This window comes from Vanellus vanellus, assembly GCF_965231255.1.
Source record: "Vanellus vanellus genome assembly, chromosome: 7".
Classification (NCBI taxonomy): Eukaryota; Metazoa; Chordata; class Aves; order Charadriiformes; family Charadriidae; genus Vanellus; species Vanellus vanellus.
The window spans coordinates 117,946-694,661 of NC_138912.1; the positions used below are offsets into that span (position 1 = coordinate 117,946).

The 576,716-nt window shown below is 47.5% G+C and overlaps 6 protein-coding genes across 7 annotated transcripts in view; 2 read left to right on the forward strand and 4 right to left on the reverse strand.

Annotated features, from left to right (window-relative positions):
• Positions 1-9,500, reverse strand: part of TCTN3 (tectonic family member 3) — a gene marked incomplete at its 5' end in the record, with an annotated part of 14,742 nt that extends 5,242 nt beyond the window's left edge. Inside the window, 10 exons of the mRNA XM_082486653.1 lie at positions 301-398; positions 671-766; positions 1,805-1,930; positions 2,026-2,100; positions 2,499-2,534; positions 3,653-3,771; positions 3,842-3,950; positions 4,274-4,404; positions 8,541-8,659; positions 9,175-9,500. Of these exons, the coding sequence (XP_082342779.1) occupies positions 301-398; positions 671-766; positions 1,805-1,930; positions 2,026-2,100; positions 2,499-2,534; positions 3,653-3,771; positions 3,842-3,950; positions 4,274-4,404; positions 8,541-8,659; positions 9,175-9,500 (1,235 nt within the window). The remainder of the gene's footprint in view (positions 1-300; positions 399-670; positions 767-1,804; positions 1,931-2,025; positions 2,101-2,498; positions 2,535-3,652; positions 3,772-3,841; positions 3,951-4,273; positions 4,405-8,540; positions 8,660-9,174) is intronic.
• A 6,167-nt stretch (positions 9,501-15,667) lies between these two features.
• CFAP46 (cilia and flagella associated protein 46) lies at positions 15,668-97,931 on the forward strand (the record flags this gene model as incomplete). The annotated part of the gene is made up of 56 exons (XM_082486377.1): positions 15,668-15,716; positions 16,271-16,395; positions 17,364-17,495; positions 19,965-20,029; positions 20,548-20,712; positions 22,931-23,054; positions 24,456-24,550; positions 26,489-26,588; positions 29,336-29,434; positions 30,777-30,967; positions 33,003-33,231; positions 35,359-35,479; positions 37,890-38,013; positions 38,934-39,064; positions 41,843-41,988; positions 42,533-42,666; positions 44,224-44,436; positions 45,689-45,902; positions 46,240-46,389; positions 47,120-47,227; positions 48,852-49,033; positions 52,177-52,308; positions 54,595-54,760; positions 58,969-59,053; positions 59,165-59,303; positions 59,830-60,013; positions 60,451-60,610; positions 63,552-63,775; positions 65,787-65,912; positions 66,297-66,464; positions 66,856-67,004; positions 68,437-68,535; positions 68,797-68,926; positions 69,842-69,988; positions 71,351-71,551; positions 73,009-73,115; positions 74,932-75,067; positions 75,922-76,110; positions 76,814-77,002; positions 77,725-77,859; positions 78,799-78,978; positions 80,391-80,555; positions 84,609-84,706; positions 85,233-85,248; positions 85,983-86,027; positions 87,845-87,966; positions 88,386-88,468; positions 89,584-89,748; positions 90,196-90,218; positions 92,139-92,199; positions 92,291-92,326; positions 93,444-93,546; positions 94,728-94,840; positions 97,215-97,296; positions 97,590-97,726; positions 97,924-97,931. 56 exons carry the CDS (start codon positions 15,668-15,670, stop codon positions 97,929-97,931), a joined length of 7,200 nt encoding a protein of 2,399 aa, XP_082342503.1.
• Positions 97,932-117,983: 20,052 nt separating this feature from the next.
• Positions 117,984-127,480, reverse strand: LOC309674082 (opsin-VA-like; the record flags this gene model as incomplete). The annotated part of the gene is made up of 5 exons (XM_082486019.1): positions 117,984-118,279; positions 119,429-119,668; positions 124,681-124,798; positions 125,390-125,600; positions 127,120-127,480. The coding sequence occupies 5 exons, from the start codon at positions 127,478-127,480 to the stop codon at positions 118,049-118,051; spliced, it is 1,161 nt and encodes a 386-aa protein (XP_082342145.1). The 3' UTR covers positions 117,984-118,048.
• Positions 127,481-167,208: 39,728 nt separating this feature from the next.
• Positions 167,209-169,129, forward strand: NKX6-2 (NK6 homeobox 2; the record flags this gene model as incomplete). Its single annotated transcript, XM_082486139.1, has 3 exons — positions 167,209-167,623; positions 167,942-168,114; positions 168,881-169,129. 3 exons carry the CDS (start codon positions 167,209-167,211, stop codon positions 169,127-169,129), a joined length of 837 nt encoding a protein of 278 aa, XP_082342265.1.
• Positions 169,130-173,434: 4,305 nt separating this feature from the next.
• Positions 173,435-422,812, reverse strand: INPP5A (inositol polyphosphate-5-phosphatase A; the record flags this gene model as incomplete). The annotated part of the gene is made up of 16 exons (XM_082486228.1): positions 173,435-173,636; positions 173,730-173,817; positions 175,132-175,200; positions 179,435-179,546; positions 198,563-198,636; positions 212,490-212,564; positions 212,899-212,994; positions 248,817-248,901; positions 265,008-265,127; positions 271,767-271,819; positions 281,848-281,951; positions 287,689-287,752; positions 339,542-339,629; positions 341,613-341,713; positions 358,651-358,692; positions 422,738-422,812. The coding sequence occupies 15 exons, from the start codon at positions 422,810-422,812 to the stop codon at positions 173,737-173,739; spliced, it is 1,239 nt and encodes a 412-aa protein (XP_082342354.1). The 3' UTR covers positions 173,435-173,636; positions 173,730-173,736.
• A 99,355-nt stretch (positions 422,813-522,167) lies between these two features.
• The window catches only part of PWWP2B (PWWP domain containing 2B), a gene marked incomplete at its 5' end in the record, with an annotated part of 67,205 nt that continues 12,656 nt past the window's right edge, over positions 522,168-576,716 (reverse strand). Inside the window, one exon of one of the 2 annotated variants that reach the window (XM_082486337.1) lies at positions 522,168-522,726. Of the gene's footprint in view, positions 522,727-566,262; positions 566,801-576,716 lie in introns of those variants that run through there. The other variant, XM_082486336.1, reaches the window with a different exon arrangement.

Below are 576,716 nucleotides of genomic sequence, written 5' to 3' on the forward strand. Positions count from 1 at the left end.
AGGTTCCATTATAATTCACTCCTCAAATACTAACTCTACTGTTGCCCAAGACATTGTTAGACTACAGCCTCAAAATGTCCCAGAAGATTTTCACAATGTTCAGGTTGTTCTAAAGGTCCACCTTCTCTGATATTTAAGTCCTCTTAGGAGTATATGAAAGATCTGTAGAGATCCATTGGGGACCTCGGGGAAGGACCTAGGCTCCACAGCACTTCTGTGGAGAGACTATGGAAAAATGTACTAAGTGAGTCCACACCTTCCAAATGCGTCAGGAAGGGTGACTGCAGAGAGTGTTGTTACCTGAGCTTGCAGCCTGTCCTCATATTTCTTCCAAATTGTACTGTGTGTCTGAGGAACTGTGAGCAACTTCCATCACCTTCACTCCGTAAAATGCTCATCTGACAGACTGTATGTCAAGAAGCCAAACAAAAGTATAAACAGACAATATAGGACACCCAACTTGTATTTAACAATCCTTTCACCCCACATTCCTCCTTATCCTTATCACAGGACTACAATTCAATTGTGACCGAAAGGCCTGCTGATGGCTGCAATGTAATACTGACGTATGCCCTCACAGGTAAAGGCAGAATCTCTGAAGTCCGGAGAGTAGAGTACCAGAAGTCAATAAACCTAGCGATGAATAAAACCTGATAGCAGAAAAGGATACATGCTGCATGGCACCACTGTTTGCAATCAACAGTGGTGCTCCAGTGATATAGCCAGGATTTCCACTTCTAGGCAACATATGAGAAAGAGTCCTGGTCTACAAAGAGGCAAAGGGAAGACAGAAAGGAAGAGGAAAACATTAGCACCAATAAGATCCATTCACCTCAGAAGATCAAATTCACATTCTCAAAAATGTAAATGTAACCCATTTTTTGAATGCCTGAATATTATGCACCACTAAAACCTCCATTATTTGTTTCCAAATCCTCTTTTTTACCTGTCAAGTTCATCTGCAGGCCAGGAGGTAAAAAACGAAAAGTCAGTACCCTGAAATGTGGATACTACCAGAACGGTTCTTGAGACAACACATTCCTATTGCTCAGCATTTGTCTCTAAGGAAGTAAACATATCAGTCTGGGCAATTCTACAGATGATCTGCAGAACAAACCCTGCCTTGACCCTGATTCCGAGTGGCAGATTCCACTTCTAAATTGTTTTATGGGGAAGAGCCTCTGGGATAACTTCAGCAAGTTTGCACTGCACACTTATCAACCCCTGAGGTCACCACTTATTCCACTTTACATTGCCTCTATGGGACAAGGTTGTATGAACTCCAGCACACCTTAGTACTTCCCAGATTTCCACCCCCTCCATAGTAACTCTTTTTCCTGCTGCATGGGCAAAGTTAAATAAGTACCTGGAATAAATTTAGCAACTTTGTTCACAAAGACTGAACACCTCAGATACAGCACCAGCTTCAACCCTTTCCTTCACAACACTTTGCTGGTGACCCTGATGTCATCCTCTCCCCTCCTTCCCCTACCAAAAAAAACCCCACAAACCCCAAACCAAATCAAAACAACAGCAAAAAATAGTCAGAAAAAATAATCATCCCCTTCAAACTTGAGCAGTGCAAGACTACATGCTTGCACTGAGCCTGGATTTTTCTACTAACATGGTCTACTTGAGCCCACAGCAGTGTCCCCTCCTTCTTTTGACCATCAGCTATATCACAGGGTACTACCACACCAGGGTGACACTGCTCTAATCTTTTCACATCTCATCTGTACAAAACTGGGTCATGAAGTACAGACAACAAGCTTGGTAAGAGCCCAGGGAGGATGGGAGCACTGACCCAGAAGTGCAAAGTGAAACGCTGCTGCAGAGAGGATCCTGAGTTCCCGGAGATGTTGCTCACTTTGAACTGGACAGAAACACTCTGAATCCCATGTGTGCCGCTGAATTCTATCTCATATATCACCTGAAGGTCCAATTCAGAGAAGAATCAGAGACAGTTAATAGGGCAATGACTTTAATCTAGCACTGAGCTGCTCAAAGGAAAGAAGACTCAGATACCTCGGAAACAGCGTTCTTACACGTGTTGTCTTTCATGTGGGGAGCTCCAGGCGGGGCAACTGCGGTGACCCTTACCTGCAGACAGTAAGCATATTAACAATTAGCAACTGTTTAAAAGGAGCGTGCCTTTCTTACTCTTTTCCACTGCTTTTCCATTCAAGTCAGATTTACCTTCCTGCTGTAGCTGTGATCAGTGGACACATCACCCTGTTCCAGATGCCAAATTTTTTCTAAGAAAACAAGCTACCTCCCTGACTCCAGCCTTGTCTATGCCCATTCACTTAAAAGTACATCTTCCCTTAAATCCCTATTTTTTTTCTATAATGTCATGCTTTTGTTGAACAAATCTTGTCTCAGACACAGAACATTCCCATTCCTTCAAGTTCCCAAACCATAGGTATTACTATGCATGCCTAAGATTCCAGATATCTTATTTCAGAAGCAGATATTATTTCCATTAGCAATAGACTGACCTTCATGGACTGCACAATGATGTCATTGACTGGGACCTGGGAAAAAAAACAAAACAACAAACCAACATACAACATCAAAAAAACAACCGATTTTCTGGGTTTGCAAGCGCCTAAAGTCATGAAATCATCACTAAATAGAGCTTACATATTATATTGAAAAAAATTACTTTGTTTATTCCAGATTTGTAAAACTTGTCATCAATTTGTGATCTAGAAATCACAGACATAATCCACAGAAAGCATTTTTAGAACATCAGAAGACAAATTTTATTCTTAGCCCTGCTAATGACCTGCAGAATGCAGACACTTCAAAATATCGGCATTTTTGATTCATTCCTGGAGCTCCCCCTTCTGGAATCAAGTAATTACTTCAGCTTCCATTTAAGGAAAAATTAAATTTTGGCCACAGTGACAAAGAAAGCCCTGAAAACATGAGTTAAATTTGATCAACAGAAGACTCTCTACTACAGTTATGCAGATTTAGATTTCCAATATAAGTGTAAACTGACTCACTAGCCTTAATAAGGTGTTAATATTTACACTGTCGTTTTATCTTGGAATGCCAGAGAAACTCTGTAAGGTGAGAGAGATATTTTCATGTTAACATCATTCAGTAACGCCAGCAGGCTGAACCCAGAACAGTAAACTGGTTATTTTGAAATTATTTTCAGGATAAGTAATGGAGAAATTTATATGGAATTCAATTTATGAATGTAAATAAAGCTAATATTGATAACTGGCCATCAGTATGATTGTAGAGATAAAACATTACGTAAAATAAATCCTCATTCTTTACTAAGAACATGCATTGCTTGGTTGATCAAGTTGATGGAACAGATATGTATACTTTGATAAACAGTCTGTTTAAAATATGAGAGACTTCTAGTTAAACCATAAAAATTACAAAGTATCAATGAAGTATCTGTTAAATGCATTAGGAATTTGCTAATAACTGAGATTTATTGGAAAGTAGTTTCAATTGAGGGCTTATCACCGACCATGACATTTTTAACAGGATTTCCAGCAAGAAGGCCTTCACAATCGGGAGATGAGGGATGACAGACCAGATAACCTTTAGTTTCCAGTTAGCTGAAGTTGCAATGGAAAGTCAAGCAAATAAGATGTTGAGCAAAAGAAAGAAATATGACATGCACCTTTAGCACAGCGAAGTCACGGTAGTAGGAGGCAGCATCTAGGGCAGGGTCAGTAACGCAGCTCTTGCTCAAATTCGCAAAAATCCGAGTACAGCTTGTGCTTTTACTGTCCAGGAAGCCTGAGTTAAGACAGGACAACAGATAAAACAGAAGCAAACCTCCCTAAAACATTCTTCCCCCTTTACTAACCAGCAGAATTGCCATCGACACAAAGTCCGCTGGCTCCCATATTCACTGGCTGTCTAAATGTGCTCAGCACAGACGATGAATCAAAGTAGACTAGGATTGGATCACCAGCCTGAAAAGACAATTTGGAGAAATCACAATGTAATGGTGGAATACTAAGGCCATGTGCAAGGTGATGACATCATCAGGGCACAGAGGCAAATTTATACTTCTCCTTAGTGTACACCCAGTTTTGTCTAAAGGGTTGTCCGAACTTTTAAATACAAGAAAACTCATCGGAAAATTTTTACACAACAGGAATGAAAAGAACTGAGAGATAATATGGACTATATGTAGAAAACCAAGAATCTTTCAATCTCTTCTCATTCAATCGCATTACAGACAGCTTTAGTAAAAACGTATCTGCAAACTGTTTGCTATTTTATTTCAACTCACCCTGTAAAAGGCAGCGAATGATGGCTGGACTTGTGATGGTGCTAAGAAAGAGTGTCTGCCATACTTGTCTAAGAACGTCAAAAAATCAGATTCTTTGATATCCTGTGGCTGTTGGAAATAGTTCAGCTTTGCTAAAGGTTGAAAAGAGAAAAAAGAAATCCTCCAATATCAAATTACTAGAAAAGATAGATCTAAGTAAATATTGTGCCAATATTTTTAAAAGGAACAACTACGAACAGGACGATACCATGAGTACTAGTTTGTACTGTTTCAGAAAGCCAACGGCATCCTGGCTTGTATTAGAAATAGCGTGGCCAGCAGAAGTAGGGAGGTGATTGTGCCCCTGTACTCAGCACTGGTGAGGCCACACCTCGAGTATTGTGTCCAGTTTTGAGCACCTCAATACAAGAGAGATATGGAGGTGCTGGAGCGAGTGCAGAGGAGGGCAACGAAGCTGGTGAAGGGCCTAGCAGACAAATCATATGAAGAGCGGTTGAAGGAGCTGGGACTGTTTAGTTTGAGGAGGAGGAGGCTGAGGGGAGGCCTCATCACTCTCTACAACTATTTAAAAGGGCACTGTAGAGAGGTTGGTGCTGGTCTCTTCTCACAGGTAATTAATGACAGAACAAGAAGGAATGGCTTCAAGCTCCAACAGGGCAGATTTAGACTGAACATTAGGAAAGAATTTTTCACAGAAAGAGTGGTCGGGCATTGGAATAGACTGCCCAGGGAGGTGGTTGAGTCACCATCCCTGGATGTGTTTAAGAGATATTTAGATGTGGTGTTGGGGGATATGGTGTAGGGGAGAACTTTGTAGCGTAGGGTAGATGGTTGGACTCTACGATCCCAAGGGTCTCTTCCAACCTAGACAATTCTATGATTCTATGATTCATGGGAAACAGCTGTTAATACACAAATGTGACTTTCCAAAAAGTATGAAAACTGCTGAAGACGACTATCTTAATACGTGCTCTAATTTCTGTAAGATGCCCAAATTGGACATACATGACATTTTAATGACAAAACACTACCAATATGTGAGCTCACTAAAAGCTACATAAAATGGATTCAAAATAATTAAGGTTGGTAAAACTCAAAGTAAGTATGAAAAGGGAATAGGCACCTTAAAAAGCCCAAACTTCCTATTGGTATCCCACAGTGATGCCCTCCTGACCCAGCAGTATTCAGTAGGGTTACAATGTTATAACATATTAAATTATTACTACTAAAACACTAAGTCATAACACAGAAAATTATCAAGGACATACTGTGTAGACTCGTCCTAACGGACTTATTAGAACAATAAACTTTTTAATACATGCAAATAAATTGTCTTACAAGGTTTGACGACTACAGATCATACCAACAACGGGAGTGAGTGGCAGTATCCTCAATTACAGTAGTACCAAAAAGAATTTAGGTAGTCTAGTGGGCGTGGGGGGGAAGAGGGGAAAAAACTTAAGCTCTCAGTGTAATTCTGCTGTTCAAGGGCAGAGCAGATCCTCAGATGTACAGAGCAGCAAGCACAAATAAAAGCTTTTTATATCTGAATACAGCGTTAGTCAAGCAGTCAACTAAATCTTTTAAGGAGATAAAGGCTGAAGGAGTATCAAGCTCCTACAAGGTTCACAAAAACAGGTGCTCAGAGCAGCTTTCTTATTATTCACTTGAGGGTATATTCTTTAGACTGAAAAAGAAAGCATTGGTAGTTGTGCTACTCACAAGCGTTTCTTTTCTTTGGAATGCAGTTCTTGATGCCCTCTTCTGTTGTCAAAGCTGAATATTTGCTAACAGATTAACAACATTACATAATGCAAAATATACCTGAAAACTGGAAGGAAAGGCCTTCTGCAGCAACACTCAACATATTCAAACTGCTTAAGTTTTCAGAGAAAAGACATATAATTTTTTCATAGTGTAGCTTGCTCAAGAAAGCATGCTAGCTACTAAAGGTTATCGAATCTTGTAGAAAAAGGCAAAAAATAATTTCAGACAATTTAATTTGTCTGAAACCAGACAAAGGTTAAAAAAAAAACCAACAAAACAGGAGTCAGGCTCATGGATAATGATTCTTGTAACTTTAAAATGCACTCATACTAGTTCTTCCACTGATTTAGAAGCTGAAATAGCAGCAATATTCTTCTAGCACCTGCAAAGACTAAAGACAAAGTTATCTGAAGAGCTAGTACGTGAAACAGTAATGCTTTTAAAAGTACTTTAAGTATTTTGAAAATATCCAATATTTCCAACTGTGCCCCCAAATTGATCTCTTCCTCTTAATGAATTAATTGTCAATTGGATTAGGAAGACTGCCTGACTCGGTCAGCTACACCATCATTAGACAGAAGGACCTGTTAGGGATGTGGTGAGCAGTCCATGTGAAACTCTACCCTTAGCACAAGACAGTGAAAAGGCAGTACTGGGGAAAATTGCAAAAGGAAGAAAGGGCCACAGAGGGCACAAAAGATTGGGTTTCATGAGCTACCAAGGTTAGAGGTACACCAGGGTTGTGAACAGCTGTCAGATGGAGAACAACGGTATGAAACAGTAGAAAAATAAAGCAATTGAAGGATGGCAATAGTCAGAAAAATAAGCAAGAAACGTGACTGGGTGAAGCAAAGGCTGTTTTACACTTCAGGAAAGGCAGCTGAAATAGAGTACTACACTCAAGAAAGAATGAGGACAGTCATAGAAAGAGCCATTCAGTGACAAGCAGAGGAAGAAAAAACCTGCATCTTCTAGAAGTATCATAAAGAAGTATTAGTAAAACTCGAACGCTGCTGTGGTATCTGCTAGCAATGGTTTCAATGAGGTGAAGTCCACTTGTGCATGACAATCTCTTTGTTACCAGCCACGATAATTCACTAGGTTCAGCGCCTGTTCTCACTTGGCCTTTCCCAGGAGGCCTGCTAGAGCTGGCTTGATTATACTTCTGGCAGTGGTATCTCACGTCACCATCCATCCTGGAAAGCCTTCTTCCACAATCAGTTGGTGAGAACATATGTGTTTCTATGTTTCCTTGGGGAAGGCTGTTTCTACCAGAAAACTGTATTATCCTTCAGATGATCTCAAATAAAGTCTTTCCCAGATGTTCTTGCAACAACAAGCACAGAAAAGGAGAAGGCCATGTGAGCAGTGAATTCTGTTGTTCCCAGGTGTGCTACACCTAACATATGTGCAATCAAATGTCTACGGCTTGTTCAGTGGGCCCAATCATGTGATAGATGTGGGGCCCAAATATTAAATGGCCAGAAAAATCTGGTGCCATCAATGTGGACATAGGTGATCCTCCCTTTGGATGAGATTACAAATTCAGAATCCTTCTAATCCTATTTTTATGATACTATGGGTGGTGTAGGAAAAGGATAAAATTTAGCTACTTCCAAGTTACAGGCTGGAATACCCAGGAGCCTGATGGCACTTTCAGCTGTGGCTAAACCCTCATTGAAATTCATCTTTACTCTGAGACCTACTGAAAATTGGAATGGGTGAAGTTCTAGCACTACTGCTTATCGTACTATGAGGTTCTCCTTGTTTCTTTGCTCTTCCCTGTATGCAAAACATTCAGGCAACATCTGTGAAGAGATGAAAGCAGGACTAGCTAATAGGAAGCTAACCCTGTTTTGACTAGTTGTTGCGCCAGTTAACCTCCTGAGCCCCTCCCAACCTAAAATGTTCTATGATTTAGGTGAGAAGTAGATGGGACTGTGGGTCAAAACTCCCAGGCAAAAGACTCAAAAGAGAAAATGGTAAGTGTTCAAATGTGAGATCCTAGTGAATTGCAATGAATGCCAGAGAGTTGGACATCAAATCAGTCAAATGAAGTACAACGTGGAAAGCAGAAAGAGAAAAATGTGTTAATGGCATGCCCTATAAGGGTATATGATTACTGGAAAAAATCATGTATGCAAATAAGCATATGAAATAATCCAAGACATAAGAAAACACTTTCTGAAAAGGGTAATAGTGGCATACTTCAAGCAATGACCTTTGTTTACTGCTCTAAGTGTAACAAACTAAGTGAGGTATCTCAGATGCAGAAGCAATCCATAAAGACTGGTTTGTGTTTAGCCAGAGACCTAACCCTTAAACTGAGTGCAGTGATTTTTTTTTGGTCTTTGGTAATGGGACCCTGATTCACTATGGTTCCTCTGGAACTATAACAGGCCAAGTAATTATTAACAATCATAATATGGAAGTTTAAAAAAAAGATTCCCTGAGCAGAGGCAATCTATGAATAAAATGTGTGGAAGGAAAGGTTACTTACAGTCATCCAGCTGCACACAGAACAGATCATGCCCACCAGGGACAGTAATAGTATCAGTAGGATAAGGGGTGTTACTTCTGAACACAAGTGAGTTTTCCACACACACTTGACTCACAGACCTGCAAAGAGGAGTGCCCCCCCGCCCCGAAAACTGTTAAAGAGGCTATTCTTGCCTAATTTCATATTTTATGCTACTAAATGCCAACACAGAACACTAAAGTATTACTTTTCATCAGCTTACATGAGTTATGTACAATTTGCATCGATAATCAAGTACAGAAAGCCTCTCTCATCATCGTAGTAACTTTGTGGATACCCTCTATTTGTATATTTAGGAATCACTCTGAAATTCCCAGGAACAAAAAGTGGTAAAGAAATCCAGCGTCTGCGTATGACAGCTCCTCCTCACAACCACAACCCGCAAGGCAGGCTTCGCCCACAGACCCCTCTCCCCATAGCTGAAACTGCCGTCCTCGCCGACAGCGCCTCGCAGTCTATACCCGCTTTGCAGTCTCCCAATCACGCATTAAAGCTCTTTTTTCCTGCTTCCCACCACCCCCGGCCTCACCAGGGCCTCCAGACCCTGCCCTGCCCTGCCCCGGCCCATCACAACGCCGGCCCGTCCCCTGCCCACCTGCTGCCGCCGGAGAGGCGGGACGAGCCGCCGGGCCCGCGCAGGCCGCAGGCGGCGAACGGCGAGCGGCGGGCGGGGCGGGCCGCCCGCGGGGCGCGGCGGCGGAGCGGGGGAGCGGGGCCGCGGCGGCGGGGCCCGGCGGCGGAGAGCCGGGCGTCGGCCCGGACGGCGAGGGCTCGGTGCGAGGCCACTTCCTCGCCGCGGGGAGCGGCCCTAAGCGCGGCCCCCGCGGCGGGCTCTGTAGCAGCAGCGGCGGGCCGGGGCGGGGTGCCGGGGGTGGCGGCGGTCAGCAGCAGGGCCAGCAGGAGACCCCGAGCCCCGCGCATGGCGTCACCGCGTCGCTAAGAAACGCGTCCCGCCGGCGAGCGCGGAGGCGCTGCGCACGCGCGGGGGCGGCCGGCGGGGAGCCGGCGGAAGGGCCTGAGGCCGCGGCGCCCGCGGGAGCGGCGGGGAGGGGCGAGGAGGGACGGGGAGGGGAAGGGAGGGGAGGGGCGGGGCGGGGAGGGGAGGGGAGGGGAGGGGCGGGGCGGGGAGGGGAGGGGCGGGGCGGGGAGGGGAGAGGCGGGGAGGGGAGGGGGGGGCGGGGCGGGGCGGCGGGGCGGGGCGGGGCGGCGGGGCGGGGCGGGGCGGCGGGGGGCGGGGCGGGGCGGGGCGGGGCGGGCGTCCCGCCGGGCAGCGGGCTGCCGCTCCCGGAGCTGGGCGGGCGCGGCCCGGGAACTCCTCCTCATCCTCACGCGGGAGGCCTGGAGACTCGGCTGCTGTTTCCCCTTGCGCTCGCTGTGGAGCGGCTGGCAGCCACGGCAGCTCGCCGCTGCGCCCGGCGGCCGAGCATCTGTCCCAGGGAATCCGGCGGTTGGTGTCGGGTGTTCCGGGCGCAGGAGGAGCCCCTCGCCGGGGTGTCTCCAAGGCGGCGGGCGGGCCCGCTCCCGCCCCGCGCTGGCGGCGGCTCCGCGCCGGCAGGCGCGATGGGAACGGGGCGCGCGGCGGTACCCGCCTGTGGCGCGGGCCGGCGGCACTGCTCACTGTGCGCTTCACGTCTGAAAGATGTTGTTCCATAGCAAATCTTGGTATGTTATGTCTATGGTAGAATTAAATATTCCGCTATAGTTATACAGTGCTTAATTTGTTGGGTTTTGTTTTTCTAAAGTAGCGTGTGTTTTTAAAAGAGTTACCTTCGGGTAACTGTTGATACTATATGTTAAAAGGTACTCGAAATTATCAAATGTATTCACGTTGTGGCATAATGATTGCCTTAGAGCAGTTCTGTGCATTGTTCAACGTGAGATATGCTATTGCACTGTCATTTATGTGATATAAATGAAGTCACTAAGTGACTAATGCCTTTTTGCAGTGCATCATACGGTCTGCAGAGCTGCCTAGAGAGAAACGTGGTATTTCAGCAATTCTAGAATTTCATTACAGGCATTTCTGTATGGTTGTTCAGATGGGAGAAGGATTCTTAATTTTGATATCATGAACATTCTTCTGAAACAAATACCAGAGCTTAGTTAAAAGCACACGCAGCTAACTCCTGGTAGAATTTGGCTTGTAAAGTTACTCTTTTTTTAATTTAAAATATTCTTGGAGGTACTTTTTGTGAGTTTCTTTTTCATGCAATATTTAGTTAAAGTTGTAAATGCACTGGCACAATGTAATATTGATAACAAAAGTCTGCATGTGTTCAAAGAGTCAAATAAGGCAAATTCATGACAGAAAGCATGTCATAGATTATTAAAAACACAGGTACTGTCTCAGGGCCAGATCCTCAAGGTTGCTGGTCCTGAGCTTTTGGAAGCTTAGGGGATTCCTTACTGAGGAGATAATGCAATACCCTGTTCTAAATTCTTAGCCTTCTGCTGTTCATCTCTGTCAAAGGAAAGCCAACTGGCCAGAGCTTTGATCTGATCTAGTTAGGCTCTTATGCTGTTCAGGAAGTACTAGATTTTCATTAGGAGCAGAGATGGAGAAGAGACGTTAAGCTGTTATTTTTTTGGCAATATGTAATGACAGCACAACCAAGAGATCCATTCTGTCACTGGATATTTCTTTATCATCTGCTGCCCCCTGCTCTCCCTAAAATACTTACTTTCATTCCTCAGTAGATTTACTGCTCCAGTGATTTGGTTATGAGTGCTTTCTAGGAACGTATAATAAAAATTTAAATCCAAATAGATTGATTTAAACTCTTATTCAGAGAATTGAGAATGGAAATTAATTTAATGTAAGTTATCTGTTCACGATCGATTTCTGAACAAGAAGAGTAAGATGCACGGTGTCTATAGATAATACTTCCAGTTTGTCTAAATCCCTTTGCTGCCTAGAAATTTTGTCTCTCCCCTTTGTTGCTCTTTATGTGCATTCACGGCTTTATGTTAGTGTGCAGCTTGGGGATAACCAGAATGTATGTGCGTAGTCTCCTCAGAGTCATACGTGAATTCTGGGGTGCACCATGAGATGGGACAGCATCTGCAGTACAGAGTGCAGTAGGCCTTCAGCTCCCCTGAGATACTTAGTGCGGAGCAGAAGGAAAGGAGCAACAGGTGAGAAAATATTACAGAAAACAATTTTTGTTCTCTCGTACATGTTAAGAAACCCCACTACAGAAAAGACCTTTGAGAAGGACAAACTTGTAACATGTGAAATTAAATGTTTGAAGCTGCAAACCAGAGCATGACAGACGGGAAGCAATTACAATAAAAAAGTTAGTGCGTACGGAGCAAACCAATGGTTCATTTGAGGTCTGTACTATTCTTATTAGAGAGCATTAGGTCTGTACTGTTTCTCCTTGCCTGTGGAAGGACTGGAATCGGGCGGGTTATCCAGTTAAAGTTAAAGAATTCCTATAAAAGGCAACTGGAGTGTAAAGTAACCTCCCTGATGCCCTTTCTTTTGGCCATTTTTACAGGAGACGTTCTATTTTTACATTTTAATTATGTTGGTTAATATAACTTCTGTAGTCTCTTTATTTGGACAAACAGATGTGACTACAGGACCAGTAAAGGGTACACTAAGATCCGTTAGTAAAACCTATCAGCGATTAGCCACAAAGCAAACCAGGAATCCTTTGTTTCTATCAGGAGCTCATGACTCTTGCTGAGTGACGGCTGGGAGGATGAATACCTATTTCTTAATTTCCAGATTTGAGTACCACAGTCATTCTGCATTGGATTACAATTTAAGAAAAGTCAGAAAGCTTAGCTAAGTAAAATCTGACCATCCCACAGCTCTACACTTTTTTTTTCCCATGAATTCTTTGATTTAATTCCTTTCAGTTTGTTTCCAAATTAATTTAAATAGGTGATTTTAATTTGGTCTTTTTGTTTCTGTATTTTCCTGGTCATTTTACTACAACATAACTAGTAGATTTTTATACTCACTTTTATATCACAAACTATGTCACCACTTTCATTACGTAGCAGTCAGTAATTTTTAATTAAATTTGGGGATAGTACAGCCAGACACTTAGCGTAGATATTTCATGATGGAATATTTTGAGCCCTTTCTATTATTGTGGTGCCATTTTGGCTATTATCTACATTTCAGGAGTGCTTCCTCCTGAGCCAGTATGTGTAGAGCTTCCACATCTTGATTTTTGTGTCAGGAGACACTAGTCCTACCTGTCTGGGATTGTGCCAAAGGACATCAAGAAGAAGTGGCTGGACTGTAGCTGCATCAGGCACTAAGATGTGCCAAGTTTGGGTACCAATGTTGTAAGCATATCACGGTAAGTCACAGTGAGATGTTGCCATAACTACCTAACGTAATGACACAAGGCCAATATGTTGCTTTCTGGTTCAGAAATCGCCACAGGTTTGCTGTAGGGTTTTCTGTCCTTGCCCACCTAAAGTTTTCAGATGAGTTTTATTTCCGTTTATTACCATTCATAGGCGCAAGAGAGTTACTTCAGTTCAATGGACTGCGTGGACAGTAGTAGGCAGGAGAATGGGTAGAGAATAGGAGGGAGTCTACTGCTGAATTCTTTACAGGTCATTGTATATGTTTGTAATGTTATCAATGCTCCATAAACTGAAGGATCTTCTACTGTTCTGCAATATACCGTATGTGTGACTTACTCAGTAGCTGGGCCTGCAGCATAAGAATTTGTTGCAGTTGCCATTTGCATTGTTTGTCACCCTTATGGCCGCTCCGAACGCTCGTCTGTCGTTCAGCCAAGGGTGACTGCAAGAAATGTCTTTGGAAAATCACCACTGCAATGCACAATGCTGCACTTCAGAATGGTGTTGTCTCCATCAGAATTGGAACACTCTACCGGTACAGAATTTCAATTTACCTCAAAGCGCGAAGGGCTTAGGTTTAAAGGTCCAATTTATATATGTAAGCGTTTATATTGTCTTAATGACTATGGTGATTTACCTCATAGACTCCACCATGACTAAGCTGTTGGGGGGAAATCACGAAGGCCTAAATACTTCGTCTGGTATGTCTTGATGTCAGCGTGGTCAGGGGGCTTCCAGGTTTTTTTGACTGTATCTCTTTTCCGAACTGTTGTTCTCTGAAGGTTTATTTTTTTTATCATAAAATTGTGCCTGGTGACATACAGTGAAATGTGTCTCAAAGGATAATTGTTCATACCCTCGCTTGTGGCTTCTTTCTGTGTGGGCAAACACCATCCGAACATCCTTTGGCATTTTGTCCTGCTTGAGCCCAAACTTCAGTCACAGAATCACAGAATCACAGAATTTTCAGAGTTGGAAGGGACCTCTAGAGATCATCTAGTCCAACTCCCCTGCTAAAGCAGGATTGCCCGGAGCACATTACTCAGGACTGCATCCAGGCGGGTCTTGAAAACCTCCAGAGAAGGTGACTCCACCACCTCCCTGGGCAGCCTGTGCCCGTTCTCTGTCACCTGAACCGTAAAGAAGTTTTTTCTGTGTATTTGAAAGGAACTTCCTGTGTTCTAACTTGTGCCCATTGCTCCTCGTCCTGTCACTTGGAACCATTGAAAAGAGCCTGGCTCCATCCTCCTTCAGCCCACCCTTGAGATACTTGTACGCCATAATAAGGTCTCCCCTCAGCCTTCTCTTCTCCAGGCTAAAGAGTCCCAGCTGTCTCAGCCTTTCCTCATAAGGCAGATGCTCCAATCCCTTCATCATCTTAGTTGCCCTTCGCTGGACTCACTCCAGCAGTTCCCTGTCCCTCTTGAACTGGGGAGCCCCAAACTGGACACAGTATTCCAGTTGTGGCCTCACCAGTGCAGAGTAGAGGGGGAGAATGACCTCCCTCGACCTACTGGCCACACTCTTCCCTATGCAGCCCAGGATTCCATTGGCCTTTTTGGCGACAAGGGCACATTGCTGGGCCATGGATAATTTACTGTCTACCACAACCCCCAGATCCTTCTCCTCTGAGCTACTTCCCAGCAGGTCCGCCCCTAACCTGTCCTGGTGCCCAGCATTCTTCCTCCCCAGGTGCAGGACCTTGCACTTGTGTCACTGGTGGTGTGTGCTTTATTGCAGCGGGTTTCACCTTAGAAGCTCTCCAGGGACAAAAATTACTGGTGACAGCAGTTCTTAGCAGTGCTTTTATCTACAGAAAGTTGTCAGTCACTGCCTGTGTTAACCCGTGGCTGTCTGAGAAGCAATTTTATCCAGTGTATGCTCAATAATGGAAATGTGCATTACGTGTGTAAATGCACTGATTTTTAGGGGCAGTAAGAGATCTGTGCCGTGGTGTAGACCTGGAGTACGTCCGGAGAAGGGCAGCGGAGCTGTGAGGGGTCTGGAGCACACGTCTGATGAGGAGCGGCTGAGGGCCCTGGGGGGGTTCAGCCTGGAGGAGGCTGAGGGGAGACCTTCTCGCTCTCTACAGCGCCCTGACAGGAGGGGGCAGCGAGGGGAGGTCGGGCTCTGCCCCGATGGGACAGGAGGGAACGGCCTCAAGTTGCGCCAGGGGAGGTTTAGGGTGGATATTAGGAACAATTTCTTCACCGAAAGGGTTGTCGAGCACTGGCACAGGTTGCCTAGGGACGTGGTGAAGTCGCCGTCCCCGGAAGCGTTCAGACGTGGTGCTGAGGGACAGGGTTGGTGGTTGGCGGGGCGGGGCTCGGTAACGGTTGGACTCGACGGTCTTAAGGGTCTTTTCCAACTAAAACGATTCCACGGTTCTGTAAGCGGCAGCAGTAACACTGCCAGAAAGCAGCAGCCGTCCTTCCCGGAGGAAGACGTTCTTACCCTCTCTCACACACAGCCTGTGGCACTGGCGGCCCCCCCCGCTCCGGGCCCTGATGGCGGCGCCCCCGCGCCTGGGGCGGGGCGGGCGCCGCGGGGGCCGTTGGTTCCCTCGGGCGGGGCGGTGTTGTGGGACCGCTGCCGGGAGACGCGCGGCGGCGAGGGAGGAGGAGAAGAAGAAGAAGGAGGAGGGTCGGGCGGCGGCAGCGGCGGGCGGACACCCTTTGGTGCCGTCGGTTGCTGGGGAAAACCTCGGAAGGTGCCGCCGGAGAGCGTCCCCCGCAGCCTTCGCGGAGCCGCCCCGCATGGAGGTGGCCGTCAGGCAGCGTCTGTTGGCCGCGGGGAGCCGCCGCGGTAAGGGGGTGCCGGGCGGCCGCGGAGTGCTGCCCCTCACGGAAAATAAATATAATAAATTGCGCGTTGAGCGCGGAAACTGCTTGGTCTTAATCTGTTTTGTTTCTGAGTATATGGAAAACGCATTCTTTCTCTGAACGCTTTAAATGTGCTTCTTAGCTATGAAAAGAGGTAACTGCTACGGTGTTCTTAATTTAGGTTCTTCCAGTCAAGTTTACCTCATATAAAAGCTTTAAGGATCGAATCTCGACTTTCTGCGTCAGCAGAGAGTGCTGTTGAGTTCAGGGAATTGGGAATTGGGCCTCGGAAGGAGTTCACCGTCTCGTGCACCAACGTCGGGGGTTTAAATGGCAAAAGGGTTGTTAATGCTTCATTTTACAGCTGTGGCTGATGGAATAATGTTTGTTTGACGTTATTTTTCCTAAACATTAGTTTATTTCGGTCTAGGAGAAACAGAGTGCCATGTAGTTGACTTGAAATAACGCAATCACGTCTGTCAGTCCACCTTGAAGCATAAATTATCTGTTACATTCTTTACTCCTTTTTAATTTCAGATGTTCAGGCCTTGAGGAACGCTTATGAGCTGATCAAATCAGCCTGCCAAGGAAGAGCTGCACTTGACTCATCAGATCACTTCAGCACCGACTTATATGTTTTATGTGCCGAACAAGCATTTCAGGTTTGTAACTCAGGCAGTTTATCTGTATTGAATAAAAACATTTATATGGCACGTTGTATTTACAGTTGTTAAAGTTACTACTTAAAAATATTCCTAGAGTACCTGTGAAAAATATTACACTTATGTTTTTGAGAGCAATTATTTAAACATGCATTTTTGGTTAAAACTTGGCCTCTAAATTGTCACTTATTTATAATTAGTCAGCAAACTGTGCTTTGTGAAGTTTGTAATTAGACCAAAATGGGCAAGGTATACCATAATAATATAAAATAGTTTGCCATGCCTGTTTTTTCTTGTTATGGAAAACTAACATTAGGAATTTGGTTGTGACTGAAGAAGATGTGTTTCTGAACAGTCCCTACTAGGCAAAAGTGACATTCTAATTACTGACTTCTATGAGATGTGGTAGAGGTTCTTAATTTTGAAGTATTTTTTAGTTTTCAATCTATTGATGCAAGTGATTTGGTTTCAAGCAGACAGAGTTTCTAAGAAAACAATTTTTTATTTCCAAGCTGCAAGCCACTCAAATTCTATCTGTTGTCTGAAAATTGAGGTGCAGCACTGACATCCATACAAAATCCTGCAGGCTAATATCTGTCCTTTTAAAAAGAAATTCTACTAAGAATTTTGCCTTTATGTTAGCAATTGTTAAGTTAATGGCTGTTAAGAAAGGAAACATTTTTTTTTATACTGTAAGGGGTTCTATGGCTGAGTGACTCGGGAGTTTTGTTAAATAAAGGAGCTATTTGTCTATGCATTTGGAATGACAAAAGTCTAGCTTTAAATTTTAATAAGTCTTAATGGGTTTGTACCAGATCTGATATGCAGCTTTATGGAGTATTGTTTGCATGCTGGTATACATTTAGATGTTAGACTTGGAGCAGGCATGCATTTTTAAAAACTAACAATTCTTAATTAAGTATTTGTTGCATTTTTTAAATATCAAAATGCTTTTTTTTTGGTCTTAGTTGGGATATCGGGAAATGAGCAGTGACTGTCTACAGATGTATTTTAAAGGAAGATTTCCTGTAAACCAGTTTCTTGGCAGAGCATATTTGTGCCAAGGCCAGTTGCACACTCCACTCTCCACAGATAATTTGGTGAGAAATTATGAAGGTTGAATTATATTGAACCAGTTCTTAAGAGTGTTTCTTCCTAGGTTTTTATATGTTGCTTTCAGTCATTTAAAATACACAAGGGTAGTCAGGACTATGGGAAAAAATAAAGGAAAATAATATTAATGAGTAGTTTGGGAGTAAACAAAACATACCAGCCGAATTAGATTAATGTTGCAAATACTTTGGGGAGCAAAAAAAAAAAAGAGTGCTTGCAAAGCTTTTCAGATGGTTGATTGTTTTAAAGCCCACCTTTTTACTTTTTACATCAATACGATACTTTCAGACCAAATTTAACTGTAACTGGTAAAACAGTTACCACTTTTATTCAGGATCACACTAGGCATTTCACAGAATCATGGGGAATGGAGGACTAAAGGGGCCCTCAGAGAGGCTGTACAGTTCATTTCTCTTCTGTGGTAGAGTGCTTCCACCACTGCTCAGTTACCTTTCCATCTACTGCATTGGATGCGGCTTTTTGAAATGAGAGATGAAGCTTTCTGGTAGCGACTCAGCAGGATACTTCTGCTTCTAAAAGCTTCTGTGTGTTACTAGTTGGTGATAACCATGTCCATACACAATGAGCAGTTTTTACCTCCTGCTGAATTTGAAATGGAATAGGTTATGTTTTCTGTCTTTAGTATTTCACTTATCCTTGTACTGTGATCAGTCATCTTTGACAATTTGTCAATGATATCTGACCCCCTAAAATGGCTTTAATGTTTGTGTTGCTGTTTGATGTTTGTGTTATTTGTGTTCACAAATTTCCCTTGCGGATGTTGCTGTAGTTTCTTTGAGTAATGTGTTTGAATTAACTTTCAAGCTAGCATCCTTTCCCTATTAAGCTATCTGTAATTTCTCTGCCTTCTCTTAGCATATATGCAGAACAACTGATCAGTGGTCCCTTTAAAACTTTGTACACATTTGAAAAGTATTTCCTAATGTCCAGTTAGCCTTTTATGTTTCTAAATTAAACAAACTATTTGGCAGTGTTTTCTAAATCTCAGCCAAATTTTGCTGTTTTCTTCTTGACTCTTGCTAACTTGTTAGAAGTTAAGAATCATCCCAGTGTGTGCAATCCTAACTTGGTTTCCTTGTGCTGTGTGTTGTAATGCGCTTTTTAGGATACACTTTGTATCACTTGTAAGGTTTTTTCACTGCTGTGTTCCTAGGTCATTTATGACAATTGGAATTGCACATCATCTCATGATTGATGACTAGTAATCATCATTCACTTAAACATAAATTTGCCCTTATTTTGGTTTGCATCCTAAGGAATCCTTGTTAGCTGATTAAGATGCTTATGGGCCAAGTGCAACTTTTCTACTCTAGTATCTAATACCTCTTGGGATCTCAATCCTAGTTTTCCCTTTATCTAGGCAGTTCCCACTTATTGCTCAGTAGCCTTCTTATGCTAGTCCCAGAGCCCAGTAAATCAGTCATGGCTGTCTTGAAGTTTTCAGTTATTCTGTCACTGTATGGAGCCATCTGGTACCATCCCCTTCCTGCCCATCCAGTTCCACTGCATCTTTCTCTTAGGCTTTCAATAAACCCTTTTTATGACCCATCCATCTGCTTTACACCCTCCCTTCAGGTATTTGTACATACTGATGAGATTCCCCCCTAAGCTGCCTTCTCCAGGCTGAACAGTCCCGCTCTCTGAGCCCCTCCTCATACAAGAGATGCTTCAGTCCCTTCATCATCTTTGTGGACCTTCGCTGGGCTCTCTCCACAGTGTCCATGTCTCTCTTGTACTGGGGAGCCCAGAACTGTGTTCAGTTCTCACCAATGCTGAGTGGAGGGGAAGGATCACCTCTCTCCACCTGCTGGCAGCGCTCCTCCTACGGCAGCCCAGGACACCATTAGCCGCCTTTGCGGCAGGGACATGCTGCTGGCTTGTGCTCAGTTCGGTGTCCACCAGGACCCCCAGGTCCTCCTCTGAGAGCTGCTTCCCAGCTGCTTTAATGACAAAAAAAGAGCAAGCCTGGCACACCATTCAGTTGACAGATTCTTGTTGGATCTTTTCTGAAGAAAATAATACCTTATGTATTTTGATGGGGACAAATCAATATTATTCTCTGCTGCACTTCCTCCTCACTCCCCCCTCCCCCCCCCAGCTTTGCTCTTGGATGTTTCTGAGCTTTCTTTGCTGAATACACAGCTTTGCAGTTTTGGCACATTTCAGTCCCGATAATTAAAGTTTGGCAGAAATGGAGGAACTTGAAAATATAATCTTAAAATTTGAAATCAGGAAAACGTAGTAATAGGCAATGCTACTGATTTTTGCTTATCTGTTTCTGTGGCAGCAACTTATTATGGCAGTATGTTTTATTTGAGATTGGTCTGAAAATAAAAGTTATGAGATATGAACATACTGAAATAGGAAAAATGTACTGATTTATAAAAGCCATGTTCAAATTGCGTTAGCGTTTTTTTTTTTTTTTTCTGTTGTAGGACGAGTTTGAAAAATTTGTGCTGTTTTTTATGAAGGCAATAGATTTTGCCACCCAAGATCAAAGGTGGGTCCTACTGAAAGGATTAACTCTTTACATCTCAGGAAATGTTACTGAGTTAGATCTTCATAGTAGTTTGTCTCAGATAAACACAAAATTACAGAGTATTGTAAGACACTTCTAAGAAGCAAAAATTGGAACTTTTCCTATGTGTTTAGACAAGAACCAATCCTGACTAAGAACTGAGAACACAGGTACCGCACAAGAATACAATAACTCTTGCAACTACACTGTACCCAGTAATTAACCACTTAAAATAAGCTAACATGGTGCTCTCCTTCTACTAAGCCTAAATATAAGAGGGGAAGAAATGCCCAGAGGTATCTACCATCCTTAAATAGGTTGATTCATCCCATCTGTTTAAGACTGTTCAGTATTCTTATATTGTTGCAGGACAGAAGTGCAGTAACAAAATGGAAGGAAAATCCACAAAAGCAAAAAAAACACCCAAACAACACAACTCCAGACTACCTAGTAAAAATCTAAGTTCATGAAATAAGAAATTCTTGATTCTTGTTTTTCAGATATTATTTTTTGGTATATAATGCCTCAGTTCTTTATTGGCAACTTGTGAGGCCATATCTTAAGCCTGGATTCTGCTATTGGCTTATTCCCAGCCTTTCTCAGATTGTTAAAGCGTTAAACCAAACTGAAGAGCAAGACAATGAATGGAGAGCAGAACTCATGATGTAAGTTTCATTGTATTTTTTCATATGGACATTCTGTAGTCCTCTTGTACATGTGGTTGCCACCTGCGGTAGTCTTTAATAATGTATATTTCATGGGTATTATTGTAGATAGATTTGTTGTGGAAAGCTTAATTCATAACTTTGTGAAGATATATGAATGTACGCTTAACATACAAAGTGCTTCATTTTAATATTCGCTTTGAGGTTAAAATTTTAGTGGTGGAGGCAGTTAGGCCCTAGGTCTGATCTGAAGTGTCACAGTCGTTTTGGATGTAGTGTTTCAGCCATTGCTTACATGCAGTCCTTTTAAGCAAGGAGAAAGACAAACTCCCTTTTTCTTTAAGAGCTATTTTCTTCAGGTAAAGAAACATAACCTATTCTGTCTGGAGATATAGCATATGCCTTAGGATTGCAAGGCAATTTGGGTGGGAAGGGACCTCATGAGATGGGCAACCCAGCCTCCTGCTCCAGTCCAGGTCAGCCATGGGATATCTTTATCTACTCAGGCCTGGAAGCTGTCAAGGACGGAGACCGCAGAGCCTCTCTGAGCTGAGCAGCTCTGCGTGACTGTCCTCACGGGGGGGAAAGGTTTTCTTTATTACCACTCCGAACCTCTCTTGTTTCAATGTCCACCCATTGTCACTTGTCTTCCTGCCATGCACCTTAGTAAAGAGCCTGGGTCCATCTTCTCGGTGACCTGCCTCCCTGTAGGCACACGTCTCCGTGATCTGTGCCTGTGCTCCTGTTTGAACAGACTACGATGCTGTTGGCCACCTGTGTTTCAGAGCACGCTGCTGGCTGGTGGTCAGGTGGCTGTGCACCAGGACCTCTGGGTCCTTTTCTGTAGGTGTGTTTTACGGAATTTTTCACCAGGCACAAGGCCTGGGAGACGTTTCTGGTGAAGACTGAGGCAAAGGCGGATCCAGTCTCAGCTTTCATCTACTAATCTAAAGATTGTAAGCAATACAGGAAGTTAGAAGATAAATATTTTTATAATAGCTGAATCTGCAGTAAATTAATTTGTTGTTGGTAATTTTACTTTTAGAACTGAACTGAATGTTTTTTACCTAAGCAAGATTAAAATGAAAATAAAAAAAAAAACAACCCCAAACAAAACCCACAATCAACCCAATGTGCTATTGGTACTATTATACACATTTGCGTTATTACCAATTATTTAATAATAATTATTATTTAATAATAATTGGTAATGAATGGTGTATCAATATCAATGTATTACCATTTGTACATTTCCTGAGTAAAGCTGGAAGATAAACCTTGTGATATCTCTACTGAGAGACTCGGTTTTATGTGCAAAATGAAGAATGTCGATGTAATTTTTCAAGGTCAGACAGCCTTTTCTCAGAGATGTTTTGGTCTGCTATTCTACAGACCATTTCCAGTTCCTGTTACAGTTCTGCCACAGTTTTTTCCTTTCTCTTTGTGAACTTTTTTATTTCTTTGGTCTATGACTGATGGTTTATCGCTATGCAGCATTATCTTTATAAGCTGAAACTGGAGAGAAGTAAAGAATTAAGTAACAAAACATTGAAAAGGGTATGCTAAAGATTGTTGGAATACCATGCATGAAGTTTTTTTTTTTATACCACACATGATGAGAAGTACCAAGTGCACCCAATATGTTTGTGTTATGAAACTAATGGTAGCATTTATTTTTTCTTACATTTGTGTTTATTTTTTGGATATTTGTTGTTGTTGTTAATTTATTTCATGGAATCACAGGCTCTTTTTCAGTTAAATCAGATAAAGTATTGAAAATCCAGTAGATACATTGCAGTTCCCAACGAATAGGGTTTTTTTTTGCTAGATGGCTTTGAAATACTAATCTTTCCAGTAGTTAAGGCGGAATCTTAGAATACATCTCACAGAAATGTTTTTCTCATGCAACTTTAAATAATTAATCATTTTAATTCCAGGTGTCCTGTTGAGAAGAGTTTTCACAAAAGTCTCCCTTTCCGAGATTATTTTTGTGATCTGCAATAAATGTATATTAACAGCTGTATATCTCTGGAAGAAACAAAGATGTAGAAGTTAGAGGGTCTCTTTTGTGTTAAGTCAGTGCTTTATAGCACTGATCACTTGTACCGCATTTAGGAGTGGTAACTTGAATATAAAGAATCTCTTGAAAAAAAATAAGTAAGAATTATTTCAGAAAGCATTGATAATTATTTAATACAAATATTTATTTGATCTGCAGAAATTTACTTGAGTGCTTCCTTGATGCTTCGAAACTGAAAGAAGCAAAAGAGTTTTCATCTACTGCAGCAAGCTTTATTAAGGAAAATGTTCCAGATAAATATGCTCAAATATTTTCTCTAATGGTAATGCTGTAAAATATTTTTAACTCCCATAAGACAGGAGCTTTCTGTACATTTCGTAAGATCATAGGTATAATTTTTACATATGTTGTTTTCTTTAAATTAAATTTTGTGATCTACCAAAAGATATAGTAGATGCACAGAGATTTTTACAATTTGTATATTTTTGATACTATAAGCTAAAGAGCTCCCTACTGCTTCATGTTATTTTAATACAAAATTGTATCATCAAGATAACTATTGCTAACCCTAAAAATTCTGTCTAGGAATAAGTACTGTCAACACAGAAGACATAGTGGGTGCAACTTAACCTGCCTTGTGCCATTGAGGGCATATTTAGCGTCTGTTGACTCTTCTCATACTGATAAATGACCCAACTTGAACCCTATAAATAGTTCAGGGAATTGGAGCATATGACGATAGTTCACATTTCTTGCATGCCTTTAATTTGGGAAATAAGAGGGTGAAGATGAACGTGGCAAAAGCCGAAATAGGCAAATAAAACTTGGAAGTTGCATGCAGTCATATTTTCTTGCATTCTGCTACATTGTTTATTTCTGTCCACTCCCAATCACTGCATTTCAAGAGTGTATGTTTATAATATAAAGTTCTCTAACATTGGTTGGAATTAAGAGAACCAATATACAAACTTTCAGAGGTGCAATATTAATGGAGCAGTAGCATTTAGGCAAGGTCAAAATGACTTTTGTATCTTTTAGAGGCAGTATTGAGCAAAGCTATTTGACAGTGGCCTTAAACAGAAGAATAAAGTAGTTCTAAAATTGTACTTGGGCTACGTGTCTCAGGAGGGCTACGGAAGTATGATTCCCCACTGCTGAGTGCGTTAGTGACAGCATACTTAAGTCCTGCAAAACTTACTGTTCCAGGACAGCTTAAGTAATCAGTATTGATTGCCATGGGCAGTCAGTGTGAGAGTCGGAAGAAATGATGTCACACGTTTAATGTGTAATGCTACAGTTAAATTGAAATAACTACAGTTTATTGTCATTTCTTCATGGTTTTTTTTGGTTATATGTAATTTATAGTTACAAATAAATTTGAATAGAGCTCATTTCTTGCAGCTGGGTGAGGTGATTTCAGAATGAATGCTATCAAAATGTGTTATTAAAAATGCATTAATGAGAATTCTGACTTGGATGTTAGTTCCACGTTTAGATTTCTGCTAATACTTCTGATCCTCACTATGTGAAGATTAGTATAGCTCTACTGGGTGAACTTTGAGGTGTCTATGCAGAAAAAACATAGATTACCATAGTAGCCTCAGTGCCCTTAAGGTCCATGAAAAAGCCTACAGGCAACATACCTGCTTTATTTTCACCCCATTGAGTGTCTGTCCTTTGTTTGCTTATTTAGTCAATTAATAATGAGATTTTTATTTTATAGGTATATCACAAACTAATGGATATCTCCCAGGTAGAGAAGGAAATAGAAAATTCCATCCATTTTTCAGTTATTTATAAAATGCAGACGTTAAAATTGTAAGTATTAAAATGTATCCTTCCACTTGTACTTTGGTGCTTGATATTACAGAGGTAGGATCAGGTTCTGGTATCCCATATGCCAGTAGAAAAATCTACTGCAAAGATTAGTTTCTCAAAAGGAAAACTATACTGACTGTTAGGGTAGTAACTGTCAGGCCTGTCTAGAGAACAGCCTCAGCTAAAAAGTGAGAGAGTTCTTTGGGAATGTAGGGAATATAGGGAATATATTGTCAGATGAAAGAATTTGAGAGGTTGAAAGACATTTTTGTATCTAACAGATTGCAGTTTGGTACACAAGTCGTGTATAAGAGAGTAAAGATGAAGTGGGGAAATCACACCTAAAATACAGTGCATGAATCGCAAGGATGGGAAGCATAATACTGTTTAAACTTTTTAAATTTTAAAGGCATAAAACAATTTTGAAAATTAGACTACATAACAAAATCTGATTATTTTTTTTTCAATGTCTCAACACTTCCCCATTTAAAAAGTATTAATTCTTTTCTTAGTAACAGTGGATTAATTTATGTTGACATTATAGGGAAGTTTTACACACTGTTTTTCCTTGCTTCTGGAATAAAATTTACTGTCTGAAATATTAATTCTTATGCTGGAGTGTTCTTTGTGCTTTGTATCTGGACGTCTCTGAGTTACTTACTTGGTCTACTGAAATAGGTTTTGTTGACTTTTTTTAGGTTTTTTTTTCTTTGATATTTCAAAATCCAGGTATCCCACTAATACGTCGGACTAAGAGCCATCTGTTCTAAAGTTAGGAGAGTTATTTCAATTTTTTAATACAATAATATTTCTTGTGAAAAATTATGATTGATTCCTAATGTATTGCAGGCAGTGGGACACAAATGAATTTCCAGGTGATGCCACCGCAGATCTGAATTCTGTATATGTACTTTTGAATCAATACGATGTACCTCCAGCATCTGTTCTCAGTATGAAGTGAGTTTTACTTGTCATAGTTCTGTGAAAGTTGATGCTGAAGCTGATCCTGCTTCCGATGAAGTCTGCCAAAGTTCCTATTGACCTTGAAGAGGATAAACTCATACTTTGTTATAATAGTTTCTGTTGCATTAACACTTAGGCCATCTTAAAAAAGACAAATGTCCTATTAGGCTTTATTAAAGAACCTGAGATTATGTATCTTCTTCCATATAGCTGTTTGTATAATGTGATTAAATCTTTCCATAACCCTTTCTTGTTGATAAAATGAGATTTTTAAAAGGTTGTAGAATTAACAAGTGCTTTTCAGACTTCAGTTTAGCTTTAGCTTTCCTTGGGGCCCTTTCCAATTCTTCAGCATAATTTGAAATGCAGACTAAACTGAACCCTCTATTCCAGTATAATGGCAGCTGTTACACGTAGAGGTAATACTATATTTTTACTTGTTAAGGTCAATCTTCTTTGATATTCAGGTATTTCATTACTTCTATTCCAGACAGTACACTGCTCATTCAGTTATTTACAGAGATCCAAACATTTAGAACACAGTCTCCTACTGTGTGCTTTCTTAGTTCCTAAGTAATTGACTGATGGATTTTACTGTTTTGTGTGCCAGTTCACCGCACTGCAGGTAATTCTGTCAATACAGTCTTCATTTGCTGTTTCACCATCTTTGTGCTGTGTACATTCATTCGGTATTTTTTATGTTCTTCAGGATCAGTTTGTGCAGGACTACAATAAAAGTATACTAATTGTTTTCCATAAACAGATGAACTTTTTGTATTTTTCATGTAGCCAACTCTGATCTTTTTCCTTTTTCCTTGTTAACTGAGCATTACTGGTATAATCATGTCCTCTAATATTCAGATGACTTCAAGATTTTCAGACATATTGCACAAAGTTACTTTCATATTGTGTTTTTCTAATTCCATAAAAGAGTAATATCAGATTTTCTGAAGTGATGTTTTTCTATTTTTGAAGGATTCCTTTGATTCTGGAATTAGCTCGTTTTTCTTTGAAAGTAAACTGCATTAAGATTGCATATGATTGTATACTTGATTTGAAGAGAGCTGGGATTACTGTAAGTATTGATATTAATTGCAGTTATTTGTTTTGTTTTGTTTTTAACACCCCTCCTCCCCCTATTGTAATTATACTTTAAAAATAATAGTGATGGTTCTGGGATCTTCTATCCATCTGTGTTGTTTATATTTTGTTAATGTAAGTAATTACTTGGATAAGTGATCTATTGCTAAACTAGAGAGATGTAAGGTCAGAAGGTAGGGTATAGGTAGAATAGGGTAATTAGCAGTGCAGTTAGTTTTGGCAAATAAATGTTAACTGTAAATTTTTGCCTATGTTTTTGAAATACTACCTGTGGAACAGTTTGATTGGAAGTTAAATGCTGCCTGCAAGTCTTAAAGATTTAACCAGTTTACCCATTGGGATTGTAATTGGTCACCAAGATGTAAGCTTTAAAAGCAGTTAACATTACACACATTCACTACAGTCTTTCTGAGTACAGTGCCAACCTTGCAGAACAGTGTATGAATCCTAATTTTGATGAGGAGAAAACAGAGCATTTGTCTGGAGCATGATTAGGGGACTGATGGAAGGAGGAGTTCAAAAAAGCTTGCCAAAAAAAACCCCCAAGCAAAGTTGTTACCTTTTCTGGAAAGTAGGACTCCAGCAGTATAGTTCTTTCATTGGAGTGAGAAATTGAGAGAGGTTGTGCCACAAACCGCACTGCCTAATCCTTTTGTTTGTGTGGATCTTCTCTGAAAATGTTTGTTCCTGTACATTTCCCAGATTAAAATTCTGTGCAGTCTCCCTAATAACTGCTCATTCAATGTGTAAGCCCTTTTTGATTCTTATGTCCAACTGGCTCTGAGATTTGTTTTTTCCATTCCATCCCCATTGTGGTGGTTTAACCCCCGTCGGCAGCTGAGCACCACACAGCCGTTTGCTCAGTCCCCCTCCCGTAGGGTGGGGGAGAGAATTGGCAGGGTAGAAGTGAGAAAACTTGTGGGTTGAGATAAAAACAGTTTAATAATTAAAAAGAAATAATAATAATAAATGTAAGGAAAAGAGAAGAAAAAAATAACAGAAGAATAAAACCCAAGAAAAGATAAGTGATGCGAATGAAAACAGTTGCTCACCACCAGCTGACTGATGCCCAGCCAGTCCCCGAGCAGTGTCCCCCCTGCCAGCCTCCTCCCAGTTTTGTTGCTGAGCATGATGTCCCATGGTCTGGAACGTCCCTGTGGTCACTCGGGGTCCACGGTCCCGGCTGTGCCCCCTCCCAGTTCCTTGTGCCCCCCAGCCCTCGCTGGCGGGGTGGGGTGAGGAGCGGGACAGCCCTGGGTGCTGCGCGGGCGCTGCTCAGCAGTGACTAACACATCCCCGTGTTCAGCACGAATCCAGAACAGAGCCCCATACAGGCTACTGTGAAGAAAACTAACCTTATCCCAGCCAAAACAAGCACACCCGTTGAGAAACAGAACTGTTCATCATTGTAGTCAGAAAATCAATATGTTTTTCAGATACAAAAATGTATGAAAAAGTGCCTGGTTGTGTTGTGAGCCCCATGAGTAAGTTTCTAGTTATCTGAAATGTGCAGTAAGGAAATAAAAGTGGTAAATACTGCCAAATAAATTTCAACATGTATTTCCAAGTTTCTGTTATAATGATCCTACTTTGAGTTACTTGTAATGTAAATTTTGCTTATCCCCACTGAATTTTTTTTTATTCCAGGTGTCTGCTTCAGGCCCATTTTTTTTTTTTTTTTTTCCTGAAAATTTCCCACAAGTCTAAAATCATACAAAGTTCCATAGCATTCCACTGGAAGATGTGGCTAAATCCCCTAGATCAAAGGTTCACAGGGATTTAGTTTGAGTATTTGAATAGGCAGTAATAGCAAGTATCCCTTCTGTGGCAGCAGTAGAGCAGCCTTGTGTCTGTTTCAGCCTTCCCTTCTCCTCAGAGTTAGCGAGTGTTTAAGTGACCATCTTCAGATTGCCCAGCATCATTTTGACAGTGACCTCTTCATGGTAGAGTGAGGGGAATCTGTATCAAGTTCCAGTTCCCTGGGTTTTGCCAAATACTGACAGATTTCTCAGCCATAACATGGATTCCATCCCTCTGTGTGTTTGTCGTTACATGGTAGTGGCAGTTCTGCATTCATCTATGTTTCTCAAGATCTCATCTGTTTTCCAGTCATGGGGATGTTCAATTAACAACGGTCGTGCTGAGTGATTTGACGATAATTCATAATGAATGATGAATGGAGATGCTGTCTGGCTTTCTTTACTGCGCCATATGAAACCAAATACAAAGTATCTTAGATGATCCATACATACAATTTGTGATTTAATAGCCAGATCTTTCCTGAGGTGTTAAAAATCTAACCTCTTTTTTTTCACTTAGAAGTTTTGCTATCCATCAAGATGAAACCTTTCTGTCTTGACTAGCTCTCACTTATTCCAAGCATTTACCTTTTTAATAACATTAGTGAGCAAGAGTCTACTAGAACTGAAATCAAATTACAGTATAGGAAAAATGTAGTCTCCACTAGTTTTCTTATTGCAAAGTTTGGCAGTGAACAACTTCAAAAATCTTGGTAGTTGTTTTTCAGCTTTGGCTTAGTAAGAAGTGACTGCTGTTCAAACAACAAACTCTACTCCCTTTTTGTTTCAGTTAATTAGCTAGTATAGTGGGATTTTCAGTAGGAAAGTACAGTGCTGTATTAGTGTAATTGCATGGGTTTAATCTTCATTGTGTTCCTTTTTAATTATTAAAACTAGCATTTTGTATATTAATACTTCATAGGAGCAAGGGAAACTTATTGAAATAGAATGCCTGGAATGTGAATATGAAATAAAAAAAATTGGCACTAAAATTGGGACTTATACTAAAGGAGTCGTTGAGGTAAGTCCTTTAACTTTGAGAGAAAAGTAAAAGTTTTAATTTGTTAAATGTGGAAAATTGCATTGGACTTGTGTGTCTGAATTACATTCTACTGATCAGAAAGTCTTTTAAACTTTATATTCTTTCTTACTGGGCTGCCAACAAGAAAACAGGGGAAAAATAATCACCAGTTGTATATTCTTCTCTGAAGTCTTCTGACTATAAAGGTTTATAATATATTGCTCTCCAAGAGTAAAGGTGGTAGCACTAAGGCACGCAAAGGCAACACTCTCTTGTTTTCATATTTTACATTTATGTGAGGTGTTTTCATAGGATACCTTGAGTTGGAAGGGATGCATAAGGATATCGTGGAGTCCAACTCTGCTATTATTGCATGTTATGGGCAACCCCATATGAATTCTTATGTCAGAGAAATGCAGATTATTCCTGATAAATTGTGACACTGGGGAGGATTTTATTAGATTTTTGTAGTCAGTTGATGCAGTTATAATCAGACCATCAAAATCAGAAGCCTAAATTGTCAATATTGTCAATGGAATTAGATAGGTGCCTACAATGAACAATGAGCTATTAGAGGCACCCAAAGTTGCTAAAATGGGAAGTATGGATGTGCTTCATGGAATTCGATAGTGTTAATGCATAAACTTACTCCTATCTATGACTATTCTCATTTTGGGGTTCAGAAATTCCGTTCACCTTTTGAACAAAAATAATTTCATTAATTCCTCATAATATGAAACACTACTAATACTGCTTAAATAAAAAATAGGATATTTAGGTACTTAGGTATTTCTAAGTATTCCTACCACAGTGTATGCAGTTGGAGATTTTTTTTGTTTGATTTTTTTTTTTTCTTTTTTTATGTCATAACCTCTAAAAAGAAAATAGTGTCTTGTTACTGTAGGTAAGGATTTGCTTTTACATTTAATAGGAACCAAGTTTAATTGACAGTACGGCAAATCCCAATCATAATATTTCTGGTTTTCCTCTCCTACACTGTGTTTGTAGTTTAGTAGAAAAAAAAAAAAAAAGCTAACCCTTCTGAATTCACAAATATTTCACAATTATCCATTTCAATTTATCATAAGAATACCTGACAGACCTCTGTCTGAAATATGTAGTAGCAACATGGAGTACCTAAAAGAAATACTCCTTAGTTATCAATGCCTATTAAAAAAAAATATTATTTTAAAAAACATTATTAAAAAAAAAGTTGTCGAAGTCTGCTGGCTGAGGGACTGCATTCTATTGGAAACAGCCCTAAGGTTAAAGTTTGGAGGAACATGTAAGAAGTTGTATTCGTTAAATGCAATATATGCTAATTAATTTTTCATTTGTGTAGACTCAGCTGGAATTGATAAAAAATCTTGAGTTAACCTTAAAACATGCAGTACAGTTGGGAGATCCTGATGTGATTCAGGTTGTTTGTACAACCCAGTGGAATCTGTGCTTACCACTACTACAACACAATTTGCATCAACATGTGCGAAAGCCGTTGATATCAGTTGCTGATGTCCTTGAAGAGATTGACAGGTAATGTTCTATGCTGTGTACTTTTCTATCTGTTACTTTGGAAAGTCTGATGACTGCACATCAGACTCAATTGAAAGCTCAGTCTCTACGATGTTAAGTGTCTTTGAAGATTTTCCACTAGCTTATAATAAATTGACGTCTGCATATTGCCTACATTTCCTCGTTAATCGTTTAAATATAGGTCCCTTTCAGGCAAAATCTCAACACTGTTTAATGGCCTATAGCAAATATTGAAATTTGTTAGTAACTGAAAAATACTATAGTTAATGAAAATCAAGTGAGAAAATTCCAAAGCAGCAATATGAGTAAATGTGTTGGAATGTGGTTTAGATTCTTGTATTAACGTCTCTTTTGTTGGTTAAAAACATACAGTTAAAAAATTACTTTTAAAAAACATCGTGGCTTCTGTGTTACATGTCAAATAAGACACTTCTTGCAAGATACTGTTTTTGTATCTTTGGTGATACTTCTTTTTAATTGAAAAAACTACTGTAATAAGAAAATGTGTAGTTTTTCTAGATGTATTCTGTTTGCTGTTATGCTGTACTTAACCGTAAGCACCTAAATAGCTTCACCTTTTTCATTAAATTGAGTGGAACAAGTAAACTTTAGTATGTGGCACTAAGTTAAGTTTGGATCTATACATAAGACTGACTACTAAGAACAGAGATCATAACTTGTAGTAGAGCTACTTACAATCAACATAATCTGTCATTTGAGCAGAACACTAGATGGTTTCCGATAAAAGTATTACAGAGGAAGGGGAGGAATATATTTTCGGTGTTTCTAAAAGGTAATTTTTATTTGCATAAAGAGGGAGCAGAAGCCTGAGAAGCAGATATACACATGTATAAAAAGACTATATGGTATTACTATACTCTTATTTAAGCATTTCTTATGCTTGCCATATAAAGACTGTGATATCATCATATGTGACTTTGATATTTATACTAAATATCAGTAACGACTATTTTTCTCTAAAAGCTTTCTCTAAAAGTTTTTTGGTGTTTAGGGTTTTGGCTTTTGTTATCTGTATATTCCTAACAACCAGTAGACTCAACTGCAGCTCTGAGGTGGTACTGTTACTAGAGATTGAATGAAGTCACTTGTCTCTATTAATTTGCTTGTCTTCATTTCTGTTTTGATTGTAGCATTAATTGTCACTACTTTGGTCAGCAGTAAAAGAGTGATACTTGCTCAGTCAGGTTAGCTTTAATACGGATATACATTAGTTCTTTGGTGTGACATTTGATAGCTTTGGAAACCTTCCTTCTGTTCTATTTTTCATAGCATTGCTTTCATTTATCTGTTTTTTTTTTTTTGCTTTACTTCCTGGAAATAATCTAAAGTAGCATGTAGAGCTCACAGCTGTCATGAACAGCTTCCTGGGGCAGGTGATGGGGAGGGAGCCTGGTGTACCTGATTCTGGAGAGCGTGCAGTCTTCACTGAGAACATGCTGACCTCGTAGAGTGGTTTCAGCAGCATCTGGGCAAAGACACTGCCTACTGTGAGTGTGTACGACTGTGGTGAGCCAAATCTTTGCAAGTGGTGAGCTCGTACAATCGGGGCTAGGTTTTTAGAAGTATTAAGTTCTACTTAAATGTTATGAACGGAGAGTGAAACTTTATCAAATGTGGCCATTATCCAGTACATCATGCTCTCTCTAAGAGTTAATAAATACTCTGAAAATCTGTTCACTTGATTTGCATACCTAAGTGGTAACTTCAGTGTGGTACTGAAAGAGAGTTCTGCTGATACACAAAAATCAGTTAGTCTGCAAGATGTGTTGCTTCCTCATGGCTCGGTTTTCTCGTGCAGGGTTAATGGCAGTAAAATGCAGTTAAATTTTCTAAGTCATTTCATTAAAAAGGCAGGATAGTGAAAATGAAAGAGACGAGTAAGTTAACAAAGGAATACCTATTTTCATACTGAACTCACATTTAATTATTGAGTTTCACTTCTGGGTAATTTTTAGGTCTAAGAATTTTAGTTTGCCTCATTTTAACACTGTACATTTAAATTTGTATTCCTTAGCATGTTGGTTTTGTTGCGTTGCCAAGTTCACATGGAAATAGCTCGTATTGAAGAAGATGGGGATAGAATAGAGGCTGCTGTGGAACATTTGCAAAAAGCTATACATCTGAACAACAGTGGGCAGTATCAAGAACATCTAAGATTGACTTTTAACCGTCTTCGTTTGCGCACTATGCTGTGCAAGTCACCTGAGCGTCTAGAGGATCGGGCAGTGATGATGATTGAGCAGGTAATCATGAAGAATAAGGTCAGTAGCTGAAGTAGGTTTGCTTATTAAATTCTGGCAGAGGAAGGCCAGCTGTTATGTAGAACTGGATATTAGTAGCACAGCATCAGCTGCTTTCAGCACATTGGCATTGGTTGGTGTCCTTGAAGAACTCTGAATTCTCTCCGTGGGGGTCGTGCTGCTTCACACTCTGAAGATTGCAATAGAGGTTTTCTTGCAGTTATGTTCAGAGCTTATTTCTCAGAGGGGAAGGGGGGAATCACAGAATTGCAGACTGGCAGGGGTTGGAAGGGACCTCTGGAGAGAGAGCAGAGTCACCTACAGCAGTGGCACAGGACACGTCCAGGCAGGTTTGGAATGTCTCCGGAGTGGGAGACTCCCCCACGTCTCTGGGCAGCCTGTGCCAGTGCTCTACCACCCTCAGGAAAGAAGTTTCTCCTCATGTTTAGAAGTTGCTCATTAGCAAAAATATCAGAAAAAAAGAAGCCTATTGACAGTTGTCAATAATTAAGATTTCATTACATGGAATAGTGTCTTAATTAATGAGGGGAGCAGTGGCCAAATAGTTAAACATCCTAGTTGGCTTTGAGATTGTCGTGGTTTAGGCTAAATCCACCACTGGGGACCCGAGGGACCCCAGACGGGACCGACAGATGCTCCCCTCTACCCCTCTACAAAGAGAGAGGCAGAGGAGGAAAAAGAGACTTACGAGTTTAGAAGAAACTAAACTACTTTAATGAAATATTAATAATAAAATAAAAAGAAATAATGAAAAATATATACAAAACCATATCAAGCTCCCGAGATGACAATCATGTCACCGGCTGGCACTGGGGCAGTCCCAGGCTGGACTCAGTGACGGACGGGAACTGGATTCCGGATCGGCATTCAGGATGGGGATCACAGGCAGACGAACAGAGTCCTCCTCAGACGTCGGCCATTGAAGGAAGAGCCCGTGACCCTTTGATCCCTCAGCTTTTATACTGAGCATGAGGCAGATGGGATGGAATACCCTGTTGGTCAGTTTTGGGTCACCTGTCCTGTCCGCTTCTCCCCGCAGGTGGGACCCCACTATGCTTTTCCGCTTCCGACCCTCCAACGGGGCAAATAACAAAGTTGGTTGGCCTTGGCTGTTATGGCAATAAGTATAAGCAGGAGCCTCTCTGCGTGCCATGCCTGGGCATCAGCTATAAACAATTGGCCTTATCACTCTGAGAGAGTGACCACTGTCTGCACAATATGCAGTTAATTTCAGTTGTTAGAAGAGGCCCAGCTAAGAAGCGAAGTTACTGAACAAAATTGGTTCTGTTTTACCTCAAACCAGGACAGAGATAAATCAGTATGACGTCACACTTACAAATGACGATAAGTAGTACAATCTAAAGTCACAGTGTAGTCATTGTTGAGAGTAGCTGCACTTCATTCTGTTGTCGTGCCTCAGCACCTGAAAAGCAAATCATATTGGTAACTGATTGTTAGTTGCATGAAAGAAATTTCAGCTCTACACCATTTTGGGATATTCACAGAAATTAAGATGTGTTCACTGAACCTAAAATCAGTACTGGAAAGCTGCTGGTGAGTTGATATGTCTATTGTTAAGACAAAGAAAAGTGAAGATTTTTTTTTTTCAAGTTTTAATGCTTTTCCATGCAAGCTTTTCTCTGTTAAAATGTTATTTTTAGAAAAGCACCTACACCTCCTCTGACTTTGGCTAATTCTGAGTGGACTAGGAATTTTTTGTATTTTGTAGCAATTCCTAGTTATTGCACAACAGATATGTTATTGTTGCTTTCTAAATAAATATTATGCTTTATTTAAGAAAATGTAACATAATGACAGGTTATACACTGAGGAATATACTGTAAAGATCGATGAGGAGCAGGAACAGTACTTTGTATTCAGTTATCTTTGATATATGTGTGTCAAGATCAGGCAAAGTTCTACAGTCACTTTCAACAACAATAATACTGCAGAATGATGTGTAAGATATGTGAAGATACATAATTTCCATAGGTATTTTTTTTTGGTAGTACCAAGTTCTATGCAGTCTGTTATCTTTAGTATAGATACGTAAATAGCGATATAATAAAAATAAACCTTGTAACAATTAGTTCTTTTTTTTTTTCGTAGGCTAAATGGGGAAAGCAGAAGGATAATGTGAAGAAAAAGCGGTCCTTTTTGGTGAATGCAGGTCTTGCACTAGCTCCCGAATCATTTCAAATAGTCCTTGACAGTGAAAATGAAGCTAAAGGTAATGTACATATGTGTGACTAAAAGTTACTATACTTGACTTCGACTGCTTTGCGCAATCTTAAAGGTTGGACGTAACATCGAGTTGACACATAGAGAATATTGCAATACAGGTGAAGTTACAGTTCTGCTGAATTCTGTGGCAGAGCTCCTATGGATTTCATTAGGGATCTAAGATTCATATTATCATACTGGAAGAGGAGGTGTTACTGTTTGCCCCTCTGAATTTTACTCTTGTGCTGTAATTTTATTTTCCCTATGTGCAACTCCTGAGTGTTCTCACGCAAGGTCAGTTTTAAGTGGTATTTTCAGAAGTTTCACTGCGTAATATTCTGTGTTGATTACATAGAATATCTGGTACTGTGATTGTCTTCCTATTCTAAAATCTTGCTGTTGAGAGATAAAGTTTTGCACAGGGATTTAGGCATCAATTCTTTATTTACTTTCGAAAACATGGATCATAAATAGGCACGTTCCTTACGCCACAGCCAGCTTCGGTTTGTGACTACACACCTGTTGTTGAAGAAGAGTGGACAGGGAACAGATTTTCCAGATCGCCTGAGCAGTTTTATCTCACCTTGGCAATAAAGCAAGTGTGTGACTAATTTAGCTAACTTTCTGAGTATGCCAGTGTACTCCCAGGGTGGAGATGATGCTGGAGGAAGGGAATGCTGCAGAAGGAGTCCTGTAGCTTCCAGAGCATCCCGTTGTGCCGTGGGAGGCCATGCAGGTCTCTCATGACAGCTGTTCAGCCAGCCCAAAATGGTTACCTTGCATATTCCCATGTCAGACTTGATCAACTGATGGTTTAAAAGTAAGAGTGTTATTTACAGAATCAACAGTCCCACTTTGTGAAATACAACTAAGTATGTGAAAATCATTTTGTTGGAAAACGTTTTCATACGTGATTTAAGGTGATAAAATGCATTGCTTTCGTGCGATGAATAGAATTAAAAGCATGCATGTATTTTTGCTTGCTCTTGAATTTTGAGTTGACAGCTGTAAAATTATATCCAAACTTCCTCAGAACAAATCTTATTACATATTAGTCTTCCAAGATAAGCCATTTAAATGAATGAGATTATCACAATATTGCAATTATTACAGTACTTACTGTTTGGCACACTGTTTTGTAAAATTTTGTTCCTGAAGTTGTCATGCAAAGAGTGAGTTTTTTGCTTTTTCTGTGACACTTAGATTACAACAAACTTAAACATGTTTATTGAAGGAGTAAGAAAATATATGCAACTGTATTATTAAAATATACATAGGACAGGACATCAGATTTGTAGGGTCATTTTTTCTTTTACGTTGCATAAGTAGCTGTGCATCAACATTTCATTCTTTTTTGATGCATATGCTGGTCTAATTTAGTGAGACATGCACCCACAGATGCAGAGAGCGATGTATGTTTTTAATGCACAATTCTTTACACTACAACCTTACATGATATTAGTGCCATTATGCGTTATACTGAACAATTTCTGTCAGTTGACCTGTGTGTATAGTTAAGTAACAGCCTTATATGCTGGGTAATGCATTGCAAAATTTTTTTAAGAAGAATGGTGAGATTATTATGCCTTCCTGTTTTCATTGTAAGTCAATGTAAGTGAACCTGCTTATAGATATATTTTAAAGCCAGAAATGCTTTATATGTATTTGCTGCTGTTATTTGGCAAGTTTTTGAGGATCAAATTAAGACTTAATCTGCATTATGTGTTAGGGACCATCACTTAGATTAAAGTGAATGTACAAACTGGATTTCCCAGTCACATCAAGTTACTTGTATTCTAATGTAAAGCATCTCCTCTGTGTCATTACACTGCACAAAATAATATCTTTTTGTTGCATCTGTACCACTGGAGTAATTTTCTACCTCAGGGGGCCACTTTGTTCCTCCCTTGCATCATTTATCTGTGTTGGTTATTTCTTTGTTTAGTCTTTTTGCCCATTATCTTGTTGACTAAGTAAAACAAAAGTCAGTATTCTCAAATTAAAACAAAACAACGAGCTTTAGCATTGATTGAAAATGTGTTTGATTAGATAAGTATTCTTAAAATTCAGCATGAATGTGAACTTTGCCTATTACTCCATCCATTTACTATTGATTGAGGCTGATTAGAGCAATGCATGTCCTGTGAGAAAAGACATATTTGGGGGCCAAACAAACATAAATTGGCTTTTGTATGAGACAACTATATCTGAAGATAGAGGAAAAACAGAATAGATGGTGGTAGGGTGTGGGTTTTTTCATGTTGGTTGGTGGGTTTTGGGAAAGCTTGAAGGTCTGAAAAAAGGGCTGGATTTCAAGTGTTTCAGAAAGTAGTTGTGAATCAAATTGCATACCCTTCCTGTGTTTTTTTCATCTGTAATACTTAAAAATTACCTTAAATTCTTTTTTTTTTGCTAAGTTTCCTCAGGTAAAAGTAGGAGTCAAATAAGCTACCTCTGTGCAAAAGCACAACATCATATTAAAAGCGTGGAGAAAGTTGATGGATATTTGAAACACTTAAGAAATGAAAATAACAGAGAGAGGTAATTACTATAGACAAGAAGTGTCTCTTTTGTCTTGTGTAGAAATCTCTAAGGGCCGGGTTTCTCACTGCAGCTCTTAAGTTACTTGATGGTACCTTGTAAGAGGCTGAATACTCCAGTCAGACCTGGCAACGCATTTAAGTGTGTGTTTAACTTTATGTCTGAAAAGTTCCATGATGTTCACATGTTATGTGTAATTGTGTTCTTTTGCTGTTTCTAATCCCCTCTCCGACATGCACCCATAAACTGTTCTGTTGACGTGAACTGTACACACAGAAGAACGAGTGGATTAAGGCTGGAAGATTGAGTAACTTGGTGTACAGTTGAACCTTTGCTGAAGTGTCTTTTTAGGTCCTTGTACACTATCACATGCTACAACTTTTTTGATAAAGAAATTAAGTAGTCCATTCTGAGAGTCAGAACATTAATCTGTAGGAAAATTACAGGTTTTGTTTTGCCTATTTGTATATAATTTCAGCGTTCTTTATTTGAAAGGAGGTGTTTCCTTTTTTTGCTGCACTAAAAATTCCTGTGATGAAGTTTAAACAAATTGTTTTCCAGTAAATACTAAATTGTTTTCAAGACTTAATTTGAAATTCTCAACATCAGTTTTTAGTTTAGTCTAGTTTATAAGATGGATAATTAGGGGTGTCACATGCATTTTGAAATTTCAGTATAGTTACTATCCAAAACAAGAATTTTGTCCCACTCTTGATACACTGAGGGGATTTTTTTTTGATTAATAAAATAATAGTGTTATCTTTGCTACCGATAAGAAGTCTTCCATTTATTTTTTTTTATTAGATTTAAAATTTTATTTATGATGGTCATCATTATTGGCATGATTTTTTTGTTGATCCTGAAGTGTAGAAGATAGTCCTGCTTATAAAGTAATTTTATGTGTGCTTTTTCTTTGGTAGAATTGTACTTTGGGCAGATTTGGTGAAAGTTGCACGTAAACAAGAAGTGTGGGATGTCTGCCGTGCAGCGTGCAGATTTTGTCTCTTGTATGATGATACTTTATTTAGGAAGGTAACAAAACCTAAAAAAAGTAAGTGAAGAAATTTTTTTGAATGTTGTAAGAGGAACTTTTTCCTCATTTATTAGTTACTTGAAGGAGTCAGTTAATATTATTTTCTTCCCTCCCATTCCCAAAGTTCCCTGAGACTCTTGTCTGTCACTGCGTGTTGGCATACGTGGAATTTTCTTTCTATCTCAAAATCTAGAAATCGGTCAATGCATTTTTCTGTTGAAACCATCCTTCAGAAGTGTTTCACCAGTGCTAAAAAAACGTACTTTTATGAAATGTGGGGGTCTGCTACGGGCCACCTGACCAGGAAGACTAAGCAGATGAGGCCCTCTATAGACAGATAGGAGCAGCCTCATGTTCACAAGCCCTAGTCCTCACAGGGGACTTCAGTCACCCTGATATCTGTTGGAGGGACAACACAGCAGGGCATAAGCAATCCAGGAGGTTCCTGGAATGTGTCAATGATAACTTCCTTCTCCAAGTGATAGGGGAGCCAACAAGGAGAGGTGCCATGCTGGACCTTGTACTCACCAGAAAGGAGGGGCTGGTGGGGAATGTGAAGCTCAAGGGCAGTTGTGGCTGCAGTGACCATGAGATGGTGGGGTTCAAGATCCTTAGGGCAGCAAGGAGAGCGCATAGTAAGCTCACTACCCTGGACTTTGGCCTCTTCAGGGATCTGCTTGGCAGAGTACCATGGCATAAAGCCCTGGAGGGAAGAGGGACCCAAGAAAGCTGGCTGATGTTCAGAGATCACCTCCTCCAAACTCGGGAGCGATGTGTCCTGACAAAGAGGAAATCAGGCATAAATGACAGGAGGTTGGCATGGATGAACAAGGAGCTCCTGGACAATCTCAAACAGAAGAAGGAAACCTACAGAGGGTGGAAGCAAGGACAAGTAGCCTGGGAGGTCTACAGAGAAATTGTCCGAGTAGCCAGGGATCAGGTTAGGAAAGCTAAAGCCGAGATAGAGGTAAATCTGGCCAGGGATGTCCGGGTGACAAGAAAACCTTCTATAGGTATATCAGTGACAAAAAGAAGACTAGGGAAAATGTGGGCCCACTCAGGAAGGAAATGGGAGACCTGGTAACCCGGGACATGGACAAGGCTGAGGACTCAATGATTTTTTTGCCTCAGTCTTCACTGGGAAGGGCTCTAACCACACCGCCCAAGTCACAGAAGGCAAAAGCAGGGGCTGTGAGAATGAAGAACCCTCCACTGTAGGAGAATATCAGGTTCAAGGCCATCTAAGGAACCTGAAGGTGCCCAAGTCCATGGGACCTGATGAGATGCATCCATGGGTCCTGAGGGAACTGGTGGATGAAGTTGCCAAACCACTATCCATCATGTTTGAGAAGTCATGGCAGTCTGGTGAAGTTACCACTGACTGGAAAAAAGGAAACAGAACACTCATTTTTAAAAGGGAAAAAAGGAAGACCAGAGGAACTACAGGTCAATCAGTCTCACCTCTGTGCCTGATAGGATCATGGAGCAGATCCTCCTGGAAACTCTGCTAAGGCACATGGAAAATAAGGACATAATTGGTGACAGCCAGCATGGCTTCACTGAGGGCAAATCATGCCTGACAAATTTGGTGGCCTTCTATGATGGCGTTACAGCATTGGTGGATAGGGGGAGAGCAACAGATGTCATCTACTGGGACTTGTGCAAAGCATTTGACACCGTTCCACATGGCATCCTGGTCTCTAAATTGGAGAGAGATGGATTTGGTAGATGGACCACTTGGTGAATAAGGAGCTGGCTGGATGGTCACACTCAAAGAGTTGTAGTCGATGGCTCACTGTCCAAGTGGAGATCAGTGACGAGTGGTGTTCCTCAGGAGTCGCTACTGGGACCAGTGCTGTTTAACATCTTTGTTGGTGACGTGGATGTTGGGATGGAGTGCACCCTCAGCGAGTTTGCCAGTGAGACAAAGCTGTGTGGTGCAGTTGACACAGTTGACATGCTGGAGGGGAGGGATGCGATCCAGAGGGACCTTGGCAGGCTGGAGAGGTGGGCCTGTGCGAACCTCATGCAGTTCAGCAAGGCCAAGTGTGAGGTCCTACATCTGGGCCAGGGCAATCCCAAGCACAAGTATAGGCTCGGTGGTGAATGGATTGAGAGCGACCCTGAGGGGAAGGACTTTGGGGTGCTGGTTGATGAGAGGTTCAACGTGACCTGGCAATGTGTGCTTGGAGCCCAGAAGGCCAACCATTATCCAAATAATGCTGGTTTTCTCTTTATTGACATGTGTGTTGCCAGATAGTCAACCCCATCCATGATTTAAACACAGTGAGATTTTATCTACGACATAATGTCTAGCACTCTGCTTCCATTGAAGCAATAAAATTGAACTAGAGGCCATAGGTTATATTCATATTAATGTAATTTCAGTATGCATGTTATGACTGGAGCAAGTTACTTGCTGCATATCTTGAAGTTTATGCACAAATGCAGTAAAATCACAGGTAACCAATACCTCAGCACTGCTTGAGAAAAATGGGTTTTGAGTAAATTGTACTGATGAAAAAAAAAAAAGTGAGTGAAGTGATTTTAAATGTGTACTTGTTAACTCTTTCTTGTGGATTTAAGAATGTGTAGGGATTTTTAAATTTTAAAATGAAGGTGTCCAGCCTGCTCTGGGTGATGCTGCTTTGGAAGGGGGGTTGGACTAGATGATCTCTGAAGGTCCCTTCCAACCCCTGCCAGTCTGTGATTCTGTGGGGTTCTGTGATTTTTTTTTTTTTTTTTTTTTTTCTGATTTGCATGGTAATAATAATGGATTAATCGATTGATTTTTAGCACAGAAGAGGAAAGCTAGTACAGCTATGATGGATGATGATCAAGGTGACAGCTTACTAAGAGAATCGTTACTACCTGCTAAATCCTTTTCTTTTGAAAGAGATGTACTCAGAATATTAGCAGAAATAAGATTCATTAATGCAGAGGTAATTAAATTACACAGCTGTCATTCATATTTGTTTCATTTAGCTTTGGTTTGTGTATGATTTTATGTATAAGTGTTAAAGCACTGGAATTTTGGGTTTAATTATTGTCTTTCTCCACAGAAGCTAAAGGAATAAGTAGTTTCGTGAAGCATCTTTATCAAAATACTGTGTGAAAGTAACTATACCAATAGTTTCACTGCAGGTGGTGATAACACTTTTTTACAAGGGATTCTATTGTAAATGTTTGACATGAGACATTGTATTTCTGGTTCCTTAAAGTTCCAGCATGATTTAAAAAAAATAATAACTATATAAAATGTAGATACTTTTTTTTCTTAATGAAATTATTTAGTAAAATTAGCTGTAGAAAATTGGACGATTATGAGCTGTTTTACTTTGTATTTCATATAGTTTTACATGCCTGTACAACATCTGAAAAAGCATTTTGTATTTTCTAATTTTTTAAGAGGTAACAACAGTAATGCTAAGTCACAGTCTATTTTCACAGTGATAACCCGGGTAGGAAATCTATTTCTCTTTCCAGGCAACTATTCATTTATTAAGGTTGCAAGGAGTTGAACTGAATGATCATGCCGTGCCTTCAGAAGATACAAGCCAGTATCGTCCAGGATATGTTTCATATATTCCTGAAAGTGATCCAGAATGGAATACATACAGGTGCTTTTCTTTAACATATCACAAGACCTAGGAACGTGAACAGATTGGTGTTATCAAACACAGCTGATAATTGCAAAAGTTATTTCTTCTTAGTAAAATTCATTGTTACCAGATGCTTCATATTTTTAGGTAGTTGTGGTAATGGGAAAAGGAAAACAATCTAAAAAAATTGTTAGAAATAATTTTTCTTTAGTTCGCTTTCATTCTGGAGTGTACATTTTATTTTTCATTTAACATTTATTTTTCTGAAACTAGAAGCTAGTATCCCAGCCTTAAAAACTATTAAATCTTTGTTATATTGACATTTAGACCATGAAATTCTATATTTGAAAATATATTTTCCCAAATAAAAAACTCTTTGTCTTGCTTTATAGCTGCTATAACGATGACTGAGTACTTGAATACATACAATGAGTTGCTTCAGTTTGCAAAACTCGGTCTGTTCTATCCAGTCAACTGAAATGACTAAGGGAGAGTAGAACATAGCAAGTATCGTTTTCTTTCTGGTCTCACACGATTGTTTCTTGCGAAGGAGGAGAGGGGGGAGAATTCTGAATATGATCTTTACACTCTCTTCTGTTCATATTCAAACTAATATTTGCGTTCTTGTGACAGTGGTCATGTCCTGAAAGAGCAAGATGTCAGAGCTGTGTCCCTAAGTCTGTTCATTGAGTCTGAAGATTTAGTAAAGTTTCTCACACTGTCTGCTTGCAAATGTTTCGTAAGGCAGGAAAAAGTATAAACTGCTGAGAACCAAGGGACAAAGAAGATGAAGATTCTGTTCCAAAATTTGCTATGAAGCTGTTTTTGAGTTTACCCAATTAGGTTAAGACTCGTAGCAAAAAAAGCACTTTGCTCTCCTGTGTCGTGTACCATTGTTGACACAGTAATACCCTGTGTCAGCTTCTGCTTTTGGTTTTGTGACTTAACTGTGGCCATTCTGTGTCGTCATTCAAGATTGTATTTTTAATATTGCTTTTTCTGAGTAATGCTATGTCTTGATAAGAAAGAAAAACGAAAAGAAATAAAGTTACTGAAAGAAATTTATTGCATAGACTATGAAAAAGGTGTTATTATATTAAAAATCCATTTAGTATTTCAGAAAATCTGGAGATATCTTTGAGTGCAAGAACACGTGCAGTTGTTAAGTGAAGGAGACGCCTCCTTAACACGAGTGGAATGCCTTACTTGTATCTGTATTCAAGTAGAGCCCAGTCACGGATATTTAATGATTTCTAGCACTGATGCGTGGATTCACACATACGTTTTAAAAAAAACATGTGGATGAAGCATGAGCTGTAGCCACTATTTTTTAAGCTAATAGCATTTGAGCATCAGAGACTATTCATTTTATGTTGATACTAATTCCTTTCCCGAGTCATCTTCTCAAACAAGTGAAATACAAGTTAATGGGTGAAGGCTTAAGAAATGCAACTGAAAAGGAATTAAATTGTTTTTGTTGCTATCAATCAAGATGTACTACTGCATATTTAACTTTATAATTCCTTCTTGTGTTGGAAGTTTTGGAGTAACAGTTTCTTTATATTAATTTTGTAGTTTATGGATAGACTACTTATCTCAGTACGCTATGGAAAACTTCCAGCGTGCAGCCGAAATAGGAGAAGAGCTGAATGAAGCCTGGATTGTTCACAATGCTGTGGTGTATGTCTTAAACTACAATAGACATCTTATCTCTTCAGGAAGACAGAGGGAAATTATCGAGTATCTGCAGACTCTGCTTGGGGCCATGAAGACTGTTGGGCACAATGGGTAAGCTTAGATATTTGGTTACGAACATGCTCTTTTTTCTAAAACAGGAAAAATATTTTACAAACATTGTAAATCACCTCGTGCTGTGAAAGACTTATTGCTGACTATTATTAGTAGTGGAATGAGTTTGGTGTATACAGAATAGTTGAAAAGATAATTTTGTGTTGTGAAAATGACTTTTTAATCCTTTCTATTTGTTCTTTGTTACCCTTCACTATAAGCCATATTAACTTTAGGCAATATTAATTTCTCTTCATTGTGGAATAGCAACGCGTGCATGTGAAATAGCATTTTGTTAAGCTAGTCAGAAAGAATCAGGAAAATTTTCTTAGCCTGCAAGTTTACAGGACAGCTCGAAATGTGTTTGCTTGCTGTCAGTTGCTCTGAAGTTGAATTATATTATGAATATAGTTCATTGTAAATATTTCTAGTCAGAGTAAGGTGGTTACTACTGGTTCTGAAATATAAGAGAAAAGAAATAAAGGGAACGTGCACATTAATAGACCATGAAAATGGGAACATAGATTCCACAGTGATTTAGAGAAACCCTGTTCTGTAGTGAATGCAATGAGAGAATCATTGGCTATGACAGAGGAGATGCTCGAGTCAAAGTCTGACTGTGGGACAAAATCCTAGAAATTTTAGAACACTATTGACAGTGACCTCAGCATTAGGCAAACTATTAGGACCAGCAGCAAAGCCTAAAGTGCAGTTTGTCCAGAGATGAAGACTGCTAGTACCTGCTTGTTAGTTCTGATACTAATATTAGCATGTATCAGCAATAACCTCTTAGTCATAATCCAGTTTTTGTTTTAGGAAAAAAAAAAAGGTATTTGATTGGTATGAAGAGTAATGCAGTGTAACAAGTAAATGGTTTTATGTGAGGGGTTTGGCTTAGGTTAACTTTTTAGGAAATAGTTATTATTTTCATGCGTAGCAGCCCACTAATAAAAAATTGTATTTTTAGTGTGTTTGTCTTTTTTTTTCTGTGAAGAAATAGGATCTTTAATTATAGAAAGAGCTGAAAAAATAGGATGTAAACTATGAAAGTTGGTTGTGGGTTTTTTGTATGTTTAACCATTTTAACTGCTTTTCCAATGGGAAAATTCTTTGTAACATCTATAACTTTGATTTCTAAGAAAAATCTAGATTTTTCAAGTGATGTTTGTTACTTGAAAGTAATAAACTTTATTGCTTCCTCTTATTTTGATCTGATGCCGTATGCACTTCTGCTTTTTGTTACCTTCTACAGAAGTACTGTGATTTTATTGATGCTATGTAATGCTTTGGCTCGGGGCTTAATTCTTTGTTGGATTCCAAAGCCAAAACTTGCTGAGAAGAAAAAAAAAGATGCAGCAACAGACCGAAGCAGAAAAGCTGCAGCAAAGAAAGATGAAAAAGCAAATGTCATCCAGTCTTTTTCAGTAGATCCCAGTGGACTTCCTGATATCAAAGCTGCCTTAGAGGTACAAAGCCCTCATTTTTTGTAGTCTTTTTTGGTCTGCTCTCATATATGACAATGCATATAAATTAAATTGTAGGAATTTTTGAAAAAAATAAGCTACCATCTTTTACAGTTCCTGCCACCACAGGTCTTCCCCAAGCGCACGCTGAAGTTCTTCACCAGCTGGGGCTGAGTACTGTAACTTTTATTTGCTATATGGCTTGACTTAGTGGAGGAGGTGTTGGGCTGAGAGATGCATGTGCAGTAATTTAAAAATAACTGATGGATGGCATGTTCCATACAAAGAGCTTTCCACATTTCTCCTGTGTTTCAGTCTTTTTTTTCTTCTTGGTGTTCAGATTTGTGAATTTGCCCTAAATGTGACAACTGGAACCGTACCTGATGAACCAGTACCTATTGCTGCACAGCAGCAGATCATTGCTACCTGGGTGAAAGCAAAGCAGTTAAATCAGCAACAGATTGGACATAAACTTGGGACTGAGGAGGAGGTATTATCTCTCTAAAATCCTGCATAATGTTGAAATTTTTCTTTGAGAAGTTAAAATTAAATTCATAAAATCATTTAATAATGACTGAAATTATCAATGTGCATTTTCTTCTCTATATTTGAATACAATGTTGAAAATAAATTTTGACTGTAGTTCCCATATATCTTTATGGAATACAGCAAATTTTTCATGTTGGGCATAGTAGTGAGTCTACCTTCTGTTTTTAGCCACTAAGAATAATTATGGTGATGTCTGTCATATGATGACTGTATAATGAAGTTGGTTTTGAATTCATGCATTTAACATAATAAAATTACTACATTAAAAATGTTAAGAAAAATCAGCTATATTTATATCATCATTTAATACGGTCTCTTTATATAGAGAATATGGATCTAGTAAATTGGAAATTATTTTATTCCTATCTTTTTATTTTATTTTGTCTATAAAACCTTAATCCCTCAGTGATATATGGAATTTACATTCATTGTAGTGCTGCTGTGTTTTTTTTAGTGTTGAAACTGTAGTTGTTCAGAGTTCACAGTATTAATTAAAAGTAAATAAATACATAAAATCCCTCATTTTAAGGACACAGTAAAGAGAGGAAGACTTGCTTAATGCACATTGGGGTTTTCAAACATAGTTATTATTACCTTGTCATCTCAATTGACGTCCTTAATGTTTACATGCAAGAAAAAAATGTTAATGTGATTTTTAAATTTCTGCTTAGAAAAATGATGGAGCACAAAATCCTATGGCAAGAGTTCTTGTTGGTCTAGAATTGTATTCATGTAATGGGTTGGGCCTCATGGATTTCACTGTTCCTGGCTTATCTCAGGTATTTAGTTTTGTTTTATTAGCTCTCAAGTTTTAAGAAATTGCATAGTATAAGCATGCTTTCAGTTTCAGTTTGGAGAGAGGCAAAATTCATTTTGAAACTTTTATGTACCATTATTTCCTCTTAAACTTTCCAAAAGATTGAATAATTATGACAGGTAGATGATTTTTGTGACTGAATATTTTTATTTATCCAAAACCTGGCATTAGAATACCAGTATTAGAATTATTCCCATCTTGCTCTATTTCCACAACCATCAGATGAACATAATGGGTTCAGATGAATTCTGTAGAGAACCATACTTCTGACCTTCCAATTTTTGTGGAGAAAACTTTATAGAATCATAGACTCGTTTAGGTTTGAAAAGACCTTTAAGATCATCAAGTCCAACCTTTAACCCAGCCCTGCCAGCCCACCACCTAACCGTGTCTGTCAGCACCACCTCTGCATGTCTTCTGAACACCTCCAGGAGTGGCAACTCCACCCTGTCCCTGGGCAGCCTGTGCCAGTGCTTGACAACTCTTTGGGTGAAGAAATATTTCCTAATACCCATCCTAACCGCCCCCCCCCGCCCCCCCCGGCGCAACTTGAGGACATTCCCTCTTGTCCTACCGCCTGTTCCGTGGGAGTGGAGACTGACACCCCCCCCCACCCACCCCCCCCGCTACCCCCTCCTGTCAGGGAGCTATAGAGAGGTGTATTTTCAGAATTTCAACAGAAAGCTTCATGTTATATTGAATTTACTTTTGGCAGTTGCAAGGTAGAACACAACTACAATTTCTTACGATGTAAAGAATTAGGTGGCTTTTGGGTGAACTTTATATGAGGTATAGTTTCTTAAAGTACTTGCTTTTGATCAGTCTTGCATCATTACTCGTGCTGAATGGTGCCACACTTTTCCTGTGGCACTGCAGCTTACCAGGCTATTCAAGAGGAATAAAGACGACGTAGAAAAGTTGATACCCTGTTTTTTCAAAACAGGGAGTTGTAGTCTTACCTGTTTGATTACCACGTTTATAATTTCTACCACCTGTTAAAGAGCTTTCTTAAAGGACTAAGATGTATTTCCCCATTTAGCTAGGAATCTGGTGACACTGTCTTACACTTTTGTAGAAGTCTGTCTTTCTGAAGACTAGAATCTGGGACCTTATAAATATATAGGTATCTAATTCTAGTTGGTCTACAGATTTATGCCAAATATTGTGAGTTAGCTTTAGCTATTACTTCAGTGGCTTAATTTTGAAGAGCAGTATTGTAGTATCCTTATTTTGACCAATTCATTGACAATTCCCATTACCTTAAAAAGATGGAACTTTCTGACTGACACGTGCAAAAGCAAAGAGGATGTTTAGATCCTATGATGAAACTATATATGAAACACTGTTGTTGTAAAACCACTTCCATCTCCCATTCGTACCTTTGGCTTAACTAAAATGGACTCTGAATTTCAAAAGTTCCACTGATTTTTTAGAAGAGAACTGAGGACATATAAGTCCTGGCACATACTGCTGGACAGCTGTAAGCACGTAAGTGCTATAGAAGAAAGCATGATAAAACCCTGAGATTTTAACTCTTCTTTTTTTTTTTTTTTTTTTTTTTTTTTTTTCTCCTTTTCTCCCGCCAGTTAGTGAAATGGGCTTTAGAATGCAGTTGGTCAGATTCCTTAGTGGAATTGCAGACACTGACACGACTTACGTATTTTGCATATGTATCACACAACTACGAAATAGTGAAAACTTGTTCCAAAAGGATCTTGCAATCAGATAAGAAATTTTTCCACAATAGAGATAATAAGAAATATGAAATGTAAGTACATGGAATTTTGCATGACACTGTGGTATACTTGAACTAAGTTTTGAAGTGAACATACAGGGTAAATACATCTGATCACATAATCAAATGTGAAAGAATCTTTTTTAGAAAGAAACTGTACAGTTAGAGGTGAAAGTGAAATTTTCCTACTTGTGCTGACTCTGTCGTTACCAGTTACTTAAGTACTGCAGATAAATTTTTTAACTCTGCAGTGTAGCCTGAGTAAAAGGCAGTGTGAGATCCAGATTGTGGCTCTGGACCCCGTTCAGGAAGAGATATGAATTTTGTTATCCAGGTGAGTCCACAGGTCATATATATACATGCACTTGAGAGTTTTCCTGGGGAGCATTGCTTTTCTGAAATGGTCTCTAGCAGTCATGCTCTTTTCACACTTTATAATTTTCAAGCAGAAAGTAGCTTATTCTAGTTGTTTTTCTGACACAAATTGCTTCCAATGCTGAACTGGCTCTAATGCTCAAAGGGTCTACGCAGTTCATGGAACACAGCGGAGCTGTGGGTGGTAATAGGTGATGGCAGCTACTGTATTCGTGCATCAGGTAGTCTTTACGGTCTTTTTACTACTGATGCATATGGATGCAATAGGAAGGTAGCTCAGTTCTTTAAAAGCTCAGTGTCTTACTTAACTGATAATTTAAAACTGTAATCTCAAAGAAAAAAAAAAGTTTTGTATATAAATGGATCTGTTAGAGTCCTTTATTATGGAAAGGAATCACGGAGTTCCAGAATTGGAAGGGACCTCTAGAGATCATCTAGCCCGACTCCTCTGCTAAAGCAGGATTGCCCGGAGCACATTACTCAGGACTGCATCCAGGCGGGTCTTGAAAATCTCCAGAGAAGGGGACTCCACCACCTCCCTGGGCAGCCTGTGCCCGTTCTCTGTCACCTGAACCGTAAAGAAGTTTTTTCTGTGTATTTGAAAGGAACTTCCTGTGTTCTAACTTGTGCCCATTGCCCCTCGTCCTGTCACTTGGAACCATTGAAAAGAGCCTGGCTCCATCCTCCTTCAGCCCACCCTTGAGATACTTGTACGCCATAATAAGGTCTCCCCTCAGCCTTCTCTTCTCCAGGCTAAAGAGTCCCAGCTGTCTCAGCCTTTCCTCATAAGGCAGATGCTCCAATCCCTTCATCATCTTAGTTGCCCTTCGCTGGACTCACTCCAGCAGTTCCCTGTCCCTCTTGAACTGGGGAGCCCCAAACTGGACACAGTATTCCAGTTGTGGCCTCACCAATGCAGAGTAGAGGGGGAGAATGACCTCCCTCGACCTACTGGCCACACTCTTCCCTATGCAGCCCAGGATTCCGTTGGCCTTTTTGGCAACAAGGGCACATTGCTGGGCCATGGATAATTTACTGTCTACCACAACCCCCAGATCCTTCTCCTCTGAGCTACTTCCCAGCAGGTCCGCCCCTAACCTGTCCTGGTGCCTAGCATTCTTCCTCCCCAGGTGCAGGACCTTGCACTTGCTTTTGTTGAACCTCATTAGATTCTTCTCTGCCCAGCTCTCCAGCCTGTCCAGGGCACGCTGGATGGCAGCACGGCCCTCTGGGGTGTCAGCCACCCCACCCAGTTTGGTATCATCAGTGAACTTGCTGAGGATACACTCTGTCCCCTCATCCAGGGCATTAATGAATATATTAAACTAGATTGGACCGCGTATTGACCCCTGGGGGACACCACTGGTTACAGTCCTCCAACTAGACTCTGTGCCGCTGATCACAACCCTCAGAGTTCTGTCCCGCAGCCAACTCTCAATCCACCTCACTGTCACCTCATCTAGCCCATACTTCCTCAGCTTCCTAATGAGGATGTCATGGGAGACAGTGTCAGAAGCCTTGCTAAAGTCAAGGTAGATGACACCTACAACTCAAGGAAGGATGCTTCGTTCCTCCTATTTTTTTAATATAATTTCCTCCAAAACCAGAATGTAATTTTATCAAAAGAGGAAGGAGTCAAATCTGCTTAGGAACAGTTTGGTGGAATGTAGGGAGTTTGAAATAAACATGTGAAACACTTCAAATATAATTTATTGTTCATTTTTCTGTCTGAAAAATAATTTCTCTCTTAAAAAATTCTGCTCTTTGAAATTCATAGTTGTTTGCTACATGGGGAAGAACATATAAAACCAAATAAGGCATCTTAATATGAAATAGATAGTTTCAGAACATTACAGAAATTAAGAAAATACTTGCTGCCTATTTAGCAATCTGCAAACTAGTGAATGATAAAATGTTTGATTATTTGACAAAGAAATGTAGTCACGGGTTGTCAATGCTGTTTCCAGAGAAATGGAAGATAAACTTAGTCTTCCCATGATAAAGCACGACTTCAGGACAAAGAAGGGTTAAATACTTATTTTTAACTTGTTGTTAACTTGTACTGTAGAGCACTGCTGTCCTTTCCTGAAGACAAATCATAACTGATAGTTCTCACCGCAGGGTAGGAACTCGGCTGGCTAGAATGTCTACACTTCTGTATATGGTTGCACATTGTAACTAAGGCATTAAAAAAAAAATATCTTGCAAATTGCATTACTTCTCTAAAATCACTATTAACCAAAGATAATACATTTGTTTACTTACTTATTTTTAAGTGATTAACTGCTGGGACTGAAATCTACATTCCTTTCTTTTAAATGTAGTGGACTATGATCCAAATCAATTTCTCCAGAATCCTGTGCATACTTTACCAGACATAAGCGAGACCAATTCCAGAAGAAAGTATCAAAAGTTATCTAATTTTCCATATTTCTGTTTTTAATTGCTTGCCATGTAGGTTTGACTTTGGACTAATATTTTGTTTGATGTACAATAGTGAATAGTGAGGAGAGAACCCCAAATCTGTTTTCTCCCCTTGCGAAGCGTAGGTAATAATTTTTTAATCTGAGGTCATGGTTATTTTCATTAGAGCTGCAAAAAAGGTATTTCTGATATCTTTTCACAAAATGTTCAGTTTTTCAAATATTTTCTGATTTTTCAAGGAAAAGTCAGTAAAAGTATTTGTAACTTCCAAAGCTAAGCACATCTGTTTAGTAACAAATTGAAAGCAGCATTAATAGGAACTGGTATATTCCTAGACTGTAAGACTAGCACTTCTTTAATTATTTGTCTCTATTCAGGCCTGGTAACAGAGTGAGACAAGAAATGTTAAGTATTACTGCCTGCATACAAGGAAAAAGTATAATGGAAAATTTGTGTGGAAGAAAACATTTGCGTGTAGCAGCATCAAATGCCTTTGTTCGGAGTGCCAGGTATGTTTTATTTTCAGAGAAGACTAATGTAAAACACACCTCAAATTTGGATTACAGATTTGGGGATCAACATATTCTCTCCCAAGACTGATAAAAATCAAAATAGTTGTGAGTTGAAATGCTTAACAAAGGATTTGACAGGTTTTGATAGTTTAGTACATTTTTCAAATGCCATATCTTCCACGTAGCTGATCTTGTAATTTCATAGGTTCATAGGAGAACCTGGTTGGAAGGGACCTCAGAAGGGCTCTAGTCCAAACTCCTGCTCGAAGCAGGGCCGGCCCAGGGCTTTGTCCAGTCTAGTCTTGAAAACCTCCAGGAGTGGAGACTGTAGAACCTTTGTGAGTAACCTGCTCTACTGCTTGACTGTACTCACGGGGGAACAGTTTCTGCTTACACCTACTCTGAACCTTTCTTATTTCAACTTACACCTGTTGTTGCTTTTCCTGCCATCCGCTATGAAGAGCGTGGCTATTGCTTCTCAATAACTTTGTTAGGTTATTAGGAAGCTTCTTGTTAGGTCCCCCAAAGCCAACTCTTTTCCACGCTGAACTAGCCCTGTACTCTTCAGCCTTTCCTGTCAAGGCAAGTGCTCTGGTCCCTGGATCATCGTGGTGGCCCTCCACTGAGCTCGTTGCAGTTTGTCCATGCCTGGCATGTGTTGGGTGGCCTAGAGCTGGATCCAGTAGTCTAGATGTGGTCTAAAGAGTGATGACAAGTGGGCAATAATCAATTACCTCAATCTATTGTTTAGATTAAACATTAGGAAGAAGTTTTTCACTTCAAGGGTGCTAAGGCACTGGAACAGGATGCCCAGAGAGGTTGTTGAGGCCCCATCCCTGGAGGTGTCCAAGGCCAGGTTGGATGTGGCCTTGGGCAACCTGGTCTAGTGGGAGGTGTCCCTGCCTATGGCAGGGGGGTTGGAACTCGTTGATCTTCAAGGTTCTTTCCAACCTAAACCATTCTATGATTCTATGATTGTCTGTTCCTGTTTATACAACCCAGGGTGCTGTTGGCTGTTGTTGCCACAGCACACTGGTGGCTCGTTTTCAGCTTGCTGTCCACCAAGACCCCCAGGTCGTTTTCAGCAGAGCTTCTGCTCAGTCAGTTGTCAGCCTCTGCTGTTGCAAAGCATCATATTAATACTGTGAGCTGTATATCCTGAACCCAAAGTGGAAAGATTGCTTTAAATAATGAATAGGCAGGAGAAGGTCATACATGGATGATATGTGACTTTGGTATGAGTTCTATTTGGAAGAAATAAATTAATGAGTAAAAGTAGGCAATTAGAACTCTTTAGAAGATGAACATCTGATGGCTGATATGAAGCTGTTGACATTGTAATACTTTCTTCCTTTGATCATTAAAAAGAGAGTGATGAATGAAGTAAGACTAGATGGGTGATGTCATGTTGCAGATGAATCTGTATTTTTTTTAAATTTGCGTGTTATGACAAGCACTTTTTAAGGAAGGACTGAGCATATATGTATAGCTCAACACCATCCAAAAGGGAGACAAAAAGCAGTGAGAAAACACTAGACCTTAGTATGTCTAGTGTTAAGACATAAGGTACGTGAGCGTATGGACTCTAAAAATGATGAAATTGTGGGAGAGAATGGCAAAGATTGCCAGATTCAAAACCTACTTTTTTGAAAATAGTAAAACTATTCAATGGGAGATCGTTTAATACCAGTCCATAATTTTGAGTTAAATTCTTAAGCTTTTGCTCACTCATATGAGTACTGTGTTGTATCACAATCTGGAGAATTATTAAATTTCATTAATTCAAAGTAACATTTGCATGGAATATGCTCAAAACAATTTGAATGCGGCTAGAGACATTCAGGGTATGTTCTTGTGTTACAGTCATGCTGTACTAAATATGCAAAATCCATAGTGTTTTAATAATTGGTTTGTTCTATATTTTAATGTTGTTAGAATGAGGAATTAACATAATAGGAAGCCATAAAAGTAGATTATTCCAATGGGAACATCTGGAGTAGATTTCTGGTATTTTTTTAATGAAGGTTCTTGAGCTAAGATTACACAGAAACACAGTAAAACCATCAATATGTTTTTTGTTTATTGCTACTTCTGCTGAATGTGTGATGATGCATTGTATATAAAAATGGAAAATAAGAAGCTCATATGCTGACACCTCATTGCTGAGATAATATATGGTGGTGCCCAGATCAGGTAAACTCAGATGTTTGTAGAAGTAAAATCCTTTATTTTGTCTAGAGTGTGATGGTTTTCCTTCATTAATCTGTACTTCACTTTCTTCAGGTACGCAGGTGAAGCCGGAAATTATTCCCTTGTAATGTTTGCAGCTAGACACTTTTGGAACACATGTTTACCTTTGTTAAGTTCTCCACATGACAGAGAGCAGTTTAAAGAACCTACTGAAATAATTCTTAAGAATATAATTAATGCAGAATCTAAAAATAAACAGGTAAGAATATCTGATCGGTATTGTTAATTGTGCTTGTGTTTAGTGATCGGTGCTGATGATAAAGAAAAATTGTTGTTTGCTCTGAAGCTGGGGGTGCATACTTCAGGATACCTTTCCTAAGAGGTGAAAGTGACTTCCTTGTCATAAACGCATATGTGGTTTCTCACCTGCATTCACATAGCACACACTCACACACATACAGGGAATCACATACTCTTTTTTTCAGTTTCTCGATTCTTTTGGTTTTAGGCAATTGTCAGACTTGCAGCAGTTTTCTTCAAAATAATTTGCTGTCTGAAGGGCTGTAGTGTTTCACTTTGTGAAGATTGCAAAAGGGAATGTTTAGAAAATATTCAAAAGAAAATCCAGAAAGAAAAAAAAAACTCTTTTCCAGGAGGGATGATAATACATCTTAAAACCCAAACTCAGGAAAAAAAAGTTGACAAAATTAATGTTCCCCACACCTTCAGATTCACATTTCTCTTCTACCTGCCAGAAGGAATTTTTACTTTGCATATCTTGTTTTTAACAGACTATTTAGCACTTTGGCAATACGAAGTAGTTATAATTCAAACTGGGCTGAGAGTCAGTGACAAAATTAAATACCTGTTGATTATGAACAGCACGTATAAACAGAAGTGATCCCTCTGAAACAATATGTAGGTGATGCGTGTCGTATAACACATCTTGCCATATGAAATTTCTTCTGCAAACTGAAACGTCCCTACACATTTACAACTTTTCTTACTTCAAAATTCCCCAGAGCTGATCCATTTCTCTTTCTAGGTTTGATTTACATGTCAGTGAAGCTGATGTGAGTTTTCCTGTGCATTTCCGTGGGCACAATTTCAATTAGAGCTTGAAGGGTTTATTAATACCTCATGCAGTCAAGCTCAGTGGTACCAACGTGAGCCTGCATCTTGGTTCATCAAGCAGTGTAGTAGAAAATTAGAAAACTTAATTTTGATTTCTCCTCAAGCTGAGTATAAATCACAAATAGTCATAGATGGTGACTGGTCTGCTTGATGCTGGGTCTGTAGGAGACAGAACTGATGAATACACTGTGTACTTGGAAGCACAGTGACGATTGTAAACTTAATGGAACTTTGACAGCGTTTGGATATATAGCTGTAATTGCCCATAGGCACAGTTCTAAAGGTTTAATTACTTTCAGAGATGATATCTTTAAAAACAATAAAACAGCGTACTGTATTATGTATATATAGCTAACTCACTACCACAGCGTGTTTTCAGAGTGAACCCTTAACAAATTGTATTAAACAGCAAGACAGTAAATTATCCATGGCCCAGCAATGTGCCCTTGTCGCCAAAAAGGCCAATGGAATCCTGGGCTGCATAGGGAAGAGTGTGGCCAGTAGGTCGAGGGAGGTCATTCTCCCCCTCTACTCTGCATTGGTGAGGCCACAACTGGAATACTGTGTCCAGTTTTGGGCTCCCCAGTTCAAGAGGGACAGGGAACTGCTGGAGAGAGTCCAGCGAAGGGCAACTAAGATGATTAAGGGCTTGGAGCATCTGCCTTATGAGGAAAGGCTGAGAGAGCTGGGACTCTTTAGCCTGGAGAAGAGAAGGCTGAGGGGAGACCTTATTATGGCATACAAGTATCTAAAGGGTGGGCTGAAGAAGGATGGAGCCAGGCTCTTTTCATTGGTTCCAAGTGACAGGACGAGGGGCAATGGGCACAAGTTAGAACACAGGAAGTTCCGTTCAAATACACGGAAACACTTCTTTACGGTGAGGGTGACAGAGCACTGGAACAGGCTGCCCAGGGAGGTTGTGGAGTCCCCTTCCCTGGAGATTTTCAAGGCCCGCCTGGATGCAGTCCTGAGTAATGTGCTCTAGGCAATCCTGCTTTGGCAGGAGAGTTGGACTAGATGATCTCTAGAGGTCCCTTCCAACTCTGATAATTCTGTGATTCTGTGATTCTGTGATCAAAAGCAGCGTGGGCAGCAGGGCGAGGGAGGGGATTCTGCGCTCTGCTCTGGGGAGACCCCCCTGCAGTGCTGCCTTCAGCTCGGGGTGTCCCCACAGCAGAAGGACACAGAGCTGGTGGAGCGGGGCCAGAGGAGGCCCCGGAGGTGCTGGGAGGGCTGGAGGCCCTCTGCTGGGAGGACAGGCTGGGAGAGGTGGGGGGGGTCAGCCTGGAGAAGAGAAGGCTCCGGGGAGACCTCAGAGCCCCTTCCAGTGGCTAAAGGGGCTCCAGGAGAGCCGGGGAGGGACTCTTGATCAGGGAGGGGAGCCATAGGACAAGAGGTGATGGCTTTAAACTAAGAGAGAGGAGATTTAGACTAGATATAAGGAAGAAATTCTTTACTGTGAGGGGTGGTGAGACACTGGCCCAGGTTGCCCAGAGAGGAGGGAGATGCCCTAAACCTACACTCCTTCAGTTTAAAACTCTCACCCCTTGTCCTGTCACTACCAGCCTTGATAAAAAACCTTTCTCCATCTTTTTTTAAGACCCCTTTCTAAATTGAAAGGCCACAATAAGGTCTGCCCAGAACCTTCTCTTCTCCAGGCTGACCACCCCCAGTTCTCTCAGCCTGTCCTCGTAGCAGAGGTGCTCCAGCTCTCTGGGCAGTTTTTGTGGGCCTCCTCTGGATCTGCTCCAACAGGTCCATGTCTTTCTTGTGCTGGGGACCCTGGAACTGGACGCAGTACTCCAGGTGGGGTCTCCCCAGAGCAGAGTAGAGGGGCAGAATCCCCTCTCTCGCCCTGCTGGCCACACTGCTGGGGATGCAGCCCAGGATGTGGTTGGCTTTCTGGGCTGCCAGCACACATTGCTGGCTCATGTCCAGTTTTTCATCTACCAGTGTCCCTAAGCCCTTCTCCTCAGAACTGCTCTCAGTTCATCTCCAGCTTGCACTTAAATTGGGGATTGCCCTGAGTCACATGCAGGACCTTGCTCTTGGCCTTGTTGAACTTCATGAGGTTCACACGGGGGCCCACTCCTTAAGCCTGTCAAGGTCCCTCTGGATGGCATCCCTTCCCCCTAGCAAATCAACTGCACTGTTCAGCTTGGTGTCATCAGCAAATTTGCTGAAAGTGCACTCAATCCCATTGTCTATGTCACTGATTAAGATATTAAACAGTATCGGTCCTCGTACGGACACTTGAGGGATGCCACTCATTAGGGGTTTCCACTTGGACCTTGAGCCATTGACTAATTCTTTGGACGCGGCCGTCCAGCCACTTCCTTATCCATCTACAGTCCATCAATGAAACCTTTATCTCTCCAATTTAGCAGCAAGAAGGTTTTGAAGGTCCGTATCAAAGGTCTTACAGAAACACAGGTAAATTATCTCCATAGCTCTTCCCTTGTCTTCTGGGGCAGTCACTCCATCGTAGAAGGCCACTAGATTAGTCAGACTTTGTGCCTTCACAGAAGTCAACGCTGATTTGACCAAATCTGCTAAATCTTTGACGATGCTAATCTGATGAGTACCCAAAAATTGTAGCTACAGCTCAGATAATTTATTGGCATAGTCCTTTAGGTATTCAGTGGTCAGTATATCAGTAGAACTGTATATGGATCTATTTGTGAAACAAGATAGTGAATTTATCTTTGAAGTTGCAAAACTGCTGTAGAGGGGAAGGAAGCAGTTATGTCTCTCACCTTTGGGTGAGAATTGTGATGGCCAAGTTTTCGCAGGTAAAGCCAGCTAAGCAAAATGGGACAAGAGACATTAAGTCTTCTTTTAAAAATGACCTGAAAATTGTCTGAAAAAATAAGCTGTTACTCATTTTTGACCAGAGAGGTTGTGGAGTCTCTGCTTGGAGTACTCAGAAGAACAAGGCCCAGAGCAACCTGCTCGATTGCAGCCTGCTTGGAGCAGGGGGGTAGGCTGGAGAGGTCCGGAGGGTCCTGGCCAACCTCAACTATTCTGTGGTTCTCTGACAGAGTACTTCCAGAGTTTGTGTTATTTAATCAGTGTAACTGATTGAATATTACCGAGTCTGGTTATTGCTGTGTTGGTTTTGTATTATAGAAGTCATTCTGGAGAAAAGGTGGTGGTTTTCATCTCCTGCACAAGCGGCTATTTAAGTAACAGGTTAATAGTTCATATAAACTATATTAATTGGTTTACAAATTAAACAAAGGTACAGCAATACTTAAAGACATATGTTAATTTGTTTATTGAAAGACAAAGGGCTTTTTTTTTTTTATTCTTTTCTTTTTTTGGTCTTTTTAGGAGCAGAAAGATACATTGCCTTTGCATCAGTGGGTTACAAAGGATTTTCAAAGTATTGGCTTATCAGTTGGATGCGTTCTCCCAGGCATGTTCTTCCTTCTTTTGGTCTGGTAATAAAAAAAACCCACCAGTATTTTGTAATATCATTATTCTAATTCTGTAGTATCTTAATAAATCATTGGAATATGCTTCAAAGGTGCTGAGGAAGATCTGACATTAAGAAGCTCTTTATATGGGTTATTATTTCACATATATGCTGATAAAGCTGATTGGGAGACAGCACTAAAAGTCCTGGATGAAGCTATTCAAGTGTTGCCTCAGACAAAACACAGACTGTAAGTTGGTTGACTTATTTTTATTAAAATAAGCATCCTGATTCTTGAGAAGTATAAAACTCTTATTTTTTTAATTTTGCATTGGGAAAATATGATGATTAATTTTTGTCAGCCTGTTAGTTCTTATAACAGAAAACACTGTTGTGTCTTTTTGATGAAAAAGACATGTGTTAGTAGTGCTTCTTATTGTTAATGTGTTCAAAATATTTGTAAATTTAATTTTTTTAAAACTTGTATATAAGCAGTATCTTACTTTTCCAAGAAAATAGGCACATGAAATGTGACTATATAGCAGAAACTTTAATTTTCCTAGCTGTAAACCCATTAATGTTAAATGGAAACTAAATTATCTAGGGTACTGTTTACAAGGTCTTATCTGAGTTCAAAGATTTATGCCCTTTTATGTCAGTTTATGAACTTTACATCTCTGAACTATACTGACATGAATCAGTATATCTGTTCTACTCACAAAGTTACTTTACAGGTACAGATGCAAGTAATTAGCAATTTTTTTGGTCTTTTCTAGCCTGATTTTTAAACATATGGCTACAGTGAAGGCAGGATTGGGATACAATTTTATAATGGACATTCAGAAATTCAGAGATGAAAGTGAAGATTGTTTGTCACGTATGTGGCGTCATTTGGTACCTGTCTCTAGAAGTATTGTTGGACAGTTAAGCTGTTTTCAAAATGCAGTCATTGCTTTACAGGTTCGTCAGTTTTCACTGTATGTTCAAATGCTGATGTTTCTCAAGTGGTTTGCGGCACTGCAAGTTCTGTGAGGTATATAATTGCACTGGTAGGAAGGCCATATACTCGACCATTACTTTTTATAACTTTGAAATGGCTCTTCAGTTGGAAGACTGTGTGTGGTTGAATCTTGGTATCCGGTAAAAATTCAGTTGAGTCCTGTCAAAGAAAAATGTCTAAGAGTAGCCAATTGCAAGAAGTTTTGATAAAGAATTAATTGGCAGAGTTTTCTATTGCATTCTGTTGAGAATAACTCTGATTATGTGGTGCCAATAAAACTGCTCACTGTCAAATTATTATTTTTTGTTTCTGTTAAGACTATATTGAACTTTTGAATTTCATTTTGATGGTTTACATCACCAAATATAAACAAACTCTGCCTTTATTACTTTTATAGAAACAAGAACATGAATGGCAAAAAGTTGATTACCTGATGGAATTTGCTGAATGGCTGTATTGTAACCAGTTTCCTCTCAATGATGTCATTAAAACTCTGGACTGGGTGGTAGATCTCTTGCTACACATGAAATTTTCTATGCAATCCTCACAAGAAGAAGGTATGTAAAAGGTGTATATCCTTCAGAGGAATTTCTCAGCAGCAAATGCAAGGGACATTTTTAATTTACAACTTAGTTACCACAAAGAATGGCACCAGCTTGGCTGTATTTCCCCAATATTCACTATTGTTTGTTCAAGACCTGCTTAAATATATCTGTGACTTCTGCGTTGTGCCATGGAGACCTACCCTCAGTCTTTTGGTATCGTAAGGTAGAGCTCCTATCCGAGATAGGGTTCCTGAGTTGTGAGATGCTGCCAGGAGGCAGTGCTGGGCAGTTTGTCTCAAATGCGTCCTCGTGGAGGGTGAGATGTAACTGTAGGAAGTGGTTTCGGTGCTCAGATTTGGGTACCTATGTCCATTGCTCTTCCCTTGGCTTTATCTAGTACTTTAGGATTGGTTTTACAAAAATGACTTTCAGAGGGATGTACAGTTTCAAGTACTTACATAACTGCAAAAATTACTTGGTCCTTTTGCTTTGTGTTCACCTACAGTGGTATGGACTCAGTGACCTATTTTGATAGGATACACCATTACTTAATTGGAAAACAAGTATCTGATGTCTGGAATAATACTGTGAGGTGTTAATCAACATCTGCTCTGCTCTTATTTTTGTGTGGATAAATGAGATGGATCAGACGAGTACTTACGGTGTTTGCATTGAAAAAGATAAATGTCCAGTGCCTCTAGTATCACACATTTGATTAAAGTCGCAGTAGCAATATTGTGTTTGTGCTTTTCTGTTAGTGGTTTTGTTTGTTGTTTTTTTTTGGTTTTTTTTTACAGCCCTGTAGTGATTTAAAGTTTGTGCTTGTTCTTTAATTATCTTCCCACTCAGTTTCACATGGCTGCTTATGATTACTGGACTTCTTACACTGCCTGTGTTTCAAGAAATTTTTTACAGAACTTTTAATGGAAACAAATAATATAATAAGAAAAAATAGATTCAAATATAAAACAGCCCAGGTTGGAAGGGACCTCAACAGATCATCTAGTCCAACCTTCTGTGGAAAAGAGAGCCTAGATGAGATTATCTAGCATCCGGTCCAGTTGTGTCTTTAAAGCCCCCAGTGATGGGGACTCCCTGGAGAGGTTGTTCCACTGCTGGATTGTGCTCACTGTAAGAAATTTCTTTCTTATGTCAAGATTAAACCTCTCCCAGTGCAACTTTGACCTGTTGTCCCTTGTTGCCTCCATGTGACTTCTTGTGAAGACAGAGCCTTTGTCTTCTTTGTAGCTGCCCTTTAAGTACTGGAAAACTGTGATGAGGTCCCCCTGAGTCTTCTCCTCTCCTTAAGACATTCTTCATAGGGCAGGTTTTCTCCAGCCCTTTGATCATCTTTGTGGCCCTACTTTGAACCCTCTCTGGTCCGTCTGTGTCTTTTTTGATTTGTGGGGACCGGAACTGGACACAGTACTCCAGCTGCAGCCTTACAAGCACTGAGTACAGTGGGTGGGATGGTCATGTCTCTATCTCTGCTAGTATGCCCTGCCGAAGCAGCCCATGGTCCAACTTGTCTTCATTGCTGTAGCAGCACACTGCTGACTCACGTTCAGCTTGTTGTCCACCAGGACACAGGTCCCTTTCAGCAAGGCTGCTCCCCAGCTACACAGATGTACTACCCTATGTACTGGGCTCTTTGGTTATGTTGTCCCAGGTGCGGGACCTTACACTTGTCTCTGTTAAACTTCATACAGTTCTTTCTAGCCCACTTTTCCAGCCTGCCTGGCCTTCTGTAAGAAGGCTCTCCCTTCTGATGTGTCCACCTCACCACCCAGTTTGGTGTCATCAGCAAACTTGGTGAGGATGCTTTCAATCCCATCATCCAGATCACTTATGAAGATATTGAACAGCGTGGGTACTGATCCCTGGGGGACCCCGCTTGTCACAGGCTGGTGCCCTGAGTAAAAACCGTTGATCCCCACCATCTGAGTACAGCCTGTTAGCCGATTTCCTACCCATCACATAGGCCACCTGTCCTGTCTGTATCTTGCCATCCGTATCTTTTATTATGAAAGAATAAAATTAATCTGCTGAACCGTCCCTTTCCCTAACTTTATACTGTGTTAGTCATGCTCAGAATTCACTCAATTTGCTTGTTACCTTAATAACTTCATCTTTGACAGTCGTCGGATTATGGGATAGGTGTTAATGTTCCTGCACTCAGCTTTATGTTGTAGAGCATCAGTTTGATGTTGAAAGAGAACTGTGTCTGTATAGTACTTCACTTTAAGCTGAAAATCTGCTGATTACTTGGTTTTGAGCTGACTTTCAAGCAGCGTTGGAATTTCTATAAAACATCCGTGTTTACTGAAAAGTTACTAGAATTACACAGCACAACAGAGAGGGTTGAGTAGCAGACTGTCTTCCGTAGTTGCCATCAAGAGCCAGTAAGATATCTTGTTACAGACACAGGGATGACCTTGAGCTATGTTCTAGACTTCGTTGACATTGACCCATCTGTTAGTGGGTTATTGCCTGTTTCTGTTTTGGAAATGAGCGCTGGCCAAATACGCTTCTTGCCGACCAGGTACTGGTAGTTAGGACATGGTCTTTGGTGACCATAGAAACCACTACGTCAGGATCGAGAGGTTTTTTGATTGGACTGCAACAGTACTTGAGTGGCTGAAATAAATAAGTTAGACTGTCTTTCTCACAGATTTATTTTCAAGAAGACATAGTTAAGGTGTGCTTGCTGTGGATTTCATGTCTGTGTCAGACTTACATCATTTAATATACATATCTGTTACGTTATTCATTGAAAACATGGTATGAGTAGCATTGTCTCACCATAAGAACATCCTCAGTAGATGGATTTCCATTTTTCTGTTTTGTTTTTTTTTTTTTTCCATAAATATTTTCATTTTAAATTCACAATTTTAAATTTTGAATACGTTTTTTAAATACTGTCACTGCGAGCATGTTATTTGTTTTTTAACAGAAGAGAATACTATACCAAAATTTTCGCCTATGGAAAATTTGAAGATAAACATTGGAGGAAATGATACCATGCCCCAAATTAATTTGGAAGCTTTGAGTAATATTAAACAATTGGAAGCTTTGTTTAGAGCACAGACATTAATGGCTTCAATTTCTGGTCCTAGTTCTCCTTTTCATCAGCAGCACTGTTTGATGGCGTATGCTTGTATTGTCCGTATCTGGCAGGTGAGATTGTATGAGATTATGCTATATTCTATTGTATTGTATTCTATTCTATTATAATGCAGCCAATATATTTGAAGTTATCTTGTGCAATTGTGGTGCCAGCTATTCATTTGATGTTTCAACTACGTCTTTAGAATTTCCAGTTTTATGGTATAGTTGGTTTATTTTCTCAATTTTAAGGATTAAATGCAAAAATTGTTTCAGAAAAATAGAGAAGAGACCTTAAGGATTAAAGCAGTGGCCCGTTGTTTCTGTGGAGTTCTTTTTGTGCAAAAGGTTCTAAAATTTTTATTTTTAGTTTGTTAAAGAATCTTAGTAGTGGCAGAATACATGCTGAAGACACTGCTGACAGCTCCGAGGAAGGGTAATTACAGATGGACCTTCACTTAGGTTGATTCAAAGGGGCTGTCATTCGACTGAAAGGAATTGTGCGACACAGTTAAATTAAATTCAGATGTTGATTTGTTTGTTAAATTTTGAGAAGAAGTATAGACAGGCAGTGTTCACCGATATTCTTCTCTAATCACTTTTTCATTGCTACAGCATTTCAAATCAAACAAATCTATTTTATTTCTCATTGATATGACTAATTTAAATGGCTGTTGAGAATCATAGCAAAAGTCATAGGAAAACAATTATACATTAAATATGGTTAAATTTTTGAAGAGACTAAATCGGTACTTGATAATAGTAACGCCCCAAATCACTATAGAAATAATCGTAGTGCTATAGATGGGACATGTCACATCGGTAAGATGTAGCTTGTGCATAATTTTATTCCAATTAGCTGTAAAAGCTTGAAATTTGTTACTCTTGTGTTAATTATCATCAGGTTTTCATTGTGAAATCTGTTCGGACTCTTAACATTTGATGGAAGACAGGAATTTGAAAATAAAAATACAATATTGATATTTTACATTTTACATAAGCATAATTTCTAATATACTGAACTTGATTGTCTGAGTGTCTTAATAAAGAAAAAAAATACCTGAAAGGAATATTACTGTTTGAATAAACTATTAAAAATAAAGCAATTAAGAGTTAATGCAGCTGTCAGCGCCACTTGTAGGACAATGACAGTAATTCTAAGAACTTATATTTACAGCTGAACGGTATTGTGAGAAAAAGAATAACTGTGTGGTATTAAAAGAATGAAGTACAAAGCTTAGCTGTGCTTTGGAGTACAAAGTAAAGCAGACTTGACTGCACGTGTCCATTTCTAAAGCAGGCTCTCAAGTGTTACGAGTCTATTACTCGGTAGAAGATATTAAAATGTTCTCTGAAAACCAGAATAATCCAAGCCAAATCAGCTGCCTCTGACTTTTTTTTAAAGACGTGTGTTACCTTTAATTTGAAATTTTTGCAACTTATGCAGCAACAAGCATTATTTTTTGTTCATATTTTGTGTTCTATTCTTGATTCCTCCAGGAAAATATATTAATCTTCCCAAATTAGTGGGGTTTTTTTATTTATTTTAGGTAAGATCAGAAGCTGTGCTATTGCATGCATGGAGAAATTTTCAATGGATGCTTTCATATGCTTAAATGTTTAGAAGTTTCTTTTCTATAACGTTCATTAGTAGCATTATAGAAGACTAATCCAGAAGGAGAAGAGAGTGGCTCTTTGCAGTCTTCCACATTACTCTGATACGAAATTAATCCCTTTTAGAAGATTAAGCAATCTAGACTAGCAGTTTAAAAAAAAAGAATTGAATTTGCAACCATATGGGTTAAAAAAGTAGCAGTAGTATTTGTCACAAGGATGATGTCATCTCTACAGCCGCTGAAATGCATTGTCGTGGTCATCCTGAATGCTTGCACAGACAACGCGAGCATCTAGGGGTCTTTGAAATTTCAGTTTTCTGAAGAAAGCTCTTACACAAACGTAACGTGGTTTGTGACAATTGTCAATAGCTGGAGATAGTGACTTACGGCGAATAATTATTATTACTAGAAATTGACATTATTATAGAAAATTGAAAATAAGTAACTGCAATTACTTGATTATCTAGGTATCATTGTCAGCATCAGAACCTATTATAAAAGAATTATCAAAGTCTTCGCAACTTGCAGCTCCTGAGAAGGGACAGTCAATAATTGCTCCTAAGAGAGAGAAGGACAAGAAGAAAGAGAAACAAGTAAGAACCCCTTTCCTGTGGAATAAAACCAGTTGTGTCTTTCAAAGAAATGTTTCCCCGGGCTCATTTGTTGAATAGTTCAGATACTTTCCTGTAAAGACTCATAATCTGTGGAGAATTTCTCTGTGAGTCTGTAATATACCTTCACTCTTGATTGCATGGACTTGACAGGTCATAACAATACAGATACTTTTTCTTTTCTTTTGTTTGTTGCATTGGTCAAAATACTGCTGTTTTGTAAAACCCACAGTCCAGAGGTCGAAAAAAAGACAACACTTCAGAGGATATTAAGCAGATACCTTTTTTGGTTTAGAGTTAGCTGAATATTTAATTCCAACAAGAATGTTAATTTGGCCTCATAAATGTCCTTGTTTTTTATTATAGGTTGAATTTTCTGTTGTGAAAGAGAAGACTAGAGGGAAAGGATCAGGTCATACCTTACCAGCAAGTGTGGAAGAATGGGCTCTTTATGACTGTCCCAGTGAAATCAGAGATACTTTTAAACAGAAAACTAATAGTTACGGTATTAACTGGGATAATTTCCCAAAACCTGTAAGTATACTTCTCAAAATTCTAGAGTATTTATTATTTAGGAAAAAAATGATGAGCAGAGAACTATGTTGCATTTCAGTTTTTCTGTCGGTGTGATAAAGAGCATGTTCAGATAGCTTTCAAAAATACTTCCTTGGCATAGTATTCATTAATACCTCACAAAGTGTTAGTCTGTCCTCTGCCTTCTGAAATGAACTTAACTTGCAGAATAAATTTAGTGGCTTTCTGTATACCTAGCTGCTTTTTCAGCTTGAAAGTTTGTTTAACGTGTTTTTTTTGGTTTTTTTTTTTTCTTAGTAAAGTTCGGAACTGAAGATGTAATTATTAATTTAAAATCTGTTCTCTACAAAATGATATTTATACTGATTGAAATAAAAAAATTTCTTTTCAGACTTGCACTTTGTATTTTATGGACCTTTTATCTAAAGAACTACAGAAAATTTTTTGCCCCCACTTGATTCTTCCCATCTTTCAGCTAGCTGAAGTTATTGCTAATGAAGTCGTGGAATGTAGAAGTCTGTCTGATCTCTATCATCTTCGGTTTGTATCCTTTATTTATTTTAAATAAGAGAAACTGAATGGAGAGGACCATCCATTAATATTTCACTAAATGATAACAAGGCTTTTTGTGACTTATTGTTTTATATTTGTAATTTTTTTCTTTTAATTCATTTTTTATACATTTTAATAGAGTTGATGAACTGGTTTGCTTGTGGAATTAAAGCCACTAGGTTATCCATTACTAAGCGTGATCTCCACAAGGAAAGTGTACAAGATTATGAACTCAAGCCGCTTCCGTGTGAATAATTTTTGTAATGCCTTTTTGTCACCTAACTGAAAAAAGCAAATGACAAAAAAATTCAATAAAAGTATTATCTTTTAAGTATTCAAAAGACAGACTCCCATCTTGCATCAGAAATATATTGTCTTTAGCTTAAGAACCCAAATAAGTATCTCCAGTAAGCACATTCTCTTTTATAGAGATTTGCCTTTGTGACCAAAATTCTGTTATTTTTATGGATGATTAGCCCTAAAAGTTTGATTAAAAAATATTTAATGTGCATGTAATGGCAGTTGTTGCTGTTTTAGTTAAAATATTTCATCATGCTTTTTTGAACTGTATTGTATAATGTTTGCTTAATAATTGTTTCCTTAATTAGTTTGTGAAATGCCACATAATGTGTTTTTAAAATTTCTGAAACCGATCCCACATAACAGAATAGATAAATATTAATGTATACAAATGTGTGTGTGTTTATCTGGATTGCAAATTGATCACTGAGATGCTGTCTTATAAGACTAAAAGTGATTTACTAATAGGAAATTGATTTGCAGTCAGGCTTTGCAAGGCAAATTTTTTGTTGACTCCTCAGTATTTGTTTTTATTTCGTGGTATTTTATTTATATATACGACCTGGTTTTTATATATGATCAAATAGGTGTACCTGAATATACTACTCTCTACTTAATACAGAAAAGTAGGTTAGTGCACACACACGTATGGGGTTTTTTGCATGCTGTAGTGAGACCATATTAGAAATATTTTTGTACTTTTACCACATCATTTTTGCTGCTGCATTGGAGAGACATGGCTTTGATGGATGGACTGGGGATACTGGTGGATGCCCCATCATTGGAAGTGTTCCAGGTCCGTTGGATGGGGCTTTGAGCAACCTGATCTGGTGAACGGTGACCCTGCCTGTGGCGGGGGGTCGGACTGGATGATCTTCAAAATGTGCCTTCCAACCCCAACCATTCCGTTACCCTATAACCTCTATCAATGGGTAATTTCCACTGCCGTATTTCTCACTTTTTTTATTTAAAATTTTTGTTATTGCCAATATTAATCAATACATAAGAAGGTAGGATTGACAAATGTGGAATGTGTGCTCTTTATATATAATGTGTTCATATGAAGTAACGTAGGAAAGATTCTGTTTGTTTCTTAAATGTTTCTTCTTTTTATTCTTAGAATTGCCCTGATATGCTCAGATCTTAAACTGAACCGGGCATCTTTGTATCATGAGAAAGCTGCTGGAGAAGCATACATTAGTGAATTAGAACAAGCAATGTATGTATTTTCACTACAGGGGCTGTGTTTAGTTGGGTTTTTCCCCTGTGGGTGATAAGTGTTGTCGGGGGAAAAATTATTTAAAACCATGATCTTTTAACACAAATTTGGTATATTAGCTGGGCTCTAAAGTTCTGTGTGTGATTGTTTTGTCTCGATCCACAGAGTGTGTGTATGGTGAAGGTGCCTAACACACTAATACTTCATTATGATATACTTTAAAAATATACTTGAATTTACTTTTTATTTCTTGTGATTTAGGTGTAGGCAAGAGATGGCACTGAAAAAGGAAAAGAAAGTACATACTAAGACAGAAGAAAGAAAAATATTTTTTGAAAATGCTCAGCTGAATGGTGGTAGGGATGAGAATATCCTTACTTCAAGTGAAAAGGTTTTTATTTCTACTCCAATTTCTTTAATAAATTACTCTTCACTTTGTTTGTAAATCATTTTATACTTGAGAAATACATGAACACAAAAAATCATTACAAATGTGCACTACTTAAATTCTGCTGGCGGGCATCAGCTGAATGTTAGCTGTTGTTTGTATTGTGGAACAACAAGAACAGGATCTATTCATACAAAGTGAAACTACTTTTCTACAAATGGAATTCGGGACTAATGCAAATTGGTGGAAAAGACTGAGAAGCAAAAAAAAGCCATTGTATTCGCTCCTGGTCTCAGTTTTTTCTTCTTCCTCTCTCCGTTACATCGCTGCACACTGGTTTGCTCCCTCTTACACGTTGTTTTAAAGACATGCAAATATTTCATCTTTGTCTCTTCTTTAGGAGTTTAGGACAGGATAATTGCCTTACTGATATTCTTCAAGCTTTCCTCCACTTTCCTCTTTATTGTGGCAATTCTGTCCTTGTTTTCATTGTATCATTTTGCGGTCTTTGTATATTTTTCCATTCTTGTGCATGTAAAATACCTTTTTGTCTAATTACTAATCCTTCTCGAGTCACCTCTTTTAGCTCTTGCAAATAGTTTTTCTCTTTGATTGTTTTATTAATTACCAAGAATCAACTTCTTCTTGACAGTAGCAGTTCTGAAGTAGTTAATGTGTTCTAAAATTAGTTTTAATAATGTATACTTATTAGTTGAATGCCATTTGAGGATAATAAAATCCAAATCTCACAGTAAACCCGTTTTTCCTGTAATAGAATGTTGAATTTTGAAGTTAGAAAATAGAGGTGGATTGTGGGGTATATCAAGATTTGAATATGATAGTTAATAACAATTTGTATTCCATCTATCTAGTTTAGTTTTGAAATTTATGAAAGTGTAATATTTTGTTATTTTTCAGTTCTTTGAGTTAAATACGGTAACAGGAAAAGGACTGAGTGCACTTTCTTTCCCCTACTTGTGGATAGAAAAAGCTGAAGTACTAATTCAGCTAGGCTTGTATCAACCAGCAAGACTCCTGCTTTCAGAGGCCCATGCTGCAACTCAGGTATATCAGAAATAAAGTCGAAAAAGGAAAATTAATAAAGCATGTAGGAAAAATGTTCATTTTGATGCAGTCATTCCTCAATAATAATGAAATTGCAAAACCAAACCTTCCCCCGCTGCCCCAAACCTATGTCATTTGAGTTTCAAGGTGCGTAAGGCATACATTTAAATATATTGCCCTTAAGTCCAACTTTATGGGAATTGTCTGAAGATTATTTCACCTTGTGAAGTAGTGTCAGCATCTCTGCTTTGCAGTGGCCTTGGAAGATGTGTGTATATCCAAACCTTGTTTTGTTAAAATGGTTTGGGGACATTCAAGGTTTGCTCATAAGAGAGAGCGAGCATTTAGCTCCATCCTCTCAACATTTTGATCATTTGAAAGTCTGGTTATCTCATTTCAAGTTTTGTTACCGTTTTACTGTTAACTGCTTTACTGCTGTTTTGATAAACAGCCACTGACACTGAAATGATGACTTAGAATTCTGGCAGATCTGAAATAAGTGTGTGTGTGTGTTCCACCAAACAAATCCACATTGTCTCATTATTATGATGTGTTTACATTACAGGTATATCCTGTATATATTCCTATATCCGCCATTCTCCATTACAGCTCTCTTCTCGGTTATACAGGTTACTGAAACATAATTATTGCAATAAATCCTTTACTCTTAAGAAAAATGTAATTGTTATCCTGTTATTCCATATAAGAATTTATCTCGTGTAAGTAAAAAACTGCCAAAGTATATTTAGCATGAATCGTGAATACTTTGAATTGTAATATATGAATAATATATTCATTAATAATATATGTTATTCAAGCATGAATTTAGTATTTTATGTTGAGAAAAGTTCAAAAGACAGTAGGGAGGACACTAATTTTAATGACATAATTTCTTACTAGTATCCTGTATGTCTGTATGCTAGTATACTATCTATACTGTACACTATATTTGTCTCTTGTTTAGTACTAGTATATAGTTTATAACTAGCGTAAAGTAGCATTGTAAATTTACGAGAGCTCTAAAAGATTTTTTCATCACCACATTTCTTCATCAGATACTGACAAGTGACAGCAGATATATACGTACTAAATAATAGCAGAAAAATAGCTTATTTAACTTGTAGGGAACGTAAAGAAATATAAAGTGTATTTGAAGATTTGAAGTTCTTGATATGAAGTAGACACTTTATGTTTTTGAAAAAAACTGAAGGATGACTAAGAAATTCTACAGATAATTGAGGAAGTACCACTCACTTCTTATTTCTTTGCCTATTCATAAGTTTAATCTAAAATACGAATAGAAGTAAATATGAAGAGCAGTAGTAGATCTTTTGTGTGTAGGTCACGTAACTTTCTCCCTAGGAATTGAGGGCCCTGTACGATGCGTCAAGGTGCTTGTACTTACTTGCTGTATTGGCTAACCTGGAAAGAAACCACGGACAAGCTAAAGCGCTCCTTGAGAAAGCACAGCTTCTGGGAGGAAATGAACAGTTTTGGTACAACAGTACTCTCAGTCTCATAGAAGCAATTCTAGAGGAAGAGGGGGAAGGAAAACAGAGCATGGTAAGGGAGTTTTTTGGTTTTGGTAGTTGTGTTTGTTTTTTTTTTTCAGCAGTCGTGCCTCTCAGTGAAGAGAAATGTTAAGCCTTTGCACTTTAATAAAAGAAAAAATAGGTGTCAGATGCAGTTTATGTTGTTTTCTGTGTTGTGCATTCAACAAACATTAATAACAGATTCCAAACAGAAGCAGACAATTGAACTCAGATAATTCTGTTAATACTGATGTGTTTATTTTCCATATTTAATAAAGACTATAACTTTCAGTATTACTTCCTAGTATGCACTTCCTTTTCAAATACTTAAAATAGTTTTACAAATACTATTTCTAGATTCTGAAGGATACTGAAGTATAATATATGTATTAAAAACCTTTTCCTATTTGACACTTAACATGAAAGTATCCATTCAACCCTTAACTGCCATGAGTTTCAGCATAAATACAATCCTGCTGTGTCCATGATGATCTGTCCTTTATTGATAACCTGTGCGAGTCTGTTTTGTATAGAGGGGTTATTTTGATTTAGGCTGGACTCAGATTTATGGTCCTTGGAGGACAAAATACCTGGTTACCGGTGAGTGTATTTAGTCAGGTTGTATCGGTATAGCTGTTAATGAAATGTGTGAGGTGGTGTTAGCTCCACGTCTGACCAACATGACTGCAGCAGCGAAATTTTTTAATAAGGACAAATCTGTAGCTGAGGTTTTCAGCATCATTTGAGGGGTTTTGCATTCAAGACTATTAGTTGGGGACTTCTTTTCATCCCCCAGGGCAAAACTATAATGGTGCAAGGATTACTTGTGGATTAATATGCTAGGCAGTGTAAGTAAGGATGCAGGAATCAGTCCTGAGAGGATGCCTGTGAAATATAGAGTCAAATGACTGTTTAGGTTAGAGGTCATCTGGTCTAACCCCAGGCTCAGCAGGGGCAATTTTTAAGTGAAATCTGACCGTATTATTGAATCAAGTTGCTCTTGGCCATATATCACCACTTTTCAAATATATCCCAAGAATGGAGATTCCACAACGTTTCTGGGCCCTTGTTACCTACACCGCCACCCCCCCAAAAAAACCTCAAACAAAAACCAAAACCAAAACCCAAACAACCCAGTGACTACGAAGGTGGCCAAACACTGGAACATCTGTTTAAAATTCCCCTTTTTCCAAGTTGGGTCTGTTGCCCCTCTTTCTTTTGCTGTGTACCTCTAAGATGAGTCTGGCTTCATTTTTCTCTCCTTGTGTGCATGTACTCCATTCACTTCATCATATCAAAATATCTAAATGTGATCATAACTCATACTTTCTAGATTTACATACAGTTGTCAAGAATTGGTCATCTTGCGGAATATTAAGAAAAGGTACTTAACACATTCTGTGCAAAATTTAAGCTCTCTATATAAATGTTTAATATTATACACAGACATTTAAAATAGAACTATGCTATTTGTGATGTTACCTGCAGGCTTGTGAGATACTGGAACATACTGTAAATGTGCTCAGATCTACTTTACTGAAGAGACCTAACAGACAATCGGAGTTGGGTTTTATAATTGCATCCCTTGAGGCCAGGTAACTATCTTTTCGTTAAAATACGCCCAGCCTCTACTATGCAGCTACATTGCAAACATATGGTGATTTTTACCATTTATCTTTATTTTAGTATGGTGCATTCTGTGGATTATCAAATACATTTCTTCTAAGTCATTTGGGTTTATTATTTTTTTTAAATTTAGATTTCTTTTCCTATTTCTTCATTCATGTCTGTAGGCCAGGTACCTGTTAAGTTATTAAGCGAGGTCAGATACCACAACCGATAGTGCGTAGTTTGTGGTGTCGGTTACCCAAAGGAGCAAGACACGTTTCCCTGTGCAGAAGCAGCTGTTTGAGCACAGATATTCCCACGACACTATTGCAGTCTGCAGTGTTGACCTACTTCTCACCATCATCCAAGAAGTCTTTTTGTGGTGAAACTAAACAGTGATTTTTGGTTACATTGAAATCCAAGCACAGAGCACTTAAAATGTCTCGGTAAAAGGAGAAAAGTATATAACATTTACGTTTCCTTCTCTTTACAGGAATGTGAAACTTTTGGATTAGAAAGGGAAGACTAATAGTCTTCTCAGTTCAGCTATATTTAGAAAACTGATTAGGCCTAGGCAGTTTGAATAATTAGATACGTGGAACAAGAGACACCTCAATCCTAATCTGAAAATATAACATTCTGATTTTTTTCAGGCCCTGCTGTAATTTGTAGACCATAGATTTAAAGAACGAAGAGGCTTTTTCTAGATTTCTTATCATTTAAAAGAGAGCAGAGAGAAATACGTCTGTTTTCAAACACAGCCTGTGCGTTCTGACTGCTGTCTTTTACTTAATTCTTATTCCTAGGAAAACACTTATTCAGATACGTTTTGCCCAAGATTGTATGACAATTAATGCTGAGTCTTGTCCGCTGCCACAAATGCTACAGGAATCTTGCAATAAATTAGTTCAAATCGAGGAGGACTTATTTAATTGTGGGCATAAAAACTGCAGTGCTGAGATACTGCTAGAATGTGCAAACGTTCACAGGTAAGATGATACTCTGATGAAAAATTTTTATTTAACTAGTCAATGAAGCGTATTGTTTACATTTTATAGTCAAGTTAAAGACAGAAAAGAGTAGATAGTATTGTCAGGTTTCATATCTTGGCGTTACGTGTTTGCATTCTTGACGTGTTCTGTATTCAGAAAAACACTGTAGAGTCAAAAATTCCTTTCACTGAAGGCAGAGTTAATTGTACGTGGTACCTTGTGATTTGTGTACTGGTTTTGGGGTCAAAACAAAGTATCAAGGTCTCTTAAGTCAGCTTTTTGTCTTCTCGTTTGTAAAGGCGTTTTGGCAGCTACACCAATCGTTCTCAGGTATTACTGGTTTTTACATTTCTTACTGTTGAAATGGTTCTCTAGAAATTGCTGCAATGGCAGAAGTGCAAAAGGCGGTATGCCTGGACTCCCAGTTGGTTCCAGGATGTCCCCTTAAAACAACTGAGATGTGTTTTGTACCTGGCTGTTCTGCCCTTTTGTTCCCGGTGAATACATAGCCTAGAATATTGTCTGCCTTTCTTCTCTTTGTCTTGGCATCTGCTGGCATTGAGGCAGTGCAGTTCCAAGAATAAGAGCTTGAAAAATTAATGTGTGAATGTTCACTTTTCCTATTTGAACATTTAGAAAACACGTACAAGAGTAATCTACTTTATCTACTAATTAATCTATTTAATCTATTAATCTAATTATTTTATTATATGTGTTCAATAGTGTTGATACCATAAAAATAAACTCTTTCTTACATTAGTTCCTTTGGGTTTATGTTGTTTGTTTGTTGTTTTTTTTTTTTTTTTTCCAGGATGATTGCCAAGCAGGAAAGAAATGAAAAAGAAAAACGTAGTCACTATCTAGAAGCTTGTAATTTAGCTCAGAGAGCAGTATCCAAAACAGAGGAGCTGTTTCATAATGTTTGTAGCTTATTTGCAGTTAATGAGGTATGGAGTTACACATATATATTTTTCTACTCATGGAAAAGAAATCTAATTTAGTTGTACTATTCACACATTCTTGGATAATTCCTGGAAGCCCCAAATGAGATTGTGTTCCTATGATTGACATTGTTTAAATATAGAAGGAAACATTGTGTGCCAAAAGAATTTACAGCTTAAAAAGGAAAGAAGAGAAGCAGAATTGGTCTTTGTAATTTTATTTAATTCTAAAATTTATCTCGGAGCTACAAAAGAAAAAGTTTCAACTTGGAGATATTTTTGATTCTCTAAATACCTCACAAGTTTAAAATTCTCCACAACAAAGTGTTTATTTCTCAGGAGAAAAAGAAAAAAGGCTACACAGAGGATTATGTAAAGAAAGAAAGCCTGTCTTCAAAATAGTGTATTTTGGGTAATGAAAGCCTACAGCCTACTTTGATAGTGTGTACCATTATTATAATGTAGCATCCAGCTTTTTTTCCTGCTTTGCCTTTTTTAAAGAGCACATATTTTTGTGCAGCTACCAAAAGCATTAATATTAAAATTCTGGGTTTATTTACTGTAACTGTATTTATTTATTGTAACTCCTTTGGAATTAGGTATTTGCACCAGATACATGAAGTGGGAAATGCAAAAACCCAGCTGCTCTTTTTCTATGCAGCTATTTTGATTGCTTTGTAATATATTTGACATTAAATTACTTAAATATCTTCATAGCAATATCTCTGATCTATTGAGGTGATCTTGTTAAATTGTTTGCTTCTTTAGTTAAAAGAAGTACAACATTCTAACTTCTCATCAGGTAAATTTGCAAAAATATTTGAAATCAGAATTCTACTTCCCTTTCTTTTGTATTTCAGACTACAAATATTAGTATCCCATTAATGAGGCAACTAGCTAACAGAAAAATAAATCTTGTAGAAATTCTTTTGGATATTTTTCATCTTGTTATTACTGAGAAAAAGCTCAAAAAAGCGGGAGAAGCATTGTCTCATAAAATTGTGGAGGCATTCATCAGGGGAACTATTGAAGATGATGCAACAGAACAGGTAATACAAAATATTGAGTCCTGTGATTTGCGTATAAAGGGTATAAAACAGTTTCCCAGGGATGTTTTCCGTAGCAGAACTTCCAATACAGAGGAAAAAGGTGCCCAGACCATTCATGTAGTTTTGCAGAGAAGAAAGTGTGGGTTATGTCTTGGGGATGTTTTATTGTTTGGGGGTTTTTTTGGTTTTGTTTTCTAGGAGAGATTTTGTTTCCCAAGTGCAGAGAATTAAAAAACACTAAGAGTTGCAGGGGCAGTACTTGAAGCTTTATAAATGACGGGAGTGTTTTTTGCATTACTGTCTCTCCTTTTTAAAACAGTTTGTTTTAGGCAGAACTGCCTAGCTGAGCTGATGAATAAGAACACAAGACATGCCCCAGTGCAGTAATTCTTGCCCATTATTCCGGCTCTGACAATGACAGTAGGAAAAGCTGTTGCAGGAAAGCACGGTGTCCCCACTGTTCTCCACGGTACCCTCCTGGTATCCCATGTTTTGCTCAGCACTGATTGTTGTCTGCTTAAGGATGTTACAGTATACTTTTTTTTAATACATTATTAATGAATTTGTATATCTATTAAAGACAGCTTGTTTTTTATTTAACAAATGTGTGTGTGTAACTATATATGTTACATTTTTGAAAAAAGTATGTTTCTGTATGTGTGGGTATGTATCAGCAAATAAACACAAATATTTATTTTACCAGGATTGGAAGCGCATGGAGTGCACTGTGGGTCATATTACACTGGCTCAGTTAGCAAACCTACAGAATCTTTGTAAAGGCTGTCCTGACATCAAATCCAAATGCCTGTATCTCACTGGAAAAACCCTTCATTTACTTGCGATTAACGTAGATCCTGTACATACAGAGATTTACTGGAAGCCAAATGTCATGGTATACGTTCTTTTCTGCATTTAAATTCATTCCTACGTGTAAAGTTTGTCTGCTACAATATCTTTTTTCTGCATATGGTTGTAAAATACTACTCTTTATTTAGAACGAGGTTTTACATATTGCACGCGAGCCGTAATAAGAATGTATACTGAACCAAGTAATTTCAGAAAAATGCTTCTGCCTGCATGCCATCCTTGTGTAGATACTTATTTTATTTGTCCCTGAGTTACGCTAATTACAACATTTTTAAAAGAGAGAGAAAAAAAAAAATTCCTTGAGTGCCTTCAAGGGCTGGGTAGTTTGGTCTCTGAATCCACGCAAACGAGAAGTAGACTTACAGATTAAAACCTCAGATTAGTAAATTCCTTTTGCATTGTAGTAAGAACACCGTGTAAGAAAAGGAAAATTGATTCAGTCATTACAAATTCAGTGATGAGTACAAGTGTTTAGAAGGAATTAACTGGGGACAAATACCAGAAAATAGAAATCTTGGAGGTTGTATGGAGGGCATTTTTAGTTTCTATTAGTTATACTGTCATCATAACATACTAAGAAATTTTGATGCCTGATAGTATTGCTAAATGTCTCACCATTGAGGGATTTATATAGTGAGATGATTTCTTTTGAGTTCCATTTTCGCCTAGGCTTTCACAAAAGAAATGAAACCAGCCATACTTAATGGAATTATTAATTATTCTTTTTTTATATACTGTGATGAGTAGGAAGAAGCTAAATCAGATATCGCAAAAACTTTCCTGACTTCAGCAGAACGCAGTGAAGGGGAAGTGACACACAGCAGTTTACCGACTAATGAATGTCAATATGATAAGTATAGGAGGAAAATACAGGAATTAAAGGTATATGAGCATATGTGCTTGCATTAGCATCCGAGTGCTTCCTTTTTATGGAATAATAGTCACCTTACCTTATCAGTTCCGTTTGAACTGATAATGGAGATGTTTGTAACACAAACTTGACCTTACAAAAGAAAAAATCTCTAGAACACCCCCCAAAGCCAGCTTTGCATCACTGCTCTGCCGTGTGTCTCGCTCCTGCCCCTCAGTACAAGCTGTGGGAGCTCCTGATTGAGCTTTCCCAGTTGCTCCCAGAAAGAAATAATTTCTCCTTCAGTGGTTTCCCACTGATCGCGCCTGCAGCAGCCAGGACAAGATGAACAAGGCTCTCTGCTTCACAGACATGCCTTGCTAAGGGAGCGTAACATTTGGCAGACTGGGAACAAAGAAAGAAACAACTTCTATCACAAAACATTTGTAAAATTCTTAAAAAAATTAAGTTGTGTTATATGGTGAGCTGATCTCTGCTAACTACTGCAGTTGAAAGCATGCTAGGAATTCGGAATGTACAGTTTGTGTTGCTACTATAATCAATAAATACCTGAGATAAGAGATTTGTGGGTATACTTATATTAAATATAGTTAACTGCCAGTGGAAACAACTGTACTGAGAAATGACACAAAATTCCTTTGTTCTGAATGGCTCGTATTGCCTGGAATGTAAACGCTGTTCTACTATGTACATGTTTTATATTAAAGTATCTTATTAAAACATTATTTTAAAATGTTGTATAACAGGTGTTGGTGTCCGCTAAATTGATCTGTATTTGCGTGTTTTGATCATAGATTAAGTAAATTCCTTAAAAAAGAGAAAAAGCATTGAAATTAGCCATGAAAACGTAATACTTATCTTTTCTAACACACTAGTAATCTGTATACGTATAAAAAGTATTTAATATTAATACACGTTTTAATATAAACCTTTTTATTTTTATCATCTAGAAGGAACATAAGTTGGCTCAGAAATATCTGTCTCAATCCAGTGAAGCTTTGCTGCAGTGTATGGGTATTGCATTCCGTCATAACATCACCGATGTACTGGCTCCTGCTAGTTTTGAAATGGTTGAATGCTTTCAACAATTTGATCCAGTTTCAACTAGTCAGTTTTTGGCACTTCATCAGGTAATGCAGCTAATGTTTCGTGCTTTTCCAGTGTAAAAAGGGTGTTTTAAGTTACATAAGCAAAAATGTGTATTCCTATAGCCCGAAAATTGGTCATACAGAACATAGTGTACAGTTACATATAAGAACTAGTGAGTAATACAGGTAATCAAATATATGATATGTTTGCTGAGTTCAGTTGATCAGTGGCTTTTTAACAATTTTAGTATCTGTTGTGTTTGACTTGACGTTTTCATTGACGATTGCATACATGAAAAGATTTTAATATGAATACATTACTGTAGTGTGGTTAGCTGAGATAGGACGTTACCACAAAATACCGTTTCATCCTTCCCTAAGAAATAATTTTTAAAATGTTTCTCTGGATTTGTTCATTCATTATTTTGAAGTATATAGGAAAGGTTTACATGCAGTTTGTCAAATCAGCACCTACACATTGTGGCCCCATAGATGGCTCGAAGGTCTACAGAACATTTGTGTGAGTATGTGCCTTCATCGCAGAGGAGGTGAGGAACAGCTGTAAGGTTTATATTCCCTGCATCAGGAACGCATAACGCATACTTCCTACACCGTCATCTCCATTGTAGAAATACAGAAATGCACCTTATACTATTTTCCTTCCTGCCACATCAAGGCAAGCGCAGGAAATTATGACAGACAGTAAGCACTGCCTGTGTCAACACTTGGATTCGCAAATACCTCCACGCAGGGATGGAATGGGCTAGATGGGTCCTTTGATAAATCAGAAAACAGCTAACGCTGGGTTACGTGGTTTAGTCCTTTATTGCTCCACACCTGCAGCACACCATACTATACTATTTAAGGTTTGCATGAACAAGTTAGGTAGAATGCATATCAAGGCACCAAACCCATGAGTAGTCGTGTCTGTTACTGGGCAAAAAAATCTGCTAATTCTGTTGCTACCCTGCCCAGAAAAGTTTGTAAGTTAAAAAGAATGTTTAAAATGTCATTCCATGTCAGTATTAAGACTCCCTTTGGAATTTTTTATTATGTCAACCTTAATTGTATTTTTTTTAATGTGACAGCTGCATTAAAAGAAAGAAAAAAAGATGCTTTAGCTCTTAGCAAGTATTGGTTCAAAGAACCGGGTTGTTATGTTTGCTGGAAGAAAAGGATATAAAGTTTTACCCTTTATATTGCTCTTTGTAGGAGGTCTGGTAAAATGTGTGACGTGGTGGCTGTACAGTAACAGGCACAGAAACACAGAAAAGACTCAGCCTACTTGAGAGGCTAAGTTCAGAACACAGGCATTTACCTTTAGCTTTCGCTAATCCATCTCACCTTTCAAGCAGGAGACTTTTAACATATGTGTACGTTATAACAAATATAGTGTATATATGTTACTATATTATTTTGAGGAGGGAAAATAAATAGATACAAAAATTTTACAGAGCTGTTCAGCGTCTCTGATGATGAAGCATATCCTTCTAACAGCTACATCTAACACCAGCAGCTCTCAGCTGGCAGCGTTACTGCATCTTCAGAATCATTTGAAACAAAACAGAAACACGAGTGATCTTCTAAAAAATGTGGAACAGCAACTGACTGCTACAATGGTAACTTTTTGAGATGTGCTGCTTATTAGGCGTTTATATTTATGTTATATAAATACACACAGAGACATATATATGTATACATACATATATACACACATACACAGTTTTTTCAGCTATTTCTGGAATTAAATAATATTTCGTCTCTTTTCTTTATACTCCATTAAACTTTTTGTTTCTTTTTTTTTTTTTCTTATTTTCATATGCATATCAAGGCACCAAAACCACGAGTAGTCGTGTCTTCTACTGGGCAAACAAAAATCTGCTAATTCAGTTACTATCCAGCCCAGAAAGATTTTTATTTAAAATTAAAAAAAAAAAAAGTTTAAAATGTCACTCCATGTCAATATTGAGCCGCTGCCTCCTCCTTGTTTGAGTCATGGGTTGACTTGGTCATGAATTGAAATACATTTATTGGTGTGGTCTGTACTGTCCTGTGGTGGTGTTTATGCTAGGTTATGTGTGTGGCACGAACTATGTAATTTAAGTCAGAAGTGACATTTTAAGGATGCAATTCCATTTTGTCTTATAGTTACAGTTTGGTATAACTGGATGTTGGAGTTGTGCTAGCTGTACACTTAAATCATTAATTCCATTCCATACGTCCGGTTGCTGTCCGGTCACAAGTGGTGTCCCCCAGGGATCGGTGCTGGGGCCCGTTCTCTTTAATATCTTTATCAATCATCTGGATGAGGGGATCGAATGCACCCTCAGTAAGTTCGCAGACGACACTAAACTAGGGGGGCGTGTTGATCTGCTTGAGGGTAGGATGGCTCTGCAGAGGGATCTGGACAGACTGGACAGGTGGGCCGAGGCCAATGGTATGAGGTTCAACAAGGCCAAGTGCCGGGTCCTGCCCTTGGGTCACAGCAACCCCATGGGCGCTACAGGATTGGGGCGGAGTGGCTGGAAAGCTGCCCGGCAGAGAAGGACCTGGGGGTGTTGGTGGACAGCCAGCTGGATATGAGCCAGCAGTGTGCCCAGATGGCCAAGAAGGCCAACGGCATCCTGGCCTGTGTCCGTAACAGTGTGGCCAGCAGGACTGGGGAAGTGATCATCCCCCTGTACTCGGCACTGTTGAGGCCCCACCTCGAGTACTGTGTTCAGTTTAGGGCCCCTCACTACAAGAAGGACATTGAGGTGTTGGAGCGTGTCCAGAGAAGGGCAACAGAGCTGGTGAGGGGTCTGGAGGACAAGTCTGATGAGGAGAAGCTGAGGGACCTGGGGGTGTTCAGCCTGGAGAAGAGGAGGCTGAGGGGAGACCTTCTCGTTCTGTACAACTACCTGAAAGGACGGTGTAGAGAGGTGGGGGGGTGACCTCTTCCTCCTGGTGACAAGTGATAGGACGAGAGGAAATGCATTCAAGTTATGTCAGGGGAGGTTTAGATTGGATATTAGGAAACACTTTTTCACTGAAAGGATTATTAAACATTGGCAGAGGCTGCCCAGGGAGGGGGTGGATTCACCATCCCTGGAGGTGTTTAAAAAGAGGGTAAATGTGGTACTTGGGGACATGGTTTAGAAGTGGTTTTGCCAGAATAGGTTAATGGTTGGACTTGATGATCTTAAAGGTCCCTTCCAACCTCAGCAATTCTGTGATTCTATGTGAGTCTCGCCCATTGTTACCCAATGAAAAGAACCTGATTTTTTTTTGTTGTTTTTTTCGGTGTTTTGTTTTGCTTTGTTTTGTTTTGCTTTGTTTTGTTTTTAACAAACGCTCTCTCCATGAGTTTCGGCATCAACTAAACTGTGGTGTTGTAAACGGGATATTTAAAGAAACCAACCAGTAAAATGTAATCCATGTAATTTGTTATTCTGGAGCAAATCATGGCTGAACTTTTCTGGGAGATGAATACTCTGTCTTTTGGTGTAAGCTGGCTGAGAACTGTGTATTCTTCAAATGTCTGAGATCTAAAAGTGGATGTCAAAACTAAGATTGGAAGACCCTAGGTTAGGGATGAATTACATAAAAAACGGCCAGCAAGTTAGATAGAAAGGATTAGCTGTACCTGGCACGGTTTAAGGATTTACAAAACGTGGCAAGGAGAGATAACGTACAAGATAAGAAAAAAACGTGTTTGTAGGCTACCGTTTTGGCTTTTCTCTGTGTGTTTTGTGTTATCATATTTAGCAGAAGGAATAGGACAATATTTTGTTTCAAAGCCACTGTTTTTGAGTTGCTGTCATTATCAAACTGGTAACAGATATGGTAGCTGAAAATGTTCCTTGACGCCTACCATGTCGGTGCCTGTCGCAGCAGCTCAGGAAAGAAAAGGTGGCAATCAAGACATCTGTTCACTGCTACATTCTTGGAACTGTGTGATTCCAGGCAGCATGAGACGCAAGAAATCAAAGTGGTCACTGAGTTGGTTCTCTCTGAGGGTATTTTAGCATTTTTTAAAATTCAGTTGAGATTTTTAATTTGGATCAGGACCGCGCTTTCAAAGCGAGACTCCCAGTTGTCCTTGCTTACAGTGCTTTGCTTTGCACGGTGGTACAGTGGCTGTATGAGCCGGGTTCCTCGTGGACAAAAACTGAACTGGGTTCTCTGATGCGCTCAAGCCACATGGAGTGGGCATTCAGTCCGGGGGGGGGCAGTCCAGAGGTACTCACAAGTGAAAATCAGTGAAAAGTGTGCAGTGTATAATTCTGCTCCTGATGATCTGTACCAGTTGATAATGTCGGTATACCCAGAGTGTGCCCAGTGTGCTTAAGCACATAAAACTTCAATCTGAAAAATACATAAACACACATGCTTAAAGGCAGCAGTCTCAAAAAACATTTATGGTCCTTTCTGTTCTAGGACCAGTTTTTCATCTGGAGTCAGACTGTTTAATTGCTAAGAGATTTTCGGTTGGTTTTGGTTTTATTTTCTCAAAAATGGTTGTATATTCTTTAGTACAAAATTTTTGTGGTGGGTTGACCTTGGCTGGTTGCTGGGTGCCCACCAAGCTGCTCTATCACTCTCTCCTCAACAGGATGGGGAGAAAATGCAATGAAAAGCTCATGGGTCAAGATAAGGACACGGCTGTCAGTCACCCATTACTGTCACAGGCAAAACAGACGACTTGGGGAAATTAATTTATTGCCAGTTAATAACTGAGTAGGATAGCAAAAAATAAAAACAAAACTAAAAAAGGTCTTTGCCCCTCCCTCCCCCCCCCTTCTTCCCGGGCTCAGCTTTGCTCATGATTTTTCTATCTCCACCCCCTGCTGCCCGAGCAGCACAGGGGAAATGGGGAATGGGGGTTGCGTGGGGTGCCTCCCATGGAAGACAGCCCTTCCTGAACTTCTCCAACAGGGGTCCTTCCCATGGGCTGCAGTTCTTCATGAACTGCTCCAGCGTGTGTCCCTTCCATGGGGTGCAGCACTTCAGGAACAGCCTGCTCCTGCGTGGGTCCCCTGCAGGGTCACAAGTCCTGCCCGCAAACCTGCTCCAGCGTGAGCTCCTCTCCACGGGGCTGCAGGTCCTGCCAGGAGCCTGCTCCGTTGTGGGCTCTCCATGGGGTCGCACTTCCCCCAGGGCACGTCCGCCTGCTCCAGTGTGGGGTCTCCCCGGGCTGCAGGTGGGTCTCTGCTCCATTGCAGGGAGCTGGCTGAACCTGTCTGTCCAACACGGGGACAGTTCCCAGTGTCTTCTCACAGAAGCCACCCTGCAGCTCCCCCTGCTACCAAAACTGTGCCACGTAAAGCCAATACAATTTTCTGTAGTTCCTTTTGGTGAGGTGTCTAGTCTTAACAAAATGGTGAAGGACTTTTACATACATGTTACAATGAATTATTCTGCTCCCTTCCTTTGCTAATATTCTGCTAGGATTTGACAGCATTTTCACTTCACAGATGGTGTAGTGGCCAAAAAAGTCATGTTATGCAGAGTGGAATAAGTTAAAGTATTTGTAATTTGTTTAAAGTAATATTTATAAGTTGTTCTGCACGGCACAAAAAACACACAATCACAGACTGGTTGAGGTTAGAAAAGACGTCTGAAGGTCATCTTGTCCACCCCCATGTTTATAAAATCCATGAAAGTAATGCTACTTTTTAATTATTGTACAGGCATGGAGAAATCTCTGCGTTCCTGTTGAACATTTTAATGTAATGGATGAATTGCCATCTAATTTCTACATAATTATTCTCCAGCATTCGGAAGACAGGTATAAAATTTCATCATTTTGGTTTAGCATTCTGTTTGTTACAAATGTCATATTTTTTGCCTGTAAATGATCAATGTTGTGGTTGCTTATTGCCTTTCACTTCTAATTTTACTGGACTTGAATTTTAGGATAGTGGACAAATCAATACATAAATAAAACTGCCTGCAGCTTAAAGCTGTACATTTTCTGTACTTTTGATTTCCCTCATTATCACTCGAAAGGTTTCAGGCCATTCTTGGCATCCTCCTAAATGCTGTTAATGGTCTCCAGCTCTTACTGCTTACGCTCTTGAAAACGTTAGGAGGGGTCGTATTTAGTTTTATAAAGCCACAAATGATCTCATTGCTGTAGCCTAATTAGCGACTACTCATAAATTGAACTATAGCAGCTGACTATGAGTACCTTTTCCACTTGTGAAAAGTCTTAAACGATTGTCATGGAACAAATGAAAATCTACCTTACTGGATATGTAGCAATGCAAGAATTTTCCTTACAGCTCTCAGATTGTTCCAGTTAGATTTTGCAGGTTTTTGCACCCCAAGGTAGGGGTAAGTATTGCATCTTGAGAGTATTTGTGAGCACATTAAATTAGAGGGTGTACTAATAAATTTCCTTGCAAGGCTGAACAGTCAAATAACCTACTCAGCACTTCGCTTTCCGTAGGTCGAATTTGTACAGTTCACTGATTGAGAAGCCAAAAGTAAGTACTGCACAGCAAAAAGGGAAACCCACCCAGCCAGTAGGTGAGTGCCTCTTACATTTAAGAGATAAAAATCATTGTGCTGATGTGATGAGAAGGCTCATAACTTTCACTGTTGCAGTCAGTACAGTTTAAAAATAATGTTTAAAATAACTGTAGCTCTCATTAATACCAAAGGAAAATAAATACCTGAATACTTGTGTTTCATTATCAGATAAAATTTATCTAGTCACATTTTACAGAAGTTTTGTTTATATTTGAGGGCTAACATTGTTACAGAAAAATAATGTAGAGATGTTTTTCATTGTACATTTCTGTATATAGTTAGTGCTATATATATAGACAGTTCCTTCGTTTTCAAAGGGTACCATGGGTTTAGAAACTGATGATCTCTGTATAATCATTGCTTCAAGTACAAATACGATGTCTCAGAAAGAGCCTTAAGATGGTGTTATCCTCCTTTTAACAGTGCAGGCTAAAGTTTCTCGATTTCCTGTGAATCCTGATACATTTCGTATGTTGTTGGAAAAAGTGCGGGTTTACAAGCAGCAAAAGATGAAGAGTCATCTTAAACAGACTTTCATTCAGAACTCACAAGAGCGTATCTCCGAAACAGATGTGGTAATATATTTGATTACCTTGTATTTAAAACAGGGTGCAAAGCACGTACTAAAAAGCTATCATAAGTATTCTTTATGCAGAATTTTCAGTTTATTCCAAGTGTAACATCCCTAGTCTTCACAGTTACTAATTGCTGTGTATCTGCATCAAAATTTAATCTTGCTGTGTTATTCTGTTACTGTTTTCAGTGTCATCAGCAGCTTTGAAATGTTCAGTAGTGTATTAGAATTGAAAATTGATTCAGTTGAAGTCAATTTACTTGAAAATGTGCTGTATCTCTCAGATTTGCATTTGCAAGTGTACATTGGCTTTCATATCACATGAAAGCCCCAGCTGTCCCAAGAAGAAAAATGGGATTGCAGATCTTAACCCTTTAATCAAAATAAAACTATCTAAGCCAGAGATTTGTTACTGATTTCCAAAAAGTTTCTTTCTAGGGCACACAGTATCTTTTGCACGATAGCTGTTGATTTGGACACAGTTCATCCAAGTCTGTTAGTCACAAAATTTTGCTTCATTTGGAATTCTAAGTAGCTATGGACACTCCTAAATCCTAGATGATGAAAGTTTTTTGTTACTTCAAGAAGGCACACTGCTATAAGGACGTTGCTTTTCACAGTCAGTGAACAGAAGTTGGGTGGCATAAAGGTACACTGGAAAAGCCTGCGACTTTCACCTAAGCTTTTAAGCTGCAGGGTGACAGAAAGTTCTCTTCACATGAAATGTGCAAGCCTACATCCTAGCATTCTAATTTACTTTAATTTTGGCTCTGTTAGATAAAATTCATGTTTTTCAATATCAATCAAAATTCACTGTTAAATATAACATGTTGTAAAGCTGGTAAAGGTAAAAAATACAGATCATATGGAATTTTCTGTACAAGTTTTCATTATGTTAATCACACAACTTTAACACATCTGGTTCTTGAATTATAATTCCATTTTATTCATCGTGTTAGCTTCTTTCAGTTAAAATACTGATAATTGCAGATCATTAAAGTGTTTTTCTCTAGTCGATGGCCAGCCTTTACTGTAATGGCAAGTTTTGTAAAGATTGCTGTAATTGTGTAAGTAAAGAAAAAGGTGATAAGATAACATCAGATAGAACAGACAAAAAAAAAAAAAGTGGCTTAGGTTTTTAAAATGCACGTGCATTAGAATTTTCAGTAGGTACGCGTGCAGCCTGCACAGAGCCACACAAACAGGGCTTTGGGTGAGAAGTCCATTCATTAATACCAACATTCTTCGCCATTTAGTTGAGCTTGTTTTTCCAGTTAGTGTTTTTGTGTCCATCTATATCGGCTTTTAGAGGCTTCAGTTTTTAGTGTCGTCTTCTCCTCCATGATTCTGTTCTCTCCTTTTCTACTTTCTTCATTCTGTTTATTTTTTTCCTAAATTGACTCCACTGATTTCTCCATGCACTTTCATTTGCTTCTTCTACATTCATCTTGCTGTTTCTATTCACTTCTCAAAGTTGTCTTTTCACAATTTCTTCCTGTTATTTGGAGCACCACGTTGTCTTTCCTTTCTGCTGGACTTCCCTGCCATTCCCCATTGAAATTGCAGAAGTGTATTAATCGCTTACATAATAAATAGTCATCTTGTACTGATTCCGATGTTAGAATATTTTGTAAAAAGCTGTTAGGAGTGATGTTTTGAAGTAAAGTGGTTTTGAAACTGACTTTCTGTATTTATATTTTCCATTTTATGATGTTTCAAAAGATTTGATTTAGCCTCTGATTTAACATAATACATCCTCCATCCTTGTTAAACAGCATTTTGTAAGTATTCTGTTTTCTGTTGCAATGTGTGTGATAGACTCCAACAGATAAAAAAGATGATCATGGACGTGATTTGACATCAGATTTCTCTGAAATATTAGAGATTATGGAAGAATACCTGAAACCAGTGCTGTCACTGTTTGATTTTTCTGATATCAGGTAAGACATTTAGAATAGTTTTATCATCATTTGTGAAAACAGAATGGTGACTCAAGTCCTACAAATACAGCAATGTGTTTAACAAGAATAGACCCCACTGAATGAACTTTTTACCTCTTGAAAGACGGTATATGCAGGACATGCAAGACTAAGAGGATTGAACCATAGGGTAGACTAATGGCCATTCTCACAAGCACTGTTCTCCAGCTTAAGTTATACAATATTGAGTTCAGGATGAAATGTTATAATTTAAGTAGTTAAGGATGGGATTTCCAAAGGACGGAAACTCCAAAGGGAGTAACCCTTTGTGTAAAATTTCATTGAGATTGAAGCAGTTTTGTCTTTGCGTTTCCTGTGAAAACTTTTACTTAGATAAGAATTAGTGCTGGTAATATTTTCACTGTGATTCCTCTTCGCAGAGAACAGAGCACATCAGTTTCAGCAGCTGAATCAGGAAAAACAAAAGTGAAAGATAAGGACACCAACCACACTAGAATGCAGGGTATGTGCTCTCTTGAGGACAATATGTGTGTGTGTGTGTGTGTGTGTGGACAGATACCAAAATCCTGTCATTTTAGTTTCAATTTTTTTGAAGCCAGGGAGAAGAAAAAGGCTTTAGCAATGGTTTTGCCTGTTTATTTTCTGTATCAAGTCAAGTATTTTAGTGTACTTCCAAAGAGATTATTTACATTCTGGATGGAGCTATCCTTCTGCATGTACTTACAGTCTTCCAAACTATACAGACTTTAGACAGCGAAGTAAAAGGGCTTTGTTACAAACCAGCCTTTTCAGGAGAAAGGCTGAAAGAATGAACTTCCTTAAATCTGTTAATCTTAGTTTGTTTTGTCTTTTCCTGCTTTTTACTCATGGGGTCTCAGAGGTTGCTTGCTTTTAATGCATGCCTAATGCTGGAATATATCCCTAAACACGTTCCAAGGGAAGGGGCAATCGAGTCCATGGCGTACTGTGGGGATGAGATTTTTGCTTTATGGTGGGGAGCCGTGAAGTTTCTCAATTAGAAATTACTAGAACAAGATTTGCATTTGCTTTTACCTGCCAGAGTTTCTTTCTGCAGTCAGTAGCTGGCTGCTTCCGTCATTCTGCAAAGACTGAATAACTTGTCTTCCATGGATTTGTTGCTTCTCTGTAGAACAGGAAAATGTTGTCATAATGATGGTCAGTACTTTTTTCCTAAATAACAGAAACAAAAAGTTTCTTTCCTACAGAAAGGCACTAACAGTATTGGATAAGAGCTCCTTTACAACTCTATACTGTTTAGCCAAACACTGCAAAGGTAATTTTTCATTTCCACACATCATTTTCTTGAATACATCGCTTACACCTGGACTTCAATCTGAGATGGTTGATTATTAATACAGGGATTTTTTTCCCTCTGAAGAATCACTGGTCACAAGTGCATATGCATAGAAGTTTGACAACATCTTAGGAGTAACAGTATCTAAAGAAATATTTTTGCATAATGCACTTAATCCGCAGTAAAATGGAGTTCAGGTGTCATACAATAAAGGAAATCTAGATTTTTACATCGAACTTGAATTGTTTCTGTACATCCCAAAAGCTACTAAATCTCAATCATGTTCTGTCACTTTTTTTCAGGTACACCTATGGATTTAGGATTGTGTGTGGTATTACTAGGAGATACATTATTTATGGAATTGCCTTTGGAAGCTCTGAGTATCTTTAAAGAGGAAGGAATAAGTTCTGTATCCAGAGATTTTTCTCTCCAAATTCTCTACAATCGAGTACATCTGGCTGAATCAGGTACTGTTAGATAAACATTCTTTGCATTAGCATAATGATGCAGTGAACAAGATACTTAACATTTAAATAATATGAATGGTGTGTTTTATTTTACTGGAAGACTGCCACATACAAATAGGTTTACAGTATTTTAGAAGGAATAGATAGTACGGTAGACTTATTTCAGTAATGTGCAGGCTGATTGTAGTGGCGGTGCTAGTTAATTTAAAATAACCTCTGCATATTAAAGAATTATGTAAAACTCAGTGGAATCTAAAATGGCTTGCAGAGTTTCAGCTATACAGGTGAAAGTGTCTCAAACTCTTTAAAGCTGTTTTCAGCTGCACTGAAAAAAAAATGAAATCAGAATTTAGACTTCTGTTGATTTTCTTTAACATTAGCGTAAGACTGCTCAAAATTTTGAATGTAAAAAATTTCTAATCATTGAGCTACTTCCTCTCTGTGTAGCTAAGATTACGTTAAGAGCTCAGGTCAGCCAGCGATTCTTGTGCTCTGCATGAGCAAAATCAGATCCCACACGCTTTATGGACGTCTTTCATTACTGCAGACCTGTATAAACTGTATATACCCTGTATAAACGCTTCAGTGAAATGAGTTTAAGTGAGGTAGTTGGACAGTTGGTAAACTTGTGCTTATGGCATCTTAAAAGTAATTTCTTATTTATTCTAAAAGTGAGTAATAAGTGCAGGCACTAAGCAATATTTTATAAATCAAAAATACCTTCTATTACTGAAATTAAAAATTTGAAGTCACATTTTGCTCATACATAGATAAAAACACATTTTAAATTAAATTATTAAAGCTAGTGGGCCTAAGACAAAAAATAGGATAAGTTTAGAAAATCTCACGCTGTACCATGAAAGTATTCTGTTCCAGAGAGGTTCTTGTATTGTGTTCATATCTGTAATATTTAGTGCCTTCAGTATAAGCTGTCCCCCATTTTTCCATTTCACCCCTCCTTTCTAAAGGGAAAGAATTGTGAATAATCTGAGATTAGAATATTTTTAGTCTGATACACGTTCATATACCGTTACAGTTCTGTTAGAAATAGGAAGTTTTTTTGCATTTCTGTTTTTCCCTTTTTTAAAGTGAAACTTCTTATGGTTGCCTAATTTTAGAGGCGGATAAATGAGAGGAAGCACAGTTGAAAAGTCTCTGTTCATGAAATTATGAAAGTAGCCACCGAATGCATATCTCAGACTTCCACCAGTTTGCAGTGCACTCCAGTGATAACTGGCTGAGACACGTACTTTGGGTGATAGTCATGTGTACAGTGAGAAATTTGTCAGTTTTCTGTGCTTTTAAAAAATCCATTACAGAAATAAAAAAATCAGATTCAAATATGAAACTTCCTTTTTCTTTTCAATCTCTGTGTGTGTCTCAGAAGCTTCAGTTATTCCAGTAACATCAGCAATGAGTAGATATGGGAACAGGCTTAGAAAGTGATTTTGGTAATCACTGTTTGACTCTGTCCTAAATCTGCAATGTAATGAAGCATTTGCATGTCTAAGGGATCACATCTCTTGCTTCTTTTCCACTTTCAAGCCCTTATTTTTAAGCAAGAGGGTTTGGGGAATGTCCTTGCCTTGCTGTGATGTGACGTTAGCTTTTATTTTTCTAGTTTAATCTGTTATTATTATTACATCATAACAAATACAGCTTTCTTGAAGGACTACTTATATTTTCTAAAACTGCCTATATCTTAAAATAAATCTGTTCTTTTCACTTCCATAGAGACTGAAGTTAAAACAGGTGTTGAAATACCTAAAGAAACAAAATCAAAAGCTCATCAGAAAAAGAACATCAAAATGGTGAATTTTCCGCATTTTTTAAATAAACTGAAAAGCTCTTCTTTTTGTGTAAAAACAAACAAACAAACAAACAAACAAAAAAAACCCCTATGAATCGCTTGCATAGAAGCTCATTATATATGCTACAATTATTAAGTGAAATAAATATCACATAAGTCCATAAGAATTTTGCTTCTTATTGAATCTTCAATAATGACAGTTGTTTCTTTGAAAAAATTGTACTCTCTGTGTAAATGTGACATAATTAACACCAAGGGAGCTGCTTAAAGTTACTAAAATACTTCCCCCAACAATATAGTATATTTTATATAGTGTATGCATTTATTTTTATAAATATATGTATGTATGCATATATAGCTATATAAGTGCGTGTACATGTGTATACAGCTGTATGTATATGCATTGTAGATAACGCAGAAGAGCTTATGCTTTTAATTTCCCTCGACAGTTGAGTATCATGCTGCTTTTAATCCTACCTTCAAAACTTCAGAGCAACTTTTTGTTAGTTGACGCAAAGAATGCAATATTGTTAATTGAGACTTCTGTATGTAATAGAATATGTATTCGTTTTAATTGTAGGCACCAATTAATCGTGATTTACCCTCTAATTGCTTGCCTGTTGATACTCATAATTTTAAATGTATCCTTTCACAAACTATTAGCTAAGTGTATGAGTTAAACTTTCTTTTTTGTTGTTGACATTGCACTGTTTACACTTAACTATTGATCAGATATTGTGGACCCCTATAATGAAGGAAGAGAGGCAGGTAATATATATTAAGTAATATTTTCTCCACAAACTACCCATGGAATTTAGAAATTTTTGTAACAGAAAATGAAGTCGTGACATCAAGATGTTGACAAAAAAGCTTAGCTTTTCATCAGAACAGTACCACCTACCACCTGTCAAATGGTGCATCAGTGAAACGTGAGGTCACCCCTCAGCCTCCTTCTCTCAAACGAGACAAATGAGTGCTCACCCGCTCCTCCCAGGACATTCCTCCCAGCCCTGTCACCAGCGTGGTTGCCCTCCTCTGGATGCATTAATTCAGTCTGACACAAACACTTTAAGAATACGATTTTACCTCACTTTTTCTCTGTGTGTGTGCAGTAGTTTGCAGAACTGATTCATGTTTGTTATCAAATTCACATGTATATTAAATGCCAAAAATTGGTTCAATGGAAGTTTTTTAACTGAAGTTACTAAATCTAAACTCAATGCAAAAGAAGCTACTGAACGATCAGTAGCATAATAGAGTGTGTCAGAGCATAATAGAGTATGTCTCCCTATGTTTGTGGTTTCTTAATCACAGCAGATCTAAACAAAACACTGTTTACCATGTGCTCGATCTCTGGCTCTAGAGTGTATCTTTAATTTGCAGTAGTGTGAAAATGTAGTCAAAAAAGAGAAGATTAATGATCCTTAAATATGCATGTCCTTGGAGAGCAGAGGTGGGTTTGGAGTCCTGCTTTCTGAAATCAGGGCTCCAGAAACTCAGTTATTTTCTCCATCTACTTAAGTCCACTCTGAGCCTCTGGAACAGAACTGCGTGAGCAGTGCTGGTGTTTTCAACTCGTTACACTTTTCTCCGGGTATCTAGAATTCTTTCCTTCTGCTTTTAAAGTCTCTAACCTGTCTACCGAATAATCCTTGTCAGTTATAAAATATTCCTTTCAAATGGGGATTACAGACAATTTTACTCTGAAAATGTCATGATTGCTGAAGCTTTAAAAGCCAGACTTTGACTTCAAAAAACTTAAGATTTAATGATGGCCTAAACCCCCCGAAATATTATGTTGTCATTTTAAAATGATTGAAACTAAGATTACCCAACATCCTTTGTAGCATCTTAAGCTCATAATGATGAAATTCTGTTGTTACAGAAGCTTTAAGGCCTTCCCAAAAAATAAAGGAAATCCTAGAAAAATACCATGACCCATTTACACTACGGTGGGAAGGAGTTATTGGCAGCATACGTGTTCCAAGGTTTGTAATATATCATCTGCTTTCATGTTTCATCCCTGTTTCCTTTTTAAAATTGTGCCTATTCCCAGAGGCTTCAGTCGTAAAATAGGGTCATGCGTTGCTGAGCTGGTAATCACGTAGCTAACCACTGTCTGTGTTTCAAACACATATTTAGATTTGTAGACAGATCTGAAATACAGTGCCACGCAGTGGTTTAGCTTTGTATTTGTAGATAACCCAATTTTGACAAAAAGTTGTCAGGTGCAGTCTTTGATGAATATTTTAAGTAGATGTGAGCATTAATGTAATTTCTGGCTTTGCTATAGTTGTTTTTAATTCCAAGTATTAAAAACTGTAGCATCTCCGTGCACATTGGGTCAGCGCCAGGATTGGAGCACAGATTTCAGAAGCAAAGTAGTGCAAGTACATCTTACAGTTTATGATTTCAAACATCTGATCGTGAAACTAATACTATTTTATGGAGTTTATCCACAAACACACTTTGTTCTTTATAGAAGTTCGTTACATTTAAGTTCATAGCACTAGAGGGATAAAAGGATTCTCGAGAGGTCAAGCAGTGACAAGTCCTGTAAGCGAGTCACCGCTGTCGTCACTGGACCTTCCTTTATAACTGCTGGTTTGATCAGTCCTTTGAAATCTTCACTACTACTTTGGTAAAATCGCTGTGTGGGTGCTTCAGTGTTTCTTCATGGCAGTTACAAAGGTCGTTACCTGTTACCCAGTTGCATGGGTTTTGCTGCCAGCTGGGCTGATTGTTCGCATCTCTTTTCAAAACCTAATTTCTTCATATCCTGATGGGGGCATACGCAAGTACTCCCATTGAATGTTAGACTAAATACTGTTATTTCAAAGCTGTACAATGCATTCATCAATGATTTTTTTTTTAAGAGAGTCTGGTATTTACTTAAAAATACACTATGCCTCTTGTTTACTATGAGATGTTACGAAACTTGGTGTACCTCTGTATTTAAAAAATTATTATTAATGGTCCATGTGAGTTATTACACCTTCCATAGAATTCTGCAGTCTTGTTTGTCTCCTTGCTTTGTGTGATGACTTTTCTTATAAATATTTCTGGAGTAAATAACACTGAAGTGTTTGCTATGGTTAATTTCTGAAACATATTCTTGTAAAATAGTAACAGAAAAGTAACTTACTTTCTTCTTCCTTCCTTCCTTCAGCCAAGCAGAATGGGAGCAGCTGCTGACAAACTGCAGTGCATTTCTCTTCTATGGGATGGAGAGATTCATGTCTCATGTTTTACTCAACAGACTTGTTGCGTTGAACATCCCAAGTAAGATAACCAAACTGAAAAATATTTTTTTAATTGCACCACTTTTTGTTCCCAGTTGTGTTTATTTCATACGTTATCACTATCATAGCATTGATGTTAGAAATTAAAGGCTTTTTTCAAGATCCAGGGTTTTAGTTGGAAAAACTTTGTATTATGTACATTTTATTCTGTTGCACAGCCTTCTTATTATTCCTCACAAATAAGTTTAGTCCTTCTCCACTTCCAAATGTTGGAATTTCTTACGTTCCAAAAATTGAGTCATCATCTGATGGTTTTCCCAGTAACTCCTCTCCTTTTCTATGGAACTTAGTATTTGGTAGCAAAGTATTTGTTATTGTTAAGAACAACCTCTGCTGTACCACTTCTCCAAAATTCCTCAGTCTCCACTCAGGCAAAGCGGAATTGTCTGTCAAGACTGGGTTAATGCCGAACAGTTACTCTGGTGGAGCATTTGTAGACTCTGAGAAGTTTTGGGTTTTTTTCTCTGCTGCTTCACAACTCGTTAGTGTTGTAGCCTAAGGGTTAGATTCAGGACTGGCTGGTTTTACTCCAAATCTTCCTTTCTCCTGTTCCCCTCGCACGTCTGGAAGAAGCTCAACTCTGGAGTTGTGCTGCATTTGTCAGGGTCGCTGAATTGTGATGTTCCATGTAAAATGGAGAAGGGCAGTACCTATCAGATTGTGAAGCCCTGCAAAGCAAGAGGAAGCTTCTTCAGGAAACGTTGATTTTCAAAGTGGTTTAAACATATGTATGTAAATATTACTGGAAATCAAGAAAATATGTCTTCTTAGATACATTGGTCACTCTTGAAAATGAGGTTTCAGATGTCTGTAAGGCAGATATTTACAGTTCTGGCAACTTTTGGAAAGTTCCTGAGTGCCTTGTTAACCCTCACCCTGCATCCTGCTCTTAAATTATGCCAGGATTAATTCTCCAGTGCATCTTATTTTATTTAATGGAGAATAAATGAATTTCAAATGTATAAATTTTAGTCTTCAAAGGACTGTTCTATTTTCTGACCACCTACACAACTTTTACTTGTTAGCTGGTAAAATTACTGTTGTCTTGCAAATCGAGTTTGAATCTATCGTAGAGGAAATCTTCTTGTTAAAAGTACTCTTCTTAACAACTCTGAACTGTGTCTGAGGATTCTGAGGGCTCTAACCTGGACCAAATATTATTAAATATTGTTGTTTGTCATTTAGATGATGAAATAGAATATGTCGTTGCTGAACCTGGTTATGAGGCCAGACTGAGAAAGAGAATGAGGTGGTTCAGCAACTCTTGAAACGCAGGATTAGAATGCAAATTAAGCTTGCTTCATGGGGATAATTAGCAGGGGGTAACTCACAGAAGACTAGAAGGAGGTGTTATGCTTAAGCAGAAATAATCAGTTAAACATCAATAAGGTAGGGAACGACTGCTTGAGGGGCAGAATTACAGAATAGAGTCAAGAGGTGGATCACAAATTAAACAATGTCATCTTGGTAGGGAAAAAACCCCACCCTGAGGTCTCTATCAGGGTAACTATACAGGAGTGTCATTTGCAAGATATACGATTAATTTCCCACTCTACTTAGTTTTGCAAAGGTCTCAAGTGGAGAAGAATATTGACCAAATAGAACAAGTTATCAGTGGAGAACATTAAGAGTGGTCAGAAGGCTATACCACAGATTTGTGTGCATAGTTTTATTAATAAATACGTATGTGCGTTCATATGTATATATGCATATAAAACATTCGTTAGGAGGAAAGATTGACACATTGAGGGGAGACACGATAATAGTTCTCAAGTATGTCAAAGGCTTTCGAAGCAGAAAGGTAATTTACTTCTCATCTGCCTGGGTTAGGGGAATAAGTAACAGGTTTAAGCTGCAGCAAACTGAACAGTATGGAAAGCTTTTTAATTCTAAGAGTATTCTAAGTTATTTCACTGGAGGCCTTTAAGGAAAATAAGGAATTTTTGAGATGTAACTTGATCCTAACTTGTGGAGATCAGCTACAGTACATAACATTTCCATACCTTCATCTTACAAGAGTTTGTAACTACAGAATTGAGTCACGTAGATAGGTCATTAGCCTGTAATAAGATGGTATGTGGACTTCATTATTAGTTATACTAAGGTGGCACAGGAAAAAACCCTGCAAAACACTGTGGAAAAGTGTAACAAAGTTACACCAAATAATGTTAAGATGACTTTATTAGTGTTCTTTTACTTAATACTTAACAATTTTGGCTGAAATACCTAAATTTTGCATTAGTTGTTTAGACCGTGTTCAAGAAAGTCATTAACTTAAGAAGATTTACTTATATTTATTATGTTGGGCATTACTCTTAGTGCACATACCATTGCTATAACATATTTTTTTCCAGGATGCCATTTGATGATACTTCTGGATCTGATGCGATCAAAGCAAAGTTATCAAAGAATTGCAAACTCTGATATCCACAAAAGGTAGAATAAAGATTATTTTGGTAAAGTCTACAATAAGGCAGATTATTTTTATTTCAAAGCAAAGGCTTTTTCAGCCTTAAAAGCACCTCAGTATTTTCCTTGCTTTTAAGTTGACAAGTGGCAGGTTTTATATATTTTTATTCTATGTCTGTTCTCTTCTCTTCTCCTCATGCAGTCCGGCATTCCCTTTCCCCTTCTATTAAAAAACATTGTATAAAAAGCAAAGTTATATTTTTTTATATGTATTATGTACATTTTTAGTTTATTGATCTCATACTTTTGATTTTCTTTAGTTGTCTCCATATTGCTGTAGAGCGCCCAACAGAGACAGCAATGCTTCTCAGCCTTACTGGTGTTCGTTCCATAATAGCCAACCAGTGGTACACTACCTTCCAAGAGAATGCAGAAAGGCTAGAAATCTTGTCCGAGAGTAAGTATTTGTGTTCATCTTTGTTTGCCTGTATATTATTTCAGACATTTGTATGTATCCACTTACGGAGTGCGTATCTGCTTGTCTCCCATTTCTCCTCTTTCTTTGCTCCTCACCAAATTTTGCCTGGACTTTCCGTGGGAGGTAGACTGCATGAAGGAGCTGCCGTGTTGTTGACAGGTTGATCTTTCAAACAGAACCGTAACCTACTTAAATCAGTTTTAGTCGGGGGGTGTTTATGGTCGTATGGTAAGAAAAGGATTTCTGTGGTGAGGAGGAGGAGCAGTGCCCAAGGACCTGGCAATCTGTGGTTACATAAACTATGGGGAAAACAACAGCTGGAGATAACTCACGTCTTCAGAGATACAAAACTAAAGCTGTGAAGGTATACTTTTTCATTAAGTTTTAAATGTGAAGACGTCAGGCTGCATGGTTGATATTTTCCTGTTTTTCAAAACTTTCCTGAAAATCTCACAGAAATATTTCTTTCCAGGTTTGTTGAGCATTGGTAGGACAACTGGGCAGACAGTCCATATTCTTCAAAAGACTCCGATTCACAGGGAAAGGGATTCCATTAAAAGTAAGAATTAAAAAGCTTAGTACAGAAGACTGGCAGCGCATGTTAACTAGAACATGGCAGACCTATGGGTAGTTCACAGGTATAAGTGAAATCTTTCAGATAAGCTATGACAAATTTTTGTGGCACTTGTTACAAGAATTGAGAGTGAGAAGACCACTGCTACGATGTTGTAATTGGAGTAGCTGTATTTTACATATGTAGAATTTTAGGGAGACTTTGTCATAGCTGACCAAAAGCTAAAATTTACATTCCACTGAACTGTAATAGATTGAAGTAGTGTGACTGAAAAGTTGCATCAGGAGCATGACATGAACAATATAAATGGTATGGAGTATAGACTGCAAAACCGTAATTTGAACCTGCATTGATTAGACAGTCTGCATTGTAAGGGGCACACTATATGTATGAAATTCCAGCGGGCATCTTGTTGGAGAGAGGAGAAAGATTTTTGAGTAAAACAACTTTTAATATACCCTTTATAAAATTAAATAGATATTTTTCACTGTATGGGACTTGTGTCTTAAAACAAGGGTAAATAAAGTAACATTCACACTGTCATAGAACTGAAGAGAGAGAGAGACTTCAGATCAGAAATGTTGCCTAGTTTTCTGTTGGTTTTTTTTTGGGGGGGGTTTTTTTTGGTTTTTTTTTTTTTTTTCAGAAAACGCTTCTTGAATTTAGTGGCAGTTATTAATATTATAAAAAGAATGTAAAAGAACCACAAGTATTAATCAAAGAGGAGACGTGATAAGTTACTGCACTTAAAGCATTCTTATGTTCAGTCATATTCAGAAATAATAATGTTTTTAAAATATTTTTATAGCAGAAGCGAATTCTCACAGCTCTCCTAGAGACAAAGCAGAAGAACAGACCATTCGCATTTCCTCAAATCTTCCTGCAACTCATCCATCATTTTTTAATTGTGTGCTATATGGTTTACCCAACATAATTATGATGTAATTTGTGTCAGAGTTTTCATAGTAGGAATACCACTACGCTGTGCATAGGGCACACTTTGTGTTTAACAGTGTGGCAGATACTTATTTCTATGTGGCCTAAGGAGAGGTGAGCTTAAGAAAACGTGCGTTTTGCTGATTTCTGGTTCAGTAGTAAACAGTTTGATATTGGGGTAAGTGTCAGGAAAATATCAAAGAACATTTATTTTAGAGATTTCAGTTAGTACTCTAAGGTTTTCTGAACTCAGTGAATCCCTTAAAAGAATTTGGTGATTACCAACACATCTTAAAGGGAATTATGTTAGTATTTCTGGGCATTGATGCATGAGCAGAATCGGAATATATCATTGTCACTGCTTCCAATTGGAAAAACTTCTCCTTGATGTCTTGTTTTTACGTGGAAGATTTATCAGGAGCACAGCTGAAAAATTTACCAAGTCACCTTATTCTGAGTAAATTGTTTTTTTATTTTTTCTATAGCAGTAGCTGCAGTTTAATTAGAAAACAAGGTAGTACTAAATAAAATGTTTAATAAGTTTTGCTTTCTTTATTTCCCTATAGTTTTCCTGAATAACAGATGAAGACATATTAAATTATTCCAAAATTCCAAATAAGATTATTACATGTATAGATTTTGTAACATGCTCTGTTAATCAGCAATGCGTTTTTAAAATACATACTTTAAAACTTTATTTGTAGTGATAACAGTAGAAATAAATGGAAAATAATTTAGCACTTATGGAAAACACAAAGCTTTGATCATTATTGCAACTAAAATCAGTTAAAGAGTCTCTGTTTTTTCCAATAAAATGGTGATGTCTCTTTCCTGTGATACATTTTTTGGTGTTCCTGATAGAGCATTATAATGGCACTGAAAAGATACTGTTCTTGGCTACCTGCTGTGCTGTAGTTAATTAGAACCTGATAAGAGTTAGAGGGCTATATAGACCGTGATTACAAAATCATGACATGCAAAATAATTTTTTTATGCACACAATAATATAAATTTGTGCTTCCTTCCCCCTTGCTCTCACAATTTAGTTAGATGATGTTATGTGAACTGCAGCTGCTCTGTCAAACTGTGTTGGTAACATGCATGATTCGATTCCCTTTATGCATAATTTTTTTCTTTTTTTTAGACATAGGACATACATATTTTTTATGGCATGTATCTGGGCATTCAGTAACAATACAGATTAACTAAAGAAGAGATCATAGACTGTACTTAAGTTATCCAGACTGAAAATTAAGGATTCAGTGTAAGATATTTTCAAGTCTCTGAACTTGCTGTGTTTCACCACGTGCTGGGATGAGTCCCTTTCCACAAGTTCTCACATTTATTTGTTTTTAGGTCTTACCAGGTACCTTTTCATTGCATCACTATCACACAGCTGCTTTTTAAAAATCCCATGCTCAAGTGGGAAGCTCAAGTATTTCTGAGTTTGAAGAAGCAATTTCTCTTGAATGTAGCAAATGTCCGCACTTGTTGTTCAGTATAGCAAGGGTCCAGTATATTGTTAATTTTTAAATTTTTCTCCCAGATTAATTTTCACATCATTCTCCAACACATTTATTGCTATGAAATTGTTTTTCCCTGCTGTTAATGACATTTGTTACCTGGAATGCCATCTTTCTCGTGCTGTCTCTCTTTCTGTAACATAAAAGGCTTTAGAAAAAAAGTGTATTCAGTGGGAATCCTGTCTGCCTTGCTACATTACAGTGTTCATGAGTTTGTATTAACTTTGACCTTCTTGAAACAAGAAATTTCATAAATAGTACAGTCCGGAAAAGTTTCGATGCTTCAGAAATGACAGTGGTGTTCTTTGACAATAATCCAGGATAAAAACTGCAAGATTGCAGAGGTTAGAAAAACCATTGATGTCCAGGTACAACGGGCTTATTCAATAGTTTGCTACTGTGGTTTTATTTATGAAACTGATGGAAATAACTTAATCTACCAAAGTGTTTTTCTCCAAAAATATTCCCATTTGTATTTGATACTTTAGCCCTAACTAAATTGCCACAACCTCTGTCAGAAAGATGAATGAGCATGACCAAAAATTTCTTTACAGTCTGACAGCACTGCTTTATCAGAAAGCATTGATAAAGAGTAATGGCCTTATCCAGGAAACCTCAGACCTGTGAGCTTTACTGGTTGGGAGTAAGGTATTGGGAATACTAATCAGAGAAACTGTGGCAGAATACCTACAAATGGGTACTGTGTGCTGGTAAGTGCAGGAAAAGTGGGTGGCGTGCAAAATCATATAATATGTTTGATTGGCATTTCTGAGGCATTCAAAATAATTGACTTAGGGCCGAGAGGTGTAGTCATAACCACATTGCCTGGGGTATTAGGAGAGTATTCTCCGTATTGCTGTGCTAAATGCCAGTCAGTAAAATCATTAATAGCAGTAGGACTACATGAGGTAGATGATAAACTGTGCTTTAGGTGACAGTGGATGTGCGTTCGGTGACACAAGAAGACATCTGGTTCGTTCCTTCAGGCATTAGTACTGGAAATAATGGCTTCTTTTCCGTTGTGTTTGTAGCAATGTGCAGTGACATGATTGTACAAAAGTAGAGAGTCACTTCAGGAAAAGATATATAGTAGAATTTGGAAAGATTTCAAAAGAAAAGAGCATAGACAAATTAACATCTCTTACATTTCTTTTAAATTTACCACGGCAATTTAACAAAAGAGAAGAACCTGCTTCTTACAGAGAGGAAGGATTCAGCAGCTCAGCTGATACGGGTTTAGAGTTCAGAACGTGTATCTGTTACAGACAGTAAATAGGAAAGCGACTGAGCAAGGAAAGGTTGAGAAGGAACACTGTAGAAAATTTCTGTTTCAGAACCTGATTTGAATAAGCAACTAAAACTTTAAAATTTTCTGATATTCTTCAGATTGTGATTGGAAGTTTAGATAGAAGGACTCTGCTGTCAGGACAAAATGAGTTTTAATTAGGAAGGATAAGAAGGCCCCACTTACAGTGAATGATGAGTGTACTGAAATATGCTTAACGAGTCTCGGCATTTAAGAAGGTAAGTGCTAAATTTACATCTTTGTCACACACACAAACATTTTCTGCAATTTAGAAGCTTTTGCAGAAATTTTCTAGTTCTCACTTGAGAATTTTAGGGTCCGCCAACTCTGTTCCAAGAAATGGGACGTGACACACGGTTTAGGGCATATTCACCAGACCAAATAGAAACGTTCCCATTTATTGTTGAGTCATTTGGCCATCAGCTGAGAATTATAAAGCAGCACTTACTCAGGTGGAGTCTAGAATGAGGGGGGAGAGTGGGAGTGGAAAACCAACAGGGGGTTCTCAAATGTCTTCTGTGGTCATGGAATGGAACCACCTCAGGTTTCCAGCAGACTGTGCGGTGGTCTAGGTGAACGTCATCTTGGTTCAAATCAAGGTTCAAAGAAAGTGAGGTGTTCTCATAGCAAATGATCTGGACTGACAGTAGCAAGCTTTCTCCCCACTGAGAGAGCCAACAGATGGTGGCAATGAAAGCAAAAGAAAAAGGATCAGAGAGGGGTATATTTATCTTGTAGTGGCCTAATATATGAGACCCTCAAGAGGATTGTTGGCTTCAAATTATTTGGATAACTAGATAGCAGCATACTCATACAAGGTGCCATACTGAAGGTCTTCATTCTTTGACATTGAATATGAAATGAGTGGACAAAAATTTCCATCTGCAGATACAAAAATTGAATTAAGACTGTTAATTTCGTATACAATTTTGTATAGAAAGAGTACTCCCTAATAACTGCAATGGAAATAGTCATGATGGAATGCTGATGTGATTATTTTAAGTCATTCATTAAGTACATACAAATAGCAAATTCAAAAAGGCAAGTCCTAGTATTAATATTGTATAGATAGAATCATAGAATGGTTTGGGTTGGAAGGGACCTTTAAAGATATCTAGTCCCCCCCCCTGCCCTGGGCAGGGACACCTCCCCCCAGCCCAGGTTGCTCCCAGCCCCGTCCAACCTGGCCTTGACCACTTCCAGGGATGGGGCAGCCACAGCTCCTCGGGGCACCCTGTGCCAGTGCCTCATCACCCTTAAAGTGAAAAATTTCTTCCTAATATCTAATCTAAATCTCCCCCTTTTCAGTTTAAACCCATTTCCCCTCATCCTATCACTCCATGCCCTTGTAAAAAGTCCCTCCTCAACTATCCTGTAGGCCCCCTTTAGGCACTGGAAGGGGCTCTGAGGTCTCCCCAGAGCCTTCTCTTCTCCAGGCTGACCCCCCCCACACCTCTCCCAGCCTGTCCTCCCAGCAGAGGGGCTCCAGCCCTCCCAGCAGCTCCGGGGCCTCCTCTGGCCCTGCTCCACCAGCTCTGTGTCCTTCTGCTGTGGGGGCTGCAGACCTGGACGCATACTCAAGGTGGGGTCTCACAAGACTGAGAAATTATTTTTATTATATTAAGTGAGAAATTATATATGTATAAAAAAATAAAATATTTTTATTGAATAAAAAATAGTTTTCTACTTTTTGGAAAAGTATTCTAGAGAATACTCACCGTTTATTTGATTGTGAGCTCTTATTTTTAAAATATTATATATTGTTCAGCAACTCGGAGGAAAAAATCTTACTAACTAATGAGCAAGGAATGAATTACAGTAGATACAGCTTAGGATGTATGAGCTCTCTACTAGAAAGACATTGGCACAAGCCCAAACAACAAGAATAAAAGCTTCTGAAAATATTTCATCTACATGGCACCACATCGTTCCCGTGCACTGTGTCCATTCATACAAGAAATATTAAACAGTTAGTGCTGTTCCATGTATCAACGGCTTTAAAATAACTTTCTGAATTATGTCTCAGCAACATAACAAATCACATTATCAATTAGCTTTAATAACAGAAATGACATTTTATAATATATTTGAGCATGAAAAGAATTGGTCAGCTAAAATTTATGTAATCTGAAAAATGTGAGGAGAAAAAAAAAATCATGGTGAATTTATTGATAATACTCTAGGACGAGAACATCATTTGAGTAGTAGGTCACTGCCCAAGAAAAGTGGGTAGTCCTAAATGGTCTACAGGGAAGAGCTGCAGCGTTTGCTACAAAATGGTAAAACAAAAGAAAAAAGGAGACGCTCTGTCATTAGTCCCCGGTGTCACTGCTCTAAAATTAACCTGCCATAAGCAATCATTCAAGGGGTTCTCATCACGTGTTACTCTCTCCAGAGCTGGGAGAGCTGCTCCTCTTGGTCGGGCTCTCCCCACTTTGCAAAGGGACGTGGTAGAGCAGGTGCCGGAACTTGGCGGCTGGGTGTGGGGGTTTGTAGGCAGGGGAATTCCGGCAGATTTGAGATCGTTGTAAAGGTGCATTCCCGTGACTATTTAAGTCCATTCCTCTGACCACTAATTTAATGGTTTTACAACGTGCTAAGCCTTCTGACCCCTGCTTTGGCACGCTGTCTGACCTGACATCTATCCAGGAGGAGGAGGTCAGAGAGGAGCCGACCATCCTGCGTGAACACAAACCCCTTCCTCTGTGTTGGGGGCGACAGCTCAACGGCTGCAAAGCCACAAGGAAGAGCTTTTCAGAGTACCTCTGGGTATTAATTCATGCCTCCAACTGAAATGTCTTTATGTGGATACAATAACAGACAGTTACAAGCATGGATTTTAAGAACGCGGCCAAGTTAAACCTGAATGCGTGTGTACATGCCCTGAAGTGCTTACCGGTCTGTACGAGACGCGAGCCATTACTCGGGTAACGAGCAGATGGAGCATTTCTCTGCCAGTGAGAGCAGAACTGGGGTGGTCTTTCATGAACCTGGTAGGTACCATTTTCAAAAGCAGTAGTCACATGAGTCTTCATTTAAGTATAAGAAGAGAGGAAAGAAATGTAATAAATTGCAGCTTCCCAGAGGGCTGCTTAAGAGTTTTGGTATGAGGAATAATTTTAGGTCACTTGATCCCATTTTTACAAAAAATGCAGTATGATATGTTAACAATGTTGCTGGTATGTGAAGCATGAATTATAATATTCCCTGAAATCTGAATCTTGATATCTATTAATATATGTGTATACATATTTTTTTAAAGATATTCAAATAAACATTGTATTCACAGTAGTATATCTACTGTGGAATGTGTTCTTCCGCTGTTAAGAGAGTATGCGTATACCGAGTCAGTGTTAAGTTCAGTACAGTTGAAGGCAGCAAAATAAAGATCTCTTTCAGAAGTAGAGGGCTGTACCTTACGCTAAGAAGATATAAAGGGAAATATTCTTCAGTAATCATAATCTTGAGCCTTAGTCTTTTGTGTCACTATCAGCAAATGAAGATGTTGTTGATAGAAATGATACACGTTTGACGAGCTTTCTGAAAAACTTCAAACATATCTCTTTTCACTTACCTTTTCAGATCGCTGGCAGTGTCCATTACTATGGGAAAAATTACGGGAGATATTTCTTTATCACTGAATTTCTACTGTGATTTATTTTTCCTTTATTTCATATAATGCTTCAGCCTGACACATGATGGCAGAAGAGGGCGAAAACTGGCGAGATGAAACCGAAAGCGGTATCAGTACTGAGCTCTACTACTACATTCTTTCCTATAACTGAATGTTCACGAGCTGTCGCTTTTCTTCTTGGTCTCGTACTTGACATTTACCATTTGAAATTGTTAGGAGAAACTAGATGTCCACAAAGATGAACAACTTTTCCAGACATCTCCAACAGGGCTGCCCTAGTTAGGAATTTGTGTTTATTTCCTGAATATACATCTCAAAATATTTTTTATAATGTTCTGTATTTCCATCTAGCCTTTTCCATGACTTAAGTTTTTAAACAAAGTAAGGTTACTGTCACACGACAAGTTTCTTACCAGAATGGATGGTTCAGACTTCTGGTTTTTTTTATGGACCTACTGTACCCATCTTCAACACTTCAGTAACTGAAGTTACTTGACGTAAAAACTTTTCCATGCCACAGGGGCACTGAGATAAGGTACAGATAAGAACACTGAGGTAAACTGAATAAGGTCCATTATTGTCTAAAGCTCTTTTTGTTTTGTTTTGTTTTGTTTTTTCTTAATTTTGCACAAGTATGTCAATTGTGAAAGAAGTCAATAGTAGCTCTGCTGCAGGCAGAGTTGCAGCAAAATCAAACCCCAAAACTGGGGTTTTCAAAAGTGCGGCTAGTCATTTTCCTGTACTGACTTTCTTATGCAAATATTATGTATTATGGGCATTTTATTATCTGACTGGGTACTGGGTACTAGATCATACTTATTAATCGTATCACAGGGACAGTGTCCACGCTGCCATTCTCCCTCTTCGTTTTCTGTTTAATGCCAAGATTTGAAGAGACAAATCGCTGCTCACAGTTTGTTTTGATGAGCACAGTGCAGACATGATCACAGTCAGTCAGCAGGGGAAAACGGTTTGTTACCGTAGGCCAGGAGCATTCATTTGGAAAAGTGCTATGGAAGGTGTGGAGAACAAGCTCCGAAGTACAAAGTGAACTTGAAGAGAGAGCAGTGTCAATAGAATTACAGGTAGAGCTGTAATCTGCAATATCCTGGAAGTGGAGTGTGGGAATGTGCCTGTTTACGTGCAGTTGGCCCCCCGCTTGCCCCTCTATTGCCCTGCACCCGATCTTGAGCCTTCCTTCTCCTCACCTTTGGTCCTTCCTCTAAACATCCTGTAAATGTCATCAGTTCCCATAAACATCTTAAAACATCCCATACTAGATTTTAAAACTCCAAAACTGGTTTTCCCTGCATCCTATATTCTGCTGTAGGCAGTGCCCCCCTCCCCTGTGCAAGGCATACAGGAAGGGAGTTTCTCTCCTTGACCCATCTCAGAGAGTTTCATCCCAGGGCAACAGGCTGATCGTCCTCCTTTGATGGCCCCAGCTTGCTTGACTCCTTACACTGTTCAGGTTACTAGAGCTCCTTCCTTGTCATCGTGCGTCTGATCCTCTCTGGGCCTTTGTGTTTATGACAATTCGCCTGTAACCTTATAACCTAAGGCCACAGGTGGGTGCTTTCTCCTGCACTGCTGCAGAAGACCAGATGCTAGCTCAGATGCACGTGGATCAAGACTTGCTGCGGTAGAGTGGGAATGGACTTCTTCAGCTGAGGAAGACCATACCACGGAGATACACTGCAGTACGCTTTGCCTATGATGTGTCTGTGCTAGCAAAATGTGAACAACTTCACCACGTTCTGAATTTTTCTCGTATATGGAACAGAAACTGTTTTCAGCTTTTAAGCTGTGACAGCACAGCTTTAGCTTTTAATTACATATGGTCTGTGTGGACACCAGATGGTTGAGAGGTATTTCATGTGTAGGACTTGTACCGTCCTGCGCGTTCCATGTCAGGGCTGCACGTGCAGCCGGGTGCACACATTGTACGTGCAGAAAAAGGGGAGTCTTTGGAAGTCTTCATGACTTCCAAAATGGCATAGCAGCCAACACCGAGGCATTAGTAACCAGATATCTCTGTCAAGTATTTTTCACCCTGGTTGTTTTCATGACACAAAAGTACGTGCTATATTTTCCGGTCCAGGCAGAGGCAGAATTTAAGCAGTACTATTCCCTTAAGCAAGAGAGGTGTTCAGTTTGCTCTTTTGGTATCGTCACATCTGTGCAATGGAGCAGTGTCTACGTTTGTACCAGCATACTGCTTCTGTCCTATTCTTATAGGTATTTTTTTCTCCTCCAGCAGAGTTCATTAGTATTTGTCCTGAATGACATTGACTTTTATTCCATCTGAAAATACCTATTTAGCATTTTTTGGTTATTAGTATTGCAAGTACTGACACTGGAAACCTAAATGGTACACGTATTGAAATAAATTTGCACTGGAGTTCTACAAGCCTTCCTGCTGCTTCATCAGTATGATTCAAGGGACACGGCCTGCATCTGTACTCAATCAAACAGGGCTACGTTGGCCAATATAATCTAATTGTTTGACATTTTTATAGCAATTCATTGAGACTAAAGAGAGATGACTACATTAATATCTTGATGCAGCTAGATAATAGCTGAGCTAAAGCTGATGTGCCAAATTACTGAAAGGCTCTTAAATTCTCTCACAGATTTTAACTCTTTGTGACAAAGCAAAGGAAAGAGGCTTCAATATAAATGTAATATAGAGAAAGAATAGTACAATTTATAATACAAAGTATTATAATAAAGAACATTATCATAAATTTTCTAAGGATCTTCACTAATCATTTATGAATTGTATTTCTCAATAATTGAGATGAGAATTATTGTTAATGTTCATGACTCTGTTTTCTTGGATAATCATTTTCACTGAGGTCAAAATTAAACAGAAAAGGTTTTAGCCGATAAATACATATTTTATTCCTCTAGCTAGACTGTGAACAAAGTTGTCTGCCCTGCAGACATCTGTGGGAACAGTCAGGGTGGAATAGTGGCAGAGGAATATCATGGAGACACAAAGCATATGTGAACGCTGGACCCACTTAGGCTTGGACAGGTCACTTCATCTCCCTGAAGGATCCCATCAAAGGATCCCCTCCTTTATAAGTGTATTTGTTGTGAGAAAAGGTCTCCTCTGAGTGGGGTCACAGAACTGCAGGTAAGAGCAAGCTGAAGGAGAGCACAGGAGTGTTTTGTTTGGGGGTTTCGGTCTGGGCCTGGAAGAGAAGTGAGTGGTAGAGAAAGCAAGAAACAACGAAAAAGCAGGAACTAATATCGCAACTAAAGCCGGAAACATGGAGAAATGTGTTTATCAAACTTGGTTTGATTGTTAGTTGCCTCTTTGCTTTCAGACCCTTGGCAATAGAGACTCGGTGTGGGCAAGGACAAGGTCTCGGTACTCAAAAGTGGAAACTCTGACATGGTTAAATGCATTTTTACCAAAAAACAAGGTAAAAATCCTTGCAAAAGGAGTAACCTCATTATCATGAGTTGCAAATGGATGAATTAGAAGTTAATCTTCACCTCCCCGACTTCAGTGCTGTGCTGGAATGATCCTGCTTATGATGAGCGTTTGGTCGAGCCAGTCCTTAATAAGAATCTCTGCCCTTCTCCGTGCCCTTTCACTTTGAGCAGGTCGTGTCCCGCTAGTGGGTGGGTGGGTGAGTTGATATTATGAAGTTTTGAAGTGTACTCTTCCTCTAATTTGAGGCAGTGGAAAATTACTGTTATCCCAAAGGAACCAGCATGACCTCATAACACAACAGTAGCTTGTATGGCAACCGTAATTTATATTCCAAAAAAATAAAAATGCTATTTACATTATAAAGAAGTAAATTGATGGATTATTGCTGATGTTTTTAAGCAACAACATAAAGTAGTTATCCCACAATATCATGGAACATTTATAGGAAGGGCAGTTATTTTGTCTAGGTTGCATCATTAAAATATAATAAATGATTACAAAGCAGAAGAATGGTGTAGTGTTACGTTTCTAATTTTGAAAACTGTAGATAATGCTATAAAACATTTTTCTAGAAAAGGGGTGTGATTTCTAGGCATACTTTTGGTGGCAAAACAAAAATTCGACAACACAAGAGGCTGTTTATTAGTCCGCAGTCAAGTGTGGGCACATTGACTTTGGCAGTATTCACACCTTTTAGACATGAAATCTTAAGATCTTTAACACCATCCGTTGCATAACTTATCTTTTGTGTATGGTAAAATGTTCGTGCTGTGCTCTTACCACATAATGCAAGAGGGGTCTCTTCACTCACTGTGCGCAACTCTCTTAAAAAAAAAAAAAAGAGTCGTGTGTCCCCCCTTTTTTTTGCTTGTAATTCTGACAGGTTTTTTATTGTGTTACATTGAAAGACTTAACAATCAACTTCTGGGAACTCTGTAACACTTTGTGTCAGGGCTAATATTGTTTGGTTGGACTACGACCAACACATCAAGGTGTTCACACATTTTAAAAAATAGTCTGACTGACTGGCAGGAAAAAAGGTATTCTCCGGAAAACCATTACTGAAGATATTTTAACATGAAAACTCCCCCTGATTCTATTCCTTGTTTGTATCAAAGATGGGAACCTCTCACAGAGACGGCATCTCACCGGAGACGGGGAATGTTAATGCTGGAGAACTGCTAAGTATTTACAAAAAAACATTGGTTTGTATGTACAGAAGGTAAAAGCCAAAGCCTTGTTCAAGAAAATGGCTTTTCCCACAGTTAAGGGAGTACTTCTATTAACAAACCAACCAAAATCTGGCTCTTAACAGAAAGTACTTGTGAGGACCTGAAAAATCACAGTTATGGACAGTGAGAAATATTGCTGACACCCTGTGATTTATGCAAATGATTGATTGATTGTTGTTCGATGTAGGCTTTGCTTGATGGAGAGAAAACATTTGTGATGCCTCTATGGTCCTATTAATACTAATTAATTCCTTCTCCAAATAAAATGATGACTGATTAGACTCTAATATTAATTTCCGATTTGTCCAGAACCACTAATTTTCATATCACCCTGTTGCAGCCTACGTTTTTATGTCCATGCTTGCTGCAAGTCAGGGTGTTTGTATAACAGGGTGGCAAAATGATATAATACAACCATAAATGTAATCTGTTAAGGTGTGCTAGAGGAGCTACTGCAGAAGGACAATTGAAATCTGAGCAGTGGTAGGGAGGCCATGAGCTACATGTAGAATTAGACAGGAACTGTTTCTCCATAAACTCTCAAGACAGAGCTTCACACCAGGAACACGGGTTTAGATGAGGAACCCTGGTGTGTCATTTAGAGCCTGCTCAGGTGTTTTTCAGTATTTTTAATTAAATTATGAGCTTCTCTGTTGAAAATAAACTACTGCTACCTTCATGCTAATCCCACTGCTCCTAACAGACTATGAATGAATGCTCGCTTATCCCTGTTTCTCTCATATGCTCTCTTTGCCTCCCCAATGTCTCCTGCTTCTTTGCTACTTCCCTTGACGATGGAAATGCGTTTCTCTCCAGGAAGCTGCCAGGGGCACTGGGCCATCCCCAGCCACCACCTCCTGTCTTTGACACTCCCGAAAGTCAGTGGCCCCCCATCTACCATGTTCTACTTCTGTGGCTCGATTACGCTCCCCTGTCTCAGGCTGCTGCCTGTTTCACTCTCATAAATTGCTTCTCAACAAATGTCTGTTAACGTCTATAAACCTGTCTCTCCAGATTACGTTTCCCACTTGTTTTTGTGGTACTGATGACATTCTCCATCCTAACGGCCTGCACTGCATCTCACACTACTACTAAACATTGTTTTAGAGTGTGGCCAGCAGGTCGAGGGAGGTCATCCTCCCCCTCTACTCTGCCCTGGTGAGGCCGCATCTGGAGTACTGCGTCCAGTTCTGGGCTCCCCAGTTCAAGAAAGACAGGGATCTGGTGGAGAGGGTCCAGCAAAGGGCTACAAAGATGATTAGGGGATTAGAACATCTTTCCTATGAGGAAAGGCTGAGGAACTTGGGTCTCTTTAGTCTAGAGAAAAGAAGAATGAGGGGGGATCTTATTAATGCTTTCAAATACTTAAAGGGAGGATGCCAGAGGGATGGGAGGAGTCTTTTTTCAGTGGTGCCCATTGATAGGACGAGGGGTAATGGGCACAAGCTTGAACACAGGAAGTTCCATCTTAACATGAGGAGGAACTTCTTCACTTTGAAGGTAGTGGAGCACTGGCACAGGCTGCCCAGAGAGGTTGTGGAGTCTCCCACTCTGGAGACATTCAAAACCCGCCTGGAGGCTGTCCTGTGCAACCTGCTGTAGGTGACCCTGCTCTGGCAGGGGGGTTGGACTAGATGATCTCCAGAGGTCCCTTCCATCCCTGACTATTCTGTGATTCTGTGATTCTGTTTTCCTGCTGATGTAACTCCTTGACCAGTCACTCAGGGCACGCGACTTTCTCCTCATCTCACCATCCTCTAAGTTCAATCCACTGCTACTGTGTTGGCTGCTCTCACGTAACCATACCCTCTGTTTCATTTCAGCCATACTTCTTTGATGTCCACAATACCTGTTGCAGCGCGTGCAGAAGTTTCTTGTCTTCACGAGCAAGAGCCTCCATAATTCTGTCCTAACTGCTCCTCACTCGTTGTTACTCCTGTCAGTGAGTGCAAGTGTTACCATCTTCAACACATATTTAATTTGCTCTTTCATAATTCTCTATTGTCTTCCTCTGTGCCATTTTGGACCTGTACAATGTTTCTCTAAATTTGAGTTGACTGTGAAATCTGTAAACACTTTTTATCTTCTATATGTCTAAATACTACTGTCACACCTTTAATTAATTATCTGAATAACAGCAGAGCAGTTGAGCGCAAACAGTAAGAAAGTGGCTAAAATTTCTTTTTCATTTTAAAAACTAACACCTTGACAAAGATTTCTCTGTGAAAAGAATACTGCCAATGCTTTATTGTCATCCAGAGAATAGCAACAATTTGAAGTGTCTAATACTGTATAGGAAAACAGGGTTTTTTTCCATGTTTTCCTATTATCTTCCAACTTTAATAACCAAAAATATGGAAAATGCTGCAGTTTCTAAACAATTTTAAAATAAACCTTTTCCTAAAGGTCAGGCCCTGAAAGTGCTCTCAAAACTGGTTCCCGTGAAGAAAATGTATATGACAATTGTTTTGGCACAGAAAAAAAATCACATTAGAACTTTTGCCTGTGAAGGTATTCCGGTGGCTGTCGCCGGAGCACTGCAGGCAGAAGGGCAGTGTGGGCTCCTGTACCTGACGTGGGGAGAGCATCTTCCCTCCTCTTTCTAGTGTTTACTGGTGACTAGGCAAAAGGCAGCCGGGCTTAATGTCCTGACTTTTCAGTGTATTCCGATCTGTTCTCTTGTTCTGAGGATTTCTGTTTTGTTCCTATTGTGCTGTAGTTCTCCCCTTTCCTCATAAAACAGCTCAGGTTATTTGTCTGCTCTGCGTGAAATGTGAGCACTGCCCTAAAGCTGCTCTATGAATACCCTTCCTTATAACGTTTTGAGTGCAGTAATTCAGAGCCTGATGTCAGACCGTCCACCCCGCCACGCACAATGGTGGTGTGACCCACGGCTCACCTCACGCTGCCTATTGGGGTATTAAGTGGGTGTGTTTCCATTTTTGTTAGTTGGAGACACTGCTTTTGACTATCTTTATAAACTGGTGTCCTTAATTAATTTATAGTCTGAAAGGGTCCCCAGTACTGCGTCATCATGAGTGACTTGCACTGAGGATGACACAGCCAGTTAGCAGGTGGCAAATCTCATTTTCACTTGCTATTTTCTAAGGTTTTCCATGCATTTTTACATTGTGTTTTTCTTTGCCATAACTTAAGTTTTGATGCTCTATTTTGTACTACACAGCTGTACTCTACATATCCTCACCTTCTCAGAAGATAAAATAATTCCATTGCTTTTAATTAAATACTACCACTTCTGCCAATTCTTCATGATTTAATACATCCAATACCATTAACATGTGATTAACCTAGGTCAACATAGCCTTGAAAGAGAAAATCTGAGTCTTAAATGCAAGAATTTTTGCTTTCAAATCATATCTCACTGTTTTAACAGACTAATGAGTGCAAAAATATGTATACAAATAATTATAGAATACATTACCCTTCCTGTCTAACAATATTTCCAAAACATTTAAAAGAGGCATATATATTTATTAACTTTTCTGCTCTAGATCCCGCAGGATTAATGGTAAAGAATATGAATCATGAAAGGATGTGGCTGTCAGAATGAGGTTCATAGTTTGGGTTTAAGATTGAGCACTGCAAAAATTCGAGCCCACTGAGGCCAAAATTATACTATAAAAGACAATCATAGATGAATACATAGGTGTCTTGCAGTGAATTCTCACATGTGCAGCTCATGATGTTATTTGCAGAGTAACTCCCCTCTTTGGATCTTATCATGCTAAAGTGAAGACAGGGGATTTGAATCTCAACACTCCTTCCACTCAGAGAATATAAAAAGGATAAAATTCAGATTAATTTTGAGGAAGATCTCAGTGTACAAAAATTGCTTATTAAAAAATATGCGTTTAAAATGTTACAAATTGCTTCTCTCTGTCTTGCAACTAAATTTCTCTAACAAAGGGACTTGTCAAATAGCCACATGGCCTGACACCTCCGGGGTAAAGGGCGTCGAGGCCTGGATGGCACAGTCATGGCTACGCTTTGTGGGAAATGGTAAAAGGTTTTCCAACAATGTGAGCTTCCTCCAGCACCTGCTGGGTCGCACCATTAAAGGTGGGATGGCAGAGTGAACCAGACTGCCTAAAGCAAGGGAGCCCCTGGGCGCTCCCAGGAGTTACTTGTTGAGCAGTGCCTTCTTCCTGACGCCGTGCCCTTGCTGAAGACCCTGTCCACGCCTGGTGGTGTCTGGCACGGCAGCAGCTGTCACTGGGCGAGGAAGACTCACCATGATGCAGATGTCTCTTCTGGAGCAGTGAACAGGTACCCATCCTGCCCTCCCCACATCTGCTCATTCACTCCAGCGAGTAACTCCAGCAGCTCAGCTTCACCCCCGTCCTGCCCTCCAGTTGTCGTGCGTGGTCTCCAACCACAGCAAGACAGCACTTCATGTGCACTTCACCCCTTGCACAGTTAACCACCACTGCTTCCTAACGTCTCCTCTTCTGCAAAGGACACTCATTGTGGAGGAGGTCTGAAGAGCTGTCTCATGCTTTTATAAGATGCAAAATGAAGAGCGTGATTGGGCCCTCTGCGCTCGCGGCTGTGCGAAGTTGGGGAAAGGGGAAAAGGGGCGGGGCCAGAGGAACTGAGCACTTGGGGTGTTACGGGAAGGCTTTGCAGAAACACACTTGCTGAAGGGATCACGTTTTACCTGTGCACTTATAAAGGATTTTTCAACAGAAAGATCTTATTGAATAGTAGAGAGGTTGGTGCTGGTCTCTTCTCACAGGTAATTAATGACAGAACAAGAGGGAATGGCTTCAAGCTCCAACAGGGCAGATTTAGACTGAACATTAGGAAAGAATTTTTCACAGAAAGAGTGGTGGGGCATTGGAATAGACTGCCCAGGGAGGTGGTTGAGTCACCATCCCTGGATGTGTTTAAGAGATATTTGGATGTGGTGTTGGGGGATATGGTGTAGGGGAGAACTTTGTAGTGTAGGGTAGATGGTTGGACTCGATGATCCCAAGGGTCTCTTCCAACCTAGACAATTCTATGATTCGATGATTCTATGAATAATTCTTACATATTTGATGAAAAAAAACATCATCAGCAGTTACCTAAAGCGGACGTGCATAGCTCCCTGTTATAACACGTTTGTCTTGGCTGTCAGGTGCACTATTGCCTGAGGCAGACTGTCCTTCCTCCCCCCAGCCAAGCTCAACGTCCCCTTCAGCAGCGAGGGTTGCCGATGGTGGGACCCCCGCGCGCACCCCAGGAGCAGCTGGTGACAGGGAGGAGGTGTGAAGAGCGCACTCGTCCTCCCATGTTACTGTCACTGCTGCTTCAGTGTCTAGATTGCCTCCACAGGGCTGAACCTGCCAGAAAGCCAGGGCTGTGCGGCAACACAGGAGCTGAATTACTGCGTACGGCCCTCGGTGTGCACGCCGCAGGGGGCCATGAGCAGCTGTGGGTGGCCAAGCGGTCCCTGTGAGCAGGCCGAGGCCAGGGTGGCTGCGGGACTATGGCGCCCACACCTGCCCCTCTGCCACGGTGGGGAGCCACGGCTTTTCTCCTCCGGAGCGCGAGAATTGTAAAGGAGTCGGCCTTCGCGAGACACCAGGGCTTCGGCATATGTTTCGTACTGTGTTTGTGCGTCACCTTCCCCTGAGCCCCCACGTCCCCATCTGCTGCAGGAATGGTTCCTGACTTCCAACTCAGCAAAGTTCTGCTCTGGGCCCAGGATAACCACAGGTATCTCAGGTAGCCTGTCATTCCTTTTCAGAACAATACAGTTTTTTAAAATGTGACTTAACAAAATAAGAAGAGAAGAAATATCTGGTAGAAACCAAATGTCTTTATTCTGTATAATGAAACTGTAATTTTTTGAAGTAAAACTGAACACCGGATGATTCATTCCGTATCATGTTTCTATTGCTAAGGCCTGTACAGTGTGCAGCTAGCCTAGCTTCTCTCTACCGCTATGGAGCAACACTTGTTCCGACTGGCACGGTAGTAATGTCTTATCTAGAAATAATATTTTCCCATACTAAAGCTTTTAAATATAGTCAGCCATTGCCTCTTCCTCTAAAATGCATTCAATTAAGTATAGATCTTATCCAGGATTCAAAATCTGATATGCCAGGCCTCAGCAACGTGGCATACGATGTTCACCAAAGACTGTTTAAAACAGAAGTCTGTCTGTATTACACTCATGGCCTAGTTTGGTTTTGCACGTGCCTGAGTGACATTCCACTAAAGCTAAGTATATTGCTGCATGTCATTGCGTGAATTCAATATATGAGATGGAATACAGCCGTGGAAAGCTGGCAATTTCTGCTCTTTTTCACTGCTTACAGCAAGTGTATTTCTGTTGCACTCTGCTTCTGATATCAAAGGTGTAATAACAAGTTAATGAAGTAGCTCAGTTAAAAGCATTGAGGATGTGACTTGGGCAGAAACAGGAATTAAAGGACTGAAGGAACAGAGACACAACTGCTCCTCAAAGGAGAAGAGCGGTGTGGTGCTGTTGGCTACGGCAAGTTGCCTACTGGGCTAGGATGTTGCTTACGCTGCCTGGAGGGACATGCCCTCACTCAGGAGTGGGAAAACTGAAAACGCGCAAGTGGAAACACAGACATCCAACATGCTCCAACGTAATGTGGCTCAGCACATACACAATATTTGCATTCTCTAATCATTGATTTCTGAAAATTGTAATTGTTAAGAAACAGAAATAATAGTAGTCACCTGGAGGTACGTGGTCTCAAGAACATGACAGATCTTAGCTCTGCACAGTGCAGGCACATACGGGGAAAAACTTCTGTCCCACAAAGCTCAGCTTCGCAACTCTAAGCTGTGCTACTGGCCCTTTCTCCAGCATTCCTGAACAGTTGTACTTTACCCTACTGACTCCTCTTCTAAAGCTGAGTTAATAGAATAGTTCAGTTGGAAAGGACCTACAATGATCATCTAGTCCAAATTAATTTACTTCAAAAGTTGCCATGAGCACAGAAGATTTTCTTGACAAAGAGGGAATGCAGAGAGAGGATATGAACAGCTCTTGATAGGGATTGTTTTAATAAAACAGTGCTTGGGAGTCTGAAGGGCTTGCCCAAGCTGCTGGAGATTTTAGTGGCCCAGATGAGGTTTTCATCAAGCACATAAGTGCAGAAGTCTCTGGCTTTTTCTGCTTTTTTTAGTAAAAATATCCAAACAAACCAAAAAAGCACTCAGAGCTGTTACTCCCTGAACCTCCACTGGTTGAAATTGAGTCAGCTGTGTGCTATATATTACTTATTTGTCCATTAGCATATTGAAGCCATGTGCTACTGCATGCTTTTGTCCAGCTGACCAAGGAGCCACCATCAGCGTAAAACTCTCCTGTCCCTGCTGGGTTACACGCCAGCATAGCAACACGGGGCTCCCCTGATGTTATTTTCAGGAGCACGCAGGCTGTGGGTTGGGAAGATGAACACGGTGGAGGAAGGGACTCACTTTATGGCTGGGTGTTTGACTGCAACGGCAGAGCCAAAAAACTCTTACACACACTCAAGAGCCCAGAATTTCAAAAGCTGGTGTCCACAGAAGCATCACGTCCCCACTGACAACATTTTTTGTTTTAAGTGATGGTAACAAGGACATATGCTGTAGCACTGCATTAATGGTCGCATCTCCCACCCTACATGGGACAGATTTTGTTTTCTGAAGCTGCCAACTCAGCAAAAGATAGGCAATTTCTGTGTTCAGCTCCAGTTTTCCTCTTAGAGATGGTGCTACGTACTGCCATGGTGGACATCTCACTGCCTCTTTTGTCCTGGGTTAGCACTGCTCTCTCTGAAGTTGGGTTCACGTTGGACTCTGCAGTTTCTATGGCACTGCAGCTGAACATCTGAATCAGACACTTCCTGAACTAGAAAGTTGAAAAAAAGGAGATCAATCAAAACATGTAAGAAATTTTAAAATATCTCTATAAAGCAGTCTGTGTCTTAGCTAAAACTCTTGAAAATTCTCTCATGAGTCAGTTGGTTATATGAAGAAATAGCCCCATAAAATATATTTGTCTGTGCCACCATGAAGAACTCTAAAACTGAGAAATAATGACATTCTAAAAAGACCCAGACTACTGGAAAACCTATTCTAAAACGAATTTTCCTCTTCTGCTTGTTATTAACCACATCTAATGGACAGAATTGGTCATTTCTCTAGGATCAGGAGTTGTTTTCATATGCTGATACCCAGCTGTTCAAAGATGGTTTGTTTCCATGCAGTTTGTATCCATGAGCAGGTAAGCCCAGCATACATCTGCCGTGCATTGGGAGATCAGGGCACTGTCCACAGGGGGTGAGACAAGCAATAGCTCTCTCTGCAGGACTGAATAAATACATGTATTCATCACCTCTTATTCAACAGTCACTGTACTATTTTTCTTCTTCTCACTTTTATGCTTATACTCTGCTTGATGCCATCACTCTCAGTAGCCACATCTATTGCATAAACCTGTTCAAGTCTATTGTCATGTCTGATACCACAGTGAACGCACATCACTCTCGTTCACCCTCTTGTCAATTCTTCTCCTCTGCACCCAACCCTCTGCCCCATTCCAGAGAAGGAAGCTCCCTGTCCCATAGGCACAGTGCTTCCCGGTACGTACAACCACAAACGCAGCATTTCCCCTGACAGAAATTCAAGCTATTGAAAACTTCCACCCCACCTCAAAGTCAGCTCACTGGTGTTGCAATCCTAAATAATTATAAAAATGTACTGGGACAGCCCTGAAAATAGAATTTTCATACAGAAAACTAACTGATGTTCACTAAGGGCTGATTTTCCTTTTTGCTATCTAAACCTAATAGTTATTAATGTTCATATTTTAATAATGCACAGAGGCTTACACTATCTCCCAGTAGGTATATATATAGTGATTTATTTTTTTCAGTTCTAAATGCTGGATATTGCAATGCTGGTTAACTATCTTGTAGGTAGGTAGAACCAATTCATTATAAGGCAAGACAAAATAACAAATTCTCAGTGTTAAAGACCCTTTGAGAGCATACATTACCTGTTTGTTCATAAAGACATAAATAATTGGATTATAAACAGTAGCTGTTTTGGAAAAGAAAGCTGGAATTGCTGCCAGGCGAGGATCCAGCTGAATGGAGGGGTATGCGGTGACTAGGACAGAAAAGGCGGCGTATGGCGTCCAGCAGATTAGGAAGGCAATGATCATAACAACCACCATTCTCGTCACTTGTCTTTCGGGTTTCCTGGTAGTTCCCAGCCTGCCTTGTGTATCTGACACCTTTAAAGAAAAGACAGAAGATTCTAGAAAACAAACAACAAGGCCTCCAACCAGTGAACTGAGTGAGCAGGCTGATAATCTGCCGTGCTGGAAGGAAAGTCCTACTCCTCTTGAGTACGACAGCACATAAGGATGCTGTTACTGGCCCGCAGGGTGTCAATGTCACTGCTGAGGGGCACGAATTACTGTATACTGTCATTATTAAATTTTCCTTTGCTTAAGTATCTTTACATTTTTATTGTCAAAGTGACAGCAAAAAATAACTGCCAGGGCAATCTCCGTGTAGAAATAGCGCTGCAGCCCGGCAGGACTGCAGCCCCTGGGGATGCTCCCAGCCAGCCTCAGCCGAGTCACCAGCAGGGAGGCGGCGGCACAGGTTTGCTGTACTGCCTCACAAAAGTTAGTCTAGCTCAGGTGACTTCATGAGTGCTGCAGCAGCCCACCCCAAGGCAGTGCAGAAATACCTTTAAAGTCCACCTGTGAGAAGAGTAATCCAAATGATTTTTGTCAAATGAGAGACGAGATTTGGCCTCTATTTAGAATGCCAAACAACAGAATACAGTGACCCCGACAGAATGAGCAACCGGCAGTGTCTGGTAACGATAAGTGACCTCTAAAAATATGAAACAGAAAATAGGGCTACATTTTTGGGTGATACAACTCGCCGTACATCACTAACTTCAGCGGAGCTGCCTCAGCTTACAGCAGCTCTGGCTCTGCACAAAGCCTAATGAAGCCAGACGGCTCCGCGGGCAGGAGAGCCAACGAGAGAGCACTGTGCCTGGGCTGGTAGCAGCAGTATCCATCTCTTCCCCTTTTCTGGTCTTTTTGTGAAATGCATTTTCTGCCGTCCTGACAAACCAGTTTGTGTACAGCAAAATATAATGAAAAGCACAATTCCATAACAAGGCAAATATGAGAAGCAAATACACCTTTGGACCAGCCTTACAGACAACCAACTTTAATCTTACCTACAAAACTGTCTTCTGCACTAGTTGGCCCAGGCACAGCATTGTCCCTATGAGATCTTTTTACAAATCTCAGCAGCTTCAGTTTTCTTCCAGGTTCTCATTCAGGCCACTGCCAGGGGCTGGCTTTAATTAAAAGCTCTTGCCGTGGACCACAGATTTTCCTCTGCCAGAAATTTGGAAAGACAGGCGCATGGCTGCCATGGTCGGCATCAGCAGAGGGGAATAACCCCAGGCGAGGGGGAGCGGTAAAGGATGCTGCGCTGTCCCCGTCCCCTCGCCAGCACCTGAGCCCCAACCTGCTCGCAGGGCTCCGTGCCAAGCCCTCTCTCTGCCGCTCTTTGTGGTGTACTGGCCGGCCTCGAGCCACCACATCCACAAGGTGCAAAACCTCACCTTTGGCTAAGCTTTTGAGCAGTTTTCAGCCAAAGCCCCATCCACCCCTGCCGTTATGGCTACACACAGTCATTGCAACTGTTTAACTGAAGGCACGACTGCGACTCAGTTACCGAAAAAGGAGGCCATCGTGGTGTCATAAGCAGACAGCAAGCCTGAATTCCAGCACTTTCTTTTCCTGCAGACAGCTAGGTGTCCAATAGGGGTGTTACAGACAGCACTCTGCTGTGGTGCCCAACCTCCTTGCCACGGGTCAAATTTAGACCTGACGAAGCAGCAGCAACCAGGAGAGTCTGTCAAGCTCTGTTGTGCTTGATGGCCTTCACCAGAAGAGTGTCAATGATCTAATGACACCAGAATTAAAGTGGGATTGAGGCATTTAGCAGGAGTGCTCCTTCTCTTCCCCTCATTGATCATGCAAGCAGCCCAGACAGAGATGTTGAGACAGAGATTATGTGATGTCAAACAATGTCTTTCTGGGAAACATCCTTGTTTTGCTTCTGATGACTTAGTGAAACAAGGCACTGTTACGAGATGTTAGCTTACATGGGAAGTAAGTAATGCTAACCCTGTATGGCTCTAGAAAAATCTGTTGCCAGGTCTTGCAATAATACATGCTTGATGTAATTTTTGATGTAATATAGCCTTTTAGCTTTCCACAGTAACGTTAGAACTGAATGGAGACATTTTCCCTAATAATCCTTGCACTGCACTCAGATAATTTAACGTATTTAGTACTCACAGGGGTATAGAAGCAGCTCCTGAGGAGGAGGGTGTGCTTATCTCTGTAGAAAGTTGTAATTCATGTTGGTATTTAACAAACAGTAACTACAACAACTATAATAATGAATTATCATAATACCTACAAGTTCTTAGGCATCAATGAAGGTGCTGAGCAAAGCTAAGATATTCCCTGCCCAATATATGACATTCCTATAGCATTTTTTCATATACACTGTACCTACACAGAGAGCAGCCCAGCCTCCCTTTCCAGCAGTGCAGTCACCGTGGGGAAGGAACACAATCTCCTGGATTGTGCTTTCGACTCTTTCGTCTTTGTCTCCTATCAGCCTGGCCTTTTGCTCAGCTATGGCTTTTCATGGGTGGCAGTAGATTCCTTTCTCGGTAAATCTGAGAACACGAAACTAATAAGGAACGATGTACTGGTGCTTTATCTTACAAACAAAGGAGTACTGCCATAATAATTTATCTCCATTGTAAACTGTTAACTAGATCTTTTCCTACAGATTCATTTCTTTCATTAGTTTTGCAGCTGTAGTGAAAGCTACTGTTGGCATTGTAGCGCTGGGGTCACAGGGGCTGAGGGACCAGCAGACTTTACTGGGACAAAACAATGCCACTCAGGACCAAGTCCACACTGTGGCACACATGGGACATGGAAGAGGGCTGGTTGGGAAGGTCAGGACCCCAGTTCTGGTGCCTGTTCACCGTAGTCAGACTTTCAAAAATTAGCTTGGTTGTGAGATACAGCCTTATGACAACTCATTATAAATTTACAGAATATACTGCAGGCAGTTGGCTTTTCTACACCAGACTGTGTTTTAAGCTGTTATAGGTAACAGAGGCCAACACAGTCAGTCACATTTCTCTGTGAAGGCCAACAAAAGCCATAGGCAAGGACTGGCACGAGCCACGGCTAAACCGTTTGTGATGAGGCGCCCCGAGGCTGCGCCAGCAGTTCCCGGCTGTGCGGTCTGCCGGGTCACTGAGCTGCAAGGGGGTGCGAAACACGCAACGTGCCGAGAAGTGTGATTCTTTTCAATATGATTGCTATTCTTTCTGGTTAACAGGGAGAGGAGTGAGAAAGACAGCCTAGCAAGATCGCACCACAGTGGCTCCAGGCCAACGCTGGGACCCACTGCATGGCACAGATAAGACATCCTGACCTGGCCCAAATGGCAAGATGGACCATTCAGTGGCTTCTGCTGTGACTGACGGTGACATTTTCCTTCATTGCCTCCCTTGTTCCTCATCTCACCTGCTTTAACGTGCCTCCCCTTAAAGTGGCTGTCCCAGAGGAGGGAAGTGGTCCTTTCTGTGGACCTGCTGAAGCATCTGAGCAGGACGTGGTCTTGTTTCCTTCACACCCTCACCCCTTCCTTTCATGCCAGGCCACCAGCCCACCCTGTGGGCTCTCCCTCCCAGGGACAGCCTCCTGCAGGTGGCCCTTTCCCACCCCTACAAAGCGGGACCTGTGCCGTCACTGCCAGTCCGTGGGGAGGGACACCTGCCACCTGCCACGCTTGCCCCCACCAGGGGTTCCCCAGGCAGGAGCAGGAGCCCCGTGAGGTGGCCATCCCCCCCCTCCCAAGCCAAGCAGCAGAGCTCCTTCCCAAAGGAGCGCGTCGCCCTCCCGGCACCATCAGCAGCGGGAGGTCTGGCCCCCTGCTCGCTCTGCTCCATTTCCTCTGCGGGAAGGTTAGGACAGGGAAAAACAAAACACTAATAAAAGTTCTGGATATTCAGAATAACAGAATCATAGTCTTACAAGTTCTCTTAGGAGAGTCTGAGTCAGCAGCAATGATTTTCTTGAAGCATCTCCAACTCTTGTAATTGACGTCCCCCACCCTCGCACCAACAGACGCTGTGCTGCCTCCCCACGAGCGCTGCCAGCAGCAACGCGCCTCTGCCGCAGCTCACATGCAGCCCCAGAAACTTCTTGTGCTTAATACCGAAATCAACCTCTCCCAGCCATTTAACCTTCTCTCCCCTAAATGCATGCTGGAGGAAATCTAGAAAAAGCTATTTAGAGGAATCACAAAGTCACCCAAAGTACGCGTGTTCTGATCTGTATTTTCTAATGAGAAAATAAAATATTTTTGCATTTCCTTTCTGCTTTGTCGTATTTAGACAAAACAGCAGTCAGAATAAATACAAGAATTTGACTATCCCAAATACTTTAAAAACAGTAAATTGAAGACATTTACTGAATTTATTACTGAAACAATAAGACAAAGCAGCTTTGCAGTAAATAGAAATAACAGTATTGTCCCCAAATCCTGTCCCAAATAGGAATTTTCCTATTCTATTATGTTCTTTTTTACTTTTTGCAGATTCTCTTTGAGATCAGGCCAAAATAATCATTAAATAAAATTAAAAAGCATTTCTCAATTCCTTTAAATGTTCCTGGACAATCGAATATTATATTTACTAAACAGCATTACCTTATTTACAAACGCTACATCTTGTTCTGCATGTAAGTGTTACAGAGTATTAGCCAGCACTGTTAAGATTTACAAATGCAGTCATTTTAAGCTAAATTCTGATTTACCTGGTTTGAGTTGTAAGAAATATCACTGACTTGAAGTCCAATTGTAAATAAATCAATATTGGGTCATTCAATTTCTTTATTTATGAGGCAGACATTCTGTCATTTGTATGACGTTTGGCTAATGAGACGCACTGACAAGTGAGGCGAACTGCACACTTTGAAAAATCGTTTCTAACCGTAGGATGGATGTCTGTCTGTAAGGATAATTACATAACAAGGGATGATAACCGAGTGCATTTGCTGCCTGGAAATTTGATCTGTTTATGTCTGATCTTTATAGAAAATCAAACACAAACATTCCAAATGTTTTCATACATGCGCATTTTAAAAGTTTACTTATAAGTGCTTACTCCTACCTTTCTTAGCTTCCGCATCAGTTTTCCATAGGATACCAAAATCACTGATAAAGGCACTATAAAACAGGTGGTGAAGAATGCAATAATGTACGTATGGTCAGTATAAGCTCCCGAGTACCTGTATAAAACACAAAATACATTGCATATGTACTACTAATATGTGTTCTTATTATTTTCTTGAAGCATTAATTTTGCTCTTCAAAGCTGTCACTAGTATTTTTGTCAACTGTTTTCATTCCAAGTGCCCCTTTACAACTCTAGTCGTATCACCAGACGGAGCCCTGGGCCACCTCCCCGGCCATGGAGGCACAGTAGGACGGAGCTGCGGGACAGTTCAGGCGGGAAGGGACATGTAGTCCAACCTCCTGCTCAAAGCGGAGTCAGCTATGGGGTCAGACCAGGTTGCTCAGGGTTTTGTCCAGTCTTCTGAAAAATATCTCTCTTTGTCCTCTTTGAATCCTGACAAAAAGCACAAGGTAGAGGACAGTTATTTTCATTGTAGGTGGAAGCTCCTCCCTTTAGAATTAATTTTTTTTTCTCTAAATCTGTTCATGGTAAATTTTTCTCAGTTTTGTTACAACTTTCTTTACATCCATTTTTGCAGAGATGTACATAATCTTTAAACATTTCCTTTAAATTCCTGCCCCTGGGACGTCCTGAGCTGCAAGTTTCAGTTCTTTACCGTACTCTGCACGAGTATGGGCCTTACCAGTTAGGTTCACAAGTAGTTCCAATCTTACTGGTGGTGTAACTGCTCCAACCCATTGTTGGTGGAATGGTCCAAATGAAGGAAAAAGTCCACACAAAGGCAATACCTAGGGCTGCGTGCTTCCCCCTCAAGCGCATGTTTCCCAGAGGGCGGCAGATCACAATGTACCGCTCAAAAGCCAACAGAGCAAGAGACCAGAGAGCAACAATGCCTGTAGTAAGAAAACACAGTCAGCGTCAAAAATTGTGTAGATTCACTGAAAAGCAAACACCATCCCACATCACAGAATCGTTTGGGTTAAAAGGCATCTGAAGGTCATCTGCTTCAACACCCTGTGCCCCCCACGCACAGTCCATCCAGTCGGTTGCCCAGGACCGAGTCCAGTGGGGTTTTGAATATCTCCACAGATGGAGACTCCACAACCACTCTGGACAACCTCTTCCAGTGTTTGACTACCCGTCGCATCAGGAGCCTCTTCCATCAACCCAAATTATGAAAGGATGTGCAATTTATGTGCGTTATTCTAATATTTATTAAGAGCACAGGTTTTTCATACTTGTCTAGTTTGTCAGCCTAAAGTATAATGAGTACAAAACCAAGCAGCTAATTGGGCCATTTAACTGACAATGACTTCTTTTTTTTATTCAATTCTACTCTGAAAAGCTGGAAATTATGTCTAGCTTCCAAATTAAGAAATTAAGATATGTCTTCAAAACGCTATCTTTGCAAGAAATGTCATATTTCAGACTGTCATAAAACTCCAGCCTACAGACAGCTGCCCACAACATCAAATTATCAGTTTGTGGGGCACGTATCACCTGGTCGGCCACCAACATCTTCAAATAGCCTGATCTTTCTCCACGGGACATGGCTTACATGCCACAAACTGATTTAGTAGCACTGTCCCTCACCGACATTCCCTCTGCCTGGCGTAACCAGGCTGTGGGAACTCCTTTTCAGGCTGAGATCAGCAACGTGTTTGATTCAGAGCAGTGACAGAGTTAGAAGTCTGTCTTTACTGTACAGCTTCAGGAACAGGAACAGGGAGGCAGGAGTGAATGTCGGTTGCAAGTAAGTAGATGTCCCATTTTAAACTAATTCCCCATTTATTCTGCACAGTTGTGTTTACACAGGGAACCACGCGGTGAGGATTTTGCCTTTGAGAGTACTTCTAATATTTTTGTGTAGTTAGTAAAACAAAGCCAAGAAAAGAATCTCAAAAAGATGTAGGTGTGCGGAGTGCTTGTCACAGGGGTGTCGCGGCTCCTCAGACCCACGGGAGGGCAGCTAACACAAGACGTTCCCGTGCCCTCATGTTTTCCACAGTTTAAGAGCAGCCACTCACTCTTTCTCTCTTTTTTTTTATCCACATATGCACACACCTAAATACAAACCTTGAAAATAGTTACGCATTGTGATTTTTTCCTGACGTTTTACCCCAAATCCCACAACACTGTTATTCTACTAGCAAGCTTTTTCTCATTATATTAAACATATTCAATGCTCAGTATACGTGCGACAAGCCACTACTGGTACACGACAGAGCAATTGGTTTATATGTTAGTCACTCACACAGGAGATCCACCGCAGAACACAGTAAATGGGGACAGAACCAGTGAGCTCAAAGGCATGCAAAGTCAGGGGCTTGGGAAGCTGCAGGACAGCCAGCAGAATACACTGAAGGAAGCTGAAGGAAAAGAACATACAACTACAAACAAAATCAAGCTTACCAAAAAATGTGACAGCAAATCCTTCCAGTACACAAGCCCAGTATCCCATATAAAAATAACCTTTTAGATTCGTTAAAAAGCTGATGGTGCCACCAGTCAGTGAGACCAGGAAATCAGCCACAGACAGATTGACTATAACATAATTGACAGGTTGTCTCAACTGCTTGAACTTAAAAGTTACCAGGATTACAGCCAGGTTCTCAGCGAGCGACAGGGAGGTCACCACCAACATGACTGCTGCCAGAAGCCTGAAGTGCCAGGGCTGGATGGAGTCCAAGGGACGGCGGAAGGGATCCCATCTGGCAGGACCAGCAGAACTGGGCAACAGCGATTCATTTTCAGGTGCTCTGAACGCATCCATTTATTCTCTCTCTCAGGCAAAAGTAATATTGTATAATACTGGAGTTTCTAACCTGTAAATAACATTCAGGATTAAAAGGAGAAATTTGCTGTCTCCAACAGAAGTGTGCACAAACTCTCCGTGCTTCTGCTTTCCAGTAACAGTCCAGGAAACAAAGTTTTGGTCAGAGGAAAGTTTAGTGCTGTGCAGTGAATGTGGGAACACGGATGAGCGAGAAAAATCTCTCAGAGCAACTTCTGCCCCTCTCTGCCAGTAGTCGTCTGCTGCTGCTGTGTCTCTATCTGTAATAAAAGCCAGTGGTGGAGCTGCAGGTTTCCTCCTTCTGTGGCAGCGGACAGCAGTGCTGAAACATCCCTCAGATCATCCCTACTCTGGGGGGGGAACGAAGCGTTTGCTTGGAACCCCCCCCGACCTTTGGCACTGCAAAGATGAAGCTTTCCTTTCTGAACAGTGAGGGTGGAGTGACACCCCTCACGCCGTGCGCTGCCGGAGTGCAGCGAGGGGCCGGCTCCCGCCGAACTCCTTTTCTTGAAAAAGGGCAGCCCTGGAAGGACTAACGCCGGACGGCCGCAGCAGCCGTGAGCCGGACAGCGAGCCCGCACCGCGAGCCCTGCCCACGCCTCAGCCTGCCTTCGGCCCCAGAACTGAACCTCCAAATCCAACGTTTTCTGTGTTTTCCGGTGGAATTTCAGCTTCTGTCAGAGACAGTACAGACGTTATCCCGGATGAAGGCATAATGATTATAACTGCAGCTTTATTACTAAAAACTCAAAGACGCACAACGATATTTTAAAGATACAGTTTGTAAATACACGAAAAGAAATAAAATCAGTACAGCATGACAACAGACGGCAGGAAAATTAATAGCTAGTCATATATTTCTGATCAAAAGGACTGGATGCATCTGAGCTCTTCAATAATCCTCGGCAGTTAGGGTTACTTCTGTTCATTTCCCAAGATGAGTGGCTCAGTCATCTCTGCACCCTGATGAGACACAGCACTGTGACAGACATTCCAATACTCCCATTCTAAAGGGCTGCCAGTAATTATTTCACAAATTAAGCTGGATACCCCAAGAACATGGAAATCATTCAGCTGTCTTGTGAGACAATTCTTGGGGACCATAATTGTTAATCAGAGTATTAGCTGGGGTCAAAAATAGAAAAGCAATCCAGTTCCCGTCTTGGGGAGTTCACACTTTGGACGCACACCATACACAACACATGAATAAACAAACAGGAGCTGGAGTGAGAGTGCAAATGAGTACCACCACCAGCCCAGACATTCCCTTGAGGTTATATTTGCTTTGGCTTTTACACTCTGTTGACACAGGTTAAAATATTTTAGTATGCAGGAATGGAATCAAAAGGGTTTCTGGACACTGGCAGTAACAGCTATGCATCAGAAAAATTCAAAATATTTTGAACTAAAAAAAAATCCAAACTCCTACTTACCGTAACCAAAATACAAAGATATTTTTAAATGCTTAGTATATACTCAACTGAAGAGGAAAGAGACAGTGCTTAAGCAGATCAAATCCAGTAATAAAAATACTCACAAAATGATACTTATTCAACAGGAATATTAGAAAATTCCAAGTGTCATAAATAAAAACAGGATCAACACACAGCAACATTAAAATGCCTCCAGCCGGTCCTTGTATGACATGATTCATCACAGTTCCACTGCCTGCGAATGACAGCAGAAGATCCAGACCACAACTTTAAAACCAAGTTTGAATATTACGTTGTTTGAAATTATACATGATTTAAAATTCTTGTGGGTGTTAGAACAAAACTAGAACTCTGAATTTAGCACACAACAGAACAGAGAAGGCAGTATCTGGACTTCTCTACGGTACAAATCTATCGACTGTACATTGACACCCCTTTAAAGAATGGATAACTATTATTTCCAGTCATTTTGTTGTTGGTTTATGCCGTCATATTGTTCAATTTTTTTTGTATAAGCTGATTTTGGTTACAGTTTAAATGCATTCTCTTTTCTTTATCTTGTGCTCCCTATTTGTTTAGAATCCTTTAAAAATATTCCTACTGTCTCGTTTACCTGTTTTGATTGTTTTTCTTCTTCAGCAGACCAACGTTATCACTGAAAGTGATTCTCTGCGATGTGCTCTCTTATTACAACTTACAGCAGTTGCACTTCTTCCAGCATCACGCGTTTGCATTTGCCACTTTGCTCTACGTTTGTGACCACCTTTGCACTGCAGCCCTTTTTTTTTTTGTCCATATAATACAGACATAGATAATTTTTTTTCAACTTTGTTGTGAGATTTTTTTTCTGAAATCAGTATCAGCCAAATTTAGAAAGACAAAGCTTTGCCTTATGAGCACAGGGAGACCAGGAGCTTCTCGGGTCTGTAGCCTCCATTTAAAGAGAGAGCTGCTCTCCAGCATTACATCACAAGATCTTTAGCTCCTTTTATTAAGGTCTTGTTTCCTGTTACTGAAAAATTCCTTTTCCTGGACTTCCATAAACCAAAAGTTTGTGGATAAACTTGGAGCACATGCAAACCGAGGAGTCCCTGTGCATCGCATGTCACACACCTCACCTGCTGCAGCCTTCATCTTCTTGGCCAGGACTGAAGCACCACTTGCCTCTTTGGCAAAGGTGTTCCTGGCTAACACTTCCTACAAAGAGGTAGCTGGTAGACAACAAACAGCCTCAGGCTCTGGTTAAACTGCTGCCGGTTGGAGCAGGGAACATACGGTCAGTGAGGTGGCAGGGATGTGTAACTAACAGCACTGGTGTAATACGCCGATGGTAATTCCAGCTGTGAGACAAAATCAGGATGACAAGAGCTGTGCTAACTGAGATCAAATCTGGTACCTGAAATTCTACGTGGCAGTTAGTAAATTGTCCCTGAGTTTACCATTCCCACAAGACACAAGCAGGGAAATGAGCACTAAAGTCTGCGGTATTTCAAGTGGTGCACTTGAATTGGTTTTCTCAGCCTTTGAGCATGAGATAGGCCCAAGATGCTGCCATGTAATGACAGCAGTGGCCTTCACTCCTCAAAGTGATTGTGAAAGATTTGCTTTATCATAGTATCACAGGATGGTTTGGGTTGGAAGGGACCCTAAAGCTCATCTAGTTCCAACCCCCTGCCCTGGGCAGGGACACCTCCCACTAGACCAGGTTGCTCCAAGCCCTGTCCAGCCTGGCCTTCTTGTCCCCAAGAAGGATTTAGTTTAGTCACATTTAATTAGAGCAAACAGCATTTTCTGCTGTACAGATGTTTTGTGGGAATCTGGAGTGAAGGACCCCCCTTTAGGTACAACCAAACTGGCTGCTGTGTCACACATGTGTGCTCATCTCAGTAACTGACCTGACCGCCCCGTAAGTTAACTTCTATTTTGAAAAAAACCCCAACAATAAAATCCAACCAGGGATTCGGGCACTTATCATTTCTGTGAGCAAATGGCGTTGACCCAATGCACCTACACAGACTGCTTCCAGCACACATAAACACTTCGTCCCTTCAGAGCATCTAGCCTCTGGGCCAGTAACTAGGCTGAAACTGGTATTTCTCCTTTGCCTGATACCTCTGTGGATTGTGTTAAACCACTCTGAAATTAGGGGGTCTGGCCTGAGTCTTCCTGTGGGGAAGTTGTGGTTGCATGTGGTTGCATGTGCCCGTGCCAACTTGGAGGCAGCAGCACAAGACAGCTGCCCTCGGGTCCTGGCGGAGGGAAGCTGCCTCCCAGAGAAACCTCCTGTGCCAGGCCCAAAGGGACCACGGGCTGCACTGGTTTTGGGTGGTTGCTACAAAAGAAAGGCAGTAAAAGCTGGTGAACACTAGCAAGGAAGAACCAGGTGCACCATGGGCAGGTGCAGAGTATGTGGCCTTGAGGGTCAATAAAAAGCATGAAGAGAAATCATCAATTTCAAAGCAGAGTAAAATTTCAAACATGTCTGATGATGGAACAGCTTGTTCTGGGCATCATCTCAAAGCACCTGGAGGAAAAGAAGGTTATCAGAAGTAGCCAACATGGATTCACCAAGGGGAATTCATGTCTGACTAATCTGATAGCCTTCTACGATGGCGGGACTGGAGGGATAGATGAGGGGAGGGTAGTGGATGTTGTCCACCTTGACTTCAGCAAGGCTTTAGACACCATCTCCCACATCATCTCATAGGCAAGCTTAGGCAGTGTGGGTTAGATGAATGCATAGAGACTATTACAGATTGCATCACAAATCTAGAAACTGTAACTCTCAGATCACGTAAGCGCAGAAGGGCTGAGGCTGGCAGGGGCCTCTGGAGAGCGCCGGTCCAGCCCCTCGCTCAAAGCAGGGGCAGCCACAGCAGGTTGTCCAGGATCGTGTCCAGTCAGGTTCTCGATGTCTCCGTGGATGGAGACTCCACAGCCTCTCAGGGCAACATGTTCCTGTGCTGTAAAAGTTTTTTGTATTTTTTTTTAATCTAAGAATAAAATATCAGATACTGCTTCACATTAATTATAAGAGTTATAAACCCAGTTTATTATGGGGCTCTGTTTGACACTTTTATGCACAGAGAGGTTCAGGGCAAACCTAATGGCAGACGATGCTTCAGAACCCTATTATGGGACTGCAGTGATTAATCTTATTTACCTACTCTCAATATAGGCCTACATTCTTTTAGAACCTGTTGAAACCTGAGTGTAGGAAATGGGTTTTCTGTTCAATGAAACTTCTGGAAATTTAGACAAGTATTGTCCTCCTGCTGCCTGACTAAACTGAAACCATTTGGAGCATCAGAAGTGGGAACAAAGGAATGAGTTGATACTCCTGTGCAGTACCATATTATAAATATATTGTGAAGTACCTTCATAGAACCCATTCAGAAGCTTCTGTGGGAGGACACTTTGTCTAAAAAACAGCCCGAACATCCAAGAGCCAACGCAAAAAACCATCAGTAAAGCGGGCTTTTCCAGTTGATCAGGCTGTGTCCCCGAAGCATTTGCTGCTATCTGGTCAGTTTGCGAGTGTGTCTGTTCAGAGAGTGCCCCAGATGTTGGCATCTGGGTTTTTAAACTGATTTCCTCTGTCCACTTCTTTCTTTTCTTTTTTTTTAGCTGCAGTTTTATTTTCTCACAGTTACTGAAAGCCACCAATTACACATTTGAACTCTGTTCTCAGAAAACACCGAACTATCATAATGGAAAAATTTTGTCCTTGCCCTTTTGAGTGACTTGGAGGAATTATTTTGCTCTCTTACTCATTAAAAGAACGGGAGTGGAGATTTCCTTTTGTCAAAAGATAAAAGCTGTGTACAAAAAAGGCGTTCTACACTGGGAAAGATACCAGCATAGTTGCAGGAATTTCAGTAACCAGCAATATATAACAAAGCTGGTAGCTAAGCAAAACATGTTCTGTTAACTATGAATAAGAAACTAATTAAAATTAAAAAAAAAAGCACATTAATATTTGTTATTTGTTATTTGGAGATATTTGTTAGCAGACTGTATTTACTTAAGACATGTTAACAATATCTTGCAGTTTGGGGCCTCATCCGAGCAGGTAAGACTTTGTTTATTTTATGATAGCACAGGGCTTTGCAAAACACAGTTAAACCCAGTTCCTTGGGCATTGCAGAAAAGCAGCTAAGTAAAAGGCAATGATTTCATACTTTTACTGATTCTGACTCAAATTATTTGGCTGTCACTATGAAAGTTTTCCCACAGATTTTTGAGTTTTTCACGCACTTGCTTTCACACGATACTAATCTGTTAACGCTCCAGTAAAATAAATCATTGTTTTAGCAATAAGCAATAAAGTCAATAGGCATTGAAAGAGCTGACGACGTCACTATAATGAGCAAAAGAAAACTTCGATGGTTTGTTTTTCCTCAGAAACTGCATATTCCCCAAAAGATCACTGGGAATTGTTATCCAGTATATTCACCTGGCGGTTCAAAGTTAAGGAAAAAAAAAGCTGTTCACATGATATTTCTTATTTAAGAGGATTTTTCTATTATGAAACCCTCATTCAGAGGAAAGAGGACTTAAACATGCAAGAAATCCTATCATCTTGAGGAGGATCATGTACATGAGAACCTTTAGTCTTAATAACCATTATTTTAAAAAGTTTGTTACTAGATAAATCAAATACATTTTGCCTGTTTTTCAGCCCCTGAAGACAGTGTATGGCATTTGCCATGAGACCAAATCGGTGAAGAAATTAAGGTCAGAATACAATTTGCAGCTTTGCATTTGTTATTATTTCTACATTTACTGTAAATATGATAAAGAAATTGACATCTTGTCCCGACTAGCTTCATCAGAGCCCAAAAGTCAATATTCAAATAGACTCTCGCCATCATCTTAAGAGTAAGCAGTTTTCAAGAGTGATTACATGTAGAAGGTTTTTTAGATTTTTTTTATTTCTGTAATGCTGGCTGTCAGACATTTAATGATTAATAGGAGTATTTCTACATGGCTGTCGTAATGGAGCCCGTGACGCAGTGAGGAGTCCAACCCAGCAGTCAGGTCGGCGTACGCGGCAGGGTGTGATCCAGCCCCGGCGGAGCAGCGGGACGTCAGGCACAGGTGACGTTCAGGATCGCTCTCCGGCCCCGAGAGGCAGAGGGATGGCACAGACCAGGCAGCCGGGGCAGCCGTGCCCCGTGTCACCCTCCCACCCGCCGGTGGGGCACGAAGGGCTGCGAGGGGACGGCGGGACACGCCTGCCCCAAACAGCGACTGGCTGCACGGAGCGGTCCTGCTCTGGGACCGCGTGCTGTGGTCGCTGGGATGACTGACCTCCGCACGGAGCAGGCGCACCCGGGTGGGCTCCCACCGAAGGGCATTTGGGGCCAGTCTTGGCTGGGAAATAGGAAACTGTGGAGGGTCGAAGTGGTACCAAACCGAGAACCTCCTCCAAAAGTGAATCTGTACCCATCCCTGGCGCAGCAGCAGTCGGTCCTCCCTATGCCCTTGGGAAGGTAGAGCTGCCTCCGCTGTGAGCAACCAACCTCACAGCAGCAGGAGGAACCCTCGGCACATAAAAAAGAAGAACAAAAATAAACAAACAAATCCCTCTCTATTTCTCCTATAATAATCACAAGCTCTTTCTACAACATTCAACTTTAAACTTAATTTTTGTAACAAAGTCCAATTTTTATCACGCTTAGCCCTCAAACAGCAGCAGGTCACAAGGTGAAAGTGGCAACGCTTTCTCACTCCACAGCTGTACCCTGCTGGTAAGAGACAACAGACACGTTCACTTCCTTTTGTTTCCTTGTTCAAGGAAAACAATAAAAGATACGAGGTTTTAAAATAGGTTTCATGAAGACTTACGTGAGCACTGCAGTCAGTTCTACGTTACACAAAGACCTGGCAGACAAGACCCTGCAGGCTCAGAAGTGTTTAGCTCACAAGTTCATGGATCAATTAGGTGCCCAATAAAAACTGCGTAAAAATCTCAGAAACAACCCAAACCCCAAATATCTTCTGTTCATTCACATAACTTGATTTTTTCAACACTTAAAAGTTTTTATGGCAAAGTCCCCGTGAACCGTGATCTGCTCCATTTGGCAAACTAAACAGAGATGCACAGAGTCCTCACAGACATTTTAACATTGTCATTGCAGCCGTGGAGGTGAGGAAAGCAAAGAAGAAGGCTCAGAATGACGGTGGCGTTCACAGCTACAGTGTGCGCCAGACTAGCGCCAGCACTGGGAAGTCAATTTTCAGTTCCTTTAGAAATGGGCCTACACGCGGTGTTTGACTCCAAGTCCCAATACCCCCGAAAGCTGAAGTTCTTTGAATGAAAGGTGTTTGTTCAAATCCCTCTCTGCTGCCCACATTAAAAGCTGCCTCCCAGTGAAACTGAGCCAAGACAAAATCTTGGCCCCATGACGCCAAGTACTTTTCACTGCGGTTCAGAAATTCGTAGCTTGTGCTGAGCGTGCGACTTTATTTGGTGGCCATTATTTTATCTATTATTTGTATTTTTTTAGGTATCAGAACCCGCATTGTAAGTTTATGCTGCCCTGAAAAAAGAATCTAGATTTGGGACAGGGCTTGTGTGAGTGTCACAAGCGCATCCGTCCGTGCAGCCACCCTCTGTCCCGTCTCACGGCAGGACAGGGTCGTTCCTGCTGCTGTCTGAGAGCAGCCGCCCCGGACCACGCCTGGTCTGCACGACCCGATCTGACCCCAAACACGCCTGCTCCCACAGGCTAACTAACAGGAACAGGACACTTGCACGCTGGTGCTCATGTCTGCGCCCGTGTAGTTGAGCAGTACAGGTGTAACAGACGCAGCCTTACGTGGGGACAGTCAACGAACAGCACTTCAATGGCTGAATGTCCTAAGGTCCAGGGTGCGCGCATGGGAATAACGAGCCGCTATCCACACACTCATCTGCACGCCTGCTCGCTCACAGGGCCCGGTGCAGCGGAAGGCAACGACTCTCCTGCCCAAACACCCCTGACGACCCTCTGGCACCAGGCTGGGGCAGCCCGGCCAGCGCTCACTGCTGCTCGGGGCCGTGACCACATCTGCAGGCAGAAGGGTCCTACCCTTTAGCCCCATGCCCGGCCCCAGAGACTTGAGCCACCATGCAGCTGAAAACGGATGCACATCGTTCGTGACACTGGTTCCTTCCACGCAGCGGTCTGCGAGCAGGTCCTGAGGACAGCTAGGAGAAAGGGAGATGAGTCCTGAGCGCATGAGAGCTTGGTGTAGATCTATGCCATGCTCCTACCGAAACTTCAAAATCAATTTCTTTGTGGTACCTGCCATCCTAGCTGGAAGTAGGGTACAGAAATAATGGAAACACTCTTTATATCCTTGCAATTTCTAAAAATATAGACTATTCTGGAGCGGCACGGACACCACTGGCTTGCGTGCTTGGTTACATCCATTTGTTTAGCCAGATGATCACAACCAGCTATGTTGAGAACTATAATGGTGGCCACCTCTTGCTTTCTACTTAAAACCTGAATTTGCACATTTATGCATGTTAGTAGACTCTTGATTCAGGTCTGAGCCTCGGGACTGTTTCCAGCTCCTCAGGTAGTTTTCCAAAGCAATTCTCTGATGAAACAAAATCAGTAAGAGCCACTATCCACCCTATGGTATCTCATTAGTGTGATATAAATCAAACATAGCACGACCTTGCCTTCTACTCAGATTTATTTATACTTGTTTGGGGCCAAGTCTGTTATTCTCTCATGGCTAAATTTCAAAATATGAGATTGATGGTGTTATAAGTGTTAGCACCTACCCCAGAGATTCCCAAAGAAAAAGGAAAACCACTAAATCCCCACCTGACATTTGACAAAATATCACATCTACGTATCCGTCTATCATGGAGCATCTTTGGTTGTAGGTGTCATACAGGATTTATCCTCAGGAACAAGAAGCTCCTCACATTTCTGTAGGTTTCTTTTTCAATGTAAGCATAGCTTAAAATTTCTCTTACTGAATTTGTTTTTAAAATTGACTTTAACGAACAAAATGCTAATGAAACATCACGCAAGAGGCCAGACAAAAAGTTTCACTAAATTAATCCCTTATTAGGAAGGAATCTCAGAGGAAAAATAGGAGAGAAGAAGAAAAGGTTGGAGAAGCCCCTGCAGAGTATAACACTGGAATAGTTACAACTCCAGCCAAGTCCCATGAAGACCAACAGAAGCCTTCCACTATCGCTGACGAGGGGATTTTCTGTCCAGGGTCTCAGTCAAACTGACTAGCGCTGTGAGCGCTGAGGTGAGCAACGTGCTGACACAGGCTGGTGCATCCCTCGCCCACGCTGTGCTTTGATGGCCCAGCGTTCCCATACTGCGTTCTGCAGCTACATCACCATCGCCACTCAGTCGTCAGTGCACAAATACTTTCAGTCCCTCCATCTCCTAGCTAGTTGGAAATTACTGTTTTCTTTGGGTAATTCTGAAGGACATAGTCCAGAGAGGTTCTCAGAAACTAAATATGTTTTGGATTAAGGTACGAGGAAGAGAAGTCCTAACCTGACTTTTGTGTGGTGAACATACAAGCTGGTTTTGTGCATTGGGAATCTGTTCTGTCACAAACAATCACATAATAGATTTTTTGATTCAAATAATACAGAACTGTGTGACATGACCCTGGACCATCATCAGGCACAGGCCCCACAGCCTAAAAATAACTGCTTATTACTTTACCTATTTGAAGATAACATGTGCCTCAGTCCATGGTGAACATGCAATGATGCATTAAACTAAGCACCACTTTTTTAGAACATTCCACCCAGAGGAAAATTATGGAAACAAAACCAAGTTACATTTTGCAACGACCCACAGTAATTCAGCAAAATACATTAAAAGAAAACATTAGCAAAGCCAAAGCAACTGTGTGTATTCAAATGACAAAGTACTTATCTGCAGGAGTTACAGATAGATCAATAGTTACAGAGCAAGCAAAGAAGCTTTCATCCAGAGTCACAAGCTTCCTAAGACTTTTGAACGTTTATCAAAGGCTCAACGCTGCATATCTCCATCTGAGTTTTAAGCCATTACTGAGCAGCAGTGATAAACATGACACCGTTCTTTTGCCTTCCTGAGCTTGGCTGACGTGCTCTAAAGTAGTCATGTTGGTTGACAAACACAGAAGAAAGTCCATTTGAGTAAGTTCACTTTGTCCCCAAATACACCGTGTTTAGATATAACTCACTGGAGCCATATATATAATACTAATATACACAAATAGGAAATGCAGCCAGTAGTTTCTATTGGTGTATCGCGACGAAGTGTCCCCGAGTAGAGTCTGACAGCACAGGAGCCACAACAAGAGAGGACCAAGACGCAGCCATGCCGCTGAGACCATGGAGATGGTGCTCCGCTGCAGACACTGCACAGAGAGGAGAGGTGGGGGAGCAGGAGGAGGGAGAGGTCACGCAACACGAAGTCACCAAAAACCTCGCATCGTGAACACACAGCTGTGCAGAGGGCGAACTTAGAGCCAGCCCATCCAAGGGATTCCTGGCCTCTTGGTGTAAACCCTGGCCATGAGGAACTGGTAGGAATTTTGTTCTCCTCTGTGCTTCAGATTTAATGTATAATTAGGAAAAATACCCCCCCTCTGCATTGCAGGCAGACAGTACAAAAGCTTGATTAAAAGTGCTCAGCACTATTTAATTTTCAAACATGAAAAAGTGGTCCTTAATTTTATGCTTATTACCAATGCAGACAAATAAAATTACCACAAAATGCTCTAAGCAAACTACATCATAATGCTGTGAATACATTTAGTGTCGTAAATAATTTTAAACAAAGCCTTCACTTTTGGGTACACAGCCATGTTTTCTTACAAGCTGCAATGAATAATGATCATGAGAGCTTTTGAAAATGAGTTATGCGTGCATTGACTGAAAAAAACCTGCTCTCTGATGACGTACAGCCATTTATTTTATTGTGTCAAAATTTCTCTCAGAACAACTGCAATGGAACTCTTTTATATTAAAAAACCCCACATGCACGGTGACGCAAAGCGCTGAGACCCATCCAGGACGGGGCAGGCCTACTCAGCTCCCACAGAAGACGGTCATAACTACATTCAGTATCTTCTTTTAGACCTGGTCAGAGTGACTCTGGGCTTCTCAGCAGCAGAGGCCTGATTCAGTTCTGCCACCCTCAGGATGGACACAAATTTGTGTCCTTGTCCTTTCCAAGGAGTAGTTGTCAATTAAATACCCCCGTCCCCAGCAGAAATCCTGTTCCCCAAATGGGAAGGACAAATTTCCTCCCTACGGCTTCCTCTGCGCTGACGGCACTCCCCAGGCGTTTGGGAAAGGCTCAGGGACAGAGGCGGCGGAGGGCGAGGAGAGCAGAGCCACGGCACTGCTGCCCCGCAGGACCCTGCCCCGCTCGGGCTCCCTCCCCTCGGGAGCAGCCCCACCGCTGGCGCCTCTGCCTGAAGCCCGTCCTCGGGTTTCGGCCCCATCGCTGTAGGAAACAGAGCGTCAGGCTTGCCTAACACTGGGGCTTGCTTTTGGCATCTTTTCTATTGCTGTACAGCACCATAATATTTTCTAAAACGCATTTTTGACATGAAAGCTCTGCTCAGTGTTAAATGAGATGCCACAAAGTGGATGAGGAAGAGCAGATGCTCTTGAAAGAAGGAAGGAACCAGAAGGCAGCAAAAATATTTGACAGTCGTCAAACACCTCAGTACAACTAGGAGACTTCTCCCCCTTATTTTCTCAACTGAGGAATTATTAGATATCCAAAAGGTGAAACTGAAAGACATAGCAGGCAGCAAAAGTCTCAGCCCCGTCACAGTAAGTTTCATGCCAGCGGTGTTCGGGCTGGGGGTACTGAATACATCCACCCGAGGCGAGCACGTAGGGCGCTGCTGTGCCCCACTCCCCGTCACAGTGGCCGTGAAACCTGTACCTTGCCTTTTGAGCTGAAAAGTCAAAGGCAGCTGGGTGTGATGCCAGCTCTGCTGCTGCTCCCTATCCTGACGCTACAACGTGTGGCGGGCTTTCATCACACCTGCCTGATGTGTTGCGTGGGCTCTTCCTTACGACTTTCTTTTTCTCGTTTTGTGCACCACATATTCCTCCTGACTTTGCGCCCATATAAACATGCCTCTTACTTCTTGCTCCAGTTACTCCACCTCCTTAGCGATAGCGATCACCGGACCCTCAAAGGACAATCCCACACTGCAGATTTTCCCTGGTTAAGGGCAAGAAGATTGGTTTTCCCCTCGGCTTCTTCACTTGTGTTCATTGGTAGGACACTGAAGCAGCAAAACTGTTTACACCAAGACACTTAACTACTGACACCGCCCCAAGCCTTTTTTACTAAATATTTACCCTTTGTAAATCTGCAGCTTTGTCTTTTTTTGTAAGGTTTATATGCAGCGACCTGTACGCTGCAAGGGATTTTTCAGAGGCGTGAGGGGCGTTAGACACAAAGGTGTCACTGAAAGTCAGTGCCAACAGCATCTGTCCCTCGAGCCTCTATCTAGAGCTTTTACAGTGTTTGTTGAGCTCCCACATTACGGGAAGTGGGAAGAGCTTTAGTAGCAAAACTTTTTAGTTACCTCACATTTTGCTATGTTCCCATCAATGAGCGTCCTCTGGAAAGAGAGCTGTTGTGGGGATTTGAAATCAGAGAAAATTAGCAAGAATACAGCTGAGGGGTGAGGAGGATAGTTCCACTATTAAAGCATTGCAGTTAACCTCACCCAGTGCTGGTCCTGGTGCAGGTGTGACAGTGGCTGGATGCATGGCTCTAGAGGTCTCAGGCAGACAGCAGCGTATCTCTTGTGCCTGCTCATCTTCTGGAACCTGTAAGGTGTCCTGCACAAGTACATCAGGCAGCTTCTGGTGCCCATATACAACCACACATAAATTATACAACCACACATAAATTATACGTGCCAGTTTCAGCCTTCTATTGGCTTGCATCCATTATTTTGAATTATATCCTCCCAACAGTCATTAAAGGTCTGCAGATGCTGACTTGATACCGCACAGAATATGATGCAACTCTCACAGAAATATGTCTGACTCTTTTAGAGCCACGTCACTTATTCCTAACAAGGTTTTGATTGGACACAAGTATTGTCACATGTGATTTCTTTATCTCCTCTCTAAACTATATTACGAGATGCACTTAACTGATGTTGCACTAAGAACGAGGGCTCTGTTCCCAGGACTGACAGGGGCGATCCCAGTGCAGACATCTGTGTGGGAATGGGGGCAGAGCCCTCAGCAGGTTAGCTGAAACCCACCCAGGAACCCACCATGCATCTGCCTACCTTCTCCCTCACTGTAACCCCCAACGGCTGACAAGGAAGTACGTCTGTGGAGATGAGATGATGTAGTTATCTTAGGTGGACACGCGCACTATGTCCTGGGCTTCTGTCGCATCAGGCCATGGCCAGCACAGCTGCTGCCACTGAGAGCTTCAGGCCAGCAAGTGGGACATCAGTTTCCCTCTGTGCAGCGGAAGGGAAAGGCTCTCCAATGAGAGGGTGATGCTCATAGCGAGCCAGTGTCCTTATTGGAATTTGGAAAAGGGACCTGTAATTGCTGAAATCAGTATAATGCGATGTTCGGCATTACACGGGCCTTCCTCACCCTGAGGCTCCCAGAGAATTCTCTGGGGATGGATTTTCCCCTACAGACCTCATAAAACCGACACATAAGGTGACACGTGGAGTCAGCAGTGAGCAAAGATCACACCCCAACGCTCCCGTTGTTGAGAGGGTTTCATGGAGGGACAGTCCCAGAGACAGCTGGTTGCTGATGCTTGACGAATACAAAACTTGTATGTGTGAGCAGACTGTCAACAGCTTTTGGCACAGTGTCGCTGGCTGTAAAGCTCACAGGAGCCCACTCTTAGGGGTCTGCTTCTAGGATGCCTTTGCGTTACTCTGGGAGGGCCTCTTGCTTCAGTTTATCCTGCTGTGAGTTGGTGTAACAGCCCTGGCCTCCCTTCCAAAGTGCCCGAGATCCACTGATAGAAAGTGCTGAGCAACAGCTAGACATTGCTATAAATCAGAGTTAATGAATATATAGAAAATCAAATCTAAAACACGCGCAGAACCGACCACCAGGATGTTCAACCCTTCTGCCTTTAAAGCTGCCCCAAAGTCACGGGCAGGGGCTGTGTCAGCCCCGATTGTGCACCACTGCTCACGGGTGGCCAAGAGGCACAAAGATCTACGTGACTGAGTCCCAAACGTTTTCCTTCTGGCAATGCTGACGAAAGAAAGCGAGCTTCTAAGTGCGCAGAGAAGCTGCAGGGCTTATGCTGGATAGCGAGGTAAGTCGCTGCCATGGCCGGTGCAAGGCTTAGCCAAGAACCCGGGGAAGCCCCTCCTGACGCCGCAACGTGAAGGAGCCCACGTGGGATCCCAGTGCCTTGGAAAAATCTGGCCAAAGTATCGCTACCACCAAACAGCTGTTCTGCAGCTTGAACAAGCTGAGTCAGGGCTCAGTCACAATATCCTGACCAAAATCAGGCAGACAAATCATAATCATTAAATACATTTTCTGTTCAACAGAGAAGGATGTTTCATGCCTAGGTTGCCAACTCATGGCTAACATGATGTTACTTTGTTCGACAAAAAGTTGTGTTGTACCAAGTTATTTTATAACTAAGGTTTTCCCTAGTTACAGTTATATAAATATTTTCTATAACACACAAAACATTGCATTGAGCCACTAATGCACCTCTTTTCTGTTCTCCTCTACGCAAACTGGAAATAAGAATCTTTTTTTCATGTAAAGCAGAATCATTAGGAGAAACCTCTGGCAGTTGATGATCAGGGACTTGTATAAAATATTAAATTCAAAGTAAAGAAGAAAATTAAGTCTTGATGTGAAAACTGATGGTAACACAAGCCACTGATTACAGTGTAGGAACTAGGTCCCTTGTATAATGGCATTGCTTGCTAAAATACAATGAAAATTAAATTAAAGGTTTTAATGTTTATCAGACAGTTTTGGCTCTGTGTCATAAAGTTAACCTTGTCCCAGTTTGCTAATTTTCTCTTGTCCATGATTTGTATTTTGATTCATTTTCAGCACTATCTGCAGAAATGTTTATATCTCAGGAAACATTCACCACTTCAGTGGCTAAGGAGGAACTTGATGTCTGTTTTGATGTTGTGTTAGGTTCAGCAATCTATATTTATGAATTTTTCTGCCAGTGAAAGAGCTTTTATTTTGCCATTTGTTATTCATTTTTCTTATCTAACTTGACACACACAGCTAACACTGTGCTATCAGTTGCAGAAACAGTCTAGCACGTTTGGAAGCAGGAGCAATCCAGCCCATCTAGCTTGAGAAGGAAACGCAGACTGTGACTACGCATAACATATTCCTTACACACTGAAACGAGTTGTGCGGTGCATATTCAGACATATTCACTCTCTCTCCATGGCTCATAGCGCGTTAGTATTAACCAAAACTCAAGCAATTGGGATGACCACTGCCAACAGTATCCGCATCTGCATTAAGACACCACAGGCTCACCACACACGGTGCAGCTGCATATTCCAGACCACTGTTCATTGCACAGCAGTACCGAGATGCATAACTGGAGCACACCGGTGCTACTGCAATGTACCTAGTAAATGAAAATAACATGGAAACTCTAAGCAGCCCAGAAGGGAACCGAGTATTGCTACCAAACAGCTATTCTGTGTCTTACGTAAAGTGAGACGGGATCTCCATGCATTTTTGCGAAAGGATATCACACAACGTCAGTTTTTGAAAGAATTACAAGGAGTGAAGACACTTCAACTGTGAAAACGCGAGCGCCCTGGGCCAGGGCAAAATCTCCTGGTGAGTGTGTGCCACTCGTGTGCCTACCTCATTCCTCTGACTTTCTGATTCTGCACCCGTTGCAGTTCTTTGCACTGCCAAGGTCTAACCCTAGCGATATATTTTACCTCAAGCTATCCATCATAATGGTACACCCATGGGTGGTCAGAGCTGTTCCAGATCACAGCCCACTGCTGTAGAGACAATGCCCGAGGAGGAAAGAGCAAGTTCAGGAGCCTGGCTGAATCCCAGGCCATGTTCTCACCAAACAAGCATTGGAGAAAATAGGTCCCTGGTCCCACATCCTTTTATTGCAGGGGCCTGGCAGCCGCACCATCTCCCTTTTCCAGCCTGCACTGTGCGTAGGCACAGGAGGATTCAGCTGCTCAATCACGACCAGAGGTTCTACAACGTCTGGCGGGCCAGGTAGAAACGTTCCAGAAACACGTAACAGCCAGATGGGATCTGCTGGACAACAGCTGGACCATCCCAGTTTATACACCATACGCTAATATATTCCTCACACAAAGCAATAACACCTCCTTAATATTCCCTATTTCAGCATCTCGGTATTGAATGATATCGTCTTATATGAAGCTTGTAGCTGTGCTACTAAAAAGTCCTTTGAGAAGCCTGACCACATGAAAATTAATAATCTCCATAGAGAGGTTGAGCAGGACGCTTTTAGTGATGACCAGGATTTTCTGTTTCAAGTGCTCATTATAACGCCATGCTGTATTTTATACAGTTGGGTTTTTTTAAATTTACTTTTAGATTTGTTGCTGAATAAAGCATTTTACTACTGAAATACATGATAGAACTTACCATTTGTATTGATTGTAGACAGTAAATTATCCATGGCCCAGCAATGTGCCCTTGTCGCCAAAAAGGCCAATGCAATCCTGGGCTGCATAGGGAAGAGTGTGGCCAGTAGGTCGAGGGAGGTCATTCTCCCCCTCTACTCTGCACTGGTGAGGCCACAACTGGAATACTGTGTCCAGTTTTGGGCTCCCCAGTTCAAGAGGGACAGGGAACTGCTGGAGTGAGTCCAGTGAAGGGCCACTAAGATGACTGAGGGCTTGGAGCATCTGCCTTATGAGGAAAGGCTGAGAGCGCTGGGACTCTTTAGCCTGGAGAAGAGAAGGCTGAGGGGAGACCTTATTATGGCGTACAAGTATCTAAAGGGGGGGTTGAAGGAGGATGGAGCCAGGCTCTTTTCAATGGTTCCCAGGGACAGGACGAGGGGTAATGGGCATAAGTTAGAACACAGGAAGTTCCATTCAAATACACGGAAACACTTCTTTACGGTGAGGGTGACAGAGCACGGGCACAGGCTGCCCAGGGAGGGGGGGGAGTCCCCTTCTCTGGAGGTTTTCAAGACCCGCCTGGATGCAGTCCTGAGGGATGTGCTCCGGGCAATCCTGCTTTGGCAGGGGAGTGGGGCTGGATGGTCTCTAGAGGTCCCTTCCAACTCTGAAAACTCTGTGATAAGGAATAAACTGATGGCAAATTCTGACCAAAGTTGGTCATACAATATGTTTAGCTAATTGCAAGGCACCAAGGTTACCTGATGCTAACTAGGTTTGATTACACTCTCAGAGGAGCAGACATGGTATACTTCTCACTGCAGCCCCTCTGGTGCAGCCATGGAAACCTCAGCTATGGAGGCTGAACTGCATTTAATCAAACTGCATAGAACTGCACCTGAAGAGCTGATGAGCCTCATTAGATGCATTGGGACTGTGCTACATTGAAAAGATTACTTTTTGTATGTCTTTGTAGTAAAGATTTTTCACTTTTTCTACCTGATTATACATTTCTAAATATCTTTATGAATAAAGCAATCATTTCACTTAACCACTAGCAGAAATTTGTTGCAAGTGGAATAATAAATGCAAGTGGAATAATTAAAATGAAGTGTTACAGCATCAGAATGAAGGATTGCAGCAGATCCGTCAAAAGACCATCAAAAATAGTCACTTAATAGGGGAAAGATACAAAAGTGTTTTCCTCTTAGGTAATTTTCCATATTTTGAAGTTCAGTAATAAATTTCACCAAGAAATGTCCCCTAACCATTCCTAATTCACGCCGCAATGATGCTGGTGCCCTTACAAGGCCAGACATCTTGATATTGTTTGCACAGTGCCTCTTCCTACCATGAAAACAGTGACCGTTTCCTTCAAAAATACAGGCAAACACAACTTTTGCAGTGTACAGGTCACATGATGGAAAGAGGCAGGGTTTCAAAAAGAAAACATAATGGTTAACTGCTGGTACCTGAAAAGTAATCATTCCTTTTCTGAAAATGTTAGCTCATTCTGGTTGAAAATGCAGTGAAACGAGCTGTAATAGATCGTTATTTAGGGCATACTCTGACTGTGACCATGTTTAGTGACACCACTGAGCAGCAGGATTTGTCACGCCACGGAGCGGCTGCGCCAGGACAGCCTCAGCCCGACCGCTGCGCACCAAAACTGTCGTCAGCTCCACACCACCACTCCCCTCCCCTCCAATTTCAGCCAGAAAGGCTAAAAGGATTAGTTTCTTATGCAGAGACACTTAGAGTTTTCTCGTTCTTATTGTAGGTCTTTTTAAAGCTCCTTTGTGAATTTATCACCTTACTCCGATGAGAAAAGCATTATATGAAAAAGAAACCTAAGAATAAGACAAAATAATTACATAAAAAGAGAATCTGAGGATGATGGAAGAATCTCCAGGCACAGTCTGAGCAGGTCACCTCTGATCTTCGTGGGGAGGTCAGTCATCACCCTTTTTGCCACGGTTGCCTTTCCCTTTCCAGTTAATAGACATAGCCGAGCATACAGCTGCCTTTCAACAAGCTGCTTTCAAAGTGCCCAGATTTGCACAAATCACCTTCATGTGTGTCGTGGTTTGGCCTCAGCCAGTGACAAAGAACCACGCAGCCGCTTGCTCGACTCCCACAGCTGTGGGAAAAATCAGCAGAAAAGGGCAAAACTCGTGGGTTGAAATAGTGTAATTTAACAAAACAGCCAAAGAGAAGAAAGAAAAACAATAACACCAATAAAGGAATACATAACGCGATTACAGTACCGCCGCGCAGTGCACCGGCCGGACCCGCACCACCGCAGCCCGCCCCTGAGGGGTGACCGCCCCCCCTCCCCGGCTAGCGCCTCTTATCGCCGGGCATGGGGCACATGCGATGGAATACAGAATCACAGAATCACAGAATTTTCAGAGTTGGAAGGGACCTCTAGAGATCATCCAGCCCCACTCCCCTGCCAAAGCAGGATTGCCTGGAGCACATCTGGATTGCCAGATCCTTCTCCTCCGAGCTACTTCCCAGCAGGTCCGCCCCTAACCTCTACTGGTGCCTAGCATTCTTCCTCCCCAGGGGCAGGACCTTGCACTTGCTTTTGTTGAACCTCATTAGGTTCTTCTCTGCCCAGCTCTCCAGCCTGTCCAGGGCACGCTGGATGGCAGCACAGGCCTCTGGGGTGTCAGCCACCCCACCCAGTTTGGTATCATCAGTGAACTTGCTGAGGATACACTCTGTCCCCTCATCCAGGGCATTAATGAATATATTAAACAAAATTGGACCGCGTATTGTCCCCCTGGGGGACACCACTGGTTACAGGCCTCCAACTAGACTCTGTGCCGCTGATCACAACCCTCTGAGTTCTGCCCCGCAGCCAACTCTCAATCCACCTCACTGTCACCTCATCTAGCCCATACTTCCTCAGCTTCCTAATGAGGATGTCATGGCAGGCAATACCTGCCTCCCCTGCCGGCTCCTTGGGGAAATTAACCCCATCCTTGCCGGAACCAGGACACTGTGTTTCCAAAACGTGGATTGTTTTGGCAGAAGGATGCTATGAAGCAGCGCTCTGCAGAAGCGCCGCAGCCCTGAGGGGGCGCGGGGCAGAGAGGCGCCCCACCGGCGCAGCACCAGCCGGAGCTCCCATGGGTGAAACGGCACCGCTACCTGTGCTGCAAACCCTTCCATTACACCTGGACGGCTCCTGCCCTGCAGACACATCCTTGCAGGTGTACCACACAGTAACAAAAGCAATCCCTCTGGCATCCCTGGAACTCTCTGCATAAATTACCTGTTGGGAACCACCCTTTGCGTTGTTAATTACAAGTCCCTCAGAAAAACTCATCTCGAATTCACTAGAAGTCCTTCCTTTTGAATCCGAACCGACTGGTCTGATCCTGCAAACTCTTCGGCAAATGCTGATATCGATGAGAGCGAGCAGGCTGCCTCACCGCACTGAGACTACTGAAGTTGCATCAGTGAACAAAAGGACACAGTTTTGTGTATAAACTATGCATGTTTTATCTTTTAGTTGATATAAGTCATGCGAACTTGACCTCTGAGGTTTACAACTCCGATGAACCTCTCAGAAAGGAGACCACTTCTTCCCGCATGCTTTTAGTAACGAAGCGGATAGCTACTGGGGAGAAATGACACCACGAGCAACCGTCTCTCTGGCAAGCTGCTTATTACAGCGCACAAATTAAGTTCATGTGGCAATAATGGCACAATGGAGGCTGAGACACACACACACACAAAGGCTCTGGCTGCCAGCTCCCTGTGGCGGCAGGGCTGAGTCGCGGGCAGCGGGGATGCTCGGGGCTCTGGCTGGCCGTGCCGTCGTTCCCGTTCCATGCAGCTTCAGCAGGAGCTTGACTCCCAGGGAGCTGAAGCCCCCCACGCATCCCTGAGTACAGCCTCTGGACTGTTAGAAAAATACTCTTTTCATACCCCGTGAAGTAGTTACAGACTTTTAAAAGTATTTAGGATAGGATTATAGAAGGGGGAGCAAATCATGTGAAAGAAAGCGTTTTGCTTGCCTGGTTTTATCTGATTATTCTTTTAATATGACATGGTATGCATACGGTTACAATCAACAGCTCTTGCAAGTCAGATAAAGCTACACAGATAAAGCTTCTCGTTCTTCAGTCCTCTGCATCTATATTTTTAAGTAAAAAGGTACTGAACAGTGCTGGCAGTTCGTAGTACTGACAAACTGCCGTCTCACACATATATCTTCAAGAATATTCTAGTAGACTAAACTTTGTAACGCAAAACTTAGGGACCTGTTTGCCAAGTCTTCCACTTTGTGTAATAGTTTCCCTGGTGTACCACTGCACTTCACAAAGGAAAATGAAGACTCTGGTTGCAAGGGGGAGAAAAGGAAGGGTACAGAGCAGAAGCTGCTTTTAACCTTCACTGTTGATTTTAAAAAAGAAAAACCGACACTTTTCTCCAAACAACAATGTCAATTTTAACTATCCTCCTTAAGAATATTCCAGTAGTGGGACATAATTGATGGGAAAATACCAACTCCACGTTTGCTTTCGTCAGCACCTCAGGTCCACCTACTTGAACAGAAATGCGAGTAAATATCGATGCACCTCTTGATGCTAGGACTCATTACACTTCTAATAGCAGTTCCATAGCAGGTGTACTAAGAGTTACCTAATAAAATTCTTACTTGATGAAGAACATGTTGTACGTTTTTTTCTCTTTTTATATTTTTTTTAACCTGAATTCATTACTTACGTACCTTCACTGTCTTCCTGTCTCTCTTTAGATGCAAATCAACACCCAGGTTTGGTGTATGCTGTATTAGGATCTGATTGAGCAATGTACTAAACGTTCTCAGGTTCCTCACAGAGACCACTTTTTGGTCCAGAAAAGCCTTAACTCACATTTGCCTTTCTCATTTATATACTATAAATGCACCCAGTCAAAATTCCTGTTCAGTCTGTGAGACTGAAGGTGGATTTGTATCAGCATTTTTTTCCCTTAGTTTTAGGTGATGGACTTTACTTCGAGTAGGCTGCGGTGCCGACTCCCTGCACGAGATCTTCATGGTCTGCTTCAGTGAGGATGTTGTGAAAGTTCAGAGTCGCAAGTTATTTTTATTCAGACTTCCTAAGAAAGTTCTGTGTGCCCAAATTAGGCTTTTATAGAGCACGTCCATGTCTGCAATAATGTGAAATTCCAAATTCATTATATGAACGAAAATAGTTAAATTAGCTGATATGAGGATTAAAGACTATGTATAAGTCAATACTTCTTTTTATTTCTGACTTGACCTAAATAGGACTGCTCTTAAGATAGAACAAGGCAAATAGTCTCACAACAACAACAACAACAAATTTAAATATATTCAGACAGTTGGAAGACATTATAACATTTTCCAAGTTACAGAAATAAAAAGCCTCATTAATGATAAGAATGTTAGAATTTGTTTTGGTTACAAGGGTCTCAAAATTATATACATGTTATATTTAGCAAAGTTCTGCTGCTAATTCCTAGCCCCAAAATGCATTATTTCTAGCTCATCTTTTAGGAATTAATTTTGCTTACTTAGACTAGTTGGAGATTGAAAAATGTTCTGAAAGCCTACTAAACATCACTGCAATATTAATAACTGAAATTCAGCATCAACAGAAACAACAGCAGCCGAGCTTTTTGCTTCACGGCCACAGCTGAACCCGCCGTCAACCAGAACAAGTCCTGTACAGCCCAGGCAGCTGGTGAAGAGACTTGACTGCAGATTACTGACATTAAGACCTGTACGTGCTGTATCATTACGCTGGCAGAATTTGTCAGTTCATTGCTTAAACACCTCATCCAACCTCTGATTAAATTGATGGAATTTAACAGAACGAGAACTGAGGCATTACTGAAAGTTAATTGCAAATATGGACTTCAAGCGCTTGACCCTGACTTGATCCTACATGACTTAATACGTGGTTCTGCTCTAAATAGTAATATTGGATATTATTAAGAGTATTCAAGAGTCTCTACATAAAACATCTCTACCCCTTCCTGCCCACTTTGAAAAAATCGGTCTGAAATGCAAAAAAATCAAGGTGGCGCTTCTATTTCTCCAGCACTGTCAGTACATACTCAATTGCAGTCTCTTCCGCCAGTAGCTGCAAAGCTTCCCTGTCCAGGCTAGGCTTCCCCAGCGAGGGCTGACTGAACATACGTCCCACTTCTGCAAACTGAATACGCTTGTGGAGGCTTTCATGCACACGGAGACACTTCTAGAGCACCTCCTTTTGAGATGCACCACAAGTTATTATCCCAATGTCCTCTCTTCATCTCCAGTGTCACTGGACGGCATCTTGAGTACACAGCCAGAATGTCACAGACTGATTTCAAGCCCCTCCACAAGCCAAAATAAGTTATGCTGCTCCAAATATCCATGCCAGAGGCTAAAAGTTATGCTTTACACACCCCTTTCCTGGAGCAGGGACTGCTTTGAGTACCCAGAGTCGGACATGGACCCCCCACTCAGCGAAAGGAGCACGTCCAGCGTGTCAGAGACCCTTCCAGGACAGGCAGCATACTGCGGCAGTGCTTCAAAGCTGCGGGAAAATACCTGCAGGCCTACAGATTCTCCTTCTGAGGATGGACGTCTACCATAGTTCTTGAAAATGAATGAACAAGGCTCATTCTTTACTTCTAAAAGATAAAAATTAGACACCAAATCTTAAGTCAAAATTAGGCTATTGTGTAAAAGGTAGGTACAAGGAGCTACATCTCAGCAGGCGACAGTGTCAAGCTCCCAGCTGGCAAAGGGATGCTCACACCTGTGGGATGCACTGGGCTGACCTGCCAAAACTCAGAGGAGCCATAATCATAGTTAACTTCACAGTGCCTTTCATCTAATACAGTCGCAAAGTACCAACAAGCTGGACAGATTCAAGAATAACTTCATCTCTTTCTGCAATAGCAGTTATTACCAGAAAAACCACGGCCACCACTGTTCTTGGTAGGGAGTGTTCAAAGTATTTAAAATGTGAGAGGAACACAGGCTTGCAGGATATAGTTATTCAGAGCAGAACTTGCGCGCAGGACAGTCCGTCGGCCCTGTGAAAGGTAATGCTGGGATCTCCCTTGAGAGGTCTCCTCTGAAAGTCAGGCGCTTTGTTCTTGACTGCTTAAAGCAAGGTGACCTAAAGATGACCTCCTACATATGGAACTTGTAGTCATAGTTGTAATTTGGGCTGGGAGAAAGGGGAGATTAACTTAATGAGAAGGGGGGGGAATATTGAGGGAGAAAACAATTGGAAATACTCCCGCATGTGGCTTAAATTCGTTTTCTCTGAAGACTTACTTCGCCCAAATTCAGTCAGTTTTTGCTGGCAACAGCTCAAGGCAGACATACTACAGTTAAAAAACCACTACATTCAGGCGACAACTCCCTGATAAACTTTGTATTAATTTGCAGACTCTATAAGGCAAAGCTCTACGGCTTCTCAGTTGTAATACATGTTTACCTTCAAGTCAGAATCAGATCATGTTAGCTGACAGTTAAAAAAACAAAGAGGCAAGAGACACCCAAAGTGACACCGCCATTCTGAGCGATTAGGCAGTTGAAGTTATCCACTTGTGCCAAGAACAGAGCAACTTTTAAATATTGGCTGCCACTTTCTACCAACACTATTATGGTATTAGTTATTATATACATAAAGTAGCTCCATATGGATGAAGTCATTACAATAGACTTTACTCACAATGGAATGGGGCTTATCCCTGTATCCCAATCATTTTATTATTTGAAATCACTGATCCATGCAATGTACTACATTTAAGCTGAAGAAGGTATTTCCAGAGAATTAGTCAATCACAATTAATTTTCCCATCTTCCATCTAGCTTACAATTGCCTATGATTGGAATTTTCTGATGGCATAGCATCTTTTATGTACTCTCCTGTCCAGCTGAATTAAGTTTTAACTAATAAATTTTATTTTTGTAGTTGTACTAGAATAGAAAGAGCATTTATTGCTGAGAACTTATGAGAAGAGAAATGTTCTGAGATACCACCTTAAGAGAAAACCATGACCTGCTTTGCTGAGTTTAAGGTACAATATAAACCAGCCCATATGTCACTTGTACGTCATACGTAAGAGCTCCGTCAAGAAAGAACAATGACTTCTCAATTCAGTGACTTTCTTTTTCCCAGCATAAATGTCTTTCAGATATATACTCCTGTATGCATAAGATTGTTCATTGTTTTTTTAAATCATGGTATTTATTGCAGCCCTAAATAAAAAGCTAGCATCTCCTGCAGCCCATAAAAAGGAAGGCTTAGGCTGATCCAAATGCCATTAAATTTTTTCACCAAAATCGAGTCCCATGAAGTCGGGGCTTTAACAGAGAAAATGGCATGCAGGGAATTGATAAGAATATACCAAAGAACCACCTCTTTCTTTTGCTGTGGGAAGGATACAGATTGCAACGCTCACTACTGGCCCTAGCACCCAGCATTCGGTGGAAAGAACGCTGGTCGGCATGACTGCCAGCGGCTCTCAAAGCTGGTCACCAACCTGGAAGAGTCACGTACTGTGAAACTGTAGGTGGAAGTCTCCTAAGCAGTCCTTCAGGTTCAAAACAGCATTAATTGCAAGGACAGCTTCAGAATGTACGTAGAGAGCCTGCAGACAAACTCAGATGGCCTGGGACACCCTGTGAGTGAGGTCCCACCACACCTCTGTCAATGAGTGCTTCGGGCAGAAAAGCAAAGAGAAGGCGTGTTGAGAGAGAAGGTTAGGCTGTCTTATGCAGGGTGAATGAACAGTGAATTTGCCATAGTGAAAGGCAGTGTACAGAGATAACCACCCTTATCTTGTTGACTCTTCCATCACAAGTATTGTACCCAGCACATCGTCTTCATGGATGATCATGGGGAGCACAGGCTGCCCTCAACACAGATAAATGTCCGCTCAGAACAGGCAGGGTAAGACTGAGATCCAGCACAAAGTAAGCTCCTTAAATCATGGAAAAAGCTCACGCATTACACAACTCGATAAATGACTAGTAATCAGATCTCGCTAATCTGATTTAGCATTAAGACGGTTATGTGCCTTCTAGCTTGGAACTGGCCTGGGTAGACCGCAGGCTCGTAGATAGCGTAAGTTTGTCTCCTACATTATGCTGGGTATGCACACACTTAGTAAGACATTTCATTCTCTGAATTAACTGCACTAACAGGCACGCACTATGCAGGAGAGCTGACTGTCACCCTCCACTTGATACTATTCTGTGGATAAATTAGGTTATTATTCATGTGTTTCAAGAGAAATATTGTCTTTGTGGAAAAAAGATTTTTTTTTCTTCAAAATGCGTGAAGTTTTTTGCCTTCCTCACATTTACAGTTGTCTAATTTGCCATTCTAATTACCTTTCCTATTGAAGTAGCCATTTTCTAATTGTTTGTGTTTGGAAAAAAAATGACATAAAATCTTTCCATGATCTTTTCTTCCTTTAAGAAGGTCCTTTTGAACCCTCCTTTCCATATCTTCTTAGTCTTTTTACCCCTGTTCTAGTGACAGATTTTTTTAGTCATTTTCTTCCTTCCAAACTTGAGTTCATATAGATTTTTTCTATACCATCGACAATTAAAGTCCTTACGTTCTGCATAAGCAGCTACAATATACATTTAATATTTGCAATTCAGTTTATCCGAACTTCAAATGAACATAAATTTATTCAGAAATATTTTAATTAGTATAAATTAATCCAATCTCTTATCTTTACAGACCACAAAACAAAGGGTGGGAGGGAGGGGGAATGACCCCAGAAAACCTGAATACAGAGTGTGGAATAAGATGAAGCAACAGTACAGAAGAAAGGATTACTGTCATCATTCATTTGGCAAATTGGATGTCAAATAAGCAAAAATTAATGCCAGCAAGAAAAAAAATGAGGTATTGGTCATTTGGCATGAGAAAGGATAGAAAGTGCACATTAAATTGTGTCAAAGTGAAGTTAAGCCTTGTGATGGTACATATAGAGTGTACATGTGGAAAAAAAAAGTTATGTTCCACGCTGAGACAATATCACAAGACTTGTGTTTGCTAATATCACAAATGGAAAAATGTGCTAGGAATAAAACTGCATTAACATTCATTTAATTCAGCAAATACTTGCTATGGAACATGGGGCGTTTCCTCCTAAAAGCCTTTTTGGAGCTGAGAAATAAGATTAAAGGATGCAGGACCCTTATATCGCTGCACCCTTACCTTCATATTTCCTATTCTCAACTACCATTCTCTAGAGTTTTGTGAAAGGGGTTGGATCACTCATTTGTATCAATACCTGCCACATATCAACAAAAATCTGCTTATGAAATCTGAGGTGTTATTTTTAGCAAGCATGGAAGAACGTCGCTGGCTATTGTCTTCCGGTTATCATAGAATCATAGAATGGTTTAGGTTGGAAAGGACTGTGAAGATCATCTTGTTCCAACCCCCCTGCCATAGGCAGGGACACCTCCCACCAGCCCAGGTTGCCCAAGGCCACCTCCAGCCTGGCCTTGAACACCTCCAGGGATGAGCCCTCAACAGCCTCTCTGGGCAACCTGGGCCAGTGCCTCACCACCCTCACAGGGAAAAACTTCTTCCTCATGTTCAATCTAAACCTGCCCTCTTCCAGTTTAAAGCCATTCCCCCTCGTCCAATCGCTACATGCCCCAGTAAAAAGTCCCTCCCCAGCTCTCCTGTAGGCCCCTTTAGGGACTGGAAGGCCGCCATAAGGTCTCCCGGGAGCCTTCTCTTCTCCAGGCTGAACAGCCCCAACTCTCTCAGCCTCTCCTCATAGGAGAGGTGCTCCGGCCCTCGGATCATCCTCGTGGCTCTCTCTTTATAAGCACTAAAATCTTGGTTCCCTCCCTTGCTTTTATGATTAAATTCTCTCTACATTTTCCATGTGATTTTTATGAGTAAGTGTATCCTTGGCTCATAGTTTTAGTTTATTTCTGTATTTAACCCCCAAAATGATATTATAATATGATTTCCAACTACACTGAGGCAAAACTAAAAACTAAAGCATCAAAAACTCAAACCTAAAAATTAAAAAACTAAAGCTATTGAACTACTAGCAAACCTTATGCCAAGGGAGTCATCCCCTGTAAGTTCCACCTCAGGCCCCTGAAATAAAATGCACAACTTTTTAGATGGCACAGAGATCCTCAAAACACTCTTATTCATCTTCTTCTCAGCCTTTCAGCATTTAACGTTCCCTACAGACCAGCATTTCAGAGAGGAACTGAGGCTGGACAGGCAACCGCACCCCAGACGTGGCGTCCCCACTCACTGGAGCGCTTACGTCGTACCTCCCATAGGACTTTAAAAGAAGGTACAGCCTTCCTTCCACCCATATTGTCCATGTTTCACAGCATACCAAAGGTCCTCTCCAAAATAATTCAGTCTAAAATGAAACTCTAAACAAACTTCCTAGTCAGATTTCAGGAATGTAAAGTACACGTATTGATGACCTCAGTGTGAGAAAATAACGTATTGGACTGATCAGATTTCAAGGAAGGAAAGCCTCTGCAAGAAGGTAATCTCATCTCACTGCTTCAAGATAGTTAAGTATCTATAAAGAGAACTTTAAGCATACAAACCAACAGGACTACTTATACAAGATATTCTTGTATTTTTCTGGCTTATTGGAATTGTTTTATTCTTGTCCCTAATACGGGCTTCATACCATGACTTTTAAAGGTAGAATTCTGTTTAAATACGCAATTTTTAAACTACTTTAATTACTTTCAGGATAATTTGTCAACATGAGTCATTCCAGTGTATTTTTAAAACTACTTTATCCAACACAACTTTTTATTTTCCATTAGTGCTACCAAGAAATCCTGCTATGGAAAAAACGGTCAAGCTCATTCACTTCTGGCCTCAAGTGCAAAAGAAACAGCAGCATTCCTTTATCAATCCAATTAGCATACACAAATTAAAAGTATTCTTTGGGTCAGTCTAGTTGGCTCATTGAAGGATACATTATCTATAGAACTATTCCTGAATGTGCTCCTGGATCACCAAAACAACCAAACTAAAAAAATAGGGTGTTGCGAACGTCATGGGACTCTGTTAGCTGCTTGGGCAGTCCCTAGGAGAACACAACTTGAACACGGTTACTTTGACTGATGACTCGCTCTTAAATGAACATTTAACAGTTGCTACACTCGAAAACAAACTCTAAATGCACAAAATCACAGCAGCGTTTTCCATCATTGAATTGGACACATGTTTTTGAAAGCCAGTGTGGACAAGAACACGTTTTTCCTCCTAAGAGAGCTATGGAAACCTCCCGCCTAAGTTCAGCAAACAGCCTTGAGTTTTTCTCTGGTGGAAGCACACTTGGTTATTATTCTAACAAAATTAGAAATACTATGCAGTTTCTGACATGATGGTTTCACTGTGTTTCATGCTGTACAAACAGAACAAAAAGGCTGGAGGGTGTGCTTTTAAGTGGACGCGCACGAGAGGAGTTCAGGCGCTGCCACGTCGGCACCGTGTGCTGCACCGGGGAGTGCACGGGGCAGCGCTGGGGGCTGCGGGCTCGGGGAGCCCATCTGCATCCCGGCAGAGAAACTCTCGTCCTGCACAGAGCCCTTCTTATTTGAACTATGCTTGGTGACCTTCTCTGTGCACGAGAGAGCAGGGAAAATAACAGGACGGTGAAATCAAATGACTACAGAGGAGACAGAGAATGAAAAACAGTAAAGCAGAAGGAAAAGAGAGATGGCAGTGCAGGAGAGATGAGAGACAGCGGGGAAACCTGGCAAGACTAAGAAAGTAAGTCAACTCAGGAGTGCCCTTGCAGGGAGCTTTTCACTCCTCTCGTTTCTCACTTTGTCACGTTGCAGTTAAGTGGTATAAGTACATCACCACAGCACCGCCATTTGGTGCTTTTACATCAGCCCCGCACTTTTCTGGACACAGATGAGAGGCAGCGAACGAAAGCAGCTCAAACTGCAGTACAACCAGGCGTACGGCAATCACTCCCATACTAGCAGCACATCATTTAAAATAATAATAGCATTGTATTTAAAATTATCCCCATCCTACAATAAGCACAAGGAAACAATATTAGTGACATGAGAGAAGGGTGATCACCTTGTTTCCAAGATACCTGCCTACAACAACATATCTATTTTTTTAAAATGATTTTCATTCATTTCAGTGATACACTTGTTCTAGCAGTCGATAGTAATCAGAAGAGGAAGAAAAAACGGGGACCATTTCAAACACTACCCTTTTGTATTTTTCTTTCAAATGAAGAGAAATAGTATTACAGTGCCCTCAGGTGGTGTAAATTCTATTCTGTCCTGTTGACTTTTCTAGAAAGACGGCTCTGTAAATAATACTAATTTTCCACAGGCTGGATGAATATGGAAGAAAGTTCCACAGGAAGGCAAAGCACAGCATAAGCAGTTTTTTTTTTTCTAAGGGAGGCTCTTTTCTTGAGTGTTTTGAGAACTCCTGATACTTAAAAAGCATGCTTTGTTCATTTTTAAATATCTGCGGAAGAAATCTAGCAAATGTCCCAAAGAAAACTTAAATAACATCATCACTGATTATAGGAAAAAAGATGGATAGAAGGAAAGAGATCTAGAAAAGAACACAAAACCAGAAGGGTGAAGAGGTAATAAATTCTGTAAGAGCTTTTCAGAGCAAAAGCCAAGATATGTGTTCAAAAAAGAAAAAAAAACAGTGTACCATTTCTTAAGTACGTTCACATGTAATATGTCTTAATGGTGAGGAAAAATGCATAAATGAAACTGTATGTGATAAATCTGTCATATAACCTGAAACTTTCTGAATTCATACTGTAATTTTTAATGACCCTTCCGAAGGCTGTCATAGCCAAAAATATATTCCCAATGTTAAATCTTTGGTGATGAATTGCATTTCCACGCTTACAGAGAAATTTAGTCTGAAGAAATCTGTTTCCTGAAGACACAGGACATCTTTAATGTGCATCAGTCCAGTAAATTTTTTTTGCTACTAAGAGTAGCCATGTAAAACGAATTTTATTTAGCTGCTCTACTAAATAGCTGCTGTGTGCTCAGCATTTATCATTGTTGTCTTTAAATAAATGTGAGGAAGATCAGCTTATCACCAGGAGAATCCTCTAATCAACCACATCAAAAGGTTTGCCAAAGATTCTGTAAGATTATCCTCACTGTCATTCTATCGAGATGCTCTTAAAGGAGTGCCCTGTCAGCTTACAAGTATCAATTATGTCATGGAATACAAGCTCCAAAGATGATGGGAATCCCATCACTGAATACGGTTTCAGCAGAGAGTACCGCTGCAGCACCGCTTTGTCCTGTTGTCCATCCAGTTCAGTCCCATTGCTTTTTCTAGAAAGACAGCTCTGTGAATAATACTAATTTTCAGCAAGCTGGATGAATATAGAAGAAACACAGAAGAGAGAGCGAGCACCGTGGTTGTAGTAGCCATGGACCTGACTGACCTGCTGTCCTTCCAGCTCCCATTGGAATGGCTCTGCTGTCCTTCAGCTTATCCCCACGCTCCGGTCCCCTCCATACCTGCTCCCGAATCGGCTCCCGATGCCTAGCCACCAGCGTACATTAAAGCATTCCCCAAACAGCTCAGAAAAGTATCTTCCAGACTGTTCCAAAACTCAAACAGGACAAAAGGAATTTGAATCCCACCAATCTTTCATTTCCTTTGCAAACGATACTTTCTATTCCTTTCATGGCCATTTGGGAAACTCTCCTACCACTCTGAAGTTACCTGTTACAGGAAATGCTGCGCCCACCCCTCAGTTTTCTAATGATTGCCCCCAGGGGTTCTGAGGGCGGCCAGAAGAATTGCTGTTACATTTTTAGCAGCTATCTTTACAAACTCTACCCTTCAAAGAAAAACAATGTCAGCTTCTCACCCGAAGTCGTCCCCTCGCCCTGCTTTCAGTAATTACTAATTGCTTTTTTTTTAACCTCACTTGCACATTCAGGAAGAGTTTTACTAACAAAACACTTCTCTGCGGCTTAGAGAGAATCAATAGTGCTTACAAGCACACTCTTTATTTATTGGCAATTTACTCCTGAATTCCCCCATCTCAGCCATCAATAGGAAGGCAATCTCTTTATAGCACTAATGACTTGCGGTAAAGTATATACATCTGTTTAATACAAATAAGGGCAAACGATTTCCCAGTCTTGGTTAGATAAAATAGAGCTCACAAGGGCTTATCTCACTTCGAAAGAATAACTTGTAGCCTTCTCTCATTAAAAGGATAAACTATTAGAGTGAAGGCAAGGAGGAAGTTGGTCTAATGAGGGAAGGGGGAGTGTTGGTGGAGGCTCAGGTCTGACTTGACCTAAGAAGGGAATGCTCTAATACTAACAGTAATCTGGGCCATTAGCAGAAGAACAGCAACAGGTAAAACAGGGCTTCCAGACAGCAAGCAAACAAAGAAAAGATAATTGGAGGCCTGGGAACTTCGGCAACACCAGGGATCTGCTGGAAGGCGCGCTGGCAATTCAGTCAACCACAGACTGACTCGTAGCTCCACCGGGGGAGGGAGAGCCCTTCATTTTGCACAGGACATTAAGCCAAGAAAATGCTGCCCGCTTCGTCATTCTCATGAGACACAACAGGGAGAACAAAACTAATGCTGGTAACTACTTATCGTAAATCTCTCAGAAGTTCATCTGCAAAAACACTGTTTTGTTTCTTGTCCTAAAAAAAATACATACACATAATTATGTCCATGCTATTTTCCACCAATGACCATATTTACAGTAACGGTTGGTGATTTAAACATGTCGAATACTTTCCTTGAACCCAATTAACACTTTCCAGAGCTTCAAAAACTTGTTGCTTAAAATGCAAAGCAGACCAATGAATTCACACAGAGGTGCTGAAAACTTCCTGATGATACCTTCAAAATGACACTCTAAGTCTTCAGCAGAAATGAGTTATTTTGAAAGTATTTATGCATATAGCTCCCTCCACCCCAATAATTCTCCAAAATGAGATTAAAGCCTTAAAAAGAGAGTAAACCCAACAAAGGAACAAGGTTGCAATACATACTGAGCCTTTTGCTTTTGTTCTTTCTAGAAAATACTAAAAGGCAGTCTCATCTAGGTGCCTGATAGCAGCTGACGTTAACCCATGCCAGGAAGGCGTGGGTTAGGAACAGAAAAGGTAGATCCAAGTTTTAGGCCAAAATGTGCCTAGAGGAGCATGAAAAAAATTTTCGGTTTGACAGCTTTATATTGAGCTCTTTTGTTAAGCTATGAAAACTTAGGAAGCCAAATGACTTCTTCATACAGCCACAACCGTTCATTTGCTATAGGCAAACCATAAAAACCCTCCGAAACTTGCCACAAAAAGGGAAGAGGTATGACAAGAAACTATTGCTTGTGATTTCAGGGATTAATCTCTCTTACTTGGGAAGGGCAAACCAAAGAAGGGAGAGGAAAGTGGTCCCTCTCCGTGGCACCATGCTCCCTCTCCCAGCTTTTGGGCACAGCCAGCCCACGGACCGTCATCACCCTGAACGCGGCTTCAGACCGCCCACCATCCGGCCTGGGGTTTGACAGAGGCAACGTGACGGACGGGCCAACGCTGCTGTAGTCTCAGTTGCGCCGGAGTAACCTCGCTTAGTTTACTCTGCCAAGGTGACCGCCCAGAGAAAACCGCGCAGCATTTAGTGCACCTCAGCTCGCTGCACGCCTCGGGTGAGGTCTCATCCTGCACCTGCTCTTGGCTCAGCGCTGCCACGGGTGGGCTCCCACCAGCCCCATCGAGCTGCTGCCTCCACTCCTGTGCTGCAAGCGCACGCCCTTCGCAAGGGGGGGCGATACTCCAGAAAGACAGGAGAGACGTGAATTTCTTGGCTTTCTGAAAGCATCATAAGCTCAGGTGCCTGGATGGCACCTTCGAACGCGCCGCAGACAGAACGGCCCACGGGAAAGCTTTTCATCCTCTCACAGGTTTGTTTTACGAAAGACACCACTTCACTTTCAGCCACAGCAGAGAATGGCAGAATCACTGAAGGGTTTGGGTGGGATGGGACTGTTAAGGGCCATCTAGTCCAACCCCCCTGTGACGCGCAGGGGCATCTTCACCCAGAAGCATCCTTTGTTTGGAGCTACACAGACCCCATGCAGCCTTGCACCCGAACCCCCCGCTCCCGGCGCTGACGGGTATGACCTACCGTGGCAGCAGCTCTTCGCACACCGCGGGCTGTCCCCGGGGGCTGCGCTGAGCCGCCCCGGGAGCCGGGCTGACGGCAAAGTGAGCGGCATCGGTCCCACAGCACCTGAACCGGGCCGGCGGGAGCCGAGACCCCGGGCCGAGGTCAGGCAGAGCTCTGGGACGGGGCGGGGGGACGGGGCGGGGGGGGGGGGGGGGAGGTCGCAGGTGCGGCTGGTCAGGGCCAGGGTGGCCTTCGGGGCACTCGGCCCGTCACAGGCACAGCTGAGCGGTGTCAATGGTCTGACTGCAACGCAGAGGCATTTTCTAATTCTGTAACGCTCTGGAAGGGCGGCAACAAAACATAAAACCTTTATTACACAGTGGTTTTTCAGTTTTACAGCACTGGATGGAGACTGCATTCTGTGGAGGGGAACTGCATCCCTCAGCTGTAAGACAGTTTGCAAATGAGTTTCTTAATGCACTATAATTCTCAAATATCACTGGCAAAGGACACAATACAAACCTTCCAACTAGGAATTCCAGGCTTAAACACTGCTGGGGATAACTAGCTTTTGGCACTGGGACTCCGTAATGATTTATTGTTAAGCAGAAGAATGATACAAGATTTAGGAAAAGATTCCTTCCAACCTTACAAAAATTAATGTAGTTACAACAAATTGAAGTCTACATATAAATGAGTGCTGAGCTTTACTCATACAACCTCGTAACACAATACTCCAATTTAAGGATATAATTAGGACCATCGTATCAAAAAGCTCTAAAAATACAGACTACCAGACAGCTGTTAAAAGAGATATTTAGTACTGCTTTGTTCATAATGACAGAGTGCAAACAAAACCCTGTGCAGCGTAAGCACAAACTCTTGAATGAGGACACATCGTTGCCCTTTTTTCTTTCCGTATCTTTTGAGAATTAATTTTCACACAATCACGGAAAGTTGCTTTAATTTCTAGACCTTTTTGTGTGTACAAGCAGAATGACTCATCCAGCCACCACAAAAAAGAAAAAATGTATTTCCTCTGCAAATGTGCTCCCCCTTTAATGGGAAAGTACAGTATCCATACATTTTGCTGGTCGGCTGGCATTCCTCTCTGTATTCCTTCTCACTGTGGCACGCAGGGAGCCCCTGACCAGCAGCATTTCTGTACTGTGCATTCTGGTCTCCATCACGGTTATTCTGCCAGTGGATTCAGTTTTCGGTAAATGTCCTTGTGAGCACAAAGATGCCAGGTTGTGTCAGAGGCAGAGGAAGCTGGGAAGGTTACAGACTCCTCCCGGCCCTGGGAGTCTGTCAGCGCTCCTCTCCCGTGGTCGGACCATACGCCAGGGCAAACACTGGCAGTGCAGGACCCCGGGGGGAAAGCGGGGGAGAGGGGAACCAGCCGTACGCCGGCGTGCAGGGCTATCACGAGCCTTCGCCCTGAAACGTTCAGAGAAAAAGTCAAAACTACCGGGTGCATACACTGAACAGTGAATACGCTGGAAGCCCTCGGATACCTCACCAGGTAGAGCATTTCCACCTCCGGATGCACCTGTGTGGGGCTGATGTCCTCCACAGCTGCTCTTGGCTCTGTGGTGCCTCTCCAAAGTCGGCGACCGGAGAGGACACTGCGCGGGGGTGGGTGGAGGAACCGGGGGAACCACAAAATGGGAGCGTGAGAGAGAAAGGGATTTCCAGGATTGTTAAATCTGGTCCCTTGTTACATAACTAATTTTCTTCATCTGTCTCAAACTTCACCTTAGCCTCAATCTCAAGCGGACAGAGGACAAGCACCGAACTGGTCAGCTCTGCCAAGATGGCTGGGCACGCACCATCATGGAATTTTTATTCTCTGCAATTTCAAGCCCACGGGGAAAAAATCCACACATCTCTCTCCTAAATGTGAGAGTCTAAATTCTGCCACAGCTGTATGAAATGTTGTTTTGTATTTTGCCCCAAGTACAATACTGTACTAATACCACACTCTAAGGCAATAACTTCATTTTTGCATTTTTACATTTCTTCACATTTCTGTTACACTGTTCTCAAGGTCATCCAGCTTCTCTTGTGTGCTACTCTATACTGATGAGGACTCTCAGCTCTGCACAATTAGCATAGTCCTACTTTTTGTGCCAAGGATCGTAATGAAAAATATTAAATATGGCCTTTCCCAGAACATACATCATCCTGTGAAGATGCTTCAACAGAGATCATCTAGTCTAAAATGACTTTGTTTTCTAGTGACTGCATTATTAGCACAGAACACCCCTCAGCGTTAACCACAAGGATCTCTTTCAGGTACGCTGTGAAGAAGCAGCATCCGCGCTGTCAGGAGCGCAGGCAGACAGCGTGATTACAACATGGATTTTCCTGCTCTCTAGTCACTAATGCTCTAAGTAACTCCACGCAACAATAGTGTTTTCCCTCCCCTACCAGGCTTCACCCCTACCGCCACCACCAGCAGAATAATTCAGAAAAGGGAGCCTGTGTGGAGAGCTGCCCTGAGTTCCCCCTTCCCCAATCGCTCTGTATTGACACGGACGTTTACAGCTGCACTTTGGAATAATGTACAACACAGTGGAGGATGCTTTCATGTACTGCGCATCCGACTTCTCTGTAGTCCATAAAGTGAGACAGAAAGCACATGCGTTTACACCCAGTAAATGTAAAACACAAATTGTTCTTATTCAGGGTCTATCTTCTTTTAGTATGTAGTCTCTCAGACATTTTCAGCTGCACAAAAGCTACAAGAAAAGGTATTTTGGCCGTATGCATGACAAAAAAGAGGTACTGGAAGGTTAAACAACTTGTCTGAATTTACAGAACCATAGAATGGCCTGGGTTGGAAGGGACCTTTAAAGGCCATCTAGTCCAACCCCCCTGCTGTGAGCAGGGACATCTTCCACTAGATCAGGTTGCTCAGAGCCCCGTCCAACCTGACCCGGGATGTTTCCTGCACTGTAGCATTTAGTGCTGGGCAAAGCACTGCAATACTGCATTCTGAGTATGTCAGAACGCCTAAGTCTCAGGCGAGTTTGTTGGTACTAATCTCAGTTTTGCTTCCATGTCCTTTGTAAGAAAGTTCACACATGTCAGGGGCAAACCAAAACGTTCGATAATTAATTAATTAATTAATTAATTAAAGCTAATCACTCTGAGGGCGTTGAGCCCCTGGGGCAGGTTGCCCCATCCCTGGAGGTGTTCAAGGCCAGGTTGGACGGGGCTGGGAGCACCCTGGGCTGGGGGGAGGTGTCCCTACCCAGGGCAGGGGGAGGCGACTGGGTGGTCTTCAAGGTCCCTTCCCACCCAAACCATTCCATTACATTAACCCTCTTCCCAACCTGGAACCGCACCCAAATCCGTTCATAAACACGTTCTCGCTGTCCATGCGGGAAGGGGGGGGGGGGGGCACGGGTGGCCCCGGGCACCGGTGTCGCCGCCCGGGGGCGCCGCCAGACCGCGACGGGGCGGCGGAGGAGGCGGACGCCTCCTCCGCCGCCCCGTCGCGGTCTGGCGGCGCCCCCGGGCGGCCGTCCGTCCCGTCCCGTCTCATCCCGGGCCGGCCCGACCGTAGCCCGGTCGCCAACGCGCCCGTCGGGGCACCCGGGGAGTGCCGCGGGGGTCGGGTGGGTTCCTGCCCCGCCGGCGCGGGGGTGGCGGAGGTCTTACCCTGTTCCATCGGTGCCGTGTAGGGCGACGGAGCCCCGGGAAGGGGGGGAGGGGGCGGGGGGGACACGGCCGCCCCGTGCCGGTACAGAAAGGACAGCGGGCAGAGGGCGGATGGGGCTCGGCCGGGAGAGCTCGGCACAGCCGTCGCTGCTCGCTTTGTCGCCGCCGCTCGCAAGAGGGAGAGGAAAAAGCGACGAAGTCGTTCATTAAACCGTCTTTAGGGCAGCACCGGTTTTAGCCGGGCGTTTATACGTTAAGCTGTTTACGCGGACGCGTATCGCGAGACACACACGACTGTTACAGCGACTGAAAATAAAGATTCGAGCCCGAGTAATTCCTCCCCAAACTTCCTTTGCCATCAGCGCTGCTGTCTCGGGTTAAAGGAAACGATATTCACCTGCAAACGGTTCTGACGAGAGACATAACTACATCCAAAGGAACGCGCGTTCTAATAACTGTTCTGATACGACGGAGTCGATTCGCGTTTACTTTGTGAACAATTTGAAAAGTTCTAATTCCCCACTTGTCGCGGTTAATATTGCCTTGGTTAGCCATGCACCGACACCGCGGGAGAAGGCGAAGAACGCGCTATAAACCCCGTTTCCGTAATTATTTGCTATAAAAACCTCAAATCCGAAATCTTTTCTTGACAAGTACTCATGTTTTCGATTAGGAAGAATACCTGCGGTAATTTTGTTCGTGCGAACGGGCTTCGTTCCGCGGTGACGTGACGGCCACTTCCCCCGCAGAGCCGGGGGTTGTCCCGCCCCGCCGGGGCTCGCAGGGCGGACCGGCTCCCGGAGGCCGGCGAGCGCCAAAACCGGGCACAAAGCAAGACGGGCGAAACAGCCGCTACCGGGACGTGAGACCCCTCCGTAACCGCGCTTCAAACGTTCGACTCTAACGCAGGGCAACGGCCGCCGCGCAACCGGAGACGGCTCCGATTAACCGACAACGCGGCAACAGGCCCGGGCAGCCCCGCGGCGGCGGCGCCACCGCCCCCCCGCCCGCACTGAGCGGCGCCCGGCGGGTCCCCCCCCCGGGCCGCCCTCCCGGCCCCGCTCTGGCGGGAAGGGCCCGACGCGGCGGGCGGGACGGCGCGGCCGCCTCCCCCCAGCGCCGCCGAGGGGACGGGGCGGGGCGGGGCCGTCCCGCGCGGGGGTCCCCTCGGGCGCGGGCCCGGCCACGTGCGGCTCCGCGCGCTCCCACGGCGCCCGGGGCCCGCCCGGCCCGGCGGTGACGTGTCGGGGTGGTGGCGCTCGCCGCCCGCCGATTGGGCGGCGGCGGCGGCGCGGGGAGGCGGCCGCCCAATGGGCGCGGAGCTCGCAGGTGCCCGCGCGGTTATCTGCGCCCCGGGGCGCGGCGCGCCGCGGAGGGTCCCGCTGCCGCCGCCGGGACGCGCGGCCGAGGCGAGGCGAGGTGAGGCGCCGCGCCCGCCCCGTCCGAGGGTCGTTCCGTCCGTTGCCCCCACCCCCTCCCCCCCCTGGATCCCGCGCGGAGTGCCGGAGCCGCGGCCTCCGCGGACGCTCCGCCGGCGGGGGCCGTTCTTCCCGGGACGCCCGCGCCGCCGGTCTGCCGTACTGCTCCGACCTGCCTCTCTCCGCGCTCCGGCCTGGAAGTTCGCGCCGCGCGTCGCCGAGCTGCGGGGGCGGGCGGAGAAGCGCCGGGGTTTTCCGGCTCCCAGCGAAGTTGGGTCCGTGCGGCCGCTGCGCTCCGGCGGGCTGAGGAGGGGCCGCCCCCGGCGCGGGGTCCCCGCAGAGCAGCTGCCGGCGCGGTTGGAGGAGGACCCGCGCTCGTTGATGACCGCCAATGTTAGCGGTGGGGCAGATGGATGCTAATCGCCAGAGCGCGTTCGTCCTCAGCAGTACGCCGCTGGCCGCGCTGCACAACATGGCCGAGATGAAGACCTCCCTCTTCCCCTACACTCTGCAGAACCCCTCCGGCTTCAAGGCGCCGGCCCTGGGCGGACTCAACACGCAGCTCCCCTTGGGGACGCCGCACGGAATAAGCGACATCCTGGGGCGGCCCGTGGGCACCGCCAGCAACCTCCTGGGCGGGCTGCCCCGCATCAACGGACTGGCGGCCTCGGCGGGCATGTACTTCAACCCCGCCGCCGTCTCCCGCTACCCGAAGCCGCTGGCGGAGCTGCCGGGGCGGCCGCCCATCTTCTGGCCGGGAGTGGTGCAGGGCTCGCCCTGGAGGGACCCCCGCCTCGCCTGTCCCGGTAAGTGCGGCCGGTCCCGGTGCCTCCCGGGCGGGCGGGCTGTGCCCCGCACCGGTCCCTGCGGGCGCGGTAGACGGGGCGGCCGGCCCGGCGGAGGCCGCGGGCCGGTGCCGGTCATCTCGGCCCGCCGCCGCGCCGCGCGGCGTCCCCGGACCGGACCCCGCTGCGCAGCCAGCGGCCCCCTACGGCGGCGGACGGCCGGAGCCGCCCCGCCGCAGCCCGCCCCCCCTCCCCCGTGGCGCCGGGCGGAGGACCGGTCCCGAGGCGGGACCGGCGCAGACCCCGTCTCTGACGGAGCTGTTTCTCCTCCGCTTTCAGCTCAGACGGGGATGGTTTTGGACAAGGACGGCAAGAAGAAACACTCGCGACCGACCTTCTCTGGGCAGCAGATTTTTGCTTTGGAGAAAACCTTCGAACAGACGAAATACTTGGCAGGACCGGAGAGAGCCCGCCTCGCCTACTCCCTCGGGATGACCGAGAGCCAGGTGAAGGTAGGTCCCCGCGGGGCGCCGCGGGCCGGGAACGGGCTCTCCCCGCCGCCGCCTCCCGCTCGCCGCCGGGGCGGCGCTGGGACGTTTGCTTTTTGCGGTCGTTACCAGTGGCCGTTGAAACTACAACCGATTTTTTTTTTTAGTCAATTATATTTTAAATTAAATTTGAATATTAGATAGACTTTAGGCCAGATTCTACGTAACTTACTTTTTGCTTAGTGTTCTTTGTGCTGCAAACGATTTAAGAAAAAAAAATATCATCTATTAAAAACCAAACAAACAAAACCCAAGCCAAACCCCAAACCAAAAAGCCCCCCCCGCAGATAATTGCTTTCAACGGTCAGTTTCCAACCGAGACCGCGTCCAGTAATTGGCACAACTTTACCTCGGGAAACCGCGCACGTTTCTTAGCGGAGACCTCGGGTGCGCCGCGGCGGTGCAGCGCGCCGGGCACCGGCGGCACTTGTTTTTCTGGCCGCGGTATTCCGTTTTCCGGAGAGGGTTTGTTCCGCGAACCCGCGGCTTTCGCGCAGCTCCGGCTGGCGACATCCCCGCAGGCGCCGGGCGGGTGACCCACGCGTGTCGCCGCAAGCGCCCTCCCCCGCGGCTCCGCCGCTCCCCCTTCCCCGGTGCGGACCGCTGCCGCCGGCGCGCCCGGGCCCCGCGCCGGCGGGGAGGGGCGGCCGCGGGCCGGTGCCGCCGCCGTCGGGGGGTCGGGGTCGGGGTCGGGGGGCGGCGGCGGGGCTGAGCCGTGCCCGGTGCCCAGGTCTGGTTCCAGAACAGACGGACCAAGTGGCGGAAGCGGCACGCGGCGGAGATGGCCTCGGCGAAGAAGAAGCACGACTCGGAGACGGAGAAGCTGAAGGAGAGCTCGGACAATGAGGACGATGACGAGTACAACAAGCCCCTGGACCCCAACTCAGACGACGAAAAAATCACGAGGCTATTGAAAAAGCACAAGTCCACGAACCTGTCCCTCGTCAGCCCCTGCAGCACCAGCTCGGACACCTTGTGAGGCGCGGGCACCGACGGCCGCTCGAGCCGCCGCGGTGGGCGCCGCGACGCAGATGACTCGTACCTGGATGTTTAAAGTGGTGTGTTGTACAGCCTAAGATGTATGTGAAATGTATATATTTTTTACAGAATAAGTTATGAAATTATTTTCCTTCTCATCGATGTAAATTTCAGAGGAATTTTTCCAACTTTTTTGGTTTTTGTTTTGTGTCCCTTTAAGGTTCGCCCCTCTTTCTTTTAGCCTCCGTGCCGGTTTCCTGCTCCTAACAATCAGATTTTGTTACGTTTTGTATGGGTCGCCAAATCCAAGCTCAGCCACTTTGTATATAGTAAATTTCAGATTTTGTGATGTATATTTCTAGTGTAAAAACGGCTGTTTTCTTTCACTCCTTCCCTCTACTCAGTGTTTTGGCGGTTTGATTTCTCCTGCCTCTGGATTTTATGCTTAATAATATCGAAAGAGAAAACAACCCAAAAAACCACGAGAGAAAAACGGACACTTGATTTTACATTGGGATCAAATAATGTCTCCACGCGGGTTGGAAAGACTTTGTATAAATCAATAAATTATTTAACAAGCTTCTCCTTCAGCGCGTTTCTTCCCTCCTGACTCGTTTTCGCGCTGAGCCCCGGGGGCGAACGCGGGGCGGGGGGGGGCCGTGCCCGTCGCAGGGACCTTTCTGGCTCTCGCTTCACCGCTCCGGGGGTCCACATTTTTAGGGCCGGGGCCGTTCGGCCGCCGCCTGCCCTCGCCTCGCCCCGGGCGGCTCCCCCGGTTCCGCGGCGGCGCCGGTAGGTCGGGCCGCGGTACGGCCTTCCCGGGCGCTGCCGCCGCCTCGGGGCCCGCCGCCCCCTCCCCGCCGACCGGCGCCTGCAGCCATGAGCCCGGGCCGCCGCCGCTCCCGGGGGTAGAAGCAGCCGCTGCGGCGGCGGGACCGGGAGAGCCCCGGGCCCGGTGCGGGCGGAGGGCGGCTGCCCCGACGGCACCGGCGGGAGCCGCGCCCGCTGCCGCCCCCGAACCGGCGGGCCGGGACCCCCCACCCCCGGAGAGAGGCGCCTACAAGAGATAGACGGGGCTGAACGACCCGCCCTGAACCTGCCGTCTGCCGGGGCCGACACCGCGCCGGTTCCTCGCACGGAGAAGCGTCCCGGTGCCCGCGGGCAGGTCCGTGTGCTCTGTCGGGGCCGGGGAACGTCCCGCTGCGCTGCCCGGACACCGACCCCGGCAAAAAAAAGACAACCCGAGGACGAATTCGTTGAGTTTAGCGGTGGGGGTCTACGAGCGTTATCTCCCCCACCGCCTTCCCGCTGAGCTCCGGGGAACGGGCCCGCACAGACGGCGCCCGCGGGTGGTGCTCCCGCCCTGCCCGTGACCAGACCCGCCTAACGGAGCAGCCGTCGCGGTGCTCCGCTTTTCCCCTCCCGGGCACGGCCGCGGCCCGTCGCCTTGTGAGGCTGCTTTTTTTTTTTTTTTTTTTTTTTTTCTTTTCCCTGTTATTATTATTACATTTTTTTTTTTTTAAAAACGAACGAGACATCCTTTTCTCTCCGTGCCGCAGCTGCTGCTTCGCAGCCTGAGCAAACCCAACGGCCGCACTCACCCGGTAGCCGGCGGAGGGCAGCGACCACCGAGCCCCCGCGGCAGACCGGGGGCTCCGGGCCGTTCCGAGGCCCGCTACCGGGCCTCGGAACGGCCCGGAGCCCCCGGTCTGCCGCGGGTGCCCCGCAGCGCTGGGACGGGGTCGTTGCTCGGTGGCTCCGCACCGGCACCGGGGGGGGGGTCTCCCCGGTTCTGCCTTCTCCCCCCCTCCTTCCCCGGGATCCAGGTGCCGCCACTCCGGTTTGATTTATTTCGCTCAGGTCTGAGCTGATCTCGCTCTGTCTGTCCGCATTTCAGGGGGAGGGCGCGGGCGCGGGGGGGCCCTGGAAACCCGTACTCAGTGGTAGCGGAGGGTTGGCGAGACCTCACCGGGGCTGTGCCGCGGTTACAGAGGGAGTAAATCGCGTTTGGAAATTAAATCTTCGCCGGTGCTTTGAGCACTGCGAGACAGAGCGGTGGGAGCGCGGCGGGAGCCGCTCTCCCGACTCCTACGGGAAAACGGGAGGACAAACCCCCCCCGCCCTCGAGCGCCGGATTATTCCCGCTGCTCCTTTCCGCGGCTCCTCAGGTGAAAGGCGCCCCGGGGAGCTCGGGAGGCTCCGCTCGGGGATGAGGATCTCCTGACACAACGAGGCGGCTCCGTCCGCCGCCGCTCCCGCCCGGCGGAGCCCCGCGGGCCCCGGACGCCCCTCGGCCCCGGGCGCTCCGCGGCGGCGGGACCCCCCTCCCCGCCCGGCAGAGGGAACGCCGCCGGGGACAGCCCGCGGCCCCGCTCCCGCCCCTCTGCGCGTCTGGGTAAAGGCGAAAGTTGCGGTTTACGAATTTCCGTGGGTTAAATCTGGGGCTCTTTCGACAAATTACCTCGAGAGGTCCCCGGTGTGACCGACGCCTCCGGACGGATCGCGGCTGCGTACGGTCTCGCGGTTCACAGCTGCGCCGAGTTCCTCTCTAAGTGCGGCTTCAGCCCCAGCGTGGAAGCCGCCTTTTTTTTTTCTAAACCCGGAGATAATGGCGAAGGAGTTTATGGTGGCGTATTTATTGAACTGCTGGGGCCTGGCATCTCACGGAAAGCTCATAAAGTTGTATCACCCTCTGTACGTTACAGTCCCACTCTAATGCGAACTCCTTAAATGCCTTTTCCTCGGTTCGTATTGCGTTTTGATTAACACTGGAACTGCGTTCTATTATGCAGGTTTTCATGTGAAAAATAACCCAGTTAATTGGTGGGAGATTAAAAGGTAACTCGCCGATAAGAAATGTGACAATTTAATAATTTCCCTGTAATCCCCAAAGCGCAAATTAAAGGGACGGACACGGCCATATTCACCATGATCAGTTTTATTGCTTGAGAACCAGAGTACTCATTTCTAAAGGCCTTCGAAGTTATCATGAGTTGAGTTTGCTTAAATAGAATTACTGTGTGGTTATAATGCAACATGGCACAATAACAATACAGAGCTGCAGACACCCTTTGGGCAACAGTACTTAATATAAACCCGGACCGTACTGTTGAGAAAACATTCTGCAAGCAGACATCAAATCATTTTCAATGGTAGTGATTTATACCAAAATCAAGCATCAATCTAATGCCATCACGCAGTCCATGAACTCTGTAGTGTTCTAAATTAAATCAATAAAACATACATTTGTGTTTCATCAACAGACTCCCTAATCACCTTTTAATGTGGTATTTAGTGGTGGGAGAAAAATGTTGGTAACAAGATTATATTGTAGGCTGCACTGAGCTACTAACCAGGAAAATTTACAGTCATTTTTTTTTTTCTTTAACGCTGTGTAAATACAGCCCGTGTCCAATACGGTTGCTACCTGAAGCAGACTATTATTTTCTTCTCCCATGTTGTTATTGTTTCAATATAGAATACTTGGCACCATAAAACAGTAACAAAAGACGGACAAAAACAGTTTACAAAATTCTGGAAAGTTACACCCAAACCTAGCTAAGAACTTCACATTCAATCCTTAATATTACATAGAAAGAAGGGATTATAGGAGTAACAAAGTGAAACTGCTAATATATGTGCTATATAGTATGCTATATATCTGTATCCAGGATGGCACTGCTATATATTAGTTATTATATAAATGTTGGTTGTTGATGTACACTTAACTAAACCTGCTAAGACTCCAACACTAACTGCTGATATGGCACTCTCAAGCATTCATATTGGAAAGTATATTTAGCGTAAGTTTTGGTCAGGTTTATAAATTATTTATATATCTGTGTATATATACACATACATACATATATATACACACATATATATGTATGTATAGAAAGCAGCTGCTGTGTGATTCAAAAACCATGTAACATGGCAGTATAGTAAATAACATGAGAAAAAAAATTATAAAAATGAAAAACAAAATACTAAAACTAAAACACAAACCAGAAGCCTTGGTCAACAAAGAAAATACCATTTTAAACCATCAATATCTCTATCTATACAATCCAATGTACAAAACCCCAAAGTGGTAAAGATATATAATGTCAGGCATGACACCTTTAAAAGTTTATAATATGCTGAAATAGCTTTTCCACATCGACAAACACTTATTAAAAGTTGAAAGTTGTGAAATCTAAAATACATAACTCTGCTGTCTATTTAGAGTTTTGGCAACAGAATTGTGACATATATATAAAAAATAATTCCACATTTCTACTTGATGTCACATGAACATACAAGACAGTGAGGTATGTGAGGCTTTTCTCGAACAGAGTCCAGATGCTGAAGCATAGTGTACGATCAGCAGTCTAAAATTGTGGCACTCGGGACTTTATTTATCAATGCAGTTGTTACGATTATGTATTTCAGTATACTGCGTGTTCCTTCCCCTCCTTGCTACAGTGTGGTTTCTCGGAAAATCTTCTCATTTCGTAGGCATCTTTTTCCTGTTGCAGAATTGGCATTTTTTTAAAAAGAAAAATAAACACAGGGGAAATGATGTAGAAAATGTAAACGTAAAGGAAAAAAATGATATTTACCACCACATCACTGCACGACACAACACTTGTGCACATTTGCAATAGGTTTACCTGCCCCAGCAGCTATTCGAAAGGACAGGAACACAGGCTGCAGCAAGTCAGGGAAAAATAGAAGTTACACATTTGAAAGATAAACAGGTTTTTTTTTTTTTTTTTTTTTACAGTCAGTAGCAAACACAACAAAAATTCCTCCATGACTGGAAACAAAATGATGCAATAATTGCTTGGACTGATCTAACTACAAAATGCACACGAGAACTGCATCAGCTCCTTACAGACCTCTGCTCCCCCGGAAATCTGTGGGAAAATTTGGCACTGATTTCTGTGGGAAGAGGATCGGGTCCCATACACAACTCCCTTTTATCACTGCATTAGCTCCACTGCAGGTGCCACGCTACAAAAATTCATGGTGACAAAGGAAATAAAATTTACTGTTTCTGAACTGGCTGTCCCTCAGCTGCCAACACAGCGCACTCTTCCTTTCACTGGGGAAGTTAGCAAACTTCTGTATTTTAAAGTCTGACTCGGATGGTTCTGGACCAAATGTGTTAAGTGCACTCCTCCTTAGAAAAGCAATACTCTGTCTCACAAGAACTCTGACCATGCAAGTAAATATAGGTATATACTTGTGAATTTGAATTTACGTGTCTACATGTGTACACACGTAGTCACCCATTATCCACCACTGAATTATCGTTCACGAGCCTCAGCGCTGCCTCTGGGACCGATACGTTACCACTGTCGTACAGCTGCCAAGTTTTTGCAAGTTTCTAGCTGAGTTTTTGTACAGGTTTTACGTAGTTTTTATACAGGCTTTCAGAGGTTGCCTCCTACTCCGTGATCAGCTTTTTTTCAAAGACAGCAAACACTCAGTCTTGCTGTATTTCTAACTTAAGCTTTCCATCGGGTACCTTCAGCAGAGAAGTTGGTTTACAAAATTCACGTCTTTTCCTTCACTTTAACAACTGGTATTTATGTCATTCTGTATCCTTCTTCTAACCTGTTGCTTAAATATGGAACTGCCAATATGCTATTTTACTAATACGCGGCTAGGCACCAAATTAATTGAAACTATGTTTTGGAAGCAATTTTGATAACCCAATGAAAATGACTTCTGTTTTACAAGAACAGTGGTAAGTGCACAGGCAGCTGCCAGACTGTATCACGCTTTCGTTCCAGCACACATCGTCCTGTTCTGTACTTGATCCCATACGGGCACCTACTCTAATACACTGGCTGATTTCAGCCGAATTCAACTTTAAAACATTTTTGAGGATTTATATTCAAAATAGGACAGAGATATAGCTGACAAATATAAAAGTAACAGAAACTAGTGCGTACTTTCTCCTTCCTAATAAAAAAGACTTAGAAGATACAATACTAAAATGTTTAATTTAATTACCTTGTGATCCCCCATGCAGACATTTGGCCCGATGTGGTCATAAATTACTATCTTCTCATCGTTTTCTGACTAGTTAAAAAAACCAAAACACAAGAAAACAACAGTCAGTTCCAGTATTCTCCAGATTACAGAAGCGGAAAGAAATACGGAAATATTTTATGCAAATGGTTCAAACCATTTTCTGAATGAAGCGATACTAGCGCATCTTTGCTTGGCTCCTGCAGGGAAAGACCACGTAGAACGAGTTTTTATGTCCAGTACTGCTGTCAGTAATTTGTGCGATTCGTCCATGTAAAGTAACGCGGGGAGTCCCTGCACCCACCCCGTGCCTCTGGGACCTCGGGAAATTTTAGCGAGTAACACTCGGAGAGGGGAAACGAGTGAGTTGGCTCTGACCGCGTTCCAGCCTCTCGCCGGCGACACGCAGCCAGCACCTTTGGCCAGTCCTGTGCTAAGAACAAACATTTTTTATTGAATTCGGTAGGATATATGTTGTTCAAACTAAATGCAATCCACGTTGCCTTATAAGAACATTTGATTTCACCGTATAGGTGATTTTAAATGTTCGGAGAGATGAACAAATTCTTTACAGTTTATGAGTATAATCTTTAAACATTTCTGACACACGTTTCTTCGTCTGAAAAAAAGCAGTAAGTGATTTTAAGAAAACCAGCAGTAAATGAAAGATGACGTTCCTCCCGTCTCCATTATGAATTGCTTTCATTTTGTTCCAGGTTGAACTTTATCCTTATACACTGACTTCTTTAGCATTTGTAGCTGAATGAATAATAAAACGTACTCCTCCTCCTGCCATTTGCGATAAACGTGATCTTGAGCCTCAGAACAGATTCTCCAGCACAGTACTTCAGGCATAAATACAAATACGTTGCCACACAAGACAATTTCTTATTATGCTAAACAATTCCTATAAGCTAATTAAACCTGCAGTCTGCACGCCCCCAAGTCTCTCAATACAATCACGGACGTGCTTTAAACTAGTTGGCAATACTAATTTATTTTGTATGAAACAGTCAAGACTTTCTCATCTGTAATCAGTCAAGTTTGACTGGGCAATAACTTTATATAAACAGTAGCATTTAGGACTATAAAGTTAAAACTGAATTATCTTTAATGCGGTAAGGAAGCTTAAGGTCAGATTTACTTTATAGCACGGTTGTCTGCCAAAAATATAAAAACATAACCTTCTGCATTGTATGCATGAGCACTTTCCAATATTTCAAGATCATAATGCCACTAGCATCGGAAGTGGGGATACATTCATCAAAAGCGACTTGATAATTTACAAAGGCAGCATAAAATTGTGGATTTTCAACTGCATAATCTTTAGACAGATAAACAAATTACAGCGGTGCACAAGCAGAAACAATATACACTTGGCTGAGCATTCATTACTTCATGCTATCAGGCATCAAGGCAGCTCCCCAGCAGTGGGCAACCTTTGCTGGTTTAGGGCTCAGGAAGCATAAAATAACATGACGGTGAGGTAACCGACCATGGCATGATAGATGATGTTGCACGAAAGCTGTTTACAGCCCCACGCCTGCACAATCTGCGATGCCTACCCTGCAGCTCTACACACTCTACCGCCTGGCAGGGGCCTTTCTTTACGCGGGACGCCAGTGCAGATTACCACGATTTTGGCTTGAAGTAGAGTGTAGAATTGCTAAGACAGAAGACTAAATTCTTTATTGGCCCACGAGAAAAGTTAACACAGCAAAACAATTACCTGCATACGGATTTGCGATAGCTCGCCGCGACCAAAAAGCCTTTAAACATTCACACACATTTATATTTTAAGGACTCGTTACAGCGCAATCAGCTAATTAACATTCGCTTTTGCTTTCTTCACCGCTCCTTTTAAAGCTTCGAAGCCTAAGTCCCTGCAACAGAGCAAACCCCCAGTGGCAAGGCAAGCGCTGCTTACCGGGGACAACCACAAAACCTGTACGGTCATTCTGCCCTTTCCTCTATCAGTTCCGCATTCTTCTCTCCTGAATATTTTCATGAAGTTTCACGGGCCAGAATTACAGTTTGGTTTTGAGCTGGATAAGCTAACTTCTTTATTGAAGTTAACCGACCATGCCAGTTTGGCCTCATCTACAGCTGCAATTTTGCATATGCATTTCTGGAGACATCCCAAACTGCATGCTCGCAATTTGCAAATGCAAAGCTGCAGAGACAAAATTATATGCATTTTTTTAAGTATAAGCTTTGAATGATCCAACTGACTGGGTTTCTGTTCCACGGAGACTAAGAATTGGGCTACGCGACCTCACAGTTACAAATTTCTTTAATGCTCTAACCATGTTTTCCTTTGTTTAATTTTCTCCCATTATATCCAAGTTATACCCCCCCAGATAATCTGAAAGAATTCCTTTCCCTCTGTACTGTTTACACTCTTCAAGCCTTTGTGTACACTTCTATCTCCTTATTCATAGCTTAAAAAAAAAAAATCTTCCCTCATTGGCCACTCTTTCCATGGTTTTAATCCTTTGTTCTTTAGGAATTTCATGGGTGCCAAGTACTATCTGTAATATTTTGGGTGAAGTCTCATTTTTTCATATGCTATTTATGTGTAAGGAGATAAGGAGATCAAATAACATTGATTTTGACATCACTATTTTACTATAAGGCCCGTATTTTCCTTAGCTTCACAATTTTTTTTTAGTAAATACTGCAGTACATGCACAGTCTAAGATTTTGGGCAAAACTTCAAGATATCGTGCAGACACTTCTTACACACATAAATGTGTGAGGAAATACATGGAATTGAAATTTGAGTAGCTATGGAAAAATGTTCTCAGCCTTTAAGTGAGTTATATACTGCAAAGCAAACAGTCTAATCACGAGATAAATAACCCCGATGGGAGAGAGAAACAGAAGGCTATAAGCTTCAGGAAAGCAAGTTTCAAGGGTTTCATTAACTTAAACAGAAAATAAAAAAGCTACGAAGCTGCAGAATACGGATTTATTTGCAAAGGTTATTTTCTGCAATTCAGTCCCATTAAACTGCCTTAGTTCTACAGGAACATGCAGACAGGCGCATGACTTTGGGCAGTTTTGGGTTGGGTAAGCCTGTTTCGTATGAGACAGTCCGGTCAGCAAGGCAACCCCGGCGCCACAGTGCCGAGAACTCACAGCACATTCGTTCTCGCACGGCGCTGGCGGCCGCGGCGCGCACAGCGCGAAGGTCCGGCTCAGAGCAGGAGGGAACCGGGGAGACCCTACATCCTACGGCCGTTCCTGATGCGTTCCCCGTCCTTTAGAACAACCGACAGCCAGCGTTAACAGGACGGGTCTCCAGCTGCCACGAACGCGCACAGGGAGGCAGCGGCAGGGTAAGTTGGCATGCGTAAGCGCTGCCCTGGTTCAGCGCTCCCAAGGGAAGGAGGAGAGCAGAGCGGAGTGAGGAGGAGAGGGAGAAAAGGATGACTGGAAGTCTCCATGCTTGGGTCATTTAACTTCGGAGCCAGCATCACCAAGTTTACCTTACCTCTGTACACTAAAATCCCAAGAGAAACTACATGTTCTAAAAATGTTGCACAATTGCATTCTTAAAGCTCTAAGGGAATGCCTAAACGCAGGCGCTTCGCCGGTGTAGCACAGGGAGCAGAAGTATGAGCCTTCACTCAGGGGACAGCGACAGATGTGGCCCATCTAGGACCTGACACAGTCGTGGGAAATCCGGTCCTCACCAGCAGCCAGAGAGGGAACCGAGATCTGCCACGCTTGTAACTCGGGTACCTCGAGCTGCTGCTACACAGGTTTTTCTTTCGATAGCGTGACGCCCCAGTCAGCCGCCGCTCCCCGTCCCCCCGCCTGCATCTGCGCCGAGCCCCGAGCACGGGCGGCACCGTTACTTATGAGACCGAGTAGCGGACTGGATTGGGGGACTGATGGAGGTTTTCTGTTCTCTGTCACTCCTCCTTAAAGCAGGAGGTTTCCCACTGCTGTACATCCCAGTGCAGCCCTGACACGCACGGAAGCGGCACAGGAGAGGCGACAGCCAGTGTCGGCAGCTCAGACACCAACAGAAGCGTTTGTGCAAGCTCGTGCTTTGGCAACAGCCAACGCGTTAACTGGGACACATCCGCGTGCTCGGGTGGAAAGCACTGGAGGCACAGCCCTTCATTACTGCCAGGGAACGCCGCCTCCAGCGCGGCGAGCGTTCGCTACAGGCGACTGAAAATCCAAGGACAAGCAGAAGTGTACCAGCCCTACCTGCCTCCTCTGAAGGGAAACACAACGTGGAGGCAGCGGGTGGCCGCAGGTCCATACTTACTTTCAGAATGAGCTCCTTGGCGGAGTGGGACATCAGGATTCTGTCGCACCAGGCCGGACATCTCGTGTTCATGTACTGCTTCCCCTGGCTGGAGTCCTCGCTGTACGGGTAACTGCAAACAAATCACAGTCATGACCATCGGCGACGTTTAGCAAAGCAGCTTGAAACCTCTGGCTCAAACGACCACGCTAATTAAAAAATTTAACTGTCCAAAAGCAGCTCTTTTAGACACCTCTCATACTTACTTATCTTTCTTTTCTCCTCCCCCTTTCTTCTCTCTTTCCCTTTTCTCGTATCTACAATCCCGCTTTCGGCCAACACGTTAAGGCACATACAGTTTCAAAACCTCTCCCCTCCTACCTTGCATTTCTGCACCTGAGCGTTTAAAGACAGCAGACTATGTGGAAGGATGAAAATCAGTTCAACGACAACTCAAGCACAGAGCGGGCTGTTGGCTATGACTATGGAAAAAGAACAGGCAGAAGATGAAAAAGGAAACCTAGGGAAAAAAAACGTTAAGCTCATGGGCTTCCTTTGCACGGTTCTCTCGAGGAGAGTTGTCCAGGGATAATTTAACAGAAACCAGAGTTCAGAGCACTGTGATCTCTGCAGCTGTACACAAACCCCACCTGTACGGATCCGCTACGGCTGACAGAAAGGACGAAGCGATAAGAGAGTCGGCGTTTCAGGGCACGTCCTCAGAACCCAGGAATTAGGAATGTGGTTTAAGGAAAATGATGCCGACTACATAAGATTCTGTACCTTTATATGAAACTGCGTTAACAAAAAGTAAATCACTTGGTAAAGATGTCTGGAACAGCCGCTGATTAAGTGGTAGTTACGCTGTGGGGTCATTATAGATGTGCTACGGGATCTCCAGTGCATTCTAACTCAGCTTTAAAAGGCAACAGAAAGTGTTTATTTAACCTACAGAACAGCCTAAAATAATGTAACTCAACACGCCTGTGCGAGCCCACGGGCTGGCATCGCCTGAAGCCCCCCCGGCGGCAGCCTCCGGGTCAGCTGTCAGGAGGCCGAGGCCAAAGTTCTTCTCATTTTGTCCAAATGTTCTCACTAGTTTAATATGACGGAATTTTGAATTTTATAATGGCTGATCACGCTGTAAGGCGCACCGTTCCCCAGCGCATTTCCAAAAGGATGGGTAAGTAGCCAAAGAGGGGTTTTGGAGAAATCCAGGGGGGTTGTGACAGGCTCAAGTTCTTGAATATTGGGCCTGAATGAATTGAAGTTTGTCCTCGATAAATGTCTTTAAACAAAACCCACGAGGCTGGCGCATATTATCTACACACGTATGTGTATTTAAAATGACATCTGCATTTTATTCTGCTCATCACTGAATTCATAAAGGAAACACTGAGGTTTTCCTGATATGTGTGTTAAAATTTCTGGTATTGTAACAAAAGGGTTTGCATGCTTGAAGAGAAACTTATTTACCACCCTCCTTGGTGCGATACCCTGAAACTGCGACGTATAGCTTTCCACCAAATGGGTTTACAAGCTACACTGCCATTAAAAAGATTAGCCATGGCAAAACGTCCACCGAACGTATTGGAACAAACCAGTGATCTCAGTACCTTTTCCACCTCATCAAACCTAACAAGACTCATTTTCAAAACATATTATGAGAATTCAATTTGCTGCTTCACTGACATGCAGAAGTACAGCTTATTTCTGGGTGTCTGTGAGATATTTTGATGATGTAATACCGTTGGTAGGAGAAGCTCTTTGTCTGCAATTTAAGGGTTGACTTTTTCTGGTATCCTCTTCCTTTAGCTGCTGAAGAACCCCACATAACTGAAGCTACTTTTTATGACATAAGGTATAAGAATCAACCACATTTCATATAATCCTTCCTTTTACAGCATTAACCGTGTGGCTTTTAAAGTATGATGTTCCCGTACCCGGAATGATCTGTTACTGCTACGTGTTAGAGCGTTTCATCCGAAAGCCTATATTCTGTGAAATGGTATTTATCAATTTGCTTTATTGATCTTAATGTTTTCACAGGGTGAAAACTTCTGCCAATTTTTCAAGGTCTTTAGCGCTGATCACCCAGTCAAGAAGTTACTGTAGTTTACAAATATCTTTGACAAATCAGATTTCTAACGGCGGGACAGAGATGAAAATAAATGCTGCAAAAGTTATCCAGACAAAATGATCTGTAGGTAATAATTTAATACAATAAAGTGGGGCAAGCTCCTCGTCTCATACAGCAGCATCCTTCCTTCAGGCCAGAAGCGCGGAGCATTCCCTCTTGCTGCACTCTAATGAACAGGGCTTCTCCCTCCCCACCGCCGCCTCTTCGGCTCGCGCAAGTCTCGCTGCCAGGGAAAGGCTGACACAGACACAATAAAAACCCCAACTAGATACACCCCACAAAAATAAGGAAAACTATTTGCTCTCCTCCTTCATGCTCCAGAAGGGTCACATACACTTTGGAATAAGCAGGCTTCTTTTTCAGATGGTCTCAAAAAGTGATCACAGCTAAATAGGACTTGAAATTGCTGGGATGGATGCTTTTCTGTGACTTAACAGGTTTTGGGGACAGGACAGCTTAATTTATTACATGACATGTATCTTGAATAGATTTTTGCTCTATTAGAGGTGTCTGGAATAAGACTGTCCCTGAAGAAATTTTCATGAAACATGCTGAATGGGTACTATTCCAGAGTAAAACTTTTCAAACAACGTACGCTCCAGTAATTGTCTCCATCATCCCGTTCCACAGTTAAATGAACAGTGGAATGAAAATAGTGCGACTGCTTCCAGAATTGAATCATCTTCCTGTGCACTCTGAGGCTTTTATTTGGTTGGAGCATTTGTAAGGGTCTTCTGCCCTGCGGATACTCTGGTGTCTTACGTGATGTTACCTCGTCGAGACGCCTTCCCGCCAGCTGACGGGATTTAAAACCAGACAACAGAAGCAATGGGAAGAGGAGACAGAGAGATGCAGGAGCAGTTCAGGAAGCCAGGCTGATGATTCTGGTGTTGCCGTGACAGAAAGATGTTGCAGAAATCAAAGACGCAAAGAAAACGCCCAAAGCGTCGGCGCTGCCACACGCAGCAGCACTCAGTCCCAGTCTCCTCCACAAGACCCGTCGGCAGAGCGCAGCCTTTGGGTGTGCTCCCCGCTCCCTGCAAACAGGCGTCTCCCGACGCGGGCAGGCGTGGGCTCCGCGCTGTGGAGGCTGCGGAGCGCCCACGAGGTAACTCGCAGGGGAGCGCGTATGTCAGAAAAAGCGGCACATGAAGCCACGACACTCATTTTGCTCCTTCCGATAGAGCCCCTGCCCGGACAGCACAGACCCGAGATGGTACTCAAGAAACTGGAAAATATTTCCGCTGACTGCGATGCGCTAATAACCAAGATACAAGCGTGCTAATACACACCTCCGTTTGACTGTTAACTTTTTGTTCTCTCTAGGGTGTCTTCATGACTTATTTCCTCTTTTTCTCCCTTTCTCACCTGCTGCTTTGAAATAAGGCATAAATAGTCTCTTTTAAAGAATAACATAAATTTAAGTTTGCGTGCATGCAAAAAGCAGAACTACTCCTGTAATACACATCTTCCAAAAGACATTAAGCATAAGATTGTCCACTATTAAGTGCATTAAAATAGCTTTGTTTTGCTGACATCTCCAGCCTCTTTCAACACGCCCCCTCCAGGCAAGTAAGAAACTCACAGTTCTCAACTCAAAACTCAGTTAATAATTCTAGTTAACAGATTTTCTGATCTATGAATTGCATAAACAATTACAGGCTTGATAAAAACAACTGCAGATCCGACAAAAATAATTTTAAGGACTCTACACCAAATAATCCAAAGTTAAAAATTCCCATACTAATCTTCCAGAGGGTAAGCATCACGCCACCTTTCTGTGCATGCGTTATTAGTCTCGACCATCAGAACTGTGACCGTGGCAGAGAAAAAAGGGGGAACAGCTCTCTCAGTCCCACGACCAGACAGGAAAGAATGTCTTTTTTTTCCCTTTCAGTAGCATTCTGCCTCAATCACAATCTATCTCGTGCAAGGTACCGAAAACAGTGATCTTGAGAACGAATAGGGAGCGCTCAGTAAAAATGATGACCTAACAGATAAAGGTCGCTAGGTACCACTTAAATATAAATGATAAATTGGTATAAAGCTAACACATACAGGTGCTATCGGTAAGTTAAGACTGTACACAATTCCTGACTTTAGCATTCAGTACGGGCTTTTTTACACACACTGCATTATATATATATTTAAAAATACAAATGGAGAAATGAGGAATTCCGTGCGGAACAACTTTTCTGCTCTGTTTAAAACAGTGGAAAAGTTGACATTTAGGACCTTAACCACTCACGTTAGCCCAATAACTAATAGCAAAACCAGTCCGTTATTCTCTGTGTATGCCAGCCAGTAGCGTTATGCAAAATAGCCTTTGACTGTAAATGCCTCTGGCTGATGGCCGGACAGGCAGCTCTGGAGCTGGAGCACGCGCGTGAGAGGTTTGTACGATGTACCTCCACTTGTTTACGATTTATTTTTTTCTCAAGATGCTTCTTCTAGCTGCTTCTCCACCTTATGTCACAAACTTTTGTTTCAGTTACACTCATTTTATTTGACCAGAAGAATTACTGTCAGGTGGGTGTTCTGAATAAAACTACCAAAAGGTACTAATGAAAGCAACATCATTAATGTAATGCTAAACGTTGTCAAAATTCAACTTCAAGGAATTGTTAACTAACTCTGTTAATAAGGAACAGGCTGTCCAATGAACTACTGGCATTACAGTAAATAAGAATGAGAGCTACTTGGCAATTGTTTGGGGAGAATAAACCATTAAGAGCGTCAGTAATATTACTGCACTACTGCTGCTGACAGGTATTGTCAAAGATGATTGGACACCTTTACAAAAATACCTACTGCAGGGTGAAAAGTCTTCTGACATCATAAACCATCCTGTCAGCGGCGTCTTAGCTCCAAACACAAGCCAACAATGCTGTGTATATAAATGTCTCCTTAACTGGCACTTCCCGTCAGGAAAAACGCTCCTAATGAACTCTCCTCTTGAGTAAGAACAGATAAAATGTGTTACTGAGATGGGTGAAATGTACTTTCTAACAGGAAACAATTAGTTCACTTCGGAGCGCTATTACCTCTAAAAGCTGTCTGTCGCCGCCGTTCTGCTTTCCAGCTCATTTTTGCACGCAGTGAACACGGTGCTGTGCCCCGCTGCTGGCACGCGCCCGGTGCTGCTTTAGGGGTTCTGCTGCCCGGGGTCAAGACACTTCCACCAGGCAACAGCGGGGAAAAATCAAGCTACGTAAGCTTTTTGAGTACAATAAAGGTCATTCTTTAAAACTGTGCGTCCTATGTCTAGATTCACACGCAGATGTTTAGGCAAACTTTATCGTGGTTCAGGGAGTGGAAATGCCTCCTATTCAAAGACCACTGGTTCTCATCTATTAACTGTCCCCACATTTTATATCACTGAATTGCTTCTAATACAAAATATTTGAGATAGGATGGAATTATAAAGCACTGATGAAAACTGAGCTCTTTATGAGAAGAGCTGAGACGCAGTTTTGACTTGGTCCATTTTATTTTTGAACTCAGGTACGAGCCCTAGCATTTACTAAGCCTTCTCTCACTTTGAAGTCCTTCTATTTACGTGGGATATCGAGAAAGAACTCCAAAAGGGGAAAAATCTCAACCACGCTTCATCAGAAAATTATCTACTATTTTCATAATTTGTAAGAAAATGTTGGACCGATTTACTTTTAGCTCTGACACACTTTCAGTCTGTCGAAGAGGCTTCTACCAGAAGCAAGGACGGTGAACGTCGGCTGCCAGGTCAGGCTTTGGCTGCTTCGACGGCTGTAAAGCCAAAGATATAAATAAAAATATTTTGATGTTTTTAATTGACAAAGTCCCAACTCAGCATTAGTGTGAGCTGGTAAATGAGTGTGATTTCAATAAAATGCCATTCAACCAATCAAAGCACGACATCTGACTTTTGTCAGCGTCCAGATCATTAGTTTCTTCCTCCAAGTTGAATTAACCACTCTGTATTTCCCTGAATCCGAAAGGCAGATTTGGGTTCCCTAGTCCTCTTCCTAACAAATGGCCCCATGTTACTTATCTTCACGTGCTCGTTTTAGGCAGCAGGTAGTTAAGGCTAAGCAATAAGGCACACTGCTGTTTGAATTAAATTAGCTGCTTCGTATGTACCAAAATACTAATAAGCCTTCGCGATGCTCTGCCGCGGTAACTGCCCACGATGCGCGTCTCACTTAAGCCGAATCAGGAGGGTAAACACAGTCCTGCAAACACAACGCGTTAAACAGCTGCTACTGGCGAAGGCGAAGGGACACCGTGGTGATGGCAGCAGCGACCAGAGTCGGAGGCGACAGCAGGAGGGGGTCACTGGGGCGGCCCAGCGGCAACGGCTGCGGGGGGTACACGGGACGCATGCCCGAGCTCCGGCAGCGCACACAGCAAGGGTCACGGCACCGCGTTCTTCTCTGAATCTTTTTCATGGATCTATGTTGGCTCTTTGGCTTAACGTGCTGCTTTGGAAAACACACGTCTATAGTTTGTTTCAGAGTTAACATTTCTGTATCACCCGTGTAACTCTGGACCTTTTCCAGTTAGAAAAAAAGAAACTCGGAGTCCCTTTCTTTTTCCACTGGGCTACAACTGGCCCTTCACTTCCCACCCGGAATGCCCCCCATAGAGAACATCTCCGCTCGCCGATGACGGACATCCTATGGCGACGCCACGGGGACGGCGGGACCGGTGCCGGTGCCCGTCTGCGCCCCTTTGGGGTCTCCAGGCTGTTGGCGCGAGGGCCAACGCAGGCGAAGAGCAACGGCCGTGCCGCGCTTTGCCCTTCAACACTGGCGTCCTGCGGAGGCCCGGCTACCAAAACCGGATTATTCAGCAGTACTAATGCCTCCGCGGGCGGACAATGAGTGACGCGCTCTGTGGCTGCAATAACAGTAATGTTGCGCTCCGCTAAATGTATGTAACGCCGCTACTAAGACAAGTGGACAAACATAATGATGGATAACGTTGGCTCGTTGGGAAGGACCCAGTGCTGGTTGTCTCAGAAAAACAGCCTGATGTTACCGTATGTGACTGTGATTGAGCTAAATGTCTTTTCTGGGAACGTGCCTGGCTTAGAGTAAGTGACTTTTGGGCTATAATTTACAAATTCTAATACTGGGGAAAAAATTACTGCAAAGCTGAGGCAAGAGGTGGGACAGGGTTCCGGTTCCAAACTACCGGGCTTCTCACCAGCACCTTCAGACACGGACACAGTGTTAACAGCAAAGACCATCCTCTGTTTAGAACTGGCTGGCCTTTCTGCTTGCAGCACCGTCTGTAATCCCCACCTCGCGCACGGCGTACAGTAATACGCAGTCCTTCAAAGTTTTTACTTCACAGATTTTTCCTCTCGTTTTCCCTTTGCCACAGTTCCTTAAAACAACAGAACTGCTTACTCGGGTAAGTCTATCCGGTTCCTCACAAATTAAAGAAACACCCTATTTTAATTTGAAAATTAATTGAGAATGATAGCGATAGCTGTACTGGTTTAATTTGTGGAGAGAAATGGGGATAAGAGCTGTCTGAAAACCATTTTAATGATTAAATTCTAATTGTTCTGGGGGCAATGGCAGCTGTCTTTTCTGCTTCCAGCTGGAAGCTGTTCCTGTGCTCCCGCCTTAGATGCTGGATGATCACGGACAACTACACAGTGCCCAGTGGGAATTTGCTCCTCAGGGGCTGAGGGATCCACTGGCGATTTCAGGTGCCTCACTGGTCCCTGGGAGGTGTTCTACAGTGCACGAAGGAGTATGAAGTATTTCCATCTGGTGGAAAATGCTTCTTAATTGGCAGAAAAATCCTGTGTTATAGAGGCAACTGATAAAGCACGAAAATCACCTAGGGCTTTATCAATTTTTAATCTCGGAGTGCCCAACTCCCCCCCTGTGAGTGGCAGGAGCGTCACTGCGGTGATGTGCTCGGAGAAGGGAGCCCCGTGGGCGTCAGGAGCGCTGACTGACTGCGCCCGTCGCGGTGGCGGGCGGGCGGCGCGCTCCGAGCAGGCAGGGCACGCGCTGAGCAGACCGGCCGGCGATGGCGGCCCGTCCCAGTGGAAACCATCATCCCGTCTGCCCGTTCGCACCCGAGGGTGACAACTGGGACGTGTACAATGGCACCCACAGGGCCGGGTACAAAAGGCAGAGCTGTCCTCCTCTGTCCCGCCTCTGCGGAAGGGAAGGAAGGAGCGAGCGCCTTTGAAAACGGCTTTGTCACGCGCAGAGCGGACCCGCTCACTCGCTAGTGCAAAACAGAGCCGAAACATGTATGCCTCGTGTGCAACCTACTCGAATAAAAAAAGGTCATGGGACAAAACACAAGGGTCAAGAATAGACAGATTACAGACGAAACCGGATTTTGGCAGAATAAGGGAACAGAGCCAGAGAGAATTCCAAAGGAGAAACACTCTTCCAAGAGCAAATGAGGCTCAACCCGCCTCCTGGCGAGGGGTGTCAGAGCCGCGATACCGCCGACGCAGAGGGGCTGCTCCGGAGAAATACCACGCCGAGCATATCTAGGACACAAACATATGTCCAACCAGTAAATTACATGACAGCCTAATGCAACAACAAACAAGAACAGGTCACTTTAAGAGAATGATTAATACCCGAGATTGCTGTGCACGCAGACTTATCTGAGAGCAAACCTTGTCGGTGGGCGTGAACTCTTGCTAAAGTCAGCTCCTATCTTTGCTACACAACAGCTACAAGAATAATTATAATAATTAATGGAGAGCAGTGATAAAGGTAACAATTGCCCACCTGTATATGGACTGACCACAATGTCGTTGCTTCGTTTTCACACCTACCGCCTTTTGCAATGATTGCTGACTACCGCAAACTCTCTTCCAGCCGCACGCGGGGCTCGCTGTTTGCTCACGGCCGGGCTGCTCACCCGTGACTGACAGGGCTTACACTTTAACATTCTGAATTGTATTTAGCCTCCAACGGCTGAGGTTGCTATGGGCTACATTAGATGACAAGGGTAATGAGACGAAACCATGAATATTCACTATATAAAGTAAAGGGCCTCAAAATATAGGAGTATAGGAACGGGTGAGTAACGTCTGAAAAATACTCCGCCGGAAGGGGTCTTTATATTCTGTGTAACGAAGGCAGGTTTGTAGCGCAGCCGGCGATCCCTCGTTACGCTGTGATTCCTCCCCCAGCCTGCCTTTGCTTTGGCGCACTTCAGGAGACGGAGGATTTGCCGTTGCTGGAGGCAGCGCGGTCCGTCACTTCTCCCGTGCTTATCCCGGGGGAAGGGAAACGAGGAGCGGGGTGGGCTGTGAGGAGCACCACGACTTCACTGGGAGAGGAGCCGCCCGCTCGGGGCTGGGCTCGGGGCTCGGGGCTCGTCCCTGCCGGCTGGCAGACGGCTGCCTTTTCTGCAGACACCTCTCCCGTGGCAGGTCTCCGGCGATGCCCACTGTGAAGTGCAGGAAGGTGCCGGGGAACCCCCGTGGGCAGAGGCTGCCGCGTGGGGGTAAAACGGCTGCGGCACGCAGAGGTCGAGCGAGCCGGGTAAGACCTTCTTCCTTGGAATTTCACTCACGGCACCACCAGCGCGCTCCTCCGCGGTGCCGCGGTTAGACGGGAGGGTAAGCCGGTACAACCGCAGCACGTCCTTACAGAATTAAAAGGAACTCAGAATTGAAGAGGAATTTAGAAAAACGCCTAGACAAGCACTGCCCTGCCGAAGAGAGAGGAGATAACTGACGGCCTTGCAAATTAAGCAGTGCTGTACGCGCTCGGCTCAGTCAAGGCTTTGTTCCGGGTGTTTTTGAGGGGTGACTGCCTGACCACCCCTCCCTCCCCGCCGCAGCAGGACGGTCAGGCAGGGTAGGATGAAGAATTCACCTAACATCAGGCAGACATATGGTCTTAAACTAAATTACAGTTTTGCACTGGAGAAGAACAATAGTTTTGTTTTGAGCTCCGTGAGTATGCCTGCAGAAATGCTACTTTTAGATGTGGCTGGTAGGAGAGTTCCGAAGCAGCTGTGGAATCCTTCCCACGTACCAAGCCGGCCGGGAAGAGTCCTAGAGCTGACAATCGCTAACACAGAGCCTACCAAGACATTGAAGAATCCCACTTGCACATACATTAACATGGAATTACTGTGTTGCCGTAATACCATTCCATTTGTAGCTACAAATTCAATTTATAACTATAATACACTGTAACTGTAAATTCTCACAAAACTATTACTATATATACAATTATGGTCTGTACCTACCAAAATTAATGTATGATTAAAAATATTAACGTATTTATGTAAAATCCCACAAATGCCATTGCTTAGCAATTTGAAAACTTAAAAGCAAACCGCTGTTTCCAAAGGGCAGAAAAGAAGTAAAATTGCGGATTAATGGCTAGATAAAAACAAAGAACTTCAGTTTAATTTATGCCCAACTAAGGCCAAAGTGGTAATTCTGAGAATCCTCATTCACCCGCCTTCTTATCAACCACGCCAAGGCTCTGGGGTCTCCACTCCTGGAATTGTTTTTCGTATTTCGCCCAGTGATTGTTTCCTGTGAAACGCAGAAGGAGCCCTGAGAGCGGAACTCACCTCCGCTCCTCCACGCACAGGCGGATGGGTGGCCATGGGGTGACACCATCCTCTACTTTCGTGCTTTGTCTTTTTGACCTTGTGCCTGCTGGATTCACAATGAATAACCCAAAGTAGCCAGGCGATACGGGTAGGAAAATGCTCATGCAGCAGCCCGACAGGGTGCCTTCCTTCTGAAATCTTGCTGTGAACCAGAGGGAAGTACGCATTTTACTTCTTGTTTTGAAACCTCTCATGTCAAGTTGCAACCCGCAATAAAATGTAATGGTCATTATAAACTCTTAAAGCCTAGAAAAAAAGGGTTGTAGTGATTTAAGCCAGGACCGTAAGGTTATACTAACTTAGCTCCGTTGTGGTTTATGCAGCCGTTCACAACGGTTAGTCAGCTTAACGCACCTGCCCGCTGAGGGTTTAAACAAAGGTGGATCCTCATTCCAAGGATCAAAAAGCACGAAAGGTTTGCGTTAACTCGTTATGGAGGGCATCAGCCTGGTTTCAGTTCTGTTTTGAACACCAAATGGTGAAAAGACAGCTGTACAGCAACGTCCTTCTCTCCATGGCTGTCTAGACTTGGCAAGTAGAGCAACGCAGGGAAAGAGGCCTCTGGTATCTCAGTTCCTTCACAGAATTATCTGTACTACTGCTTAGAGACAGTAGTACAGACAGCAAGAAGGCAGTAGTTTGAGAAGAATTATTTTACGGTATTCTTGACTCAGTACAGGGTGTCCGCTCTCTACAGAACTAAAAGTAATTTTTTCTTTGATCCTTATTACCGTATCAAAACTTTACTTTTAGGAACCATTAGCACAGGGACTAGAAAGAAAATAAGAAAAGGTTTATGTAAAGTTCAGTTTTTAAAAGCTGGTATTAAAAAGCATGATACAGTAGCTGGAAATATACGAAGACCTCATTTTTTGCCAAGGCCTGTGAATAATGATTCCTGAGATGTATTTTCATAAGAAGCGGTAAGAATTAAGCGCTCTCACTAATTACTGAATGTAGTTTACAATCAACTGAAAAGAGAAGGTAAAATTCTGTAGAAAAGCGCACTGTACATGAATTTTGGTGACCATAATGAAATCGACAACTATAAAACAGTGGAGAAGAGCAAAAAACCAGAGAAATATTATGACTCATCATCATTTCATTATGGCATTTTATAGTTATAAAATTACTCAAGAAGTCAACATTTCTATTACCACTTACATTGGAGAGCTATCTCGGTGTGACGAAAAACTGGAAACAAGAAGGTCTGACAACTTAAGAATTTTAGGTCCCTAAATACAAAGATGAGGAAATCTTGAGGTTTTTTTATAACTGACAATTTGCATTTTTTAATACTCTAAACAGTATATTTTATGAGAAAGCACATTAAAAACGCCCCTTGTTTTGTTTTTCTCACTTACTGATCTTTTCCTTCTTATTTTCCCTAAACCCCAGACAGCAAGAGCGGTAACTCTTCCCTATCATCCCTGTAAAGTTTCACGGAAGCTCAGTTTCCCTAACATTTATGAATACGGGAAATTTTTACCACCGTATTAAGGCAATTGAGCAGTTCCTTTCCCCTCGGAACCAAGCAGACTGTTGCTTGTCACTCGTGTCCCGCGGTGTGTCCCGTGCCTGCCCCTCAGCAAGCCCCGCTGCCCGGTGGCACCGCGCGCACGTACGTCCCCAGGGCAGCGTCACGCCGCCCGGCTCCAGCGCCACCGCTAACACGGGACAGCCAAATTCATCCCGGGGGTGAGCAGGGCCCGGGCTTGTCATGCCTGGCCTGATGGACAGCTTCTTCAGCACACGGCGGATGAATTTACAGCCTGTGTGGCGGAGCACAAGGCACCCGGGTGCTGCCTGCCCAGCCGCTGGCAGCCGGCGCCCGACCACCGAGCTCCGACACCCGCTGCTTCTGCAGGCCAGAACCAGTACGCAGCATCGTGACGTGACGTTATGTGGAACTTACGGTGCTTTACAAGAAGATATTATAACTTTTAAAAAGGAGTATGAAGATTCTGGACAATGACTTGCTTGTAAGAAGGTTCATCCAAAGAGCAAAGTATAGAGACTTCCTTTAAAAGAAATTCTTACCAGTATAAAAATATATGCCTACACGACTGTCATGGCTTCATTTCAAATTAAGGAGAAAGGACCGAGACATTAATTGTAAAAGATGTAGATATATTAATATAAAACAATTAAAACACAAAAATGTCCTCTCCATTCGGATTACTACAACAGAAGAACTTCTTTCATAACTTTAAATGAAAACCAAGAATATGCAAGAATCCGATTTGATTATTTTCTCAGGCCATACTCTTTTATGTACATAAGCACTTGGAGGACAGCAAAACTTCCAAATACTTTCGAGAATAGCAATACGTTTACCCTCATTTTTGTAACCTCAGACTCAAATTTAAAATTTAATTCTGAAATACTTATATGGTCATAACTGAGACAAATACTATGAGAGAGAAGCAATTCTGGTCACCCTCTGTATACGAACAAGTTTTCACGGTCTTGAAGAGGAGGTCCGTACAGTGCATGAAGGTGTGACGGTGTTGGTGAAGCAAGCAGGGATGGGGACCGAGGCGCGAGAATTCAGGACTGGGTTCACTGCCTGCGGTTCTCGGCGGGAGCGCTGGTCAGAGCAGGCGCAGCTCGAGGCTCTCCTCTCGAAGAAAGGCATTCTCTCTCATGCGTTCACCGTAATCCCCAGCGCCGTGAAAAGAGGCTCTCTCCTTACTTATTATTTTAATCAGGAATGTGCTCATGTTTATTCTACAAAACCAGTGGTTTTTCAACCAGAAGAAAGCCTTCTGATGAAGAACTGGTTGAAGAGTTGGTTGCCCAACACCGGCCGTGGCAGGTCCCCAGCCGGCACGGGCTGGCAGGTTAGGACCGGGAGCTCAAGCTGCATTCGGCGCTAGGCAGGGAAGCGAGGTAAATCACGGGTCATAACAGCGCAGCACGTTTCTGCCTATCCTTGTTCACACCGAGGTGTCCGGACCGCGGTGTAACGCCGCTCTAGAAGTGGCGTGAAAACAGACCAAGAAAACTGCTCAGGGTGAAGTTTTGGCCCCACTGAAGGCTTCCATGAAAATACCGCCACGACTCAAAGGAGTCAAGCTTCCAACCCCAGGGCAGCTACGGCAGCGTACCAGTAAGATCTCATGATAAAGTCCAGCGAATAAACAGTTTATGCTGATAAAAAATGAATTTGTAAGTAACTTCGTCTGTTGCAACTCAAAGGGATGGGATGTGACCTTTTCCATTTATCTCAAGAGTACACTGAATCTCAAGCATGCTTTTTGAGGGCAAAATTTACTACTAAGATAGGAATGCAACTGTGCTATTGATTTGTGGAACTCTGTGTGCACATTGGGCAATTAATTGTATGCACAAACGATGAAGCAAACGAAAGAAGGAGAAAACTGTCCTAATTGATCTTTCATTTTTTTGAGAGACGTGAAATGTAGTACTAAATGTATTCAGTACCATTTAACCGATACTCTGTCTTCAGTTGCTGGTCAGCATCCCGTGATGTAAGACCGTAACACCACGGATCAAGAACAGAAGTAGAGAGTAATTCATAGACTGAATCAATGGACCATAATTAAAATATCATGTATAAAACAAATTCTGAAATACGACTTTAAGGCTATCACTCCAATTGGTTACAACTTCCTTCTAAATTCAAACGCTCGCTAATTGAGCCCATACGCCTGACACAAAAAGTGACTAGAGCTTTCTCTGTCTCTCCCTCCAGTGAAAAAGGCTTTGTCTGATGCATTTGCAGAACGAACGGGTACCATACACTTTCCAGCTAAGAATACCAAGAAGCTTAGAGAATTCTCTTCTAAATATACAGGCCCGATCATGACCTCCTTTGGTTAAAAATCCAAAATCTAATATGACTGGATATATGACAAATCTCTTACATGTTGAGCTTGTATTTACAAACAGTATATAAAAGCAGCTAAGTCATGATAGGCTACAGATATTTTTTGTTTTCTAGAAGAAAGGAAAAAATGGGGGGAAAATGGAAGAAAAACTATTAGGAAGTGAAACCAAGACATTTAGGCTGTGTTTTTCACTTCTTTCTTGCATGAGTGGAGAGGTTCCAAGTGAAAAAGAAAATGTCCTACATTAAACCCATTGCTTTTTGCCTATTCAAAATACCTGGGTTTGCAGTTAAATAGCACGTTGTGGCAATTATTTCAATACAATGAAAAATAAATCATATTATTTCTTCCAGGAAAAGCAATGTGTTCATTTCACGAAGGAAAACAGGACACTGACCTGCAGGGACTCTCCCAGCGGTGAATCCGGTTCTGCAGAGCTTCACTTAGGCAAGACTTCTTACCGAGCCTGGCGCCCGTGCAGGGACCACAGAAGGGAAGGCAGGATTCCCTCGCCATAGGACCCGGAACACGAGGAGGGACGGGTGAAAAAGCACCCTAACGAAAAGCCAGTTTGCTCTTTGTATATGCATGAGTTTAGCTTGTTGGGTTTACATCTGGTATATTTAGCAATATTCTCATATTTTAGCAATATTTTCTGCTTAAGTTAAAAGACATTTTGTGCCGTATAAACTCAGTGTTAGCATATCTTCCATGGCACAAAAGAAGCGCCAGGTTTCAGTATATAAAATATTACGACTGTTTATTATTATTACTATTATTCAGTTATAAGAAGGAAATGGAGGGAGCAGTAGGCAAAGCTGCATGTTTATCCCCTCCACTGCTCCCCTTGGACGTGGGAGAGAAGAGCAGCCGCAGGGCTGGCTCCCTGCGGGACTTCGGAGGTGGAGGAAGAGTTTGCCACGTTACGCTGTACCCCCTTCCCGCTCCCCAGACTGCTCACGGAGCCCCAAAGTTGGGAACTGGGTGGGAACAGAGCGGCGAATGGGTGAAGGTGGAAATGACCCTTTATGGCCGTTCCCCAGGATTCGGACGGGGTCCCTGCTCGGAAGCGTCTGCTCCCACTCTGGCAGCGCAGACCCATTTCTGCGAGCACCGGAGTCAGTTAAAGAGCTGCGGTCTGTACACAACTGCCGAGTTCAGTATCCCGTCGCGCTGCAGCGCAGCAGCACTCAGCACGGCGCCGGCACGCTGCGCAGCACTGTGGGGCAGGAAGGGAAGAATACCACCAAATGCAATTAAACTAACACTGCATTTGTGGGGGTGGAATCCAATTACCAGGACTTTGGCCAGAACACCTGTCTAGATGACTATGCTCTTGCAAAAATGTTATGGGATCTTCCACGGCAAGAAGTGGTCAGGATCTTGGTCAGAAGCAAGAGCAACGCGACTGCGGGCGGCCGCCCGGGCAGGACTCAGCTCTGGGGACGGGCACGGCCTCCGGCAGAGCCGTACCGAAATGCCCACGGCAGGCGTCACCCCGAGAGCGAGCGCGTGACGGCCCCTTGTCCTGGGGAGTGAGGGGACCGGAGTCCATCCCAGCCCGTAATGCAGCTCAAGGACAGATAGGGCTCAGTGCCTCCACTCTGACTTTGCAAGCCGAAATTGTAATTAATGACGTATCTCAACTCTAATACTGGTGGTGTGTACGAAACAAAACAAGGGTATGAGCTAGATTTGGCTTCAGTTTTGCAAGGAAACAAAACCAAGTCCTAACATGGAGAAAGAAGGAGCTGGCGGCAGATAAGGTGCCATCAGAAGTTGGTGACAGCCTCAGAGAATTGCTCTTGCAGGTTCCTAGCCAAGTCGGCAAGCGGCCGGGCAGGGGAGGGGAGGGGAGGGGAGGGGATGATACTTAGCTCATATTACAGGCTATTTCTTTCATTTCACTCATTACATGTCAATTAGACATAATCAAAATCTATCTTTCATCCACAGGGATTTCTGGGACGGAACATTTTCACCTGGTCTTGCATTTTTTTACGTGGGGTTCATCTCCGGTGTAGCACTTCATTTAATATGATTGTTCTAAACAATAACGGACCCATACAGTAGATACAGTAGCTTAAAACGTTAATGGTATCGAAATACATCATTTGGATGTTAACGCTCTGGGCCAACGTATCCAGGTAGCGAGGCATCGGGGAGTACCAATGCAGCTGACTAATACTTAACTTCCCCCCTCCTGCTCCTGTTCCCGTGGTCCTCCCCACCCGCCCCCCCGCAGCGCACTGATGGTTTTACAGCAACCTCAGCAGTTCTGTCACAGCCCTCGCAACTCCTCCTACTTACTCCCAGTTTCACTTCTAATTCTTCTGCCAAGCACCTTCCGTTTCCCCCTAGGCTTCTTCATAAAGTACGCAGTCTTACATTACGCCACTTTCAGGCCCCATTCTGGCCGTACCTCAATGAGAGGTGGCGTCACCTCGGCCTGACGGGACTCCCGGGTGCTCCAGCAGGTGACACCTGACAGCAGCAGCAGCCTGTCACTCTCCCTGGGGGTCAGTGCTGGGAAGGGACACAGAAAATCTTTTTCCCAGTTACCTGTTTTCACCTGGGAAGGGCCAGACCAGACCAACTCACTGTCACGTCCCACGGGCAGCAGCCTCGGCCATCTCGCTCTTCCTGTGGTTTGCACCACTCTCCCCAAGTCCTCCAGACCCTCCTTGCCCTGGTCCCCCCTCCCCGCAGCCCAATCTCATCGCCCTAACCCCTCCTCAGCTGCTTTGCTAGGGCTCTCCTCTTCTGCCTGCTTCTGCAAGTCTCGGTCTCGGTGCTCGAGAGCCAGCGCTGGCCCGCGGCTCCCCCGCCGAGCCCGGCCCAGCCCTTCCCCGCTCAGCTACCAGGCGGCTCCGGCGGTTCTGGGTCCGGCTTTTGTTCCGCCTGCTTCGCCCACAGAGGTTTCCCTCTGCTGCTTGCTCCAGCGGGACCTCAAGGGGAGGAAGGCTCATTTGTTACGTGCCCACAGCCTCACAGGGCACGGCGCTTGGCAGCCGCCAGGAAAATCCCGGCTTGTACCCAGTCTGGCTGTAATCTGCAAGAAACTTAATCTCTAAAATAATAACAGAAATCTCTACTGGGATTTGGCCATACTTGTGAAAAGAAACTTTTCAAGGGTTTGGACTTTGGCCGGTTGCTCACATCCTTTCACAGAGGGATCAAAAGTACCGCTCGGATACAAAGACCACTCACACCAAATTTCTGATCTTTGCTCGAGAGCAGAAGGAGAGCAAACCCTACTGACAGAAACCTTTGAAGAATCTGCAAACCATTCATGCAGCAACGTATTTTTGCCAAACCTTGTTCTGGCTGAAAGCACTAACGTTGGTGAAGTCAAGTAGAGGAGTATTTCTGCTACAAAATTCCCATCTATTTCCCCTCACCTCTTTTCACCCTGACCAGGTACACAACTAATGAGATACGCTCAGAGCTGTACACACTGCTGGTCTTCTGTTATCATACTCAATCAATAAGAACAATTTAGAGCAGCGGTAACCTCTCCATGCATACTTCCATCGTCCCAAGGGACCAATATAATCAGTATCGCAGCTGGCTGGTGAGAAATAATGAGATTATGATAACAAAAAGGCAAGCTTTCCAAATTTTTTCTTAGTGTATGCCAAAACATGATACTTTTCTATCTGTCTATAAAGGACAAAGTAGCGATATTTAAGAATACTGTATCTATTAAGAAAAAAGTATATAAAAAGTATGATTTTATCTACGGTTTCCTGTAACTTTAACTTTCTTTGCATATGCAGTATTTCTTTCCCTTAAAAGCAACTGTGAGATTTGACTTCTTCATTCTTGGAAAAGGGCCATACATTTTTAAAACTGTACGACATTTTCCACAGATTTATCCTGAACAGGAGTGCCATTTGCAAAAATCTTGGTTTCGTTTGATAGCAGTACTTGTCTATTCACGTTAAATTCACCTAAGGGATATAGCTGCTCAAAATCACGCAGGTGTACTAAAAAAGCCAAATTATTCTAGTAGCCTCAGCAGTTATAGAACACGTGTACTGAAACTGAAAAAGCCGAATCTAAGTTCCCGCCCCCTTTCCTGATACCCCTCGTGTCCCCCCCGAGCGATGGCACCAGACGCTGCGCCCCCGCTGCCAGTCCGCCCCGGCGAGCGCCACGGCTACTCCGTCGTCAGCAGCTTGCGGCAAAGACCACGTTATGGGTACAATAACGTATTTTAACAGGTTATCCGGGTCCAGTGCCCAAAAGTAGCCACACGTCTCTTCGCGCACAATCCCCTTTGCTCTGTTTGAAGAGCAGCTGTACCAGCGAGGGCAGCTGAAGGCAAACGATGAGCGACAGAGCAGTGTCGGCACGCGGAGCGCACCCTCTCCGCCGCTCGGGCAGCCGTGGAGGGGAGGTGGGACGACCAAACATTTATGGAAGGAGCGAAGACCATTATCATTTCTACAGTACATACAGGAACACTCACATTTTACCTACCGTGCTGGTAACGACCGTGCGTTGGCTCGCTAGTTAAATAAATGGATTAGATATGAATCTTACCTGGGAGGGAATGAGATGTCCAGTTCATACAATCTGTCTTTAAAGACTGACAGCTCTCTGTCAAATTCTAAAAGCTACAAAAGACAGAAACAAATGCATTCACTCTTTAATGCTGAACTGAAGCAATATAAAAATACTACATTATATAAAAAGAAATAAACAGAGACCGATTACACAGATTGAGGTAAATCCCTCATATAATCGTTTTTAAAACAGTGCAAAACAGTCAGTACTCTCTTGATACGTAAACAGCGCATCGAGGAAAGTGTTCAAAATGTTCCTTTTCATCTCAGTGAAACACGTAACGCCAGCTCTTTACAGCAGTGACCTACATGTGCACTTACCATTTCAAGATGGCTAATTTTTTTCAAATTTTATTAGCAAGCTTTTCGAAGATAAACCAGACTAGCATTAAAAATACAGCAAACTGATATGCTAATCAGCCCACAAAAATGCCAGCCAAAAGTATCATATTACTTTGTATTATCTTTAGCTCAGATAAGAAGGTACAATAAATACAAGGATGTGCACATCACTCTTCCTAAGCAAAGACAAGCAGTGTTTTTGTACACCGGTTTCGGGTGGTGCCTCTCAGATAGCAGAAGGAGGGATACGTGACGATAGGCAAAATGTGTTCCCAGGCAGCGGCCACGGTATCGTACCAGCAGCAGGTATTTAACAGAGATGTTCGTAAGTCTAGATTTAATGTCCTGTATATATATCAGTCCTTGCCAAATTTGTTTTCCCCCGGACCTCTGCAGAGAGAATAAGTATCTGCAGTCTTTTGTTCGTAAATGCAAACCCGCTCATAACACGTCAACGATAATCGTCCACTTTAAACCAATAACTGTTCTGATGGACATAAACGACCTTATTTCAGAACCACGACTGGTGTGAAACCTGACGTCCGAGCGAATTAGCGGGTTAAAAGACAAAAAGCTCATAATCTGCACTGTTACCGGCCGTCGCTCCAAGTGCCACTTTCTATTTTGACACGCGTGTCGTCCAAACAGTATCCCGCAGGACGGCGGCGTGTTTGCCCACTGTTCATTAATCATGTCCCATCTCACAGCTGTGCTGATACCATTGTATGAACGGCAGAGGTTCCCAAAGAAATTAGATTGTGTCCCTCGTTCCCCTCCGCCACCTCATAAATCATTCCTGAAATGTGCAATTAGCAGCTACTTGTACACATTAATTATCTGTGTGAAAAGCAGCTACCTGAACCACCTGCACTGCTGATTAGCTGCCCCTCCGCGGCCCACCCGGCGTCTTCGTTGCTAGCTGCCACGCTGCTATAAGGACGTACTTCTACACGAGGACGCCCAGCGTGGGCAGCTTCCCCTGTTTTAGTGCAGCTGACAGCAAACTCTGCGATGGCACGCTGGGAAAGATTTTGCAGTACAAATAACTGCACATAATTTGTAGGTTTTAACTCTGACCAAAAGCCCCAGCATCCAAGATGTTTGGGTAAATGTCCATAAGCATCTGTGTGAAACTTACAGGTTTTTAAGTATCTAATAATACGCTCAGTCCTAAAAATGCTGGGATGGTTCAGCCACTACTGGTCCTGGAGCAATCTCAGCATACGTCGGGGAAAAGGCTCACGGTGCGTGTTCCCAGACTGCCATCCTGTATCTGCGTGCGTACAGACAGATTTTGCGCCACAATGCATACATATGGACTGGCTACGAAAGCAAACGCTGCCACCCCTTTCCTGCCCCAACTGTCTCCACCTTTAAGATATTATCTGCCCAGCGTGACTTTAACGCAGGGACAAAATCTACCGTTCCCAGTTAAAACTCTTCTATGAAATACGTATCTATTAACGCAGCGCAAATACATTTTCCCTGCCGTTGCCAAGCAAACAGATGAGCGCAGGAAAGTGGAAGCATCAGGAGAAAGAGGGCTATTTCTGAAGTGTGAAAACCGCAAGGACGGACTAAAAGAACAATGCTCCATAGAACGCAATGGTATAAATTACTCATGGGCATTGGGAGGGCTGGCGACGTTAAACAGACGCATTGTCCTCTCGCACCAATTCACACTTTCCAAACTGTATACGTTCAGATTATTCTTGCCATGATGAGATTTGCAAACTAAACGAAGGCCGGGGTTTAGCGGACTAAGCATTGGGGCGTGTGGCATCAGCCAGAGAAGTTTCTGATGTGTTTATTTGCTGCAGTCGCTCGGTTAGTTGTGCCCGGGCTATGCAGATGAGCCGCTGACACTGGTGACAGAGGGGACAGATAACGGGAACAAGGCTGTATTGTGTGCTGCGCTCTCTATCAGTCCCCCGAGTTTTCCCAGGTAGAGGGACATCTTTAACCTCAGATGACAAAGCCAAAACGTCACGGTGACCCAGCTGGGTGCCGGAGCCCAACCAGGTGCTTAAAAGAAGTATTTCGGGAATGCTCATTGTAGACAATTCACCCTCACAGGTATAACAGTTAAATATTATCACTGGATTCTTTACACAACCTTTCATTTCTTGCTATATTTTAAATAATTATTTAATGGTAACAAATTACTTATTTTTGCCTAGATATTAAGTGACTACGTTAAGTATCTGTAACAGCTCCACTGTGTCCACAAACTACACGGAGGGACACGTGCTCATCCCGACCGAGGGCAACGACAAGTTATTCCTGTGTTCAGGACTCCACAGTGTGAACCGAACAGCTCTTCTTTATTTGCCCGGTGGCACCACAGACAGTGGGGGAGATGAGGTGGAGAAACGACGAAAATTTGAACTGTGCATTTTGAGAAAACTCCAGTTAATTTTTCAGCAGAAGCGCACGTTCTAACTATTACTTTTCTTTTGGTATTAAAAGTGCTTGGGTTCTCATTTAAGCCTGCAATCTCCACGTGGAAGATTAGTGGCGAAAACCCAGGGCGTTCACTAGGTCTTGTCACAAACAGCTGTAACTGTCGCTTTCAACGCAACTCAGCAAGAACAGGGATGGGACCTGGCGCGGGCACCACTTAGCTGTGCGGCACACGGAGTCCGGAGCTCCCCGGCACCACAGAAAAGGGATGGAAATGAACATAGGCCAGATGATACTGAGGATCGGTCAGGACCTCACAGAGTAATGTCCTTCTTTTTAAAGCATATAACATAGTATTAAAAAAACCCCACCCTGAACGCACTCTATTCATGGCAATTTTCAGCACAAACTTGTCACCTATTTCCGTATTGCAGGCTCAACAGCATTGTGAAGAATGTCACTGCTGTAACAGTAAACACGAGTATGTCTTTCACTCTAAATGCCTTAAAAATGACAAAGAAATTAAGTTCAAAGCCTAAAAATCAATATATTGTTCCACTTAATTTACTCTTTATAAGTTCATCCTTAAGAACCAAATCTTTAAGGTGTTACATGACACGCTGGGGTAATTTGAGCAATTTCACAGAGATTTTAAAATGCCGTGGCCGGAAGCTACTTTCAGAACTATATGTCATAGGCAGTTCAGAAGATTCTTTTTTTCCCCAGCTCAATTTTACCAACGTATTTACGTGCAAACGGCAGAAGGACGGTGCAGGGCCCAGGGTTTATCTGCTGTAGCCACTGAGTTGCTGATATTATGTCAAGATCTTCGCTCTACAACGCCCGGTGACCAGCCCAACACGAACGTTCGATTAACAACTTCCAAATGAAAATACCATCCGTACATATGAGTAATGAACGTATCCTTGGGTAACGCCCCCGAGGCACAGAGGCTGCACGCCTTGGGGAAGGCAGCCACGCAGTGCGTGCGAAAGGCACGCAGCCCGCCTCCACGGGGCTGGGACCGGGAGAAAAAACTCGTAGGGCAGAATATGATTTTTAAAACCAGGTTACATTTACGGATAGGACCTCGCAGTCTGAAGTTATGTATTTCTGTTTAGCAAACTTCATGAGCCAAACGCCTCGGTTATTCTCAAGCTCCGACTGACCTGAACGGGAATCGCCTTGCTGTCAGCGACGTTCTCTGCACAGAATTAAAGAATGACTGCGTTTGCACTAAAGGATATTCCCTATTTAATTTGAGTGGAATGAAAAGCTGTTGCCTGTATCAGCTGATGCCCATCACCTCCAGAGGGAATTATCAAAACTGTTGTTTTTCCAGGAAGCTGTGCTGTCTGTAAAAGCTGAAAAGTTTTGCTTTTTCCTCCCTTTTTCTTGTCAGCACTACGCCGCACCAGCGCGTTTACGTACAAGGGTGGAGGAGAAGGTGATGCACGATACGAGGGTGTGCGGCCCCGCACAGGCACTGCCCGCGGAACCCCCGCGCCACTTCGTAAGGACAAACAGAGCGGGGCTGTCCCCGGAGGGTCTCGGCGCTGCGCCGCCCTCGCGATGGCGCCCCGCAGAGCCCCCTCACCCCGCGGCCACGTGCCGCACCTCGCCGTCCCCACCGCTCGCCGGGACGCACGCGACGCGCCTCAGCACTGTGCGCTTTGGCCAAAGACAGCAACTGACTGGCATAGCAGATTTTGGTATTGTGTAGCTTGACAGTAATCAAAGGACTACAAGAGAGTTCAGCCAGCTGCAGAAATCAAGGTAATTTCGCTTGCTTCATTTTAAAGCGATGAGGCACTCTTCAAAGGTCACCGTCCATCGGTACGCTGCGATGGGCCACCTTGGCTAAAATCACACCCGTGTGAACCCTTCAGAACAGGGCGACTTAATTCAGTCATTGGAGTAGAACAACGGCAATTACTCATCAAGACCTACAGACCAAAGTCAGAGCATTGGTAGATCAGGAGGTGATATTAGCAGCATTTATCAAATCCATCTGCGGGGCCCACCAGAGAATTCACAGCTGTGAAAGGGAAATGAAGTTTCAGACCAAAAAGAGGAGATGAGCATACAGAAATGACCTCAGAGAATTAAAATATGTGGACACTGGTCACTTTAACCTCCTTTGCCCGTCTTGTAGAGCACACATATTCTTTTTCAAGAGACTTTGGAAATACAGTAATTTTATCCAGCTTTCCAGCAAAGAAAAATATTTAGAAACTGATTCAGCAGTCCACTGACTTTAAATAAAGGTCTGTGGAAGTGCTGGTCCCTCCCACTTATCCATGAAAATGTCATACACAACTCTGTTCTGGCCTTATTTTAAAGCTACTGTTTTCTCTCGCTAAGACTGTAAAATGTTTCTTTACTATCTATTTTGAATCTTAATTTTCTTTCTCTCATAAAGCCATTCTTTAAAATCACGTTCCACTGAAAAAAGTCAAAATTATTGAATATAAATGCTTTGGTATACTATTATATTTCTGCATACGTCTGAGAATTTGTCTGTAGATCCTGAGTGGCAGTGTCGTCAAATCACAAACTCCTGCATAAATGTGGATATATGGCACACAGGGAAACTGCACCAAATACACTTTTCTCAGCACGAGAAGAGCCAGGCAGAGGCAGAACAGGACTGTCAGCGCTGGAGGCTCCCCGAGCCTCTACTAATTCAGAAAGTCTTTCATTTCAGGGGAAGCTCCTCCAGGAAAACGCTGTTTTGTTCTTGTCTTGACAATATGCCTCCCTTGCTCAGGAGACATTGCAATGGCTTAAAGGCTTAAAGGACACCAACATTTTCTAATAACGACTCCAACTTTTTCAGAAAACTGCTCTGGAAAATGCATTTAAAAATAATGTTTCTGTTGCGGAAATATTTAGATTGCTTAAAATGCCTAGAAAGAGCCCCGCTTCCCCTTGATGTCTATTGATCGCTAATTACCGGAGACTACTATTGGCTCTGCCTCATCAGAGCTCCCTTTCCTGACCCCGTGCCTGGCGTCTGGCGCTCCCGCCCTCCTCGTGCCCCCCAGCCCGGTGTGCGTGGCCGGGCCCGGCAGGGGTGCAGACGGCTGCGGCCGCACAGCCCAGGTACCGAGGACCACCGGTCCTTTCCCGGCGGAGGAGCACGCCGTGCCAGCAGCGGCGGTGAAGCAGCACCGGCTCCCCGAGGCGGTGCGGTGTCCCGGTCCCGGGCAGGGCAGGGTGAGCCCCGCACACTGCAGGGCATCGCGCCTGAGACCCGGGGCTTTCGGCTGCACCAGCGTCCAACACAAACACCTCCCAGTGCTCACGTGCTGCAGCACTTCTCGTTCTGAAAGACGCTCAGTGCCCTGTGACATTGTTGGTCCTGTCACCCGCACACACCTGACCACTGACTTGGACAGAACAGTACCGTCAAACTTTTCCAATCATGCACCCCTTGCGTTTTTCCAGAGGAGGCTGTAGCCCTTTTAGGCATTTCACACGTCTGGATTTTGCACGTAATCTTGTTTTTCCTAAAAGCCCCGTGGGGGCGCTTTCAGTTCCAGCCCATGGGCTTCAGGCTGAAAGTACCGGCATGGACGTGCTGGGAGCCAAACTCCCCGCTGGCAGCTCCCGGGGGCTCCGCCACCCTCCGACCTGCAACACGCACCAGGCAATCCAGGTCTCGTCCCGGGATATCTCTGTTACTTGAAAAAAACCCATCAGAATCCTGTTGTACTGCTCAGGTAATTGGTTCTCAATAAGGAGACTACACTTAAGTCTATGTCACGAATAGACTAGTTTGTTGAGAAGTTAAAAGCACTGACTCAGGCTGAGCACAGGCTCTCAGTCCTGCAGCCGCAGCTACTCGCATTAACGTTCTGCTGACAACAAAAGTGCCTTTCACATCCCGAGGGCTCCTCCGCACGGCGAACCCCGTCCCGTCCCTCCCGCTCCCCAGCGCCCGACAAGAGCCCGAAGCACCTGAAATGCAGCACAACTGCTCACAGCTTTCAAACACGGAGACTACAGCTCCCAGGGCTCTACGCGCCAGCTTGATTTCTCCAGCGGAGGTTATTTGCGGTTTGGTACGTCCCTACGATGGGCCGGCAACGAGGACCTCCTGGCAAGCGCCAGCTCCCAGTGACTGCCAGCTGGTCAGCCTGCGCGCATGCTTCCTCTCTTCTAATAGTAAAAACTACTTTTTGTTGCTCACTCTCCCGGGAATCCCGTGCTTGCCTTGATCTAAAAAACGCGACTCTGCAAAACTGCGTTCATGCAAACTGCCTTTTTCAAAACTTTACAGGAATAGACACTTTAACATCGTTGTAATTAATTCCTAAGCTGTGCACAACAGCTTGTAATATAACTCATTCAAAACGGCAAGAATGACCGAGCGGATGCTAACTTTAAAACCACAAGATTTCTGCCTGCCAACGTGACAGAGTCAATGGATTATTTCATTAAACTTTACGTGTCTGTTACTGTGAGGCATAACACGAATTTGCACCGCCAGGGAGCTAACCCAGCACTGTGGGCTGCAATTTGACAAAAGCATGAAAAAAGCAGAATACAGTTTTAGTGTTACTTGTAGAGTGACAACAAATGAAGCTTTCTTGAAGAAAGCCTACGATGCGTGTTTCTTACTTGGGCAAAACTCCCGCCGCGGGCTGCCCCCCCGAGCGACGCCGAGGCGGCACGCTTGCCTGACCCGCGTTTCCCGGGGGGGACAGGAAGGGGCCACCTGCCTCTGCGCCCCCACATACAGGCGGGCATCCCGAAAGGCCAGCTAGAACTTTCAGACGGCTAAAATTTGAGGTGTTTCTTCCCCGGAAGGGATTCAAGTTCCCACCCCTGCTGTTGTGGCGCTGCGGGGGCCTGGGGAGAGGGGGGTCCCGGCAGGGTGTCCCCCCTGCCAGCCCCGGCCTGGGGGCGCCGGGCAGCGAGAGGTGCCGAGGCCACTCCTGGGAGCAGAGGAGACGTGGGCGTCAGCCTCCGCTTCCTACGCTGCTCGTCCTTCCACAGCCGCGAAGTGTGAAACACACCCACAGCCCCGCGACGGGGGACCGGCACCCGCGCTGCCTCACCCTCGCGCCTCCTGCTGCGCCCTTGGTATGAAAGCGGCCTCAACTGCTACGCTTCACGTTAAACGTCCCGCTTGCTGCCTACAGGCGTGCGCGCACCTCCCGCGTGCGCGCAACCCCGCGCGGTTATGAGGGGTACCTGCAGAAGGCAAAAGGGCTGCAGAGACTTGGTGAAAGAAAATCGATCACCTTCTGTCTTTACCTGGATTGCCGCAGACCGCAGGCACGCTGCGGAAGCCCGGGCAGGGTGCTGCTGTACGTGCCCGAAAACTGGGGGCAAGGGACGACGGTGAGGTCCACGAGCTCTGGAGGGCGCGAGCGCAGGTGCAAACGTTGTCCCTCTGGACAGCCTCCGGCACGTCACAGCGGTTAAAAAGGGCGCCCGTAGGCCAAAGCACGAGAGCGGATCACACTACGGCAGGCTGGATTGCAGAGCGCAAATAGAGATGTTGGACCTCCTCTTTAGCCTATACTTAAACAAGGGCCAAAGGCTAAAAAAGTAAACATGGCACAGTACACCCGAACTAGCCTTAGGACTTACAATAGCTGTGTAGAACAGGACGGGGGGACAGAAGGTCATGAAATCATATTTGTAACTCTGTGATATGGGCAAATTCTACACCAGAGTATTTCATTTATTTGGAACACGAAGCTGGCAGTAAATAGCTAACCCAGCACATCTCGATTGGCTTCTGCTTGCAATCTGGCTTCAAATTTATGTTTGCTACTGAGAACAATTTATTGATAATATTTCCTATCTCTGCCATTACTCATTTTGCAGTCTATCCAATTGCGTATCAACGAACCACTAACTTAAGCAAATGCAATTCCAGGCATGGGAATACTGGTTTTGAGTAAAGGAAAAGCGCACGAAGCCATTTTCCTACTAGTACCTTACGAAAATCAGGCACCTCGGCTGACCACCTTAAATAAAAGAGGCGGTTTCAGCACGCATAGGATTTCCTTATGACCAGCCCGAGGTAACAATGGTCCTAAGCAATCAATTTCCTTCCTCTATCCTAATTTGCCCTTATACATCATATTCAAGATTTTATCTGGACAGGGGCTGGTTGGCTCAGTGGATAAACCTCTGCCTTTTCACCTCTGGGATCATGGTTCAAGTCAAACCCTGATGAAATGCACTTGATCGTCCTAATCTAGTTCTTAGTGGACAGTACTCCCATTATCTTTAAAAGGGTCAGAGCCAAGGCCATTGGGAAGGGTGCATTGTGCTAAATCTTGTCTGTTGATTAATACATTTTCAGTGATGCCAGATCCTTAACCTTCACGAGCACACATATTCTCACAAAAAGCTTAATAAAGGTCCCTCACGGACTAAACCTTTCTTCTCGATTTGCATATCATTTCAAGATGTCCCGTGAATATTAAAAAAAACACAACTAAATTACTCATAATTTAAAAGCACGTTTGCCTGAACTGTTTGTAATAACACCTCTAAGTTAATTAGCATGATAACAAATCACTTTAAATCATTACTTGGCATAGGGAGAACAAGACCTTTATAACTCAATCCATTTTTACAGCACATTATAATTTTCTTCTCATACCACACCAGTTGAAGCTAAACAGACACACAGAATAAAGGGAATCTACCCTCAAAGGCCGATTTCACTGTTCAAAACCCAGGAATTGAGTAAGAATGTGCTCTCCGTAGAAGTTTACTGCTTGTTCTCTGCAGCATGAGGACTGCTGAAGGACCGCTGATTGCAATGGGAAGCTCTTGGCTTAATTTTTCCCATTACAATAACAATTAAAGTAAGAAATGGAACCACTTCCATTTTGTGACTATCTAGGCTGGAGATCGTTGGGCTTTTCTGCGTAACTCTCTCAAACCTGTTTTGAAATAAATGCTGGTAACAACAACAGTGTCCTCTGAACCATCTGACTGCGGTTAACGTGTTAAGGACAGTACATTAGTTCCTGTCCGGACTGATTCTTTAATATGGTTCATAAGAAAGATAGGAATGTATGCACCATTTCTCTTTTCTGATTGTAGTTTAAGATTATAAAACGATTCCTAATGATTAAATCGTTCCCCTGTAGTTATTAAGAGTTTTTACATTCTTACTATATATTTATTTAACCGACTAGTGAGGAAACGGCATTGGGCTTGTGCTTCCCTTGGACAAATCAATAACACGGTTATAATCTTTTAATGAAATAATTACCCCCCGCTTGCTTTTCTTTTGATTGTTTTGAAAAGAACAGGAAATGCCCAAACACAAGATATTTTGAAAAAAACCCCAAACTTATAGCCCAATTTATCACAAATGATTAAGGAATTTGTTTTAAAAAAGTAAAAGGTGAAAGCGTAGATTTCTTCAAGAACTTCCTGCACGCTGCTACTCTCCTGAAAGCGCCATCACGCCGATCCTCATCACTCGAGAGCTGCCACATCCAAAGCTCTGACCCAGTTTTGTGTGAGCCACGTACCAGTGAGTCGGGGTACGGTGAGGAGCGGCCGCACCGCCGACCCAGCCGAGGGGCATCCCCCGCGTCCTGCTTGCGCGGGGACCCCCGTGCCCTTTGGGGGCGCGAGGAGCAGGAGCACCGAGGAGCCGGGGCTGGGGTATGGTGGCGGTTCCCAGCTGGGACTGCCGCCTCTTGAAGGGTGTGAGCAACCCGTTGGGGTGAGAGAAGGCTCCTCTGCTCTTTGCCCAGCGTTCACGGGCAACCTCTGGAGCAGGAGGGCACGCGGCTGCTGTTCTGCACGGCCCGGCTCTACCCTGCCGTCACGGTCAGAGGTGTTACGCTTTTCCTAATCCAAAAGCAACAGCTTGCGCTGGAACCTGTCTGACACGAGGGCGAAACTCTACGTGTTGTACCTCCTCCCGTCCCACCTCTCCCACTGCCGCCGCTCCGTGACACCCTTCCCCGTAGCACCCGGACACGGGAGTTCTGTTGCAGTTACGGGAGCTACGCCCTGGGCCGTCTGATGCACTACAACTTTGACGTACAATTCAGAACGTATGAATTAAATATTAAGACAGTTTTGCATTACTGCTACAGCTATTTTCAAATAGGTTTTCCCTTTTTTTTTCGGGTGCTATGCAGCTGGATAAATCTGGGTGTTCCTTTCTGAAATAAAACGATAGAGAATGGTCGTTGCACTTCAAGGTAATAAATATAGGTAATCGCTACGCTAACTTTGGAACAAGCTACAGGAAAGACTGGATAAGGTACAGATTAGTTTGGAAAAATTAGACCTGACAGCTTACTGTATGCGTTTCAAACTGAATTTCTGTTGAACAGGCAATTTGTATCTATATCAGATTTTTCATAAAAAATACTCATTTTTATAAATATATCTTAAGATTCTTTTTGTTGATTACAATGTAAAAAAGAAGGAATAACTGTGTAGGGACAATGATAAAGTAGCCTGTTGATAATAAATATTTGTCAGGGCTTGTCACAGCTGTACACATTCCAATGTTACTGAAGAGACACCACACTGATAAAAAAAAATACCCTCAGAAAAATCAATGGATTTTGAGCTAAAGCAGTTGCTAAACACACAGAAAACATCTTTATCCAACAGCCACAGAGCTGTGAAAATTCCCAAGCCTTGCACTGGTACAGCTAAGGAAAATTTAATCTTCCCAAATACTCATCAGGGCACTCCATCCTGCAGACCTGACAGCCCCACTTATAATTAATTATACAATTTCGATGGGAATATCGACTAAACAAAGCTATAAATCATAGAAAAAGTCAATAGGCATGGACACATTCAATCATGTCCCGACCAATGATTACTACTCTTAAAATACAATAATTATTTTCAGGAGCCAGCTTGAATTAAATTTCTGTCAGGCTGGTACAAGACCGGCGGTTGATGAAGGATGCGATGGATTTTTTGGGTTGAATTCGGCACAGAGACATTTATCCTTTTAGATAGGTAGTTTGTTTTTAGTGATCATGGTGCTGCGTGTTTAACTAGACCATGAAGATTAGATTATCTCCAATGGCTCATTATATCGTTTATCTTTTCCTTCCATGTTTGATCTGGAAGATTTCCCGCTTCTTGATGCATGAATGAAACGACTGCTGATTTTGAAATGGAATGTGCTTAAGTGGGATTCTGCCTATGCCTTCGCGCACCACGTCCACGTATGTGAAGTCAACCAGCAGTCGTCCGAAATACCACTAGGATGTGGTAAACGGCAGCAACAAGAAAAGCTTTGCTCAGCTCTAGAAACGTACTGCGAAAAAATAAAAATGACAAACATTTGAGTTGTTCTAAAAAAAGCTAAAAGAATTGTAACAGTAACACAGAGAGGAAACTCTGGGACAGGAACGGGATTAGTGTGGAAACAGAAATTGGGATTAGTTTTATTACTTTGAATTAGATGTCCCCAAAACTGAAAAACATCAGTGAAAGAAACATGTATTTCCCAAGGATGTATTCACCTCGTGAATCTGAAAAAAACCCCAGCCCCCAAACTAACTTATCTCACAGGAACTGTTTTTAAGGTACACTGCCCGGACGGGTATTTGTGGTGGGTAGCACACACGCCGCACACGAAACGTGCTGGGGAAGGGACAGCAGTCCCAACGGACAGGACGGACGTCAACAGATACTGAAAGGAGAAACGGATCTTCACTTTCCTCATGAGTCTGATTCGTCAAACTCTCCTGACCTCAAGAAATGAGCGAGATCGCAGCTTCTCACGCGGAATTACCCTCCGAGGTGAAGTCAACTTAAAAACAGAGAGGGTAAAAAAAGGGGCTTCAGCTGTCCTCCTTGCCCTGGGTCCTTGCAGACAGCCCTCCAAACAAGCCGGTTCTCTACGAACAGCAGGAGACTAAGCCACGGGGGGAGAGAGGAGGAGAGGGAGGGAGAGCCGTGGGTCCCGCGCACGTCCCACCCCTGTGCAAAAAGCAGCGAACGCTGTGTGAGCAGACACGCCGGGAAACTGGTACAGAGCGCGGCAAAGCCGAGAGGCGGGGGCTAGGGCGAACACAACGGGGTTCTCCAAAAAGCTGAGACACAGAAGACGAATCCCTCGTCTTTTATTTTGGGTATGAGGAAGGAAGGTAAAATTCAGTCACTCTGAGGAAAGGACTGAAGAAAGAAGGGCAACCTCGGCCAGCTTGTCCGCCTGCACAACCGCCTGTGGCACACACGGTTTCCACAGAACACACCACGTTTTCTGAGGGTTTTCTTCGTCTAGCGTAGCCTGCCCTGTTTATATAGCCCAGAATACTCAAGACACGAATGCTGTTAGTTTATGCACACACGGGCAGAGCAAGACCTGGCACAAGCGAGCGTAACTCTGCTGATGTCAGTGAAGTTGGGCCAGTTCCCACTGGCAGAGGCTCAGGCCAGCGCAATCCTCAGCAACGCTCCCACACGCAACATGCACGTTCCTGATTTTTATCTAGGAGTAACTGGCTTTTTTTTTTTTTTTTTTTTTTTTTGATGCTTAATGTTTTTCCTTTAGATAGGCAACTGCTAGGAACCTTAGGTGGAATTGAGAAAGCCCCAAGAAGTGATATAGAGATGTTCCAAAATGAAGTGGCTCCATTTTGAAATAAAATCACCTTAAAGAAGATATAAAGCCATTCTCCACAGAAAAATTGCAGTCCTCGTTACACATCAGAACGTTAGTGTTCCCTGTCTGCTTTCTCCTGGTAGGAAGCCCTATATGATTGCCCAAACAGTGCCAGTCTGCTGCAGGGTTTGAGCTTTCCATTCCATCTACTCATGCGTCCCTATTATTCTTTGTACGCTCAGAAGACCCAGATATTTTCAGAGCAGCTTCGCATTAAGGGCTTTTCCTACGTTACTGTGGTGCACAATGAAGAGCCAGTAACAGAAACGGGGTGTTTGAAGAAATGAAGACTGGAGGACAGAGAAGAAAAGTGAAAGGTCACGTATATTTAATTCACAGTTTTTTCTATGAAAAAGAAGGCAAATAGATACCAAATTTAAGAAGCTGTTACTGTGTTAGAGGAATTATCTCTTCTCATTTTGTAGACAGGAGGATTGATAAGGCTACAGGGCTGGTAGAGGAACGATTTGTGAGTGAGTTTCCAACTTATTCCTTCAAACGCGTTTAGCAATGAACTTACCGCGGTGCCATTGTTATCTCTAAATACATCTTGATTAAAATAGTCAAAGAGCTTCTTTTCTAATTGTAGCATAACCTAAAAAAAACAGAGGAGAAAGGTCAGCAGAGCTCTTGGACTCATCTACCTAATACCCAGCTGCTGGAAGCGACCCCTTAGAGACACGCAACCCTGTAAAACTGCACGATGTTTCTACACGCCTAAAGCTCCTTGTCAGCTTGCCCCTCTGGTTGACTGGCAATCACTTAAAGAGATCCAATTAACCGAGCATTAGGTGTGACAATCCATACCCCTCCCCGCCCTTTAAATTATCAGTTTGAAACAACTATATTCGTGCTTTGTAGCAAAGAAAGTGAACATTCAACAACGTTTGTATTTACACAGGGGGTACAGAGGGCATTAAGTTGTTTACCTTTCGGTCATTATCAGATTCACGAAATATTAGCTTGACTACTTCGTTTGTGTCAGCTGCCCGGATAGTCTGCATTGTAGCCTTTGCACATAGTGTCTAATAAAAACACAAAGGGAGAAAGGGAAACTAGTTTATACAAGACGTCGAGGCCACATTTCATTGAACTTTATCAATCTGTGCATCTTCAGTGCCCACCTGAAAATACGATTTGCTGTAGGTCAAAATACAAAGCATTGCTAATTTAAGTTACTTCCACTCATGATGGATTTAAAACAATAAGCAGACATCATTAAGAAAGTATCAATCAGATAAGCCAAATATCCATTTAACTTACCACCGTGCACACAGGGTCTTTCACGGGTCTCACACTATCACACGTTACTTGTAAACATCCTCAAAAGCCACTTCCCACAGCTCATGACTCCACAGCCCGGCCCGTGCCTGTACCACCTTCTTAAAAGCTGATAACTACACTGGCACTACAGTTCTGTGGATAACTCTTGTTTGCAAAAACCTCTGCATTGTAAATTAATGTTCCAAGTATAAATTAGGACAAGAGGGAACGGGCACAAACTGGAACACGGGAAATTCCATCTCAACCTGAGGAGGACCTTCTTTGCTGTGCGGGCGGCAGAGCACTGGCACAGCTGCCCAGAGAGGGGGGGAGTCTCCCCCTCTGGAGCCATTCCAAACCCGCCTGGAGGTGTCCTGTGCCACTGCTGGAGGTGCCCCTGCTCTGGCGGGGGGTGGCACTGGGGGGGCTCCAGAGGGCCCTTCCAGCCCCCACCAGTCTGGGGTTCAGTGGTTCTGTGATTTAAAAGTCGGAGCAACGCCCACACAATCTGACAACAAGCTTCGCAGCGTTCTCTGGGTAGCAAACTCCCCACGCACCATCTGCTTAAGTCAGAGACAACACCACGTCTATAGGTATTTTGAGGAATGGTGTCTCAGACACACTGCAAACCGACGTTTTATCAGGCAGAGAGGTATGAATTTCCGAGGAGGTGCCAGGCCTCGATTCGTTTGCCATTCGCCTGGTCGGGGCCCAGTTTCAATGCCAATCAAAGCTGCCGTAGAGAATAATACAGAGCGGGGTGTTCGAAGGGCTTTCTCTGTCGCACCGTAACGGGTGAAAATACGGAGCTCTTAGCAAAGCAGTTAGGCACATATTTACCTTAAAAACATATTTGAGACTCACCGAACCTATACTTTTAGTGAAGCTTTAAGTATGTTCAGTGCTTTGAAATGCAGAAATAGACTGCATCTTAACTGCGGGGTAGGCAGGCTTCACAAAGCGCTCTGCAGGTATCCCGCTCGGGCAGAGCGGCTGGATGGTGCCTAACGCCCCCCCAGCCCATCCGCCTGGGCTGCTGAAGCCACAAGGCAGAAGACAGAAAGGGGAACTGAGAAAACCTTGGTATTGCTCAAAGGCACGGAGAAAATGGCCAAGATGTGCACCCAGACCTGGGGGGCATTCAGCATCCTTTGCTACAGCCGAGCCCCGAGCTGCTGGCAGGACCTACGCACAGCCTGGGTAAGGGTATCGGCACAGACCATCCTTCTGACTAAGGCTCGTTTTGCTAGAGGTTCTTAACGAAAGCGTGCTAAAGAGAAGAACTCGGTCAAGAAGAGGCAAAGCGGCGACCTCCCTGCTCTGCCCGTTCCATTCCTTTTCCTAACGGCCAGACAACAGATTTTCATTTTGCATGATATTCACTTATAAAATAAGTAAGTTCTGTGGTAATAGGGTAATAGAAGCCCATATCCTACCAGATGCTTCTTTCTCTCACAAATATAAATACTTATATTGGGATTCATTATTAAAAGTGCAGTTTCTGTCAGACGCAATGCCATGAAACTACAGTTTACTTCTCAGTTTCCCATTCTGAATTGCTTCTGAAGGAGATGCCAAACATGTACTCAAACAAAAATCCATCTGTTTCCAAATATTTCAGACCTCAGCTGAGGCTATCGGTGCTAGAATGAAAACAAAATCTGTCAACAGACTTTTTGCCCCCATTTGATAGAAAGACATTAGAAAATGATCCTTGATAAAGGCCCCTGCGTATTGCCACAGTGCAAACACAAAGCCGCACGCTAGGCAATCTCTTTCTAAAGGATAACTTGAGTGGGATTCAGTAAAAAGAAAATACAAATCTGATTTTTTTTCTTCAAGTCTGTGAACCGAACAAGTGCCGATTCCCCATCTCACTGAACAAACGATGCCCCTTACTGACAAATTTTCCTTGTTCATTTCCTCCCCCCAAAAAGCGGTGCCGTGCCTGTAGATTACAAACACCTAACTCTGCGTTTTAGCCGAAAAAACGCGGCACACTCATGGCGCTGATGCGGCCTTAGGTGCCGGTGAAAGCACTGGAGGAGGGAGCGGTGGTGACACGGGCAGAGACGCCGGCTGCCCTTTGAGAACGCCACCTCTTCCGCCGAGCGTGAAGGTGTTTTTGGGAGAGGCGCGGGAAGGTGCCGGCGGCAGCAGCCGAGCGGGGCTGCGCCGGGGAGGGAGGAGAGAGCCGCGCCACAGCATCGCTGAGGCCGCACTTTTGGTACCACTGACGTTAAGGACAGAGCCGCTCCCTTCTCCCTCGCGCCCCCGTGTGCCGTCGGACCCCTTCGGCCTGTTTGGGCGCGGAATTCCCGTTTTGCCGTCTGTGTCTGCAGGGAGGCCGGTGGGGTGATCCACCAGCGAGCCATTCCCAACGGCCGCCCTCCCGTCCCGGCCATTGGCATTCAGAGCACAGATTAGCTAATCGGGTCAGGCCCAAAAAATAGCGCTTTGGGCTCATGTGTCACAAATCAGTCTGGTCGCCTTTAAACAGCGCACCAGATTAGAACAAGCACCCGAACAAACCAAAGCGGAAAACCCGCCGCTCTCTAAAGCTGGTTTCTAAAGCCCTAACAAATCGCTCCATCTTTCACTCATTTAAACTTTCCAAATGAGGGTCAGTACGGTCCCCGAGCATCCAAATGCTAATGCGCTTAAGTGCGCTTAAGCAGCTTTCCAGAGTGAATGGGCCAAAGAAGGGCTCCAAAAGACAAGGCAGAGTTACTGTCACTGTCAAAAAGTCATTGTAGCCACCCCCAGAGTGGTTGCAATTCAAGAAATTCATGATTTCTGTCTCTTAAAGGCATCTGCTTGAGAACATTTTTTTTTCTGAGCTGCTTTATCTCACAACTTCAGGCCCGCTCTAAAAGAAAAAACCCCGCGATCGACTCTTGAGAACCAATACACAGAAAGGACCCACATACCTTATTGCTTTCAAATTTCACATGCACAAAAAGTTACCTTATTCGCAGACAAAAAGTGATTGGGCAAAGGTTCATTTCTTATACAAGCTGGAGCACTCCTTTTTTCCTCCTCCTTTCAATTTCTACAAAGTCGTAGTCACCCAAGCAGAAAACTTTGGGGAACATGTGCCTTTTTAGACAAGTCTACTTATGAAGGGATTTTTTGTTGCTGGTAAAGAAAATCAAAATGCTAGAAAAACACACTGTTTCTTTTCGGGCATTCCCTCAAAGGTACTTTTTTACAAAGTCAGAAGAGGGGAAATCAGATATCAAAACTCTACTCGAGCTATCTTTTTAAAAAAAAAAAACAACTTTTTTCTTTGGAAAAAAGATTTGGTTAAAAAGTTTGCAGGAGAGCTGTGTTCAGAGCTGAGGGACACCTCAGTACTCAGCCTCTGCTTAGCACACACAGACGCGTCTTACTCCTGTTTTCACCCGCACTGCCCACGCAGGTAGATGCTTCATAGCATTTTTTTAAGTCATCCTTTCCGATAATTTATGTACACTGAACTGTAAAACATAGCAATAACTGTTCTGATAATTGCCTTGGAACGTAATAAAAGTGTACTGTTGCGCAAAGCTAGGAGTCAAAGATTTTATATTTACAAGAGACGAAATCTGGAATTTCTTCTAAACACTGCAATCCTCAGGAACCGAAAGCCTTTAGATCTACAGCGTAGATGCAACCTTCAAAATACATCTGCTCCCATATACAACACCTTGGAATGTTTTAGACTGCATCTCTGCATTCTTACAGTAAAAAGGGATAAAGACATTAAAACAACTGTGATATAAAACACACAGACACAATATTCTATAATATATAATTGCTTTTTATATTGCGTTTACATGGAAACCCTGAACAGCTGCGAACTGTCCTACCGCCTCCCGCTAGCAGTGCTCTGCTGAAAATTGCGGCTGATTTTTCATTGATTTTGCACTCCTGCCTTCTGAACGTCCTTTAGACTCCTGAGTCCATCTCTTGATGTGTGAGCTGAGTTATTGCATGCTTGTAATTACTCCAACAAATTTTTTTTTGAAAAAAAAAAGTGATATCCAAACACACGCAGACTCAAACTTTCCTATTGCCCCTGTCTACTGATTCTAAAGATGTGTATTGTTTTTCCCAGTGATTTGAATACCCTTCTTAGGACTTATTATTACTTTGAATTCTGCTAAAAAAAAAAAAAAGTAGAATATATTCATTGCTCCTTTATAATTAAAAAAGTTCAGCAGTAGTTGCAATTGCAATTTGCAGTAAACCACATGGATTAACACAGATTAACACAGAAGTGTTTGGTGGTCAAAGCGCCAGGAGAGAAGTGCAGAGTCTGAAGAACGCTAACATGAGCCAGCTGAAATAAAGTCTTGAACACATGAGCAACCAAATCAATTAAATTTAAGATATTTCATTTTATTCCAGTTACTCTGTGGATTCTGGCAGCACAGAGAAGACAGAGGTACACGGATCATCTAATTATGACAGTGAAATACTTCTTCTGAAATGCTGTTCAAAACCCCGAATCAATCTGGCACTTATTAAATTAGGATAATCAAATGCTTTTTTATTATTATCTGGATGCAAATTGTATTTGAAACAATCGGCGAGGTAAAAGATCTGCTACTCTGGGAATAACGGGAACATCTGTCTTGTTCAAGCTCCTCCTTACCTCTGAGGGGTTGACGGCATTTCCTGCGTATTGGCAATGTACTAACAGTAAATTCACCAAATCGTGGGATGTAAGAGACGCAAAATTTGCATGTGAGAAAACCAAAGTTAAATGTAACTTTCTGAGTCAATGAAATTTGTGCATTTACCTACAGGAGAGGTAACCTTGTGTTTTCTGAACTCTATCTGCCATTGAAAGGGAGACTTATTTCAGCTGATTTTTCACAAGCGTGCAGAGGTATTTGGCCACAGAGCTGCTGCAAACAATTAGGGAAATCAGAGAGCTAAACTCCCCCATGTAAAGCACCCTAAACCCACCTGAGAGGACATACACTTTTACTTGAAAAAAGATCCCTTAGACTATATGTCACCTCGTGTTAACTTTGACTGTGCGGAAACAGCAATCAGGTCTCAGAGAAGTTACTATGCTTTTCATATTAATCAGCTTCCAGGAGCAGGAATTTGGCTCAGCAGGGAGATACGCGTCAGTTGAATAGAGAACAAATATACAAAAGTATTAATGAGAAGCCACTTAAAGCATGAATATGCGAAACTACTTTCTCTTTGAGCGCTGGCGGCGGAGCGGGCTCGCCCAGGGGAGCCGGGGGGGTGGAGGGGCGGTGGGACGGGGAGCGAGGCCGCCCCACCACGGCCGCCCCACCGCGGCCGCCCCACCATGGCCACCCCACCACTGCTGCCCCACCACGGCCGCCCCACCACGGCCGCCCCACCATGGCCACCCCACCACTGCTGCCCCACCACGGCCGCCCCACCGCGGCCGCCCCTCTTCCCAGCGGCTGCTCGTGCAGCGCGCGCACAGCCCGTCTTCTGATGGCAAATCAATGCAAATTACATGACGCTGCTGCCGGTATTCATTTTAGGGCTGATTTAACTTCACGGGCAGTTCAGAGCAGCACCAGTTCTACCCCCTGCGAAACCCCGGCCCAGGGGCCGCCCGGGGCCACCGCAGCACTCTGCTCTGCGCCGCACCGCCCTTCCGCCCGCCTGTGGCAGAGGCATATTGTGATTCTAAAATACCTCTTTGGGGAGCGTCTGTGACAAAGAGGGCTCAGCACTAAGGCCCCATCTTCACGCTCCCATTCTCAAAGATCTCCCGCGTCCCTAAAATAAAAGGATCCCTGCTGGAAACAACTTGCATTTCTTTGGGCTCAATTCCGCACCAGCTGCACCGAGTTGATTGTGAAATGCATTTTCTTGTCCAGAAACTTAGATCATTCACGACAACGTTATCGGAGTGTACCACTAGGCAACGCACCGCCATTCCCACGGGGTTTCCAGGCGCTGCCCGGACGCACGGAGAGGGCAGCGCAGCGGCACAGCCTCTGCCCGGCAGCGCTCTGCTGCCCGCTCCGCCGGCAACACCACCGCCGGCAACACCACCGCCGGCAACACCTCCCGGCTCTCCCGGGCTCGGCTCTGCAGCGGCGGCCGAGACTCCTGTTCACGTTGGCGTGGGAGGCGGAGGGACCAGGGTCCCCCAGCCATGCCGGGTCCCCGCGGGGCGCGCGCTGGAGCGGCCGGCTGGGCGCCACAGCCCCCACGCCAGCTGCCCGTCCTTCCCCGCCCCGAGACCCCCGGCGCCGCTGCCCCTGCCCTCCCTGCCTCCACACCTTCCTCTGTGCCAACAGCTGGTGGCAATGGCGGCTCTCTTTTTAATTCTCTTCTGCGGAGAAGAGCCTGAATTCAGTCCAAAAGGCCTTTGCCACTAAGATGCTCTGAGATTACGGGTCTGGCAGACAGTGTCAAACGCCCAACCTTACATTCTTGGAAAGAATGCGCTATTACAGCTCTGTCCCAGGAGACGGGACCGCTAGATTGCAGCTATCAGCTGCCTCCCAGCATCTCTTTCACCTGGAACATACACTTCTGATGGCAATTGAAAGAAATCCCTCTTGGCATTTGTTACACGTTTAGCAGCAGTAAAATTCAATCTCCTTATGAGATGCTTAGCATAATCTAACTCAGCTACTTAGGGCTGTGCTTAATTTATAAACCTCTGATGTTTAAATCTGACTTTCCTGATTTTGGCTAACTATCCTAAACGTTGTTTTCTCCTGAAACCAAGCAGTTTGGTCAGTTAGCTGTTACTTTGTATGTGACGATTTAATTCTAAACTTTTCATCAGTACCCATTCAATAGCAGAACATTAATTACTACTTGCTCACCTACATAGATCCAAAGAGAAAGAATAAGGGATAATTAGTTTCTCACACTCCTAAATTTTTCCCCCCGGCATCTTCCCACACCCCATTTTGTGAAACTGAGAAAGAAACTTTCATTAGACATTTTGTGGTGCTCTGTCCTGAACAGTTTTGCAAATACAACAATCCCCAATTTTCCTTTTTCAATACTGGTATTAAATGGACCTTTAAAAAAAATTTTACTGTTAATCCTCCCCCTCCGCTCCGTCCCCCTCCCCGCCTCCTCCCCCCGGTGTATCCCTTTCTAAGAATTAAAAAAGCAGGATAGAATTCCTTTTCCTTCCCACATGTCCACCTGCATGGTGATTAGCTTCTAGTTTTCTCTGACTCCTCCTGGTGAGGTTCCACATCTTTTTGGATTCTCTCGTTTCGTTTTCCTGACTGTGATCTCCAAGCCTGAGTTCAGCTAAGCACCTACACACGGATTCACAAACCATTTATCCCGGGTCGTTTGGCACCCGCATGCATCAGGAACACAAAACTTTGCAGGGCCTCTGCAGGCAATGGTGACGTTTTCAGGTAAAGGGTTCCCCTGACCCCTTTTTAAGCTCTCAGTTTAAATTCACTTGCTGACATTGACAGTAAATTTCAAATGCATTCCAGACTTTGATTAGATCTGGATAAACCTACACCATTAGAAGATCTCGAACTTTGATGGGGTCCGCTGGGAAAATCCCTTCCCTCCTCCCGTCCATCTTCCTAGTCACGGGGCATCGCTACTTGATGTCAAGTAGGGTCCTGGGGGAGTTTTCAAAGACAACGATTCGCTTTTCTGTAGCTACAGGAACTGGAACAGCCCAACTGTTCCTACGGAACGGTTCTGTATATACGTTGTCTTGTCCTATAATGTGTGAAACTCTTGAGATATATTCAGACATTCTGCTATTACTTCTCTTCCATTATTTTTTCTGCTTCGGCCAAGCAGCAATACCAGCTTGAAAAATTCCTTCTTGGAAACTTTGACAGCACTTACCCTTTTTTCACTCCAGCTGACTAAGCAGAGGACTGTATGCATTGCTTTCGTTAAGCAAAGACTTTGATGAAGCACACAGGATCTGTGATGTAAATCTGCTTCTGTAGAGAAATGTAAAATCCCCTGTTCCCTTGAATTCAGGAGGAATGGAATAAGAGGCAGCTTCTCTCCTCATAGCTAAGCTTGCTTTTATCTAACTTTCAGACTAAGAACCTTCTATTTCTTTTCATTTTAAAAGCAAAACAGCCTGTGAACCCCATCTGCTCCTGTGTGCCTTGCAATTGCCTTTGTTTTGAGTGGTAACATTTGCCTCTGTCTGTGCTGATGGTGTTATTGTTTCTGCCACCTACACACCGCCGTAAGGAACGAAACGTGGGAGCAGTACCACGAAGTAGCAAAAATTTAAGCCAACACCTAACAAAATTCTCCGGTGCTTCTTGACTCACTTCCAGAACGGGACATCACAGGGTTCCGAATAATGAGCCTGTCCGCTTTCCTCGTCTCAGGGCTCCGGGGAGGCCGCGAGCCCCGCGGGCTGCTGGGGACCCCCGGGAGCGCGCCGCCCCGTCACGGCCGCTCTGCGCAGTACGGCGTTTCCACGTCATCCCACTCAGAGCAAACAGCAAGCCTCAGAGACGTGCAGTATTTCGTTCCACCAACTAGCACTGCCAAAACCAGTAAATTCGGGAGTTTGCTCTTTATATCAATGGGGAGTTCTGTCCGAAATCAACAGTGTGACATGGCTCAAGATCAAGGCTTAGGCTCTGAAGAGAGTGAACCTTTGGCTTCCACAAAGTAGACTTACAACAGCAGGTATCACCTCTGTGACATACGACGCACACCCAATACCCTGTTCAATAGCATTTTGCACCTGACTTCTATTAAGCGTACCCTCAGAGGTGAAAACTGGAGCCGACTTTTAAAGACAAAGTGTTGGCAATCCTGGAATCAAACCACTCATCTACCTAAAATCGACATGCCTTTAGGCAGACGCTAGCTACTTTTAATCACAAACTGAGAAATACAGAGAAGTACAAAATGTTTTCTTTTTTCCCTTCCTGTCATGCATAATAGCGAAAATAACATGTTCCTTAAAGAGGGAATTCGAGACCTGGAACAGGAAAGTGACTTGCACGAGGCACGAGTGTGCTGTAGGTGCCAGCTCCTCCTGAGTCCGAGCACAGCTGCGAGACGGATGTGCGCCCTCCATCCCACCAAATGACCGTGAGTACGTACGGCAAAGTGGGAGAGACCATAATATTCTTCCACCGCTTCCCCTCTATGGGAAACGAATGGCCTTCTTCTAAGTTTACTTTTTAAGGAAGCAAACGTGACAGGAAAATCATTTCCAGTTCACTGTATCTGGTTTTCTGACCTGAACACGTTTTCCAAATGGGAAGTGAAATTCACTGCGTTAATAACTGGAATGTGCTGTCCAGTGTTACGGTGAGACTAAAACTCGGCTGGTCAGGTGAGGCCTTCCCGGTGCAACACGTGGACAACTTCCTTACTGTGTTTTTCCCCGTTCTCTGTTTCTCCAGCCTCCCCGACTTGGCTCTTTTTCACCCTGCCATCTCTCATGCATTTCTCATCGATGTACTTACTCCCTGTCTGGTTCCACATCATTTGCTCCTTTATTCGCTTTTGAAATGGAATATCAGTCCAGCAGCCTGGAAGTTCGAATAATCCTTTTCAGCTAGTTATGTTCAAATAGCTCAGAGAACCACGAGGCAGGAATGCGGAACTGTCCTCCTCTCCCATCGCTGCCGTCGCGCAGCCTCCGCGCAGCTGGTGCAGCAGTTGGCCGCGGCAGCACCTCCGCTCTGCAGACGCTGAGAAGTTGGGCTATGGCAGGTGCCCCAGGAGGTCCACCGGCAAACGGCACGGCACGCTTGGGCTTCTTGAACAACGTGCAAACCACCATGGAGCGCACCTATTTCCAGAGGCACTTATTCACACATTAAAAAAATGCTTTTTGGATAAAATGAACAAAAGATATATTTGTAAAATACCGTGCAAGGTGTGCTCTCCCTGATAAATGGTAAGATGGATTGATGGATCGACCCATCCAAGATGGATGTCTGACACACACACCACACCCAATAAAAAGACTGGAAACACATCACAACCAGTTGTGGGGTAAAAGAGTCAATGTGGAGAGCAGGGAATCGGGCGGCACGTTCTGCTTACTGCCCCCCTTCACCAGCCCGGGTAAGGCGGCTGTGCGTCCTCTCTGGTGTGGTTTCTGACGGTGTAAGAATGAAGGGTTTGCGCACGGCAGCAACATTCAGAATCCCCTCCTGGACGTCGCCTCCACTGAAGGGTGCAAAGCTCAGCTGCTGACCACCAACACACTGCAACGCAGCCCCCCGCCGACTAGAGCGACACGGCCGATCAGAGAGAGAGGAGGATGTGGAGGAGTAGCAACTTCACACCTCTAGCTGGGGCTCCAGAGGGATTTAGCCAGCAACGAACGCCGATCCCCGGCTCACTTGCCACCACCGAGTGCTACAGGGCACCACTGAGAGAGGACAGAAAGCTCTGCCAGAAGCGCAGCTTCCACGGTCCTCCTGTCCGCGTGGATCAACGATCCATCTGGAGGGGACGGGGGCCCAACCGGGCAAGCAACCAGAAAACATATTCTGCAGAGTTTCTGAAACACAGATGAATTTTTTTTCCTTAAAGCAAGCCTGGATTCAAACATGCCGAGAAATACAGAGAGCTCCCGATTATGCGGAGAGAGGGAAAAATGTGAGTTCAGAAGTGTTAACGCAACATCATTTTCAAGCTCACAGCTGTGGACTAGTTAGTGAGGTGCCATTCTTTTTGCTGTATCTTTAAGTGCTGTTAAATTCATTTGTCACTTGATCGAAAGCCAACAGGCTACAAATCTCCCAAGCCCCTCTCGCGCTGAATAGTGACAGGAGTGTTCTGTTCCGCCGTAAGAGAACATTTGTGTGCGTCTCTGTCCGGAGTCATACATGCTACTTTAACTCATCTGCCTCCCCATTCTCTCCAGCCCAGGAGGACAAATTGCTCACTGTGGCTCCCTTTCAGAGGCAGTACAGCGCGCAAAGAATCATGACTGAGCAGAAACACAAGAAACAGGCACATAAAAATTCATCACTTTGGCCTCCTGACCTCTTGCCACTGGGTTTGGCAAACCCCGTCTCAAAAAGTAGCACCAAGGGAGAGCTAAGCAGACCGGCTGAGTGAAATTACTGACAAAAAATATCTTGGACACAGGAAAACCCCACCAGATGCTTCATTGTCTTTGCAGAGAAGTGGTGCTGAAAAAGGGGGTGATCTACCACATGGCATATTGGGTGGAATAAGTAGTGCCATTGTTTCAGAGCAGCTCTGTCACTTTACTGACTGCAATACAAAGAGGTGTAAAGCAAGATTTAATCCTGACTTTTTAGTCAGCAGATTAAAACCAATCATGCCAGATGTCCACAAGACTGTTTAACATACAGAAAGCTTTTTCATACTCTACAAAAAATTGAAAGCTGTAATAACTTCTTCTTTATTTCCTCTAGAGAGGCCTTTTTCACTCACTTTTAGTCAGAAAAAAGGGAGATGTTGTAATGGATTTTAAGATGTGCTATTAATTTTTACTCTAGCCTTTGCTCTTTTCCCTTTTGAGACAAAGCTAAACAAAGCAAATTCTTTTACCCATCCAAAATTAGGCAGGTATGCCAAAGAAAACTGCTGGTATAAAAAATTGTGATTTCAAAAAGAACTTACACCCGTAAGACCAGAAATGGACACGATCAGCAGTGTTCACAACAGAAGTTAGAGCTCCTCTCCATAACACCTGATGTGACACGAGGCATGAAAGTGCGGTTGTCCGCACGCTGATAAATAAAGAACCATGATTGTTTTCCCCCCAAAACTGCAATTCTGATGGTGTGACTTTTCGCCCCGGTGCCTCCTCAGCCGCGCTGGCACACACCCAGCCGGAGGCCGTGCGCGCTCTGCTGCCGACCGCGACAGGAGCGCACCGGCACAGGCGGAACTGGGGCCGGGGGCACCCTGCAGCGCCCCGAGGGCACCCTGCAGCGCCCCGAGGGCAGCCCCTGCGTGCGCCACAGACCGCGCTCAGCGCCCACGGGAACACCGCTGCTCCCGGTCCGGCCGTCCCGGGCGGAAGGGCCACGCAGGGCACAGGGGACGCGCCGGGGGACGTCGCCGCTGCAGCTGCTCCTGCAGCAGGACCCAGCAACCTGAGCGAGGTCACCGGCAGCTAGGACGAGCTCTACGATATGAGTGCTAATAAGCGATGTTCTTATTTACAAATACTCACTCAGTGCTCTTACGTAAACTCACCTACAGAACTGTTAAACGCTTCGCAGGGTTTTCCTAATCGGTTTCTTTCTTTTTTTCCTATTTATAAACAAATTAACCTCTAAAAGTATTACCACAAAGGATATAAATTCAATAATTACTGCACTTTTAAAACATGTTTAATATTTTTCTGCTATAAAAGTGCAAAAAAATCTACATAATAGTGTGTCCCCCTGAATTTCCATAGCCAAAAATGATGCTTAATTCAACAAAAAACAGAACGTACATTTAGTTTCTCATATTAAATTGCAAATCATGTATTCATTTAAGAAAAATAATTGACTTAATCTTTGGAAAAAAGCTATAGAAAAAAATACATTCCCTTAAAATTCTGGTATTAGACTGTTCTATATCACAGGCATCATTCACTAACTTGGAATTCCATGGCAGCAAGATAATGCCTTGCTTGGTAGCTCATATCCATCAGTTGCTTATGGAAAAAAATACATATCTCATTCGTTTTCTTGTCACGTGCTTTAAGGAAATCCTCACTACAAGCTCCTAAAATGAAAGGAACCATCTCATTGAATCACTGACCTAAACCAGTACTATTAAAACCATTTTCTGCATTTTCTATCTAGTCAATGCCCCAATGAAAACAGTTAAGATCACAGGATATACGCACTAGCGAGACACTCCTTTAGTTACACTGACACTATGTTAAGGACAGACAGAACTTTTGAGTGGCTTTTTAGTACCTTCAGAGAAAAGAGACATAACCTCTTACTACTGTGTCAATGCCGCTGTCAGAGGACGTTCTGCTAAACTGTCTAAATCGGCTGTGCGGGTAACTGCAGATGGTCTTCCCTCCTGCCACCCACTGACTTATCCCGCGTCCTTTAAAACTAGGGTGCCACTTCTGGAACTCATAGGAGACAAAAGGATAAGCACGGTTTGGTTAACCGTGGTTTACAGCAGTATGAACCCCAGCCACAGTTACAAGCCTAGCATCATGCTCTCCTCCTGGAAAATGTATTTTATTAAGTTAATTAAGCTGCACTATTTGCCTGTCTCTCGTTATCACCCCTACTGTATTCTTTGCAGGTCTCGTATCATATTGATAATTTCGCACAGGGAGACACCGTCACTAACGCTTCTCTTTCCCCCCGTCTATTACGATGGCTGAAAGGCGTAACACACTTGCTATAAATCTTCCGGCATCTCATTCTCCTACTGAAGAGACACGGGCAGGCACCATAATGAAGAGGACGGTATTTTCTTTCTAATAAAGTCCAGCTGGAGACTCTCAAGCTACCCAACAGGAGTAAGCCAACTAAGTGGAAATCTGACTAAGAGATTTCTGCCAGTTAAACACTGATCTCACCGCTACTTATTCCACTTTGGAATTTGCACAATTTTAAAATGATAGTTCTACTCGCTACTTCTGAATTTCTTCAAGCAAGTCTTGTGGGTGGCCCTCAAGATACATTTTACCAATTTTTCATGCCCATCCCTCGAAATGTGACCCTGCTCCTGTGCTTTTATCTCTCTGACAACTTCACACAGGAAAACATGCAGCCCCTCTGATAGCATGAAATCGGAAACAATAGCCTCTGGAAACAAAAGGGAGTAGGGAGGCAGGATACAGTCCAGGTCCCGGCTGATTTTAGGCACAAACAGATGTTCATAGGACCCGATACCCTGAGCAAGCTGAAAGGAAAAGCTTGTAAAAGAAATGGTCCTTAAAAACAATGTATTGAAGAGCTTTAAATAAAGGCAAAGGGAAAGCAATATGGCTTTCAATGATAAATCTCAGCAAAGAAAACCAAAGCGGCACCATGAATTTCAATGACGCATTTTTCTTTTTCAATGAACTCTACAGCTCATTTTGAAATCTACGAATTGCTCAAATCTCAACCTAGTTTACAAGTCTCCCGTATCCATTAAAAGGTTACAATACACGCATTTCTCATTTCTTATAACTAATCACCAGAGCTGGGAACACCCAGCGAAGTCTTGAAATATAGGCTAATGCTATTATTTTAAAAGCTGCTTATAGCTCAACAATGAGGAATATGCCTAAAGAATCTTGATTGGAAAAAATCTTAGACTAGCTGTTGGAACAAATTATGTTGAATCTCCTTCTCTTTTCATGTGCACTATTTCAGGCTCAAAAAGCCCCACGTAAAGAATCTATGAAGCGCTGTCCTGAATTGGACCCGGGTTCTGTTTCACAAAAGCCAATACGCACCATTTACAAACGAAACAAAGTGCAGAATCACTTCTCTGACTGAAGTTTCTGCTTTTGTGATTAAAACTCTCTTCCTCTTTCTTGAAGAGCCTGCCATCCAAAAGGCCCTGTGCCATGCTCCAATGCACAAAATACATGTATTCATTACAGGAGAGAAAAAAAACCCTGAAAAATTTGGCACAAAGGCGGGTGCATAGCTTAAGTCCTGTTTAGGATAGCCCTCACTTGAACTCTGCACATTTGCATAGATTTTACCTACTGACTGTCTCTATCCAGAATATAGGGGATAACTAAAAGAAATGTTTCATCAGCTGTTTATGGTCAGGTGCAGGTTTAACTTGTTAATTATTAGCATCAATGAGATGCATATGGTAAAGAAACAAAGAAGTGGTATCTTCCCTCACCGCCATGAAACTCTGTAGAAATAGTTTTCCTGGAAAGAAGATCTGAGACAGAAGGTATCTAAGTCTGCTTAGGATGCTTTAACAAATTCCTAGCCAAAACTCAAGCCAAAGGTGACCATGCGCTCGTCCGGCGTGATCATACACACCGCAGACCGCTATGTTGCACCAATTTCCTCCTGAACTGAAGCAAATGGCATTTCTTTTACGAAAACAAATCTTCAGAAAGACATTAGGTCTTGCTAAGACATGGCGCATTCCCCAATTTCTCGGATATTTGTTCCAAGGAAAGAAACTCTTATTACTCACTCTTGTGGCTAATTTCTCGTGCAGGAATTTTCATTTCAAAATGTCTGTTAGTGGTGTCTAAATATCATTTGGATATGAAAGGAACGGGAACATTGCTGTAAACACAGCAGAATGCGGAGACTGCAGTTTTCTAACTACAAACTCCCGGGAAACCCCCTCTGAACCACCAGCCGGGGCGGTTCGAGTTAAGTTTAATGGAGGTTGAGGTCCAGCAAACCTGATACTACCTGTGAAAGTAATTCCTCTTTGGCATCCAGGTCTGGCCTAGGGTCTCGGTGAACACACACAGTGCCCCGCTCTCCTCTCATGCCAAATCACGCTTGTTCAGCACACGGACTGAAGAAGTTTGATGGATTTCAACATACCAGCTCTGCAGCCCCATGTAAAATCAACGGCAATTTAAAAAAATACACCTAAAGATGCATTAATTACATCTGCCATGGCGCTGCCGTGGGAGCTGAGGTTGAGCTGTTTGCCTTCAGCGTCTCCCACCGTTCTGACTACGAATGAGTCCTCAGCGCTCCTACAGGTGCAAACAGCCAAACAATGGTACGTTTTCAATGAACTCGTTTTGCCGTATGACCACTTGATTGCCATTTTCATCCAGGTTGTGACTCACGACAAACTGCCTTGTTCAAGCATATTTTGTGATTGCATTTTATCTTTCATTTTTTTCTCACTAGCAACTTTTCCATTAGTTTACCTGAAACGAATGTCAAGCTAACGAGCTTTCAGCTGATGAGAACCGTGCTTGGTGCTTCCCTCCTTTCTTCCCCCTTAACCACAGACACAAATCTATCCCTCTTTTAGCATTCTGCAATGTCCCAGGTACTCCGATTTGTTCTAAAACAACATTAAAGACTGTTGCCTACAGATGGACAATTAAAATTGGCCACTCCTACCAGATAAAATCCTCCTCTGTTACTAATGGACTATTGCATGCTTCATAATCTTCTGTGATGAGCATTTTCTGGTTCTTTTAGCACGTGGTTTAGAAATACATACAGGAGACCTCTGCTATTTCTAAACCACAAGTTTCAGTTTTATTAAGTGCATGAAATAAAAGATGTAAATTTTGTTGTCCTACTTTCTAAATGGAAACCTGGCCAGATACAGTAAAATATTGATCCTGTTCTAAATGTCTAAAAGTAATGAACATGGCAAACGACCCTCCTGACTAAAGGAAAGAAACAGAAATGACAGAGTAATGAAGGAACAACAAAACTGCTGGAGCGATGATCCAGGAGAAATCCAACACCCGACTGATCAAAACCGCCCCGTTCTGCAGAACGCCCACCTCCTGTCTACAACCTGCGCAGACACCTCTCTGACCGCCTCCGTCCCCCAGAAGCCTCGCTGCAGCAACCACGCTGCCAGCACGCCTGTGCGCGCAGACGCCGCTGCGGCCACAGCCACGGAGCAAGTGGACAAAGAGCAGAAGAGAGAGTGCCATCCAACTTCCACTTACTGATTCAACGGTCAGGACACGTCACCCAGGCTTTATACACAAATATGTCAAGGTAAAGAGATTTTCAATACATTCAAGGAAAACATTAACTCCGAATTTTCTACTATCAGATGTGAACGGAGCTCTCAAACATTTCACTTGAGTGCGATACTGACATCCTTATGAAATTCAGCACTTGTTAAAACTCCAAAAATGAAAGACAGAAATGAAAAATAAATCTTACTGGTTTATTCAATGACATTTACAAGTGGGGTAATACTTCAAACTTGATACTTGATAAGCCTTCAACACCTGCCGAAAAGAAATTCCCGTATCTGTGTAGTGGATACTCACGACTTATTATCTAGACGCGTGGACTGTCTTTGATACTTCAGAGTGAGAAAATCAAAGCAGACTAGGGTTTTGAATGGCATTTAAAAATATTTTTTCTGGATGAATGTTAATAACACAGTATTACTTGTATGTTGCAGTAGTGAACTGTCCATAACAATTCCATCTCAGAGCTGCATCAACCAAGCAACCAGTATGATTTGCACTAACTGTAACATGTTCTACTCCATAAAAGACACCCTTTAACTTCTTGGAACTATACTCAATGTGCAGGGAATTCAGCTGCCAGTATTAAGGGATTTTAAAATTACCATTACAAAACCACTATAAATTAGCCCACAGAGCTGCTCAGTCTAAATACTGTAACATTAGAGGCTTTGATGTAAGTTTTATTTAGTTGTAGGGAAATTATCAAAGGTGGGAACAATGTTAATGGTAACAGCCCATATATACCCTCTTATATCTTCCCAGTGCACGCTCATGGTTGAAAAAACATCCGTACAAATTACTGGCAAAAAATTAAGTAAACCAGCCAATTGTATATAAATCATTGGCAAAAATAGCCTTTCATCTCAATGGTTACAGGTTTTCAACCAGAAATTCTGACAGCAAGGGCTCAACGCAAGCTATTTGCTAAAGCACACACAATATGCAATATCAAGCAACTGTTTGAGACTTGTGTAGAGCATAACTCCAACAGAATTACAGCCTTAATTTTGTCTATCCCTGCTTTTATTGTTTGTCATTGTTTCTTAGAGTTATTCTGCTGTCAATAGTTGAAGAACAGAATCCTTTCTTGATATTGATTTCCTAAAGACTTTGAATCACTGTCTTCATAATGCATATATTTTAAGGCAAGTGCATGCATAAGGTGGAGGTGAAGCTGCTTATTGAATTAAATCAATAGAAGACACCACATTGGCAATTATCATCTGGTATTCATTTTATATAATGTAAAATACCCGGTAGACAAAAGAAGAACAAATTTCAGTGCCACTTTGGCAATCTGTAATTTAAATCTCTTGTACACTCTGGACCTTTGGCTCGCTGAAGTTCAGTTGGTGTCACTCAAGCATTTAGCACATACTTGACTTTACTCCAAAGCTGGTAATGACTGGGTTGCACGGTGCTGCCTCCCGTGATACTTGCACGGTTCACACTGCAGGGCAGAGAAAGCAAGCAGTGGCAGCTGCGGTCCGGAGATGTTTCTCCAAGGAGAACTTAGGGGCTGTGCTGCAGGGACTTCATGGCTCAAAACCCCCAAACGACAGTGAGGGGGAAATACGGGATCCATATGAAAGTCCAGCTCTCTCCCGGTTTAGTTTGTGCTTCTTAATGGCGGTACTACAGTTACACTGTGCTCAGCTGAAAACATGTAAAGAAGTAAAACGGGTGTAATTTTCAGGGAAGTATTAGAGTTATATGAGTAAAAGTAATCTAGAAATAGCGTTAGAGAAACACAAAGCGATTTCCATAAAGAGTTCATCCGGTATATGCGTTTCTCTACTGTCTCTATGGAAGCAAGGTGATCTGAGTGCCACACAGAAGGCAGTAAGGACAGGAGTTTAATGTCACTAGCAGCAATGGTACTGTAATCCATACTGGACCTCTTCAGGTTGGAGAGTAAACTAACACACTTGCTGTCTGAGGGCTGGAATCGCTCTGGAGGGATGGATGGTAGATGATGGAAATCTTCCTATAGCCACTCAGCAGCCTCCCGGCACTCCACCGCGTGGGCAGGACTGAGCCCCGTGGCCTCGGTCTGCGCTTGTGACCAAGGTCTGCGGGGCAGATGCTGAGGAGCTACGCTGTGTTAAAAGCTCAGGAAGATGTTTTTCCTCCAGGAAGCTGATTTTCCCCCTTTTCTGGCAGGAAAGGAGAGGCCGAGCACATCGTTTTGTGCCACCGAGGTCGCCATCCTGCTCAGTCCTGCCCCGAGCGCTGCCTCCGCGCCCGTGGGGACCCCATGGGGACCGGGAGCACCCGCTCCCCAAGGGCACATGCCGAGGGGCGAACCCCCACCCCCGCAGGCATGACATGCATCTGGGATGAACCCCAGCCCATTCTACGGACCTTCTTCCCCGTCGGAGGAACAGCCTCCAAGGAGCACAAAGGGGCTGACTCTGCCTTTGCCTCTTCTGTGCTATTCTGTGGGACTCCGGCGTGGCAGAACGGAGGCTGAACTCAGAGTTTGCTCCTACCAGCATGCCATCTCATGTACACAATTTTGGTTTCAACCTCTATGAGAAAGTGCTATTTAACCATTAGCATTTATTTATCCCACTGAAACAGCAAGTTACAAAAGTGTTTGGAAAGTCAGCCACAAAGAAGTGGTCCTCTAACTACCCAATGGTATGTAAAAAAAATAATCCAAGGAAACAACAAAAGCCAGTAGAAGCCAGATGAAAAATCCTAATGACTGTGCCAAAATGTTCACGTCGGTAACACACCTTGTTCTTCCAGAGGAAGATACCATAAAGGAATATGATAATTTTCAAGGATTTTATTGGCATACTCTTAACTCATTAAAGGAAAGAAAAAATCTATTCTATGATTGTTGAGAATAACAGCAGACTGTATAGGTCAAAAATTGACTGACATCACTCTGGACAAGCATTATTGAGACACACAAAGAAGCTGTTGTGCCTTTAAGCTTATGGTACATTGCAATGCAGTAAATGAAAAGCCACTATTATGAGGGGATGTTTATGTCAGTATCTGAAACAAATCTTCTTTTTACTAGGATAATACTGTCTTAAATTGTTAACTGTTGATCAGATAAACAACATGTGATAAAGATCCTATAATCTCTTTTCATAAAATTCATTTTAACCCCTTAATGGCTTTACATACTAAATTATTAGACAGTATTGATCCTTGTGAAAGCTTATAATAGCTGTAAATAACATCCTATCAGCGTTCTTGTGTAGGCAGTAATGCAAAAATTAAGGATTAGATTTTAAATAACAGAGATGAGATGCTAAAATTTTCACAAGAGATAATGTATCAGTCACCACCAGGAACTTGTATCTCGCGCCCTTCCCACTCTTCAATAAGACAGCTTTTTGGGTTTTGCGTAAGAAGAAACTAATTTGATTTCCACAGTCGGACTGTAGATGTAAAAGACGCTGTGGGCAGTACAGGACACAGAACCTCTATGGCGATGTGTTACCAAGACAAAGGTGATGCCGTTTCAGACACAGCACGCAGAGGACGCAGCCCCAGTGGTCCTCCTGTCCTCAGGTGGGACTAGTGAGGAGCAGAACGGTCCCAACATCACCACTTCACCCCATCAACCTTTCCCGCAGATGGCTGAAACAAACGGCCTTTGGGTAAGGGGAACATCTAAAATAACACTGCCCATCTCCTCTCCTATGCTTCAGAGACATAAAGCCTAAATGAAAGCAATTTACTGCATACTGATCACCCAAATCTAGTGACAAGAGGACACAGGGTGTGTGACACAGGTCAGCGCAGGCGGGTGAGGAGTCCCTCCTTCAGACCCCGGGCACAACCCCGGCTGTGCCCTCCATATCTCAGCCTGCCCCTCAGCGGACAGACCTGATGGCTACCAGTTGGGACAAAGATGTATTTCGGCCGACTAACGTAATTTTCTTTATGTGCCAGAGATGCTTGAGCAGACCGAGAGGAGACAGCCCAGGCCGGCCGGGCGCTCCCTGCTCAGACTCCTCCGTCTCCCGACGACCCACCCCCAGCGGTGAGGGCGCCATTGCCCGCGCCGCGGGGGGACGGCCCGCCATGGCACAGTGCGTGCAGGAGCACTGCGCACAGGGCCTGCAGCCTCGCTCCGCCACCACGAGCGCGCGGCGGCATTCTCTGCGGGTGACACGGCCGCCGGCGGCCTCTCCATCGCCCGGGGAGAGAGGGGGAGCCGTCCGGGCGGCCGTCGGCAGGGCTGACAGCTCTCCCCGCGCGCGGGCCGCGCCACACTGCCATTCCCAACGCGCCTGGCCCGGCCGGCACTGCGCCACACGCCATTGCCCTCCTCACGGCCCACCGCGCCACGTCTGGCCGCGCCAGCTGGGAAGCGCGTTGCACGTAATTTATTATTCACTGTTCAGATGAGTTCCTAAATCCTACCCCCGACCAAGGAAAATGCCGGGCTGTGAGGTACCTGTACGGGGTTAACGGTGCCCACGGAGACAGGAGGAGCGCGGGGCGGGCGGCGGTGCGTGGGCTGCAGAGACCCCGTGTCTGCGCGAGCGGACGGAGCACCTTTACCCGACCTGGCTAGAAAGAGTGGGATTTCACAGTATTAGCCCTTCTTTTCAATTTCTGTTTCGCTCACAGGAGGAAAAAAAAAACTTGAAAGGTCTCAACTTAAAAACACCCTGCATTATTGCATAAGTGGCCAGGAAGCTTTTCATACTTTTTAAAAAACTACCTTTTTTTTTTCAGAAGCAACAACTTAAAAATTGTAACAAGTATTATAGCTAATTTGAGATTCTTGGACTGTCACTTTGCATATTTTGCTTTGAAATGTCAAATTCTTGTCTCAAATTGGGACTTGGAAATATGATATGTTATGGGTAATCCTATTCTGAGAAAGGTAAAACTGTTGTCTGAATTATCAGTGTTAATAAAGGCCGATTTGTGGACACATCTTGTGGATTGGAAAATCCGTATTTCCTTTAATAATGCAGAAAATGCCAAAACATAGTGGAGACCTGCATCTGATCCAAATCTTTTAGAAATTATGTTCACCACTACCCCCGTGTGAGTCTTCCTCACGAAGAGGGATGAACAGAGCTGCCTGGCTATCTGTCACCCCTTTGCCACAGATCTAATACAGAAACTAGCACGAGGGAGACAAAAGTGTAACAAGCTGCACGTGCATATTCCAAGCCGCTGAGTAGTTAAGGGTGTGTCTTCTGAACCCTCTTAAAATTAATACTGAAGTCTACGATAATCTGAAGTGAAATGGGGACTTTCAAACCAGATCCACTTACTTTTAAGGTGATGTTAACGCAGAGAGGTCCGAAGAAGCCAGAAGAAAGAGAAACAAACTAAAAATCTAAGCCTGCCAAAGAGCTTTACACGTCTGCCTACCTCATAAGGTTACAATCCTACACAAAATGTACCGAACACCTTTATCTCAATGACTTCATGGCAGAGATCCCATTAAGAACCAAACTCAGGATCAATCAAAAAAAAAAAACCAAATCGCCCTTCTTGCAAGGGGCAATTCAATAACTCACTGATGATTAAGTAATCAACTGCGGAAATATGTAATCAATCACTTTTTTTATTTCCGTAATTTTTATGCACATCTGAGTGGGATGGAATCAAACAGAAATAATCTCAAAATGGATCTAGTGAGTGATAATTACATATTCAGAAACAGGAATGTGTCAAAAAAAAGAGAAATGGCACAGGCAGGGGAATGAGGGCTACAGCACATTGAAGTTAGTGGAGTTTGCTTGGTAATGGAATTTGGTTCCATTATCAAATACAGTTGAAAAATTTAGTCTGGAAAGAGACTTTGTTCTGGTATGTGGTTTTTGTAAAAAAACCCAAATTAGAGGATTTCTTTAACTAAAGACCGCACATTTTATTTACTCTTTGTCAGGCCATTTGGTTTATTTTCATGAAACATTACTAATATCTTGCTTTATTTAAGGCAACTTCCCCCAGAGCTTGAAAAGCAAGAATTAATAAAGTTTGTAACAGGTCAAACAGTTGAAACTCTTGAGATACTCTATCCCTGAGTGTTACCGCAGATAACTGCTGTCTTTTTGTCCTATACTGTACTATCAAGGCATGATGGGGTCCTGGGGCCATCAGTCACTGATAAAGCAGCAGTGCCTAAACTGCTTACCGCTGGAGTCAGTAAGTACCTTTTTTACCCAAAAACTCCGAAGGAAAGCTCTCCCTCTCCACTGGAAAAGCAGGACAGTGAGTATGAGCTGGTGGCGGATCTGAACAAAGCAGAGCAGCTTTCCAGCCACCGCAGGGCCATAAAGCAGCATTGTGGCGTGAGGGTGGACGCGGAGCGATGCCGTGTCTTGCAGCTCACACACAAACCGGTCTGTCCTGTGGGAAGATGCTGCATAAACTGTGCCTCTATGAAAGGAGATGCAGAAACCGTCAGAAAGCTCTTGTACCATTGTTGCACACAAACCCCCAAGCCGTATGTATCGGAGGGTTTTTATCTGTCACTACACAACAGTTTAGATAAGGTGCCCTTAACTTTACAGGAAACAGAAGTGATCAAGATCTGAATTACATGGAAAACGATTTAATGCATCAGCAAACTACTGTCTCCACACAAAGGTGTTTGCTGCCCGACTCGCATACATGGCCTGGCACACACCGGCAATTTGTCCGCCCTCCAGAAGTACTCCTCCCTTTCCCACCAGTCAGTGGTAACAAGGTGCCACTGTGAACTTCATACTAAAGACAGGGCTTTTCTTCCACCAACGTTAAATGTGTGCCCAAATCGAAATAAAAATAAGGTTTTTCTTTTTTCACAAAATATCAATCTTGGTTCCTTAGTATGCTTTTCTCCCACATTTGGGAACGACTATCTTCAGGTAAAAATGTGTTAAATGCATTTTTTAAATGTTTTAACACAGCTGCACACATTCCCAGAGATTCTGTGTATTCAGTTCATCAGCTCTTACCGTATTTCTGACTCCAACTCAAGAATAAAACTTGCCATTGCAACAGGCGTTCCTGCGTATAATACAGAGGCAGATATGATCCTGCTCCTTGATTTCCTGATGGACAGCAAATTCTTTCTTCTCAACTTTGTTTTTGACAAGCAGGCAAAATATCGATCTATACTACATGGTGTATTTCTGAAAAGATTCCTTATATATATGCTTTTGATATAATTGTGCAAATATGCAGAGCGCAAGCTTCCCCCCCCGTTCTTTTACTTTATACCATCAATGGGTGCCTTTCAAATACTAGTGCATAATTCGTCCACAGATGCTAACATTTTTTATCATGGTAACAACCGGGAATAAACCAAAAATGTAAAAAGAATGCATTTTTTCCAGGTACATCTATTTCATCTAAAGTGACATAATTCTTAGACGGAGAAAAAATTTTACAGCATCTACCCAGGCGATATTTTGCTCAGTTGAGCTTCTATACTAGATATAAGCAGAAAAAAAAATTAATAGGTGACTTTAGTTAAATACTTATTACAGACTTTCATTGTGCATTACAATACTCTATTTAATGATTCAAATTACACCTGTTTTTATAAAGATAATTTTCGAGTCAGGATGTTGTTAATGGTTAGTTATACCCATTTTTCTAGCTACAGCCCCCGCGATACGATGAGCCCTCTTGCCCTGACTTGAAACAGTCGATGGCTAACGCTGGAAGACAAGCGCGCAATGAAGCGCCGCCCCTGTTCGGACTCACACGCTCCACGTGCTACAGGTGCAAGAGCCTGGGCACTGTCAAAGTTTTGGCAAGCAGATCTCAGGGCCTGTTTCTTAACGAGTACGTCATCGAGCAGAGATTAACCTGCAACCCTGTTAAACAGCCGAGCGCTGTGAAGGCTGGGGAGGTCGCAGTGGGTACCTGGCATCTGGCATTCCCACCCTATTAACTGTGCGCCCTTGCGAAGGCAATTCCGTGTGCACCTGAGCACAGGCTCGGCCAGCCCGAGGAAAGCCGCGAGGTCTCCCTCCAGGTAATTTTGGCTGCTTCGTCGGGAGCACTACGCCCTGTGCCAACAGGTATCCACGAGCCCCCGAGGAAAGACGCGCGCCCTCCAGGAGCCTCCTCCTGCCCCCCCACCTCTCCCCTGGCATTTGGTGTACGGGACCAACCCTGAGCCGGAGCCGTTCAGAAACGGCGCTTGTCTCAGGAGCCCCCAGGCCCCGCGAGCCGCCCGCGGGCCGGTGGTCGGTGGGCACCTCCCCGGCAGGACCGGGCCAGCAGCGGGAAGAGGCGGCGCTCGCCCCCCGCGCTCCGCGCGCCCATCGCTGCCCGCCAGGTGACGGGTGGCAGGTGTGGCGGGCGCCAGCTCCGCCGGGCCGCGTGGGGACGGGCGCCGCTGGTACCGCCGTCACCCGCCGGCAGCCGGTGCCAGCTGAGCCTCCCAGCTGCCAGTCGCTGCCACGCAAGGCGCGAAACACGCGCTCTGAACAACCACAGCGGCCGAGCCCAGCTTATGGACGGCGTTATTAATTAGTTTAATGACGCTCAGCCCTATTAGAAAGCACAAGATAATTGTATTTAATTTGTGTACGTTTTAATTACGGCCCAGGCAGTGCCAAATTTGATCAACGTATCGTCTTTTCTGTTCTGCTCTGTAACTGTGTTTGTATTAATTTGCATCTGAAACAGGAGGAGCTGCTAAACCCCAGGGGCAATAGAGTTCCTTTTAGTTTTTAAACAGTGCCATCTTTCACATCGTGACGCTGCGCGAGACCTCTGCCTGCTGATAACAGTGTCATCTTTTCCTGTAGCCGCAAATTAAAAGCAGGTTTACGACCACATGCTACTAGACCCTCCGGGGCCCCAGAGGAGGCAGCCAGAGAACAATTCATTCACTCATCTCTCCCCTTCTCCGTGATGGAAGCAGAAACAATTGCATCATTTAATTTACTATTGCAACGAGGATATGGCTCATTGGCCCCTCGTTGTTGTGAAGATGGATTTAATTAACCTCCTATGAATCTTGCCAATAAGCGTGGCAGCATCGGGATGGAAGGGAAGATGTCAAAAAATCAGCCGCGGGGACGGGTAACCAGTATTTCTCAAGGTAGCTCTGCTGAGAAGACTTCAGACTACAGAGTTTTGGCCGCCGCCGAAAGCTAAGGAACATACCGAGTTAATACACTACTGACTGACCTCTGGGAATCTGAGCTCAGGTTTGACTTAGACTACTGAGAAAAAGAGAGGTAATTGAATAATTCCTAATAGCCACATATATCTTTAATGCAGAAGCCATTTGCAATCACTGGAAAATAAATAATTGCAATTAACTACACTGTTAAGTAAATATACAGTCCCTTGGGGAAGCAATCTGCATGCTTTTATAAGTCTGGCTACAATATGAAACTCATCACGATGTCTATGAGAGTAATTTATAATGAACATTTAGCAGGTGCCTCAGATGGGTTCCTGCAATTTACATTCATTAATAAAACTGTCCTTATTAGACCTGAAGTTTTATGCATTTTAATTTAATAAATCTTTATTACATTTTCATTTTACACAAGATTTTGTTTCCAACATTTCCTAGAATCAGTTTAGCTCATAAAGAAAGTTAAAATCTTTATGAGACAAAGTTATTTACAATGAACTGTTTGAGAAGACAAAACCAATCCAGGATCGTACGCGCATTTCTAACTGGAACGGAAACCCGTTCTGAGGCTTGTGAGCTATTAAGAATAATTTATTCCACGATATGCAGGTTTATCTCAAAAATAAAGGAATGCCATTTTTCTTTTATAAGGATGGCTTAATGTCACTTTACTGAAGGAAGAAGGGAACCCTATTACAGTTTCAAACTACCAGCCACGATGCAGCAAAAGAACACATTAATCGAAGAATGCGAGAAAGAAAGAACAATCCATTTCCTACATGTAAAAAAGAGCTCTTTCGCATGATTTGTAGCACTATATTAGAAGCTTTCCTTCCTAACTATGTAAAGATTTAATAGGTCATAACGAGGTTTCAATAGTCCTGCTCCGGTCAACATTTAGTCAAACTTTAATTACTTTGCTACTGTCGTAAGAAGGGTTCTGCTTGCGGTAGCATTTGCATACCTCTGCCTTTTTATTTGGTCCTGCCGTAGAAGCTACAGGAAGAGGGTCTGTTCTTTCCTCGCCCATCACTACTAACTATTCCTCAATGCAGCGATCAGCCAAAAGACACATACCTCATCTCAGAAATTTCTAAAGCGTCTGTAGTTTCTGTGTCTGAGAGTCAGATTTTGAGTGGCTTAGGGGCAAAACCGCAATGTTAAAACATCGTGTGTGAAATGGCACTTCTGTTGATCTAAAAAGACACATTAATCAGCTTTAGTTCTCGCACAAGAGGAAAGACAGAAGATTAGACTTACAAACATCGAAGTAAGCCCAGAATAGGTAGAAATAGGTTTCTTAGCTGTTGACGGTTCTCATTGCGTATTTCCAACCATTCCGACTATATTCAACAACTCCTGACTACAGAGCAATAAGGTTTGAGGTCAGCCTCAAAACATGCACAAATCACCTGAAAACGTGTATTTATTGCACTGTGTATATTCAGTATCTACTCTGGCATCACACAATCGACTATGAAGTGTATACAAGACATGAGTTTCACCTCTTGCAGATTTTCTGCCTCTAAGGAGAATAAAACGACCTAATTCTATGCCCAAACACCGAGGGCTGGTACACAGATGTTTAAGTTGTTACTCTTCATAATCCCAACTATTAGTAACTTCACATCAGCAATTGTTGACCACATTCTTTCTCATACTCTTATGATTCAGGAAAAGATTGCTTTTCTGTATACCTTTTCCTTCTTGTTTCAAGACCTAGTTTCAATATTTGTTAAATAAGAACGGGAGAAGAGAAGAGCTGTAGATGTTTCTGTTCTCCATATCCCAACCAGCAAACGGAGAGATGGGGTGGAGATGTGGGCGTGGGCGCAGGACCTTTAGAGGGATGGAGAGAAAGAGAATGGGTGAGCTAGAGGGAAGACTGGGAGAACGCACCCACAGGTAAGATAAATGTCTTAAAGAGAAACACAAGGTACTCTTCCATGGCCCCAGAGGCAGAAACCAGACACCAGTTCAGGACTGGGATAAGACAGCACCAGGCACACAGTGACGGCTGAAAGCTGAGATAGGGAATCCAGTCAAGCCAACATACAGACGTTGGCGATCTCTTGCCCTTACCAGTTGTGAGCTCACTGCCACCTCTGATCCAGCCGCTGGAAAGACTCCCTCCTTCTTCAACTACTGCCACTCCATGTCACGTCTCAAGCCTGTCATGCACTGAGGTGTTTGGGATGTCATCTGTTCACCTTCTTTCTTAAAATGCACTTCTACTTTCTGTTAGCAATTGCCCATTTCTTGCCTGAGCCAAGACTTCTACAATTTCAGTACCAAACTGCTATGCGGTTATTAATTTTTTTCATTTTCTGAATTTGCTGATTCATTTCTGAAAATGCCTTCTAGTTCCCCCGCTACAGATTTGAAACATCAGCTATTTTGTAAATACTGAGGCCAACGCAGTCCCTGCATAATCTTTGTGATCACTGATGTTATATTTTCTTTTAGCAGCGTTTCTCTGCAAGTGCGTTACTATGCTGAAATGGTTTCAAAGAAGACAATTTGCATAATCCCCACTTTAAACATTTTCCCGTTTAATAATCTTCCAATTGTAATCACATTTTCTGCCATACTAAATGGAATGGTATTTGTGTTCACGAAACCCAAAATCGTCAGATTATTTGTGATTATTGAAATAGATTCTTTTTATAAGGGAACAAACGTGAAACTTGTCGCTACGGAAATGATAAAATGCTCAAATGTTAAGTGTCAATATGATATGGATTTACTAATGAAAAATGTTTCTAAATTTTTCTTTTAATTTATGAAATTGCTGAGGAAAATCTACAGTCATAGCTAGCAGAAATGCCACATACAAAGATTGTTTTCTGAAAACACTCTTCAAATAAACTGTGTTAAAGAGAGCAATAGTCCAAAGACAGAGAACATGACTGGAAAATACTTCGGTGCTTCAGATGCCACGTTACGCTGTCTAGAACTACCATCGTAGAGCAGAGGGTTCGTTTGTCCTGCGCTGAGGAGTTCAGCAGGACCTAGGAGAGCTTGCCACTCGGCTGTGAATGAAATGGACACAGCTGAGAACTTAAGTGTACACGTACAGACATCTGCACGTCACCACCGTCTGGGAAAGACAACAATGCCTACTTTGGTTTTGGACAGGGAGGCAGAATTGTGCATGCCCACGACTATATACACTTTCTTCTTTATGCTATTTCAGTATTTTTAATACAATTAAACATTACTAATTTCTCCCGAATGCTCACTTGTCAAAGCAAAAGTCAGAATTTTTTAAAAATAAATGACTGCTGTTTGTAACAACGAGAATGTTCAATTCTTACACGCACTTTTCCTGATGTCTTCCAAGCATCTTCTGCAAATAACACTCAGCTGAAAAAGAGACCCCCACCCACGCGTTTGTCGGCTGGCCTTTGCCGAGGTCCCAGTTACTGCACAAACCGCAGGACTCCACAATGAAATGACTTCAACTTAAAGTAGTTCTTCAGATTTGAGTAAGACCTAAATCAACGACTTCACCAGCTCTTTTTTGAAGAGAAGAGGTTTGCTGGAAAGAGAGTGCGAGCTGCCTTGCAGGAGGAGCTCTGTGCTCGGGGCGAACCCGCCACAGCCGTAGGAGGGAGCGCCCCTGGACCGCGCTGGCACACCCACGCTTGGTAAACATACCTGATGCCACCACTGTCCCTTTCAAAATGAAAGACTATATTGTGCCGAGACTGTACGATCAAATGAAAATTACGTGATTCACCGTAGCCTCAGCGATACGGTAGGAGCTAAAAGTCATGCTAGAATGAAGTTGTTCCTATTTTACTAGATAATATAGAGTCAAATGGTCAGAGGTGGCAGAGAGGCACAATGCAAGTGAATGATGGAGCTAGATAGGCAACCTCCTCAGGAGGAGTTATTACCTTTTAAAAAACATTTAATCAGCAATTCCCTTTACGGCTTATCAAACATCTGCTTGGCCAAAGCCTAGAAAGGAAATATCCTGGTCGAACGTAACCCATTAAGCAGACAGGGCAGGTGCGCATGCACGGATTCCTCATTTTAAGATGAGGACTTTGCTTCTTCTTCTGCAGACACAGCTTGAAACCTTTTCGTAGGCCAAAACGACCGGTACCTCGAAACGGCATGTCTGTTGCTACTTTTATAACTGTTCATATACGATACACTTCATTGCTCTCCAGCTTACCAAGTTACTATCAACCCTGACAAAATGTTCTTTAGTGAGGGAAAAATGAAAAACGTTTTTTCTGGGTACAAGTGAAGGTTATAGTTTACCTTGAGCAAATGGATTTTGTCATTAATAAGACTTTTTCCTAAAGACCTACGGTTTGCACACTGAACTTGGTATTCCTGAGTCGCTGTTCTTGGAATTGAGGAGCACGCAATTAGCATTCTTCTTTTCTTGGAAGTACAAGGGACTTCAGGAGACTTTTGAATCAGTAGTCTCAGCCAGAAAAAGGTTTTTATTCCAAAACAGTCAAATTAGGCCCAGGTTATTAAGCCTAACTGTACCTCTTCCTAAGATGGACAACGAGTATTAAGAAGGTTTATAGGCAAGAGTTTCAGTGGATAACTATTTTTTTTTTTAAAGTATGAAACGACAGCAGTTCTCAAAGTTTACTACAGACTGTTACTACGGGCAGCTGACGGCAAACCCTCCTCCTGGGCCTGGAGCCACCCAGCGCCCGCAGGCTGGTGCAAGCAGAGCAAGGCTGGTGAACGCCTCGCTGAGGTAGAAGGACGAGAAGGAGCACTGTTCCTAGGGATGAGCGCCGCCGACGCTGTGCGCCGTGGCTCCGGGCTGCCGCAGGGAGTGGCGGTTGGAGGCAGCTCCGGGGTCGCGCACCGCATCAACACCAGGTTCCACCCAAGCGCGTGGGCGATCCAGAGTGGGAACCCTCTGTTTTTATAAACAGCTGCTCTAACAAATGAAGGGGAAAGGGCACCTCTGCACGTTAAAGACACAAAATGGCAGCCCGCGCGGGACGGCGGTGCGTAGGCAGCCCTACAAACCTACTGACGGGGTCACGACCCTCCTGCTTGCGCCTCCATGGATCCATGTGAATGAGGAGGCAAGGAGAGATTTACGGGACCCATTCCGCTTCCGCATTTACACTAGCAAGTGTTTGTAGAGTGTACAGAAAATATTAGATGCCAGTAAGTTTTTTTGATTAAAGAAAAAAATAAGTATATACAACGGTACAAGTGGAGATCAGAGTGGCCTTGGACCCACTACGGCGTGAAACCCTGTGTGGTCCACAGCAGCCACGGCGGGTGACAAGCTGCTTGCTCTCTGGGACGGACAGGGGAATTAACTTCCTTCCTTCCACGCATTCGCTCACAGTAACTTCATTTCTTTAATTTCTCATATCGAACAAAAAGAACCTGTCCTCCTCAGTTCTTTGTAATAAACCCCCTCATTTATCCCTCCACAAACTTCAGTTCCCTTCTTACCCTTAGCGTGCTTCAGAGATTTTAGCGTTCTGGTTTTAAGTTAATAGCCAACCAGTCTCGTTTAATTTCAGAACCTCCAAGCATTTACCCTATTACCTTTTTTGAAGAACCAAAACACTAACTCGTAATAATTTTTAAATTTCTGGAATATTCTTCAACTTCAGCCCACAGTATACCTCATTGCTACTGCAGGTGTCTTTAAAGACGCCTCATCTAATCTTCTTTCAATTCAATTTTAGAAGATAATTTTCCAGAAATAGAAAAACTACCTTTGTCACACACACTGCTGTACATTTGCAGTGTTTGTCCGATAACCACAAAGATTACATTCACCGATCTGTCTCCTCTTTAAAATGCAGGGAGAGCAGAACTGCTGGAAAAATTACAGGAGAACCATCTTCTACACAAAGAAACATCACGAATTCCCGTTTCTATGAAATGTTGTGACAGTACCTGTACTAGAGACATTGCAGAGAAGTTGATACATACTAGAATTCATCATCAAACTAATATAAAAGCTTATAGTAATTTTGTATATGTTGTAAACACTTCCATAACGTGCTGGGGACAGATGTGCTGGAAGATACCTGGAAGCTGTGGGCAAATAATCGGAATGCTGTACCAGCCAACAAATCCAGCATTGAAAAAAACCCGGTAGGCAAATCTTTGAATTTAAACAGCAGCAAAATACTCGGCCAACTCTGCATACGTAGGATTAACTGAATTTAGCTGAGCATCAGAAGCAAACGAAGGTCTTGGAGTATACCTTAATGTGATCAAAACCTGAGGAAAGGTTAAGTCTTTCTTTTGTATGTATTGCCTTACTAAATACAGTTCCTACCGACAGGGTTTATTTTTGCAAACACTTCTAGTGTGAAGGATGCCGAACTGCAGACGTTGAGCACTAAACGAACGCAATGCCAGCACGATGTACCAAAAGCAGCAGCGCAAAAGCACAAAGCTAAACTAAAATGGAACCTTATCATTGGCCCTTTCCAGGCTGAGGGCAACTTTCAAGTGCTTTCAATGGACGAGCTGTAGGTATTTCTCTGAACATCATCACGCCAAACCACAAATTATGCTCAAACTGTAATTCAAACCTACTATATAACAAGTGTATTTGCTATGCTTGTTACGCTACAGATGTCCTATGTCTTCCTTGCCAGTTTATGCCTCCGGACAACGCACGTGCTAACGCACACGCGGACCTCAGAATTGCCAGAAGCCTTTACCTGTTTTATGGATCCCCCCCCGGATTACTCCAACAACAGTAAAGCAGAATTTCCTAGCAAGAAAATCAATATGGCTTTAGATTAAGGTTCCCATAAAATGTTTAATAAACTATATATTAATGATTTATTGTCTATTAATTTTGAATTAATAAGCACAACATTTTTGGCATCTGATTTACCACACCGCACTTCAGTGTCTGGACTCCGCATTTGGAACAGCTCTCAGATTCTCCCTTTCAATGGCTTAATTGAGAAATCCTTTAGAAATACACTTTATTCTTTGTGTTTAGTATAAGCCCAGTCTACGTTTCCACAACCCGTGTATTGCTCATAGCATCGCGGTGTCCAAGCGCTTAGCGCACTGCGGTCTCAAGAGGGAATTCGAAAGGTCAGGAAGAAAAGCAGAGATAAATTCAGCGATACATACAAAGATGACAGGTCAATGGATTAACCCTTGGAGTCCCTAGCACCAACCACACTGCTGAATACTTGAACGAGCGGTTAATAGCCGTTTGCACAGGCACACGCTCAAAATGCCGGAGGGGGCCCGGGTACGCCCTGGAGCGCGCGGTCCCCACGTGAGCGCAGAGTAGCTCTCCGGCCGGCGCTGGGCGCCAGCGAAGCGACCGCCTTTGGCCGCTCCTGCTCCTGTTCCGCCGCTGCCGGCGGTGCACGGCCTCGGTCGGGGCTCTCCGCCCTCCGCCAGCTTGGCAAAACGGCGCAGTTGAGAAACGCCATTTATAAACCAGTTTGTGAGGTGATTTGGGATTGGATCTTATTATATATTTTATACATCGTTCAACCATGAGGTCCTATCTCAGATGGTTCCTGCCAGAGGCGGCCTGTAACTCTGCCCTTCCAAATGACACTTTAGACGCTGCTCTGTCTCCTCGGAGCCTAGGCTTCAGTGCCGAAACAGAGGGCTGTGTGCTTATTATTGACTCGCTCAGGACTGTTCGGTGCTGCGATGCTGCCAAAGGCGCTGCCTGTACTGTCACCGCTGTGTGGTGAACTGCACGAGACACCCATTTCTTGGATCTTTTGGATCTTCCGACATACCCGTTCATAAACCGTACCAAAACAAACTCAATGTGACTTTAACTGTGCCTATGTAAATTACAAGTGGAAGTCTCTAGATCAAGTTTAATTATGTTTAATTAATGTTGCAAAGTAGCTAGGTGACGTTCTTGGTCACGGGGTATGCTACGTCTCAAAAAAAGCAACAGAAAATACGTATTATTCTAATGCTTTTTACACTCGCAGATGCACGCACCTTATCTAGGAAGAATGGGCAAATTCATCTTCAAATCAGCCCTCCTGTGCTCATATGCAGCAGCATTAATTGACACCGGTAAAGCAGTGACGAGAGGAGTGCAGTACTGCGTCAGGACCGCGAACCGCCTGCACTGCTCCCACCCGCGTGCAGCTCGCGCAGCGTGCAGCCCCTGCGCTCGGGGACATCATTCTGTCAGAAGCGGATCGCTTTGAAACTCACAGATATAGATGTAGGAATCTTAATCCATTGGTAATAAAGAAAGCATTCTCTGCGGTTGCAATCCCGCAGGCTGTGAGGCGGTTCGGAATTTAGGACAAACTTATAGCGCCCTTCATCAACAGTGGTGTCGGAGAGGATTCTGCTGCAGCACGAGGGATAGAGGTGCTCTTGGACAGCAGCGCTCTCCGTAATACTATCGCACCACTACTGAATAAAAACCAAACAGGCACATTTCAAAACCAGGTAATCTACAAACACTGATGACAACGACGGTAACTGCAGCGTAGCACAGCGGGATTCGGTCCTTAACATATCCCAGTATCACAGTATGCTAGGGATTGGAAGGGACCTCCAAAGATATCTAGTCCAATCCCCCTGTCGGAGCAGGAACACCTAGATGAGGTTGCACAGGAAGGCGTCCAGGCGAGTTTTGAATGTCTCCAGAGAAGGAGACTCCACAACCTCCCTGGGCAGCCTGTGCCAGTGCTCTGTCACCCTCACTGAGAAGAAGTTTCTTCTCAAATTTAAGTGGAACCTCTTGTGTTCCAACTTGAATCCATTACCCCTTGTCCTATATGTGGTACGAAGCTGCATATTCTGGATCAGTGACTTGAATTTTATTTCAATTATACTTTAAGTTTGTTGGTTAAATGACTGCAATGTATAAAGGATTCCACGAAGGCAGTTATTAGCTACATACGCAGCGCTGTGATGTCAAACTCCCGTCTTTCAACAGGCGAAGGGCCAATGGTGACGTCAGGAAGGAGAGCCGCAGCGCAGCGGGGCGAGGGGTGGCCAGCCCTCGGCACGCAGCCCGCTCGCTGCCCGCCCCCTGAGTTACAAAATAAGGGCTTCTGGGTTAGAAGATACATGCCCATCCTCAAGGACACCAAAAAGACACTACAGTATCTCCGAGAATTAAAGTGGGAGAACCATGAGATTAAATTGGATTTCAACCCGGATATCGTCTCTGACCCCACGTTACCTGGGGCTGAGCTTCAGCAGTAAAGTCTCACTCTCGGGGAGAAAGGTTTGCTGCATTCTTTTTGGGTTCATACAAATCTTCCAGTTGTCCTTCCACAGCGAGATGTTCCTGTCACAAAGCTTTGCACAAACGTCTGCCTCTACTTCTAAAGTGCGGAGTTCTATCACAGATGTTTAGGAAATGTCTCCCTCTTTGCCCACAGAGTAGAAATGTGAACCAGCACGTACTGCGCTTGCAGTAAACGATTGTGCGATTCACTGTGAGCTATAAACGTACGGCAACAGCCACAACCATACAACAGAAATGTGGTATTCCGTGCCGAAGCCCGGAGAGACTTCAAGCAAGGAACCTGCATGCCAGCCAAGGGCAGAGGCTCCTGCAGGCGTTGTGAAGGCTCCAGGTCTCATCTCAGATGGGGACCCACGTTTCTCCTTCCTGTACCCAGCACCGTGACCCGGCGGCATCGACCCCGCAGCCCGCGGGCATCTACAGCCGATAGTCAGGTTACACACTGCTACTGGGAAGAAACGCAGCACGTCAGCTGTGTTCTTAATTGCTTCTGCACACTCACAACAGCGATCTTCAGTTACCTGCCAGGTGTTCCTGCTTAAAGTATTGCTAGCCACGTCTGATGTCAATATTAAGATTAGTTTGTTAAGTCACTTTTAGCTTTTCCACAGGAAAAAAAAAAATTGAGAAACAAAACCTGGTAGGGGCTGTAACAGAAGAAAAATAAGTGTCCTACCTCTACTACTGCTTTGGCATCCAGTCTAAAGTTGAAATCTCCGAAGACAAAATACGAAACCTTCTCAAAGCGCTGATCTATAATTCTGGAAAAAAACAAAGCAAACCACACCTGTCATTCAGCTTTACGTACACGCGAGGATGCACAAATACACATATCTTCTCAGCATAATCTCAGAAATAATTATCGAAATGATCAAACCTACCAGTTTATGCTGGAACAATATATTAACCGCGTTTCTGGGCTGATTTTCTTCACTTAGGCAATTCTATCTCCAACCCCAGTGAAATAATGCCTTTGATTTCCCCTGTCAGGCTGAAGCAGCAATTTGGAGGAAAGCAAGTCTGCAGCAGTTGGCACAAATAATGCAGAACCGGCATTTGGGCATCACAGGAATCTCGAGGGCATCACGGAGGTACTCCACACCTTTGGCAGTTTAGGTTACGGCTTTGGGCTGGGCACCCAAGAATTAGGAACCCCAGATTAGCGGCGAGTTCAGAATACGTCTACCTTCGAGTTTACTCATCTGTAAGATTGTGATCATGTTTTCCAGCATTTGTTGGTACTCTGAGAACTATACGAAAAGTGACACGTTAGCGCTAAACGTTAATGACCACAGCGGACAGAGAGGGACCGACAAGGCTCTTCCGGGCTCAGTTATCGTTCTCTGAAAGACAGCTCTCTTTTCTGGTCAAAGCAGATTTTTACTGAGGTGGTATTTAACAGCTGAAAGGTGATCTTTCCAGATGCGGAGTAAAGACTGACTTTGTTCTCAAGCCTTTGCTCCGTACTAAACAGGGAGATAAGGCACTACTGTTCACCTCTCAAATCTTGTATTATTGAAAAATTTTATTCTGTTATTAGCGTATCCACTATTAACAACAACTGTCTGATACTCCTAACAATGTGCAATTTTACATGCTTCCGGAGATCTTGGCATTTGGAAATCCACCGATCCACGCTTAATTTCAAAACAGGAATCAATACAATGAGTTTCCTATCGGCAGCTGAGGAAGGTATGAAATGCCTGAAACGCGACGGCTGCAGCTACGAAGAATATGCACAGCCAAAACACACAAAAAACTGCATTGGTACACGAGATGTACAGTATGTAAGCAATAAGGCAGAAATGCAAGGCGATAGATCCCTGTGCGCGCCCTGGGAATACATGACTAGGGGAGCGTTCCGATGCCAGAAGCCGCACCGAGCCAGGCAGGGACCCGCGAGACAGGAGAGCGTTACAGGGGGACGCGCAGAGCCTCGGCTTGCCGGAACCCCGCTGCCCAGCAGGGCGGCTTTCACCGCAAACGGCCTTCCAGTTTCGATGCATCACATCCATTTAGACTTTTCAAAGCTATAAAGATACCACATTGGATTTGCAGAGAGATACTGCTTCTCCTCTTCAAGACATCTCCCATTTTTAGTCAACAGTAAGCTACTACGTAAGGAATGTTATTCTATTGAAAAATTAATGTGCATTGGACCTAAGGAAGGGATCGTTTGAAGCAAAATCTCTCGCAAAGACTTGTCCTTTTCTGGTATGAAAATCTGCAAATCCTCCATTCAGCTGACAAATTATTGCAGGTACTGTTAATAAATACTGCCTACTGTCAGCTCCCGGCAAGCACTGAGAAAAACCTGTCGCTCCTGACCTGTACATAACATTAGTTTGATTAGTGCCCTCATGGCACGGAAAGGAAAATGAGAACTTAAAAGTTAAACCATTTACATTACCACGATTTGCTAACACTATCACTGCAAAATCTGATATGCAACTTACACAGAAGAAAAACCGATTTTGCTTTGCCAACTCTCCTGATTCACATCTTCGTTTTGGCTTTGCTCATTGCCATTTACTGCCGACAAAGAAATGACAGATGACATCAAGGTCTAGAGAAGGCCTCTTAAAACAAATTGATATTATGAGAATGATGCCTGTGATTGTATTACGCAAAGACGGATTTTCCAAATAAACAGACTATTCCAAAAATAGCCGGTTAAAATGTCTCCTACCTGATGAACAAAACAGTTGATTAGTCTGCTTCTGATCAATTGATTAAAATTCAGTCATTTCTTAGTCTTTGCACATTACCTGATTTAAGCATGATTTGCATACAAATCAATGCCAGCTTTAAAACTGATAATTTTAACCGGTTGTTCCCCTTGTAGCCTGTCCTGTTGGACTTTTTGGAAGGAGTGTCTCATGATGGACTGCAGCAAAATAGTCCAAACGATACCTCTCAGGAATGATTCTTTCGGTGGCTTCTGACATATCTCCTTTTCACGGGCGGTGAAATTTAGGTGTACAGTAAAACTACCAACAGTGGTAGAGCAAGGGAAACACAGTTGTGTACTTAATAAATGATCTGGGATACCTAACAATCAAATATGCTTCAAATGAGTCAACTCAATACATGTATGTCACCCACCGTCCTTCCCATTGGAACTTAATATTAGTTCAAGAGTTCCCAAATCTTAGAATTATTTCAGCAATTTCGTACTCCGATATCTCGATTTTGAAATATTTACTGGTGCCTACAACTGCACTCAATCAATGGCACAAGAACTAACCTTCTTGACTGTGCTTTTTGAATCCGACTCCAAGTTAGCAAAGGAGATGGCACGAAAGAAGAGTAGAGCAGTGACCCCTCCACCAGGAACACGCAGGAAGACCCCCTGCGCGGGGACTCGAGCACTGCGAAGCACCGCAGTCACACACCGCAGGGGACACAGCGAAGGCATCAGGACTGGGGCACGAGCTAAACAAAAGTGTTCCGTTCCTCTTCACGGAATCACGGAGTTTTCAGAGTTGGAAGGGACCTCTAGAGACCATCCAGCCCCACTCCCCTGCCAAAGCAGGAGTGCCCGGAGCACATCCCTCAGGACTGCATCCAGGCGGGTCTTGAAAACCTCCAGAGAAGGGGACTCCCCCCCCTCCCTGGGCAGCCTGTGCCCGTGCTCTGTCACCTGAACCGTAAAGAAGTGTTTCCGTGTATTTGAACGGAACTTCCTGTGTTCCAACTTGTGCCCATTGCCCCTCGTCCTGTCACTGGGAACCATTGAAAAGAGCCTGGCTCCATCCTCCTTCAGCCCACCCTTTAGATACTGGTACGCCATAATAAGGTCTCCCCTCAGCCCTCTCTTCTCCAGGCTAAAGAGTCCCAGCGCTCTCAGCCTTTCCTCATACGGGAGATGCTCCAAGCCCTCAGTCATCTTAGTTGCCCTTCGCTGGACTCGCTCCAGCAGTTCCCTGTCCCTCTTGAACTGGGGAGCCCCAAACTGGACACAGTATTCCAGTTGTGGCCTCACCAGTGCAGAGCAGAGGGGGAGAATGACCCCCCTCGACCTACTGGCCACACTGGCTCTTGTTGCTTTATTCTCAGCCACAAATATACGCAGTTCATCACTTGTACAAGTAAAGGAGAAGTCAGAAGACGATTTTTTAAACAAGAACAAGCACTTGCAAACGAAGTAGGAAGGCTTCAAAATCTGTGTTATTCTACTTTGCTATTTGTTTCTATAACAATACCCTTCCTTTAGCCATGAATCAAATAATCCTTTAAAAATGTTGCCATGAATCAGTCAATGGAGTGATAAATCTGAATCACATAAAAAGCAAGCAGCCAACCTATGTCACCAGCATTAATCTTACGTTTTTAGTGGGAGGACCTTGTGCCATTTCCTTCAACTCGTACCTGCTGACTGCCAGATTATCCCGAAGGGCTTCAACACACTTCTGTGGCTCCGTTCTTTTCTGTACAACTTTTCTAAATAGCTTGTGACCAAACAGGCCACTCGGGTAAAAATTTCATGACTGTAGAGAAACTACAAAGATTTCCCTTCCACAACTCTACAAGCAAGAGCAACCAGAAGACCACCAAAGCCTACGCTGGCCATGCTGCTTGTTGTTACCTGTGCAGGGCCATCAAGAGCCGATGGGCAACCAGGATGTACCCAGTGCGTGAATGTAAATGAAACAGAAAACTTTCAAAGCAGATTACAGTCCTTCCTTTCCAGAAAGAGAAGTCTTCTCCTTGAAAAGGTTGGAAGACCACGCTCACTCTTCTAATCCTTCACCCTTGCTCCAGGAGGTATTGCTTGTGAGAAGAGAGTTTATCTGCACTTAGAAGATACCAAGGAAATGTCTTTTACTTCTGCGCATTTTGGAGATCAAAATAACAAATTCAATATGGCAAATAAGGACCACTGGAAAAAACGCACGTGGGGTTTATTAGTGACACTGTTAAACTTTAAAGGACACAAATATAAATGCCATAGATGATTTCTCTTTTACTAGTTCCACAAACAGAATTGCTAATGGCATAAGGAGTCCTTGACAATAGTACTAGATTCTTCACGCTTGGAACACATTATATTAATTATTTTGCCAGTTTCGAACTAATTCCACATTTTTAACTGATGGCTCTACACTGAAAGCCCGGTTGGGTTATTCTCTGACCCGTTTCAAATTTTGTTGCATTTTGAGAAGAGGCAGGCCGCAAACAGGTTTTGAAATAGAGTTGAACAGCTTTTTAGACGTGACGGGACAGAAAAAGGAAATACTCAAGCAGTTGCAACTTTTAAGTAAAGTTTACAGTCAAAATTAGTCACATGTTTTGGTGAGTCAGGTCCGTGGTTCACACGGTTTTTAAAGGAGTAAACTTCGCTGGTAAGGGTGCAAATTAACGTTCAATTACTATGGCAATTTATTTGCTGCACAATAAATACATTTAATTCGTATTTTGGTCTAACAACTGCAGGCCGCCTCGCCGCGGCGCGGTCCAAAGCCAGTCAGGAGTCGCCGTGCCCACCCTGGCAATGTGCTCGCCCTGCTCGGTCGGCGCCGCTTCGAGGAGGACGCCCTCCACTCACCAGTGCCTTTCAGCACGGCAGCGCCCGACACGTTTTCCCAAAGACCTGTGACGAAACCCTCTGTTATTCTGGCTGCACGAGGAGAACTGCGAGAAACCTCCGGGACCCTCTGAGCGAGGGGCTGGAGAGGCTGAGGCTGAGCCGCCCGGCGAGTGCACCGCCGCAGCGCCGCCCCGCGCAGCCCCGCGCCACCTGCGAGCCGAAGGAGAAGCCAGTTCGCGCCGCGGGAGAAGCAAAGGCGCAGGGTTTGGTGTTGGCGCCGAGGATACCCCAAACCCCTTTGCTGTAAGGACAGCGCTCTCCTCTCGGTGCGGATGGCAGCGTCAGCTAAACTTTTTCACAAAGCCATTCAGGAGCTCCGGACGCCACATTCCTACCAAGAGAGGGGTCCTCTTCCCCTCAATACTACTGGAAATCTGGGTCTGGTTATTAATTTTAGTCTCTACACAGAGCACCAAAAGGAATTGCTTAGTGCGGTCTTAAAATGAACAATTCCGTGCTACTGGAATCACTGAGTACTTTCGCTACTTACTTCATTTTAAAGTACTCATTATAGTAGTTACAATTAAAGAGACTTTATGAAATGCACCCTCTTTTACAAAAGCTATATAGTGTACTGTATATACGTTTCAAAGCACTGAAATTTGGCCAGACAATAACAGGGCAATCGGCAACATGACCGACTTTCCCTCGCTTTCACACTGACCCCCCTCCCGTACCGTCGCGAGAAAGGAGAAGACAAGGAAGCGGCTAAATATCAGCAATTTGGTCATGGAAGAGAGCAGCTGAACATGATTCAGTGTGACAAGAGGCACTGTGATTTGGCTAAACCATTTCTCGGGGCACTTTGTAAGGAGGATCAGCAGCATTATTCCTTTAATAGCCATGTCTAATGCAATCGCCAGCTGGGTTTTGTCCCAGACCAAGGTATCAGCACCAGGTCAGAAGGTAACATTCTGTTTACACGATTATTTCCTAAAGCACTTATCTTCTCCTCGGTGTGAAAGTTGACTTTTCTGTTTGTAAGGAGGCCTAAAGAATTGAAGGAATGGGAAAAATTAGCTACACTGAGCTGGAGCTGAATGGCATTAAGTGGGAGGTCTGAGAAAGGCTGCCGCGGCGCTCAGCAGGACACCTTATTAGCCGCGTCATCGCAGTTCATTCAGGCAAGCCATACCAGTGTCACCAGCATTCCCACACAAAGACAAAGTTCTTCACACAGTCTATAAACATGCCTCCCCGGCCAATTCATCCTAACTTGACACCGCTGAAAAGAGGGGCTTGAGGTTTTTTTTTTTTTTTTTTAAACACAACAATAACATAACAAAACAAAACAAAAAACCTTGCAGCTCTGCCAAGCAGGCTGAATGGAGCAGAAGGAGGGACACTGTCACGTTTCTCGGGAAGAGACAATCCAGAGGTCAAGCCATATTTTATTCAGCGAGCAAATTTTTATAATAACTCAATGTGTTTAAGCTAAATACCAGCTCGAATGAGCACTTCAACTACGTACACCTTCTGGGGCAAGATATCATCTTTCCACAATCTCTTTACGTTTGCACATTATCCATGCAGAGGAATTAGAGGTACAAAAGCTGCTTCTACAGAGAACGTGTGACTGCCTACACAAAATGCCCTTTCCTAAGTAAAGGAATTCAGAAATCACCACTCACCGCGGGGAGAAGAGAGGACAGCTCAGTCTCACCGCGGCAGTGGCTTCTCAGGTTCAACTGCTGATCTGAGCAGAGCTTTGAGCCCCACTGCCCTTTTGATCTGAATCTAGTAAAAGTAACGCTGGCCCGCGCGCGCCTCTGCCTCCGCCGGTGGAAGCGGGCACCTTCCAGCCCATCAGTGAAGCGCGTGGGAAACACCGCGGGGACGGAGCCCGCAGGGCTGTGGGTGCCACGCAGGAGCCGGGACCCGCTGCCCGTGCCCGAGGGCAGGCACCGCACCGGAGGGACACCCCAGGCTGCCGGCACCCTGCAGCCCCATACGTGCCCCATAAGTGCCCTGCAACCCCATACATGCCCCACAGCCCCATACGTGCCCCATAAGTGCCCCGCAGCCCCATACGCGCCCCGCAGCCCGAGGGCAGCAGGTTTGCACCAGGCGGCCATGCCCGCAAAGGGCACACTCAACTGATGCCTTCTTGAATGGAGAGGATCTCATTCCAAAGAGGAATGTTTAGAAAGGGATAAAAAAAAAAAAAGGCAGAAAGCGACTTGGCCATCCCGTTGGTGGGAGCCAAGAGCTGGTCTGGAGGCAGCAGGTGACCTGTGGATCAGAAGGTTATACACAGTTCTCTTCCACAGACCTATAACGCCAGAGGTAATAACAACTCCTGCAGTGACTTCTGGTGGAAAGCCACGGAACGACGACAGTGAAACCTGTCTTCTACCACAGCCACGTTAAGGAACTGAAGATCAAGAGAATGGAAAGGTTAGATAAGCCTTATACCAAACTAGACATGGGATCGCTGTTCAGCCTTTCAGATTTCCTTCCTATCCTCACGGCTTTTTCCTTTGGAAGTTTTAGTCGAAGAGATGAGCTTGCACACCGGCAGCTCCAGAACCGGAGTGTGTGGGATCCACCTCCAGCAGAGGTGTTAGAGAAAGCTCTGAAACAGGACCCCGTCACCTCTTCTGCGTCCTGCCTCCCTTCTGCAGCACCCCAGCACTCGGCTCGCACCATTTTGCATTCTCAGATATACATTTAGAGACAAAGTCCAGAAAAATCCCCATCAATTCTGAATAGAAGTTACCCGGTGACTGTCTAAGTGTGCCTCCAAAGACGTGATCTAAGAGCCTTCATTGGCATGCCTAAGGTGGTGTAGCACTGTCATTAAAGAGATAAAGTTTATCATATTTTTGTGCCTTGTTCTTTCTGATATAATAGCTAAAACCTATTAATAACACCAAAACATCTCAAAAGGTCAAGCAGCACGCAGCAAGATGAAGGGAATTGTCAAGAAGCTCAGGCAATCATCTTAGCACTCAAGACATTTGCCAGGGCTGTTTAACTAATATGTGGCGTTCACTTTTAATTTCAATATAGTGCCATTTGGGCAAAAATGTTGTATTTTTTAATTAATTACAATGTCAGCAGCTGTTAGGATTAAAAGAAAGACCACATCAATAATAAATACTTAATCCAAAGAAAGGATTACAAGAAGAGCAATAAAAATCAATTTTTAGAGCTGGAAAATTGTGACTTTTTCCTCACTTGACTGGTATTTTCATTATATTGACAAAACCATGATCTTACCTGACACTGACATTCGCCTAATGAAATAGCAGCCATGTATAATGATGTAAGTACTTGTCAGTTTTGCTACAGGAGAACACAACGCTACGGCACTGGTCTTCGGCTACGAAGAAATGTTCTTGCTCTTCATCTGATGTAAGAGAAAACAAGAAACCAGAGAAGCCGCACGTCTGTTTGAATCTTCCTTGACTTTATCAGGGAAGATTAAGATCCTTCCACATAACTTCTGGACCTCCTCAGTGTTGGCACCGCTCGCTGGCAGCAGGCAGCGGAGACCCGCCGCACCTTGCTCTGCGCGAAGACGGGAGGCTGCAGCTCTCCCCTGCTGTCCCGCGGGGCTCGGGTGTGGGGGTAAGGCAGCAGCCCTGCCTTCACTTACCGTTAACCCTGCAAACAGCAAGCCAGAAAATAACCAGGACAGGCGGCAACGGGATACTGATCCATTAACTCTTTGAGGCTGGGAAAAGTATTTTTTGTGATAAATCTAGAAAAGTTCAGCACAGAGGCACTGTGTGCCCCAAACAGTTCTCGGGGGGGGGGGAGCGGTGGCAGAATGGCTACGAAATGCTGCCAGATCCCTCTCTCGCCCGACTCGCAACACACGCCCTTCCCAGTCCGCCCTCCTGCGGACGGCCGCGGGCGAAGGGGACAGCGGCCGGGGGCAGGACAGCGGCCACGGCCCCCCCGCGCGCTGCCAGCCGCGGTCACCCGCTCGCCTCCCTCGGCGGCCAGGGGCACCCGCTGGGCGCAGGGGGCGCGAGGTGAAAATAAAACTAACGGCCTCGAGGAGAGGGTCACGCAAATGACTGGAAACACAGAAAGGCTTCACTCGCGAGAGACTAACGAATGCTGGCTGCTGAGGAAAGGTAGCTAGCAGCGCATTTTACACACTTGGTTGTTAGCTTGGGCATTTATCCCTTTGAAAATCGCACTACAGGGGACTACTGAGCTGCAGGAGGAAACAGATGAGGGGTGACATGACAGAAACATTTGAAGTGCTGAAGAGAGGGGAAAACCCCTCTCTTTGAAAGGAGCACACTGATTAAAAAACTTCGAGCTGTCAACATTAGGTGCGAACAAAGACAATTCTGGTGGATGTAGAGACAGCGTGGCCATTCTCCCTGTTGGAGCGAGAAACCGAGTCACCTTAGCCGCATCTTCAACCCTACCGAGGGAAGAAAGATACAGCTCTCACGAATGGTGAAGCAGCTACAGCCATTACCCGTCAGCCCGTGAAGAACCTCTGCCAAACCCGTCTACAGCCGCTCCAGCTCTTGTACAGACAGACGCGCGGCTCAAAACGCCGAAACCTGCATCTGTTATTTACCTGTTGGGGAGAACATCTATCTTTCAGGACACAGAATGCAAGACTCAAAGACAACACCCTTCCCACACGGTGACCTCGCCTGCCTACGGGGGTAAAAACGTTGAACGAGGGTTATTCACGCAGCGCCCATAGGCTCACACGGAAGCAGAGCGGAGCGCTCTCAACCGTTTCTCCTTTTTATAACTCTCAGCTCACAGCACCGTCTTACAGCGAGCATTGTAAATAATGTCACAATAGCAATTTATTTTCATTTCTCTGCAAATGAATAAAAATTGGATCAACAGCCCATATAGGTTCTGCTTAACTGAATCACAGCAATCCTGGCAGATTATATGGCGATGGGATAGAACATTTCAGAAGACACAAACCACAACGAATGCTGACGTGAGTGCCACCTTTGGCCAGACACTAACGACCGCCCTTTATCTAGCTCCTGCCGCTCTAGGGAACGAGTTACAGTACAAAGAGAAAAACAACTCGATGAGAATGCGACGCACTCTGTCCACTCTCACAGAAAGCCGTTTTCAGAGCAAAATCGAGCCGGCAACAAGTTATTTGCAGCCATTTCTTTTTTAAGAGGGATCCTCTCTTTCCTTCAATTGTCTGTGTTTAATTACACAGATTCTCCCGGGAGTGGTACTTTTTACAATCCATCCGATCTCGCCTGCCGGTACATCAGTTACATTCCACTCCACGGAGGCGGCGGCCAACCGCGGCGGCGGCAGCAGAGCGCGTTACCGGGCCACGGGTACGGCGGAGCCGAGCCCTGGCGGGAGACGGGGGAGGCTGAGGGGGCCGAGAGCGGTGCGGCCGTGGCCATCCCCGCCGCGACCCCCGCCTCGCACCGCCAGCGTGCTTTGGGGAGAACCACCGCCGGAACCTCCGGCAACCCTCAGCGCTCTCGCTGCCCGCACTTCTTCCGACAGAGCCATGCTTCTGCTCGCCTTCGGCAGACAAGCGAGGAGCCGCTTGGAGTGCCCACACCGCTCCTTTATGAGGCGGCGCCTTCCTGTGTGACGCCTGCACGTTCCTAAAGGTCTGGATTTTGGACTGCTGATCTCTGCTTCCAAACCCGCTTTTGTTCAGGCAGACCCCTTTTTACCGTTGAGAGAAAAAACAGGTCTTTTATTTACAATTTGAGCAATGAATGCTGCAAATTTATTAATAACCTGTTCAGTTATTAATTAATGCAAAAAAGAGCCCCAAATACTGAAAATAACAGAGTAAGGGCAAAATTATGATAATGCATATTTTCCCGTATAATGCATTCTAGTAAAAAATTATTCCTCTGCTAAAATTATAACCTAAATATAAATCCAAATGTGTTTGTGTAATCAGGAAGGACATACGGGTTAAATTTTTGACAACCGAATCAAACGGGCAAAATCTCGAGCCAGCAGAAAACCAAGAGCAGGAAAAAGTGCCTCTGACAGGCTGAAAGTAACAAGACAATTTTGCTGGATTTACTCTAAAGAGCATATTATACAAACACACTAATTTTGAGAGCACTTAACCTTAGTTTAAAGGGGGGGATGACTGAATATTAACGAGCCGAGCCTCGGGGTGTTTAATGAAAAGCTCTTTTTGAATGCGATCTGGGGTTTTAACCCTTTGTTAGGAGACATTTGGATGGAAGGTTTGTTCGCCCTGGGAGTGCGTTCTATTTGAATACGCAGAAATTGCACTAAATGTTTGAAGGCACATGATTACAGAGAGCTTTCACTCGATGTTAAAATCACTGTTGCAAGAAAGAAATGAAATAAAATAAAAAATCCGCCCCCCCCCCCCCCCCCCAGGCGAACTACTCCTCGGATCTTCTCAAATGACCCAGATCTTTAGAGCGAAGTTTTCCTTTGCCTAGAAACTAAGTGGCTTTTCTTTTGCTCATTCAGCTGCTAGTTCTGGGAAAAGCCCAAAGAGAAACATTTAGATTGGAGGGGTCTTTGAGAAGATGTGACAGTTGACTGATGAGCATCCATAAAATGACAAAGAATAGTTGTGTGGAGCCGGTGCATCACATCGCCTCTCCCTGGGAAACTAATTGCTCTGAATTGTTAATAGTAACATTATTTTTCTGGCAATCATTTCTTTTGAATACCCAAAATGAGCATGAAACAGCTCCTTTGACCGGACATAAAAGTTAAATGTCCCAATGTTGATCAAATTAACTTCAGCTATGTGACAATGGACTATATTTGTGAGAAAATAATGAAGGGCACAAAGGGGAGCTTTATGCCAAGATTTCACAGTTGTAATGTAAAAATGTTTCTGTTGAACTAGGCCAGGGAACATTTCAATAGGGAAACAGAAGAGCACTGTCACTTTCTTTAAAAAAAAACACATTCATTTTATGGATCTGAATGCTGGAGATAATTTCAGGAAGTTTAAATGGCTGGCACGCCACGGACCGCAGGATGAGGCTGACACCTCACGTCCTTCTCCTTCGCAAACTCTCCTCCAATACTTTTGAAGGCCCCCGTCCTACAGCTTCCACTCGTTCCCCGGCCCGGCGACCGAATTCAGGAGGCGCTTCTCCCCAGCAAGTGTCTAGAGGGCACGATTAATAAGCCAATATGATTAATTAATGAGACATTTGCACAAGCATTAATTACAGCAGATGTATGAAAGACTAAACGAAAATGTAACCTACATTTCCTTTCTTACTCTCGTGTACAGCTTCAACCCGCCAACTTCCGAAAATACAAAAATGCAAGTATTATGCAAACGCGGCTAATTGTACACAGGAATTATCCAAAAAGGGGCCTGGAAGAATTTTTTTTGCCCCACAAAAGATAAAGCAGGTGTTCTTATTCTCATTTATAGAGCAAACTCAGTTTTGACTGTATTTGTGTCTACCCGGAACGGCGTAATTCACCCCTGGGAATGTAGTTTGGCTTTACATTAGCACTGACTCAGTACACACGCAGGTTTTCTACACGTACACTGCATATGTATTTGTAAACACACAAGCAAATATTTGCTTAACACCAGTGTCATTCCAACTCCCTCAGTCACTGAAGACTCTGTCTAACACCACGTTTTCCACACTTGCAAAACGGCAAATGCCGAAGCCAATCCGGCTCGGCACCCCCCAGCGAGCTGTCTTTAACAGCACTCTTCTCACTACAAAACTCATGTTTAACATTATTAAAGCTAAATCACTCCAGAAAACCATTGTAAGATTAAACCTTTCTACTCCCCAAACATTTTATTATGATCATTAACAGAGCCCCTCAGGAGAAAACTTTTAGCGGCAACTTCGAACCATTCACTCGCCGCTTCTTCCCCCTCTAACTCCGCCTCTCAGGCAGTTCGGGATGCTGCGCAGCTTTGTGCCTACGCGTTAAGACCTTGCAGTTAAAATAAGTCTGGGGAAACCGACTTCCCTGATGATTTTAACAGTTAAACCAGTTCACCTGAGATCTATTTGCAAACTCTTCTCTTTTTTAGATTTCCAACTCCTGCGATAGGTTTTACCTTACCCGAAAAGGCTGCACTTAATTCATGTTTATGAAGATGCAGCGCCAACAGAACTGCGCTTTCACTCACTCCCACAGTGACCTAAACCAACTGTGAGAAGGTGTTGCTGTTTCATTCAGCCAAGGTTTAGCTCATTAAACTGTTTTCCTTCTCAGTATTGTTCACCGGGTTTGAACTGCATTGCTGTTAAATGCTCTTTAGCAGTTTAAAGGCTTTAAAGGAAAAGACTTATCAGTCTCTGTTTTTAACAGCACTAAATCTGCATTATTAGTTCATGCAGATAAGGGGATTTAAAAGCTCAGCTTGAAACCTCTCTCTTCTGTATTTATCAGACACTGCATAGTTCCAGTAGCTCAGCTGGAAATGTAGATCTATGAAGCTTTAAAGAGAGATTAAAGCCAAGAAAAGAAGTACTTTTCCCCCCTATAGACGCTCTCACTTTCCCTTTTCCTACTGTCTGAAGGAGTGATGGCAGACAATGGTCAAAGATGGTTCCCAAAACCCCCTGAATGGGGACACTGTTGGTGGTAGCATTCATTCAAAGTGAGCTTCAGTGTATTGTCCTCCCCAATCAGCAGATCAGAATAGAGTTTGCTGGTGGCTGCCAAAAGGTTAGCAATGCCCATGAAAGGGGTTTCCCATTATTCACTGCTCTTACAGAACTCCCCCTTTGTGCCAGTCAGCCCATCGTTTGGGTGAGGTCCGGATCTGCGGCTGGCTGCTCCCTCAAAATGAACAATTGGGCTGAATGCGAGCTCACAGGGGTAGCGCGCAACCTAAAATCCCGGGTTTTCTTTTCCACGGACAGGGGAGTCGGGGCAGTTTTTGGCAGTGTCACATTTTGAAGATATACCATCATGACATCTCTGACCCGCAGCTGACACTAATACTACAGTCTTATTACCTTACCCCTGCCGGGGCGTCGTGGGAGGTCTGCAGCCAAAATCAGCTAATGAAGCACACTGTATGCCGTAAACAAGTGTGCAATAAATGACGCGAAAGGTTTACACAGGTTTGCCAAAGTTCCCTCGTGCAAAGCACAACAAAAGGAGAGGAGACCAATGGAGCCAAGAAAAAACGAAATAAAAATAGGCCTTCCCCACACTGCCGCGTGTAACAGAACCCCCAAATCCGCGTCTCAAACTGCACTGAGAGTAGATCCTGATCTTACTGCATCTCTGTCCTCTAAAAAGGGATCTTTCATAAACCCCTTTTGCAAACCTTCCAAGTGCCTCCAGTGTTTTCTGATCATCCGAACAGGTTTTACAAGTGATACAAGAGAAGACATACTGGATTTTCCCTCTTCATCCTTGTATCACCCCCAAAAGTGAAAATAAATGCCTATTTTGGAGAAATTCCTGCTCAGCCCTCTGCTGGGGTGCACAGGAAAAGCACTTTGTACATAGCGGGAGAAGCAGTCGCAGCTGCTAAATTATGTGCCTGTCTTGAAATGAGATGGAACTTACAGAAAGAAATAAAACTTTGGATGGAATGTGGTTGAAGAAGCATTTATAATCCATTCCACATTTCAGAACCTTTTTCAGTGGAAATCTGTGTAGGGAAGAATGACACCACCGCATATGCAAAGACATTTTCAACGCATAACTTAGTTTGGTTCAGGAGCGGCTTTAACTTGCCGGCTGCTGCCAGAGAGAGCCGGAGAGCAGTCGGTCACTTGTCGGTGGGGAATTCCTCCCCGCTCCCGCCACGCCGCGGGACGGCTGTGGGCGAACGCCCGGAGGAAGAGAGGCAGCGACCCCGTCCTTCCCCTCGGCGCCCTGCGGTGCCGGGCAGCGGCTCCCCGCCAGCGCGGGCACCGGCTCTCCTGGCCCCGGCGGCACGGGGCTGCGCCAGGCCGGGCCGGGCGGCCGTGCCCACGCTTGGCCGTGGGGAGGGCGCAGCGCCCGGCGCTGCCCGGGGTCCGCTGCAGAGAGCTCGCTCAGCCCGGCACAGGGCACACCGCCGGACACCCGCGACGGGGCAGGAAAACAGCAGGGGCAGTGCTCGGCTTTCGCTTTTTCCAGCCTAAGCAGTGTGTTTTACGCACCGTCTCACGCCACAGATCGCAGCGTATGCCACGGCTGCTTTGAAGAGACACTCCAAAGCTCTGTTTTTCAGGCCAACATGAAGTCAAGCAGGACCTCGTAAGAGAAATACCTGTTTACTTTGCCAGTACACATATGCCCACGCAGAAACAATTTTTTCTTACTCAAGAAAAAAAATGTCTTTTTTTCTGTCCTTATAAGTGCTAATTCGGGCAGCTGTAAATTGTTGGGTATTTGTGGGACTCTCCTCTGCATTGTACCGCCCAGCAGATGAATCAGCTCTGTAACACCGTTATAAACCATGAAGTTATTGATAACAGCGACGACTGCACACGATGCTGTGTCGCGGCCTCCTGCACTTGGCAGCACGGAGGCCGGAACCCACAGGGGCTGCTCTTGAGGGCGCTGGAGCCCCTGACTCGAAAGGAGAGGCTGAAAGAGCTGCACTTCACAGAATCACAGCATCCCGGGTTGGAAGGGACCGCAGGCATCATCTGGTCCAGCCTTTCTTGGCAAAAGCGCGGTCTGGACAAGATTTGTTCAGTTCAGGCGAAAGGTGGCTCCATCTGTCCGGTAGCCACAGAGAAGCCAGAGCCAGGCTCTCCTCAGCAACGCGCACCAAAAGATGGGGGCCACGGACACAAACGGCTTTGAGGGAAACTCTGACCGGACATTAGGGAGAAGTTGTTTCACAATGAGGTTAGACAACGGGTGGCCCAGAGGAGCTGCGAACCACCGTGCGTGGAGCTTTCCACAGCTCAGGTGGACGGGCCCTGAACAACCCGCCCTGGGGTTGGGGACCGTCCTGCTCTGAGCAGGAGGATGAACAAGAGGCTCCCAGAGGTCCCTTCCAACGGGAATCATCCTATTATTCTGTAACTGAAAACACACTTGAATGGCAGCTGTACGTCAGCTCCAGGCAGACTAAAAAGGAGCTAGTCTAACTGGCACATTTCAAAAATAAACCTACTTTCTCCTCTACAAGTTCTGGTGATTTCCCAACCTCAGTAATTTAGCTTAAAAGAGTAAGCGACATGAACTGACCTGTAATTGGCACCGTCTACAAAACTCTGACAAGAAGTGACCATTTTCAGTTCACAGAATAAAAATCTCTACATTTTTGAGCGCGCCTTTTGAAACATCTTTTATACGCTGCTTACGAACACAGAAGATGGAAAGAGGCTAGTAAAGGCTAATACATACCTATCAAGTACATAGCCAAGAGCCTTATGCCGTATTCCTGAGTAAACCGATGGGCTTGTTTCCCAAGCAATTAAATTGGAAGCATCATGGAAAAGATGAATGTTTACCAAGTCAAAGGCACTATGACAAAAAAGGAAAAAATAAAATGATTCAGGATAAAAGAAAAAAACATTTGTTGCATCAGCAAAGCATTCAACATAATAACACTGTATTCTCTCGTATGTTACCTTAATATTTACTCACACAGACTGTGCAAATTAAGCTATCATCATCAGAAAATTGTCAAAGACCATCATCAAACTTATGACAACTCATCCACAGGTAAGACTGCATCTAGGCTGGCTTTTGCTTAAAATATGCATAATATGAAAATGAAACACCATTTGTCAGTTACAATTCACAGAAATCGAGCAGTACCCTCTCACTAAGACATTTTTAAACCAAAAAATGAATTGTACACAAACAACTGCAAGTTAAAAAAGCTGCAGCTAAATACTGAGTAGAACTGTGGCTTTGCAATAAACAAAATGAAAAGCTCTTGACGGGAGAATTTTACTGACTAAATCGTATCACTGCAACTCCTTATCTGTCCCTGGGTGGAGAACGCCAAGGGAGCAGTGGTCAATCCGCACACTGCTTCTAGCCGGGAATCCAGAACCCCAGACTGGTGGGGGTTGGAAGGGCCCTCTGGAGCTCCCCCAGTCCCCCCGCCCACCAGAGCAGGGGCACCTCCAGCAGTGGCATAGGACACGTCCAGGCGGGTCTGGAATGGCTCCACAGTGGGAGACTCCCCCCTCTCTGGGCAGCTGTGCCAGTGCTCTGCCGCCCTCTCAGCAAAGAAGGTCCTCCTCAGGTTGAGATGGAATTTCCCATGTTCCAGTTTGTGCCCGTTGCCCCTTGTGCTGTCACTGGGCACCGCTGAACAGAGCCTGGCCCCATCCTCCTGCCACCCGCCCTTCAGATATTGATCAGCATTGGTGAGATCCCCTCTCAGCCTTCTCTTCTCCAGGCTGAACAGCCCCGGGGCTCTCAGCTTCTCCTCACAAGAGATGCTCCAGTGCCCTGAGCATCTTTGTAGCCCTTCGCTGGACCCTCTCCAGCAGTTCCCTGTCCTTCTTGACCCGGGGAGCCCAGAACTGGACACAGTGCTCCAGATGTGGCCTCACCAGGGCAGAGCAGAGGGGGAGGATGACCTCCCTCCACCTGCTGGCCACACTCTGCTTGATGCACCCCAGGATGCCATTGGCCTTCTTGGCCACCAGGGCACAAGGGAAGAAGACACAGGCTGCTTAACTTGGACTGTGCCTGCAAGATCACAGAATCATAGAATTGTCTATGTTGGAAAAGACCCTTAAGATCATCGAGTCCAACCGTTGACCCAGCACTGTCAAGTCCACCACCAAATCATGTCCCTCAGCACCACATCTGCCCATCTTTTAAACACCTCCGGGAATGGTGACTCCACCCCTTCCCTGGGCAGCCTGTTCCAATGCTTGACAATACTTTTGGTGACGAAATTGTTCCTAATATCCACCCTAAACCTCCCCTGGCGCGACTTGAGGCCGTTCCCTCCTGTCCCATCGCCTGTTCCTTGGGAGCAGAGACCGAAACCCCCTCGCTGCCCCCTCCTGTCAGGGCACTGTAGAGGGCGAGGTCTCCCCTCAGCCTCCTCTTCTCCAGGCTGAACACCCCCAGGTCCCTCAGCTGCTCCTCATCAGACATGGATGAGGAGCTTGCCCCAGAAAATCAGTAAAATTTGTACAATTTCACAGCTTTGCTTCCTAACCTGAAGGACAGGAGTAGTAACTCATCCTTTGCTGCTCTGCAGCGAGGGAGGGACTCAGACCACGGTCCCTTCTCCTGCTGCGGGCTGGCCCAGCCGAAGCCCACCGCAGTGGCATTCCCGACGCGCTGCTGGTGCTGCACTCTGGAAGGACATAACCCCGCGGGGTAACGGCTGTCCCGGCTTTGGGAGCTCTGCCCCCAGGAGGAACATGCAGGAGCCGAGGACTGCTGTGACAGTGCCCAGTGTCCACCTTGTGGGATGGCCAAAGACTGACGGAAGACTTTTCTGAAAAGAATGACATTGCTTCTATGGAAGACCTATGGAACTTGGTCTGGTTGATGACAAGAGAAATAGGGATATTCTGGAAGTTTCTTCTTAATGAATGAAACCAACTTCAGACCCCTGTGAAACAAAAACACCTTTCGCCCCCCCCTTCCCCCCCCCCCCCCAAGCTGAATTACAGAATCACAGAACGGTTTGGGTTGGAAGGGACCGTTAAAGATTGTCTCCTCCAACCCCCTGCCATGGAATGCAGGACGTCTTTCTGAACTCTGGTTTCCCACCGCTGACTGACAGGACACATCTGCATGGCAAACAGAGAGCTGTCCAGATGTTATGGCCGAGCTGGCGTTCTGCTTTGTTTGCTCTGCTTGTGGCTTTTTGTGTCCCAGGACCTGGTCTGCTTTTTAAAAAACTCTATCATCCCTTTGCTTTGCCGTTAAGGTCTGTTGGCGATGGAACTCAGCGAGTCACAGTGAAACCAGAACACCTGGAACACTCTTTTCACACAGATTTAGCACCACCACCACCCCACCACTCCACTAACCACCCCCCCTCAAGCAAACCAGGAATGCAGGAATTCCTGAACGAAAGATCCATTTAGTGAGTTTTCAGCCCCCTTTGCGAAGTGAACCACAGCTCAGCCCCACCATCTGACTGTATTACCTTGTCTGGGATTTCGGACTTAAGAAACAGTTTTTCCCTTTATAGGAGCCACACACTTTTAATCCGAACAACTAAATCGTACTGACTTTGCGTTACTAGTCCTGTGCGCGGACATCTCTTGTGTGAGAATTCAGTCTGGAGATAAAAAACAACAGAGAAGGCAAACACACCTTGTGTTCAATGAGCAGTCTGGGGCCTGCAGCGAGAACACGGGGACAGACTTTGGGAGAGGGAGGTATCGAGTAGAAGCCCCAGGCTGTGCACCGGGAGACTCCCGGGCGGTGAGGGAGTCGGGGAACGGATGTGGACACAGCAAGGAACGGCAGTCAGAACAGCGAGTGCACGCCAGGGAGAGACGGGCCACCACGCAGCCGGCGCAAAGGCTCTCCCGCAGACACCGGTGGGGCTTCTGGCTACAGGGAACAGCGCGTCCTGCCGCATGAACTCACAGTGATGCTGAAGTAGTCCTACTAACCTTTGTATTAAGATATATAATTAGCACGTAACTACAAAACATAATCTGGAGAAGATGGCTTGGGATGTCCTTTCCTGTCTGTCTGAAGGACGAACAGAAAGAATCCCTGTAGGACAGGGAGAGACCTCACGGCACGAACTCACCTCCTGCGTGAAGGTGTCTATCAACCATCCCCATCTGCCTAAAACCTGCTTGTTCTTACAACTTGCTAATGAAGGACCTCCCACCTACAATTTCCCTGCCCTTAAATTAACACTCGCATCGCATTAACTGTTTTCCTGCAAACGAAACTGATTTCCTTTGGCCCTTTCTGCAGGGGAGCCCGACAGCAACCGGTCTCCCAGATGTGGTGAGCCAAGTTTTTCAACTCCTCCTCAAACCCCCCTACCGTGCCTGACTCTCCCGTTCCTTCTCCGCTTACCTAAAGCACAGCACAGAGCGCTCTATTGAAAGCTTCCGCAGGAGTCAATTAAATAATTACCGTTCCTTCCTCCTTCCATGTCCTTCACATGATGGATCTATCAACACATCGCAGTAAAATAATAATGAACTGTATTAAATTTCTTCTCCCTTGACCCTCTTCTACAGTATGGGTAATGGGTCAGTTATTCCCAATGTTGTATTTGTGCTTTTGAATTCTCCTCCCAAGGAGCAATGTTTTGCACTTCCCTGACTTTAATCTTGCAATCCTACTTTTGCTAAAATAATAAACCAATTTGGATTGCCGATTCTGACCTCTGATACACTTGCAAATATTCCCGGGTTGGTGCCATACCTACCTTTTATAAATGTATTCTCTACTCCATCCTCCCTACCAAATATAAACTATATATGTAAACTGTAGTAAAGACTGTAATGCATTCAGGGCATTATCTTGCACCTATTAAGACAGGAACACTAAGAACTATTGGAATAGAAATAAATACCACCCACCCCCCCTTATATGCAAGATACTAAAAAAAATGGCAAAAAAAGGGTGCACGTAGTTATGCAGTTCTCTTGTTTTTTCTCAACATGAAATCTCTGAGTGCCCCAAGATTCCTTAATTCTTCATTTGCACTTAAGGTAAGCTAATGAAGAATAACGGATGTGAAAAATCTGGATTCACAGAGGAACTCAACTGGGGCAGATCACTGCATCACAGATGAGGAAAAAGAGGACAGTTCTCTGAAATCTTTTAAGGTGACTTTTTTTTTGGTCTTTGGAAGCCCTCTGTTCTTGGCATGAGGTACCATCTATAACGATGTTTCCTAGGCAGGGAAAATTAATACCTCCCTTCAAGGATTCACACAGAAGTATTAACAAGTCTCCTGGCTATATTTTTATTAAACTATTATTAGCATGTAGAAATGTGTAGATCAAAAGTCACGACTACGAAAACGGCCAGAACTTCGTTCATATGCACATGCATGTAGACTGGGTTCAAACACTTACCACACCATGAACAGACACATTGTGCTCTTAGACCTAATGAGGTGTATTTTCCAACCCCTGTATTTTCCATAATATTTCACTTCCATTCTCCAGAAACCGTTCACAGTAACTTGCCCCTTCAACTTCCCATTAGAAACATTTGAGATGTCAGACCATGTGGATCACCATCGCAGACTACTCCAGACACAAAACTCCCACCAGAGCTCCCCTCCCTGCAGATCAGAAGCAGCGGTGAGTCTCCTCACTTTACGCCCCAAAATACCCTCAGGAAACGTAAGTGCAGTATATTATCTGATCAGAACATCTACCTACAGACCGCTCCTTCCAAGAACATCCTTTTTCAGTATCGACCTGCAAGAAAACTGTTCCTTTAAATCTATCTCCGAAGAACATTTTTTTCTTGGAAAGGCCTAAAAATAAATTCACGCTATTTTTTCTGCAAAGAAGAAATCCAAGAGGATAGGAGAGACAGAACCGGGGAAAGTCACGACATAAGAGGAAAGGCCAGATCAGCAATTGGTGCCGAATACCCACTTCTGCAGATCTCTACTGCTGGAATCACATGCCATGTCATATGGATCTGGAAAAATTAACAAGAACCTACATTCTCCCATAGCTGCCTGCCTGATTTCTGGGCCAGAAGTACCTAAAAGGAGACAGCGTGCTGCTTTCTCCTTTTTTGCAAACTGGTTAATCTAATAAACATGCTCATGCAAACAAGCAAGAACACTGTTCAGCACTCAAAAGTCAGCCTGTGCGAACGTTCATCAGACTTGAAAATCAAACTTACGATTTTAAGACATGAAACCACCCCAGGAAGAAGGGAAGAATGTTGAACATTCACATGCATTTAGGTGAGTCTAACACAAGCTAGCAGTAAAGACCAAAACTATGACTAAATGGTAAAAAAGTACGTCAGATTTCCAGGTAGGACTGGAGAAAGCCGAACCATCTGCGGGTTTGTTTATTGAGCTCTCCCGGTGTTAATCACGGGGAATTTTCAAGCCCTCTCAGGTATAGTGTTTTGCAGTCGGCTGCTCCCCCAACAGACACTACCGCTATTGCTACTGCTGTTACTGTTATTAAATGCACCATTTTCAAACAGAGACAGTAAAGCGCTTCAGTTGGGGGTCACCCCTCCTCTCAACACTAGCTGGCACTGCTTCTGCCAAAGGGGCGATCCGGCGCCTAACACCGTGAGGACTCCCACTCGTGCCTTCCTACAGCTGCCTGCCGCCCTGGGCTCCCCCCTCGCTGGGCCGCCGGGCCATCCCGAGGGCAAAATGTCTTTGCTTCTTCTGGAGACCTGACGAGGAACTCCCCCTGCTGTGACCACAGGCAGGTTACGCTGAACTGCAGTCAGCGTGGCGGGACGGGGCGTCCCCCCGGGCGCCGGCGAGCGCGGCGAGCAGCGGCGTGCTGCCCGCTGCCCCTCCACCAGCCCCCGCCTGCCCGGCGCTCCGCTCCACGCCAGGCTGGCAACAAGCAACCTCGCAGAGAAGAGCACCGCGCCTCGGGTTTAAAATGGGAATCCTCACCTGGATACGACAAATAAAAAGTCCTGCTCCAGCAAAAGTGACTTAGTAGGAACTGGTTTTAAAAAGCTGCATTCCTTGAAGGTGGGTCCCTCCGCTGACCGGTGGAAACTGGACCGGGCTCGAGGAGTTCACAGAGAACGACCTCCTTTCTCCTAAACCCCGGCGGCGAGGGCTGCACGTGCCCGGGCACGGGGATCTGACCCAGGAGACGCTGTAGAGCCTCGGCCGCGTCCGGCGAGATGGGGAGCAGCAGTGGAGGGACAGACACTTCAGCTCCCCGCGGCCTCGGTGACAGGCACCAAGCCCCGCTGATGCTGCCTGCCTGAGAGGTGGCTCATGACCTGGATTATCCCGTGCTAACTGCACATACACGCAAATATTAACAGCACGTTCTGCTATGCGTCATTACAACTTACTGAGCACTATGCGCTCAATAAATTAAATAGAAAGCTACTGTTTTGGAACCAATCTGTTCAATGGATAGCCCAAACTATACATACGAATTCCTTCTTTGAGATAATTGTTAACAAAAATATATATAATACACACATAACCAGAACCAACGTAAAGATGCAACTTACCAATCAGTAATACACCATCTCGTTCGAATGAAACCTTTTCTGGACCACTTGCACTGAAAAATAAGCAAATAAGAATCCGTCACCTTAAGTAAAGGATTGCTGTGAAAGTGAAATGTACTTATACAGAACAAAATAAAACAAAGTTCATCCAAAGGCTGTGCATAAGCACTACACACCAACTGAGGTACCCTGAAAACAAACATTGACTCTCTTATAAATCCTGGAATTATTTATCTTTTTGGTCCTACATCAGTTACAAATTTACACTTAAAATTAACAGAAGGCCCAGCAGTTCTTTATGATCGAAAGATAACCAATTAGGAAAGCTTTACAACTGTATTTGCGCTCAGCCTAAACCAGCAAATTCTTACCGCCTATGCACAAATGTCCTGGCTTCTTTGTAATTTTACCTGAACTGTAAAATGTCATCAGAGATTTACATCAAATTAAAATGAACGAGATCTGCTAGAAAGCTATTTCTCCTGCCGAGCCAACCCACCCAATATTTCTATAAAAGTTAAAGGGAATTTAAATAATGGTAAAACATTACATTTATCAAAACTGCAACGTCCGCGAGAAAGCCACAAATCAGCTCACGCCAATGTATGGCACTCCTGTTACGGCAACAGGATTTTTTCAGCACCACTCCAAAGCCGCCGCCATAAATTACAGCCTCCCACAAAAAGACATGATTCTGCATCCTATTTATTCACTGTTAACAATGGCTGCGGGGCTAGGCTAATGTTCTCTGGTAACGAATACTGCACCAGACAGGCCTAAGTAACGACGCCAATGATTCTGCAGCAGAAGACTGCAACTCCTTATTACGAATAAAGTGCCGTCCGCGGCAGAGCATCCCCCGTTCAGCGCCATCGCTCCCCTACGGCTCTGCCCGCAGCAGAGATTTGCCGGATGTATTTATCCGCCTCACTGGGAACCGACAGTCCTCATGAAATTCTGAAGTCCCAAATACTGCTGAGATAGTGAAGGGCCCACAACATCTAAAGGGGCTGTTTTGTGTCACCTTCAGGTCACCGTCACCTACCTCCCCCCGCCCCCTCTGCTGGCACCAGCCCGGTCCCCGCAGCCAAGCTCCCCTCCTTCCCTTGGGCCCCTTCCCCGCCGGGGCTCTCCTTGCACTCCCAACATGCTCACGAAGATTCTAAAGTGTTTGTTTTACTGAATAAATAACAGCTTATTCTTGAAAGCCTGAATGTGAAAACTATTTACTGATAAGCAGTTGTCCTCTTCTATCAAACCCATGAAAATGTGCAAAGTTACTTGTAAACGACAGCTTATTTCGTTGACCGCACTCAACTTCAGAGCTTGTAATTTTGTGGAAAAAGCGTCACCTACACGCTACAAAGCTAAGAAGCAAAAAGTTGTCTACCAAATTTATGCACCCCAGATTTTGGGAAACCTGTTTTTAGCACTTCTTACTTCAGGTGGCACTTTCAGCATCTCCTTTCTGCAGGCTGTGGGACCCTCCCACGCAGACTGCTGCCGCCAAATCCGACTGCGAGAGCCGCAGGGAGAATCCCAGCGGTGCCGGCCCTGCCCACGAAGGGCTGGAGGCTCTCCTTGCACAAGTCTCACCGTCTTTGCTATGCTACGGCAGCACGAGGAAGTAGTCCTCTCAAGACAGTCGAGTCCAAGAACAGTGACTAACAACAAAGTCCTTCATGCAGTGAGTCAAAATTCCTATTTTGATACTGTGGACACACAACGAACAACTTTCTCTGTTCTTGACTTACGTCAAAATCACGACATCTACTCACACTTGGCTTTCAGCAGCTCACGGGACATATATTAAGAGGGAATAAAATAAATTAACAGAACAAATGTTTAGCCAAATGTAAAGATTTCCTATAGACAAAAGGAGAAAAAGCCTCCTAAACCCAGAAGGATTACACGGAGTAAATGGACTTCTCCTGTGAGCACACGGACGTTCACGGCAGCACCCTCCCGCAGACCTCTCCGGTGACGCCTGGCAGCTCACTGCAGCGGCTCTCTCACTACAGTCGGGGGGGAAAGTGCTTTTGAGATATTTAGTAATCAACATCAGTTGTTTGTTGACGCTTATTGGTGCTTAAGTCTTTTAAGAATTTGGGCTTTTGAAAGCACGTAAATTTGCCCAGGTCATATTCTGGGAGCTCACTACTTGAAATCCTGCTGATGGATCCATTCAGAGGGGAGCCAATTTCTCTGAATCCTTACTATTTTTGTCTTTGGAGAGCCCAACTTTTGATTTTTCGTAAACTGCGGCTCTACTGAGAAAAACTCTGTGGTGACTGTTAATAAATATCTACTTTACCCTAAGTATTTTTTTTTCAACGCTGAAAAATAACCTCTCCTGCAGATCCAGCAGTGGCTCCGGTCAGCGAGGGAAGGGCTGGCGGGAGGGCTCACACCCCAAATCCTCCCCGCAGCCCAGCTTCCACGGCTGAACTGCAAACCCCATAATCCAATAAGGTCCCTTCTCTTCACAGTTTCTGTGACGATCATGACAGCGCAGTTACAAGTTGAGATTTGGCAAAATGTCAACGTTTATTCAAAAACAAAACGATGAAAAAAGTTAAATGCTAAAAGCATTCAAAATTGGCTTAAATCTAATCTCAATCAAAAAAGGGGAGCTCTGTCATTTCATTCTTAAAAATAACTATATTGAACTTTTAATTACTGAAGAACAATACATGGAACTTAAAATCAAATAATCCAAACCTATGATGTGGCCCAAAGTAACGTCTTCAATCAAGCTGTCATTTTTCATTTGCTATTTTTCGCTTTGGAAACATAATAGGTACTTCAAAAGATGTAACATTAAAACAGGGCCAACTAGACCGTGCCGCTTGGAGACATACCCACTTGGGTTTTGAGCATCTCCAAGGACAGCGATTCCATGACCTATCTGGGCCTCTCTTCTGATATGTACTCTCATGGTGCAACCTTTTCCCAGATTGAGTCAGATTTTCCCTTGCTGCAGCTGATGACTGCTGCCCCTTGTCCTGTTGCTGCACACCACCCAGAGGCACCCGGCCCCATCCCTCAAGAGCCACCAGTTGGCCACTGCAGCCAGCAAGCGTGGTCCCTCATCATCTCCTTCTCCTGGCAGCACAGAAGGGCTCTCTGGCTTCTCCTCCCACACCCCCTGCTCCAGCCCCAGAGATGCCTCTGCCTCACTTGCTCCAGTTTGCCCACATCTCTCTGGTACAGGGCTTCCCAAAGAAGGCACTGGAGATGTGACGTGCCTTGGAGTGCCAAATAGATGGGAGTCCCTTCCTGGTACCTAACACGTCCTGGGATGCTGTTGGCCTTCTTTGCTGCCAAAGTACACTGCCGGCTCATGTTCAACTGGCTGTCCAACAAGATCTGCGTCCTCTTCCGTTTCCTGGATAGTCACCTCCAGCCTGTACTGCTTTATGAGGTTATCCCATCCCAGGGACAAGGCTTGGCATTAACTTTTGCTGAACTCCATAAGGTTCCCATCAGACCATTTCTTCAGCCTGTTGAAGTCCTTCTGAAAAGCAGCCATGCCCTCCAGCACACTGGCTGCTCCCCAAATTTAACATCATCTGCAAAGTTGAGCGTGCGCTCCACCCTGTTGTCCAAGCTGTTGAATAGTACAGATCCCAGCATCGACCCCTGAGGAACAGCACCATCAACCAGCTGCCAGCTGGACTTTGCTCACAACCCTGTGAGCCTGGTGGTTGGCCAACTTTCCAGCCATCTTATACTCTGCCTACCCAGTACATATGTCACCAGTTGGGCTTCAAAGATACTATGACAGACTGCGTCAAAGACCTTGCTAGAGTCAAGGTACGCAACATCCACAGCGCTCCCCTTGTCCATGCAACTGGTCATCCAGGAAGATCTGCTCCATCACCTTCCCATGACTTAGGAGAGTCCACCTTTTTGCCCTTCTTGAAAACGGCTGTGACATTTGTGTTTTCCCTGCCCCCAGGAACCTCTCCCTTTTAAGACAGTGGTGAGAAGCCTCGCAATGACTTCAGCCAGATGCCTTTCTCCCTTGGATGGCCCTGCCTGCTGCCACGGGCTCGTGCACGTACAGTTAGCTTAAGGCTTCGTGCAACCAAAGTGTACGAGACCACGAGTCCTGTTGTCAATCATCAGCCGCTCCTCCAGCAGGCCATCACTCCGAGTCTGCCACCAACGGCCTCAGCAACACAGGCGATACCAGTGTAAAGGATGCCCAACCCTCGGCTCTGCCACCTTGTTCTGTTTCGTGCAAGCCTACACTGATACAAGCCAACGAAAAGGTAATTGCAACAAAATTTGCGTTTCGTAACATGGCAAAATACAGCATTTCTTATAGGAGCTTGGCGTTTCCAAAGACATACACAGCAAATAGTGGTTTTAAGGGCAGTAGTATGTATTAGAGGCTATTCTACCAAAAATTCACTTTAATAAGTGTAACTGAAATTCTGACACCTCTCTATTAGAAGTCCTTCAAAAAAACTTTAAAAAATCACAATTTGAGAACTTGTAGTTACACTCCACCAGCCTTTTCTTTGTGAGTAGAGTCTCTCAGGAGATCGTGCTGACCTTTTAAAACCCCCTAGAAACACCACCTACATAAATAACCTCTGCTACATCGGGTAAAAGGACCTCCAGACAACATTAACATGAAGAGAGAGGTTATAGAGGGCTAATGTCAAAAAGCACTGTGAGCAATAAGTAATGCACACAAACCATGATTGATAATGACTAGCACGGAGCCTTAATTCATCTTTTCTCCATCATTTTACTGAGAGGGACCATATCAAATTAAATAGTGACCCAGCAAGGGTTTATTCAGCCATACAAAGCAGGGGCACGAAGGAAAGACATATTAAAGTGGCGATGACTGCAGTGTAATTGCAGCTTCTTAAAGGCACACGGCTTTCGGAGGAAGACGGGGAACCCTGCACGCGAACAGCCGAGTGCTGAGCAGCGAGAACAACGGGGGCACCACGCCACGCTCGGCATTAAGAGGCCCACATCACTGCGGCGAGAGGAACTCCTCCTCAAAGCCGCACGCCGGACCTCGCGTTTCACGTACCCACAGTACGCCGCTCAGTGCTTCACCAGCCAGGAGACAACTTTCCACAAAAACCACGGAGAATGTAGTTCCTGCCCCCAAATGACTTCTTTTCTCTCCTTAGATAAGTTTATAGAATTAAAGGATTCACGTTCTTGTATTTTTAGGAGTTTGTACACAAACTGTTCAAAGCACCTTTCTAATTTCCCTGTTTTTCAGAATAATACAGAGTATACGGAAGACTCAAGCCCAGTTCAGCCTTTGAACACTATCAAACATTGTAACAGCACTATCAGTCATATTTTTACTGCTAAAGATTTTTAGAAGTCACTACATAAATTTAAAAGTCTGCAAATGAAAATATCTATGGCACTCATCAAAAAATGCATAGTGAGAGCTTAAGAATATGAAGTCAGTCTATCTAATGACAAAATCCATTACGTAGTGTAATAATTTAGCTGATAATTTCCTTTTTCACATAATGCTTTCATTGCCCTTTATTTACCAGAAAACACAGTATAAAGAATTTAGTAAGAGTATATCTGTCGGAAGACCACATTTAAGTATCTGTGCATGACGTACGCAAATATAAGAAATGTGCGATAAACCCTCCACTTGCTCCACTTATTTTTACATACAAAACCACGGGACAAGCAAACGTTACTGCCGTCCGCTTCCCCCCCGTCCCCGCCAAGGAGCAGCCAGCAGCACCGCTCCCGCCTCGGCCGCTGCCCGCAGCAGCGCAGAGCGACGGCACGCGTGAGAGCGCTCAGCACGGGCCCCCGGGCTGGTCTCCGGCTCCACAGCCACCCCCAGAGATGCGGCATTTCTTCTCTTTTACAAGGCACCTTCTTTTTCCCTCCTGTATTTCACTCAACTCTCCAAAGAACGTTTAAGTCTGTAACAATTCCCTTCTTCGGAACAGCGGAGTTCAGGCGTGACAGAAGTATAAACAACGGACCTAAGTTTTAGATGCCCAACCCAAAACATGACAGTAGTTCTGTAGCTCATTTCACTTTTTCAGAGAAAGCAAAGAGCCATTACAAAAATTATTTCCTAAAACAGTCATTAAAGGTAGATAATTACAATAATAAAATTTATGCTGTTAAGAAATAGCAGCATAGTGACGACACGACGGTCGTACACAGAGCTGCCAAGAACAGCAGTGTCACCTGACTTGTCCAAAACGACAAAATCAGAACCCCGACCTTGCTGCGATGTGCTGCGATGGTCAGGATACGCCTAACTCAGCATTTGACGACATTCTCTTCCAATTAAGGTTTTCTTTAGGACTCATCTATACAGCAAAATTAAATTATTGTTGGAACATATGACTTAAAACAGTTACAAAAGCAACAGTGGTGGACGGAAACATGATGGTTTGCGCCTTTTACTTGGCACCAGTCAAAGCCATGGCAGGGAACTGGGGAGGCGCGTCAGCTCGTGCTGGAGGACGTCGCCCAGCCGCGCTCAGCGAAGCAAGGACACCTACGCCTCTGCATCGTAAAAGGACGCTTGTTTTATCGTGCAATTTGTATATTCCCCCAACCGGTAAATCACCTTTAGACACTCCTAACTTGAAAACTCTTACTCAATTCCTTTAACTTCACTAAGTAAATCACTTAATAATTTGCCTATTTAAGAATGCAAAAGGCTTTGGAGCTCCGACGGCCCAGTAGCCGAAGCACTGTCAACATCTTGAATACAAACATGCCATCCTTCACCTTAGACACGTACTGCAGCTGAACGACACACCTTCGGATTCTGGATCACCGATGTGCTTTAGTATTTCCAAATACAGTATTTGGAAAGAAGAAAATCTTGGAAAAAGAATTTAAAGAAGAACTACAGCTTGGGAAAGAGAAAAGAGAAAACGGTTTCTCACTGCAAATGTCAAAGCGACAATCTTTGTTCTGACTTTAACAGAGAGTCACTAGCTGATCCACCATCTGTGACCCAGCATAAAACCAGGTAGAGATGATATAGATCATCTGTACACTCTCAGAGAGGTATCTACATTTTAAAATAGGAAAAAAAATTCCCCCTTCGTGTCCCAGAAAGGGGATACCGCATCTTTCACCTTACAGTATTAAGTCTCCTCTCGGATCCTCTGTTAATAGGATTCCTTTAGCCAGCAGATGGATTGTGAATACAGGCAGTTTCATCTACTAAAAGACAACATAAATCATCATTGAGAAAGGAGAGACCACAGTAAGGTTATCACCATACAGCCTTCTCCATGAAAGGTTTGCATTAAAGCATTAGTGAAATTAATTCATCTTTCATAAGAGCTTTGAGCAGTATCTGTGATCTATGATAACAACCAATTTCTCACTATGGGAAAAAAAAAATTACTCAGGCCTGATAGACTACACAAATCTGCTTTTTTTTAAATGGCCTAACATTATCTGGAGTGTTGCTCCCAGAGGCATCATTTGAGTCTTATGCCTAGCCAAGAGGACCCATAAATCAAGGCAGAAAGTTTTGTTAGTTTTATATGCAGTGGGCTGTAATTATTTTGAATTGCATTATGCCTCAATCATTGTAATTACTTTTAGATCATCCCTAAGCAGCAGTAATAAAAGGAAAGGAAATCAGTCTTAAACCACTTCTCACTCAAAATATTGTAATGCGATACGAGAAGTCTGGCTAAAACACACAAGAGCACGTAAACGTCATGTTTGGACAGATGCTGCTCGCGCACTCTGCTGCCTCAATTCAGATTTTCAAAATACCCGTTACTTTGTGGTCTTTTAATTAGCGTCGCTATTACCAACACTCGGCTAGGAAGAAAATAGGTAGTAAGAAGATCAATTTTAGCTTTAAAAAAAGAAACGTGTATATGAGAAGCAAAGCTATGCCGCTGTCGGTTTTGTGATGTTGCTGCGCTTATGTGCGCCTGAGAGACCCCTCGATCTTCAGTCCAAAATGAAAAACAGCACAGTGTAAAAAGCACCACAACTATTTTCTATCTTTCCAAGTCACATGAAAGACAAGCCGGCTTGGTCTGTCCCAGGGCGCGTGCCAGAAGAGCACGGGAAGTTAGAGAACTCTAAACATCAACGCTGCTCTTATCTGTATACCGTAGCCCCGGAGAGCCCCTACCGCCTTCCTCTCCCCTGCCCGAAGCTCTGACATAAACCAGGAAAATCCCCCGCCTGATCCGCCAGTCTGGCCGCGACCCTGTCACAAGGAGCTGCGCCGTGCGCAGGAACAGAACTGAACTCTCACGGTGCTCCAGGGATTCGTTCATATCTTCATTGTGTTTGTGGATTTTCTCTTTTCCTCTTTATTCCTCCTCCCGCTAAACAGTATCCCAGACAACACCACAACACGGTGCCTTCTCCTTAGAAGAGTCATTTAAGGTAATGTCACGGATGGGAACAGTGTGAAGGCGTCAGATCCTCAAAAGGAGTTTAGCTGCCTCTTGGGGTCCGTCCCCAATTCTCCTGTGCCCGCAGCAGCGCTGCGGGCTGTGCGGAAGCTCTGGCGCCGAAAACAAGCGTGGGAACAACCGATCCCTGAGCGCCCACAAGACGCGGGCACAATCCCGGGTGCACGGAAGCGTGTGCGAAAGCCACTGAACTCGACCCTTTCTCCAGGAGACTGTGAAGAATCGCTCATGTAAGAGGCGGCAATAAACGATGCCGAACAAGTTACAAATTTGCCAGTCTCATGATGAAACAACAGCAGTGAAATAACGATGGAAATAATTCTTCCCGGGTATCAATGAACAATCCATAATTTGGCCTATTGCTGTTAAGCGCAATAACAGCGCTCGCAGTGCTGTTCCCGCTCTCGGGATTACAGTCACATCATTCAACGGCACTGTTTGTTTCCTGCTAACGTTGTCGCTCACCCACACCGCTACACTCACTGCTGATGGAGGAGAAAAATAAACACCTGAGCAACCGCCTGGAGGTCCTTCAACATGATACAACACTTAACTTCAAAGAAGTATTTAAGATGTTTATTCACAGGAGGTAAAAGCTAGTACAATTACGACAGAGGCAGTCTCCCTTCCAGTATAGAGATAGAGAATATAAAAATAAGTAAATTAGTATCAAAGTCAAGAAGAAGAATAACCTACATCCCAACAACCCCGTAATCATTTAGGCGATGCTATTCCAAGCCCACATGCACTACGTAAAGACCTCTAAGTGTGTAGATTTACAAATTCTAGATTAATTTTTCAAGTTTATTTAGTTCTTCTTAATATTAAAATTGCAACGTGCCTGTTTGATCCACAAATATTACAGGAATTCCACGAATTTATTCACTTGGCTTGTAGTAAACACCAACCATTGAACACCCATGTTCTAGATGTTCTTAAGGAATTTAAAATACACAAATTAAAGTAAACGCCAAAGAGGAGAATTGCGGGCAAAGACTGCGCGTGGATGCGCAGTTGCACTTGCAGGTGCAGTGGAAGACAGCCCTCAGCTGCGCTTCTGCTTCTGGGTTTGACAAGACCTTCACCTTCCACCGTCAGACGCGTGGCGCTCCCCGGCTCGTACGAGAGCGACGAAAAAAGGGAGTACAAGGGCGCGTCAGAGGAAAACCTCAGTATGTTTTCAAGTTACGTGCATTCTCCTACCCCTGAGAAAACAGCAGCGCCTCGCTGTGCGGACAGAACCCGGGATCGCTGCGACCACAGAGCTGCTGCCGCTGAATACAGATGGAGTCCATTCAGAGTGGTGTCTCAGCCTGCCAAGGAGTGCGTCTCCCCGAAACAGACTCACAATTGGCACTGTGCGCTATTCCTTTGGGTTTAACTGCACAAACAAGTCTTTTCATCACTGTCTCCATCCTTCACAAGGATTTCCTACTATACAAAGAACTCCATTTGAATTTGGTAAATCCATGCAATGACTTAAAATACGTATTATAGGTGACAAGAAACCGACAAACAAAGCCCCAAAAACCCCAAGACTGGGTTCTGACCTTATTTACGTTACCGAGAGTAGCTACTCAAGTAATTAGAGCAAATCAGAACCAAACCTCGTGTTCGGGAACGCTCCACGGGATTGTACGTATACGTACCTCAGGGAAATAATCCTGTGGAAACTTCTCCTTTTCCAGCATGGGCGTGCTTTCTAAAGTGTCTGAGTAGATTTCTTTCCCAGTAACCTTTTTATACTTCTTAGCTAGGAAGAGATATAAAACATAATTAACATACATATCTTTAACATCATAAGCAACTTACAGCACTCATTGGCAAAGCGGTGGCATCTGCAAAAGAGGCGGTCGGGTCTCAGCAGAAACACGCAGGCACTGAGCTGTTCGCGGGGAAAACAGAGACCACCAAACCAGGTACAGACAGAGGTGTGTGTATCCGACATTTCCAAGCCGTGCAGTCGGGGGTGCCGCTGGTGTCGCTCCCCAGGGCACTGTAAAGTGTCGGAGCTCTAATTATGAACCAGGTCTCTGCGCACCCTGGCACTCAGACTCGCTGGCACGGTTCTTCCTGGAGATGCCTCTTTTCAGGAATGAGTACAAATGTCGGGATTTACTGAAGGATGTGTAATTTCCCAGCACCGCCATTGCAAATTCTCAGAGGAAAAAAAATAAAACATAAGCCATCTTTTGGGGTTCACGGGTCAACTAATCACTTGGTTAACAGAATTTAAGGGAGTAACATTTTTTGAAGTACAGACAACTCAAAAACAATTCTTACGTTTAAGTGGAGTGTTGTGTATTCCAATTTGCGCCTGCTGCCCCTCGTCCTGTCACCGGCACCACTGAGCAGAGCCCGGCTCCCTCCTCTTGGCACTCTCCCGTCGGGTATTTATACCCGCCCGTGAGATCGCCCCAAGCCTTCTTGTAACGAAACTAGCATAGTCCCGGCTCTCATCCTCATCTCTTATGGAACACGCTCCCACATCTGAGTGGCCCTTTGCTGGACCTGCTCTGGGATGTCCAGGTCTGTCTTGTACCACCAGCACAATCCTTTCTTTAAATTCCAAACCTAACCGACCCGAGCCTAGAGTTAACCGCAACCGCCATCACTATCTTCTCAAATGTCTCCCCAGGAAGGAAGATGGGAAAACAGCTAGACAGATTCTTTTGTGAAAATTAAATCCGTTTTTAATTAACAACTGCTTCTGCAAAGGAAGGTGACACACTCAAGTCATCCACTGAAGTCATTCAAATACTACAATGCCCAGAGACAGAACAAGAAATGTGAAAAAAGTTCTTGAACAGACTGAATGTTTTCCCTCAGGGACAGGAGAGTACCGCAGAATATGTTGCACCAAAGCCAAGTGGTCTAGAAGAGGGAAATTTGGAATTTCTTTCTTTTATGTCCCAAACCAGGAATGGAGTCAATGGAAGTCAGAAACAGCAATGCGAAACCCGATACAAAGAGGAAGTTCATTTTCTACTTAACACATTATTTTGCTGGATAACACTGTTCCAGACTGTCAGACTTGAGCAAGATCCTGGAAAAGCCTGGATATTCATAAATATTTAAATACCTTGAACCACAACAGAAATCATCCATGCACGAACAGAGCCTTAGAGAGGACAGTTGTTAAGCACCAAGGCCTAACCTAGACCCAGCTGGAGGTGCAATGGCCTCACAGCTGCCCATCGGAGGGTCTCACCTGGGTCTGTGCCCATCAGAGGACCTCCTCTGGGTCTGTGCTCGTCAGAGGATCTCCTCTGGGTCTGTGCCCATCAGAGATGTCCCCTAGGTCTGTGCCCATCAGAGGACCTCCTCTGGGTCTGTGCCCATCGAAGGATCTCCTCTGGGTCTGTGCCCGTCAGAGGACCTCCTCTGGGTCTGTGCCCATCGAAGGATCTCCTCTGGGTCTGTGCCCATCAGAGGACCTCCTCTGGGTCTGTGCCCATCAGAGATGTCCCCTAGGTCTGTGCCCATCAGAGGACCTCCTCTGGGTCTGTGCCCATCGAAGGATCTCCTCTGGGTCTGTGCCCGTCAGAGGACCTCCTCTGGGTCTGTGTCGCCTATAGAAACAGCTGCTGGCCCAGAAAGAAAGGTGGCCCGAGGCAGCACATCCACCCCTGCACGTGTAGGTGGAAATGGTTTTCAGCCCTGCCACCGTCCCCACTACCTACATGCCAGCCTCCACCAGACAGGGCCAGCAACACAAATCATCACGTTTCAGCTGGGTGTTCCTTAATCAGTTAAGTGACTGAAAATGATTAAAAAAATAAAAATCAGATCTCAGGACAAAAAGGCATACTTTTTTCCCCTTATTTCCTCTTGAAATGTTCTGTGCTTACACCTGCAGCTCAGACAACTCTGAATTATTTGTATAGTCTATTGAAAACCCTTAGAGTAAAAAAAAGTCTTATTTTTGAATGCCCTTCACTGACACTAGGCCTTCTGCATCAGTTCTCCTGATCAGATTTTTTCAAAGCGCGAACATAAAAATCTTGCTCTTGGGATATGCAGAAGATGGACTGGGCTCACTCCATTCAGATCCCGTACCAGCTGCTCTGGGACCACGTAGCCACCCATCTCGTTCCGATCACCCACGTCTGCCCATCAGCACATGAGGCTGACGTGTGAATTTAAAGCCGGAATGGGTGCTGTGTTTGTAAAAAGACTTAGCGGTAAACCACATCGCTTTCCAAAGACTTTACTGAACGGTTACACCACAGACAGAAAGAGCACAGACTTTTCAGCCTTAACGTCCATCTATGGATCTATACGGCTCATGAACAAGAGGTTCTGCTTCTCAGTCCAGTTTGTACTGTCTCTCTGCTGACCAGGGCAACGTATTGGCATGGTTAAAGGCAAGAGCCTGACTTCATTTACCAAACTCCTCCGACACAGGAATTTGGGCGGCTGCCTTACAGCCAGCGTTAAGCTGGAACGACCCAACCGGACTGAGTTTTGACTATGAATGCATAAGACAAAAATTCCAAAACAACTATTATCAAGAGCCCTGAACTGTCCAGTTCTACTGGACATCTGGTGAAAATACCAAGCAATACAAAAACTTTAAGTTGTCTAGATAAAGTATTGTATATAATCTGAGGAAGCATTTACTGTAATGTAGCAATATGTCTTCAGGGGAAAAAAAAGTATCATTCTTGACGTGCCAATCACTTTGAGATCTGGCTCCCACAGGAAGACTAAACAAATATCCTGATAAACTGACGTGGCATCGTTCTAAGCAGGTCACGGATGGATGTGCCTCTTTCAGCAAGTTTAACAGTGTCAGTGGAAAGATCCCGATGGCAGTCAGGATACAGAGACCACTTGGCAGAACTGCAAGGGCTGAAGGCTTCTGCTGGGAGAGCCAGCAAAAGGTAAAAGGTACCACTTGGCAGAAAGGAGGCACTTTACCATCAACTTACGGTAACATCAATGCCAAATACGAACCAGCGACTCGTTTACATGACTGCTGAGAAACGAATGCAGGAGGAAGGAAGCATGCCTTCTCGAGTATCTCCACGTAAAAATACATCTACCCTATTTCTGCTTTCACACCAGAGAAGAGGAGATTCTTTCTGTAAATCGAAGCGGTAGAGTGAAACCGGGCTGATCCCCCGTCAGCAAACCCCTCTGCTGGACGATGGCCCTTCCGAACACACAGCTTCTCAACAGCTTAAATCGTAAGCAAACTTTTGGGCTTCTGACCACTGTAAAAAGCCTTCTACGCTGTAGCAAATAATACATGAGTCTGTAGGAGAAAATTGCTCTCACTTAAAATCTCAAATATCTCTTCCTGAGAACTGAGAAACAGAGACAATCTTTTTTTCCAGAGACTGTATTCAGTCCCATCCAACTGTGCAGTGAATGCTGAAAAGACTCAGTGATGTTACAGGAATATTGAATTGTATATAAACATCTATTTTTTGCATGCTTTTGAGTAGAACCAGAATTTCATAATGATTTTTGTGCAGAGAACGTTTGTATCCATTTGGATTTTTCCTCTGATTTAAGAGCTTAATACACTGTGGAAACGTCAATAGTCGTGAGAGAAGAGGCAAGTTTTACATTTCCCCTGAAAGATGGGAGCCTTCAGGGCCGTATTTTACAAACACTACAGCGGGAGACTGGTTCTGCTCTACATTAAGAGAGCAGCGGGTGACTTACAACACCGATCCAGTGTAGCACCCGCTTTCCTCAGATTTTTATTATGAGTTTTTTCTTTCCAAGCAATGATGGAGCCAAACACATCATCAGGTGTGTGGTTCACACCTCATCTGGCTTTGCTCAGGTTCTGCTGAGCAAAACAAAGCACTGAACGTTTAAAGTGTTTATTTTCTGGAACAAGTATCTGCTTTTTTCTTTCATACCGATTTTCTCCCCTACACTTCTTCCTTCCATTTTCTCACTTTTTTTAATGCTTACATTTTCTTTTAAAAGCTGTGCAGTAGCGAATCAGCTGTCAATCACCGATTCATAAACCCAGAAAACTCCTCTTTTCCTAAAACAGTAGTAATTTCCCTGTCAGGTGTCGCTGGAGCAGGACACCTCTCGCCAACGCCCAGTGGGGGAGAACGTCAGCTGGAATTCGGAGCGCGATTCTGCCAGCGCGGAGGTGATGGGAGCGCGGGTGCGGGAGTCCAGTGGGCAGACACAGTTCGCACGTTACTGATACACAGAGCCATTCCCATGGCAAAATGAGCGAACAGTTCGGAGTGACGCTGCCGTCTCACATCCCAGCGCGTCTCTCTGCCTCTCTCGCCGTCTCCTCCTCCTCACGCGCACGGTGGACCTGTGGCTGTCCCACCCCGGGACGGGTCACTCCTCCGACACCCAGCTGCACGTCCAGCGCCTCCTCCGGCATTCCCACCCCGCACACACCTCATCCGATAAGGAACATCCTCTGTCATTACTTGGTGCCCGCAGAACTGTTCTAGTTTGGGAGAAGACTAGACACGACCTCTCACCAGAAGCCCCTACATCGCTATTGAGGTTTCCAGTCTGCTCTCTCAGAAATAAAATCTACTCTGACCTGCCTCTGGTATCACGCCTAAAATTTTCCTTCAGCACTGAAAGTGATGATGACAGGAGGAGTTATCTGGGCTAAACCTTGAATCGCTATATACGTAGAAGAACCGTTCAAATATTTCAGGGAAGGAAGACCCCGTACCCTCAATTATACGAGCAGAGACAATCTGTCTCTACTGAGAACAAAAATAATGAATCTATATAATTAAGACAATTATTTCACTCCATAGTTACCACCATTTCAAGAGTGTCTCAAATTAATGGGATGCTAGATGTAGTATTAATGGGATTCAGCTCAGTAAGCTAAATGAAGCTCAGAAGATTTTTGTATTTAATATACAGACAGTTCTCAACTGAAATAACATAAATTTTATATAATCTTCTCTATATACACTTCAGGAAGCATTAAATAATTTTCTATGATATTTCTAATATTTAATGTACATAGCCTAGCATTACTTTTAAAATTCTGAGATTTAGCAAGACCTCCAACCTGATGGATCAATGTGGGTTAAAACCAGTGACACCCTCCCACTGACCTGCACTGCTCCGAGTAATTTAAGCCATAAATCTACCTCAGCTGCTTTGCAAAACGACCATCACTGTAGGACATTTAAGGTCTTGGTCCTAAACCTGATCTACCTGGAAGAACCTTGTGGCCATTCAGAGTTCTTTTGAAACCATCAGGGATCTCTATGGATCCAAAGATCCATCTGCACGGGAATGATTAATGCGCCATTTTTCAACCTGTGGCCGGTCCATTGACTTCTTCTAAGAGGTCTATAAAAGGTAAGAAAAGTACTGTCCGTCATCAGCGGACGTGCATGCATTATACAGAAGTCTGCCTATCTCGGAAAAGGCTGCTAGGCACCACTGTCCGAGGAGGTGACAGGAAAGCTGCCTTGATATATAAAGCCAGTTGACAATTAACGACATTTCGTTCCTTTGCTTACCTTTAAAATCAAACTGGTAGATGTTTTTCAAAGATTCATGAAGAAAGTAAAAACTTCCTAGAGCCTGTAAAAAACAACAATAAGAAATTATAAAAATATCTGCTTTTACTAACTACAACCAAAGATATCATGCTTTCCAACTAAAAAGAACAGAAGAAATTAAATGCCAATAAATAAAATTACTAATTTTTACATTTTCTAAGATGTGTAAATATATTCATTTCCTTTGATGCTCCTCTGAAGTTTCGTACGCCGTTATAAAGAAGAGCCTTAACTCAGTCGACTAAAGGTGGTACGGGCACGGTGGCCACGTGCACTTCTAGAAACACCAAAGGGATGGATGCAATTAGTAACACAGCCAAGGACCTTTCTAAACACCGGACGCATCCCCACAATTCTTTTATGAAAGCCCGACAACTTCTGCTTCGCTTTCAGAGCAGAACAAGTGCTTTTGGAGACGGCGCAGTGCAGAAAGGAGAGGAGGGCCGAGAGCCGAGAGCTCGGCAGAGCCGGCCACGGGCTTCCGTCTTCCCAGCCAGCCGTGCAGAGCGAGCGGCTTCGCCAGCCGCAGGGCGGGAGCAACACCGCAAATCTAACAGGAGCGCTGCGAGTGTTTGTACACGTTCGTACAGCTTCGCCTCTTCACAAGTGTTTGGACAATGATTCCGAGACCGCGCGGCGCAGTGCCCGGCCCCGCTGGCCCGCGGGGAGCAGCTCCTGCTCCCGCCCTCGGTGGGCAGCGGGCACAGCACAGGGTGCTCTCACCGTGCGCGGGCCCCTGGAGAAAGACTATAACAATGTCTAGCGGAGGCCTAGAGGTTTGAATACACGTGAAGTTTCTTGATATTGACACAAGTGATGTGTTACGAAGTTCAAGAGGTTCCACTTAAATTTGAGAAGAAACTTCTTCTCGGTGAGGGTGACAGAGCACTGGCACAGGCTGCCCAGGGAGGTTGTGGAGTCTCCTTCTCTGGAGACATTCAAAACTCGCCTGGACGCCTTCCTGTGTGACCTCATCTAGGTGTTCCTGCTCCGACAGGGGGATTGGACTAGATGATCTTTGGAGGTCCCTTCCAATCCCTAGCATACTGTGATACTGGGATAAGCAGAAGCAGAGTTCAGTGCCTACATGAGAAATCTGAATTACTATTGAAAACAAAACACCATGTGTTCCTAGTTCAGATTTAGATAGGACTTATGCCTCCTTCTGCCGATCTAGTCCTGAGCAACTCTTCTCTTCAGTTTTTTTCAAAACAGTGACCTAATCCAACTACGGAACTCTGTTTCAGTTTTAAGGATTAGCCCATGACCGAGTACAGCACGGAAACGCAGGAGTGGTCTCTACCGCATTCAGAGAAGCAAATAAACTCCCATCTCAGCAAATCAATTTTAAAAGCATACCAAAGCCCACCCATATTCAGCAAAACATTAGTACCTCTTCCTTACAAATACTGAAGTAATCTGATTTCTGGAGACTTCTGAGATCTTAATCCTCAGCCCATTATTTAAGAAAGTACCTTTGTTCAGGACACCGCTTAGGCGTACCCCTTATGTGCACAGCGCTTTGGTGCCAACGTGCACAAGAGCTCAAATGCCATCTCCAGACCCACCGCGACGCAGCGTCTACCGCTGTGAACGGCCGTCAGCCTCCGGTGGATTTGAGGGCCCTTTTCTCCGCCACAGAGCTCCCATGAGACACAAGGAAATCCACTCCACTTCCCGTGTCTAATAACCATATATCCCTCGTTTTCCGGGCACCCACTCTCGGGCTTCTGGGGCCCAGCTCACCGCAGCGCCGAGCAACCGGCACGAAGGCGCTGTGCTGCCAGCACACACACACCATCTCAGCGGGGGCAAACAGTGCAATCACAGCGTCTTACGCAAGTGAAATAAAGAAAAGAAGATCCGAAGTGCAAGAGACCATCAAGCCTGGAGGTGGCTCTGGAAAACAGCAGGTAAAATGCCCGCGGTCACGCGCTGGCCGCAGGCTGCCCAGGCAGACCCGGCAGCGGCCGGTGACGGGCTCGTGGCCACACGCTGCATGGCCACCACGGCAGGAAGAGGTGGCCATCCCTCACCTGGGGCACCTCAGAGCAGAGAGCCCCGCACCGTCCCCGTCCCCCGCCCCATGGAGGGAGGGACGCTGCGCGGGGTGCTGGGGCCGAGACCAACCCTTCCTGCCCCCGCTTATGTCAGGGAGGCTCTGCCGTGGTTTCACCCACAGGTACTGCGAGATCGCTGCCGGCTTTTACTCCTTCACAGTTGTGTAGTAGACTGTTTTCCTCCAGTTAATGAGAGGAAATTTACGTATTAGAAGAGAGTAAAGGATAAGCAATTGAGAAAGGAAAAAGTAGTGCAAACAGACTTTATAGTAGAATATAAGAAATGTACAAATTATAAATGGGAACCTGATGTGCCGCACTCAACAGAAGCTGAGAGGGGAAACCAAGCAGCCTGCCACTGGGTAAAGTCTTACCGAGAAGTATAAAAGCAGCAATGTATTAAACAAAAAGGATGATTTAGTTTCATTTTGCCTTTTACTGCTCTAATGACAGAGACCCTCCTGGCAGAGAAGTGTTTTGGTTCAGTGACTGCTGCATTATTTATGAGACGCTGCACATCCAGAGATTAAACATTTGCTGATTTGTCAAAAGCACAAACATGAGGTCCTGCCCATCTCCTTGACATATTAGTCCATCCAACAGAAAACACTGTCACACATTTAATTGATGAGTACACTTCCCTGCGACCCAGTCAGCTTCCTTGAGGTCTTCGGTTTGCTTTTTTATAACACGGGGGAGGCAAATAAGAAAATGCAGGGGACACTCTTGTAGAGGACTCAAGGTTAACTGTCCTGCAACAAGGACACGCCGCCAGAAAAAAATAAATCCTGATACGAGATAAAAACATTGCCACCTCATATTTAATGTCTAACTGAAGCAACTGACATTAGCAACAGAAAATGCTGCTGTCTCAAGCTAAACTTTCGCTGTACTCTGGCCTTTGGATTTTAAAAATGGGGATTATTCTTAAATAATATGCTTACAGTTAATCATACAGTGAAACAGTATGTTTACAGAGACTTTCTTTGTAAAGTGTATTTTGTCTCTTCGAGAGCTAAAACCAGGTAGAAGTCTTAAAATCACATGGAAGCTACAGGTAAAATTCAATTGTTGTACTTGAAAGTAACTTTCCTAAAAAGCTCCCAGTTAAAACAAAGAAAGAAAAATACATGCTGTCACAACTTCAAATTTTCCGGAAAGGCAGCAAATTCCAGGTTAAAAGCGCCTGCTGCTTTGCGTGCACGCAGGCACTGCTCAGAGGCATCACCACTGAGAAAGTTATTTTCAGAGTCCTCCTTGACAGAAGTAAGTCACAGCGAGGTCGATCAAAACCAGGGGCTCGGGACGGGGGCAGAACCCGGGCCAGCCGCGGCACCCTCGCGGCACGCGCGCTCGTGGGGCTCGTGAAGGCGGCCACGGCGACTGGGCTCCTAAATGCCGCCGGCATGCGCCGGCGTCTCACGCTCTGCTTCTGATTCACAGAACCCCACCTGATGCATAACCACCGTGTGTTCTTGACACTGGTGCCTTTTACACACGCGCGGCTTTTATCCTACTGAAATCGGTGCAATCACGTATGAAGCAAAGCACTTGGGAGTGGAAGGACACTACAGCTGAGCTCTCACCTGCTTATTTAGAGAGCTGACCTTAGATAAAAGCTTACAACTCACATATTATATGAAATCTGAATAATTTGAATCTGATATATATATCTATATTACAAAAAAAAATAAGGAACGTATAAACCGCTAGATGAGTTCTCAGTTATAAAATCTGGTTAAATATGGTTACTCTATTTTACCAGAAGCTATTATCAACAGAGTACACTCAAGTCATGCTCTCCAGACTTGAGACGTTCTCCTCCCTCCTACTCTTTCTGAATTCTTCCCAGCCGGTCCATCTCTTCCTTCAATGCACAGGGCAAAATCTGACATATATAAAGATAACACTTTGTTATAGTAAATTACTCTTTAAGAACTCAGTATAAGGATGCAGCCTTATTTCAGCTCCTTATATGGTCTTCAGAATACAGAAAACGAGCCTCAGCAAGCACCCGCAAAATATCATCCCAAATGCTGAAAATTTTTCAGCTCCAGGCTGAAAAATGTAAAAGCAAATGAAAAAGGGAACCTGGAACGGGAAATCCTGGGCTACGTCAGTAGCACGTGGCCAACTCAGCCTACCTGTAACATCTAAATACTGCTGGCAAGGGAGCTTTTCTTTTTCTCACGACCCAGGAGAGCAGGATCAGGCAGGCTGGCAGGGACCTTCGGGGCGCCCAGCCCAAAGCAGTCCAAGATCGAGGGTGGCGGACTGCCTCCCCTTCTGGAGGCTCCGTTTCAGTTTACCTCCAGGGTAACCTTTTTTCCGTTTATTCTCATTGGAATTCCCCTTGCCAGAGCTGAGATGGAAATGTAAGGCTAACTAAAAAAAAATGTTTGGAAATAGTGACCTATGCAAATCAGACACAAATAATTTTAAAGACAGGTGAAAATTTAAATCTAGGTGACAGGATTACAAATTCTGAAGCTTCTCTACATAACACGTCAATAAGTAAGCCTGGAAGAATCAAGATGCTCTAAAGCCTGTTTCATTTAGATGCCATAATTCTATTAAAAATAGTACTGCCACTTGTGCTCAAGCTGCAACTTTATTTCTGAGCATCCTGATTCGCTCACTGTTTGAATTCTTACAGTTTAATCTCATTTTTAAGAATTATGCAACAAAAGTTTGGTTTGATAGTCTACATTTGTAGCACTGAGTGTCAACTAATTGTGCACAAAGAATCTCTGACAGTGATTAAGTCACACCGTACAGTTTCAGGAACTGATACCACTAACATTAAGATAAGGCTTTGACCGTGTAACGCTAAACACACCACTGAAAAGCAGCAAAACTGTAATGGAATGGAAATTATGGCTATCACTATCTTCCGCATTGTTATAGACTTAATCAGGTTTATGTACACAAATGTTAACTTGTAAAAGTGGTGGAGTGCAGTTATAATTCACTGCCCTAACACAATGGAATATGAGTACAAAGAAACCTTCCTTCAGGGCCTAATGCCTAGGCCCTTTTGTTGAAGAGATTATGTTAAATCAATTTATTTCTCATAAAATGACAGTTTAACAGCAAAGGTAAATGATATTAATTCAAAGTCTAGAACTTTGCTTTATTTTCTTATTTACAATTTTAATATTATTTGGAAAAAGAAGTAGTGGCGCATACAGTAGCAGCAGAACACACAGTATATAAGTAATACGATACAGAAACACATTGCAAATTATAAACCACCCTAAATAGTTCAACTTCTAAAAATTTCAAATGCAAAGAAAGAAAACTACTATTTTTTCCACTTTAAGGATTGTTCAAATTGATTACTTCTGCTGTTAGCACACATCCTATGCCATCTGTCAGCAGGTGCTTCTACTGAAACGCAACCCCAGAAGTCGTGTTATGTGTTGTACCTTATTTTCTCGGTTTCGGCTACGTCTATGTTAGTGACTGTGGAACAGCGAACCAGCAAAGCTGCAAATATCTAAGCCCTCCTTACGACAGTCTTTTTCGAGTAGAAGCCTGAAAAATAATCTGCAGTGAGGGTGACCACAGCTGACGTTACCGTACAGCCGGGGAGGACGGATGTACGGATGCACATTCCACAGCTCCCCCCGGAGAGTGCCGCAGCCGTCCCCCGAACGCACGAACCTGCTGACTCCCACCTCGCGCACGCAGAGCAGCATCACTGCCCAGGCCGAGGCTCAGCACAGCGCGACGAGCTCTCGCTAGCCGCTCTGAACCCGAACCGCGTGCCACTGCACCAAGGGACGGACGGGAGACGGCGTGTGCTCTGCCGTACCTGTAACGCCTCACGCAACGAGGGGAAGGGGGGCAGCCACGGTCTCCTACGCTTCATTTTCCAAGTAGTCTGCAAACACGGACTGCTCACGGACCTGTATGTCAGTAGCCGCGCTGCAGCGTGATGAATGGACAGCCCTCACTTTGGCTCGGATCAGAAAGTTCTTAATTTGTCAGGCCAACCCGCCAGCCCTGGGGTCTGTACCGTATCAAAATCACCTCGTATTCAGTAATACCGCAAGTTCCTAAAAGTCCAGGAAGATCAGCACAACCCTCGACCTCAGGTGGTCGCAGGGACCGCAGGTGTAATGCTCTGGACTGCGCGGCCGCGTGGCGTTACCCTGCCAGGAGAGCCAGGAGCCGGCAGGATAGAAGGGGCTTCCTCGGAGTCTGCGTCGGTAGTTACTGCCGTAAGCATATATGCAATTCAAAGTAACACCCGTGGCCATGAAGAAACACCACTCAGACACAGCTGGTGGCTCTGTTTAAATTTATTCACATTCTGCTTTGCAGAGGAGTTTAAGCCTTGTAATCAGATACGAATATATATATACACCCTAACTAAAATAGTAGAAAGTATCAAAGTGAAAAGTCAGATTGGACAATCACGAAAAATAGTAACTTTTAGCTTGGCCAAGTAGTTTAGAAATGCACAAGAATGTTACAGCTGATTGCCCATTATTCTTCTGTACTTACAACTGCACAGCTTTGCTTTAACACTCCTAAAATCAAATAGACCTGCACACAAAATCCCACAGGTAGACCGGGGAAAATCTCCTTTGTGAACTCCTAGAAACCCTTTCAATGCCGTAACCGCTAACTGTAGAGTACACAGTCACCCAACGTGTGAACGCTTTTGTGAGAACGGCCCTTGCGGAAACGCTCAGGAGCTCAGTGAACAGGTCAGGCGCTTATCTCCCGGCACTACTGCTATTAACCAACTGCCCCTTTTCAGGGCCGACGGGAGTACCAGACCGCTCTTACCACGTGCACATACAGAACTGCAGCTGTAGAAACAGCGAAACCCAACTTACAGTCAGTGCACGTTAATTAGAAGAGCGTTGCATCTCCCCCCGCAAAAGGTATTATGGAGAAAACAACCAGGTATCTTCTCTGTTAGTAGACTGATGTGAAACGTTCACGGCTTTTAATTAGGTCCCAGAATGATACTCAGTGCAATATTGGAAATTTCTTTCGTTATTCCCCACCAAAAGGCTCATCCGGAAAAACTGGTAGTGAGGGCAAGATAAACAAATTGGTTCTGACGGATTACACATCTGGCATTATTAAAAACATTATTCCTTTGATCACACTGAAATCTTGCCACAAAAGTCTGAAGATTAAAACAGCTATTATTTTTTTAACAGCCAGTTGGCATTATTTCTTTTTAAAGTACGTCATTTCAACTGTGGAAATTTAATGCATAAAGGAAATACCTAAATAGAAGTTTAATTACTGTACAGAGTAAACATTTACTGCATTACCTCACTAAATGTGATAAAGCTAATATATAAAAATTGCTTTAAATAAATTGAAAATAAATTGCCAATGATGACACAGAAACTGTAATTCATGTAGTCATAAAATCCATAATTAGCTTTAATGAATTTTTAAAGTCAAAGTTCAACCCAACTTTTTCAATGTTTAACCTACTATATCAATACGGTTCAAGGAATTCATTTGTCATCGAACATGACAATGTCTGAATGTTAATGGCCACGGGGCTGTGCCGGCAGGAAGGCCGTATCTCCCACCCGTCCGTCGGCCGTCACCACTGCGCCGCTCACACCTGGTGCTATCGACTACCTGCCTGTTCTGCTAACAGCAATTAAAAGAATATTTTACATATTTATAAACCCAAACATCAAGTGCGCGTATGACTTTCCCATTAGTAAAATGGAGTCTATTAGCTGCCACCTCTCAGTCAGGGCAAACGGGAAGCCGGGGCGGCTGCAGGCAGGACGACAATGACTCCGTGAAGGTGCTGCTACCGGGTGCTACGCGGGGACACCTCGTCTGCGTCCATTTACGTCGCAATGAAGCTTGAGAGACGCAAACAGAAAAACCCGTGACGGGAAACGGTGCAGGCCCAGCCTCCCCTCGGCCCCTCCAGGGGGGCCACCGGCCCCGGCCCCCCACCGGCCCCGGCCCCGTCCGCCATGGGCAGCCATGAGGCGGGGGTGCATGGCGGCCTGGCCCCCGCCGGCCCACAGCCCCCTGCCCCGGGCCGGCCGCACAGGCAGGGCCGAGCGCGGAGTGGGCTGGTCCCGGCCGCCCCCCGGCAGCCTGGCAGGGGGCACGGCGACCGCGGAACGGCTGCGGGATTCTGCCAGGGAGGGAGCCACGGGTGAGCTTGGGCTTCTGTGGCAGTTCAGAAACACGTCGTGGAAACGCCTGCCCTTAGTTTGCCTTACACAAGTTGATTTTGATACGATTGCCACTTCCCGAGAAGTGAAGAAATGGCGCGGCGTGAGGGCAGGCTGGTCCCCCGCGTCCAAACAGCGACCGACACGCTAACTGCGAACGCTGAGCCCGGTTAACGTATATGCTTGTCAACTCCGCTCATAGGCTACTTGACCCAGCATAGCTAAATTAGCACTAAATGTCTATTATTCATTCAAGGTTAAAAAAACAGGCTGGGTACACAGATCAACTCATTATAAAATAGTCTATCACTTTTTATTTGCAAACAAATGAGGTGTCCAGCAATTTATCATTTCCTGAATTAGACTTATCAGCTAAAGTACATACAATTAAACTGCTATTGAGCTTCCCGAAAAGGCCTCGTCTACCTGGCGCGCAGACGGCCGGAGCCCGGACCAGACCATTCCAAACAATTACGCACTACTTCTGCAGCTTCGTATCTCAAACACCGCTATCGGCTTAATTTCAACAGTATTTGAATAATTACACCTTTAATAAAGTGTAAAAGTGAGTGAGCTCCAAATACTTGGTGACAAACTTAAAAACTTTCTCAGCGTACTGTAACTTGGTCTATATTAAAAATATCTGCTTAGTTACATGTGATAGTCTCGTTAAAGCAAATGGAATTACTTGAGAAAACCACTGTGGGACTGGTATTGAAGACTCTCTAACTCCATAAAACCTAAAAGCACGTTACGTATCATAATATAAACATACCTATGTGGTACAGAGGCAACTTGTAGTGCCGCAACTTGCACGATTGCGAGCATCTTTAACAGTTTCTCCAGTGGCCGTTCCCCATCAAAGCCAGTGCTGCTGAAGCACTGGGGACGGCCGACGGCAGAAGCCCACAGGTACAGCTGGTGCGGGAAAGGGCATCTAGTGCTCCGTCTACCCAAATCCTGATCATTTGTTTACTATAATTGCATTAGACCTGTACCTGCAAAGATACTTCTGCATTTCCACATTAAATTCCACATGCTGGTTTTGATTTAAAAAGTTCTGATTTGTTTGTCATCTATTTATTTTGTGGACCTGCGGATTTTTCAGCCCGACGCTCTCAGCCCCCTGCTGCAGCCAGGCAGTGACGTGATGCTCCTGACTGCCCCGTGCCACCTCACGCCCCCCATGTCTCCAGCTTCAGTGAGCTGGCGCAACATGCCGTGTGATTTTTAACCATCCTGCGCTAACTTTAGTGCCACAGTCTTTCCTGCCAAGCTGTAGTTTAGCAGCACCAGACATACCCTTAACACCTAGCACTGCTCCCTCGCTGTCTCCCTTCTTCTTTCTTCAGAACTGTTCTTTTAAGTGTGACAGCAATGACAACTGAACTATCAAGAGGAATGGTCACTATAAATTCACCACTAAGAAAATCCAAATGATTAAAAAATAAATTGTGATTTTGTTTGTTTTTATAATAGTTGAATTAAATGTAATTCAGGAAACAACTGATCCACGAGTGTTTATGTATAGTTTTATGGCTTGTACTATTTATGTCCAGGCTTACTATCAAGATTTAGATATTTTCAAATGGGCTTATCTGTTTTGGTTTCTGAAAAGGTTATGAGTTGTCTACATGACAGATTGGAGTGACTGGTTAAAAAATTCCAAGATACCTAAATCCCTAGTCATTTAGATGCTTAATCAAGTGACCATCATAAAAAAAAGAACTTGTTTGCAGACCTGGTCTTTATGGGTACCTCGGAGAGGTCTCTCTGCTAACAGCAACCATCAACAGTACATTTTCAGGAAAAAAACAAAGTCCCAGGAGCTTTCATTTTCCTGTTCTGAAGACTGACAAAATGAGTGATCTTCAGCTAACATGACCCACCTCTACTACCTTCTCTTTGTAATTTCTTTACTGCATCAACATATCAAATGAAAAAGCGTATTAAATTTTTTAAAAGACTCTTTGGGACTAGTTAAATTAAGAAGAAAACAAAAATTTAACAAAAAATCTGAGCTATGTATAAACATGTCTGGTATGTAAATGAATAATACATATGTAACCTACCACACTGACACAGATTATTTAATACCACTTTTGATATTGACATCTTTCACAAAGAGATTTAACATTTTAATTACAAATCACTTCAATTAAAAAATGTATCATACAGAGGTTGTTTTTCTTGAAACAAAGATTACTGACAGACCAAGGAGCCCACAAGATTTAAGGAAAGCGTGTGTATGCTGAACAGTTAAAAAAAGGGCCACTTATCAATATTCCTGAACTCAGAGCAGAGCCTTCACAAAGTCATTAATCACACTGTTATTTAATATTTCTATTACACGAGCACTCTAGAGGCCCCCAATCAGCATAAGAGGCACACGGCTTGGCTCCGCACCAGTACGGGCAGGAGCTTGTCTGAATACAGGATTCCAAACCGTAACTCAGGGCCACACTCTGAATTCTGCCCCAGCAGCTTCTCGACGGTCCCGACTGCAAGAACTGCGTGGGATCCAACAGCCAAAACCTCTGCCGAGGACTCCGCCGGTGCCTTCAGAGCCAGGACAGCGTACACGGCACGGCTCTGAGCACTCACTGCCCCTTCAGTACGGGAAGAGGGAGAAATAAAGTCTAATTCCTACCCGTAAGCACAGCAGAGAGCCTAACTGTACCTACAGCGAGATACGCAGTTAAATGCTTAAATGCTTCAATGCTTCAGGGTCATTTCAGTTACAAGTTCTTCACAAACACAGCTCAAAATATTGTACGAAAGCCGGATTTATCCAGTGGATATTGGTAACAGCTCATGAACTGAGAGAAACTGAGTCTCAGACTGAAGAAGACAACACAAAAGTGCAGAATACCATTTTTCAGGCAGCAAGCTATACTGTTTCACATCTATTTTTGCAATCATTTTAGGAATATAACCGATAGCAACATGGACCAAAGCGGCACTTCACCTCTTCCAGAAACGTGTTCCTTATTCCCATACAGTTCTACCCTCCCGCGCAACGGGCTGCGGCCGCGGAGGCCGTCGGGATGGCAGCATGGGAGACGCCGCCGGAGCGCAGCCGCGGAGCGTGGTGACGGCGCATCGCCTGCATCACCTCAACCACATCGATTCCCTCTCCCACGGAAAGGGTTTGACCACACTGAAAAGAGGCCATCGGGATTAGAGAATAAGATCCTGTCACACAAGAAGCGACCGGACGAGGCCGATGCCGTACCCCAGCGGAACAAAGGAAAGCTGCACACAAACCAGCGATGAGGAGCAGCACTGGGGAATGGAAGGAACTACTGAAGCTGAAGAGCAACACTGTCACAGGACAAAGCAGATCCAGACTGAACAGAAATTAATCCAGACTAGCTACAGGTATCTGAGAACCACGAAGGGACCGGGTACGCGGACTGTCCTGGGCGCAGCCCCCTGCCCTGCGAGGGCAGGAGGGAGATGCTGTGGGGGCAAAAATCCCGCTGGTTTCTGGAGCAAAACTTGACAGACGTATGTGAGCCCAGCAAGAAAATCTGGGCCGTTTCTTTCAGTGTTTTTGCTCCTACGAGTCAGCGTCTCCCTCGGCACCGGCCAGGCCCGGCACGCCGCCCCGGGCTGGCAGCGAGCGGTGCGCCGGAGAGCCCTGCACAGCGCGGGGCCGGCAGGCAGGGGAAGACATGCTCTGCACGAACCCCGAAGCACTGATGCCCCCCGTAAGGCGGCTGATCCGTGCTGCGCTTTCTCCGCCACAGACACGTCCCCCCACCCGCGTTACACCAGACAGGATGTGCCTCTGGCGGTCCAACTGAACTGCGGTGCAACTTGGGTGGCCAGATGGGAGACACTGCTGGATATTTAACAGTTTACCATATTTTTCTTATACTAAAAAAAAAAAAAAAGCTTCATTTTGTAGGAAACCGGTGAGCTGGATGACTCTTACCATTTACATGACTCTACATAATTTTAATTTTTAAAACTTTAAATCAATTTGGTATTTCAGTGACATATTCTTACACAATACACTCAAGATGGCAAATTCAATTCGACGAAGAGGCATTAATGCCCATTTCATTTAGTATTATACAGGTCATCTCCAAATAGGAAAGTACCATGTGGTAAAAGGTTGTATTTAGCGTGTCACAGTCACTGGCGGTTGTTTTGTATCTCAAAGAACCTTTGTAACTGCCTCAAAATAAGAGATGATTGATTTACAAAGTACCAAATTTCAAATTTCATATTCTAGGACTAAACATCAAATAATTGGACAAAGCTGTCCCCCTGTCTGACCCATCACAATCAAGCCCCTTTCAAGGTTGACTGCCTGCATAAGAAATATGTGCATAATTTCATTTTGTCTCCTGTCCAACATCCAATGTTAGAAGTTAATTAAATTGCTTGTCCATTGTATTCATCCACTTACAAAGTTAATGATATTCTGTTCCTGAATTAAAGAGAATTTTATAAAGCCTGCACTATGGAACCTGGCATGCTGTACACTGAGGAGCTGAACTCTGTCATGGTTCCTGATTGCAGCTCTCCTAATTAGGAAACAAAATGAATGTTTCTGTGTCTGCCAATGCAGAGGACAAGTCATTCCAACAGCGGGGGTAAATGCTTCGTACAATAGCAACTTAATAATATCTCATGTTTGACTATAATAAATTCTGCAGGATTAATAAACCTGTTAAATTTTTAAATTACCATAACAAAGATGAACTGCAGTGTAACAAGACAGCCTTAAAACAGGGACGCAGGTTTGAGGGAGAGAACAGCTTCTTGCAAGGGCATCAACCCCGAGGACACTGAAATCACCGGATTCGCGTTCTTGCGTGAGACGAAGAAGGAAACATAATGATGTGGCAATCTGCTGGAGCCAGCCGCGGGGCCAGGATTAATAATTTAAACTACACTACTCTTGTGCTTTTGGCCTAGACAGAGAGACCTGGTACCTGCGCAGCATCTTTCCAAGCAGCCGCTCCACCGGCAGCGCAGTGCAGTCGCAAATCAGGTCCCCGATAACGGCAAACTCCCCCGGCCCAGGACAGGCGCCGGCAACGGCGCCGAACCACCGCAGGAGTCACAGCTCGGGCTAAGCACGGCCTACACGCCGGGCGAGAACAGGTAACTGCATGGCCAAGTAAAAACCACCAGACCCCCCTGCACAGAAGCGCTGTTTCAAGATACTCTTCTCCGCGCTCAGCAAGAAGCAGCCGTCCATGGCGTAGGCGACTGGGGAGGCCGTCTGTCTTACCTCAGCCCTCCTAATTGCGGTCGCCCAGATTCCGACCGGGCTGCAGTCGGGAGGAGGACGGTGGCAGGCACGGGCATGCCCGTGCCACCGCCACTGCCCCCGGCCCCGCGCAGGCTCCCGGCGCTGCGTCCCAGCCCGGCGAGCAGAGCCGTGGTGGTCGTGCTCTCGGGGGATCGTCCCGTGCGGGGTCCGGGCGGCGTGGCTTTGCGTGACGCCGCTTGCCATATCCACAGCCGCACACAACCGCAGCATCGGGTCACGCTGCACAGCCAGACCGCGAGGGACGCGTTCGCTCAGCCAGCGCCTCTGCAGACAACCGCCATCGCCGTCACAACTCACCGCGCCTTTCCAGGTTATGGTCTACAAAACCCACAGCGCCGTGCCCTTTATCCAACGCAACCGTACAAAACCCACAGCGCCGTCCGTGCCCTTTATCCAGCGCGATCCTACCGGCAGCCCACGCACGGGACGGCAGAAGATCAGCCATCTGATGCGCGGGAGGGAATCCCACAGCCTCTGCATCGCCGAGCCCGAGGGCAACGGTACCGGGGCCGCGAGGAACGTGCTTATAACCCCCCTCTTAACACCCCCCCTCAACCTATATTCTCAGGCTCCACTGTGACAGGCCGAGGAGGTCTGAAATCTCTAAAAACACCACCAAAAAAGTAAGGTTTCCAGTCCTTATTTATAACAACATAGTTATGCATTGAACAACAAATACAATGAGAATTACGCATATTTGAAAAACAGAATCTCTACTGAATTTTACTGACTTAATGCAACATATTTTACCTTAAAAAACATGAAACATCTTTCTCCCAACTTTTCTTCGTGGTTTATCCAATGCTGTTAATACAGAAAGTTGGTATAATAAATCAGAAGTGTTCCTTCACTGACACCTGATTCAGTGTAATGTCCTACTCCACACAGCGCCATTTCAGTGAGAAACAAAGATGCATATTACAGGTTTTTAAAATTATTATTGCTAACAAGGGGCCAAAGTCAGTATTTCCTAACAGGCGTCACTTCACCGAAATGAAGAGCAACACGATTTGTGTGATTAGATACTCTAAGCCCTTACACTCTTTGCACCAGTTGCTGCACTGGTTCCATAAAGGTATAATGATATAAAACAAAGCAGCAATAATATAATGATTTAAGCTTACTCTGTCAATGTTCATTAAAAATATTGAAAATTGAGTTAGGAAAAATCCTAAAAAAAATTTCAGCGTATGCAAGCTAAAATAAGAGCATAAACGAAAACACGTCCAGCATATTTGGTTTACTGAACATACGAAACCATCAGGATTACTGAAAAGAAAATATTTTTCCTGGAATTATATACAATAACTATACATAAAATAATAGAACGCCAGCTGCCATCTGCATTTTTTCACGTACATCTAGGAGCAATGCTTTGTGATAAATAATTTTAAACTATGCTCAGCTTTTTCTTCCAGCGGTCTCATTTACCAATTTACCAATCCAAAAGATGTATTTTGACTAATGTAACTTTTGTGAATTGAAACTCATTAAATAGTATTGGCAAATCAATGAGGACATAAAGATGTAAAGCTTTTCTCCATGAAATAAAGCAAATTATACTCTTCTAATCTAAATACTCAGTCAAGTCACTTGATAATTAAATCACGTGGAAAACCTGCCTTGTTATTAAAATCTCTTCAGAATGGCCATGCAAGTTGGAGTATGATTTATATTTCTACCTTTCAGAACTTTTCAATTTCAATTAAAATTCTGTAATTTTTATTGGGAATCACATTACATGCATGATAGATATAAGTTAATTAAAGGAGAATCAATTCTAAGAGATGGCCAACAATGAACCTGAACAGTTTACAAATTACCTACTGTCACTCAACTGCAGCATCCAGTGTCTGTGGACAATTATAGAAAAGCTTCAATTGATTTTTAAAATTTCAATAATAAGGTACATTTTGTACATTTATAAGTACTCTGCCTGTACTCAGATCATTAGAATTAAAGTAACTGTTGGGACCACCGATGGCAATGCCTGGCGTGATGTGGAGCTTACGTTTGGTGTTCAAGGAAATGCTGACATTCCTTATACACCCCAAAATAGCCATATCTACATCTCAAATTGTACAAATATTTGTTTTACGTGGTATAATGCTTTAAGTTAATCATATTTTAAAAGGAAAATGTTCCTGACTAATTACATTTAAAAAAATATTTAGCACACGTACTTGAAATTTGTTACAGACGTGCAGGTTCCACTGCTCTGATGACAGACAAGAACATTTTTCTCCCTAAATCCTGGCAAGCCATGGGGCAAACTGAATTACTCAAAAAACCCTAGAAACTGTCCCCCTCTGATTCACTGGTAACACAGACAGACAGCAAACAGCAGAACTCGTTAAGAGCTCTTTTGTCTCAACATCCTCAAAAGTGGGAACAAAGAGGTTTACTGTGGCCTATTTCTACTGTTTCCTCCTCGTTTTAGAATTGGGAGGTTGGACAAGTCTCAGGGAACCAGTAATGAGAAGCAAAGACCACGCAAGGGATCGGTCTCCAGCAAAGATATCTTCTCAACACGGACAACCTGAAGACGTTACTTTACGCTCATAGGAGCGATTCCAGCAATCCTGCTAATCTAGGCAAGACGCTTGCTGGTGTTCTGCTCCCAATCCATTTCGTGAGGCCACCCCTGCACCAACAGACATCAGATACGTGGGCAGAAGAACATAAATGCTGCCTCACGCCTTCTGATCTACTCACACTGGTGCGAGCACCGAGACGAACAGGCATTAGGGTGAGCGTGCCTTCGCCCGCCAGCTCGAGACCGACCCTGAAGCAGAAACCCAGCTTCGCGTGGCAGGATGCCACCCTCCCTTCTGCAAAACTTCATTTCACAAAGGAAACACCACAAACAGTTTCGGAACCAACTGTTAGAAATGCGTTTGCCATCTCTTGCTCGGAACTGTAATTCATTATTTCTATTAATGCTTTACCTTTCCAAGTCTCAGATGAACTTTCGGCTATTGAACCGCCACAAAGGAATTCACGGTGGTGTGCTACAAACAACAATACGGTTGTGCTCAAAGGCCTCCCACCTTAATTTGTGGGGGCTTTCCCCTACAAAAGCAGCATTTGAATACCCAAGCCCAACTTTAAAAACAAATTAAAAAAGAAAACCCAAAGCGAATGTGTCTATAGAGCATGTGAAAAGCGAGCTTAAGATCACTCCAGTTAGCAGCCTGCCACCGCTGCCTTGCTCACGGCCGGTTCTTGGGCTTGCGCGCATCACCAGACTACCGTTATTTTCCAGCTTTGAGATAGTACATGATAAAGAAAAATCTATTTAAACATTTCAAGAACAGCACAGCAGCGCAGAAACAAAGCCCGTGGCTCTGTAACACGCTTTTCAATCACAGGCAATTTGATAAAAGGTAGGACGGGAGATGAGAACTAAAAGCCTCCAAACTTGCACCTGAGGCCAAACTTTACTAACGTTTTCAATGGAATGAATTTAAAATATGTTCATGCTCGGTATGATGTCAATGCTCTTGAATGCAATGGCAGCTAGGGATGCCACGGCACCGAGCGGGGCCAGCGTGGGCTAGGAGACGGCTTTGACAACAGCCGAGAAGACCGAGGCACCTCCTCAGCTGGTCGGGTCACAGCACGGCTCCAGAGCCCCGCGCTGCCGCCGCCACGGCCTCAACGGTATTGTACATACAGATTTGAAACCAAATAAATAGAAACCAATTTCCATTCCTAAACAGGAATATACTTTCTTACAGAAAACAGCAACAGATGAATTAAAGACACTAACAAAACTTAAAAAAAAAAAGTGAAAAGTATCAGTAAACTGTGATGTTAGTCCACCTACAGATAGGGTTTTTCCTCCTACGGGCTCATACTGGAATTAAAAAGAAGCCACCATTTGGAAAGAACGTTTTTGTAATAGTAAAAGCGAGAAAGAAAACCTCTATATTGACAGAAGTAATAACTTGAATTTTATTTTAAAACTGAGAAGACAAAAATAGTCTGTATAAATCAAACAAGTTGGCTCTTCATGTCACTTTTATGATGGACGTTAATCTTAGTTTCTAGACAGAACTGCTGTCTGATGTAACCACGCTTATTGACTTAATGGGAAGAAATTTATATGAGTCCAGGAAGCTGTGATGAATGCAGCCCTGAAGTTCAATGACTCAGACACTTCAGTAACCTCAAACATTGACCCAGGTAGACAGAAACCTAAATCTTACTCCTGGAACGTAAGTTTACGCTTCATTCACATTTTGTTTTGAAGAAATTTTGAATGTTCGTGTATCTTTCACACCTGTTCATGCATGTACGTGTGTACGTATACAAACTCTATACGTAGTACACATAGTTTTCACATAGCGAGATGTCTGTGGGAAAGAGCCAAAGTACACACCTTTTATCACAACACGTGCTCTCTCCCAGGACTAACGAGCGGAAAAGTTGCCGTGAGATTCTGAAGCAAATCTGAGGCTCATTTCTTCTCAGCAATTATGAGTTAAAAAAGAATATGCTGAAACTTGACTCCTCTGCCCCAGAATCCCACTCAGCCTCGGTAAATGCCAGTGCAGGCGGCACTCTCCATTCCCACCAACCTCCCCCAAACATTTGTGCAGAAATTGGTACAATTGCGTCTGCAGGTCACGATCTGAGATGAACCTGTGTACAGGGGGAGAGTCACCGAGTGCGCGTACCGCCTCCTTCCCGGAGCGGGAGGATGTGTCCCACTTCTTCGGGAGCCCAGCACAACAGAAGTCACTAAAGAGGAGGGTTTTTAGAGAATGAAATTACATTTAGTTATACTTAGGACAAATCCCTACAGAAAGAAATCTTCCCTTAGTGCTAGCTGTTAATCGTGACCCAGTCACTGCAGGTCCGTGAAGAAAACACAGATGCTGCCCGAGATGGAGGGGACACTGTGTGGAAGGCGGCACCAAGGAGGATGCTGACGGAGCAGTGACGCACGCACGTGAGAGGACGCCGGAGCAAGACTCCTGCGAGTAAAAGAATGTTCATGAACATAAAAGTGACTAATTAGATAGATTTCTTGCTCTTCTTCCACACAAGGTGGAAGAGCTCAAAATCCTGCAGACCTTTTCAAGTTGTAAGACACTAAAATACCAATTCTTAATAACTGAAAGGAAAATTTGAGCAGAAGCCAGAGAGAACAGCAGAGAAAACAGATTTTCCCAGCGCTAGTTACGGGAGTGTTGTTCGTGACTGTGTGACTCGAGAAACAGCAAAAGACAACATCCATCCTAAAAGCAGCAGCACGGACCCCGGCGCTCGCCGAGTCACGGCACCGCCCAGGCAGGGCCACTCCGGGCGCTCCTTCGCCGAGGGGCTGCGCGAAGATTTCAGGAACGCATTTTTTGAAAGTGTGTCTTCTGACATTCCCCTTTTGTCAGAGCGCCCAAGATGAAATCTAAACTCTTCCTTTCACACGGCACAGAAAAGAGCTTTGACATTTAATAGCAGTTTGTTAATTCCATTACCCCAAAACACCTTTCCTACTGATTCCCCAGGCTCCACAAGACCACTTCAATACGGCAGATAGCTAAAAATTTATTATGCACGGTCACTATTACTAGGAAATTTGAGAGCAATTGTTTTTAAGGGTTTTCCAGACTTCAGATTCTGCAGCATGTCCAGTTAAGGCCCCACCGATGTTCAAGAAGGAAACTGCAGGTGACGGTTCCCCCCCTTTACCGCTGCGCTGCTCTTGGACATGGGCCGATGGCCACCTTGGCCTGACCACCCACGGACACCGGGTGTCCCCCGGCCCGGTCCCTGTCCCTGGGGAGGGTGTGGGGCACGGGCCGGGCCAGGGCCGCTCACCGCAAACTGCCAGAAGCACCAAACGCCGGAGGGGGCCGTGGCAGGAGGGGGGCACGGGGGTGAAATGCTGCAGATGGACCTCGCGTTGGGCCGCAAAGCTGCTGGGTCCGGCAGGACTCCAACAAAGGGGGGTGACCTCCAGCGGTGCGGAGGTGCAGCAGCTGCTCAATGCCGAGCAAACCAAAGCATCCCGCGCTCGCGCCGCGGCCGGGGACTGACAGAGGCGCTGCTGCCTCAGCCTGCGCACCGGGAGCGTCGGCTCCTTCTGTGATCGCGCAGCCTAGGCACTGCAGCAACTTCTGCACAAACATTCCACTCTGTGTGGTTTCTCAGCCAGGGGAGCAGAATGTACGTGCCGCTCTTGCTGGCTGCTACTGCCTTAGCTATTGTCTACCAAGCCTAAATTCACCTAATCAAGCAGCGAATCCTCCTTCCTTGAGACGACGGGCAGTAGCGCAGGAAGGGTGAGGCAAGAAACGACACAGCCTCCCCACGGGAGGGCTCTCCGGGTGTTGGACAGACGGTGACAGCTTCCAGTGAAATCTGCGCATACGATCCTCAGAACGAGAACCGCGGTCTTCCCAAGCGGATTTCTGTGAGCCGCGTCCGCACACCTCTCCCGGCAGCGAGGGTCTGTGTGCCCCTTTGGCCGGCTCCGCAGTCGCGGCGTCTCCCGGCACAATGCCACCGCACCGCTCTTCACCCACCGTCTGCCCTCGGCTTTGCACGGCGACCGTCCCTACCCTCGTCCTATCCAGTTCTTCTGGACTCGGGAAAGATTCAATAAACACACTTTACTCCTTAACGTATTAAAATAGATGCGGCCAATGAAAAGAAATGTTCCTTTAAAAGAGGATCAGTTGATCTCAGTGCAACAAAACCCGTTTAGCTGTTGGGATGACACTGATTTAATGCAGCCGACAACCGACGGATCATGAACACGTATGATAATGCTTAACATTCACAACTGAAAACCTGTAATACTAACTCCTGAGAAGAGCAAGGCTCAGTCTTTTGCCTAATTTGGGTTGTTTAGAAAATAAGACAATAATTAAAACAAACCCTTAACGTCTTACAGCTCACGTATTCAAAATTGGGGATCCATGATGTGAAATAATACCTAAAATACCAAAAAGACTTCAATGTATATGGATATCAGACACTCGATTTGCCAAAGGAACTGTAGTGAAAACACCCTACTTCCACCCCCACCGCTTAAACTTAAAAGACAGTAGTCAATTAGCTTATAGAATACACGCAAACAGCAAAACGCCCGTTGTACACCATTAGGAGAGACCCAAGAATGGGTGTGTGCTGAAATGCGTTGAAGATGACAAAACGCACGGAAGCCAAATTTACATGGGGCCTTAGTGAAAAGTTACTGTATGGAAATAAGAATGTTACAAGTCAAAAGGAAGAAGGCAACCTAGTTTAATCTGATTATTCTGGGGTTGAGGCAACATATTAATCAAGTGGACAAAACAATTCTATTAATGAAATTCAAAAGGTACAGTACGATAATCAATCTTTTACTATATTGCAAATGATAAAACAAGCATCCAGAAGGGTTATGCTAATTACATGTTTCAAGTCAAATGAACCCGTTCCATGCTTTGTCTTGTTTAGACAAATAGCGCATTCCTGCCATTTAATTATATTTCAGATGTCTATATCAGCGTCTGCAATGATACATTAGCCCACTGAAGAACTGGAGATGGACTGTTACCTTCTCGTAACAGAACCTCCCGGTCCAGCAGGAGCAGCCCGGGCTCGGCCAGCGGCGCAGCAGGCGAGGACCAGCCCCAGAGGTGGCCAGCTCGTGCTGGGCTCCCTCGGGGCCACCTCCTGCCCGAGGACCTGCAGTCCTGTGCACGAGGAGACGGTGGGCTCTCTCCTCCCTCAAGCGCCTGAGCTGAAGGTGGGAGCTCCTCCGGGGGAGGATCAGCGTTGGGCAAACCTCAGTGCTGCTGCTGCTGCTTCTGCTGCTGCCTGGGCCAGCTGGGCTACCTCTGCACAGAACTTCATCGTGTCATGTACACACTACATCAGACCAAAGAGAAAAACCCTCCTGCAACAATGCAATATTAACCCAAATACCTGCTTGTTCAGAAAGACCAAAAATATACCATTACATTAAAAAAAAAAAAAAAGCACAAACTCCTATCTTAGAATCACAGGATGGTTAGCGTTGGAAGGGACCCTAAAGCTCCTCCATTCCAAGCCCCTGCCCGGGCAGGGACACCTTCCCCCAGACCAGGTTGCTCCGCTGCTTGCAATATTCGGCGTAACTGGGCCAGAAGACGACGGGCACAGACATACGCGCAGGACAGACAGCACGCGTGGGAAAGGAGAGGGGGGACTGCACTTCTCCCACAGGCACACGGAAAACGAGGACACCGACTACAGCCCAGGAGAACAAAGAGCAGACACACATCCTCCAAATGTGTCTCAAGTACAGCAGATACTGGCCCTGTTGTAACTTAGTCTCGGTTATGAAAAGTTATATGATAGTGTAAGGTAACAGAAAGCCCATAAAACTGCTATGTCACCCCATGCTTATATTGCAGGTAATGTAAGTAGTTGTGATCCAATATATACAGCTGGAAATATGCGTCCATGTATTTCATTCTTCTCCAAGGCTATCATTTTTGTGTTACTCCATACAGATGGCTCACACTGGAAATACAAAATATCCTGGAAGCGACCGAAAGGTACTGCAGCTTTTCCGTACAGCCTCGTGTGCGCATCGTCAACGCCGTCCCCACTACGTACACACTTTTGTCTCAACAAACACAGACCTTGCGAGGCTTCACTGTTTCTCTGGGCTGCTTTTCCCAAAGCGCGCGCGCGCCCTCCTCCTCCCGCCGCAGCCCTACGCTGCCGTCTCCTTCCCTTCTCCTTCGCTTCCAGGCAGGCAGACCCCGTGCCCCCAGCCCTGCTCCGCGGCGCCGCTGCCAGCGCTGCCTGGCCCGCAACGCAGACGTCGGCTCCGGCCCTTGGGGTCTCGGGGGGTGCTGGGGGCAGCGGCGGGACGGCCGTGGCCTCACCCGGTGCGGCCGTGCCGGCTGCCAGGGTAACGCTCGGCGCGGGGCACCCCCTCGGCGCACCGGGCATTTTAACGGGGCGTCTTTCACCCACAGTGGGCATTACCTACACAGCTCAGCATCTACTGGCTTCAGCATCCGGAAGCAAACAACAGTCCAAACGCGGGGTTGCAAAATGAAAATAAATTCCGCTATGTAAAAAAGGCCAAGAAATACGTGACCAAAAAAACCCACCAACCTAATTGAAAACGGTAATACTTTTAAACAGTAACTACTATAAAGACCTATAGTAGCGGCCAAAGCCACAAGAAAATGAGAGCAAACACGTATGTGCCCAAGGCGGTGATTAAAAAAACCCAAACCCTAAAGCCTTCCCACACAAAACCAATCAGAACATCCTTTCTGATAAAAAAGATAGACACAATTTTTCCTAGGTTTCAAAAAAAGCCTTTTTTAAAAAAACAAACACAAATCATTGCCATGCATTTCAGAATCCTAAACCCACGCTTATTTGTATCTAGCAATAGATTATATTTTTACCCAACGCATTTTCCTGTTTGAAGTGCAAATATATAAGAAAATACAGCTGCCCACGTTGCATCACCTCCCTTACTTGTAAGGACCAGTCCCTTCGTTAGAAGCAAGAGACGTGACAGCCTGAGAAAGTTACACTAATAAACCCACAGATGTTATCGACTTCAATGGATTTCCTCAGGAATTTACATATTTACCAACAGAACAGAATTTCATACCTGAAGTCAATGGGCTGTGATCTGGCCCTACATCCTCCCAAATGGGAAAATGCCAATTTTCAGAAAGGAGACGCTCTATTTTACATTGTAGCGACTGCAAGTATTCCGACTCATCTAGTGTCCTGCTTTGCCACGTTCCTGTTCATAGTTTTCCCTGATAAAACTAAAGGCAGAAGGGGACACCAGCCTACTAGTTCAACACAGGCAAAAACCCCAATTTAGTTGCTCTATATGGAAACACAACATTGATTTTGCGTAAGTTAGCATCCACGTTTCATTCTGAATTTTTAAGCAGTAAATTACCGAAATAGCGACAGTTGTTTCCTAACCACGTTTCAAACAAATTGTTAGACGAATCCAAACCACCGAAGTGAAAATTTTGGTCTTGAACTATTCCATATATCTTCTTGGACTTTTAAAGTATACTTTGTACGAGAGCGGCGACATTTTTAGGTTAGAGGTTTGACAAGGATTAGTGGTCATTTTTCCTGTTACATGCTGTATAATCTTCCACGTACGCTTGTGTCGGCTTGCCTTAAATTAACTTTAATTCGGGCTTACCAGAGAAGAAAATCAGACCGTAGCTAAATGAGGTCAAGGACTTTGGAAGACCTCATTTCGTGCCGCAATACTCGGATCCTTTTATGAAGTCCATTTGATCATCACGAGTCGCGCAAATGGGCGCGAGTACGTACGGCAGATCAAATAACTCTGTTCAATATTAGTCAGAAATAAGAAACAATAACTAATATTTGTAAAAAGTTACACCTGAAATATTTCACTCCGTCTTATGTTAAATGTACTTAGCAGAAAGGTCAGAGCTCCTGAATTTGCTAGATAAATAAATGTTGGTGAGGTGGATGAATCACTGGAGAATTGGTGCATGGCAGCGAATGAATAACCTGCAAATGCTTCCCAAACCCCATTATTTCCCTTTTTCCAGTAGGCCAAAGATTCATGTCCCTGCATGCCGCCAGTTCATTACGGAGAAATATCATTCCTCTTCTGGCACTCTCTGGGCGGCCTCTCAGCCCCACGAGGACCCTTTAATGTTTAATTCCCCATCATCTGCTCCAGTGAACAGCTTAATCTCTGCTTGTATGATCAATACTATATCAGTGTAAATTAAAATGACAATTTTAAAGTAATTAAGCCTGTTAATGCTCGATTCAAATGTCATTATTTGCACAAGGGATTGAGGAGAAATTACATCGTGTCCAGGGTGACAGGAAAATGTTTGAGCCTTCTCAATCCTGTTGCCACTGTGCCACTGGAGGCTTTAGCAAAGCAGATTAACTTCCAGCTCCCACTGCCAGGATACCTATCCAATTTCAAAAGAGGATAACACAATTTGATAAATTTAATTCCAGCTACAAACTCAATTATTGTGATAATGGATGAAAACTGGGAGGAGACACTAAACAAGACCCACATAAAAAATACACTTAACTTCAGAATGAGATACAACAGTAATTGTTTTATTTGATTTGCTCTATCCCTTTTGAAAACCCTTTAAATAATTGTGATTGTTAGAAGAATAGCCAGCATTTATTAAATAGCATGAGCTCTAAGATCAAAGTGGCTGCAGTTTAAAGGATTTTGGTCACAATGGAAATGTTTGCTATCCTTTGCTTGTACAGCTACATTTATTAGACAAGTAAAATTGCATCATTACAGTATTGGATCTCATAAATAGATCTATAAAACTCAACTACGCTCAGATGAAATCTCAGCCCATTCTACGTGCTGGCCTTTCTAGACCCTGCCGTGACAGCCTGTAGTCATTTATTATTTCAAAGGAAGATTTTAATAATAGAAAGCCTTAAACTTTATGAGACAACCACAGGATTCGGTTTGTATTTCAAGCTGAAAACGCGGCCGAGCTATCGCTATTTGAGCTCACCTCTACGGCTCCAGGAAAGACAAACCCACAGCAATTTAGGCAAAACACTGGCCATCAATATTTGCTATTTTGAAGCAGACAGCAAAAGCGAAACGCCGAATGTTGTGGACTGAATTCAGCGATAAGCGACAGTGGAAAACTTCTTCTGCAAAGGCAGTCCAAGGAGCGGCAGACCCCCGCTGCAGGGGAGCCCCCGGCTGCGGCGCAGCCCCGGGGGGTCCGTCAGCATTCCTGGCAGCGGGCATGGTTTTAATAAATTCAGTTTATCTGGCCGTTTGCATTTCCTGAAGTTCTCCGAAATAATTACATTGAGTTTTTATTAGTGCCCATGAAACATTTTTGGCTTGCACTCCTTTGAATAATAAATGGCATATATCAAAGTGTCTTACAGGTCTAATAACTTGCATCGGATCCGTGTAGGCCTGTCTTATTAACTTTTAGTTTAAATTACAGCAGAATTCATCAATCAGTGTTTCTAAAAAGCAGACTGCAGATTGCCACAGACTCTCAAGAAAAATGTATCTCAGGACAATTAAAATATCTACCGTCTCTCAAGTATTTAATCAGAAAATCTATCAAATCGCAGATTTTCTTAGATGAACTGTCAAAAGAACCCTAAAAGGGTCACCAAAGACTATTACCATTTTTTTACAATAATGAAGAAAATAAAAAGAAATAACTAAATAGAAGTTTAACATTTTAGATTAAATATACTAACTCTAGTGCAAACAGAATTTTGAAATGAAAATTAAGGAAAGCTGACCGAGTCGCGCTGTAGGCTTGGCACGTCACCGCTAACCCCTCGAACGCGAGAACCGCTGGCAAGGCAAAGGTCAAATTAAAGTCCTGACTTCCATTTGCTTTAATTAAAAATAGCTTTCTTCTGAAATAACAGCTACAGATTCAAAACTCGGAAGACAATGTTCAGAAGCAGGAGACTACTCTCAGTGGGTTGTTTTGGTTTTGTTTACTTTTTTCTTTTAATCTGGAAAAACACTGACTATTACTGCGAGTTAACTACATTTTGCTCTGATAATTATGAAAACTTTAAATTGTAAAGCTGCTGCATCAAACCAGAACCAAACTGCTATCTTTACACAAAAGATCAGAAAGCACATCAAAGCAGCGAAGCCGCTGTTGCTTTGGGACTCCCCGGGTGTTTCCAAACACGGCTTTATTGGTTCTCTTCCCAGGTCAGCGGTGGGCACAGGGACTTGGCTATCGCCACAGCGTACGATAAGCCTCTACGTGTCAGTCCCAGGTTACTTTTCTCCAAGACACTTCAAAGAGGAAATCAAACAGACAGTTTTTGGAAGTTTTTAAAAATTAAGTCGGGAAACATCAAGTAACATGTAAAGCAGCACCACAAATGAACTCCGGTGTGAGCGGTGACTATATGATACTGCGGGTGCTCCACAGCTAATTGAATTAACAGAACGTATATTAAAAAGAAGTAATGCGGTACGAGAACTGAGTAGGACTGAGGCGCTTTTCCTCAAGCCTCCCCGCGTTTGCGGCAGGGGCACCCTGCCCCCTGTGCCCCGGCAGAGCAGAGGGCGGCCCCGCGGCGGCGCGGCGGACGGCTGCTGCCCGACCGGACCGGGCAAAGGAAGAGCTCGCGGCTGGCTGGAATGAAAGAAGGAAAAATACTACTTCCACAGTAGTGTCCGAAGAGGTTATTAGAATCCTTTCCTTTGTACATCACCTAAATCCAGCGTACACTCTATTACGGCTTCTCTGTTTGGCATTATTAAGAGGGCATGTTAGCGGACATCAGACCATATGGAGCAACAAATTAACTGTTTCCCTGTGTACAATAATAGCTCCATTTATCATGCACGCGTTGACCTGTGTTTGCTTTACAAAGCTTATTAATTATCAGCGATCTTGGTGCTTTAAGAATAAAGAAAGCACCGGAAAAGTTTACCACAACTGACAGATTAATTCAGAATTATTAAACGTATCTTTGCTGTTGAAGGTAGGAAAAGTGTTCAACTTCACTTTGCTTTTAAAATTTCATTTGATAAGCTTTTAAAGAAATAATGTTGGTCACTAGGAACAAAACCAACATTATTGGGAGTTGACTGATATTTGTTTGTGCTCAGGATTGTTCTGTTCGAAAGTGACTTTTCTTTTTAATACTACGTCCAGTATCGGTAGGTTTTTTCCTGCCAGGCTTTTATCAACCTGTAAGGAGATAAGCAAAACCGAAGTGCATTAATAGATTATTAATCTCATCTGATCTTCGCACCTCCCGTGCATATTTGCTTCGTTTAGAACACGCGGTAAGGGGGGCTTTGCCCCCGCTGGCGGCCCCTCCAGGAGGGCTCACGCACGGCAGACGCCGCTGCACCGCGAAGGAACCTCTTCGGTGCGGGGGGGACGGTGGCGTTACACCCAAACACTGCGGGTTCAGCCCCTTTAGAAAAACCCATCCAACCACCCGAAGGAAAACAGTATTTTACAAAAAAAAAAAAAAAAAAAATAAGGTGTTCTGTCTTACTAAGACCTCCTACAATTCTGACAAAAGGTAATTTGATAAATTCTCTGAGGAAAACTGAAAATGGAGTAATTGGAGCAGTTCTCGGGCAACGGAGTGAAAAGGCTCACGGGGGTCAGCAGAGCCCTGGCCAGTTCCAGCCGGAGGAGCGCGCATCCTTACAGGGAGAGTCCGACCTAAATTTGGAGTCAGCCATTATGACTTTTTGCTCTTTCTTTTTATGTTCACTGCTTCAGTGGTTTTCTGTCAAAAAATGCTAACAAGCCTGTAAGCTCTTTAAGAGCTTAACAATTTTTCAGTTTGTTCACCAGTAGATTCCTTGCGGAGTATTTGTTTCCCACATGTGGTGCTATGACACAGCATTCAATCATATTTGTCTTTTCCCTTGATATACGGTTCAACCACAAGGCAGCTTGGTCAAACCTTCGCCAACATGTCAGCTACGTATTTTTCTTACTCTTTAAGAAAGTCTAGTGACAAGTGATTGAATTAAAGACATTCTGGCCAAAACTCTGATCTTAAAGGGACAAATCGAACACAACCAGTAATAGTTAAACAGCCATTGACTTATTTTTTAAAAAAAGGCATCATAACCAGCAGAAGTTTGCTTAGGACAACGTGAGGTCATTAAGGTAACCACACAGCCTTACAGCAGCCGCTGATGTTCTGGTATCGCGGCCGCTCTAAACCCACCAATTCGTATTATCAGGTGTCAGGATGATGAAATTCAAAGTTCTCCTTTCCATCAATGAAATAAAAAGATTTCTGAAAATACATGGTGGGACTCTCTTTAATTTTCAAGATAAAAGGGACCCATGGAAAGAGAGCGATTTGGCCCCGGGGTGTCTCCTCTGCTGCCGCGGTGGGACCAACTGGAGGTGGTTCCCAACAGCAGCTGGCACGACCTGCTCTGGAACCTTCCACCCTAACAGCAAAGGGGCGTTTGCTTTTTTTTTTTTTTTTAATTTGTTTTATGTCCTTTTTACACAACATGGGGAAAAGTTTATTCCCTCTGCCTCCCTCAGTTTTCTCCTGCCCAGACCAGCCGTGCCCTGCATTGCCAACCCCGCCAGCTTGTATTCCTCAAGCTCCGGTCAGTCTGGCTGCTCCTCTCCACACTCCCCAGACCAACTTTCCACCACCAGTACCGCCACCTTCAGAAAGACGTGCTCGCGCCCTGGGTCTCAGCAGGGCTGCTCGTCGGAGGAGGAACCAACCCAAAGACAGCAGAAGTTCTGACATGTCACCTGTACGTTTCCTTCGAGGCACTCACGAGGAAAGGAGGGAACGAAACAGCGACCCACGGAAGTCAGTGGCTAAACACACAAAAGCAGGTAAATCCTGTTCCTGGCAAGAACTTTCCTATCGTAAGATCACGTAATTCCACTGCACTTGGGCTTGGAACATAAATCATTCACAGTCTGGTTTGCAAATTATTGGGTGAGAAAAAGGAAGATTCTAATTTTCCAAGAGGAGAACTCAAATGAGTCGTTTCTATACCACCCCCATAACAAGGAGGAGTTTGCACCTTCTTCAAAACGGACTTTGCTGCGTGAGTTTGAATGTACAAGCCGAAAGGATGCCCAGTTCCAGGTGGGATCTGGTCCTCCCCCAGGCTCGATGGCCGCTGAGCCCCGGTGAGCAGGCGCACGCTGTCCTCCACGGCTCCTGAAGCCGAATGAACTCTCCCGAGAGGTCAGAAAATACCTAATATTGAGTTTTTCCATTTGGAAATACTTCTGAAGAGGAAAGGAAAACAGTCTAAGTGACTACTGTGCTAGACACAGCCATCAAATACGCCCACAGGAGAATGACTGCAAAATTATGAAGGAGGACGACAACGTTTTTGAGGCTGTTATTAATTCTTTCTTGTTCTCCATCTCTACATTGCTAAGAGCGCATTTGAACCTGTGTTTTTACTATTTTACTGTTTTCTTGGCCTACATTCTTACAGAACTGTTCCTTTTCTATTTTTATGATTGCTGAAGCGGAGCTTTTATGAACAAACCCTAAGCTTAAATATCAATTAACCGACAGCCAAAAGGTGTCCCTGAAAATCAACACAGGATCTTTGCTATTCAGCGCCCGCAAACAGGAGGATGCCGGGTTTGTGCACTGCATTTACAAGACTGACATTAGTAAAAATCCTGTTTGGTTTTTTTTTTTTTTTTAATTTCTTATTCCCCTCATCATCAGTGATCTGATAGCACACAAAACGTACTGCAGGCTACAAAATGGCTTTTCCGAGACACGGTGAGCCATCCGCGAGCTGGCAATGGCCAGCAAACCGCCTCCACACGAGAGCTCAAGGAAAAAAAAGTAGAAGTCCAGGAGAAGGAACCTACTACGAACCTCAGGAATTTTAATCAGACTCCTGCACGTGGATACATTTGAGAGAATTCCACTGAAAATATCCGTTGGCCACCTCCAAGGAGGCTCTGGACTTTAAAAAGACACGCGTGAACGAAAGCACAAGCTGGCTGATGGAATGCCATTACGCAGGAAAGCGGACAATGACTGAAACGCAATCGGCTCTGTGAAGTAATTTATGGAGCTCTAGCTTTATTCCTCTTAATTGATCACGTCTCCTTGTATTAAACACAATAAACGCATGAGCTTAACTATAGTTGAGCCATCAGGCGCCGGCCAGTAAATCTCGGAAAGGAACACTGTAAAACACAAACGCAGCTGTTCGGGAATTTGCAAAGGACGGAGTACCCACTCGAGGAAAACTGGGGTACATTTAAGGCTCTACAGCAAAGAGCTAATTGCTTAAGGGGCTTTTCCACACGCTTTTTAAACGCCGACCAAACTTCTCCCTCTGTGAAGGGAAGGAGCGACTCTCCTCCTCAGCGCTGCCGTTCCCTCCCTGCCGCCGCCGGGAGCAGAGCAGGCGCTCTGCCACTCTTGGGCCAACGCTGGGAAGCAGCTCCGCAGGAGCCGCCGGAGAACAGCATCAGCGATGCATCTGCTCCCGCCGAATGTTGGATATCTAAAACTAAAATGGCTTGCTCCTAAGAGAAAAGGGCTTTTCTGGAAATGCACGTTACTGCATTTTACTGTTTCCGCTCACGGGGAGCCCCTCCAGCCCCACAGTTCTGACCCGGCGGCGGCGGCAGAGCACGAGCAGAGCAGCAGTTAAAGAGCTCATTACATTACTGCGCACCTATTTCTGGGTGGATGTAAAAGGAAGTTAAACCAGCGGAGCAAAATTAATCCTTTTAATGCTAACGCTATGGGATGCATTTATATGGGGTTTCTGTTGTTGTTGTTACGGTGCTTCTATTCATTCTTATGCTTTAGCGGTTCGGCTGCAATTTATCAGCCTGCAGTGGAAAATACCTGGCACCTACTTAAAATGCATGGAGCTAGCAATAAAATTAACCTTGTGGCAATTGTTTTCCCACATGTTTGATAGACCAATGTCAGCTCATCTGTTAGAAGGAAATAAAAAAGTCAAGCCTAAATGTACAAAAAATTATGATGGAAGCCTTAAATAAAGCAAGGGTAATGCAAGTTTATTGAGTCGAAAATCAATCAATCAATGAGCGAGTGGATTAGGAGCACCTCATAAGCCCCAAAGAAATAATTTGCCCAAACACTGGGATTTAACGGTAGAGGACCAAATTCCAACACTTTTAGGAAGTAAGTAATGAAAAATCAATTCAAAAGGAAAAACAGATCAAGAACCCTGGATTCTGACATGCCGACACATTTATTGCTGAATACCATTTCTTGGCTGACCCGAAAACTTCGGAAGGTGTTTATTTACTTTCAACACCTTCCCGAGATCAATATTTTTAATTTGGATCCGAGTTATTATTTTTCACATCACAGCATCGGGGAGCGGAGTAAAGTGGCTCATATTTTAGTGCTAAAAAGATCGATATGACAGTTTCACCTTCACTGCAGCCCCCCGCAGCCGCCCGGGTGCACATCACGACGTCCCGCAGGGGGGTGCAAGCGCCACGGCGCGGGAGCAGGTCATCACCCAGCCCCAGCGCCAGACAGCCCATGATTTAGCTGATCATGAAGGGCCCGGTGCCCTTAGAAAACCAATCTTGTTCCTCTCACTTTATCAGGCCTGTCTCTCACCCAGCGCAGGGGAGGGGGAGGGGGCGGCGGAGAGGGGAGACGCAGAGGGAGGGAGGGAGGGAGGGAGCGGAGCAGAAGACAATCCGTTTCCTAAAGCGGATTACGTCCCTCATCGTAAATGCATCCATTCGTTTTTACCTTCCCTGAACCAGGGCACATCTGTAATCGATAATTAATTTTCCGTAAATTTCCAAACATTGTTCTGGCAGGCGGAAGGGGACGCGTGCGGGAGGGCGGGAGGGAGGGAGGATCTCCCGCGGTCGGCGGCACCGCTCTGGGCTCCGCTGCCTCTGCTGATGGCCGCTGCGGGGCTGGCGGAGGCCGGACGGGAGAGCCGCGGAGCCGGCCAGCGGACCGCCGCCCTGACGCCTCTTCCACTGCGGCAGTCCAAGGACGCGCCGCCTCTCCAAGAGCCAAAGAAAATGGCAGGTGCAGCGTCTGCACCGTCGCAGCTGACTTCGCTCCGGTCTGAATTGGGCACCTCCTTTCCACGTCACATACCGACTTGAAAGGGAACTTTACATGCAGCCTCAGGGCCTCGAAGTTCCCTGTCTCAATGGCGTTTGTCCTCCCAGGGTAGATGACCGAGATCCTACACAAACACTAACGTATCACCACAGACAAAGGAAGACTATTTTTAGTTCTTAGAAGAGTTTCAACTGTGGGTTTTACTGTGCGCAGGTCAGCGACACGGAGGTCGGGGACGGGACGTATGCGGCGGGAGGACGGGGTCGGTGGGACTGGCAGCGGCAGGGCTCGCAAGACCCCGTCTCAGCGAGGCACGCGCCGCACGGGGAACTGCTGCGGCACTCTGCGCCGTAATTACCGACCGAGTACTCTCATCGTCAGGGAACTGCAACTCAAAACCAAGGACTAACTGCACACCTCCCAGTGACTTCTTAACAAAACACATGTCAATCCCCAGGAAGTCATCAATGATAGCAGAAAGTAGCTGTTATTTGCCACATAGTGCAGTAATCCGTTCCTTAAAAGGACAGCTCATGTGAAACTAGGTGGACACCAAAATGGGAAAAGTATCCACAAGTAAGAAGCATTTATCAGGAAATCTCACACGTCGTTCTTAATGCGTCCCAGACAACATGAAGCAGAGACAAGGAGGAAATGTGACTCTGTGGACGGGCTGCCCAAAGTACCACGTTCTTTTCTTAGCATAATTAATAGCTCACGCTCTTTAAAAAATTGCCTTCGTGAAGTCCTATGCTTGGAAGAGTAATAGATGACAGTCATCCTCCCGGGGTATGCTCCAGAATTCTAACTGAAAAGTAAATGCAGGACTATTTCTCCAGATTATGTATCAGAGCTAAAGGTCGTATTAAAGGAGCGGCATTATGTGATGACATTAACTGAAAGCCAAGCAGCTTCTGGCTTACTGACAGCAGCACCGCAAAGTCAGGATAAGGAGACTCCCTCGGACTCACGGGGACAGGCACAGCAACCAGGCACACAGCCTTCCCGGTAGGGTCTTCTGTATTAAGATGGACAGACGCCTGCTTTTGAATTCGAGTCCTGAAGGATAACCGTGGAGAATTGCAGCCGACTAACAAATGATCCAAGCGTATGCAAAGTCATCTGTGGTTTTGTGACACTGTTTAGAAGGAACAGTCCTTCGATTTCACTGCAAAGCACGCTATTTCCCAATTAAACCTCTGCAACTCAGTAGGACATTCTTGGTTTGCTGATCTCTGCCAATCAGAAACAAAAGCACCGGCTTTGGATCCAGGCCAAAGAATGAAATTTTTAACTCTTACGTTAGCATCAGGAGATCAGAGAACAAACACTGCAAGAGCTGCTGAGTTTAGCCATGGGATCCTGGTGCTCTCATGGGCTGTTTGGGAAGTCTGGCAGAAGGGTTGCAGAGAACAAGCTCATGAGTTGAAACTTCTCGGGCAGGAGAAGGCTGAACACCGAGGACAGGTCCTATGCTCCTTGGAAAACATTGATCACTCTGGATAGGCTTTGCGGGAGAAACACAGCTCAGATAGCCCTCTCCAGACTTCGCCACTCCGTTGTCCTTACTGAGGAACATCATCCTTCCCACTCAGCCAGTATACAGAGGTATCACTGTAAAATGAAAATGTCCTAACATCTACTGCAATCTCTGAAGAAGTTTTACGGACACTTTGCAAGTGATATTTTGCTGGCTTATGGTTAACAGCAAAAATTTAAGTAGACCTCTAGCGCACCAGAAACCATAAGGAACGCTTGCCAAGCGACATTGTCTGCAGCTCCACAACCTGGTTCAGGATTTGTTCAGATGCGCAGTTTGGCCCTGTCGGAAAGGCTGCCTGCATATAAACCGTACTGAAAGTACTGAAATGCAACAGTAAACTTCAAATCTTAGTATGCCTACTAAGATAAGGGATTGGATTTAATTCAGACTGAAATGATGCAGAGTCCCGGGATACAGCTTAGAGTCTTCTGTACTCGAAGTACCCTGTGGTTTCCTCCCCCCCACCTCTGTGTGGTTTTGTTTAAATGACAGAGAATTCTCAGATACGGATTCCTCACTGAAAGCCTGAACTTGCTCTGTGCCAACCTGGGCCACCTTCACTGTGAAGACGGCTGTGTGGCACGTGCTCATCTGCTGCCTTAGGGTCCCCTTTCATCTGTCTGAGAAATGACCTGAAAGCAGGCGGAGGCCATCCCACGTGAGGAAGTCAGCCTCTGTAGGAACCAAGTTAAAGACAATAATTCTCACCATCTGCTGATTTCTTAGGATTATGCAGAGAATAGTCTTGGTCCTCCTGAAGGTTCAAGCCTGTTGTGACTTCTTAAGACTACAGCCAACTGTGGACAAAATCTTTTCCAGACATCCAATGAACAGGATGCCCAGCCAAAGTTGTGTTACGAGAAGCCAACAAGTCTATCTGGCAATACACAGAAATGGAGGTTTCTCGGACTTGGAAAACCCCTGGTAAATTAAGAGGAGAAGTACCTATCAAACTGAAGAATTACTGCCAAGTTCTGAAGTAATGGACATCACAGTAATGGGATAAGATATGTTGAGTGAATAACTGTTCTCAAGGTTGCTTGTAGAAGTTGCTGTTTCTCCTGCTTTAACACCTCTCTTGCCTTTATTTCTCCCTAGAGTTTGAATATATTTTATTTACTTCATGATAACATGTGCCCAGTATTGGATGCAGCTACATGTCCTTTTGCGAACCTCCAAGTGCCTCTTCTCATATAGCACTCTGTTGAGTGTGGACAATTGTGATAGCCCTGTGCACTCTTTATTTCACAAACTGCTCGGGAACTAAGTGTATAAACATAATGTGAGTGTACGTACAACTGCAGCAAGGACAAGAGATTTACACAGGTCCTGCTGAAATCACGTTCACATCATCACGTACACTTGGACTCTATAACGACTTGGACTCTACAAGAGATACGTGCCCCCGGTGGAGAGCATCTTCAAACCTGCACCCAGGCTTCTGCTGCCATGAAAGCAGATCCCCTTTCACTGCATATATATGCACATAATTAAAGTACTTTGCAAAATTAAAAAGAAGGGAGGGAAGTATTAATATTAGTGAATGTTAAAAATCCAATAAAAGGAAATAAATCTGAGTGCAGAGGCAACGATCAGCACCATTTTTTGGATGCCGGAAATAAGGTAGAGAGCTTGAGCGACCTGTTGAACATCTCGGAGGTGAGAGCTGCCAGGGAGGTCCCCAGGGAAGCGGCGGCGCTCAGCACCCGGTGGCTCTGCCCTCGCTCCCCTGCCCCGCTGGCGGAGGACGCTGCCGTGCCGCAGCCAGCTCTGCCGGAAGCAGCCGAGGGAGGGAGGACAACAGAGATGTGGCGCGTACCAGCAGTCGCAGTGGGAAGAACTCCTGTTTGCACCTCATTCCTAGGAGGGAATGTCTCATTCCCGCCACCAGTGACAGATCAAAACTATCCAGAATGATCTCTCCTCGAGTTTGCCAGAACTCTCAACCTAAAATCAACTTTTTCCCTATGAAAGTGCCCGTTTCCTGAAGAGCTGCTCTGAGGCACCTTCCCAGCCAGAGCACATCGGCCACCGACACTGACCGGCAGCCCAAAGCGACAAAACCAGCTGTGCTTCTCCCACACAGCCCCACACTGCACTGGATTTTCCTCAAGTCTGGTACTGTTTTCTAGAGAGCCCGAAAGGCAACCTTTGTCCGCTGTAAAGGGACCCAAGAGAAACGTATCAGCACTTAGTGACACAAACCAGTTTACTGAAGTTTGTATATTCAAAGTATTCTAATTTTTTAGCTCAGATTTTTCTCACTCTTCAAAGTCCATCGAAGTTTCTTTTTTTTTTTTTGTCCCTCAAAAAAATAATTTCAATATAGAGAAGAATAAGCTTTGTCTACATGGAGGAATTACTAGTCAGAAGGAATTTACAGCAAAGCAGCCGTTCTGCACTCAATCCTTCAACGGAAAAGAGCCGCCTCCAAATTATTTTTTCCACCCCTTCCATCCCCGTACACTCCCGCTATTCTCAAAGACAGAGGTACCCCCAGAGAGCACTCCTTGCTCCTCTGTCCAGAGGGTGAGTCTCGGGAAAAATATATACTTTGGGTGAACGCCTAAAGTAAGTGCAACAGATCTAGATCTAATTACGCAGTGAGCATAAGAGTTCAAGTGCAAAGATTTACACTCTCTGTTCTCATGGAAGCAAGCGCAGGGTAGCTTGTATACTGTAAATCCACTCTCGCCCACTGATAAGCAACATTAATTCCACTTTTAAAGCCATTAGCACTTCAGCAATATTTCAATTTTAGGGTAGCCAACTGGAAATACAATAAAGCAACATCTGAAAAAGCGGTACATAACTCTCCCCCCGCCCCCCCCCCAGCCCAGTCTTGGCCTTTATTTCTATATTACGATAAGATTTTTCTGCTGATTTTGGAGGAAACATATTTTTTTCCATTCTAAAAGTATAATTACAATATAAGGAATACCCTATTAGGTATCCAGAATACCATAATACCTTTCAAATGCTACTCAGTGCTTCATTTTCATGCCTTAAACCCTCCCCGCCATGCACACAAAGGTCCATCAGTGTATTACCCGTTTTCATGCACCATATTAACCAGGGGATCAGACTGCCGCTTTCTTTGAACAGTGGTGTGTCAGAAGACGACAGCGGTACAACCCGACGGCGCTCGTATCCGTGCACGTGTACCTCAGCGGGGGATTTGGGTCTGCTGATTCCATCCGGCATCAACATTAAAACAGAGCCCAAGCGCCAGGCAGGGTGAGCTCGCGGAAGGACAGGTTCGGAAGCGCTGAGGTGTCTGTTCTGTGTTTAAGAACACACACGATCTGTGTCGGGATCCAGAGCTGGTGCAGCTGGTTCCTTCCCTGACCATGACTGGTCTTCAAACTCTGGCCTGGTAGCCGGCTACCAAGGAGATGGGAAGCTGTAAAATGACCCGATATCACAGCAACTGCTATTTCAAAGACAATTTGCATAAGAGAGAATTGTAAGTCATGGCAATATTTAAATATGGGATTTATAAGTGCAGCTGCTTTCACAACAAAATGAGTCAATACAGAGATACTGCATCTTTTTTCGGAGACCTTTTGGGGAGTGCAAGAGAGTTCAGGTTGCAGCCTTTCGAGCCCGAGATTAATAAGCCATTACGATAATTAGGTGAGATAGACAGGAATTCCTACCAAAAAAAGGTGGGGTTTTTTTGTTTGGGTTGTAGTTTTTGTTTCTTTTTTTTTTTAACATTAAAGTTATTGTTTACTTTGTCTTCTCCCACTCTCAGAGTCCACATCTTTCCTGATCATTACTACTTTGTCTCTGACATTCTCACACATCACCCATCCCTTCGTACCTACCTTCCTTATACAATTTCTTCCTCTGTGGTCTAAACCCCCTAACTGCCCTAATAGAAGTGGTCAAATCACCAACTGTGAACCTTTAATATGAAGACCAAACTCTTGCCCCAATTTCTGGGCCGCCCGGTTTCCCGTAGCTTCCATGGCAGCAAGCCGTACCTACGCACGCTCGCCTGCGCCGCGGGACGCAGAGCGGCTCATGACCAGCGTGCAGGAGTACCGCACATCTGCTCATTTTCACAAACATGGTACAGATGAGGCTTAACGTTGTACAACACAGATTTACACCTCCCATCATCTTTATAAACTGTCCCACGTTCCCTCTCGGATGTTCTGACGCCGCTCCTTGTCACTGCTCCCACCGTGAAGCTTTGCTCTTGCGCTGCCCTCATCACTCGCCAGAAACCGAATCCGTTTTTCTGCATTCTCAAACCCCTTCACAGGTCGCCGCCGCCTGACCGGCAGTGCCATTGCCGTTCCTGTCCCCCTTCCCCATCCCGCGTTACCGCCTCCAGGCTGCACCCCAGACCCACCACAAACCCCTCTGGCGGACCCGAAACGCTGAGGGGTCCCAGCGCAGCCCCTTGCCGGGGCCAGCCCTGCCCTGCCCGCGGGGCACCCCCCCGCGCACAACTGCCCCTGACTGGCGAACCGCCTCACGGGACGCTGGCTACTATTGACAGCGCAGTTTTCTGCGCTAATTACGAAGCAGGTATAAAAGAGATGCCTTCTAGTTTAAGGAAAGAGAAACAATGGATGTTGCATAACCCCGGTACAGTAATGACTTTTAGCAAAGGAAAAAACAAAAAGATCCTCATGAGGAGCTGGGGAGCCCTTCCCAAGGTGTAAGGATAAATGCCGCTCCACTGACCCTAAAAAATGAAAAATGCACAACCTCAACGGTCAAACTGGTTGAACGCAAAAGACCACCCGTTGCACCCACACTTCTACATACACACCACGTGCAAATTTACTCTCACCAGCCGCCACGAGCACCTCGCCGACAGCCGCAGGTCCCACCCGCCCGGCGGGAACCCTGCACGGGACCACGGGAACCTTGAGCCTACGGAGGATTCGCGGGTAGTCTGGGGGTAATGCCAGTCAGGTCTAGGATGAACATTCAGGGTCATTTCAGTTCATTCAGAAATCTGATTTTGTATTTTTTTTTTTTCCCCAACAAAATCTTCTGTTTATCTGGAAAAGGCGGGATAAAATGAAACCAACCCAAACCACCTTTTTACACTTCAATACTGCACAAATACACCCTTTCCCAAGCGGGACTTCTACCACCTACCTCTGGAGACCTGGTATTTATTCCATTTATTTGAAAAACAAAAGCTTGAGATCTACCTAATTTTTTGCTATGCATTTATTTACATTAATAAATTACCATAAAATTAGCAATACTGTGTTCAGGGTAAAGGACAGATTTGAGACAACAAAGACGTTCCTGACACAGTGAGCCACTTAGGAAACAGCAATATTTGAAATGGTTTGGACAGAAGCAGCAGACTCGTAGCCAGACTTCATGAGCAAAAAATCACTAAATTTGTCAAAATGACTAGACCCCACATTTCCATCTTTTTCTCTTTTGTTTTATATGCTTTGCATGTCAGACAAATTATCAGGAAAATACTCCTCGTGTGACATTTCATTGCTTAATGCTTTACTGGTGCAGTAAAACAAGACAACTGCTGAAATTATAGGAAAATAAATTTGTAATTTCTTCCTCATTTAGCCATTTTTGAAGCTCGTGTATAGGAAAGTCATTAATGTTATGTCCTCCTATCGATGTTCCAAGCCTTTCAAGGGATAACTAATGTTTTTTCTATACTCCTCCATGTGGCCAGCTAAATTAGACACATTATTTCTGTGCTGTTAGAGAACACTGATCAATAGACGCTTGGAAAGCCCTCTAAAACTAAGTGGAAACACTTCCTCAGTGTCAAGGGTTCCAGTTTGGGTCTGCGCGTTGCAAACGCTGTCCAATTTCAGAGCAGGACGGCTGCGGCTGTGGCGGTTTCGTACCGGCAGCAACACCTCTGGACGTCCACGTCGCTGTGAAGGTACCGCAGGGCACTCGGTCCGGCCCGACCGTCACCACGGTGGTCTCACGGCCGGAGGCGCTGCCGGCTCTGCCAGCGCCAGGCCTGTTCTGTGGCCTTCCCTCGGGGGTACTCACCCCACCGCCTCACCCCGGGGCCCTCGCGCAGAGCCCGCAGGCTTCAGCCCGCTGCCGCCTCACCCACCGCGCTGCAGGTTCTTATTCAGCTTTCTTCCCCTCAGCATGTGGGCTGCTCACTGCCTCTTCCCACCAACGGCAGGATCTCGGGATTACGATCAGGTGGCGCAATGCAACAAAATCTTTTCCTATTACCCATTCGTCTTTAATTGTGAAAAAATCGGTGCCGTTCCGAGCCTTTTTGAAACGCACAGCTGGCAAGCTACGCAGCGGAACCGGGCTGCCCGAGACAGCCGTGCAAAGGGAGGCAGCAGGCTCGTGTATCGCTTTCTTTTGGGCCATGAATACTGCATTATAACATTATTTCAAACACTAAGAAAGCCATTAGTTTGTATCAGTAAATAGCATACGTATAATTTTTCTACAGAGTCATGCTGCTCTTACTTAAGAATTAATTTAGTGCCTCAAACACATTAGCAAGTTCCTTAAACAGCGTTTCATAATTTCTTAAGCAATTATTTTCGCATTTTCCAATCTCGCATCTTTTCTTGAAAGCCAGAGCTGTTCCAGATCAAACATTTTGCTTGCACAAACAAAATTCCTCACACACATTACTTGAAAAGAGCTGTTAATAAAGTCGTGGCTATGCTAGAGCAGCGTACACGTGCTCCTGCCCTTAGCCCTACCACACACAAATGCAAACAAGGTATCTGATTGCCCCATACTTTAATAATTTTATTTTTTTTTTTCCTGTGGAAAGACAAAACCTGGCAACTACGCTCCCAAGTTTGCAGAGGAGACCCATGTGGGGCTTCTCAAACTTCAATGAAAGCATTTACTACATTTACTACACTATTTGTGCCGCATCTTCAAGTCTTTCAGTGGATAATACTGTTTCCCATTACTGCTCTTCCTGTTCCATTAAACATCGCACACCTTCCCGAGCGCTCGGCGAAGCCTCCCACGAGCCCCCAGCGCCGCAGAGCAGCGCGCTGTGCCCTCGCCGCAGCAGCCGGGGCAGGGACGGCGGGGGCTGCCTGGCACGGCCCCGGCACGGCCGCACACCGGGAACGGCGGCAGCGCTGCCCAGCAATGCCTCTGTGGCCCTAGGAGAAGGCAGGGAGGATTCCCGTGTTTTAGAAGGGAAGGGTTAGGTCCCAGTAAATATACTGTACAGCATTTAAATGTTTACCAACACACGTTCACCAGATGTGCAGAACGCCATCAGGTACCGAAACACACACAGTGAGCAGCTGCCCGCAAATCACTAACGTGAAGAGTTATTAATCTTTGGCCACGGCTCGCTTGGGGATGAGCTGCTAACGATGGATACCACGCAGTGGTCCACTCCCCTTTCGGCTCTTCGGGAAGCCCCCGGCGCGCGCTCCCCACCCCACGCCAGCCGGGGAAGACGCCGGCTGCCTCCCGGCGCCCATCGGGGCACAGACCGCCCGAGAGCCACCGCACGCTGCCGGGCACCGCTGGCGTCCCCGATGTGGTGCGGGGTCTGGGGGCAGGCCGGGTGCACTGATGTGACCCTGTGAATCGACATCTCCCGTACTCGGGGACGGGGGACGGACACCACGATGGACGCCGCGAAGCCCGTGCCTGCACTGGGTCAGCCTTCGCTCTGCACAGCCCTTTCTCAGCGCCTCTACCATGGAGGTTTTCTTCCTTTCACTCTGACAAGATTTGCTGTGCTCCTGGACTTTACTAAGCCAGAAAAGTAAAGGAATTTTACGAAACTAAACTAAAATAATATAAAAATAAAGGCCTGAAAAGGGGACTTTTATTCCATTCACAATAAATGAAAAATCTCTATTAGTCATGTTTTTCCTCAAAATCCTTTACTATTTGCATGCAAATTTATGTATCAAACTGAATTACATTCATTCTTCAGGACAGGATTAAGAAGAATAAATTCTAAGTATTATGTACCATAAAAAAAAAGGAAAAGAGCTAGATAAAACTTGTGAACGGTCATGCAAAAAGCAGGCAGCAAATACTAATCTGTAAAGGACTCGGTCAAAGCCTCAGGAATATCTCTGCAGTATCACTGAGCTGTCAAAAGCAGAATTGTCAAACAAATGCAATATGATTGAGAAGATTTAGTGTTTTGATGTACGCGTTGAGCCAGCCAATAATTCTTCCCGTAAGTCTTTGGCCAAATTACTCTAAGAACACACAATAATTAAATATGCAACAAGGCAGAATCAAACGAAAACGCAACGTGCTCCTACACCGAAAGGAGAGCAGTTCTGCTCCTGCCCAGCTCCGAAAACAACAAGTGCCAACAGGGCCGGCTTCAGAAACGGCATCCCAACCAACAACAACCGCCGACGCTGCCGAAAAGCGAGGGAGGGCGGGGGGCGGCCTGATGCCACAGCGGCTCTGCAGTGGCTCACCCACCCGTGGGTGCCCGTGGCGCTGCCCCGTGTGCCCGCGCGTGGAGCCCAGTGGGGTGGGCGCTGCCACCCGCGCACGGGCAGTCCATTTTAAATCACCCCGGCTCTCAGGAAATTCGGAGCTGCAGCGCCGACACCGGCACCCGCAAGGCTCAGTGCCGCAGGAGCGTCACCCACCGCGGAGACACGGGCCCAGGTGACCAACGACCACAGCAGCTCTTGTGTCACAGGGCAGCTACAGGTTGGTTGTGGGGTTTTTTGTTTGTTTGGTTCGGTTTGGGGTTTTTTTAAGTTTGTTTTAGCATCACTTTTCCAACAGCAATCAGAAAAGTATTTTTTAATTTTTATAAGCTTAGAAATAATTAATTTCCCCTTGTGTTCAGATACTATAGTCTACAGTTTAATTTCATATTTCAGCTGATTTTTAGATGTATGGGTTTCTACTAAAACAGGTCCTGGTTATTCTTTACAAATAGTGCCACACTTTTCCTAAATATGTAGTCTGTTGCACCACTGCAGTATGAAATTCTGAATATAAAATCCACAGCCCGTAGAAAACGCAATTCCATATAAATTGTAAATCCATAGCTAATACCAACAGCGTAATGGCTCTATGTCTAAAGAAGCGGCTGTATCACCGATCTCCGCAGCGCTGGCACATTTGTGAACAACAGAAATTGACCCAAGACTGCATTATTGGGCTACTGATCTGTGAAATTTCTCACTGTTTTGTAATTATTCCTTCTCTTCCAATTATACGGAAGTGTCAGAAAGGAGGTGGAAGATAAGCCCTGAAATTCCTCACAGCAGGAACAACTCTACAGACCTCTCGCAGACTTGTTTCAAAAACGCACAGAAAAAAGGTAAGTCAAAACTGGAGGAAGGTACCGCTGTGGCAACACCGTTCAGGTCCTATTTCCCATCCAGAAGAGATCGGAAGCAATTCCCTGACAGCCGACTTAGTCCCCTAAGAAATTAAGGGGGAGATTTCATCTCAGGTAGCTGTAAATACACGTCCACGTCACAAAGTGACAATACTTATTGCACTGTTACTTTCATGACTTTGTCAGAAGCAGCAGGATTACCTTCTGCATTCCCCGGCTCACTTCAGGAACGGGTTTCTTCCAATTAAAGACAAAAGCTGATGAGGAGGCGGAGCGCTGCAACGCGTTCTCCAAGAGCTCCCCGCTGCGCACCTCCCCGGGACCCCCGGAGAGGGCCGTCGGGGGTTCCCCACCGCGGGCCCTCGGCAGGAGACAGGGCTCTGCCCGACACCCCGCCGCGGTGACAGCGCCGAGTGCCGAGGGACACCGCCACCGCGAGGCCCCGCCGCGCTCTGCGCCGCGCGCAGCACCGCACACCGATTAAACCCTCCATTTTCCATGGCGCTTTCTCCACCGCGTGCGCCCCGCCAGAAGGCACCGCCGCCGCAGGACCGCGTCTGGTGTTTTAGGGGCGGCTATAGGGAAGACCAACGTATTTTTCAAATGGCTTTATTCCTTTTAATAAAAGGAATTTTAATTCCACCCAGGAAGCAGAATTAGCAGAAAGTACAAATTAAAGGCAAATCCAGGTAGCAAACACCAGCACAAACGCCAGCGCTCCCTCGGCGGCGTCTCCCGGACGCTCGCCGTGCAGACCTCGGCCTCGTCCCACGGGACGGCCCCCGGGGCACCGCCTCGCAGCCCACCAGCGCCAGGCACGGCCCTCTGCGCTTGGGGACCAAGAGAAAACCCCCAAGGACCTGCACAGTAAGATGTGTTTAAAAAGCTCTTACTTATTTAAAATAATAACAAATAATGATAAAAGAGGGAGGCAGAAGGAAACGTTTGCTGAGAAGTGATGTGGGCAGGCTGGTGATGACAAAATACTTGTGTGTTTTCTCATGTGTTTCTCAGAAAGGGGCCTGTGGACCCTCCTTTGGTCCAGTGGATGGTTCCCTGGGTGACCCTCGGGGGGTGTGTGTGTGTGGGGGGGGGTGTGTGTGGGGGGGGGTGGGGTGGGGGTGTGGGTGTGTGTGTGTGGGGTGTGGGTGGGGGGGTGGGTGGGGAGGTGTGGGGGTGTGTGTGGGGGTGTGTGTGTGGGGGGGTGGGGTGGGGTGTGAAGGGGGGGTGAGGGGGTGTGTGTGTGACCCCCACAGAACCAGCCTGTGCCATACACCGCTCCAGGCACAGCATCTCTGCCGCCTTCCCACCCCGCGGCGCGCTGCGGGAACCCGGGGCTGTGCCATAACCGGTACTTTGGGTAAGCACGGCTCGCCCAAGTCTGACACGAGCCCAGACCTTCTGCGGGACCGGGGCAGGAGTCCCCGGGAAGCCCCGGCAGGGTGAGGCCTCTGGAGCCGAGCGTCGGGCGCTGCCACCGCCGACACCCCCGCGACCGGCGGGGAGGGAGTCGGGTCCCACAGAACGCCCCGGCCACGGCGGGGCCGAGGGGGGGGAAGGGCCGGGGGGCCGCGATCACACCAGACACGCATTTGGTACCGGGGGGGGTTCGGTTTGTTACGACGCTGCGGCTTAAGACCAGAAATGAAGTCCTATTTCTCGAACTTGGCGTATTTTTCAAAGACGACATTATTAAAAAAAAAAAAAAACAAACCTCGAGGACAAAATAAAATTGCACAGGAAGGAGCGAAGGGAAGAAAGGAGAAGGTGGAAGGGGCTCACGGAATCTGCCGAGGACCATTCAGGCGGCGACCGCAGGGCCGGGCCGGGCCGGGCAGAAGCGCGCTCCAACGCCGCCCGCTCGGCAGAGGGCCCCTCCGCCTACGGCCACGCGCCCTCCGCACCGCCCGCACCGCCCGCACCCCGCCGCGCCAGAAGCCCCGGCCTGGCCCGCGCGCGCTGCGGGGCGCGGGGGGCGCGGGGGGCGCGGGGGGCGCGGGGGGTGCGGGGCTGCCCACCCCTGCGGCGCAGCCCGGTGCTCCAGCTCCCCCTCCTGGGGAAAAACGGCCTTTCTGCGCAAACGGAGAACGCCGAGAAACTGTTAATGGAGGAACGGGCTGAGAACTCCTCAGGCATGAGAACCCCCCAGTGCTCAATTCAATTATGTCGCTCTTCCTAAATCATCTTTTTTATTTAACAAAACTCTAAACTGCCACAGCTAATAAGCTCAGAAGAATCGGCGTACACCATTCATTTCTGGGAACAGGCCGATATTTTCTAAGACTCATTAATAACTATGACAGGATTTATGTACAAGATAAATTCCATTCAATTTCCTTTTTCAATTAACGGCCAATTATTCGAACTCAGCTCAACCAAAAATATTGCTCAAATATCATTAATCTAACAAAAATTAACTTTACTATTCTCTCAGTAATGAGCAGATATAATTTTAAGGTAAAATAACACACTTGAATCGGACGTTGTCCACCTGTGTTTTTAGGAGCACCGGAGGCCCCCCCGTCACACCAGCTCGGGCCATTATCGTTAAAGACAGTGACTGGAGCAAAGGTCCCTCCCGGACCCCGCTGCAGCCACCCAGTGCTTCATCCCGCTTGGTCTAAGAGCTGTTTCACATCTGAAAAACTCCTGGTACCCACTGCATGGAGTCAACTAAGAACAATCGGGGGAAAAGAAAGCATAGCCATTCTCTACACATTATGGCAATGCGTGGGCTGATTTACCTGGGCCAAGAAAAAAACCGCCAGGACAGTGCCGCGTGGGCCGCACAGGGAGAGGGGAGCGGGGCTGGACGGGGACACCCCCCACCGCGCTGCAGGGGGCAGCCCGAGGTACAGGCAGTTGCCCTGCTCAACCCCGAGCACTTGTGCCCCATCAAAGAGGTGGTGTGACGGCACCCCCCGAGGGCTTTCTAGAGACCCGCTCGTCAGGATGGCCACATGCGCTCCCCACGACCGATGCCTCCCCCACCTGCAGCACGGCGAGACCTCCGCCCCATAACCCCACTGCAGCGCGCGCAGGGGGCAGGCGAATAAAGCCTGCCAGAAAAAATGGACCGTTACCTGCTGTATTCTCCATTAATAATCTACCTTTGTCCATTTCCTGGGTGGTTATTTAAGAGAAGTTTCATTTCAGTAATTATCTCACTCTCATTGAACTCTGGAAGAAGGCGGCCACCTGAGCGCAGCATCCTCTCTCCTTCCAGTGTATTTGTATTAGCAGTGCAAAGTAACATTTGTGGTTTATGGTGGTGTTCTTGTTAAAACACATCTTCCTAATGTCAGAAACATTAGTTTCAAGAAGTAGCTCTCTTTTTGGTTTGTTTGTTTTTTGTGTTTTTGTTTGTTTGTTTGTTTTTAATTTGAAAACAAATCTGCTATGTAATAAGCTAATTACAGTGCAATACACCCTTAGCAGGAGGAGCAAGCTGACACTTCAGCACATCAGCTCTGCAGCCCAACAGCATTTCTTTCATTGCACGGTTATCTATCCGGCTCAGCGAGCAGACAGGCAATTGAGGATTCCATTTATTTTTTAAAAATACATCGATACTGAGAAGTACAGCAACCGCCCTGCTGTGCAGGTGCTTCCGCAAAGCCGCTAGCTGAGCGCACAACGCGCCCCGGGGAGCTGGAGGCACGAGCGGGTGACAAGCTTGCTCCCAGTCCGGTTTGACTCTGTGCGATAAAGATTCTCTCTCAACCTACTGAAAGCACACGTCCAACACTGCGAGCATGGTTTAAGCTATGCAGGGGGGATTCTTCTGCCTTCTTTTACCAATGAGAGAAAAAAAAAAACAAACCACAAATGTTTGCTATACAATATAAAACCTTAATTGAATATTCCAGAAATCGATAAATACAGGGCACCAAACAAAACTAGCTTTGATCTAATTAGAATAAAAAATGTCACTGATTATACTGACATGTTTTCATATAAAAATAATTACGGATTTGATGAAAACATCAACTTATTTCTGGCTGCTATTTGGCTTCAGTACGAATGCTCTTATTGCAGAATAAAAGCACCTTATTCACAATTAACTTAGGCTATTGGAGAAGTATCCACAGGTAAAAGTTCAAACCCAACTATTTTTGAGTAACTCTTCACACAGAAAAGCATCAAGATTTATAATTTACCCCTTACGTGAAACGTATCAAGTACAGTAAACTTAACAGAGACTGTCGATGCCAGGGCGCTGGGAAAAACCACTACAGCTGCGCAGACCCGCTTTATCCAGAGTGCAGTCCATTGGGCGCACTCTCGAATAAATACAACAATTGTATTGAATTTCTCAGCTTCTCAGACTTTTACCGATTTCAGTCTTCTTATACCTGTCTTCTCTCTTCACTAGTTATACATTCTCTAACAGGAACTAAGATCTACCTTCGAGATTACATTTTATATGACAAAAAAAGTATAATGGTTTTAACCAGAGATTTATGGAAGGCTGAATTTTAAAACTCACTGTCAACCTGTTTGGATATCTGGAAATCTCAGGCTAGCACACGAGTCAGTCTGTCCACACCAGTTTGCTACCTGTACTTCCAGTCATAACTGGAACAGCATCAGAGCTGCCCGTTTAGTTAATCTGAAACTTCTGGGAAGCCATCGTTACGCTCGCAAAGGTTGTCACCCACGAACCTCATTCATAACCGGTGGGAGCTCTTAACTCCGACGCTGTCACCTTCCCAGCGCTGAGAAGCATTAGCTCTAATGTAGCCGCTATCTGCCAAGAGATTAATCTTCAGATCATTTTTAAATTTTAGAAAACCGTGCATCTCTGAAGCGTGATATGAATCGTTTCGTCCCTGTCACGTGCGTGCTGTCCCGCACTCCCTGTGAAACCTCTGCTGCAAAGGCTCACCACGCGTGCCTTAATTACAGCCTCAGGTCAAGAGCCACTGCCAAAATCCGAGTCTCCCTCCCAACCCTTCCCTTCGCGACCGCGCAGTGACCGCCCCGCGGTCCAGAGACGTGCCGCGAGCGTCCCCTGGCCGTACCCTCGCTGCCCATCCCATGGGCCGGGGCTGTATCCTGTGCGTGTCGTTTGACAAGTTTTGAGCAGAACAAATTCCCACACAGCTTCATCCTATCACCTACGGCAAAACGAACCAACCGACCGCCGCACAGTGTCCTCCCTAGTCACGACACCTCCCACTCCCTCCCCATAAATCCCAAACCTAAAACCTGCCTGGTTTATACCAGATTTGGTATACGTGACCATAAATGACAAATGCCTGGTATTAAACGTCATTTGTGCCTGGGATGATGCGAAATGAACCGTTTAATAATTCGCTGTGTATTAAGGATCAGAGTTTTTAAAACCAAATCGCTCCACGAGAGATCCCTCGTTATCACCTTGTTCTTTCATTTCACAACACGTGTATAACACGCACCGAGCTGCCGCGGCCTGGAGGGGAGAGGCCGCGTGCTGGAGGGACGGGCTGCCGGAACCGCTCTCTCAGGTCCCGCTGTCAGCCCTAACGCCGCCAAGCTGAGGAACTACGGGCAGCAAAGTCCGATCTAGCTCTGCAGGAGCCAAGCCAAGGAGAGCCTTACAGGAGAAGTGATGCCAAAACTGCTAGAAAAAGGGACGTGAAAGCAGCAGGGGTAAAGGTTAGACAAACTGCAACTACTTGGGCTTCTCCACTTCAAAAGAAAATAGCGTTATACAACAATATACGTGATAAATGTTTATATTGCAAAGACAGAGAGGTAATAATATAGTAATTACAGGGCTACCATCTGCTGCCAATTCTGTGCCTTAGAAGGGATGGAAAAAAGCCCTCAGAAGTTAAAGAACTTTGCAATCAAGCAGAACTAATGAGGAAACAGGGAGACACATAACATCCTGCGAGCCAAACCACACTGGAGATAAGACTAAAACTTTACCCTAAATGGACACACCACAGTGGTGAAACCCCTCTTCAGACAGTCATTCACGGCATAAGTTATATGCGCACAAAGACTGAACAGAGGAGCTGAAGAATTGCCAGTTCAAACCACACGTGTAAAAAATCATTTATATGAATCTTTGATTCACAACAGTAGTCTCATGAACCACGTATGAAGACAGTCAGCAACAAGTGCCAAAAAGCAGCTCAATGTGAAGGTGCATCCTCTCTCCTTTCTAGGTTTTCTGGCTTCGGCTCCAAGCCACTACTACTAAAAGTCTAACAAGGAAGGTGTGAAACATTCCCCTAGCACACAACCTTTTCTCCTAACGACAGTAACATACAGTGCGACTAAATCATCGCTCGTCTTTTGCTTTTTTTCCCCCTTTTCCCCATTGAACTGATCAGCTCTGAAAGGTTCTTATGGGTTGGAAAGAACAGCAGACAGAAAAAGTCAGAAACATCATTTATGAGTCACCTCCATCTTTTCATTACACTTTTAAAAATTCTGATGCAAGAACTGGATGCCAGAACACCCATGCTGTCTTCGCGATGTCTGTACAGAGACAAAAATCACTGTCTTTCTTACACTCCTCCACTAGCTACATTTCAAGGCCTTCTTCAGCTACAGCACTGCGACGGGAGCTCGTTTCCAGTTTGTCCCACATAATCTCAAAAATCCATCCTCCAGAGAGGGACCCCTGCGGTACCGGAGACACCTCACCAACACACCCCGGTACTACGCCTGTTGTCATTTCCCAGTAACCACGTTACGTGTTAATGCTATCAGCAACGCTTCTGCACTCGCTGCCAGGTCGCTCGTACAGATGAGCCCACATCTGAGAAGATCTGAGGGCTCCCCTGGGACCCCTCCTCCTGCGATCGCCTCCACCGGAGCTGGCCGGAGCCATTTCCCTGCCCCACGACACGGCGGCACTGCTGCGCGTGGCGTTACTTACCAACAGCCTGTCACGTGGGGCCACACCAGACACCTTTACAAACCTGTTTGAGATCCTTACAGTTACTAGTTCAACACAAGGTAATTTAATCAAATAATAAAAGCACATGTTTGATTAGACTATTTTCCATGGAAAATAATATTGGTATAAGCAGTCGTCCCCCGTGTGTCCCCCCCCCCTTTTATTGACTGATTTTGTTGACAGAATTTCTTTTTCCAGGAAGGCCTGGCTTTAGTAAACACAGGATGAGAAGAAGAAGAAGATAGGCAAAGTAATATTAGTGACAGGACCGGGAAAATTACAAAGGTGGTTGGGGAATACTGCAAGAAAACATAGCGCCTAGAAAATAATGCTAAAACGTGAAACAAGAAACCACATTATTTCTTGAACTCAGAATTTTGCAAAACACAGTTCTTCAGAGACCCAAACAGCACATGCTCTATGTGTAGAATTGCTGTCAACCTCTTTAAGAGCCTTTTTATCCACCATTAGAAACAAACATACCTCATATTAAATAAAACAACTTCAATACTAGAAAGTATTGTGGCCATCTTTTTTAAAAGATTTTTTATTTTGTTATGGGTTGCATTAGCCTTCTGTACTGTGTTTCCCAAACTAAGATCACAGATGATCATCCCTGTTTCTCACAACCACAGAAAAGCCTCGGTCGGAAGGGAGCTCTGGAGATTACCCGGTCCGACCCTCCGCGCAAGGTTGTGCCGAGCGCCTGATAGCGCTTCTCACCGTGTCCGGAGGTGCTCACTGCAGGTCCATCACAGCCCCGTGGCGGGACCCCCGCGGGCCTTCGTCAGTGAGCAGGTTTATCCAGATGCAGCTCCGAGCTGTAAGAGCGCTAAAACATGCAGTGCTGTCCTACTGCCCTCCATCTACCAGGGCTTCCTGAATGCCTTCAGCATACAGTTTTAACACTCCTGACACGAGATTTGTCCCACTAAGGCCCAGTAAAGCTGAAAATCTTGTTTTTCGCCTCTTTGATGAGAAAGAGAAAAAAAATCTGGATCTCTCTCCTCCAGTTCCACGTTACCTGGGCTCCCAGCCAGAGTCACTAAAAACTGAATAAACAAAAACCTTTTCAGGTTCTTATTCCCCCGGGTTACACGCTACCGAGCCAGGATTTGTGTGCCTCTTGGGGGCTGGTTTTCCCCTATCTGGACCACATGCCCCAGCCGCTGCCTTCGGCCGCTGGGCAGCGCCAGCTCGCGCGCAGGGAGCAGAGCCCCAGGAGGCACCGGGGAGCCCGGCAGGAGCTGCCGACTGCACCGAGCAACGTCCTGGGGAAAGGGGCAGAGACCGGAGGTGTCACTGCGTCACCTCTGTGAAGGACCATTTGTTCTTGTACAACCTAGCGCTAATCCCCCGGACAAACAGCAGACGGGTTCGCACACTGCATGGTCACAGCAACATCCGTACAACTGCTTCTGCTCTGCATAAAAGGCGACGCTGCACCCCCGGTTGCACGTTTACCTAAATATCACTCGCATACTAGTGGAAACTTGTGCTCCGGCTCCTCTCACCATCCCACCGGCGAGCGAGCCGGTGAATCAGCTCTAGAGACGCGTAACACAAGTCTCGAGCCCTCACCAAGCCCTGTCGGCTGCGAATGGCCCCGCAGGGCTGGCACCACCTCCCACTGACAGACAGCAACACGGCTGCTTGAATGGAAGGCAATTCTGATCCACCAAGAAGGTTAACTGGAGGAAAAAAACCTTAAGACAATCATTTTAAACAAAAGAAAAGACTTTCTGTGCGTTCTGACAGTCTACTCATTTTTAAATGGATACGATTCTGCGAGATCAGCAGTTCCGCGTCCTACAAAGTAAACACTCTTAGTAACGATGTAATCCTCATCGCGGTGGAAACAGCTCACACCCCCACAGCAATCAAAAAACCCCAACCAGTTTGAGCCGCCATCTGTTGAACCAAACTTATGAAAGAAAGACATTTACCGTAAAATGTTCCTGTGATTTATAGTTCTCATCCAGGTAAACTCGAGCTCTGTTGTAGTCTTTCATCGCATCACTTGATAACAATTCTCTGAAAGAGAAAGAAAAGATTGAAAACGTAAAGGGAGATGCAGAGACACTCAATTGCTTTGGCATCGTTCTCTGTTCTGCAGTGTCCCCAGTGCCACCCAGGAACCACCGCCCTTCATCTCACGTTGGTGTGACTTTCGGGGACGGAGGTTCCCGCGCCGCAGGGGCTGCCTGCACGCTCCCGAGCTGACCCCACGGGCGGCCCTTCGCAGCGGAGCGCGGCGTTCCCAACGGCCGGCTGGACACGGCTGCGAAGGGCTCGAGATGCTGAAGACCACAGAATCCCCTAAAAACGGGCGACCCGCGCTAAAGCCCCGTGTCAGCGTCAGAGCTGTCCCTCCCGAGCCCCGGTAGCCCGACGGCGGCGGGGGCGAGCGGCCGGCCCCGGCAGCCCCGCAGGGTGCGGGGGGGTGCGTCGGGGAGGGGAGCGCGGCGGCGCCCGGGCCCGTTTCGGTGCAGCGAAGCGAGACCCCGCCGCGGCTACTCACGCCGGAGCGCGCTGCCCCTTCCCCGCGCGCCGGTGGGGCCCGGCCGGGCGACAGGGCCGCTCGTGAGCGCGACCCCGGCCGGGCGCCCACAGGGGACCGGGACGGGGGGGACGGGGGAGGGCGGGGGGAGCGGAGGGGACGGGGCGGCCCGCGCCGACCGGCGCCAGCAGAGGGCGCTGCCGCACTGCCGCGGGGCGGAGGCGTGGCGGGAAGGGGGCGTGGCTGGGCGGAGAGGCCCCGCCCCCCGCCGCCCCCGGCCCGACCCGCAGAGCGGCAGCGCGCGTCCTGTGACCTGCCCGGACAGACGGACGGACGGACGGACGGGAGTCGGAGGGGTGGCACGTGCCCGCAGTGAAGGCGTCTCGTGCCGGCGCGAGCCGCCCCTCGCGCTCCGGGAGGCGCCGCCCCCGCGGGGGAGCCCCGGCCCGGCCCCGCCGCCCCCACGGGACGGACCCGCAGCGCGGCCGCACACCGCTGCCGGTGCGCAGCGCCGTCCGCAGCCGATACTGCGCGCTGCGGCAGCCGCGGCGGCTGAGAAGCGGCGCCCCCCTCCCCCCCAGCACCTCCCCACGGAGATCTCCATCTCCCCTTCACACTGCACGACACCGGTGCCCGCGGCGCCGGCAGGATGCCCCTGAACAAACGGCCAAGGAAAAACTCTTCACTTTTCACCCTGGCTGAGAATCACAGAACGCTTTGGGTTGGAAGGGACCTTGAAGACCACCCAGCGCCACCCCCCGCCCCGGGCAGGGACACCTCCCCCCAGCCCAGGTCGCTCCCAGCCCCGTCCAACCCGGCCTTGAACACCCCCGGGGATGGGGCAGCCACAGCTCCTCGGGGCACCCTGCGCCAGGGGCTCACCGCCCCCACAGCAAAGAACTTCTTCCTAATATCTCATCTAAACCTCCTCTCTGCCAGTTTGAAACCATTCCCCCTCATCCTATCACTCCATGCCCTTGTAAAAATTCCCTCTCCAGATTTTTTTGCGGGTGCCAAAACTTACAAGGTAAGTTTTTGCAAACCCGTTGAGCTCTACTGATGCTCCTACTGCAGCACCTTCTGCCCTGCTCCCACCAGTTTCTCAGTGTCACCAGCTACTACAAACGTCACCGCTGTCAGAAGGCGCTGGGACGTGCCGACCACAACCCCTGCGCAGAAGCACGGCCCGTGCAGAGCCCGGAGGCAGAGCTCTCCAAACAGGGCACTGTTTGATTAGTGGGCACAGTGACCTTCATCCCAGAGACAGTACAGAAGGGAGATACAGAGTCCATGTCTTGCAGGAGCAGCTTGCCAGGACATGGCCAGAGGAGACTACTACTTTTCCTGATAACTTAAACAACACAAAGCGTAAACATTTGCCTAGTCACTTCCTTCTGCAAGCTCACGTGACATGCCGAAGTGGAAAAATATTTCAAAGCTTATATACTTTGCCCATCTAATTACTTCTGCGTAGAATTATATACCACAATATATATGGTAACTTCCCAGTTACTTACTTGACAAACTTGTCCACATGAGACATGGAAGCTTCATAGTTTTTTCCTCCAAATTCTTGACAGTGTAAAGCCATGAAGTGGGGCTTGTGTGCATGTACAACCTGAAACAAACAGATAAACAACTATCAACAAAGCTGTAGCCACAACTATAATCATACAACACAAACGAGACCAATCCCGATGTGCCAGTTCTGAAAGGAGCTGTTATCCGGGAGGTAACTGGCAGACCAGGAGTAAACAATGAGGAGCGCATCATTTGTTATGCACATAAAAGACTCATAATACACAATAATTACCTCAAATGCTTTTAGCTTATATTTTCTTTTGTAAACTATGAATTAGTTCCCAGGCACTTAAAGCAAATACATAACCTCTTCCAACTCAACTCAAAGAGGGCCTAATACCATGAAAGGGAACAAAACATCTCCTTGTCTGGGAGTTGGAAGAGTTCACACACCTGAATTGATTTGTTAAATGTTTTTTTTTTCCACTTTTATAAAATATCTCCAATTAGCTCATGACGGAATGCTGATTAGCTGTCACATTTGATATTTTTATTTATGGAATATCTTATTTACAAAAGTATTTAAATAACACACGCACACAATGGTATATATACATGTATTTAATACAGGAGGTGTGTAAATTCATCACGCTATTTCACATCTTGTATAATGCAAGTATCTTAAATACTAAGTAGCTAGCAGTAGGATGCAATTATCATACTAAAAACCCTAGAACATATGCTTTTTTGGTCATGCACCAAATCAAATACACAGTATTTATAGATCTGCTGCTGCATTAAACACACATTCAATGCTATTTTGTCCTAATAAATTTTCTCTGCGTAAACTACATTCAGCATCGCAAACAACACATCTACCAATGTCTCTGTGTTGGTATTGACTCCCTACAAGTTGTGTTTCATGTCTTATTATCTTGTGAATTAATGGATGCAAGCTATGGAATTACTTCAGTTTTTTAAAAGTGTAACATCCTGAAATGATCAGGTACGCGCTGATGCAAACACAGAATGCAAATAACACGTTAAAAATCTGAAATACGATTCAGAGTTATTTTTGATGCGGCGGCGCTCGGCGGTCGCAGCCGGCACAAAGGCCACGTCGTCCGCGCGGCCATTCAGCAGAAGAACGGCCGGCTTGCCACCAGCTGCTCCCACCGGAATAGTAAGTCAACTGCTCTCTCTGCAGGCTTTGGCACGGGCAGACTGGGGGTGCTCTGCCACAGAGGGGCACAGCGTCCTCCAACACTCCCGTGCGGGGTGGGCGGCAGACGGGTGTGCAGGAGACGGGCACGGTCACTGTAAAGATTTCTAAAACTTCACAATGAAGAATAACTAAAAGAAAAGTAACAGGGATAGCTCGCCTATCGTACTCGGTTTTTTGCTGCTGGCACCCTGAAACTCTGGAAGGTGACAGACACAATAAACCTTTGCAATCGTGCTTTTAATTATGTAAATCAACGGTGACTAACAATACTGTAAAGACGTCTCTCAAGATGTTTCTTTCAAAGCACGGTAGAGAGAAACTGTCAACTGACCTGATAACAGGGTGCAAGATTCCTCATTCCTGACCTGAATTAAAGATTAGCAACGTTTGAAGTGCAGCAGCTTTCCACGGAGCAAAAGGCAAACACGAATCCGTGCTGCGTTTAGCTGCCACCTGCTCGTGACAGCGGCAGAGCCGGTCGGCTCAGGGCAGGGACCGAGGGACGCTGCGAGCACATGCCATCAGGCACGGGAGGGCGAGTGGGCAGCGTGAGTTCTCACGCCGCTGGCAGCACACCCCAGCTCGGGGTCGCCCCTGGGACCCCGCTCCCCACCGCAGGGCCGCGCGGGCACCGGGGCCGCGAGCAGCCGCCGCTACGGGAGTGCGCGGCACAGGGCGGCAGGAGGGAGCCCCGGTTCAGGGGCCCAACAGCCGCCAAGCCAGCGCTGACGGGGGCACGGGACGCCTGGCAGCGCTTCGTGAGCGCCGACGGGAATACAGCGTACTACGATTTACAGATCACAGTGCATTCAGTCAATGACAGCATCTGTAATCTAAGCTGGGTTAGACTCGCAAAAAGCAGATAACAGCCGCTGGTTTCCGAGTGATTTCAGACAAGTCACTTCCTCTTCTGTACCTCCGCTTCCCCGTCATCGAAACACGTCTGGGCACAGACCTGCTCAGTGAAGCATTTTGAGGTAAGCTACTGACAAGTGTTACTATATAAAAGAAAAAAGTAAATACTCCCACCCACATATGTGTTTGTGGATCTTTGTGCACTGCAGTTCGCTCATTAATGCCGGTTTCTGCCTCACATACCATATGTGGCAATTTTGCTTTAGAAACTGGCTACCATCAGTAAGGACTGAGGATGAGCTAGAGGAGGACCCAATGGAAAGTGGAACTGAAAAAAAAAGAATACATTTATAAAAAAATAAATAAGAAGCAGACTACAGAACAGATGGCTAAAAAAACCCCACCTGGAACCCAGAAATTGCACCCAACTGGGATACGTACATACTTTTCCGATGAAAAGCTTCCTATGAAAGCTTACTCTAACACCAGTCGATTTTATAGATTTACAAACAATTAAGAGAAAGTTTGCTGAGAAAGTTTTTCTTAAGTATCTTAAGTATAAGAAGGACATGGACCTGTTGGAACAGGTCCAGAGGAGGCCATGAAGATGATCAGAGGGATGGATGCCTCTCCTACGAGGACAGGCCGAGAGAGTTGGGGTTGTTCAGCCTGGAGAAGAGACGGCTTCTGGTATCGGAAGCAGGCTGCTTCTTGTAAGAAGGCCGGAGAGGGACTTTTTACAAGGGTCTGTAGTGATAGGATGAGGGGGAATGGCTTCAAACTGGCAGAGGGGAGATTTAGATGAGATATTAGGAAGAATTTTTTCCCTGTGTGGGCGGTGAGCCCCTGGCGCAGGGTGCCCCGAGGAGCTGTGGCTGCCCCATCCCTGGAGGGGTTCAAGGCCGGGTTGGACGGGGCTGGGAGCAACCTGGGCTGGGGGGAGGTGTCCCTGCCCGGGGCAGGGGGGTTGGAACTGGATGATCATTTTCTTCACTATCTTGGAGATAAATATTAACCAAACCCAGCCTGTGAAGTCGAACTTCATAACAGAGCTCATTTGTGGTCCCTAAACAACGTGCAGTCCCAACTCTCCATGTGCTTTATTGCTCCAAATCAGTTTTGGCTTCCAAGTCCTGATCTTATCTACACGGATAGCTCTATGAAATTACCATAATTAGAAAACAGTTGTAACTATTTAATCTCGTAAAGCAAACATATCCAACTCTTACTGTTTCAAAGCAACACATCCAGTAATCGCTCATTGCGAACACAGCAAAAATGCACCGGCACGTCATGTCACTCGTTTTAACTGCTATAGCAGTTCACTTCAATAAGATTTCTTCTTACACAGCTAATAAAAACAGTAAACTGCTAAGACAAAGGTAAATAAATGGTCTCAAATATGCTACAGGCATAAGCTAGCTCACATTTATGAACGACGAGTAACAGGGAGCCTCGAACGTGGAGCCCTGCCTTGAGAAAACGCTGGAGGACAACTTTACTGTGCTACAGCAACAACAGAAAATATTTCCAGACTCTGAACTGAAAGACACTTTTTTTTTTTATTTGTGCTCAAATCCCTGAGAGCTTGAAAACACAGCAAGCATTAAAAAAATTATATACCATTTTTAATGAGGAAACGCACTGGCTTAATAGCAGAGAGAGGCCTCAGTGGCATTCCTCACAGGTTAAACCACAAAACCATACCTGAATATTAGTTACATCCTCTCATATAATAAATATCCTCCAACTAAGAGCAAATTTGCTCCGCTTCATTACCTTTTACTAGTTTTCTACTGTTACAAAAGAACAAACAGTACATAATAATGAGTAATGAGTACTTCAGAGTTGAAAACTCACAGTTGCCAGAGGTCAAAGATCATATACAAGATCACACAAACACTGAATTTGCATCTACACTAGCACAATGTTTTTACAAAGTTGGGCATTACTCTCAATTTCTGGATACACAAAAATAGGTAAAGGACACTACGATTAGAAGTTCTTTTTTGGGATATGGGTAATTGTGCGAGATGCTCCAACATAATTAAGTACAAAAATAAAACTGGTGAAAAACATCACGTTAACCTCTTTCCATTCCTATAGGTCCTTGTCTATTTGGACAGGGGACAGGGTGGAGGAGAGTGTCCCTGCGGTCACCAAATGCCAGACTGGCAGGGACTGGAAGTGACCTCTGGAAATCATCTCGTCCACCCCCCGCCAGAGCAGGGGCACCTCCAGCAGTGGCACAGGACACGTCCAGGCGGGTTTGGAATGGCTCCAGAGGGGGAGACTCCCCCCCTCTCTGGGCAGCCTCTGCCAGTGCTCTGCCGCCCGCACAGCAAAGAAGCTTTTCTCGTGTTGAGATGGAGTTTCTCGTGTTCCAGTCTGTTCCCATTGCCCCTTGTCCTATCACTGGGCACCACTGAAAAAAAGACTGTTGTCATTTACCTGGCGCCTTCCCTTTAAGTATTGATCAGCATTGATAAGATCCCCTCTCAGCCTTCTCTTCTCCAGGCTGAACGGCCCCGGGGCTCTCAGACTTTCTTCACAAGAGAGATGCTCCAGTCCCTTGATCATCTTTGTAGCCCATCGCTGGACTCTTTCCAGCAGTTCCCTGTCCCTCTTGACCCAGGGAGCCCAGAACTGGACACTGCTCCAGGTGTGGCCTCAGCAGGACAGAGCAGAGGGGGAGGATGACCTCCCTCCACCTGATGGCCACACTCTGCTTGATGCCCCCCAGGATGCCATCGGCCTTCTTGGCCACCAGGGCACATTGCTGCCTCATGGGCATCCTGTTGGCCACCAGCACTCCCAGGTCCCTTTCCACAGAGCTGCTCTCCAGCAGGTCAGCCCCAGACCTTACTGGTGCATGGGGTTATTCCTCCCCAGGTGCAGGACCCCACACTTGCCATTGTTGAACTTCATAAGGTTTCTCTCCACCCAACTCTCCAGCCTGTCCAGGTCATGCTGTATGGTGGTACAGCCTTCCGGCGTGTCAGCCGCCCCTCCCAGTTCTGTGTCATCACCTTGCTGATGGTACACGCTGTCCCTTCATCCAGGTCATTGATGAATATACTGAACAGGACTGGACCCAGTACTGACCCCTGGGGAACACCACTTGTCACAGACCTCCAACTAGACTCTGCGCCACTAACCACAACCCTCTGAGCTCTATCTGCCAGCCAGTTTTCAAAACACCGCACTGTCCATTCAGCTAGCCCACACTTCCTAAGCTTGCCTGTGAGGATGGTGTGGGAGATGGTGTCTAAAGCCTTGCCGAAGTCAAGGTAGACAACATCCACTGCCCTCCCCTCATCCACCTACCCAGTCATGCCATTGTAGAAGGCCATCAGACTAGTCACGGTGCCCTGAGCCTGGTGTGCTGCAGGGCAGAGTGCGTACGGGTCTCCTGAAGCCACGGAGGAGCAGGCAGAGGACACAGCACCGCACAGCCGCCAGCTCTGCAAATGGCCAGAGGAGTCCCTCGGAGAGGGAAACGTGTGCACAGGACCGAGGGCACCACTTTTAGACCTTGATCCAAGCAAGGCAGAAGATGAACTTCAGCCCTGATCTCCCACCCAGGATCACTTTTTTTTTTTTAAATATTCATAATACAGTCAAAGTATCAAAATACGAGCTTTAGTTTCCTCCTGAACTGTGAAATATGTACAAGTCAATTTAGCATTTGTGGTCATAAAGCATTCAAAGTATTTGCAATTTCTGTAAGTCTGAAGAAGAAAATAAAGGGAGGGGGTGGGGGGAGATATATTTTTCCAAGTGCATAGCCAAGCAGCAGTGGTCCAGATGAGCTTGCTCCTTCTGTTTCTGTATTAATGAGGGCTAGAAGCCGGATTTGTCAGTTTTGTGATTCAAGAGACTGCTGATAGCCATAGTGGGCTCTTTTGTTAAAGCATTCTGGAATTCCCTGCCCATGAGACAGGCTCTTCTATGGACACGAAACAGCTGACATTACACCCTAGTCGTGAGAGAGGACCATTATTAAAACCTGAAAGTGCTCTTCTACTGTTAAGAAACGCTGGAAATAAGGTTGTCTATGGAACTTGAATTCAGTCTCCCCTTCCAGAAAAATTTAGTTGTTATCCACAGTCTACATAAATAACCTGATAGACTTGACCCGAGTTGTTTGAAAACTGTGCTGATTGGTTTGGCAGCGAATGCTCTGCCTCGCTGGTTGGGAGCCGAGAGCAGCAAAGCCCGCGAGGCAGAGAGGGAGCAGAGGGGACGGGGGTTCACCACTGCCACGCCAGCGCGGGTCTGCCCTTGTCCCCACGGCAGGATGGCGCTGGGCAGGACGTGCCGGGTGCTTTCCAAGGGAACCGTTACCAATGGTCTTCATTTCTAAAGCGAAAGAACCCCTGGCATGTGATCTACAGAGGGGAGGCAACCCCCGTGCCTACAAGCCGAAGCTGCGCTGTGGGGCATTGAGTCATTATTTAAGGCAAGCAAAGGCGGTGTGAAGGGGTTACTGCTCTGCGACCTCAATGCACATGAGCGCCTACAGCAGAACATCACCTCTGGTACATTACCATACCGCAGGGTGACCACAGCCCAGAAAGTCACTACCTAGCAATTGCTACTTAAATTTTAACGTAATTTAATGGTGTGCAGTAAACTAAGGACAGGAGGAGATGGACTGGCGATTACTGCTGAGGTTTGCACAGTGGAGGTAACTCCACGACAGGCATTTTGAGCTCTTTACCCTTAGTGATACTGCAGGGAACTCTAATTCCTCAAGGGTTTTTTCCTCAAACCCTTCCACAGTAATGGAGGAACACTTTATCATTAGCCGGGTAAGCAGCTGTCACCCTCCCCTACTGCTCCGTCACCCCAGTTACAGGAGAAGGGACGCCCGCCGCCGGCTGCTGGCCCTGTGGCTCATGGCGGGGGTGGCCCCCTGACCCGCACCCCCGGCAGGGCTCTGCCACCGCCACAGCTCGGGGCTGCCCCCGCTCCGAGACACCGCGCTGCGCCTGCCCGGCACCCTTGGCCCCGTGTCCAGCCCCAGCGGCCGTGTGCAGTCCATGTCCCACCACGGTGTCCTCCTTCCCCGGCTCGGCTGGCTCTCCCGGGGGGTCCTCGCCTGCCTCTGCCCTGCGGCCGCCTCCGAAGGACGGGCAGAACACGGCCCTTCCGATGGGCCAAACCCAGAACCGAGTCCCTGCTCCGAAACCCACTGCCACCACAGCTTTGTGGGGAGACTTCTCCTACCACCACATACATACACAGATATTTTTATATCTGTCTAAGTCTCATTTACAGAATGAGAAAACATTTTTCTCTGGAGGTTTCTTCCAAAACTCAGATGAGGCATATACATGGAAATTATCAGCTTAAGCAGGTTGACTTTTTTTTTTTTTTTTAACAAAGTTTATGTGACAGAAACCAGTAAGAAGGATTGAGTAAGGGAAAAACGTGTTTCTGAGTACAGGTTTTGTTTACTTTCTGATACACACTATAAAAAAAGGAACCAATACAATAAGCTGATAAGGGATTTACTTAAGTCCACGCTGCAAAGCGTGAAAGCTCTGGATACTCCTCCCCGAAGAGCCACTCGCTGTGCCTCTGCCCCCCGCGGACGCAGCACCTACAGCATCCCCACCGCCGCCGGCGACACACCGCTCCTCACCACCTCCCCGCTCGCCCTCCGCTGCTGAGGGGCTCTCCTCTGCGGGGACCCAACGCGGTCCTCGTGGGCACGGGAGACGGCGTGCCGGGTCACAGCCAGGGGCTGCCGGCGTGAGCGGAGGGGGCTGCCGGCGCCACAGGCCCCTGTCTGCTGCCGGCGGGCGCAGGACGCCGCCAGTTTCCGCGATGTCAGGGCCGGGCTGGCTGCCGGCCGCGTGGCGCCCAGCGCAGGCCCCGGCCACCGCAAACCTTCCCGCCTGAGCAGGACCACCACCCAAACCACCCGCAGAGAGGCTTCAGCCTCCAGCCACATGCCGCAGCGCAGGCGGGCGTCTCTGCCCTCTTCCCAGGCTACGGACTCAAACAAACAGAAGTCCCCAAACCGCCCCAGCTGAGGAAAAAGCGCCCAGCTGAAAAGGGCCCGAGATCTAAACGCACAAAGGTTGCCGGGGTCAGTAAGAGTGTTTTGGTTAACCACCCTTTCTAGTTAAACAAACAGGATTAAGTCCACAAAAATAATTAATGAGCAAACTTTCCGAGTGGCTGGTGGTTTTTTTGTTTGTTTGTTTGTTTGGGGGTTTGTTTTTTTCCTCCTTCTTTCTTTAAAGAGAGTAATACAGAAAGTTTCCATGCAGCAATACCAAGATGACCTTTAGCTTTTAGGTAAACTTTTAACTTTGGTATTACTACAAACAAAGGCTCTAAATGCTCTCAAACACATTAAATAATGTGGAAACTGCATTAGGGAAAAAACCCTCTGCCTCCACAGTTTCATGTAAAATGACCATTTGCCATGAAACCTACAAAAAAAGATCATCACTAAAACTAGTAAAAGATTTTCAATAGCTCCAGCTCCTAAACTCCTCACGCCCCAAATGTTAGGCCCGATGCAGCTGAAGAAAGTACAAGGGATGGGCAAGGAGGGGGCGAAGAGAAAAGAAAAAGGAAAAAGCCCTCAGTAAGTAAATAAACAAACAAAAGCCCCTTCTGTGTGCCCCTACAGCCCTCCCTTGCAAACAGCTCCTCGGGTGCCTTTGAAGCTTCTTGTTCCCCCAGTACTGCATCCAGCTCTGGAGTCCCCAACATAAGAAGGACATGGACCTGCTGGAGCGTGTCCAGAGGAGAGCCACGAGGACGATCCGAGAGCTGGAGCACCTCTCCTATAAGGAGAGGCTGAGAGAGTTGGGGCTGTTCAGCCTGGAGAAGAGAAGGCTCCGAGGAGATCTTATTGCGGCCCTCCAGTCCCTAAAGGGGGCCTACAGGAGAGCTGGGGAAGGACTTTTTACTGGGGCATGTAGCGATCAGACGAGGGGGAATGGCTTTAAACTGGAAGAGGGCAGGTTTAGATTGAACCTGAGGAAGAAGTTTTTCCCTGTGAGGGTGGTGAGGCACTGGCACAGGTTGCCCAGAGAGGCTGTTGAGGGCCCATCCCTGGAGGTGTTCAAGGCCAGGCTGGACGTGGCCGTGGGCAACCTGGGCTGAGGGGAGGTGTCCCTGCCTATGGCAGGGGGTTGGAACGAGATGATCTTCAAGGTCCCTTCCAACCTAAACCATTCTATGATTCTATGATTTTTTCCCTGCAGCTGACAGTCAGGCTGTGAGCGTGGGCGCTGGGCACTCGGCACCAGCAGGACAGTAATCCAATTTGCATGTTCTGTGAAAACTATCATTTGCATAACATCAAGTTCATCAAATCATCTAATTTCTTCTTAAGCACTAAACTCTTCCCCATCACACACAAAATGCTCCAAACCACTATTCTCACAATCGTTTTTCCCTCTCCTCCCAACAGCCACTTTCTCTCCTCATGTCCCAAGGGATGTTTCTGGGTAACAGAATTTTTACTGAAAAGAGGATGGGAGTCTAAACTAAAATATGTAAGATTCAAGTTACCAGGAACTATTCTCAGTTAAGAGAGGGGACATAATTACCAGCATTAGGACTTCACTGAATTCTGCCTCTCTATAAGGAGTTCCCCCCCTTTGACGCCGTTTGTTGCCATTTCTGATTATCAAGTGCACGGTATGACAAACTTGCTTACAAGACTCTTTTCTTTTATCTTGATTGTTTTCAACTTCAAATACTATTTTCTGCCTCAAACCTTAGAAACCAGAGCAAACTCTGTGAGCTCTGGGATTTTGCAGCATCCTTCCCCCGCAATGCCGTCCTGCACTCCAGCGAGCACACAGATTTTGCCGTTGGAGTCGCGCGGCATCGCGGGCAGGATGATGTGCAGGAGCGCAGGGCGCAAGACAGCACGTTACCAACCTGCCCGTTCCCTGCGCAGTGCCCGGACTGGTGCCGGGGACAGTCACACCACCCGAGGCGGAGGAGTTCCCTACCACAGGCTGCCCGTACCTGTGACTTAGCATCGCCTTCCCAAAGTCGGGCTGCACGGCTGCCTCGGGACAGCCCTGCAGAGCCAGAGCAGCATCGGTAACCATCCCGCTTGCCTTGACGAAGCCCTGACACATTTCTGCAGCGCAACAAACCAACCAAAGCAGGCGACGCGCCAGGCTGCTCCGCCACAGGCTGACAACTGTGTGCCTGTTCACTCTGTGGCCGCGCAGTCACTGCGGGTCCAGGTCCCACCTGCCGCCACCCCAGAGCCCACCCCTGTCAGGGGCACCACTTACTGCATGAACAAAGGTGACAGCTCCCCCAGTGAGACTCTCCTGACAAGCAGACTGTCTTCTCCTCTTAATCACCTCTGCATGGTATTTCGGTGATTTTTAGCAAAACAGTTGCTTGTTGTTTGTTCTCCTCCTTCCCTAAACACAGATATTTTATCCCACTACACTATTCCCTATTTTCAGAGACATTCATAGTCCAACCATAGCTTCTGTTCTGCCTTTTTTTTTTTTTTTTTAAAAAGTATGAAAAAAAAGTAGCCTCTTGGAAAACTACTTAGACATAATTCATAATTCCCACACCTTCCAAAAATTTGGGTGGCCTACAGCCTATTTGGACCAGCCAGTTACAGGGGCTGCCAAAAACAATCTATTGAACAAACCAAAGCAAAACACAGCCTGCAAATCCATAGCAGGGAAAGTAACTGACCACGCTACCACAGAGATTACCAGGATTCTTAACGGTTATGATCAAATTGATTAATGAAAGAGAAGATTCAAAGATTTGATGAATATTACTAAAAAAGACAAACATGCTAGAAGAAAAAGAGTGAATTGTTTAGTAATCATACGGGTAGGGCAGTTAATGGTTTCAAGGGCATTACGGTAAAGTTGCACTGATCTATGCACTGACAGCCTGACTGCTGAAAAACAGGCATTAATTACAGCAGAAGTCTGTGATTGTAGTCCATCCAAGAAAATTGTGCTTTCTATTTTAACATCAGTTCCATCTATAGCACAATAAAAGTTGTTCTAAATCACCACCTTCTTTTGATCACATTTGAAGCTGTCATGGTTTCACCCCGGCCAGCAGCTGGGACCATGCAGCCACGCGCGCAGTTCTGCCCCTTCCCCCAAAAGGGCAGGGAGAAGAGCAGGAAAAGGAGAGGAAAGGGAAAGAAAAAAAACCGTGGGTTGAGATGAAGACAGTTTAATAGAACAATAACAGAAAAGGTTAATAATAATAATAAAAAAAATAACAATGACAACGACACAGGTCACTCTCACCACCCGGTGAACTGAAACCTCCCCGAGCAGTGATCACCGATCCTGTCCCCGGCCCCGCCAGCCCCCACTTCTATACCCAGCACACTCTCTACGGTACGGAACAGTCCATCGGCCATTCCATTGCTCTGTCAATGCTCCTTCTCAGCTTCTATGGGAAGCTGAAGAGAGTCCCTGAAAAGTATAAACATTGCTTAGCAACAACTAAAATAATATGAATCACAGAACGGTCAGGGTTGGAAGGGACCTCTGGAGACCATCTTGTCCAACCCCCTGCCAGAGCAGGGTCACCTACAGCAGGTAACAGCTGTAGCAGGCTTTATTGACACTCCTTTCACAGCAATCACTAGGAAGAAAATTAACTCTTTCCTGGCTGAAATCACAACAGAAGCAAAGTAGTTGACCCATTTCTGTGTTTCAAGTCACAGACGCCATCTAAGATTTCACCATGACGTAGGACTCTGTGCCTTTTCAAGCACAAGCAAATCTTCTTTCAAGCAAAGATGGTTTCAACAGTCAGCTGTGACCAACACCTTAAATACACCTATCAAAAGCCTTTAATAATGATTTAATACTACATGCAACCTGTTTGCAGACTACACACGGATATCAATCTTTACCGGGACAGCAATCACAGCAACAAACTCTGCAATGAAAGTGCAATGCAGAAGCTCCTGCGGAGGTGCCCAAGGTCCCCCCGTGCTGCCATCCCGCGTGGGTTTCCACTCTCTTCCCGAGGGGCGGAGGGGAGCGAGTCATCTATCAGCACTTGCTGTCACCAAAGTGAACCTTTGGCCATCATGGTGGCGCTGTGGGCAGCGCACGCCAGGGCTGCCCATGGCACCCCCCTGCAGCAGCGGGGCTGGCCGCTCAACCCAGCCGAGGCGGTCCCGCTGCAGCCTCTTAACCACACCATGGGACACTGGGCACAGGCTTACGCTCACCAAACTCCACTTTATACATGAAGATCCATATAGGAATGGATGTATATCCATCTAGGGCAGCAGTACTGCATGCAGGAAAAAGCAGATTTCTGTAACGTCTACAGCTACTGGTGGGTATTTAATAATTTCCATAATCTTGATGGCTTCCTTGCACAAAGAAGAAAGAGACTGTAACAAACAAAGAAATGAAGAAATAATTTTATCTGTAGTGGAGTTCTAACCTAGCCCCCATCCCCAAACCAAAGCACGTTTTAGATAGTGAATAAACAAACCAACCCTGAGAAGTGAAAAAGCGACTTCAGCCAGCTCAGAGTGCTCCTTCTCTTCTCAGGGTGAAAAGCAAAGCACAGATCGCACCTTCTCTGCTCCCGAGTGGAGACAGAGCTGCAGAAGATCACTGTGTGGCCTCCCTCGGGCTCGTTCACAACACCTTCCCACTCCTCACCCGAGGAGCTGCCAGCTCTGCTCCAGCGTCCCGCTGTCCCGGCCGGGCTGTGCCGCAGCAGGATGGCCCCGTCCGCCACCCGCATCTTCCTGGGGCACAGGCCCTGTGCCCCGGCGGGCTCAGAAGGGGACGGCAGGAGCAGGGGGGGTATGGGTACGGGCAGAGGTGGAGCCCTGAGCCCGCCCAGGAGGGCTGGGAACGGGCACGGGATGGGAACCCCGACCAGCAGCTGTCTGGAGGGACCTGACTTTAAGACACTACAGATGAAGCAGATGCTGCTAGCTGCCTTATTCACGGTTACAAATTAAAACATTAGTTCAGTGTTGCTAAGTCAAGAGGCAATAAGATGCAAAATCTGATGACAACTATAGAAGAAAAAAAATAAAAATCCACTGGGCCAATTCTCAAATTGCCACATTTCAAGACAGCAAGTTCCCGAAGCTTAGCTTTTGGAGATGAATTAAACAAAATTCTTTGCCTTCCTACAGGCCAGGTACCTTTCTGGCTTCACAGAGGAAAGCTGAAAACACCGAATAAGGACTTCCAAAGCCAGAGCACACAAATCACAAACTCAGACACTCTGTGCTCCTTCCGAAGAGTATCACTACTCGACAAGATGCTCAGAAAATCTTCAAACCAGTCCCCGCCTCAGCTGGCGCCAAAGCAGCGGCAGAGGCCCGGGGAGGGTAACTCCCCCCTTTAAGCTGCCGTCACAGGAGCACACGTCATCCGCGCGCACCGCCATTGGGAGGGGGATGGGGCTCGGGGAGGAACGGGGGAACACGGGAGGGGGGCTGACATTTGTTCCTTTCTGCTTTATAGCTTAATTTAAAATCCGCTAACTTTAAAGTCAACATCGTAACCCACAGAAGAGAAGGAACATGGCGTTCCTCAATCATTTAGTGAATGTTTTTTATGATACTGTGTTTTAGTGAGATGACGTACTTCGATCAGTTTGTTAAGCATTCATGGACAGGTGGATGGATCTTTCAGAAGCCTTTCCTTGTTCCTAAAGCATCTCCCTACCACAGCACTTCCTTTTTCCACTACTTCTTTTTCGCAGAAGCTGCCTGGCTTTAAGCCTTCTTATTTATCTACACGAAATGAGAATACAATACCTATGGCTTATATCATCAGGAAAAGCGTTGTGAAGCCCCCAACTGAATGCCATGTATTCACCCACCGGACCAAGTGGAAAAAGCAGAGCAGTGAGGAGGAAGAGCTTCACTATAAATTTAGCAGTGGGAAACAAGCAAGTTTCAGAGATCCAGGCTGCTCTTTCCTCCCGGGAGCCTGCTGCCAGCGGCGCGTCGGGGGCGCCGACTATTCCAGTGCTGCATGACATGCATGGGAAAGGCTCCACCGCCACCTCCTCTGGGGAGCACGCCAAAAGCCAGTACCTATAAATATCCCGAATCGAGTTCAGCTGAACTTTTCCTTCATCTTGTCTTAGTTTTCCTTGGGAGAAAAGCAGCAAACAACAGTGAACTGGTAGAAAATTACCCGGTTAATAGTTAACTCAATTTTAAACTACCATGTCAGATGTCACCCAAAACGCCGGCTCCACTTTGACAAGAACCAGAGAGCGATGAATCCAAGGAAAACAGACCGGACAAAAGGTCTCTCAGCTGTATCAACTGTGTTGTCAACAAAAGCCATCAAGTAGCATGCTACCTCACAGGCTGCTGCATTGTGCGCGGTCATTAAAAACATCCCTGAAAGTTTACTTAAAACATTTTTTCCTTCTTCGTATTTCTTGGACAAACCGTTTAATTTAACAGATGAGATTTCGTATTTTTCATGTTAATAATGCAGGATATTTGTAGATCAATGGCAGAAGTTTAAAAATCTTAGCACGTGACATTTGAGTGTTACTGTAGTACTCCCTACGCTACCACACCCTCAGAAATGCACGCAGCATATAATCAGTGATGACACATAAATGAAGTTACCTGTGTATCCCTATCACAGCAATTAAAAGCGCATGTTTTAATTTACTGGAACTCGAGAACAAGCCCCCAAAATGCTCCTTCATTGATTGTTCTTTGAGATGAACTCAAACACGTGTTTCCATTAGGGATTTAATTTCTAGAAACATTTTAAACTTAGAGTGGTAATCGCGCTTCCTTTTTTGTGGAGATTATTTTGACAGCTTACAAAAGGACTTCATCCTCAGAAGTTACACAAACTGTACTGATACAACTACATATGCAAATTGAATTCCTCAGAAGAATGGAAAAAAATCGCGGTCTGCGGTTTATCTGGGTTTCGAGTTTACGAAGCAGCGTTAAGAGTCATTTTCCAGTACTTCTGATGAACTTCAATTTGCAGAGGTTTGCAACAAAGCGTGAAGAATTCAAACAAAAAAGACTGAAGTTGTGCATTGGCTAGGTTGCCATACAGCCCAGTACCAGAACTGTGCCGGGCTACCTCTGGGACACGCATGGTAGCCTCTTCCCCAGGGAGCTTTATATAAGTTTTATTCCACTTCCTAGTGCGTCTGCGAACGCGGCGCGATCACTCATCCTGCTGCGCGCAAGCAGGGAGGAAGGAGGGGTCAAGGCTGCCGAGCGGCACCGCTCCCCAGGAGACGCCGAGGACCGCGCCTGCCTCTCCCCAGCAATCACAACAACTGGTAACTTTTTTTCTCCTCTTCTTTTTTTCTTTTTCTTTTAAATGAATACAGCTTTCTCTGATTGCAGATACAGAGGTGCAGAGGCACGGGGGGGGAGGGGGTGGGTGGTGTAAGAGAGGTGGTTCAGGGCTACCACAGCTGCACTTTCGCTGGTCCAGACCCTGCACTTGACTGGCCCCGTGGGAGCGGTTACTGAATCATCGTCTCCCTGCGCAGAACTCGGCACACACACGGTTCACTGGATCAAAGACAGACCCCGTCCCGTTACATGCTAGCGGTCTCTGCTGTAGGATACTCGCAGCTCATTCTCTTCCCCTCCTCGTCCCGTTCTCCACGGGGGGAGAACATTCGGAGGCATTTCTGTAGTGCTCACCCCCTTTCAGCAAACAAGGGACCATGTAAGGAGCTCCTTGGCCCAGATGCATAAATAATGTGATGCTGAAAAACATGCAGCAAGCAAAAAAAAAAGTTGCTATTTAAATGTACTTTGTATTTTATTCTTAGGAAGAGTCTTTCCTGAAGATGCGGAGATGGTTTAAATCAGAATTAGCTGAGAAAGCCTGCACAGTGAGAGCATCACGTATGTATGGCAGTAATCAATCAAGATGGAAGGAGAAAAATAAACAGATGAATCTTCTGTGGAGTCAACAGATCATGAGGAATACAAGACTGGTTACTGCCTCTTGGATTTTTGCAAATCCATTAAACTTGTCAGAAAAAGCTCACCGCAGTATTTTACAACACAGCAATAAAGGTCACAGGCTGCACCAGTAACCTGAACAGATAGATAATTACAGGACATTTGCAGTTACAAAATGCAAAAGATAAAACATTGCTAATAATTTCTTTCTGTATAGTTTCATTTTAAAACTTGAACAGCAGAATATTGTATAGGAGTTGTAAAAAATGAATAAAGGAATCTCAGAAAGGACCGATTCCGGCAGATGCGGTCCAAGCTGCTCACTGTACTCAGGCGGCACACCACCTCTGTGTCCCACCAGCGCTCCTCTCCCAGTGCCCATTTACACGGTTCTGCATGAGCCCGGCGAGCTGAGCAAGTCTCTACTGCAACCGCACAATGTGTTAGAGTGGCTTTTACGCTTAAAAAACCCCAAACGCACCTGAAGTTTACAACACAGTTGATAATACAGGGTCAGTTTCAGCAGGTCCATATTGCCTAAACAAGAAAGTTTTCAAGCAGGAGCAGACAGCAGGACCCATCTACTGCAAACCAACACCAGAAATTGTTCGATTTCTATACAAATGCAAACTGGACTTACCAACTGTTTGGGTTTTTTTGTTTGTGTTTTTTTTTTGTTTTGTTTTGGTTTTTTTTTTTTTTAAATTACTCAAATGTATTTCTTATCAGGAGACTTAAAAGACCATTTCATGCTAAAATAAAGTAATTTTTATAAAATGTCAAACCTTTTTTTAGATCGAGGACTGTCAATGAGAACAGATTATGTTTATAGGCTGAACTTTCATAATCATTATTTAGAAATCCAGAAAGAGACACATATTCTTTTGGACTAGTTTTGACTATAAAATAGTTAGCGACTTCAACTTTAAAAGCAAAAGATCTTTACATTATTAAGCCAATAGATGAACGTGCATAGAAATCCATAAGAAAATAAGTTCTACCTTACCTGATAAAATTCCCGAAGCCAATTCTTCTGTAAATTTTCTGGCTGAAAAACAAAATACAAAAAGGAATTAAAAATAAGAGTAATGTACTTTTTAATAATATCCTGATACTTATTGCTTTCCTCAGTTCATTCAAACAGGGGCTTTTTTCCACAATTTAAGAAAAACAGTACAAACATGAGGATGTTCCTCCACAAGTGCCAATGGATAGACCTCTCCTTTTTCTTTCCGAGTCCCCTCTTCTCACATTTTCACTCAGAGGGAACGTTTTGCATACGACTTCACAACATCCATACACCCGCAAGACTACCAAGCAGACCAACCGACGTGGTCTGCACCGAGATACGCGCTTTTAGAAGCACACATTCACCGGCTGGAAATGTAAAGCTGACACCCAGCCCTCGCAATCTGAGCTCTACGTTACATGGATTTACTTCTAACGCAGCGGCGCAGAGGGCCGACCGTGCTCTCGCAGGATGCTCGGGCGCGTTAGAGCTCCCGTCACGGACAAACCGGGAGAAGTGTTTCAAGATTGCTACAGAAGTTACGGAAACTGACGCAGCAAAAATACGGCAAGTATGAAACAAAGTTTGTGTTTTCAGAAACAAAACCCACCCCCCATTCGATTATGGAGGGAGATAACCAATTTTCACACATTAAATGTACAGCTACAGGAGAAACATTTGTTTTTACCTTCAACAACAAGACTGCTGGATAATTTTTGCATCACGGTGGGGAATAAAAACCCAGATCAGACTTTTCTCTCCCAGAAATAGCGGGAATGTAGAGTATCTGTGGCAGGCAGCAGAAGGTATTGAACTGAAAACCAGACAGATGCCTCAACATCCTCCCTGTAGTAACAGTCAGGACTCCAGCGCCTGGAGGCAAATACACAGGCAGGAAGTGTCTGTTCTGCTCTTTTCCCATCGAGTGTGTTGTTTTCAAATCGTTGCGTATAACTTTAAATGAACTAATTTATATTTACTGCTTGTTGCATGAAGATTTGCCCATAGGTGGCTATAAAGATTTCTAGAGTAGAAAAAAAATATATTTTTTTTTGTCTACCAGTCTGTAAGAGTCATCCAGGTCTGTAAGCCTATAGAGTCTACAAGTCTACAAAAGGTTTTTGGAAACTGAGGGGGAAAAAGCACTACATTTGTCCTTTGCTACCCATCAGCTCCCTTTTATTGATCACTTCTTGACAATTCTGGAATTCAGACATTATTGGTCGAGAAGGCGAAATTTTCACTCCTTAGGAACAATTATTTTTTCCCTTGCGATGAACTTTGTCAGTGTTTCCCATGGAAGTTTCTGCCCTCGGTGCGGGAGCCGCCGGCGCGGGGGCACGGGGCCGGGCGCGAGCCGGAGCGAGAGGCCCCTGGTTCTGGGGCCGACGCCAGCCGGGACGAATGTTGGCCCGAGCTCAGGGATGCCTCAAATTAATAAACACACAGAACAAAACATCCACATCTCCCGCCCGTGCCCTCCCCTCGGCTGAACAGCGCGAGTCCCCGCCACAGCACGGGAGCGGCAGACACAAATCCGAACTGGAGGCAGCCAGGCCGGCAATGAAACAGTCCCGCTAAAAGCACGTCTCATTAACTGCTTATTTAGCAACTTAACTCTTTTTCTACACATTCTGAACTTAAGGAGACAACCCCTGAGTAACAGTGAGGAAGGACTGTTGCTTGTACAACAGCAGCAACAAGAACTCGAGCAAACCAGGAGCTGCTGTGATTTCAAGCCGACTTCTCACCTGAAGTTATGAAGACAGCGCAGCATTTATTGCAGCATTTATTGATTTTTTTTTTTTTTAACCACTCTACAAAACAGGCACGAACTGGGAACATGCTTTGTATATGATTTGTGTATGAGCTAAACCAGAAGGCCAGATTCAAACTATCAAGAAAGCAAGATCTTGGGGATTGTGAAATTTCTAATTAAAATTTTCTGGCGGTTACGAAAACTAGATAAGCAAGTCCTGCACTAGGCCAGGAGCAGACTTCAGCAGTGCTGTGTATTTATTTTCAAAACAAAGTATGGCCTTACTCAGTAGGTAATAGGCAATTTTCATGTTAACAAACAAACAAATCCCACGCACTCCTCACTTCTCTATTTTATTTATGCCAGTCGCAAGATGTCCTGGGGACCTCTTAAGTTTTAAGAATAATCCCAAATTAACAGAAGTTAGTCATTTTTGTAAACCCACTGAAGTGAACCAAACCCCATTTCAGTCTGTATTTACAGACAGGAGCTAAATGACGGGTGACACAATACCCCAAAGAACGCAAACCCAAATTTGAGGCAAAAGCACTGCAGAGGACTTCCCACCGAGAGCCTCACCCAGTTTCAGACAGTCTTTCCATGTTAAGCACAAACATAAGATTTCTATTTCGCGTGTTTTGAGATTTTCAGTCAAACCTGAGTGCGAATCTGTAAATAAGGATGGTGCAGCTATTCAGGGCAATTTAAATTAGCTACAGCTTTTTAAGGGAGAAAAAATTGCTACCAATCAAGAATATTTGATGCGAGTTATTCATACTTGAGGAATCCCCGGGGAGAAAATCAAACACAACTTTACCTTTGTTTTTATATACTATTGCAAGTGGTAGAAGTTTCCCCATTTGCTACATGGCGAAATGAAAACATTGTAAAATTAAACATGAAAACAACCCAGTACATCAGAGGGAAGCTGACAAGACAGCTCCAGAGCCCTCCAGCAGCTCCGCACCTACCTCCCATATGTTGGGCGAGACTGTTTTTGAGAAATCAGATCAAATATTGAAAAATTTGCCAGACAAACCCCCGAGCAGTGACAGCGATCCCTCAGACGAGCAATCTACAGAGGCTCCTCACGGTGCAGAGCGACCCAAGGCTCACCCCATTCTTCTGCGCCTCCCCGCTGCCCTCCCAGCGCGGCGCCCGAAGGGCCACGTCTGTCACAAGGAGGAACAATGGCTTCACTCCTGAGAAGGGAAAGGGGTCACTGCATTTTGTTCCCTGTGCTCCCAGTCCTTCTGATGGCCTGGGTCATTGCTCGGAGCAAGTGCCAAGGGCACGCAGCTAGAACTTACAGCAATAAGACACCATCCAAATGCCACCTAGCATGGACTGACGTCGAAGCAGCAGGAAGAGGCCAAAGGAGTGCAACACCGGATGGCCCCAGCTCTTAGTGGCAGCTCTGCCACCACGGCTCCTGGAGACGTACTGGGGGTCACGGGACCTTTCTGTGCCTGCCGGACCCACAAGATGAGTCACAGCAGAAAGCCAACAAGACGCTTGCTTGTTCCCCCTCCGCTACCCAGCCTGGAACGAGACGGGCAATACTTGTCTTCGTTACAGCTCAGACGGGCAATTTACTTGTCTTCATTACAGCTCAGAGATCCTTGGATGACAGATACTGTAAACGGAGAGCATCACTGTATCGATCCCTACCTCCCGCTGCAGGACACAGAAATACGGACAGACCTCCCTAGAAAACTAAAGATCTCAAACCCCCACATAAACAAATCTTCAGCAGCTACATTTTGAAGGTAGACCAGGAACGCATTTTGAACGTAAGCAGGAGTCAGCCACAAGGGACAATTAAAATAAAAGCTGCTAATAGCATTCCTGATGCCAATTTAACTCTTACGGTATCTACCAACTCATGTGTTTGTGAAAAAGCAGGAGCAGCCTGCAAAGAGATTCACGTGGAGGAACAGTGCTTTGGAGTTTGGCTTTTTGTTTGTTTTTAAAAAAGGCTTTATTTTCTTCTTATTTTGAACCCCAACAGTCACTACCTGGAGGCCCTGGAAGCTGATGGCAGATGTGCTCTATGGCGCTGCTGTGCACTTTCACCAGGTGCACCGAGAACTTCAGCTCAGGAAGAAAGGACACCATCCCACCAACGGCCTGGACAACCCGCACCTGACTGCTCGAGAACAGAATTCAACACAGCTCCGTGCCCTGCCAGTATAACCCCTCCTGACACCCACTGTATTTCAAGGTTTCTGGCACAGCGTTCGAACAGGAAGAGGAAAAATGAATTCAGGTCACTAAGTAGAGGTACACCTAATTTTACAACGTTGCTCGCCTGCACACCCCTAATAAACTAAGTAACAACAGAGAACAAAGTCTCGGGGGAAGGTGTTTACAGAAATAACTCTGAACTGAGCCAGGTACGAGGCGAAGGAAGTCACCAAAAGCTGTAGGACCCTCCCTATTTCCTCCTTCCCTCCTCCTCACCGGAGCAGCACAACCGGAACGCCAGAGCTGCGGAGTCAGGAGCGCTCACGGGGGGGCGAGGGATGTCGGAGGGACCGGCCGTGGCGAGGGCCCCGGGCAGGCTGCGGGGTCAGGCCCGCCCCACCGCGGCCGAGGAGCACGGCCGCCGTCCCGCCTGCCATCCTGCCCGGCGATGGCACTGGGGAGACCCGGTGCCACCCACACCCAGACCTGCAGCTGAGCGCCCGGCTCCACAGGGTCAGTTTAAACAAGTTAATTCTGCACAGGGTTGTTAATTGCACTGTAGCAGGTAAGAAGTGAGGGGCCAGATGATCTTCACAGTTCACAACAGAAGTTTTCTGAAACGGGTGACAGCAGGAAGCAAAAGCACCATGAAATAACATGAACAGGACAGACTAAAGCTCTCACACCTGTAGATTAATTCCTTCTGGACGGCACTGAACACAGGAAGGTTTCACAGAATCACAGAACAGTTAGAGTTGAAAGGGACCTTAAAGACCACCCAGTGCCACCCCCCGCCCTGGGCAGGGCCACCTCCCCCCAGCCCAGGTCACTCCCAGCCCCGTCCAACCCGGCCTTGAACCCCTCCAGGGATGGGGCAGCCACAGCTCCTCGGGGCACCCTGCGCCAGGGGCTCACCGCCCCCACAGGGAAAAAAATTCTTCCTTATATCTCATCTAAACCTGCTCTCTTCCAGTTTAAAGCCATTCCCCCTCGCCCTATCACTACAAACCCTTGTAAAAAGTTCCTCTCCAGCCTTCTTGTAAGCCCCCTTTAGGTACTGGGCGGCCACAATAAGGTCTCCCCAGAGCCTTCTCTTCTCCAGGCTGAACAGCCCCAACTCTCTCAGCCTGTCTTCATAGGAGAGGTGCTCCACCCCTCTGCTCATCTTCATGGCACACCTCTGGACTTGCTCCAACAGGTCCATGTCCTTCTTACGTTGAGGGCTCCAGAGCTGGACACAGTAGTCTAGGTGGTATCTCACAAGAGCTGAATTCAGAAACTGCCTGGATGGCTTATGCCCTGCTGTGTCATCCTTCCAACAGATGTCGGGGTGGTCGAAGTCCCCTGTGAGGACCAGGGCTTGCAACTGTCAGGCTGTTCCTATCTGTCTATAGAGGGCCTCATCTGCTCGGTCTTCCTGGTCAGGTGGCCCGTAGCAGACCCTCACTGTAACATCACCTGTCTGTGGCCTCCCTTTAATCTTGACCCATAAGCTCACGGTCAGCTCCTCATCCAACTCCAGACAGAGCTCCACGCACTCCAGCTGGTCATTGACATAGAGGGTGACACCCCCTCCTCGTCTCCCTGCCTGTCCTTCCTGGAGAGCCTGTATCTGCACTGAAGAAGCGATGACAGAAACACAAATCCAAGCAGGAGAAACAGCACTGGAAGATGCCAGTCAAGTCCCTTGGCGGGTGATTTCGGGAGATAAGGTGCTAACGAGGGCACTAGGGCTGCCAACAAGGGCTCCTCTGCACAGGACCAGGGGTTCGGTAACCCTGTGACTGCTGTGACCATCACCTCCCACCTCCGCAGGACCCAATGGTGAGAAGGACCCTGCCATGCTCCCAACTGCCATGCCCTCCTCTTCCAGTCCCTCCGATGGCACCATCGCATCCTTTCCTTCTGCTCTCACCACTCTGTGGTAACATTCTGTAATCTAGCCCTCTGCCGCAAACTCCTCCCGGTCACCTCTGTATAAATGAAATAATTTTAAGTTTTGAAGGACTGGAGATAACAATCAAGTGGAAAGATAATTTATCTTCGTCTTATTTTTCTGTCTAAAAATAGGTACATCATATTTCATGTCTTCCAGACTCTTTGGCCTTCTTCCCATCCTTTCTCTCCATGCTTTGTCCTTCATTAAATTATCTCATTCTTTTTGTAATGTAACTGAAATTAATCTTTTCCTTATCCTCTTCAGTGCCAGATTCTTTTATACCCATCCACTGACGAACCCCCTTCTCCCCATTCACTGATCCGAACCCTCTTTATCAGCCTCCGTGGCTCTGGCTGCCCCCCCTGCCCAGTCCCGCAGCAGCCGCGTTTGCTCCAGGTCCTCCTCCCCTGCCCGCACACCAGCTCCGCTCCCGCCCTCGGGGATCCGCCGGAGAGCAACGGGCTTGAGTAACGCCAGGACAGACACCGAAAGATGCAAGAAAAAGGTTTGAGCATCCTTTCGGAAGGAGTCTCTCTCCCGAGCACCAAGGGCTTCCCTGTGCTGCCCTCCCCCGTGCCCGGGGAGCGCCTGCCCCGCACGGGCTCCCGCGCGGCCTTCGCCTGCGTTAACCGCCGTGGTCAGGGGCCGAGCAGACGCGCGCAGGCTGTCTCCTCAAAGGCGCACCACAGTTGGGGAACTGGCCGCTCCTCGCGCTGCGCTGCTGCAGCTGAGCCCAGCGAGTGCCCCGGGGAGCGCGGTCCCGGTTCCACGCTGCCGCTCCACCCAACGGCACAGACAGAAACCCGACCCCCAAAACAGGCACAACTTCTTTCCAGGCGGCAGAACACAGGGGACCCATGTCAGGATAACAGGACACGCGCACCGCTGCTCCCTTCAATTAAAAGCCGTTTTGACCTTTTCCTGGAACTCCAAATGCCACTAAAACCATCCCTTTTCATGCCCAGTTTCCATTTGAAGTCTTTTTATGTCACACTGGTTACTGTATCGGTCAGGCTTATAAGAGAGCTAGCAAGCTTGCAAACACACGGATACCACGTGAGTTGGTAACGTCCTGAAAACAAGCGGCTTTTCAAAATGAACATACAAGTAGTCTCTCTTCTCCCCAGTGTTTCCATTTCCTACAAAACTACACCCAACCGCCAAAAGAAAGCTTTAAGCCTGTTGCAAAAATATATTCAGACAAGGAAGAAGTCTTTTCAAAAAAGGAAAAAGAGAAAATATATTTAGACAGGGCAAGAGGCCTTTCATTCAGGGAGAAAAAAAAGGAAAGCGAACTAAATGAAACCAAATTAACAGCCTGGAAAATTCCTTTCTAGTCTCATTCGGAGGGAAATGGAAGAAAGTAGATGAATTATAGAAAGCGGGTTCTATTTTGTGAAGTTTATTTTTAGCTAAGAATAGGCTCATTTATTAAGCTAAAAGAAAAAATTCTTGACTCACTTTGTGAAAACTCTGCGCTCCAAAATGAACGCAGAGGAGAACTGGCTGGCTGGGCTTTGCACACCGACTTGAACACAAAGCACAACCGACCGAAATTTCTAAACGCCCGACTTAAACAGTCTCAAGAGCCCTATGTGGGCTGAGGGGTCCCCCCCAACCCTGAGCTCGGAGGGTTTTTGGCACCGCACAGCTACACAGCGGCCCTGCTGAAGTCACACGCTCTAAGGATGCAGCCCCAGGCAGCGCCCAGAGCCTCTGTCAGCTCTTCCCTTCAATCTGTGCTCCATTCAGAGAAAAATGGGAAACGGAGGCTATTTTCTCCTGCATTTGCTATATTTGGTTTTCTACTTATTTAATGAAAAACAAAACTTCTACTGCAGCTCTGTTTGACCAGAGTTACCAGGCTTACTCAAAAGCTGGTTTCAGGTCCATCAACATGACCGTTCCAGCAATTTCACTGGAATTGTTTAGATTATGATTTCAGGTCAAGATTTTGGATCTCCTATAGTATCTTTAAAGTTTACTGGCAACTTCTTGACATTCACATCCAATGACCTATTTGATTTAAATCTTTTTTCACCTTCAAATAGACTTGTAAGCACTCCCGTTGCTATGCTCTAAATATCAGACTATACAGGCGATGCTAATGAAAAGTCACATCAGACGGGTACTATTATTGTGGCGTTTTGTACCAACCAGTTGACAAACAAGAAGATGATACCCTGCACATTATGTTCACATTATTGGTTTACCCGATTTCAAAGTCAATGTAGACAAGCCAACCAGGATCAAACAGGAAAACAGGAATTACTCATGAGTCTAAAGAAAACTTCTAAGGAAAAGTGCAGATTCTTCCAAATCTGAACTTTTACTTAAACGCTATGTTTACATACATTTGCACAGACAACTTCAAAAAGCAAATGCAGTGTCACAGCTTTCCCAAGGAGCAGCAGAAAAAGAAAGGCCCCCTCCTGCTGCTGCTACACCCCACAGAGAGTGACAGTCACTAAGTCCAATAAATAAATGCATGGGAGAAGTAATATAATTAGGCTAATTAACACAGTTGAAATAAATGGGGTTTTGGACACACAAGTCCTTAATTGTAAAGTTTAGGGCAGTTTTACTCCCGGGCTGAGAAAAGCAGTGGCTTGCTGGATGCTGAATGAAGAGAAGTGAAGAAACAAAGGCAGAATGCAGCGCTTGGGGAAAGCAGCGCGTTAGGAGGAGCGAGGAAGAGGAGAGGACTGCTGCCCACCCTTCCTACGGGACGCTGGAATGCCCTGCCAGGGCCAAGAGACACAGACACAACGCAGAGGGCAAACACGGAGAAGCAAAGACAGTCTGTGCCTTCTGGTGGCCTTGTGCCTGAAGGAGAAGGGCCTAAGTCCCAGGGGAGGGTGGCAGAATTGAAGGACAGTGGTACGGACGGGCTGTCCTGCACTGATGCCGCACAGGACAGAGCCATGCCGGCACCAGACGCTGCAGCATCGGGTCAGCATTTAAGGACCGAGGTCCCTGGCGCAGCGGCCTCTCAAAGGGGTGCTGGAAACAACCGCCTTGGTCTGTCTTGTTCAACCTGACACGCACTGCTGATACCTGTGCATCTACTAAAAATGCAGTAAACTCCTATTTTGTTCACCTCCTCCTCCTCTGTTGATCTCCCTTCCTGCAAGCGGGTCTAAATCAAGACACAATACACGGTGGGAATACAGAAAGAAACCGAAGCAGTTACGGCTTCCTGTGGAGTAATGCAGAAGACGCACCGCTCGCAGCCTCCGCAGGGGAAAGGCTGCGGGAAGGCAGGCGAAGCAGCTCTCGGGAGAACCCGAGACAGGTGAACAGGCCGTGGCCCAGAGCCGCGCGCTCGCTAGCATACATCTCCAGCAGGAACAGTAGGAAAATCTAAAGCACGGGCTTCCTGTTAAAAACATCAGAAGATGAAAGAAAAATACTAAGTACCTGGTACCTGCTTTGAAGGCTGTGTGTTTCCAAATGATTGAAGCTGTCTACAAACTACCCTGTACGTGAGACATCAGCTCCTCTTGGCACAAGGGAAACCACGCGTACCTGGACTGTAAGAGACACCAAGAGACAGACCTTCCCAGCCAGGGACGGCGCGTTCAAAACCAAGTAGCACTCAAACACGGGAAATGCAGCCTAAAACAGTAACAGCAAAGGGTAACCTGTTAAAGAGTAAATAAACTATTCTGGCCACATCTTGAGGAAACATCAGGAGTGATGTATCTGAACTGAACGAAAGCGATGAAGCAATGATCAAGCGCCTACCTCTTCACAGGAGCGGGAGGTAAAGACATCTACATTACAGCTGACACCAAGACCAGAATTAGTCTCACCTCTAACAACACAAGACAGGGAAGAGCTGCCTTTCTTTACCTCCTAAAAAAGAATGGTAGCATGTGCTGGCAGGACTCCAGTCTGGACAAAATATTCCAAATCTTCAGGGCCTCACTGACCTAGAAACCAACCTAGCATGTTATGGGAAGACCCTAAAACAAACAAATGAAAAAATCAAACAGATCCCCACAAAAGCAAGGCCAGGAGTGGACACCTCATGAGCAGCAGCTGAAACAAGCTCCAGTTCAGCAGCTTCAGCTGCTGAGGCCGATGCCATAATAGTGCTTAAAAAAGCAAAATAAATCTTGCCACTAACACCAGACTTCAGCAATTGCATCCTGCACCACTGAAACCAACTGTGCTCTTCACAAACAGTTTTGACAAACTTCTGCCTTCCCAACAGCCAAGACGCTGATGTGACCTTAGAGGTACAAAGGCACAGCTTGACAGCGAGACACACAGGAATCAGACCCGTGAGACACATTCTCTGGAGAACGGCGCACGGCACACCAACGAGCACCGTAACACCCATCAGAGCACGGAAATACAGCCACGTGAACAGCAAGTGGGAGAGAGACTGCAGAGAGACACCGAGTCTCTGTTAGACAAAGCAGCAGAGGACCAACCTAAACCTTCGGACTTCAAGGGAAGTTGGTGGGGACCCTCCTGCGGAGAACAGGTTAAATACATCCACAAGCAGAGAAAGTACCTGGCCCCTGGACGTAAACCTGGAGGCTTTAGAGGGCTGAGAGTCCTGGCCACGGCACCGCGCGGGGCAGGACAGCACGGCTCTGCCCCACCGTGGATTCTCGCGCTGAGGAAGGGGTCAGGACTATGGCCTTTCTGCATGGTGCTGAACAAGCACCCGGCACGGAGCACCAGGAACCACACGATGCGCACAACCGGCCACGCAGCAGCTGCCGATCAACCCGAGCACGGGAAGCACGGCCTGCCGGCAGCTGACGGACACAGCCCGCGGTGGGAGCCACCCAGCCAGGCAGCCCCATAACCAGAACTCTGGGCTCAGGCGACACATCATCCGCTTCAGTGGCCAGTCCGGCCCAAACCACGACACCAGTGTCCCCAGCATTGCTCTTGGAGACAGGCAACAGACTCTGGCATTTGCCATAAATTAATTTCGGGCAACACCTAACTGCCTGAGCACATATTATGTGCAATTATGTGCAATTGTGCGCTCAGGCAATTAGGTGTTGCCCAAAATTAATTCAGCTTTGGAGCCCCCACCATAGGAAAGACATGGACCTGTTGGAGTGGGGCCAGAGGAGGCCCCGGAGCTGCTGGGAGGGCTGGAGCCCCTCTGCTGGGAGGACAGGCTGGGAGAGGTGGGGGGGTCAGCCTGGAGAAGAGAAGGCTCCGGGGAGACCTCAGAGCCCCTTCCAGTGCCTAAAGGGGCTCCAGGAGAGCTGGGGGGGGGACTCTGGATCAGGGAGGGGAGCCACGGGATGAGGGGGAATGGTTTTAAACTGAAAGAGGAGAGATTTAGATGAGATATGAGGCAGAAATTGTTGACTGTGCGGGTGGTGAGCCCCTGGCGCAGGGTGCCCCGAGGAGCTGTGGCTGCCCCATCCCTGGAGGTGCTCAAGGCCGGGTTGGATGGGGCTGGGAGCACCCTGGGCTGGGGGGAGGTGGCCCTGCCCAGGGCAGGGGAGTTGGAACTGGATGATCTATGAGGTCCCTTCCAACCTAAACCATTCTATGATCCTGTGAATGCAAGAGCATGGCACTGGGAGCAGAGCGGGCTCTCGCCAGCAGTGCCAGGCAGACGGCACAGGACGAAAAGATGGGAACTTTACCATGGCAAGGATGAGCCTTGACAGGAGAAAACACAATGCAGTGATGTGAAAAACAGTGATCTATGGTATCATGGCAGTGTGATGGAAACAGCTGAAAGCTCATGTCATTGGACAGATACAGGATAGATCATGAGCACCCAGAGACGGCCTCTTCTGGTGTGACCTTATGATGAAGAGGACTCCAGGGCTGAAGCACAACACTTGCTCTTATGCCAAAGAGCCCTCAGAGCAGCCATTGAGGAGAAAGGAGACACAGCGTTTTGCCTGTCAACACAAGCACTGTCACTGAACGACATCGCACAGCACCTACAGAAAGCAAACTTCATTCTGCTCACAGGAAATTCAAATAAAGAAAATGAATTAAAACAACAAATACTTTTTATTAAAGAAGAACATCAGTTAGCAAAAGCATCCCCAAATTTAGTTTGAGTGTTGGGATGTACAAAGTGCAGTAGCTGGTGCCCTTGTGCTTTAGCAGAGGAGGAGGAAGAGGAAGCGACCAAGTTACTGTGAGTCAAGTCGACCACTCACCCAGCCTGACCTGACAAGAACAAAGCCTGTTCAAAAACTTCTCTCATTTGAAAAAGGGCATCTTTCCACCCTGCTGTGCGCAGATCTCAGTAATTAGCACAAAACACCGGGACACTCCACAGAGACATGCCCAACATTTCGGTGCACCCCTGTGGGCTCCTCAGCCCTGGGCAGAGCTGCGCCCAGGCAGACGCCGGAGCCGGGGCGCATGGCGAGGCGCACGGTGGCCAGGACTGGCCAAAGCGCCCGCAGACAGGTGCTTGGCCGGCGCAGACCCCGGGAGAGGGTGAAGAGCAGCTCCCCGCAGGGAGGGCATGACAGCGAGCGGGGAACATCATCAACAGGCTGCACCTTGGACAGGACTGCCAATTTGCTTTCCTGCCCCGAAGCTCTGTCTCAGGTTCTCAATGTGGACATTCAGGAGAGCCTCCTAAACTCCACAGGCATAAGGGAACAGAAAGTCCAGCCAAGAATATGATTCAAAGAAAAAAGGAAAGGGAAAAAAAAAAAAAAACCACAAGCAAACAACAAATCCCACACCAAAAAAAGAAAATCACTCATTACCAACGGAAAAATAAAGTTTACATGACAAAACTGAAATTGGTCACCTAATTCAGTACGAACAATGCCTGCACTTAATAAAGGATGACTCAAGGGCAGTGACTAAAAGCAACTTGTCATTCATATGAACACTTAAATCTCAGGAAAAAGTTTGTGAATCACATACAATACATAAGATTGTAACACAACATTTGTAACTCTCAAGTACAAAGATGAAAACTGCACTCAAAGCATACTGCTGCAATACAGCATTAGAGCAAACACCGAGTACTGCACACAGCAGAAGGTGACACAAGAACAGCCCTTCTGGAAGATCTGCTCCTGGCTCAGCCTGTGGGTAACCATCACTGCCATCCCCACTCCGTGAAATCCAGCCAGGAGAGAAGCCCATCGCTTGTATATGATAGTACTTCGCAAGACTCCGGTTCAGCAGCTCATTCAAACATGTCTATGCCCATCTCTGCTGAAAGCAGAACGTGCCAGAGCTGAAGCACGGGTCAGAGCGCTTTGCAGAGGACTGGGAGCGATGTCAGGCTGTCCCAGTACGTTTCTCCCCAGCACACCCACAGGGACACCGAGTACCTCTCTCCGAGCAGCTGGCGTGTGGAAAGAAAGTTCAGCAGCAGGATGGGCTGCGTCTGCCATCGCAGAGAGGTGAGCACTTGCCTTGGGGAGGTACCGGTGGCAGGGAGGCAGCGACACAGCCCCCGGGGTGGGACCCCCCAGGGACAGCAGGACCCCCCGCTCCTCCCCGCAGGCCTCGGCAGTGCCACGTCTGGAAAAAACACTTCACGTGAAAAAGTGTTTAAAGCTTGAGTCATCAGCGCCCAACCTGCCCCGCACGCAGCGCCGGGGGGTTTGCGCGGCTAACGCCGTCCTACGGCTTTCGCAGTCAGTCCAAGGCTGCGCCTGCCGAACACCTGGAAATCACATTCCCGACCCCGAGAGGAGCATAAGCGAAAACACACAGCAATCCTCCCAAATACCCAAACGCTCCTCTGGCCCTTCGTTATTCATGTATGCTCTGACTGACAAAGACTGTTAATTAGCCCAATCACAGCTTTAATGATTGATACAACTCTATTAAAAAAAATAATTTGCTTGATAACCTGTAAACCAACACCATCCACAGAGGCACCCTCTTTCCTCAGCCTATGCCATTTGTATCAAATAATGTCTTAAATGGGCAACGGTGACACAGAACTGGGTTGTGAACAACAACCACCAACAAAAAAAGCAAACATTTCCTCTTTTCCTTCACAATGCCAGACTGTTCCTCTACACGTATGAATGAAAGCCTAGTAAGGCAGCAGACTTGGGAAATGTGCGTGTATATAAGCACACACACACACAGGTAAGTGTGTGTATTTACACACACACATATATAGTCCAAACAGCACCAGTATCTGTCCCAAGTCTGTTGCTTTCTTAGTTAATCCAGCGTCAGAGAACAAAAGAGATTTCTCTCAACACTAACGAATCTCAGCTTTCAATTATAAGATTCCCACACTATATTAATCGAACATACGCATTCTTTCATAACTATTTTTAGTAGAGTTAAACAACAGGTAATTTTCGTAAGAATTACTGAGATGGAGCAACAAGACTTGGAGACTTCCGTAACTGTTTGTGTTGAAAATAACACAGCCTATCTGATGGCAGCAAGACCAGGTTTATACAGGTCTAACATACACCCACATATACCCTTAAAAGAAGCGAAGTGAAACCATTTTAAAAGAAGGTGTTTTCTGAAGGCAGGCAGCACGCCCATCCCCTGCCGGCCCAGCGCAGCCCTGCGCAGGCTGCCCCCGAGCGCAGCCCCGCAGGGCTCATCCCCGTCCCACAAAGGGACGCATCCAGCCAGGCGCAAGCGCATACGGTACCCTCCCGTGAACAGCGATTTACAAGTAACTGCAAAGACTGGAATAAAAAAAGCTGCGAGTCTTAACTATCCTGACCCTAGCAAACCCCCAATGTATTTCAAATTTAACTTCTATTACCAACATCTTATTGAAAGATTAAAGGCTCCTGGATATTTGAATAACCAGCGTGTTAAGAGTATTAACAACAAGAGTTAATCCAACACCTACTATTCACAACACCACACAAACTACAATTGTTAGCAAATAGCAGAGATTAACCACATTAATACAGTCAAGTTTCCAATTACTTCGTATCCTGATTTTGCAATGGCATAGGGAAAACAGACGTTATACTGAAAAAGAGCGGAAATAAAATTAATCTGTTCTTGCACCTGGGTAGATAAATCGGAGCTCTGGCAATATTCACAATCACAACCACCACCATGGTCTATCTTATGTATTTGCAGGGTTTCTTTCTGTGTTTGTTTTAAATTAATCCTAGGGGGAGATTTTAAAGGTCTAATATGGGCATAATTACTTGTTATCTACAGCAACTGTTTGTTTGTTTGTTTTTACATGTACATGGTATGAAAACATTTGTTTTTAAGATCCAGTTTCAAAAGTTAAATCTATAACATAGTGAGGTGCCCCTCTTCCCAACGCCACTAGAAGAATCACTGAGCCAATGAACTTTGAAAAATGACATAAACAAAAAAATCCACCACACCCACCACCACCAAAACCAGACTGCATCTGTTAATCCCTGGGGTTTGAGTCTTTCCTGCAAAGCTTTGCGTGTGCTCCGGGTGCTTCACAGCACAACCGTAGGGGAGCAATGTTGTCCTGACTCGTGTCTCCCCGCCGTGGCGGAGGTGGGCACCGACCCACCACGCGAAGTGGCACCATCAAGCAGCGAGTAATCAATGGGTCTCAGGATGGGGACACCGGATCAGCCCATTACAAGTAATCTCTATTGACCTCAGAGGCGCGCAGCAAGCTGAGATCTTCCTAGCGAGCAAGGTAAGCAAGAGCAGTTATACGCGAGACAGATGAAAGAAAGAAAATCCTGGTCAGTCACTGGCAAGTGCCTGATAAAGAATTTGGTTCTCTGAGCGAAGTCACAGCGAGATGTGTTGAGAGCCGTATCCCTACCCTGTAGCTGCTGCTGCTGCCACAGCGTTCCTATGTCCACATTATGACAGGGACGTAGTTACAAATTCAGGAAATGTTTAGTTGCAGATCTATGAGGCAATAAAGGCTCAACAGTGACAGCAGCCACCAAAGCCAACGACAGAAAGAGCTCTTCCTGCAAGCTAGGTTTTATGGAGGCTTGAAATTACCCTACGTATTTTATTAATCCTCTTGGCTGTGGCAGTGGCACACCTTTTCACAGCTGTACTGTGCCGGTGCCTTGAAGCAGCGATGGCACAGCCCCCCAGTGCCTCTGCACAAGAAACAAATGCACCGGAGAGAGCAGCACAGGTTAGCCACTCCGGTGCGTGCGTATCGCACATACTCAACACCACCTACGGCTTCGTGACACCGCTGAGCCAAACAGCTCAGGGAGGAACTGCAGAGTAGGCGGCCAGTATAAAACATTGTCTTAAATTAATACTGTAGAATGTGTTCCATGGAAAAAAATAAATGTAATATTATGTAAATGCTCACTTTTGTAGGCAAGAGCTTTCATGACCTAAAGCTGAAGAGCTAAAATTCAAGAGCTCTAAGCACTGGTGTACAGCAGTGCGTGTCAACTACTCCAAGCAATAAATGCTCCTTCCTCGAGAAGATATGCACATTTACGAGCTACAGCCCTTTTGATTGGGCACTGCTCTGCCGGGATGAAAGTCCGAGGCTTTCCCAGAATCATTGCAGAATCAGTTCCAGGACTAACACACCAGCAATGTGCAAGCTGTCAGTGAGGCGGCTCCAACACACCCTATTAAGTCAGAAGAGAGACCTTTCATGCCAAAATACCATAGTCCTGAGAACGGCAGTCAATTTACTGCCTAGTGAAGCATGGGGATGCCACAACGCAGTTCATCACACAAAAAAATATGCAGTGATCTAACACATGTATTTGACGGCAGAGGAGACCATGTGAAAGTTGTCTACATCCTATTTCAGAAATAAAGCGACCAGGGAAATACTTAGAAATTAACTTCAGTTTGATCTAGAGAGCAGGTTTTCAGCATCTTTTTTTATTCTTCTTCTTACAGCTGTGCATGTTTCTGTAATAAGTGTGTCCTCAATCAACAGCGCCATAATCCACAAAGGTTCTTCTTGGCTTTATTCAGAGCCCCCCCCCCCCCCCCCCCCCCCCCCGAAATGCCAACGTTGTTCTGGCATCGCTGGGAGGGCGCCGGGCAGAGGTGGTTTGGAATGGACAGTGTTCCCCTGCGGGGTGACACCCTCCGCCAGCCCAGCTCCCCCGAACACGCAGCGCAACACTGCTGAAAGCACCTCGTGCTGCGCCGGAGCTCCCGGATGGGCAATGCGGGATGAAGCCCGCAGCCCCGGCAGGGTCCGAGACAAGTCACACGCACGCACACAGCCCAGCGCGAGCTCAGAGCACCCAGCAAGGCACAGGGCAGTCAGCCCCACGCCGTCGGGGGTTCAACAGCGCCTGACTCCCAAAAGCTTCACGGCACCAAGTTCCCAGGGCTGGGAGCCCCGCGTAAAGCACGTAGTGACGTTAGGGGCAAAGAGTCACCGTGGTGGCGAGCACCAAATGCTGCTTCTCCGTGCCCCGCTCAACTGCACGTACCTGAAGCACAGGGCATCACCCAACTCCCACGGGGCAGCTCGCTCGGCCATCAGCCCCGAGCACTGGGCACCAAGCGACACCAATTCAGCAGGCCATCAGGACCCCGCTTCTCAGGAAGGGAAAGCAGACCTTTTGACACTTCCCAAAACCACTGAGGCTGGATTCGGCCCTGGTGAGACCGAGGACCTCTGTGCACCATGGAGCCCCGTGCTCCTCAGGCAGCCAACTGTGCCATAACCCCCGCTCCAGAGTCAGCTGGCGTGACGGGCGGTGGGGGCCAGTGCCGTCATACTGCGCTGGGGCCACTACTGGCAGTGGGGAAGCGAGTCTCTGCCAAACTCTGTCCTGGCAGGAAATTCAGACCAGACTGCTCCGGGTACCCAACGAAGGGCTGAAGGTGTGAGCGCTGCTGACCAGGGCACCAGTTCCAGAGAACCAAACACTCGGTCTGATCTCATTCACGGCTCAGCTTAGGCGAAGGGACCCGGGGAGTCTTCTCCCAGCGGGTGGAACTGGAGCAACCTCTTCTACTGCTGTGTGTCACAACTGGGTCTCCTCAAGCAAATGCAAAGGTTTTGGGTTTGCTTTATACAGGAAGGATGGGAAGGAAAAACTCAACCAACCAAAACAGAAAACCACAACCCTAACTCAACCCAGGAAGCATCAGCTGCCATATATATATAAATATATATATAAAAAAATAAATATATATATACAATTACCGACACCTTGGTTGTTCAGGAGGGATGTAAGGGGAGCCAAATCATCTTCCTTCTCACATCCTCGGGACCCTCCAGGAGGAGGCTTATGTGTTACAATTGCACTCAACACTCTAAGAGGGAAAATTTAAGAACAAATATATCTAGATAATTTTTTTGTGGTAAAAATAAAGCATACCAGGAGAAACAAGTCTTCAAAACTGAAAAAATACAATTTTGAGAAACAAAGTGCTAGAAGGAAAACAGTTTTGCTTTATTTTATTAACATTATTGATGCAATTTCTAAGAAGCCAAAGGAGCAGAACTGATATATGCAATTGGAAATAACATCCTTGGTATTCTGATAAGTCTCCATATAAAAGACCATCAGATGCCTTGCAGATAGGCAATCTTATAAAGATATAAATTGTCAGAGACATATGTACAGCCCATTGCAAAGTGTTTTATCCAGTCAGTTTTAGCTTAAGCAGAAGCAAACTCTCAAATGAAATACATAAATACTTTCCTGTTGCTTTCAAAACGGATGTACATTTAAATTGGGTATCAACATTCATTTGGAAACCTAAGTACTAAGCAATATTGAAATAGTGATTTTAGACGCCTGGAATTTTGATTTCTCCAGTTCTTTATTTCAGTATATAAATCTTAGGGACTGCGTGTGGGCCCTGATTACAGAAGAGAGCCTCTTGCTAGAGAGATGCATTAGCAGTGCCAAGGCCCCAGGGCTCCTACGCGAAGGCTGGATGGAGTCGGTTTTGCTGGTCTCAGTCAGGATACACCTTTAAACAAGACATCAGCGCTCAACCCTCACCTTACAAGGGGAAAAAACAAGTAAAATACCCCAAACAGTACATTTTGAAAGTGGAGGGCTTACTGCTCCCCCACCCTTCAAAAGGGGAAAAAAAAAAAAAAAAAAGCACTATAGAGTATGAAACACTATAGAGTTTTGGCAGCTTTCATGGAAGAATAAAATAATAAACACATGAGATAAACCAAAAAATATATTTGAAATTCTGATTTGTGCAACGCTTCGTTAATTCACATGAGGTTACTACAGTGTCAAAAAAGTAGCATTATGGTAATTTTGGAATTTACATAAAACTTAATCAAAATGAGCAGAAACTCATTCAGGTAAAGGACATCTGTTCATTACTGCACAAGACCAGGGCAGGCAGTACCCGCAGGAAACGCCTCCTACCAACCTCTGGGTGTAATGGTAAGGGTCAACTACAAACCAAAGCTTCCAATTCCACAATCATATAGATAATTGGGTATTTATAGACAGTTTTCCCATTCAAAGACTCCTGTTGTTGTTAGTGAGAGGCAGAAGTAAAACTTACTGCTGTCACAGAAGTAATCCTTTTTTTTTCCCCTTCCTTTTTGAATTTCAGACCCCCCAGAGGCTAACTGGGGAATAAGGCCACCAGTTGTCTGATGAAGCAAATACATGACACCCACCACCGCCGCCCCATCCCGCCTGCCCTGGCAGGGTCCCCTCTGGGCGGGACGTGCCCGCGGTGCGCTCTGCCCGCGCGGGGCCCCCCCGACCTTCACACCACTGCCCGGCCCTGCACCAGGACTGAGCCAGCAGGGTAACTGGTACCCGATACAGCTGAATGCCTTCATTTAACAGAGGGAATGTATTCTTTTTGTATGTTGCAAATAAATTCTTAATAATAAAAAAAGACTACAAGTCTCATAAGGAGCAGCTGAGGGCCCTGGGGGGGTTCAGCCTGGAGAAGAGGAGGCTGAGGGGAGACCTTCTCGCTCTCTACAGCGCCCTGACAGGAGGGGGCAGCGAGGGGGGGTCGGGCTCTGCCCCGATGGGACAGGAGGGAACGGCCTCAAGTTGCGCCAGGGGAGGTTTAGGGTGGATATTAGGAACAATTTCTTCAGCGAAAAGGTTGTCAAAGGCTAGCACAGGCTGCCCAGGGAAGGGGTGCAGTTGCCATCCCCGGAGGTGTTTAAAAGACATGGAGGCGTGGTGCTGAGGGACAGGGTTTGGTGGCTGACTTGGCAGTGCTGGGTTAACGGTTGGACTCGAGCTTGAAGGTCCCTTCCAACCCAGATGCTTTTATGATTCTGTTCTCAGAACAGAATCACAGAATCGGGGGCTCTGCTCACCCCGCTCCCGGCTGGTCCCCACTGCAGGCGCCCGGGGACATGTCGGGGGGTCAGAGCATCTCCACGGATGGAGACCCGGCAGCCTCCCACTCGGCCAGCCCAGCGCACGAGCCGTCCTTGGCGTGGAGGGACCCTCCCGTGCCCCCGGCCCCTCACCGGCACCACCGACCAGCGCCTGGCTTACGCTCCTTTGCTGTCTGAGAAGGGATCGGGGAATCCCGACAAAAAAACAACTTTCCTTCAGAAAGGAAAGCTTTCATTTGCTTTGAAGGAGAAAAAAAAAGAACAACCCACGTTGCTGTCAGCCAGACAGCTACAAACACATCTGTCAGTCTCCATACAACGTTAACACGAGCACCGTCAGGAACTTTACCTTCATACGGACATTGAGAAGTCCTAAAAAAATAAGCTAAAGGGAAGAAATTAATTAAGAAGCTGACCATCTCATAGCCCAAGTCACACTGCTTGGTCTCTTGTCTGACTGCCAGCACGCGGGGAGGTGCTGAGGAGCAGCCCAGGGCGCGCGACCCGCTTGGCCCTGCCTCCGGGCACCGGGGGAAGATGCCCTTCCCCAGCCAGGCCCAGCTCTTCCGAAGGCCCCCAGGGATCACCGCTAACTCAGGCCTGCTTGTCCAGGAACCTTTGTGTCTCGGGAACTTGTACGAACCGAAACAAAACAAATATTAACACATTTTGGGAAAGTTCAGGTGAAATAGCACTGTACTGTGCTTTTTTCTCTTTGAAAGGCATCATTTCAGCTTACTGAGACAGGACAAAACTTTAACCAGGAAAGCAGGAATATTTTGCACAGAAATGCATTATTGGGTTATTCCATTTTTTAAACATGTTGCCCAGATCAGGCAGCGATGCTGGAAATGCCAGAGGAGATTCCGACTGGACACAAGAGGAAAGTCTTTCACAAGGCGCACAATACGCCGATGGGCTGATCTCCCCAGGGAAGCGGTGGATTCCCCACCGCGGGGCGGCTCTGGCCGTAGCCACCCGTGGGGACATGCACGGCCACTGGAGGGATTAAAACCATATGCAAAGCTTCCCGAGCCCCTGTGCTGTACACAGGGCACCCCAACACGCGAAGGGCGCTGCTCTCCCACGCGGTGGGGCACGCGTCCCGCCAGCGCTCCCACGGGGCTCTCGGCTCCCTGGCACAGCCCCACGGCGCCGCGCACCCCGTCCCTTTCGCCCACAGTGAGACAGGCTCGGCCTGTCCGTGACTCTGTCCTGAAAGGCAGGCTATTTTTAGAGCCATTAATAAGGGAGAGGAAAACAGATCACATTCACCAGGGAACACATCTGCTGCTCTCAGAGCTCGTCCTACCCACCACTGCCGTTCTGTACTGAAAAAGCCAATTTTAACTCCTCGACTCTACAGCGTTTCCCCTGCGCTCCATGGCACAAAGCTGCGTTAGGACTGCGTGCGTGGCACACGCTGGAGCTGCTACCCCCAGCACACGCACCACACACCCGCAAGCGACTGCGAAACCACGCAGCGACGTCACCTCGTCAGGTCTGGACAGGCGCGCTCCGAAGGGTGCGCCCGAAATGGTCCTGTTCCCCACCTGCCAAGAGAAGGCCTAATTCGAGCTACAGCAAACGTGCCGAGAAGTACAAAGGAGGTGGTTACAGCGGAGAAAAAAAAAAAAAAAATCTTTTATGTCGGTGTAAATCGTCCCGTTTTTTTTGTTTAGCCTTTTTCACCATTAGGTTCAAAGTAAAAGTCAACTCTCCTGTGGGTGAGTTTCCACAGGAAATCCTGCCCTTCGTTCACTCTTATCCCTACAGAGAACCGTTTCCTTTTGCTTGAAAGGCAACTGCCTTGTGTCCTATGCCACAGTGAATACTTTTTAACACTAAATATAGATTCTCAAGGAAGGAAACATCAGGCAGACAACAAAAGCGAGGAACGTTAGCGTGCAGTGTCAGATGGGGCAGGCTCTCCGAAAACACGCCTGACGCTGAGAACACAGGCTCCATTTACGCAAAGAGACTGCAGACTAACGAACAGCAGAGATAAGAACTTTTCTCTCAAGTTTGAGAAAGATCAACCGTTGCTTAAAATACATTCCAAAGACCCCCAAAAAATCAAAACATGCACAGATCAGAAATATACCCTATTGGCACGCCAGCCTCGCATGATCATCTGCCTGTTCCTCCTCATGTTCACAGATATCTAATCCTGTTACATTTTATTTTTTAAGCACGTGGACTTAGTCCAGGTCTGTCAGCCTGCACCTTTTCCCAGCTTGGGAAGTCCCCCACGCCGCACAGAACGCCAGCACGGGATAGCGGGTATCGCCCTTCTCTGCCGTCCCCCCTCACGGCAGCCGGACGCTTTCTCAGCCCAGCACACTCGCCGTTTCGCTCCAGGAAGTGAAACCGTGTTTGTAACAAACCGTACACAATCTTGGCCGTCAGCGTGACCGACTCCACAGGCGTACCCGCAACACGCGTGGTGCCATCTAACTTCAGTTTTGTCTTCCAACTGTCACATTGTCCCACGCACGCCCCAAAGGACAAACGAGCGGCAGCGTAAGCCAGACTGGGAGCTGCTGCACTCCTTTGGCCATCTCCCCTCGAACGCCCGGCTGGGAAAGACGGCTGCCACAGAGCTCACCAGTGCACCGGCTCCCAGCGGGTACCACGGCCTGAGTGATGCCCTGGCCCCCACTCTGGACATCATCACCGCTGCCTTCCCCAGACCGCCCCTTCTCTGGCTGCACACAGACACGTCCCCTCCTGCACAAACTTCTTCAAGCCCATCCCTGCACAGACACCTCCCGAGCTCCTCCACCTCCAGCTGTATGCTCCGAAGCCCCTCAACAAGGAAAACAAAGATAAAAGAGTGCGTTTCTTGTGTAAAATAAATGTCTACTTAAACTCAAATTGAAAATCCCGTCCAAAAGTCTTTACTTTCACCCAAAAAAGTCCACTAAAGGTCATATGAGCACAACCAGAGGCCACAAAATAAAGCTTAATTTGTTCCCTGGTCCTACCACGTATGGTTAAAATGAGACGCCCTTCCTCACTAACAAACTGGCAGGTGTGCGGGTGAGGCAGTACTCCCCGAGCAGACCTCCCCCCTTACGGCCGCGCGGTCCCCCACAACCCTGCCGGCTCCAAACGCCGCGCTCCCCTCCTCCCGTCTTTATGGACAGATATTTTATCTTGCCTTGTTTTAATATTGAAGCGTTGATACATAGTTATCCAGTTTCCATTTGTCTCACAAACTCTTCAAAAACTGTTAGATTAAATCAGAGTTTAGCAGGACAGAGTACATTTCATAAATACTCATTTTTTCCTCAGTATCACTATGGATAAGGTAAGACTGCAATGACCACCACCAGAGGGAAGTATCAAAGCTTTCATTACTCTCAGGAGAGCAAACAGTCTCTGCACCACCTGAATAAAGGTTTAATTTTAATATATTATCAGCTAATTTTTCAAAGAAAATTATCAAGCTGGCTACACATTTGCAGGTGTGGACAGATTAATCGATGAATTAAGTTACTTTCAAACATGTGTGACCAGTGGATAGCGGTGTAAAAGGTATTAAATATCTCCAGTGCTCGTGCATAACCCTCTGGCTGGAAAGGGGCTACCAAAAACCAAACTGGCCTTTTAAAGAGAAAAACTGTCAAAGCAAGTTTCATGACATCTACTGCACTTCCCATAGCTTTCCATCTTAATTTCCTGGACAATTTCCCATTCTGTAGGCAAGAAACTTTTTGTTTGAAACTGACCCAAAATAATGATAGATATTAATAACGGGTAATAATATACTGGTTTTGTGATTTTCAGTGTAACTCTGCAAAGCAGAAATGGAAATTGAGCTAAAGCATTCCTATTTCTACAGCTGACCTCACATTCATGCTTTGCAGAATTAGTGCCCAAACCACCTTTCTGCAGAGTTTTACCCAGTAACAGGGAAGGATGACATCAGTCAGCAAGCAAACGGTACAGAAATTAAAACACTTTTTTACAATACACCCGCTGAAGTTAATTGACCACCTTCCAAGCACTGGTTGATGCAAGGAACTCAGGTTACTGCTACTCAACCCACGCAGCCACGCGGCATTGGCAGTTCACAGGCATTCATTAGGCATCAAGCGCCACCTTTGTCGTTAGCTCCCACAGCCCCACGGATCCTCTCATCACTCAGGAGTTTTTCCTTTGTGTTTGTGATTTACGCCTTTTTTTTTTTTTCCTCTTAAAGAAAATTCCAAATGCCAGGTGAGTACCTCAGTCATTATTCCTATGAAAAATGTCATTTCTCGCTGGTGGATACAGAAGGGAACTTGAAAACATGACGCAAGTGCTCTCTAAAGTCTAACAAGCAGGAAGCAAATGAATAAGCCCCCTAAATCTCCCGATTTTCAGCGTGTTGCAGCAGTTGCAACAGTTAACTCCCCCTGCCCCAGCTCCCCGCCGCCGCACCGCTCACCACGCTGCCCCTCGCCACTCCGCAGGGACAGAAACACCTCAACCCCCAGCCCCAGGCACCGAGAGAACCATTTTCACAGCATGAGCAGCGTTTGACAGGCTGCACAGCTGTAATGAGCTCTTAGGTGCTCAGGGGTATTACTTCTGCAAAATTATTTTTCAAAGTGTCTTTTTTGTAAAAGTGAAAGACAATTCATTTACTGTGCTGTATAAAAACGTCTTTTTGATATATGCTTAATGTTAAGTAGCAGCTAGTTTCACACAAATGAAATCACGGAGGGTAAAGCAGGACAGTAAGGTGGGTAAGGAATAAATTGCTGCCACATAAATAATGGCACAGATGTAAAGAAGCAGCGTGGTTGGGCCAACAAAGAGCTTCGCTACTGAAGCGGAGGGTGAGCAAGTTTTACTACCCAATTTACTGCCCCAGGCAACTTTCCTTCAAGGTTTCTGTGATCTGCTTCCCATCTGATTGCACTCCTCCATCCACCTTCACTTTGACTCAGTTTCCCATGTCACATTTCCCAGGCAAACTCTTGGCAGCCTCACCCCCCCTTCTCATCTTCCACCAGAGGTTTCACCCGGCACCGCCTCATCTCAGCCGCCCCTTCCACACGAAATCCCGAATTTCAGCTGGGCCGGTACCCCAGCGTGCCAGGCACTACGTACCGACACCCGAGGGGAAAAAAGGACAGCCTGTGCCCCAATGAAGTTTTTGTGTATCAATATATACATATTTATAATTAAACATATATTTGCATATACATACATATTTTAACTGTTAAAAATACAAGATTACAGGGAGATCAGCAGGCTAGAGGTCAGCACGGAAGGCTGCTGTTTTCAGTACACAAGCCGCTCAGCTGCTGTCAAACTTTTACTGTGCCCCCTTGAAAATTTTGAAGAAAGCTTTGTAGATTTTTACAAGGAGGTTTCCCAAGCGTAAGAGGCATCCTGGGGTAGAGCAAAAGCATCTCTCCTGAAAATACAGTGAGCGAGCAGTCAAGACAGGAAACTTTGGCCAAACAAAAAACCCAACCGTGAGCCAACCCCCCCACTATTAGTTGACAGAAACTGTCTCGGGAAGGCTGCAGAAAGCAAGGGAATTTTACATGAAGTCAGGCAGATTATTCTCAAAATAAGAGAATGTGAAATAAATGAAGTGGGTAAAATTACCTGTGACAGACTAGGAGAATTATCTGCGAGTGCAGCCTGAGCAGATGCTACACAAGACATGACTGCATTCATCACAGGTAGGGAAAAGCATCTTACAGTCGTCGCGATGCAAAACAACCACCCGAACAAGAGTCAGGCGGCAGGAACGGCCATCAGCCTAGACCGCATGCAAAATACTCGCAAGATTACAACTGAGCCTGAACTTGAGGAGCCAGAAAAACTCTGTCTGCATTAGCACAGATAAAACTGCTCGTGTGGGACTCCAGAAGAGATTCACAAGCTCATGGGGGAAGTGCGATTGGTACAAAGCTTCACAGATAGAAAGAGAAAAATAAGCACGGCAAGGTTTAGCAATATGCAAACCCACAGATACAAGAACAGAAAGATACACTCAAAAGAACTAGAAATGTTTTCCAAATCACAAAAAGCAGAATCTCTCAGTTTACTGCTGCACTCACCTGCACAAGAATGGGCCCTCAGCACATCTGCTATGAGATTCAATGCTGTAAGGAAGTCTGGTCCTAATTCCACAATTTCTTTCCTGTTTCTGTAGAGAACTGTAGCCTCCTAAGGGCGTTCCTGCCGGATCCAAAGACTCACCAGAGTAAGAGGTCTAAGCCCGGTGCCTTCTGCATGAGCTGCGCCCAGCCCCAGCCCTGCTCGCGGGTGCAGGAGGGGTGCTCGGAGACCCACCTCCTGACATGCCCACCGTACTCACCCCACAGCGTAGGAACAGGGGACTGGGCTGCCCAGGAGGCCATGGGGTCCTCATCCTTGGAGACGCCCAATTGCCCGGGCAGAGGCCCTGAGCTCCTGCCAGCCCCAGCCCTCCTGGGCTCTGTCTTCAGACTCTTGTAGGTTTTTTCTCTTCCCCCCATAAAACTGTAGCCTGCAGGTTGTTAAAGGGACAACTGTACATATTCACCCAACTGTCGGTTGCGCACTGAGCAATCAGCAGTAGGGTTTGGGTTGGGTTTTCCCCTCGCTGAACCTCCACCCTTCCTACAGAGCGTGCCGAGCTCCTTCCAGCCCCTCACTGCCCCTCCTGCGGGGGGACACACGCTGCCAACAGGGCGACTCCATCGCTGCCGGAGACTCCCCACAGCATCCATCACAAAACCAGTGTGGGAACTGGCGAGTTTCAAGAGGACGTGCTACAGAGAGCTGTGCCTTGTCTCCTGGTCTGCCATACCCTCTGCTCAAATCAGTAAAGATCACTAATTCACTGCCAAATCCACACAGCAGCTTTATTTCCACAGACTCACTCCACGGGCTCGTTACCACCAGGGCACAGGGTGGGTGGCTACACGGTTACATGTCGACAGCAAGCGTCAGTCTTTAAAGTACATGACACGAGTATGAGACACTGACTTTCAGCGACATAACCCACTTTAAAAGTAGAAATGATAGAGCTTACCATTTTTAAAATATTCAATAGTACAGAAATAAGAAACTGGGGAAAATTATCTCAGAGCATTTCTGGGATAAGAATATAGCTGGGAGTCAGAAAGAAAATGCAGAGAACTCTATTTCCGATGCCTTTTTTGTTTAACTATACAGCCAAGGATCAGCTTTGCCTCTCAATGGCATCATCAACTCTTTCATAGTGAATTGGCTTATGAGGTCAGCCAGCCATTTTGCAATGAGGGGAAGTTTACTTAACAACTGTGGAAAAACCCCAAACATAAGAGCAGAAGTGCCCTCTGCCCGCGTGGCACCAAAAGCCCCACCATGGACCAGGCGCATCGCCTGCTCTCGGGCCACGGAGGAGCCGCCCCCGCTCCGCCGCCAGCCGGCGCACGGCACAGGCGAGGTGTGCCACGCGGCCGCCACACCGGAGCTGTGCCAGCCTTCCTCCGGCACGGGGACCCGGCCCGACCATGGCTACAGAGGCAAGAGGGGCACAGGCCAGCACCCGGGCTGGGCTCCGCTGCAGGAGGACGGTGGTGTGCCCGCGAGGTGCCACGAGCCGGCAGAGCAGACGGACCTCGCACCGCCGTCCCTCCAGACCTTCCCTCCTGCCCCCTGCTACATTTCCAAAACACCGGCAAAAGCTACGCGGTGGTTACTCACTCAGTTTTCCTGATCCTCACCCTAAAAAACAGGGGCTGAAGAAGACAGACTACTTTTGTTCATAAAATAGAGAGCAGAGCCAAATGAAAATTCCATTTTTTAAGAGAGGTCGGACTTTTCCCCCCCAACTCATTACATAACACTTCGCTTTCTACACTCATCTTAAGCACTATTCACAAGACACAGCCAGGAATAGAGACTTCTAAATAGAAGTTACACGTCCAGAATGTTTTTCCTTACTGTAATGCATTTCTCACTCAAATACGAGACAAAACTGCAAGAAAACTGACGTTACATACATTTTATCAGAATTAGTGAACTCTTCTTGACCTACTGTACATATACAGTTTGGCATACTGGACTAGAATAAACACATGCTTGACAACTAAATAAAACATAAGTACTGCAAGAATATGTAGTCTGGGTCCTGCTTGTCCTTGGTGTTTTGAAGAAAAATCCCTCTGTATTTGTAAATGAACATTCACCATCAACTGAATTCTGTTGTTGAAAATACAGATGGGGGGGGAGGCGGGAAGATCTCTTCAGATTAAAACCTTATTTTCCATCTCAAAAAACCTCCTATAATTTCAAGCAAGGGTGCGTCCACCACAGGGATGGAGCCCCGGGAAGGGAGGTGGACCTCCACAGCAGTGAGCAGCTCCGACTGCCCCAGAGGAGCCCAGAGCTGGCGCGCTCGCACTGCTACGGTGCAAGGCAACCCTACCCTACGTATAATAAAGTAACAAAAACAATCACAGAAGCCAATTTCCACCAACATTTTGTGGACACATTTAATGAAGTGGTAGGCTTGATTCAACGCTAAAACCCAAACGAGCAATACCAGGAGGTATCAGTGGAAATCTCCTGACAGCCAGCCAGTAATAATACTGCTACAGCCAAAATTTATTCTGTGTTCGTGGCTCCAGAAATTCAAAGCCACTATGGAAAATTTTGTATATTTAAACCTAACTATTAAGAGATATCCTGTTTGCAATGAGGTAACACCTCTATTTTTCTGTCACAAGGAAGTGCACTTCTCCTAGTATCAACATTTCTGAACGGCGCTGGAATGGCTCTTTTCCTGTTTAGGAAAATGGGCTTCAGGCTCAAGTTAGACTCTGACAAAAAGTAAAGATCACTTTTATTGACTTTTTTCCCCCTGAATTTTTTTTGAACAGTTTTGAACATTTTGAAACGTTCCAAATGCGTAATAGGTTGCACTGGGAAAAAACACCTCGAGCTTTCTCTGACCACCTGGGTGAGGTTAAACTGAAACCCACTCACTGGGGACGACGGCTCGAGGACACACTTCAGGATACTGCTGCAAATACAAGGACGGACTTAAAAGGACAGTTGTAAATGTTTTGGGTTTGGTTTTTTTGTTGTTGTTGTTGTTGTTTTGGGTTTGGTTTTTTTTTTTTTTTTAAAAAGTTTCTCTTGGAGAACTCTGGAAACATGTATTTATGTTGCAATATCTGAATCGCTATAAGAAAAGCAAAAAACCTGTCCTTATGTTCAGGATTGAGTATTAAGACCGTCAACGCAGCCACCATTTCCATGGCACAGGCTGAGCCGGGAAATCACCCCACGTCCCTCGGGCTTAAGCTGCTGCCTCCGACAGCTCGCCTGAGAAGAGGAGAGGGTGGTCACCCCAGGAGGGGGCTGCAACCGGCACAAGGGACAAGACCGGGGCTGCACCTCAAGAAACACCATCCTCCAGCAGCACCGCGCAGGGACACGGCTGCTCGACAGCACTGCCGAAGCAGGGGATGCACTCCTGGGGCTCAGTGCCTGGATCATTAGGGACAACTCCATTTTTTTTTTCTAGAGAGAAAACATCCCCGTGAATTAGCATGAACAATTCAAAATTACACAGCCATTATGACAGTACAGTTGGAAGGCAGATATGTAAAACAAAAAATACTGTTAGACTATAACATTAGGTATTTTAAACTTCCTCTGCTGAATGTCTCAAACAGCTGTAGGCTCAGAGACAACTGTTACAGCAACCCCACTCGAGTAAAGCAGGGTTGAACTGACTTTATTCACCAACCTCCCTCTCATCCCCCCTCAAAAACCCCACAAAACAAACACAACTCAAAAAAAATGCCACAGGTTGTAGCAGCAAAAGCCTTGTGATTCCAGTATTTAATTTCACTGAATATTTACACCAGCTGGAGTGTGGCATTGCCATCAAAACAGTGGGTGTCTTAAGAGGAACCCTATGCAGTTGCGGAGGAGAGCACCCACCAAGTCCCCCCTCGCCCAGCCCCAGCGCTGCAGCTGAGACCCCTCAGCGCTTCTCCGCGGGGACACCTTTCCTTTGTGAAGGAAACTCGCCCTTGCTTGTCCCAAAAGAGCCGACAGAGCAACCTCTTTTGGGGTGACCCTGTTCTCGGGAGGCAGACAACAGCAGAGCAGAAGGGAAGGCAGCACACCACCACGGAGGAGTGCCAGGATGGCATCTTCAGGTAAGAAAAATCCTAACCAGCCTGCACAGGGAAAATTAAATGCTGAGACTGCATAAAGCCACCCTCACCAGAGCAGAGCATCCAAACAGGCCGCCTTCCCAGGCCCGCAAGCACTGCCATACCCTTCCCCAGCACAGCCCGCGCAGGGCAGGCGGGACATGCCCTGCGCGCACCAGCATGGACCTCGCTCCCCACCTTGCCCCCGTGCTCCTTCCTGCCTGGACGTGGATCTGGAGCAAACCAGGTGGTACCCACAGCACTGAGATCAGGAACGAGAGAGGAGGTCAGGAAAGACACGGATAGCCGGATTCGGGTGATGGAGAGCGTGGCCACAAGCCAGTCACGCCACTGGACTGAGACATGGCATCCTACTTCCAGGCACACAAAGCAGCCAGGAGAGACATGGAAACGCACTATTCCTCTGCCTCTCCTCCTTCCGCCGCTTCCCCAGAGTCGAGCATGGTGCCAGTCTGCTTGCTTGCAGCTCAAGACACAGTAGAAAAATGTTTGTTCGCAGATTTTTCAAGGCCAGGGCCCGACTGTCTATTTCCAGGGTGACACAGGCAGAGCCCCTCACCGCACCCTCAGCAAACACAGCACAGCGTTTGCCTGACTGCCCTCAAAGCTGGCATCCCCCAAAGAGGTCACAAGTATTATTTATTAAATAATACTTAAGATGCACACTTTCTTGCAACATCAGATTTCACTCACTGAGAAAAGTGGCAGTATTAGGCTCTCTATATTGAGATTTTCCCCTGTGCAACAGTTTTCTACGTTGAAAAACTGTTTTCCACCTCATAGTACCTTGCAATGCTCCAACACAATATACAGTCTATTCCAGAGGAAAAAAAAAGTTATGGAAACTGTCACATGCTACAGCAAATAATTCAGTCATATTAATTTTGCTTATTCAATAATGACCAAAACCTTTTTCCATCCTTGAAACGGACTTCAGTTTTCAGAACAAGCTCATCACTCAAAACTTGGTCCCTCACCAGTTCAAGCCTTGCTAAGAGACCAGTAGCTGCCATTTCATACACACACCCACAGCAAAACCCCTTGGCAGCAGCCGCGTTTCTGTCCGCCCCAAAACCCACGGGCCGCGTGGAAGCGGAGAGGGGCGCAGCCTTGCTCGGCTTTCTGGAGACAGCGAGAAGCTGTAATAGGTGACCCGAATGCTAATACAAACTTCAGATCCCAAGGAGAAACAGAATTCCCTCCCCCCAAAAGCAAGCCCTATATTTGACTGGCAGAATATTTTTTTTTTTTTTTACCTGTAAAGCCAAATATAAGCGAAGGCACTATACTCGGTATTTTGAAAACCAACTGAACGAGTGAACAATCTTTTCCCACTCAGTTCTTACAGTTGTTTTACATGTCTAACTGTCTTTTGCTCCCCTCTTAAGTGTTCACACAAACTATTTTCCATAGTTACACAAGATTTACTCTTAGATGTAGTTAGGTGTTAATAAAACTAACTAGAAATAATTATTTATTAACTCACCCTTAGTATCTGGTATACACAGGCTATCATACCCCTATTTTATATCTCTATTTGAAACTGAAAAGTTTTGGTATACTGGGATTAGCTACATCCATCCTGGTATGCCGTCTGACCTCAGAGGTCACCACGTTCACATCAAAAAAGAAATCTCAAGATTTCTCCCAAATTTCACAGCAAAACATCAGTTTTCTTACGCTGCCTTTTCTAGAGTTAAGGAGATCAATATTCCACCCACCCAGCGCCGGCGTCCTCGCGTGACAGGTACATTGTGAAGATGCCGGCACAAGAGTTCAGTAGCAGTTCATCTGCTTTTTCACTGATTTTAAGAGCAGACAGTTCAAAGTGACAGGGCACGGTTTAATACACCCAAAATAGATCTACTCTTGCTTACAACCGTAACTTACCTGTCAGAGATCCTTAAAAGACACCCCAAACTTCTGAACCATATTAAAACCCCAGAATTTCCCCCCATCCTCCAATAGAAGGATATTAGCTGTACTGATCATTTCACAGTATATACCAATTAAAGTGCAAATGATAGTAGATGATGAGGCTGTGACCACTCCTGAGGGCTTAAGAGGGTTCTGGAAGCTACAGCCCCACTTGTTTCCGAGTCTTCTCCTATGCCTGATGCGTTAAGCTGCAGCGTGCTACTTCGGAGTCCACAGCAGCAGCCCCTAGCTAGAAATTAGAGCACGATGACACGGAAATCTCACCGGGCAGGGGAAAATGAGGATATCGTTATAGGGCAATTCATGTCCCCTTAGAGAAGTAACTTGGTTATTTCTAGCCTCTTCATTAAAGCAGCCTGTGAGCAGCCTTTCAGGCTCCAGCTCGCACCTCCACCACCCGGCTAGCTTTGCTTTGCTCCCGAGAGTCGTGTCCCAGCCCGGACTCGCCGAGCGGGACCAGCAGTTGTCCTTTCTCTGTGCATCACAGAGCACGGACTGGGGCAGCCTTCCAGTTGACCGCAGGGTCTGCATCAAAGAAGGGAGTTTATTTTAAGGGTCCCACTTGAACCAAAATAGCACAGCTCTGACAGGTATCTTTAGTCATATCCTTTACGTGCAATTTTACAGTCAGAAAACAACTCAGGATAAAACCACAAGATTCAAAGAAAAATCCCAGTCCAGGTTCCCTGACCATCCAGATTGGGCTTCTCATCAGCACAACCCCGTGCACATCAGATGACATTGACAAAATGCAATTAACGAAGCAACCTAGATTACACATGCTAACTTCGTTCTACAGTTCAGCTGATTTTTAAGCAATATATTATATTTACAGCCTGATGAGAGGAGTGAATATAAGCAGATTCTCAAAACCTAGACAGATTCATAGCACGCACATAAAGTTAATCACGAATCCTTAGCTAAAGACTGGTAGAAACGGTACTCACGGGACCAATTTGATCTAGCCAAGCTGAATTCTGATTATAGACTGCAAATTCACTCACCAAAAAGGAATTTATGCCTATATATATAGGGTGTGTGTATATATACATCTATATAGATGGATGTATATAGAGATATGTCTCCTATAAAGAACTGAAGTCCTTAAGGTGTGACTGTGGTCATGGCAGAATTTTGAATGACACTTATTGCTGTAATGGCAAGATTAGCCGCCGTGCTGCCAGGAGCTAATTACGCAGTGGGGAGACACCACGGTCGCACAGTGGGTGTCACGGCTGTGGCTCTGGGTGAGGCTGTGTCCAACAAACTGGCAGTCCCAGCGAGACAACACCCTGCACGCTATGTATGACACTCCCTGCCTAAATTTTGCAGCGCTCTTTCATACCCCTGAAAAGTTGACATGGAATAGCAGGGGAAACAAACATATATTAAAGTTAGCACTGCCGACTCTAAGGTAAGGATTTCAAAAACCTTTAAAAGGCAAGCAAGTTGATAAGGTCAGAAATTAATTAAATCCATTTTACTTCCAACCATCCATCATTTCAGGTTGGATTTTTATACTGTTGAGTATGAGGAGGGAGGGTCTAAGACCATCATTCCATATTTACAAAAGGAAATATTTTCATTTTTAATTAAAAAAAAAAAATCATTTGTAGGTTTAAAAAGTTGAGTTTCCTAGTAAACCTGGAAAACTAAGGATTTATTTTTTTAATGCTTCATTCGTAGTTCCAACATAATCAGAGACAAAAATCACTTCACTTGGTACCCTTAAAACTCAGTCAAGGTTTCACGAGTACACAAAATACCCTCTAATTCCAGTAGAGGTGATCCTGGAAGCAGTCCTATGCTTATAGAACAGAAGGATATTGTTAAATGCAAGAGACTGCTATTCAGAGCTCTTCAGTGGAGCTATTAAATAGAATAACTATTAACAGAAAGGAGTAGTGAGGAAGAAAAGCATCCTTGTTCCCACATTGACCAAATCTTGCATATACTGTGAATATGTTAGCAAATACTGAACACCACAAGCACTGAGGAGTCACAGTCTCAGTATCTTCTGGACCTATGGAAACGTGTCATTCTGGTTTTACTTCACTTTTAGAAGAGTCTCACATATATAGGTGTATTCCTTCCTATCGATTTTTGTTGATAAAGCAACAACAAAATCCTGATTTTTTCCACTTATTGTCAATAGGAATGAACCTACTGGATTTTCTCTGAATGAAAGCAAGAGCACTCCAGCCTTAAAACAAATGTTTAGCCCACAAGATCGAACTACAACTACCATGAGGACTGGTGCTCGAAACCAACTGATTCCTTCCAAAACCACTTCTACTGAAACCATGTCACTTGCTAATACAGTATAAGAGTGCAAAAACATAGCATTTCTAACCGAGGACTTCATAATACCTTGTAAGTGTGCATTTAATGCATTAAGTTACATTACCACCATAGGAGATAAAGCAAACACAGCAATTAATTTTTTAAAAATAGTAATAAAAAGATTGGGAACTTGGGCTCCAACTCTATCCTGGTACTTTCAAAGTGTTTTAGCTTACTTTTACCCTGCATTATCCAATATCCATTATTTTCCACAAAGGACTTAGCCTTGGATGCTATTAAGTTCTACGTTAAGCTAGCACAAGCACTAAAGTCACAGGCCAGACTTTGAACTGTTTCTTGGACGTTTGCCATTCCCAAGGAAACAGCTTTGTCAGGCTGTAAATGAGTCGAGCAGCAACAGCATGAAAGGAGGAACAGGGAAATTCCAGCATGCTTCAACCAGGACAGAGGAACAAGAGCTATGAAAGAGCCCCAGATTTGACTTCTGCTTTTCCTTAAAGAGTATTAATCCCCAAACATTTCTCTCACGTATTTTAGATCTCATGAAATACGTTTTTTAAAAAGTCCCAAGTCACACTCATTCAGCTGACACCAGGTAGACCTCCCCCTTACTTGAGGCAGTTCCTCTAGGTTCTCCTCACCCTCCACACTGGTTTACAACCTGCTCAGCAACCGCTGCCTCTTCGTTATATTTTAATTCCAATCAGGTGTGATTTGGACGCAAGTCTCCCAGCTGGCCCCACTCTGCGCACATGGGCTTGCGAGCAGCCGTGGAGCACGAGGACTGCAGAGGAGCAGCCACGTAATTTCTGCAAATTTTCACAAGTTGTCCGCTACTTTGCTTCCCCTGCAGGGCTTCAGCTCTGCCTCACGCGCAGAGGTGGCCCTGGCTCATGGCCATATGCCACCGGTACAGCTTTTCAGCCAGGCGGTGGGGCAAGAGACAGACTGGGGGTCATGAGCTGAAGAGACCGGCCCTAAAATTCCTCTCAGTGTGCCCAGTGGCTTCCTCTAGACCGAGTCCCATTTCTGTGCTGGTACCCAAAACCAAATTAGAAGGAAGAGGTCCCCAAAAGCGCATTAATCAACATACATAGGTATCAAAGAATTCTACAGGGAAAACAGAAAAACAACTGCTTAGTCTTTCTAAACTTTGGAAACACTCTGAAGCTCTGAACAAAACATTTTGTAAGTAATAGAAAATTATTCTGATGTTACATTGGTTACCAGAAAACACAGTGTATAATTAAATAAAACATAAGTTGCAATGTATATGGAAAATAACACAACCTTGGCTTTAGAGCATGTGAACTTTACAATAGTTTTGTATTTCACGACAACTTGACAGTTCACAAAAAGAAAGATCACCTCACCCCACCCCAAATACAAAATAAGTATCCCATGTTCTGGCACTAGCCAGATAGCTGCACACACACCAAACTCAAGAACCGTCTGGATTTACCGCACCGCTGCTGACACAGATTGCCGTGGAGATCTGACTCTTCCTGAGCTGCGATGCGCTGCCATCCCAGGCAGACACCCCCACAAACAGCGCACAACCACCGACAGCTGTCGTAAAAGGTGGAGCAGGAAGACATCGCGCAGAAACCATCATCCTTCCAGCGAGCACAGCCTCAGCGGGCAGTTACTCAGCCGAACGCCCGTGTGCTCTGGGATGAGCCCAGTCACCTCCTGGAGGAGACAATTCCTTCGCGCACAGTCCTGCTTTCTGTCCCAGTCCTCAGTGCTGGGCCGCTGCCATACACCCTGCTTAGGCATCGTTTATTTGCTTTCCGGTATGCGTAGCGGTACCACCCTCACTCAGCCTTCATAAAAGAGCAGAAGGAAGACAAACTTTGCAGGTGACAGATCTCAGTTTTATCACTACATGTACAGTCCGAGCTTAAGGTTTAAAATGTATTTTCATCAGCTGTATTTAACAGCAGAGAACCATTCCTGTGATGTCAACACTCAGCACGCGCTTACACCCAAATGGTTTCTGATAGCACTATACATAAGGCTTAACTCTACACCGGCTCAAACCAGCAGTAAGTCTGACACCCTAAGCACGGATGCGATTGAAGAGAAGTGCCCAAAAAGGGACTCCACCTGCTCCAGTCCCAACACAAAGCTTCAGTTTCATCGACTTTTGATTTCTCTTCTTTGCATAGTGCCAGATCTAATTATTTACCTGATATCCAGATGGCTAGCTCTTGAACTCTTTTTAATTACAGCAGTATAAAATGAAACCCTGGGAGTATCAGAAGTAGCCTTTCTAAATATATTTGCTGGTACCTAGCTTTAGCTTCTTAACGCGCTGGGACACAAGCTTTTTATGTACTATTGCGAATCAATGCTAAAAACGATTCATCAGAGTAACAAGAGTAACCCTTGTGTTACAGAGGGCCTTTCACCTTCTTGAAAACATCCTAAAGTGTAAATATTTAAAGCATTAATAAGACAACCAGAACATGCGCAGCCAAGAGATTACTTTACGCAAGAGGGAGCACCCCATCCTTCACCCGCGCTGCCAGGGATTTACCACAACGGAGATCCCCAGCAGTGTTTAGGACCCGTTTTACCTGGGGCACGCACACCCATGTCCCCCCTCCCCCCACAGCTCCCGGGCTGGCTCCTGCTCCCCGGGGTACCTTCACCCTTCACCCCCTCGGCCGAGGTCAGGCACTCGGCCTTCTGCCAGGCGCTGAGGGTACTGTAATCCAACGAAAGCCCTCGCCCGCCCTGAACATGCCATGCACTCGCGGCAGCCCCCGGCATGGGAGAGAGTTCCCAGACACGGAGCTCGGCAGACAGGCTCTGCGGGGCCGCAGGCAAACCCAGCGCCTCCGGGAGGGACCGGGGGGAGCCGGCCCTGGCAGCCCCGCCACGCAGGGGGCCTCTCCAGGACACCGAGTGCTTGGACCCGTCTCCGGCACCATCCATGGCAGGGGCAGCAACAATGCAAGAAGCCCCTTTGCATCCCTGGGCTGGCACAGAGGTGTCCCCACGAGACATGGCTGCACGGCAGGGATGGTGCCGAAGCCAGCAGCAGCACGAGCTGCCACGGGCACAGCCGCCTCCGCGCTGCTGGGACTCGCGAGGCCACGAGGGCCAGAGTCCCAGGAACACGGACTGGAAGTGTTTCTGTTGGTGCGCGGGAGGGATGGGAAGGTACCGGCAAGTTTGGAAATCAGTGTACTCAAACGGCAGGCAGGTAACTCCTGCAAAGATTTCTGTGACGCTGTTTTGGCCCCTCCAACTTCCCAGCTGCTGCAACTCAGCTAGGGAAGCTAAAAATACTTTACTTTCTAAAAATTACTTTTCCATATAAGGAAGAGCTGTCGTTACCACAAAGACGTTACCACGCAAACAACACAGAGAGGGAAGTTGGCCTACGTAACCGTGACTGGATGGAGGGGGCCCCTGAGATAATCGTCTTCCGAAGACAAGATCCCCGCCGTGGCCGGGCTCACCTCCGCAGCCAGCGCTGCTGCCGGAGCCGCTCGTGGCACGACCGGTGACTGTCGACCGGTGACTGTCCTGGGACAGCTGCCGGCACGGGGGGATGGAGCGGGCACCCCACTGACGGCCAGCAGGCCCGCTCTTCGGCATTGCTGCGCCCACAGCCAGGCCCTTCCTCTCCCCTCCCAAAAGTGGCGGCGGCCGCCAGCTCCCCGCTGAGGAAGATGGCTGCTGGGCACGGCCCCGGGGGGGGCACGGCCTTGGGGGGCACGGCCAGCCCTGGGGCGCAGGGAGCCCCCACAGCCACCCCCGCAGCGGCCCAGCCCGGGGGAGCGCACCCGGCACACTCGCCGCTGCAGGCACATGCCCCTCACAAGCCATCAGCAATTCATTTATTTATTTATTAAACCAGTACATACCAATATTCCCTCTTTTTCCTACAGCAAACACCCACAGAAACCATTGCTTTACATTAGAAAGTATTCCATAAAGTGTTATTAGAGTGTCAATTCACTCACACGCGATCTTGCTTATAAACAACTAATCCTGACAGACAAACAACTATTCAGAATCCATTTCGTTTCCTGTCTTACTGTTAAACATAGTAATTGTTAAAAGCCGGTAATACTGCAGGTAACGCAGCCCTCCTGGCAACAACAACAGATTCACAACAAATATAACAGGCTGTGTTCCTCGCAACACAGCGCTGACCCCTTTTGAATTTTTCAAAGTGCAAGAAGAAAACGTCATTGGTGCGTTTCTGAAAGATTTGTCCTATTTTAGTACAAGGGATTGAAAGTTACAGTCCTATTGCTCTATTGATATGCAAACAGCAGGAAAAACGCTAAGAGAAAGGACAGTATAGTGTAAAAATGAGGACATCTACAATAAGAGGATGCCTAGAGAAACAGAGAAAAGAGCAAAAAACCTCATTGTTTAGAAGGCTTAGAAAAAAATCATACAAGATTAATACATTCCCTGGGCAGCCTCACAGAAAGCTTGATACTTCAGCTGTCAGTAAGAGATACCAAAACTGCATCAGAAGTAGGTAACAGAAGGGTTTTGAAATAATAAACCATCAGGCTTCCAAAGTACATTGTCAGTATAAAAAGCAAATTAATACAAAGTCAAACCCTGTCTCCTCAAATATGAGACCTTTGGCAGCGAAGCACTGGGTCTACCGAGTCAGATCCCTCTGCATTTCCTCACAAGGCCAACTGACAGAGAGACGTCCTTCATCTGAGCTCTGAATACCAGAGAAGGAAGAATATTATCTCCATTTACAGGACCTGATTTTAAAAGACTCATTGATTTCAAGAGACTTTTAATCAGTCAAGTTGTAAGGAGAAAATCAATAACAATAGTGACAAACATTTTAATTCATTCTTCCAGCATAAAAAGCTCAGTATACATTTCCTAATCCAGAGGAAAAAGGAGGGGGGGGGGGGAAATACACAATCAATGATAATGCGATGAAGTCTACAGATAACGTGACTGGATATTCTTTGCATAGGAAAAAGAGTAGGAGTCTTCCCCTTGCATTTGAAAAGTCATTGTTGGCAAACACTGAATACAAGGGTGGAAACGAGACTGACATTTTAAAGCTAGGTCACACCTGCCTGTACGTTCATTGAAATCTGTCCACTCGGCACGGAAGAGCACTTAATATGCTCACACCGGGCACGTTTTTGAGTATTATTTCTTTGCTTAGTTTCCAAATGGTTCTCATGCTACCCACAGCAATAGTGTCACTTACCCCAAAGGGTAGAAGCCAAGGTTGACTTAAATTGAGCATCCAGAACCATTCATCACAATCCGTACTTCATGGAAATTTTCAAATTAATCTGTTATTTGATATCATGTATGAGAAGTTTGAATAGGATGCCGTGTGAAGTTTAACAGGCTTCTGGATTTCTGTAGACTCTAAAAATCCAGCAGCTCTGTCTCTGTTAGACTCATTCTTCAATATTTTAAACAGGCAGTCTAGCTCTCCCCCCCCCGCTTTTTAAAACAAAAAAAACAAAAAAAAAAGCATTTCTCATTCCTCTCAGTACATACAAAGCTTCCCTGACTGATACCTTTCACAAAGTTCAAAAGCAACCCTGAGATCACAGCTACGCTATGATAAATTTCACCCACATTCCCATATATCGGCTGCAGAAGAATTAATAAATTAAATATTTCAATTCTCAGCAGATTACATTGTTGAGAGAAAACAGATGCTAAGAGAGCTGAAGTATCATCACTGCCGAGGGCTCTTGCAATGGCTGGGAATTAATTAGGCGAGATAAGAATGAAGACGATCATTTAAAGCAATCCACACACTTCACTGCAGATATAAGGGGAAAAGCGCAAGGAGCTTTGCAAATCCTATCTGCTAGCACACCTGAAAATGAGCGTAAGCCCAAACCACATGAATAAAACATGTTGCTAAGCGTCTGAGAAACAGGTATATCAGTAGCACTGGGAATGTCTTGCAGGACAAGTCAAACCCACTCTTCCCTTCGGCAGCAAGAGGGGAGGCTTCTCGGTAGTATCTTTTTCATGCCCATGTGTTTGTAAAGAGCAATCAAATTACTTGTCCATTTGCCTCTCCAGAGTCTCAGGAATGGTTCTGATCCCGTCTCCTCTGCAACCACTGGTATTTACTACCGTGGAAATCTGCATTTTAGGATGATGCTGGAGAAGAGCCCTGGATATCCTGCTGGACCTGTTTTGATTGTGGCACTTCACATATTATCAAAACAGGACAATCAGTTTCAAGAGAAAAAGTAAAGAATTGACTTACAATGCACAGCCTTAATCTGTATTTCTAAAGGTGTAGAAAGTAGGAAAAAGTGGGGAAGGAAGGCTAGGAGAGAAAAAGAAACCAGGTACCAAGTTACTTCCAAATTAGTGGGATGAAGAAAGAAATTGGCTGAATGCAGCTGTTTCCTGCCCAACAAAATTTTATCACATTGACTGTATCTCAAACATACAACACCGTACCTAGCCACAAAGTTCTTACATGGAACTTTGTTTTGCAGAATTTCACTAAAGATTTCATCTATTAAGATGCAGTATGTCTCACAGAGAACTGCTGCCGAAACCACCTTCCAAAGAGAAGGATTTCTCAGAATTTCAGCACTTTGGCACAAACCAACCTTTGCAGAAGGTGTAAAAACAAACAAACAAAAAAAATCAGCCAAACAACAACAACAAAATCCACAACACAACAACAAAAAACCCAAACAAGTTTCAATGTAAATCAGGAGTAAAGTAACACATCGCTTTAGTGTTGCCTGCCAGCCCCAGAAGTGTTAAATAAAATAACATAGAAGGAAAGGGGAACAAGTAAAGGTTAATTTCTAGGGCAGGTGTTTTAACTCAAAATGAACGCTCTCAGCGCAAGTGAAAAAGGACTTGTGTGAGAGAAGACCTTGGGAGACGGCGCTTGCTGCAGTGGCCGAGGACTGCGGGCCCGGTGGCCACCAGCCCGCCCATGCCAGGGCAAGCTGAAGCTGGCAGGAGTCTCTCCATTTCCCGGGAATACCAAGAAATCTCATTTTCCCCCCCTTCCCATCACCTTTGAGTTAACAGCAACAGGACTTCAAAGCTAGCTCTAAGAAAACAGTATTTTAATAATGTTAATTTATCTCATCTCATTACCTATATTTTCCTGAGCAGGAAAGGCACAAAATCCTGGAAGCAAAGGTAACACGGAGACTTTCGTGCCGGGGAGCGGCAGGAGGGGATGTCTGTGAGCTGGAGTTCACCCTCCTGGGGGCCTTTCACCCCCTGCCACCCTCGGGTGCGGTAGCTTCATCACGCCAGGCATCACCTGCACTGAAAACACTTTGATTACATTAGAGGAGCTCAGGGAAACTAAATTCCACTGTAAGTGTTGGTAAACAATGCACCCGTCCCTTAAAACCCAACCTTCTGTTTAGCCTTTGCATCTCTATTACACCTAAAAGTGGTGTGTATATATACACACAGACACAAACACATGGGGGGGGAGGGGGGCATGTGTAAAGTAATGACAGTTTAAAAAGAAGCTACCTTGCTCCTATATTTTCGTTAAATTATTATTACAACCATGACATTGCATTCAATCTATATACATCCATGCACAGTACTTCATGACAACAAGCAAATTACAATAAAAATATTGCCCTACCAATGTAAAATATGGTGTATCGGTTTTTAAAAAGTTGTGCAAGACGACAGTTCAGGAAATAAATAGAAAATCCACCAACACTTGCAGGTAGCTCTCAAGTGTAGCCACAACTTCTTTGCTTGAAGATAACTGGAAATCCACGTTATTTGTAATAACACCATAAAGTGTAACTGAATGAAATACATCGTGAGAGGCTCACGACGAGTGTGGGAAAGCAACGGCCGTTTCACAAACACATGACAACTCCTTTACAAACAGTGACTCATTGTGATTATTTTCACAGACCACTTTTCAAGTAATTAATATGCTTTGAGAAGAAGAAGCCTTATTTCAGTGAGTATCTGAAAAAAGCATATTAATCTGTAACACATAAAGGTCTCTTCAAAACCTTAAAGGATTTGCTGAGCGTAATTGTTAATACTTTGCATGTCTGCTTTGATTATGTTTGACATAGTTTCCATATGGAAACTTATGCCAAATTTCATCAAGAGCTTTATTTAGTTTAAAATGTCAATCCATCTAATGTAATAAATATTTGTGGATATAGGAAAACATCACCTTTGTGGGTTATCCTTATACAAAAGGGTGAGAGAATTCACACACAGCTTCACTCAAATGCTTCCCGTTTCCTTCCTGAATAATACATACCTTCTTATTCTCCAACCCAATTCTGAGCTGTTTCTCTTTGAAAACAGCTATTTTTGGTTCACTATTTATATTCGTGGCAAATCCGGTTTGTTACACTCACACTGAAAGGCTCGAGGGTCCACTGAAGCGACATAGATAAGGGTCTTAGCTTATGAAATCTCTCAGCAAAACAAACAGAATTATTTGACAAACTAGTGTTGGACATAATGGCCTCATGCTAATCAGTCAAGTTACAAGAAAAATAAATATATATCCTGCCATCTTCCTATTTCAGTCTTCCATGTACACAGTCACAGAGTTTCTGTGGTACGTAATGCACAACCACTGAGCTATGTGAGAAACGGAAGCAACGACGTTAAGGCCAAAACTTAGGTCAAAAATTTCAAATAATTTTCACGAGAGACTATCATTACAAGTTCACGTCTCATTTAAAATACCACCAAGCCACAGCGCTGTCAGGAAGCAGTCAGGTAAGCGCCTGGGACCACGTCTGGAGCCCACCTAACCCCAACCTCACCCCACGCCAAAGACAACCCTGCTGCAGAGGTCACGGTGCCCAGCGCTACCAGCGCGCGCAGGTCCGCCCCAACGGCTCTCCGCGCTCCTTCCACCCCCGCCGGGGAACCCACGGGCGGCGGGGAAACCGGCAGCTCTCGCCGCTCCCCCACCCTCTGGGCAAACCATGAATAAAACTGGGGGATTCAGAAGTTTTAAAACATGGAAGACTAGGTTCCAAACATGACACAAATACACAAATTGAGAAGGTAACTGCGCTTTAAGCTTTCTGCATACCAAACGAGATGAGGTAACAGAGTTCATCTCGCTCACTGACAGCAGTAACTGACGTCAGTATAGACGACATACGTACTGCTGCGACATACCAACTAAAACCAATCATGCCGAAGGAAGATAACCAACAGTGATTGCGTTTGGGATTTGTACTCTTTAGCTCTTTGCCAGCTTTAAAGACTAGCAGACTACTAAGCTAGTTTTAAATAATGTCTTAAAACCAACTCATTCTGTTTTACAAGTTGAAAAAGGGTCTATTTCCAGACCTGCTAATCCTAGATGATGTTGAACTAGCAAATTAGCAGCTACTTGGTACAAATCCAGCAACTCGCGTGTTTTCATTTCCATATTATCTCCAGCGCTCCACGACGGAGCACATCGAATGCTACGAGAGACGGCCGCTCTCGCAGAACCAGGCTCCGCGCAGCACCACGCTCCGCCTCGCGGGAAACCAGCTGCTCGCAGGAGCCTTCAGCAAGTTGATCGTATGGCTGCTGTCAGAAATGAAGTCACTTTTCCATAATTGCTGGGAATGTCTAAGCCGAGTTTAAAAAAAGAACAGCAACTTTAGAAGAAAAAAAAAAAAAGAAAGAAAAAACAGTTCACAGATGGCAAGCAGCGCTGCTCACGGCCGGAGGTTTAAGGAGGTCTTGTCAAATGAAGACGGCAGACATATTTCAAAAAATCCTCAATTAAACAAAACAAGGTAGAACAGAAGTAACCTTAAAAAAAGAGGAAACGTGCCAAGTCTGATGCTGCCAGCGGTTGCGAAGAACACTCAAATAAGTAAACAAGATGCAGCAATAAATTCCAGCGAAACTCCGAAGCACTACTAAACGAAAGCAGGCAGGTTTTTGTCCCCGCCTTGGTTTCATGCTCTGCGATTTATCAGACGAGTAAATCCCTCTGAAGTAAGGCAGTCTAGATAAAGGCCATTTCAGACAACCGTGCATTTCAATTTTTATCATCATGCCTACTGAGCTGTTGAACTACTTTACAAATAGTACCATATTTGGTGCCACTAACCAGAAACACCCACAGTGGACGTTTTCAGAGACCCGCGAGGAGTACAGGCATTTTAAGAACTGGTTCCCGCTATCCTTCACTTTCACACCCAAAGCAGCCGTATGCTGGATTTCCTCTTCAGACCACGCTCGTCGCTAAAGAGCGCCTCTGTGTTAGGGGAAGTCGGGGAGAAGAGTGGCAGTGTTACCGTGGGAGCGAGTACCGAACAGCGCAGGAACCAGCCGGGAGTTTGCCGCTAGGGCAGACTGTGGACCTTCACAGGTGGTGCAGCTATTCGCCGAAGTAATCTCGCCTATATTCTCTGTTTCATTATTTAAGCAAAACCCAGCACTTTATTAGAAAAAAACCCAAAACTGTAGAACAGGCTCTACAAACACAAGACATCTATTCCAAGCACTAGATACCTACAGCTCTGCTGCCCGTGCACACCGCAATTACTCACTTGTCAGGTGCACGGGAAATTTAAATGAGCTTTGTTAATGCCACGTCTGTTGGCATTTGCTTTGCATTTTTCCACAAGGTAAAACGCTTGCTGTACTCCAGGTTCTGCAGCAGGCACTGAATTTTAGGAAGGTTTTACAAACGCTCTGTGTTCCCATACTGAGACCTTGTCTTCTCAGTAGAGGCGATCATTTACAAGGCATTTGTACTGCAAATCGTACTTGTCACTGCACTCTCCAGGTGCCATGAGCTTAAATAATCACCAATAGCTCAGTTCAGTTGCTACTCCTATTTTAGATTCCTAAATAGCTAGCCGATCTGACAGTATACTTCGGAAATATTTATGCAACACAGCTTCAGACAATTTCAATTTTACCCATCTTTGAAGCACAGGCGATACTAAAATGAGGAGAAAAGGTGCAAGACAGGCAGGCAGAGAGAAGGGAGGGCAGTGCTGCCATGAAGCCCAGGTTCCCCTTTCAAACCCCGCTGAGAACAACGAGCACTGAAGAGCTTTACCATCTCTCTAGTAAAATATATGAGATACAGTTCACCGTGGCAGTTTGTATCACCCCCGTTCACATTACATTTTTCTTGTCAGGAGTCAGTCCCTCTCAAAATACTAAAAAAAAAAAAAAAAACAAAACCCACCACCCACCCAAAACAAAACAAAATCAAAAAACCCAACCCACCAGCAAAACCCCTGCCCCCCCCCAAATCACCAGCACCACAAAAAAAACAAAAGACACCCCCCCCCCACCCCCCCCCAAAACAACCAAGCCACCCTTCTAAACTCCGGAGCTAAGTCCCGTCACCACGCTCACCGCTCTCCGTGGCCCAGACACCCCCGGAGACGTGGCCCGCTGGCACCCCGTCCTTCGGCGCAGCCGCAGCGCGTATGCACAGCTGCCGGTGCAATGCCTTGGCAAAAGGCAACGAAGGACAAAAACCGGGTGTAAACGAAGGCAGTAGCACCGGTTTTAGGACTACTTCTGCAGATCTCCTTCAGACCACTGCAGCACATGTCCACCTTTAGTCCCAACGCCACTCACACTGACAGGAACGGCAACCAAAAAAGCTGCAATTCAGAGTTTTCTGAAGGTCTGTAGTATTTAATTGAAGCAGTGTTTCAGTAGCTCTACCAATTGTCCTAAGATATAAGGCAAATAGCCCCTCTGGTTATTTTTTTAGTGACTTCCCATAGCCTCCTTGCTTTATTAGCTTTTTAAAGGCAAATTTGCCTGTAGATCACTTGGTTCAGTGATCAGAGGGAAGGTGCTACAGACACACAAAACCCGGCCGAGGACAACCCCACAATAAACAAGCAGACACGCTTTTCCCCCAGTATTCGCTCGGCTCGCCTTCCACCTCTGAAGGAAGTGACGCAGTGCATGAAGTTTCCTGGAACAGGCAAGGGCCACAGTTCTCTGGAAAGGCAAATCACTCCCGAGCACACTGACCTGTGAGGAGACCTTTTATTCAAAGGTCTCGGTACTCCAAATACAGTACTCAAAATGGGATTTTCTCTCAGATACAGAACTGAGCACTTTGGGAGGAATGCAGTTTCTACCAGGTCTTCTCAGAGACCTGATAACATCTATTTCCAAAATGAATTAAAGAATTCCACTTGAACTCACGCTTACCTAAATTATTTGGGAAAAGCACACGTTTGGCTCCCGTGGTAAGTCACAGCTAGTGTTTTGAGAGATACGGAAAGGTCAACTAAAGTAAATCCCCCAATTTCAAATTTGGATTAGTCTACCTATTGTATTCTCACGTTATGATTTCCTTATTGCTGTAAATAATTGCACATTCCCACAGTTCTTTTACTGAAGGTAAGATTATATTTAAAATTATGTACATCAGGTTGGGCGCAGGAATGAAAGGAAAAGTTGTTCTGAAACATCGGGCAAATAGTACAGGAAGCCCACGAACACCTCTACCTATTGGCACTGACGCCATAAACTTCCCATTCTTTAGCTTAAAATATACTATTAAGGGAAAAATTTTAAGCAAGCATTTGCCATCCCTGCCTTCTCCCCATTTTAAGCAAGGAAAAGCATGAAAAATGAAACAGAACACATGGAATAGGCTAATAAGCTGTCTGTATGAATGCCACATTTCAGAAACATTATTGGAAATTCCCACATTAAAAAAAAAATCTTCAGAAGTTTTCCCACTGCTTTCTATACTCATTTAATGAGAGCAATCGGCTATTTCCATTTTCTTAAAGCTTTTAAGTTCATGGATTTAATTAAGAGGTTTTTGGAAGATGCGCTGTGAAGACAAAGTAAAAACTTCAGTTCTGCCGAGATCTCCGGATAACGTCTGCACATTTTTCAACTAATTAAAATACCACTGAGCCTTCTGAAAATCCGGAGCGGCTAGAGGAATTTCCCTCTAGGATGATATCATGCGAGGAAACGTCAGTATCTGTATATTTCAAGTGAACACAGTTGAAGTGCTATCTAACATATTTTCCAATTTTCAACAAAAGCTCCAAGGAACACAGTTAAGTGATCCAATCAATTATTTACAGACCCTTCAGCAAAGCTAGCTTTTCACCAACACTAAGGGAAATTCACCAAAGTTTTTTTTCTTATATTTGGAAGAAAAACCAGTAACAATATTCCTTCCAAGTATGAGGCTTTGTAACACTAACTTTTAATTTGTTAGGGATTTGGGGTTTTTTGTTTTTCTGGGTTTTTTTTTGTTTGTTTGTTTGTTTTTTATTATTATTATTATTAGGGTTGGGGGGTTTTGGTTTGTTTTTAAACAAATGTCTCTTATCCAGGATATTCATTAAGAGTTCTGTATTTGTGGGCCAAGGCAGTGAAATAGCTGTGTTTCTAAATAGGAACACCGTCCATCCTCCCCTGCTCCAGTCCTTGGAGCTTCTGGATCCCATTGCAGGAGCTGAACCTAAAAATCACAAACTGTTCAGAACAGAGCAACCTTCCGTGCATTTGGGGTGTGCAGCATGTGGATGGTGGAGAGCCCTTGCAACCTTGGGGGTTGGACTAGACAATCTTTAAATGTTCTGTCCAATCCAAACCATTCTGTGAACTGTAAATCCACATTGTGTTATGCCTTCGACCCCTGGGAGCGGGTGCCACAAGAGCAGTGGCAAACTGATTACGTGGGCCCCTTCAAGAGGTTGAAGGGGGGGTTGTATTAACTGATTTCAACTATAAGAGAGCACGGACTGGACAAAAAGATGGAACTAATAAATTAGATATTCAGCTTGGATCCCAGTATGGGTCAGCCACAGAAGCTGCAAGGGACACAAATGGTACCTTTGCAACCAGTGTAATAATAGGGGGATGCGGCTGTACCGCGTGACGCGCTCTTAACTGTTCATATGGTGCAGATTTAGTTTTGGCCACTGAGCATGTCCAAAACTAAAATCACACCATCCACAAGTATCCACCAAGCCTGTAGGACAGTATCCATATTAGTGCTGTAAGATGGGGGAAATAGATGGGGAATTGATAGGTGAAGCATTAACTATTCCAGAATACATCCAGAGCGTGACCCGTATGTACATGGGTTGTGCCTCTCTTAGGACTGCAAAGTCTCCATCCTCGGAGGCACTCAAAAGCTGGCTCTCTGGAGACAGCCCTGGGCAACCAGCTGTAGGTGACCCTGCTTGAGCAGGGGGTTGGACCAGATGATCTCTAGAGGTCCCTTTCAACCTCAACCATTCTGTGATTCTGTAGCACAATGGGGTCCCCCCATTGCTGCCATCTTCCCGATGCGGCCCTGCAGAGGCTTTCAGGACAAAACCATGCGTGTGAACCCTGAGCAGCAGGTAGGACAGAGACTCTCCACCAAAGCAATAATGTAGCTGCAACAACGCTTTCTGTTCGCAGGTTGTTGACCACTAAGGAAACGCACGATGAGTTTTCCTAATGCAGATTTTTGGGAACATCCCCTCCTGTGAAACACCCAGGAGCTTCAGAATCACCTCTGAACTCTGCAACGACCCGTCTGCCTCCAGCACGGCCCACGCGTGAACTGCACCGCTGCCGGTTCGGATGCGTGGGGAAGCACTCGCCCCCCCCAGCCTCTGCTGCGCCGTACGGCGGGACTGCTGCGCTCGCTCGCAAACAGCCCCGCGGCAGAGCGCCCACAGCACGGCAGAGGTGCAGCAGGAGGCGCACAGAGCCACGGACTGGGAGCACTGGAGCACTGCATGAACCCCCAAAACAGAGGAGGATCAGCCCCCGGCCCTGAGGAGCCCCTCCGTACACCTCTCCCCTCTCTGCAGCACTTCATCCTCCTGCTGCACCGGACAGCCCCGTACAAGGCGCAGCAGCGGCTGCCTGTGACAGCGGCAGAAAGCCCCGCTCTCGGGGGCTGCTGAGGCATGCTGCCGCCCCGGCCTCCTCCCCTCCGCGGCGGCCAGGAGACGTGCCCGGGTGGCTGCGGGAGTGCTGCCGGGGGTTGCCAAATCTGCAGGGGAACAGCCGAGATTGGAGCTCAGAGAGGGAACGGGGAGATGGAGAGACCGCGCTGTAAATACCTGTGGCCTCGAGAGACTCCACCAGCCTCGCCTCGCCTCCCGCCACGAGCAGAGCATCCTCCAAACCTGCCACCTCCGCCTGCGCTGTCCCCAGCGCCCGGAGCCACCCGCTCCCCGAGAAACCGCCTGCCAGCACACGCCGTCCCCGCGCCGGCAGAAAGAGCGGAGAGGCAGCACTGGGACACGGTGGCGAACTGGGCGACACCCTTAAGCCAGGCAGCAGCCAGATTTGAGATCAGGGGTGGAATTCCTCTGGGCAGAGGGAAGGGCCTGAACCTGCCCTGCTGCCGGAGGCGACGCGCGGCAGCCCCAGCGCGCCGGGCGAGCCCCGTCCTGCCCAGCACGGCCCCGCTCCCCTCCGTGACACGGCCCCGCGCCCCAGGACTGACACCGCCATACAGCGCCTCGGACAGAGCGGACACGACGTTTCTCAGAAGCGGTGCAGAGGTTTCTAAAGTACTGGCAGAAGCTTCACTCTCTACGCTCCAACTACACCACATGAATTATTGCAAATAGGAATGGCGAGTCGCCTTGCCTTACGCTACCAGGTGATAGTACAAAGCAAAAAAAAAAAAAAAAAAAAGAGTATTCCTCTTCTCTTGTACATTTTTGTACAATGACAACATCTCTTCCCAGTTCTCAACCCAGTTCTTTGGGCCAATCACGCTTCAAGTAACAAACAGTAACACTGCACACACAGTAGTAGATAAAATACAAACAGGTAAGCGAAGCGGCGGTTCGGCTATCTAATCTCTTCCCCTCACGCACCTTTGCTGTTACTGCGTTTGGGGCAAATATCACATCCCTCAGCGAACGCTGCGACCCGCTGCTCTTACCGCCTCGGCCACTTGTAACCAGTGCCTCTGCTCCTACCACCCCTCCGCTTCTGAAGTAATCAGGAACAGTGTATTTATTCGCTACCGAAATGTCAGCAGAAAAGCAAACAAACAAAAATCCATCAGAGCGGAAAACCTGACTTAGAGACTTCAGTTTCAGCACACTAATAAGCATATGAGGCAGCTTTCAGAAGACTTAGGGAAACTTTATAAGCCGACAGTCAATGTGCACATTTTCCCACAAGCTTTCAGGAAAGCAGGACAGCCTTTGTTTTCAAATGCGCATGTTCCAGCTCCTGGACCAAAGTCACTCTGCAAAGCATTCAGGAATGGTCCACATCCATAACAGAACAGCAGATAAAAAGGGAACAAGGATTAGCCACAAAAAGATGAACTAAGAAGTAGGCAGTCGTCTTCTGCAAGTGGTGGAAAGCAACCGGCAACGGCATCAGCAACAAAAACACAAGGGAGAACAGAAAGATACACATAACGCCTGCCTGCAGAGAGTCCCAGGCTGGTTGAGGCTGGCAGGGACCCCTGGAGGTCTCCCGCTCCAGCCCCCGCCCCCGCGAGGTCCCGCGCAGCCGGTCGCCCAGGACCGCGTCTGACGACCTCCCGGGACGAAGACTCCCCAGCCTCCCCGGGCAGCCCGTGCCACCGCTCGGCGCCCCTCGCGCTCGAAAGGCGTTTCCTTACGTGCCTTTCTTGCACTGCTCTGAACCTCACATAAAGCAAACCTATCTGCTTAACATGGATTTTCATTATACAACACTGAATATTCACATACAAATGAAAAACTCATTAGTTTGGCAAAAGTTCATTATTTTAAGCAACACAAGCAAGCCTTGCACCAAAATTCCTTCTACTTTGTCGAGGATCTATCCCTTCACCCGGCTCACACAGCTCTGTCTTCACCAACCCTGGCATACACTGCGCTTTCCACACACTCCCTTCAGTAAGACTGTAACGGCATCGATAGCCTGTAAGAACAAGTAGATCCACACAGCATCAGTTCCTTTCCCACTTTTTCCCAAGTTATATTAAAGATCTTTGTTTGTTGAGTCAAGTAAAAAGTGCACAGTGGTCATAAAACACAAATACTTTAATATTTAGTAAGGACAGCTGAAGGGAAAAGGCTTTGCTTGCTTTTTGCTGAAAACCGCTGTCCCACAAGACAAATGAAAATTGGCTTCACGATCTTGCAAGCAGCCAAGCCTGGATAAGGTCTGTCCTCCGAGCCCAGAAAAACAACATTGCCAGTTCAAGAAAACAAACTTGCTTTAGCAGAAGATTTTTGGGTCACGTCCAGTTCTCTGAAGTGAGTGGGTTGGTCCTATCATACTGTTCCACCCAGTTCTTGACTCCTTCATGTGCCTGGCAACATTTGAAGTTAAAAATAAATTTAAAAAAAAATAAATAAAATAGTTCTTCCATTTCTTCCTCCAGTAAAAAGCACGACAGGAATTCTATACCAACACTTTCACTTTGAACAGCTGTTTTTAAAAAATAATTTTGAATGGCGAGGTCAGGGCCACAGACAGCCAATGCTTTTGTCGAAGGGAACCTTCTTTGTGCAAACCTGTGCAATAACGGCTCAGCGACAGCCGTCCGCCCAGCGTTACATATAAGTGTCTTCACCGCCCAGTTAGTCCTATGAAGAGCTGTAATTCTGTTCCTAAATAAACAAAATTCTGAAGTAGTTACAATATAGCTAATGCTGGCTGATGGTACTTAATGAATAAAGAATTCCCTCAAGTGATTTTTGAACAATTTCTTTTAATGTTTGGTTGACACGTAAATAAACACTGCCAAACACAGTTCAGCCTACATTTCTGAAATGTTCCTATGGGAAAACTAGTTTTGCTTTTCCCACTGGGACTGGTAAAGCCTCTAAAATTAGAAAGTTTGCCACATCAGAAAAAATAAAAAATTCAAAACAAGCTCCCATGGGATCACTTAAAAGGCTTTAAAGTTCAGAATTCAGAATTCCGTCCTGCTCAGACGGGCTGCCTGCCGCTCACCGTTCATCCGCCGCGGTGCTAAGGGCACGCTCCGCGGCTGCTCCGAGGCGCCCGGCCGATCATATGCACTGCCTTGCCAATACATTCACGGGCAATAAAAAAAAAAAAAAAATATATCTCTTTTCAAGAACGCAATGGAAACTGGAAAAGGAAGAGAGAACAAGTATGGGCAGCTCTACCTCGCGCACAGTACAACAAACGAGTTTTGGATACGGCGTGTTCCCATGGTACTTAATGCCCGTGATCAGCCGCCCCCGCGGCGTGCTGGTGAGGCCTTTCAGTAAGAGCTGAACTCTCTGGAGAAAGGTGACTCTACTTAACATCCCGTCAAGAGTCTTTGCAAGCCTCACCAAAACGCAGACTGAGACGGAGCGTCCTTCCCTGCTCTTACTTACGCCCGTAAGTAGATAGACTTTAAAAGAAAAAGTCTATAAAGAGCTAGCTTTGTCACTCGAGCTTGCGCAAGCCGAAGGAAGCCCCCACTGCGCAGGAGGCTCCCGTCGCTTGTGTTAACGAAGCCTTGTTTCGCCGGGAACTTCTCCAGGACTAAGATGTGGTGTGTGCCCACACAAGCCGTGTTGGAGGCAGTACGTGGCGCTTCTCTGCCTTCCTCAAACCAAAGGGGAAAGAATGAGCCATGGTGCTGTCTCGCCCACCCGGCGCGCTGCCGGGTCACCCCGACACAGCTCGCCGCTCCACTCGGGCTCGCAGCCCAAAGGGAGAGCACCGCGGCGCCTGCGGAGCCGCTCTCACCGGCTGCGCGCCCTCGCAGCGGCCCACCTCGCCGTCCCCAACTTCAGCACCTTCGCAGCATCCTTCTGAGCGCAAAGCGGAACCCTCACTTCCAATCTCGGAGGAGGATCTGGGACACCGTGTCACAGCCGGTCACAAGCATGGGAACGCCTTCGGTGGCAGCTCGAGGCGCAATCGCCCGGGGGAACTGCTGCCACCTGCCCGGGGCCACGCGGGATCCTCGTGGCTGAACGCAAACTGAACCCCGATCTCCACAGCCTCGGCCAGCGATCCCACCACCGAACACCCTTCCTCCTGGTACACCTGGAAAACACCTTTTGCCCTGCAGCTGTTAACTTGTTCTCACTGCCCCTCTGCGATGCAGGCAGCCGTCCCTCTGCCCACTGCACCCATGGCTGCTGTGCCCGCACAGCGATCTGCAGCTGCGAGTTCCGCAATCTAACCCTCTATCGGTTCCACATTTGTGCTTAATTTAACACCACGTATTTTGTGTTGCAAAGAAAAACACCCAAACAACCTCGTTTCAGCACCATTCCGTGCACTCTACTCCTACACGGCTGAGAAGAGAAGCACACGGCTTCTGTACGTGAGCAAACCATTACAAATCAACATTTTTTAATTCTAGCTCTCTGAAGACTGAACAAACGTGGGTTCCTCCCCGTGACTAAACGCCGTGCTGCTAGCACTTCTGGAGCTGTCGACGAACCGCGAGCAGCAGACAGGCTTTGAAAACAGTAGGCAATTCCAGATTCTTTTTTTGAACTTACAAAGAGGTCCCGCAGGATGGCCAAGATCTCCTGCTCCTCCGCCCAGCACCCTGTTTGGGTCTGCACAGAATGGTTTGGGTTGAAGGGAGCGTTAAAGGCCATCCAGGGCCAGGGACATCTTCCACTAGCCCAGGGTGCCCAAAGCGGGCAGGGGCAGACCAGCACGTCTCGCCGCCGTCGCCTTGCTGCTGCTGCTGCTCCTCCATCACTTCTGGTCAGCTTACGGGGTTTTTTATCTCCGCTATGATTTCACCTCACATTAAAGCCTCTCCTTACAAGAGTTTCTGACTGCAAATTATTAGAAAAGAAACTGAGATGAAGCCAATGGAAACCAAGGAGACAGAAAAGGTAGGGCCGGCGGGGCATTTAAAAATGTCTATTCGGCAAGGAATACAGGCGGGATAGCTCTTCATTAATTTGGGAAGAGGTGCAAGAAAAGACTAGAAGATATTTTACTGAGGACAACCCAAAATCTGAAGTGAAAATCCTTCCAGTCACAAACCACAATGTGAAATGAAAGTCCTCCCGTTGCAACTTCAGATTTGTAATCGCAGCCCTCAGCCGGCAGCATCACCGGCGAGACCGCATCTGGACTATTGTGTCCAGTTCTGGGCCCCTCAGTTCAAGAGGGACAGAGAGCTGCTGGAGAGAGTCCAGCGTAGGGCAACTAAGATGATTAAGGGAGTGGAGCATCTCCCTTATGAGGAAAGACTGAGGGAGCTGGGTCTCTTTAGTTTGGAGAAGAGGAGACTGAGGGGTGATCTTATTAGCGTTTATAAATATATAGAGGGGGAATGTCATGAGGATGGAGCCAGGCTCTTCTCAGTAGCAACCAGTGATAGGACAAGGGGTAATGGATTCAAGCTGGAAGACAAGAGGTTCCACTTAAATTTGAGAAGAAACTTCTTCTCCGTGAGGGTGACAGAGCACTGGCACAGGCTGCCCAGGGAGGTTGTGGAGTCTCCTTCTCTGGAGACATTCAAAACTCGCCTGGACGCCTTCCTGTGCGACCTCATCTAGGTGTTCCTGCTCCGACAGGGGGATTGGACTAGATGATCTTTTGAGGTCCCTTCCAATCCTTAGCATACTGTGATACCGTGATCACCTCCCATCACCAGCACTGGGTCCCGGGGCTGAGCCAAAGCCCGGTAAATGTCCGGGTACCGGTAAGAGTCAGTCAAACATCTAAATGCTGTTTGAACGGGCATGTAAGCTACCTATACCGTGAGAGAAAACTTTTTGTGTTCTCATGTTGTTTTGGTTTTTTTTGTTTGTTTTTTGTTTTTTTTTTAATTACTTTTCTTAGCTTTAATTTTCTACTTTCAAGGATATTATCTGTTAAAGCTGACAGACTCATGAAGACAAGTGCTTAACAGCTTGAAGACAATCTTAATTATGACTTCAAAATATACAAAAGCAATGATGACTTTTGTTTGCTGTCAGTAAACACTTTAATTTTAGTATCTTTTCCAATAACATATTAGAAATGAAAGCGATGAAATTGCACATTTACATTAAAAAATGATGCACGAATAATGAAAGCAGCGCTAAAAGAACACGCTGAGTAACTACTATATTCCATTGGAAAAAAGGCAGTAAAAGAAACATTTTACTTGTAATACTCCCTCTTCCCCAGTCTGATGATTATTGTGCTTAATCTGACCTTTTCCGCAATATGAAATAACGTATTTCCCTGGAACTTTCATCAGGGGAAGACTCCTTGCTGCTTCAGTAATAAAGGTGCAAGAGGGATGCTAAATGCCCCGTGACAGGCTACTCCAGCAGTCAAAGGCAGAAAGGCGTGTTCTTTCTCTGACCACTTCTATTCACTGCCAAGAGTGAATAAAGATGGTTAGAAAACACCGAATAAAGTATCAGACTACACTAACGTAGATATATTTTGATAACTTCCACACACTAGAAGCGCGCCCCTGGCTTGCAGGCAGACCTGCCTGCCTTTCTCCTTTTTTCCGAATGACGGTAAGAGTGAGTTTGTGGGCAGAGGACGAGGTGAAACTACGGCCAAAGCAGCTGCTGGGGCGGCGAGGAGAGAGCTCCCAGGGCGCCCACGTCGGGCCCGTCTGTCTTCCGCGGCAGTTCAGCAATTTGATCTCCTCGTCTCAGGCGGATGCCACGGAACGGTGCGTTGGCCTGTGCTGGTGGAGAAGCAGCTTTGAGCTTAACCTCGTGGAATCGCCTCTTCGACAGAGAGCAACGCACTCATTGCGTCAAAGGCGGCGCAACGGCGTTTCAAGGCCCGAGATAAAGCTCCACGCAAAGCGGTTTTGTAACGCCACGGGAGTTACTTCACTGGAAGTACGCCGTCCTGGCGCTGTCTTTAACAGGCCCGTTACCCGGCGCACCCCTGGGGCCCGCAGGACGTGCGATAATAAGTCGGATCCCCCTCGTTCGTCCTCAATCCCTGCGGCAGCGTAACAGCTCCTGCTTCCGGGGACAGGAACGGGCGGTCAGGCGGCCAAAGGCCCCTTCTGCACGGCTGCTGGGCACACGCAAAGCTGCCAGCGAAAAGGCTGCTTTTCTCAGGGCCACCCTCACTTCAAATAATAAATGAGGAATACGGGGAGAGCTGCCAGGAGGAGATAAGTATGCACAGCCCAAGAAAGGGAAAGAAAGCATCTGAGATAAAAAGAGGAAATGCATTTGCAGGGGGTGGAAGATACAAACAGTATGGTGAAATAAATAACAGAAAAGGGAAAAAGATGAAGAGCACGTAAACAACAGATCAGCCTTTTAGAAAAATCGTGAAATCCGAGGGCTTGACTGGTATTCTACGTGCAAATTCTGAAGTCAAATTCTGTGGTAAGAAAATTTATGATGAGAACTTTGAAACAGCAACAAAACCTTTAAAATTTGACCTTTACAAGAGTGCTCCTACAAGCTAATCAACGAACAGATTCACATGTAAAGCACTCTTCCTATGGTATCCGGCTCCCATTGCCTAATTTCATATTCAAATAGTTTGGGAATTAGATCCTCTCAAACCATCACATGGATACACTGGCAATTTGTGGAAAGCCAGCAAGTTACAAAAAGCTAACTCTACTGCACCTGCTATAAAACCACATTAACAGAAAACTGTACTTATATAATGCCCTTTGCCACTATTACTTCCTCATGTAAACATGTGCTCCAGCTGTTAATGGTAACACTTGATCAAAAGGAGAAGAAAGATGGTCCACAAGATAATCTTCGAGTTTCCTGCTTAAGGGAGGCTAAACACTGTACAAGCTCCTAATTAAAGCTCTTTCGCTCAGAGAATTGTAAAAATATCTGCTAAAAATTTTTGTTTGTTAAAAAAAAAAAAAAAAAAGTTTTTTTAAGCACACAACTCCCTCTTGGAGGAAACCCCCACCCCCTGCCTTGCCCGTACTACTACTGCTCCAATCGTCTTCGGCAGATTAGAGAAGAGCTTTTAAGTTTTACAAGTTTGTGGATGCCCAATAATGTGTCACTGCTTTACTGCACTACAGCTTCGGGTCCTGACCCTCATTTATACTTCAAGGGGGATCCGCTCTGCGGCTCACCCTCAGCTATCGCCGCTGATTACACCCGAAGGGCTGAAGGGAAGGGTCGGCTGTGGGCAGGACCTGCGCCGTCGCCGCACGAGCCCCGGGGGACGCGGGCCGGGACCCCAGCACAGAGCGGGCGGGGGATGCTCCCACCTGAGTGGGTGCGCTTGTTATAAATAACCCCACCGGCACACACCGCTGTGCCGCCCTGCGCCCAGCCTAGGCCAGGAGCTGAATTACTTGGGGAGCTGACACCCAGGAAGCCGTAAATCAGCACGAGTATTTAGAGCTTCTTCAGAAAGACCTCGTCAAAACCGCAGGCTTGTGAGCGCACCACTCTTGCTGCCCATATTTGACACTGCCACATACCTAAAACTAAATGAAGAAAGAGCTACAAACTGGTACATCCTCCCCCCAGCTTCCCTACAGTTTTTCCAAAGCACAAGTATCAGGAGTAAGATAGAACAAGACGCAGTGAAGGAGCTGCAAACCAGAACACCTTTTCACAGCAGCAGACTAAGAACGAGGCACGATGAGGGCTATTCAGCAGCCAGACACCATCACGTTGGGCCACCACTCAGCTTTGTTCAGTTGCACATCTGGGACAACAGCTGTATCCTGCTGCTAACGTGTTACAAACTATTTCATTCTCAAGATACAAAAGATCCCTCAATTATTAAAAATATCTTTTTTTCTTTTTTCAAATGAAAACCACTGTAAAGGGTAACCAAAACAGTTTTCTCCTCCCCATCATCATTTTCACATAGCTCAAGAAGTTTTAGGTACCAAATTCTGGTCTACCTCCTGCAAAGGGGGTTTAGAATTGAGTAAAAGAAAGAGTCTAAGGAACAGCATAAGCAGAAACTCTAAGAAAAACGTTGATTTGAGATTCTGCCATAGAAAACCAAACAAACAGAAGGCGGCAACAATGTTTAAGAAATTACCAGTGGTACACAACAAGACTAAAATCAGAAAGACGACACCAAAATAACCAGAAAATAGCAACTGAGGACTGCAGAAGTAGACAAAGAAAAAAGACAGATTAATTATTTTTAGGGTTCCCATAAGAGAGAACACTGAAAAATACTTTTTCATTGGCCTCCTATGTTATTGCTCAAGAGTATGTATTCCTAAAATGGAAGTCCTCAGTTAAGAGCGCGCAATTTTACAGCCTCACAGAAAGCAAGGGGATAAACAAGCCGGGTTTTGGGGCAGCCCCCGGGAACGAGCCAGAGCTGCCGAGTGCCAGACCGACCCCTCCGCGGCCAGGGCTCCTTCTGCAGCTCCGAGCAAGCTCTGGGGAGCACGGCGACAGGAGGCCGTGGCTCCAGAGCACGGGAACCCGCCGGGGACACCCGACCAGAGCCCTCATTGCTCCTCCGCCCCTCTTCCTGCAGGGACCCGACTCCTGTTCTTACCCCGCCTGGCCAGAAAGCGGGCGCTACCCCACCCCTCCCCGCCTGCAGGGTGCCCGCAGCCCCCGTCAGCCCCGCCGAATCTGGCAGAGATAATCCCTATATATATAACAGTGAAATAATGTATTTAAAAAAATAAAATAAATCACAATAACTCAAGTTACCTTTCACTCAGTCTAGTAGCTACGATTTGAAGAAAAGAGGGTGCCTTGGCTTGCAAGATGCTAGTCTTAATACTTATTTAGAAATCAAAACCTGATTAATACATTTTTCATCCTACCACATTTGGAATATCCCACAAAATTCAAATAATTATTGGGGGAGGGGACACGGACACAGAAAAATAAACAACAAACCCAAAAAAAAAAAAAAAATCCCTTATCGTTATCACCTAATACCAGCTAAATCCACAGATACCTAACATCAAAATAAAACTACACCCACCGTTTAAGGATCGGAAAATTAAGCTCAGATGCGATAAAGAGACATCGACACTGTGATCACCACCCACCAGAAGAGCAGGCTGGTTTTAAAAGTTATTACAGGAAGTATTTCTACTTCAAATTCAATTGATAAGACTTCAAATCTTAACAGAAGTGAAGGATATTCAAAGTTCATACTCAGAATTAAAGCAATAAGCGTACTCGTAATAGTAACACCACTACAAACAGGACTTGGAACAAGAAACTCCACCCCCGCCCTCTGCGTACTTATGAGAAAGGGAGACTTTCACCCACCCTGAGTAGGTTGCGGCCACTTGGGAACGCGAAATTCAGTGCCCCATCTCGGCACCGCCCCGCGCAGGCTGGTGCTCCGAACAGGCAGAGAAGATACAGGCAGGAGGGTAATGCTCTTAGTCGTTTAAAGGTCTTGAGTATCATCACCTAGCACCACACAGCAACTCCCTAGCCTACTTTCTCCCTGCCTTCTTTTTTAAAGAGTAAAATAACGTGTTCTGTTTAGCTTTGTCATCATTACACCTCTGTTCTGGCCCAAGTTCGCCCTGAGAATTTAAGAACTGCATCGACCTCCCGTTAGAGAAGAGCTCCGTACATTCAGTGGTATGAGCGCAGAAGGAAACGCTTTCAGAAGTACCTACCTGACTTCGGCTCACGTGTTCCAATTTCAAAGGAAACTGGAACAAATGAACTATTTTCCAACCCAAGCAGAAACGCTGGGACTCGTATGGCTAAGCCTGCTGGGCATATTGGAAATCTTTACCCGCAAGATCTATGCCCAGAGGTTGAAACAACATGGATTGTTACAGTCACCTACAACCGAAACACAGTAAGACACAATTTTCAAGTGTGAACACTGAGGTGTTTTTTCAATATTTGTGACCGCACCCAGCTAAATACGCAGCAAACAGTAACAACACTCCTGAGCCAAGAGAAACTGAATGGCAAAGATCATCGTCCGCCTCCATCCCGCCGAGACAACCGAAGCCCCATGGCTGCACCAACGCGCCGCGGGCAGTCAGGGAATCGTCTCCACGGCACGCAGCCCCACAGCCGCCCCGAGACCCCCGCCAGGGCGCAGGGACAGAGCCGGGGCGGCGGGGACCTGCCTGGCCCCAGGGCAGAGGTGCCTCCCACCACCCGTACCCGCGCGCCAGCCCGCTCCGCTCCTCGGCCAGAGCCACGCTGCGCCCGGCGCTGAGCCGCCCCGCGCCAAAACCCACACGTGTCCTCCGCCGACGTACTCTGCCTCAACGCGAAACCCTCCCGGCCCGGCCTGACCCCCCTGAGCGGGGTCCCGCGGACACGGCCGGGATCCCCCGTGCGCCCGAGGGCGTCCTCGGCCGAGCTCTGCGCAGGCGGGTTCGCGGCGCTCCATCGCAGATGCTCAGCACAACCCTCCGCCCGCGGCAGCGCCAGCTCACGCCCTCCACAGCTCCCCCCGACTCCCGCCTCCTGTCCCAGGCAAAAAGGAACCGCATTAAGCCATTTAAAAGTAACTGAAGAGAATGAAAAGGAAACAGCAGATAGGGGGAAAAGGCAACACGGTAAAGTAATTAAAATCCTATCCAATAAAAGCAGCGCAGCGCCGGGCAGATTGAGTTTGTGGCCACTGCAGCTCCTTGAAAGGTACACGCGAGGTTCTGCCCGTGCAGCCAGAGGAAGCGGAGAACCCAAGGGCCTGGGGGGAGAGGGAGAAGCTCGTGTCATGGAAGGGTTTGGGTTGGAAGGGACCTTTAAAGACCATCTCGTGCAGCCCCGCGCCAGGGGCAGGGGCATCAGAGGAGGGGAAAAGAGAGAAAGAGTGACCCACAGGTAACCTGAACTCCATCTCCCATTGTTAGCGAGAGTATACTGTGATAAAAACAGGAAATGTTTATACAGCAGGACAAACATTAAATGCTTACGTAAACACAAATGTACCAAAAACCATACGCATTCATATTCATGAGATGCACGTGTTCGTGAAACTTTGAAGAATATTTGTAGATCTAATACCGCATTAATGTTTTTAATGAAGCAGCAAAACTACTCGAGGAATGAAACAAACCCAGCACAGTCCCTCTTCACTGTTGACATGTTTATTCATGAGCTCCCAGGTCAGCATGGCAACAGGTTATTAGTGGATGTGGAGGGCTGGCAGGAGCAAACCAGTATGTTATCATAACTTGCTTCTGGCAATCGTAGGAGGAAAAAAAAAAAAAAAAAAAAAAAGCTATTTTCTCCTCTTTGCAAAGTTATACCCAGGTCAGCAATAGCAGTGATCTAGGAAAGACTATCCCACCCAGATGAACCTGCCCGCCAAAGATATTTTAAATTATTCTTCTATAAAATACCGGTCTCAACTGAAGCGCACTTGCGCGTGCAGCGTGTGCCAGCCGAGTAAACAGCGCTCACACAAAACACATCTAAAGTGCAAATCACGCTGCTGCCACGCAGTAATGTTCAGGCTGCTTTAAATAAACTGGCAAAAGGTTCATCGCAGAGCCACTCCGCGAGGGCGTGCTGGCACGGAAACGGGGAGCAGAATTCCCACCTGTGCGGGGTAAGAGCTCCGTCACCAGGAGACGCCCCTGGGACCCAGCCTGCCTGCAGCAGCCCTCTGCCCGGGGACACCCGCCCTGGAGCCCGGTGTGGGAACACGTCCCACAGGGCTTCTGCCCCCCGTGAACCAGATGCCCGGAGCCAGGGAAGGTGGGACTGTCTTAGTGCAGAGTGCTCGGATCTGACCGGCCCTTCCACTCGGGGTTTCTGCGCTGTCTCATGACAACACATACCATGGCACTACCCTGAAGTCCAACAACATTTGACTAAAAATGTAGTGTTTAAGTAAAGTATTTATCACCAACTCAAATTTGATATCATAAATGGAAAAGATGGATTAAAAGGAACTGGAAGTGGTTTTCCAGCCCAGCTTAGTTGAAGTCTATCAAAGCACAAGTCCTTGTTCATATCTGAAGTCACTCCAGGTCATAGCAGAGAAGCTTATTCCTCCACTGAAGAAAAGAGCCCAACAAGCAGAAACAGCCACTGGCAGCTCCACAAACCAAGCTAATGTCGTCTTTAATGTCGTCTTTATTGTGCCTGAATTGCACCAACATTACTCCAGAAACCTGACCGGGCAGTCGCCAGTCCCAACTCCAACAGCAACAAACCAGAAGCGTAATCACGAAAGTTCAGACCAGTCTTTCCATTCCCCACCCTGCAGTGGAACATATCCAAATAAGCCTGGATTTGTTGCTGTAGAAAACTAATTTTTCACCGCGAGGGAGTTGCTTGCTAGAGCGGAAGCGTTCCCCTCTTTGGTCACGCCGAACGATAAACAACAAATAGACTTCACCTTCTCCAGGAGCGCCAGTGAGTCTCAAAGACTAACTGGGAACAACTGGGAAATCGTTTAGGCTGACAGTACAGGATTGCTTCAGTGACAGTGCTCCGAAGCGGCCGCTTTTATCACTCTCAGCCGCAAGAGAAGGCAGGAGAGCACTCTGAACCACAGCGCTCGCCACGGGAGATAGCAGGCTCGGGTCAAACAGAGGTGTCCTCTTTAGGCTCTCGCAACAGGAACACCCAGGAGTAACGACCGGCAGCGTCCTGCCGAACACCATGCGGCTTTACTCACAAACAGGTACCGCACGAGCCTAAGGCCAACATCATGAAAATCACTACGAAATTATTTTCATGTTCATTTAACATATAAACAGACACATTTAAGTGTAAAAATAAATAACTGCGGTGATAACTCGTCAGAGTTCACTAAACTTGGTGAGAAGAGAACTGCATCCTTTGCCTACACACGTATCAATCAGAGCACGTACTTTAGGTCAGCTTTAAAGGCAATGAGAAAACAAAGCAAACTTTGCAGACTGGGAGGAGGGAAACCCCCCGAGCTTACTGTAGGGCCCGTGGGGATTTGTGCGTCGGGCTGGCGCACGCAGCGAAGCCAGTCCTAACGCGCACGGCAGGAGCGACAGGCAGCACGAGCCGGGACCCGCTTCTCCGGGGGATGAGCGCTGCTGCACTACCTGCAGCCCCCCCGACACCCCTTCGCGGTGCGTGACGTGCCACAGTTGCTCGGCGGCAGAAGCGCTTTGCCGCTGACCTCAGCGGTGCCGCAGCTCCCGCCGGGCACAGCCCGGGAGGTTGGGGCGCCCGGCGGCTGCTCCAGATGTTTGCAGACACCTGTCCCCGCCCAGGCGGACTCGCGAGAGAGCGCTCTCCCCCGCGCTCACCCACCGGTCCTACCAACTGTTGCGCTCGTCCTGTTGCCCGCGATGCCAAACGCCCCAGCGCCGCTCTGGGCACCCCCCGCTCGGCAGCCCCGGGAGCGCGGCGTCGCGCCGGAGGGCGCCCGGGGCCGGGGAGCCGCCGTTCGTGCCCGCGGGAGCGGGGCGGCCCCGGGTTCTCCTCCCCCGGGGATCACCGACCCTTCCGAACGGCGGCCCCGCAGGCAGCGGTAAAGGCGGGGCGGCCCCGGGAGGGCGCCTCGCTGCCGGCTGCGCATCCCCGCGGCCCGCTCCGGGCTTCCCGGGGCGGCAGAGCTCCCCCCCCCCCCCCCCCCTCCCCCGGCGCACCGGCCGGCTGCCGGGACAGCCCCCCACACCCTCCGCCGGTACTCGCGGCCGGCCGGGACCGGAGCGGGCGGGACGGAGCGGCAGCCGCGGGCGGGGGGACGGCGCTAGGACCGCGGAGACCCCGACCACCCCCCGGCGGGGCGCGCGCGGCCGCGGTACTTACGTCGTCAAAGAGGGACCCGACGTTGGCCGTCACCAGGAGCACCCCGGCGCCGGCCGCGGCCCCCTTCACCGCCATGGCGCCGGCGGCGGGCGGGCGGAAGCGCGGAGCGCGGCCGGCGGCGCTGCGGGGAGCCCGGGGGCGGGCGCGGGGCGCTGCGGGGAGCGGGGCGCCTGGCCCGCCCCGTCAGCGCGGCGAGTCCTCCCGGCGCGGGCAGCCCGCGGACATCCGCGCCGCGGCGGGCCGGCCGAGCCGCCCTGCGGCTGCTGCGGGGCCGCGGCGCTCAGCGCTCGCCCGCCGCCGCCGTCGTCGTCGCGCTGCTGCCGGGACGGCTCCCGCCGGCGGAGGCTGGCGCCGGGCCGCGGCGCATGGCAGGTCGGCGAGACGGGACGAGGCGGCCGGTGTCGGCGCGGCGGTGCTGGGCTGGGCGCTCCCGGTGGTGCTGTGCTGGGCTGGGCGGGTGCTGCGCGCACCGCACTGCTGCCGCCGCCGCCGCTCCCGGCTCTGGCGGCGCGGCGGGCGGGCCGGGCTAGGGCTCTGCGCCCGCGACGTCACAGCGGCCCCGCGCGGCTCTTAAAAGGGCAACGCCACCCCTCGGGAGGCCACCACCGCGCTGTCCCGCGCAGAGGGCCGGGCCGGGCGGGGCCGGCGGCGCTCACCTGGGCCAGGCCGGGGGCGAGGCCCGAGGCCCGGCGCTCGCCGGGGCCCTGCCCGGGGCGGCCCGGAGCGGGGCGGCGCGAACCCCGTGCCGCCTCTCGGCCGGCCCGAAAGCGCCCCAGAGCCCGGCGGCACCTGCGGAGGAGCGGCGGGTCCCACCGCGCCCTGCGGCGGCCGTGGTCGGGCTGTACCGCCGGGGCCGAAGCCGCCGTTTGCCCGCGGAGCGGGGGGGGGGCCGCGCAGAGCCGCGGGCGAAAGCACTCCTTGCGAAAGGAGTCTCTGCAGCGACTTGGCTGGAGAAAGCGGCGAGACGGTAAACGAGGCTCCGCTGCGCTGTGCGCCGCCGCCGCCGCTTACCCGCGTGTCGTGGGGGATCAGTAACGGGAGCACATCGCGCGGCCGCTCGTGCCGCGGGAGAGCTCCGGCGCGGACGGGGCCACCGCGGGCGGCAGAGCGGGACGCAGCGGGGGTCGGCGGCGCCGCGGGAGCTGCGGCAGAGAGCGGGCGGCGGCGCCGCGGCGGAGGCGCGAAGGGGAACCGCCACCGGCTGCGACATCCCTCGCGCTGGACGAGGGGCCTCGGCCGGAGGAGCGTGTGTGCCCCTGGCGGGAAACGGCGTGGGCACCGCTCCTCAGCAGAGCGTTACGTCTTCCCCCATCTCACCGTGTCTCCCCACGGAGGGCTCTCTCACGGGCGGCTCCAAACACGAGGCAAAGAAAACACATCTCCCGCATGGGCCTTCGGGTGTAGTCTGTGAAAAAAATACTGTACTTTGCATTGCAGGCGACAAAGCGTGCTTATGGTCAGTTAACAAGTCTCTCCCAAATCAAAGACGCGTTGGGTAACCGAGCGCAGCTGCTCCGCCTGCAGTGAAGGAGGGCTCAGGTGCGGCTGAAAGGTGGTTTCCACGGCGGGGGGCGGCGGGCAAAGGAGGGGTTGATACCCAACTGCTACTGCTGACGTCGGGGAAGGCACGAGGCCACGCGATTTTCTCGGTATTAAGAAAAAGAAAAAAAGAGCTGAATAAAGGCAGTCTTCCATTGTGGGATTCTCCATACTGTTATGATAATAGAAGTTATCAGCTGAACGCCACAGAAAGATACCTGAAACTACACGAGAGCAACATCCCCTAGAAAAAGTAATCCGTGAAGTAAGGCACTAGAAGAAGAGATCCAAATAATAAATCTGGTGTAAAACAAGCTGTAAAACAGCACTTAATCACACCTCTTTGGCAAGTTCAGTTGCCCAGGAGTATTTAAGGGATGTCTTCCTGGTGTCTTACGATTACGCTCCCTCCGCCTGCGGTCAGGAAAGGGGATTGAGCTGCCCTCCGTCCCCAGGTAGTCGCTGGGGGTAGCAGAACACAGACCAGCAGCCAGGCCCTTGGTTCGAGTTGGTTCCTCCGCAGGTTCCGCCGAGTGCTGCGGCGTGCTCACCGCACAGTCGCCGCGACCCAGCGCGACCAGAGCGGTGCCTCCGGGTGCTGCTGTCGCACGCCTGTAGTACGGAGAGTCTCCAACCAGGCACAGTGCGCGGGCCGGGCAGCCCCTGCCTCGCAGAGTGTCCGGCGCATTACAGGAAGGTGTTCCAGAACTGGGGGCGAGGGGAGGGAGCAGAGTCGCTGAAGTTGGGGATCCCAGGGGGCCTGAGACCCGCTGTGCAGCCGGGGCAGCTGGAGACACCCACAGGGTCAACCAGCTCCAAGCTGGGAAAACAGCGAGCGACTGCAGCAGGTGCCTGTATCTGAGAAGCCCCTACTTGGTAAAGGAAAGGCAAAATTATTCTCAGTATTCAGTGGCAAAAATAAATACTGTCAAGTACCGCTGACCCAGGGAAGCATCGATTTTGCCGTCCTATGGTGCTATTCACCGCGTTATAGTAGCGTATTACATCTACAGATAGACACGGGTGAAGGAACCTGTCAGCCAGCCTGCAAGAGGAGATGGCCATTTCCAGTGACAATGAACTTGAGGAGTCCTGTGAGGTCTCCTCTTTGTGGCACACTTTCCCAGGTAGGGATGCAAGTGGAATGACAGAAGCTCTGCTGGATCGCGACCACTGGCCGCCTTTGTCACAAGGTGCAAATGAAATATACAATTAAGTAAAAACCAAGTTGAAATTGTGGAAGTCTGCCTCATACGTGGGATACTCGCTGACCTCCAGTGAGCTATGCCGTACAGATAAACGCAGGGTGGCGTGTGCTCGTGCCCAGAGCCACTGAACACTGCCGGACTCCTCTGGACAACTTCTTCTGCGGTTTTGTGCAACTATTGCATAAAGTCGCACTGTAGACACCGTGATCTTACCTGGACGCAGCCACCAGAGGTATCAAAGATGAGTCAGCAAACATACCATCCTGATAGATCTTGACGTGTTTACACACAAGAAAAAAGAAAAAAGAGAGAGGAAAAAAAACCCTTCGCTGCTGCGTTTTTGGCACACAAGCCTTACACGGGTCAGCCCTCAGCGATTACATCAAAGTCAGGGTATGCTGGAGGAAGCTGTGTCAAATTACACCCAGCTGGAAAGGGATCCCGAGCCATATGGCATCCAGGTGAAAAGTTTGGCAGTGCTCAAGAACAGGAAACGAGAATGGGAAGTGGCTGCAGACCACAAGAAGTCACTTGTACAGAACCCGGGCAGCGATCACCGGGCTACAATGGATGTACTGTGCCAATTCCTTTGGTAGAGGAAGTACTACAGCATGGAAATGGCGCAACTGCAAGAAAGTAAAACGATGACCGAACGATGACTGAGCTGATGTCTGGGAATCCCGTGCGTTTTTCAAGGAAAGGAGTGGATAAAACCTGAGAAAACGGGAACACAAAATACTGTATCATCTAGGAAGCATTTTCAAAAGAGTTCCTGAGAGCTGACTCGGCCGATAGAGGATTATAACAGAAGCCATTTCCAAAAGCAAGAAATGCTGAACATCGAGCGAGGTGTACTGATGTCTCAGAGCTGTGGGTACGTGCGGGGAGGCGCAGGCCAAGCAGAACGCGCAGCGTCCCCAGAGGGGGGCAAAGGAGGCGTGAAGCAGCCGGTGCCAAGCGCAGAGCTGCCGTCTCGCCGGGGCTGTTAGTGGGCGACGGCTGCGGCAGCGCCATGAGCGATTCAGGCAGTGCCTGGGCAGAGGCAGAACTCCGACTCTGCTCTTTCGGGCGATGGATCCTAACTGCAGCCAGGTTTTTGCCCTTTTCTGCAGGGTCAGAATTCTTCCACCCTGTCGAATGGCAGCATCCAATCAGTAACAAACATCTCCAAGTGAGAAAGGCAAGGGGTGATTGAAGCGGTGCTTCCACGCCGGGCTGCGGCAGCCCGGGGCACACGCTGCCGGGAGAAGCACGTTGCCAGCCACTTGGCAGGGCAGGGGAGGCGTAGAGGGCACATGAGCTCATTTTGCACAGGTAAACTGAGCAGAGCTGTACTCGGTAAACTCGGATGAAAAAGATCTATACCTGTGCTGTGGGGAGGGGGAGGGCAAATCTGTGTCCAAATATAAAAGTTTGCCAGTGGCAATGGTGAAAGAGTAAAACGCACTGAAGTCTGCATGATGTGACCTTTGACGTGAATGTTAAACCTAAGCGTGTACTGTAGAGCTGACACGGAATTTTCCCCCAGATACTGCAAGAGGAGATGTTACAGTATAACGATGGGGAAATAAGAATAAGTATGAAAGTGCCTCTTTGCATCCCGTTCAGAGAGCAGGGGCTGTGACTGCCTCCGGCTGCACCCGCACCCTCCCTCCCCGGCCCCCGAGGCTCACAGCGCTGACCCCGCACCAGGTCCAGTGGGCTCACGGTGCAAACACGGAGCAGATCATCATTCCTTTTCCTCCTCCTGCACAGGGGTGGGAGAGGGACTGGTGTTGGTCGGTGCTGTTACTGCAGGGAAAGCACCGCTACTAGCTAAGGTTGCCTAACATTTGCTGTTACAGCTCCCGGTTTTCCAGTACTTATAACCCAGACAGTGTAGTCTGAATATTTCCAGTCTTGGTGCCTGCCTTGAATATTAAGTTTAAGCAAGAGGGCTCAAGAATCAGGTTAGGTTTTACTAAGTGGCTTTGCCACTATGAGGAAAAGAATGGTCTTGAGGCTGAATTTTTCAAATAAGCCTGAGGGTCAGGGAAGTGCACAAATCTGCCGTCCCCGTGACTTTTCCCTACACGGCATGGAAAACAGTGTCATCGCTTGCATGGATGCCACGGAAGAGTTGTTTTGGAGGTCTGGGCTATTGGGTTTTTGGCCCAAGTTCCAATATTTTCACAGCCCCTCCTACTGAAATAAAGCACAAATAAGATAACAAAGAGTTACTTGACATTATTCACTGGTAGGTGCGTAGAAAAAGTGATTGGAGTTGGCACAGAGGAGGGACACGTGATATCCCAAACCCACTGATGCACCTTCTGAAGAGCACAGACCAAGGCAGGCAAGCGAAGAGCGGCATCGTTTGCCGTCAGACGGGAACGATGGAGCCCGTGCGGGCTGCAGGCAGGGCGGCGAGCGCCAAGGCAGGCGGCAGCGGCAAGGGGCAGGACGGGGCACCTGCCCCAGTCCAAACCCTCTGGCCTCATACCTGCCCAGCGTCGACGGCGGGGCCCTGCGCTGCCGCTGGCCAGCCTGCGGGCGGGGGGGGGGGGGGGGGGGGTGTGAAGGTTTTAGGACAACAGGTTGGCTGGAAGCAAATTCAGTTTTTCAGCCAAAGAAAGTGCTGCAACCTCCCCAAAAGCTTGGTCGGGCCAACTGCCCAGACAGCAGACCCGAGAATATTAACAGAAAGCAGATTCCCATTCATTTTTTAGAAAACAAACACTGCATTTGGCTATTTTTGCACTGTTGTCCTGCTGCCCTCCGCCTGGGTGTGTGAAACCACCGTGCCGTCTGATAAACGCTCCCGAGGCCCTCCCGGCGCCTCCGAAAGCTCCGTCAGGCCGCCCTCCGCGCCTCGGTCCGGGCAGGGGTGGTCCCAGGGGCTCGGGGCAAGCGCGGGGCTGGGCGGTGGGCGCCGGCGCGCTCGGGCACGTGGTGGGTTTCAGTGAGGTCGTCGGGCGCAGCGCTGCGCGGCTGTGCGGCACGGGGTACCTCTGCCGTGGCTCCTTCGCCATGGAAGCAGCTCCAGCTCGGGCACTTGCAGCCGCGGTGCTGGCGGGAGGGACGGCACGGGCTGTGTTCGGCGCTGCCGCAGCCGCGCTCTGACCTGCCCCGGCTCCTCTGCCGCGCAGGCGCTGCCCGGGCCGGGGCTGCGCAGGGGGCCGAGGTGAACGTCGGTTCCCGGCCTGGCTGGGGGCTTGTAGCGCCGGGGGCAGCACATTGCGCAGGTTCAACCCTAAGGATAACGCGATGCTTACCTAATTTGGTTCATGATTATGATTTCCTTAGGCTTTGAGGAGTTCACCTTTTGAGAGCACATGCAAGATATTAATTGCACCGTGCTTGGAGAAGAGAAGGCTGCGGTTAAAAAATCTGCTAAATTATGTATCTCTTTCCTGAATAAAGTAACGCGCGGTAAGTGGCGCAGAGAATTTATCTTTTAAAAGCAGGCGCTACTAGTTATTGGTACCGTGTCACTGGTCTGCTGTCTCCGCGAGGTGGGACATGGCGTGCCCTGCACGTCTCCCCGGGGACAGGCAGAGCTGTGCCGACCAAAGCCCCGTCGGGGCCCGGCAGTGCCGGGGCAGCGCCTGGAGCGGCTCCCGCCGCGTGGGGAGGGCTCCCGTCCGTTGATGAGGGACAGCGGAGGACACACTCGTACGCCCGTTGTGCAATTCCTCTGTAATTCCATTTGACTGACTTTCATCACTGTCTTTATGGCTTTACTAATTGACTTATGCTTTTATTAGAAGGATCTTTATGAAGAGCTTTTTATACCGGCAGGAAAAACAACAAACCCCCAAAACTATATCGGATTAAAACCCTTAAATGCAATGTAATATTTTGCTGCCTGAAAGCTCTTTTATAACCCTGAGGGATGGACTCTGTTCTTCTCGGAGATGGATCTTAGTGGGCTTTGTGAGCTTATCCCAGCGTTTGATTTAATGGGCCATTTTGTGCTTTCTCGACTGCAAAACGGTCTCCGAGTCTTCGCTGTCTTTTTTCAGTTCACACTTTGGAGGTGAGGAAGGGTGGCACGAGGGGCTGCTCCCGAAGTTTATTGTGGTCCTGGAGCCACAGGAACTAGAGGTGGAAAACCTCCAATCTGGTACTCGGGTTTCTAATCCATATTTCGGATTACAGAGTGCTCACGTTGAATCAACGTGTGTCAGACTGAGTCCGGTGGATTCCAGAGCGCTGTGCTAGGTACGTGTCCTTTATTTAGTCCCGAGTCATTTGAAATTCCTCTGAACTACTTCTGAAGTGGGTACAGCTCCAGTTATATTCCTCAACAGAAGTTTATTGCTGTCCATTATGGGATATTTTGTGCATAAAAATTAAAATTCATAGTACATAGCTGCTGCGATAACCGTCCAGGACAGCTGTCTAAGAAGCGTAAGTCCCGAAGTGTCTGAAATGAGTCCGGGTGAGCGCTGCTCATCGCCGTTCCTCCCCTGTGGGCCAGGTAGTGAACTTCCCAGCCCAGAGCGCCGGTTCTTCATCACCTTCACTTGTAGCGCTTCATTTTGTGTTGCTTTACACCACGCAAACTTGGCCTCTCGGGAAGGAAGCCTCCAAGATTCAACCCCCAAATTTCAAAATTCTGCAGGCAGTCATAAGCGTTCCTAAAATTATTTGTGTTTTTAAACGCATTCCTGGGTCCGTACTGTGGTCGTGTTTGTGGGGGACCAATTTTGAGCCACAAACAGTTCAACAGGGAAAAACGGTACAGCAATCCAGGGAGGTGTTTTCCTACCGGTTTTTCGTATCTTGGATGTTTAGACGCGAAGGTGGGAATACTGGGAGGGCACCGCCAGGGCTGGGGGCTCCCTTGGGGGCTGGGGGCGGCAGCGTAGAGCCCCGTGGCCAAGGGCCACCCCACCGCCCCAGGGGGGAGCCGGGGGTGCCGGGGGCAGCGCAGCTCTGGGCCCAGGGCCAGGCACGGCAGAGCCCTCCGTCCCGCTGCCCTGGGCTGGCTGAAACGGGGTCCTGGGCCACGGGGGGAGGTGGGGCGGGTGTCCGGCTGGGGCTGGTCGGGGACATTTGGGCTGATCGGTGCCCTCGGGGCCCTGACAGGTACCGTCGACCTCAGAGGTTTGCTGTGCACCCCTCGAACAACCCTGCATTGCCCGCGCCTCCATGGGAGCTCTCCTCACTGGAAGTTGGGACCGGAGAGGGAGGGAGTCCTGCGAGCGGGCACGTTATTGCAGTTCATAAGTAATTCCGACTGAGCAAACACAGAACAGTCTTATCATTAAATTTGAAACATGCAATAAAACACACTGATTTCCTTAGTAGAAATGAACAGAAAACAGCAAATACAGGTATGAAACAAATACTTGCATTTGATTTGATTCCAGTTGTCCCTGGGACCGTCGTTGCTGTTACTGGTGCAGAGGGCATTGAAGCTGAGATGACAGCGATGGCTGAGGTAACTCCCCACACGTTGCACGGCATTCTAACGATGTCAGAACATTAAAACATACTTTAACATCTGTGTTCTGGCAATTTCCAAACTCCTGTATAACTAAAACTACCTTTGTAGCTGTTTGGATTTCACCTTTCAGGTGAACAACGACTCCTTAACGTAGTTGGCCCTCGCAGGGTCTGCAGTTTGTCCTTAGCTGTGGGGCCTAAACGTCTTTCACCGTCTCTAAGGATCGGCCCTATCAGCTCTCCAGGTTTTGCCTTAGGAGTGCGGAACTCCTATCTTAGTATCCCCACACCTGCACTGCATTTTGTATTTAAAGCATTTTGCTGTGATTCCGCACAGCTGCGGCCGAGCGGTCTCAGCACTGAAATTGCAGCTGATAAGCATTCAAGCTGTTAATAGCTCAGCAAATAGGTGCTGCCTGTTCTGTCTCTGAAGCTGGCGCAGGTAAGCAGCGTGTCCTCCGAGCTGTTGGTGAGGCATCGAGGACGGTTCCGGGCACCGCAGCCTCCCTGGCCCGTGGCTGCCTCGCAGCGTGTGCCGCGCGCCGCCGGCAGCATCAGCGCCTTCGCAGACCACGTGCAGGTAGTGACCCTGTTTGGCTGAGTCTGTGTTAAATTACATGCAGATGTTACACTTAAATTTCTTTAAGGTTAGCAAGCCAAACGTGCCGTGTGTCAGACGAGTTAATGCTGCCTTCGCACGCTGGCTGTGCCGTTGCCCTTCGGCCCCTTTCCGTACGTGCTGCTCCGCTCCACTGCAGTTACCTGTCTCGCAGCCCGTGACGGAGCGGGATAGAGCGCAGCCAAAGTACTTCTGGTTAAGTTTTTTGGAGACCAGAGAATGGAACGCTTGTAATTATTATAGCTCTCAAAACAACTATTGCTGCCTACTTTTGAATCGGAACCAGTTGTAAATATTTAACACCTGTCCTGATACAGAAGCAGACAAGTCCAGATTCCGACAGGCTGTGACTATGTGGTGTAATGGCTACAAATAATGCTTCTTTGGTTTAAAGGTCTCTTATGCTGCTACTTGATCAGAGGTCTTCGATCTGTGGCACAGATGAGAAGATTCTCTGTATTTCCCAGAGTGGACAGCCCTTACCTCAACAAGCACTAAATCCAATGCTTTGCACTGAAAAAAGTCCTTAAGAAATACATAAATGAAATGTAGTCACTGAATTTGATATTCAAGAAAATTTCCAGGTGCACCAGTATGTTTTCCAGTGGGCCTGAAATTGTTTTAATGTTGTTATTCCCACGTTTTTGTAGCAAGGTTGACTTACAGAGAAGACAACATGCGCTTACGCAATGAGTAGGACGTGATTTATTTCATGCTAAGTGCAGAGAAGTAGGAGTAAATCAGAGCAGAAGGGCCATCACAGACTAATATCTTCGGTGAGATTCTATTTCTTTCAGCTGCTCGAGGGCTGCAGAAGTGAGACAGAGGTGTTTGATTACCGTTGGAGTTCCGCCCTTCGGCAGGCTAGCCCCTTTGGCCTGGGGATGAATGCCTTTCCCAGGCACTCCGAAATCACACCATGAAATGTGGAGTCCCACAGCTGCTCCTGCCAGAGAAGCCTAGCGGCAGCAGAAACCTCAAAGAGCACTTAAAACAACACTTCTGGCCAAATCCTTAAAATCTATTTCCTTCCAGTAGGCCTCTATAATCACTTGCTTTTATATTTCCCCTTTGCTTTATGTCCTCTCCTGAAGGAAGGAGGCTTGGGGTGGCATGCGGGGAGCTGAGGGTCCCCTCCTGCCCAGAGGCTGAGCGGCTCCTGCCCTCCCGCCGGGGAACCCTCTGCCGCCGCTCCTCCCGCGCGCCCGGCGTGGCGCTGCCGGGGCGGCGGCGAAAGGCTCCTTCGGCGGCAGGTGATGGCACAGCACCTGGTGAAAGTGCAAACAGTGAAGTTTGCACCTTCGCCGCCACCCTGAGCGGCAACATCGGTATTTGTCACTGTGCAGTGACAAAGTCCACAGTTATAAGGACCTTAAAGAAGAGGGCTGGGATGTGTGGAAATAGACCACAGCAGCTCATAAACCCACTGCTTGAACAACGAACGGCCGCACTGTTTTCTCCGCAACGCTTATGCGTTATTTCGAGATTCCCGTGCCCTGTATAGAATGTCCCGGAACGCTCTGATGCTTGTGGGAACCGTAACACGTACCACAGGAAAAAGGTAATATAAATCAGAGACTCCAACTCTGTGTCTCACATTTATCCCTGTGGTACCATTTGTTTTGCTCCAACTTGCAGAGAAGCGCGCAAATTATGTGAAGTTGTTCTTGGTCCACTTTTGGCACATGAATGACACCCACCACTGACACGTGAAGCTCTTCTTGGCGTGCCGGCAGTGCAGCGGGCTGAGCCCTTCGGAGAGCTCCTGCACGCAGCAATTAATTCTGTCCTGAGCAGGATGGCGTTCTGGCGCGGCTTGTGGCATTAACCAAGTGTTTTGTCCAGCATCTTTCAGATTCACAAAATGATTTGAGAATATTTAGAAAACAATAATAATAAACCTCTTGGCTAAGAAAATTAGTATCAATTGGTTTATATGGGATTCAAATACAAATGCCAACATTGTATAAGAAAAAAGGTTATTACTAATCAAAGTATGTACACTGAAAAAAAACAAACAAACAAAAATGTTATTTAAGAAACAGCAGGTGCTTCTTGAGCATATTTTATTTCTTTGTATATGCTTTCTGCTTATCACACCGGGTTAAGAGTTTCGGCCGCCTCAGGAGCCGCGTACCACGTGCCAGGCTCTGCCAAGGGGAGCTGTTTTAAGCCTGTTTTAAAGTCCAGTTAAAATAAACCAGCAGTGACACTACAACTGGGAAAACCCTTTCCATTCCGGGTGGGGGTGGGGCAGCAGGCTTGGCAAGGCTGTGCTGGACATGGGCAGGTTAAATGCCACACGTACAACGGCACCAGGAAATCTCTACAGTACTAAGTTGTATGTCAGGATAGGGAGCTTTTGCACAGCTTTTCCTTCTCTGTCGCACCAACCTGCAGAAAAAGCACGCTTTTATGAGGAAAAAATTCAACTAGGAACCTCCTCTATTCAATGGCACCGCAAAGAGAAAATGTCTCAATTGCAGAAAAATGCATTCTTGTTCATTATAAAAAACAGAACAAGAAACAATGACCCCAATTTGTCTTTTTTAAGAATCTCTCGTTTGGGGAAGTAAGGGAAGCTCGATGTGACGAGCACAGATTTCGTTTCGGTTTGGCCGTTGGTGACTGGGGCCACACGGAGATCGTTAGTGCATAAACGTGTGACTCTTCTGACTCACCTGGGTTTGCTTCCAATGTCCAAGCCCGAACCTCCTTGGACTCGAGAAAACTAACAAGTTCAGGGGCAAAGGAAGATGCCCCGCGACGCGTGGCTCTCGCGCAGAATCTGCCTTTGGCCATCCACGGCTTATCGCCGACAGAGCCACCGAGGGGTGGGGTGGGCAGGGACCGCAGCGCTGCGGGGGGCAGCACCCGAGCTGCCGGGCTCTCGGTCCTTGGCGTAGGGAGGCAAACCTTTGGGCTTTCCCTCATTCCCTGTAATGCGGTGTGCGAGACTAACGTTCCATCTCTGACGTCTTTTGCTGATACAAAAGTGGGAAAGTACTTAAAGACCATCATCATCATCGTAGTAAAAGAGGAACTCGCTAGAGATCAAGAACGGCAGCTACGCGCACCTCAGAGGGAGACGGAGCGCTTGCCGACGGAGAAGGCTGCGGAGCTGGAGCGAGCTCCACAGGCACCCGCGGATCCCGTCGGCAGCGGCCGGGGGCTCCCGCAGGGCACAGAGGGCACCTCGGATGCGGTTTTCATTCACTCTGTTGAGATCGCTCAAAGTTAGTTACAGTCTGGTTTATGTCACTGTCTGCTGGTGACAATCCGGTTTGTTTTCTCACTGCTAAAGTTTAGTCTCTATTGTTACAAGGTTTTAGAGATGTAGAGGAAGGTGTGATATGGAAACTTACAGACATACGGAGCAGATCAGAGCAAGCAGGATATAGGCAGCTGACCGCCGACTGCTCTTCTGGACAACCGTCTCCCAGGGTACAGTAACAATCCTTGAGACAATTTGTGAACGATGCCATTGCTTCCAGCTCTTGCATAGCGTGAAAAGGAAAGCTGAGTACTTTCAGCTGATTCTACTGAAACAGCAGACAAAGAAGGGCTTAGGGGATATTAAGAAACACCCAACTCCACTCTGGGGTATCAATCCTTCATTTTCATGTAAAATGGTAACAAAAGAACCCAAAAGACCACAACATCCTGGGAAAAAAGTGACAGGAGAAAGCACAGCTTATTGAGCATGAATATACCCATAGAGTAGGTATTGCAATATCTGCAATTGCATATATTGTTTCTGAAAATTTGTATTTATTATACTGCCAATTTATGCCTGGTAGAACAAACTTTTCCCTAAAAACAAAGAAAAAAACAGAAAAGCACAGGCAACCTGCGAGCTGTGTGGTGGCACACTAAGAGAATTAACGACTTATGCTAAGCAATTTCATAATGAAAATTTTTAAAAACCTCATCCCAGAAAGCCAGCAATTTTCAGCGTAAGAAGGATTACCCATCCTCTGGTCATTTAAAATTATTAAATTGTTTTTGGATGTCTGCGGGGGACTGTTGGGATTTTTTTATTTTTAGTTTTTAAACAAACTGTGCCGCGGTGGTAAGAGCAGAGCAGAGGCGGGCGGCGTTGGGTGCACGGGGGCTGCTCCTGCCGCGGCCAACCCTTCCGCCGAGCGGCCGTTGCGGAGCGCGGGACCTGCGGGGGAACACGGGGGGTCGTGCCCCTGCGGGCGCTGCACGGGGGCACCGGGGACGCGGTTTGGGGGCTGCTGGGGGCAGAGGCGGGTCAGTCAGGGAGCTGTGGGGCTGCCTCAGCCCCTTCTCGAGGTGTTTTCTCAGCGGGCCGTGTACAAGGGAACTGCAGCTTTCCCGGTTTCATAAGCGAACAGTTCATACACAGATCTCACGAAGGGAAGCGATTCATTTATAATTTAAGCCACTTAACGTTTCTCAGAATTTGATTTCTTTTAAGCAAGGAATATGATGTAATTTGGGTGTGTGTCCGTGGGATTAGGCCAATTCTGCTCTCTCCGAAGGGCTCCTAACCCTTCACTGCCTGAGGCAAACTACGAGGTACCCCGGCATAGCAAATCCTCCTCTTCTTCTGCATCCAGCTTTTTCTAGAAAATCCGTTTTCCTCAAATCTGCTAAGCAAACCTCTAACACTGGGTGGTAGAGCAGAGTGGTGGGACATGGTGGTGAGGATGTGCTCCCTCCTCGCGTTCTGAGGCCGTGTCCCGGGACGTGCTCCCCGCAGCTCCCGCGGGAGCGAAAGCCGGAGAGCGCCGCGAGGTCTGGGCCCGTCACAGAGGCAGGCTGGCAGAGCGCCAGCTGTCCCCCGAGAGACTGGTCTTCTCCATCCCTCCCTGATCTGCCCATGGGCTGGCCTAAAGTCATAGATGTCATCGTGTCCTGATGTAGTTCATAAACGGGGATTGTATTTCTACGCACTCCACAGATTACAGTCACTTGCCTTTACACCCGGTTTGCCCCATGTCACGGGCCGGGACGGAGAAGGCGCTGAGGAATAGAACTTTTTTTTAACCGAATTACACAAGAAGTAATAGTGCCAATATCATCGCTGCAAAAAGTCTATTACCTAATCGCCTAACATTAAAGAAATAGATTAATATAGTGTCTGTTCTCACAGGACCGTAGATATTTTTATGGGGTATGGCATTATGATAAAAATTCCCTAGACTTCAGCTTAATCTAGAAAACTCATTAAATAGATTCAATACACTATGGAATTCTATATAGAAATATTATTGTTAAACGTGTACCATATTTCTCCGCCTTCTTTGCCCAATAATTTTTATTTTGTAGCATATCTTACAGTGTGGACGAGATAGAAAGGAGACTCAGAACTGATGCGGCTTTAAAGATCATTGACCTCTGTGCTTCACTACGTGGGATGATGGGAGGAAAGGGCCATAATTTATAAATTACGTCACCGCTGAAGATGAGCTGAGCAGGAACACAAAGTCAGGCCTAAGCTGTAACTTGGTGAGGGTTCAGATTCTCGGCCAAAGCCGTGTTACAAAAGACAAACTAAAGACGAGCATGTAACGCGCTGCGGGTGACTCACCAGCACCGGGGTAGTCCCCGTTCTCGGAGCCGTCAAAGCCATCGTGAGCGCTGCCCCGCGGGAAGGCCAGGGACGCCCCCCCGCCGGCGGCCATCTGCAGCCGCTGGCCCACCCGAGGGGCTGTCTCCGAGGGTCCTTCTGCGCCCGGGCCGCCCCAGCACCGCTCAGCACTGCTGAGAGCAGAGGGGAGCGAGGGACAGGAAAGCACGGTGAAAACATTCTCAACCCTTTGGTGTCTCCAAATCTGTGCAGCAACAGCCAGTTGATGCAGTCTGTAGCTAAGGAGCTTTGCTCGGCTCCTCACTACGCTCACGCAGACCATTACTCAGCAGGATAAGAGCCATCCCCGCTTGGTAGCCCTTCCTGCTTCTGCCGCGGACAAAGAGATATCCACCATTGCACACATGGCTGCCTCTCACCCAGGTGCAGCCCTGCAACGCACCTGAGCACGGAGCCATCAGCCGGCAGGGAGTTTCAGCTGGAGATGAACTCCACGGCGTATCTCACCTGGGTGGCAGGAGCACGGCCCGTCCATCTGCATCTCTGCAGACGCTGGGAAGCTGCTGTCAAGCCAAGCTCCATCCTTCTTGCAAGGCCCTCCACTGCTTAGAGCCTGCACAACCAGCAGATTGATGCACGAGGTGAAGATCGTGATCAGTAGCTATGCTCCTCTGGTAGAGTAGACGGTAATGTGTGTAAAGCTTTAAATTAAGAGCATAAGGCGTAACTGTGAGGACCAGCTTGAGACTCTTGAAATTCCTATAGGATCTGGGGCTCATCACAAATCTCACTGTCTTTCTGCAGGAGGTGCATTTCTGAAGCAGAGTCTTGCTCACTTGGGTGTTATTGTATCCCATATGGATGTTAAAATACCGCACACAACAAGAAAATGCTTCACAAAGTGTATCTTTTCCACCAGAAAGGGTGAAATGAAATGAGAGCCGTTAATCCCCCACCAACTGCAGTTAAGCACCTACAGGCTGAAATATTGGCGGCCATATAGTGGCGACTCTTAAAAAGATGCTTTTTTAAAACTTCTGATGAAAACTCATTTCTTTTTCAGCAGTCCAGCATAAAGGCGTTGTATATGGTATGATTCAGTTAACCAGAGGTGCATTTGTATTGGGAGTGTTTCCAGGCTATACCTCAAAGCACTGGAATTACTGAAATACCCTAAGTAGTAAGAAGTTCGGGTTGTGGAGGTTTTTTAGGGTTGTATCCATGCAGAATTTTTCTGAAGGAAAATAAAATTGTCTTGCAAGGCAGCATCCTTGTTTTCAAGCAACATATGGAAATAATAGCTTCGAAACTGCGTTAGGATAAACTCTCCTGCTCGCAGATAAACAACAGTGCATTGAAGAAGTGACTACACGGCTCCCTCGCTCCCCGGGACACCGCTTGTGTTTAAAAATAAGATGTTTGGTTAGCATGTCTCCGTACCACTAGTGAAAGTAAAAAACATTCCGGTTTGAGAGAAGCTGGCTGCCCGCGCCGCGCCGCGGCGGGCGGAGGGCGGAGGGCGGGCGAGCAGGCGCCCGGGGCGCAGCCAGAGGGGAAGAAGAGGGAGTTGAAAGGCTGAGGCTCCGCCTTCCCAACCAAGTAATGGAAAAACGATGTCAGAATTCCAGCCTCTGAATAAATACGTGCCCTCTGACCTTAATCCCCCAGGAACCAAAAACATCCAGAGTCAGATAAAAATAGTAAGCCCTTTACATTGCTGAGGGAGAACAGCACTGCTTGCAGCTAATTAGCTAAATCCTGTTAATAGCACGGGGGCTGGGCAGCCGTGAGGAAGCGAGTCTTTGCGAGACGGCCGAGCCGAATGTGCAGCAGAGGACGAAGCAGAGGACGGACGCGCATGGCGAGGCGCCTCCGCGCGTTCGACCGTGCGAAGCGGGCGAGTGGCACGGCAGCGCCCGGCCAAGCGGATGGGGCGCCGTTAGGAGGTTTCCCCGTGCGGGGGATCCAGCCCGTCCCTGGCACCGCCCCACGCACGCTTTGAAGGAGACCCGCCAGAACGACTCCCAGTTGATTGCTGCTCCTCTTTTAGCCCCCCAAAACTCCTCCCAACAAGATTACAGACCTTGCTGCTTGCCAGCTTGTGCGGGAAACCTCAGCTTGGCAGCAAGGATCCCGCTAAAAAAAAAAGAAAGAGAATTGCAGTGATCCTGACAGCAAATGTCAATGAACTGTTCAGGTTCAGTTGTGTCATTTTATTTAAAGTACTATAGCTTAACAGCGTGCCAAAGATTAACTATTTATTCAAGCCATACTGGAGACAATAGATTGCTTTAAACAGCATTCGCAAATGTTTGTTCTATTCCGAATGACTGTTTCATTAGTCAGCATTGGTTTTGCTTTATTATTGCCTATTTGCAAACATTCACACCAGCCAAGTCTTACAGGGCGAGTGTTTTATTCACGCTATACCTGCATACGTGTGCAAAGGTTAACATTTGTGCGCAGCCAGGAGTCCTGTGTAAATTAAATTTAATATTTTAGATTTTTCCAGCTGAAGAAAAACTCCCTTGTCAGAGAGCAGAAGCGATACCAGTCCACCTCAATGGCTGGCCAGGCTTCATCGGAGAGAATTCTGGAGCCGACCCAGGTGTTGAACGTTCGCTTCAAATGTAATAACGTACAAGGTGGCTAACAGCACTGCGTGGCAGGCTGCCCGGTGCTCCCACCCCGCTGACGGCGCACGCACGGCTTCCTCAGCCGGGGACAGCCCGGGATGGCACGGCCGGCCGGGCTCCGGCAGCGTGGCTGGCGCTCGGCTGCCCGTCCTGCGGGCGCAATAGCTGCTGCCCTGCGCCAGCCGGGGCGCAGCCAGCGCCCAACGCGCTCGCCGCCGCAGAGCAGCGCAGGGCACGGCTGCAGAGCCCCGACCTGCGGGATTTCTGTTGCACCGCGGCGGCAGGCAGCGCAGCTTCATCATTGCCATTTATGGTGTCTTGAGGCAGATCAGCTACTCCTTAAGTGCTCTCAGCATCTTCATCTCTCAAGCATAATGCAGTGGGTTTCGCCATAGAGATTTCCCTCCAGCAATCTGGGCTTGAATTTTAGCTGAAGTATTTACACATTAATGTGCCAGGCTGAGAAATTTTCACTTCTGGTGCATTTACATCATATTTCTGCAAAACCACTGCAGATATTTGTTTCTGGAATGATCTGACAAGCCATTAGAACAATTGGCTTGCTATCAGAAGGAAAGGCTACTGTGTTCGGTGTGTGCTTTAAAGGCTGGGAGTGCTTACTTTCTGCAAAATCATATGGAATTTTGCCTGGAGCAGCCTTGCTCCAGAGACTGCGCAGGGAAATACAACAGAGCAATATGCTGCAGCTCACGTCCGTGGCACCTGGCACGTTATATAGCATTTTTCAGCCACAAAAAATGACAGCGTGCACCGCATGCTGTACATAATGTATTACTTTGCAACTGGAAGGCTGAGGTATGGAGCACACAGTGCTCTTGGGTGCCTGGATGGAGCGACATTTTTGGAAGATGCCGAGTTCCCTCAGGAGACGCTGCTTTTGCTCTTGCCTCGGTGTGCCGTGGCCGCGGGCGTCCCCACCCAGGCTCCAGGAGCGACCGCTCCACGGCAGCGCTGCACCGAGAAGCTAGTACCCTTGTTTGGGGGTTTGTTTTTTAAAGGCATATTTGAAAGCGTCACTTATCTCTGTGGCACAAAAAAAGAAATATGCATTTAACCAATGTTTTATATAGTGCACTTTTTACAGACCAAAACCCGTGACTGGCTGGTAGTTACAAAACCAGAGAATTTTCTCAGATTACTGTATTTCACACTGTTACTGAGATTGAAGTAATTCATTTTCACTCTGTAAAAAACGCTGTCTAAGAGCATAGTTAATTTCATGCCATCTCGCGCTTTAAAAGCCGGAGGATTCTTATCCTTGGAGTAATACAAAAATTGAGCTGTTAATAGCAACAGACTCGTAGGCTGAAAGAGGCGGCTCCGCGCACTTCTGTGCCCTGGGGTGACGCACCTGGCTGGGAGGAGCGCAGCGGCGGTGGGGCGTCACGGCCCCGCAGCGCACGGGAGCACCACCAAATGCCAAGGGCCGCTGCCCCAGCTGGGCTCGCGGTCTCACGCCGACGGTGATGCTCGTGCGCAGCTGGAGGTCAGCAAACCTCACCCGTGCACCCGTCTGCTGGTTTCCGTGCTGGGTTCCTATCTTAAGGTGAGCGAAAAGTTTGAAACATTATTTTAAAATGTATATATAGGGTGGGGTTTTTTTCCCCCTCTTGTGTTTCACTGACAAATATACAAACTCAGGCCAGGGTTAGAAACCCTGCAAAATTGGTGTGAAATTATTTAATTGGGACTAAGGGCACTGTTTTTCAGGAGTTGTGGAGCCTTTGCTGCTGTTGGCTGTAGAAACGAACCTCTGGGTGACTGAGCTCAGGAGCTCAGGGGCCGTGGACAGCACAAACCCAACCATCTGGAGAGGGCCATCCCCGTTAACTCACTCATCCCTCGGCAGCACTGCCACGTGCCTCTGACGCTCGCATCGCCTCTGTCCCACGGCTCGCTCACGCTCGCGAGGATGAGGAGGGGCGAGGTGGCATCACCACCTTCCAGGGCTACGTGATCATTCGCTGTTGAGGCACGCCGCGAGCTTTCCACGGCCCACAGGTGGCTAACCAATTTTAGCACCGCTTTACCTCCCTCCTACTTTTCTTTTGTCACTTTGCACGAAGAGCATAGCTTAAACAGCAAGGAGGAGTCACCCTTTGCCTCACAGTTCTGTACGTTAGAAGCAGCAGCTGAGCAGTCAGACCCTGATGGAAACGTCCCTCTCGCAGGCTGGTGAGGGGAAAGCCAAAGCCGTTGAGCTGACCTCCCTCCGCACCCAGACCCAGCGAGGCACAAGGGCTCTCAAGGCAGTGCAAAGTAACCAGAGACACGACTCCAGAGCGTTCCCACTGCTCCTCAACTCCTGGGTGCATGCTCTTCCCTCGGAATTAGCACAGGGCCACCATCTCCCCGCCAGCGCCGAGATTCCCTGTTTGCTGTGAGGTGAGCGCGCACGTGGGCAGTTAGTGCAGAGGGGCAGAGGGGTACCTCGTCTGTCCGTCAGGAACGTTTCTCAGCGTACATTGAAAACCAGACAAGGAGCACCTGGGTATGTCCTCGGCCCACCCAGGAGCACATCAGCCACCTGCTGCAGGAGCTGGCACCAGCTATATTCACCTCCCAGCTCTCCCAGTTCACCCAGCAGTTCCCTGGCACTTCACATACCTGATGTGACCCTCACCCCGGGACCCCTGCTCCGGCTTTCCTGCCTGCTCTGCATCTGCTTCGTTTCCTTACGCTTTCCCTTCTCCCTCCCTCCCTCCCACGCTCAGGTAAGTAATCTCTCAGTACCATCTCCTCCTCGGCAGCTGGCTGCCTTAGGGCTGCTCCTTAGTCAGCACCTGGATTAACTCCTCCTTCGCCACGTCAGTCTGCTCCATGGCTCCCACCGGGTGGGGAGGTCTCCTGGACCCTGTGGGATGACAGCGGTTGTGGCGGCAGTACCAGCGACCAGCCTACCCTTTAGCAATGGGATTTTGGGGCTCCTTCAGCACTTGAACTGCACCCAACCTGAATGTCACAGCAATACATTTGCATTTCAGCAAGGGAGTATGAGAGTTTAGAATTACCACCCCGTGCCAGCTCCTGGTCAGGTGTACAGTATGTGTCAGGTACAACGCTTCCTATTGAGACTTTCCATATATAAATATTGATAAGGGAACATGCCAAAGTGAAAACATCTCTTACTGAGTTTCAGGTCCTCTAAAGACTTAACTTTTTCTTCCTCTGTCTCTCCCACTATGGAGCAGGTTTATGTAGAGCTTTGCCCTAGAAGCGAGCATAGAAACTGGGAATCACATTGTCAGCAAGACAAGTCCTGAAACAAAGTGTGCGATCCGTGTTCACAAATACAGTCTGGCCAAAACCATGCCATAAATGCTAAGCGTAGCTGTTTGGTGAGGTACAAGTGCAAAAGCAGCTCCCTGCCAACAGGATTTTCCACCTCAGACTTCAAATACTACAGCAGCAATAAAACTAACAAATATAAAACCTTGTAAATTGCTTTTAAAAGTTTATTCATCCTCTGAAGTAGGAGCTGTGCACAATACTTGCTCGCAGACTATCCGGAGGAGAGCGTGGGCAGCAGACTTAGCGCACTCCAAGCCTGATGGCTCCCGGAGCCCAGGCGGGGAGACTGCCTGGAAGAGGTACAGGCAGGAGCAAGGATGGCAGGTACTGCTCCTTCCTTCCCTCTGCTGTAAGACATGAAAGCAGGCAACTAGAAGGAACAGGACATGGAGCAACTCCAAGGCGAGATCCAGGTTATTTTCAGTGAATGCTCCCTTACTCCTCCCCTCTCAGGAAGCTATATCAGAAGAGACATCTCACCATGAGTTTATTTGCAGAGATATATTTCAACTCCTTTGTGAAACATTATTGCTTACTGCACTTCTTGTAGCTGAAATTGTGGTTTTGTTTTTAAAGAAACACCTGTATTTTTCTTCTTCAGTAGCTGTCAAAAGATAGATAACCAAATGAAAAATATTCTCATGATCCTGTTTTTTCTTTTCCCAAGAAGCCTAGTAGGTGAAAGTTAATCTGAGAATAATATCTAACGCTTCACTTCATGTAAAAAGTCTCCAAGACACCATATTTGTAGGCTAAGTGGTGGGTTAGTAGCTGTGGCAACAGCCTTAAACACGGACTACTGGTACTGGTGAGTACCGTGGAGAAGCACGGTAATGGGTAAGATCCAGACACGATTAAGTGCAAAGTGCCTTTTTCTAAATACAGCATGCAAAAGAAAAGTTGTTATAAGGACAAATTTGACTGAACTGTAAATACAGACAATTATTAGGAATAACTTTTTTATCCAAAAGACTACAGTTAGCTCCCTGGGGTTCTCAGGAGTGCTGGGTCCCCAGCCCTGCCTGGCTGATGTCACCCCGTTGCCCCTTCGGGGCAGGTGATGAAGGGCTGCTGACTCCGGGACCCACAGAGCTGCATCTTGGACCCGTCAGGAGCCATTGGGCTTCTGAAAGCTCAGCGCCCACAACGCTTTGGTCCCATCTTGGGAACTGAAGAATAAACGATGGGTGGGCATCTGATGATAGCTTTTTTCTGACACATGTAACTCTTTGGCTTCATTTTAACTAATTCAGTTTTCTTCCTTCAGGAGCTGTTTGAAACCAAGGAAAAGACATGAGATGGAGACCACCTACTGGATCTCATTCTCCTCTTATGTAAGCCTGTTAAAAACAGTAATAGCCCCATTAAAGTGAATAGATTTGTATCAGAATAAAAACAGTGTGAGCAGCAAGAGAATTGGCTGCTTTGGGTATAAATTCATGAAAGTCATTTAAAGGCTCTCTGGGAGCATAATTAGAAACATGAAGTCCTGGGATGTCTTCCTTCCTTTTTAATCCAAAACTACTTTTAAGAGCTGCTGTCAGCTTGAAAAGTGGTTATTAAAAGAGAAACAACTCCAAACAACTTGGGAAAAAATGCAGCCTGCAAAGTTTTTCTGCAAACTGTAGGGTTTGGACTTCTTTTTGTCTTTTTCTTCCCCCCGACCCCATGCACGACTGCTGGGCAAAAGATCCATTTAATCAATAGGGAACAAGACACAAAGGGAAGTCTAAAGAGTGAAAGTAAAGTAGCCCTTTAATCTCTCTCATGGTAGTTTCGCTCAAGGAAAAAGATTATTTTGCTTTTTGCAGCAATGCTAACTGCAAAATTGTCAGATGGAGGTATGCTTTTAAAGTTCGCACGATCCCTTTAAGCACTAGCAATACTTAAGAGTATATGAGAGAGCCTGGCAAGAGCTTGTTCCCATTACATTATCTAGGGACAATAAATCAAGCATAGAAGGAAACCTAATTCATCTAAGACATTATTTTCAAAGGCTTCTCTGCCTTGATAAATAGTATTTCCCTTTGGGAAGAGCAATAGGGAAGGAAGTACAAAGAGCAGCTACTGGTCATGTGTTAAGTCGCTGGAGGGTGCTCAGACAGCAGAGCAATGGACACACTGAACGCTATAAAAAGATTGATATTTGTCCATGTCTGAAAGCCAACTTTTCCTTCCCCTTCTCCTGTAGAGCTTGCACAGCAACATGCAAGTGGACATGACCTCCTTTTGGTGGTCTCTCCAAGGGTAATGCATATCTTCTCTGTTTCCAATCCTAGAAAGGTTAATGTTGATGTTTTAGAGAAGAGCTCTAAGTTGGAGGATTTTCTTTCAATCTTTAACTCTGAGGTTTCTCAGGATCCTGGGGATGTTGTATTTGGCTTTCAGGAACCTGGTACAGGATCAGAAATACTGCCTTCATGGAGTTTACAATTCAGCAATGGGATTGGCAAAGACCAGTTGTGTCCTCCTGCACATGGCATAAACCCTGCAGCTATGTGCTTCAAACCCTGTCTGTGATTATTTATGACTTGAATCAAGTTTTGATGGTCTTTATAATGAGCGTGGAGCATGGCTACAGCATGACCACTTAGGAGCAGCTCTTGGCTTGTGACCTCTTAGGAATTCCTGTGAATCAGTAGACCAAGATGTAAATCATGTGTTATGCCAGCCATAATACACAATATAGAATGGGAAAAAGTGCAAGAAGAGAAGAGGTGAAAGCGTCTTGGAACTGGAAGCAATTATTGCTCCTACTGTGAAGAGCCATAATGAACTGACTGGTCTCTAGTTTGCAGAAATAAAGTATGGCACAAGGCACTTGGAAGTCTTTTCTATGGCTGTTAGTTACTTCTGCCACGCTGCGTCTTCTCAGCATGATCATCCATTCACATTTTTCTTGGAAAATGACTACAAACTTTATGTATGAATCTTTTAAGTTTTATGTGCCTCTTTCCCTGGTACAATAGTCCCTCTGGCATTTGAGTAACACGAAGTCTTTGGGGACAGTAGTGTTTGTTTCAGTCCCATCAGAGACTGGCCTCCAAGAAATGAAAAAATAAAACCATGAAACTCCAATGCAGTCAGCTGCTTCATCCGAAACCAAAGGAGATGTAAGGTCACAGTCTAAACTGGAGACGCAGGGATCCCAAATACCCAGTGCATGCATGGGACAGTGGGACTGCCTGCTGCGGCAGCTCACACACCATTTCGGGGCACAGAGGGGTATAAGAGACACAAAGGCAGTGTATGCCTACAATTCCCCACCAAGGCAATGAGGGGACAGCCTGGAAAGATGGTGTGAATTCATTCTGGTCTCCCTTGTGATAAAATCAGCTTCGCCATCCTGCAGCCGTGGCAGGGAGCACAGTGGAGAGCGGGCAGAGCAGGGCCGCACACACTGCAGGTTTTCAACAGTGACTCTAGTGGGTGAACTGGTGAATAAGGGCTTTAACAATTAGTTTAATGTTTTTCAAATGTTTGATGATGCACAATGTGTCCCAGAGTTGTGCAGCGGCATCAGGAGCTGAGAGGCTTTGTAGCCTCTCCCTGGGATGCAGAGGAAATGTCAAGCTGTCCTTAGCTTGGAAGTGAAAAGGTTGCTCTGAATTAGGAAATCAGCACTGACTGAATGACTTTTTCTCCCCCTTAAGTCTAACGAAATGTCAAGAGCCTGTCCAGCCTGCAGCACAAGGAGGGAGGCCCGGGGGAGCCTGGCTCCTGGGGGTGCCGGAGGTGGGGTTGGGACCACAGGAGAGCCAAAAGGGGGTCCTGGGGGCCAGGGGGGCTGCTGAGGGCGCAGGGCTGGGATGCAGACCCCCTTCATGCTGGCAGCTCCCGGCTGCATCCGTGCAAGTAGCTGTGCTCTAGCACCCCCATGTTCTGAGCAGGAGCTGCCTGCCCTCCCCGGAGGAGCGGGTGGAAACCCCGTGCTTTGATGTCTGTCTCCAGCTGATAAATAGGGTAGCGTGACTGAAGGGAACAACTAGTTGGAGAGGAAAGCCAAAGGAAATAATGACTCATGACTTGGCAGCTGAGAAAGTGCCATCCCAGCCCTTCGTTTCCCTGCAGAACCGGTCGTAGCGGTATGAACGTGATCTCCTTTTCCCTGGTTCCTCCTGCCTCCCTGAGGGCTGCAGCCCCGCGTGAGAGGCACCACCAGAAAGCTGGCAGGGCTCTTCTCCCCTGAGAAGGATATGGTTGGCTGAAACACAGGCACGATGCCACTCTGAAACCTCTTCCACCCTCCGGGCATATTGCAGACTGTTATTGTTTGCTGTGATCTATGATGATTTCAGCTTTAATAGGATTTCTAGGAAGACACAAATTAATACCAGCCTCTGGTTACCTGGACAGGGTGACCTGGTATTGTCTTTGTGGAACTGCCTGATTTAGGACTAGCACCAGACTACATTCCGATGTCAATTCTAATAAAATACTTTTTCCTGGATGTACTAGTACACCACAGAGCTTGTTGATGTCAGGAAAGAGACACAGGATAAACTGTCCCAAAGCCAGAGTGTGAAGTGACACCCCCTCCAGAACCATACCCATCTTGCCACGGTGGCTGTAGCAGCACTCTGCAAAGAGTCACAAACTGCACCGAAGCTGATTGGTATCACAAGTGTCACTGCTCTTTAATGTGGACAATCTTCAGTGCCAAATATTTTTAACTTCAGAAAAAGATATTCTTAGTGTAACTATATATTTTTTTTTTTTTTACTTTTTCTATAATCGAGGTGAATTAAATGTAATTGGAAGCATTTGCTCCTATTTTTGCACCCGATATAACGTGGTATTTTGCAACTTCTGGAAAACAGTCTCCTTCTTCAACTCCCACTAGATCCAGTTAAAAATAGTTAATCTAAACCACATTCTCTCAGGCAAAAGTGCTCTTCATCTCTCAGGATATGCCCCTCCATGCTTAAGAATGGCTGCCAGCTTTCTTGCCCCGTCAGGACCTGGGGAGGCTCCACGGACCCCAGGATGGTGCAAGGGAGAAGCCCTGATTTGCACGAGCAGCAGGTGCTGCCACCAGTGCCTCGCCTGGGGAGCGGTTGCGGTTGGTGATTGGCAAAGCCATGACACCAGGGACACCGTGACACCTTGTGGCCCTGGTGCCAGGCAGCGGTGTGTCCCAACAACACCCCAAACTCCTCCGGTGGCACAACTATTACTGTGACTGCAGACATGCTGGTGACCAGCTCTGGACCCAAAACAGCCTCCTCAAGTGCCCAGAGGAACCTCACCTCCTGCTTAACAAGGCCCAGCTTGGTCTGGTTTGATCTTCCATCTGTCCCTGCTGTGTGGGCAAGCCACCTCTACTGCCATGAGTATCAGCCCGGGGCCGCGTCCCCTCCGCCGCCGGCTGGGGAGCTCCTCCGGCCCCATGCAACAGCAGCTGTGTTCCTCACATGGGTAACTACATATTTACCCATAGTTACCTGTCCTTGGGGCAAATATTCCAGTGTCGTGTTATTTTCCTCAGTTTTGAGCTAAGTATAGGATGAACAGTCCTGGAAAATCCCCGGGGAGAAAACAGAGGAAACTTGAACAAAAGGATTTGCATAGATGGCTTGGCAGAACTGCAGAAAGTTGTGCGAGTCTTTGCTTTGTAGCCGGAAAGCATTTATTGTGAGGTCAGTACATTTACCAACTAGCAGCATTTTCCTAGGGAGAGCTTTCTTCACGCCACCTTGACTCTTCTTTACCCATCAGTTCAGCCACCACATGCAGGACGCTTCCCGAGCCTGTGCCACGCAGCCCCGCAGCGGGCGCCCTGCTGTGTCTGCGTGCCATCAGCCCTGCACGGCGCAGCCCTCGGCGCCCCGGCGGGGGTCTCTCTGGCAAGGCTCTGGCTGAATGGGCCTTAGGAGCAGGTCTAAAGCCTGGCTCCATAATTACCAGCTCATATAACGAGTAAGGTCACAGGAACATTTTCATATGTTTAAATCTGTACCTGTAATTGGTGCTATGCATTTACAAGTAAGTGCACATTTCAGGAACGGTTCTCAGTTAATCCTCTAGTTTTCAATATGATGCCAAACAATACACTATATTATACAATACGATTCATCAAGCCTTATTCTGATTAAAATTTATTCTAATACAACCAACACCTTAACGTCAATATTGTATGTAATTTTGCTTGAGACATTTTTCTGGGAAGGCTTGCAACCCTCAGAGCATGACTTTCAATTGACTTTACATTCCCAGGTAGGAAATGTCACTATGACTGAGTCAAGACTGATAATACATGGAGAGATAAAGGCGAATAACCTGGTAAGTATGTTGCAGTTACGTTAGAACAACGATTGGAAACTCAGAAAATCCAACTAAATCTAAAAAATAAAAAGAAATTTGAAACTGTAGAGAAAGTCATGGTATTTACTCAGTTTTCTTTGTCTTATCCCACACTCTTGCCAGTAGTCCTCAAAAGTAAGATTCCCAAATAAATTTATTTCAGAAAGTGCTCCAGGGTATGAAACAGTTAAACCACAAAATACCCATTCAAGAAATGGCACTGTCTGAAGATCTGAACCGTGACGATAGCCCAAATATTAAGGGCATTTTTTGGTTCTTTGTGGGAATGAAACAGCCTCAACATTTTGTCTTTCTCGCCCTGAGGCCGTCCCTCCCCGGTCTGAGCAGGCCGTCGGGTGGGACAGTGCCATGCTGGCCAGGCCCAGGCGGGGTGGAGGGGCTGAGGGGCTGAGGGGGCCGAGTGGTTGAGGGGGGCTGAGGGGGCCAGGGGTCGCAGTTCCCTTGCTGCTGGGCTGGGCAGTTGGAGCCGCCTCCCGCTGGGACCTGTCACCCCTCCCTCCCTGCCTCCAGGCCCCCAGGGAGCACACACAGTATTTCCTACAGGCTGTATTTAGAAATCAGAGGGGAGGAAGGCTGGGAAACTTCTGGTTGAGGCTTCTGAATAAACAGAGGGATGCGAGATGGGGGGTGGTACTGTTTAAACATTTGCTCCCTGTGAGAAGCAGCACTGCTCCCCCCCCCGTACGACAGGGCACACCCACAGCCCTGTGCTCCCCGTCCCGTCACGGCGCTGCGGTGAGGGCAGGGCTGCCCCGAGCCCTGCGCACCCCGACCCGACATGGCCGAGGGGCCTTCAGGCCGTGTCCATCCTCGGTTTGCGTGGCGCTGCTGGCTCTGCCGGGAGCACAGCGTCCGGCAGGGGCCTGTCCCCACCCTCACGCCACCAGCCGTGCTGGTGCTGACGCCGCAGGCCAGCCTGGCCACCCGCCTCCTCCACCAGCTCCAGCTAAACTCCCTTTCCCCCCCGTCGCCTCACCCGAGGCCGCCCCAGGTGCCTGGTCCAGGCGCTGCCAGATGCTTCCCATTCCTCCCGTACCACCATGGGCATGTCCCACCCGCAGCCGGGGCTCTGCCTGCCGGCTCCTGCTGCAGCTGCCGTAAGGGCGGAGAGGGGCAAAGAGCAACCTTCCCTCCTCCTCTGACACGGGGCCGAGGAGTCGCAGGCTCTGGGCTGTGCCGGGCAGTGCTGCAAGCCTTTCGGGTGCCCGTGGAGGAGTGCGGGGGCACTGCCCCCCTCTCCTTGGCAGGAATGTGCTGTGTACTTGGGGTATGAGCCACGCAAAGGGGGGCACGTGTTCAGCCCCACAGACACAAGCACAGCTACAGGGAGAAGCGGTTTTACAAAATTATTTCTCTTGCGGCATTGGCTGTCCAAGAGGGAGAAGCCTGCTCCCCAAAGTGCCTCTGAAATGGCCGTGGAGATCACCAAATGCTCCTGCGCGCTCAGCCACAGTTCTCTCTTGACTCACATCCATCTTGCATTCATAAGGGCTATAAATACATCTTGTATTCTATACAAATAAGGCATGCACTGAAAATATTTATACATTGCATCCACTCACACAGTCCTCTGGATTCCAGCCTTGACAACTGTAAAAACTATCATTATTCCATCTCATGGATGGGAGAAAATTCTAGTGTGAAGGTTAGTTTATCTTTTAGGGAGGCTGAGGAAACTGCACTTCTGCAAAGACTGCAGCTCTGGCAGCTAAACCTGGCCCTTTAAGGAAATGTCCTCTAAAAGAAGGCAAGGTTTATTGGGTTTTTTGCTGTTGCGCTTTTAGACTGTTCAAAACTCTCCCAGGAATCCTTTTAATATTCCCATCAAATTGAAATATGAGTTATGTAATTATAATTAGAGCACCATATTCTTCATAACATTCACTTCATTTCTTTAAAGACTGTTTACTTCCCAACTTGTACCTAGAAGAAATCTTAAAAAACCCCAAACAAACAGTTCCCCTCTCTCCCATTAAAGCACAAAACAAAACAAACAGCTAATTGCTCAAAACCTAATAAAGCGGTTCTTACAATAGCTGTGTTTCCATAGAGCTGCTTCTGCAGCAACTGCGACCTGATGGGAAGGTTTGTCACGGGGCGTTTCCTTCGTTGGGCGTCAGTGGCACCCTTGTGGCAAGGGGAGCTAAAAGCCATAAGCAAATGTGGCACTGTTCTCTCTGTCTGTAAGTGCAGGACACTTGAAATTTGGCAAGGGCTGGATGTAGCAGCCCCCGCCTACCTCGGCCGCCTTCCCTGGGCAAGTCACAAACCTCTTAAAAATGAAAAGAACCTACACTCACCCCCCAAAAGTATCCATGAACTCATTTGCAGTGCTCAGCGGGGCAGCTCTGGCTCCTGCGCTGGCCATGCCCTGTCCGTGGGCTGGGGCCCCGAGGCCACCGGCTGCACCACGGGGACACTGCCCGGTCCTGCCTGTGGCCACAGGGGCTGCCAGCCAGGAGCTACAAGGGGGGAGCACCAAAGACAGAGAGCTGGGGCCAGACTCCTCCTGCTCTTACAGGACAGGACGGGCAGTAATGGGCATAAACCGACAGGAGGGATGTTCAGAGTGGTTCGAAAGAAAACCTTCCCCCCCGTGAGGACAATCATGCAGAGCTGCTCAGCTCAGAGAGGCTCTGCGGTCTCCATCCTTGACAGCTTCCAGGCCTGAGTAGATAAAGGTATCCCACGGCTGATCTGGCCTGGAGCAGGAGGCTGGGTTGCCCATCTCATGAGGTCCCTTCCCACCTGAATTGCCCTGTGATCCTAGCGTTGATCCAGTGTGAGTTGAGATGTCGAAGGCACAACTTGACTTGGAGCTTTTCTGTTTTGTCATTTGTGGTCTTTTTGCAAGATGTGAGGTGTCGGTGCTCTGATTAACAGCCCAGCACACACTGCCACACACCTTGGCTGTCAGCATGAGGGAGAGAAACATTAAGTCATGACCTTAAGACAGTCTAAAAGCACAGAAGTCAAAGGGTGTTGTAAAACAAGCACTGAAGAAAGGGGTAGCGTTGTGAATTGTAAGCAGCTTTGCGTGGTCTTTGAGAACCTGGTTGCATTGACGCTGGGTTACCATGAGCCATGCTCGTGTCACCTCATCCTATAATGGTGGCTCCTGGAGAAGAGGGGTCTGTGGCACTGAGGTGTCCTGAAGTGTCCTGGCTGACTCAGTGAAAGACACAAAATAAATGCCTAGGCAGTCTGTTCTTTTCTGTTTCAGTTTCATCTTGTGAGTAGAAATGACACAGGTTGAGCTTTTTATGCTGAGGTTTGACATCTGCCGGAGTCCAATAAAAGCATCACCAAGTAATTTCCCTTGCTTCCCTTTGATTTTAGCACTCTTGGTGCTGGATTGTGCTGCCACCTTTAATTATTAAGCAGCAATATCCATAGTGTAATCCTCAGAATTTAAACTCTGTAGACTACTGGGAAGCACAGATTTATTTTATTCTAGAGGGGTTCACATCTGTATTCATCCTTCACAGAAGAGAGATGACGTGACTCAATATGGTGAGCGCTCTGGACACCATCTCAAAATTTCAGCATCTCATGCATTCAGGGAAATTTTAGCCCAGGTCTGTGTTTGGGCTGGCTGCTGTCCCACCTCTGTGAATGCCCCCCTTTCGGCTGTGCTGGCTGCAAGGTCAGTGAAGGTCAGGCTGTTACGTGTTCACGTGCCTTTCCCAGTCAGGCACGCTTGCTTCAGCTCTCCTCTCTGTGTTTTCCTCTCCTCGCTTTGCCTGTCTGGTTGGGATAGCAGAGACGGCTCTCTTCCGAGCTGCCACCTCGGCTGCTGGCAGCCGCCCTGGGGACCCGCAGTGAGTCAGCCCTGCGCTCTCCTGGTGCACTTATATGGGTGGGAGACACCGCCGCCAGTCCACGGGGCACACGCCAGCACGGGCCGCAGGAGCGCGGTGCGAGACAGGTTGAAAACAATCTGTACGTGCCGTTAAAGGAAAACATGGGTTTATGGCTAAGGAATGCCTGTGGTGTTCCAGCAGGCACAGGGAGAGAGTGCTCAGCCAGGCGCCCGGCTGCCACAGATGGAGCAGAAACCTTTTTTTTTTTGGCACATGCAGTTGTTGGATCCCACAGCAATGCACTGTACATCGTCCAGACTCGCCCCGGTAGCTTAGGGCTGCTCGGGGAAATGGAGCCTCCTTCCCCTTCCCTTGTCCGTACCGCCAGGCTGGGGTGGGTTTGCCGGTCCCCCCGGTGCCGGGAGCTATTCCCCACCCAAAGCCCCGTTGGCACCGGTTTGCCGGTCCCCTGGGCTCCACTGCCCATCCTCAGAGCACGCTGGCCAGAGGCCATATTACCATTTTAAAACCAAAATGTTTAACTGCGCTAATTACTCCAGGGTTTTAAAATAATGTTTATCCTGAACACTTTTGCCCTCACTTCACACACGTTCAGAAGGCGTGTACGTATCTTCGCCAATAGCTACAATATTCAATCAAAACAACCCCTCATATGTAAACAAAATATGAACTAAATGTAACCAGCCAATATAAACCTGTATGATTACGAAGCTTGCTGCGGCCGAGCTGGGACCTGCGCGGTGCCGGAGCCCTTGTCTCGGTCCCCATCTCCTGCCCTTTTCCAACCGCCAGGAACAGCACGATAAGTGTATTCTTAACCTTTGCGAGGGAAGCGAGAGCACCGGGACTGGTATTTGCATTTCAAAGCTGGAACCCATATCGTCCTCACAGAAAGGATAAAATAGAGGAGAAGTATGACAATTTGGCACAAAAATGTTTTTGAAATCATGCAATATCAAATGAAAAGCCTGTTAATATTCTACCAGCTTGCTTGAATCTGAATAATATTATTATGGGTAATATTATTAAAGCCCAGATAGTGTGTGTCACCCAAAGATAACAGAGTCCTGCTCAAAGTGCTTCAGAAAAGTGAGGCAGTTTTCTGCCGGCTGCAGCACACGGGTGAAACCCCGGGCAGGGTGACAGGAGGTGCCCCACCGCTGGTACCACGGCACCAAAACCTGGGTTTGTGCGTCTGGGACAGGGCTCGGACATGGGGATTCCTCATCCACCTCTGCCACTGCCCCAAACCTGCTACAGCGTCCTCCCAGGCATCCCAAAATGGGTAAATCCCAAGCACGACCATCTCAGAAGGGGATGTCGTAGGGCCAGTTCCAAACCCGGGCACATTGGTGCAGATTACCGTGGCGTCTGCAGCTGGCAAAGCCCACCCTCAGCCACTGCCTGCGCGCGGGTGCCCAGAGAGCCCCACTCCGAGGTTTTGGCTGCTGAAGAGCAACGCGTGGGCCCAACGTGTGTCTGTGTGGCTGAGGCCATGTGGCCACCGTGGCCTGAGAGGGACCACGGGAACGCTGTGCTGGTGGGACCGGAGGAGGGGAAGGGCTCCATCAGCTACCTCCTGCGGACACTGCGGGGACACCAAAGGGACACCCTGCCTTTCTTTCCAGGGTTTACAGGTTGGCTTCCAGCATGGAACCAATTTCCTGAAAAATCCCCCAAAGGAGACTGACACTTGACATTAGAATCTAATAGTGTTAGAAAAGTGAGGGAACAGATAGTTGAACAAGGAGCCATTTCTGGTGGTTACGAGATAAGATTTAAAAAAATGGTTTCATCCTGACTTGACCTAAATGGAGTGGAAAATTACCATGACTACATTTATCTGAAATCATAAAGTGTGTTCTGATTAGACCATGATAAAAAGGATGGTATAAATTGATCCAAAGATAAAGAAAGGGCAGGGAAAATGAGATGAGATTAAGAAAAGAAGCAGTTGCTAAAAAGGAAGGATAATACAGCAAGTCTCTGAAGCTGTATTAAAAATAGCTGTAGGAACTGGAACGTAAATAGTTCAGTGCTTCACTTTCTGCTTGTCGGGCTGAATCTTGGCCGCAATACCTGGGACTCCAAATTATCACCTCGTTAATCCCAAGCCCTTCTGCAGACCGCTAAATGAGAAGTAGGTCCACACCAGTCAGTGCCCCTGGCCTGAGGACCGAGCCCGGGCTGGCGAGCGCAGTCTGGGGCTGAGCCGCCGTCCGTCCGCCTGTGCGGAGCCATGTCCCCTGCGCCAGGGCCTGGGGTCCCTCCTGGCTGTGCTGCTCCCAGCAGGGCGTCCTGCCCCCCCTCCTCCGTGAGACCTGCAGTTGGTTAATACGCTTCAGTCCCTAGCAAATTACGTTGACATTGGTCAAAAGATTAGAAAACTAGTACAATGGAGCTGGAAAAAAACAAACCAAAACGAGCGATTAGCTGAACCTCACTTCCTAGAGATACGGCACTGGCCTCTGGCAGAAACTCTGATGGTCATGGAAACAAATTTTTCTCTGATAAAAATTGTCTTTCCATTTCCTAGAAACAAATAAAAAAATGTGAAATAAACAATTTTTTTTTTGAACCCCTATTGGGCTGCATAACTGGCTGTCTGAGGACGTGCTGTTTGCGACACCGCTACGATACTGAACAGGGAGGAAAACCACAAGCCGTGAGGTTATGGGAGGCTTATGAGAAATGTGAATAACAGCCTGCGCCGGAGGAGCTCCCGGCCCCGGCAGGCAGCGTGGCAGCACCCCGTACCGCCCCGCCACAGCAGACCCCTCGGGAGCCCCTCGGCAGCCCCCCCGCGCCATGGGAGCGCCAGCCTCCGCAGCAGCACCGGGCGTCCCGCTGGTGGGAGTACGTGTAAACTTAAGTCAACAACAACAGTGTGCTCCACGAACCACGTGCTCCACGAACCACATACCCCACCGTTCTGGGTGATGTCCACCCTGTCTGAACTGATACTCGCGATAATTTGCTCTTAAGATCATCTTTTTCAAAAAACACATTCTTGATAGTCTGGGAATGCCGCTGCAGTTCTACATGTTAAACACGGATCAGAAATGGATAAAGGACTGACACAGCCTTCCTTTTTAGCCCTTTTTTTTTCTCTTCTGCCTAACGACTGGATCGCCCAGCCTCTCTCTAGAGCAGGAAAGCAGTTTATTTATCTAATCCCTTATGACTCTGATCTCAATCAGTTTTATCTGAGTGCAGCACTGAACCCCCAACGTCCTGCGAACACATGCCCGCGCAGCGCTCTCTCCCAGACCTTTCTTGGATGGCCGAGTATGGCTGGTTAATTTAGATAAGGCTCAGCAAACGGCGTATTTGGAAAACTGTCTACTCTTTCCATTTAGTATAAACTTCCTTTTCCACTCTCTGTTTATGTTAACGTAGACATATGTAAATCCTTCCACCAGAGATTTCCTTCAAGGAGAACGTCAAGTGGAGTGAGAGGAAGCCCCATTCCCTCCGGGCTGGTTGGATGGTGTCAGCAAGGAGGGGCTCCCCGGTGTCCCCCTCACGGCCCTACAGGGGCTCTGGCGTCACGGCCGGCTGTTTCCCTACGGGACCTGGGAACGACTTGGGACCTTTCTTCTGCTTGAGAAAAAGCCTGGTATTCACATCTGTCTCCTTGCTGCCCTGGCTGGTGCCACCAGTCCACGGCTGCATTTTAGTTCTGTCACTGGAGAACTTTCTGCAATGTCATTAGCCAGTCAAAGATAATTTAATTTCCCCAGATTTGGTATTGTTTTAGTGAGTGTCTGGCTCGTCAGCTGCTCCTCAGGGTGTCTGCAGTCTCCTCTCTCCAGCCGGGGGTGTTTTGTCCTCGAGAGGGGATGCAGTGGCTGTGCAGCTGCAGCTCCCTCCGTGGCCAGGCTGACCCAGCTGGCCAAGCCGGGGGTCCCCCAGGTTGGGGCTCCCGGGGCCGGGGGGTCCCTGGGCCAGCGGGGGACCTGCTCCACTGGCTGGGAGGAGCAGTGTGGCGCAGCCAACCCGCAGAGGTCTGACCCATGGAAAAGGCCTGGGTTCCCTGTGGGGTCTGTTTTGGGCTGCGTTACCGCCCCAGCTGACGGGGAGGGACGGAGCGAGAAGGCCCCGGGGGAAGATGCCAACGCTGGAGCCGGGGCGGTAGCCCTGTGCCGTCAGCAGCTTCCCCCTGCCTTGCTCTCCTCCGAGACACCCAGCAGACAGGTTTTGGAGGGATGCTGGGTGGAAATGATGTCTTGACTGCTGGGTGACATCCCCGGGGACTGATTGTCCCTCTGCTTCCAGACCCCCATGGGATTCCTTCCCTCCTACCCGCCGGTGGCCTCGGGCACAGCCGCAGCGGGACCGGCTGGGGTGGAAACCGCTGTCCCCTCCTGCCCTCCCTCACCCCAGCCCCACTGGCCATCATCTTCTGGGTACTGGGGCACTAAAACCTGACCTGGAAACTGCCCCAAATGCCGCAGAGCTGTGGCACAAAGCAAAAGGACAGTGCCTCAAACCAGGACAGCCACGTCTCTGATGCATGCTGCTAACATGGGCCCAGTCCTAAAAGATGAAACACTGAACAAACTTAGTTGTGAGTAAGAAAAGATCCCTAATGAAATTAATAATACGTATGCAAGATTAACAGCAGCAGCAGGAAGAAAGGCTGAGCTCGGCGCACCAGTAAATACAGAAAGACAGAGGGCAGGCTGACAGGCAGGCGTGCGGGAGAAAAGGCTGTGCAGCCGCAAGTCAAAGTGACCTCAGAAAATAACTTATAAAAAGAATTCTTCAAACAAGGGTGTTATGGCTGTGACTACATTAAACAACACCGTAATGCTACAACTTTCTTTTGTTCTTCAGTAATTGCAAAGCCACCAAAACATTCAGAGCAGTGTGCTAAGACTGATCCCTTCAGTCACTGTTGGTGTAAAGTTACTCTTCTATTACAGCCTTTAGACATAGAACAGACAGCAGAAGGCTTTTGTAGTTGCAAATGGCATTTCTCCTATATTAAGCCCTTATCTCCCATATTGACCACCCAGAGAGGGCTATGTGGACTGCAATATAAAAACTAAGCTAGATAGCATGGTAGCGTAACAGCAGGCTTTATAAGCAGATGCTTATGAACATGCCGCTAACCGTGCCGTAACAAAGGTTTGATTCCCTCCTTGAGTGCAGAGGTCCAGCACCACTTTGTAGCTCCAGCCTTACGTTAAAAAGCAGCTTTATTGAGGCACAGAAGGAAATGGAGATGCTGAATTTAGGAGCATACAGTGTGAGGGTTCACTTATTTCTTACACAGTAGCTGACTAATTAAACAAAACAGGACTTTTGTATTACTGTGGGAGCAAACTTGTCTTTGCTGATCAGCGGTAGAAGGAAACATGGGAAGACGGCAAAAAAGCTGTCAGTCTTCCCCAGCCAAGCCATCGGGTCTGGGGTCCTAAGCTCGGCTTGGTGGGCAGGAGCAGGGAGGCAGAGGGTGCCCTGCGCCCTGCAGCCCGGCCATCAGCCCTCGCTGGGGGAAGGCGCTCTCGGGGAGCGGGTGGATCCAAGACCAACAGAGACTGCAAAAACAACATCCAGCTGCTCTCCAGTCTCGTCTTTGCTGATGTCTATTTCCATTCATTTGAGTTTGCCATTGCTGCCATGGTGACCAACTTAGAAATTAATTATATAAAGACATCAGAGACATTTAAATAGAAAAGTTCAACCCACAGTTCTGGCAAAAAAAATTCACGTATTCCTAGATCGCACCCCTCCTACTTTCCCCTTGAGTCCTTCAGATACCATGAATTAACTAATTTTTTTCCTGTACTTACTTCTATGCTGACGTTGACAAATAAGTCTTCTGCTGCTTTTTTTTTTTTTTCTTGACTCGTACAAAACAGATATTCTTTAAACAATTTTAATTTTCACCACAGAAAATCTCTGTCACTCTTTTTGGCAAATCAGTCTTGTTGCTGGCAGACTGGCCAGGTACGGGTTTGCACAGCGCTGACCCACACCGCTCTGCTCTTCTTGGCCATATCCCCATGTTTGGTGTGCATCGGGCAGTGGAGGCACTGGGGTGAGCGGCTGCCCCGTGGGCTGCGGCTTCCAGCGACTCGGCACCACCGGGCCCCTGCCGATTACCTCGGCCAAATCAGGCCTGCCCCTTTTGCCCAAAGCCCGCGGCGCTGTGAGCACAGACACAGCCCTTGTGTTCCACATGAGGTTTGGGGGTTTAAGCTATTGGCTTCAGACAAATGAAGTGCCAAGGCGCGCGCCAGGGAGAGCACAGGCACACCGTAACGCATCGCGGGCTCTTGCATTTTATTCACTGGGGTTTTTCCACAGGAGGTATGCAAGTATCAAAAAACGTACCACCACAACCAAACGCTCATCACGGCTGTGGCAGAGAAGACAAGGGAAGTTTACAGAGACGGACTTGCTCTTTAATGCGATTGCCAGTCCTCTTTCCCAAGAAGAAAGGCGGGTGGTTTAGGTACGCTTGTTTTCCTGTTGCAACTATTTTCTAAGAAGATGGGGCTTTTCGGTCTCTGTGGAGTCAACTCCACACCTGCTGTGACTGAGTTCCTCTCCTCTCCCTCTCCCCAGGTATGCTTTTATCTGTGTCTAATTGCGCTTTCTGTGACCTCTCTCTCATCACACACTGCCTTTGATGTTGGCACTGTCACAGAGATTATTTTTGTGCTCTTTTCTGCAACTACTTTACCATTGACTCATGTCTCTTTTTTCTTGGTGTTTTTTTTTTTTAATGCATAAACATATATCCACCCTTAACTCCTTTCTGTTTAGTTGTGTGTTCTTCCAGGAGGCGGCCAACTGGTGAGGACAAGCAAGAAGGGATTTAACTGCACCTGAGTATCAGCGGATTTGGCTTTTCAGAACATCCAATGAAGTAAACGTAAAGCACACTTTACGTTGCAGTGAAAGTGCACCTTTTGGAAAGGCTTCGCTGAGGGAAGGACTCACCCCTGGGATGCAGCCCTGCGCTTTCCCACCGTACCAGTTCATTTGCTTTGGCACCGGCGCTCCGTCAGGGCTGGTTCACGTGCCTCCGCATCCAGCCACTGCTGAGCCCCTGTAGTATTTTCGTTCAAAGAGCTACTGGGAATGAGTCCTAAAAAAACTTTGCAGAGATGCCTTCATTAGTTCCGCTGAAAAGGATACTAAAAAAAAGTTGTGCGGCAGATGCCTTTCTCCAGAAGGAGCCTGTGGCAGCTGGTGGGGCCACGGCTGACGTCTGGATGCCACAGCTCTATAGCCTTATTGCAGAGGCAAACCAGCCCTCCCACGATGCTCGGGGACTGATTTTCAGAATTATCAGCCTTTGCTAACAACAAATAACGAAGGAAGCAAACAAAAAACAAAATCAAGAAGAATCAATATACTTAAAGAAAGAAGATAACTTCTCTATAGATGTGGCGTGCCGGACGAGCCCGCGATGGTGAGTGTTGTATTTCACACATAGACGAGGCTTTTCAAGAGATGAGCTAAAACTGCTGACAGGTAGCAAATCCTCACAGGCATTTATTTGCAATTGCCCATGTAGAAGTTTAACCTGCTCTTCCAACACAGCCTTTCTGGGAGAGGAACAGAATGGATGGAGGGAAATTGTAAAGGGTGCAGGAAGACAACAGAGGATGCTCAAAATAGCTCAAATTAGCAACTGATCAGGATTATCAAGACAGACACATCACTGGATTTCTAAAGATCAGTGCTCCACCAGTGTTCAGCTAGAAGGTATGCCGGGTGCTGTTTTGTAGTTATAAAAGGAAATGTTTCACCTCTTGAATCACTAACGTGACTCAATTAGAAGTCTCCTTTAATGATCAGCCTGCCCAGGAAAGAGCAAGGCCTAATCCTGATTAATTTGACAGGCTCTTAAATTGGCTGGAGATGTCAGAAGAGAGGACTGATGTAGGTGGCAGGTGGAGGCATTGATCTCATCTCTTTGGAGCAGAGATCCCGCCGGGATGGAAAGCGCAGGGTGACCCGTCAGGGCTGAGCGTGAGCGTCCTTTCGGCTGTTTGGTGAGAAAGAGCTGTGTCTCCAGGAAAGCAGATGTTTGGTGGACAAGCAATCCAAATCCGTCCCCGGTGTGATTTATTGGCTTTAGGGAGCACATAAAACAGGAAGAGGGAAAAATGAGCGTGCAAAAGGTGAGCAGAGACCAGCATCAAAGAAATAAGAAGCATTGGCCTGAAGTGAAGAAAAGCCTGAAACTCAACTCGGTAGGTGCCGCTGAAGACAGGTTGGCTCCTGGGGCTCCCCAAGGGGATGGAGGGGAGGGGGAGCCTCGAGGACCACCGAGTGCTGGTGTGAGGCAGCGTTCCCGCTGGCGCCAGGCACGGGCTGGGGCCCACAGCACACTGCAGGGCACGTGCCACTGGCAGGGCAACGTCTTTCCCTGAAGTGGGGGTGAACAGCAGCAACATTTCCCCGTCTCCTCTCCCGATGACGAGTGGCTTGAGCCTGGCTGGGAAAGTCCTGCCAGACACCCGCAGCTCCTTCCTGACTGCATGTGGCACAGCGAGAGCGATGGTGCAGCAAGTGCATCATCTCAGCAAGCGCATCATCATCGCAGCAAGCGCATCATCATCGCAGCAAGTGCATCATCATCGCAGCAAGTAAGCCGTCACAGGAGGGGCGCTGCCATCTGTGTCCCAAACATGGTCCTGATCCTGGGGACTGGTGGTGTCAGGAACTCCCCATCCAGAAGGCATCATCTCTCTCCTCAGAGGGAGCAGCGCAGCTCGCCCAGTGGAGATAAAACCTCCGGCAAACCACAGCGGGGGTACTGAAAACTGGTTATGAGAGATAGTATCAGATAGCTGCTCGGCTTCGCGTTCAAAACAAGGCTGTGGTCAAATCCATTTTCCTTCAGAGAGCCGAGCGCAGGCAGCTGCTGGCGCCCGCCGCGGCATCGCCCACAGCCGCCCGGGCAGGAGCGGGACCCTGCCTCCCTCTCTGCAGCATCCACAGCTACCGCCGCTCTTGCGTTCAGCCAAATGTCGAGTGTCGCAGCTGAAGGCCTGTTACAAATATCACGCTGCCAGGCAAATAGGAGAACGTGGCAAAACAGTATATGACACCCAGCTTGCTCCTCTTCTTTGAAAAATTCAGATGTTTTCTTGTCACAAAGCTGCTCATTCTTTCCTCTTAACATAAACATCGTAATGAGAATAAAATGGTTTTCTTTAGCAAAATACTGTTTGATGTTTAAGCAAAGTTAACATTTTGCAAAAAATATGAGAAAGAAAAAAGAAGCTCTTCGACAAATCCTGTGAGCAAAGAACTTTTTTTTTGTTTTCTGAACAAATTAATTTCTCTTTTCTTGGATGTCAACCCAGCTGCAAAGCAGTGTCCAGGGGTACTGAAAAGGGAAATGAATAAGAAAGTGAGCAAGCGTCCTCCCTGTGGGTGTGTGAGTCAAGAGCCAGGGGATTTTTTGTGATGTGTTGCTAATTACTCGAGCTCCTCAAATCTTGTGCTTTCACACAGCTGCAGAAAAGGCTTATAAACATCCTATGCTTACAATTGCACTGTATAAATCATTAACCCCAGACAAACTGCAGTAATCATGTGTGTTATCGCTCAAGTCAATAGTCCTACTGATTTTAGTGAGATTGTCAGGATGGTCAAAGGTTGCCAGTGTCAATTGGAGTTTCAGTATAGGAACCACGGATGTTAAAGTTAAAAGCAAATTTTTGCCTGTATCTCTAGCCGGTTGATGTTCTGATTGACAGTATTGATTTTTTTAAAACTTCAGACATTACTGTTCCTTTCTAACCACAGGAAGCCTCAAGGAATTTAGCTGGACAAAAATTCAAATGTTTTTCTGCATAAGCATACATGCACAAGCAGATGGTGAAGCGGCAATAGTTCACCAAGAACTAAAAAATTAAACGGTCTACTTTTTGTAAGTCATCAGTGCAATTCACAGATAACTCATGTTTTTTCTGGGTACAGGTATCAAAATTCAGAGATTAATCTCCCATTCAGTGCACTTTCTAAAAACACAGCATAGCCTTTAATGCCCAGACCCGTGCTCGGGCGCCGCAGCTCCGCTCCCCCCACAGTCAGGGCACATCCCAGCGCGGCAGCGCGGGTCCCCCCCAGCAACACCCCCACAACACCCCTCCTGGGGTGCAGAAGACCCTGCGGCAGGCTAGGGGTCGGCTTCAAGATCTAATCGTCTTCACCACTTGGCACATTTTCAAGGAAATGACACTTCACCAAAATGTGATGTTCAAAGCAAAAATATTTCACTGGGACTTACTTCTTCTAAGTCCATTTTCATCATGTGGCATGTTTGGTCTGAAGCACTCTCTTCAGAGAGAGATGGGAATACCCAAGTGGAAAAGCTGAGATTTCAGTTTGATTTTTTTTTTCTAATATTAAATTCCATTTTTATGGAAACATACAGTTTGTGTCACCTCTCAGCAAAGGCAAATCTTAATTTTAATGGTTTCCATGAAACAAACCAGAACTGCTCTGTTTGGCAAAAGTCAGAAGATGAAATTAAATTTGAATTACTGTCCTCTCCTGCTGGAGATTTTTCTTTTTTCTTTTAAATCAGAAAAGCAGTAAGGAATCTCCTGTTGAGATAAATGAGAATTATGTTTTTTGGCATCAGTTCCTGAGTTGCCCAACGAGTTCCATTGCTTTTTGCAGCAAAGGCTGTTCTTCAGCACAAGCCCTTCCTGTTGCAGACCTTGGAGTTGGGAATGTGCAGATGAAGGCATTATTTTGACTACAACCTAAAGACCTTGTAGAAAAGTTGAAAAAGTTCCAAGGTGCTGCCAGTGGTCTTGCTGGGGACAAGATTAATGTTTGCTGTATTTGCTGTATCCTTTTAACTGCTGCTTTCCTCCTCCTTCCAGTAAATAAATCTGCCTATTAGTTAAACAAACTGACTCTGATAGAAACCAAACACAAGAAGTATATTAACAATAATGCCCTGTTCTTAAAACGGAAAGGCAATAGCAAAGCGAGCCCCCGGTTCTGGCTCGCCGCTGGGCGCTGCTCACTCGCGTGCTCTTGCTTTGAACTCCCAGAATAAAGAAATACAGGCTGCAGAGGGAAAAAAAGTCAAAGTAATACCTGCACGTTGGAGTGTTTCAGCTAAATTTGCGTTACGTCACTGTGCCGCTGTTACAGAGGTAGGACAGTCTCACCTCCTGCAGAGCTTACGGTCCGAGTTGACGAGAGGTGTAGCAGGAGAAGAGACGAATGAAGTGATTTAGCGGATGATCCGGGCCTTGGACATGAGCTGGCTTGGCTCTCAATTTGGGCTTTTTTCCCCATTTTCTGTGTCTTGGTGGGTACTGTGTAACACAGCAGGTACAGATGGAGCAGTCAGCGCTGCAGCCTAGCCACGGGGGACTGTCCCCTGGTGGACAGGCCACCACCATCGCGGTCTTTTCTTAAGAAAAAGGGGTTTTTTTCAAAGTACAGATTATTTGTTGCTTGGAAACAACCAAGAAAAATTGATGTGCAGTTTTGCATCTGCTCAGCAGCGGACAATCTGCTTGAGTGCGACATTTGGAGGCGCCGGAGGTTGGGGACGCCCTGCTCCGGGGTGGCTTTGCCCTGCGCGGAGGGAGGATGCTCCTGCTGGGGCCTCGCTGCTGCCCGGGGACGTGGGAACCCTCCCCGACCTCCCGGCCGCCACAGCAGCACCAGTGTACAGCACGCGCCTGTCCAACAGGGCAGGAGATGCATTGGCAGAGAGTTTCCAATTACACGTGTATTTTTAAAGTGAGAATTTAGTGGAAATATGTTTTTTCTCTGGTGCCTTTCAGCCTTCCCAAGACCCTTAAAAAACCAATTTCAAAGGTAGGCGGTAGCTAGACATCCTCATCCACGCTCAATTTCCAACACGCAAAAGCAGGAAATTCTGGGAAAGCTTTGGGAAACCTTCCTGCGCTGCTGCGGCGGGAGCGGGCGGCTCGGGGCCGGCAGGGCACCGTGCTGCCGGGAGGCAAAGGCACAGCCCATGGCTGCCCGGGCTCCTCCCCGCCGCCCCCAAACCTACTTTTAGCTGCATCGGTATTGCAAGAACAGATGTTTTGTGCTGATTTTTAGTGCGTACTTCTGATTGTAGGGCCTTGCTCTGAAACATCCTCCAGAGAACGTTCCCTCAACCTCGCCGCACGCCGGCGGCTGCAGCCATGGCGCTCCCTCCATCCCACTCCTTTTTGGGACACAGCAAACCCTCAGCAATCAGTGATTAATGGCCTCCAGTTCCCTTTTTTGGCTGAACGCTTAATTAATATTCAATGACGTGTAGAAAAAAACCCTTAAGCCCACAAGGACCCCGGGACACCTCATCCCACTCCTTCCCCAATATTTAAATTGGAATTTGAAGCATAGACCTTGGCGTTCTCTCACGTTGCTGGAGAGGCCGTTTCTCAGTCTGGAGGGCGGTAGGCGCCCTGCATCTCCCCAGAGCGCCCGGCCGGTGTGCGGGAGCGGGGGCCAACCTGCCCCGGCAGCCGGTTCTCGCCTTTTTTGGAAGAGCCGGGGCTGGCTGGAGCGGCGCCGCAGCCCTTGCCGGGCGCTGCGCAGGCGAGGCAGGGCTCCTCCGTCCCACATTCCTTGCTAATTTTAACCAGCTCCCTTGAGCGGCTCGGGAGCGGAGGCCCGCAGAAGTACGGTCTTGATTTATTAGTCTTTCCCTTCTGAAAACTTTTGTTTCGAGTGTCTTGGGACACAAGTAAAACCAGAATGGGATTCTCAGCCTGGATCCTTAGAGGTGTTTATCTACATCACAAAGCATTGCGAGTTTTTTGCAGCACCAGCAGTTTTTCCCCCAAAGATGCCCCAGCCCCGATACATCGGGGGAGCCGCGATCGCTGGCAGAGCAGCGGGAGGAAGATGTGGTGGAGGCACCAACGCCCCGGCCGTGGCTGGGCAGGGTGCTCCCTCAGGGCCTCCAGGTGCAGCGGTGGCACCGGCCACCTTCCTGCAGAGCCATCCCTGCGCGGCACACGCTGCCTTCGCTGTCAGGACCATCAGGAGCAAATCACAGGGGTCCACCCAGGCAGAGGACCACACTCACCCCAAATCTGATAGCTGTCTCTTCTGGGCAAAGACAGGGAGCTGCTGGCCGTCTGGCAGGGCTGACCTGCCCTGGGGTGGGCTGGTGGGACGTTGGCTGGGCAGGGAAGGGCAGGGAAGGGCAGGGAAGGGCAGGGAAGGGCAGGGAAGGGCAGGGAAGGGCAGGGAAGGGCAGGGAAGGGCAGGGAAGGGCAGGGAAGGGCAGGGAAGGGCAGGGAAGGGCAGGGAAGCAGAGTTCAGTCCGATGACAGGACAGAGAAGGACCAGAAATCACGGCCTCGGAGGTAAAACAGAAAGCCAGGTCTCCGAGCTTGTAGAAGAGCTGAGCTCAAGGAGACACGGAGGTCCTCAAGCACTTAAACAGATGTCGTAAAGGAGCGGGGGACAGTCTGCTCCCTGTAGCAAACAGAGCAAGCGACAGTGTGCTGAGCTCGAGGCAAGAGAGGTTTGGCTTAGGAACAAGGAAACTCGCTAGTGGTAAGTTCAGCTGAGTGCCGGAACCGACTTTCCAGGGACGCTGTAGCGCCCACACCGCTGGAGACGGCCGAGCGCAGGCTCCGCGAGCACGTGCCAGGGAGAAGAGGTCCTGCCCCGGGGAGCAGCACGGGCTGGGGGGGCCCAGCTACGCCCTCACCCCGCCTGTACCAGTGTCACTAACAGCAGCCACAGCCCTGGGAGTCCCCGCGGCCACCTGGGCTCACCCCACCGCCAGCAGGACGGCGTTCCTGCAGAGCAAATAGCCAGCGAGGCGGTTGAGCTGTCGTAGCGCACTCTCGCTACCCCAGCGTAAAAATTAGAGTTCATCAATCTCAAACAGCTTCAGTAACCAAATCAGCACGAAATGCGCAAACTGTGGTACTTGTGTAGGAAACATCCCAAAGGGAAACATCCCAAAGGAAACATTAAACTTTCTCTTCCAACTAGTTTCTCTCGCTTATTTCACGTTTATATTTTGTATGTGTATGGACTTGACACCCACAGCCAGAACAATACAGCGCTCTCGGAGAACGGTGATTAAAGCTCTGATTACGCTTTTTCTTCTCTTCGCCTTGTGATTGCTACAGTGGGAAAAGCTGGTCAGTGGTTCTGCTCAGCCACCCCACCTTGTACCGCCTCCGGGGGGACGGCGCCCGAGGCCCCTCGGCACTCACTGTGGGGGAGGGCAGGAGCCCAGAGGCCCGATGGACACAGCCATAACCACCGAAACACCTGAGCAGAATCTCAGACTGTAGCTTGGAAATGAACAACCCTTGCCTCGTTACTCGTACAGAACGTAGTGATTACAGAACTCGTAATGATTTCTCTAAGGTGTTTTGTGTTTAAGACTGAAGAATTAAGCAATGCTTTACGGTTTGAGAGTTTTTTTGTTTGTTTATCTTAGATTTTCCTATCCAGCTGCCAAATACTTTCCGGCTCAGTCTTCAAAACAAATGAATTCTGCTACGATCAACCAATTTAAATAAATACTGGTTGAACATCTGAGGTGTGAACCAGTGAGGAAAGCGGGACTGGAAATCCTCCAGCCATCTATTTGCTGCTGGGGCGGAGCCCCCAGTGCTGCCCTGGGGCACAGCCCGGCCGCGCTCCCCGCGGGGCGCGAGGGACAGGGACGGGGGACGGGGCTGACCCAGCAGGGACCGTCACTGAGACGGCATTGCTCACAGCACCCGCTGCTGTCCTTTCCTCGCTGCCAAGGGACTTGATTTCAGCCGGTCACCTGCAGGGAGTCTCCAGTTTCGCCGCCGTGCCCCCGGGAGAGCCTGGGCGCCACGCTGCGGGCATGCTCCCGAGCGGCCACGCCGAAATCCTCCTTGGCTATAGGTGCCCTTGCCAGGGCGGGTTACTGCTGCTTATTCCTGCCGGCGCTGCTGGGTAGAGCTGGTGCTCCTCTTCGCTTACCCGGGCTGCTTCCCGGACCCGTGCAACAGCGCCCCGGTTTGCATTCCTGCAGGCTATAAATGAGGCACGGAAGCTGCAGAACAGAAACTGATAGAAAACACCCTTTCGGTCCCATCAAATGGGCATTTTAACAAATATTTCAATGCATTTCTCCACTTTCCACATTTCTCTTGAGGTATTTCTTTGTCTCGCCCAATGGACTCCAATTGTCACTAACGCGATGCCTACACTTGTATTCAGAGTTGGGAAAAAGCAGAATAAAGTTTGTTCTTGTGCTTATTTCGCTATAGGAAGGACCGACCTCCCTTTTAAAAGAGGCTGAGTGGGTTTTTTTCATCTTCCACCAGGGCGTCTGTAAGACAACACCTTTATTCCATCTCCACTTTCCAGTCAGCTCTGTTGGGCTGTACGATTGTGGTTAATATCCCACTCCACTGTGTTTACGAGCATTGTGGACTCCCAGGCAACTCTCCACGCGCAGGGAATCAACCTCCGCTCACCATTCAATGAAAAACGTAATTTAATTCTTAAATTACGGGTCTAGCTCGAGTTTGTGCTTTTTTCCTGCCACGTTAATACTTTTCTTAAGGAATTTCAGTTTTCTTAAGGAATTTCTGTTATCTTTGAAGCTTTAAACAGGAGTTCGGTTTGTGGGAGACGCTGGCCGAGCTTTCCCCGGGCTGCAGCCCACCTGGCGGACACGCAGCCGCTCACGGCTCCGGTGCCTCTTCGCTGCAGCCCAGAACAACCCCGAGCAGTCAGTAACAGAAGTTATTCCACAAGTCACCATACCATATGTCTCTTCCCATAATTTGCTTTCATCTCATGCTCTGAATCTCCTCAAAATAGTGAAAAAAAAGCTGCATCTGGGTAACAGCGGGAGACGGGGAAAACAGATTGAAGGAGACAAGACGTTTAGCCTGATGTTCTTCACGTCAGCCCATGAAACTGCTCTTACAGATCTCAGAAGCATTCGCCTTTGGTACTTTAAATTGAAATTCCTAATCTTTCCCGATTTGCTGTAGCCTTAACGCTTTATTCTGCCTTGTTTTCTCTCCCCGATACTTCTCTCCTGATCCCATTGTTGCTCGATTCAAAGTAGTTCAAGATAATCAAATAGCCGAGGAAGACGGAATAAGGATGTCCTAGTGAGAGGCAATTTCAGGAAATGAGATGACATTTAAAAAGACTTCACACATTTTACTGACGCGACAAGTCCCACAAGTTAGAGAAATGGAGAATGGATTTACTTTTCTCAGTATAAATTGATGCTGTTTCTCCACAACATGAGTCATCATTTTCTGTTATTATGAAGATGGAACAACGCAACTGTGTAATACACTGTACAACCAGGTCTTCAGATGTGTGACTTAAGAATTGTTATCAGTGTAGCTAACTTAGCTCAATCATTTAAAAACACCGTTTTTAAAAACTGAATAGCAGAAAGAGCGTTTTCCTTGATAGCCAACGTTTTAGGCCAGTTGAAGGCCCTCCAACGAGCACATGTTGGTGACGGGAAGGAACGGCTGGCTCGGCCGCGGGGGACCCGCAGCCCGGGGTGGCGGAGAGCCCGGGGGAGGTGGCAGCAGCGCGGGGCTGCGGCGGGCAGCGTGGTCCTCGCTGCGGGCTGGGGCCACGCCGGGGGGCCGCAGGCTGGTGTTGGATCCCCACACCATCGAACAGACTTCTCCACCGTCCCACAGCGCGCGCAGCACGAGGGGGGTGGGAATTGGGACAGCCACGCTGTTTTTCAGCTCACCGGGCCGTGTCATCGCTGCAGGGCCCTGCAAGGTTCCTTTGTGCCTTCCTCCCGCCCTTTCCCTTCTCCCCACACTCCCGTACTTCAGATTCAGGCTTCCCGCTTCGGCTGCTGCGTACACGCCGAACATTCCTCCCCGGTGCGGGAGCCGCAGCGCGGCCGTGGCGCCTGTGGGGCCGCGGCGGGGCTGAAGGGGGGATGGGTGGGCGGGTGCCACGGCCGGACCCGACCTCCTCCCTGCTCCCCGCGCTCAGCCGCTCTCTCCACCGATCACATCATATGCGATTTGTCAAATTATTTATGAGCGTTGTTGTTTGTTGTTTGAGTCATTGCAGCCCTTTGGCTCACGACTGCATCACCCTGACCCCAGAAAGGGGCAATTAAGCACCACGCGTAGCGCCGAGCGCTTGTTTGCTCCTCTCCATGTAGAAAAATCAATTAGAGGTTCTCGTTGCGCAGTAAATGTCAATTGTGCTAAGATTACAAAATCAGAAACATCTGTAACTATGGAAACTCTCAAGGCAAGACTCATTTCAAGAATAAATTATGACAAGAAGCTTTTTATGGCTGTTTTTAACCAATAAACATAAATTAAAACAGCTTAATTTCTTGGATGCAAGTTAATTTTATTTTTTAACCTTTAGTGCTATAGGTTCTCAAGACCCATTTATCAATATTGACATAGGAGAAAACGGTACTTGATCAACGTTTGCATCCAAAGAATCAGCATCATTATTTGTATCACTTAAAAATTTTCTGCTAAGACAATCTCCACGGTACTTCAGCGGGGAGCATACTTTTCAGATGACTAATGGCCCCTCCTTATAGTTTATCACGGTCTGGGGTTTTTGCTACACTTTACAGTTACGCAAAAAACATCGAGTGTGTGAAAGGAAAACTCAGTCAAAACTTTCTTCGAGTCACTGGGACGTTGTAGGGAATGAGCACAAGGGCTGTGCTCAGCCGCAGTTTCGGGGAGAAATCACGTCCGCTCCCTGGTCACAGCCGGAACGAGGCGCCCGGACACGGCCAGTTCGCTTTGCGACCACGGCAAACGACACAGATGACTTGTTTCACCACCGTATTCTTCATCCTTTTTCTTGTGGTTAATATACTTTAAGTCACTTCAAAATGAATGCAAGAACAATGCAATGCTCTTTTTTTTTTTTTTTTTTTTTTACCTTTTTCTTTTAACTTCATCTTGCTGTAAGTTCTACCCTGGGTGTGCTCCGAGTGCCACACAGACTAGAAATAAGGCTCAGTCCTGCAAATTGTGGTGTGGTTCGATATATTTCAGTGTTTATCAAACAAAAAGCTGTTTGTGTATCTCTGTCAAAGTCAGTGGATCTGTGTTAATTTCTCTGTTAACTCGTGTCAATGGATTTGTATGGAACAGAGTGCCAAAACCTGACGAGAGCATCCCGGCTGTGAGGAGAGCCCGATCCCTGTCACCATGAGATGACTGCTGCCGACCGTGCCCGACGCGGCCAAGCGCAGAGGTGATGAACCCCCGCGGGGGCAGAGCCGGGGGTGGGGGCGGCGGCGGGCAGGGGCGCACCCGCTCCCCGGCGTCAGGAGGGGCAGAACGCGGAGCTGCCTGCGGGGCCCTGGGCACCCACTGGTGGAAGAGCCGGTGTTACACCGCCCACGTGTTCGGCGTTAATTGAAACTGGTCCTCTCCACGCTGCTGAGCCCGCTAAAGAAAGGCGCTTCCTGAAGGAGACGGCCAACCCATGCTGGCTCGCAGAACCCCGTGGAGATAAACCTCACCGGGAAATTGAGTTGGTGTGTGAGAACACTGTTTGTCCTTCGAAGATTTCTTAGTGGAGAGGCGCCCGGTGTGCTGAGCTGCTGTGTCAGGCTTGAACACGGGAGGTGCTCCTGCACTAACCCCCTCGCGCGCCCTCGGGGGGGTCCGACAGGCGCTCTGGTCCTCCCCCGCTGTGGGGAGCGCGGGGACGCGCAGGGGAGCGCGTGCCCTGGGAACGCGAGGAGCTGCGGAGCACCTCTCCGGCATTTCCCCGGGGAGACAGCAGGTGCCGGCACACGGCACGGACGTTTCCCCCGGCGCAGCTTTGGGCACTCCGGCCGCCGTGGGACGGGGGGAATTCAGCGTGGGACTGAGAGAGTCCCCCTCCCCACTCCACTCACGCCCCCAGCGCCTGGACGGCGCCAAGGGGAGGTTTGGCTGCGAAAGCTGAACTGATGCGATTGGCAACTTATTGCCGGTTCCTTCTTTGTAACACATAAACCACAACTGACAGTGTTTATCTTCAGCTGCTCCTGAGCTTGTGAGTGCTCATAACACAGTTCTGTGGGCACCGTATTTCAGAATCACACCAAAAGGGATCAACACTTACTTCTCAGAACTCGCTGCTGGCTGCTTACCAGTATCTGTGCTTCATCTACGAAAACTCTTGGAGATAAAATTTGGATGCAACCCTCTTCAAAAAATAAGAAAAGCTGAAGGAAAGATTTATTCGGCAATTTTTTCCTGTGGAGATGAGAGCACGCACTGGGGAGGAGAGGGCGGAGGGCCTCACTCGGTGTTGTCGAATGTGGCTCTCGGCATCCTTCACCGGCTCCGTCCGCCACAGCTGCCCGGCGCCTGAGGGACACTGCTCCCCACTCCTTCTCTGCCAAACTGTTCCCGAGGCGCAGAGTCAGAGCTTCCATCGGTTCCGGGAGATTTAGTGACTCCCCACTCCCAGTAGTGAGAAAGCCGCACGAAAGGAGGCTAAAAGTTACAGCGACCGCTGGGGTTTGGGGGAGCGGGCGGCACTGGGGGTGCGGGCGGAGGGGAGGGGGCCGTCGGGCAGCCCCAGCGGGCACGGGCACGGCGGGCTGAGCCGGGGAACCCGAGGCGCGGAGAACAGCACGGGCACCACGGGCAGCGGGGGGCGAGCAGAGGGCACGAGCACCAGGCACGGCGCCTTCCCCGTGCCCTCACGCGGCCGCTGCTCTGGGCGCCGGAGCCGGCTGAAAATGAACACTCAGTGTGGGTTTTCCCTTTTCTGTTTGTGTTTTTATAGAACTCTCCTACCTCCTACATAAGTCTTTGAAAACCAGAGCAAAACAATGAAGCAAACATCAGCTCAGTGAAAGCTGTGGCTGTTCAGTCTTAGACTCCCTCTGTCTGCAGAAAAGCAAACAAATTCTCACGAAAAAGATTATTTCGCCCCCGCTGCCCCCAACCACCGCCCGCTTTCGGCAGCTCTGCTGCCGGGACTGCCTAACGCTGCAGGACGGGAAAACCCTGTCCCCCGTGCAGATACCTTCCCGCGCTGTCAGTGCAAAGCGTTTCAGAAACATCCTCTAGAGATCAAAGCAACGTGCTCTCCCAAAGCCTCGGCTTGCATCGTACAAACATTATCGGAAGTTTTTGACCTTATCCTCTGGGCTTTTAATAAGTGAAAGACTTGGGACACACTACACAAGTAGCAAACTTGTCATTAACAGTCTGATAAAGCTTTCTAATGGTTTAAAAACAATGATGCAAACAGGTGATTCTATCAGAAATATTCAGCACCATCACAGCAGGAGCGATGACATTTAAACACACGCTGTAAAGGAGGGTGATAGGGCAGCTCCAGCCCACGGTCGCCCCGGGGGGCTCCTGCCCACAGGGCCCCACAGGGCACCGCCGGCTCCTGCCGGGAATCACTTTCAGTACCAAAAGATGTCATCAAACTGGATGAAATCATGAGCCGTGGATGAAAGAAACACCCTCTCAGTGGATTACAGATTTGCAAAGTAGTGACAGGGAAGCAGCTCAACGCACCGGCTACAGAGATTTCATGTAGAAGGACGACAAGATTTACTGAGATATACGCTTTTTAAATTTTAAATGAAGCAATGGGCAAGAGGAAAGAAAGTTTCATAAAACACTGCAGTTTCCAAACTCCCCAAGTACTCTTTGTCTGACCAAATTACCGAGCCCGGAGCCTGCAGCAGAATGCCTTACACTCAGAACGTGGGTACGCCGTGTCTCAGCCGTACCAGATGTATTAATAAAATCTCCATAATTGGAACTCAGTTATACAAACAAGCAAAACCAATGTGCTTAAATGTTTGCTTGAAATCATTGTAAGGGAGGGGTAAAGACGGCTACATCAAACCACCCCAGTGAAACAGCTGCACGAGTGCAACTCAGCCACTGTCCCACACTACCCAAATTTGACCAAACTCCCTCTCCATCAGCCAGCAGGATGCTGAGTATGCGTCACGCCGCTCCCGGCTTCCAAAACGGCACAGAGGAGAGGAGCAGCCAGCTCCGACAGCTGAGCTGCCCTTTGCCAGTCTGTGTACCGATGCGCACACACGACCCCACTCTTCTCCGGCCCCACGTCCACTTTGCGGCCCCACAAATACCCCAGAGCACTCACCTGCCCACTTTTTGAAGGATCTGTTTCAATAGCAAAAGATTAGTAAATTCCCATTTTATTTAGTGATGAAAAGGACCGTTCTCTGCCACACAGGCGAGAGCCAAGCTGACGGACGGCATCCCCCTGAACTCGCCCCAGAACGGGGTGGGATTCAACTCTCGGTGCTGGACGAAGCCACAGGCACAGACGGACCTCACCAGGACTTCTCCCTCTTTCCCCTCTCAGTTCTTGTACTCAAACCGGAGGTTTTGTCCCCAGGAGGGTGCTGCCACTGGGGCCCGCTCCTTCCCCTGCCCCCTGAAAGGCTGCTCCTGCCCCCTCCCCCCCCCCCCCAAAGCCACTGAGGGACCGGCAATAATTAAGGTGCCAAAGGGAGAAGGAGGCGCCGAGGGATAACGAACACAGCTCTTTGCTCTGCTGTTATTATCCTTTCTCAACCCACCCGTGCCAGCGACAGCCTCGACACCCGGGGAAGCGCTGGGCACGGTGCTCGCGGTGACGGGTTTGTGGCACCGGGACAAGTTATGGCTGCCAAATTACGGCACCTGCCAATGGCACGAAGGCACTCAGTGGGGCGCACCATGGCAAGCTGTGCCCTCAGGATTGATGCGTTGGGATAAAATACGCCATTTCAAAGGTTTACCAAAAAAATCATCGTCCTCTACTTGGCTTGTGAATGGGTGAGGAAGACACCCCCGTATACCTTGCCGGGCTGGGAAAAAGGAGGTTTCCCTTTCACCTGGTACTCCCTTTCCCGCTGCCGGTGCTGCTGCGCGGCTGGGAGCCCGCTGCCGCGTTTGCACGGAGGCGCCCCTCGGCATCCCCGCTATTTTGAGCGCAGCGGGGCCGCGAGACGAAACGCTGACCCAAAGCCTGATTTGCAGATCTGGCGTAATTTTCGGCTTTACCCTGTGACGGGACTGGCACGGTCACAGCCTGGTGGCAGTTGTGCTGTTCTGGAGCAGGGCGTGAAACGCGCCCCCCCTCGGCCCCGCAGCCGAGCGGGCGCTGGCGTTGGTCCCAGCGGGGACAGCCGCCCCGGCACGTGTCGGCGCGTGTCACGGGGCCCGGCTGCTCCCTCCCGCCGCGCTCTGGGACATCACCCCCAACCCACGCAACACCACGGCTCTGGTTTAACACCACAAAAAGATAATGTTTCACATACTGCGTAGGTATGTCCTAAGGTGGATTCTTCTTTCCATTATGCCCTTCTAAACCAAAGGCAGTACAATTAGATTTACTACTAATTTAAGCTAACATAAGCCACACCTCAAATACTGTGTTCAGTTTTGGGCCCCTCTCTACAGGAGACACATTGAGGTACCGAACCACGTTCGGAGAAGGGCAACAAAGCTGGTCAAGTGTCTGGAGAACAAGTCTCATAAGGAGCGGCTGAGGGAACTGGGGTTGTTCCGCCTGGAGAAAGGGAGGCTGAGGGGAGACCTTATTGCTCTCTACAACTACCTGAAAGGAGGGGGTAGCGAGGGGGGGTCTGTGTCTTCTCCCAAGTAACAAGTGACAGGACAAGAGGAAATGGCCTCAGGTGATGTCAGGGGAGGTTTAGATTAGGAAAAGTTTCTCCACCGAAAGGGTTGTCAAGCATTGGAACAGGCTGCCCAGGGAAGCGGTTGAGTCACCATCCCTGGAGGGATTTAGAAGACATGTAGATGTGGTGCTGAGGGACAGGGTTTGGTGGTAACTTGGCAGTGCTGGGTTAACGGTTGGATTTGATGATCTTAAAGGTCATTTCCAGCCAAAGTGATTCTATGGTTCTAAATGCCCATAATAAGCTTGAGGACTTCGATTACTTACCAGAAGCATTTTGACTGACAGAAGAATGAAGTTCCAACAGAACTGCAAACTTTATTAAAAAAAAAAATAAAAAAATCCATGATAGACACCATGGCATTTTTTCCTCAAAAAAAAAAATCAACCTGGAAAGACTACTGGGAAAATTGAAAGGCTACACTAGAGCTAGTTGGAGATAATGCAAGTTTTCACCAGTTAGGCAAAGGAATGTGGAATTTCCTCCAGTGTCTTCCCGGATGCGGGATCGCGCCCTGCCCACCCCCGTTCTTGCCAGGAGGAGGTTGGAAATTCAAATGAGGAAAAGGGAGAATCTGAGCATCTCCTTGGGTTTGCAAAAAATGTAAAGCTGCATTTTAAAGTAGCGTTCAAAAAGATATCTAAGTAATTCTGCAGTGGAAGATTAAAGGTACTAAAAAAATCCGAGCATTTAAAAGAGCCAGAAGGTAAAAGCTGACAATATAATTTGGAAGCTGAGTATGAAACCTCTAAATAATACTACTGATTTCAGCTATTCAACAGGAACTGGTCACCCGCAGGAGACCGCGAGCGGGACATCAGCGGCAGTACCGGGAGTGCACTGGAAAATGATTGAGTCCCTTCTTCATGCCGCTGCAAGGTGACTTTTGAGTTCATGTGCAGGATAAAGGGGGTGGCGGAGAGAAAGTCTCCGAGCATGAACCTAACACAGTTTAAGAAATCCCAGAGAATATAGCATGAAGGTATGTACTAACACAACGTACGTCGAGGTTATTGGGAATTAAGATAAAGGAACAGTGTACACCAATGGAGACGGGTCATGGCCATGAGACAACAGAATCATTTCCTTCTCACAGTTTGAATCAGAGTTTGTAACTAAAGAGCAACCAGCAAAGTCTGCATCGTGAGCTCGTCGCCAGTCTTCGTGGAGGACTGTCTGAAGAACAGGTGTTCTAATAGATCTTCTGGAATGATCCAGATAAAATAAAATTCTGTGAAGTTAGCGGTTAAATTTTTGCTCCCAGTACAACGGCATTGCATCTACTGCAGACACAATATCATTTGCCATTATTTCAATGCTTTTCCGTTAATAGATTGGAAAATTTTTAGATAGACTAAGCTAAAAATGAAAAATTAACCAGATGTAATTGTGCCTGGGCTGCCAGATGATCAGGATAATACCTCCCAGTTAAAGAGCTGCCGAAATGAGAAGATAAATACAAGCAAACAAACAAAAAACCCAGCTAAACCCAGCTCAACACGCAGAATTCACCAGAATAGGAAAAGTAGAAGTTGACCATGCAGGGACACAGCAACGTCTTTCGCCACCGCTTGTCGGGGACAGCGGCCAGTGCGGCTGCCCGGGGGCAGCAATCGCTGCCCGAGCGATGCCGCGGGGTACCCGAGGCAGCATCAGCTCTGCAGCGGGAGCTCAGGGCTGGGATGAGCCCCGCGTCTCTCCAGCCCTTCTCCCAGGGGCCGCGCTGAGCCCTGGTGAGCGTTACCCCCTCTGGCAGCGCACAGCACCAGCAGCTCCTCTGCCGCAGGAGCCAAACCCCCAAACCTCCTGGTTCAGGCTCCAGCCCCGATGCCCGATCCGCACGTCTGCGCTCCTCAGTGCCTGCGGTTTGGAAAAAGGCAATTGTTCCTCATGCATCCTGGATTTCCCAGTCACGCTGACAGCTCCGCCATCCTCACCCTTCCTGGCGTCTCTTCCAACCTGAAGCGGTCTCATCTTTTTAAGTTCTCCTTGAAGGGAACCTGTTTGTACCCCCACAGCCTCCCTCACCTTTTGGTTACCTGCAGGCAAGCACCGCGCACACTGTGCTGGCGTGGGCAGTGCTGGGGGTCCCCCCACAGCGCCCAGCCCCATGGTAGTCAGCGTTTGGCTCCCCCCACAGCACCCAGCCCCATGGTAGTCAGTGTTTGGCTCCCCCCACAGCACCCAGCCCCATGGCAGCTGGCATTTCCCCAGCGCTCTCCCTGCTGTTGGCGATGACGGGTCAGGATGGAGCTGGTGTTTGATGGAACATCCGCGGTGCCACCGAGACCTCTTCCACGGGTGGCCACAGCTGACCCACAGCCCCACGCCACGCGCGTACTCTGGCTCTTGATTCCTATCACACATCAGCCCTCGTGCAGCCCGCCTGCCTTTTTGCCCACATTTAGCAGTAATTTTATTATTTTGGCTACCTCCATTACTGTGTTATGGTCAGCGGCTGTTGTCACCTCACTCTTCACTCTTCTGCAGGGTTTTTTCCTTTGCCTTTGCCTTCTTTTTTAACACTTTTCCCACTGTGAAGCTGGCAGCTCCATTCATCTATAAGCGTTGGCCAAAGGACCGCTAAGAAGCCGTTTGAAAATCTGAGTGCACACTACCGAACAGACCACCCCACCTCTCCCACCGCTCTTTCAGAGACCCCCAATAGACTTAAGAGGAACAGTTTCCTCCTACAGACCCACACTGCCTCTTCCCCGTCACATCACCCCCCGCGTGCCTGCTGATGCCCCTTCTGCTGCTGGGGGGGAACAGAGCCCCTCGGGGGGGGGAGGGAGGGGGGAGCGCTTCCTCCCTAAGAGTTACATAAAGTGCTTTATAGCCCCATATGCACTATTACGGGGGATCAATATAACACTCTGCAGATTAGCAACAGCAGTTGGGTGTTTCAGCGCTAAGCCTGCTTTTCTTCCTTTCCTGCTGTCCCTGTGGCGGTGGCAGAGCGGGTGCGAACCCCGCTGGCCTCGTCCCCTTCAGACAGGCACCTCCTCCGCGGGCGGAAAACGGCAAAAATTTCAAGGTCTTTTCTAAATCTAGGTCTTCCGCAGGGGCCTGCCACGTACCAAGCTCTCAAAGCAAAACTAGTAAGGCACTTCTCAGAATAAAAGGAATATTTCCTTTGTAACCTGCACAACCATTACAGCTCGCAAATACAAAATCTAATTTTAAAGTGTTGCACCGAAATCGGACAAATTCCAGGTGAATGTTTACAGAATGCCCCCCAGTGCAGATTCCATGCAACCTGACCGTGCTGGGCAGCCTCAGCAAATGAATAACACTGGGTGCTCGTGAGCCCTTTGCTCAGGGCAGCGCTCCCCGGGGCGCAGGCGCTTGGCCCAGGGCCGCCGGCTCCCCCGGGCGCTGCTCCCCTTCCCCTGCCCTCAGCAGGCAGTTAAGCTTTGCTCTCCCCCAGCAGAAACAAGGACGGTCTGCGACGGAACGGGCCCCGGTGAACCTCATTCCACACGGATGACTGTTCCTAAAAGCAAGTAGATGGGAGAGGGGAGCTGCCACAGCAGAACTGCGCTTACGAGTCATCAAAGCGACGGTGAGCAGTTTACCGTACCGCTCTCTCGGCTGCGTCAGCCCTCCGATGGGCAGGAGCACCGTTCCCGGCCCGGCTGTCGGTGCCACAGCGCAGGACCCGGAGGCTCCCGGAGCGATGCACAGTGCCCTCAGGTACCGATATTTGCTGGTTGCCCAAATGTACTGTTGTTAAATAAACACCACTGTAATGAAGTCGTTTGTTTACATCTGAGACAAAGTTAGTTTTAACGCTTGAACTGCCTTCATCCCACCCGAGCAAACATCTCAGCCCAGCAAGAACCGGCACGAGAGATCCTCACGTGTATTAATCCACCGTGACCCGCTGCTATCCCCGCGCCCAGCTGGTTTCCCCGGTGCAACACCTCCTCGCTGCCAGGCTGACGGGGGTCCCGGGGCAGAGCCTCCCCGGGCATCGCTGCGCTGGGGTCTCCCCGGAGACACCTCGGGGCTCGGCCCCGCACCGGGACTGGCGCCTTGGCTCGAGCTTTGCAAGGTCCTGACCAACGCACGTCGCTTCTGCCGGGGATGCTGCTGGGCGGGAGCTGCCCGGGCAAATGACAGCGGGATTTCTGCACCCCCCCTTTAAAGAAGCGGCCTCCTGCTTGGCATCCCCGCGTCTCCAAACGTCCTCGGGCAAGTGCCACAACAGAACAGCTTTTAAGACACTTCAGCGCTTCTCATTCTGGCAGAGATCAGGGAGGCAGAGCCGTAGGGCAGTGAAAAGGGAGCTCTGAGAAAGGCCCAGAAACCCTTCTAACCTTCCAAAGGAGCTTCATTCGTATCTTGTGCAAAAGCTGGGACCAATAGTCGCGCCACCCATGCCACTTCCAGCCTTAGTTACCACGAGGAAAGACGCCTGGAGGAAAACGACCCTGGCAGAAGCACGTTCTTCCTCTGTAATTTACAGCAAAACAAAACCATATGATAATATTTTTCAGAAGAGGAGCTCAGCTATGAACACAATGTTCTCCTGAGGGTATCCATACGATTTTTGATATTGACACAATGGCCTGGCCGTTTTCACGAGGGTTATGGTTCAATTGCACTGCTTTTCTTTCCTTTCCAACCTCGTTTAATTTCTTAAGAGAACGAGTTTGGGAGGAATAAGATATACAACCAACCTTCCACACTGCGCTCAGTGGAAAAACCCTGTCGAAGCCTATAAGCTCCCGTCGGCATCCCGGCAGACGCAACATCAGGTGTACCCCGATGGCCCGATTTCAGCTCTGCATTATCACACCTCACCTACACCACTCAGTTTTTCACGCAGTCCCACCGGCCCGGCACCTTCGTGCAACTTGCCGCACACACACACTCCCCGCAAGCGCACGCCTTTCCTCTCCGAGCGCTGCACGGGGATGCGGACAGGACCTGGCCCCGGCAGGCAGAGACCCCGGCCCCAGCAGGCGTTGCCCCCCGCCCCCCCCCCCGAGGCGCACACACAGCAACTGGAGATGAGAGATGGCCCAGCCCGTGCCCCCGGCGCGCGGCACACGGCCGGCACTCCTGCTCTGGTCACACGGCTCGCGATGCCGCACGGCGTAACAGCGCGGGAGCACTCGTGAGCTCACAAATGTGAGGTTACGGCTCTTAAGGCAAAGACGAAAAACTGGAAAAGGTGATCCAAATCCATCCAAGTTCAGCCATAGAAAAGTCTAAACAGAAACAATAAACCCATTTCTTAATGATCTTAAAGCATTAGATGGATCCTGTGGTCTGAGTCACTCTTTGTCCTTTCAGAATGGGCAATACCTGAACCCAGGTCTCCTCACCTCACCACTTTTGCACCTTTCTTTTTCAGCTCTCATAGCTGTAAACCAGATTTTGCTTAGGTGCCACATCTTCTCAATGTTTCGGTCACCCAGGACTTCCAGACCTGAGTGAAGGCAGGTATTTAAGCACCTTGCACTGCAGTTTCTACGGGTTTCTTCTCTGACTGCAGTCACCCTTTGTTCTGCCTTCCTTTCTATAATTTACAAAACTATTATGGAGTATGAGGAAAGGAAAAAAAAAAAAACAAAAACCAAAAAACAAACCCTGAAGGTTTGTTTGGGTTTTGATCTTGTTTTTATTTTTAACATGGAAGCACTGAAATAATCTTGCGTCAAATTCAGAAGGCGCTCAATATGCCATATCACACTGCCTTTCGTTAACGCCAGAGCAGCCTTATTTTTCCAGTACATATTAAAGCTGTCAAAAGCTAATTAAAAAAATCTTATAATGCTTCGATATTAATCTGCCTCTTTGGAGCAGACAGACAGCACCCACCTGCATGCAGTTGTTTCTCTTCTAGCATCTTCTAGCACAGACAGGTTACACTGAAACGTTTTTTTGGTGGGTTTTTTTTGGTTTTTTTTGTTTGTTTTTTTTTTTTTTTGTTTGTTTGTTTTATTACACCCACTTTGCCTGCACTTGGGCAGCAGAAACGAAAATCCCGGCCGCGCAGGCAGCAGGGTGTGCACTACTGCAGCGGCGGGGCGAGGTGTGCCGGAGATGCTCCGGCGCAGCAGCAGCCCCCTCCCCTCCCGTCTGCCCGGAGGTGCTGGGGGACACCCAGCGGCGCAGCGCCCAGCCCCGCCTGGGGCAGCCCCGCGCTGCACAGCGCCGGTGGGCCTCAGCAGGGACGAGACTCCTGTCCCGCCAGGTCGGGGTCGGACCGCGGGGAGAGCGGGGCGGCAGCTGCCTCAAAGGCTGTGGAATCCTTTCTTTGAATCCAAACCCCTCCCAAAAATTGAGTGGGTCAGAAGTTTTAAGTTGAGAGGAAAGCGCGCTCAGCAGAAATAACTATTTAGGGAGAAGCAGAAATACAGGAACCTGTGCCGGCATCCGCATGGGACCGACCTGAAGTGCCCCGGGGCTGGAGGGTGGCAGAGCTGTTCCCACAGTCCCGGGCGCAGGAATGGGCGAGGTGGGTCCCTGCTGCCGGGTCCCGCTCAGCACCACCCGCCTCCGGCTGCCCACGCAATGCTATGCCCAAACCCGCCCCCGGGCATCCAAAAGCCTGGGTGCGAGGAGCAGCCGGAGCATCAGACACTTTTCCCAAGCTGCCGCTGGCGCCCCGACACCCGGGCAGTCGGTCAAGTAGAAGAGTGACCCACGGGGAACGCCCCGGGGGCGCTGAGCAGCGATGGTGAGCCAAAACCCGCAGCGCCTCTGCTGCTCGCACCCCTTCTGCCCACAGCAGAGCACCCTCCGGAGGGTCTCCCCCAGCCCTGAGGGTCTCCCCCCAGCCCTGAGGGTCTCCCCCCAGCCCTGAGGGTCTCCCCCCAGCCCTGAGGGTCTCCCCCCAGCCCTGAGGGTCTCCCCCCAGCCCTGAGGGTGCAGCTTAAACACGGCTGCAGTTTTGCAGGCGCTGCCCTTTGTTTTGGGCGCTGCATTCCCATCAGCCAGCTCACTCGGTGAGGACGGCAGTAGGAAAACGCCAGCCAAGACTGGGTTTATTTTCCTCTCTGGCCCACCTAACCGGACGCAGGCCCAAACGCCCACGGGGAGAGCTCGGCCCCGGCTCCCCGTGGTGGTGCAACAGGGAGGAAATAATGTTCATTCCTCAAACGCTGGATTAATCCGAGCTGTCAGCTGCTTCTTTCGCAGCACTTAAATGTCGGAGATTACATTACAGAATAGCTGCTTATCATCGTAACGACCCCAGCCAGCGCTCGCTGTCGATCGCTGCTCACACCACATCGGCGATGTGAGCGGCCGCACGCCCCGGCCGCGGCACGGCTGCGGTTCCTGGGCCGGCACCTCTCCTCCCTCAGCGGCGAGACCGGTGCCAGAGCCGCACCAGCCAGGAGCCGCGGGGCGAGGAGGGGACCCGCCACTGCCGGAGAGGCGGAGGCTGCGCTCCGCCGGGGCAATGGCGTTTCTGCCACCCCACCAGCTCCTTCTGCAGAGAAAAAGGCTATAATTCAACTAGGAATAGGGTCATTTAGTAGACTAATGAGAGGCCTATAATTTACATTTGCACCAAACTGTTTTCCCAGCGAGACTGCCTGTTTCACCTCATTATATGGATCGTACCCTTTTGTACGCGGTTTCGCTAAGAGGATTAGAATAGTCGCAGTACCGGTGCTAAATATAAAAACACATTAAGTTCCCAATGTCGAGTATATCCGTCAGGACTTCCAAATTAAACTACTCCGTATCTAATGCCTATCGCCAGCACGACTCTCCAGCTTACTCCCCTTACTCCACAAATGAACGGAGGCACCGAGAGGTGAAGGGGAAGCGGCTGCCGTACCGGGCAGGCTGCAGGGGGGCCCGGGGGGTCCCTTCACCCCAACCTACAACACTGGGCAGAAGGTTGGTCAGACAGTAGGGGGTCTCTGGTCTTGCGCGCACCGTCAAGCGGGCAGGGGTTGAAACCAGCAAAGGTGGGAGCCGAAGCCAGGGCCAGCCTTCAGCGTGATGGACCACCAGCCCTGGGCTCCCAGGAGGACTTCCCAAACGCCTCCTTCCCCAGACCTCGATTCACTCGACGGCTTATCTCTGGGGAAGGGCTCTGGCCCAGTGCTTGGCCGCTGCTGTGTGCCAGCGGGACCAGTGCAAGTCATCACCCAGCTAATGCCGACACGAGTCCGGAGCACGTGCTCTCGTCCCTAAGAACGCTTCCACAGGACTCATCGTGCTTTGGGCCGTAGGCACGGGGATCTGCAACCAGCGGGGGCCCTCGCAGCGCTGGGGAGAGGACCCTCTTCACCCCATACCCCGTACCACAGCAACGCTGCGCTGCAGAACAACCGTCTCCGTCCCCCGGAGCAGCAGTGTGGTGATTCACCGCTCCGCCGCCGGCAGCGGAGGCCGATTCCACCTCCCCACAAACGCAGTTCTTCACTGCGCAGATGATGCAACCCGGCTGCAGGCTTGTAAGCCCCGGGACTGTTCGTTTGCAGAGGGCCTCTGGGGCGACGGCTGCACAAGCGCAGTCGAACAGCCCGAGCCCGGGGCTGATCAACCTTTGTTTTGAACAGCCGTGCAGCCCGCCAGTCTGCTGTGGAGCATTAAGTGTCCACATATTACATATTTTCAGTGAGTCACAGTAGAATCATGGAATCGCGTAGGTTGGAAGGGACCCTTAAGATCATCGTGTCCAACCATCGACCCAGCACTGCCAAGCCCACCACTAACCCATGGCGCTCAGCACCACGTCTGCCCGGCTGTTAAACACCTCCAGGGACAGCGACTCCATTGCTTCCCTGGGCAGCCTGTGCCAGTGCTCGACAACCCTTTCGGTGAAGAAATTGTTCCTAATATCCACCCTAAACCTCCCCTGGCGCAACTTGAGGCCGTTCCCTCCTGTCCCATGGGAGCAGAGCCCGACCCCCCCTCGCTGCCCCCTCACTGTCAGGGCGCTGTAGAGAGTGAGAAGGTCTCCCCTCAGCCTCCTCTTCTCCAGGCTGAACCCCCCCAGGGCCCTCAGCCGCTCCTCATCAGACGTGTGCCCCAGACCCCGCACAGCTCCGCTGCCCTTCGCTGCCCCTCGGTGTGGCAGAACTGAATGAAAGGACCCCAAAGCAGCGCCGGGTTGCCAGACATCCGACACACAATCACAGCCCGTTACTGAGCCAGGAGCTGCCCGGAGCAGTCCCCCCTCTGATGCGGTCGCGCCGGGTACAGTACAGCCCAATCCAGGCTGTGCCGGGGCTCCCGCTGGCAACAGAGCGCGGGTCTTCGGGTACCACCGGGACAGCAGCCCCGGCCTCCGTCGCACCAGGCGGGCAGAGGGGGTTAAGGCAATCCCCCGGCAGACCCTGCTGTGCCGTAGGGTGCTCCGCTCAAAACAGGGGTGAGCTGTAGCAGCCGGTCCTCTGAACTGCTCCGCTGCCTGGAAGTACCTCTGCGAGACCATAATTCAACTCTGTTTGCAGTGCACTGCGATGATGGCTTTAAAACGAAAAAGCCTTGAAAAATAAACCTGGAATCCTGCTGCAGTGGTGTTTTAAAACATAATAAATTTGCAAACAGAAGACTTGGCAGAAGGGAGGCTAAATGGGGTATTTTTTGGCACCTACACTGCAGCCAATTTAAATTAGGTAACTGAATATCTATAAATTGTCTAATTAGGTCAACTTCCATTGCAACCTCAGCCTGAAATGCTCCAGCAATGAAGCTTTCTTCCGAGAAGGTCTTTCAAACCCCTTGTTCCCAAGTAGTAGTTCAAAATGATAACAACTCACTTAACCCTCATAATTGTCTTGAGGTTTTCCAGAAGATACTATGACTTCAAACAAATACATTTCTCAGGAATGAAAGTCTCAACGTATGGAAGGATTTGTTCCTAAAACCATAAAATCTCTGTAACAGAGCTCTGGCATACAGTTGCGTAATGATATAACCAGTGGCTCCAAAAGGGCATTTATGTTTATTTTTCATAAGGCTCTGAAATAACAGAATTTAACTAAGAAAACACATTTTTGTTAAAATAAACCCGCCCTCTCGCTCAATCAGAAATTAAGACAGAGCTACGCGCCCGTTCAGGTGCACCCGCCGAGTCCCTTCCCATCGCCCACCTGACCCCGCAGCAGCTCACGGCCACGCCACGCGTCCCCTCCTCCGCCTGCTGCCGCCCAGCGCCGCTGCCCCCCCCGTCTGCCCCCCAGGCCTCCCCTCCAGCTCTCCTGGGCTCCTCTGCTCACCCCCCCAAGAGCGCCCTCGCCCCTCGGCTGGGTGTCCCCGGCCCTGCCCCGGGCTGCGGTCACTGCTGCCCCCTCTGCTCCCACCGCCCCTCCCAGGACACACGCTGAGCGAGAGCGGGGAATTGCACTAGATGAAGAGGAAAAACAAACAAACAAACAAAAAAAACCCAAAAAAGCAAAAAAACCCAACAGAAAACACAGCAATAACCCAACCTTCTTGCCTTTTTTTCAGGCGGAGTTACTTCCCAAGCGCAGCTGGCAGCAGAGCTGTACCGTCATGAGCCCAAGGGCAGAGGTAAGCAGCCAAGGACGAGAAGGTCAGGGAGTACTTTAACTGAGGTTGCCTGGGCCCGGCTGACTCTCACCGCCATTACTTCAGCTCGCATGCTTTCGTTCCGAGAGTACTTCCTACGAGTACCATCCCTGCAGAATCCCTGTCCAGCTGACATTTTCCAAAGACAGCAGCCTGCCTGGGCGTCGCACGGCCGTCCCGCTCCTCGCGATCTCTGCCAGCCCCATAAGTCACTTCTCGGCAAAGCACATTCCCGGTGGAGCCTGTTCCCAGTGGAGCAGCCCCGGGGAGCGAGACCATCCCTACGTGAAGGCTGCACGCCCGTGGTGGATGCTGCCTGCCTTCATCGTGATGAAGCAGAAAGTGTGTTCACACAACAGATCTCTGACACATCCCATGGTGACTTCTCCCCACGATGAATGGAGGAGCGGAGGTGGGGAGTCCCATGGTGAGAAATCCTCCCTGCCGCAGGGGCCACACCGCACCCAGCACCAGCACCGCGGCTTTTGAGGACGTTCACCAGCAGTGTAGGGGACCAGCAGCGCTCCTCCAGCCCATCCACGAGGGCTTGGCAGGACGGCAGTAAGTATGCAACAGTAAGAAAAGAGACTTTGAAACATCTGTTTAAAGGATGACAATGTATTTCAGCTGCCTCCAGGAGCACACGGCTGCTCCCTCACAAGGACCTCCCTGTCGGGGTGACCGGCACCAGCCCCGGCCACGCTTCAACCCAGGGCTGGTCCTGCCGCCCCGTCACCTCGTGGGGACAATGCACTTGGTGGCCGCCTCCACAAGGAGGAGGATGGGAAGACGGGGAAGGCGAGGGGTGCCCAAGAGAAGGGGGGCAGAAGATCCTAATGCACAGAGACGAGGAAAACACCCCCAGGGACAGCCTGGGGGGGCTCTGGGGGACACCGAGAGACAGATTGGTGTGGCAAAGCCCGTGTCAGGGAAGGAGGTTTCCAGCGCCTCAGGAAGTAGAGGTGTAATGACATCTGCCCTGAGACAGACACTAATTGAGCAAAAACTTATTGAAATCAATACTCCGGAGGACATTTCTGGACGGTGGTATGAGCTAATTAACTCTCCTGTGCAGTCTGAAATCCTGCCGTGGTCATGACCCTCTCTGCCACGTTCAGGGTGGGTCCCGCTCCTCCCCGCTCTCAAAACGATGCGTGTGTAAGCAGCAGTGAAAAGAGGAATTAGAAGCACCCAGGGTCACGCTGACACACACCTACGTGCAAAGGTCACTGTGGCGCCTGAACCTTTGTGCAGATAAAGATCGCAGTGTCAAAGCCTCATACGGAGAGCAATGCCCATCCGTGGCAGAGCCTGGCCATGCAAACCCCGCGCCCACGCGCACTGCCGCTGCGCCTGGTCACAACACACACTTCCCTGGGAAGAGGTGACGTGGGGGAAACCCTCTGTTCAGCACTGGCGCACTGCAAGAAATGGCTACCAGCAACAGCAACTGGGCAACAAGGACAAAGAGGGGCCAAAAAGCTCATATCGAAAGGATGCCTTTTCCTCCCAGGGTCCACCACTCTGGTGCTGCCCACGTTCAGAGCTGTCCCGCTCAGGCTGAAAAAGCAGATTGGCTCTGTAATGTGAGAATGTAGAGTCGCGAGTTCAGGAATGCGAACTCGAATTTAGAAATCTGCAAAAGGCACAGCCGGACCCCCGGCGCCAGCAGCGTGGAGGACGATGCCGCGGGGACGGCGGGCTGCGTGGGAGGAGGCTGGCGCTCGCGCAGAGCCCCTGCCGTGAGGGAGATGTCTTTCAACGTCGGTTTTTGTAGTGCATGACTAGTCACGCTTCATTTGCGCATTTATTTATTCCATATGCTGTTTCTCCAAATTTCTGTGACATTACTGAACACAATGCTGTTTTCTCCGTTCAAAGAGCAGCTGCAGGGCCCGTCGCAGCTCGCCGAGTCACCAGGTGGCAACACCACAGCGCTGCAGAGACGGCAGCCGCAGCGGCAGCCCCATGGATGAGGCAGCCAAGGCACTGCCCAAGTGCGAGCAGCACACCCGGAACGGCAGTGCGAGGTCGCAAAGCCCATACAACGTCACCGGGGCTGGGGGAGGCGGGTTCTGCACAGGGCACAACTTGTATTTGAAAGGTACGAGGCAGTACGTGAGAGAAAAGGGTTTGGAAGTGTGGAAGTTTAAAGCAACAGATACCCGTGAAGTCTGCAAAACTCATGACTGCAGGGCGACACTCCTGTCCTTGTCACACCAGAGCGGGATCCCCGAGGTCGCGGTTCTGCCCACAGGCTGCCGGGCAGCCACGGCAGTTGTGTTCTCTGAAACTCAGCTGCACACTGACCTAAAGAGCTGTGCAGGGGGGCACAATATCACAGTGTTGTCTTTCTGGGGTCTGGTACAGCTAAATTCACCGTGCTTTGCTGCGAACAGTGTGGAAAAGCCAGAAGAACGCAAGGAAAGAGAGGGCTTGTGCTTGCAGAGAAATCTCCGATGGGTTCTGGTTGGTACCTCCCCACACACTGCTCCAGGATGCTACCGGTATAGTTTTTCAATTTGTTGAAGTTATTCCAGACTGATTCTTTTGATAAGAAGGGAAGCAGATTATTGCTAAAAGTAATTACTAATACTACTGCTTTTGATTTCAAAGTAAGTTGCAAGTACTCTGCCAAAAGAGCAGGCTGCGCGTGGCTCTGCTGCTGCCCACACGGTGCAGAGCCCACGAAGCCCCGCAGCCGCCAGCGAGCGCTTGCGGGATTGGACGCGCGAGGCTGGGAAAGGCGCGGGCACCGAGCCGCAGAACATCACCGCTTGGGGCTCAGCCTCATTTCTGTCTTGGTAAAATGCTTTAATCCCCAGTACTCGCGGCACCCGCAGGAGACGCATACGCACAGGGTCTCCGTTGCGTCAGACCCCCGTGCCAGGACAAGTGGGGTGTCCTCAGGGGGCAGCAGCATCCCCGGCCCCGCCGGCTGTGCGGGTCCACAAGTGGGACTGGAGCAGCGCATGGTTTCATCTCGCTGATGGCTCCACCCGCACGCGGCGCCCCGGCCACGTGGGCCATCCCCGCAGCCACCGCCGAGCGCTCCCCGCACCCCCAGACCCTCACCCCAGCCCTGCCGCGGGGCTGAGCGCCCCTGGGGGCAGCCGGCCCCCTCCCACCAGGCACCCGCATAGCCCTGGGGGACAGGGGACATGGTGTGACCCTGCCAGAGCAGGTCCTGATGGAGACACCCCTCCTGCCCGCCGGCACCAGGGCTGAGGTGTGGGACCCCCAACGCAGTGTGCCCACGAGCGCGGGGCTCTGCCTCCTCCACGGGCAGCTCTGCCTGCTGCCACCCGCCAGGGCACGGGGCTGGCACGTCTGACCCCCCCCCCCAGTCAAAAAAAGTGATTCCAGCATTGCAGGGCTTTTGATTGTGGTTTTTTGCATTGTTTTCTCTGTTTTTTTTACACTTTGTTTTCGGTATACCCCTACCTCATCTTCTATTTCCACCTCTACCAGAGCCACCTCCACAGAGGAGACAGCTTTTTGTAAGCCTTTTCCTCCCCCGGACGCTCTGCACCTCACTGATGTCCTCAAGGACACCGAGACTTGGAGGAGTCAGGAGCACCACCAGAAAGAAAGAGAGAAGCAGCACAGCCCGAGAGGTGAGACCGACACAGGCGGCATCACAAGCAACAAACAGATACACTTTTCTGCAGCTCACCCACCCGCGGAGGAAGCTTGGCTGGCGCCGTGGTGTGAGCAGCCGCTCACAGCCCCGCGTGGGGGCAGGGGCAGCCCAGGGCTCTACGGCCAAACAGGCCCCCGGTGCCGGGGCAGCCCCACGGCCACAGCGAAGCCCGGCTCCCGCAGGGCCAGCGGGGACACGGCCACAGCGACCCGGCGAGCAGCAGAGGGAACGCAGGACCTGCCTCAGGTGCCTCAAAGGGGATTGCGTTTCAAGGGTCTGCCCCCAAAGCAAACAAGCGCCCAGGCACCCTGCAGGCACCCAACCTGCCCCAAAACCTTATTTTTCACATGGAGCGTTTATTGCCTCACAGGGACAAGCACAAGAGGAGCTGCAGGGCCGGTGGGTCTGGAGCCCACCCTGGGCCCAGGAGACACTGCAGTTTGAGTCTCATTCAGCAGAGGACCAGCTTAAACCCTACTGACTGCAGAAATGAGCGCTCTAATCACCATCACTTCCTTCATGAACCATATCAGAAAAAGACAAGACTCTCCTACCTGAATTTGCAGCTCCCAGAGGCACAAAGCACTGCTCACAGCCCTGAGCACAGCCCTTGTGGGACAGGTTTTAACACTCCCGGTGAGCTGAGGCTGTCGTTACCCGCTAAGTGTGGGCAGCTGGGGAGGGGGGCCTGGGGGCCTGGGAGCCGGAGGAGGGGGCTGGGGTCTCCGCGCCCTGCCCAGGTGGCACAGGGGGCTGCACTTCACGTCCAAGACGCGGCAGCGAAGGGCTAGGCGCTGCTCTCAGGTGTGCCCGTCCTTCTTTAGGTCTGCGCTTAAGTTTCTGTCAACTTGCTGAACCAAACTTTAATGCAGGACTTCGCCTCTTTTCCTGTGTGCGAGATACCGACTCACAGACACCCCGTCCCTCCCCAGTGCACTGCAGCTCCCCAGCAAGGATAAACTCTCCATTGTTTATCTGCTCAAAACCACATCACCACCTCCTAAAATAGGGCAACATTCCATTAGTCCTTAATTGGTTTTATTTTTTTCCTGCCGTTCAAACTAATTAGAGTTACCTGGCAATGTCTCGCCTGCTCGTTTTAATGAGGATTTTGATTGAGGTAAGTGGCAGCAGGCGTCAGGAGCCCCCCTGCGTGCCTCTCCGACGCACCCCGGCGCTCCCCCGGCTCCGAGGCCGCGGGGCGGACGGGGGCCCGGCCACACTGCCCCGCAGCAGCACGGCCTCGCACGCCCTGCGCCCCCCAACACCGACCCCACACGGCTGCACGGCCCCACATCGCTTCTCCCCCCACCTCCGCCCCATCACGCTGCGGCAGCCCCAACTGCGATGGCAGCTGGTGGCCAGGACGGGCAAGAGGGGGCTGCCCTTGGGCCGTGACAGCCGCGGTGGCCCACTGTGATGGTGGTCGGGGACACAGGGACCCGCCATTGGGCTGCGTACAGAAGTCACTGTGGGGACGCCGGCGGTGGGAGCAGCCCTCTCCTTTTCCCGCTGTCTCTCCGGCGGTGGCCAGGGGGCAGCTGGTCTGGGGGGAGGTCACGTGGGATGAAACAAAAAATTGAGGTCAAACACGAAAGCTGGATGCTGACGCGACGTCATCTTTGTCCTGCAGACACGGCAAGGGGGTGCGCGGTCCCGGGCAGCCCGGCTGGTTCGGTTGCCCACCCAGCGCAGCGGCCGGCTGCCGGGGCCGCGAGCGATGGAGAGCGGCTGCCCTGCCCAGGCTGCCATCGCCCACCTCGCGTGCTTCCCATGCCAAAACCAACTGCCGGTAAAAAATCCCAAGAATTCTTGCTTCTGACTCTCACCAGCACTTTAATTTCAGTAATTGAGCTGCTTGTCTGCATTTCACTGTCTTACCCCATCGGGGGAAAAAATGGATTCTTCTCAGACAGGGCAGCTCTGATGATTGCGTTTGTTCTTCGTCCAAAGTCAGCAATCAATGAACATCCCTCAGTATTTTCTAAAAGTAAAGACACTTTTGGCCGAGCTGCTCCGAGCCCTCTCCTCTGCCCTGGCTCATGCTCGGGCTCCCATTGCTGCGCTCTCAACCTGCCAGATGCCCCCGGCAGCCGCGCATCCAAACCAAAGAAAAAACACGACAAAAAGCGTGCTTCCCTCGCAGTGCTCGAAAGTGAGCGACGGCGGTGGCGGGAGCGTGCTCGGGGCGATGGAGAGGCGCAGCACAGCCTGGTCTCTCTCCTTGGCTCTGCGAATGCCCCCTGCACAAACTGTCCCCACCTGCTCCGCTGCCCCTTTTCTGGGGTGAAGAAATCCCACACCGGTCTCCTCCTGCCGGCGATGTTGACAGCCCAAACCAAGCAGCTCTGCCCCCGCCTCAGCCCGTGCAACCCCAACGCTGTGCACTGACCCCAGCCTTGCCCCGGGCAATGCCCGTACTGCCCAGACCCCCATGTCCTTCATACCGCCCATCTCCCCATACCGCCCATACCCCCATACTGCCCATACCCCCATACCCCCCATACTGCCCATCCCCCCTATACCGCCCATACCCCCATACTGCCCATACCCCCCATACCGCCCATACTGCCCATCCCCCCTATACTGCCCATCCCCCCTATACTGCCCATACCCCCATACTGCCCATACGCCCATACCACCCATACCCCCATGCCCCCCATACCACCCATACCCCCATATCCCCCATACTGCCCATACCCCCCATACTGCCCATACCCCCATGCCCCCACCCCCCCATACTGCCCATACCCCCTATACTGCCCATACCTCTCATACCACCCATACTCCCGTACTGTCCATACCACCTGTACTGCCCATACCTCCCGTCCCGCCCACACCGCCCACACAGCCCCTCCTTCCCTGTGCGCAGGACACCCCGATTTGGGAGATTACTACCCCCCCTGGCTACCTTGGAGCCCATTAGCATGGGTCGGGGTGGATCTCCCCCACCAAGCTCAGGCAGGGTCCCTCAAGCGCCACCCGAGAAGGACCTTCACGAAGCCAAAGGCACTGCCCCGGCGGAAGGGGGGCCATGGCGAGACAGCCCCGAGCGGTGCGGGGGCTCGGGTCCCACGGGGCTGAAGCGGGGGCTGGGGCCGAGCCCAGAGCTGCGGCAGGACCTGCTGCTCCACGCGACGCAGCTGAGCAGGAAAAATATGCGTCCAGCACTTGGGTTTGCTCTTCCCAACACGGAAACCTTAAATTGTGCAGAAGTATTTTAAAATAATGTACTCCAAACAAAGGGGAGAGAGGCTGGCCGTCATATATTACACAGGGGCTGAACGGAGGCAGGGACCACTTGCATTAACCTGCAAGAAAATTAGCGTTTGTAATTTGCCTCTCTGGAATCCCAGTTTACCTTCACCCTCCATCTTAGTTCGCTGACATCATCGTTATTAGATAGATCATTTTTATGGATTATGTCTCACAAGGGCAACGTTTTAATGAATAGTAGAATTAAATGTTTGCCAGGATTTTTTTTTTTTAAATAAATGATCAATTACCGCTGGGCACATCCCTCACATTTATTAGCTACCTTCCAGAAACATTTTTCATAACTTGCAAATTGAAATGAGGTTGAAGCTGAATTTTATTTCTTCTTCGTTTGCCCATAGTAAATATAGTACTTACACATAAAACACCAAGATCAGAGCGTTGTTTTTTTTTCCTGTAAGTCTTTTTATGACACCGGATAAAATTATATGTGTGCAGAATAGCAAAAAGCATTTTTCAAAAAATTAGTAAAAATATGGATTTCCTTTTCAAAAATGCCAGTGACCTGGCAGAGAAGATTCCTTACTCATTTTCAAGGTCACGATGACACAACCTGGTATGCATTAACTAATAAGAACGCCCAATTACAAGGTTAGATTGAACGTTGAGTTTTTGTCATGTCACACGTGCTATTACTGCTTTAGCAAAACAGCATTTCAGGTTCCTAATATCAGAAAATCAGCCTTATGTGACATGAGAAATCATATGAAAAATACGAGTTGTCCTGTCTTCTGCAGAGTTAAAGGCAGACACAGTCTGTGGAACCCAAACGGGCTCACACGGGAATATCACCACCCCAACCCGTCCAGGCCATCTCTCCCCAAGCAGCGCACGTGCACTCCCGCGCAGGCGGTGACGCTGTCACTGCCGTAACGTCACGGGCTCCGGGGACGTGGGGAGATGTCCTCAGGGCCAGGGACGCGGGGGGACACCCCCCGAAAGCTTGGGGTGGCTGGTGCAAAACGCCCGCCGCAGACCGGGCCCCTGCTGGAGGCGATGGCAGGGCGAGAGGCGCTGGGGCCGGCGAGCGCCGCGGGGCCGCCGGAGGGCACGTCGCCCGCAGTGGCCGGGAGCGGCGGGTGCCACCTGCCCGGCGGCCAGGACCAGAGCGCTCCGCAGAGACCGGTGCTACTGGCCGAAGGACAAACAGTTTAAACCGTGAAGCTGAAAATGTGGTATTTAGTCATTCATTGGTTTTCCAAGAAACTGTCATGAATTTTTTTTCCAACATTTAAAGCGGGACTGGGGTCTGGATTCAACTTCTGGAAGACCTCCTTTGGCTTGTTGTGAACTAAAGTTAAAAAGCCAAAACAAACCTGGGGCAGCAAGAGACCCTGAAAAATACCAGTGAGCGCGTGTTGGCGGTTTGGAGGCGGGTACGATGCTCGCTGTGACGGGCACTGCCACCCAGCGCCGGGCAGCCCCTGCGCTGCCCCCGGCAGCACCAGCACGCACGGCATGGGCTGCGCTGCCACCGGCACTGCCAGCACGCCCGGGAGGACTTGCGTCGCTCTTGACGGCTTTTGCGAGAGGGGAAGGTCACGCTGGCGGCACCGCGGCGGTCGGCAGGTGGGGACGATCCGCAAGTGCTCTCCGGCCAGAGGTGAGCGGATCTGGTGGGGGCTGACACCCGTCCCTGGGAGCGGGGGTGAGGAGCAGGGTCCCGCGGTCCCTGCCCTGTCCGACCAGGCAAGGCAGTAAAGCGGCAGAAAAAATCGACAGGATTCTCCTCTTTTACTTTTTCCCCCCTCTGACAAGTCCGGTCTGCCAGAGGCCACTGCCCGCGGGGGGGCGAGTTCGACTCGTCCCTAACGCTGCCTTTGGGGATCCTTTGGGGCTGCAGAGATCGATGAGCTGGAGCACCGCTTTCCAGTCTGATGACTGCCACATCCTTAATGTCCACATGTGTGGAAAGAACCTTTTGCATGTCATGAGTTCATGAACATCCTTCAGATGGCATTATTTTCCTATTTTTCCCAAGTCTAAAATCCACAGCTACCCGAGAGATTCACTTTCTCACTCGCTTTCTTTTAAAAAGCCTTTTAAAATATTTTAGTACATTCTAGGTCCTTTCTATCCCCAAAAGAAAACGAAACAAAACTAAAGACATCTTTGCTCACAAGAAGAAAAGACCTCTCCCCGCTGCAGGCTAAGCGGGGTTTCCGGACGATGCCAGCCGCGGCGGCCGACAGCAGGCAACGGCAGCGCCTCGCTGCGGGGTGGCTGGAGCCGCCCCCCCTCGCTGGGGCAGGAGCGCTTCTGCGCCGGGGCTCAATGGGAAGGGAGAATTTGCTGTCGACTGAGGATTTTAGTTTTGGGGAAAACTAAACATTACAGCCATAAAAGAAAAGGAGAGTGTGCAATCAGGAACAGAGTCCTGCTCTCAAGAATGTGAGAAACAAAGTGGCTGCAGGAAAGGGTCTTATTGCCCATCTCTGAGTTACTTTGGGCCGGTTTGTGCAGAATACAGTAACTGCTTATTCATCTGATCCTGCTGAAGTCAGAGTACAGTCCCACTTACATGTAGATTTTAGAAAACCGTTATTAAGAAGAAAACAATTCTAAATGTTCAGCATTTGGAGTTGCACCTCAAGGCAGAAGCCTCTTCCAAAGTTTTATTTATGTAGTGAAAACGTCCTGCTCGGATACTGGCTGACCTGTGAACGCTGCGTAGACGCACCCGCAGGGAATCATACCTGTGTGTGTTTCAAACAATACTTCCTACGTTGAAACAACTTCTTCATGCTCCTAATATGTTCCCTGTCCGCATCAAAGCCTTTCTAAACAGCTTTGGTCTTAGTAGTGGGAAATTACAGTCGGGAGACTTTAGTACCAAACGGCGGAGGAGACGACCTCAAATAGCATGCCGCGGAATGTGTTGCAATGTTACTGGAAATATTAAAGAAAAAAACGACACCGCTGTGAGTCAACGAAATACGGTGACGGCGGAGCACTGGCCCCTGCTCGGCCCCTGCACGCCGCCACGACCCCGAGCCGAGGGCACCGTCCCTGCCCCTGCCAGCCCTCGGCTGCCCCTTTCCCCGTGGGCTCCCCGCCTTCGGCGCAGGGGCAGGGGCTGCATTGTAAGGGGCCGCCAACCCCCGCAGTTCTCCCATCCCTCCCACCAGGCGTCTCCCCGTCCCGCAGCCGCTTTCCACCCGCCTCTCCTGGTTCACCCCTTGTCCCCCCAGCAGCGCCCAGGCTGGGGACCGTCGCCCTGCGCCTCCCCGGCCGCAGCGGCCATCCGGGCAGTCTGTCCCACCCCGCGCCGCCCCGCCGTAACCGTTACGCAGGCTGCCCCGGGGAATGGCTCCGGGCTCGCTCGCAGGATGTACTTTATGGGGTCTCATTTCATGGGAGTTATTTTACAGCTTCCCTAGCTGCCCTGCGGGCTCCGGCGGCCAAAGAAACGGGTTTTATTAGACTGTGTCGATAAATCACAACGCAGTCTTATAGTGCTATGTATATAAAACTATACATATCTCTCTCTCTCACATCACGGTCGCAAGTAGCTACTTCACTCCTGATTCAGTAGGGTATCCACAGGCTCTGGCAAGTCTGTTTTTTCCAGCTGTATTCGCAGCTATTTCAGTACGTGCTGTACTAAACTTGTGGCGTGGCGCAGCAGCGCTGAAACGTACACGCTCCATCCATGTGTGAGACCCGCGTCTCTGCCACCACTCTGTGTCTCAGCCAGAAACTGGTTTTGAACAGGATCGTGTTTCATAGAAAGATTCTGAGAAATTTAGATTCACATCTTCTTTACCATGTGCTACTGATGAAAATCTGCATTTTGTAACCACATAAGTGAGAAATAAGATGATAACGAATGGAAGAGATCGCATCTACTAGAGACTGGAGGTGATTTCTCTCAGACATATGTTTCCAAATTGTTTGGTTGTGAAAGCAGATTAAAGGAAAATTCAACGCAACAGCACAATAAATTATTTTCTAAAATGGGGGGAATCAACAACGATGATATGAATCATGGCATAAAAGCACGTAGCTCCACCCCAAAATTGTTCTCTAATGTGCAAGCAATCGCCGTGTTAGCCTCAAGAAAGTCACATTTAGATGAAGGGGAGGGAGGGAGCCAGGAGGCAGCAGTTGGCCGGGAGCGGGTGGACTCAGGGCTGAACACTATGGCAGAGAGAAGAAATTGGGGAACAATGAGGGTCAAGCTGCAGCTGTTTTCTGCTGAGTATGAGCTATATGAGTGGGAAGCAAAAGTCGAGGTTTGGCACCGCGTCACAGACGGGTGCAGCGAACGCAGCCCGGCCCCACCGAGCTCACAGCCGGAACTCCCGCAGACCCTTGGGGCCGCTGGAGCCAGGGCTGCACGGGAAACTGTCTTCTTCCCATTTTATAAGTGAGAAACAGGGGTAGTTAAATAAGTGCGTAATCTAAAATCACAGGGGAGGGGTTTGGCAAAACAATGTAGTCCGGGTGCTTTGAGTCCCAAGCCTCATATTTTAATACGAGATAATTTTGTCTCACGGGAGAGAGAGCTGTTTCTGTGAAGAAGGTTTTCACCATGTGTAAAGCCCTTTTTAGTATCCACAATTAAGAAAAGCAGTGATTATTCTTCAGTTTACGTGGTGAACAGATGCTGGCTTCAGGCGGCAGCTCCTGCCGCCGTGGCACAACGCTGTGGGCTGTTAGGAAGCGCCACGAGGGATTATTCTGAAGAAGTGAGCACAAACTGGAGAATAATGATGTGCGCTGCTCTACAGCGAGGGATTTTCCATCATCAGAAATGCTCCAGATGCTGAAATATGGACAAACAGCAGTGTACGAAGTGGCGGGCGAGCCAGCCCTGATTTCTGCCGCTTTTCTCCCAAATCTGCGGAGCCGTTGGACCAAGGGTCCCCGCACCCCCAGGGGCTCACGTTCCTCACCCCTGCCGCCCCCTTTGTGGGGCAGGAGCACCGAGCAGCACGTTGGCTGTTTCTACCTGCAGGCAGGCAGCGCGTGCGCCGCGGCCAGCCGGCCTCTGAGTTTTGCCTTGCTATATTGGTCTCTGACGGGCGGTGTTATTTTAATAAATTACATTTTTGTGCAAGCAGACCTTCCTGGAAGGCTGTTCCCTGATGAGCACGGCACAGCCTGCTCACATTACTGACCATTTACATCTTTTGCATCACTAATGGTACTACAGGAATCCCATTTACCCGAGTCGGGGCGTGCGCTCAGCGCCAAGAGCCTGTCCCGCGCTGCCACGCTTAAGGAAGAAAAAGCTGCTCCGATTCAGACACTGCAACTTGCAAACCCGCTCGCCCTGCCCGGGCACCAGGTCGCTCCTGCAGTTCGAGTCATTAAAATTAGCTCCAGACCTCGCACAAGGCTGTCTTTCCAACGTCAGGTAGCGGCAGCTCGCAAAGGAGGCATTTTGGAGACGTTGGAGATAACGCTGGCAGGTGTGGGACCACTGCAGAGGGCGGGAACGGTGTTTTAATTCGCACATGTTAAAAAAGAGTTTTATCTGGAAAAAAAAAAAAATCCTCATCAAGCTACAACGAAGGCCGGGGGCAGGAGCTGGCCTTGGGACTCGGCTCTCTGAAGGCCGAGGCAGCACCCGCAGCCCCCGCAGACAAGGAGCTGCCTCCCGCTCCCTCCCGCAGCGGTGCCCCACGTCGCCCCGTGGGCCAGTGGCCATCGGCAGCAGAACGCAGGGGCCGGCAGGAGGGGAGGGCGGGCGAGGGCCGGGGCCGGGGGCTCGCGCGGCCACACGCTGTACCGTGGCCAGCCGGGCACGGGCAGCTCGGTGACCCCCAGCGTGTGGGGGTCTCTCCGACCACCCGGGAGCCGCTGGTGCCGGCGCCTGCGCTGCTGGTGCGGTCAGTGAGCTCCTCGTGGAAACCTGCAGGAGTCTAACTCTGTCGAAAGTGAAGCCTGCTGTCACAGCTAAAGTCCTCCACGAACTTCCAGACTTTGTATATAATGCAGCTGCATTTCTTCTTTTCTTTTGAAATACTATATGGAATCTCACTACAGCTCTGCAGTCCTGCACGGCAGAGGAACATACAATAACGCACGTGCTTTCAAAACCAACGGCGCAGTGATCAGAAGGTGGGGGTCATGCGCAGTGCCACTCACAGACCAACGTGCCCGTGCCACAGGCGAGCCTCCTCCCCAGAAGTATCCTCGCAGCAGAAACCGCTACGGATTTAAACCTCACCGTTCCGGCTCTCAAACGCTTTGAAGTCTATTTCTGTTTCTCTGGGTTTCCCAAAACAGGACACACCTACTACAGCCGCAGCTGTGGGTGTGTGGGAGGGAAGGGGTCCTCCGGCACGGAGCGGCTGTCCCGAGCTGCACAGCATCGTTTGCCTCAGACTGCGTGGTTGGAGGGTTGGGGTGGAGAGACATAATTAGCAGGTTTCAGTCTCTCATCCGCCTGCAGAAGCTCATTTTCAGTTCTCTGCTCTACGCTGCGGCTGGTAGGCTCCCGCCTGAAGAAGCGACAAGGGGGCTCTCCCGAGGGACCTGTTCCTGCTCCTACTTGGTAGACCAGTGCAAACGAAATAGTGATGATGAAGAAAGACACTTCTGTAAAATCCAATTTTACCTCCAGGCCCAGACTGGGAGCTCCGGACTAGACGCAGCCTCCAGAAGCACTGATGATTTTTAGCACAGAGAAAGCGTTGACTCGTAAACGCAGCTTTTCGCACCGCTTTGAGCATTTGTCAAATGTTGGTAACCACCTTGCAGTGTTGAATAAGACAGCTTCAGGCAGAGCCGAGGCGAACCCCAGCCCGGAGCTCCTCTGCCCCTCACTCCCCCTTCCCGCGGTGGGCGCGCGGGGCGAGCGCCGGAGCCATCCCCACGGCCCCCGCCTGCTCCCCGCGCTGCTCCCGCCCGCACCGCTGCCCCCCACCTCAAGGTCTCTGTCCCGGCGTGCTGCGAGCTCATCCCACCCCCAGCCCTGCGGCTCCCTCCCAGGCGGAGCCCCACATCGCATCCCGGGCAGCTGTTGGTTTTCTGAAGAGTTTGCGCTCTCTCTCTCGGGAAGCTCCAGCACAGCGTACCCAAGGGGAACGGCAGTTATTAAAACCTGCGGAATGATTAACAGATTATTGCTGCTGAGGCCTTCACCCGGAGCCCAGCTGACCCTTGCTCTGAGCAGGTGGAGCATCTCCGCGCCTCCCGCGCAGCCTTCCCGCGCTCGGGGGGGTTCCCTGCGGATGTGACAAGTAGCACGGTGCCGCTGGCGCTGCCTTCGTCCCCCCCCAGACCCCCGTGCCGTCCTCCCTTCCACCCAGCGCTAACAGCCACTCGGTATTTCAGCAGGGGGATGTTTGCTGCCTGCGGCATCGCTAAATTAAGCGCGCTGGGAGACAGAAGCAGCATTTTGCTGCTCTGACTTCAGAAGCATCTGGCTTCATCACATGCTCTCGGGAGGGCGGTAGAGCCAGACTGCAGGGGCCTACACGCTCATGCCATGAACCATCTCCTGTCTGGCCGGTCACCCTCAGCTGCCGCGGAACATGTTACCAGCAATTTTGAAATGAAAAAATACAAATAGACAAGAAAAAGACAGAATCATAGAACCATTTAAGTTGAAAAGGACCTTTAAGATCATCACGTCCAACCATTAACCCCAGCACTGTCAAGTTACCACTAACCCATGTCCCTCAGTACCAAGACGTAGTCTGTCTTTTACATCCCAGCGGGCAGGGGGACTGCAGCGAGCAGGAGCTGGGCTGGTCCCCCCCACAGCCCACTCTCCCGCTGGCACGGGGGCTCACTGCTGCTGCTACACGCTCCCGGGTACGGGGCTTACGGGCAGCCTGTGCCACGCTCTCCGGCGAGTGGGACCCTGACCCCATGGGACCCACTATGGGACGGGCAGTGCGGACCCACTGCCCACCCTGTGAACAGCAAGGGATGGGGTCACCCTCCTCGCTTCACCCTCCACCTCCCGCTGCGCTGCCCCCAGACCGTTTCCTCGGGGTGCTCGCAGCTCCCTTTGCCCGTAGCCGCTCCTGGCCGGGAGGTGCCCCGTGCCCTGAGCCCACCGCTGGCCCACGGGACCCCCAGGCGCGGCAGAGGCAGGGAGCGCGGTGCGGGGCAGAGGCGCGCGGGCAGAGGCGGACCTGGATCTGGGCACGGACACGCAGCAGGCGGGAGTCTGCGTGCGCTCAGTGCAGACGTGGCCGAAGCACAGGCCAAAATTCCAACACAAGGGGTAGAGAAGACGTATTTTAGGACTGTATTCATTCTTCCTCTACAAGATTCAGCAAGAGCCCCAGTAAATGCTGGGGGAGAGGTACTGAAAGGACAGTGCAGCTCTTATGAGCCTGGAGCACAGCAACTCTGTAAGCACACAAAGCAAAAAAAAGGACAGTGATTTTTTTTCATTTTCCTTGCATCCCAGCAGCTTGATCTCACCTCCTGACGAGTACCATACATTGACTGTGTTTGGACTCCAGGAACAAAATGTTTTCAGCTCCAAAGCCAATGTTTTCTCTTGCTTCAGAGCGATGGGCTTCATTACGTAAGCCATTTTCTCATTTTGCAAATTCCCTTTGTATTTTTAGAAGCTTTTACTTATCCCTCAGACAGAAGTGACCCTGCGGCAGAACCCATACCGCCATTTACGCTGATACACACAATTTCAAAGCCGGCCGTGCAACCGCTCCCTGCTCGCGAGGGTGGCACCCGCGCAGCAGCGACGGCTCATCCCTCCGCTGCCGGGTGCTGCCTGGGACGGGGAGCCGGGACACGCCGGGAGGCAACAATTCACCATCGGGGAACAGCTTGTCCTCATCGCCCAGTTCCAAGCCATCGGTAGAGGGGGAGCTCTCTTGCCCCCGCTGGGGCACACCGGGGCTGGGAGCGGCTCCCCACGGGTTCGGGTACCTGTTGGGTGCCAGCACAGCCCCGCACCATCGGCTGGGGGATGAGCCTGCGCCCGGCCGCGGCAGCACCCCGCTCCAGTGCCTCTCCAGTCCTCCAGTGCCTCTCGCCCGGCAGCAGTCACGGCATTCGGTCCTGCCTGCTGTGCCCCTGTGCAAGTCACAGGCACAGAATTACCTCCTGATAAGAGTATTTTTACACCCTGATGGTCATTAGCACAGCACGCTGAAAAGCATTTACGGTAGCAAAACAACGTGAGTAGCCATTAAAAAAAACCCTGAATTTCCTACCCAAATTTTGCAGCTGTCCTGCGGCTCAGAAATGAAAATTTGCATATAACAAAATTAAGAGGACAAACCCTCTCTGTGTCCCCACCTTCTTCCAGCCCACAGCCTTAACAGCGCCTTTTGGCCAGCCAACACCAAGCCAAGCAGGACAATTGGAGAGAAAATATTAAAAGTTTTTCCTTCCCCGGCTTAACTCTGTCCCTGCGCTCGTGAGACGGGGCCGTCCCGCATGGTGTTGAGAGCGACACGCTGAGGCACTGTGTGAGGCCACCGTCTTCCACGCATTCTCTGTGTCCTTGTGAGTAAAATCTCAGGGTGAAAAACTCAAGGGTGTGGGTTTTAAATTCCCACTTGGGAGACGTGTCTTACAGAAAACTGCCTCCCCCCGTGTTATACATCCACTGGTGCTTTTCCTCTTAACAATTTTCCAGAGCCTCAACAGGCTGGGAGAGGTGGGGGGGTCAGCCTGGAGAAGAGAAGGCTCCGGGGAGACCTCAGAGCCCCTTCCAGTCCCTAAAGGGGCTCCAGGAGAGCTGGGGGGGGACTCTGGATCAGGGAGGGGAGCCATGGGATGAGGGGGACCAGTTTTAAACTGAAAAAGGGGAGATATAGATGAGATATTAGGAAAAATTTCTTGCCTGTGGGGGCGGTGAGCCCCTGGCGCAGGGTGCCCCGAGGAGCTGTGGCTGCCCCATCCCCGGAGGTGTTCAAGGCCGGGTTGGACGGGGCTGGGAGCGACCTGGGCTGGGGGGAGGTGGCCCTGCCCAGGGCAGGGGGGTGGCACTGGATGGTCTTCAAGGTCCCTTCCAACTCAAACCATTCTATGACTCTGTGATTCGTTTTTCTCCTTTCAAGCAGCAGTCAGAAGCCGGGGCAGGCACCTCTGCCCAGCTCCTCCCAGCAACAGCCCCGGACGGGTCACACGAGTCTCCCATCACGTGCTGCAGATGCTGCTGGCCCATTCCAAGGCAGAGCCTGGTACCGACGGCTGCCCCAGTTTCCCTCCAGCAGCGGGAGCCTCCGTCTGGCGCCAGGCTTTGCCGGGGACCGGCGCTGCTGAAGGTCTCGGGGCTCTGGTGCAAAGCCAGCATGGGCCAGTCCTCTGCTGGGACTGCAGCCCTGCCTCCTCCGCGGGCGGCAGGGCTTTCCCCTGCCTTTCCCTCACCTTTCCCTTGGCTTCTCACTGGAAGAAAGAAAAATGTTTCCCTCGGTGGGACAACCAGAGCACTGGGCACACCGCTGCCACCTTCCCTGTCCGCATCACCGCTTCTGCCACGAACGGGCAAGGAATCGCAATTTGTGGAAGTTGATCTGCAGAAGAGCAGGAGGCGGGAGTGGTACAGGCTTGCAGATAACGTGAAGGGTCCCCAGACAAACAAGTCAAAATCTGCTGACGAGACTCCCTTTGGCTCAGGCTCGGTACACGGGGGGAATCTTTCAGTCCCTTGTTTCCGCCTTCCACCCACCGGTTGGGCTCTGAGAAAGGAATACGATGTTTCTAAGATCAGCGGATGAGCCACAGTCCAGAACATGTATTTTAAAGGTCACAAATAACTATGTTCCAATTTCTGAAAAGCTCTTCGCCTCAAGTGAATGCCATTGTAACTCTTCATGAGAGACTATGGTACAAATAAATCGTGTTTGTATTGGCCTGGCAAATCAGTGCATTGCTGTTGGACTCACCAGAATTCACTTTTAAGGGGTAAATACTTGATTTACTTTCCCTTGCCGTTCCCTTGCCATTCCTTTGCCTTTCCCTTATCATTATTCTAAATAACTATTAAGAATTTAAGCAGCAATCATGTTTTGCCAGCCATGCTTGTTAATGAAATGATTCTGCTCGTAACATCAGTGACTCTGTGAATAGCACCAGTGACTCATTTCAACCACAAAACAGTCTTTTTCTCTCAAACGCTTGGTAATAAGGAAATGGCCATGCATGTATGATGGTGCTAACACTCAAGAAGAAATAACGCTAAATAATTATTGAGGGTTACTGGTTATGGCTCTCCTAAGACAAATCAGCAAATGTATACCAAGCCAAGCAGCAGCGGAAAGCCTGTGCCCAGCCGGCGGGCCTTGGCTTGGTACAGCGTCTGCAGAACGAACTGCTCCCGGGGATGCTGCACGCGCAGCGACCGCTCCGAAACGCCGGAGTGACCGCTCCGAAACGCTGGTGTGATGCTCCAAAACACCAAAGTGACAGCTCCAAAGCACTGGAGTGATGCTCCGAAGCAGCGGAGCGCCAGCGCAGGCGGCGAGGCAGAGCAGGCCTCACCCAGGGTGTGCTGCCCACAAAGCCAGTTTCCAGAAATTGTTTTAGACGGAGCCATCTGGAATGCAGAACCTGAATGGCAGTTAACGGCAATTCAGGCGAAGCTCTGTGCTACACGGGCCTCCTGCGTCAGAGGTGTGCAAGTGTGCCCGAGCGCGCAGGTGAGCACCAATATCCCAAGCGGTCGTGTCGTGCACGGCACACCTCGGCCCTCGGTGGCTCAGTTGTGTTCGCTGCTCTAGGATGTGGATAGGAAGCTGATTATTCTGGGCACTGTCAAGCAATTTTTATGGTTCATTACAAGGAAAAAGGCTGTTTTAGGCCTTTGAAAACAGTCCTATTAAAAGGCCAGAGTCCCTTGTGCTCTCTTTCTCCATGTCTCTGCTGGAAAAGATGGATCTGCCCACCCAGCAGAGCCGTTGGGCAGCCCCAGAGGAAGCCCTGTCCCACCACCGCGTGCCTTGGGGAGCAGCCCCATCCTTCGCACACATGTCCCCGTGCAAAAGCAGTGGGTGTGTGGTTGGACCACAGTCTGCCCTAATATATGATGCGTTTTGGAGGGTGAGGAGCCACCCGGTGCGAGTTCCCCGCTGTGCCCGCAGTGGAGAGCAGGCGCTTCTGGGCTGCCGGCGCGGAGGGCTTGGCGCTGCCCACGGAGCTGGCGAGCCGACGGGAACCGGCTGCTTTGCCAGCAGCTCTAAAGGTCAAGGTGTGCTTATCTAGATAGCGCGGCGTCCCTTTGTGTCCATGTTCTTCTGTGCTTTCCAAAGCTCTTCAGTGTTTATCCTAGACTGAAAATGTAGCGTCGTTCGCAGTGCGTTGGCACCCACGCAGCACAGGTGGCAGCACGCGTCCTGCCGCTCGCTGCAGAGGGGCTCCTTGCCGATGTCCTCTGCACCCAACTTTCCTTCTGACACAAAAGCCGGTTGGACTCACATACCAAGAACTGCCACAGGGAGAGACAACTGCTTTTTAAAAAACCAATATTGCCTCAGTTTAGTGCAGTCTTTCTAGCATGTTAGTCACCAACCACGTAAGGCTTTGAATAGTCGATCCTATGTGCTATAGAGAAGCCACATGTGAGTAATTGCCAACGAACGACAGCAGAGGGCTTTGTTTCAGAACAGTGGGGCTCCAAACGATGCGTAAATCAAAGCCGCAGGTACTGCGCCATGGGTGGATTCGTGCTTGCGCAGTCTCTGGGGCAGAATCACTCACGTCCCAAGCGAGCTCCCAAGTTTGTCCACGGTTTTATTGTTTAATTCACCAGACTGCAGCTGATGTTGGGTAAGGTGTAGAAGAGCCAGGGGATGTCACCAAGAGGCAGTGCTGCTGTCGCCAGCCTCAGGCTGCCGCAAACCCAGCGTGGGGAATCACTCTGAGCGAGCAGCTCCAGCCACGTTGTTTGGTGGCTGCCCAGTGCCCCGTGTCCCACAGCGGTGGGGCTGCCCGGTGCCCCGTGTCCCACAGGGGTGTGGCTGGCCTCTCTCCTGTGGTACGTGCAATATTTCCTCTTACACTCACGTATAATCACTCTAACAGCCGTGAGGGTGGGAGCACTGTGAGACTCTCCTCTTCGGACAAGATGAAATGCAGTCTGTATTTCCTACTTGGAAACTCACCATGTTACAACTTTCTCCCAAAATTTTGCCTGAACATAATAAGATTTCCCTCGAGCCAGGACATGCCGTCGCTGCTTGGTGCCTGTGACTCCAGCGCGAGGTGGGATGCCGGGGCGGATGGACCACGCTCTGTCAGCCCGCCCTGTCTGCACATCGGGAGCTGCACCCCGCTCGCGTGTGTGGTAACGGCGCTCGCGGGGCCTCTGCCCCCCCCATTCCTGTGACAGGAAGGACCACCTACTGATGCTCTGCCTCATTAACCCCACAGTCTGTCATCATCGGCTCCCTGGCTTTGTGCATCTCCTCCCAGGAGGAGGGCAGGAGTGGGTCCCCCCATTGCCCCTCTCCGTGTGCCGGGGGCAGCTGCCCGCAGAGACAGGGACAGATGTCCAGAACCACAGCGTGCGGGTGAGCAAGGCGGTATGTTAGCGGGTCTGGTCTCTCCTACAAGGCGCAATAAAATCCTTCAGACGCTCTCTTTGCCTCTGTGTTCTCTGAACGAAAGCAGACCCGTCCACCAAAAGGTCCTCACCCGATATACCTGGAGGGAATACAGGGAACACTGTGAGGGAGTGGAACACTTGGAAGTGTTTCCGTGCCGCGATGGGCAGGAAGACATCGCCTTGTGCTTCACGGCGGGTCAGCAGTCCGCGTTTGTGCTGGCGGGGCCTCAAAACAGCAGGAGCAGGCACACCCCCTAAGCATCTATTTTTGTGTCATGCTGAATGAGGGGGGAAAAAATACACATACAGCTCCTCTCCCTACGAGCCACAGCACCCGGGGAAGGACAAGGCCACTGTCTCACACAGGCCTGTAGGAGGGCGGTACGTTGAAACCCCACCAGCCACACTTTCTGCCCACACTGCACCCACACCCCAGATCCCCCCCGTCCTGCTCCCCCGCGGCACCGCGGCCACCGGCACCTTCAGCAGGCAGGGCAGGCGGCAGCGGGGGCGGCACCGCCCGTGTCACCTCCCGGCCACGGCCGCCTGCCGCCTGCCTGCCGCCGACAGCTCGGTGGGAGAGGAGCACGGCGGGGCCCTGCGGCCCCACCGCCGCTCCCCTGCGCTGCTGGCGAGGCGGAGCTGCCCTCGTCCTCCTGGGGGGCCCCCAGAGCCCTCCAGCGAAGGTGGCCGGGCCCGGGGCCGGGGCCGGTTTCCCCACCGCCCCGCCGTGCTGGGACGGGCCCGTGCTTGGATTCCAGGGGCGGTTTGGTTTGTTGTAAGTAACTCCCCAAACCAGAAACCGCGGTGAAACGCACCAGCTGAGCTTTCCGACTTGGAACAGGCGGGAGCGGGACGTTCCCCAGCTCCCGCTTCGCCCTCAAACCTGTGGGCCTGAGGATGGAGCGAACCCGCCCCTCCCTCCCCCCCGACCTCAGGTCCCAGCGGCGGAGGGGTTTCGGCCGCAGTGCGGCTTTGCGCGGAGGAGGAACAAAGGGCGGTGTTGGCGCGCGGCGGCCGCGGTACCGTTGGGGGCTCCGCCGGGGGAGGGGCCGAGGGCGCGGCGGGACGGGGCTGTGCCGGGGGGGCGCCGCTGGTCGGCTCAGTCGGTGACTTGTGGAAACGGGGAGAGGACGGCGGCGGTGGAGGCGAGCGCGGGTCCCCCCCCCCGCCGTGGCGGTGCCGGGGGTCGCACCGCCCGCCGGGTCGGGGTGCGGGGAAGAGGCCAGCCCTAACGCTGACCCCTCCGACGCCCCCGGGAGGTTTCTTTTTAGGGTTTTTTAAAAAGCTCCTCTGAGCTTCTGCCGCTGCCCGATTCCCCACCGGCTGCAGCGGCTGGCTGTGCACCGTTTCAGGTTTCATAGCAAACCCCGAACGGCCCGAAGCAGTTGCTGCCCCTCAGCGCAGCCGCAGCGCTGCGGCCTCAGGACCTGCGGCTTCCGAGGAGCTGCACGGCGCTCCCCGTCCCCCCCCATCCACCCGGGGCTCCCCGTGTGCCCCCATCGCTGCCCCTCACCCGGCGCTCCCCGTGTGCCCCCATCGCTGCCCCTCACCCGGCGCTCCCCGTGTCCCCACTCCGCAGCTCCCCGACCCCCCGGTCCCTGCTCACGACCCTCACATGAACTCACAGTTCAGCTGCAAATGCAAATGTGATTATCTGTGTGTTAACGACACAGCTGCAACGCAGCCAGGACTAAAAATGCTCCTCTTTGCATACATGTTTAAATTTTACAAGTGAAATACAACCCCCAAAATAGCCGGCACAGGTTGCGCTCCAAATACGGAGCAGCCATTTGGGGGAAAATGTTACCTACTTTGAAATTTTCATCCCACAGCTGCAATTTAATTGCTTAATACCCACAGCAAGCCGTTTTCTTGTAAATTAATACCATAGAATATACTAGGAAATTAAAATAGCTTCTTTGGCACTTATGTTTTTGTGCTTCCTTACCTTCCTGGTATATTTTTAGAACAGGAGATGTTATCGCTAAGAGCCTCATAAAAAGGATTTACAATAGTTAATAATTAGTGTATCAATGCACCAGACTGCAGCAAAATTAATACAGGCTTTGTCCGCCTGGGCTTGATTCATCACTGCGCCTGAAGCAGCAACAAAACCAGGCCTGAAAGCAGTGACGGCCGTCCCTGGGGAAAGTGACCTCGCGCGGGGAGAAGCCGGGGCTGACACAGAGGAAACCTTCGCCGTCCCCACTGCGTCCCCAGCGCGGAGCGGCTGAGGGGCTGCAGATCACCCGGGGGTGGGGGCAGCCAACGGGGATTGCTCCCGGGGATGGTCGGATGGCGCCGGCCTCCGGAGCGGGGCAGCATGGTGGCGGGGGGCAGCAGCGTGCATTGGTGGGGACGTCAGTGCTGGTGGGACTGAGGAGAAAATGCCGAACAATGACAAGGATAAAAAAAAATTCTTCGGATAGCTTAATTCTGATGGAGCAGGGGAGAGCGCAACTCCTGCGGTGCAGTGAGGACCAGGGGAAGGGGACACGGCCTCGGTGGAGCATCACCAGCGCCTGTCCCTGCAGGGTGTCCCGTGGGACACACAGCCTTCTCCTGCCTGTGTGTCCAAGGGGTGCTCTGAGCTGTGAGGTATTACCGGTTCAGCTTGAAAAACAGCTGCGGTGATTAATGTCCCCCTGCGGCCATCCATGGTGCTTAGGGCAGCGGTGAGGATGGTCCCCGCCGTCCCGCTCTGTGCCCCCTGGCCGCAGGGCTGCACCCTGACCCGGGGAGCCGGGTGCTGCTTGGCCGCCCCCCTTGCTTTGGAGCAAAGGCGAGAACCTGTCCCGCGATGAGTCCCCAGAGACTTTCTGGTGTCTTGGTTTTTGTTTATTTAAAGTGACGCCCCTGAGGACAGCTCTCTGGTCCCCGGGCCGGGGCTGAGCCTTGCGGAGGCACCGCTGTGCCTCCATCCCGCTCTCAGAATCCAGCCGTCGTCCCCAGCACACCGCATCTCCTTCACACGCCCGGTCCTGGGCTCTGAAGTCAATCTCAAAGCCTTGGACACTTTATCCCGAGCCTGGCGTTTCTCTGCTGACCGTCCAGTGCTCACCCAGCCCTGGTTGTCCCCCGGCCCGGAGCCGCACGACCCACGCCTCCCCCAGCAGCCCCCAGCCCAGGAGGACACGACGTCCCCATCACACCGACCTCCCGGATGCAGTGGTTTCCTCGCAGCCGCCGGGCTCGAGCTGCAGCCCCGCCGCGTGCCGGGGGAGCCACCGTCCAGCCCAGCAGGTGCCGGTCCCCATCGCAGACCTCCCTCCGCCCCCGCTCTCCCGTGCCGCACCCCGGCCCGTGTTGGGAAGGGGGGACCTGTTTTGGGGTGACGGCAGAGGATTTGTGCTACAGCTTGCTAACGCCAACAGCGTGCCGTCAGAGCCCCTCCGGCTGCGCGGTTCCTTGTGCTGGGCAAAAGCCGGAGGGTTTCTGGGGCTGGGGAGGGAAACTGGGGGTTCGGAGTAGGTGCCGCAGTTTGCCTCCATGCCTTGTGCCTTGCCCCTGCCGGTCTGTGCTCGGGCCCGCTGCTGCCTTGCGGCAAGGTCCTACCCGCATTGCTCCAAAGCAGTTCCCCTGCACAAGCGCTTATCCCGGAGTTCACAGCATGAGCAGACCCCAGGATTTGCTCTAAGGATCGCAGGCCCGCTGTAGTGCAGGATTATTTGTCCTGCCTCTGCTATTCCCCCATCCACCTCCGTCTGCACTGGCACTAAAACCATTGCAACCCGAACAGCTCTTAAGCCAAAATCTTTGGCATTCCCATTCACTGTCAGGAGCACTCTGGTGTGTGGACTTGAGGCGTTTCATAATCGCCTTGGGAGGAACCGGGACTCTCAGAATAGTACATTTTTTGAGCACAGAGAAAGTTTCAGACCATCAGCCTCTTGCAGTTTGCCTCTGACGAGCTTTTGCAGCAGCAGAGTGCTTCACCCCCCGCTCAGGGTGCGACGTGGCCTGAGCCCAGCGGGGAACCTACCCCCAGTGCTCGCAGACAAATCAAAGCTGAAATTTAAGGGACCACTGGAGACTCCCGGTGGGAGCGACAGTGCTCCCGTGGCAGCTTTATACCGCTTCTCACAGCCCTGGGGAAAAGGGGAACCGGGCAGGTGGCCTGCGAGCCTGATGGGGCCGTGTCGGCAGCCAGGCACCCAAAATGCTTTGGTTTAAGTCTTCAGGACACACCAAGTTAAACCTGGAGCTGATCAGCCTTCTCCTGGCTCCGGCCCCATGGAAGAGCCAAAGCAGCACGAGCCCCCCTTTTCGCACCCCGTCCCCGGGCAGGCTGGAGAGCCCCTAACGACGGGGCTGGAAGCAGAAACAGGATGTTTGTCCGCACCAGAAACCTCGTACTGACCCAAACCAGCTCTGGGAAATCGTGACAGTGACAGAGTGGCTGATGGCACTGAAGGAGTTTGTAATGCATTCCATGATAAAGGGCCCGTTTATATATTTAGCATTTTACTACGGCAAAATGCAGAGGGAGCACATTTTGATCTAGGCCTTCATCCTGCGGGCTGACCCTTCCTTCCCCCGACAACAGCGCAGGGTGTTTAGTAAGAGAAGTTCTCCCTCTACAGATCTTTTTGCTAGTGATGAAAATCCTATAACCATTAGCCTCATCCCTTTGTTACACAATTTCAGATGTCTTCAAAAGATGAATACCAGCAGAAAACATAGGAAAGAGGCAGAGTCCCTCACGCTGCTATAAAAATGCGGCCTGGTATCTAATACTAGCGCTAAGTTACCAACAGCTGCTCATAAATTCGGGGGGCACTGGAGTTTGGTTTATTTTGTTTTCCTCCCCCCGATGTGTCTCCATACCCTCACGAGAGCTGAAACGGCAGGACACCCACCCGCAGGCGGGACACAGGCGGGTGCCATTGGCCGCTGGTGAGAATAGGGACTACGGGCTGAAAACACCACTCCGCGCTTCAGAAGGGTACCCCTGAGATCCAGGAAATACCGTATGCAGCGATGGTCGCTGTCAATATTTCACAGCAGAGCGGAGTCGTCCCCGTGCTGAGGGGAGACGGTGTTTGCTGTTGGCGAGGTGGGAGCGGGGCAGGGGACACGTGGGTCCCGCGGGTCACAGAGACACACAGCCTCGTGCTGGGAAATGGGCCAGATCTTCTCATCCAGTGCTTTCCAGTTCATCAGCACATTTTGTCTTTTTTCTCTGATAGGAAGGACGTGCAGACAGCAGCACTTCAGCCAGAGCGCTGCTGCACCACGAGCTGCGTGATGGGCAGAGGAGGCAGTGCCAGCACCGGCTGCTGCGGCGCGGGGACGCTGGGGACGCAGAGGGGCGCGCGCCACTGCAGTCACACGCACAGTGACAGAAACCGGGCACCGCTAACGGGCAGGCAGCAGCAGCCGCCTTCCTCTGCGCGGGACACCGCACGGGACACCTTCAGATGGTTTCAGGCCCCAAAGGCAGTGTTGCGGCCAGCCTGCGTGCTGCTTCAGCCCCTGCCCCGAGCTACGCTCCCCCGGCAACGGGGACAGTCCCACGGGGCAAAGCGTGCCCGTCCCAGCTGGCCGGGTCAGCCCCCGCGGGGCGAATCGCACCCACCGAGACTTTGCAGTTTGGACTCTGCCTCGGTGGCGATGAGGATGAGGGATATGCCACAGAGCTGTGCCTGTCCAGTCCAGGGGACGGTCACGACTGTATGTCACGGCTGACGCCAAGGTGGCGCGATGCCCAGGACAAGCTTTGCGGATCACTAACCACTTCTTCAGCAGCTCGCCTTTGGCAGGTCAGCTCTCTGGCCCTGCTGCCACCCCAGGGTGCTGTGCTGCGCCCCGTCCCCAGTGCCGCGGCGCCGACACCTCGACCCGGCCGGGACAGCCAACGGAGCGACGGGCAGAGGGCATCCAGCTCATCCTCGGAAGAGCTGACACTGAGCCATTCAGACCACTTTGCTGGAACATAAGAAAAGAAAAATATTTATTAGGTAAATTCAGTCTTCCTGTGGAAAACCAGGAAGCAGAGGGACAAAGTAAACCACAACAAACACATCTGCAAAAGCTGCCCAGCACCTCCACCAAAGCCTGCCCCTGCAGAGCCCAGTCTCCCGCCCATTTGCTCTTCTATTTCTAGGAAACAGCTTCAATTTTATTAAGTAATTTTCAGAAATCAGTACAGCCATTCATATGAAGGTTCAGTATGTTAATAAATAAGCCAGACAGAGGAAACCCAGTAACAACCCTTCTCCATGTCATAAATTCAGCTACAGTAGAGCTCACAAGTGACATTTCATCCAAATTGCAGAACACACGCACACTTTATGATTTAAGTCTGAGCCTTGTTTTAAGAGGTGGCCTCAATTACTGGGACTCCCCTGAGACGCATCATTGGACAGCCTTCACGAGTTCTGAAACAGAAACGTGCTGCACAAGGTCTCCCTTATAATCTTAAACCTTTTCAAAAAGGTGCTTGATTCTATCGTGTCCTGAAAGCAAAAGATTTTCTTTGCCAGGTTTCACAGAACGTGCAACTCGTACGCCTTGTATTCTCAGATTTTTTATTTTTATTGTTGTTATTTAGTTAGCTCAATGATAGGAAAAGGAGAATCTGCTAGCAGCGTTGCCTTCTGCAGTTCAGTTTTCTGGATGCATTAAACCCCAGATTTACAGAACTGCAGCAGAGGGATTCGACAGCGCTCTGAGCACTGCAGGTCTAACGCGCAGCGACCTACACCTTCAAGCAGCGGCCGTTCTCCCGGCAGCGGGGTCTGCCTGCCTTTGCGCGTATACCAGCAAGCGCTGCAACAGCACAGGGCAGACCAGCCCGGAAACTCGTGGATCCGCGGACGGGACAGGCAGCGCGCAGACCGCAGACCCTGCAGGTCGGCAGAGCGGTGCTCCGCTTGCCTGGATGAGCACCCGATGTACGTCTCTCCTTGCGGAAACCCCTCCGGGCCGGGGGGCTGCGGGCCGGGTCAGTCGCATCGCCCGTGGGCGTCAGGCAGGAGCGGAGCCAGCAGCCTGCGCCCGGGCTGGGGGAGACGCAGCACAGATGGGTGGGAGGGGGCCGGTGGGGCTGGTCGGGGACATCAGGGCTTATCAGTGCCCTCAGCATCCTGACAAAGCCCTGCGTGGGTGCCCTGCGTGGGTGCCTTCCGCAGCCTGCCCCGGCCCCGCTGCCCCCTCGCCCCCCGCTCTGCGCCGCGGGCGCTCTGGGACGCCCCCCTCACCAGGTGGGCACCCCGGGCTGGCCCCTTGCCAGAGCTCTCGTCAAAGAGTCGCTCCGTTTGGAGGGTGAAAGCACCGTTCTCCAAAACAGACAGCCCGGGGCACCGGCACACCGTGGCGCCTCCGCACACAGGGACACCTTCTCCAGAGAAAATAAATGGCATAAGTGTGTGGTCCTGCAGAACACATGACGATGTCCCCATTTTATGTGGGAAACCTAAAACGCAAATGCCGCATGTTCAAAGAGCTCAATGAAATAGGATTTGTGTCTTCTCTTTTTAAATATTGGACATTTCCAAACAGCTTATTCATTTGCTTCAGAAAATACAATTCTACCCAATTCTACCCATACACCAGCGATGCAGCTTCAGCTTTCCGGGCATTATTTTCAGCAGATTTGTTGTTTCTTTTGTGCGGCATTCATTGTCCAGCCCGACAGCTGCTCCTCTGTCTCTGCTCCCTCCTTTCTATCAGTAATCTCTTCTTTGATTTCTGTTCGGGTTTGTTTTTTTTCTAAATGTCAAAGCTTATTTCTCAAGTGCTGAGTGTACACAAAAAGAGGAGCGATGTGACGAGAATGCACGTACAGACGGGAGTTTGGAAGCAGCTCCAGCGTGGTCCGCACACCCATACCTGCAGGACCCGCCATGCGGACGCTGCTCGCGCTCCCGGCGTGAGTGCCCCGGGTCCTGCAGGGCAGCAGGAGGAGAAGAGCCCGGCACCGTCCCGGAACGGTCCCGCAGCGGTGGCGGTGGCGGAGGCCGGTGCGTGGTGCGGAGCCAGCCCTGGGCAGGCACAGCTCACCTTCAGAAACGCGCCTCTGAACATGGGGAGTTTGACCCCAAACCCTCCAAACCTCTAAAGCGGATATCTCCTCCGTGTGAGTGATGGCAGCCCGCAGTGCCTGGGCTCACGTGGGAAAATGCTTCTGAGTGCCACCATATATCAGCTGGTTTTGTGAGAAGGGACTGTGTCGTGTCTGACAAAGCCTCAGAGGCCGGGACGAGAGAACAAAAGCATAAAAGATGGCCAGCGGCCCGTCAGGTCTCCGCATTATGTTTTGACTGGAATATTGTGGGATGGATAAAGAGTGGGAAGCGTGGGTCAGTTCCCGTTTGAGGCGCTGGAAGTGAAAGAAGCCGTGCACGAGTTGAAACCACAGCGCAGCTACAGCAAATCCTGCGCAGCTGTTTGCGGAGGTGACATTTAACAAGGAAATCCTCTGCACCGGGCCGCAGAGGAAGCGAGCCTCCCCTGGAATAAGCAAATACAATAAATGCAGACGAGGACGATTTCCCAACAGGCGGGTGGTTTCCACTCCGGGGAGCAGTGGCGGGAGGGAGCACAGCGCCACCGGTGCCGACCCCCAGTGCCTCCCCAGAACTGCTGTGCCACCATGCAACGCATTGGCAGCACGACGAGCGCGGCTGGGCCGCTATTGATGTGTGGACTAATCACTGTTCTGACCACGCCGCTGTCTGCTCTGCGCGTTTGGGGCTGGAGGAGCAGTTCCTTCCCTCGGAGGAGCAGCCGGGTGTGCCCCAGTGGCTCTGCCTGTCCCCTCCCGGGCGGGCAGGTACCCACTAGCACACGCCATCGTGACACTGCGTGGCTTTGCCACTGCCGGCGGTACGATGCCAGACATTGTTACTGAAACTACCAGCTGAGATTCTTAGAAACGTGCCCTCCATGACCTGCAAGGAGCGGCCAGCAACCGCCGCAGTGACAGCGTTACCGGCACAGCATCTCGGCACCATCCTGCAGTGTGGGTGCCGCCATGCTGCCCGCTCCGCACGCCCACAAACCGTCCCTCCCCGGCTGGAAAACCGCGTCCTGCCCTGCTGACCCAGGAAAGAGACCTTCCCTTCCCCTCGGCCGCGGTGCCCATGGGGCGAGCAGCAGCAGCAGAGGGGGCGGAGGGCCAGCGAGGGCTCAGGGAAGCCCCCATCCCATCTCCTCTGCGTGCGCAGGCCCACGGCCCCCCGGCGCCCTGAGCCTCCTGCCCAGCTCCGGGCACCAACCCACAGCCGGCGAAACAACACCCTGCTGCTCAAGGTCATGTGTGAACTTTATAACACTTTGTAACAACATGGTATTTTGTACAAGTTCTTCACCTGCGCTTTGTCAAGCGTTGGGATCCCCTTCGCAGACTCGGGGAGCAATCACCAGCCCAAGTCAGGAAGATGCTCTGCTGTTGTTATGTGTTACTCGTCATTACTTTACCTACTGCAACCGGAGGTGCTATTCTCCTCCTCTGTGCAAAGCACTCGGGTGAGCTGAGTCCATTAAAAATGCCCTCATTATCTTCCATTTCACTGCTAACAGTTTGCTAATATTCAAGGGAAAAGTTCCTTCTTGCAGAGTTAGTTCAGCAGCTTCGTATTTGACCAGAGCTACTCAGGTTATTCGTCGCAAACCATTCAAGCTGCAAATGAGCTCCTGCTCATGGGTCACTGTGCAGAGCAGTCCCATGGGTGTATATTCCTCAGTATTTAGGAAGAAAGGCAAGGGGAAGCTTTCACACCTTCCATGGGCCTCTGCTGGCTGCTGCTGTCATTGCAGCACCTGGGGTCAGCTCGCTGCTGAGGGCACGGAGACGCTTTTGGACCCACGGCGCAGGTGAGCAGGGTGACTCTGTGACCGACTTCAGCATCCCACGGGCGATCGAGCCAGCTTCCGCGGAAGAGGTGTTGGAGGCACAGGAGGTGTTGGAGGCATTGAAGTCGTTGGAGGTGCTGAAGTTGTTGGAGACGTTGGAGGTGTTGGAGGGGTGGAGGTGCTGGAGGTGCTGGAAGCATTGGAGATATCGGAGGTGCTGGAGACACTGGAGCTGTTGGAGGTGTTGGAGGTGCTGGAGGCACGGAGTGAGGGCGGGCACTGCCATGGCCAGCACAACATGCTAACGGCACTGCACCGCTCCCACCCCAGTTTCCCCGCTGTGGCCACATCAGCCCGGGAAGGATTACTGTTATTTTCTCCACTGGCACGTGGTGGCCAGCCTTCGGCACCAGCTAACGCACGGCAAGGAATGAGTTCAGCCAGAGAGAGGAATTTGCTGTGGGAATGCTGTCATTTTGACATTTGATTTTATCCAAAATTAGGGTGAGAAGTGGAGACACTGAATAGTTTCACAAGATTTCAGCTCAGGCAACAGCTCAATGAGCTGTCCCGACATTCTGAAATCTCAGCGTGAAACTTTAATTTGAAATCTTTCGTTTCAAAATACCATTTTAGAAGCACAATTTAGGGAAAGCTGTACCCTCCCGCTGAAGCAATTCCAGGGAGAAATGTTTCAGCCGACTTTAATACTGAATATGTAGGAGCTAAATACGTAATTACCAATTTGCCTATGCACAAGTGTGCTGTTCTGTGTCTGAAGAGCAGCTATTTCTCATCTCTCTTCCATAAAGTCCTGCGCAGAAAAAGTAAATTGCAGGGAAATGTGGATGGATGCTATCAGAGAAACCCAATCTGAAATTCAAATGAACGCTCACAAACACCAACTGTGTCCTTTTTAATCAACTCCTATTGCAAACTTAATTTGTATTGATCATGAACATCTAAAGCTGGAGATTAATATCAGCCAGTGACTACAAACTGTGCTGCTCTTGTTTGCAAACAGCTGCTTTTCACTTACAAATTGGTGGATTTTCACATCTTCAAGGGTAAAAAAAACATTTGGGAGTCAAGTGTTCTGATATATGGGATATTCCAGAACATCCCCCCACCCCTCCCGCCTTGCTTTCTGAGCGAGTACCAAAATTGGCAGCTTCTGGCATTTACTAGTGTTTTAAACTGTCATTTATTTAAAAGCTAATACAGCAAGGAAGCCACTAACCCCTCACACAAGCTTTTCCACCATTTTATGAAAAATCCTGGTGACAAAGCTCTGCTGTAGGACCTTCTCCACGTCAGCCAGAGGACGCCTGGCAGATAATGCGCCCCCCCCCCCCGAGGAGAGTGTTCAAGCGCTGCCGGCCGCGGGTCGGGGCGATGCCGACGGCAGGGCACGGGGGCGCGGGGGCCGGGCGGGGGGTGCCCGTGTCCCCCGGCAGCGCCGCACCACCACAGCCGCTCTCGGGCAAGCTGGGGCCTGGCTCTCCCCACCCGACGGGTTTGCAACCAGCACGGCAAGTTGTTCAAAGTCTTCCTCCCAGTGAGCTCACCCGGCGTCCCCGGGATAATCAGCGCTAAATGTGTTTGGTGTTTCTCTTCGCAAATACTCTATTTGCTTTCTCTCTGCTCAAACCCTTGCAGAAACAAGAAAATAGGAGCAAAAAGGTGCCCGGGCAAACCAACCTTCACCATCTGCGCCGTGTTCGTGGTGATGATCAGAGCCCATCGCCTGTGGCTGCCCCGTTGCAGGGGGCAGTTGGGGATGGCCTCTGCCATACCCCGACCCATGGGTGTGTTGCTGGCGGTGAACCATTTTTGCGGAGCAGAACCGCTGTCCTTCCAGCCCCGGGCTCGCAGCGAGGTCCCAGGCCTGGGGCACGGCAGAAAACCACCTCCGCCTGCCCCGCGCCCGGCACCAGGCCGGCTCCGCGCCGGAAGGTGTGAAGCAGAACTGACAAAGATATAATTTTTTTACCTTTTAAGTATGAAATCTTTAATAAGTGTTTCTTGCTTGTTTTCTCCATTACACGGTGCCTTTCCACCCTGCCAGGCAGGCTCCGGCGGTCGCGGTGGCAGGAGGGTAAGCCAGGTGGGAGCTGGAGATCACCGTCTGTCTCCAGGGGGCAGAAGGGCACCAACACCACCCTGACAGGACAAGTGACAGGACGAGGGGGAATGGCTTCACACTGGAAGAGGGGAGATTTAGATGAGATATTAGGAAGAATTTTTTCCCTGTGGGGGCGGTGAGCCCCTGGCGCAGGGTGCCCCGAGGAGCTGTGGCTGCCCCATCCCTGGAGGGGTTCAAGGCCGGGTTGGACGGGGCTGGGAGTGACCTGGGCTGGGGGGAGGTGGCCCTGCCCAGGGCGGGGGGACGACTGGGTGGTCTTCATGGTCCCTTCCAACCCAAACATTCTGTGATTCTATGATGCTTTGCACAGCAACACAGGTCCCGCTTCAAGGCAGGTGGCTGCTGTCGGTGCAGACATCGGCTTCACTCCCCGGACCACAGCACCTGCAGTTACGAAAGGCTCCACACAGGGAGGGACAATCAGCTGCCTCCAGTAAAGGGCATTTTACAGCTGTAGACGAGGCGACAGAGGGAGGGGGAAGACACTAAAAATGTCATTGAACACAGGGAATTTCTCCATAGTACTCTGCTTTATCTTGCCATTTATTACATCGCCACATAACTAAAAGACAGTGTTTCCTTGAAACTTTTTTGTTCTTTGGGTCAGAAATCGTCTTTGCAGACTACACGCGTACAACAGCTGGCAGACAGGAATCAAAGCTATTAGGACATACTACTATAATACTAATAAGGAGATTTCAACAGTCCATTAGATATACAGTAGGACGAGAACGTAACCCATCTAGAAACACAGTGCTACGAGAATACTACGCTCCGTGTAAGAAATGACAACCAACCGGCCAAAACCAGGGCAAGGGTGCCTGAACCCTCGTTGTTTACTGCCTGTCACAAGATCAGCTGGAAGCGGTGGTGGCGGCAGCCCTGGAGCAGCTCAGCAGAAGGACAGGACGGGGCTTTGCCAGTGGCTGCGGCGGTGGCCACGGGCAGGGTACGCCAGAGCTGTGGCCAACGGCCACCGCCGCGATGGGCACAGATGCGACCGGATCCCCAAAACAGGCAAACACTGTAGAAACGCCACCAAATTACCCTCCTGAATGCACTTCTTCTGGCAAGGGATTTTTGAATGATTCATTAAGCGCCACAAATTTAAAACCAGCCCTGAACTGGCAGCTGTCCTCATCTTGCTCAGCTGTTTCGCCGCACTTTTCACAAAAAAAACAATAAAAAGTTTTACTGTTCTTTTAATTTCAAACATGATCAATAGGAAATATCAGTCCGTACAGGCCAAGGTTCTTTGCTTTCAGGCAACCGCTCCTAAATATTCATTAGAGAATTAAAGAGCTATTAACAAGGGTGACTGTTGAGGAGCATTCACTAACTGTCTTCCACAAGAAATGAAATTTGCATTTTTCGGTGTGGAAATGCACTTTGTGAATTGGCACCTCGCATGACAATAAAATGTGAGCTAAAGCCTGATGTGAAGGCAAGAAACTCCTCCCATTTCTGACACAAAGGGCGCTTTGGGTTGTGCCGCAGAGCCTGTTTATGGAGCTGATGAAAGGACCCTTTTCGTGACCCTGACTCACTCCGTCCTGCCCCAGCGCGTTCCCCGGCCCCACCACCCCGACCCACCTCTCCCCACACCGCAGCCACACAGAAACTCACCTCTTTTCAGTAACCGTGATTCATCCCGATTTGCATATGATGGTCACTGCCTCCACATTTCCTCTAATTAGTCCCTCAGAAAGTCACTTCACCCTGCAGTGCTGTAGGAGTTTTGTTCATATGGATCCCAGCGCGAGGCTCGCAGGCCCGTCGGGACCGGGGTGCCTCGTGCGTACTCCCGCCCTGGCTCCCCTCGCCCCGGCGCAGGCGGCGATGGAGGCGATGGGGTGTTTGACGTACCCACGCACAGCTTCGCACTCAGGGGCTCTGCATTTGCTCTCCCGTTGCACACAGGGGCTTTCGTTATCACCTTACACCCGGACCCAGCAGGCGCGATCGCATCAGCGATACCCACCGGTCCCTTGCGTCATCCCTAACAGAGGGGTGGGGGGTCTGTGGATTTTACCTAAGAAAATTGGGCAAGGCAGGGTCTTGGAGGGGAGCAGGAGGAAAATGATCATTTGGGGTCCAGCAAAAGCAAATAAACACGGCACGCTCTGCGGCTGAGGTCTGCACACCAGCCATGGCAAGAAGAGCTGCCCGCGTGTTGATTTAGGTGTGCGGCGGCCGAACGACACCGTCAAGACAAATGGCCCCGCTGTGAAGCCGGTAATTTTCCTACGACTGCAGCAAATGGAAACGCATAAGGGAATCCCAGGGGAGGATCTATTACGTAAAGCATTTATTTCTCAGCCTGAAAGGCAAGACAGTAATCGCATCCCCTAGTGTCTCTCCTAAAGCATAATTCAACAATTAATATTTGCTCTTCAGCATTTGTAAAATAATGGCATCTGAAAATGGGGGACCCGGAGCAGCCTGAGGTCCCCCCCAGCGGGGATCACGCATAACACAAGAGTTTTTACCCAACAGATGAGGAGCTACTGGACTTTGGCCTGGGATTCCCAGAGCCCTGCGGGTCCAAGGGGTCCACAAAATGCGATCAAAAAAAAGCAGGACTGTTCTCAGTAGACTGGAATTCACTTGACTCTGATGGAGAACTTCTAGGGGTCTGCATAAAGAAAGACAATGCTGAAAACCAACACAAGAGGTGGTGCCTTTGCTTTAAGGGCTGTGGGACGCTGCAGCGCACTGCCCTGGGAGGGGGAGGGAAACGGGGGCGGTGGAGAAGTTCCCACTAGTGATCTCTGTTTCCAGGTCTGAATTGTTGTGGCGGGCCGTCGCTGGAGCAAGAAAAGATCCACTCAGCAACGCCTGACTGCTGGAAGTCCTGCAGAAGACTGAAGTCCCATTCTGCTGCCACTAAATGAGCTGTAAGTTATTTCCTCGAGTCTCCGAATAGGTATATTTAAAACTGCAAACTAACCCTGGTGAGAATCTCTCCTATTATATTTGTCTGTAAAACCACAGCAAGCTACATATGTGTAAATATATATATATGCATACACACAAAAGCCTTTCTTTTTAAAAAAAATAATCTGCTACTATTGTGCAGCGTGTGCTCTCGGCCACTGTTTCACAAAACCCCGTGCCCAGGACGAGGACTGACAGAAAGGCGGTGCCCCTGGGTGTCATTTTCCCTCTCTGCCCGCCGTTGGGCCGCGCTGCATCCCCTCCTGGCGCACTCGCCCTGCCGGGCCAGGGAGAGCCCCGGGCAGGCGCGGGCCGGCGCGGGCACGGGGAGCAGGCAGGGCTCCCGCGGAGCAGCCGGCGGCGGGGAGCGGGCGGTCAGGAGTGACGGCGCCCAGCGAGGACCTGCTGCTCCGCACCGGCGCCCCACAGACAGAAACGGGCTCTGGGCCCTGCGAAAGGAGTGAAGACACATATTCCTCCTGCTCACAGATGAGTGACAGAGAAGCACCAGTACGCATACACACATACATTTGGGTCAAAATTGTGTCTTTCTTTATTCAGTTTTTTCAAAGATAAGTTTCAAGCCTACGTGCTTTCGGGGTAAACCCCCCTAATGGGTGAGTAAGTCAAAGCCCGAGAACAAAGGCCGGCAGCAGACAGCATCCGGACAGCTTCTCTAAGTCATGAAAGTTACAAAACATTTTCTGACTTTGGGAATGATTCATGATTTTTGCATTTCTGGGACAGACCTTTTTAGTTAGTCACCGGCATGGTGTCAGCGGTAGATTAACCTCTCGGAGCCTTTGTCTTTCATTTCTATATCCAGACTTTGAAACTTCATCCCGGAATTACACATATGACCTACAGAGCTGCTTTTTTTCTCTCTCTCTGAAGATGATGTTAATCTCTATCTGGTTTCAGCTAGCGGAAAAACCTGAGACTCGGGGTGAGTTTCTCCTCTGTCCCAAGGCACCGCCGGTGGCCCCTGCTGGGACGCTGCTGGGGCGCTCTGGCGGGGCAGAGGTGGCTCCTGCCGCCGGACGTTGCACGTTTCCTCCAGGCATTGCGCAGCCTTTTCACTGCGTTCAAGATCACTACAAAACACAAACGAAAACACTGGGATTAAATTAAATCAGAGAAAAGGTAACATCCCGAGTTAGCTTGGTTGAATAGAAACTTTCAAAAGAAATGAGCATCAAAGACATTGTAACTAACGAGTATTTTGCAAATGTAGGTCACGATTCCCTCAGTCAGCAGCAGGGACACCAGGAATCGGGGAAGACCCCAGCGCTCCCGATGGCCACCAGCGCCAGTCGCGTTCGAAGGCTCAATCTCAGATCAGGACATTCCACTAATCGTACCGCGGGCATAAAAGCCTGGTGTGCGTTACTTTGCCATGCGGGAATGGGACACTGCCGTTCCCACTCGGCGTGCTTCACGGGAAGTTGTGGCGTTCAGAGTGATTCAATCTGTTCTTCGGCTGCACGGGGAGCAATGCCAGAGACAATCCACACTTTGAAGTAGAGGGCATTTGAGAAAACCTGGTTGTTTGTGAGCAGAAATTTAGCAAATCTAAAAGTATAAATTATGAAACAAAAACTCAAGGTGTCACCAGATCACGTGAGTCAGAGATTCACACCAGACCAGACATCAAGATCCAAATTCGAGTAATAAATTTAAAATACAACGCTTGCGGGTGAAGGCGTGTGGGGCCTGTTCTGGTGTGGCCGTGATGCCACCGTCCGGCACCAAACGCCCCTGCAGGTGAGCGCTGGGCGGCCCAAGGTAGAGGCAGGAGGTGACAGCCCCCAAAGACTTCTCCAGGGAGGGGACCCAACCACCGCGCACGTGGCAGTGCTTGATCTCGGCCTTCATCCACGCAGCAGAGGAGAAAGAATTTAAGGAGTATTTTATTCCTATTTAAACAAGAGAACTCACAGTCTCCTCCTAATTAGGTTTTGTTATTAAGCTGTTATCTGATGTGGAAAAAGACTCATCTAAAACCGTTCTCAAATGGAAAACCTGTGAGCTGCGAACTGCCACAGGGGGCTTCAGTGAACGGCCGTCACTGGGCTGAGCGGTGCCCCGGCCCCGTACGGGGTCTGTCCCCACGGGGTGCGGTGATGCCGCTTTCTGCCTCCTTTTGCCTCTGTTCTCCACCGCCAGGTACAGCCGCGTCCTGGGGCGAGGGACGGTCCCTGGGGGCAGCTGGGAGGGTCCCTCGGGGTGGCCATGAGGCTCTGTGCCTCCAGAGCACCTCACCCCACCCTGCCAGGCCGCTGGCTGGTACGATGCCGCGGATGGAGAGGTGCAAGTTTTAGGGGTGTTTTCCCGGTGAGATGAGCCCTGAGGCACCGACGAGCAGCGCTGTCCGCGGCGTTGCGTTTTCCCAGGGCGCTCCCGCCGGCGCTGCAATCTGCGAAGCTGCCGGAGTCGGGGTGCGCGCCGGCGGGTCGCTCACTCCTCGCCGCTCGGGTCCCTGATGGGGGTGTCTGACCGACCCGCTGATGCCAACCAGCAACGTCCACCTGCTCACGACTCCCACCCCCCCGCCCCCGAGCAATCACCCCCGTTAGCATCGTCCCTCTGCCCTGAGCTGCCCTACGCGGAGCCAAGCTCGCAACAAAAGGTCCCATAAAAGCCTCAAATTTGGTGAGGACTCTCCCTCATTGCCCTGAGGGCCACCATGAACCTCCAGCACCTCCCTGCCGTGGCCACCCCGCTCTCAGGAGCGCCGCAGCGAAGAATCTCACCCGTCGGTGCCCTTTCGGCAAGGCCAGGAGCAGAAAGTCTCCGGTAAGCCTGGTTCTGCCTTCACCACCCTGGCCGGGAGCAAATCACCCCGAGCCGCAGCCGGGGCAGAGCGAAGTCCCCGAGCCCAGGCAAAGGCAGTGGGCAGGAGCAGGCAGGAGTGGGCAGGAGCGGGCAGGAGCGGGCAGGCAGCAGCCCCTGGAGCTCAAAATTCACTCAAAATTCAAATCACTCAAAATTCAGCAGAAAAAGGGGCCTCATTTTGGAGAAGGGGGGGGTGGCTGGTTTGGCTTTTAATAGGAATGAATACCCCGTCTCCCCTGGCTCCTTCCCCACTGCACCCCCCCAAAAGTGTATCAATAACAGGCTGCGTAAAGCCAAGTCACTCCACCTACAATGAAAAACCAGACATGATGGAGAATGCCGGGAGGGTTTCACCCGGAGTTAGGGCAAGCACCTCGCTCGTTTAGCTTAGGGCTCACACAGAAGTAGGTTTTACAAGTTAGACACAATTTATGTCCCAGAAATCTGTAATTCCCCTTTTAGGCCACCCACCCGAGCTGATTGCTGGGGCTACAGGTGCGGCACATACATACATCGATGTTCTGTAATTTAGGTGGTTTTGGACCACAGTTTCTAATTTGTGTAAAAGCTCTTAGGAGAGGGCCACAACTCAATCAATACATGTTGGCTTAGACTGAGCAACCTGAACATTCATTCAGGAAACTCTTTCTCAGTTTTCCTAAGACTCACTACATTTAAAAGTCTTCATTTCCACAAATATCATACGTTCTGTCCCTGAACAAACCCCTGAATGTTCATAAATGCTAATAGCCTTTATTTGTGAAGAATTTATGCAAAGCCTATAGCCAAACCAATCGCCCTTTTTTTTTTTTCTGTAAATAAAAGTGGGAATTGAAAGCTTTTCACGGTGGCGAATGCTAAGTACGCTTGACGCTGCATATCAAATGAAACACACAGGAATATGTGGGCTCTTCGGTTTTCTCCTCCCTGCTGCTGCTGGGATTTGCCAACACGGTGTTTGACTTCCCGGGGCAGAAGCAGCGAGGCACCAGCAGCGAAGCAGTTACGGCGCTGGCGGTGCTGGGACACACATGCCGAGCAAATGCAGTTCTGTTTTCGAGAGAGAAGGCAATGCAAATACACCGATGCTGTTTACACAATAGAGAAGGGAGGGGAATATCTCCATTATCAACTAGTAATTTTTGCAGACAAAGAAGTCTTTTCTGTAGCTCAGTAATCCTCTTATGCACCAACCGTATACAATTGACACTTCTCAATTATACACCTACAGAAGCAGAAGGTTAGTTCTTGTCTAGCTGGTTTTCGAGCCAGTGTGCCAGCTTTCCATATTTTCCATTACTCCACACCTTACGTATTGCTAATGCCTCCGATAGGAAATTACACACACTAATTACGGCACGCCGGGCCTGTCTGCGCGGCTCCCCCTGCCCCGCCGGGCGGCATAAGCAGCAGAGCATCAGCGAAAATTCCTCTGCGTTATTCAGGCATGACCTCCCTCTCCAGAAATCAGCTTTCGTCTCCCCCGATCTGTGATTTTCCATTTCCTCCCCAGGCAGGTCTTGCACAATGACCCTGGCGCAGCTCCGTCTTTGCGATGGGGACGGCGTTTGTGCCGTCCAAGCCCTTCCCGGTGCTCGGAGGTGGGCACAGAGCATCCTCTGCCGCTGTGCCCGTGGCAGCCGGCGTCCGGCCGTTCCTGCAGGGCACCGGCGGTGCCATCCCCAGCTTGAGGTCCGGCCTCAGCCCCGGCCAGGACGGCAGAAACCAGCGCAGGAACCAGGAGAGCCGCGGCACCTGGATTTCCTCCAGGCACAGCTCCCGCCCCACTGCTGATAGGGTTTGGTGTCTCTTGCACGAGAAGGGGCTTAAAACCAGTTTTGAATTTTGCATTGCAGAATTGCCAGTGACCAGCGTCGCCACCAGACCCCGGTGCCCAGCGAGCCCTGCAGCTGACGGGCCGGTGCGAGGTCCCTGCCGGCGGCTGCGGGACCGCCATGCAGCACCGACTGAAGGAACCAGACCCGGTGCCACCCTGCCACAGACCAGGTGCTATTTAACAAACAAAGGCCAGGCTAAAATCATTTTGGCAAAGGCGGCAGTTCTGCCCCTGCCCTCCACGCGGCTGGGAGCGCACCCAGCGCCGCCCGGGGCACCGGCAGCATCCCCCGACAGCCGCGCGCCTCCCCAGGCGCTGGGCTGAGTGCGGAGCGATGCTGCGCATGGCGATACTATGGATACCACACGAGCTTTGCGCTCTTCCCGGGGTTTTTTGGTGCACGTTTGCACACCAAGAGGGGAAACAAGCAAATGCAAAGGTATAAGCGCTTTTGCTCCCAATTAAGAAGACATGTGTGTCGGGCAGGGAGGGCAGCAGGGACCCCCACCCCACCTTTGGCTCACTGCTGCCCGTGGTCCCCGTCCCGGCTGTTACCCCGCACCGTCTGACCCCGCGGTGCTGCCTCAGAGGGACACTAAGCAACATCTCCAAAACGGGCTCGCTCGCTGCACCCCGGCACGGCTCGAGCCCAGGAGCGACGCTGGGAAAATGTGTGCTGAGATGGTAAAAATTCATTTCTCTGTGTGTGTTACTGGTGGTTTAAACAAATACATAAAGTTGGTGCAACTGAACTCGGAGATAGTCCTAATAAATGTCCCGTGCTCTGTGAGCGGCCTGGAAACGAGCTCAGTCAGAACTGGTAAAAGCCACTGAAACAGCTTATTCACCCCCTTCCCCGGCCCTACACACACACACACTCTGAGCCGAACTCTGCTTTCACCAGAGGATTTATACACGTTGCCTCTATCATCAACAGAAATCAGGGCACTCATTACGGTTAAAGGCACTGAGCTCACTGTGTGCAACAGACCCGCGTTGGCTTAAGGAGCCCAGGGTTTATTTTTAGACCCATTTATACATCGCTCACTTTAATCTCGCCTTGTTTAATCTGTTTTTGCACTCTGTTCTGACACTAGTGATAGGCCAAAAAATCATCAGTTTTTAAAAACCCCATCCCCAAACCCCAACACCGCGTCTCATTGACCACAGCAAGAGCAAACGCAGACACGGAGGAAACTATTTATAGCTCAGATAAACAGGCAGAGATTTTGCTTAACGAAAGGAAATGGAAAAATAGCGCTCAGACACAGACCTTGAACACATCGCCGCTGCCGGGGCTCGGGAAGGCTGGCAGGTTCCCGCTGTCCCTGCCAGCCCACGGGGAGAGGGACTGGGATGGGGGCCCTGACCCCGCGGCGTGGCTGGGGACGGGGATGGGGCCGTGGGCGCTGCAGCCACCGCTGGGTGCCAGCCGGGGTCTCGGCTGCCGAGGGCGTTTCTGGTTTCACACAAATGCTGAGTGGGGACTGCGATTCTGCCTCAAAAGCTGGACGGGAGGAGGGAGCGATGTCCTGCCCCAGCCTGCAGAGGACCGCTGCTGCGTGGCTCACGGGGGCAGGAGGGCCGTAGCCCGCCCTCGGCAGGGGAAGGGAGGGCGCTGGGGCACCGCTCGGCCCGGCTGGCAGCCACAAGGGTACTTATTCAGCAAGAGGAACATCCAGAGCACAGCTCTGTGTCACATTAACTTTGAACAACCCTAAACGCATTAAGGAGAACTAATCCAGCTGAGTTTTCCAGGGAGAAGGAATACACAGCAAATACGTCCCAGCCAGGGGTTTCCCTCAGCTCCTGGGCCCTGAGACTTTCGGAGTTCAGGGGTTCTGTTTAATCCCCAGTTTGGCACAGAAGAGGCCCATCCGGGGCCAGCTGCCGTCTGCCGAGCGGGGGACGTGGGGGGGGCAGCCCCATGGCACCGCACAGCACAGTACGGCACTGCATGGCGCCGCATGGCACAGCACGGCATGGCACAGCATGGCACGGCACGGCATGGCACAGCATGGCACGGCATGGCACAGCACGGCACGGCATGGCACAGCACGGCACGGTATGGCCAACACAGCATGGCATCACCCCGGCAGCGGCTCCCCGGGGCACCCCGTGCCGGCAGGGCCCAGGGCGGTGCGGGGTCGGGGCCAGCGGTGGGGATGGCGCGATGCCCCGTGCCTGTCCCGCAGCGGCGGTAGCGGCACGCGGCGCTCTCTGGGCCTCCCAAAGCAGCTCCTGCACCATCGGTCCTGACCGCCCCGTTTGTTCTGCTGGTCGGAACGCCGGGCAGGGAACGCCGTTCTCACTGAAAATAAGCCGACAGCGTTCCCATTTTCTTGCCTGCTTGAAGCCAGTGTGAATCAAGTCAGAGGGTTAATCCCTGAATTTCAGGCCCCGGGAACAGAGCTGTGCTAATTCTTTCCTGTAGATTTGCTAATTTGATTTTTCTTTTCCTGAGACATCAAAGCCGAGTCTCCAGAGGAGAACTTCCTAATCAGCAAAGAGAAAAGGAAATCACTTATTTAGCGGGAAGGATGTAGACATACCAAAGGGAAACATTTCCATATTCTTTTCATAGCTATGAAAAACAACTTAAAAGAGTGAGTCCCCTAAAATCTATTTTTATCGCAAAGAAATGGTACTTCGGGACCCTTCCGTGTAGTTGTCTTGTTCTCTGTACCTATAAATGAGAATGTCAATGAGATGAGGTGAACTGGAACATCTTTTCCTCATTCAAAATATTTTACATTATTGACTGGAAGAGGCGGAAGGAAGCCAGGGAGAAACAACGTGCCCTGAAGAGTGCAAAGCCAACCCTTAGATTAAGCCTCCTGAGCACTGGGTCACTCCTGCACTTTCTTTGGGGCCCGTGAACACTTTTTGGACTCCCTAACTCTGACGAAATCGGGGTTTAGACCCCGCGGATCCCGTCGCTGTGCACACAAGCCGGCCTGCAGTACACAGCAGTGTCGGCCAGAGGAGTCTCCAGTGGAAACCGCAACTTCATCATATAATAAATTATTTTAAAAGTGTATATAGTAGATCTGCATAAGACTATTTCCCTGTGAACAAACATCTGCCTCTTGCTATGGACACAGTCGTCCAGCCGCTTGTTGTTGGGTCTTTTCACAATTATCCAACAAATTTTGCCTCGATGTACCGCGACTCCAGGGACTGCCAGAACATTTCAGGTGTGGTCCAAAACCTGAATTTTAGCACCAACTAAAGCTCTCATCATAGCCGCAGGAAAGACAAAACCCGCCCTCCCCGGGGCCTATCCAGTGACAGAAGTGAGGCCAAGAGACTCGTTACTGAATGAACTGCGCAGCGCAGCCAAGGAAGACGCTGGAGCAGCTCCGCGGCTGCTCCTTCCCCGGCTGGCCGCGGCACAGAGCCGTAAAAACCACCGCAGCCCGTTCCATTTTCTAGCAGTCAGAACGAGCCCATTTTCCACAGATTTCTGCTGCGTTTTATGCCCTTGGATGTTATCCCATCCATTTTAAAAGCTGTTGCCGCTTCAGAGGCCGGCGTGCTGACGAGACGGCCCCAGTGCGTTCGGGCACAGCCAGGCGGAGGGTTGTGGCCGTGGGGACGCCGGTGCCCTGCCCCATCCCCACGCCGCCGGGGAGCTCGCTGGGCAGAGCCGCCCCGTGGGGAAAGCTGTGGCAGCAGCGCTGGGTGCACTGGCAGACCCGGCACCGCTGCGCGCCAGGCTGCGGCCTCCAGCCCCGCCGCCAGCTGCGGTTCTTCCCCGCGTACGCGTTTTGGCAGGTCGTGGGGTCCATGGACCAGCGGTCAATGGATTCCGGTGCTGCAGGGGCTGCCATGCTCTGGAAGCTGCTGCACGCGGTTTGGCCTTGCACGAATGCCTGCGGCAGCCGTAGATTTAAACTAGAGTTTTAAACGGCAGTTTCCCCTGGACCCGCGCCCCCAGGAGCGCCCGGACAGCCCTGCCGGCTGCCATGGGGGGGGCAGCCATGCACACCCCAAGAGAGATGTGGTGGTCCTCAGCACAGCGGGAACCCTGACGGTACATCACTCCTGACTGCACCCAAAAGTCATCTCGCGCTGCTTTCCCCGCGCCCACTGCTTGTTTCCACCGTTCATCCTGCGGGGCTTCGCACGCTCGCCCACGGCCTCCGCACTGACCGCTGCCTCTCCTCCCACGGCCCCGCACCGCCCCAGGCTCCCCCGGCTCTACCACCCCGCGGTGGGCACACAGACCCTGCCGGGGCCACCAGCGTGACGGAGCGCTAGCCAAGAGCCACCCACCGTGGGGACGGCCGTCCGTTCTCGCAGCAGCATCCCCGAGCCATGGTAGTGAACTTCGGACTCATTCATCCACTGCACAGCAGCTGATGGCAGCACCGTTGTACCGAGCCAGAGGTCTGAGGAGATAAAATTTACCTCTTTTTTTTATGATGTCAGTTTTCAAAGATTAAATTAGGGCCACCTAATTTAAATCAGTGGGTAGAAAGGTGCTGTTGGCAGTGCGGTCCAAAATCGGTGCGTGTTCGGAGGTGCCGCCACGATCTGTGGGAAACGACCGAGCCGCCTGTTGGGATGTGCGGTCGTGCCAGTCTGACCGCGCTGCGCCAGCAGTGCCACTCCAGGGGGTGTTGGAGTTGCTTAGAATCCAAAATGTGGGAGGAAGAGGGGATGCTGCTCACAGGAAAGTCACACTGAATTTAATAGAGGATGAAAACATTTCCAAAGCAGGAGGTTCACCTGCATAGCAATGAGTAGTTAATTACAAAAAGGTGACATTCATTTGGGGAGGAAGAATGCTGGGCACCAGTATAGGTTAGGGGCGGACCTGCTGGGAAGTAGCTCGGAGGAGAAGGATCTGGGGGTTGTGGTAGACAGTAAATTATCCATGGCCCAGCAATGTGCCCTTGTTGCCAAAAAGGCCAATGGAATCCTGGGCTGCATAGGGAAGAGTGTGGCCAGTAGGTCGAGGGAGGTCATTCTCCCCCTCTACTCTGCACTGGTGAGGCCACAACTGGAATACTGTGTCCAGTTTTGGGCTCCCCAGTTCAAGAGGGACAGGGAACTGCTGGAGCGAGTCCAGCGAAGGGCAACTAAGATGATGAAGGGATTGGAGCATCTGCCTTATGAGGAAAGGCTGAGAGCGCTGGGACTCTTTAGCCTGGAGAAGAGAGGGCTGAGGGGAGACCTTATTATGGCGTACAAGTATCTAAAGGGTGGGTTGAAGAAGGATGGAGCCAGGCTCTTTTCAGTGGTTCCCAGTGACAGGACGAGGGGCAATGGGCACAAGTTAGAACACAGGAAGTTCCGTTCAAATACACGGAAACACTTCTTTACGGTTCAGGTGACAGAGCACCGGCACAGGCTGCCCAGGGAGGGGGGGAGTCCCCTTCTCTGGAGGTTTTCAAGACCCACCTGGATGCAGTCCTGAGGGATGTGCTCCGGGCACTCCTGCTTTGGCAGGGGAGTGGGGCTGGATGGTCTCTAGAGGTCCCTTCCAACTCTGAAAATTCCGTGATTCCGTGATTTCTGCTTATTTTACAGCAATATCATCTCTGTTGCTTTTGATGAGCTTTGAGACAGACTTCTACAAAAATCCTAAACTTTCTTTGCAGCGCTTGCTAAACTGAATGCTTATTCCAAAGACAAAATACAGCTGTATAAATTACACATTATCTAGTGACTCATAAGAAAAACTGTTAACAGTGAGGGGTGGCTAAGAAAATAATTACACAAGCAATCCTGCAAATTGGAAACATCGCCGGACTCTCCCAGTGTAAATCTGGAAGCCTAAAATGGACCTGAGCACCCCCAGGCTTTTGCTGAGTCAGCGGGCTCGGGGCCGGGTGCTGGGTGCGGGGTCCATCCGTGCCGTGGGGCAGAGGCAGCAGCAGCACTGGGGCACTGGGGACCGGCCGGGGACTTCCACACTCCGTCCCCTCCGCAGTCACGGAGCGCCGGGAGTGTGGGGCAGAGCTCCTGGCTGGAGGTACATGGAGCGTTTCACGGTCTGAAGCCCAAAGCGTGTTGAATTTAGGAAGTTTCATGGCACTCGCCCGAATCTGCAGCAGTTGCAGCACGATGTAATGCGTTCGGGACGTCCCCCAGGCGTGCCGGTGGCAGTATGGGTTCAGTCCTGTTGATTTTAGCCTGGCGGGCAGGGCAGGGCTGAGCTGGCCGCCGGCCACGCCGGGGAGGCTGCCGAATTCCCAAGCCTCCCTTTTATTTACCAAAATTTCTCTGAATGATACGTGAGCCGGAACTTCCCCAGGTGCCTCCTGGGAGCAGCTCACCCACGGCAGCGGGGAATAACAGCACCGTGCTACAAACGCCCAAGAAGCCGAAGAGCTGTCAGGGTTGTGAGATGCCCTTTCAAACACTCTCCTCTTAAATTGCTGTCTTTAAAAGTGAGTGTCTCCTTCGAGGTGACAAGGCTGTGCTAACGAACCCCGCTAACGAGCCCTGCCCCGCTGGGGCTCATGACGTGCCGGGGACCTCCGGGGACCACCTCCCCTTCAGCCCCTTCTGCGCTGGGCATGGGGGGGGGTGGGGGGGGCAAGCGCAGGGGCTGAGCGGGCAAAAGGCAGAAAAAGGAAGAGAACCCCAAACGAATGGAAGAGAAGCCTGGAAATCGTTAACTCCGGGTCCACCACCCGTGGGCAGCGGTGCTCGTCCGCCAGCGGGGCCGTGGAGGGGCCGTGCTCAGCGGTGGGTCGCAGACCCCGGGCTGCAGCAGCCCCGCTCCCGCTGGCCCAGCCGGCCCCTGGCTGTGCTGTGCCGGGGACCCGGCCCCCGCTGCGTCCCCAGGAGCCGTGGGGACGACCCGCTTCCCTCCTGCAGCGGCAGCCCGGCCGCAATTAACTGACTGCCGGGAAGGCATTTCCTAGGGAGATTGGAAGCCGGTTCGTTAAGGATCGCCCACCCCACTCCAAACCTCCACGCCAGCATCAGCAGCGGCCTCAGAAGTTGGAGCAACCAGGCGAGGCTCAGCGGAGCACCAGTGTCGCTCACCAAGGGAAAGGCACTGCCGCGCTCAGAAGAACGGGAGAGAAAGAGGGACGACAGCTGGGGACACTGCGGAGGGGCAATGCAAAGCCAGCAACCTCGCTCGCTGGGGGTGGGAACGCTCACTAATGCGATTCTGCAGTTTAACACCTCTGCTCTAGCCTCAGAAATATTTCGATCCAACGGTTTTGCCCCATATTCCGCCAGCACGCCCACAGGTGCCCCCGCCGCCACCCTGCCCCAGTGCTGCCGTGCATCCCTGCACTGAGCACGTTCCTCTCCTCTGCGACCGCCTTTCCCACACTGCGTTCATTAGAAAAAAAGCAGCAGCACCACCATGGACCAGAAATGCACATTTGCTTTGGTTTCACCTCAACCTCCTTTCCCAAAAGGTGGTTTGATGTGTCTCAGAGTTTTGGATGTACTAAGCTATAATTTCCTATATATAAGCAGGAAACTTTTATAGCTGCACAGGGGATAGGATGGACTGCAGACAAAACCAGAAAGCAAATTCATTCTTTTTTTGTAACAAAAACAATGACTTCACTAAAAGTATAATACGCCGTCTTTTCCTCTGTTGGGAAAGTACCATTTAGACTCCAGCTGCTTCCCGAGTGAGCGAAAATAGAGGTGCCCGGCACAGGAGCAGGTTCGGGAGGGAGGGGAGCGGGATGGTTCCTACGGGCGGGGGCAGAGGCTGCTCCGGGATGCGCTCGGCAGCGCAGCGGTTCCCAGACGGTAAATACCACAAGGTGAGAAACCAGAAATAACCAACTTGGTTTTTTTTTCCTTTTGCTCATTTCACTTACACCCAAAAGCAGTGCCCCAACTATTTTCCCTGGTGTTTAACCTACGCCCTCACCAAGGGCATTTTCCAACTGAGCCTGTGGTCTGAGTTGCCTGAGCAAGAGGCCTCAGCTCCCCTGCCCGCACTGCTCCCATCCCTGCCTGCACTGCTCCCATCCCTGCCCGCACTGCTCCCATCCCTGCCCACACTGCTCCCATCCCTGCCCGCGCTGCTCCCATCCCTGCCCTCGCTGCTCCCATCCCTGGAGCCCCTGGAAAGGTCCCCCCGCAGCGGTGGAGCGCTGGGCCGGGGCTCGGCAGGCGGCGGGCAGGCGGCGGGTACGGGCTGCGGGGGACGAGGGGCTCAGGCGGTTTCACCTCCCCTCTCTCCCGGCGACGGCCACGGAGCCATGCAGGCAGCGTCTCCTGCAGCAGCTCGGCACGGCTCGGTAGAGCTCCGCTGCCCACGGAGCGGGAGCGGAAATAACGTGTCACACTCAAAATGATCTATTTTGACTTTCCCCACCAGAAACTTCATTGCAAAGAATTAAAAATAATAATTAAAAAAAAATAAGAAAAATGCATTTAAGTGAAGCTGCATTTTTCCAAAAAGCCCCAACCACATCTTTCACAGGAAAGGAGAATAATTCAGTGAGCTCCCATTCAGCTTCATTGTGAAAAACTTCTATTTTTCGCTTTACAGTAAGAAAAAGATTGGTAGCATTTTCAAAGAGAGGCTTGGCTTTGTTAATCGTTCATTAGTAGTAGCAGTATTTCCTTCTCTTGCTACTCTCAGTATTTGAGCTCCCCTCCTCGCTGGTAGCACCCAAGCTCCGGTCCAGCAATGAAGCGGGGATGGGGCACGGGCAGGAGCCAGCCTGGCCGAGGGAAATGCTCCCGCGGCGGCTCCGTCACTGCCGAACGCGCGTGAGGGAGTCGGGGGGTGAAGCGGCTCTCCTCCTCTGGGCGCCCAGCGAGCTGCTGGCGCTGGCGCTGCCGGGGCAGTGGGAGCTCCCTCCGGTAGGACCGGGGGCTTCTGAAAACTTTGCACCGATGCCCAGGCGCTCTGGGGAACCCTTCTTCCCCGGCAGCAGGTCCCCGTGGCACACCAGCAGTGGGGCGGCTCTGCAAGAGCAAAGCCGCTGCGGTGCCCGGTGCCGCCTGCGCAGCCGCCTCCGTCCTGGCGCGGGGAGCTCGATTGCCCACATATAATTGGCCACAGCGTGCACAGCCGCAGGTGTCGGAAATGGACACAAAATGATCCAGCCAAAGTTTTCCTTTTTCATCTAGCCAACCTCTCTGTTTAAATCTGCGTAACTGAATTCCAGAGACACACAATGCTCTGCGAGGACACTTCTTCTCTTGGTGCTAAATGTACCGACCTTTCCATTTGCACTTGGCCTCTTGAAAAATACTGCTGTTAATTATTATCATTACTGCATCGTAGAAAAAGTCTTGAATTTTAACCATTAAATTTAACAGAAAGAGGAGTAACTCAAAACCTTGGAAAATTACATGGATCTCCAGTGAGACTCTTCAAAAGATTTATTCAAAAAATCTACTTAAAAATACATTGTACTCTCTTACCTTGTTTTGATCTTTTAATTCAATTGGTTTGTCCTTGGAAATCAATAGACCACAAAGAAAATACAGTTCTGTTTTCCACATCTAATGCAGAATATGTGAATAAAAATAATTACCAAGACCACCAGCCAGGGGGAAAATGTTGTTCATTTTACCTCTGCAGTGAAAGCTGAGTGTCAGACACATCCAGATGTACGCGAAATGCACCTCTGTTATGTGTAATCCTCTCCAGTGGCAGAATCCCGTGCAAGGGAACTCTCGCAGGCGCCGTTGGGCTGACTGCCCCCTCGGCAGCGCCGGGGGGCGCTGACTCCGCTGACACAGAGCACGTCGGTTGCCCATAGCGCATGTACAGCCCAGTCATAAAACCTGCCCTCGGGATCCGTCATCAAGGAACGTTGGGCAGCACAAGTACTTTAGGTATCACTGAAAAAACCAACCAAACAAAAACCACCCAAAAAACCCCAAATCACACTGACCACTCCAACCGCAAGTGAGAGCAGTGGCACCGGGGGGGCTTTGCGCGTGGGTCCAGTGCCGGGGTTGGGCGGCCGATGGTGGTGGAGTTTGAGGGGAACTCCAGCCCGAGCAGAGCAACGGCAGTGTGGAGACCTGAGATCTGGAGAGGTGGAAGGAGACAACCGACCTGGAGACTTCCCCGACAGGAGACCAGAGCTGAGCTCTGCCGGGTTCCTCGAGACCAGGGACGCCACGCGGCACCTTCGACTGCCGCTGGAGAGCAAAGAGAGGAAAGAAAAAGCCTAAAAAGTAATGGCCCCGCGGGAGGGCAGCGATGGGGGAGCTCCTCGGCGGTTGCTCGGCCGGTGTTGGGCTCTCCGCTGTGTTCTGCCATCTCCACCCGGGCAGCGGGGGCGAAGGCTGGACAAGGCTGCGTGCTCGGGACTGGCTGGTTGCGGTGCGTGGCAGGCGGCTGCGCTGGCACAGCCGTGTGGTACCGGGGGGGTCACACTGGCACAGCCATGCAGTACTGAGGGGTCACACTGGCACAGCCATGCGGTACGGGGGGGAGGTCACACTGGCACAGCCGTGCGGTACTGGGGCTTCACACTGGCACAGCCGTGTGATACTGGGGAGCTGCTCCTGCCACAGGAACCGGGTCTCTGCCAGGCAGGAGGGTCCACGGTGGGGCAAGCACCATCCACAAACTCTTGAACGCAGCCAGAGTGTCACATATGGGTGAGCGGGTTCAAGGCTCAAAAGTACCAAGTTTCCATTATTTTTGAATTATTATTAAATTTTGTGTCTCTTCGTGACTCGGCACTCAGATGCTCCCACGCTGAGCGTGTACAAACACGCATGTGCCAAACGGCGCATGGGGGGATGATCACGTACACTTGTAGCATATGGGACCGGGTGCTTTTTATGTTTGTTGACATGTATTACCAGTATAGAAAATTAATCATAAGGAAAGCAAACACTGCAGCCTCACATTCCCTGCACTGCTGAGTGCGATGGTTGCTCTGGCTTTTATTGCTTAGAAAAACCTTTCTTTTGATGTCCTTTGAAACTATGTCCTTTGAACTACAGTGTTTTCGCCAACACTTCTGGTCGGATCACACTCCCAACAGCTGAGAAATCTGAGATTTAATTTGCGGCTTCAAGAGAAACTTCCATTGCAAATCGATGTGCTTTAAACAAGATACACCTGGAAACTATCTAGTAAAAATCAAGATCTGCAATTCTCCCCCCTAGGTTTTCAGTACTCTCATACATCTCGGCAGATCTGCAATATTTAGAAATAGTTGTTGCCACCACTGAAAATAAAAACCACAGTGTATTTGGCCATCACATACACATGGCTAAATATAACATCTGATGGAAATAGGCAACAAACAAGGTGGTTATGGCATGCGATAAAACCAAGAGACAAATAAACCCTACCCATAAATAAATAAACAAGTAAATAGGAGGTAGCCGCTTTCCTTTTCCAAGTTCCCACAGACTATTTCAAAATAGGCAGAACTTGCAGAGAAAATAACAAAGACTTTAAGCCACCTATTACGCAGAGGTACGGGTAAGCCCCGTGCGAGCTCTGCAGCCGTGCTTCGCCGTCACACACAGCCGCTCCCGCCTCCACCGCTTCGGGTTTGCTGGTGGGGAAAGCAGAGGCGCAGACAGCGCCCGAGCGCCGTGCCCTGGTGCCACCCCGGGGTCCCCGCGTGCGGAGCGCAGCGCAGGGCCGGCTGTGCCGGGGCCCGGGGCCGGGCTGCCCTGGCCAGGCGTCCCCATCGCTCCTCGTCGGCCGGGAGAGGTCTTCCCGAGAGCTCAAGAGTTCAAAGTATTTTCCACCCCTGCCACAGCCCGCCGGGCAGCAGCCAAGCGCTTGACTGATACGGCCAACTGGGTCAGATAATACGATTTCGGGGCCGGGGGCATAGCGCCGTCCCGCTCAGCTGCAGGGACAGGAGCAGGGCCGTCGGGGCAGGGCCAGCACCCGCCTCCATAGGCACCGGGGGAAGCTTTTCCCCGGGACCTGCTTCCTGAGCTGAGTCCAAGTGAGAGGGAGCAGTAACAACAACGTGTCGAGCATTAGTCTGGAGAGGAAAACTTGGTTTGTGTTCTTACGGAAAGACAATGCAGTTAATTCCCTCAGAAGCACAATTTGCTCATCTCTGCCACAGTGGGAGTGTTTTTCTCCTGACAGCACTTGAACTTGGGCTGCATTAGGCACGAGAAACATGCCCGGCGCTGGTAGCAGTTGCCAGAGCTGACTTAATGCTTGCACAGATGTAATTCCTAACCTCGATCTCCTGCTCCGGGGGAAACACCGGCCCGGGACTGATGGAGCTGCCTTTGAGGGTCTCTGAGCAATCGGGAGAGATGTTCGTCCTGCCCCACACATGGCACCAGTGGGTTTGGGGAGGTGGCCGGCGGCCCCACGCACATCACCGCTGGCCCCTGGGTGCCGCAGGCCCTGCACCCCCCTGCAGCGGGGGCACACGGAGCTGAGCTGCTGCCGCATGGCTCACTCCTTGGTGACACACATTTGCTGTTACGGTGCAGCCTATTCTAAGCTCACCTGTTGTGGGCAGTATCCACAGCAAGGTCAAAGGCAGCATTTCTGACTATCTCCTCTGCAGTGGAAGGGGCACAGAGCCTGGCACCCTAGAACAGAGTCACAGAATCACAGGATGGTTTGGGATGGAAGGGACTGCTAAAGACCACCCAGTCCCCCCCCTGCCATGGCAGGGCCACCTCCCCCCAGCCCAGGTCGCTCCCAGCCCCGTCCAACCCGGCCTTGAACACCTCCGGGGATGGGGCAGCCACAGCTCCTCGGGGCACCCTGCGCCAGGGGCTCACCGCCCCCACAGCCAACAGTTTCTTCCTCAGATCTCATCTAAGTCTCCCCTCTTCAGGTTTGAAGCCATCACCCCTCGTCCTCTCACTCCATGCCCTTGTAAAAAGTCCGCCCCCAGCTCTCCTGGAGCCCCTTTAGGCACTGGAAGGGGCTCTGAGGTCTCCCCGGAGCCTTCTCTTCTCCAGGCTGACCCCCCCCACCTCTCCCAGCCTGTCCTCCCAGCAGAGGGGCTCCAGCCCTCCCAGCAGCTCCAGGGCCTCCTCCGGCCCCGCTCCAACAGCTCCGTGTCCTTCTGCTGTGGGGACCCCCCGAGCTGGAGGCAGCACTGCGGGGGGGGTCTCCCCAGAGCAGAGGGCAGCAGAGGGGCACAATCCCCCCCTCGCCCCACTGGCCACGCTGCGGGGGACGCAGCCTGGGATGCCGGGGGCTCGCTGGGCTGCCAGCGCACACTGCCGGCTCCTGGCCAGCACGAGGACATTCAGTGATCATCGGCACCAGAAGCTAAAAGCCATCAGTGGCACTTAGAGAGTATCTGTCACCAAATATCGCAGCACCTGGTCCCTGCCCGGAGCCCTGAGCACCAGCCGGAAAACCTACACCAACAAACCCACCAGCTCCTCTTGTTTCATTAGTGCTCATTAGGGGGGTTTGCAACGGCACGTGGGAAGTCCTGCCAGCTGGACACGGTATTTAAGTATCACAAATATAGCACACACATGCGCGCACACACACACACAAAATAACCACAAAATTTATCACGAAAAAGCATCTGCCTCGGAGCCCTCACATCCATGGAAAAAGAAACTGTCCCTGCAGAGTCACAACCAAGCTGTAGGTTTCCATGTCCGCCCCAGTGCCCCCTGCAGCCCACCCTCACTTCAGAAACACCCTCAGATGAACAAAAAAGAAACAGAAAGGCCCTGGGACACAACGCCGTGCTGTCTTTGGAGGCTGATGACCTCCCCACCGCCCTCCTCCGAACCAGCCGAAGCAGTCACCCGATGGCAGTCAGGTGGTGCCAGTGTTTTTAGAGGGGCTATTGTGCATTAGTTCGGGACTCCAGTGATGGTAAAGCTCAGACAAGTGCTCCGAATGACCTTTTCACTGCAAACGTTCTCCTGAGTAAATTTCCAAGCCACTTCTGTGCCATATATGTCAGTTATGTACTGTATTGATGAGGTCTTCCTCAGCCCCCCGTTTGAAGTGCTCCTCTAATAAGCACAGAAACGTTGAATTGCCGCGGCAGGAGAGACCTTGCGGCTCTCGGGCGCTGGTGCTTTGTGCTCAGCTTCCTTACGGGGCATTAACAGCATCAGGCGTACTCTGAGGCACAAAGCCCGAGAGCCCTGCCGCCCCTGCCTTGCTCCTTTGCAGCCATCAGGGTGTTTTACCCAACGCAGGCGCCGTGTCCCCGCGACAGCCTGCCCTGGCCCTGCAGCCGGGGCCCCTGCGCTGCCTCCCCGCTGCTGCGGCAACACCACCGGCAGCCCCGCGCGGGAGTGCACACGCCTCTACGCCTGCACACACATGTACACATACATGTACACACACACGTGCACGCGTGTGCACACACATATGCACACACACACGCACACTGTATTGGGTCTGGCTGGGATGGAGTTAATTTTCCCGTGGCAGCCCTCCCAGCGCTCTGCCCTGTGCGGTGTACGCTGTGCGGTGTACGGGCAGCCAGAAAGGTGCTGGTAACGCGGCAGTGGTTTGGCCACCGCTGAGCAGTGCTCGCAGCACCAGGGCTGACTCCCCAGCATCCCCCTCCCCAGCATCCCCCCCGCCAGCAGGCCGGGGGTGGGCACGACCTTGGGAGGGGACAGAGCCGGGACAGCCGACCCAAACTGCCCGAGGGGGTATCCCATGCCATAGGACATCTGCTCGGCAATGAAAGGTGGGAGAAAGGAGGAGGGAGGAGCGGGGGGGCATCCATTATTTACGACTGTCTTCCGGAGCAGCCGCCACACGCACTGAAGCCCTGCTCGCCGGGAAGCGGCCGGACATCGCCTGCTGACGGGGAACAGAGAATAAATCTTTGCTTTCCTTTGCTTCCACACGCAGCCTTTGCTTGTGCTTTATTAAACTGCCTTTATCTCAGCCCATGAGGGTTTTTTGCATCTTATTTTCTCTGATCCTGCTGAGGAGGGGAGTGATAGAGCGGCTGGGTGGGCATCTGGCGTGCAGCCACAGTCAACCCACCACACACACATGCATGCACACACACACGTGCACACACACGCACACCCCCCTGTGCACACACACACATGCATGCACACACGCAGCCATTGCAGCCGATCTCTGCTGCCAAGGGAGCTCGGGGCGCCCCCGGTGCCATCACCCCCGCGGAGGGGCAGGGGCTGGGGTCCCCTCCAGCCCGGCGCTCCCCTGCAGCCCCCCCCAGCACGTATCGGGGCCAGGGGACGTGGGGCGCTGACTCTGCGCCCGGACTCACGCTGGACCAGCAGTCGCTGCTGCAAAATCCCGAGGGCTCCCGCTCTCCCCAGAGCTGGTCCGGCAAGATTTTTGCCTGTACTTCTCACAGCAATGTTTGCAACCTGAACAAGGCTATTGCAGCCTGGAAAAGGAGAGGTTTAATAAAAAGACTTCCCTGTTCCCCAAACGTGATTTTAACTCCCTGCGGGGCAAAGGCTTCTCTGAGTGTGTCTTCCCCCCCGCCACGCTGTGCCCGGGTCCGCCTTGCTGCGATGCCTGGCGGGCACCCAGCCCTGAATTCCCTCAGCCCTTCCCAAACGCCACGTGGCAGTGGGGCCAGTGGGGTGGCACCAGCGTCTGCCCTTTCTGGATGCTGTGAGTCACTAACGCTGTCCTTCCCAACACGCAGGTGACAAATACCGTGGGAGACGGAGACGAGCCTTCCCCGGGGAAGGGGAGCGGTGGGTTTGTCTCTAAAGGCTGAGTTTTGACGTGCAGGGTCTGGCTGCAGGGACGTCTCACCTCGGGAAACCAGGCGCTCTGCGGTGTGCGTCCCTGGGGACGCTGTGCACACCAAACCCCAGCGCCCCTGCACACTGCTCGGGGGGGACAGCGGGTCACCACCGTCCCTTGGTGGCCATCAGCACTCAGCCTGCACAAGCAAGTCACTTCCCAGAGGAGCAGACGGGAGCGGTGTCAGGGACAAGTAGCCCGAGCCGCTCCAGCTACCCCGGTCTGTCCTTCAGCTGCCGTCCCTGCCCGGACCCCGCAGAGCTGGACACAGGGCACATGTGGTGCCCCAGCGCGCAGCGTTGGGCAAAACACTTTTAAGCCAGAGATCTGAGTTTGAACAGTATGTTTTGAAAGAAAAATGTAGACCAGGCCTGGTAATGATTTGTACGGGCATCGGCTGTCAAACATTTCTGCTGTAGCTCTCAAAATATAGGGAGCACCACTCTGTGCAGGGCTCAAACCACTTCACTCGGGCGATCTCGAGTCACGTCTGGAAGGAGGTGAAATGCCACACCACCTGTAAAGCATCTGAGGGAAGGGAAAAAACCCACCCCAAACCCTGTTTTTGCATATTAGACACACTCAGTTGCTGCATATGGGAACGGATGGGGGCTGTTTTTTGGAGGAAAGACAATTTCTAAGAAGTAATTGCTTTCCCTGTCCTTGTTTCTCCTTCCTAATCATAGGCAGGCTTGTGGTGGGGATTTGGGGGAAGAGGGCTGTGTGCCAGCCAGCGGCTGCCGTGTATGCAGAGGAGCTTGTGCTTCCCAGGGAACGCTGCGGCGGAGCAATGACCTCCTGCTGGCAAAGAGCATCCTCCATCCCTCCCTCAGCGCCTGGAGAGCTGCTCCTCCTCCAGCCCCTCTGCACCACCTCCTGCCCTTCACAGCTTCTTCTTCCCCTCTGAATCCTGCACCGCTTTTAGGTGTCTGGAAAACCCTCCAAAGCCTTGGTCCGTACCAGAAAAGCAGCCGCAGGATTTGGCAGGTGTCTCACAAGAGCGAATTGTCCCATGCACAGACTTTCGCTGCTTTTTGGGACTGGGCTGCAGAATGAGGGTGGGGGGCAAGCAAGGGGGGGCCAGCCCTGGATGTCGGGGTGCGCTGAGCTCCACCACCATGGAGAGCAGGCAGACCTGCTGGAGAGCATGACAACTCCCTGTTGGAGGAGGAGAGCAATGGAAGTGCCCACGGCAGGACAGCTTTCTGCATTTTCAGGGACACTGGACAGTGTAAGGGTGAAGCTATTTTAGGCTTGGACACTCCATACACCGGGCTCTGTGCAGACTCAGGCAGCACAGGACGTGGGCCCTGCCTGAAGCACAGGTTCTTGGGTATCGCACCACACCGTGGGACAGCCCCGCGCACACACGGAGCTGCGAGCAGCCTTCCCTTGCACCGACACCACCAGGCGCGTGCCGAGAGAATGTGTGTGCAGAGCCCTGTGCCTCTTTCCCCACCGATCCCAGGAGACATGCACCGTCAGCATCCTCAGCTCGCGGCGGCCGATGCTCTTCCCGACCAGGCAGGGCCTGCCTGTGGCAGGCAGCGGGCTCGCCAGGGCAGGGCTGGCTTTGCTTTATGGCTTGTGGAGCACCGGGCACAGCGCTCAGAGCTTTGGGGATCAGAGCTTTGGGGCTCAGAGAAATGCAGGATCCTGGGGCTGCGCTGGCAGAGGAGCCGGAACCGGACCCCCAGCCAAAGCCACAAAACAGAGGGGACACAGCAGGGGAAAAGCATCTGTCTGTCCAGCACCGGATGCCACTGCCACCGTCCATCCATCTGTCCAGCGCTGGACCCCACTGCCACTCTCCATTCATCTGTCCAGTGCCCTGACCCCACTGCTGCTGTCCATCTGTCCATCCAGCACTGGACCCCACTGCCACTGCCCATTCATCTGTCCAGCGCCCTGACCCCACTGCCACTGTCCATCCGTCTGTCCAGCACCCCGGCCCCGTTGCCGCTCGGGCACTCCCCGCTGGAAGGAAGCAGCCCAGATGTGGAAAATGTTTATTTGTTGCCAAAGGGCAAAAATGAGATGGCAAAGCCCACTTCTGCCCTCTGGTTTTCAGAATAAAAGCATTGGGAACGGTAATTCGTCCCGCTGCTCCCCTGAGAGGAGATGGAGCAAGCCCCGAATACCAGCGGGTTCCTTTCTCCCTGGCCTGCACTTCCAGAGCTGTCAAATCTTGCACAAAATGCTTGCTCTTCCCAAATCCTTTTAAGGCACTGAAGTATAATAGGTGCTAACAAAAAGCAAAGTGTTTAAACAATCTGACAATAAATCTTTTCTGCTTCCAATTGCTCAGCTTTCATCCCCTGTCATAATTATTTATGGTTTTCTACACTGAGTTCCTGGACAGATGAAACCTCAACATCTAATGGAAAAAACCAAGCAGGGGAAAAAAAAAAAAGGCGGCGGAAAATAAAAAAAATCCTTGAATTCTGGACATGCCTCATCCCAAAGCAATACAAGCATGTGCCCATTTTCATCACCCTGGCAAGTCTCCCTGCCCTGCCAGCGAACTGCTCAGTCCAAGCAGCACTCCCCTCTCCGCTGCTCACCAGGGGGGTGTTCCACCTCCCGTTTGTCCTATGTCTTTTAATTCCTTTGTCTATTTAAATGCAACGATGAGTCAGCCCAAAGCACACACAATGCAGCGAGATAGCCCCAAGATAAGAATACCGGGCAAATAAATAAAAGCAGACAAGGGCTTCCTATCCCAGCAGCCCACTTCATCCGCGAGAGGGTAACCCCTGGGGACCCGGGGAGGAGGGGAGGGCAGGTGATGCTGGAGCTCTGCCACGGCCCCGAGACCCCCAGCCAGCACGGAAAGAGCCCGCTGCCTTTGGGGAGGGCAGCTGGGGGCAGGCGAACCACCGCTTGCTTGAAGAAGAAAAATATTTTCCTTTTGACCGAGATGATAAGCCACTGCTTGGATTCTTGCAAAGTAAATCTTTGGGTTGTGGATGCACAGAAATGTCTTTTTTTTCCCCCAATCCTCTTTTGAAGCCTAAGAAATGTGCTTATCAGATAGGGAGGATAACACAGACATACAACGCATTAATTGCCAGGCGCGCATCACCCATCAGAATCAGCTCCAGTGGAGACCAATCCTTACAGACGGTCCTAAACTTTATGAAATCCTCTGTTATTGACTCAAATGACTAAAGACAGTGTAACTCTCCCCCCCCCCCCGGAAACATCCCGGGAAAGATTTCCAGGGTCAAGAGCAAAGGGGAAGCACATGTACCGCAGACCTTGGTAGATATCATGTTCTTGACTACTGCTTTAAGGAAGCATTTCATGTACTTGACTCATCAATTAATTTCATGTCAAACACAATCTATGTTTTTAAATGTTAGCCATAAATAGCTAACATACTTTTAAGTATTATTTCCTTTTCCATGTTAGATATGTATCTCTACTGAACACTGTACTAACTCAGTTGCGCTAGTTTACTTTGTTTACAAACGAACCCATAGCAAACCCTCTACTGTTTGGAGATGAGAATCTATTTTTATGGTTTAAGAGTGAGTGCTGCACGCAGGCTCACATCGGGCTCCAGTTGTTTCATGTCAGTTGTAGCACAGAGGAAAGACGAGGGTTTCTGCTGGAGGCTAACACCTGCACCGGTCAGTTCGTTATTAAAATGTCAAATGTTTGCATAAGGAAACATCTCTGTCCCCCTCTTCACCTCAAGCCATAAACCACCTCAGTCCTTGGGCTGAGTAAGGAACTCTGGGCTGATGCAGGCCAGGGCTTGTGCGGGAAGGGGTTTGACACCGCCGGTGCCCGTTCCCTTCGTTATCCTCTGGTATGAACGTAAGACATGGAATAAAATGATTAAGAAAAGCAAGCTGGAGTAGGAGTGTATTTGGCCTGTCTGGAGTTTACAATGCATATTTAAAGCTCTGCAGTCAGTAGATTTTGTTCTGCTGGAAGCGTAAACGGCTGTTTCAAACACAAGCCCTGCTAATACAGGAAATGCTCTTTGCACATCTAGAAAGTTGTGCAACCTTTTATTGTTATCTCTTCTTTGCACTACGTGTGCTGAAGTATCACCGTCAGCTGTAACCGGTGAGCCTAAACAGCATATTCAAGAGCAGTGGGGTTTTATTTAAAGAGCCTCTCTGGGCGGGCAGGACAGGCTCTCCCGCACGCGTCCCTTTGCCTCACGTTCTCGCACATGTCAAACCGTACCACGGAGCCCACGTTTGCTCCGTACCGACCCTGTGAAGGACGACACAGAGCGGGCTGCCCCTGGCCGGGGCCTCCGGCGGGCACAGCACCAGAGGACACGGCCGCAGCATCAGCCCCAAACTGCACCCAGGGGCTGCCCCGGCTCTGAAACCACACAATCACAGAATCACACAATCACAGAATCACACAACCACAGACGCTGTGAGATGAAGCCCCCCTGTGTGCACGGGCACCGGTCGCCCAGGCTGCGGCATGGGCCAGAGCTTCGGTGGGCCGAGGGCTCCCCTCCCCCCGCTGCATTGCCAGCGGCTGCCTCAGCCACCAGGTCTGAACCCACCTCAGGTAAATTTGGGCTCCTGTTGGTTCTGGGAACCTACTCTCTAAATATTGGGTCCCTATAACCCAGACAATGTTGGCAGAGGAACGTTTGAGAGAAATTAAGTGTGGTGAGGCACTGGCCCAGGTTGCCCAGAGAGGCTGTTGAGGCCCCATCCCTGGAGGTGTTCAAGGCCAGGCTGGAGGTGGCCTTGGGCAACCTGGGCTGGTGGGAGGTGTCCCTGCCTATGGCAGAGGGGTGGAACTCGATGATCTTCAAGGTCCCTTCCAACCTAAACCATTCTATGATTCTATGATTCCCCTCCTTTACAGGTTGCTGCAGGCCTTTGCTCCCCCCTCGGGTGGTGGCAATGGCGCGGGGCTTGGCCAACAAGCCTGACCGACCCCGAGGCGCTGTGCCACCAGGCCGGTTCCTGGAGCGCTGCCTACTGCAGCCCCGCGCTCACAGTCTGCACAAACCCCGCAGTAACCCCGCGTGGGCAGCGTGGGATGGGCTCCCTGCGACACACACCACCTCCCGCAGCCCCGCGGCCATGAGGGGTACGTCTGTGCCACAGAGCTGGGATGCTCCTTCCCACCCAGCCTGGGGGAAGCGCCCCAATCCGCCGTTCCCACGGGCACCGCTCGGCTTCCACCAGCGACCCCCCTTTCCCCTTCCCCACCGTCATTTGCACAGCCTCGCTCAGACCAGGGTGTCACGACCTGTCTGCGTCCCTGCGATGCCTGAAGAGGTTAAAAGCAGAGGGAGAGGAACTCTGCTGCCTGTCAGGGTGAGGTCTGATTGCTTTGGGAGGGGTGAGGTCCCCGTCAGGTCCGGTGCTGCACCTTGGGGTGACTCAGCGGAGCCTTCCCGCATCGCTGCAAGGCGGCGTGGCCGTGGGTTGAGCATGAACATGGCTGCTCCGTCCTCACGCGTAGCCCCACACACCTCAGAGGGAGTTTTAAAGCACATGGATGTCCCAGAGCACCCACCAACCGTCACCCCCCAGGGCCTCGGACTGACGGGAGAGGAGAAGTTGGTACCCAAAGCGCCGGCTACCAGGGTGCCACGCAGACACGCGATGGATGGGCAGCTCTAGCTGACCAGAAAAAAACACGCTCATTTCTTTAGCATTCAGGCTGAAACCCAAGGCCCAGGTCAGGGAACCTGGCCTTCCTCCCCCCTCCTGCCCGGGGATGGCCCTGCAGCCAGCGCCGGTACAGTGAGCCGTGCCAAACCGCTCGGCATCGCTCTTCTGTCACGCTGCCAGTTTGTAAACCCCACAAATAGCTATTTTCTCGGCTACGTTCAGCTCAGGAGCTATGTACTCATTAAGCACTGCTACCAGAGCTCGTCCGCGAGCGCATGTGCCCTGGCTGCCACAGAGAGCACGCGTGGCTGCAGGGTGATGCTGACCTGCCCTGGGATGTGCTGAGCGCCCCGGCACGCCATGTAAGGGACGCAGGGATGGCTGCCCCACGGAGCTGCAGGGACGGCGTGGGCATTCCCAGGGGAAAAACTGCCCTGGTGGCTCCTGCCCGGCTCTGCTCCCCAGCTCCCTGTGCGGTGTCGGCACAAGCAGTGCCATGAGCCGCGGCCATCTCGCCGCACAGCAAATGCACGTGGGCGAGAAGCGCTCTGCCTGCCCACTGCCTGCGGAGTGCTGCCGGACATGGGCAGTGCGTTCACTGCTGCCGCCGCTGCAGGCGAATGCTGCTGCTCTGTGCCATGGAGGCTGCTTCCCGTGGAGCCTGCCTATTCACTGGGTGGTTGTTTTCCACTGGTTGCCAAGAGCAGGGACATAAAGTATTTACAGCAAGATAAAACCAATACAAACCTTTAAGGTAAAGCAAAGACCCAATAAACTGCAGAGTAACACCTGGGACCGCCCCCGGTACAAACGCCCAGGGCACCCCCACCCCTTGTTTGCAGAGCTCCTTCTCAGAGGAGCCCTTGGGAGTCACAAAGCCAGATTATACCAAAGCAAGAGGATTTCCAGTGAAGGAGCATCATGAAGGATGTCCTGCCAGCAGCTTATGTGCCTCTAATCTGCCTAGCTCGTCAGCATGCCCCACCTAATTACAATCAGGGCAATCCCGAGGTGGGCAGGAGCCAGAAGAGGACATTTTCTTTTCTGTTTAAATATGACGCCTCTGCATTAACCTACACCACCTGTAGTCGCTGACTCCATCACGGACAGTGCAGTTACATCAGTATTTTGGGGCGTTGCAGCTCAAGATGTACACAAATGACTACGGGAGAGCCACCCCACGGCACCCCCAGCGCTGCCGGCTGCAGCGGGGCCCTCATGTCCAGAGAGCAAAATGCAAAAAACCTGGTCATGAAAACGGCGCTTGCGCATGCTCCAGCTGACTTACTGTTTGATGGACAAACCCAAACCCAGCTGAGATCAGCCTTTGCAGCAAGCGGCATCCTGCGCTTTGGCTCAGCCGGGCGCCCGGGGCTGCGCAGAGCCCAGCCCGCCCTGCGAGAGCGGCCGAGGGCCACGGCACGCACGGGCAGCCTTACGGCATCAGCTCCCACCGAGGTTACTCTGCCGGTGAGAGGGTTTTGGGATGCACCAGCCACCACATCGCCCGTGCGGACCAGGCAGCGTGCGTGCACACACGTGTGTGCTGGAGGAGGGAGGGGATGAGGGAGCAGCAGGGAAACAAATGGGGCAAAAATAGAAACAGAAGCCCAAGAAGAAGGGCAGGGAGCATTTTGCTCGGGGTAACAGAGCTTTCTGATTGAGACATCTGAAAGTTTTGGTACTAAGGTAAAGCTTCTGGCTGGCCCGGTGACCAGCCAGCCGCCACCACCTCATTTTTTAACTCCTGAAGCCGCAGGTGTGTCTACATTGTCCATGCGCATTTTCCAGGCTACTGGAAAATCACCCTAAAACCCAAAGTGGCCATGTCACCCCTCCCCGGTGAGAGGCTGCTGCGCGTGGCGGCACCCATGAATCACCGCTGATAACCATGCGCGAGGCTGACGTTCGGGACAGCCTGGCAGCTGCCCTGCACCGGGACGCGGGCGGCTTCCAGCTCATTTCTTCTAGTGATTTATGGAAGACGACTGCTCTTTTCAGGAACTGTGACTTAAAAACCTGTGATTTATGAAAACTCCATATGTGCTCTCGCTCTCCTTGCCCATGGATGGCTTCCAGCAGGGTTTCCCCACCGCTGGCTGCCGTCCCCTTACCCGTGCGAGGGCCTGCACGCCGCCGGTGCCGCGGGAGCCACCCGGGGAGGGACCGGGACCAGGGACACACGTGGAGCCGCAGCTTACAGCCGCCCGTTTACTGTGCTCGCTGAGCAACAGCATCTAAATTTAGTTCTCCATCTAATACCCTCTTTGGAGGCAGTGTCAATTTTCCAGCGGCCGCAGGTTGCCAGCGGGTGGACTGCTCGCTCGGTGACTGACCGCAGTTAACCGGCCCCCTGGCACCAGCACTCCCTGTTTTGTGGTGTCCCTGCTACAGCCCCCTGGTAAGAGGGGCTTGTTGGTGCCGATGCTCAGCTATCACAAAAAAAAACAACAAAAAACCAGAGGTGTAATGAGAAGCCACCTCAGCGCTGTGGGGAACGCCCTCCCTGCAAACAGAGAAGCTTTAACAGCAAAATGCAGACGGGGATTTCTGCGGCATAGCTTATTTCTGTGCGCTGTGGGGGGACCTCCCTCTCTGCTCCCCTCAAAACACAGTCACGAGGAGAACAGCCCTGCTGTGGCTGACGCTCCTGATTTCAACATCAGTCCCAGCACCCAGAGCAAAACGGTCTAGCCAAAACGTCTGCCTCAGAAAGGCACGTTAACTTCCAATCCTCACTCTGGGGAGAGGGAAAAGAGACTCAAGCCCACCAAAGGGAAACTCGAAGGGCACACAGAAGCCAAATGCACATTATTTGACCAACAAATCCCACAAGCGCGTGGTTTGGAAGCTCACTTGTCTTTTGGCAGCGCAGCCGAGGATGGCCATGCTGAAGCAACGGGCTGGCAGCTCCGGCGAACGTTTCGCCTGCCGGCAGCACCCACCCTCCCGCTTAAGAGATGGCACGGAGCCCCCAGCGCTGCCGCCAGGTGCGGAGCCCCACGCGGGCATCGACCCTTCAACCCCCTTTAGCTTCCCAGGGGAACGCAGCTGGCAGTTCTCCACGCAACACCAAATCCTAAAATCCTAAAAAAGCCTCTGCAGCCCTGCATGGGCAGTGGGGACGGGCACGCTCCCCCTGCAAGACAGGTCCTCCAGTTGCAGAAACATTAAATAACTCTGTTTGGTACTCCCACTGCTAGCAGCGTGGCTAAATTTAAAAAGCCAAAGCTGCAGGTGCCTGGCGGTCTCTGTCCTGCGTAGAGACAGGCAAGTACAGACCTAAAGCACTCCCCGGCGGTGCCCCTTTGCTTCTCTAAGTCAGCCCTGCCACCTCAGTGACTCACCACGTGGCAGGAGGAGTGGCAAACCTGTACACTCAATTTCAGAGAAATCATTATAAATAACGTCCTGGTGACACTCTTCTTTTTTCTGATAGGCTGGGGGGAAAAAAAGAAAGGCTGGGAATACCATTTCCACGCAGCACCGACCACTGCGGTTTGGGATCTCCAGCCGCGCAGCACCCGCGGGTCGGCTCCTCGGGGCACACGGCCGCCCGCGCGTGGGGACAGCCACGTCTTGGCCGTCGGGGCGGTTTGCTCAGGGAGGACGGGACCGGGAGGAGATGGGAAATCTCCACTGCAGTTCAAGTAAACTGCATAGACGTAGCCCGTGCTACGATGGCAATGAGCAGCGTCAGTGCTGCCTACGGCAGTCATTTCCCACATTCAAGAGGTTTCCGGTCTCCTCTGTGCCGTTTGCCCTGGGCGAGGCGGCGTTGAGCCCGGGGAGATGTGACAACCTGTGTGCAGCTCCCCCCTTTACTGGCCAGTTTGAGGAGCAATTTCCATTTACTAGCTCCAGTTTCTCTCCCCCCACCCCATTTTTCTCCTTTTAACTCTTTCCCCATCACCCTTTCACTGCACGGACAGTGCACCTGGAATGACACCCAGAGGGGCAGGTAGGAACGAAAGCGCCACCTGAGCCGCTCCATCACCTGCATTTATGGCATCTGTAAGGCCAGGGCTCCACAGACCGCCCCATTCGCGAGGAGCACAGAAATCCTCGTGGAAATGACAAACCGCACCTGGGCAGGGACCAGCCCCAACTACAAGAAGAGGAGAGGGCACAGAGGCTTTATCACTGTGATCAGCGCAGTGCCGGATGACATCGCTCCCACTTCTGGAATATTGGCTGTAAACGTGCAGAAGGTTATGCTGGCTGGTGTAATTAGGGGTTGATCGAGGAGTGATTTATTTCTACCGTGAATAAATGAGGTCATTGCTACATAGGGAGCAACAGACAATTCCTTTTTCCTTTTCTGGGATCTCGGCTGACCGAGCCACAGCTAGCCATCGGGTGCCCGAGGGGCAAGGCTGTCAGATTAACTCGGCAGAGAGCCACGGAGCTTCATCTCTCCGGCGTCCCGCTGGGACCAGTGCTGGCCGGAGATACGGGGGCTCCCGCAGCAGCAGCTGACCGGGCGTCCCACGGGAACCGGGGGTGTGCAGCAGCCGGGGGCTGGTGCCACTTCGACCCTGGCACTCGCAGCGGCTCCTCCCGCAGCGCCAGGGCTGCGCCTGCCCTGCAGCAGAAAGCGGCAGCTCCCGCAGCGAGGGGCTCGCCGCAGGGCACGGCGGCCATGGCCTGCCGGAGGGGTCCCGCCGGGGCACTCAGTCCCCTGGCACATTTTAGGGTTTTGCTGTGAACCATAGAACGGTTAGAGCTGGAAGGTTAGAGTTACCTTGGGCGGGGGCAAGTCCCCGCGCTGGGAGGGTCCCGCTCCATCGCGGGCGGCACAGGGGATGCCCGGAGCGCGTCGGCCAGGCACCGCCACCCAACGCGCTGCAGCAGAGGGGTGCGGAGCCGGCGGCGAGGGCGGCGGGCAGGCTGGGGGAGCTCTGCCCGAGCCCGGCTAGCCACGGCACGGCTGCAGGGCTGGAGGTGCCCGGGGGGCCTGGGGCGCTCTGCAGCACAGCCTGCATCGCACATCAAAGCTGAGGGGTGTTAACGGTATGGAGGAGCGGAATCTGAGCCATTTCTGGGTTTGGCCTCCATCTCTAACGGCTGTCTGTTTATTCAAACTAGAAAAGCAGAGGCACCATCGCCCGCCCTGTGAGTGGGGCAGCTCCTCACAGCGCCAGCCTGGCTCACCAACGCACCGAGGGGGAATTGCCATCAACTTCTGAAGGGCTCTTCTGAGACAGCGGAGCCTGAGAACCTGATTCATTTCTAAAGGTCTTCAGTATAAGTCATCGATTTGCTGTTCTGCCTTCAAGTCTGCTGTCTCTATTACATAAGGAGCCTTGAACATATTACAAATAGCTGCCCAATAAATACGTTTATAGTTATCAGCAGCTAAGGAACAACAAACCAACAGTAATACTGTTGATCCTGGCCTGGGCTTGTACATCGGACACAGCAAGGTGAAATGGTCCCCAAATCAGACCGCTGTCACCCAGGCTGAGCAAAATGCAGCGCAGATGCCTCCCGCCATCCCTGCGCTGCTGCATCCGCACTGCCTCCGGCACGAGAAACCCGCAAGCTCAATGACGAGGCAAAGCAGAGCTGCTGCCATGGCCGCACGCCGAATTTCGGTCCCATGGGGTCAGGTGCTGAACATCACTATGAAAAGCATAAACCCGGCCTCCCAGCAGCCTCTTCCTGAGGCCGCCGCGCGGTGCTGGGTCTCCTGCTGAGACCTGCCTCCCTCCTCGCGCCACCAAGGCACCGGCCAGGCTCCGCGCTTGGAAGCCCAAGGTGAGAACAGGAGCAGAGCGCGCTTTTCTGTGGTGGCTTTAAGGACAGCCTACTTCCCAGTCTCCCCCCAGGAGAGGCAGAGACTCTTTCCCTCCCCTCCCCCAGCCCCTTCATCCTCCTTTTTCTTCCCCTTCGCCTGCCGGCAGCAGGGATGCACTGGGCAGAGCAGCAACTGCTGCGAGCCCACGGGTGCCGCAGAGCCACCGCGGCTCCTGCCACGGCGGGGACGGCTCTCGCTGCTCTCTTCCCTACGGAGGCGCCGCGGGGCACAGGGCTGAGCTGCTCCTCCATCGCCTCCCAAATCTCGCCGCCATCACACTTTTGCCGCCAACGAGCCAAGCCAGAAAGGGGCGGCTTCGCCCGGGCACAGCGGGGCCGATCCCAGTGCCGCCTGGGAGGGCTAGCGAGAGCAGGGCACGTAGCAAAGCCCCGAGGGAAGCCACCACGAGGCCGGCTTTGCCTTCATGTTAGTCGTCAAACGGAAAATGTCCCACTCCCCTGCGAGAGGATGGTGCCGGGGTTGCCGGGGGAGCGCCCGCCTGCAGCACGGGGCTGCGCTGCCTCCACAGCCGACCCAGCCGGAGCGCTCGGCCTGAGGGAATTGCAAATAACAGCCATAAAGTTACTGCTGGCGCTTGCAGCTAAGTTAGCAACACCTAATAAATGCAGTTAAAAAGCCAAAACAAAACGCCTGAAATCCCAAATTTCTAGTAGACGAGCACTTCATTTATCTCTTTAAATAGAAGATTGGAATTACTGGAATAAAAGGCTCCCTATGTTTGTCTGGCCTTTAAGTTCTGCTGCAAAAAAGTGTTTATTGACATAAGTGACACTTTCTTCTTCTTTAAGCATTTCTGCAGCAGTGCATTAGTGATTCAATTACTCAGTGCTGTATTTTAAGTCTGTTGAGTGAGCTGAGTGGTAAGTTGCCACAGTAGACATTAATATCATTTTTGCAAGACTGCAGAATTGCTTTCAAATCTCATCGGGGCAAGTCATTTACTAAGAGATCCCTTACAAAGTTTGGCAGTGCTGTGCCGTAGCTGTGAGAGCAACACAGCCCCACTGACGCTGCTTTGGACTCCCCGGTACCAGGAGCGGAGGCGCGGAGCCGAGCTCCCCAGTGCCCCCGGCAAACGCCGTGCCAAGGCGTCACACCAGCGCCGGCATGGAGGGCACGGCCGGGACCATCGCTGGCACCGGAGACAACACTCCTTCCAGCCCCAATAGCGGATGTGAGTGTAAAGAATATATTTTCTAGACAGGAAAACAACACAATCGGACAGGAATGTGCTTCTTATTTTGTTCCCGCTGCATGACCTCACTTCTCTTTATTTTCGGTTTCTCCAGACCATTCCGCACCGTCGGTTACCGTAGGTCATCAGCCCTTCCCCTTGCCGGTACAGTTGGCTGCCTAACTTTTCAGCCCGTACTTTGCCCCTTCCTCGCTGGGCTCTCCTCCATCCATCGGCCGCTACCGTTTCCCCCTCACAGTGAAGAGCGGGTGACGGGGTTGGCGGGGTGTATCTGAGCTAGAGAAGGGGATGGGGGTTCCATGGCGCCTGCCCCGGGAGCACTTCCCGGCAGCACCTTCCAGGTCTGACTTCAACCGAGACCGTCAGGAACAGAAGTCTGGGTGACCTATTTCAGGGTGAAACGTGTCTGGATTTTTCTTCTGCAGTAGATGCAAAGTAATTCTAAAATAAATGATTATTGTACCCATAAATCCCCAAAGGATGGAATTCACAGCTTCTGGCCATGGCCACTCCTTCCCTCATGTAGAGATCTGCAGGTCCCATTTTGCAGCGACAGATGATGCGTACGGGCAGTGCTGGTAAACAACCGTTTTGTTTGCTGACTTGTAGCGGAGGGAAAAACCCAAAGCCCTGCACAAAAAATGCTTTTCTAAACAGAATGGCTTTCCATGCTTCCCAGAGAGACCTCAGTGGTTCATAATAAAGGAACCACTAATGGTACTCCCCCAAAAAGAGCGTGCCACAGCCATCACTGTTGTGCAAGCAGCTGATCGTAATTGGCTGATCATAACTAATCCCCAGTATCTGTAATGGGAGGGGGGAAAGCATCAATTACAGCTGATAATTAACATCTGTGATGGGAAGAACAGTTTAACCTTGAAATAAGAATGAATTAAATTTAGGTGCAAAGCCACCCCCAGTGAGAGCAGCAGCAGGACCCTATCACGGACCCTTCCAAGAAGGTGGGACTGGGACCAGGCACAGCAAACAGCAAAGCTAACAAAATCAGAGAACAGGTTTAATTAAGCCAAGCAAGCATTAGCTTTCCTCCAGAGGAGGAGATATCAATTTGCATGTCAGCGAGCTGCCGGTTTTCTCTGTGTTGGGGTTCAGCACTGTGCCGGGCAGAGGCCGCCCCGCTGGTGCCGGCAGCTCCGCAGCCACAGCAGGACGGCCGGGGGTTCCCGTGTCTCACCGCCCCTCTTCGCTGCACTACGCAGAGCCAAATTTAGCTCCCTTGGAAAATTCTGTGCTGATTCTGCCTGGCACAGCGGTCTGACGCAGAGCCAGCCCGAGTCTGCAGCGCGGAGGAGGGTCTGAGTAAGGCCTTTCCCATCCAACGAACACCCTTCTCTCACGGGGTGTCGCGTTTTTCAAGTCTCTGAACGTACCAAAGCTTGTGCAGCCTCTCACCAAACCCAGACTTCCCCGGGCTGTGCGGCTCTCCCCCGGCGACAGACCCCACTCCCACCGGCGTGGGCAGCCTGACCTTGGCTTGCTGCACCGCTCCCTCGCGCTGCGGGGGACGGCACCCGCCGCCCGCTCCCCGGCCTGGCAGGAGGAAAGCAGCTTCACCACGCAGCGCTCCAGCGGACACAAAACCTGTTCTCCATCCCATCCCGCGTGCAAACGCCCCCCAGCCCCAGCCCCAGCCAGCCCCGGGGGCCGGTGGGCACAACCTACCCGTGGCTGTGCCACCACCCGCCAGCTCTAGGTGTGCTCCCACCAAAACCCCATCCCACTGTCCCGGGGGCCGCGGGAGCGGTCAGCATGTCCCCCCATCACCTCCTGGCCAGGGACCACCGCTGGGGCCCGGCCAGGCAGGGAGAGGGACATGTCTCCGCCATCCCGGTCGCTGCTCCGAGCTCTGCCCATTGAGCCGGGGATGGGCAGTGGAGGGGCGATACCTGTGCCGGTCCCCGTCCACGTGGCGCTGCCGCAGGGTCTGCCCGCAGGTGCCGACACGCCGACTGGCACTGAGCAAACGCCCCGCTTCTCCTGACAGCCTTTGTCCTGCCAGGATGGCCCAAGACCAGACGTTTGCTGCAGAAGGGCTTTCACGTTAGTGTGGACCTCTGGGGCCGCCCCAACACCCGTCTTGTTGTCTACATCATCGCCCCCGTCTAAGGTGCGGAAGAGCCGCTGACACAACGCTCACCACGTACCTCGACCTGCACAGCCCCTCGCACGCCCCCGCTGCCGGTGCCCGCGCTATGTCACCGGGGAACAAACCAAACCGGAGGGAAAGGCAGCGTCAGAGAAGGTGAAACTGAGAAGAGCGGGTGTTACCCGTGGATTCCCAGGGAGGAGAGGTCTGCAGGCAGAGGCTGTGGAGTTTTCTTCCCAGTGGGCATCAATTTGTAAGGGTGAAGTTGCGTTAGTGCAGCTTTTACAGCCATTTCTAAGTCACTCCGGGGACTGTATTATATTGAACAATCTTTTTTTTTTTTTTTCATTTAAAAGATTTTTTCAGAAAGAGGTCATAGATAGAAAGGTGAAACAGATGTTTCCCAAGGCAATTCCTGTCCAGACCCCTACTCCTATTTCTTGAAATTGCTGCAATTATCATACCAAGAAGTGTTTCATATGTCAGGGACAAACCAGCGGGGCTGCGCCAGGCAGCATTTATTACCAGCTGACAACGCCTAGCACCAGGAAGAAAAAATGACTTGCATATTACAATAAACTTCATTAGTTCAAGCCATGGTGGAAACTGCTGTTTGGGAAACCGCTGACACAATTGCACACGCAGGCCATAATAAAAAGAAAGATAAAAAGCATTATACCAACAGGAGCACCTCTGCTCCCCCGGGAAACGCCTCCCACCACCCAGAAACCTCCCACGGGGAGGAGAGCCTGTGCCACGGCTGGTGGCCCCCGTCCCCCCCGAGATGCCCACGGGTGCAGGACAGGCCCATCACGCTCCCCAGCACGGCTGCCGCTGCTGCGGGCGCACGCGCAGGGACCCGGCAGGGCTCCGGGCAACGCGTCCAGGGGAACCTGGGAGGCCCCGAGACACCAGCGGAGGCAGAGGTAAAGGAGGACACGCCGACACAGGTTGTAGGGCAACAACATCTTACAAAGTCCCTCATGAGGTGTTTAAGAAAAGGGTAGATGAGGTGCTTAGGGACATGGTTTAGAAGTGGTGGTGTTTTTATCAGGGTAGGTTAACGGTTGGACTTGATGATCTTAAAGGTCCCTTCCAACCTCACTGATTCTATGATTCTATGAACCTATTGAACAACCAAGATTAGAGACCAGCCAAGAGACAAGAAAGAATTAAAGTAAAAATTGTCCAATTTTAATGCAGGAAAATGGTTAATAATGGAAGTGCAATAGTTATTTAAATATTAGTACCAGAGGAAACAAAGCCAATAGAATGATTCTCAAATTGGTTTTGTGTCATGGAACTCCAAATCACAAGATACTATGTTGAAAAGTCAACTTTGAGAAAACAGAACGAACACGTCCACGGCTCAAACCAGCAATCGCCACACAAAACACCTACCGGTCCTTCACTCCACATTGCAAATTAGCCGTGAAGCATTTGGGAACCCCCCTTGGTAGCCAGGCCACCCTGTAACGGTCCTTAAGAACATTTTCTGCATTCTCCTGCAGAAGCAGATAGGTGCTGAGCCAAAAGTTCTTCAGTCCAATGGTGGGGCCCTTCACCAAAAGCAGCGTGGCCAGCAGGGCCAGGGGGGGTTCTGCCCCTCTGCTGCGCTCTGCTCTGGGGAGACCCCCCCACAGTGCTGCCTCCGGCTCGGGGGTCCCCACAGCAGAAGGACACGGAGCTGTTGGAGTGGGGCCAGAGGAGGCCCCGGAGCTGCTGGGAGGGCTGGAGCCCCTCTGCTGGGAGGACAGGCTGGGAGAGGTGGGGGGGTCAGCCTGGAGAAGAGAAGGCTCCGGGGAGACCTCAGAGCCCCTTCCAGTGCCTAAAGGGGCTCTGGGAGAGCTGGGGAGGGGCTTTTACAAGGGCATGGAGTGACAGGATGAGGGGGAATGGCTGGAAAAAGGTAGATTGGGATGAGATATGAGGAAGAAACTCTTGGCTGTGGGGGCAGTGAGCCCCTGGCGCAGGGTGCCCCAAGGAGCTGTGGCTGCCCCATCCCTGGAGGGGTTCAAGGCCGGGTTGGACGGGGCTGGGAGCGACCTGGGCTGGGGGGAGGTGTGGGGGTGGCACTGGATGATCTTCAAGGTCCCTTCCAACCCAAACCATCCTGTGATTCTGTGATTCATGGAGCGCCCCACAGATGGCAGAGTGTGAGGTCCTGGGGTTCAGCAGCCGCCCACCGTCATTGCCCCGCGGCAGCCGAAGCTCTGGCGATAGAAACCCAGCGGTGCCAGGGCCCCAGGAGCGACGCGTTTCTGGGGCCTTCCAGGTTTTTTGTGTTTGCAATCCCTTTGCATTTTCCCATGGGAGCACAGATGTTTCACAGAGAACACGTGTTATCTGGCTTTCTCAGTCACCTTTTGAGGGACTTCAGAAAAAAAACACCATCATCTGCGTAGTAAAAGCTGAAAACCACTCAGTTCTCAAAAAAACCATCCCGTGCTCCCCCATTAGAGACTTCAACGCTTAAAGTTGCTAATATAAACCCCATTCTCCCCGACCCCCTCTCACCAGGGCCACTACTCCAACTACCTCCTCCACCTGAGTCAATACATACACTGAGTTATCCTGAATTTAAAAGCATCTTCCCATAACTGATGTTTGCACATGGATCTAAGTTGAGAAAGTAGCACAGGCTCTTCAGTTTGTCTTTATGCTTTAAGATACGCTCAGGAGAGCGGCACGCACCTACACAAGCGGCTCCGAACCCGCGCGCGCACACCCTCCCCTGCCAGGGAAGAGACCCAAATTCTAAAATTATCCACTCAAAATGAGCATTTTCTCAGCCTGCTTTGTATCAGCAGTCACTGAGTAATTCACAGCAGATCTAAGATTAGCTAATGAAGTGCAGTGACTCATCAGCCAAGCCTCCGCGCCGCTGGGGAAATTCAATTTTTCTTTAGCAACAGATCTTAAGATGTGGAAATTATAAATAAATACAGTTTGGAGAGCTACAGCAACAGGAGGATTCTTATTTAAAACTCCTTGACACAGACATTTGTGCCTGCGATGCCCTTGTACTGACTGCACCGCTGATCCCTCGCACCAGCGCAGGACGGTGCCCGGGAGTTTCTGCGGCACGGCCGCGGCTCCCCGAGCGGCACAGCCGCGGTGCCGAGCAGGAGAGGGTCCGGCCGAGCCAGAGCATGCGGTGACAACGCACCAACCAGCAAAGCCTGATTTCAAACCACTCATTAGCTCACACCCAGAAGCAAATTAAAACCATGCAGAATCATTACAGGCTTCTGCAAATGACATTGTCGAGCAAAATGATGGGGTGGAGGAAAGTCATAAACAGAATCAAAGCAGAGAGGAGCCCCACCCCCACCCCAGCAGTGAGATGCAGAACAAAGCCAATTCTCAATCCCGGAACAAACACGTGCTCCAGACCCGAGTCCCGTGTTCTTGGTTGGGGTCGCGGGGCTGGGACCCCCCCAGCCCCCATGGGGCCGCTGTCCTCCTGCCCAGCCCCTCCGCCCTCCCCCCCGCGGCCCCACTGCTGTCGGGCTTGAGCTTCTCCACCGGCACCAGAGCCACCTTCACCTCTCTGCAGCCATTGCACGTGGGCTGAGCGACCCGGTGTCACCATCATCGTAGAATCACAGAATGGTTCAGGCTGGAAGGGACCTTGAAGACCATCCAGTGCCACCCCCCACCCCGGGCAGGGCCACCTCCCCCCAGCCCAGGGTGCTCCCAGCCCCGTCCAACCCGGCCTTGACCACCTCCAGGGATGGGGCAGCCACAGCTCCTCGGGGCACCCTGCGCCAGGGGCTCACCACCCCCACAGCAAAGAATTTCTTCCTCTGATCTCATCTCAATCTCCCCTCTTCCAGTTTAAAACCACTCCCCCTTGTCCTATCACTCCACTCCCTGATCAAGAGTTCCTCCTCAGCTTTCCTATAGGCCCCACTGGTCCTGTAGGACCTGCTGGCCACGCTTCTTTTGATGCAGCCCAGGGTACTGGGGGCCCTTCTGGGCTGTGACCGCACATCGCCGGCTCATGTTTTGCTTCTCACCCACCAACACCCCCAAGTCCTTCTCCTCAGGGCTGCTCCCCATCCTTTCTCCACCCAGCTTGGAGTTGTGTTTGGGATTGCCCTGACCCATGTGCAGGGCTGTCCCCACCCCGGGTTTGCCAGCAGCAGCTCGGCCCGTCCCAGCCATCACCCGCGGTGGTGGCCACACACACCACGTCCCTCGGTGCGCCGGGCAAGGCTGCTGCCGCCGGCTCTGCCTGCTGCACCTCCCGCCCTGCTGCCCCGAGCTGAGGGCGCATCAGTGCCTTGGCGTTAATTAGCTCCCGCGCCGCACCCGCACCGGACTGCCTATGGTTCCTTCCAACAGTTTGGTCATACGAGCGAAACACAGTGTACGGCTGCTTTCTGCCCGGGCGGCGGGGACCCCTTGGGCACCCCCCTCCACCCAACAGGTGGCATAAGCACGCAGGAACGATGCTGCGTTTGAGGGATTTGGCCCCAGATTGTTCCCTGCTCCATGCTGGGTGGCAGGAACCCCGCAGCCTGGCACGGGGGGTGGTGATGTGGGGCATGCCCCCAGCATGGCAGGGCCCCGTGCCCCCTGCCAAACTGGACCCCTGCGCCCTCGGGGCCGGCGCTCCATCCTCACCCCCCCGAGTGCCCCACCACCCGCATCGAGGATTTCCAGCAAAGAAAATCAAATCCCCCTTCCCTGCTCCAGGCCACCCGGTGGGGGCTGCTCCGCATCCAGTCCAGCTGCACTTCAGAGTCTCCATTTCAACCGTATTCTGTTTCCAGCCACATCAGGCCTTGCTTATCAAAGCCAAATGCTTCAGGTTTTGGTGCATAATGAAAAACAGCTTACAATTTGTGTGTTTTTCCTGAGAAATTGGTTTTGAAAACAACTTGCCCAACTCTGTGTTTTATAATATGCACTTCAAAAAAAAAAAATTGAGTTTAGGGGAAAGAAAATATTTTCCATGCAAGACAGACGTTTGATTGGATTAAAGCAAGCCTCCCTCTTAATTAGGGTTGCCGGAACACCGCCGGAGGGCCGGGCGCCCGTGTGCAATTCTCGGCGATGCCCGTCAGCGCGGACCCCCGCTGCCCGTGCCCAGGCCCGTCCCTCCTGCCCGAGGCACAGCTCCGGCCGCGGCCCCCGGGCACAGCTCGGCTCTCCCTGCCGGCGGGGGGGCAGCACACCCGGGAGGTGCTCGAACGGAGGACAGAGCACAGAAAAGCATGAAACTGGAAGAGAGACGAAAGGAGAAGCTTTAGGAAGACATCACAGCCGATATTCAGACATGAGGAGGTGCTGCGGTGTTTCGCCACCGTCCTGCCGGGCTGCCCTTTATCCCTGCTGTCCCCGGCACCGGCACAAGTGCGCAGCAGGGATCTGTCATTACGCAGCGAGCGTGGCAGGACCCGCAGGGCAAGGGTCCCGCGGCGATGCTGGGCCGGGAAGGCAGCTCCCGCGTCAGCCATGGCACAGCCCCGCCGGAGACGCTGCCAGGGCAGCTGGAACCACAGCTCCGGCAGCTCTGCCAGCCCTTATCGGCGTGAAATAGGCAGTGCCCGAACCATAAGCCACAATAAAGCGACCGGTAAAAATCTCATCTATGCCTTACGATCCCTGATGGAATCAAAACCATGTGGTTTTCTATTCTGCAAGCCACTCCGACGGCTTTATTAGCACAGAACAAACGGTGATTTGAATAGCACATCCTGAAGTGCCACAATCCCAACATCAGCTCAGCGCTGCCCCCAGCCCCCTCCCACGGCTCTCCCCAGCCAGCCTACGGCTCACGACGCAACAGAAGCTGTTAGCTTAGGCCACCTACACAGCTAGCTCCTTTTAATAAATTTAGCAAGTCAGAAAAGATAGGATACAAAAATCTGGTAAGAAATCATTGGTTTGATCAGAAATAACCAGACTCCCTCTCCAGTTGCAGAGAACACTATTTCCCGTGGGAGGGTTCGAGCGCCCCCAGGCAGCGCCCGCCGCGGGCAGGGGGACCGGGGCACCGCGGGCGCTCTCGGGGCTGAAAACCTGCTCGAGGCACGTCAGAGGGGAGGGCAAGTAAATGGAATGTGGATTGTGCACACAAAATTTAATCTATACATTCACAATATTGGCAAAATACCTCTGTCCTTTATTACAAAAAATACTGATAGGTTTAGTATTCGTTTGAACAATGTTGAATATGTTGAATAAAATATTGACGCCCCCCCCCCGAAAGCCATACTCGGATTCTGCAGAGCTTGCATTTCGGAAATCAGCTGCGCGAGCTGAAGCACAGCTGTAGCGTTCAGGAGGAAACCTCCAAAACCACCGTATGGAGCAGCGGAGACTATAATAAGACTTTAGTATAGCAAGAATTGAAACGGACTGAAAAAGGCCCACCATTTCCTAAAGCCACGCACAAGTTGTAAAAGTATAAGGAGGGAAACCTTAAAAATTGAACAAAGTGAAATTTCACAGCGTATGAGAATCTGTTAATGACATTCAGTGGGGAGCACAGGACCTATTGCAGAGAATACTAAAGACCACTTACTGTTCCTGAACATTGCCATTTAGGCTTTAACCCCACGGCGCTTTTCCTGTGACAGAATAAAAGACTGAAGTACGCCATTCAAACGTCACATTATTAAAAATGACGTTTAGAAACTTTTACATTAGCTTTTTAAAATCAGTTAAGAAATGAAACATCACTGTGCCCTTGGTGTATGCTTTTGCATTTGCTGAGAAATTATTTTCATTTATCTGCATAATGGCCGAGGCAAAAAAAAAAAAGCAATTTGCTACAAGATTTTGCTCTGAGCCTTGCCAAAACCGAAGAATCATCTTTTCTCTGAGGTGAAGGGAGCCAGCTCCTTCAGCCGCCGTGCGCCGCCCCCAGGCCGTGCGCTTGGTCCGGATGCTGCTCAGCGCCGGTGCTCACACCCACCTCGGGCACTGGGCCACCGAGCCAGAGACGGACCCGTGTCCAGTCCGCTCACGCGCTGCCTAAGCACTATTTTCCCTGTTACCGTGTTTTAGTGAAACTCTCTGTAGAGGTTCTTAGGAAAGTGGCAAAAATCTGGTGACTCACCTGCAGTGCTTCAGTTCCACTCGTCTGCTTCATTCTGGGAGCCGGTGCTAACGGGGACCCGCGCGGGTCGTGTCGGGCCACCCGCCAGCACCGGGCCAAGCACGGGAGCCCAGCACACGCAACCTTCCCTTCCTCTGGCAGAGGGTCCCCCCCAGCCCTCCTGGCAGCAAACGGCAGCAAACCAGTTCTGTAACCTTCCCGCCGCTGACACGGGACCTGGCGAGGGCAGAACACTGACATTTTTCCCTTCACCTCTGCACCCACAAGGAGTCTCCGGCAGCACCAGCCCTTTGTCTGCTTTCCAAAGGGCGCAGCAATGTCAGGAACGTCCCACATCCAGGTGCAGGATGACAGCAGGAGCGGCGGTGCCCTTGGTGGCGGGGGACTAGCAGGACACCGCAACCTGCAAGGGATGAGCAGGAAGGTTTCTCGCAGGGATACCAGGCACTCCTCCGTCAGCGCTGAGGGGCACAACCGCTGCTCTGAGGGAGGAGATGACAGTGACTACCCAGGCAGAAGCAGAAGGCAGAGAGGTTTCCACTCTATGGTTAAACATCCGTCAGAACACGTTTATGTGCACCAGGGGCTCACTGCAGAGCCAAACCGTCATGGGAAAACACTCTGGGACACCCCCTCTCAAACACCTCCATCCTGGGGACCACATCCAGCGTTGGAGGGCGGAGGCTGGACTTGAGCCTACCTTCTCCCTCCGTTTCATGGCCCGAGCCTGGAGAAGAGCGGTGGCCCCAAGTGTGAGGTATCGTAACTCTCTCTCGCACCCAGCAGAGACCGAGCGCCCGCTCCCGAGGATGTTTCTGCCTGTTCGCGGGACCTGAGTGCCACCCGCTAGCCTGCCCAGGAAGGCAGCCCGCACTCACCTGTTGCTCTCGGCATCTCCGCCAGCCGCGGCGCGGCCTTTCCACGCGCAGGCAGGAGCAGCCCTTCGCGAGACGGGAGTAGAGAGCGCTTTTCCTGAGAGGGTGGGGGAGCCAGGGGTTGGTTATTTTTGTTTTGCCCTTTTTTTTTTTTAGTTTTTTTAAATGGACAGAAGGCTGCTTGTAACTCCTTTCAGCTAACTGCTGTAACGCTACAGCCAAAAAGCTTTGCAACACTTCTTGGCAGGAATTCCATACAATAAAGAACTGTATGAGCAGCAAACACAAAAATTACCTCACGCTGCCATCAGCTAACCCTAGGCCTAGCTCGAGAAGACGCTAGAAAAAAAGCCCACAAAGAAAGTCCTGAAGACGGACAGACAGGGGCTGAGAAAGGTCGAACTGTTCTCTCCCTCAGTGGGAGTACTCAGTGCACAAGAGCCTCTTGGCCAGGGGAGCAGTCTGCTTTGGGGATGGGCACAGCGGACGCCCAGGTAAACAACTGCTGCACAAGGGCTTCACACAAGGTGCAGGAACACGTTCCTTCCCTACATACTGCTGTCCTTCTTGTGCTTATTTTTGGAAAACAGGAAGCTTATTGATTTGTTTGCAGAGGTGGCCAAAAGTGTTCTGGGGAGACAGATGTCCTATTTCAGCACTGCATTTTAGCCTGCGTGTTTTATACCACAGTCTTCCAACTGTTCTACGGGAAACATATTTGACCCATTGTATGCTCTTACTGAGACTCAGCAGAAGGGGTTTTTTGGTGTCGAACTCCTCTTGTTAAACTTTGTTGTTGTTAAAGAGAAAAGGGAAGCTCTGGCTTCCCTTGCCGACACTCAGAAGACCACAATATGAACCATTGTGAACCAGGAAAACACGAGCTTGTGTGCTTTCCGACCCGCTCGTTCTTCTCATTCGACAATAGTTCGTCACAGTGTTAGCTGCAACAGATTAAGAACAAACAGGAAGGAGAATCCGTGCAACGATCCGGTAGCTTGAAGGTAACCTTCTGCACGCAGACAACATTTTACCTAGCAGGGACAACTCTGAGCTGCTTTCTCCAGCATCAGAAGCAACAGATGACCACAACTTAATGTTTCTAGACTGAGGGAACCCCAGGGAAAGCTACACTAATGCAAAATCAAAAATATTAACCCCTACAGTTTCAAAAGCTTGTCCATAGGTCCCTTTAGTTTGTAAACCATTTGTACTCTAAATCTGGTACAAAGCTGTAGGCTGTTTTCTGTTTTTTAAAGACTGCTAATCGTTTCTGGTGACGTGTAAGGATGAAGATCCTCTCTATCCAACAACATTTGTTCAAGGGGCCTTAGATTACACTCGCCGACTAGGTGTGAACACAAAGCCACAAAAGTTAGTTCAAAACATTAACTCCCTCTCCCGTCGAGGCTCTCAGGCTAACCACCGCCTCCACGCACGCAGCACGAGCAAGGCAAGGCTGTGCTGCCCGCTGGTTCAGGGGACTTAAGGGAGCACACGTTTAGGACGCAAAACCCACCCAAGTTACCAGGTGACTGCTTGTTCACACACCTGAAAACACTCATCCTCTCAGCTCTGTAGTAAACGACATGAAAAAGCTTTAACATATGCAACGATAGCCACGTAGTTGTGTGTTGCACATTTTCCAAGTTTTAATAGAGACAAAAGTGAGTCCATTGTACTTAAGACACTACAATGATTTCATTCTATGGCATGTCCTGCTCCAATTACATTTCTCAGAGTACAGTATCGAGTAAAAGTTTGGTAGCTTTAAAATTAACAAGTGTGTGAAATCTGTAAGTAAAATAAGCAGCAGCAATAATTTTTGGGATTTTATCAAGAATAGCTAACTTTTAAGTAATAAATACATTCCAAGATGTGTTTTTTGCTGTTCTCCTAGTTCATTGCCGTATCTGACTTGTCAAATTCTCATTCTAGGGTAAGATATCCTTAAGACTTTCCTGCCAGCCTCACACCAGAAGAGCCTCCTAACTCCACGTCCCGGTGCCTGTCACCTGTCCCAGATGAAAAGCAGTGCGAGCTGACAAGGAAACTCGTCCTCCTGCCATGCGCACGGCCACCTCCAGATTCTCCTGGGGAGCGTGTCAGGATGTTTACAGACTTCGCGACCAGAGCTCTAGGAGAACAGCTGTGCTCTTATCTTCTGTTACCTTGAAGAAAGTGAAAGAGGGAGAGGTTACTGCAGGCGGCACGGAACAGACCGGCATTAGTGGCGAGGCACACGCTCCGGGTTTCCTCTAAATATAGCCAGGAATTCTCCTGCTCCCAGCTGGCCCCGCAGGCAAAACCGGCAGCAGCTATAGCTTTGGAAGAAACTCGTCAAGTTAACAAACCCAAAGTAAGAGCGGGAATTTTCTCCAAGACAGACGTGATATGAATTTCAGTGACGATAATAAATCTTCAGTCTCTGGCTTAAAGACTTCTAAGTCCCCATGCGGGGTGGGTTACTGTAGGTTAATCTGCCACGAGTCCCTACAGAGAGAGCCACGTGAAGAACATCTGCCTCCACTTTTCAAACACAATCTATAAAACGGGATTATTTTCCCCTTGAGAGAGGTTGCCGTACAGAAGCTTTTCTACGTACCTGCAGCTGCCTCAGGACTCGGACTGCCGCCGCAGCACCCCAGTCGCTGTTCATGAAGAGGCAGAGCAGCCATGCCACCTTCTCCCGTTGCCTCCAGAGGTAACAGACACCTCCCGTCCCCTCGCCCCCCCTGCTGCAGACTCCCCTTCCCACCCCAGACCGCTGCTGGTTGTGAGCTGCAGAAGCAAGCGCGTGTGGCGGCAGCGCTGCGGAGCCCTTGGGACGGCCAGTGCCTCTGGACAGACCGTGCACGGCTCCCTGCCCACGCAGCCCTCCGGGGGCGGCTGTGTCCGAGCGCACCAGACCATGACCGAGCAGGCACCGAGAGCGGGCGAGATGCTCGTTCTGAATTCAGAAGCGCAAAACAACACACTCCAAACCAGAGCTAGCAAAAGGTAACGAGGCTCCCCGCGCCCGATGTGCTACGCTGCTGTCACCTGGCCGCCTCGCTAGATACCGGCCACTAACACCAAGGGCAGAGGACAGGCTTGAAAAGATACGTCCGCTGGAGAGGGATGTGCCTGTCAAACCAAAAAACGACCAAAGAGAGAAGTCCTCATCTGTTCCCCTGCATGGAAGAGGTACTTGCACTGGCCCTGTAAGTCAGGTTACACAGTGGAAGCCCTGAAGAGTTCAAAGGGAGCACCTATTTGTCTTTGAGATCAAGTGAAGAAACCAGAAGATGCATGAAACAACTCAGTGATACAAAAATGAATGAAAAAAAGGCATGGAGATCTACACTTACACTTTTCAATTGCAAAACCATCGTTGCACCACACTTCAAAGGCAATTCAGTTTGAGGCAGTTCAAAAGTCTGACCAGCCCTAACACATGTCCGTGCCAAATCAACTCACGTGGACCAGGCAGAACCACAGGACACGCAGGCTCAAGTCCGTGTTCCTGACAAACAGCATTAATGCTATGAAGCAAAAGGATCAAAGACCTTTAAAAACCCCTCACAGTGGAGGTTTGTGACTTACAACTATGCAGCACAATACACCAAGAATGCCAAAACCAAATGCAGGAACATGATCATATTTCCAACACCACTGAAAACGTGGCAGCAGCTCTTCGGCAGGCATGGAACCAAAGCGACACTGATTTGCCCAGTTTTGGCATCCAGAACAACCTTCAGTGTTGCCCAAACATTTGAGACTACGAAGAGCTGATATAATACACCACGAACATCTGCCCTGAAGCCTATATTCCAAAGAAGGACTGCAGTCAGGTTTCATAAACTCTGTCGCTATTTAGCAGAATCATCCTGCTCCTAAGAAACTGGGATGTCTCACAACACGGCTCTACTCCCTATTGTCAGCAGAGTGTAAGTTTATACTTAATCTCGCAGGAGAATCTATTCATTTACCTTCTGATGAATGGCAAGGTTTTCAAGAGCACACAACTTCACTTGCAGGCTTATTATCTTGCATCTACCAAAGCCTCAGTGAGGTCCATGGACTCGGCAGAATACGCCTCAAATGGTTTTTGCATTAAAAACCAGACAGATTGCAGATTGAAAATATCTGGTCTAAGCAGGAAAAATGCGTTTCCTTGTTGAGGAGGTGGCAGCAAGCCCTCAGGCCGGTTGCGTTCTTTGTGATTTTCACACTTGGAGGAAGGAAGCATCACAAGAGAAGCACAATGCCAAACCGCCGCCCAGTGAAGGCCTCTGCCTGTGCCAGGGCAGAGGCTGCCCCGTCGCAGGGACGAGGTCGAGGCTGAACTGCCGTCGCTCGCCCAGCGTTCCTGGGGGCAAGGACCGGGGATTGCCTGCCCTGGCCGCAGATACTTGGTGCTACCAGCAAAACGGCAAACTGCTTTAAAACAGCTGATGCTCCACGTCTCGAAATGTGGAAACCTCAGCACCCTGCTGAGTGCTGTGCGCCTGCGGATGGACAGACGGGCGCTGCTCCCTGGCCTGGCAACGCAGAGCTCGGCAGCCCGGCTCAGCAAGGGGCAGAGGCTGGGGTGTTCTGAGCAAGCCCTGAGCAGACCCAGCAGTTATCAACATGCGTTCAAGAGGAGCAACACCGCAACAGTCACTTATAGGCTCTCATCTCGTTGCTGGAAAACTTCAGAGATTTCTGTTAAAAAATAATATCCTCGAGATGGAGCAGCAGCTTGAACACTACATTCTGGCCATGGCTGTAGCCTCGACACACACATGAGTAATGAGCACATAACAGACCGGCTGACTCAGGGCAACGGCATGATCCAGCAGCCTGTGTGCTAAGCTGTATGTCAGAAGGGAACCCAAGAAAGCTCTCCTGAAGCCAAGTGCTTATTCATGATAAAAAAAATGAAGTTTTGGATCAAATAAAGCCATTCACAAATTCCAATTTAACAGCTGCAGCAGAGTGCAGAAAGCCGATTTATCTTCCAAGATCACCGTACGCCGACTGTGCTGATGCGTGGGGACTCTGCTCCCACCAGCTCTGCCCTGCAAAGGGCACTCGTGCCTTCAACCTTCAGGTGAGACAAGTGCAGGACATCCCCAGCACCCCCTCTGCGGCACGGGGAGCACCCCGGGCCCTGTGCGGTTCGCCTTCATGAGAGTTCCAGGTGCAGCACAAAGGATACCCACGTGTACCGGTGTGCGGCCGGGTGTCCAGGGCTGTGCCACCACCACCAGACACTCAGACAGCTCCAGGTGAAGACCAAGAGACACACACACGTGTTTGGAACCCACCTCCTTCCAATAGTTTCTCTGGAAGGCCTCGGCCCCTCTCCCGTCGCAGCCCAAGCCCCGCTTACCCTGCGCGTCCTGGCAGGTTGGGGAGCGACGGCAGCAAGAAGCCTGCTCGTTTTCTCCGCCCAAGCAGCTTACTCTGAGGAATAATTTCTAATCATAACGCAATTAACGGCAGGCTGTAACTGAGCATCGCCAAATCAGTCTTCATCCAGACATGCCCCCCTGGGGGACGGGTGGCGAGGCAGCCCTGGCTCAAGCTGAGGAGGATCAAGTGGTCGCATCTGCCCACAGCCCAGAGGGGAGGGATGGGGCCGAGGAACCCAGAGGACTCTGACAGGCAGCTGAGCAGCTCCCACAGGGCTTCATTTCTACAGACAGTACCTGCTTAACAGCCTGAGTCGCCAGCGGAAGGCACAGGGAAGGACAGAGGGGCCACTGCTGGCAGCGATCTGGGAAAGTCCCTCCTGCCCATGCTTTCCTCCTGCGGGGCGAGTGGGGGTCACTGGATCGCAGCCGGGACCCCTGTCCTCGACCCGCCAGATGGGGCTTTGGAACCATCCCCAACTCCCGAGGCATCAGTACCCAGCTGACCTGACAGGCTGGCAGCTACGTTTTCCAATATTGAACTCTATCATCTGAGCACCTCTATGAAAAATCCTGTATTTGGTTCGAGGATTTTCTGCTTTTAAAAAGGGTTGCTTTCTGCATGAAAAAAAGGCTCAAGTTATTGGCTTGAATCAAAATAGAGCAAGTCATCAGTCATGAGGGAAGTTAAACCAGTAATTTTGCTACAATTAATTTCTTCAACTGCAGAGAGCACACAGGAAATACGCTTTGTAAAGAAAACAAGTCTGTCTGATCCTATAATAGCAAGAATCTAAGGCAGATTAAACAGGAACTGGTACATCAGTTAAAAGCATTCATGCCTTCAGAAATTAATCAACTTAATGAAAAAAAGCCTTCATTAAAAAAATGTCCAGCTCCTCCTTTCCAGAGGGACACGCGTACCCAGTGACCAAGAGATGAATATACGACTGGTGCAGGGCCGCTGCTGGGGTTCCTGGGGGAAAGGCTCAGGCACAAGAGCTGGAGAACATTTGTGACTCTCTTGCTAAGGGGAGCTGAGTCACCTTCGCTTGCGCACGTGGACCTTCACTCCACGCAGTATCTGTGGGGACCAGTGCACAAAGCTTTCCACTGCCTGCGGGCACCAGGACCCAGCCCGGTGGCCTCAGACGGACGGGAGACCCAGCCCTCGCCCTCACCCACCAGACGGATATCCGTCTCTGCCAGCGTGCACCGCAGGATCCCACCCTGCTCCTGCTCCGGGACAGAGACAGCACCAGGAGAAGTGAGAGAGCACTTTCACAGTATCACAGTATCACAGTATGCTAGGGATTGGAAGGGACCTCAAAAGATCATCTAGTCCAATCCCCCTGTCGGAGCAGGAACACCTAGACGAGGTTGCACAGGAAGGCGTCCAGGCGAGTTTTGAATGTCTCCAGAGAAGGAGACTCCACAACCTCCCTGGGCAGCCTGTGCCAGTGCTCTGTCACCCTCACTAAGAAGAAGTTTCCTCTCAAATTTAAGTGGAACCTCTTGTGTTCCAGCTTGAATCCATTACCCCTTGTCCTATCACTGGTCGCTACTGAGAAGAGCCTGGCTCCATCCTCATGACATTCCCCCTTTATATATTTATAAACGCTAATAAGATCACCCCTCAGTCTCCTCTTCTCCAAACTAAAGAGACCCAGCTCCCTCAGTCTTTCCTCATAAGGCAGATGCTCCACTCCCTTAATCATCTTAGTTGCCCTACCCTTTCCAACTGATTGAAGAGCTAGGGACTGGGGCGCAGGGACTGGGGCGCAGGGACTGTAGGTATGAAGAGCACTCCAGAAGCTGAAGCGCTAAACCCCATCTCTGTCATCACTGCCGGACATGAGAAGCCCATTTCAGATGTGCATAATCTCAGGATGTGCGACAGTTCATAAACTAGCTAATGCAAAGTCTACATATTCTATAAAGGTACATTTATACCTTTATAAATGCATGTGCAAAACAGATGCATCGAGCAGATTTAGAAAAAATAAACCAGGCACCAGTGCTTCCTCCTCTAGTTCGCAGGATACAGGCAGGCAGATTCCTCAAGTCTTTTATTATGCTGAAGTTCGAGTTTGTCACGCAGCCCACACCCTCCCATTGACCTCCATCCCAGGGTCAGCGATGGGTACTTATGGAAAAAATAAAACACGAATCAAGGCTGAAAAACAACAGTTTGCAAGTTTTTCAGTGTTTAGGGAATCTTCACATTGATTTGGGGATTCAAAGTCTTACCTTTCACGTCTGAGTATTAAAATGGGAAATATCTGTGTCATCCCATTGTGTCACCAGGCCTCGAGAGCCAAGCAGCTGCGTGACTATTGCACGAAGGTCGTGTTCGTTCCTCACCTCCAGAGGAACAAGCACCCTTCTCTACACAGAGCTTTCCCAAAGTTTCCAAAAATCCCCTGTTCCTTCTTGGCCCAAAGTAGCCTTTCTGTATGTGCAACTCGGAGGCGCTCAAGGGTTTGCAAACACCTGCTCGACCGCAAAAGAAGTAGGATGAAGGTTTAAGCCTTGCCCAGAGAGGTAAGAGGACACCCTCAGAAGGGCTCTACCCCTTGGGCTGCCCAGCGCTGCTCGCTCCGAACTGCGCGCCGGCCAGCCCTCCGCCTGACCCCCATCCCGCCGAACTCACCCCGCTCGGTGTGAGAAGGGGAACTGTAGCTGCAGTTTTAGACACCTCCACTTGTGTTTACAAATGTAACAAGTAAATAAACGCAATTCAGGAAAAGCTACAGAAATTTAATTTTTACACTATTTGTAAAAGTTTTCAAAGAAACAAGTTTCCAGGCTCTTCGTACATCTCGCCACGTAGACGCAGTGCATCTCTCCCAGCCCGGGAAGCAGTGCTGCTCTGCAGAGCCTGGCCCCCGCGCGCCCCACTGAAACCTCGAGGGAGGGGATTTTGCCCCTCTGCTGCGCTCTGGGGAGACCCCCCCACAGTGCTGCCTCCAGCTCTGGGGGTCCCCACAGCAGAAGGACACGGAGCTGGTGGAGCGGGGCCAGAGGAGGCCCCGGAGATGCTGGGAGGGCTGGAGCCCCTCTGCTGGGAGGACGGGCTGGGAGAGGTGGGGGGGTCAGCCTGGGGAAGAGAAGGCTCCGGGGAGACCTCAGAGCCCCTTGCAGTCCCTAAAGGGGCTCCAGGAAAGCTGGGGAGGGGCTCTTGGTCAGGGAGGGGAGTGATAGGACAAGGGGTGATGCCTTTAAACTGAAAGAGGAGAAATTTAGATTAGATATCAAGCAGAAATTCTTGACTGTGCGGGCGGTGAGCCCCTGGCACAGGTTGCCCCGAGGAGCTGTGGCTGCCCCATCCCTGGAGGTGTTCAAGGCCGGGTTGGACAGGGCTTGGAGTCCCTGCCCAGGGCAGGGGGGCGGGAACTGGATGACCTTTAAGGTCCCTTCCAGCCCAAACCATTCTGTGATTCTATGATAAAAACACCCAGCGCCTTGAGCCCCCGGCACAGACCCTGCTCCTGCCCAGGTCCCACCAGAACCGAGCGCATGGCAGGCCAGCGACACTGCAGAGAGACACCCACCCTCTGCTCGCCGCAGGCACGCTCGGTTAGTGCAACTAAGCAGATGCCCAAAGCTTCAGATGGGGCTTGGAGACCCTCAGTCCAGAGAGCAGCTTGCTGTGCTTCCAAGGGAGTTGTTAAGCCCTCTGGTTGACACAAATCTCCTTCAGCAGCTGAAGTTACAGCTCACGTAAGCAGATCGCATTCTTGGGCATCTGCGCAGTTCGTATGCAGTTAGAAATAGCACAATGTATGGCCTGCTGGCATTTCCAAAAAATACGCCTGGGAGCAGAGAGCGGAGGGAAAGAGGGGCAACAGATGGCACAGACGGGGAGAAGCAGCATGGATCTAGATGTCTCCAAACACAGTCGCAGTGGTCACAAGCCAAATGTGCAAGCACTTTCGGGAACAGGAAAATCAGCAGGATGCCACCAGACGTGCAGCTCCAGACATCCAGTGCTGGGGCACACAAATATGCAGTGCAGTCTATTTTAGACTTGTTCTCCTACTTTGTATTAGTATGCAGGGACGCTGACTCCAAGCTGTTTGGAGGAAGACTGAGAAACAGTAATTAAGTTGGATGCTTGGTTTTAGTTGACTGAACCATCTAGAAACCACGCCAAGAAAAATCTCAAGCATTCATCTTCTGGGCTAAAATATTTCACGTGACTAGGCAGGTGTTTTTAAAAATTTAGCTATCACAGCAATCACCACCACAACTCTATATAGAGTTATAGAACCTTTTTGTGGCACTGGCAGAGCAAAAGAGAAGGGGGAAAAGGAAAAGATAGAGTGATTTATGTTGCTTCATAAACTGCTGGCAAGCAGTACTGGCTACATGCACATACAAAGCCCTGAACATCTTTGAAGGTGAAGTCATAACCTAATGTTCCAAATTTTACGTTAGAGCTTACTATATATAGCAAGTATGCAATAAGCTTTGATTTTGCTGTACATAGTAGCAGTGTGCTTTTTGTGATGAACGGCTAAATGTACTGATACTGAGAGTCTATTAAGCTAATAGCAGTAAAATTAAAACCTTCAAAAGCCAGTATTTTCAAGTGTAATGGTTCCACAGCCACAGCTTGGGGGTAGAGGGGATAAAGAGAGGGAGGAAGAATAAAGGATTTTCCAGACTGAAAAAGCAGCCGAACATACTGTAAACTTGTTTCATGCCGAGATGTACATGTATAAAAACTGCTTGTAGATTTTCAAAGTTTTACTGCATGAAAGGGCTGTGGGCAGGGAGGGGAGACCCGTCCTGAGCAGCTATTCAGGAGGATCACAGAGCAGGAGAGACCCAGCCTTGCGGCACTGCAGGGCTTGCTCAGCCCGCCGAGGGCCCCGTACCTGCGCGGGCCAACGCTCTCACCACGCAGCAGGGCCGGAGCAACGCATGCTCCTCGAAAATCCCCTGATCCCACTACGCAATGCGTTCCTCAGAGCAGGGACAGGGCGACCTTAGGGAACACGGGTCTCCTTCCCTCCCGCGTCCCCTCTGTGGCCGAACAGGAGCTGTGGCCCCATCCACCGCTCATCTCCACCACCGCGGCTGTGACACCCGCCCCGAAGGGCCCGTCCCTGCCCTCTGCCGGGGTTCCCCTCCAGACCAGGAGCGTGCTCAGCACGCTGCACCGCATCTCCCTGGCAGCTGAACGCAACACCCCGGGCATGGCAGCAAACCCACTGTTACAGAACCAGAAATAAGCTGGGGTGCTCATCGCTGCAAAAGACAACAGAAGAGCAGTTGTCTGGTTCAAGGAATGTGAAGTTTATGCAGCTGCAAGTCTAAATATGACGTCATCACAGAAGTGAACAGAAAGCAAAATGCAAAAGCACAAGAGATTTTCTTATTTCCAAGACAAAAAGTCAAGGCCGAACCCCTCATGACCAGCTCTCGGAGCGGGTCCCACTCATGGGCCTATGGCCCCTGCGGAGACAGACATGCTCGGCACACCGCAGGCAACACTCCAGCTCTCCGAAGAAACAACCGTCTGAAACAACTCTGGGGACAAGAGTCCTGCAGCCAACGTGGGCGAGGGATGACGAGTGTCCCACCAGGCCCACAGCACAGCCTCACATGCAGTGAGGCAGCCAAGGAGCTGGGATGCCACGGGCCGTAGGGGAAGCAAAGCCACTGCCGTCGGGCCGGACTGGAAGGACGGCCGCCCCTGGCGCATCGGAACCTGAGCTGCACGGGCAGCCACGGCTGCAGCCACCGCTTCCCACCGGGAGCTCAGTGCTGCCCCAGGCAAACGTCACTGAGATGTCCATCCTGGTGACAGTACTGTGACTCCCTGAACACCGGGCTCAGCTGCTTCTGGCCCTCTCCCGGCAGGCATGGCGGTGTGCTGAGCTGTGCCTCTGCCCCTCTGGCCATGGCTCTGCAGCACCGGGCTCCCACACCCCCCTCTTCAGCTCCCAGCCACGGGCAGCAGGGGAGGGAAGCAGGTGGCCGCAGCCATCCCACGGAGCAGCAATCCCAACCGCACAGCCTCCGGGTACCCCGCGTCTGGAGGAGGACGCAGTGCTGTGAAGCACAGGCCTTGCCAAGAGCAGCGGGCCATGGCCTTGCTCCGACCTCACAGACCTCGGATGGGGTTTCCTTAAGAGAAAGGCAAACGCCCTTCACCCTGGGCTAGGGGCAACCAGCCTTCGTGCTCAAGGCAGCCAAGGTGAGGGACTGGGCTGCTCCCCGGCTCCCACCCTGTGGGACAGGGCTGCCGACACAGTGCGGGGGCCGAGCACAGCAGCAGGTCAGGCTCCACAGGGAAGTATCAGGGAGTGTAGCGACAGGACGAGAGGGAACGGTTTTAAACTGAAAGAGGGGAGATTTAGATTAGATATCAAGAAGAAATTCTAGACTGTGCGGGCGGTGAGCCCCTGGTCCGGGTTGCCCAGAGAAGCCATGGCTGCCCCATCCCTGGAGGTGTTCAAGGCCGGGTTGGACGGGGCTGGGAGCAGCCTGGGCTGGGGGGAGGTGGCCCTGCCAGGGGTGGGGGGGGGGGGACTGGATGGTCTTTAAGGTCCCTTCCAACCCAAAGCATTCTATGATTCTATGACTTTAAGTAACACCATCCACTATCCGGTCACTACCAGAGCCTTGGGTCTGGTCACAGCTACCTTCTGCTAACAACAGAGGCCTGCGGTCCAAAAAGCACGATGAGCAGAGG